This window comes from Rhynchophorus ferrugineus, unplaced genomic scaffold (genome assembly GCF_030347505.1).
Source record: "Rhynchophorus ferrugineus isolate W39M unplaced genomic scaffold, kcgeb_rfMv2 rfM11, whole genome shotgun sequence".
Taxonomy (NCBI): domain Eukaryota; kingdom Metazoa; phylum Arthropoda; class Insecta; order Coleoptera; family Curculionidae; genus Rhynchophorus; species Rhynchophorus ferrugineus.
Window position 1 is genome coordinate 27860187 of NW_027472590.1, and position 475783 is coordinate 28335969.

A 475783-nucleotide genomic window follows, 5' to 3' on the forward strand; every position below is an offset into this window, starting at 1 on the left:
CACAAGAATGAGCAGAATTTTCATGCGAATTTTGGACAATACAGTACGACAGCAGACAGGCCTCGTTCTGGAAGAAAACGGATGGCTCGTAAGGCCAAAAATGTGGCTCTGGTGCGGGATAGTGTTGCAGAGTCACCAGAAACATCAATTTGGACACGTTCCCAGCTACACATTTCTGCACGTAATTTAAGGCAAATTTTGAAAACTGATTTGAAATTGTTCCCCCACAAAATTTAATTAGTCCTAAAATTGGCACCGAGATATCCTGATCAACAAGCTGAGTACAGTAATGTAATTCTAAAGCATTTTCTTCTCAGTGGCCACATCAATAAACAGAATAGTTGGTTTTAGGGAACACAGAATCCTCAATTAATTCATGTAACATCATTACATCCACTAAAAGCAACGATATAGTGTGGTATTCATGCTGGAATCATCATTGGTTCCTATTTTTTTGAAAATCATCAAGCTGTTGCAGTTAATGTTACTGCTGAATAGTATGAAGACATTATTCGAAATTTTCTTGTGCCTGAAATGGAAGAATAAGGACTAGAAAACATATGGTTTCAACGATATGGGACCACAGCACATCCAGTTCGTTCAACAATTTAATAAGACTAATTTCACGAAGTGGCGAATGAGCATGACCAGCCAGATCTCCGGATTTAACAACACCCTTTTTATGGTTTTTTTTAAAGTTTGTGTGAATAAGTCAAAAATAATTCAACATTTTAAAGACAATATTCGTTATGTAATTGAAGAAGTTCGGCTTTAGATGTTGCAGGATGTAAAAGATGACTAAAAAAGAGCTGAAAGGTGTACAGCGAATGGCGGTCATCCTTTAGTCGAATCATAACCAAGAAAACAAATGTAAAGACCAAGTAAACTTTTTATGAAATGAATGCTTTTTACTTATCTTTTCTTTGTTATAGTTACAAGGTTACAGGCAATCAAAATGGTAACTAGACTTTTGCCCCACGTTGTATTACTAATATCAGACATAAATAGTTTCCATCATGTTCGTTTATAAATCTTGCAAAACATGTAGAATATAATCCAAATTAGTACATTTATTAATTATAACTATAACTCTTTTAGTTTTAGGACATTTCATGTAGGTAACCCCTTTTAGAAAAAACACAGTAATTATTGAAACATGAGTAATGGTTTCGAACAAGTACAAATTCCATATTACGTTTAATAATCTTCGAATTTATTTATCATAAATGCTATGACAATTCTCCGTTTAATTTTCATTTATACAGTTAATTACAAAAGAAAATTTATTACCCGTACCTTTTTTCTTCTTCTTCTTCTTCTTCTTCGCCTTCCTCAGCTTCGTCTTTTTCCTCGGCGATATTTCGATTGGTATTTTTTTCCCAGGCAAGACGTTCATACATACGAAATGTCGTAGACTGCATATCGTTTAATATTTATGAAAATATAAGTTCAACGGATCCTCTCATAACTGCTTGTCATTCAGCAAGTTTTTCTGTCTCATCTCGGCCATCATTTTAATGAGCAAAATTATACAATTAAATAAACATCGAAGTCGTATCTCGAATCTGAAATTAGCCGGCTCATTTTTTCCTTGCCGGCTTTTCGATCAGTTTCAGCAATTTTAATTACGTAAGGGGACATGTCTTAATATGGCCCCGGCGAGGTTACGAACCTCGCGACTTGATTTATATATGAAATATTTACAGTTGCATATTTTTATGTGGCTTGTTATATGGTTTTTTTCCGTCTGCGCTGACATTTTTATCGTGAAATTTATCGGAAACGTTACTCGAAATATTCGGTTCGCTTGTTAGTTCAATTCGTTTATTAGGCTTGTTTTAAACAAACCGGATTTTTTAAAATTGTTACAAATATGTATTGTTACGTTTATTATTATGTTGTTACTGGTACTTGCCGATTACATTTTATTTTGATAACAATTTAAAAACTAACTAGATTGCTAAAAATAGCTTACTTTCAACTACTGAACCATATCTCACGGACAGGCATTTTATTGTGAAACAGGATGACGAATACACTGATCAACATCATATTTTTTGTATTCTAGCATTCTAACACATATATGATATGTGTTAGAATGCTACATATGATATAGATGATACAGCGGTCTTATCATCACGTGAGGATCCAATATCAACAAGAATCCTTCAACATCATCTATACAAAGTCGAATTATGGTTGAAAACATGGCGTATCAAAGCAAATGAGACTTCCAATAAAAATGGATAATTAAAAACTCCCGCAAGCAGACAATTTTAGATATATGGGAATGTATTTTGATCGACGTTTAACAGGGAAATAACATATAGAGAAAAAACACAAACAACTTGGGCTTAAACTAAACTGAATATACTGGCTGATTGAGTTTTTGTTCGTACATGCTGAAACAGATTATGTCGGTGTCTGCTAATAATTTATTTTCTTGGTCAATACAAAAATATATTGAGGCAACTTGTTATTATTTTTACAATGTTATTGTGAAAATTGTGATACTTTAAAGTTAATTTTTTTAAATTATTTTTTCTGACTCCATGTGTAGATACAAAAAATTCCACCGATCTTTGTTAAGTAGCCTTAAGCCAAAATATTAATTATAAGTATCTTATCAAACGAAATAAAGGCCTATAGACCTATATCACTGCTGCCAGTAATATCTAAGGTTTTTGAAAAACTCCTGTTGAAAATAATAAAACGATCATAGAAAGAAAAAACATAACACCAACACATCAGTTTGGGTTTATTAACAAGCATTCAACAATCGACCAGGTCCACAGAATAACAGATGTTATTGAAAAAGCCTACGAAATTAAAAAAGTACGCTCAGCTATATCCTTAGATGTAGCACAAGTCTTCGATAAGGCTTGACATGAAGGCCTTGTTCATAAACTACAGAAAATGTTACCAAAACAACACACCGAACTATTAAAATCGTGCATTACAACCAGAATGTTTAGAGTCAAACAAGAAGAAGTTTACTCCACAATAAAAGAAGGTAAAGCAGGTGTACCACAAGGAAGAGTACTGGGGATGGTCTGCAAAGAGTAACATAAATAATTTCAGACCAAAGTCGTGAAAGGTATTGTGGGCGCACCCAAATACTATAGGACTGATTACCTACATCGAGATCTTCAGATACCCACAGCCAGTCAAAAAATCAGGAGAATTGTAGGGCATGAGGAAAGACTCCATTCTTACGAGAATATTGAAGTATTGCAGCTTTTGGATACCACCAGAGCAGGATACAGACTCAAAAGAATGATACCATCTGGTCTTGTGTAATGTTGTGTAGTGATGTGCATATAATAAAAAATATAGCAGTGACATGACAAGTAAATGAACCCCTCCTTACTAGTTAATGTTTTAATTGATGCCACTTTATAAACAATTTTTTAAAGGTCAACAAAATTTAGCTCTATATATATTGAATGGCTTTTTTCATGTACTATATATTAACATTTACATTTAATGTAATTTTGTCATCGCCGTACTTGAACATTTTTTTATAACAATTTTTTAGAAACAATTAGTTTTCACAAGGCAGGTATACTCATGTGAAATGTTGTAAAATTGAAATTTTTTAATTAATGTTGACTAAAGGGCATATGTTTTACATACATAATACTTAATGTCTTCAATTATTCTAGTATAACACAACATTTGCAGTATATTCGAGTTTAAACTTGTGTTGGCCTAATACGATATTTTCCTCATTTTTTATGGCCTATTGCATATTTTTAACGTAAACGTAACGTTTTTTTTTTAGGTCAGTTATCAGTTTGGATTCTGATTGGATTTTTTGGCGGTTTTAGAATTTTTTAGTATGCCAATGTTAAATAGTTTTTATATTGTCATTATCACTACATAGTATAAAACAAAGTCGCCTTTTCTATCCCTTTATCCCTATGTGCGCTTAAATCTTTAAGACTACGAAACGGATTTTGATGCGGTTTTTTTCAGTAGATAGAGTGATTCAAGAGGAAGGTTTATATGTATAATACATGCATAATATACTAAGGCAACATTGCTAATTTTAGAGGTTTCTAACGTGATGTCGTAAATTAACCTATTTTTTTTAGGCTTATTTAGCAATTAGCAAAAACGCTGCCTAACCCTACGAGTTAGATCAAATTAATGTACTACAGTATTGTACACCATAAAAAGGTCTACAAAAAAGTCCGCGATGGTATATGTTTACCTTTTAGGGATAACCCACATTAACCATTTTTATTGTTTACTTTTTACGTGAGAAAATGGCTTATTTACGAAGCTATTTTAAGCAATACGGCATTAATCCTTATCGAATTAAGTACCTTAAATACAGTGTGCAATTAATATAGATCAATATAGGTTCCTTACAGCATGTAAATTAAACAAATATTTTCGGAGATATTACAAATTTAAAATTTGCGTTTAAAATTGTGTAATGTAATAAAAATTGTATGAATTTAGATATTCCAAAGATAGCAGGAAATCTTCATAGTAAGTATAGGGGAAGAGGAATTGTTTTACTCCAAATTTAATGCGTGCAGGCCAAGGGCAGTAATGAATGAACCAAAAATACTGGATCGATTTTAATCATGTTTTCATTGAGTGACATAGGCATATATATTTTATGCCCGTGCAAAGTCGGAGCGGGCCGCTATGTTTTTATATACAACGTTCATATTTTTTCTGTAGTGTATTTAATTTAGTATCAGCATTGCACCCGTGCGAAGCCGGGGCGGGTCGCTAGTTATGTAATAAATTAAATTTACTTCTGAAATTAGTTCAACCTGTGGACGCTCTCTGTGGCGCTGTAGCTCATAATTTCGTCACCACTTTTTATCTATGACATCGCCTTCTACGTCTGACCATTTTACGATTATTATACTGTCAGTGTAACAGGTAACAAGTTCAATTATGTGATTTGGATAATTATTAAATGATTTAACAACAAGCAAAAACCAAACCCGTTCGATATTTTTAAATATTTGCTTGTCGTTAAATAATAGGAGCCTACGCGTGCTACCAACATATATTTCTTAGATCTACGACATAATAATAGTGTTCGTTGCGTTAAGATATATGGCTAAAATAACCCACTTGTGTTGTTTGAATTATTTATTTATATCCAAGATAAATAAGCAGCGCTACATGATTATTTATTAACCGGAAAATAGTTATATATTACAGAAACGCTTCCTGATTAACTTTGCATATAACACGGCGCGGAACATTCCACACGGAACGGTATCTGGATTGTAAAATTGTTGATTTGTACCCAGTTTTTATTATTTTAATGAGATCTAGGTGATTGTATTGGTTCTATATTAACAAAATATCTCATATACATTATATATGAGATTCTCATGTCACAATGTTCGTTCCCGTACTCCTCCGAAACGGCTTGACCAATTCTTATGAATTTTTTTATGCATATTCGGTAGGTCTGAGAATCGGCTACTATTTATGTTCAAACCCCTAAGTTATAAGGGGTGTCCAAAAAAAATTATTTATATTTTTTATATTTTGGATAGTTTTTTTTAATATTTTATAATAATATTTTATAATGTGGCTTCAATTTTGACTTTTCTATCAACAAACCCTGCTTCTTAAGATATTTTGAGTTTTTTAACTCACTGGATTTGCCAAGCATGCCACCGCATCTCTTGCAATTGAAGGTTGGATCTCCAATTGTTTTGTTTCGTAATTTGAACCCGTCACGGTTGTACGACAGTACGCGATTAGAATTAAAAAATTAATGAAAAACGTTATCAAAGCCACAATAACATAACTAATAAATCCCAAAGACAAACAATATCTGTTTGTGGCTTAGATTTGAGCACACCATGTTTTTCACACGGACAATTATACGTTACATTCTCTCGAGTGGGTAAATGATCAAGTTTTTATTAGCTAAAGACGGGCTAACAAAAATTATTTTTCACGTTGTAGCATTAAGATATTCATATAATGTAACGAATTAATGATATAAATAATTATTACCTAAAATAAATTATAATAAATTAAAAAAAAATATGTTTGGTGTTGTTATTTTTATATTCCCTCATCGATCACAGCGCTCCATGCCTTTTTCACTCATATACCATATCCTTACACACTTTCAATAAGTTAATTTTATTTCTACACTAGAAATTCTCTAGAAATTACGGCAAGACAACGTTTGCCGGCTCAGCTTGTAAAAATATAGTATGACATGAACGTATAGTATATCCAAAGTTATTTTGTACATACGTCATCTAAATTTGTAACGTCAGAACGTCGCAATGTTGCCGTACTAACTCTGAGTTTTAGTTCACATTATAATAAATCTAATGCATATGTTGTCAAAGGACTTAAAACTACAATTAAGTAGGCAGTTATAATAGTTTGTAGGTTAGGGTTGTGTTTGATTATATTTACATTGAGCTCTTTTCCATACCACCTATGAGTTAGAGTTCTAGGCGCATTTGTAGTTGTATCCCCTGCATCTACCTAATTCACAATTGTATATCCAAGTAATATATTTTACTTTTATTAGAGAGCATATTTACCTTTTACACTTTTATAGTTCTTGTGTCCTTCGGTACAGTGTTTCCTTGTAAATACTTTTTGATATTACTGCATTTCTCTTTTGTTTGTTCTATTAATACCTGTATACATATTTCTTTATAAAACTAATCTTAATCACTTCATTCTCCTTAATGCAGTTACCATATCTGCAAAACAGTGACTATACTTTCTCTTATGACACATTTTAAACAAACGGTCAAGTTCTGAACAACTACACACATATCAGTGTACATAAATCTTTTACACTCTACAATAAGATTTCCTACAGTTTTCCTAAGCTGTTAGTTTCGAATCGATCTAATATTTGTTCACAATTCCATCATTTGTCAATTTCTGCCTCAATCTGTATTATCGAGTACATCCAAATCGAAGGTGTTATTAAACATTCCTGTTTCCAGCACGAAATACAATACAACTGCAATGAATTATTAATAAACTTTATGACTAATACAATCTAATCAATTGTTGTTCTAACATTTACCTTTTTTCATCAACTTTTGTTGTCATAACACTATTTTCATTAACATCTTGTCATGAATGACCGTGGGGTAAATTGGTCGCATTCTGAAATATCCATGTTTCATCTAAATAGATAGATTTAAATATTTAGTTTTCCTTCATTTTATTATAGGTTTTTAGAAATTTTATTATTTTAAAAGCATTATCCGGAAATTCTATTCGATCTCTTCGATACTTTTCAGACTAACAGTTTCCTTTGAAATAATTGTATTAAATTATGTTTGAATTGAAAAATTACTCACTGTTTTTATACATTTCATATATTTAACCTCTTATAAAGCTAACATCAAGCTAATCTTGATGTGTCCATACCAATATTCAGTGCAGCTGCAACAGGCTAAAAATGTTTTCAATAAAAATCGTAGCAAATTAATATTTAGCAGTAAAATGCTTACCTCCCTAATGAATTTTACTGGTAAGAGGAGGCCTGCATTTTCTTGTCCTGTTCAAAGTAACTGATTAGAAATGCAATCTGTTCTGTCTGACTTCGAAATTTTCAATCAGAGTTACTCAAGAAGCAGCGAAATCTATCAAAACATGTAAAGCATTAAAATAACATTTGCCGCTTTATAACCTATTGTCACTATTTCTTTGAAGAATTTTGAACGTTTTACAACCGGACGACTTTCACAGGCTAGTTCGGTTACATGTTTGAACTTATCAGTCATATCAGTGTATCTCTTTTTAACTAGAATAAAATGAGAAGAAAAATAACGTCTGATTTTAAAAGGAATTTACAAATTGCGGTAGGCAATACATTAAACATCTTGATGACGTATGTACAGCATAACTTTGGTTAGTCTATATATTCGGTGAACTCACGTCATCTACATTTATGACGTCGTAAGTCTGATATCGCATCAACTTTGGAATTTAGTTCATTTTGACTTTGATATATAACAAAATTCTAATGCAAATAAAACAATGAAACAAAAGTTATTTAACATTATAATACATCTAATGAATATATTATCACAGGACTTAAATTACATTTAATTATACAACTTTAATAGTTTGTAGTTTAGTTTTAATGTATATACATTGAACTATTTTTCATACCATCTAACCACAAGAGATCTAACTGCGTTTTTTATGCGCTGGTATCCCCTGGAGACCTAGCCCAACTAATTAAAAATTGTATTTCCAAATAGTGTATCGTTCTATATCACTAGAGAGTATATATACCTTTTTACGTCTAGTTTTTGCTTCTTTCGTTGCCGTGTTTCCTTGTTAAGCCATTTTGATAACACTGTATTTCTCCTTAGTTTCTTCTGTTACTGGCTGTATATATCTTTCTTGGTACGATTAGATTTAAATACTGAATTTTCCCTAATGCATTTACCATATCCAGAACACAGTTGCTATTCCCTCTCTATTCATATATATTCTCACTGAATGCTCATGTATCCTGAACAATATTCATATCTACGCACACAGTTGTCATACTACTTTTTACCCTTTATTATTTTATACTTACCCTTAAGTACGCTTCTTAGCTGAACTCACTGTACTCTCATTGCCGTTCACTACTTTTTTGGTAAACAGAAATTTCAAATATATCGAACTATACTTATGTACAAACGATGTATGAACTCAAAATACTGGATAAACTTTCTGATCCTCAAAGCTGCTAAATGTTTAAGAAAATTAAAGATCATTAAATGTATAGAAGTTAAATCATTTTTGTGTTGTAGTATATATCGACTATATAAATTGAATATTTTGGTAGCCCTGTCAAATAAATTTGCATCTATATCTCCAAATTATCATCGTAAAATATTTCAGTAGGTTTGCCATCCATACAATTTTGACTTATTTTACCAAATATGGGAACATTTGATTTCATTAATACTATTCTCACATTTCTTAGCTGACGATTGTACTGTTATTGTGTACTGTTATGACATGTTAAGCAGTAGTTTCAACCCAGGTGAACCCCATTTCTTAACCGACTCCGAAAAAGCAGGAGGTTCTATGTTCGGCTGTATATATACATTTTTAATGTATGTTCGCCAATTTCTCCGTCAGTTATGGACGATTTTCAAAATTCTTTTTTTGTTAGAATGAATGCGCTTCCGACGTAGTGCCATTAAAACAAAGTCAGGATCTGTTGGAGGAAAGGGGGAAAACGCTTACATTTCAAAGGCACGTGCAAAGTTTTCACATATCCTTTTGTTACAATAATCAGATGTTTATGTATAATGTTATTGCTGAGCTTGTATGACGGAAAATCGGAAGTCGTTCACTGCAAAAGCCATTCAGTTTACTCTTTAAGCACTAACTATATCATATAAGACCTCGTAGACATGTTATTGACAATTGTTTCTATGGTATAGTTGCTAAAGCTTTAAGCGCCCAATCGAAGATCGCGGGTTCGATTCCCGGCGCGGAAAAATAGTTATTGGTGTTATAATATAGTTAGAACAGTTGTCAAATCACCTACGCTAGGTAGCGGATCCCGAGGCCACAAGTGCTTCTTATTTTCAATCATTTCCTTATCCCTATCGAAGTCGCAATAGCACTATACACAAATATCAGATTATTTCACAAAAAAAATGTGGTAACATTGTACGTGCTTTTAATTTTTGAGGGTTCCCTTGATATCCCCGGATTCCACCAACAGATTCTGACTTAGTTCCAATGGGAACTACCTGACCACGTAAGAAACAATACAAAAATAATAATATAATTTCGTGACATATATAAAAAATTAAAAAATTACTAATCAAACAAATCTAAATTAATATAACTGTTTGAGTTCTTCACAGACTTCAAAGTAGTCAGTTGGTAGTAGTTAAAATAATATTCTAAATAGAGAAATAGGTTTAGGTAGGTATTAAGCTGAATTTTGTGTATATAATGGAATATAAAATACGTGTAGATAGGTTAAATAAGGTTTTTGTTAATTTTTATTTAGTTATTACAAGGATTATTATTAAAAAATATGTAGTAACACTGTACGTGCTTTTAATTTTTGAGGGTTTCCCCTGATATCCCCGGATTCTACCAACAGATTCTGACTTAGTTCCAATGGGAACCATCTGACCACGTAAGAAACAATACAAAAATAATAATATAATTTTGTGACATTTATAAAAAATTAAAAAATTACTAATCAAACAAATCTAAATTAATATAACTGTTTGAGTTCTTCATCAACTTCAAAGTAGTCAGTTAGTAGTAGTTAAAATATTATTATAAATAGATTAATAGGTTTAGGTAGGTATTAAGCTGAATTTTGTGTATATAATGGAATATAAAATACGTGTAGATAGGTTAAATAAGGTTTTTGTTAATTTTTATTTAGTTATTACAAGGATTATTATTAAAAAAATATGTAGTAACATTGTACGTGCTTTTAATTTTTGAGGGTTTCCCTTAATATCCCCGGATTCTACCAACAGATTCGGACTTAGTTCCAATGGAAACCATCTGACCACGTAAGAAACAATACAAAAATAATAATATAATTTCGTGGCATATATAAAAAATTAAAAAATTACTAATCAAACAAATCTAAATTAATATAACTGTTTGAGTTCTTCACGGACTTCAAAGTAGTCAGTTAGTAGTAGTTAAAATAATATTCTAAATAGCGAAATAGGTTTAGGTAGGTATTAAGCTAAATTGTGGGTATATAGTAGAATATAAAATACGTTATACACATATATACGTTATATACGTTATACATATTACAAGGATTATTATGTACATATCTTATTTTAAAACTTTTTTTATGTGTTAAAAATCTAGGTTTAATTATTTTTTAGTTTTTAGTGAATTCCTTATTTGTTTTTTGATGTCGATTCTATTTTTTTCTTAATAATATTTTATAATAAATCAGATTTTAAAATATAACAAAGACATTTTTCATAATGTCTCTAAAATGTATTGTTATTATCAATCATTATTTTTGTGATTCTTTATTACAATCATCTGGCATATTAGCATGTATCTAGTCGCGCTCAACATCGCCGAGACAAAACTAACTCAAAAAACCTATCCTGTGTTTTTAAATTGGAACGTTTCGCGACGCACGTACGTCTTATCTAGCGATATATGAATGGAAAAGGCCATTTTCGCTCGGCCTCTCGCTCATTTACAAACAACACGTCAGTTCGTCCTTCTCCATAGTCGGGACTGTCCATTTTTTTCAATATCAAGCCGCCTTTGGGCCATATACAGTGGCCGATCGTGCCGGTCGACTCCGTTTCACCATTAAAAACGGTGTATATGGATAGGGGGCGCTCCGAACGGTATCCGAGATTCCGCCGCGGCTTTTTTTCCTCCCGCTTTTCGGTATTTTCATGGGAATGTCGCGCTCGGGACCGTTATCAATCGTAAAAACGGAGAGATTCGTTGCAATTTTGAGACCTTCGCATACAAATAAATCCAAACCATACAGTTAGGTAGCAATTAAATTAAACAAATTAATAAAGCCTGCGTTTCAAATATTTTAATATTAATAGTTAGAATTCTGCAACAACTCTATAGCAAAGAGAAATAATATTCCTTTAGTTCGTTTCATATTTTATGAAATGTTTTTATATGTTAAATGTGTAACATATATATAATATTGCGAAAATAGTTTCGGAATTTTCAGCCTGAAAGCCGTATAATTCTGGAGATGCACAATGACCTAAATTTGTAACGTTGCCAGTTCTTGCAAATTATACGTACATTTGAAGAATATGATATGAATACAAAAAAAATATCTTGCTTTCACAAACTAACTTAATATTTTTTTTGATAACTGTCTCCTATGTTTTGAAATATGTAATATAAAGAACCATTTATGATTAAGTAGCAATTGAATTAAATAAATTAATAAATCTTGCGTTTAATTTTAATAGTTATAATTCTGCGGTAATGACAGTATCGCTGTTCTCAACGAGAACTCTATAGCAATGAGAAATTTTACTCTTTTAGTTCTTTTCATATTTTATGAAATGTTTTTATATGTTAAATGTGTAACATATATATAATATTGCGAAAATAGTTTCGGAATTTTCGGCCTCAAAGCCGTATAATTCAGGAGATGCACAATGACCTAAATTTGTAACGTTGCCAGTTCTTGCAAATTATACGTACATTTGAAGAATATGATATGAATACAAAAAAATATCTTGCTTTCACAAACTAACTTAATATTTTTGTTGAGAATTATCTCCTATGTTTTGAGAAATGTAATATAAAGAACCATTTATGATTAAGTAGCAATTAAATTAAATAAATTAATAAATCTTGCGTTTAATTTTAATAGTTATAATTCTGCGGTAATGACAGTATCGCTGTTTTCAACGAGAACTCTATAGCAATGAGAAATTTTACTCTTTTAGTTCTTTTCATATTTTATGAAATGTTTTTATATGTTAAATGAGTAACATATATATAATATTGCGAAAATAGTTTCGGAATTTTCAGCCTCAAAGCCGTATAATTCAGGAGATGCCCAATGACCAAAATTTGTAACGTTGCCAGTTCTTGCAAATTATACGTACATTTGAAGAATATGATATGAATACAAAAAAATATCTTGGTTTCACAAACTAACTTAATATTTTTGTTGAGAATTATCTCCTATGTTTTGAGAAATGTAATATAAAGAACCATTTATGATTAAGTAGCAATTAAATTAAATAAATTAATAAATCTTGCGTTTAATTTTAATAGTTATAATTCTGCGGTAATGACACTATCGCTGTTCTCAAAGAGAACTCTATAGCAGTGAGAAATTTTACTCTTTTAGTTCTTTTCATATTTTATGAAATGTTTTTCTATAAGTTAAATGTGTATATATAATATTGGGGAAATAGTTTCTGTATATTCAACTTCAAAGCCGTATCGTTCACGAGGGTCTAATTCTGGAGAATTATGGCATGCGCACGAGAATTTAAATTTGCTACGCTGCCAGTCCGTGCAAATTGTACGTACATTTGAAGAATATGGTATAGTTAGAATTCTGCGGTAACGATAGTACTCGGTGCTACTATTGAGAACTCTATGGCAGTGCATAAATTGTATTCTCTTAGTTCTACGAGTCTCTACGTTCTACGTACATTTGAATAATATGATATTATTAGAATAAATTATCTTGAACTCATATATTAACCCAATATTTCTGTGGAGAAACAAGTTAATATATTTTGGTACATTTTTCCTCCCTATGGTACATTTCTCATCGTTTCATATTATACAAAAATATAATATCAAGAACCTCTAATAAACATATTTCATTTTAAAATAATTTTGAATACAAAAGAAACAGAAAACAAAGTAATATATTATTATTTAGCAATACAATCTCATTTCCAAATAATTTTGAATAAAAAAAAAGAAAATAAAACAATATATAATTATTTAACAAGATATAAAGACACAAGCATCCATTCATCTTTACTCACTTTTTATATTACTCAATAATATCTCTTGCACAATACTAATAAATGTATTTATTGTCTCCTCATCGAATCTGTCCGATATGCAAAGACAGCCGGAAATACCTTTCTCACTTCATTGAATAAAAGAAAGAAATGCAATTCAAACCGATATGTATTAAGCCTGTGTCTAGAATATACACATATACATTTATGACTATATTCTTTAATACAATATTTCATATTGGTTTTTTATTTAATATAATTAACAGTATCCAGAAACTAGGATTGTGACTGATATAACAACATATATCCTGTGGTTTTGGTCAAATGTGGTCACATTTACTCGTATTTTAACACTTGTTGTGTCACTTTTATGTTTGGTACCTGTGGAATTCATTTGGTTTGCTTGCTGAATGTTATATAAATCTTTATTTTTTATTATTTAATAATTGCATCCTTACTAGTCGTTCGTCTAACCTACAATTTGTCTTTATGATAACTTAAATCTAGGTATATAACTAGGAGCACCCATCGGCCCTATCTCAGTCTCTGGAGAAATATTGTTTATACATGTCACTGCTGTATTTTTTATTTTATGCACATCACTATACAACACCACACAAGATCAGATGCTTTGATTCTTTTGAGTCTGTGTCCTGTTTTGGTGGTATCCAAAAGCTGCAATATTTCAATATTCTCATGAGAATGGAGTCTTTCCTCATGCTCCCTTGCAATTCTCTTGACCTTACAAAACAATGCTACTACCTACTATTGTATTGTCTCTTGATTGTTTGTTAAGGACAACATTGCAGTATCAGGTGAAAACTATCGAAGTTTTCCGAATAGCGATTCTGATTCTTCAGGAATAAACTACAACCGTATAATTTCAGTACTACTTAATCAATTAAATGTAGCTTAATTCGTTTCTTCGTTCAAAAGTTGTGATTTGAAATGAAAATGGGGATTCTATAATATTTTGCTTGTTTTACCTTCGGGACTACAGACATAACTATCTTAGGCGACAGTAAAAACACACCAGTATGCGTGCTGATTGGCCAGAACTCCTCAGGTTCATTTATTTAAAGCCAGTTTGACATGTTTCACAGCCACGTATTGAGAGTTGTGGTTAGGAATTAATTGTTTGGTTATTTTAATATTTACAATCTTTTTGGGGTAATATAATTATTTATTATGTATTGGTGGCACAACTGAATCAAATGATCACTGTAAGATGAAAAATTCAACCTTATGTCTACAGTCTTAATGATTCAAAAAAAATTAAATGTTTGCTAAAACATAGATTAAGGTTACATTAAATTACTACAACATAGACGAAGAAATCCGCGGTGTAAAGTAAGCCCTTTTCTTATCGCGTGTCTAGAAATTAAGACGAATCCTTACCTCTGACATGGACAATGAATAGGCTGCAGTCTTATTGTAACGTAATTTATTAACAAAGGCTCGCGGGCTCACTCCACGCCGCGGTAATCACCGTACCGGTAGTCGAAAACAGTTAATGCCTCCGACGGTACTGTCATTGGATCCGTGCCGTCAGTAAGCGTTTTGCATAGGATGCGGGTCTGATTGGCCCCCGTCCATATATAATTACGCAATTTTATTATTGACGGTTGTGCCGACTGGATATTTATTGGACGAAATGACGTTGTTGGCTAGGTATGTCGGCCACGGAGAAAAATATCGATATATCGATATTTTGTAAATAGCGATATATAAAAAAAATTGAAGCGACAAAAATAAATAAGGACCTCAATAGAAAATAAAAAATAATAGATTAGGCTTTTAACACAAAAAAACGTTTTAAATTAAAATATGTGCATAATAATCATTGTAATAATTGAACAAAAATAAACAGAAACGTTATTTAATCTATCTACTACACGTATTTTATATATCTACTATATACACACAATTTTTAATACCTACCTAAACATATTTATTTATTTATTTACAATATTATTTTAACTGCTACCAACTGATCACACACAAAAACGTTTTAAATTAAAATATGTGCATAATAATCATTGTAATAATTGAACAAAAATAAACAGAAACGTTATTTAATCTATCTACTACACGTATTTTATATATCTACTATATACACACAATTTTTAATACCTACCTAAACATATTTATTTATTTATTTACAATATTATTTTAACTGCTACCAACTCATCAAACAAAAAAACGTTTTAAATTTAAATATTTGCATAATAATCATTGTAATAATTGAATAAAAATAAACAGAAACGTTATTTAATCTATCTACTACACGTATTTTATATATCTACTATATACACACAATTTTTAATACCTACCTAAACATATTTATTTATTTATTTACAATATTATTTTAACTGCTACCAACTGATCACACAAAAAAACGTTTTAAATTAAAATATGTGCATAATAATCATTGTAATAATTGAACAAAAATAAACAGAAACGTTATTTAATCTATCTACTACACGTATTTTATATATCTACTATATACACACAATTTTTAATACCTACCTAAACATATTTATTTATTTATTTACAATATTATTTTAACTGCTACCAACTGATCACACAAAAAAACGTTTTAAATTAAAATATGTGCATAATAATCATTGTAATAATTGAACAAAAATAAACAGAAACGTTATTTAATCTATCTACTACACGTATTTTATATATCTACTATATACACACAATTTAGCTTAATACCTACCTAAACATATTTATTTATTTACAATATGATTTTAACTGCTACCAACTCATCACACAAAAAAATAAATTGAAATATGTGTATAATAATCATTGTAATAATTGAATAAAAATAAACAGAAACGTTATTTAACCTATCTACTATACGTATTTTTTATATCAACTATATATACACAATTTAGCTTAATACCTACCTAAACATATTTATTTATTTATTTACAATATGATTTTAACTGCTACCAACTCATCAAACAAAAAAACGTTTTAAATTTAAATATTTGTATAATAATCATTGTAATAATTGAATAAAAATAAACAGAAACATTATTTAACATATCTACTACACGTATTTTATATATCAACTATATACACACAATTTAGCTTAATACCTACCTAAACATATTTATCCATTTACAAAATGATTTTAACTACTACCAACTAATTACTTTGAAATCGCAATAACATTATACACAAATATTTGATTATTTTAGAAAAAAAATGTGAAAACATCGTACGTGCCTTTGAATATTGAGGGTTTCCCTCGATTTCCCTGGATTCCACCATCAGATAATGAATTTGGTCCAATGGAACTGCCTCGGAAGTACACTCTTTCGAATAAGAAAAGGATTTTGAAAATCGGTCCACATCGGTAAAAACTTCAGAGCATTAAATTTTGGTGTACATGATCTCTTTGTACTTTTCAGTTAGAAAGATAAATATGGAATAATAAATGAAGTAATACATGTATGTATATTACAATAGAGAATATATGAATAGAAAAATTTTGAAATTGATATTTGACTTTAGTATATATATTAAAACAATAACGAACACAATTAGATAATTTGTTTATATGAAATTTATATTAAAATAATTAATTTACAATCATTAAATTAACTATTGATTTTTCAAAACTTAGTTCTATAAAGTAAATAATCAAAATAATTGTTACAAGGTTCGAAAACTAAAATATACAATAAAATCTTAATATTTATCAATGCTATAAAATGTTTACAAATTTACTGTTAATTATTCATCATTTCTTCTATATGACGTATATGTTCTATTTATGCTAATTATGAAGTTTCATTTTAACTACTGCATAATTTCTTTACTTCATTTATGTATTCATATAGTCTATATATTTTATCCATATTTTTCACCTAAAGACAAAACACACCAAGCTGATTAAAATAATAATTTCGTTACCTAATTTTTTAAATAAAACTGCATCGTTCTTTGCTTATTTATGCCACTCTTCGATCTCGGCTTTACATTTTTAATTTACCTTCTATGGCTTTCGTTTATCTACTGCTTTCTATTTTGTCTTATGTCCCGCTTGGTAGCTAACAACTTACCAATACATAAGGAACTAAAACTCTATGAAGCTATTCACTTATTTATTTCTTGCAGTATTCGGTTAGTTATGTGTTAAGAAAAATACATTTACTAATAAAACTTGAAATTAATCAGAACCACTAAAATTTATATAGTGGAAATATCTTAAAAACCTTTGTAATTACCTCTAGTATAATGATATACTATGTATCCTGAACCATATCAATTACTATGAGTGCTTAAGCAAGGACAATTTTTCTAAGCTGTTCTTTGTTCTTTAGACATCAAATTTAATCAAAAACTAATTTCGAAAACCTAAATATCTTGTAAACAAAAAGGACAGACAATTCTTATTATTCTCGACATTTGTTAATCTATGTTGGGATAAAATATTAGCATATGTCCGCGTTTTCTTTCATAGCTGTATATGACTTTCCATAACGCGAACATTAATTTGTTCTTTCTACAAAAAATATAAAATATAACTAACTGTACGTGATGATATTTTATAATTTGAAAATAGTTTTTTATCCAAACTTACCAATAACCGAAAATAACGCACAATCTTAAATAACAATGCTTAATATTAAATAACTTTGTTTAATAATGTTTCAACACACTCACTTTCATTTTTAATGTCGTTTCAGATCTAAAATTTAGGAATTCGTCTCCCAATTCGAAATTGGTTATCACAGTACTGACAGTTAATATTACTAGTAATTAATAGTATGTGTAATTCGTTATCAAAGCACTGATAAATAACTGTACCGACAAACAACGGTACTGATAATAATATTGATAATATCTATAGTAATGACGAAATATCTATGATGGTTAAGAACAAGAACATCTTAGTCCAAAATTCATATACAATCATAACAACAAAAATAATAGAAAACAAATAACATACAACGGATAATAATGACAACTGATAATAACGATAAAAATGCTAAGATGAAGTGTGACATGTGCACACGGTAGGAAAGGAAGGTACCACGCGACGTACCAACCTCTGCCCAAGACTAACAATAGAGTCTCTGGAGATCAGGGGAAGGAAACACGCGACATCCTGCCGCTAGGGTTAATAGGCATTGCTAGGGTCCAAATAAGTAACAGTCTTGTAATTATTTACTTCTCCTAATTCCGAGTATTGAACTGATGAGCGTGCAATGGGCACAAGGAAAAAGGCCAAAGACAAACATGCTAAATACACTGACACTAAATGCCAGCAGGAAACTGTTTCGGTGGCGTTTAGGTATGCTTAAAATTTTTTATAAATCGTAATTACACATCAGTTGCATTGTCCATTTTTGGCATCAGCTTCTGGCTTATAAAATAGATCTAATTTATATTTTATAGTTGCTACCATAAAATTATTATCTAAAACCTAATTGAAACTATTTAATTTACAGTAATCCATACAGTAGATAAAGATAATTGGATAAATAGATAAATGGATAAATAAAGAAATAGAAAATAATAAATGGAATAATTTTTTATTATTTTTATTAGCAATACCTTGTTATCTAATGATAACTTGGATTTGCGCGCGATAAGCTAATACATTTCGTAGAGTTTAAGTCCAAGTTGTTTCCTTTTGGCGAATATGCTTCTTCCAAGTTAGGTGTCGATCTAGGTGCATACCAAGATATTTAGCATCCTCTGCTTAGGGGAGTTGATAATTATTGATATAGACTGGTGGACATGTTCTTCTAGCCTAAAAGTTTTATGAGTAGATTTTTTTTCGTTGATTTTTATACGCCGTCTTTTCAACCACATTTGTATTTGATTTAGGCGTGTTTTTAGGTTAACTGATACAATGGCTGGATCTTAATGGGAGACTAAGGCTGCCGTGTCATCTGCGTATGTTGCCAGAGTTATTTTTGTTGTAGGTTGATCAGCAGTGTACAGAGGATATAATACGGTACCCACTGCACTACCTTGCGAAACTCCTGAATATATAGTAAAATGAATATCTGTGAAGTAATATTTTTGTAGTTCCTAATCCGGATGAGGAAGAAGTTTCTTTAATTTAACCTGCAATCCCATATGCCATACTATATCAAAAGCCTGCAATTTCTAGAAACGCAGCCGGACAATATTTTTTTTTTACGTTTAAATCCATACTTATTTGTTAGCAATATCTGTGTCAAGTCTATACACTTGTTCAATTGTTCCATGCTTTTTGCGAAACCCAAACTGGTCTTCTGGAATGATCTGTCTATTTTCTATTATACAACTGAAAATGGAATAAATGCAATGCAAATAATTAAGATGGAAATGCTCTGTGAACACATACAGAATGTGAGAAATAGTGTGAAGAGAATCAAAAAGAGGTAGTGACTATGAACGTCGTATCTTCAAGTGAACTCTTATGAAGTTCTAACGTAACCGTAACGGCAATTGTTTATGTTGCTAGGTATCCGTAAAGGCAATAAATGAAACAACTAAAAGAAGTTCACTTTACATAATCGTTCAAACCTTTTTGTCAAAAAAAGTCTAATATATCGAATTACCAGGTTGAATCGTAAGTATCATAAATATTTGGAATAATTTATGATTATCTTGAATGGTATATGTCTGAGAGAAAATATAACAATAACTAATTAAAATTAGCTGTTATACTATCGATATATTTTTTATTATCTACAAAAATTATAGATATATCGATATATCGAAATATATTAATATGATATCGATATATCGATATTTTTCAGCATCCCTATTGTCGGATTTTTATTTAACGAGGCTAAACGGCCAAAACGGCTGTCTGTCTATTATCTATTTACTTAAGTTTTGTGCTCGATTGATGAGGAATTTTAATAAGAAAACGTCGTTATATGTAAAACGGACAACAAGGAATGCGAACGAGTTATCGAACTATGTATGGAAATAATTATTACCGGACGGGTGGGACTAGTTTACCAGAAAAAATAAGAAATATAAGAATTTCAAGAACAAAAAGAATGATACAAAATAAATACGTTATAAAGTGCAAAACATAATATGGGCGCTTTTATTTTATTCATCTAGTCTAACTTCAAAGAATACGGGTTGATATGGAAGCTATTTACCTTGCTTTTATAAAGTAAAATTGGTCTAATATTTTTAGCGTTTTACATAACTTTTCATTAGGTTAGTTTTGATGTTCATTTTTAAATATATAACAGGTCAATTGAAAAGTCCGCGGCCTGACGTATAGATGACACTACTAGAATTAAATCCAACTGTTTTTTAGTTAGCCTTAACACACACATTTTGGGTGAAGCAACTTTTGTTATTGTGAAAAAAAAAATGGATAAAAAGGAATTTGGCGTGTTGATAAAATATTGCTTTTTAAAGGGAAAAAATACAGTTGAAGCAAAAACTTGGCTTGGTGCCGAGTTTCTGGACATTGTCCCAGGAAAATCAACCATCAAGGAATGGTATGCTAAGTTTAGACGTGGTGAAATGAGCACCGAAGACGGTGAACGCAGTGGACGCTCAAAAGAGGTTGTTACCGACGGTATTAAAAAAACCACAAAATTATTTTGAATGATCGTAAATTGAAGTGAATAAAATAGCAGATACTCTAAAGATATCAATTGAACGTGTACATCATATTACTCACGAATATTTGGGTATGAGAAAACTCTATGTAAAGTGGGCGCTGCGTGAGCTCACTTTTGACCAAAAACAACGACGAGTTGATGATTCAGCGCAGTGTTTGAAGATGATCAAGCGTAATAAACCCGAGTTTTTGCGATAGATTCGATATGATTCTATGGATGAAACATGGCTCCATCATTTCACTCCGAAGTCCAATCGACAGTCATCTGAGTAGACTGCATATGATGAACCCGCTCCAACGCGTGGGAAAACGCAACAGTCGCTTGGCAAGGTTGTGGCGTCTATATTTTGGGATGCCCATGTAATAATTTTCATTGACTACCTTGAAAAAGGAAGGACCATCAACCCGAATGACGGCCATATTTCAAGAAAAAGAAAGTTCTGCTTCACCGAGACAATGCACCGTGTCACGAGCCAATGAAAAAGATGGCAAAAATCCATGAATTGGGCTTCGAGTTGCGTCCTCATCCACTGTGTTCTCCAGATCGGGCCCGCAGCGACTATTTCCTCTTCTCAGATCTCGAAAGAATGCCCACTGGGCAGACATTTTCGACGAATGAAAAGTTAATCGCGGAAACTGAAGCCTATTTTGAAGCAAAGGTCAAATCGTACTACAAAAATGGCATCGGAAAGTTTGAGGGTCGTTATAATTAGTGTATCACCCTTGAAGGGAATTTTGTTGAATAAAAAAAACTAATCTTGCTAAAAATGTGTTTTTCGATGGTAGGCCAGGGACTTTTCAATTGACCTGTTAGCATGTATTTTTTTAGACTAGACCTATTTACCTTTTAGTTACCCTAGATCATTATGAATTGAGGATTTCTTCGATTTTCCACGGTGGTCGATGTGCCGGGAGTCTCAGCGGGCTTATTCAACGGTGAACAGCTTCTTGTCCATGAAAAATATGCACTCACAGGTGACCTTCCTCATGGAGATTTTCAAATTTCGCTGCACTCGCTTCTTGATGATGTTGCGGTTAGCGGAAGTCTTGGCAGTTTCTTCCTCTTCATGGATGTCGACTATCATGGCCAAGCTCTTTGAAACGATCGATAGCGAAACAGACAGCTGACTGTGTAACATTATTATCCATTATTATAGTTAGTTCTGAGTTTACAAATATATTCTAGATAATATACGAATAAGGCGGTGCAAGTTTGTCATATTTGATGTATGTTGTATGAACGTATGTTCGTATACAAGTTGGGCTCATTTTTCTTTCCTGCTTCTTTTCTGCAACGTAATCTTCTGTGGTAAATTCTCTCCAGATTTACTTAGATCATTCTTTAGTCTCTCTCCTCTGCGTCTTGGTTTTCCAGACTGTTGTAACAGGTATTGTCTCTTTTATGTGCTGAAGCTGGCCCAACCAACTAGAGGCAGGTTGTTACTCTTCTAATGATTTTATATTGAGTTTCTTTATTTCTCTGTTTCTTATTCTATATAATTTTCTTGCCTCCAATTTTTCAATAACTCCAGTTTTCTCTAATCCTTACATTAATTTATTTAAGTTACCTTCAATTTCACGGATATTTAAAATTATTTACTCTATTTTCATATTTTTAATTTTTTAATTTGGATACGTAATATTCATCAACACCACCTCTGGGTTCTAGTTAGAATGTTCCACCTATTTATCTATAAATAGTCTAGGCTAGTAGTTACTATTTAGCTTATCATTAGCAAAAGCTTCTTCTGAAATTGTCTTATATTTGCTATTTCTAATATCTGTAATAACTTATTTTAATGTAAGATATTTAAATTTTATCGTTAGAATAATATATTAGATGAGGAATACAATTACAAAAGCAATTAAAATTGAGTTGGATTGAAAGAGGTAGATATAGTCTATTAAAAACTGTAGTGACACAAGTGATAAATATGTGTCTGTTGAAAGTTGTAAATTCGTTTTACGGTCAGACAATATTTTCCTTCTGATTTTATTTTATTTAAAAAGAGATAGAATGTCTGGAAAATTCAAATATTATAATTACAGGTTATGATCCGGCAAACGTTGATCTAACGCTTTGTTTTAATACATTTTTTGCACGTTGCAGCGACATTGAATATTAGTACGGCCACAGTCACTAAAATATCTCAAAAAATAAAAAACAACATAACCTTAAATTCACCAAAAAGAAACCGTGCCTACGCGAAATAGGTGACGAATCAAGATCAGCTTGATGTTAGCTATATTAGAGATCAAATATACGAAATGTATAAAAACAGTAAGTAGTTTCTTCAATTGAAACATAATTTAATACATTTATTTCAGTGAAAATTATTAATCTGGAAAGTATTCATAAAAATCCAAAACATATACAGCTATTTAAGGGATGTAGAACATCCCTTCGTACACTGTTGGGTAATATAGAATTTACGTGGTGCAAGGAAAGAGAACTTACAGATATTGCTTTTGATTTTTGATTAAGTTCTTGAATACAATTTTTAAAAACATATAACAAAATCAAGGAAGAATAATTATATCAATTTATATATTTAAATAAGATATGGATATTTCAGAATGGTACATGGAACCATCAGTTATTGTTCTATACACTACACCATATCATAATACACTGGTGGAGAAAATCCCAACAAGTGCATCAAAAAAACGCTGCAATTAAGGGAATGGCTTAAAGTATACAAAATAAGTGTCAAGGAAACCATGTTAAAGAATGAACTGTTTCAAATTGTTACTTGCTAAATATGTATGATATATTTATATCATATAAGATACATGGTCGATCAGATTACTGAACGTTATGGCCACAGAGTATTACATCCTCCTTCCTCTCACTGCATATTTAACCCACTTGAGTTGATATGGGGTATTGCAAAGAATTATTGCAATAGATATCCAGGTGAAGGAGTATATTCAAACCAGTACTGTCTGAATTTATGGAAAGAGGCATTGTCGAAAATAACACTTTTGTTATGGTTTGTGTGAGCTCGACCAGACAAATTGAGGAATAAATTGGCAAATGGTAGAATATTGAGGAATAAATTGGCAAATGGTAGAATATTGAGCAAGTTTTTGGTAGATTAGAAATAGACAGCTTTGTTATTAACTTAATTAGTGTTTCTGAAAGTGACAGTGATTGAATAAAACTTTATGAATGTTGGTTTATGACTCAATGCTGACAATTACTAACACAGAGCGATGAAAGAGGAAACAACTAAAGGTCAGTATACAACTAATATATTTTAATTGTAGGAAAATGTGTTACAGTGTGTGAAATCTTTATGAGCTTATGTTTTATTGTTCAGAATATACATGAGCGTTTGGTTAAAATGTATGAGTAGAGAAATAATACTAACTGTTTTACAGATATGGCAAATGCATTAAGGAGAATGCAGTGATAAATGTAGCTCTATCAAGAAAGATATGTACAGGTAGTGACAGGATAAGCTAAGGCAAAACATAATAATATTATAATGATTTTACTAGGAACCATTGCATCAAAGGAAACAAGAGGTAAGCGTAAAACAAAAATATGCTATCTAATTAAAGTAAAATATATGGAAAAGAGGTTTATGCTGTCAGGGGATACAACTACATAAAAAAACGAGCCTAGAACTCTACATATATTAGTGTGGAAAAATTTCAATGTATATATAATTAAACAATTCTAACCTATAAATTATTGTGGCTGTATAACTAATTGTAATTTTAAGTTTTTCGATAATATATGCCTTAGATGTACTATAATGTTAAAATAAATTATAATAAATAACATTTTTGTTGCAATATTTTATTTAGATTAAAATTTTCTTATATGTCAAGAGCCAAAATGTACTAAAACTCAAAGTTGCTGCGGCAATATTCTGACGTCACACGTCACGTGGGTACACTGCTGTTTTGAATTGACTATAGATGCGTAAATAACGCATAAAATATTAAATAAAAGGAGAAATATTTATTATTACTTTATTCATATAATTATATATTAATTTCTGAAATGATTGACATCCGTTTCTAAATGATATCGAATCAGTTGATATCGATCCTTTCTATGTGTATCCTCGAAATTGATACAAGTCTGGTTGTGTGTCTGTGAGCGTGTGTTTTTTTTAATGGACTCGCGGTTTGATCCAACCTCAAAAGACACACGTATGATTGTTATGATGATCTAGCGTTTATATAAATCCGAAATGAACCGGCACCGAGATCGTTATTTCGGGTAAGACGGCGGCGACCGGGGACCGGCCCGCGAGAAAAGGAAAAAAACGTAATTGGTCATCGCGAGATCAAAAGGTCCGCCACAAAAGGAACCGGACTCCCCAACCCCATAAATATTTCGCGATATCCGCCGAAATTCCTCCATACGGCCGCCGCGAAATTACGGGATTTCGTATAATTGCGGCAAGATCGAACAAGACGGAGAGAGAAGGAGTGAAACGGAGAAAAACAGAGAGAGAACAAGAGAGAGAGACAGAGAGAGCAAGCGCCCTCGGCAGCCCGATCAGTAGCCAACGAATACCTGCCTTGTTGTTTTTTGCCAACCGTCTACGTCTTGTCATCTATCAATCAAGTCTGCGCGACTGCTTTTTGTCAACCCCTCATACTGGACGAGGCTGGACCGCTGACCTGCGGATATTTAAAGTAGCCGCCGACCGCTTGCATAAAAATTGGACGGGATTCTATAACGTGCCGCGTTTGGTTAGCCGCGACCGTGTTGACCATAGACCTTTTTCTCCTTTACCCGCTGTGAATATGAAAGTGCCCATTTATATTTTAATACAATGAACATTTTTTTCGAACGCAATTTAAAGATATTCATTCATCATTCGTTTTCAACATTTTTTAAGAACAAAAACGCTTCAGTTACATGTTATGTTCATGCTTGTTTATCTCGTTATAATTAATATCATATCATTTGAAGATTAAGATTGTACTAAACATATCAAACGTAACGTAAGTTGTAATTAGTAAAAATAACTCACGTTATCAAGATCTATAATGTAACAGCTCAACTGAAAAGTCCCCGGCCTACCATAGTAAAACACATTTTTTGGCAAAATCTTTTGAGATCTGAGAACAGAAAATAGTTGCCGGGGGCCAGATCTGGAGAACACGGTGGATGAGGAAGCAATTGGAAGTCCATTTCATGGATTTTTGTCATTGTTTTCGCTGACTTATGAGACGGTGCATTGTCTTGGTGAAACAGCACTTTCATTTTCTTCAATTGTGGCCGATTTTCGGCGATTTCGTCCTTCAAACATTCCAATAACGCTATGTAATAGTTACTGTTGATGGTCCTTCCTTTTTGAAGGTAGTTAATGAAAATTATTCCATGCGCATCCGAAAACACAGACCTCATAACCTTGCCAAGCGAATGTTGCGTTGTCCCATGCTTTGGAGCGGGTTCATCATGTGCAGTCCACTCGGATGACTGTCGATTGGACTTCGGAGTGAAATGAGGGAGCCATGTTTCATCCATTGTCACATATCGACGCAAAAACTCGGGTTTATTACACTTGATCATCTTCAAACACTGTTCCGAATCATCAACTCATCGTTGTTTTTGGCCAAAAGTGAGCTCGCGCGGCACTCACTTTGCACAGAACTTTCTCTACCCTAATATTCGTGAATAATATGATGTACACGGTCAGTTGATATCTTTAGATTGTCTGTGCTATTGCATTCAATTTCAATTTACGGTCATTTAAAATTTTCATTCATTTTGTGGATTTTTTAAATGTTTTCGTCGGTAACAACATCTTTTGGACGTCCACAGCGTTCACCGTCTTCGGTGCTCATTTCACCTCGTCTAAACTTAGCATATCAATCCCAATAGTTGAATTTCCTGGGGAAGCTGTCATATCTTTTGAGGATTAGAGTTAACTAAGAAACTATCTAATTAGAGTGGCGCCATCTATGTGTTAGGCCGGGGGACTTTTCAATTGACCTCTTATTGTCATTTGCAGTTTACAAATTTATTTTAATATCAGACAATATTTTTCTTCACATTTTGTTTTAGTTATAAAATAGACACAATGCTATTTGATGCGTCTGAACATGCGACCTATAAAATGTATGCATAATTCTTCAAAACATTAGTTATAATTGAAAAATAAGGGGTCATAACCCGTCAAACGTTATTTTGACTATTTGCTTATTTTGATAAATTTCATTATGATATTGATAATATTTGTGATTACTCTGATTAAAAATGCCAAGGCCAATAAATACTCAGTCAGAAACCTATTACGTTTCTAGTGAATATATTCGACCAAGAACCAGTGGGGACCCTTTCTTACCAGTAAAATGCATTAGAGAGGTAAATATCTACTAAATACTATTAAATTAATTAAATACTATTAAATAATAAGCTGCTGGTGTTTTTATTGGAACTATTTTATTGAGTTGCAGCTCCAATGAATATTAGTACTATAATCACAAAAAAGAAAAGTAAAATGATGTGGGATTCACCGAAAGGAAAGCGTCTATCTACCTTGGTGTTAGTTGCATACGAGATTGAAATTTTTGAAATTTATAAAAACAGTGATTAGTTTTTCATAATTTAATACAATTATTTCAGAGATAATTGTTAGTCTGCAAAGTATCCACAGAATACCTAACGATATGCATCTTTTTTAGGGATTAAGTCATTTTCAGACACTGTTAGGAAATATTAGATTTAAATAGTGTAAAAATAATCCACGAAGTTTTTGATTTGGTTTGGAAATTAGCTGATAAAGAATACATTATACTGCGGGTACAATATACAATATCATAGAACACTGGTGAAAAAGGATGTAATTAAAGCAAGGCCTGTGTACCATTAATTAAGTTTCTCAAATACCATGTTAAAGCGTGAAATATTTCAAATTGCTACTTACTACTAAATATAAATGAAATATTTCATTATATTTTGTCTAATTTAGTTTTCTTAAATAGGCCTGAAGAATGATACAGAATAGATCAGATGGCTAAACCATTTGGCTACAGATGGTCTTTCTCCCTATCACTGCATTTTCAGTCAAATGGAATTATTATGAGATGTGATAAAGAATTACAGCAATGGACAAGCAGGTTCAGAAAAATAGCTAAAGCAAAAACTGTTTAGATATATGGAAAGAAGGATTGTCTATAATAATACTCTTTGGATGACTTGAAACTGACGAATTGTTGAATTTTGAAAAAGTGTTAGATTGATATTTAACAGCGTAGTTATTGACTTGAATAGTTAATTACCAAGACAGGGTGATGAGTGGTAACAACTAAAGTTGAGTATATAATTAATAAGGAATAACTGTAGAAAATATATGTGTACATAAATATATGTGTAATTATTTTATATACATGAGCATTTGCAGATATGACAAAATCTAATTTCGTTAAGAACTTTTTACACGTTAGAAACTCTTCACAAGGAAACTCAGCAACATAGGGTACAAGTAAAATACAGTACTTGTTAATTAGGTGGTTTAGCCCTCCAGGGGATAGTATAGGTGGTTTAAAATGTATTCAATATAAATATAATAAAATAACTCTAATTTACAAACTATTGTGGATGTTTAATTAACTGTAGTTTAACTCCTTCGATAATAGATGCATTAGGTGTGTTATAATGTGAAAATAAATTATACTTGATAAGGTTTTTATTTAATTGTTTTATTTACAATAGAACGTAGTTATATATCAAAGCCACAATAAATTAGAAGTCAAATTTAAATGCGGCAACATTGTGATGTTTTGACGTGAGTTCCCTGTTTTATTGGATATAGCTTAAATAACTTATTTACTATAATTATGAGCTGCTTGTTTCATCAGAACATTTCTTAACTCTCTCTTAACCTAATTTCTTCTCTATACATGTCAAAGGTTAGGTCTAATTATATTAAGGGCGATTGAACTATCTTGAAAACCAGAGAAGTTGAACAAATTCCTCATATATTTCTGTAGCGTAATTGGCCATTACAGTTGTAGCGACCGCTACAATCCTTTAGGCCACCACGCATTTACCTACACCAAGTTCAAAGGTTGGCAATGTCGGTGGATTGGTTCCATGCGGTTCCGGCTATAAAAGACCACCACGATGAGGTCTCGTTCTCTTTTCTTTTATCTACCCCTTGTAACAGTACCACTTCCACATCGCTGTCGTACTTCCTTTACCTAACCTAATATCCTGTCCATTCTCCTATCGACCACATGTATCATTTCATATCGCAATAAACACGTTTTTATTAAACTAATATTTTCAGTTCCCGGTTTCAGAATTTCTTCCACAAAATAGTAGTGAGTGTTCGGAAAAACAATCGCATCGACAGCCACATATTCCGACCGACCGACCAGACGAACATTACACAGTGAAAACGAAACGATTTGAAAAATAGGACACTAACATTGTCCGAGGCCTGAATAGTTACGGTTGATATCTAAGTGTGGCAAGATTTAGAGTAGAACACTTCAAAATCCTTCGGCACCAACAGCAGGGATTGCTTGAGAAGTAAAGTCTCAACACCTTCCACTCTTAAAGATCTTTTGGCCTTACCGACCGCCTAAATTTTTTTAAACAATCAGGTTCATAGTTGTCGCCCTATGTAACATATATACGCACTTCTACAATACCTTATCTCATTAAATACAACATAGAAGTACTGTTTCTAAAGGAAAGTAATATAGTAACATAAAAAAGCTTATTTATATTACTGCCGCAAACTTTTTACATCCAACTAAAGCTGTTCGTAACCGTGAGTGGTTAGTTTGAACCAACCATTACTTTCGCAAATTCTACGGCTTATTTTATATGCACGTGACGTTATCTATTAGACATCGGCCATCGATCACTTAACTCGATGGGAATGATTAGAGAATTAACTGAACAACAGTTGTAAATTTAGAAACAATGGCCGTAAGAAGAGTTTCTGATGTAGCGAGACGCTAATTAGACGTTTAATTAAGATTTACTTTTATTTACTGAATTTCGCGGCAATTAATATGTGTACGTGGCCGGAGATCAAAGAAGGAATCAATGCGAGATAAGGGATCCCTAGGAGTGATATGCCTTTTAGTATGGGGCGTGATACGATAAAGTTAATTATACTTATTTATTTGAATTGCGTGTTTCGTAATAATCTTAATCTTATTTAAATAATATTTTATATTTTAAGGAACGGAAAATGGATGAAGGATTTATATAGGTTTGGTTGGATAATGGCCTATATATTAATTTTAAATAATTTACAAAATACAGCGTTAATGTGTATTAAATATCATCGAGTACATTTGTAGCCAATTTTATGTTTTCACTTTCCAGAAAAAAAATCTTGGATGATTTAATGCAAATAGTTTATGAAGCTGAAGAAAATTTCAACTGGAAAATAGAAAATGTGAATAAATAGAATACATGAATACAATATGGCGAAAGAATGGAAAAAGATCGTTTCACTAAATACACACAAAGGATACAAAAGAGGACGAAGTAACTGAAGGTAAAAAAGTCATGGAAGAATTATTATATCAATTTATATATTTAAATGGGACATGCATATTTCAGAATGGTACATGGTCGCGCATGGCATGATTATAATGAATATAGTGTAAATTTGAATATAATGAATATAATGAACATAGTGTAAGTTTTGATAGTCATAATATTTATTAATAATTTATTGCAGATATATAGTTCTTCAAATTGGAAACAGGAATGGTTTTATTCCTGGTGCAGAATTAGTTTTTTCCTCCAAGCCCAAGGGTGACTCCATGGAGAAATGAACCATAACTTGTTTTTGCAGTAGTTTGAAAAAATTGAAAAAAGTTGAAACAATCAGTTTTTGTTATGTACGATGCATCATATCACAGTACACTGGTGGAGAAAATACCAACAGGTGCATCAACAAAGGCTGCAATTAAGTAATGTCTTAAAGTACATAAAATAAGTTTCGAGGAAACCATGTTAAAGAATGAACTATTTCGAATTGTTATGGCCACATAGTCTTAAGACTTCCTCCCTATCACTGCATATTTAACCCTATTGAGTTGATATGGGGTATTAACAAAGAATTATAGGTATTATAAAAATTAGAGCAATAGACAATCATACATCAATACATATAAAAGATAATTAATTGAAAACAAACGCCACTTCTTATATATAACCACTAGAAACTGTAATAACGAGACGAGACATTTCTTCTTTCGATAATAAGTGGGAATATGCGTTCGTATCCCAAGTAATTTGGTTCACGTTGAGAAGCCGTGCGACCTTAATGATAGTATCTCACCAAATAACTGGACCACCTCAGTTATGGCCAAGCAATTAAAATCCAATACTATATTTACGGAGCTTTGTGACCGAAGTCCACTTATAATCAGTATGTAAATTTTGATCGTAGCTCACGACCGAACTGCGAACGCTGATGTTATTATTGGTCGTGTTTAATGTTACGACTGTAAACGAAATGACCACAGTACACGCGAATTGTTGTTTATGTATTGTTGGTAAATAATTAATTTTCTTATTTTCCTGTTAATCCCAGGTTTTATATAGGTCTACCATAGTAAAACACTTTTTTTGGCAAAATTAGTTGTTTCATTCAACATAATTCCCTACAAGTGTGATACACTAACTATAGTGTCCCTCCAACTTTTCGATACCATTTCTGTAGTACGATTTGCCTTTGCTTCAAAATAGGCCTCAGTTTCGCCGATCACCTCTTTATTCGACGAACATTTCTTCCCAGCGAGCACACGAGATATGAGAACAGGAACTAATAGTTGAGGGCTAGGTTTGGAGAATACGGTGGATGAGAATTCATGGATTGTTGCCATCGTTTTCACTGAGTTGTGACACGATGGTCTTGGTGAAGCAGCACTTTTTTTTTAAATATGACGGTATGTTATCCTTGAAGCCATTGAACAATCCTTCTGGACTGTTATGGCTTCATTGAATAAGTATTAGTACCATTATTCTGCCTTAGACGCGATTGAAGCAACACTATCAGTCAGAAATACATTAATTTAAATAATGCTTATGAAAGAAAAATCATTCTTCATTAGGATTGAACATCGAACTGAAATGTAGTTAGTTCATAAAGTTTAATTAATTTTAATTTCCAATTATATTAATAAATAGTGGTTAAAATTTAAAAAAATCATTTAAAATTTGAAGGACTAATTGGTAACTGTTTTCAGCTCAATTATACCTTAAGTACAATTATAAGATTTATAAGTTGTGATTTTACAATTTGTTTCCACAGTAACTTAAAACTAGATACTTATAGAGGAAAATTCATTTGCTCTTACTGAGTCTCTAATAAAATAAAATGTGTGTGCACTTTTCGGTATTTTTACCAGTTAGTGTATCTCACTGTACAACTGTACAAGATCAAATGTTGTGGTGCTTATATGGAGGTCTTACGTCATGTCTTGTTGCGAACCTCTATTTCCTTGTATGACGGTTGGAAATCGAAGGTCTCAGTATAAGTAATTATTCCTTTAGTATCTGGGTGATATACTTGTATTATATTGCTATTACTTTTAGCAGAACATCTTCATATCTGAATTCCATAGGTTTTGGATCTGCTTGTACAGCAGCAAATTATTGTATATGGATAACAATTAATGCATTTTTTCGTACTTAAAAATCCACTTCTTTTCTTTTCTTTCTGATATGATTCTTCAAAGAAGTTTTGCATCAAAATACATACTAAATATTCTAGTTGCCTGAGACCGTATGAGAAAATGGACAAGAACAGTTTGGTTATATTGTTATTACTTTTATCAGAACATCTTCATATCTGAATTCCATAGGTTTTGGATCTGCTTGTACAGCAGCAAATTATTGTATATGGATAACAATTAATGCATTTTTTCGTACTTAAAAATCCACTTCTTTTCTTTTTTTTCTGATATGATTCTTCAAAGAAGTTTTGCATCAAAATACATACTAAGTATTCTAGTTGCCTGATACCGTATGAGAAAATGGACAAGAACAGTTTGGTTATAGAATTCAATATGTAGTGATTTACTCTCATTGACTTTTATTCTCCATATCTGGGTCCACTTCTTGATACTGTTACTTGCGATTTGCAGTTTTTTGGTTGCTTCTTCGATATTGTCCCCAATGTAACCACAGTAGCATTTTCTATTTGTGGAATGTCGCATGTATAGAGTAGGTTAAAAAACCGGACCTAAAACACTGCCTTGTGGTACATCAGCTTTTTTTCTTTAGTTGTTTATTCTTGTTCAACTTTAAACATTCTGGCTGAGACGTAGCAGTTTAAGAGCTTAATGTTTTGTTTCGGTAACATTTTAGGGAGTATATAAGTTGGTTCTTTATACATGACTTTATCGAAGGCTTTTGCTAGGTCCAAGAATAACTCTAAGAAAATATTTTTCCCATCGTAGGCTTCTGATTCTGTGGACCCGGTCACTTGCTGAATGTTTGCTCATAAAATCAAATTGTTGTGAAAGTGTTTGAATTTTTTCTATCTATGAATAAATAATAATGATAATAATGTTTTTAATTAAATGAACAATGATAAGTAAAGATATTGGGATCTACTGAATGACGATGAAAACTAGTGAAAGTCCAACAATAAATAGAGCCTAATGAAGCGACAAGCGCAAATATTCGCTCATAGTTGCGGTACTGGCATTTTTTCAGGCATAAGCCACGAGGTCCATACACGGTACCCTGTCGTGACTTTAAAAAGTTTCCGGATTTTCTGCAGCAGGTACCCGAGACACGGCCATTTTATTAACCCAATATTGACGTTATATTTAAATTATAGAGCAGCCTTCTAGTATTGTTCGGTGCGGCTTCCAACCTTATTATTACCGCTATCTAATTATTAACCTTACCAGTAAGACGGTGCACTTCATTATTATTCCTTCAGATGTAAATTATCTTTTTTAGACGAGCGGGATTTCAGCTTTGGTACTCTCGTGGTGACCGAATCATTAGTTCTAAGTGTCCTTTTAGTCATTATTATATCTAATCAGTTGAAAAACTTTTATTTTAATTGTTTATTACTTTACGTTATATTTTGTATAAATATGGATTTCTGTATTGTTTTTCTAATTTTCTTATTTATTATCGCAATCTAGTAAATTAACACTAATATGCTGTTTTTTTGTATTCTAATATGCTACGCTTTTAAAATTAAATACTTCTGAGTCTACGATAAAAATATTGGGCTTAACATCTACATCACTGTCTTTAATATGCATTCTCTTTATTCTTATGACTAAATCGTTTTTATCTATGAGTTCGAAATCAGAAAAATTCGTAGTTGATATTCAACAAGCTGCTTGGTATAATACTCCCAAATTAAGAGTACAAATAAAGGAATTAATTATCCAAAAGAAGTGAAAGAAATTGTAGCTGGAAAACGAAAATAACGAAAAAAAAAATGGCAACAAAACAAAACACCTGACAATAAAAATACTTTAAACAATATAACCCAAAGACTGAAAAGGGAAATACTGGATATTAAAAACAAACCCATAAATGACTATTTGAGAAATTTAGCAGATGATAAGGGAAGTGATTATTCACTCTGGAAAGCTACGAAATGATTAAAGCGCTCATGTCTACACAGTCCACCTATAAGAGACAAATGTGGGATTTGGGCATATGACGATCACCAAGAAGCAGAAGCATTTGCTGAATATCTAGAAAAAAATTTCAAATCAAACGAAACTAATTTTGAATATAATTTGCTACACATAGAAGCTGAATATTCGATGATTGAATTAGTCACGCTGAAACAAACTAATCGAAGTTATTAAAACTGACATCAATCCCAGGAAATTACCAGACTATGATTTAATAATAGAAGAATTACTACTAAAAATAACACGAAAAGGAATTATAAAGCTCACCAACTTGATTAATATAGCATTTAGATTAAAACATGTTACAGGAATTTATAAGATGGTAGAAATAATAATGATCCCGCAACCTGGAAAGTTACCAAACGAAATAAAAGCCTATAGACCTATATCACTGCTGCCAGTATTATCTAAGGTTTTTGAAAAACTCCTGTTGAAAATGAAACCGATCATAGAGAGAAAAAATCTAACACTAACACACCAGTTTATGTTTATTAACAATCATTCAATAATTGGTCACGTCCACAGAATAACAGATGTCATTGAAAAAGCCTATGAAAATAAAAAAATATTGTCAGCCATGTTCTTAAATATAGCACAAGACTTCCATAATATTTGGCATGAAGGCCTTGCTCATAAACTAGAGAAAATATTACCAAAACAACACACCGAACTACTGAAATCGTATATTACAGCCAGAATGTTTGAGTTAAACAAGAAGAAGCTTACTTTACAATAAAATAAGTTAAAGCAGGTATACCACAGGGAAGTGTTCTGGGGCCAATATTTTATCTACTTTACACTTGTGATATATCAGAAGTGGAGAATATTGCGATGGCTGCATTTGCTGATGATACTGCGATTATAGCTGTCAAAGACAATAGTGAAGAAGCCATACGAAAATTACAATGGCAAGTGACAATATAAATTATTAGATACAACATTGGAAAATAAAAATTAACGAAAGTAAATCTCTTCATATGTAGTTCACTTACAATCAGACCGTATAAGTACTAGTAACATTAAATAATACTATTATTCCATATAGCAACAACGCCAAATATCTCGTAATGAATCTTTATACAAAACTCCGCTGGAAGGAACATATAAAGAAGTAATGAAAAGAACTAGAATTGAAATATAGGCAAATGTATTGGCTAATTGGAAGAAAATCACAATTATTAGTGCATAATAAATTGCTATTATATAAGCAAATACTGAAACCTATATGGACATACGGAGTTCAATTATGAGGATGCTCTGCAAAGAGTAACATAAACAACAGAACAAAGTCCTGAGAGGTATTGTGGGCGCACTCAAGTACTGCAGGACTGACTACCTACATCGAGACTTTCAGATACCTACAGTCAGAACAGAACAATACAGTGCAGAAATGAAGAGAATAGCAAGGGGGCGCGAGGAAAGACTCCATTCTCATGAGAACATTGAACTTTTGTAGCTTTTGGATACCACCAGCACAGGATGCAGACTCAAAAGAATCAAACCATCTGATCTTGTGTAGTGTTGGGTAGTGAGGTGCATGTAACTGAAAATACAGCAGTGACATGTATAAACATTATTTCACCAGAGACTGAGATTGGACCGATGGGTTCTTCTAGTTATATATCTGTATTTAAGTTATCATAAAGCATGGAGCATCAACAATACTTTGCAGCGTAGGTATGTTTGTCTGGTTGGTCGGAATGTGTGACTGTCGATAGGATTGTTTATCCGAACACTCACTACTATTTTGTGGAAGGAACTCGTATGGGAACTGAACACTGGACGAGAGAATGGACAGGATATTAGGTTAGGTTAAGGAAGTACAGAAGCGCTATGGAAGTGGTACTGTTAGAAGGGGTAGATAAAAGAGAAAAGAGGGCGAGACGTCATCGTGGTGGTCTTTTATAGCCGGAAACCGCATGGTACCAATCCACCAGCGTTGCCAACCTTTGAACTTGATGTAGGTGAATATGTGGTGGCCTAAAGGATTGTAGCGGTGGCTACATCACTTCCCTTCTAATGGAGCTGCTGTGGATCGTATATCCATGCGGTGCAGGTTCTTGAGTACACTCGGAATCACATAATCAACCGTCCAGGAACAGCTTAAAGATGGGTATCCAACGTTAGTCTGGAGTTTTACGGGATCGGCTGCCTTCGAAGGTGTAGCAGAACGTCGTTTGTCTTGGAGCGTTCCGATTTGTTTGAGGATATCTATACGTGTGGTGTCTTACGTGTCACATTTCGTGGTGCAAGGGTGTTGTATGCGTTGATGTCATTCTGTGATCTTTGTCCAGCGCGTTAGTCTCGTGGGATAACGTCGACCATGTGATGGTGATGCGTTCGTCGCGCTTACCTTCCATGAACGTGTCGAGTACCTGTTGAGTGGCTTCTATTGAGCTGATTTATCTGTTAGGCAATTCGATCGCGTCGGAATTGCCAATTGTAGGTATTATGCGGCTCGGTGAATGGAGGTATAAACGAAATGAAACAGTGGTGTTTACATGAAGGGGCCGTTATTTATTGACGATATAATATATCAAGGAAATACAAATAAATGAAATGTATAGGCGCTGGGTTTACATGTAGGCGAAGCTTGAGCAGTTGATGGTGGTACCAACGATGGTCGGTTACTGAATGATCAAAAGTACCCTTCAATAACATCCCAGATAAACGTCTCGGGATTGCCAGATAATCCTTATCGTTTCATAGTTGACGCTGCTAGTGCCCCGCCCATGTTCAACATCTGGGATTATATCTCTGGGTATTTTGTAGACAGTTATTCCACGATGTAAATTTCGATATGCCTCAAAATCGCTACAGCGGCAACTTTTTCGGAATCTCTTTTGATATTCTTATTGCTTTGGCTGGTACAACCCCAGAGTTGTATATCGTAAGTAAAAGCTATTATATATTCGCGGGGTTGACTATCTAACCAATAACCAGCATATATGTTTGTACTTCACCTGAGTTTAAATCAAGGAATATGCCTAGATGTTTGATTGTATTTACTGCCCATACGGGACTACATATAGTGGGTGGCCGAATTATTATGGACAATATTGTGATTATTTAATTTTCTAGTTTAATTGAATTTCTGTAACAAATTACTAGTTGGGATGTTTTTTTATGTGTACCTGTAACCTATTGGGATCATAACAACCACCAAAATATATATACAAAACAGTTTTATTTTTAATTTTAATACTTAGTGATGCCACGCTTTGATGCAATCTTCAATCAAGAGCTTCTTTGATAAGGGACTTTTTTTTCGCATGATTTTGGAGATTGAAGTTGTGATGCCACTCTCTGATAACAGTTTCAATTAACTGCTGCTTGTTAGTAATCACTTCTCTTGCAATCGATCTTTTGGTTAGTTTTCGCATATTTTCTATTTCAAAAGTATTATTATTCGGATCATTACCTACCTTTCATTGTTTTTGACATGAACGTCGGTTATAAATAATAAAATTATAATATTTAAACTTCGCGTGTGCTTTTTTTTTCGCCTAAAACCGGAAAAGGGATCCTGTTACGGATACCTGGTCGGGGAGACCCGCAGGGGTAAGCGAGTTGGACTGGTTACGTGGAGACGGCCTCTGGGCTACCCCCGGTTTTATTTTTAATTTTAATACTTAGTGATGCCACGCTTTGATGCAATCTTCAATCAAGAGCTTCTTCGATAAGGGACTTTTTTTTCGCATGATTTTGGAGATTGAAGTTGTGATGCCACTCTCTGATAACAGTTTCAATTAACTGCTGCTTGTGAGTAACCACTTCTCTTGCAATCGATCTTTTGGTTAGTTTTCGCATATTTTCTATTTCAAAAGTATTATTATTCGGATCATTACCTACCTTTCATTGTTTTTGACATGAACGTCGGTTATAAATAATAAAATTATAATATTTAAACTTCGCGTGTGCTTTTTTTTTTCGCCTAAAACCGGAAAAGGGATCCTGTTACGGATACCTGGTCGGGGAGACCCGCAGGGGTAAGCGAGTTGGACTGGTTACGTGGAGACGGCCTCTGGGCTACCCACTAAACCCAACCCTGTCAGCAGATTCTATGACCCTAACTCAAACTTCTTAATGTTAGTAAGGAGTAACCGCTAACACCGTTAAGAGGCACAAGGGCCAAGCAAGGACATAGCGTCGTTAACACACCTTGCAGCTCGTGGTACCTGAGTTGTCATGAGCACGACGGGTCAGTGTAGAATATCGGCTAGCTTGATGACACATCTATTGCCCGAGAAACGAAGAGTGGAGAAATATCTCGACTAGAGCTCGGATATAAAATCGTGAACTTGGAGGACGTCTGTTTCTCTATGAATTTGATTATTCCCCTGAGAAATTTGTTCTGAAAAACTTCAAGACGTTCCGCCTGACTAGATGAGATGTATTTGAGATAGACACTGGTGCCATATATGTTAGAACGACTGATCGAACCAGTATCCTGTACTGTCTTGCCATACGAAAATAAGATGATGCAGTGAGGATAATAAGACGATAAACATGCAAAATCAATAAAACGCCGCTACACTAAAAATAAAATTAATCGGTAATCGTTAAATATTATAGAGATACATTTAAAACTAACTTAAATTACTTTATGGGAATTTACAATTGAGCTAATTTTATTTATGGCCGGTTTAAAGAACCGTATTTCATTGTTAATCAATGGTTTGTCTTTGGTATATGCATGCGACCTTTTACATACACAATTTATGCATTACACTACAGATACCACATAACGTTTAAGTAATATATTGAGTTGAAGAATATAAACGCTCGAATGAACTCCGGGAAGGTTGTATGATATTTTGCTGTTTATTTGTAAAGTAAGAATAGGATTGAGAAGAGTTGTATCAAAAAATTGGATACTGATTTATATTAGGTTATTGTAAAAAATCGGGTTTATTAGGCTTAATCATCTCCAAGCATTGCTCTGAGTCATCAAGCGGTACCCACTTTGCACGGAGCTTTCTCATAACCAGATATTCGTGAATGATATGATGTACACGTTCAGTTGATATCTTTAGAGTGTCTTTTTAAATGTTTTCGTCTGTAACAACCTCTTTTGGGCGTCCACTGTGTTCACCGTCTTCGGTGCTCATTTCACCACGTCTAAACTTAGCATACCATTCCTTGATGGTTGATTTTCCTGGGGCAGTGTCCGGAAACTCGGTATCAAGCCAAGTTTTTGCTTTAACTGTATTTTCTCTCTTCAAAAAGCAATATTTTATCAACACTCGAAATTCCTTTTTATCCATTTTATTCAATATAACTAAAATTGTTTCAGTCAAAATGCTATAATTCATAAAGTAATGATCCGAAAGTTGTCAAATTTATACGCGCATCTTTTGAGGATGAGGGCTAACTAAAAAACGTATGGATTTAATTCTAGTAGCGCCATCTATGTGTCAGGCTGGGGGCTGGCTTTAATTGACCTGTAATATATTAAACAAAATATTTTCTGTCATTTTCTATATATCTCTGAAATTATGGCGCTACGGAATCGAGTTAGAACGGTGTTGTTGCAGCCAAATCATACTGCATCTTTTTGAACAGGTGGTAATTGAGAACTTTCTGAACCTAGCACCTGCTCATCTGGTAAGTATGTTGGTTGCGGCAGAACTACCCAATTTACAACTCTTGCACTATCTATTACACCTTATTGCTAGCCTTTTTTGCAACAATGCGCTGTTCATTTTCTTCAATTGACATTGGTAGATATCTGCATTCATAATGTTATTCGGTTTCCACCTTCGCTGTATATAGCATCAAGTCACAACATTTTGGGTCACTTCGCTCAGAAGTTCTTTTCCCTACTTTTCAATCTTTCGTACCGTTTGTAAATATTCTAAGAACCGGTGGTTCATCTATTGCTAATCTGTCTGCAAGTTTTTTACGAAACTGAACTGGGTTAAATATATGATAACATAGAGTAAAAAGGGAATGATGAAAAAATAGAATGATTTTCTAAATAAAACGTAAACAACAAAATATTTATTTTGATTTGTGTTCCTACTAGAAATTATCTGAAAAAGATGCTCTTTATCCATTTTTAAGTTAGTAGAATATCCAGTTGAATAGAACTGAGTAAGATGAATAAAGCGAAACTGCTGAATGTTATGACTCTGAATGAATTTTTCGTACAAAGTTACAGAGAACCAATGTTGCATGAGTTCTGATATTACAGCCTATCCCTATTAATGTTATATACTGATTATAGCGCATGCATCAGGTTTTATTCATGATATTCTTTCCTGAGATTCTTAGTAGTCTTTTACTTTTGGAACCAAATATCTCCGGGTTAAATCTTTGGTTCATTGAATACTTTCAAAAGTTAGAAAACGTATTCAAATGTGTTTTTCTTAACTCTACAGAAAAAGTGCATTTGGAGATTTGTATACTTAACCGCATTAGATCTTCTCGTCTCTTCATTGCTTATTGTCGCAAATGCAGATTTCTGACTTGATGAAAGGGCTTAAAAATTGTTTCAAATCTTATTATCTTAGAAACGTGATACATTATTTGATATTAATAATATTTATAGTTTCAACAATGAAATAATCATAATAAACGAGCGGTGTCTATTTCAGTTTCAGCGCGTTTAAAAAAGTTGAATAAATGAGTTTTCTCTGGCAAATAAGGAAATATATAATACAATACTGCCGACATATGATTTATAAAATCATACTAAGGCCTCATTATGTTTATTGTATTATAGTGTTATTTAATATAAGCGAGAAGATAAATTCAAGAAGATGCAAAACTAGATCATCAGTCAAAACATAATTTTACCTAGGATTTCCTTGTATATTACTACACATTTATGATAAATAATTTCCCTATTTGATTGCAAACATTTTTTTTTCTGGTAATTAATAACAATTGTTGAATTTCTTGCTTGAATTTTTGTGTAAAATATTGTTAGTAAATCTTTTGAACTTTATATATACTATTTTAAGGTTTCAATGTTTTCATTCTCAATGCTTTAGTATAATTTTTTTTCTATTTTTTTCTTAGAATTAACTATATACGTTTGGTATCATAATCATGATGCAATCGTTGACCTTTATGAACGGTATTACGTAATCAATTAATTTCTATATAAACGGACTCAGTTGGATAAAAAAAACAACATACTATTGAGATATATATACCTATGGAAGGTTTAGTAAGTTGTACATTTCTCAAATGTTCTACAACATTTACAAACAAATAACTATAGTTTAAAAAATAGCAAGATATATATTTTGTGATATTTCTATTTTTGGGTCTTGAACCAGGGTCTTCAGCATTAAGCCTACCGACTGGTCAACAACCAACTTAGAGACCATCTTAGAAGATATCCGGTCTTAGCCAGCCTGGTTACAAGCGTAACTGGGATCATTTTCCTTTTCGAATTTTGCAACCTTGCCTAAGGATAATAACAATCATAAACATATATTTACGTCGATTCCCCAGCAGGATTCGAACCCGCGACTATCGCAACAGTGGAAGGACCATCCTGTCGGCTTAACCACTGCGCCTATTAAGTCAGCCAAATAGATATTTTAAACTAAATAGTACTTCCAGGCTTAGTTGCCCAAAGAAGAGAGAAAGAACAGTCGTATGATGTTCAACGTCAACAGATGGACATAGAAAATAAAAATGAAGATCAATGTTAACCGATCCTGTGGAAAATGGTGAGGTTCGTTGTCGAAGAATCCCATTGCGATCGGTGATTTAAACGAGAACAATCGTAAATATGTAACGAAGGTGTAACGAAGGAGGCTATCTCGTCTTCTGTTTTAATTAAAAGCCAATAAAGCCGAACGTGTGGTTCTCACAAAACATAAAAAGTTACGTTTCGATTTTTTTGCTGGTCGCGATTTTGAACTTTTTGCCTTATTTTCCTCATTTCTTTTCGGTTCTTCTTCGTCGATTTTTCAGCGTTTTTTTCGCTCTCCCTCTCTTCGTCTCACTCTCTACCGATCGCGGGGTTTAGATGATCCGCGATTCAGTTTTTTACGTTAGCGAATTGTTTGCACGCCATTGGCGTGGAACGGCCCCAATTCGTTTTTTCTTATTATGTGTACATTTTTAGTTTTCTAAAGTCTCCTTTTTTACCAACCAGTGTTTCTCCGGACTGGACCCACAGTTTAACGTGGGCTCCGAACCACACTCCTCGGCATTAAGCCTATCGACCGGTGAGTGATCAACTTAGAGACTATCCCAGAAGACATCCGGTCTTACTCAGCCTGGTTACTGACATGACTGGGATGGTTATTTCCTGTGGGATTGTCTACTGTTGTCTATAAAGATATTTAGAGTTACAAGCATAAACATAAAGCATATCCATGCCCAAGCAGGATTCGAACCCACGACTATCCCAACAGTAGGAAAAACGTCCTGTCCCCTTGACCTTTATCCCAACGAAGCCGGCATAATTTACTTGTATAATATTTCAACAGAATCTTTTAATGTTTTCACAATGTGTCAGCACAATCTCATCTGCCATCTTCAGGTCTTGCTTTATTTCGCTCTTTTCTTCTTCTTTCTTGTTCTTCTCTAACTTTCTTCTTCTCTTCTTCTCCTATTTTTCTCTCTCTTTTTCTCTTACTGTTCTTCATCTTTTTTCAAAAATTTATAAAGCAAGGTCGGATTTGTTCAAAGTATATAATGTTATGATTTGACTCATATGTCATTTTATTCTACTGACATCAAGCTTCCTAACTATATATGTTATGTTTTGCGAATGTAATACCGTCATAGATTTACACTTCTTTGGAAATGTCAAGTTTTGTATACATGTATAACTTTTCTTATTTAATTAAAATAAAAAAGCCGCTGATAGTCATCGTTTGCTGGTGAGTATACCTTAAAAGATATGAGGCGACGTTTCGAAAATTCGAAAATGGTGAAGAACATTCTGGTAGATCGAAAAAGTTTAAAGATACGAAGCTGCAAGAGTTGCGGGATGAAGATAATTTATTTTGGAAACCACAAGCGTAAAAATCAATCAATTAACTGGCGAAGACGAGCGATCGACTCCTAGGCCAAATCACTTTAGTCACAAAACAATGCGCTGTGTTTGTATACTATAAGCAGTTGAAGCATAGTGAAGGAGTTGATGCTGATCGCTAAAGATAAAAAATCATCAATTTGAACCACGCATTGATCGAAGATACGATAAAGTGATATTACAGCACTATAATACGCCGTCTCATAAAGCAAAACCACTCAAGGAAGCGTTACAATCATTTGGATGTTGAATGCATATATTATCGCACCCGCCGTACTCTTTAGACTTTAGAATCGATGGAATTAAGCGCACGATCCATGTTCTAGAGCAACACTTCGCAAATTTCGAAGAAGTTGGAAAAAGGCTCGAAGAATGGTTTTGCTCAAAGGACATATTATTTTTGGGGATGGCATCCATAAATTATCTGAAAGATGGGCAAAATACATAAATAATCAAATGGTGAATGAATTGAATAAATACATTTTTCCTTTTTTTTAAGTATGTAGACTTTCCGAAATAACCTGTACTGACTTTCTGGTACACCTGGTATAACTAGTTTTAAGCTATTGTAAAGATAAATTCTAAGTTAATAATAATGTAACATGAAATTAAAAAGTGTACAGTCTATATCATTACAAACAATAACTGTGGATTAATAATTCTAGAATATAGCTTAAAATTTCCAAATTGTCTGTGTCGTCCATGCCAGCTAATTATATCACTTGATTGATTCCTCCAGCAGAACCAGCTGAATATCTCGGAATATATCTCGGTGGTAGGTTAAATTGGAAACATCATGTAAGATAAAAAGCAGAGCAGATCAGACTCAAAGTCGAGCAACATGGTGTGCAAATTTGAGGTTGCACTAAAACACCAAACCAAAAAGTAATTCAACGCTGCCAGAACAATGCTCTACGCTCAATTACCAATATTAATCGCTACGTAAGCAATGGAGAGCTGCATGATGACTTCGAAATCAAATGAACAGACTCAGTTATCCAAGATTTAGCTTTAAAACATGAAATTATGTTGCTAAATTACAGCAACGAGGAAGCAATGCAGCTACTGGACAACATGCAGGAAAATAGAAGATTCAAAAGAACCTAAATAACACCAATTTGTTTAGTGTATAAGTGTATAAGTGTAGCTTAAGTAGTTTATTTTTATTTTAAATTGCAAAATTAAAATACTGATATATTAATCCCATACTAGCCTGGCTAGCCTAGACTTTCCGAAATAACCTGTACTGACTTTCTGGTACACCTAGTATAACTAGTTTTAAGTTATTGTAAAGATAAATTCTAAGTTAATGATCATGTAACATGAAATTAAAAAGTGTACAGTCTATATCATTACAAACAATAACTGTGGACTAATAATTCTAAAATATAGCTTAAAATTTCCAAATTTGTCCGTGTCGTCCATGCCAGCTAATTATATCACTTGATTGATTCCTCCAGCAGAATCAGCTGCATATCTCGAAATATATCTCGATGGTAGGTTAAATTGGAAACATCATGTAAGATAAAAAGCAGAGCAGATCAAACTCAAAGTCGAGCAACATGGTATGCAAATTGGAGGTTGCACTAAAACATCAAACCAAGAAGTAATCCAACGCTGCCAAAACAATGTTCTACGCTTAATTCCAATACTAATCGCTACGTAAACAATGGAGAGCTGCATGATGACCTCGAAATCAAATGAACAGACTCAGTTATCCAAGATTTAGCTTTAAAACATGAAATTATGTTGCTAAATTACAGCAACGAGGAAGCAATGCAGCTACTGGACAACATGCAGGAAATCAGAAGATTCAAAAGAACCGAAATAACACCAATTTGTTTAGTGTATAAATGTATAAGTATAGCTTAAGTAGTATATTTTTATTTTAAATTGTAAAATTAAAATACTGATATATTAATCCCGTACTAGCCTTGCTTGTGTATTAATGCAAGTACAACAGAACACTAGTAATACATTCACTTGTAAATTAAGAGTGTACTAAGCATATCTAATGTAAGATGTAATTAATAAAAAAAATTATAATATTTTTTAACAGATTTTGTTCTAAACGGTGGCATTATTGACTATATAACTTAAAACTGAAGAAAAATGAGAATCTCATTAAGGAAATTACCATTTGAGAAGGAACTGATAACTAATCAACAACTCTCGATCCCAAAACGGTCGATAATTATTTCGATAATTTGCAATGTTAATCCTGTTCAGTTGAGGTGGGTCGATCCACGCCACTGCGTCCCAGGATATCGTCCGAAGACCAGTTTCCGTCTCAGTCGGACGCATTGTTTCCCGGTCACAATTGAAAAACTGACTGTCCGATGCGTACATACATATAAATTATTTAAATGTTGGTGGATATGTATGCATGCGACTCAAAGGGACCGCCGTCATCGTAGCAAAAACTGGCGCACATTCAGCGCTATAATTTGCAACCGGCCTGCCATTGTGCGACATTTTTTTCTATACGTCAGTCGGCATTTCGTCATTTTACAATTCAAATTCGGACGAAATTATTTTTGTCGTTAAAATTTCTCCCGCATCGATTTTGCTAAACGTACTCATTGGACGTACAGCCCGTTCAATGAAACAGTGCGGTCACGTCAACTAAATTGATGACGTCAAAACGTCGCAATGTTGCCGCATCAGCTCTGAGCTTTCAAAACAAAATTCTAAACTAAATAAAATAATGAAACAAAAATGATGTTGTCAAATATAATTTATTATAACATTATAGTGCATATAATGCATATATTATTGACGGACTCAAACTACAATTAATTATACACTCATAATAGTTTGTAGTTTAGGCTTGTGTTTCATTATATTTGCATTAAACTCTTTTCCACACCACCTACGAGGTAGTTCTAGGCGGGTTTTTTTATGTAGTACTATCTCCTGGAGGCCCAATCCACCCAATTAACATATCTATACAAATTATTGTGTTTTATTCTTATTAGAGAGCATATTTACCTTTACGTATACTTCTTGCTTTCCTCAGTGCAGTGTTTCTTTGCCAAGTCATTTTGATAACACTTTATTTGTTCTGTTACTACCTGTATAGATTTTTCTTGATAAAACTATATTTAATCACCACATTCTCCCTAACATATATATAGATATTGCCAAATCTACAAAGAGTAAGTATTCCTTTTTTTCTCATAGGTTCTAACAAAATGCTTATCTATATTCTGAACAATCACATGTATATCTATGCACACATTTGTCCTTTATCCTATGGTTTGTCTTTGTTGTTTTCACTCCCATTACCTTGTCTCAGTAAAGTAAAAGGTTTACTCAATCATCCTCACTTTCGTAATCGCTGTTAAAAGGAATAACTAAGCTATTAATTTTCAATAATCTATCCGTTCCTTGCTTCATTCAACACTTGCTCACGACTCCCTCATCCAAATTAAAGATGTTATTGTTGAGAAAGTTTTTTTCCATATATCCAGACAGTTTCAAATATCCTTTTCTACTTACATGTCTATTAATAATTCTTTGCCACACCCCATATGTATTCGATTGGATTGAATATGCAGTGATAGGTAAGAAGACATAATACTCTATGCTCATATTGATCAGCCATCATCATCATCTTTTTTCATGCCTATTTTTAAATAGAAAATGACTGAGGGGAAATATTTTCACTCTTTACCATGATTTATTTAAAACTTGTATTGCAAGCCTTTCCTTAATTACAGCCTTTGTAGATACATTTCTTGGGATCTTTAGCACCAGTGTACTATGGTGCATTGTTCATAACAATAACTAATGGTTTCTCCAATTTTTTCAATAGGTGATTTTTAAACCGCAGCAAAACATATCATGGGTCAGTTTTCCAAGGTAGTTACCCTTGAACTTAGAGAAAACAATCACACTGCGCCAGAAGTAAAACTACTCTTGTGTTCAGCATGAAGAACAATATATCTGCAATGAATTATTCAAAATGTTATGACCAATAGCACTTAATCAATTGCTATTCTAATGTTTACCCTTTTGCATTAACATTTGTTGTCTTTACACTGTTTTTTATTATCATCTTGCCATCAGTAACCAAATGTCTCATTCTGAGATACCCATGTCTCATCTAAATAGCAATGTCTGGAATTATATTAGACCTCATCGTGGGTTATCTTTACGTCATTTAAATCCTATATTACCTAACAATTTATGAAGGGTATTCTGTGTCACTCAAAGAGTTGTAAATGTCTGCAAAATTATTCGAAATATTAGTAAAAATGGAGATATAAACCGACAAACTGAATATAGGGAAGCCAATGAATAGTCAGTGAGAAAAAAAGTGCGTCTATCATACCTTACGTTTAATAGGTTAGTTTAGTTTTCTACCGATACTTTCCAGAGTAGTAATTTCCTTATCATATTAAATTATTTACTACTATCAATACTTGCTCTCTAACGCATTCGGTTGGGTTTATAATCTCTATTATTACAAATATTTTGAAGAGTTTTACAGACATTTGACAACAAGATGAATCGCATAAGCTGGTTCATTTACATTTTCTGACGTATCAGACAGCATTCTATCTCTTTTAGAATAACATATCTTAGTATCTTCTTTAGTATAAAATGAGTAAAAAAAAACACTGTCTCCGTAAAACACATTTACAAATTGTGATAGGAAATACATTTGATATCTTGATGACATGAGTTTACTGTTTATTTTGTCAAGAAACGCAGCGTCTTCTGACAAAAAGGAAGTAATTTAAGATTTAGCACACACAAAATCATAAATATTACGCCACAATACGTAAATAGCTCTTAGAATATCTTTTGCAGACATGTGTAATTTAAGGCAGTTTTCAGAAATATATAATAGATTAAGGAGACCAAATAATCAGAGAATAAATCGAAAAAATTAATAGTATTCTTTAATTTCATGGAATACGTTTTTTTTAAATAAAATATGTCTATTTTCATCAAATTTCACCTATAATATAGAAAGCTTTATTTAATAAAATTATTATTACATTTTTCTACAGTCGTCTGTATCGGGACTATTCAAAAATACCGACCGTAATCCAAACGGCTCGCATAGAAAGATAAATTACAATCGCTCATTGCATAGCGAGGATTAGATTTTATTTGCCTTCTTTCACAGAAGCCATATTCATAAAAGTGACTCCTGCCACTGCAATGGGAAAAGCTCGACAAGTCGAAATGCTGGCCCGTGATGTATTAGAGCATTAGTCGTTAAATATAATGGCATCGATGTCTTTCAATGACTTAGATCAGATGATAAGTAGAAATATTTTCCTTCCTTGAACAGTAAAAACCTTTAATATTGGAAGTAATACTCGTTCGGTTTTTTGCTAAAATAAAGTATTCAACGATATCGTTATCATCCAGTCCATATAAGTGAAAGAGTATTTGTTTCTTTTTTGCTATTTTTTAAAATTAGATACGAATCAATAAAATTAAGTGGGTTATTTATAGAGCTTAGGTAGTGAACGTTGTGTTTTTTTGTCCGCCTTCATTTTTTTTTAAACTAATTAGTAATATTTGTTTCATTAACCAACTTCAAAAAAGGAGGAGTTTCTATGTTCGACTATTCGTATAATTTTTTGATGTATGTTCACAATTTTTTTTTATGAACAGTTAGTAGTACTTAAAATAATATTGTAAATAGATAAATAGGTTTAGGTAGGTATTAAGCTAAATTGTGTATATAGTAGAATATTATATACGTATAGTAAATAGTATACTTGATTATTTTTTACCTTTTAGTGAGATGCTTACTTGCATATAAGTTTGAATTTTATTTTAGTGTATTTCCACAAGTAAACCGATATATTGGCCAACATATTCAGATAAGATTCCAGACCTATTGGATTTGCACATCATTGGAAACATTTAATTATTATATTATATTTAATATTATTGAATTATTCCGAAAAAATCATAACTTGTTGTTAAGAAATCTGACCCCGAAGCTTAAATACTTTTCAATTATCGGTTGCAGTTGTTTACATGAAGCATAGTTTGGCTCGCAGTGATGTCGAAATCCTGATTAGATATTCCCAGAAACATATTTTTAAATAATTTGTTTATTAAATTTTTACTGGACGTTTCCGACTAACCCACAAATTGTTTTTATGATAACTTAAATCTAGGTATATAACTAAAAGGATCCATCTGCTTGTTAGTCTCTATGTAACTCTATCTTAGTCTCTGGCGTAATAATGTTTATGTATTAACACTACTGTATTTCTATTAAATGCACTTCACTACTCTACACTACACAATATCATATAATTTGATCCTTTTGAGTCTGTCTTATGAGACAGTCTCTGTCTGAAGATCTCGATGTAAGTAATCGGTCCTGTAGTATCTCGGTGCATCTATATTACTATATACTGTATTTATCTTAGTTTTCGGAACATCCCCATAATTGTATTCCGTATGGCCACACAGATTTCAACAATTGTGATTTCTTCCAATTAATTAATACATTTCCCAATATTTTAACTTCAGCTTTTTTATTTTGTTTTTTACATGTTCCTTTCGGCGAAGTTTATATAAAATAATAGTGTTTATTGTTATTGGTGGTTGAGTCGTCTGATTATACCTGAACTACACATGCACATATTTACTATCGCTAATGATTATTTTTCAAATTTGGATTTAATTATTTATATTGTCACTTGCTTGTTGTAATTTTCGTGTGGCTTCTTCTCTATTATCTAGGACAGCAAGAATCGCAGTATCGTCAGCAAATTTAGCCATCGTGATATTGGCCCCAATACCCCTCCTTGTGGTACACCTGCTTCGGCATCATTTATTGTAGAGTAGGTTTCTTCGTGTTTGCCTCTAAACATTCTGGCTGTAATGTAAGACTTTAATAGCTCAGTGTATAGTTTCAAAAACATTTTCTGTAATTTATGGATAAGATCGTCATGCCATACCTTATCGGAGACTTGTGCCACATCTAAGAATATGGTTGGTCATAACCTTTTCCTTCAGAGGATTTTTCCATTGCATCTGTTATTCTATGCACCTGATCAACCATCGAATGTTTGTTAACAAACCCAAACTGATATATCGGTATTAGGCTTTTTCTCACTATAATAGATCTTATTCTTTTCAACCGAAGTTTTGTAAATATCTTAGATATTACTAAGTAACAGTGAGATAGGTCTATAAACTTTTATTTCATGTGGTAATTTTCCAGGTTTAGCTTCATCTTACAAACGTTTAGGACATGTTTTATCCGAAATTCTGCATTGATCAAGTTGGTAAGTTTTATAATTACCTTTTTTGGTAGTTTTTGCAGCAGTTGTCCTGTTATAATTTATGGAGAATTATTCCGAGCAACATATTCGATATTTATAATAATTTTTTCTGCTTCAAAATTTAATTGTTCGACTGTCTTAAAGGAAATATTTAGTTAAATTCCATTAATCTTCTTCATTAAATCCTTCCCAGTCATTCAACTTGCTTATATTTGGATGTTTTGTTTCTAACTATGAAATAATATAACAGGTCTGGGAGTTTCTCTAGATCTGTCGGCCATTAAGTTGGTTTTCTAGTTGATATATAACTACATTAGAGCTCACCAGCTACTTTATGAAGTTCATTGCTTTTATTCATCGTTCTAGATTACTATCTTGTTTTTTTACATTAAAGTCACCACCGATTATAAATGTTTCACCTAAGTTACTTAGGATATTCATATAATTTTCCTTCTTTTGTTTGTATCTTGGATGGCAGTAAATTGCATCTAATGTAACCTTGTATCTGCTTGATTTAACATTTATGCTGTTACTTGATTTCCTGCTAAACTAATCCCGGATTCTTGGTAGTAGCAAATATTCTTTTTGTACTATTATGGTTCCGCTAGAAATATGAAGAAAAGAAAATAGAAGAAAAGTTTTTTCTCATTAAATATCTTTTGATTTCTTGATTTGAAAGAGCATTTAATTAATAGAAATTGAATGAGACTTAATTTATAAATCCCAATGTAGTTGTTTAATCAGTGGATAATGTGTTATGGTCGTGAATTTCGTAAACTAAAACGTGAAATTAGATTTTTCAGACAGGATTTCATTTATTGATGTGATTTTCTACAGGTTGTATGTAAAATAGTCATAAAATTGTACACTAGCGTCTTGTTGATTGTTGACCATTAACGACAATAAAAAAAATTAAGACAGTTAGGGAATCATATTCAACAGAATTTTACTTTATTTTTATTTATATAGTATAGAATAACTGACATCATTTGACATTCTGTTACTCTACAGCTATATAAATTTGCTAGTAATAATTTTATAATTATAAAACTACCAAATAAATGACGAAAATCAAAATCGTAATCTTAAAATAATATTTTTTCATTAATAAACACAATTTATTTACAATTAAATAGGTTATTTGTCGTGTTTGGGTTAGTCAGTTAATATGATATTTTTGCTATCGTTAACATCATTTTATACTTTCATACAATTTATGTTTTAATATAATAATAACAATAAACTCTTTATAAGGCCGATCATTTATGTCATTATAAATAATATATTGACGATATATATCCATTGAAAGCATTAACAAGCATTGTTTTATAACTCCTATATAAACAGTGCTTAATCTAAATTTATGTTGTTGTTTCTTAGTGTATAATTAACCCTTCAGCATTTCTCTTTTGATCATTTGGCCTACATTTATCAGCAGAATAATGATGGAATATTTTAATGAAATAAAATTTGGTTTGTATTCTATTTCAGTGATTTTTTAATATTTGCCAATAATAAAATGACAGAATTCATGATGAATATTAAAAAATGTTCAGCTTAGTGTTTTTTAGATTTTTGAATCTAATGAATTGTTTTTGTGCCTTGGTCACTGACGAATGGGTTTGAGAAGCATGCATTGTGTGGACTGTTAAGCACTGTGTCAAGTAAATCTTATTTGCAAAAACTTTTATTTTTTACTTCAAAAGGAAAGGGTATTCTGGACAGAAAAAAAATGAGGACGATGGTTTGAAGGCATTACTGGCTGAAATGGGGATCGACTACAGTTGATACGCTTGAACAGAACATTGCCATAAAAACGGTCAGAATAATAGAAAGAGGCAACAATATTAGGCTTCAGCATGACAGTGTAATGAGCCCTTATAGCCTCAACAGATACATCGTTCTTTCAAGATAGAATCTGTTAATTGGCTGAAAGATGGGCATCCTAATATTCAGTGGAGCTTAATCTATAATAGTATTAATCCTTACTTCTCTAACGAATTTTATAGGTAAGAACGGGCCCCCATTACCTCACTCATGTTCGAAGTTATTGGTTAGAGACACAATCTGTTTCTGATTGACCATTTATTTAGCCTCGACGTTTTTAACTAGAGTTATCAAAAATAAAATATTAAGCAACTATTTGAAATCTATCTAAACAAGTAAAGCGTCAATACAACATATGCCGGTTTATAGCCTCTTATTATACTGATACCTTGAAGATTTTGACAACCGTACGACTTTCGTAGGCTGATTTGGTTACATGTTCGAACATATCAGACAGCATTGTAACTGCTTTTGACTAGAATAAAATGAGGAAGCAATAGGCAATACATTATACATTTTATGACAGTTTACTGCTACTTTCGATAGACTATAACCACAAAATATACAGACTATGTTCAGGGGTGTGCAACTGCAATGGTAAGTAGTGGGGCAAAGTTTCGCTTAGTCCAATCATTGGCGGCGCTGACAACGCGAATTTGATTGGTTAGTTTAAAATAGTTATGTAGAAACCTGTAAGGAAAATACTTTGCTTTGATTGGTCTGCCATTTCCCCTGATTATTTTGTGACGTCACATTTATTGGCCAATAGTATTTAAATAAAAATCGAATTTAAATTTTAAAATTAATTTATTAAAATAAAATCCTATACAAATATACATAAGTGTAAATAATATAAATACATATAAACAAAAAGCAAAAAAAAAACAATTATGAACTCTATTCTAGGCAATATTAAAATATCTATAATTATTCTATAACGCCTTCCCATATATGTTTAGTGCCATCAATTTTATGGGATCTATTAGAGTTCTAACTTGATATATTGAAGGTAAACTTTAAATCCTTCCCTGTTGATATTGCATTAACTTCATTAAACCAAACATACAATCACACCTCATAATAACTTAAAATTTAGTCTTGAAAATCATTATGGATTGGAGAGTTGAAACACTAAAAATATATGTTTTTTTAAAAATATTTGGATTTTAGAGTATTTAATCTGTGGAACTACTTAATATACAATATAGACAAATATTGCGTGTTGTCTCTTTTTCAGAAGTTTTGTTAAATAGCCTGAAATAAGACTAAAATACAATATTAGATTCATTTTCCTCAGAGCAGAATTCTCTGGAACTGAAAATATAGACTCAACTGGTGATTTAACAACCACAAGTGGTACTAGATCTCCCGTTAAAAAAGAATATAAGTTATCTAACATGTTCATCTTCTTCACAATTTTCTCCGGGAGAATGATGTGAAAAAATTGAAATGATGAGCCCTTTTAAAAATTTCTCGAACATACTAGGTGAAGGATGATGTTTCTACTTCCATGACCTCTAATTGATCCAACAAAATTCTTTAAGCAATCTTAACACCATAACACCAGAACAAATATTTTCTTAACAAGGCAATCAAATATAAATATATAATTCCTCTACTACAAAATGATTGAACACTGATTGTTCTAAAAAGTTAAAGTATTATAAATATTTTAGGGATATTTTGCAATTAAAAGTAGTATTTATTACTACTAAATATCCAGTTATATTAATTGTTACCTTCTTGTAAGACTTCTTTATGTAGAGACATCACAGTGACAACATACGCACAACTTGGTAGATTAATTGAATTTTATTACTACTAACATCTTCATAAGTTTTTGAATTTCTGTAAACAAACAATATATAAACAGACATGTAGTAGATAGATAATTTTATATGTACCTGATAAAACCAATGATGGATATGCATTTACCCTAATACATGTTCCTGAGGGAAGGATAATTCTAAATTTTTCACTAAAATGTCCATAACAAACACCATGACGTTGATATATTTGCATTGTGGTTTATCCAGGTAACTTACTACTATTTACTTGATCAACCCATTTTTGGAAAGGAGCGAGATCATTCTTTGGGAAACGATGTTTAATTTCCGTAGTAGAATTTTACCCCAGTACACTACATCTTTTACTACACTGACGCATTGTCCTCAATTTTTATATTATTACTCCATAATTATTAATGTAAAACAGAAAATATGCACAACGTAAAACGAAAATTTCGTGATCTAAACAAAAACCATAACCTACAAACAACAAACATAAAAATGGACGCCCATAGAAAATGCTGATTTCACACAATTTGATCGACCAATCACATTTCATGTTAGTGGCGGCACCAGGAATTTAAACTAGCCAATCACAATTTGCGATCGCAGCGCTACAGTTGATTGAACTAAACAAAACATTTCCCCAAGGTCGCCTATACCGTGAAATTTCTATTTTTTCTATGATTATGTTCTACGCTCTATGTTAAGAAAGATGATGACTAAGAATATCAAAAGAACTTGTTTCAATGAAAATGACCTGAAACTCAAGTATATATTTAAACGAAGATATTAAATACTAGTAACATACTGTTTAATTTACTAGTTTAATTTAGATATTTATTTTAATATATTCAAAGATTATATTAAATGGTTAAGAAAGAGCAGGCTTCTCGATTTGTATTATAGCTGCATATTGAAGACAATTTAAAAGGGAACATTTTTATATTGATCCAAGGATATTTGTCTAAAACTGAAACATATATTCAAATTGTGATATTATATTTTTATAACATACTGTAAGATTTGTTTAGATCTTTAGTTTAAGATATTCAAAGTTTAAAGAATACGGTTTTGGAAAATTGAAAACCTATTCTCGATTTGTATTGTGGCTCCAGATTGAAGAGGCACAAAAAGAGATATTTTTACGACCTCTCCGCCCTAGACGAGAGCCAGCTGCGGCTTCGTTCGTTTTCCTCCGGCACGGCATTTCTCTCGCTCGCGGAAAAAGAGATATACTGAAAAATTAGTTTTGATTAGTAGTCCCCGGGACCGGGCGCAGATATTAAGAGCGCTGCAACTCGAAATAATGAGTTCCGTACGTGACGTCATTATAACAGGAACCGGTTATTTATGTCTTCTTATTTTGATCTCGCGCGCACCAGATAGCGAGCGAGTGAGAGGGTGGAAAATTAACAGGCCGCTCGTGTCCATACTGATTCACTTCGGACTTAAATGGAATAACTTGGTCGGGTATTAAGTTAAAGTTTCGCCCGTGGGGCCATTAGTAATTCGTAAGCGTTTCATATAAATAGGAAATTTCTCGGCCGAAATTAACCGGGGAATAGGGCGGCGGGGGATGACGCCTTTTAACTTAAAAAGAAGAAGAAACTTTTATTGTGCCGCGCTTGTATCGTCCGGAATGGACGTCGGTTTAACTTGTGTTATATCGAATTATTTATTTTACCCATCATAATTCAGAATCTACTTTTCTTTAAAATATTTATTATTAAAACTGATCTACTGGAGTGCTAACAATTATTATTACATTGTATACACTATAGTCTTTTCAGCGACAATCTATAGTTCCGTTCTCAACCATTACACTTCTTAAAATATTTATTATTAAAACTGATCTACTGGAGTGCTAACAATTATTATTACATTGTATACACTATAGTCTTTTCAGCGACAATCTATAGTTCCGTTCTCAACCATTACACTTCTTAAAATATTTATTATTAAAACTGATCTACTGGAGTGCTAACAATTATTATTACATTGTATACACTATAGTCTTTTCAGCGACAATCTATAGTTCCGTTCTCAACCATTATACTTCTTAAAATATTTATTATTAAAACTGATCTACTGGAGTGCTAACAATTATTATTACATTGTATACACTATAGTCTTTTCAGCGACAATCTATAGTTCCGTTCTCAACCATTACACTTCTTAAAATATTTAGTATTAAAACTGATCTACTGGAGTGCTAACAATTATTATTACATTGTATACACTATAGCCTTTCAGCGACAATCTATAGTTCCGTTCTCAACCATTACACTTCTTAAAATATTTATTATTAAAACTGATCTACTGGAGTGCTAACAATTATTATTACATTGTATACACTATAGCCTTTTCAGCGACAATCTATAGTTCCGTTCTCAACCATTACACTTCTTAAAATATTTATTATTAAAACTGATCTACTGGAGTGCTAACAATTATTATTACATTGTATACACTATAGCCTTTTCAGCGACAATCTATAGTTCCCTTCTCAACCATTACACTTCTTAAAATATTTATTATTAAAACTGATCTACTGGAGTGCTAACAATTATTATTACATTGTATACACTATAGTCTTTTCAGCGACATTCTATAGTTCCGTTCTCAACTATTACACTTCTTAAAATATTTATTATTAAAACTGATCTACTGGAGTGCTAACAATTATTATTACATTGTATACACTATAGCCTTTTCAGCGACAATCTATAGTTCCGTTCTCAACCATTAATTACACTTCTTAAAATATTTATTATTAAAACTGATCTACTGGAGTGCTAACAATTATTATTACATTGTATACACTATAGTCTTTTCAGCGACAATCTATAGTTCCGTTCTCAACCATTACACTTCTTAAAATATTTAGTATTAAAACTGATCTACAGGAGTGCTAACAATTATTATTACATTGTATACACTATAGTCTTTTCAGCGACAATCTATAGTTCCGTTCTCAACCATTACACTTCTTAAAATATTTATTATTAAAACTGATCTACTGGAGTGCTAACAATTATTATTACATTGTATACACTATAGTCTTTTCAGCGACAATCTATAGTTCCGTTCTCAACCATTACACTTCTTAAAATATTTAGTATTAAAACTGATCTACTGGAGTGCTAACAATTATTATTACATTGTATACACTATAGTCTTTTCAGCGACAATCTATAGTTCCGTTCTCAACCATTACACTTCTTAAAATATTTAGTATTAAAACTGATCTACTGGAGTGCTAACAATTATTATTACATTGTATACACTATAGTCTTTTCAGCGACAATCTATAGTTCCGTTCTCAACCATTACACTTCTTAAAATATTTAGTATTAAAACTGATCTACTGGAGTGCTAACAATTATTATTACATTGTATACACTATAGTCTTTTCAGCGACAATCTATAGTTCCGTTCTCAACCATTACACTTCTTAAAATATTTAGTATTAAAACTGATCTACTGGAGTGCTAACAATTATTATTACATTGTATACACTATAGTCTTTTCAGCGACAATCTATAGTTCCGTTCTCAACCATTACACTTCTTAAAATATTTAGTATTAAAACTGATCTACTGGAGTGCTAACAATTATTATTACATTGTATACACTATAGTCTTTTCAGCGACAATCTATAGTTCCGTTCTCAACCATTACACTTCTTAAAATATTTATTATTAAAACTGATCTACTGGAGTGCTAACAATTATTATTACATTGTATACTCTATAGTCTTTTCAGCGACAATCTATAGTTCCGTTCTCAACCATTACACTTCTTTACTCACGCACTACACATAAGTTCCCAGGGTTTAGTCCTCTTTAGTCTAAGAACAGAATGTCGCTCATATAATAGCTGAAGCATCGCTTCGCGTTTCCCGACGAACCTTTAATTTTTTTCCTTGTCTGTAGGTATTTTTAGGTCTCGATGCAAATTTTCCTTGGGTACATTATATACGTTACGCAATAACTTGTTCTGGAATACTTGACTTTTCTTTCCATTGCTATTCCGGATACAGCCCACAGATTTATAGCATATGGCCATATTATTTTGAACACCTGATTGTTAATAGGTATCTTTTTGTGAATTGGCATTTTGGATTTTCTTCTAATGAGCCTTATTTATTGTTAACATGCCAAATCCATTTTAATTCGACAACTAGTGTCATACCTAAGTTTTAGAACTATTTACATGTGGTACTAACAGGTCAATTGAAACCAAGCCTACCATAATTAAACACATTTTTTTGACAAAATTAGTTTTTTATTCAACATAGTTCCCTTCAAAGGTGATACACTGATCATAGCGACCCTCCAAATTTTCGATACCATTTTTGTAGTACGATTTGTCCTTTGCCTCAAAATAGGCGTCAGTTTCGGCGATCATCTCTTCATTCGACGAACATTTCTTCCCAGCTAGCATTCTTTTGAGATCTGAGAACAAGAAATAGTCGTTGGGAGCCATATTTGGAGAATACGGTGGATGAGGAAGCAATTCGAAGCCTAATTCATGGATTTTTGCCATCGTATTCACTGACTTGTGACACGGTGAATTGTCTTGTTGAAGCAGTACTTTATTTTTCTACAAATGCGGCCGTTTTTCGCTATGTAATAGTCGCTGTGGATGGTCTTATATTTTTTAAGGCAGTCAATGACTGTTGTGTTTTCCACTCTTTGGAACGGGTGCATTGTATGCAGTCCACTCGAATGACCATTGTCACATATCGACGCAAAAACTCGAGTTTATTACGCTTGATCATCTTCAAACACTGCTCCTAATCATCAACTCGTCGTTCTTTTTGGTCAAAAGTGAGATTATGCGGCACCCATTTTGCACAGAGCTTTCTCATACCCAAATATTCGTGAATAATATGATGTACACATTCAGTTGATATCCTTAGAGTGTCTGCTATTTCATTCAGTTTCAATATTCGGTCATTCAAAATCATTTTGTGATTTTTTAAAAATGTTTTCGTCGGAACAACCTCTTTTGGGCGTCCACTGCGTTCACCGTCTTCGGTGCTCATTTCATCACCTCTAAACTTAGCATACCAATCCTTGGTGGTTAATTTTCCTGGGGCAATATCCGGAAACTTGGCACCAAGCCAAGTTTTTTGCTTCAACTGTATTTTTTCCCTTCAGAAAGCAATATTTTATAAACACGCGAAATTCCTTTTTATCCATTTTTTCACAATAACAAAATTTGCTTCACTCAAAATGCTATAATTCACAAACTAATAATCTGATAGCTGTCAAATTTACACACACATCTTTTGAGGGTGAGAGTTAACTAAAAAACATATGGATTTAATTCTAGTAGCGCCATCTATATGTCAGGCCGAGGACTTTTCAATTAATTTGCTATAATACCATTAAATTTCAAGACTGGTGCATTGCTAGTTTCTTGTTGGCAAAATTAGTAGGAACAAATTTTATCTCATTTAGTTTTATTCTCCATTGTTTTGTCTAGTCTATTAGTTTATCGTTAGCTGCCTATAGTTTCTTTATGGGTGCTTCTTGGATTTTGCCCGCTGCTAATAGTGATTTAGCATCCGCAAATGTGGCTATTGTAATTACTTCGAGTTTTGGTACGTTACTAGTATAAGGCAGATTTTATTGTATGCTTGTATTTATTTAAGTTCAGAATATTCTTTTTCTTGTTTTTTCTTGTTTCTGAATAGTCTATCGGAAATATATGATGTTAATATCTCCACATATTGCTTCGGCAGCATCTTGCTTAATGTATATATCAAACCCTGGTGCTAAACCGTATCGTATCGACTAATCGTATCGAAGGCTTGTGCTGCGTCTACGAAAACCGCAGAGCATGTCTGTTTTTCTTCCATAGAATACTCAGTGAATCTATTATTCAATGGACCTGGTCGATTTTTGGATTTCTCGTGTAATCCTTTGAGTTTTATTATTAAGTAGTATCTTCGCTAGTTTACACCTTTACATAACTCCTTCCAATTTCTTCTCATAGTAACTTTATTATTTTAAAACTGGTTTTCAGTTTCAGCTTGTACTGGAGGCCACATCTTTGTTTAGTCGACTTTATTCCAGCTAATGTTTACTGAATATACTCTTCCTCAAGGTGTTTTTTTTTCGTAGTTCTTTATTGTCTTCCTTATTACAGTTACACTGCCACCTCTAGCCTTCTGATATGGAGGTATACTTTAATATGTTTTGTAGTTTGTTATTTTAAGAAATATCATGTGCGTCTCAGAGATAAGACACACATGCATATATAGGGTAGTTAGAAATACTTAAAGGCTGTTTGTTTTATTCAGAATGCCATTGGCATTCCAAACTGCAATCTTACTTGGGTGCCAGTATTCTTGACTTTCATTTATAAGTCGTTATTAACTTTAGTCGTATACTTTTTCATTTCTTACATAATTTGGATTGGTCAGTTCAGTGATAGTTCAGATAATGTTTCTGATAGCTCTGTTCCATCTTAATCGTCCGAACATTTAATTTTAGGTATAAATCAGGTACTTATTGTTATTAGGGTTTGGTCAAACATTCAGGTCTCGCACCTTTATCTCGCTAGTACCCGCTATATTTAAAATGTTGATAAAAGTTAACAATAAATTGAGATATATTTTATTTTTTATAACATCTTTATTAGATACACTTAGTACAATCTTAATTATTATTATTATTACAATTAATTTATTACTACTTTTCCTATGTGCTTGGATTAATTAACAAGCAAGACGAGTGCGAGAAAATACATCAGTATGTATTCCTCAATTATAAAATTATAATTATTTATTAATTATTAACTTATAGCTATAGTTTACACTAATAATACACACTAAATGTTCACACAAGTTCGTATGGTTTTGTTCGTTTCAATCTCCTGACATCCTGTGTACTGTCCAGCAGTTGTATTGCTTCCACGTTAGTATGATTTAGTAATCTTCTTTCGTGTTTCAAGGCGAAATCCTGCACAACTTCGCAAATCCATTTGATTTCCAGGTCATCGTGCAGTTCTTCATTGGTTACATAGCGATAGGCATTGGTAATCAATCGAAGAATCTTGTTTTGACAGCGCTGTATGACTAACTGATTTGAATTTTTAGTGCAACCCCATATTTGCACCCCATAGGTCCAAATTGGCTTTATAATTGTATTATAGATCAACCTCTTTGATTTTAGATCAAGTTGAGAGTATCTTCCGACTAACCAGTATAGTTGTTTTATTTTGGTTCTAATGTGTTTTGCTTTTTGTCTAACGTGATGCTTCCAATTTAATCTAATGTCAAAATAGATTCCAAGGTATTTTGCTGATTCTGCTTGAGCAATCGGGCATCCATTTAGTGATATAATTAAGTTTTTATTATTTCGCCTTAATGCAAAATTAACGTGGACAGATTTGGAGCTATTAAGTTGGATTTTCCAATCTTTTGTCCATTTGTAGATTTTGTTGACTGCCACTTGCAGTTTTATAAATTGAGATATGACTGTAAAAATGTATTAAACATCTAGTGATTAGTGGTTCAAATTCGATCCTAGTTTTTTAAGTTAATCATAATCATAATTTCTCTAATAATAAAGATAATAAATTTTAAATGATATACTATTGAACCTTGCTATAATACTGATTAAAGTAATATATTTTCTCTGGAAATCGCTCATTTTCTCAAATATTTTATCAAAATAATTCTATCAAGCATATAATTGCTTTAACGATGTTTATCATTAATAGTTAATCACCACAAGTGATACCATCTATTATTCATAGAAAATCTGATCAAATCTGCTGGAAAGGTTATGGAAATCCTATTTTGGGGTACGACAGATATCTTTTTAGTTGATGTCCTTGATAAACGCTCAATAAATATAAACCACTATTACTCTAACCTGCTTTAATCAAACATTCGAAAGAAGAGTCATGACTAGTAGAAGAAAAATCATCAACAGACTCAGACTATCATTTATTTCCAAAGTTGAAGACATTTTCTCTGTGGAATACTCCTTTTCTCAAATATTATTTGAAAATAAATCAATTGAATATATAATTGCGTTGTTAACGTTTGTCATGAATAAATAAACACCACAAGGGTTACCATCTATTATTCACGCAGCCGTGAGCTGCGACGGTACCATTTCAGTACGCACGCACTTTGTCCGTTGCACACGCCGCTTAAACAAAAATCTTCCAATGTCATTTCCACGTACAATGCGTCTAACTACTTCTCGGTGCAACATTTCAAATGCAAATGTATTTTCGCTGAAATCGATTAAGTAGACTCAGCCATCGACAGCAATAAAAACTAATTAACGAGACTGATTAACGATATAAATCCTATATTCGATGCAAATAAGCGGTGGATACCGTACGCTCTAAACGTTCATACAAGTAGCGGTTACTGATCATTTAGATTAGATCGATGTGCGAGGCATGGTCAATTCAAGTTAAACTGAGCAGAATAATATATTTATGATATATTATTGAAAAATATTTTTGATATTCGTTATTTTAATAAGGTGTTACTTTTCCTGTTGAACTGAAGTAAAAGTACTGCTGAAGATCATTAATTATTGTTGGAAACTTGTTGGCGAGTAGAAGACAGCATTGATAGAACCTTCTTACTATTCTTGCAGATTTCTTAGGCTAGTAAACACGATTATGTTAGTTTGTATAGTCTGTTCAAAACTATTTTGTACACACGTCATTTAATTTTGTGACACGAAAACGTCGTAAAGTTGCCGCATCATAATTTATTTTAACATTATAGTGCATCTAAAAACCACAGTTAATTATAAAAGCCACAATACTTTATAGGTTATTACTAACGCTTTCAAGAACTTTTCATACGTCTGACAACCGGACGACTGTGACAAACTCATTCGTTTACGTGTTCGAACTAATGAGACTGTTGAAATGAGAAGGAACATATCGTCTGATTCTGAAACGTATTTACAAATTACGGCAGGCAATACATTAAGAATGTTGATGACGTATGTACAAAAAAACTTTGAATAGAATATATACTATAGCCCAGCCAATAAAACATCCAATGTGTGTTATATAATATGGTTTATAAGAACGTAAGATCAATTTTGAGTTTGGAGCCGAATTTTCGTTCTTATTTTACTAGTTAGAATTACTCTCGTTCAAAAGAAACAGTCTATCACATTTGTGGTACTGGTCGACACTGTAGTTATATGACTGCAAAATTTTTCTAAACATTAAAGATAATAATTAGAGATTATAAACCAGCAAGCGTTGTTTTGGAGCTTGTCTTGATAAGTTTGTAATTGCTAAATTTGTAATATTTGTAGTTATTCTGATTGAAAATTCTAAACTCATTACACAGTCAGAGTCAGGAACTTAATTAATTTGCTACACTTTTACGGGAAATATTTTTAGCCTGTTGCAATTGCATTTTATATTAACACTGTAGCTAAAATTTCTCAAAAATTAAAGAGCTATAAAATAAATCAGAAATAAAAACGTTATATTCACCGAAAAAAAACCCTTCTTAAAAGCTACTGATGAATCAAGATAGCTGCATTCGAGATTAAATTTATGAAATGTATAAAACAGTGAGCAGTTTTTTCACTATAAACATAATATAACACAATTACTTCGGAGAAAGCTGTTTGGAAATATTCATAGAAAATTTGGCGATATGATGCTATTTGAGACAGTACTTTTAAAAGAATACCATTTTTAAAAGCGTGTAATACATTTAAGGAAGATGTATTATTTCAATTCATGTATATAGAGGAGAAATGGATATTTCAAAATGGAACATTGTACCTGACTTGACAAAACGCTAATAAAGAGTTGAAAGACTACAACAGTTGATGAAGAAAGGTAAAAGTTAGAATAACACTGGGTTTGTTTGTTATAATATTTTTTAATAATTCGTTGCAAATATATTTTTATTCATTGTGGAAACATGCATAGCTTTATACCAGCAGCTGAATTAGCATTTTGTCAATCAAATTATTTATCGGGAGTAGTATATGCAGAGCAAAGCTATATATCATCAAACATAATTTTATATTGTTGACTTTCTTTTAATATTACTTTAATTATGAATATCTTTCTCATAGTCTATGGGTTGTTTTAAGCACTTATTACATAATGTTATGAACTGTCATCAACTGTAACACATAGAAAAGTATATGAGGAGAATTGAATGAAGAATATTTTGACGAACATTAACGAAGCAATAAACAATAAATATTGATGAACAAGTGATTTTGAGATTAATGATCCCAAGTCTCGAAATTTAAAATACAGGCCTCCTACAACTTAAAATATCATATTCGTTACTATTGAATTAATTGAATTAAGGAAAATAACAAGATTATCTGACAGTACCAAGATGAAATATATATATATATATATATATATATATATATATATATATATATATATATATATATATATATATATTTAATATTATGATATATATCTAATATATAATATAATTTAAATAAATATATATAAGTATGTCATTATAAATTTTCCATTATACGGAGTAGAATAAACATAAATTATGGTGTATAATTTATTTTAATTGAAATTTGCGATCTCCATTTGAGCTATATGGGATCGCATACCCTAAAACATCAGCCATCAAACATATAAGGGCTTCCAGCCAAGCCAATTAGTCCTTTCAGCCCTTATTGTTAAATTTTAACTGTGCTGCGGTTTTGCTTCTCCAGTGGCGTAGTTCTATCCGTTCCATTTTAAACTAGTCGTAAACAGAAATAAATATTGGTAAAATTAATTAATCGATTCTACCAAAAATATAGTTGATATGAAGTACATTTTAATGCAGTAATATTTGAAATACATTGATTTGAGTTATTTAGACATGTATTTCCGTCTTTTAGTGATGTAATTTTCATATTAACTATACAAAAGTTTAAGACGTATTGAGATACTGAACTTGAGAGTCATGCCAAATTTTTCAAAAATATTATTTCATCGGTTCGAACCAAATTCAAATAATTTTAAATTATTAAAATTCCTTTTTGGTCTGGGCGATCTATGTCCATTAGATTAACGTAGATTGTATATATAAGTGATAATATAAGTAAGAATGTAAGTAAGTAAGGCCTGAGAAACGTAGTAAAAAAGTTGGAAAAGAAGCCTGGCTTAATCTGGACACATCTGTTGTCTCTGCTGCTTTACCAGAAGAATTTAAGGATTCTGTATGATATTATCTATTACTGCAGATGTGATTTGCATAGATATTCTCTTGTGGGAGGCAATACATGCATAGGAATCTTTGAAGTTCAACGAAAAGAGAAAATCAAGAATACTTGAAAAGTAAGAGACAAGTAGGTGAGATAGTGAGTCGGTTGAGACTAAACACTGCTTGTGAACTAAAGTAGTTATATATTGAAATATTTTTAGTATAGTGTTTATCATTTTTCTCCAGTCTTTGAAGGTGAAGTTGGTATAAACAGATTAATATATCTATTATTTTAGCTCTAGGTGCCAGAAGTTTCTTTATAGTCACTTCTTAGTTCTTGTCAACAGCTAATGATACTGTCATTTGACGCTATCCTAATTATCTCCTTGGTGCTATGATGATGCTTCAATCTAAAATATTCAATGTTCTTGTCGATTTCTAACAAATATGTGCAGGTAGTATTATGGAAGCATCTTGCCGAAAATATATGAAGGTGACTTGAGAGCTCTAGTTGAAATAAGCAGTAAAATGAATACTCATTATACGAAGTAATGGGTTCGACGCAATCATGAAAAGGCTGAATTATTCGCAGAATATTTAGCTAACGTATTCGAACCGAATGTTATGGAATCTACAATAGATATAAATCCGGCTTGTCAGCCCGATGTAGCTGTAAATCTGATTTCTCCAATGGGAAGTTGCTACAGAAATTGGTAATAACCTCAATCATAAAAAGTCTCCTTGGTCATATTTCACCTGAGTTGTGGAAAGAGTTGCTACGGCAAGCATTAATCATGTTAACACACATACTCTATGCATGTTTGAGACTGAACCATGGTCCGGAATGTCTTAAGATTGTTTGAATAATTATGCTTAAAAAACCTGACGAACCGGCAGAATATGTTGGAACTAACAGGCCCACTGCTCTACTACCTGCCATATCAGAATTATTTCAGAAACTGCTGTTAAAACGTATTAAATTATTGATAGAAATACCAGATTTCAAGTTTTGGTTTTCGAAATCACAACTCAACAATCGACCAAGTGCACCTATTAGTTAAACCTATTTCGGCTGGAGTTCTATAGGGTAATATCTTGGGACCGCCGCTATATCTCCTCGATACTGTTGATATTCCAACAACAAAAGACGCAGTATTTGGAACATTTGCCAGCGACACTGTTATCTATAATGTTTATCTGTCTAAGACTGTAGAAAAAGTGCGTGTAACGGTCAACAAGATCTACAAAGGGACCAGAGACTACAATATACAGCTTAATAGCTCCAAATCTGTTCATGTTAATTTTGCGTTGCGGTGCAAATATGGGTTTGCACTTAGGCATCAAACCAAATAGTAATTCAGCATACCCAAAACAGAGTAGTGGTAAATACCTATAATAAATATGACCGCACCGTCAGTAAGAGTTACTATTGGACTGTGTAAAGTACATTAAAAGTTAACACAATAATGTGGTGGTGAATTAAATGTATTTAAAAGTTTTAAACTGACCTGACCAACGCCACTGTACGGTTAAACTGATATTATAGATAAGGTTCGATGGTATAATATGGGCCCATACTAAACATTTAGACCCATCATTACCATACGGGTCATATCTGATCCAAAGTCTCTCCTTCAGTTTTAGTGCATTTTATACCACTATCGTTCGATTCCTAGCTAATTTAAAATATCCGTTCGAAATGAGCTCCTTGCCATTTCTAATAAGCTTTCAATTGTTAGTTTTTTAAAACTTCCGGTTTTAAGTATTCCTAATTGCCTTTTTATTATAAAACCCTCTTAATAGTCGTAGATGTTAATCGTTTTAATTTAATTATATCGCGCATATTTAATGAGGCTCGGCTACTGTTCTACTAGATTTCTTACGAGATAATTGTTGTAGTTTCGTATCAAAAATGCGATTGGGTAATATTTCATTATTATTATGCTTTTAATTATTTATTAATTTATATCTTCAGTGTTACTTATCTTATGTGTATAAGCTTTAACTGGTTAAATTTTAATAGATTCTCTTTTTATAAAATAGGTGTTTATACGTGCTTTAACATACACGATCTTTATGTAAGCATAGTTCAAAATATTTTAAACCTTGGTCTGTCATCACGCATACAAAGCCAGGATGTGAAAACTTAATAAAATCATATGATTGAACCAAACATGTATCAGTTATCCTTGGTCTGATGAACTACATTTCATGTATTACTATATTTTTACTATCCCAATTGCTGACTAACTCCCAATTTGTCTTTACAGTGACTTAAAACTAGATAGTTATCTAGGAGACCCATTGTACGTAGGTGCTGTAAAACATTATAGTTCTTGCAATTTTACTTAAATATTATAGCTGAAATCTTCGCATTAGAGGAGACCCTAAACCTGATGATCTACCTTAATAGCCACCCTAAATCTTGGCTTATATAATCTGTATTCTAGTACTGTAAATTCTTGAATTACACAGTCTGGTCACATCTCGAGAAAATAGTATCATATTCGTCTGAATCCCAAGCCAGAAGGGCACACCCTGGAACAAACTGGCGGATAGGCTCATCAAAGATGCCATCACAAACGATGTAACAAATTATAAATATATTATATTATAAATATTTTCCCTAATTTGTATATCATGAGATAGCAGCTTGAGTAGGACCTGTTGGAGGACAAGAACAAGATTTGGCCCATTGAGGACTTCTATTCTCCTGCTATCCCCTCAGAAAGTAGATGTTTAAAATAAAGTTAAAGTAGGCTGTTGATTGGACACTGCCAATTTTCCAATTTCTTCCTAATGAATCGAATTCAGACACATATGTGAACTAATTATATAAGGATTCATAGATTTTTGAATCATTGAGGCATGTATTCTTGCCTTGAAATCTGCCAAAAATATTTGATTTGCTTAAGAAAATTGGTCTTTATTTTAAAGTATTAGTTTACATTGTAATAGCAATAGTTCAGCTAAGAAGAGCCAATGCACGTTATCAAAATTTATTATAAAATGTTGCCGTATGATATAATAAAATATAAATGTAAATAAAACAATGAAACAAAAATAACTTTTTTAAATATAATTTAATTTAAAATTGTAGTATCTCTAATGTATACATTTCCGCAAGACTTAAACTACAGTTAATTAAACAGCCATAATCTTTTTTAGGTTAGAATTGTATTCTCTCTTTTTCTACACCACTTTTGAGGTAGAGTAGCTTTTTAATGCTATTTTTTCTTGTGGTATCATGGAGGCCTAATCTTAGTTCTTGTTTCTTTCGTTACTGTGTTTAATTGTAAAGTTATTTTGATATCTCTAAATTTCTTCAGTTACTGCCTGTGCGAATTTTCTTTTATAAAATTATATTTTATTATTACATTGTTCCTAATGCGTTTACTATATCTGCAAAACAGTTAATATTAACTGTCTCTGCCTAAATTATTAATTAATGCTATGTAAACATATTATATATATATATATATATATATATATATATATATATATATAATATGTTTATATAGCATAATTATAAATTAATGCTTATATATACTCGAAACATACAAATATCTTATACAAATATTTAAGCTCATGAATACTCTACAATATGATTTTCTAGAGTTATCCCATATTAATAATATACTCATAATTACTTGTCCCTATTTTTATCACCTGTGTTGGTAATTATCAGTATTAAAGTTTTATTCAGTCCTAAAATAAATGTACGACTATTTCCACTATGAAAAACATAATTAACTAGAACTAGAACAAGAAACTAAAAAAAAACTAAAAAGTCTATGTTATTGTAACTTTTACCTTTTCCATCAACGTTTGTTGTCTTTTTATTAGTCTTTTACCTAACTGTGCATGACTGTTATGCGTTCAAGAGCTACATATTCCTAAGTCTTCTATGTATACTTGCCAGACTAACAGCTTCCTCTGAAACAATTGCGTTAAAGAATATTTATATGGAAAAAGCTACTCATTGTATGTATACATTCTACACATGTAACGTCGAATAGAGTTAGTGCAGCTCTTTGTATTCTCACATTCTCTCAATACTTTATTAATATTAAGTGCATCTTCAACAAGCTAAAATATTTTTAATAAGTACAGCAGCAACTTAATATTTAACAGTAAAAATATTTACCTTTCTAACGAATTTTACTGGCAAGAGGAGGCCACCATTATTTCGTTCCTGTTCAAAATAACTGATTAGAGACGCAATCTATTCTGTTTGGTATCGAAATTGTCAATCAGAGTAATAATAACCAGCGATTTGAAACTAGGAGAGAAAAAATATTAACTGATTAAATCTAGTTTTATCATGAAATATGTATACAGGTATTAACAGTACTAACTAAGAAATACAGTGATATCAAAAATATCTTTACGAGGAAACACTGTACCGAAGGAACAAGAACTAAGCGTTAAAGGTAAATATGCTCTCTAAAGGATGTAAATTATACTACTTAGAAAAACAATTGCTAATTAGGTGGGTTAGGCCTACAGGGGATATAACTATATAAAAAATATGCCTAGAACTCTAACTAATAGGTGGTATGGATATGAATTCAATATAAATATAATCAAACACAACACCAACCTACACACTTAATTGTAGTTTAAGTCCTTCTATAATATATGCATTAGGTTTACTATAATGTTAAAATAAAGTATATTTGATAGCAGTATTTTTGTTTAATTACTATATTTAGATTAGAATTTTGTCGTTTGTTAAAGCCAAACTGAACCAAAAAACAGAGTTGATAGAGCAACATTGCGACTCTTCGAAATCACAAATTTAGCAATGTAACAGGACAATTGAAAAGTCCCCGACCTGGCACATAGATGGCGCTACTAGAATTATATCCATATGTTTTAAGTTAGCCCTAACCCTCAAAAGATGTGTGTATAAATTTGACAGCTGTCGGTCGTTAGTTTGTGAATTATAGCATTTTGACTGAAGAAACTTTTGTTATTGTGAAGAAAATGGATAAAAAGTTATTTCGCGTGTTGATAAAATATTGCTTTTGGAAGGGAAAATATAGTTGAAGCAAAACCTTAGCTTGATATCGAGTTTCCAGATACTGACCCAGGAAAATTAACAATTAAGGATTGGTATGCTAAGTTTAGACGTGGTGAAATGAGCACTGAAGACGGGTGAATGCAGTGGACGCCCAAAGGAGGTTGTTACCGACGAAAACATTTAAAAAATCACCATTGAATGAAATAGCAGACACTTTAAAAATATGAACTGAACTTGTACATTTATCATTTACGAATATTTGGGTATGAGAAAGTTCTGTGTAAAGTGGGTGCCTTTTGACCAAAAACAACGACGAGTTGATGATTAGGAGCAGTGTTTGAAGATGATCAAGCGTAATAAACTTGAGTTTTTGCATCGATATGTGACAATGGATGAAACATGGCTCCATCATTTCACTCCGAAGTCCAATCGACAGTCATCCGAGTGGACTGCACACGATGATCCCGCTCCAAAGCGTGGGAAAACGCAACAGTGGGCTGGCAAAATTATGGCGTCTGCATTTTGGGATGCGCATGGAATAATTTTCCTTGACTACCATGGAAAGAAAGGAAGAAAGGAGAGACCATCAACAGCGACTATTACATAGCGGTACTGGACCGTTTGAAGGACGAAATCGCCGGAAAACAGCCGCATTTGTAAAAAAAAATGCTGCTTCACCAAGACAATGCACCGTGACTCATCCACCGTATTCTCTAGATCTGACCCCCAGCGACTATTTCCTGTTCTTAGATCTCAAAAGAAAGAAAAAGAAAGGGAAGAAAGGTTCGTCGAATGAAGAGGTTATTGCCGAAACTGAGGCCTATTTTGAAACAAAGGTCAAATCATACTACAAAAATGGTATCGAAAATATGGGGGGTCGCTATAATCAGTGTGTCACCCTTGAAGGGAATTATGTTGAATAAAAAAAGCTAATTTTGCCAAAAAAATGTGTTTTACTATGGTGGGCTAGGGACCTTTCAATTGACCTGTTATGTTCAGAACTTCTTTGGGTAGTCCATAGATAGAATTTTATTTATTTGTTTGTCGAGATTATTCTTTTGTTTCGAATGTGTAAGTTTGATTATTGATATTATTTATATACCTTTAAATTCTGATTATTATAACTGTTAATGGATTGTCGCCTCATTGTTTTGCAGACGGGTTCCAACTTCTCAGCTTTCGTTAATACTTCACGGTCTATGTTGATAGAGTATTAACTTCATATTAACGCGCTGGGATAACTCTAACCTAATATTATAAACCAATTAACACTACCTAATTCATAACGACAATATACAATTAGATTTACATGAAATGAGTACGAGTTTGAACATTGAAAGCTTTCTCACGACCGCTAAGACGATGGCGATGTCAAAGAGCATTTACAATGACGCGATGCCGACAGTCTTAAAAGGCCAAATCAAGGTGTGAAAGAGAGCGGTTGGACGATGAGACGCGATCGCTCCTTTAGAGCACCCAGCACAGCTTAAACAGATAATTATTATTTTATAGACCGATGTTTTAATTGTGTCGAATTAGTCGTAATCGCATTACGAGGTAAATTGTACAATTAGCCGATCAATTTTCTAATTTACCTTGTCCGATAGATAGATGCCGGGGAAAAACATAATTAGAACACATGGGCGGTATCTAGATACTCTCCCATGATTAGCCAATTAGATAAATAATGTTTATACATGTCACTGGGGTTTTATTAATTGGTTCGATTATTGATATTGATGAGGCTCGTATTAATTTACGTGTGTCGTTTGCTACGGCTTTTATAATTTCAACTAATTCTCGCGTTCTGCTACTTTTACAAGTCTGTTGGAAAAAAGGACTATCAATTAATTGAATTAGATGGTTTTTAAAGTCAGTAAAATATAAATATATCCAGTATAAAATAAATTAAAGAGTCATGCCGAGTTAGTCATCCGTATACAAGTGATTTAGTCTAAAAATATGTTAGGTTATTGAAGAAGTTTTGTTGTTCATGTGGGAAGTATGAATTTTGGAAATAATTGTATGGCGCTCATGGTCATTGCACGTGTCGCATTGGATAATTAAACTAACAGGTCAATTGAAAATTCCTCGGCCTACAATAGTAAAACAATTTTTTTTGGAAAAATTTTTTTTTAAAAATTTAATATAAATCCCTTCAAAGGTGATACACTGACTATAGCGACCCTCCAACTTTTTGATACTATTTTTGTAGTACGATTTGACCTTTGCTTCAAAATAGGCTTCAGTTTCGGCAATTACCTCTTCATTCAACGAAAATTTCTTCCCAGCGAGCGTTCTTTTGAGATCTGAGAACAGGACATAGTCGCTGGGGGATAGATGTAGAGAACACAATGGATGAGGAAGCAATTCGAAGCACAATTCATGGATTTTTGTCATCGTTTTACTGATTTGTGACACGGTGCATTGTATTGGTGAAGCAGCACTTTCTTTTTCTCAAAATGCGGCCGTTTTTCGGCGATTTCGTCTTTCAAACGGTCCAATAATGCTATGTAATAGTCTCTGTTAATGATCCCCCCTTTTAAGGTAGTTAATGAAAATTATTCCAAGAGCATCTCAAAATACAGATGCCATAACCTTGCCACCCGACTGTTTCGTCTTCCCACGCTTTGGAGCTCTTTCATTTGGTTCATCAATATCGCTGGTTCATTATCTGCAGTCCACTCGGTTGACTGTAGATTTTGCTTCAAAGCCTAATGGTGGAGTCATGTTTCATCCTTTGTCACATATCGACGCAAAAACTCGGGTTAATTACGCTTGATTATCTTCAAACTCTGCTCTGAATCATCAACTCAGTAAAAAGCATATCTTTACCTGGCGCTACAGCTAAGACTAGAGATTGGAGAACACAGCTTAATATCTCGAAAATCACTGTTCACACAACCATAATTCTATTTCATGAGGGATGTTTGAGGAATTAGCGAAATATTTCGGTAAGGAGCAGAACAGAGCAGATCGTATTCAATATTGTTTATCCAACGAAGTTTTAATCATATGTCATCAAAATGTTTAAGGTATTGAATGCCGTAATTTGTAAATTTGTTATAAAATCAGTTATAACATCGTCATTCTTTTTTTATTCTTCGTTCGGTTGTCAAATGTATGCAACATTCTTCAAAGCAACTGCATGCAACACGCCTCTGAAACTCTAACTCATTGGTTGCAAGGAAAATAGTTCAATGTAAGTATAAATATACACAACCCTAACCTACGAACTATTATAACTGTGTACTTAAATGCAGTTTGAAGACCTCCGATAACATATGCCTTAGATATACTATAATGATATTTCATATATTTGATAGTAGTATTTTTGTTTAATTATTTTATTTAGATTAGAATTTTGTTGTATGTTGAAAAGTAATTATGTACTTACTTGAATATCTTATCAGTAATTTGTGCAATAGTTTACACATAAGTAATGTTCTGTTGTAGCGACCTTGAGGCATGTCAAATTTTACATCGTGGAATAACGGTCTACAAAATACCCAGAAATATAATCCCAGATATTGAACAAGGACGGGGTGCCAGCAGCACCAACTAGAACCCGATAACGAATAGTTGGCAACCATGAGACGATTATCTGGGATGTTATTGAAGGGTATTTCCATTCATTCAGTACTCGACTATCGTTTGGTTTAAACGTGCCACCATCGACTGCCCAAGCCTTGTCAACAGGTAACTCAGCTGCCATCGGTTTTATCATTTGTATTTTTATAATTTATATTACTTCAATAAATAACGGTCACATAATGTAAACACCACTGTTTCATTTCGTTTTACCTCCATTCACCGAGCTATATCATTTACCCTAAACTGTTTATAATAAACTGTGCATACTCGATTATTCCATTAAACTCATTAATTATTTGATCGTAAAATGTGTATTTCCCATTCACTCATGACTTTTAACATTCATTAATATACTTATTCAGTTTTTAGACATCGACATAATAACAGGTCAAGAAATGTCGCAATATTAGACCTCAGAATCGTCCAAATTATGTAGGCGTCCTGTCGAACCAATCCGGTTACTATGCAAAGTGGGCGGGCAGATATTCCTCCTGCTCCCTCAAGAGATTCTATTGGATTTATAATGATTTCATTAACTGCCTTATTTCTTGGAATGGACTATCTGTATCCCTCTCTCTCTATCTTTTAAGATATGCACATATTATTTCTAAACATAATTATTCTAAATATATTTTGGACATATTATTCTAAAAATATTTTTAAGATCAACATTTTGCGAGAAATATCTGAAGTATCAATGAGCATTTAAAGTTTATTAGAATTGGTTTCATATAATTAGACGCATAAGTAATGAGTATCATAAAAATTGAAATTGTGAGTATCATAGAAAGATTTATTTATAGATATTTAATTTAAATAAATAAATGAGCGATTGAACAGTATAAAGTTGAAAGAGGAATACACATAGAAGCTTCATGGTTAATGTTCCTTTCAATACTAAATTACTTATAAGACTTAATATGTCCGGGCTTAATTAATAAAATAACGGATTTTAGGTAAAATTAAATTTTATTAATTAAGATTAAAATTTTCTTTGGGAACGGTACAGCTCTCCCCTTATTTGTGTGCCTTTTTTTATCAGAACGATTTGTTTTGACTTTCACAATAGGCTTCAATTTCGGTAATCATCTATTCGTTTGAGACGAGATTCCTTCTCTGAAGCTTATTATTGCAATGCATTGTCTAGTAACACGTATCACTTGAAGATTTGATATAAGTTTTGGATTAGGTTCTGAAAGCGTAGACTATATGCATTGTAGGAATGTTCGTCGGGTTGGTGAGTCGGTCGAAATGTGTGGCTGCCGCTGCGATTATTTGTCAGAACACTCACTACTATTTTTGGAAGGAATTTGCACGAAAACTGAAAACACTGGTTGAAGAAACACTGTTTATTTTGGGGAGAATTGACAGGATATTAGGTTAGGTAGAGGAAGTACGGTAGCGCTGTGGAAGTGGTACTATTACAAGGGGATGGAGAAAAGAAAAGAGAACGAGACGTCGTCGTGATGGTCTTTTATAGCCTTGAACTTCATGGTACCAATCCACCGGCGTTACCAACCTTTGTAGTTGTTGTTGGTGAATTCGTGGTGGCCTAAAGGGTCGTGGCGGTCGCACAACACAAATAAACACACAACATAAATAAGTTACAAACAGTTGTGTCAGGAATAAGTATTAATGAATGTCATTAAGCCTGATGGTATGAGACTAAGGTCTTTAATAAAGAAAACCTTATGAGGTTCCAATTCAAAATTGAACTTGAGTGTAGTAACAACATATTTTTACTATTCAATCGATTTTTTCTATTTTTACAAATGGTTTATATTTATTTATTTGGACATTCATCCATTCTTCAATTTCGAAGAAAGGTTTTTATATTTGTAAAATTTTTCCTTTGTTTCGCTTTCATTCTTGGGAACGAAATATTATCACTGTTTACAAAACGATGGTAAAATAGCTTTCCCTGAAAATATACTCCTATATAAAATAACTAGACTAACTAGGTTGTATATGTTAAAATGCCTCATAAAAATCTATAACGAATTCGTCCACCAATTCTTCTCTAATAGTCTTCTTAAAAGCAACGTTTGTAAACTTCGACTCTTTAAATTCGGATGGTCTATGGCTACTTCAGTTCAAATTTTGTGGCTGTACACCCTGATCTCGAACGTGTCCCTAAATATCGGTGATTAGATTATAAATAGCGTTGGGAAGTGGGACTCGATTTGTTATCAGCGAATCTATTTGAAAGTGCGAATTTGGAAAATGTATTGAAATCTATAAAATCGTTTAGTGCTGATTTTTTAGAATACAGATGAAATGATTGGTCTATTTGGCGTTCGAATTTGAATCATTTTATTCCCATAACAGGTAAATTGAAAAGTCTCATGCATGACACATAGATGGCGCTACTAGAATTAAATCCATATGCTTTTCAGTTATCACTAACCCCCAAAAAAAGCGTGTATAAATTTGAGAGTTGTCGCATGATTAATTTATGAATTGTAGTATTTTGAGTGAAGCAACTTTTGTTATTGTGAAAAAAATGTATAAAAAGGAATTTCGCCGGAATATTGATAAAATATTGCTATTTGAAGGGCAAAAATACAGTTGAAGCAAAAATTCGGCTTGAGTTTTCAGATACTGCCCCAGAAAAATCAACCATCAAGGACTGGTATGTTAAGTTTGAAGGTGGTGAAATGAGCACCGAAGATGGTGAAAGCAGTGGACGCCTAAAAGAGGTTTTTACCGACGGAAACACCTTAAATTGAAATCGAATGAAATAGCAGACACTCTAAAGATATGAACTGAACGTGTACATCATATCATTCACTAATATTTGGGTATGAGAATGCTCTGTGCAAAGTGAGTGCCACGCGAGCTCACTTTCGGCCCAAAACAACGACGAGTTGATGATTCGGAGCAGTGTTTGAAGATGATCAAGCGTAATAAACCCGAGTTTTTGTGTCGATATGTGACAATGGATGAAACATGGCTCCATCATTTTACTCCGAAGTCCAATCTACAGTCATTCGAGTGGACTGCACACGATGAACCCGCTCCAAAGCGTGGTAAAACGCAACAGTGGAATAATTTTGATTGACTACCTTGAAAAAGGAAGAGCCATCAACAGCGATTATTACATAGCGCTATTGGGACGCTGAAATCGCTGAAATATTAAATCGCTGAAAAACGGCCGCATTTGAAGAAAAAGAAAGTGCTGCTTCAGCAAGACAATGCACCGTGTCACCAGTCTGTGAAAACGCTATAATCAGTGTATCACCCTCGAAGGGAATTATGTTGCATAAAAAAAACTAATTTTGCCAAAAAATGCGTTTTATTATAGTAGGCCAGAGACTGTTCAGTTGACCTATTGAATAAAAAACCAACTGAAAGCCGGTTTTATATTTCTATAATTAATTAACCGTTGGAATCTTGAAATAGTACTATTATCCATCCACGCAAGAAAATCGTTCGGCCTGAAAATAGAGTCGACTTTTTCATTGATTATTTCCATCGAAATGTTTCCGCTTTTTATCGATGTGAGCTCGGAAGAGAGAGAGATCGCGTAAGTGAAATTTTAGCGGTACAATTACCATTTACGCCTGCCTAGCATTACTCCTATTTTATTCCCACACTTACGCGGATAATTGCCGAGTCAAAATACATAGCCTGCCTACCGTAGTTATCGTCCTGGACGCATCTACACGTAGGATAACGGAAATTTTCGTCGGCTGCCAAGTCGCCTCTCGATCGCCTACGTATCCACAAACAATTATCACCACAAAGGCAAGAATGCGGCGGCTGTAAAACTTCCCGCGTTTCTGTCATGTTTTTTCCTGTGTGTACGTACGTTCGTGAGCCGAACGGTTATAAATCGATCCTCCATATAGGTTTGACGATAGACGGTTTTGGTCGACCAAAGACATTCTTCGGTATTTTAATTAACCGAGCGTTTGATTAGCGTTATTCGTTTGTTTGTTTGTTTGTTTGTTGTTTTTCTCCCTCTGTTTTGAGTTTTAATTAGATGGAAGACAATACCAGCGAAGCCTATTTAGTGTACGATACTGGATTGATGCAATATAAAGCGGAGAAATGCTTAAAAATTGATTAAATATAACGAATAAATTAATTTTCTATTGTTAGAAATTAATAGACAACAATAATGGGCGCCGGCTTTGCTGGCGTAGTGGTATAAACGACAGGACGATCCCGATAGCGGCTTGGTTGCAAATGTGTGTTTGTAATTGTTTATATCTGTTATAGTATAGAAAATTATCTCAATCGCGCCTGCAGTAAAAATTAATAGTTATGAACTCCCGCAAACAGACAACGTTAAATATCTGAAAATGACATGAATAAACCTATAGTGACAAAACGCAAACAGCTTGGGCTTAAGCTAAACCAAATATATTGGCTGATAAGGCGTAAATCTAAAAAATCATTAGATAACAACGCTTTTCTTTATAAATCAACACTTAGGCTCATTTGGACCTATGATACTGAACTATGGGGTACTACTTAAAAATCTAACATAGCTCTGCTCCAGAGGTTCCAGAATAATATGTTGCGAGCCATCGTCGATGCCCCATATTACGTCTCCAACAAACTAATTCAACGGGATATCCCCTTAGAACCCACAACGAGTGTGATTCGTAGTGTTGAAGTATGCGAAGTACTATGAAAGAATATCAGTGTATACCAATGCACTCGGCAAATAGCTAAATTTGCGCGATGTCAGAGAAGTGTGTAGTGTCAAACACAAATTACCATGGACACATGGAGAGAGATATAATTATTATATAATATTATTAGAATAAATTAAAATAGTATCTAGAATAAGATTTAGATTATAAGTTTATACAGCAGATCACTTACTGAGCGATCTTCTACTTGTCAGGATAGTTATATTGTATAACGGAAGTTTTTATATTATTTAATTAATACATTGTTACTAGTCGTTTCCGTCTAACCTACAATTTGTCTTTATGCTAACTTAAATCTAGGTATATAACTAGGAGGACCCATCGGCCCTAACTCAGTCTCTGCTGAAATAATGTTTATACATGTCACTGCTGAATTTTTTAATATATGCACCTCACTACACAACACTACACAAGATCAGATGGTTTGATTTTGTTGAGCCTATGTCCTGTTCTGGTGGTATCCAAAAGCTGCAATATTTCAATATTAGTATGAGAATGGAGTATTTCCTCATGCCCCCTTGCAATTCTCTTGATTTCTTGACTGACTGTGGGTATCTGAAGGTCTCGATGTATGTAATCAGTCCTATAGTATTTGGGTGCACCCACAATATCTCTCAGGACTTTGTTCTGAATAATTTGTATTTTATTAAAGTTACTCTTTGCAGAACATCCCCATAATTGAACTTCGTATGTCCATATAGGGTTCAATATTTTCTTATATAATAACAATTTATTATGTACTGATAATTGTGATTTTCTTCCAATTAGCCAGTACATTTTCCTATATTTCAATTCCAGTTCTTTTCTTTTCTTCTTTATATGTTCATTCCAGCGAAGTTTTGCATCGAGATTCATTCCGATATATTTAGCGTTGTTGCTATATCGCAAGATAGTGTTATTTAATGTTACTGGTGCTTGTACGGTCTGCTAGTAGGTGAACTGCACATGTACAGATTTATTTTCATTAATTCTTATTTTCCAAGTTTCTGTTCAATTATTTATATCGTCACTTGCCTGTTGTAATTTTCGTGAGGCTTCTCCACTATTGGCTCCGACTGCTATAATTGCAGTATCATCAGCAAATGTAGCCATCGTGATATTTTCCATTTGTGGTATATCACAAGTGTAAAGTAGATAAAGTATTGGTCCCAGTACACTTCCTTGTGGTACACCTGCTTTAGCTTCTTTTATTGTAGACTAAGCTTCTTCTTGCTTCACTCTAAATATTCTGGCTATATATCTATATAATAAAACATTCAATTTTTTCGGTGTATATCAACGGCCATTATTATGGCGGTTACCATGAAAATATTACTCTTCAATTATACGCCGGTTCAAATCCTTATTACCCGGTATAATTGTGACTACAAATCATTCTAGAAGCCACATAAACACACACACGTTTTCTTTTATACATATATTTTCGATATTTTCATTGAATTTTATTTTAATAAATATCCGGAAAATAGATCTTCTTCTGGTCTTCGATGCGAGAGCCACTTACTGGTTTGTATCTCTATTACTCTGTGGTTATAATCAAAACTATTAACATTATAAGATATTCGTAATAATGAATACCATCTTTTAAATTTGATTCCTCCAGAGAGTATTGTGACCTAAGTAAGATGTCAAAGATACTAATTAAACTATAGTCCATCCAATCAAATGGACAATGCACGTCATCAAAACTTTTAACGCAGGTTTATTTTGAATCTGAAATACAAAAAATAAATAAACTAAAAAAAATTATATCTCATATAATTTATTTTAATGTTGTAGTATCTAATGCATATATTATCAAAGAACTTAAACTACATTTAATTAAATAGTTTTGATGTTACATTTGTTTTAATATATTTATAATGAATTCTTTTTCCACACCACGTATGTACACCACCAACACAACTACAGAACCAAGTACAGTATTAGGCGCGTTTTTATGTAGTGGTATCCCCTGGAGGCCTAATTTACCTAATTAACCATTGTATATCCAAATAATGTATTTCATTCTTATTAGAAGCATATTTACCTTTTTATGCCTAATTCTTCTTCTCTTCATTCCTGGGTTGCCTTGTTAAGTATTTTCCATTTACAAAATTAGGTATAATCACTACATCCTTCTTAATGCATTTGCCATATTTGCAAAACACTTAGTATTAATTCCCTCCTAGTAAGTTATAACCTAATAATCATGTATATTCTGAACTATTATATAAATGTATATGACTATATATTAAAGGTAAAAACATTTGATTTATATTTAACGAGTGACAGAATAAAATTATGCTTGTTTCCAGTATGAACAACCCATGTTATATTAATTTTTACTTTTTTCCATCAACTCCTGTTGTTTTTACAGTGTTTAATAGTATTTTATCAAGTGTGGCCCAATGTTCCATTTTGAAATATCCATCAGTCTTTTAGATACATAAATTGAAATCATATATAGTCTATTCAAATGACACGGGATCGCAATGTCGCCGCACCAAATCTGAGTTTGAGTACATTTTGGCTCTGACATAACAAAATTAACAAAATTTTGATATCAATAAAATAATTAAACAAAAATGTTATGTATTATAATTTATTTCAACATTATAGTACATCTAATGTATTATCGAAGAACTTGAGAAACTACAATTAATATATAGCCATAATAATTTATAGTTAGAGTTGTTTTATTATATATACATTGAACTTTTCTCCACACTAGTATAGGTAGGGTTTTAGGCGCGTTTTTTTATGTAGTGGTATCCCCCAAAGGCCTAATCCACCTTATTAACTATTGTATATCTAAGTAATGTATTTTAACTTCATTAGAAAGCTCTTTCCATAAATCCAGACAGTCCTGGTTTGAATATCCTTCTCGACCTGAATGTCAATGTTACAATACCCCATATCAACTCAATTGGATTAAATATGCAATGATAGAGAGGAAGACATAATAATCTGTGTCCATAATGTTCAGTTATCTGATCTACAATGTATGTTTTCTGAGGTTTATTTCTAAAAAAGTAAATTATATAAATGCAATGCAGTGTACTATTTATATGGTAGATATGGTGCATTGTACATAGTAATAACTGATGATTCCTCCAAGTTCTTTAAAAGCTTATTTTCAAACTAGTGCAAAAACAAGTTAGGGCTCATTTCTCCATGGTAATCACCCTTGGATTTGGAAAACATTAATTCTGCACCAGGAATAAAATCATTCCTGTTTCCAGCATGAAACACTGTATGTCTATAATGAATTATTAATAAATTTTGTGACTAACAAAACCTAATCGATAGTTTTTTCAACGTTTACCTTTTTCCATCAACTTTTATTGTCTTTACACTGTATTTATTATCATCTTGCCCTGAGCGACCCAATATACTATTCTGAAATATTTATGTCTCATTTAAATATATATATATTGATATAGTAATTCTTTCTTGAATTTATTATATGATTCTAAAAATTTTATTATTTTAAAAGCAATGTCTGAAACTTAAATTAAACCTCTTGGTGACTTATCTTTACACCATTTAAATCCTATATTATCCAATAGTGTATGAAGGGATGTTCTACACTCCTCAACTAGCTGTATATGTTTTGGCTTTTTATCGATACTTTCCAGACTAACAATTTTCTGTGAAATATTTGTATTAAATTATGTTTCGATTGATAAAACTACTTACTGTTTTTTTTACAATTCGTATATTTGATCTCTGATACAGATAACAACAAACTGATCTTGATTCGTCACCTGTTTCGCATAAACACGCTTTCTTTTTGGTGAATTTAAGGTTATATTGTTTTTGATTTGCCCGTACTTATATTTAGTGAAGCTGCAACGCGCAAAAATATTTTCAATAAAAGCCCCAGCGATTTGCTATTTATTAAAACAAAGCGTTAAAACGTTTGCCAGTTTATAACTCGTAATTATAGTATTTTGAAGAATTTTGTAGACGTTTGACAAACCGGCAACTTTCGGTCACATGTTTGAACTTCTATCACAGATTTCTATCTCTTTTTGAATAGAATAAAATGAGAAGGATAATATTGTCTGACTGTAAAACGAATTTACAACTTTAAACAGACACACATTGAGTGACACACACGTGTCACTACTGTTTTGAATTGACTATATGTCCTTTAATTTTATCATATAATATTTTTTAAAAAGCAGTCCTAAAATTCCTTTAAGTCTCTTTGTGGGCTATCTTTTTAATAATATAACAGTGCATAAAAGGATCACTTACATCGTTTAAAGAACTGCATAACCCTAATTTTTCTATAAATGCTTTCCAAATCAACAGTTTTCTTTGAAATAATTATGTTAAATGATATTTTTATCGCAAAAATTACTGTTTTCATAAAATTAACCTCAAATATAGCTAATAACAAGGTGATTTTGATTCGTCACCAGTATTGTATTGTATTGCCCTTTCCATTCCCCACTCTCAATGCTTATATTAATTTCAGTTGCTAAAACACACGCGCTAAAAAATTTAGAGAAAACTGCATCAACTCAATTTTTAACAGTATCAATAATTACTTATCTAATGCATTTTACTAGCAAGAAGGGGCTCCTGGATATCGTTCCTGTTGAATGTAAACTGATTAGAGACCGAATCCAGCAATATTTTGAATAACTTTGCAAACTTATGACAACGGTGTCGACGTACCAACCCAAATGGAATTTTATAGACCGTATCGGTTACATCAGACTTCATTATTTCTCTTAATAAGTGTACTAATGATAATTTGTGAAATGAAATTAAAAAATCGGTTCGGAGTTAAAACGAATTTTACGTTTTTATAAACCGAATTTGTCGTATATTCGACCTCGGATATGCCATGTATTGTCTGTCTTATTGGAAGGACTGCATAATCATAACTATTTGATATTCTAACAATAACGAATTTAATCGTGTGTGGCTTCCGTCGATTAACTCCGCGGACAAAATCAATTTATCCGTCCGGATCCGGCCAAGTCACGCAATCTTAACGCCGAAACTAAAAAATCGCAGATAAATCAACGTGGCAACGGTAAAGCCAACGAACGAAAAAAAAAACGAACATCAACGCGGCGCGTCAATCGGCCGTCATCCATGTCCACCCCCTCGTCGCCCCCCACCACCGTCGGGAGACACAAACGAGCAATTAACCTTCGCCCGTGTCGCCGCGTTAGCCACCTGGCGTCGGATCTACGACGGCGGTCGTCGTCACGGGGCCCCACGCCGTCCCCGACCGCGAGACCCGGTCCCCGCGCATATTAAATTCAAATTTTTACATTACTGAGCCAATCGGCTGAGCAAAGTTGCGTGCCATCGGCCGCCGTCCCGCGGACCAATGGCGTGTGAAGTGGGCGGGGCTTCGGTTTATTTGTTTGCGATGCATAAGTCGGTTGTGACTTCGCGGGACTCGCGTGTGGGGGGGACGACGGTTGAAATTTTGACTCGGCGACGGATGATTTGACCTTGGACGATTTGGAGGCGGTGGCGATCGTGCGACGGCACGGTTTCGGCTGGCGGACGACTTTATTAGCGGATTGAATAGAGATTTTACTTTATCGGCTGTTTTGGAGCGATGATTCGCGACGTCCAATATGTAGATGTGATTATTCGAACTTATACCATAGAGAAATAGAGATTTGCCTTCATAGGAAATTTTTCGCGACATCCAACATGTAGATGTCGCTTCCTTTTACATATTACTAGTTTTATTCGCTAAGTGTTGTGTGCTAGAATGCACAGATAGTGAGGAAATGGATCATCGTTTTCCGTTAAAGAAGTACCCGGCGATTAAAATTCCTAAACTGGTAGGTTTACACATGAAACAGATTTATGATCGTTACCATGTCATTTTTGTGATATATTTAAACTTTCCTTTAAGTACTTATGAGCAATTTAGTGATGGTGAAAATAATACCACAAGCTCAGAATATGTACAAATGGAAGTGCATCAAAATCAAAATGATATGGAAGGTAAATTGAAGGAGTTAGTCACATTTCTGTTCATAAATGTTACCATTAATTTCTAAACTGTCTTGAGGAAACTAAGTTTCACATTGTATAAAAAGAGGAAACAAAGTTTCACATTGTACCGTAATGTACATCTCAGGTTATTTAGTAAAACTTTTTGAAAAAAGAAATTAAGTGTGATTTTTGTTTACATACAATTATGAATAAATCAGTAGACCCACAAATTGTGACTGATTTTCTGAGGCAAGACAAAATCTCGTGCCCCAGACTCCAACAAGATTGTTTTATTATACAGCCAGTAGGTCTTTGAGCTATGTCTTATTTTATTCAGCGATTCAGCGCCACGTCTATAATATAACAATTTTTTTGTCAAATATTTAAAAAGGAACAGTAAATTTAATACCCTTCAATTGTACATTCCATAATGAGCAGAATATTAAGAGGGAAATACGCAAACTTTGCTTTCAGTATAAAAAAAACAAAAAGACGGAACTCTGATAGATCCTATTAAATTGATGGCACTAAACAAATATGAAAAAGAAAAAAGACGGAAGAGATAATTTTGATTTGCAATGCACCAAAGTTTTTTGCTTGTGATTTTATATATTTGGGGTAAATTGTATGGCTCGGTGAATGGAGGTAGAACGAAATGAAACATTGGTGTTTACATTATGTGACCGTTATTTATTGACTATATAAAAAATGTGAAAAATACAATTAGATAAAAAAGACGGCAGCAGTGTTACATGTTGATGAGGCTTGGGCAGTCGATGGTGGCACGTCTAAACCAAACGATAGGTGAGTACTGAATGAATGGAAATACCCTTCAATAACATCTCAGATAAACGTCTCGGGGTTGCCAGCTATTCGTTATCGGGTTCTAGTTGGCGCTGCTGGCACCTCGCCCGTGTTCAACATCTGGGATTATATTTCTGGGTGTTTTTAGACCGTTATTCCACGATGTAAAATTATATACATATATATGTATATAATTTTTATATTTTATAGATATATTTATTTTTAAATTATATTTATATTTAATTGAATTTTATTTAATAAATTTATTACAGAAAAAATTGTTTTTATTTAAATTTCATTGGTCAATTAAACATGGCGTCAAGGCTGTCGCGTGCCCAAACATTTCTAATGAGCCAATCAAATGTCTTCACAGTAATATATTTTTTACAGGTGCCTATAATGGAGATTTAAATTGACCAATCAAATTACATGAATTGCCCATTATGGCGCCCTCTGGATATTGGACAAAGCAATAGTTTACGCCAGAGTCCCCTATTGAGTTGCATCTCTGTTACTCTATGCTTATTATTTGTTTTCAGGGCCAGGCTAAGACCCGCAAACGCATTTAATAAGCTTATTTAGTTTCTGTCGTGCGTTTGTTGTTAATTTTGAACACCATTTTACCATTTTGAGTACAACGGTAAAGACACACAATATACAAACTTATAGTTTATTCAAAATAACAGTGAACTCACCTCAAAAGAGACACAATGCTGTCTGATGCATTTGAACATGTAACCGAATCAGCTTACAAAAGTTGTTCGGTTGTCAAAGGTTACAAACAGGCATATATTGTTTTAACGCTTTGCTTGTCTTGATAAATTTGAAATCGTTGCTCCATATTTGTGATTACCCTGGTTCAAAATGCCGAGGCCAACTAAGTAGTCAATTAGAAACAGATTTCCTCTCTAATCAAGGACTTCGATCGGGAGCGAGGTAATGGGTTCTTACCAGTAAAATGCTTTGTAGTTATATTAAGTCAGTATTCTATTAAATACTACGCTGCTGGGATTATTATTGGATATATTTTTGTGTTACAACTGTACTAATATTCAGTGTGGGCATTATAACTAGTCTCTCAGGAAAAAGAGAAACCATATAATTTAGGATTCACCCTAAAGAAAGTATCTACGTACCTTGATGTTAGCTCTATTCAACATTAGATGTATAAAATCTACAAAAACCGTGAGTAGTTTTTTCAAAATAAATATAACTTAATACAATTATTTCAAAGGAGACTTTGGAAAGTATTCACAGAAAACCTTTCAAAAAATTTCTCTTAATAATATCTTCGAGTTTATCAAGACATTTTTGAATCTTTCAAAGTTCGAAGACTCTATAATTTGTATTGACTGTAAAATGTTGTACATTTTTACCTAATATTACACTTTCCCTTTAATTTGTTATGTTTCAATAGCCTATGAAGGCGCTCTATTAATTTCCTTACCACTTTTAACCTTACTATCCTCTTCATACAAGTTCTATTAATTCTATATTTATTATTTAACTTAAACATTCTTTTGGTTAATAATCTACAAAATGAGCGTTACTAAATTATAAAAATTTTCTAATACCATAGTTCACACCTCACAGGTATTTTCGTATTATCTGCTACTAATTTTCTGTAATAAGTGATATATAATTATATAAACTAATTGAAGAATAATGCAAACATAAAATTAGCCCAAAAAATATTATGTGTGGTCAATTCAAAACTGCAGTGAACCCACGTGATCTGTCAAAACCTCGCAATGTTGCCGCAGCGACTGTGAGTTTTAGTACATTTTGACCTTGAGAAATAACAAAATTCTAAACTAAATAAAAATAATGAAACAAAAATGTTATGTATGATAATTTATTTTAAGATTAAAGTACATCTAATGTATATATTATCGAAGAACTTAAATTTTATAATGAATTCTGAAGCCACGATAATTTATAGGTTAGAGTTGATTTATTATATTTATATTGAACTTTTCTAGGCGCGTTTTTATGTGGTGGTATCCCCCGAAAGCCTAATCCACCTAATTAAAAATTGGATATCTAAGTAATGTATTTCACTTTTATTAGATAGCATATTTACCTTTTACGGTTAGTTTTTGTTTCCTACGATGCAATGTTTCCTTGTAAAGTTATTTTGATCTTACTGTATTTCTCCTTAGCTTGTTCTGTTTCTACCTGTATACATCTTTCTTGACAATAGCTGCATTCTCCTTAATGCATTTGCCATATCCGCAAAAAAGTTAGTATTATTTCTGTCCTCATACATTGCATATAAAGCTTTCACACCCTATAATACAATTTCCTACAAGTAAAGTATATTAATTTCATACCGACCTTTAGTTGTTTTCTCTTTCATCACCCCGTCTTGGTAATTGTCAGCATTGAATCATAACTCAACATTCATAAAGTTTTATTCAATCACTGTCTCTCTCAGAAACACTAATCAAGTGAATAACTAAGCTGTTTGTTTCCAGTCCATCAAAAAATAGCTCGTGTTTCTACCATTTGTCAATTTCTTCTTCAATGTGCCAATATACAGTGATAGGGTGGGAGATTCTCTGGCCATCAAAAATTTGATCTACCATGTATCTTTCCTCAAATTCATTTCTAAATAAGTACCGTACACAAAATGCAATTAAATATTTCATTTATATTTACGGAGTAATATTTTGAAATAGTTCATTATTAAACATGGTTCCTTCAAAACTTATTTTAAGTACTCTAAGCCATTCCTTTTTTTTGAATTTGTTGACGCACTTCTTAGCCTCTTCTTCACCGGCGTACTATGATATGGTGGATTGTTCATAACAATAACTCATGATTTCTCCAAGTGCTTCAACAGTTGATTTTCAAACCACTGCAAAAACAAGTTGTCGTTCATTTCTCCATAGTATTCACCCTTGAACTTAGAGAAAAACACTAATTCTGCACCAGGAATAAATATTGTAACTAACAAAACCTAATCGATAGTTATTCCAATGTTTATCTTCTTCCATCAACTTTTGTTTATTCACATATCAACACTATATTTATTATCATATTGCCGTGAGTGACCCAATTTACCGTTCTGAAATATTCATGTCTCACCATAATATAAGAATTGATATAATAATTCTTCCTTGATTTTGTTATATATTTTTAAAAATTGTACTCTATTACAAGCAATCTCTGAAAGTTCCATTAAACCCCTTCGAGGGTTATCTTTACACCACTTAAATCCTATATTATCCAATTTCCTCTAAAATAATCGTATAAAATTATGTTGGGATCGAAAAAACTACTTACTGTTTTTATACAATTCTGTTACAGCTAATATCAAGCTTATCTTGATTCGTCACCTGTTTTGCATAAATACTTTTTCTTTTTGGTGAATTTAAGGTTATTTTGTTTGATATTAAGAATTTTTTGAGATATCTTAGTGACCGTGCCCGTATTAGTGTTCCGGCGATTTAAAAATTGTTAAAACAAAGAGTTAAAATAACATCTGCCAGTTTATAACCCGTAATTTTATACTTACTTACTATATTATATTATGAAGAATTTTGCAGACTTTTGATAATCTGACAACTTTTGCAGGCTCATTCGGTTACATGTTCGAACCACTCGAACAGCTTTCTATCTCTTTTTAAACCGAATAAATTGAGAAAGAAAATATCGTCTGATCGACAGGCTATATTGATGACGTGCGTCACTACTGTCATAAAAAATATCAGCATATTTGGAAATACTGAGCATGCCCGCTGGGCTAAAGCACTGATGAAATTTTTTGTATGCTTGTATGGTTTAAAATGTGACTATTACAGTAACAGAAGAACCGTTCTATTACTTTAACCACGGCACTACCAAAACATAAATTTATTTTCATTAATTGTTTGAAGCGCCTTTTAGTATCACGATAATTTCCAGTAAACGAATGCATTATTGTCATAAAAAATGATACGTCGAGAGCGACAGGTACGTCCGCAACTTCTAAGACATTTTTATGGAGCATGCGGTACACCACAATACAATCATCGTCTGCGCCATTTCAGCATTTCCACTGGTACATTCAGCATACCGTTACATTATGTTGAGCTAAATAATCAAATTAATTCGCGGTAGCTGACCGCGAAACGGCCTTAAATAAAAATGTTATGGCTCTTAATTGCGCAGAATTAAAAGAGGAATACTTAAGGGAATGTATGCGATTCTAAGAGGTTTGTAGAACCAGTGCCGACAGGAGACAAAAAACCAGCCTGTCGGATTCCTCGAACTTTATGTAGATTGGCATAATGGCCTCTGCGTGGAATTATTATTGTTCCACGGCAAATGATAATATCGCTTTTTTTTTGTTACGTTAACACCATTTTAATTGCAGCCCCTGTTGGTGTGCGTGGATAGAACTATTTGATAAATCGTCAAGATTATTACGATATTATGTTTGTTCAACGGGCATAATACTATTATAAGTTTTTTATTATGATTTTCCGCCGTTTTATATTCATACTGGTATTAACTATTATATAATTAGCACTTACTAATATGTCTTTATTAAATAACAACACACATAAACACTTTTTATTAATAACATTCCATTTTCTTAATCACAGTTGGCGCTAGTCTTGACATTAAAATATAAATATTTTCAAATATTACAAAATCATAAAATTGTAACAATAATTCTAGTAAAAAGAAATCCATTATCTTCCTATTATTTGTCTTAATATAACTTTTTTCAATAGATGCATCAGAAAGCTGTCATTTGGAGATGATAGTTGTAGAGGTTTTATTTAAATAGACGAAACCGATGAAATGTTTTAGGTGGTCTAACTAATGCTGGCTCTGAGAGCACTTTTTTTGATCATTTGAATTTCCTTACAAGGGCATTTGATTGGCTAATTTCTAAAAAATATATTTTTTTGTGTCTGACATTGAGTGCTATCGGAATTTTTGTGCCTTAATTATAAGCACTATTACTTGATTATAACGTATATTTATTCTCAAAAGTGTTGTGTATCCAGTGTATGTGCGGAAATAAAAAACCAGATATCGTTTTCCTTGGAAGAAACAACCCAAATTAGCTAAATTTAGGATGTGTGTGTGACTTAGCAATGCTTTACCTGGTACGTATACAATTATTTATAGAGCATTTGTTGTATTCATATATATTGTTATACAACAGAAGGAATACAACAGAAGAAATCATGAATATATTACCCAAACTTTAACGCCAAAATGTATCCAAATTGGGCGATGGCAAAATTACATTGAAAGTAAATGTGATTATACTATATAAAAAGTTTTTGTTACCCTTTAAAAAGTTGTTTGTAAAATCCCATCAATTAAAAACTTAATTATTTTGAAAGGGTTCATTTATTTGAAACAAATATATATTGGTTAAGATACTTGTACTTCATATTTTGGCGTAAGGCTCCTTACCGAGATAACTTTTTCAACAAGGATGTTTAAAAAATACATATTATAACTTGCCTCAATACATTTTTGTGTTGAACAAGTAAGTAAAATATTTACAGACACGGACTTTCAAAAAGATAGAAACTTTAATACATCTTATTTAAATTGATAACACTACAGAAATATGAAAAAGTGAAACGCACTATAAAACAATTTTGATTATATTTGCCAGGAGATATGTTGTGTTTTATATATATATATATATATATATATATATATATATATATATATATATATATATATATATATATCATATCGAAGGAGTTAAAAACATGGAACTGATCAATAAATTAATGATTCAAAAGGAAAACATAAAATTGAAGCACAGCAAGTTTCCAAATAATAATAAAATGTATTTCACACTTTTGAATTATCTATTATATTTACGCTATCCTAAAATGCTTTATATTTCATTTAAAGGTCTATATTTTGTTTGCAATACCGGAAAATTATAGGTATAAAATATATATAAAATTATGACCATTTTTATTCTTACCTTTAACATCATTTAACATAAATATCCTCTTGATCCATAACAATTTATAAAATTAGTGTTACAAAATTAGAATATTTTACGAATATATGAATAAAACCTGTTGATATCATTATACATTTTGACTTTCCAGTCAGTGTTCGCCAAGGAGATTATTTATCTCCACTGTTTTACAGCAGAGTAGTGGAGGCAATTATTTCAAATTACCAAAATATCAAAAGCGTTTAAAAACAAACGTGGCGTTCAATATGGTGCTCTTGACCGAGTGGTTGTTCGCTGATACTAGCGCTAGATTCGATGATACAGAAGTTGAGACTAACATTCTTAATTATAGAGTTCGCACTGCAGTGTTATATAGCTTAAGAAGTAATGAAGAAAAAAAACAAAGTATTGACAAACAAAGTACTTGGGACCAGTAATATAAGAGCAGAATACAGTTGCTGAAATAATAGCTGAATCGGTCAAGTTGTCAGAACTTGTTTAGCCAAGATGGTGAGTGTGAAAGAAGGCAGATATTACAAACAAGACGAAAATCCGTTTCTTTGGAACGTTTAACCTGCATATCCTTCTATGTCGCTCCGAGACTTACACACTCTAACAGTCTGACATCTGTAATCTTGAGGTCTTTGTTTAACGCTTAAGGCAAATTCTGTATGTTTTTTTTCGAGAGCATATTAGGGTGTAGATGCAGATTATAATGGTTTGGTCATGTTTGTGGAATGAAAAGTGAATGAATTCTTCATATACTTCTGTGTCGAATTCGACCTTTTGGATGGAAAAGCAAAATATGTGAATCAATATCATAGGAAATGATTTCAAAAAATCAGAGTAGCTGCTGCCTGCCAAGTGTAATAGAGATGGTTATTATTAATATAAAGAGACTTGCTAGCAGTTCCCAATAGTTGGATTCCATATGACCAAATAGGCTCGAGTATAGATTTTTACAGTAATATCTTGTCATCTAATGATCACTTGGATTTGAGCCCAATAAGCCAATATATTTGGTAGAGTTTAAGTCCAAGTTGTTTCCGTTTGGCGATTATGTGCTTTTTCCTAGTTAGGCGTCGATCTAGGTGCATACCAAGATATTTAACATGCTCTGCTTGGGGGAGTTGACGATGATTGATATAGACTGGTGGACATATTCTTCCACGGTGCGTAAACTATTCGTAAAATATGAGTGAATTTTGTTTCGTTGGCTCTAGTACGCCATCTTTTCAGCCACATTTGTATTTGATTTAGGTGTTTTTATAGCTTGATTGATGTTATAGCTGGATCCTGATGAGAGGCTAAGACTGCCGTGTCGTCTGCTTGCGTTGGCCCAGTGGTTATTTTTGTTGTAAGTAGATTGGCTGTGTACAAATGATACAGTACTGGTTCCAGTACACTACCTTGCAGAACTCTTGAATATACTGCATGTAATTCGGTATGTTCATCGCCTTGATTTAGAATAAAATGTCTATCAGTGATATACGATTTTAGTAACTGATAGTCCGGATGAGGGAAAAGTTTCTTTAATTTAACCTGCAATCTCGTATGTCATACTTTATCAAACCCCTGAGATATATCTAGAAAAGCAGCCGAACAATATCTTTTGGCATTTAGGTCTAGTCAACATAATTCCCTTCAAGGGTGATACACTGATTATAGCGACATTTCCCAGCGAGCTTTGTTTTGAGGTCTGAGAGCAGGAAATGATCGCTGGGGATGGTCCTTCCTTTTTCAAGGTAGTCAATGAAAATTATTCCATGCGCATCCCAAAATACAGACGCCATAATCTTGCCAACCGACTGTTGCGTTTTCCCACGCTTTTGAGCGGTTTTATCGTGTGCAGTCCACTCGGATGACTGTCGATTGGACTTCGGAGTGAAATGAAGCATGTTTCACAAACATTGCGTCGAATCATATAACTTGTCGTTGTTTTTGGTCAAAATTGAGCTCGTGCGGCACTCACTATGTACAGAGCTTTCTCATACCCAAATATTCGTGAATGATATTATGTACACATTCAGTTAATATCATTAGAGTGTCTGCTATTTCATTCAATTTCAATTTACGGTCAATCAAAATCATTTTGTGGATTTTTTTAATGTTTTCGTCGGTAACAAACTCTTTTGCTTGTCCACTATGTTCACCGTCTTCGGTGTTCATTTCAACAGGTGTAAACCAATCCTTGATGGTTCATTTTCCTGGGGCAGTGTCCGGAAACTCAGTGTCAAGAAAGTACTTTTTCCTTTCAAAAAGCAATATTTTACCAACACGCGAAATTCTTTTTACACATTTTTTTCACAATAACAAAAGTTGTTTCAATCAAAATGTTATAATTCACAAACTAATGATCCGACAGCTGTCAAATTTATACACGCATCTCTTGAGGGTTAGGCTCACTAACAAACATATGGATTTAATTCTAGTAGCGCTATCTATGTGTCAGGCCGGGGACTTTTCAATTGACCTAATGAAATTAGACCTAGTTAATTAAAACAACAGAATATATAATATCGAAATAATATTTTGTGCTACTGTATACAATTTATTTTGTTAAGTTGTTCTAATGATTTACTTAATTATATTACACAGCATTAAATTTAATAATTTTCCGTATAGATTCATTAAATATGATTCGAAACATCTCGATATTGATTTATTATATGTATATAACTCGATACACACACGGCAATAAAAATAACTTTGCGTAGTGGTATTGCAACAGATTCCATGTACATTAACATCCATATTTACCACGCACTATTTGAAATCAATTTTTTTGCGACTGTTACATGGCGATACACGTGGACTAAAAAATCGCCAGGTTCTTATCTAAGATCGAACGTAACTAACAAAAAAGCGCACGAGAAAAAGAAGAGCAACGCACACTGAAGCGATAAACATTAACGCTCAGTAATGCACACATGGCCATCGTGCGATACGGGATCTTTCTGAAACTGGTTTCGACAGTGACCTACACCAACATTAAAAATCGCCGCTTTTTGCATTCAATAGAATCTTATCTCTAACGAGGATCTTCGAGTAAGGCGACCCGCCGATGTTTCAATAAAACCGCGGTTGCTTCAGTTTAGGCTAATAACACTACATCAAGCGACGCGTGCTTACATTTTTTTGTTGTTGTTTGTATCAATGTTTTTACGTTGTCGAATCTGGCTACAGTCTATTCGACAGTGAACTCGCGACATCTAAATTTATGACGCCGAAACGTCTCAATGTTGAACCCTTTTCCAAAATACTTTTTTGGCAAAATTAGTTTTTTTTTTCAACATAATTCCTTTCAAGGGTGATATCCTGATTATAGCGACCCTCCAACTTTTCGATACCATTTTTGTAGCACAATTTGTCCTTTGCTTCAAAATAGGCCTCAATTTCGGCGATCAGCTCCTCATTCGACGAAAATTTCTTCCCAGCGAGCATTCTTTTGAGATCTGAGAACAGGAAATAGTCGCTGGGGGTCAGATCTGGAGAATACAGTAGATGAGGAAGCAATTCCAAGCCCAATTCATGGATTTTTGACACGGTGCATTGTCTATTTTTTCTTTAAATGGGGCTGCTTTTTCGGCGATTTCGTCCTTTAAACGCTCCAATAACGCTATGTAATAGTCGCCGTTGATGGTTCTTTCTTTTTCAAGATAGTCAATGAAAATTATTCCATGCGCATCCCAAAATACAGATGCCATAACCTTGCCAGCGGACTGTTGAGTTTTCCCACGCTTTGGAGACGGTTTATCGTGTGCAGTCGGATGACTGTCGATTGAACTTCGGAGTGGAATGATGGAGTCATGTTTCATCCATTGTCACATATCGACGCAAAAACTCGGGTTTATTACGCTTGATCATCTTCAAACACTGCTCCGAATCATCAACTCGTCGATATTTTTGGTCAAAAGTGAGTTCGCGAGGCACCCACTTTACACAGAGCTTTCTCATACCCATTTAAAATTATTTTGTAGATGTTTTAATGTTTTCGTCGGTAACAACCACCTTTTGGCGTCCACAGCATCCACCGTTTTCGGTGTTCATTTCACCACCTCTAAACTTAGCATACCAATCCTTGATGGTTGATTTTCTTGGGCCAGTGTCCGGAAACTCGGTATTACGCCAAGTTTTTGTTTCAACTGTATTTTCTCCCTTCAAAAAACAATATTTTATCAACACGCGAAATTCCTTTTTATCCATTTTTTTCACAACAACAAAAGTTGCTTCACTCGAAATACTATAACTCGCAAACTAATGAGCCGATAGCTGTCAAATTTATACGCACATCTTTTGAGGATTAGGGATAACTAAAAAAATATGGATTTAATTCTAGTAGCGCCATCTATGTGTCAATCCGGAGACTTTTCAATTGACCTGTTCTGGCGACTATCGCAATAGTTGGAAGTCCTGCCTGTCGCCTTGACCACATTTTCAATTGTATGCCTATCTGGGGGCTCAAAATAGGTCGCCAGCCATATCAATATGACTACCAATATGGCTATATGACTATTTTTGAAAAACCACTTTATGGCAATTCTAGGTATTTAATTTAGCTGGAATAAAAGTTTTTCTGCAAAAGAAATTGTATCTGAATGAAAAATTGACGTTTAAATTAAGTAATTTTTTAAATGCGCGCTAAAGATCTCCAAATCTGAGCGTGGCGTACTTGTTTTGGTTGCACTATACGGTTTGTATGGACATAGGTCCTGTATACACATTATTTTAATAATTCGGTGTTATAATCACACATTCTAAAGCGTATCACTGGTGTGACGATTCCTACCACCTCCAAAAAAATTGTGTATTTTAGTATCAGAAAAATGTACCAAGAAAAAAAAAAGATTAAATATCAGTAATTTTTTCGCAGCAATAAGACCATTCTAATGTAAGTATTTACTATTTTAAGTACCATGAATTATGTCTACTTATTAAATAACTGAAGATCGAGTTAGGTAATACTGTTCATAATATTTGCAGTTATACGTCATTTGTTTTGTTTACTGTGTATATTTGTGTTTATTTGATATACTGTAATAGTCTTGTTATTTTTACAGTTCCCAAATACTATGGAAAATTATATTAAATGTAATATGATGGGTTTGGTAGTACAAATATGCATGAAGTCAATAATTTTCATTGACTACCTTGAAAAATGAAGCACCATTAACAGCGACTATTATATAGCGTTATTGGGCCGTTTGAAGGACGAAATCGCCGAAAAACGGCAGCATTTTTTTATCACTCTTCGTGAGTCCACAATCTGCCCTATTGGCAATAAGTATTCCTTCTGTCTATGTTATATATACATGGCATGTAGAAAATCACTTCATTAAGTAATCTTCTGTATAAAATATTATGTTAATTAATTAGTTTTATTCTAAAGCTTATTCTAAAGTCTACATATGCCCAGTAATCAGATCAGGTGGTGTTAAACGTTTTAGTCTACGCACTTCACTAACACGTCGCATATTTAGCTGATTAGCGAGTACATTGGGATGCACTGACACTCTTTCGAAGTACTTCACACAAACACGTTGAATTACACTCGTTATAGGTTCTAGAGGAATATGGCGTTGTATCACTTTATTTGAAATATAGTACGGAGCATCAACAATGGCACGCAACACCTTATTTTGGAACCGTTGAATGATGGATATATTAGATTTGCTAGCGGTACCCCATAGTTGGATTCCGTATGTCCAAATGGGCTTGAGTATAGACTCATACAGCAATACCTTGTTATCTAATGATAACTTGGATTTGCGCCCACTGAGCCAATATATTTGATATGATTTTGGTCCCAGTTGTTTCCGCTTAGAGAGTATGTGCTTCTTCCAGGTTAGGCGTCGATCTAAATGCATACCAAGATATTTAACATGCTCTGCTTGGGGGAGTTGACGATGATTGATATTCACTGGTGGACATGTTCTTCTACGCAGGGTAAACGTTATATGCGTGGATTTTGATTCATTGGCTTTAATGCGCCATGTCTTCAACCATAATTTTATTTGCCCCAGGTGGGTTTGTAGGTTTATTCATGCTGTGACTGGATCTTCATGGGATGCTAAGATTGCTGTATGGTCTGCATATGTTGCCACAGTAGTTATTTTTGTGGTGGGCAGATCAGCCGTATACAGAAGATACATCGGCAGCATTTGAAAAAAAAACTATGTGCTGCTTCACTACGACAATGCACCGTGTCACAAGTCAGTGAAAACGAAGGCGAAAATCCGTGAATTGGGCTTCGAAATGTTTCGTCATCCACGGTATTCTCTAGATCTGTCCCCCAGCGACTATTTTCTGTTCTCAGATCTCAAAAGAATGCTCGCTCCGAAAAAATTTTCCTGATCGACGAAACTGAGGCCTATTTTGAAGCAAAGGATAAATCGTACTTCAAAAATGGTATCGAAAAGTTGGAGGGTCGCTATAATCAGTGTATCACCATTGAAGGGAATTATGTTGATTAAAAAATAATAATTTTGACAAAAAAATATGTTTTACTATGGTAGGCCGGGGACCCTTCAATTGACCTGTTATGTATGTGTTTGTAATTGCAAATATCTTTATAGGCAACAGTGGAAATTGCGACAAGTAATAACCATACCAGTCACGCCAGTAACAAAGGTGGGTCAGACCGGATGTCTTCTGCGATGGTCTCTAAGTTTGGAGGTCACGTTAAAAAGTAGGTGCAATCCAGACCTTTTAAAATTTTTAAAAACAATTAAAAATATATTTAAAAGAAGATTTGGGATTTAAGCTATTTTAACAGAACACTGCGGGTCTCGCTACTTGTTAAATAAAATATTTCTCTTATTGAAACGAAAAAAGCAACTAAAGAGACTGTGACAGTAAACAAATATGGGAGTTAAGAGATAAGAACGAGGATAAAACTTGACGCCAAGTCACCGCATGAAGGCAAATACTTACAAGGTTTTGTTGTTGCGAGAGTCGAGCCCTGACGAACATTTAAACATAAACAAATTCTCCAGATTTCAATCTCCCAATTAGGCGGAGGCCGCTTTCGGCCGTTTATTTTTTTCTCTCCCTCTCCGGTCGTCTCATTGTGGCCCCGGCGAAAGAAAATCTAAGAGAATCGCCGTTTAGACGGCCACCTATTTCCGAAACATCCGTGACCGCTATGCTAAACGGTCTCTTTGTCGAAAAAGGACAACGAATGCGTCGATCGGACAACAACAGACACATCAAAGCGTTCGCAAAGGCACTTGACAATTAGCGGAATTACTAATAAGGCCTTCTGGTAGCGTGTGATACCGACGAGGCCTCAATTGCTCGAATTTCCCTCAATGAAATTAACCGTCGTTTATTATAACTTAAGTATGATTAAATTTATTCCTTTTTCTTGCCAACATTATAGTTATACTTCATTAATGGTAACAGTTATTAGCGCTATTAACAAATATATTTACCGTATTCCTGTGAGTTTAGTGTGTCAGGGAAAATATATTTTTATCACTATGTTCATTTTTATAATTACATCGTATTATTCACCAGGATACGTTACGTCACAATATCTCCGGTTTAGCGCATGCGCATATTGGCTCCATTTAATTTTAAAACAGAATAATCCAAGTTTGGCGCATGGCGTATATACAGTTTTATTTACTTATCTTTTTATGGTGATTATTATATTTAATGTCGAATATATTAAGCAGGTAAACAGGTGCAGGAGGTAAATAAAACTGGTAAAATTTTTGAAATAACACATTTTATTTAAAAAAGTATCGATTGAAACGAAATAATAAAAATATAATTAATATATGTCCAGCTACTCTATTTTTATAAAAACATCATATTATACATAATCACTATTTTTTATGAATAGAAATACACAAATATGATAAATAATTGATTTAATGTTGAAACTGTATATAGAGAGGGAAATAAACACTGAAAATATTTTGAAATGACACATTTTATTTAAAAAATTATTGGATAAAATTTATTTCATTTCATTTTTAAAAATAATTTCTATATGTCTTTCTATTTTATAAAAGTGCCATATTTAAATAAATTTACATATTTGAACAATTAACAAAATCGCCAAGAACCATATAAATAAACATTACCATAAAATAGACCAAAATCGTTTAGATCAAATACAGCTAGTATAGTTAAAACCAAACGAAAAAGCCACCACTATATATGAAAGCAATAAAATTTTCCTAAAAATCTCCAAATATTTTCGCTACTATTTCTGATCCACAAACCCCATTAATGAATTGACTACCTCGAGCTTTCGATTAATATATTGTACATTTACTAGCCTAAAATGAATGGATAATCGTACATTTCAGCTGAAAGAATTCTCGGTCAATACATCATTATATTTACAAATCAATAATTTATTTACTTATACTTTTATATAATAATGAATTGTATTTTCCTTGTTATTACATCATTAAGGTGTTTTTGATCCAGGTCTACTTTTGTTAGCAAATTTAATTATTTCAAAGTATCACTGCACACTGTTCTTAGATCTTAGCAGAATACTGTCCAATTTCTTCTTCTCTGATTCTATGAATTTCACATTTTTCGACTTCCACTTTCAACAAATTCTAGCTACATCTTAGCTATAAAATAAAATTTAAATCATTACTAAAATATATTATGTTTAAAATAAATGGCTAATATTACCAGTTACTACAGTTTTTGCTACGATTCTTGATGGACAAACCTCATTAATGACTGGACTACTTCCAATACAGCAACAATCATTTTCTTCCCTGTTCTTGTTATCATTAAATTTTGACATATGTAGATACCTATTCCAGGTCATTGAAAATGGTGTGTTATAAATTTGGTAGCTAAAATTCCCACTGTAAATAAAATTGATACTGTTCGGATATTATAACTTTTAAAAATTTAACCTTACATTCTGCTCTTACCGTCGTTTTTCCATATTTTAAAACCAATGTATGTTAGACCACCAAGAATAACACAACAATTTAACTACTATTGCTACAGAATTACTAATGTAACACAAAATCTTAATATTCTTAGATCTTTTTGTTAATTTGATCTCGAAAAGAATGGACCGCCATTAGAAAAAGATGGCAATATAGTTTATTCTTTTCTATGGTTTATTCTATGCAGGAATAAATGTGCGCATGCGCATCCGGATATGTTGTGGAGTAATGTAATGTTAATAATTAACTCACTCGGTAGACTGTGTCCGAGCTATATAGTTTTGGAGTAATAATTTAAAATAAAACTTAAAAAATATAGTGTTTATACTTTTGAAAGCACAGGCTATAGCAGTGAAATCACGTCATCTCAATTTATGACGACGAAACGGTGCACTGTTGCCGCATTTCAGGTTGACATTTTAGACATTTTAGTTTATTTCAGCTTCGAAATATAACAACTTTCTAATATAACTAAAATAATGAACGAAAAATATGTTTGTTTTAACATTAAAGTCTAATGCACATATTATTGAAGGACCTAAGCCATAGTTAATTTCACAACCACATTAGTTTATAGGTTAGTATTAGTTTGTTATCTTTACACTAAATTATCTTATAAACCACGTACGGTGTTCCCTGGAGGCTTATTTTCTTCTGTCACTGTATTCTCTCTAAAGCATTTGCCACTTTTGCAAAACAGTCTGTCCAATTTTCTTAATTTTTCTTCACCTAAAAATTAATCATCTACAAAGTATTAGAAAACTTAAAAAAATATTTGAATGAAATTGGCAAGGTGGCCTATGGAAATATATATATATATATATATATATATATATATATATATATATATATATATATATATATATATATATATATATAAATATATATAATTATCTTTTGATGTTACTAATACTACTATCAAAACTAACAATTGTTCAGTCAATAATGTTAATCAGTCTTAATTTGCAATAAATAAAAAAATAAAAGTATGATTGTAGTCTTTTAGGTTTCTATAACTTGCTTAAGCATTACATCAACATTTACACTAGCACTATGCTCTGCCTTTGCATTGCAACATACCGCACTACACCAATTTAAATGATTTGATCTCTCTGATGATGGAGAAGTATTTGTCTATGACTCTGCCTCAGACTTTTAGTGATCAACTTAGTAGTATCCATTTCCAAGTGCGAGTTTAAAATGATGGCTAAATTGCTCTTCTTAGCACAATCCTATACCATACGTTAATAATTATGCCCAGGATGTCTTTGAAATAGCCAATACATTCTGTCATCTATAAATGTCATCTAAAAAGTGTTAAAACAACGTTTGCCGGTTTATAATCCGTAATTATAATATTTTGAAGAATTTTGCAGAGTTTTGAAAAACGGAAAACTTTTGCAGGCCTCTTTTTAAATAGAATAAAATGAGAAGGATAATATTGTATGACTGTAAAACGAATTTACAACTTCAGACAGATACATATTGACACACATGTCACTACTCTTTTGAATTGACAAAGAAAGTGAAAAGAAAAAGTGATATCAAAATGTCTTTACATGGAAACGTTGTACCGAAGGACACAAGAACTAAGCGTAATAGGTAAATGAGCTCTCTAATGAAAGTAAAATATATTCCATAGGGGGTATAAATACATAAAAAAAATGCGCCTAGAGCTCTAACTCATGGATAGTATGGAAAAGAGTTCAATCTAAATATAATTAAACACAATTCTAACCTATATACTATTATAACTGTGTACATAATTGTACTTTTAAGTCTTTCTATAATATATGCATTGGATCTGATATAACGTTAAAATAATTTATATTTGATAATAGTATTTTTATTTAATCATTTTATGTAGATTAGAATTCTGTTGTATGTCAGGGCTAAAGTGAACTAAAACTCAAAATTGATACCGAAACACAAATTTAGATGACGTATGTTCAAAATTTCTGTAGCAAGGGGACTATATTATTCTGTTTGTAACCTGTAAATGTTCCGAAGATAAGTCTTTATACGCGAGAAAACTTTTTTGAATAGGATTAGCTGAAAACCCGTCTTTGGCGTGCCGATTCCTCTAATTACCTTAACAATAATAGACGCGTATCTGCATTTGGTCGTGAGACAAAAACAGTCGCCGAGCCATTAAGAACCGAACACGCGGTCCGCGGTCAATTTTACTCGGAAAAATCTCCCGGCGAAAATTAAAATATCTATTCGGCATTGTCGCGATCGAGAATGGTAACCCATCAAAATGCCGGTATGCGAGTCCCTTGTACTTTTATCCGGCCCCGTTGTCCGTAGACGAATTAACCAACCATTCAGATTCAGCAAATGCGAGCTCGCTCTTGTCCGGTTGAATCGCAAATATTTCAGTGCGGCTCGGTTCCAATCCCGATTAAAGACCAATACACGAAAGACTGTAATAATGACTTTCAATGTTCTCGTACTGAGCGACGTGTTATTAGTCTTATTTTGTTTTCCATTCCATCAAAAGAACTACCAATTGTAATCCATATATATATATATATATATATATATATATATATATATATATATATATATATATATATATGCGTCAGCGAAATTTGTGACGTCAAAACGTTATCAAACAAATTTATTCAATTTTTAGTTTATCTTAACATTAGTACATCTAATGCACATATTATCGAAGGACTCAAAACTACAATTAAGAACACATATATAATAGTTTGTGAGTTAGAGTTGTTTTATTATATTTACATTGAACCCTTTTCCACACCACCCATGAGGTTTAGTTCTAGGCGCGATTTTTATGTGGTGGAAAGGTCCTAGGAGTCTAATCCATCTAATTAACAATTATATATATGAAAGTCATCTTTTGACGTTTAGTTCTTGTTTCCTTCGATGGTGTGTTTGCTTGTCAAGTCATCTTGATATCACTGTATATTTTATTTCTTCTGCTACTACTTTTTACTGCCTAATGCATTTATCATATCTACAAAACAGTTAGTATTTATTCTCCTTCATACATTCTAACCTAATGCTCATGTCTAATTCTGAATAATTACAATCACATCTGTGCACACATATCTTTCACGCCCTACAATTCCTTTTCTACACTTATGTTCTATTAATTATGCGGATACCTTTAGTTGTTTCCACTCTCTTCACTCTGTCTCAGGAATTTCCAGCATTGCACAGCATCATCACATATCCTGAAAGTTTCCTTTAGTAACTTTCACTTTCCGAGTCATTGTCCAATTCAATCACTGTTAATTTCCAATCTGTCTAAAACATGTTAATGATAATACCATTTATCAATTACTTCCTCTGTATGTCTTATCGAGTTCATCCAAACCGAATGTGTTTTGGTCGACAATGCTTCCTTCCACATATCTAAACAATTCTTGATGTAATATCCTTCTCGATCAGCATGTCTATTATAATATGTCTTTGCTACCCTCCATATTAACTGAATTAGATAGAATACACAGTGATAGGGAGGAAGTCGAAATACTATATGACCATATTGTTGAGTCGTCTTATCTCCTGTATATCTTTTTTCGACATTTTCATTAATATTTAATTAGTAACAATTTGAAATATTTCATTCCTGAACATGTTTTTTTCAAAACTTATTTTATGTACTTACTGTCTTGCATTTCTTAATTGCAGAATTTGTTAAAGCACTTGGATTTCTCCACCAGTATACTAAGATATAGTGAATTGTCCATAACAATAACTGATAGTTCCTCCAAGTTCTTTAAAAGCTGATTTTCAAACCACAGCAAAAACAAGTTATGGTTCATTTCTCCATAGTATTCACCCTTGGACTTACAGGAATTCACTAATTCTGCACCAGGAATAAAAATATTTCGTTTGTATTCCTATTTCAAGCATGAAGTAGTTCTTTATGACATATAGTTATGTCTGCAATTAATTATTAATAAATATTATGGCTAACAAAACCTAATCGATAGTTATTCCCACGTTTAGCTTTTTCCATCAACTTTTGTTGCCTTTACGCTATTTTTATTATGATCTTGCCATGTGTCACCTAATGTACCATTCTGTATTATCCACGTCTCATCAAATATACAAATTGATATAATGATTCTTCCTTGATTTTATTGTATATCCTTAAAAAGTTTATACTTTTAAAAGCAATGTCTGGAAGTTCTATTAAACCACTTCGTTGGTTATCTTCACTACACTGAAATCCTATATTACCCAACAATGGATGAAGGGATGTTGAATATCCCTCAGATGTCTTTGTCAGCATGTCTTTCAGCTTGTTATGGATACTTTCAAAACTAACAAATTCCTCTGAAATAATTGCATTAAATTATGTTTCGATTGAAAAAACTACTTTTTTATCCTACTGTTTTTATTTTCGTTTCGTATATTTGAAGTCTGATATAGGCAACGTCAAGCTTATCTTGATTCATCACCTGTTTCGCATAAAGACGGTTTGTTTTTGAGATATTTTAGAGGCCGTGTCCGTACTAATATTCAGTGCAGCTGCAACACGCTAAAAATACATTCAATAAAAACCGCGGCGATTTGAAATTTATTAAAACAAAGCCTCAAAAGAACTTTTGCTGATTTATAACCTGAAATTATAATATTTTGAATAATTTTGTGTACATTTGACAACCCGACGATTTTAACAGGCTAGTTGAAACTTATCGGACATCCTTAGGTGTATTTTTAACTACAATAAAATAAGAAGGAAAATATTGTCTGATTCTGAAAGGAATTTACAAATTGCGGCAGGTAATATATTAAACATCTTGATAAATAATAATTAAATAAACTTTGAATAGACTATATATGTCTTAGTTCGTTTTAGCTTTGACATACAACAAAATCTTATTCTAAATAAAACAATTAATCAAAAATACTGTTATCGAATATAATTTATTTTAATATTATAGTATACATAATGCATATACTATCGAAGGATTTAAATAATTTCACAGCTATGATAGTTCGTAGGTTAGGGTTGTATTTTATCATATTTACATTGATTTCTTTTCCATATCACATAAGAGTTAAAGTTCCAGGCACGTTTATTTATGTTCTGAAGGCCTAATCCACCTAATTAACAATTGTATATCCAAGTAATATATCTTATTTTCATTACAGATCATATTTACCTTTTACGCTTAGTTCTTGTTTCATTCGGTACAGTGTTTCCTAGTAAAGTCATTTTGATATCACTCTATTTCTCTTTAGTTTGTTCTGTTACTACTTGTATACATGTTTCTTGATAAAACTAGATTTAATCACTGCATTCTCCCTAATGCTTTTGCCAAATCTTCAGAACAGTTAGTATTCTTTCTCTACTCACACATTTTAGGCAAATACTCACATATATTTTGAACAATTAGACATATATTGCACATTAACCCTTCTACAACATTTTCTACAATTATTTTATATTAATTATATACTCACCTTTACTTGTTTCCACTCCCATCACCCTGTCTTGCAAATTATGAGCATTGAATCATAATCCCATATTCATAGTTCCACTCACGTGAACAACTAATTTGTTTATTTCTAATATATATTCACCATCATTAGTCAATTTCTTTTTCTAGGTTTCTGATCGAGTTCATCCAAACCATAGTAATATTAACCACTCCTATCTCCAGCATGAGTAATAATATATCTACAATGATTATTATTAATTATATTTTAATAGATATTATTATTACATATATATATATATATATATATATATATATATATATATATATATATATATATATAAGTATAATAAATTGTTATGTTAGTTATATAAAATGTTATGTTGTTAAAGTTTACTTTTTTCCATCAACTTTTGTTACGTGCTTGTGATGTGTTGACTATTTTTATTATCATCTTGCCATGAGTGACCATCGAATATATTGGTTCCATTGTGAAATATGCATGTCTCACCTGAATACACAAATTGAAATAATAAGTTTTCCTTGGCCTTATTATATATATTTAGACATTCTATATTTTCAATATACTGTAGTCATTTTAAAAACTATTTATATTGACAAAACAAATATTACCCAGAACTACAATAAAATATGTTATTAAACAGTTTAAAATAAAATTACATATTTACGTTAGGTTTCATACCCAAAATGGTAATTATTATTATTTGGTAATGGATAAACATACTAAATTCATAATTAAAAGTCCTATTGGATTCTGATAATTTTGATAGGTAATATATGAATGTAAAGTGTGACACAGTATAATATATATTTTATATAACATTCGTTACGAGTTGCATTTACATAAAACATATTAAGGTATTATACATTGTATCGATTATATCCAGCGGTAATAATTGCCTACTCTTAATTATTACAGTTTGACGTACATATTAACTTTATTTTAACAAATTAGAAATTTACCAATTCCCATGTTCTTTCCACTTGATAGTCGTCTGATATAATATATCTGTTTATAGCATTGTTATCCAGACGATGCAATATACCAACAATTACTTAATATCTAAATATAACATGCGCAGAAATATATTCAAAGAATACCGAACTCAAAACTTACTTAATAAGCGAATTAATGATTTTAATTAAAAGAACGCACAAAGAACATTTTTTATTATCATTTCAAGTGGTAATTTGATTCGAAACAATGAGGTAACTCTTTCTGTAAATGTCAGACGTTTTATTAGATGTATAATTCCTTGATTTATTATCGTTTACATTAAGTAAAATTAACTGAACAATATAACTGATTAAAAAGTAAATTAAACTTCTGTACTGCATTTGTATAATACTATTTAAGTAATTCTGTTCCTATAATGGGATAGGTAATTAGAAACAAACAAGGAAACTATGAGGTGTTTGCCTCTATTCTGATTATATTTTCACTTTAAAAGGGCATTTATTGAGAAAAGCGAAAATACAGGACGGGGTATCAAGTTTTTGATGGCGGAGACACAAAAGGACTTGAGAGGAGAATAACCAAAATATAGGAAGAGCTGGGTAATGTCAGGGAGGGAATTAGAGACTGAGAATAGGGTAATTATGTGATGTATTGTTCAAGAATTAACTATGAAAATGAAAAATGAGGGTAAATGCACTGACTGAGGGATGTGAACATGGAATATTGGAGAGATATATTCAAAAAATCAATAAATGCTAATGGATAATATATATACAACAGGAGAGATGAAGACATATATTCAATTTTTTTTTAATCTCTTAGAACTTCATCAATCTGTATCCGCCAATACATATGGTTTAGTTTAAGCCCAAATGTTTTCACATGTTAAACGTCGATCAAAATACATTCCTAGAATTTTAACATTGTCTGCTTGCAGGAGTTCATAATTATTAATTTTTACTGAAGTTCATACAGAAAGAGTGAATGCCACATGGTTAGATTTTGTCTCATTTGCATTGATACGTCATGTTTTCGACCACAATTCGACTTTGTTTAGATGAAGTTGGAGGTTTTTTGGGTCTGATACTGGATCCTCGTCTGACTATAAAACCGCTGAATCATCAGCATATGTTGCAACAGTAGTGTTTGTCGAATATGTTAAAGGGCCATTTACGTTATTTAATTAATTTATATTAAAATTTGAGTTTGAAGAACAAAAGTAATTAGAAAATTGAAAATTCTAATTTGACCATCTGTATATATTGAATAACTCAATAACACTAAATGAGACACTATGATTTTACGAAAAGAAACATCAAAATCATCGAAATTAACAGTTGATTACATTAAAACTTTACATTCTCACCAAAAGACATCACTGTTCAAAATACGCGCAAGAACCTAATAATAAGGTTCTGGTAATTTAGAGTGCGAGTCTAGACTGAAACGAAGAAAACGGTTTACTTTATGGGAATAATGGTGGCTAATTTCGAGCCAGATTTTTTAAGCAGAAAATTAGATGAAATTTAAATGACCTTATCACGATCTTTACTGGTCTGAAATTATGTGGAATGGCGAGAAACTGAGGTAAAATACTTATTATAATGAGAAGTTTTCGCACAACCTCAAGCTTAACTTTAAACGAGGGTTTTTAATATTTTAGTTTCATATTCAAAACAAGTATAACCCGAATAATCGAGAAGTTTATATTCACAAACGTGATTTAAGTGATTTAAAGGAAGAGGAATTTTGCCGGCTTGGTTGGCTCCGTGATCAAGGTGACAGAACGGTACCTCTACTGTTGCAATAGTCGCAGGTTCGCATTCTGCTGGGACATAGCCGTAAATTTATTACCAAAAAGAAACGAATGTAAAATCCAACAGGGTATGACCGAATATCCTCTGGGATGGTCTCTAAGTTGGTGATGCCGAAGCACTAGGTCCAGTCCAGATATATCCTAATTGATGAAAAGAAGACTCCAAAATATAAACAAAAACATTTTTTTCAATATGTAAATTATTTTCCGAGATATATCTGTTTTAGTAACACGGCATCAAAAAAAATTAAACGTATATCATATCTCTATTTCTTCAGAACCAATTTACTCAAAATTCGACGTGACATGACATGACATCTCTCTACATTTTTATACCCTACAATGTAAATTTAGGACAAAATTTTACCATATTTAAAAAATTCTAAAATGTTAAAAGATTTGTAAAAAATATCAGATTTTTTTGAAAAACCCTAACTTTACGAAAAAAATTTATAAAACAGCAACATTTCTTCAGATTAACATGTATCTTCTTGTATTTCAGATTGCTAGGAAGGTTACAATCGTGTCAAGAGAGGCGCTCCAATTTTTGAGACTCACCTCACATCATCAGCCTGTAACTTTTTTGATTTTGATTTTTTTAAACTATTTTTTCTGTAGAGTATTCTTAAAACCTTACGGTATTTAACCTGGAAGAGATTTTAAATATTATTGTTTGTTCTATTTATTTTAATTTGAAAAAATACCTAAAATGCATGTCTCTGGACTAGAATGAAGCATTTATCTCTATAAGTTTTTGACGACTCATTTTCGAAAGTTAATATGCAAAATATATCGTTAGTTCTTTAGAAGTCTCAATGTTCATAGCGTAATATCCTTTGATGGAGTAAATGAATGACATTACTAAATTTTATACATTAGTGTTGAGATATATTCAATAATTCATTGTTTTACTATTTTTTACAATTGACGAAGATTTATTGAATTAAAACGTGTAAATCAGAAAGGAAAAGAGATTGAACCGAGTCTTTCATATTTCTTGGGACCTGTTTCACGCATTAGGGCCCAACAGTATCATGTATATCACTCATCATGCCTTCGTCTCAAAATTCTTGGTATCGTCTTTCGATATTTGCCATATCTTGGTGTAGCCATTCTTCTTGCTCGTCGTTTGTGTCGTCCAAGCTGCGTGTGACAAAAACAAGATGTAAATATAGAATATGTGAAAAACAATTTAAAACGAAGCCCATGCTATTGTATTATTAGGCGTTAAATATTTTGTTGAAAATAATTAGGCTAGAAGCAATAAAGAGAACGCCGACATTTTCTCAAATCAATTAAAAATGTTTTTAAACCTTTCCAGTCTCAGCTACATAAAGATGAGGAAAATAAAATTACTAGCTTTCTAGATTCGCCATTTCAAATGGACTTACCACACGAGAAATTAACGGTCAAAAAAGTTAAACAAACAATAATGAGATAAATTAATATTAAAAAAGCTCCTGGTTATGACTTAATTATTGGTAAAATTTTAAAAGAACTATTAGAAAAGGGTATGAAACTACTAACATTTATATTTAATGCTATGCTACGAATTAATTACTTCCCTAGCATTTGGAAAGTAGCTAAAATACGAATGAATCTTAAACCAGGAAAAATACCAGAAGATGTGACCTCCTACCGGCCTATAAGTTTTTTACCGATGATCTCGAAATTTTTCGAGAAACTGCACATCAAGTAGCTAAACTATATAATAGAAAAAAGAAAAATTATTCCAGAACATCAGTTTGGGTTTCGCAATAACCATGGGACTATAGAACAAGTGCACGGACTTGTAAACAAAATAAACACTGACCTAAATTCCAAAAGATATTGTTAGGCTGCTTTTCTAGATATATCTGAGGCTTTTGATAAAGTATGGCATACGGGCTTGCAGGTTAAACTAAAGAAACTTCTCCCTCATCCGGACTATCAGTTACTAAAATCGTATCTCACTGATAGACATTTTATTCTAAATCAAGGCGATGAACATACCGAATTAAATCCCATATATTCAGGTGTTCCGCGAGGTAGTGTACTGGGTCCAGTACTGTATCTTCTGTATACGGTCGATCTTCCCATCAGAAAAATAACCACTGTGGCAACATACGCAGACGACACAGTAATATTGACATCCCATGGAGATCCGGTCACATCATCAATATACCTACAAACCCACCTGAATCAAATACAAATATGGTTGAAGACATGGCGCATTAAAGTCAATGAAATAAAATCCACCCATGTAACGTTTACCCTGCGTAGAAGAACATGTCCACCAGTGAATATCAATCATCGTCAATTCCCCAAGCAGAGCAAGTTAAATATATTGGTTTGTACTTAGATCGACACCTAACCAGGAAGAAGCACATACTCTATAAACGAAAACAACTTTGTCTGAAATTATATCAAATGTATTGGCTCATCGGGTGCAAATCCAAGTTATCATTAGATAACAAGGTCTGTATGAGTCTATACTCAAGCCTATTTGGTCATATGGAATCCAACTATGGGGTACCGCTAGCAAATCTAATATATCAATCATTCAACGGTTCCAAAATAAAGTGTTGCGTGGCATTGTTAATGCTATGTACTATATTTCAAATAAAGTGATATAACGCGATATTCCTCTAGAACCTAAAACGAGTGTAATTCAACGTGTTTGTGTGCAGTACTTCGACAGAGTGTCAGTGCATCTCAATGTATTCGCTAATCAGCTAAATATGCGACGTGATAGTGAAGTGCGTAGACTAAAACGTTTAACACCACCTGATCTGATTACTGGATATATATAAACTTTAGAATAAGCTTAGAATAAGACTAATTAATTAAGATAATATTTTATACAGAAGATCGCTTAATGAAGTGAATTCCTGCATGCCATGTAAATATAATATATCATAAAAAGTAAAAGAAAAAAAAAATTTCAAACTACATGTTTGACAAATATTGCTTAATAATTATTCCTTAATGGATGACTGTCTGTACATGGAAATGGGTTCGACACTGAAGATGCGTTGGGATATTTATGCAGTGCTATCTTCTTGTACGTACACCAATGACATTAATTAAGTAAAAATAGCAATCATCTACATGCGTATTATGTTCAATCCATAACGTTGACACATAAAATGAAAAGAATACGTATAAAACAAGTTACGGCTTGTATAGATTTGTCCCCCACGCGTTACATTTTCGGTACCCATGTCTTATCAGTGTTTATTAATTTGCTTCGTTGAGTGCAATTTTCATAGTTTCTCACGTTTACAAAGCATTTGACATCCAAATACGTAACAAAATCACTTTGGGTTAATTATTGCAGTATTATATCTGTATTTTCAGGTGTTTTTAAGCTCACCTACAGCACAAAATAAGTTCAGGGCATTAAATAACGTTAAAAATCATTCTCATCTGCTCAAACCCAAAAAGTTACCCGAAATAAACTTATGTTATTACCTTTGAAACACGTTATAGTCAGTCTTTGAATATGCGGCTTCAATATCTTATAACTTATATATAACGAAGACGCTGAGCCATTGCTAAAACTCACCAAATATTATAATAATGAAAAAAATCGTTTATGCATGAAGTGGGCAGTGGGTACGATATGAGATGGATCATTATGGGCGTAATATGGATAATGTACCCTGTAACGTTTGTTTTTTTTTCTTTATGGGGAGTACACGTAAAACAGAACCGTGTTTCTGATTAACTTGTAAGATGCTCTTGAATAATTTTCATGTGAGGTTAATGACGCGATATCGGATGATTTTTGACCGCGAAATAAATCCAGATTGTGCTGTTTCAACCAAAACCGTATACTTAGGCGCAATCTCTGTATATTTTACGAAGAATAAAAGTACCATTATAATTTTAATTAATTATTTTTCCGTTAATATCAGTAACAGGTTTTTGTTTATATAGCACAATAGTGGATAGGGTTTTTGCGAACGTGTATTTTCTCAAGTGAAATTTTAAAAATAACAAACAATAGTTTGGCTAGATTTGTCAACTTTCTTTTATTAGTTAATTAATACATTGTTACTAGTCGTTTTCGACTAATCTACAATTTGTCTTTATGGTAACTTAAATCTAGGTATATAACTAGGACCCATCAGCCCTATCTCAGTCTCTGGTGAAATAATATTTATACATGTCGCTGTTGTATTTTTTATTATATGCACCTCACTACACAAGATCAGATGGTTTGATCTTTTGAGTCTGTGTCCTATTCTAGTAGTATCCAAAAGCTGCAATACTTTAATATTCTCATGTGAATGAAGTCTTACAATTTTCTGACTTTGCACTGTGGGCATCTGAAGGTCTCGATGTAGATAATCAGTCCTATAGTATTTGGGTGCGCACACAATACCTCTCAGGACTTTGTTCTGAAAAATTTGTATTTTGTTTATGTTACTCTTTGCAGAACATCTCCATAATTGAACTCTGCATATCCATATAGGTTTCAGTATTTGCTTATATAGTAGCAATTTATTATGTACTAATAATTGTGATGTTCTTACAATTAGCCAATACATTTTCCTATATTTCAATTCCAGTTTTTTCTTTTTTTCTTTATATGTTCCTTCCAGCGAAGTTCTGTATCAATATTCATTCCGAGATATTTAGCGTTGTTGCTATATGGAAGTGTTATTTAATGTTATTGGCGCTTGTACTGTATTGGTCTGATTGTAGGTGAACTGCACATGCACATATTTACTTTCGTTAATTGTTAACATTTAAGGAGTTTATGTGGGTAGTCTTATGTGGCTACATTTGTTCTGTGATTGAACTAATATCAAGCTGATCTTGATTCGTCACCCCCTTCGTGTGAGGAGGGTTTCTTTTTGGTGAATCTAAGATTATATTGTTCATTTTGTCGGGAGATATCAATGACCATGTCCATATTAATATTGAGTGCAGCTGCAACAGGCTAAAATATTTTCAATAAAAATCCTAGCAACTTAATGTTTAGCAGTGAAACCTCTTTAACGAATATTACTGGCAAGAGGGCCCCCCATTACGTCGTTCCTGTTCAAAGTAACTGCTTAGAGATGTAGTCTGTTCTGTCTGGCTTAGGAATTTTCAATCAGAGTAATAATAGGCAGATGTATCAAAACAAGCAAAGCGTCAAAATAGCATAAAGTATTTTACAGGCTGGTTCGTTTACAAGTTCGAACTTATCAAATAGCGTTGTGTCTCCTTTTAACTAGAACAAAATAACAAGGAAAATACTGTCCGATTCTAAAACGAATGTACAGATTGCTGCAGGTAATACATAAAACATCTTGATGACGTGAGGTCGCTGTTATTTTGAATGGACCATAGCATCATATTGAACATCCTAAGTGATTACACACAGCTAATGAAGCCATCGTAATATGTCTGAAGATATTATGTATCTAAACTATATATGCATGTAAAACAAAAGTATATCATTTTGTTAGAAAACAGTATAAAATAAATAAACTGACAAACGGTGGTATTTTCTTGACAAATTCGCGTCGTACACATACAAATGGGCCAAGATAATGGCGCGAGATCCATTCGCAACAATTTCCGAATGTGTCCGTATCGTTTTCATCTCGGAATAAGAAATCGCAATTGCTTCTCGTTTAATTGCGGCCATATTTATGAATAATATCGCTTTCGGGATGATTTATTGGCCGATACAGCGGCCGTAGCCCGTTTGCCGTCATGCGGACGCAATTTAGACCGCTTACAAATTGGCCCTGCGCGATAATTATTCCTGCAGCGTCCAACTAATCAGATAGATCCGCCCACGAATATCGCGTTGCCCTTGCTGTTATACCGCGGCAGTGATACAAATTACCGCTTGCCGATTTACAACGGGAGGGTGTGAGAGGAGGGGGGGGGGGGTTGCGGTATCCGCACACGTAGCACGAACATTTGGTAATGACAATTACTTTATGACAGTAATTAATTAAACCTCGAACTGTACATTAAGATGGTATGAGCCCCAAAATCTTATTAAACCATTTGGAAATTCTCTTGAATCCTTTTTCATCAAAACAAATTTATTCAACCAGTGATCGCGCAGTGGTCGAAATTCGACTAAGATTTATTGAGTTTATCATGTTTCTCACATTATGGAGAAAAGAGGAGAATTTAAATATGATAATTTCAAATCAAACTTTTTTTGACAATATTTTCAACATAAGATCAAAAATGTATTTAATATATAATATTGATTAAAGTAATATATGTGTGCATATTAAAATATGCGTAAACTATATCAAGAACTAACAGTTACTAACATTTTTTAAATTGCATTAAATTAAGTCAAATGTCTATTAAGTTTCAATAATCAAAATATTGATAAGTTCAAATTACTGCACCACTGTACTCTATAATAAAATAATTATAAGTAAGATTATTTTAAGAACTCTATCAACAACTTCAAGGCATCAAATATAAATAATTATATATACTACCTATACTTTTCTGATATAAACATAAATATGGAAAATAAACTTAGTAATACATGTTAGTATATTAAAACAAAACTATATAAATAAAGCAATTTTGATTAATATTGGATTTTAGCATGTATATTAAAATTATCATTATTAGGTAATTTATATTTTGCAATTTAAAAATTAATATTAATGGAAAGAATTTACCATAATTAAATGAGGTTTTTGACTCTTCAAAACTTAAAAATATCATAAAGTAAGTCAAAATAATTGGTACCGGGTTGAAATAATAAAATATTATATTATTACATATCCTCCATTAATCGTTAAACACGTTTATTCATATTTCATATAATCTTTATTTTTCATCCATGTTTCTCACTTGATGCTATTATTTTATGTATTTTATGTAAATCTGAAATCTCGTCCTTTCCTTCTATTTTTTGCCTTCTATAGATATCGTTAATCTATTGCTTTACTACTGCCTCTAACTTTTCTTATATCCCATGGAATTATTAACTCAGCAATAAATCAGGTATTGAGATTGGAAGCCTGCTTAGTTGGTGTAGTAGCAAAGGCGACAGGACGGTCGCTGGTCGTAGTAGATAGTTGCTGGGACATGGTCGTAAATTTATGTTTTTGATTCTTTAATATTTGTGGTTGTCCTTAGGCAATAGTGCAAAATCCAGAAAATGATCCCAGTCACGCCAGTAATAAAGCTGTGTAAGAGCGGATGCCTTCTGGGATTGTTTTTAAGTTGGTCACTCGCCAGTAGGTAGGCTTAATGCTGAGGACCGTGGTTCGGAGCCCACGTTAACTGTCGGTCCAGTCCAGATAAACCATCGTTGGTAAAAGGAGACTTTAGGATATACAAACAAATTTACGAATCCATTTATAATTATTTATATACTTTGCTCATCCATATAAGCTTTAACCGTGCCAAATATCACCATTTTTTCACGTGATATTTTTTATAATTTTGACGTGCTCAACAACATATTTTCTTTTGATATTGTACTTTTTCAGTCTTTGGTTAAATTTGCCTATATATATATGGTTTCTTTATTAGGTAGCACAATTAAGGTAAAATTCTAATACCTAAGCACGTTGAATACAATTTCTCTGTTTGCAGATAACCAAAGAACCACTTTTATATGATAATCTAGTAAACAGAAAATTGTATTTGGTATATGAACATATAAGTCTGAAAACTCACTACCTGATTTTTTAAAAATACTTAATAAAAGTGTAATTGATTTATATTATTTGTTAATATAGTACTACTAGTCGTTGCAGACTGACTTACGATTTTTCTATACAGTAACTTAAAACTAGGTACTTGTCTAGGAAAACCTATCGGCTATTCCTTAGTGAAATAAAGTAAAATTAAAGAAGAGTAGATCTTCACTGCATATTTACAGAAAATTATACGCTATGAATTTCTTGAGTCTGCATCCTGGTTCAGTTATCCAAGGGTTTCAGCACTTCGTTGTTAACGTGTTAGTTCCTCTATGATAGCCCGTCCTATATGATACTTGGTCCGAAATAGAAGGTCTTGGTGTTACTAATTGTTCCTATAGTATCCCCAAAATTAACAGGTGGGGCAAAATTTCCGCTACCGTTTTGATTGCGCGCCATCTTTATCATCTGACGTTTAGTTCGGTTTCGCTTTAACCATTGTGTTGTGTAGACGTCCAAATTTTCTTGTGGATCAATATTCGCCAAAAGAACGAGCAGAAATAGTGACAATATTTATTGAGAATAATTGTTCCATTATTGCCACTAGGCGGAAATTGCGTCAAAAATATCTTAATCGTCCAGTGCCTCACAAAACCACAATTTATCGTTTACATGTAAATTTCCTCACGCCAGGTCTCATTCTGGAATATAACGGACGTCTCGTAACACTGAAAACGTGGCTCTGGTGTGCGATAATATTGCAGAGTCTCCAGAAACATCAGTTCGGAGACGTGGTTCCCCGTTACACATTATTGCACGCAGTTAAAGGTGAATTTCGAAAACTGATTTGAAAATGTTCTCGTACAAAATTCAATTAATTCAAAAATTGTTACCTAGGGATCCTGATCAACAAGTAGTTTCAATCTAAATTGATAATGAGCGATGAAGCCCATTTTCTTCTCAGTGGCCACTTCAGTAAACAGAACTTTCTTCTCAGTGGCCACTTCAGTAAACAGAACAATCGGTTTTGGGGAATACTCAATTAATTCATGAAATATCATTGCACCCACTAAAAATAACTGTATGGTGTGGTATTAATGCTGGAACCATCATAGTCCGTATTTTTTTGAAAACGACCAAGGTGTTGCTGTTACTGTTAGTGCTAAACGGTACCAAGACATGATTCGAAATTTTCTTGTGCCTAAAATGGAAGAGCAAGGACTAGAGGTCATGTGGTTTCAGCAAGATGTGGCCATAGCACACACATCTCGTTCAACAATTTAATGATTGAATGACGTTTTTCCACCAAGACTAATTTCGCAAAGTGGCGATTTTGCATGGCAAGCCAGATCTTCGGATTTAATAGCACCAGACTTTTTCTTATGGGATTTTTTAAAATCAAAAATTTACGACAGTAAGCTCCAAACGATTCAATATCTTAAAAACTATATTCGTCACAAAATTGAGTAAGTTCATCCTCAGATGTTGTAGGATGTTATGAAATGCCTTAATATGAGCCGAAAGTTGCATAGTGGAGTCGCGGCCAACATTTAGCCGACGTAATTTTTCAGTCTTAACGGAAAAAGACCGAATAAACTTTTTATGAAAACCAAATTTACTTACCATTACTTGGAGCAAAGTTATAGGCAATCAAATTGATAGTGGGGCTTTTACCCCACCTGTTATATGTATCCATAATACTTAAGAACTTTATTCTGAAATATTCGTATTATGTTTCCATTATTTCTCACAGAACATCGCCATGAATGAAGTCCAAAACATGCCCTACCGATACAACTGTTTTTGCTTCGTTCGTTGTTCAAGCATATCCTTCATTAACTCTAAACATACTGGCTGAGATGTAGGAATTTAATAGTTCAACATATTGCTTCGGAAACATTTTATGGAGTTTAGACAAGAGTTCTTTATGCCAGAACTTATCGAAGGCTTGAGCTACGTCCAAGAATATAGTTTTCACCTGCCTTGCTTGATTTCACCTAGCCAGATGGTACGTCTTCAAGTCTTTCAAAACAAAATTCTCAGGAGAATAATCAATACTCCCTGGTTTGTCAGACCTAATTAAATTCATCCCCCATCTTCACGATTTTGTATCCGAGCTCTACTCGAGATATTTATCCACTCTCCATCTCTCGGACGATAGAGCTGGCCGGTATTTTAGACCAATAACTCATTCGGCTCTTCGTGGCCTTAGTCTGTCACAGTCGACACTGCCCCGTCGTGCCCTAACTCCAAATTGTCTCGATCTTTTCCGGCGAGCGACTAACTCATGTACATCAAGCTGCGTGGTGTGATAACGACACCATGTCCTTGCCTGGCCCTTGTGCCCCTTAACGGTGTTACCGATTACCGGCACCCTCCATACTAACAGCAAGAAGTATCAGTTAGTGTCGTAGGATTAGCTGATAGTAGAGGGTAGCCCAGAAGCAGTCTCCACATAACCAGTCCAACTGGCTTATTCCTGCGGGTCTCCCCGACCAGGTATCCATAAGAGGATTTCCCTTTCAGTTTCAGGTCAAAAAAAGAACTACTCTAAAGCCCTATATTGGGAAAACCCGAATTTATTTTTCTCCAAATGTACACTATAATTATCATAAAATAATCTTACAGCCGTCAAACACTGGTTTATTTAATAATAAATAAAAATTACAATTATATTTATTTTCCATTTTTATGTTGACACCTTTTTTTTTAATTACTATTACCTTATTTCAGATTGATTAATGATGGGTTATTTATATGTATGTGTATGCGTAAATAAAAACCATAACGAGAAGCAATATTTTTTATACCGTTTTGTTTTACAATGCGGTAAGTACTGCTTATGTAATTTCTCCTATTGTTTGGATATTCTATTTTAAGTCGTTAAATGGCATTTTTATTCTCAAGAAGGCCTTGAATGGTTTTCTATAGAGTGCAATAAAACAAAACAATTATACTCTTTATTAAAAAGCGTTAAATAAACTAAAGTTAATTGTCGAACAATGTAGTGTACTATTTTTTAATCTCATGAGTATATCGATTCATTTGATTATTGTTAATCATCCTTAGGAAATATTAAGTTACAGGGACTAAATGAGAAGTTCAATCAACAACACAACTGTTTTTTTTTTAAGGGAGAAATTGAAATTTATTGGAAATAAAGGCATTTGCTATACGGAGAATAAATTGAATGTTATATTATATTGGTACATTATTTGTAATATTAAAAGTAAAACTTGCTGCCTTCGACAGATCAACCAAAATTGAACTTAATTCCCCAAACACAAATGTGCCATATTCATCCGGCTTCGCAGATATTTCCTGACTTTACATGCTCCTTTACATAGTATAGTTACATGGTGTAGTGTATTTACGGGTATAGTGTGTGCTGTATAATACAGTTTCTTTTTATGTACAGTCTTATTTTGAGTAATAAAAATAAAATTACCAACATATAGTAATATCTTACAGCATTGTCATTTTCAGTTCTATCCCCAATCCCCAATAAAATACCACCTCTTCGATGCCGACAAGGAAATATTCGTAGATTTACACATACTACAGTCTGTAAATATATCGGTTAAATAGAAGACATGACGCATAATGTGAATTTAGGAAATCAGATTGCAAAGCCACTTGTAAATGAAACTCAAGAGCAACCCAATAGACGTGTTCAAGCTAACAGATTGAGACAACAAGCCACCGCCATACTAGAGCACATAATCAACAAGCCAATATAGACAAAGAATATAACATTGTCATGCATTTAAGTATAAAGGTGAATGGCACGATGGTCTTTGTGGAGCATCAAGAAAAGTTTCACTTCCTTTATTAAATATATCACCAGAACAACCGAAAAGATCGTTAGCTGGAGCCACATTTAAATCTAAATTGTATTTGCTTAAAATTCGCAAATTCAATTCTTACTTCGAAATGACATTATTTGGAGCAACCAAAATCGTTCAGAATCAGGATGATATTAATTTTGAAACAACATCAAAATTCAGGGCTAAGTGTACCATCAAATTAGTTCTTTGTTTTTAATGGCTGACGCCTATCCAACATTTTTGTTTATTGGTAACGAGAAGCAACAAATTGTTGCAACTTTATGGACGTTGTTGCAAAATCATAACCAATTGGTCGAGTTGTTCAAGACCGCCCCCAGTAAGTGATAAAACGACAACTATTTGATTGTCATTAAACGAGATAAAATACCACATGGAGGGCACATAAGAAGATACCTATTTAAATGTCTAGTTATATTTAATCCCATTAAATCCCATTAAACCTCTTCGATACTTTGCAGACTAAGGTAACTTGCCTGTAAAATGAGCAAGACATATAGAACCAAATACAATAAATAAAATTTTCCATTCCCTTGAAAATGATGTACTTTTATTTTCAAAAAAAAACGATAATGACTTTTCGGTACACCTGGTAGGTTTATAGAGAGCAATCTAAATATAGAAGGCTTGATGAAGAGTAGGAAGCCAGAAGTATCTTGAACGTAGTTTATTAAAATTCCCTAAATATAGAGTATAGTTGTAAGTAGTTTTTTTAATGGAATTCAGCATTAATACTAAAAATTCAAAATGACTGCAGTTGTTGTCGTAATAAAGATGCAACGGAATTATAATCGCATATTCAGAAAGTTTCATTTAAACGAATAACTAAACTGTTAATTTTCAATATATTTAAAATTTGTTCCCCATTCCATCATTTGTCAATTTCTTCTTTAATCTGTCACTAAGTTCTTCCAAACCGAAGGTATTATTAACCATTCTTGTTTCCAGTATGAAGAACAATATATCTGCAATTAATCATTAATAAATGTTATCACTATTAAAACCTAATGAATTGTTATTTCAAGGTTTACCTTTTCCATCAACTTTGGTTGTCTTAACACTATTTTTATTATCACCTTGCATGAGTAACCCAATGTACCATTCTGAAATATCCATGTCTCATGTAAATATACAAATTAATATATTAATTCTTCCTTGATTTTGTTATATGTTTTTAAAAATGGTATTATTTTAAAAGCAACGTCTAGAAGTCTCATTAAACCTCTTCAATACTTTTCGGACTGAGATAAATTGTCAGTAAAATGAGCAAGTTATAGAGAATCAAATAATATAAATAAATAAATTTAACATTCTCTTGAAAATTATGTAGTTTTAAACCTGGTAGGTTTATAGATAACAATCTAAAAATAGAAGGCTTGATGAAAAGTAGGAAGGAAGAAGTATCTTGAACCTAGTTTATTAAAATTCGCCAAATATAGGGAGTGGTCCTTCCTTGCTCAACTAATATTATGTTGTAAGTAGTTTTTTTAAATAGAATTCAACATTAATACAAAAAATGCGAAACAACTGCATTTGATGTGGTAATAAAGATGCAACGCCGTGTTATTAATCGCCCTCGTGAAAGATGTTGGTTTTTCTTTTCGAGATATAATCGAGCAGATATCATTTCCGAGAAACGCCGCATACTAATTTCCGCGATGTTTCGATTATTTGATGCATAATTTTCGCATTTTATTTCTAATCTGCACAAGGAAAAACATTACGGCAGCAAATTAAAGCGCAATAACAATGATGGTGATAAATGGAACGATCCACCATTAAGGCGCGGGTAATTAACGGATTAATATTCATCAGAGCCGTATTGTAATAACTGACCTACATCAAGTCGTTTTGTTTTGGTTACGCATCCGTAGGGTCCCGGTTGGGTTTTGTGCGTCGAGATCAAAGACGCCGGCCCGAGCGCATTTGCATAAAAGGCCAACCTGAAGACCGCCGGTCCGATATGCACGCCGTCTAGTCAAACTGCAAGAGCGAGCACACACCATTAGCATAGTTACTCAATATGAAGCTACGAACGACATCGAAACTTTACTGAAACTGAATCGATTAAACCTTATGATAATTTGTTATAGAGTCTATACAAAGTTGCTGTGAACATACGTCATCATTATGTTTAATGTATCGCCTGTCGCAATTGGCAAATTCGTTTTAGAATCAGACAATATTTTCCTTCTCATTTTATTGTCTGATACGTTCGAACATGTAATGAAACCAGCTTGTCAAAGTCGTCCAGTTATCAAACGTATGCAATATTCTTCAAAATAATTATGAAAAGAGGTTATAAACCGACAAACGTTATCATCGATGTCAGATAGAACAGATTACCTCTCTAACTCAGTTACTTCGAAAAAGAACGAGATAATGAAGCTCTTCTCTTGTCATAAAAATTCGTTAGACAGGTAACCAATTTTATTTTTAAATGTGAATTAGCTGCGGTTTTTACTGAAAATATTTTTGGTGTGACACGGTCATTGAAATATCTTTAAATATGAAAAACATAATCTTGGATTCACCGAAAAGAAACCGTCCTCATACTAAGCTGGTGACGGACAACGAGCAGCTTGAATTTAGCACTATCAGAGATCAAATATATGAAGATTATAAAAACAGTGAGTAGTTTTTTCAATATAAACGTTATTTAATACAATTATTTCAGAGGAAACTAATTAGTCTGAAAAGTATCAAAGAGGTGTAATTGGACTTCCAGGCATTATTTTTAAAAGAATTCAATTTTTAAAATCAAAAAGCTTATTATTTCAATTTGTGTATTTAGATGAAACATGGATATATCAGAATGGGACCAATATACTTAAAGGTCAATCAAGGTCAAATAAAAATAGAATTACGACAACCAAAGTTGATGGAAAAAAGTAAATGTTGGAGTAATAATTGATTATGTTTTATTAGTCCTAACATTTATTAATAACCCATTGCATATATATTGTGCTTCATGCTGGAAACAGGAAAGGTTAATAGCACCTTCGGTTTGGATGACTTCGATCAGACATATTGAAGAAGAAATTGAGAAATGTTGGAATCGTGAATCGTGTTCTATAGATTGGAAATAAAAAGCTTAGTCATTCACTTAAGTGAAACTTTCTGAATATGGGATTATGACTCAATGCTAATTATTTCCAAGACAGACATTTAATTTTTTCAAAAAATATATGGAAAAAGAAATATAAACAATAAAAATTAGTAACACCTTTCAGTGTTCACATTTAGTGTACACTTCTATTCAACTACACAAGATCACACGGTTTGGTTCTCTTGAGTCTGCGTCCCAGATCAATGATATCCTATAGAGTCGCAGCACTTCGATGTTTACGTGATAGTGCAGTTTCCTCATATATTGTTGCGAATTTCCTCTATAACAGTAGGAATCCGAAGGCCTCGGTGTAAGAAAGTTTTCCTTTAATACCCGGGTGCATCAACAATATTTTTCTAGACCTTATTCTCAAATACTTACGTTATCTTGATATTACTTCTCGCAAAATTCCCCAAGACAGCAACATATTATGTAATGGTAATTTAGATTGTCTTCCAAGTAACTCATATACTTTTTCGTATTTTATTTCGACTTCTTTTCTTTTCATTTTTTATGTCTCATCCAATGGAGCTTTGTGTCATTCCAGATGTTTGATTCATTCCAAGATACTTGCATTGTTACAGTATGGGATAATAGTAGTACAAGAACAGTTTGATTGTAAGTGAATTCAATATCCATTGATTTACTCTTGTTAATTTTTGTTCTCCACTTATGCAGATATAGCTGGAAAATAATATAGAAATGTAAGATTATATAAAATAATACTACCGAATCAAAAAATACTAGTTAGCCTCAGTGCTTGCGATTGTATCCTGGTGGAGATGAATAGGAAAACCATCTGTGCATTTTTTTATGCGCTAAAATAAAGTGTCTATTGCTTATAAATTTTTTAAATTTAATGACCAATATATATACACTCTTAGCTAATGTAACAGAAGTGTTTCTGATATGAATAGAATTATTGAATTGCTATCAAAATTTGAAACACTTTTTATTATAACGATAACTCAATTCAGTAATTGTAGTTTGTTTCTAGTATTAGCCTTAAAAGTCAAGCTTATGTTTTATTTATTAAAATAATATAAAAATATTCAATATTGTTTATTTATTCGTTTAAAGACGTCGATATATCTTAGTCAACATCATTAAATCAGTTTCATCGGTGCAAAACCTTGAACATACTTTATTAGATTTCGCTCAATATCGTTATGCAATTAAACGCAATAAATCTTTATTGTTAACCTAGTCTGAAACAATTACGTTTTTCTTTTGTATTATTATTAATACGGTTAAATATTTGAAATGACTAACATGTGTTACTCTATAGACTACGTGGATACAAACAAGATGTGGTACATGATTGATTCGTTTTGAACATGCGCATTTCTTTAATATACATTTGGTTATGTTTTTAGTTATTAATTATTTGGACATGGCGGTGAAAGTTGAAAAAAACACTAGTTTTTTATTAGTAATAGGGAAACTGAAACATTATAGTGAAGCCGAGACATCAAATTAAGTTTAAGAATTTATATTAATCTCACTAGGTATCTTAAAAAGCGAAATAAAATTAAAATACGAATAAAAATTATAATATATTCGAGATGTGAGAGCAGGATTTTTATTAAACACTAAATTTTAACACCACCTAATATTACATCTTAAATATATTATTATTTTTATTCATATTTTAATATTAGTTCACTTTTTCAGATACCTAGTGGGATTAATCCACATTCTTAAACTTAATTTGTGGTCTCAGCTTCACTATAATGTTTCACTTTCTCTATCAATCCTGTGATGGTGAATTAATGAAGAGATTAATATTATTGTGGAATGATGTCAATTGTTTAAAAATTAGTTTGGTAGATTTATAACGTTTCTTAGCTGTGACTGGCAGTGTCTTGATAGGTGATGGAAGAATTTCTATATCATCTTCAGTCGTGCTGGATGATTGGGCTGTATCAGATTGTTGTGAACCAGTGGATGACAACGGCACTGTATATTTAGGGATTGGTATTGTGAATACCCTAAAATGTTTAACTCTTAATCATCTCTTGAAAATCATCTTTTTCAAAGCCTTTTATAGAGCTTACAAAGCGGCAGCCTGGTTTCAGGAATGTTTGAAAAATTCCTCCGGAAGCGACCTTTGAGATAACTTGATTTGAATGTGTAATTGCTATCATGTAAATCGCTGTTCATAATGTGATGTGAGTGGTTTGTAAAACAATATATTAAGCGGTTATAGTGCATCTGACGTGGAGGAAGAAGACGAAAAAAGGAGATTTCATCTGCATGGTGCTACCAAAATACTTCATTAAAAAGAGACAAGAAGAAGTTATAAGAAAAGAATGCCGACGCACAACATGAAGAAACTGTACTGGTTAGTCAGAAAATATTCTCAACTTGAAATAAATATGTGTATAATTTATAATCAGTCAATCATACAGCCAATTTGGACCTTTGGTGCAGATATGGGATTGCACGAGACATCAAACCAACTAGTAATTCAACGCAGACCAAAACAATGTTCTACGATTACCAATGCTTATCGCTACGTAACCTCGCATGATGACCTCGAAATCAAATGGATACACGAAGTGATCCAAGATTTCGCCTTAAAATACTAAATAAAATTTTTGAATCACGGCAATGTTGAAGCAATACAGATACTGGACAACATACAGAAAATCAGAAGATTTAGGCGAACCAAACCACACGAACTTGTTTAATGTATAAGTGTATTCTTCACTTTAGCTTAAATAGTTTAGTTTTATTCTAATTTGGTGAATACATACCTATTTATTAATACCGTACTCACCTTGATTGTTTATTAGTGCTAGTACAATTAAACAGTGGTAATAAATTAATTTGTAAAGTTAGATAAGATTGTACTATGCATATCTAATATAACATGTATTTAATAAAAAAAAACATTTAAAATGCTTTAATTAAAGCATTGTTGTTTATTGCGAAAAAATCTGTATTATTAAATTTGAACAACAGTGCAGGTTTGATTATATTTTCAGTTAATTTTTTCACTAATTGTCCTAAAATATCAGTAATTTTAATCGCCATACAGAACCAAATTAAATTGAAATGTTACTCGTTTTATTTAAGTGCGCATGTGTTCAATGATATTCGATCATATACCACATCCTGTTTATTTCCCTGCAGTGTTTAAACTATTTAAAAACGCATTTAGTAATATCAAAATTGATACGTGATATTTGAAGTTGTAACCATCGACTATGGGACCGTTAGACGTCGAACTAAAAGACGAAGAAACAAATCCTCGTTGCGGCAGCGCCTATTAGATGTATTAAAATCCACAGTCCAGATAGCTCCGAAGCCATTAATGCCATTAACGAGACTGCGGTTTTGCGGACGATGGAAAAATGCAAAACCGCAACTTATTATTGTACGCTCTATTATTGGATAAGGTGATACAATTTGTTAGTTAAAACGCCAGCTGAACCGTATCATGAAGTACATGTTAAAGCTTTACGAGTAACTGCTCCGTATACGGGGGCTTTTGATATTTACTACGTCGATTTACTAACCAGAGTTCAATAGTAGTAATAGAGTTATGAAATAATATTATGTAATAAGCTGGTATTAATGTAAATATATGTTTCTAAATGCAACTAAAATAACAAGTACCACTAAATTCAATGAAAATTTATAACAATAATGCTCTAATATTTATTTATATTAATTCATATGAAAAATCACTTTAAATATATTTTAATCTGAATGCTATTAAATAATTGTCTAAGGCAAACTACAGTGAGTGTTCCATACTAAATAAACTGTTTTATTTTATTGCAGAAACACTGTTTATTTAACTCTAGTCTAGAGTTAACGGAAACCTTTTAATGTAAATGCATCAGTCTAATAAGATATAGTCTATTCAAAATAGCAGTGAACTCAAGTCGTATCAATTTAAGACGTCAATACTTTACAATGTTACCGAATTTAACCCTGGCTTTTAGTTTATTTTAATTTTCATATATCACAACATTCTAATGCAAATAAGACAATGAAACAAAAATGTTAAGGTGTAATTTATTTTGACATTACAGTTCAATGTTCACTACTATTTTAAATAGACTAGAATTGAATAGACTATTTTGAATAGACTTCGCCGATAGATAAGTTCCATCGCCAAATATTCCTTAATAAATTAATCCTTCACAAAATCAAACTTAAAATTTCAAATATAATTCAAATTTAATTCGAAATCTTTATTTATTAAATTATAGGTATTTCGAACCTTCAACCTCAAGAGCTTTGCATGGTTGGTTTTCAAAACTCATGAATACACAAGCTTTTCGACCTGAGAAACCCCCAAATCCAGCACGCCATTTGCAAAGGACCCTATCCGTCCACAAATCCCGGTAGTAAACAAACTACGACAGTCCCAGTCGTAATCCAGGGTCTCTGTTGCCCGCAAAACAATAATATCCCAAACCTGAAGCGATATCAGCCGAAGACCATTTGGTTCTAGCTGGTCATTCTAGTAAACGAAAAAAAAACCTGAGAAACCAAAAGCTGGTGGGGTCGTGAATGAAATTAAGCGGTCCGTTATACAAAATGTTATTCTAGTTGTCGAAATATTTAATAAATTATTTTATTTTACATTATTTTACCATTTTTGACCACTAACAGCTATTTATTGAGTTAAAAAGTATAAATCATAAATGAAAAGAAGTTGAACTTGATGTCTCTTATACCGCTTGGGATCTGTATCAGACTTTAGGGTCCAAAAGTAATCATGCTCATCATGCCTTCGTCACTAAATCCTTGGTATCGTCTGTCCATTTTCACTATATCTTGGTATGGTCACTTGCCTTGCTCTTCGCTCGTATTGCCTAAGTTTTGTTGGAAAAATATCAAGATATACCTCCAGAAAACCCATTCTTCAATTCAGTGGTAGTTTTGCCAACAAATTGCCGATTACGTGCTTATATTAGGGTTAAGGTTTTTTCATTCCCGCAACTTGAATACAATAAATTGCTAAATTGATCCTGCAATGAATTCGAGAATCAAATCAGTTTATTGTACAAAACTAAAAGCTTTTCTTCTTTAACAAAATAGCTTTCATTGCTCGCCGATGATGAAGACGAAGTTCTTAACGCAATTTTTGCACTTTTACCTGGACAAATTGTCAGTATATTTATGCTATGCTTTTTTTTACATTATACTGAGGATATTTATTGAACGAAAGTAGCAGTCATCTGTTCTTTTGATAATGTTAGCATAGGATAGGAAAAGTATAGATTTTTACTAAGTAACTACTTGTACATCCTTGTTCAGCACATAAAACAGTTTGGGTACACATGTCTTGTCAGTGTTTACTACAGTAAAAGCTAAGTACTCCAAATACGCACCTTTAGGGCCATGACAACATGATTTTTCTACATTTAACAAAAACAGTTTGAATCAACATTGTCTCTGCAACATTTTCTCTGCGTTGGCACGTCACGAAATATAAAAACAGACAAAAATAAGTTCCAAATGATATTCAGTCCAACGTTATCAACTGACAGCCGTCACAAGGACACACACAATCTTGACGCACGTATTGAAGATTTGAGTTCAGATCATCAGAACTATTCTGAACATATATAAATACATAAATAAAAGATACTATGATATGTAAATATTATTATTAGTAATAAAACAAAACCTACTACTGTCCAGAATACTTAAGATAAGCTTCACAATTACTAAAATGATGAATATGAGAAATTCATTATTCATTATTTATTATTATTTAGACCTCTATTAGGTTACCCTTACAAGTTAAGCTAACCATGTATCTTCGACATGAGATCAATATATTAGTTGCAAGACTCACAAATAAGAAACAAAGACACATCTGTTGATTTGTGCTATCTGGGTATAGCATTTGCTAACAATGAATAAATAAACATATTTTAATGCTAATTGAGGCAGTATTAAAAAGAATTTGTATATTATTTGGTTATTTACTACCTAATTGAAAACTATAGGATAAGAATTGGTGGGAACTTTGTTCTCCTGCTCTGAACAGTGTACCTGTTAAGTTCTTCGAAAATGGCAAAATAATACAGGAAATTATTTATAGCGTATTCACGATAGCTTATACGCTAGACTCCGAGCTTTTCGACATTTGGCTCTTCTCAGACCTCAAATATCCTCGTGTAAAAAAGTTTTTCAAATTCCAATATTTCTGTTTCATTCCCACGAACTTATTGAATTAGCTAGTAACTAGTGTGAAAGCTTAACCGACCAGATATTGTCTTGATGATGTGTGTAATATTACCACAATAAATTTTAATCGGATACAATTTAATTAAAATATTGGATACAGCCAATAATATTATTGATGTTTAGATAAATATGCTTATATTTACAAATTCAATAACAAGACAGGAGATATGATATGATCAGATCAATATCAATCATCATCAAAATACTTCAGGAAAATTAGATTCCATCTAGAGTGAAACCAATTGAAAGATCATAACCAAGCATGGCCAAAAATGAAACAAAGAAATTTTACAAATAATGAAATGAATTAAATCGCCAAACCTCGGCTCTTAGTGAATCAGTATGGGACGAATTTGATAAAGAAATTGTAAAATCGGTGATCATCAAGCTCAGTACAGTTATGGGAATAGTTACAAGGTGAATGGTTCTGTTATGCTTTCATCAACATTCTACAAGACCAGTACGAGATATATACATCAGTATTTCCCAAATAAAAATAAAATTACACTACTTAAGCTAAAGTTAAGTGAAACATTTATACACAATGCAAGTTCGTTTGGTTCACTCTAATCTCGCGATTACCTGCGTCTTGTCCAGTTGCTGTATTGCTTCCACATTGCTGGGATTCAGCTCCTCGCAATACATAAATGCATTTAATATTATCATCGTGCAGTTCTTTGTTGGTTACGTGGTGATATGCATTGGTAATTAATCGTAGAACTTTACTTTGACAACACCGAATAACTAGTAATAGATTTTATGTTTTAGTGCAAACAAATATTTGCAGACCACAGGACCAAATTGGCTTTATGATTGATTGATAATTGATTAAGATTTGAGAACTAATTAATTTTTTTATTAATCTCTTAGAACTTGATATATGATTTCCGTTATATAATATAACTATCCTGACATGTAAAAGATCGCTTCAGTAAGTAAAGCAGTAAGTAGAGCTGTACAACTTATAATCTTAATCTTATTCTAGATACTATTCTAACTTATTTTAAAGTCTGTCCTAACTTATTCTAGAGATTATTGAATCTCATTCTATGTGTCTATTAATCAGTTCATGTGGTAGTTCGCGTTTGGGTCTATGCACTACGCTGTCATCGGACACATTTAATTGTTTAGCGAGTACATTGGGATACACTAATTGTCTTTCAGAGTACTTCGCACTAACACTTCGAGTCACACTCGTTATGGGTCTATGGGGATATCACGCTGAATCAGTTTGTTGGAAACGTAATATGGGGCATCGATGTTGACTCGCTATACTTTATTCTGGAACCTCCGGAAGATATCTATGTTAGAGTTGTACCCCACACTTCAATACCATAGGTCCAAATGGGATAAAGTATTGACATATACAATAAAACCTAGTTATCTTATGATAATTTAGATTTACGCCCTATCAGCCAAATTTGGTTTAGTTTAAGCCCAAGCTGTTTGCGATTTATCAATGTATGATTTTTCATATTAAACGTCGATCAAAATGCATTCCCAGATATTTAACATTGTCTGCTTGCGGAAGTTCATGATTATTCAGTTTTACTCGGGGACAAGTTCTTCTACAAAAAGTGAATGTCACATGGGTAGATTATTTCTCATTTGCTTTAATACGCCACGTTGTCAGCCACAATTCGACTTTGATAAGATGAAGTTGAAGGTTTCTTGTGGCTGATATTGGATCCTCGTGTGATGATAAAACCGCTGTATCTTCTGCATATTGCATATTGCTTCTGCGTATATATCCAAAGTTGAAAACTATCATTTAGAAATAAGACTCTTATTAGACGCTTTTGCTTATACACTCCATATTGTTTAATTTATTCCAACTAATCGAATATAACGTTATTCTAAGAAACATAAGCAAGTGAGATATCACAAATAGTCTTGAACCTAATTCCCTATGATACACTCGCCAGTGCTACTAGGCAAGAAGACTTGAGAACCCACAAGAAAATCACGATCTATCTTTATTAGCAAGAAAACGTGGATTCAACATCAAGTCACCCGGTATATGGTATGGGAAATAGTTCAAAAATGTTATCGATCGCTATTCCATAACAATCCAATTATAGATTTCTTTGCGTCGGGCATTTTGCAAGCGAAATGGTTCGTTATCAGCCACCCGTTCTGACACCTCCCGTACAAAGCATAAAAATTAAAGGAGCCAGACTCCAAAGGCCAATCTCTCTGGTGCTGCACGCCTTGCGATTTAATAACTTTTATGTCCGATCCATTGGCGTAGATTAAGAGACCGTAATGAAAAATGGACGTTACTTAAATTCGTAATAGCTCGCTTCTTTATTAAGGCCTTTATTTCGGTTCTCGCCGATAATCATTGCTAGGGTCCTTCTGTAGTTCCTGTACTGAATTTATAAATTAATATTAATCAAACCAATAAGAATTAACGGATTTGGCTTCGAGATATTTTAAAAATTGTTCCAGAAATACTAAATTTTTACAATAATTTTTACAGATAATTGAACCGGTTTCAAAAGATGAATAATGAACTTTTTAACACAAAAAACATTTTAAAATAAAATACATACAAAAAAATCGTTGTAATAACTAAACATACTTACAAAACGTATTTTATATTTAACTACAACAGTTCAATTTAAAAGTCCCCGGCCTGACACATAGATGACGCTACCAGAATTAAATCCATATGTTTTTTAGTTAGCCCTAATCCTCAAAAGATGCGTGTATAAATTTGACAGCTGTCGGATCATTAGCTTGTGAGTTATAGCATTTTAGTGAAGCAACTTTTGTTATTGTGAAAAAAATTCATAAAAAGGAATTTTGCGTGTTGATAAAATATTGCTTTTAGAAGGGAAAAATACAGTTGAAGCAAAAACTGGGCTTAATGCCGAGCGTCCGGACACTGCCCCAGGAAAATCAACCATCAAGGATTGGTATGTTAAGTTTAGACGTGGTGAAATGAGCACCAGTGGATGCCCAAAAGAAGTTGTTACCAATAAAAATATTAAAAAATTCACAAAATTATTTTGAATGACCGTAAATTGAAATTGAATGAAATATCAGACACTTTAAAGATATCAACTGAACGTGTACATCATATTATTCACGAATATTTGTGTATGAGAAAGCTGTGTGCGAAGTCGGTGCCACGCGAGCTGACTTTTGACCAAAAACGACGACGAGTTGATGACTCGGAGCAGTATTTGAAACGTGGCTCCATCATCATCCGAGTAGACTGTACATGATAAACCCGCTAACGCAGCAGTCTCTGTATTTTGGGATGAGCATGGAATAATTTTCATTGATCACCTTGAAAAAGGAAATACCATTAACGGCAACTATTTCATAGCGTTGTTGGACCATTTAAAGGATCAAATTGCCGACAAACGGCCGCATTTGAAGAAAAAGAAAGTGCTGCTTCAAGAAGACAATGTACCGTGTCACAATACCGTAAAAACGGTGGCATAAACCCATGAATTGGGCTTCGAATTGATTCCTCATCCACCCTATTCTTCAGATCTGGACCCCAGCGGTTATTTCCTATTCTCAGACCTCAAAAGAATGCTCGCTGGGAAGAAATTTTCGTCTAATGAAGAGGTAATGGCCAAAACTGAGGCCTGTTTTGAAGCAAAGAACAAGTCGTACTACAAAAATGATATCGAAAAGTTGGAGGGTCGCTATAATCAGTGTATCACCCTTGAAGTGAATTATGTTGAATAGATAAAACTAATTTTGCTAAAAGGTGTGCTTTACTATAGTAGGCCGGAGACTTTTCAATTGACTTGTTATACATACAATTTAGCTTAATACCTTCATAAACCTATTTATCCCTTTACAATATTATTTTAACTACTACCGAGGGTTCATCAGTTTGAAGTCCAGAACACCAATTTGGATTTCGCAATAAGCATATAACAATATAACAAGTGTGCTAGACCTGTAAAGAAAATAAATATTGATTTAGACACTAAAAGATACTGTTCAGCTTCCTTTTTATAAATATCTCAGCTACTAAAATATTACCTCACAGAACGTCGTTGTATTGTAAAACAAGTCGAGGAACATACCGAATTACATGCAATATTTTCAGGAAAACAGCCAATCTATCTACAACAAAGATAAGCACTATGGTAACATACGCAGATGACATGACAGTCTTAGCCTTATATGAAGATCCAGCCATGGCATCAATCAACTTACAAACACACCTAAACCAAATACAAATGTGGCTACAAAAACCATGGCGTTTTAACGCCAACGAAACAATATCCAATCATATAACATTTACGCTTCATAGAAGAACATTTCCAACAGTCTATATCAATAATTGGCAACTTCCGCAAGCAGAGGATACTAAGTATCTTGGTATGCACCTAGATCGACACCTAACTTGGAAGAAGCACATATACGCCAAACGGACACAACTTGGACTTAAATTCTATCGAATGTATTCTTATCGAGTGCAAATCCAAGTAATCGTTAGATAACAAGATATTAGTGTATAAATCTAGCCTATTTGGTCATATGGAATCCAAGCATAGGGAATCGCTAGCAAGTCTAATATATCCATCATTCAACGGTTCCAAAATAAAGTGTTGCGTTCCATAGTCGATGCTGCCTACCATGTCTCAAACGAAGTGGTACAACGCGATATTTCTCTAGAACCAATAACGTGTCTGTGAAGTACTTCGAAAGAGTGTCAGTGCATCCCAATGTAATATAAACATAACAAATACTTATTGTCCTATAGGCAGATTGTGGAACTACTAAGAGTGATAAAAAAATTGGTGTAACGTATGAAACCATTCAAATGCCTTAACAATAAAATACAATATTTATGGATGCCTATAATAGTAATTTAAACTAGTCAAAATTTAGTCTCAATTTCCAAATAATAAACAGAATTTTAAAGCTAAAGACGCAGCAGGTATGTAAATTATTGAAAACGTTTTGGACATTCTTAATAAAATGGTACCTATGTTTTCAATTAGTGTTCGTCTCTATTATATCTTTGTATTTAACAGCTTTTTATTAATTATTCTTAAATTATAATACTCCCATGTTCCAAGAGGTTGATTTATAAGACAATCATAAAGCCAATTTGGACCTATGGGGTGCAAATATTGGGTTGCACTAAAAATTCAGATCAACTAGTCACCCAACGTTGTCAAAACAAGGTTCTTCGATTGATTACCAATGACTATCGCTACATAACCAACGAAGAACTGCACGATGACCTGGAAATCAAATGGATTTGCGAAGTTATCCAAGATTTCGCCTTGAAACACGAAAGAAGATTACTAATGTGGAAGCAACACAACTGCTGGACAGCACGCAGGATGTCAGGACATTGAAGCGAACCAAACCATACGAACATATATGAAGTGTATACCTTTAGTGTAAACTATAACTATACGTTATTATAATATTATAATTAAGGAATACATATTGATGTATTTTCTCGTACTCGTCTTGCTTTTGAATTAATCCAAGTAAAAATGAAATCTAGTAATAAATTAATTTATAATTAAAATTGTATTAAGGGTATCTAATAGAGATGTTATAAAAAATATTTCCAAGTTATTTGGTGTGATGGTTGAAATCAATTAAATATCTTTACAATAAAATAACTATGTAAAAAGTATATGTATCCCTATAACGGAAATTTAAACTAGTCAGTCATATTCCTGGAATAGGGATGATAGTACCATTCAGTTACTTGACGCTGCCTTTCTCCAAGGATTCCTATTATGCTGTCTCTCTATTAATCTCTGAACGTAGTATAAGAGCTACTATCAAATACTCTAAAAATTCAATTTCACTATTCGTCATTCTTACTGCGAATTTATCCGTTTAAAGACCATAATATATTTTTCAGAAACGGAAGAGAACGGTAGATAATAAATAATAAAGCCAGACAAAAACGTCAGCCGATAACCCGCAACCTAATTAAACAACAGTTTCAAAATTTTATTCTAATTTGGAGTTCGGAGCTGCCATTGGAACTATACCCTTCGAGTTGATTGATGTATTCTAACTACTACCTGTCTCAAAATGTGGTCGACGCAAAGGTGGAAGAATAGATTAACTTAGAGGGAAATGATTGCTAGTTCTTTTTTGTTAGCTTTAACTGAGAAAAAGAATCAAAAGTTACGTTTGTTTATATGTTTTAACATAAAGGGCTAATTAGACCATAAGAGTTCCATCATATGATGTGTGTCATGATACCACAATAAATTTAATTAATGCACAATATTGCTAATTAATATATTTTCACCGAGAATATAATAATAACGCTGAATCTATTTATAGTATTTTATATAACAGCATGAAAGCTTATTTTATTTAACATTAAATTAATATGACGATGAAAAAATAAGCATGTGTTATAGATCACTATTTTTTAAATTTTCTCTATGAACCGAGTTACTATAATAAACTTAATTAGTTGGATAATATAGAAAGAGATGCATCAAATTGTGAATTTTCTACCGACACTAGTGCAAAAAATCATTGGTGTGTTGCTTAACATAATCAAGATCCAATTTCTTCTTGAGATGTCTTTATTTATTATATATTAAATTAATTATATATTATATTATATTATATTATTAGTATATTTAAGTTCCATTGTCCTCAGGTGCTTATTTCTCAGCTTATCATTTTATATTTTATAACTATATTAAAAAAATGTCTTAAGATATTGAGGAACATATAATCTACCAAATGAGGTAAATTTTAAAACTAATTTTTTCATTAATATAGACAATAGAATGGCCTATTTTTATCTATATAATATAATATTTCTATATTGTAGGTCAGAATATATTTGTATTTAAAATGTTGTATTAAATATTCTAAGAAAAAATTTTGGGAGAAGAAACTTCAAAATCAAAAACATAATGTGAAGTTTATGTATCAAATCCATCAAATCTAATATAAATATATGAAAGGCATGAAAAAGATAGATGCAATTTGCTGTGATTTTATCGATCGACATACATTGACTGGTATCCATTGTCTACATTGTCTATTAATCAAACAGATTCAACCATTGAAGGTTTAGGAGCACAGAGGAAAAACAAACACAAACTGTATGTTTTAGGTCTAAGAATAACAAATTTAAATTATATTTGACCTTGTAAAAGTTTTATTGGTCTATAACAGATGGCAATCTTCAATATCTGCTGAATCGCATCAAATTTCATACACTTCTAAAGCGGATGGTGACTAATGATGAAAAATGGATAACTTAAGACAACGCCGAGCGGAAACATAGGCATTGTGGCCAAGCTAGGATTAATGGCGAGGAAAGTCTTGCTCTGCGTTTGGTGCGATTGACAAGGAATCACAAATCATCAGCTGCTTTCCTACAATCAAACTTTTATTTTGTAATGGAGTGAACAAGTGTACCATCTGAACGAAATCGCTCAGAAGCAGCCAACTTTGCCCACTAGAATAGGAATTTTGTGTCATCACAATAACGCTATTCCTCACCCATCGACAGCGAGCGTCAGAAACTCCGATATATTGATCGGCAGGTTCTCTTACGCATCCACCTTATAGTCCGGACCCGGCTCCAAATAATTACCATTTGTTCCTGTACATAATGAACTATTTTTCTAGTGAAAAATAGCCCTAAGTAGATTTTGTTTATGTCAACTGTACAGTTTTGTGGAAAAAAATGACAACATGTTATTGAATAAAACGGCGCATATTATTCTCAATATTAGTTAAATAAAACTTTAAATTTTAGGAAAAAGTAGTACATTTTTTTATTCTATTATTCCTATGGTTGAGATGGCGTCTTGCTAAACATGACGAATGATTTTAATTTTTGTATTTATTTGGGTCGTCCGTTTGAAACTCCGTGGATATTCTACATACAATCCACCAGAGTTTCATTACAAGTAAACGGTTACGGTTTGGGCGCGCATCCTAAGTAACCAAATATTAAATTTTAGATAATGTGATTAGATTGAATTTAGTATTAAATGATTCGCGATTTTTCCTTCCATAATATTCTAATAATTTAGAGATATAGTAAAGCACTGTCTGCGTTCTTACATTAAGAATGGTATCTTCTCTTTGGTGTCGATCTTCAAGAAGAGAACTTGCAAGAATCGACAGTCATCTGCTTGATTATGGCAATCTTTAAGAGTTGTTGCCAGTTCAGATCAGTGTAAGATTTACTTTAATACGATATTTTAAAACATACTTTATCTAATAAACTCTAATAATTAACTCTCTGACTGTAATGTAAGATTTTAATAGTTGAATGTGTAATTGCGGGAACATTTTCTGTAGCTTATAAACAAGGCTATTATGCCATACCTTATCGAAAGGTTGCACTACATTTATTTAAGAATATAGCTGAACATACGCTTTTTACCTTCATTCAGAAAATTTTAATTACATATCTCATTCCATTCACCCGTTTTGCGTGTAAGGTAAATATTGCAATTGTCCTCAGCATATCTAATATAATATACAATTTTGAAAAATTCACCAAAAACGTAGGTTTAATGGTCCGACAGATAAGAGAATACATGTATTCTGATCAATGGACTAAAGTAAAGAGTACAGAAAACACCATATACAATTTCTCCGACTATATTTCGGTCTAGTTTATTGTATAAGGTTGTATTGTTAGAAGATAAGAAAGCCAAAGTTTATAGAGTTGTTTTGGTTTCGTGACTTTCTTAACGACTATAGCGTGAATAAAAAGAGAAAGAACACCATAGCAAAATATATCGAGACCTAGTTAATTCGGCGCCAAGGATGTATCGTGAATATTTTCAGAAGATCACCGGAATTTCAACATAATTACTGACCGCTGCGGTGTAGGGCTACTTGGTCTCTAAACACCATAGTGGACCGGGATGCCGTTTCGGCCGAACCCTAGAATTAGGATTTGACGTATCGTTGATTAATGATCCATTTGATTATATACGCTTTATCAAAATTATATAAAGCTTAGTCGGGTTTTTAATTAAGCTTTTCTGTTTGACCATCAGAACCGAATAATAGAGGACGGGAAGAGGATGAGGTTTTCGCAAACTTATAATCACGGTAACGAAAGCTGGAATACAACAGTCATAAAAATCGAAAAAGGGATCAACTTCGGCATGAGAGATCCCTATAAACCATTTGAACGCTCTAAAAGTTGTCTCAACAATCTCTCTATATCTAAGACAACGAACTGCAAGACCAATTGGATGAAAACCCAGCTCAAATTCTCAAAACAATTTCGGACAACTTAATAGTTGTTGAATGAATTATTTATAGATATTTTCATACTATGAGAAAGATCCATAAGGAAGAGAAAATGGATTCAACAGAAATTGCCTGAAAATTTAATTCCAACCCTCTTCAAAATCGCACTTCCGTTGCTTATCTCCTAAACAAAAGAGTTTTCTTGTGTGGCACTGAAGCCAACTATGTATGATTTTAGAGCTGTTCAAACCGAAAGTCTACCGATATCAATTGAACAGTTTGAACGACGTATGAAAACTTGAAGGAAATGATTTGAAGCAATTCGTTAGTACTCGTGTTTTATCAATTCTTTTCAATAAACAGCGTTTAATATTCAGCGTTTAATATCAATAAACAGCGTCTCGTTAGTGTTGGGTACTATCCGCTGTCAATTTTTTTGGAATATCATACATTATTGTAAAATTAAGCGTTTTATTTAGTGTTGGGTACTATCGACAGAAATCGACTATCGACAGTTTAGTAATTGACGACTTTTTACTATCGACTGTTCCAGTCGCTATTTTTGGTTAAACTGCTTGACTATCGACTGTTTAGTAATTAACTACTTTTTACCAGTGACTGTTTCAGTCGACTGTTTTCAGTCCCTTTTTTTCGTCTCACTGATTTTGTTACTATTTACTATTGACTGTTTCAGTCGTGTACTTTTAGTTACTATTTTTGGTTGTACTAGTTTCATTTGAATGATTTTAAACATTCTGGCTCTGTGGTCCTAGCCGCGGCCTTGATAAAAATGTACCCAGTTTATGCTTACATAGATTTATATATAATATATATAGTTTTATGATTTTTTTGGTAGTTTGTAAATAACAATATATTATATATTAATATAGTAGCATTTTGGAACGATATTTTTCAAGATTGTTAATTGTGAATGATAATTTTTTTTTAATTTTTTTTATTACTCTTCGGGAGTCCACAATCTGCCCTATATTATATATTCATGGCATGTAGAAAATCACTTCATTAAGCAATCTTCTGTATAAAATATTATCTTAATTAATTAGTCTTATTCTAAAGCTTATTCTAAAGTCTATATATGTCCAGTAATCAGATCAGGTGGTGTTAAATGTTTTAGTCTACGCATTTCACTATCATGTCGCGTATTTAGCTGATTAGCGCGTACATAGGGATGCACTGACACTCTTTTGAAGTACTTCACACAAACATGTTGAATTACACTCGTTATGGGTTCTAGAGGAATATCGCGTTGTATCACTTCATTTGAAATATAGTACGGAGCATCAACAATGGCACGCAACACCTTATTTTGGAACCGTTGAATAATGGATGTATTAGATTTGCTAGTTACCGTATAGTTGGATTCCATTTACCCAAATAACTTGGTTTTGCACGCTATGAGCCAATACATTTGATATAATTTTAGTCCAAATTGTTTCCGTTTAGAGAGTATATGCTTCTTCCAGGTTAGGCGTCGATCTACGTGCACACCAAGATATTTAACATGCTCTGCTTGGGGGAGTTGACGATGATTCATATTCACTGATGGACATGTTCCTCTACGCAGGGTAAACGTTATATGCGTAGATTTTGTTTCATTGGCTTTAATGGGCCATGTCTTCAACCATAATTGTATTTGCTCCAGGTGGGTTTGTAGGTTTATTGATGCTGTGACTGGACCTTCATGGGATGCTAAGATTGCTGTGTTGTCTGCGTATGTTGCCACAGTAGTTATTTTTGTGGAGGGGTGAATGATAAATAGTAAAATACTTTTGAAAATATTGTTTTCATGTATATATATATAATTTTTATGGCAAACAATAAATAACGCATTTACTTGATTTTAAAAAGCTCTAGTAGTTATTGTGCGATTATTTATCATTATGTCAAAATTTATACAAGAAAGCATTCGTACATCTTCGTCCGACATCGCGAATTAGAAACAGTCGAGCCGTGCATTTCACTGAAAATAGTAATTACTAAGTAATTTTAATAGTAATTAATAGTAATTTTTAATTGCTAGTTATTTGACTATCGACTGTTTCGACTGTTTTCAGTCAATAGTTCCCAACGCTAGTTTTATTTATAAAACGAGTCGCCAATAATTGATGCTGTGAACATTGAGTCCCATAATCGAGCAAATACTACAAGAAGATGACGAGAGTGAATCAGATCTCAGTGACCTTGGATCAGAAACTTCCGACCACATAGATTTAGAGGAACCTCAATTTTCTGAAACAGCTTCTGTACCAGTTCAGTAATGCTACAGCAGACGTAGTAATGAGGCTAATTATACTTTCAAACACCTGTCAAAATATACGATCGATAATTGATACACCCGTGTTCCTTTAATGGACGATTTGGAATGGAATCATAATATTTCTGTTGTGGATACCATGCGTAAGAACAAAAAAGATATACTTGTTTTACAGATAAAAGCCTACTTGAATATTCAAATCTATTTTGATTTTCTTACACGACTACTTCGGTGTCGTAGATAATAATAAAATTTCACAATAAAATGAGAGGTAGTGTCGATGAAGTCAACAAAAAAGTTAAAATGTATGCTATGTCAAGGAAAAAATATAGATGGTCGTTGACACCATTCTTTCGTCTTTTGGATTTTGCTGGAATAAATGCTATGGTAATAAGAATAGATACTGTGGAAATAAAGTTGTGATTCAAAATAAGCGAAAGTATTTTCGTCAATTCGGCATGGAGCTAATAAAATAATATGTTTGTAGTTGTATTCCCTGAGGACCTAATCCACCTAATTAACAATTGTATATCTGAGAAACGTATTTTACTCTCGTTCGAGAGCATATTTATATTTTATGCTTAGTTTTTGTATCCTTCGGGAGAGTGTTTCCTATTAAAGACATTTTGATATCACTGTGTTTTGATTAATAAATAAACTGTAAACTAGATTTAATCACTGAATTCTCCTTAGTACATTCGCCGTATCTGCGAAATATTTACTATTCTGTCTCTCCTGACAAATTTTAACCAATTGCTCATGTATATTCTGAACAATTACACACATAGATATTTCTCACGCTACAATTAGATTTCCTACAGTTATCATATATTAATTACTAGCGACCCGCCCCGGCTTCGCACGGGTGCAATGCTGATACTAAATTAAATACACTACAGAAAAAATATGAACGTTGTATATAAAAACATAGCGGCCCGCTCCGACTTTGCACGGGCATAAAATATATATGCCTATGTCACTCAATGAAAACATGATTAAAATCGATCCAGTATTTTTGGTTCATTCATTACTGCCCTTGGCCTGCACGCATTAAATTTGGAGTAAAACAATTCCTCTTCCCCTATACTTACTATGAAGATTTCCTGCTATCTTTGGAATATCTAAATTCATACAATTTTTATTACATTACACATTTTTAAACGCAAATTTTAAATTTGTAATATCTCCGAAAATATTTGTTTAATTTACATGCTGTAAGGAACCATATTGATCTATATTAATTGCACACTGTATTTAAGGTACTTAATTCGATAAGGATTAATGCCGTATTGCTTAAAATAGCTTCGTAAATAAGCCATTTTCTCACGTAAAAAGTAAACAATAAAAATGGTTAATGTGGGTTATCCCTAAAAGATAAACATATACCATCGCGGACTTTTTTGTAGACCTTTTTATGGTGTACAATACTGTAGTACATTAATTTGATCTAACTCGTAGGGTTAGGCAGCGTTTTTGCTAATTGCTAAATAAGCCTAAAAAAATAGGTTAATTTACGACATCACGTTAGAAACCTCTAAAATTAGCAATGTTGCCTTAGTGTATTATGCATGTATTATACATATAAACCTTCCTCTTGAATCACTCTATCTATTGAAAAAAACCGCATCAAAATCCGTTGCGTAGTTTTAAAGATTTAAGCGCACATAGGGATATAGGGACAGAAAAGGCGACTTTGCTTTATACTATATAGTAATATACTCACCTTTACTTGTTTCTATTATCATCATCCTCTCTTAGAAATTTGCAGCATTAAATCTTATCATATTCAGAAAGGTTCATTTAAGTGAATAAGTAAGCTGTTAAATTTCAACTTATCTAACATTTGATCACAATTCCATCATTTGTCAATTTCTTCTTTAATGTGTCTTTTGGAGTTCATCCAAACCGCAGGTGTTATTAACCATTCCTTCTTTCAGCACAAAGTACAATACATCTGCTATGAATTATTAATAAATGTCATGACTAATAAAACCTAATCAATTGTTATTCCAACATTTACCTTTTTTTGTCATAACACTATTTTTATTATCATCCTGCCATGAGTGACCGTTGGGTATTTTGGTCATATTTTGAAATATCCATATCTCAACAAAATACACAAGTTGAAAAATTATCTCCTCCTTCATTTTATTATATGTTTTTAAAAATGTTGTTCTTTTAAAAGCAATATCCGTATTATTACCGTTTCACCTCTTTTATACTTTTCAGGCCAACAATTTCCTTCTAAATAATTGTATTGGGTTATGTTTGTATTGAAAAACTACTCACTGTATATATATCTCTCTCTAAACGAATAATTATCATACTTATTGTAGAGGAAATAATTTGGACTAAAATTATATCAAATGTATTGGCTCATCGCGCGCAAATCCAAGTTATTTGGGCATATGGAATCCGACTATGGGGTACCGCTAGCAAATCTAATATATCCATCATTCAACGGTACCAAAATTAGGTGTTGCGTGCCATTGTTGATGCTCCGTACTATATTTCAAATAAAGTGATACAAGGCAATATTCCTCTAGAACCTATAACGAGTGCAATTCAACATGTTTGTGTGAAGTATTTCGAAAGAGTGTCAGTGCATCCCAATGTACTCGCAAAACAGCTAAATATGATAGTGAAGTGCGTATGATATGCGTGATAGTTATGTTTGTATTGAAAAACTACTCACTGTATATATATATATATATATATATATATATATATATATATATATATATATATATATATATATATATATATATATATATATATATATATATATATATATATATATATATATATATATATAGTCATAGTATAATAAGCAGCGATTTTGAATTTATCAAAACAAGCAAAGCATTAAAATAACATTGTGTAAAGACAGCATCATTATTATTATATAGTAATTATTATTACATTATTATTAGATAATTATTATTACTATTACATTATTAAATTAAAATATTGTTTGATTCTAAAGCGAATTTACAAATTACGACAGGCAATACATTAAACATCTCTATGACGAATGTACAAAAAACTTTGGATGGACCATATATTTTTTGGGCGCTCAAAGAAGGCGCCAATAACCGTCTGAAAATATCATCAGATCAATTAAATTCCTGCCCGTTTCCTGATCGCGGGAGCGTCGGTAAAACAGCCAGCGACGTCGAACTGCTGCGAAACTCGCCGAATAATAGACCCGAGCCGGTAATAAGTACCTAATGATCTGTGGCCGTATCGCACGACATGGTGCAGGTGGAACCAGCAGTGCTCCGCCATCGCCCACATATATTAAAATCCTAGGTGTGCGTCCGATCTAGATTGGAGATGTTGTCACCAGATACCGCTCTTTAACCGAACCACGGTGCAGATTGTGCCGATAAGGGCTTTCGTGCGGGTGGTCGCTGGTCCGGCTCAACACACGACCTCTCATTTGAATACGCTCATACGTTACCGGCGGACCAGGCTTCTTCCGCGGGGATATGGGAATCTGCATGCACCCGTGAAAGAACGGAATCGCGGCGTTGACGAATCTACGTCATTTTAGGTAGTTTCGCTGATAATTGGTGATTAGCATTGAGAATTATTGACTGAGAAATTCGAAACAGTCGAAACAGTCGCCAGTCAAAAAAATAGCGACTTCAAATAAATAGTAATTAATGTTTTCAGTCAAATTCACGGTTCGACTGTTTTATTCAATTCATGCTGTCAGACGAAGATGTACGAACTCTTTCCAGTATAAATTGTGAGAGAGGAAAGGGCAGAGATAATTGGTTGGAGCAATGTGATTATGTACGAGACGGAGATGTACATATTTCTTTACGTACAAACTTTAAAAGAGAAAAGAACAAAAATTACTGAATACTATTGACATGTAATTAATAATTTCAATTTAAACGAAGTGAAATTACTTTTATGTTCTGTAATGTTCTGTAGATCTGTACAGAGGAATGGAATAGAAAAATACCCCACAAATATTTTATCGTATTTTATAAATAATAATAAAAACAAAGACAATAAAGACGTAGTAAATATAGACAGTACAATAGAACTTAAACAAAACCTCAAAACTTAAGATGTACAATAACCGTAAATACTAAATAAAAATTAAACATATACTTAGTCATATAAAGAACACTAATTCATAACATAATTAAAAATGATCGTACAATAACTGCTAGAACTTTTTTAAATAAAGTAAATGCTTTATTTATTATTGAACAGAAATATATTTTAAGAAAAATAGGGAAAGTAATCGAGATATTATCTATTATTGCCATAAAAACAGTTAAAATTATTTTACTATTATTCTACTATTATCGTTCACAATTTTAATCTTTTTGCCCTATTACATTAACAATCTTGAAAAATATCGCTCCAAAATGCTGCTACAGTAATATACAATATATTGTTATATACAAACAAACTACAAAAAAAAATCATAATGAAACTATATATATTACATATAAATCTATGTAAGCATAAATTGGGTACATTTTTGTCAAGGTCGCGGCTAGGACGACAGAACCAGAACGTTAAAAATCAGTCGAATGAAACTAATAAAACCAAAAATAGTAACTAAAAGTACACGACTGAAACTATTAACATACAACAGTCGATAGTCGATTTCAGTCGATAGTTCCCAACACTAATTTTTGTCAATTTGTTTCCCACTATTGGTTACAAAATTTTACGTACATACATGCTTATATTAAAGACTGAATAATATCTCGCTGCTTCTTTATGGAGAACATCAACAGTTAAATTTTAAAATGTGGCCAAACTATGCAATTTGTTATTTCAATTATTTCAATCTACAGTCTATCCAAAATTTTGTACATATGTTATATAAATTTGTAAGATCAACACGTCAAAATGTTGCCGTATCAACTGAGTTTAAGTGCAATTTGGCTTTGACATACAACAAAATTCTAATCTAACTAAAATAATTAAACAAATATACTATAATTAAGTACAATTTAGTAAATTATATTAAATCTAACGCATATATATTCTCGAAGGACTTGAAACTTTTTTTAGGGGGAACTTTGAATCCAGGCACTAAAACTTTTCAGTTATCACTGCCAACCTACATAGTCGAGCATAATTATTACATTTTTAATTCTCACATAATATTTAATAAAGGCACAAATAAATTACCGAATAATATACTGTAATTTTTGCGTAATATGAAAGCAAACATCTGGCAACACGGAGCGTATATGTAGTACTTTAACGATGTGTCCCCTCTAATGAGATAAGCAAAGATGGCAGATAATATTGAATTTAATACTCTCGATATTGCCCTTTTTCAAAACGCCATAATTCGTCCGGAACATGCGATATTATTTATTCGTTTTTTTTAAAAAAGCTTCTTTGTATAGAATAACACAAGGAGTTTATTAAAGTTTTGTTCTTTTTTAAATACCAATTAAAATATGTTCAAATCAGTTTCGTGGACATTGAATGAAACTTGCTCTAAATTTTCAGCTTCGAGAAGGATTTAACGTCAGGAATTTGAATATATTGAATGAATATATTTAATTGAATTTGAATTATAAAACACTTATATATATATATATATATATATATATATATATATATATATATATATATATATATATATATATATATATATATATATATATATAAGTTCGATTGGTATTTCGAGAAGACAAGAGCAAGTCCCTAAATCGAAATCTCCAAAAGAACCACAAAGCGCGGATGGAAGTTGGGTTCTATGCCAAGAGTTCCTACTTGCGTCAATTTACTAGTTAACGTTACCAAGACTGTCTACTAAGTCTAACAGCATGGGATCATTCAACATGTATTGAGACTAGTTATATCTAGTTACAAGGAGATCTAATAACTCACTCATTTACTCCTTCTTGGAAGATAAGTTCGATTTAATTTACCTAGATTTAAGCCGCTCCCAGCCTAGACCCCCAATTGGGCCAGCGTTTCTTAACCTCTTCGTGGCAGACCTTTCAATGCCGAATGAGCTCATCATTTTACATACTGATTTGGTCTCACTGACGCTAAAGAACAAGCTTCTACTGTTCGAAAAGATATTTTGTCCGTACAACATTTCTGTAATAAAGCGAGAGTCTAGGTTTTTGATGTTCCTCAACCAAACCAATTGGAATTAAAGCTTCTTTTTTGATATATTCCACAAGCCATATTTCTTGAAAACTTTCTTGGAATACTCATTTAACTCCAGATTGCTTTCATAACGTAGTGGTTTGGTGTCTTGTGCTACTTCTATGTATTGCATAATGCAACCCGCAACATTGGTAGATATTGGAACGAATTTACGTATAATCTGCATAAGCACCAATAACAATAAATAATAATACTATTCCATATAGCAACAACGCTAAGCATCTCGGAATGAATCTTGATGCAAAACTTCCCTGGAAGGAATATGTATAAAAGAAGAAGAAATAACTGGCCTTAAAATATCGGAAAACATTCGAAGAAAATAACAATTATCAGTATATAATAAACTGCTATTACACAAGCAAGTTTTGAAAAAAAGTAATATAAATACAAGTTTTTTAGAACAAATTATTATAAGTACACCTAGATACTACAATACCGATCTTCAGATACCGACTGTCAATCAAAAAATCAAGCGAATTGCAAGGAGACTGGGACGATGAGCAAACACTCAATACTCATGTCAATATTGAAGTAATTAAACTCTTGGATAACTTCAGAACAGACTCAAATGAATCAAACCATTTGGTCTTGTGTAGTGTAGTGTAGCGAGGTACATTAAATAGAAAAACAACAGTGTTAATACAACAGTGTTACAACAGTGTAGTAACGTGCATGCACTTTGCTTAGTTCCTGTTTTTTCCGCATGATGTTCAGCGCTTGGAGACGAACGGAATCTTGCCCCAGGAGCCGCTAATCGGGCCAAATTATTAACCAATTAATTATTACTACCAAGATGTTTTTGAATGATGAATATTTGTTTAAAATCTATTAATGATTAGTAATAATACGTATAATTATATAAAAACGTTATAAAAAAACATGAAAAAATTAAATTAAAATATTTATACATTCCCTGCAAAAAATTTGAAACATTATATAAATTAGTAGATTTCTATTATACAAATTGTCAACAAAATTAAACCTAGCCGGCTTGGTGGCGCAGTGGTAAAGGCGACAGGGTGGTATATATATATATATATATATATATATATATATATATATATATATATATATATATATATATATATTCATAATATTTTGTTGTCATGTCACGTAACATTTTTTCCAACATATGTCCCAATGTGTTTGTTAGCAAGTTTATACTTTAATTTATTATTATGTTATATACTAACTAGCCGTTGTGGCTGAAATAATTTCAACCCAGTTAACAAACATTTCTCCTTCAAACCAATATTCAAATTACTGGAATATACTCGTACATCATGTAGTAAATATATATTAATACCTAATTATATAATCCTTGTTTCTATCCTTGATGGAGTGCGACCAAATAGACCTAATATCTATCGAACACTTTTTATTTCGAACAATTCTTCAATATATATCTCGGCAAGTTAAACATAGAGAATTATATGAACTGAAATCATGTATGAACAACTAATACACGTATTTAAATTCCAGTTTCTTACAGGCTGTAACCAAATTAATTTATTTGGTTAGGAAATTTAATTTCTTTTTACTGCACCAATTATATTTCGGGGCAATTATGCCAGACAAGTGGCAATAGAGATCCTAATTAATTAATTGACATATATGGTAAAACGTTCGAAACTACATAAGAAGTACTCTAATTGAATTTTTATGATTATGAAGGCGGCTAAGCGGAAACCGAGATTATTTTAATAGTTTTGTACAGTAACCGTGATGTTTTGTTTCATTTTTAATTAATTAACGTGTACGCAAATAAACTATTATTTATATAGAAATAAGCTTAACTCGTCTCGTATATAATACATAATTTTAAAATATTTTAATTGGTTTTTACTACTTCTAACTATACCTTTGTTTAATATTAATTATTTCAAGTTAATTAGCTCAGATGTGTTTCTTTTTATATTTAATTATTATAATTGTGATGGTCCAGTGGTCGAATTTCGACAACGATTTTTAAAAATTTTCACTTTCCTCATATAGAGGAAAAATAATAACTCAAAAATGATGTGAGTTTACTAAATTTTGTTTTAACAATATTTTGAATATAAGATCAGAAATATATTTTATATATAATATTAACTAGAGTAATTTTTTTATATTAATTAACGTCTTACTTTAGATATGCCCGGTATAATTTTAATTTACACGTTAATTTATTACCACTATTCTGCTGTACTTGCATTAATATACAAGCAAGGTGAGTACGGAATTTATACATCAGTATGTATTTCCCAAATTAAAATAAAACTAATCTACTTAAGCTAAAGTTTAGAATACACTTATAAAATAAACAAATTCGCGTGGTTTGGTTTTGCTCCAATTTTCCAGGTAGCTGTTATTTAGCAACCTTATTTCATGTTTTAAGGCAAATCTTGGATCACTTCCTATATCCATTTGATTTTGAGGCCATCGTGTAGCTTTTTGTTTGCTTACTTAGCGATAACCATTGAACTGCCGGCTTGGTGGCGCAGTGGTAAAGGCGATAAGATGGTCCCCCTACTGTTGCGATAGCCACGGGTTCCAATCCTGCTGGGGCATCTGGGATGTCTTCTAGGATGATTTCTAAAGTTGGTCACTCGCCAGTCGGTAGGCTTAATGCTGAGGACCGTGGTTCAGAGCCCACGTTAAACTTTAGGTCCAATCCAGATAAACCCATAGTTGGTAAAAGGAGACTTTATAAATATATATATATATATATATATATATATATATATATATATATATATATATATATATATATATATATATATATATATATATATATATATATATATATATATATATATATATATATGTATATATATATATATATATATATATATATATATATATATATATATTGATCTGAAGGAATCTATGTCAGTATATTAAATAATATTAAAATAGATACAAACTGTCTCAAGAACCAACAGTCACTAAACTTTTTAAGTTGCATTTAAATAAATCAAATTTCCATAAAGTTTTAATAATCAACAAAATATTGATAAGTTCAAATTACTACACCACTAAATATTATAACAAATTCTGGCAAATCTGATGGCTATTTCCTTATGTCGGCAATTCGCCTTTGCCCTAGAAATCTCTGACATAATTTTGACGAATGTATACGCTCATTATCTTATTGAAAAATAAAACTTTTCTTCGAGAGTTTTTAGATAGAAACACTGTTATATTCCATGATGATAGTGCGCATATATACAGCCAAAATGGTTTGATTTTTCTTTCATTAATTACATGTTACATTAGATATACTTAGTAATATCTTAATACTAACCAAGTTCAAACAATTAAACAAGTTCGACTGATTTGGTTCGCTTCAATCTTCTGATTTCTTGCGTGTTGTCTAGTAGCTGTATAGCTTCCATGTTACTGTGATTTAACAACCTTATTTCATGTCTTAAGGCGAAATCTTGGATCGTGCAGCTCTTCGCTGGTTACGTAGCGTTAACCATTGGCAATTAATCGTAGAATTTTGTTTTGGGTGCATTGGATTACTAGTTGGTTTTATGTTTTAGTGCAACCCCATATTTGTACCCATATTTGTGTAATAGATAAACCAATCTTTTGATTTTAGGCCAAGTTGAAGATATCTTCCGATTAGCCAGTACAGTTGCTTGATTTAGAGTCTAATCTGCTCTGCTTTGTGTCTAATATTATAAAAAAGTTTGATTAGTCTTAATTTGTGAAACACCAGGGTATCATGAAACATTTTCGCTAGTCAGCACAATTATCAACATAACCAACTCCAACATAATAGACGACAGTGAAAACCTATACATCCATACCTATACAAGTTTCGATTGGCTTGAACTGCACATGCGCACTTGTTCTAATCTAGCCTGACTGTTTTCACAATTACGGGTCCTTTTCTATATACGCCTTGTTGTTCACCTTGTTAATTGTGATTAGCAGTCACTTTTAGGTTAATTTCGTATTTATATTTTGTTGAGGTATAACTATTTGACACAGTAAAAGTGTATATGGAGGAAGAATTCTTAGGTACAATATTTTTGTATAATATGCGCTACAAGTACGTAAATTTCAACAAATTCATTATTATATATTCCAATAAAATAAGCTGTCAGGTCGGTGAAAGAGTTAAATGGAAAGTGATTGTGTTAAAATATTATCTCGTTTATGAGGTTATTTAATTTTAAACAGTCTTGTTAAAAATTTTGTGTTACTTTTGGTTATTCCCATATTGTTGGAACTATTACATAGTTACAGAGAGTTCGGATAAAGAAACTCTTAAGAATAGTAGAGATAGTAGAGTTACATTTTATATTTTTTGTTGAGAGAATAAAATATGTCCGCTTAACGGGATTTTAGTGGTATTAATTTTTAATTCCAATCTCTCTTAAGATTTAATTACTACTTGCATGTATTTCCAAAGAAAGCATTAACTGAATATCGCAGGTAATAAATAAGCCCTTTTTTCATCAATAGTTAAAATAAATCTTGCGAAGTATTTAACAATTATAATATATCTCCATATAGCCAATTCCTCATTTGTAGATGAACTGTTAGCTCCCTATGAGACTTGAGATTATATAAACATATAAATGAGGTAAAGAAAACGTGTGATATTTAATATTAAACTAACTACATAATAGCATAGATTTAGCATATAGAACAAATAGAAGAAATTATGAATTATTAACAGTAATTTTATTAATACAGTATGTATTAGTTCATTAATAATTCAATATTTATGTTTCACTACATAGTATAAAGTCTTTCACTACAAAGTCGCCTTTTCTGTCCCTATATCCCTATGTGCGCTTAAATCTTTAAAACTACGCAACGGATTTTGATTCGGGTTTTTTCAATAGATAGAGTGATTCAAGAGGAAGGTTTACATGTATAATACATGCATAATATACTAAGGCAACATTGCTAATTTTAGAGGTTTCTAACGTGATGTCGTAAATTAACCTATTTTTTTAGGCTTATTTAGCAATTAGCAAAAACGCTGCCTAACCCTACGAGTTAGATCAAATTAATGTACTACAGTATTGTACACCATAAAAAGGTCTACAAAAAAGTCCGCGATGGTATATGTTTATCTTTTAGGGATAACTCACATTAACCATTTTATTGTTTACATTTTACGTGAGAAGATGGCTTATTTACGAAGCTATTTTAAGCAATACGGCATTAATCCTTATCGAATTAAGTACCTTAAATACAGTGTGCAATTAATATAGATCAATATGGTTCCTTACAGCATGTAAATTAAACAAATATTTTCGGAGATATTACAAATTTAAAATTTGCGTTTAAAAATGTGTAATGTAATAAAAATTGTATGAATTTAGATATTCCAAAGATAGCAGGAAATCTTCATAGTAAGTATAGGGGAAGAGGAATTGTTTTACTCCAAATTTAATGCGTGCAGGCCAAGGGCAGTAATGAATGAACCAAAAATACTGGATCGATTTTAATCATGTTTTCATTGAGTGACATAGGTATACATATATATTTTATGCCCGTGCAAAGTCGGAGCGGGCCGCTATGTTTTTATATACAAAGTTCATATTTTTTCTGTAGTGTATTTAATTTAGTATCAGCATTGCACCCGTGCGAAGCCGGGGCGGGTCGCTAGTATAACATAAAAAAGTAAAACAGATCCCATATAACAGGTGAGGCAAAAGTTCCGCTACCATTTTGATTGCCTATAACTTTGTTCAAAGAAAATATAAGTAAGTTTAGTTTCTGCTAAAAGTTTACTTGGTCTTTACATTTTTTCTCGTTATAATTGATACATTTTATCGGCTAAATGGTGACCACGATTCGTTATGAAACTTTCGATTCTCTTAAGGCATTACTCATGATAACCTGAGACTGAGTTTCTTCTATTTCATGACGAATAATATCCTTAAGACGTTGAATCGTTTGATCTGGCTGGCTATGTTAAATCGACACTTTGCAAAATTAGTCTTCGTGGAAAAACGTCATTCAATAATTGAATTATTGAACGAGCTATGTGTGCTGTGGCCTCATCTTACTGAATTCACATGTCTTCTAGTTCTTGCTCTTCCATTTCAGGCACAAGAAAATTTCGAATCATGTGTTGGTACCGTTCAGCAGTAACAATAACTGGAACACCTTGGTCATTTCCAAAAAAATAAGGACCAATGATGTTTCCAGCATGAATACCAAAACATAAAGTTGTTTTTAGAGAATGCAATGATGTTTCGTGAATTAATTTACAATTCTGTGTTCCCCAAAACCGACTGTTCTGTTTATTGACGTGGCCACTGAGAAGAAAATGGGCTTCATCGCTCATTATCAATTTAGACGAAAAATCTTCAATTTCACCAGACAGCCTCAGGATTGCATTACTGTACTCAAATCAGGATTTCTCGGTAGCAATTTTTGAACTAATTGAGTTTTGTGTGGGAACATTTTCACTTAAACTGCGTACAGAAATGTGTAACTGGGAACCACGTCTCCGAATTGATGTTTCTGGAGACTCTGCCACACTATCGGACACCAGAGCCACATTGTCAGCGTTACGAGACGTCCGTTGTCTTTCAGAACGAGGCTTGTTCGCTGTCGTACCGTACTGTCTAAAATTCGCATGTAAATGATAAGTTGTGGTTTTGTGAGGCACTAATAGATTAAGATATTTTTGACCCAATTTCTGCTGAGTGACAATAATGGAACCATTATATTCAATAAATATTGTTAGTATTTCTGCTCGTTCCTGTGGCGTATATTTATAAATAATAAAATTCGGACGTCTACACGTAACAATGGTTAAAGCTATACTGAGCTAAACGTCACATAATCACGATGGTGCACAACCAAAATAGTAGCGGGTCTTTTGCACACCCCCCCCCCCCTTTGTTACATTTAATGATGCTCTAACATTGTTACTGTTCTGAAAATAATATTACTTATAGTTTTTTTTGTTATAATGTTCAGTGCTGTAGTGATTTAAACATTTCAATACTTTGTTGCTTTTTGAATCTTATTGGAAACTAGATTTAATTAAATGCAATTTAAAAAATGTTATTAGCTGTTAGTTCTTGAGACAATTTGCATATATTTCGATAGGTTTTAATTTACAAACATATATTACTTTAATTAACATTATATGTAACAACAAGTTTTAGTAGCAGAACATATAATTTATACTTATTCTCATTACTCTATTATGTGAGAAACTTGGTTAATTTAATAAATCGTAGTCGAGTTCGACCACTGGACGATCACTATTATAAATTAATATGAAAAGGATTAATTATCTGATTAGTAATGATAAACAAGTACGCGTAGAATACAACCAATTAAAAACACGCTACCATAAGCGATCCCCTCATCGCGGACCTGTCGATAACCAATTCACTCTTCGGAAATGCGCGATGAATAAGGATACAAATCACCATGTTTTGAATATTTATAATGTTTCGCCAAGGAGGGTATCAAATTTTCAAAATTGGCTCATGCATATTGATGGGCACCTGTTTAACACCTGTGAGCATTGTCGGATTTCCTATGCTGGATTACCATCGGGCATCGTCTTCAAAATCAGCAGCTGCGTTCGCAATTCACCCATGTGTCCTCTACATTTGATGCGTTCTCAATAATTACAGCATTCTTTTTAGAAATCTAATAGTTTTAACCTAAATATTTCCAGAAAATAATATATATATATATATATATATATATACTAGGATGTATCTATATACTAGGATGGAGAAAATGTAATTTCGGTATATCCTCTTAAATGAATTTAAAGTCACATATTTCTTGTAATATTTGTTCAATGAAATCATACTCTAGCGACAGCAAAACATTCATAGATCATTATGGATTTAAAGACGGTATAGATTTTCTATGCAATTAAAAGTTATTGCGCTTAGAACATGGACATTCCGGGACGTTATTTTCATTATCATCATTTTTTATATATCAGTCACAAGAAACCTCCAACTTCTAGAATAAGTTAGAATAGTATCTGGAATAATATTTAGATTATAAGATTGTACAGCAGATCACTTACTGAAGCGATGTTCTACATGCCAGGATAGTTATTTTGTATTCCTAAATGCTATGATAATACTTACTGTCCACGGGCAGATTGTTGAAGTTCGGTCTCAGAAGTTATTTGCTCGTTATTATTCCGACAATGTTGACGTCAAAGATAAAATTCGTACTTAGACACTTTGGGTTTAAAATCTAGGTCACTGTTGTTAATGTTCACTGAGTTCCTATTGTTTCTCTCTCTGAAGTTATACTGAATTAGATTAAATGATCTTACTCCGTATAATCTGACTAAATAACTAATAATCTCTAAATACTAATCATCTAGAAGCTGGAGAACTTCAACATTGAGCTTCTATTGATGTTATTTTGTCATGGTGCTTGATAGAGTTATCCACAGTTTCTACTGTCAATACGTGTGTGCCATGGAATATCTCGCAATACTTTGCTTTCGTTAAGGCTGGTGTAACCCCAGAAGTAGGCAGCATAAGTCTACACTGAAATAAAAGTTCACTATATATTGACAGGGTCGAGTATCTATCCAATAACCAGTTCATTTTATTGTTCTTGAACTTGGGATCCTCACATTATTTCTTAACATACAGTATATGCCCAACAGTATATTTCCGCAATAGATGTTTATAACTTTCCAATTGTTTTATGGTAGTTAAATCCAATTGATAGGGTTGCGGTATCATCTGCAAAACAGCGTTGTAGTTGAATGTAGGAAACTCTCGAGTGTACAGCAGATAAAATAGTGGTCCCTATAGATTTCCCTGCGGCACACCTGCTTGTATTTTCCTCAAGTCAAAGTATTATCTCCTTGTTTGAGTCTGAAGTATCGGTCAATTATATATGATTCTGATGCATTCTATGATTTAAATTCTCATGTTGAAGCTTCACCAATACCTAAAAATATTACAGAACAAAGTTAATTTTCTTGCATTGTTTTTTCTATGCTATTGGTGATTCTGTGATCCTGATCAATCGTGGAATATTATTTCCTGAAACCAAATGGATGATCCGGAATTAGATTATATTCCTCAATGTTTGGTTTTACCCGGTTTTCAAATGATTTGGACATTGTGCGAAATAGTGTTAATAGTGAAATAGTGTAATATATGACGATATTCCATGAGGTGGTTTTCCTTCCATTGCTTCACCCATCTTCCACAATTGTGGTAGATATTATAGTTTGAATGAAGCATTTATTAGGTTGATGACCTTAACTAGTGCATTTTTTTGGAAAACCCTTTAATATTTTAAATAATATTATTTAAACCCTATATAGTCTACTCTGCAATGTTATATAAATAATAATATTAATAAATATATATTATAATTTATTTATTTATTCTATATATTTATAATAATATTATATATTTATATATATATATATATATATATATATATATATATATATATATATATATATACATGTTTGTGTAATATATATATAAATTCAGATTAGTTCTCAGTTCAGTTCGTATAAGAAGTAAAAAATAAAGAAGCATCATCTAGAATTTACAAATTAATATTAATAATAAAGATGATAAGATTTTTCTGAAACGTGGGCAAGGTACCTTAAAGGTTCTTCTAAGAACCAAACGGAGGATATTGCGGAACACGGAACTAAGAATACTAAGTAATTAATAAAAAATATTATGTACTTGATGAATATCTTAATTCAAGTGATATGTTAACTTAATATTTATTTATAAGTAATCATCGGTAAAATGTTTTAGTATACTGCAGTTCTACTTCACTAGAAACTGTCGAACATCTTACAATATAAACCATTATGAAATTATAGCTAGAAAAGCCTACAAAATTTAAATATTTATTAATACTTGTTCTTAGTAAAATATTTTGCAGTTATATATATTTACATATGAATAATAAATAATTTTGCCATTTATTTTTACTTAACAAGTGTTTATAGCTAGAAGGGTATTTGTTTGTTATTTATTTTAAATGGTGAATAAGCAAAATCCACCGATATAAGAGAATAATCTTAGAATACAGACCACAAACCATTCTTTAGCGGAAAACGTTAGTCAACTGGTAATTTAGACGAATATATATTAATAATGGGTTAAAATAAGTTAAATATGCTAATTTTAACTATCCATTAATGCCAACATAAAACTTTTATTACAAATTTAGCCATTAAATGTGAAAATTAAAAAAAAAACGACTAAGTTTCAACGATAAAAAGAATAATATGCATTAATTAAGCATTATTAAGAATGTCAAGGTGTTCAAAATTAGTTTTATGACGAATAATCAGAAAATAAATGTATGAGAATATTGGTTGAAGTTCCTTTGAGGCATATCATGAGGTATATTAATGTTTAGAGATGATAGGGGTGATAATATATAAAAAATGGCTTCTGTCAATTGTGTTTTTGACAGGGAAGATGGTCGAGCATTTTAGATTACCATAAAAATGACTAAGTATGAAAGTTTGTATATTTTTATTGCATAGATTCGCTTTTAAATCGATATACTAGTGCATTATTCTAACAAATAGATAAAAATGTATTGACAAAAAAGAGTTATTATATCAAAATATTACTTTTATTAGTTCTCACAAAATATTTTATATATTTTGTACTTTGTTTAAGTATAAAATATAAAAATATAAAATTTTTAATTTGTGTATTTGATATCATGACAGTCTATGTATTCGATAAACTGCTATCATATGATCTGTTAAACAAGCTTGAGGATCACCAGTAGAATTACAAGCCGGCTTGGTTGACGCAGTGGTAAAGGCGACAGGACGGTCCTCCTTTTGCGATAACCGCGGGTTCGAATACTGTTGGGGCGTGGTCGTAAATTTATGCTTGTCATTGTTTAACATTTGTGATTCTCCTTAGACAAGAGTGCAAAATCCGACAAGGAAAATGAACAAAGTCACGCCAGTAACCAGGCTGGGTAAGGCCGGATGTCTTTTGGGATGACTTCTAAGTTGATCAGTCGGTAGGCTTAATGCCGATGACTGTGATTCGGAGACCATGTTAAACTGTAGGTCCACTCCAGATAATCCCATAGTTAGTAAAAGGAGACCCTAATATATATATATATATATATATATATATATATATATATATATATATATATTCGTTTATAAGCTCTTGTTCTTGTGATATACAATACATGAAAATATTTCGTTCGAAATAAAATAGTAAATATATATTATGTATGCTAACAATTATAAAATATAAGTCTTGTTACTTCTCCAGGTGGTTTTTCTCTTTTAAAAGACCTTGACATGATTCTGTAGAACATTGTATGTAAAATATCAAGAAAATATGCAGAAAAAACAGGATTTTCCATCTTACGGTTTTGTTATATGTATATGAAATGGAATTTCCTATTAAAATCTCGCTGGTAATGCCAAAATGTGCCTGGTCAAGAATGATTATTAATTATTTATTATAGTACTAATATATAAAAGTACTAGTTTTTCAAGATATAGTGACCTTATATGATATCGTATTTTATTAATAATTGAACAGTTTTTAACAATCATTTTTATTAATTATATTTTCATTAAATGTGCTTACTGCAATGTTAATTTATAAATTAATTTATTACTACTGTTCTGTTGTACTTGCATTAATAGACAAGCAATGTTGGATAAATACATCAATATGTATTTCCCAAATTAAAATTAAACTAAACTACTAGAGCGAAAATTATGAGTAAGTCTTATACCCTACACAGATTCCTGTGGAATGGTTAGCTTCAATCTTCTGATTTCCTGCGTCTTGTCTATAGCTGTATTGCTTTCACATTGCTGTGATTTAATAACCCTATTTCATATTTCAAGGCGAAATATTGAATAGTTTTATACATCCATATGATCTCGAGGTCATCGTGTAGCTCTTAATCGGTTACGTAGCGATAAGCATTAGTAGTACTCTGTTTTAGGTGCGTTGGAATACTAGTTGGTTTGATCTTTTAGTGCCACCCCATATTTGCACCCCATATGTCCAAATTGGCTTTATTATTGGCTAATTAACTAGCTCTTTGATTTCAAATGAACCTGAAAGTATATTCCGACTAACCAGTACTGTTGTTTGACCGAGTCTAATCTGGTCTGCTGTTTGTCTAATATCTTGTCTCCAATTTAGCCTGCCATGAAGATGGATACCGAGGTAATTTTTAAATATGAAAATGTAGATGCTCCTTGGTAAGCAGTTTTAAGGTATTATCAGGTTTAAAAATCATTAACCAACAACTAATTCAACTATTCCTCTAACAACAATATGATTGTGACAAGTACTATATACAATAAGGGTAGACATTTTAATATAACAATAATAAAACGAATTATTTCATTAAACTTAATTCTTATCACGGTTCTTTCTTATGCATTGATTTGATGACAAGAGATTAGATTCATTATAACAAAATATATTTTATTCTCATTATTTTGTGAAATAAATTATAGAATTAATTGTTACCTTTATTCCTGTTAAAATAACAAAATATCGGGCTAAAAATAACATGTATTATTGTTGGTTATCCCAGTTCAAAAGAAATAGTAGCAGAAATGAGACAAAACCTACCCCAGCGTAGAACTTAATTTAAGGGAAAATTCTTTAGCAACTCCCACGAAAAGGCATCCGCACGTACTATCTTATTAATAGATGTTTTAAATTAATTTATGTACCCAAAATGTAGATGTTTCATTCAGATGTACACCAAATAATATTTAGCCCTCACGCAGGCCGATATTTTTATATATATATATATATATATATATGAATATATATAAATATATATATATTGAATTACTTCCTCATCCACCGTATTTTCGAGATCTGGCCCGCAGCAACTATTTCCTGCCCTCAGATCTCAAAAGAATGCTCGCTGGGAAGAAATTTTCGTCGAATGAAGAGGTGATCGACGAAACTAAGTCCTATTTTGAAGCAAAGGACAAATCGTACTAGAAAAATGGTATCGTAAAGTTAGGAGGTCGCTATAACTACCCTTGAAGGTTGACTTGTTGACATGTAGAATAAAAAAAACTAACTTTGTCAAAAAATGTGTTTTACTATAGTAGGCCGGTGCCTTTCCAATTGACCTGTTATATAAACATGTCAAGATATAATCCTAACCTACTTCAATAATTATTGCACTTTAAAGTTTTCCAAGATTTTTGCTTAAAACATGAAATGAAAAAAGAAAAGTTGACTGAATCTATCTATACACATCCGTTAATATTAACATTGTTAGGAAATGCATGTTTTAATGAAACCTGAAATCGTTTATACAACCATAATTTATAGAAATATTAAGTAATACAGCTAGTGGGTAATACATAGCAAATCAGAAGATTGTAGCAAAATACATCAACTTGTATAGTGCATACGTGTTTCTCTTGCAGATATATGTTTATTTTTCTGCACATTAATCTCCTAAGCTACATAAATTATGCTTCTAACCCCCCCCCCCCCCTTATAATAGTATACTATTGATTTATAGTTCCTTTGTGTCTGCAACCATCCATTTGCAGTACGCATTACTTTTCTTTTCTCATCAAGCGACTTCTGAAAACTTCAACAGTGTTGTTTAAACTTTTATATTATTTTTGTGTATTCCCGTTTTGTTGGAACTATTAAATGGTTATGGCAAGCTTTTATAAAATCGATTAAGCATAGTGAAATTATATAAAGTTATATGTTAAATTTTTTATAAAGAGACCAAATTAATGTCTGCTTTATCCAAAAGTAGATAGCTGTGAAAGCTGTGTATAGTATATCATTGTACTAGAAGTAATTCTAAAAGTCATTAAAATATTTCTATAAATTATAGTTGTATAAACGATTTCAGGTTTCATTAGAACATTATATTTCCTAACAATGTTAATATTAACGAATGTGCATAGGAGTTAATATTATATGAATATAGAAATAAAGCAATGGCAATATGTGGCAGTTATAATTACTACTAACTAACTACATAATTTACATAGATAGAACTCAGAGCCAATAGAAGAAATTATGAATATATGTTAAAAGAAATTTGGTATCTGGTAATATTTCAAACCGTTGATAAATATAAAGGTATTTAATAATTAATGCAATAAAATTTGACAATATATGACAATTAGTTTTTTGAACTTTTTATCAATTATTTTAGAAATTTGGTATCTGGTAATATTTCAAACCGTTGATAAATATAAAGGTATTTAATAATTAATGCAATAAAATATGTAAATATATGACAATTAGTTTTTTGAACTTTTTATGAATTATTTTAATTATTTACTTTATAGAACTAAGTTAATAGTCCACTTAATAATTGTAAATGCATTCTTTAATATACGTTTGTCAATTTTAAAAAATAAATTACCTAATTATGTTCACCATAGTGTTAATGTACATGTTGAAGTTTAAAAGTCTCTTTTTACCAACTATGAGTTTATCTGGACTAGGCCTAAAGTTTAACGTGGGCTCGGAACCACGGTCCTCAGGACATCCGGTCTTACCCAGCCTGGTTACTGGCGTGACTGGGTTCATTTTCCTTATCGGATTTTGCACTCTTGTCTAGGACATTAACAAATATTAAACAATCAGAAACATAAGTTTACGACCATGCAACAGCAGGATTCGAACCCGCGACTATCCCAACAGTAGGAGGACCATCCTGTCATAACGCGTCATTACCCCATTACTTTGCAATTTAATGTTACTAAAATGTAATTAAAAAAATATTAAAAATTTTGATAAACAAAAATAATACAAATCTGAGAACGCAGCGTTTATGATATCAATAATCGAATACTTTTCATATTCACATTAAAATATATAACTGCGTATTAATATGGCGGACGTGAGCCGAATACCTCCATAAGGTTCTCGGTATTTTGTAAACGCTCTTGATTTATAATTGCTAATAATGATTGGAAAAAAGGAAACAATAAAGGCATCGGTGTGAGGCGCATTTATAATTCCGTGCCCGATCGAGACTTGATTTTCGTTGGTTTTTTTTTGTTTGGTCATTCGCCTTGACGTCTCCAGACTGCGTGGCACCAGGTCTCGAAAGGAGGTAGCGTTTTAAGCTGACGAAATAGTAGACCCACTCTTGGTTATGGTTGATTAAACGTACTATGTAACGTGATGAAATTAATATAATTTTTGGGACGGAAGTTTTTTAAGGATACGTTTATCCAACTTTGGTTTGATTGGTTCGTTTTTATCGCTTTTACTGATATAAATATATCAGTATTTTAACTGAAAAATAGTTCATGATCTAATTTGAAATGTTGCGACTGTATTGATTTTTTAAAATGTATGTTTTCCGATTTCTCCATCAATTTTGGACCGACTTTCAAAATTATTTTTTCTCTAAGCAGAATCAGCTTGATACCTCAAAATAAATCACGATGGTAGGTTAAATTAGAAACATCATGTTGGATAACAATCAGTGTAGATAACACTAAAAGTCAAGCAACTGTACTGGTTGGTCGGAAGATACTCTCAACTTGACTTACAATCAAAACGAATGGTGCATTAGTCAATTATAAAGCCAGTTTGAACTTATTGGGTGCAAATAAGGGGTTATACTAAAGTATCAAACCAACTAGTAATCCAACGGAGTCAAAACAAAATTTTGTGATCAATTACCAATGATTACGTTAGACAAAAAACAAAACACATTAGAACTAAAATAAAACAACTATACTGGTTAGTCGGAAGATACTCTCAACTTGATCTAAAATCAAAGAGGTTGATCTATAATACAATTATAAAGCCAATTTGGACCTATGTGGTGCAAATATGGGGTTGCACTAAAAATTCAAATCAACTAGTCATACAGCGCTATCAAAACAAGGTTCTTCGAATGATTACCAATGCCTATCGCTATGTAACCAATGAAGAACTGCGCGATGACCTGGAAATCAAAATGGATTTGCGAAGTTATCTCAGATTTCGCCTTGAAACACGAAAGAAGATTACTAAATCATACTAACGTTGAAGCAATACAACTGCTGGACAGCGTGCAGGATGTCAGGAGATTGAAACGAACAAAACCATACGAACTTATATAAAGTATATACATTTAGTGTAAACTATAGCTATAAGTTAATAATTAATAAATAATTATAATTTTATAATTGAGGAATACATACTGATGTATTTTCTCGCACTCGTCTTGCCTGTTAATTAATTCAATTACATAGGAAAAGTAGTAATAAATTAATTGTAAATTAAGATTGTACTAAGCGTATCTAACAAAGATGTTGTAAAAAAAAATTACCAATGATTATCGCTAAATAATCAACGAAGAACTGCACGATGACCTCGAAATCAAATGGATATACGAAGGGATTCAAGGTTTTGCCTATACAACTAGTGGGCTTCACTCAGAATATCAGAAGAATAAAGCGATATATCATTTAATTATAATTAGAATTTCAATATGATGTAATTAGAGTTTTGTTGTTGCAAGGTCAGGCATCAATTGGTCGCCATGATACCACTTCGTGTGTATTCAAATAAAATTAAAAATCGTTGATAAACTTGATTACGCATCGGTCCAACGCCTGTCGAATTTGCTAGTAAATCTAGAGAAATATATCATTATTTAACAATCTATAGAACACACCATTTATTCTAAATTATAAAAAGCCCAGTTGGAATTTTTGATCAATGTCACCGATGTTTTTTGTCACCCTTCCCCCTTTTCTCGACCTAAACGAACCTTTATAGCGAATTTAAGGGAAATCAAAAAGTGAAAGGCAGTTGTCGCGACCTATGTCTCTTTTCACCTCTTTGGGCTGCGTTGGACCCGTAAACCAAAAAAACCATCTGGTAACTGCTGGCGTCTTCTTAAGATCGACCCGATGTTAAATTAACTGTAGCTAAGACGGAGGTTGAAATCTTAATTTTTTTTCTGAATCGGCGAACATCTGCCGTCTTCGTAGAGCCGAGAGACGTTACGGGGGTGGGTAGAGCCTGACAAAGCCGATTTCTCGGCATTAGAATACCGGGACAGTGGAAGGTATTGTCCGGTGCGTCTTGCGATGCCGAAATTTGGCCGCATTGTCGTCTTTATGAAGCTGTTACCGTTTCTTTGGTTTTCTTTTAGCGAGCCATTGGTCATTTCGGGTGAATTATGACGCCCACTGCGGTGACAAATTTTAAGTGCAAGCCGCCTACCGCTTAAGCGTACAATGGGGCAGATGATGACCCGATGATCTGTGGCGAATGTGTAGAAGAATATGTTGCTATTCGTTTGTATTGAAAAGTTTGTTTTATTTCCTCTCAAACCAGAATCTGTTGAAATAACGATCGTATATGAAAATGTTTTATTTTCTTCTATACAAAATAACATAATTAATCAATCCGATCAATAAAAAGTAAAGTTACGACGTGTATATTGATGATGTCAGAACGTAGCAGAATTGCCGCATTAACTCCGACATTTACTTCATTTTGATTGTGACATAAAAAATTCTAATCAAAATAAAAAATTAAGCAAAATTTTTACCAAATATATTTAATTTTTGCACTTGCAACTACTCAAATCATACCTCACAGACAGACATTTTATTGTGAAACAGGGTGACGAATACACTGACCTCCATCCAATATATTCGGGTTCCACAGGACAGTGTTCTTGGTTCACTGTTATATCTATTGTATACAGCTGACCTACTGACCTCAAAAAACACTACTGTTGCTACAAATGCTGATGATACAGCGGCTCTATCATCACACAAGGATCCAATATCAGCCACACGAATTCACCAACCTTGTTTTAACAAAATCGAATTGTGGTTGAAATGAACATGGCGTATAAGAGCAAGCGAGACAAAATATACCCATGTTATATTCACCCTTTGTAGAAGAAAGTGTCCCTCAGTAAAAATGAATAATTATACTCCCGCTAGCTGACAACTTTAAATATCCGGGAATGCATTTTGAACAAAGTTTAACATAACCAAACCAAACCGAAGGTGTTATGGTTGACAATGCTTCCTTGCACATATCCAAATAGTTTTTAATGATATCCTTCAAAACCTAATCGAATTCTATTGCAACTTTTACCTTTTTCCGTCAATTTTTGTTGTCTTCACACATTTTTTGTTACTGTCTTGCCAATATTGCCATAATGAACCGTTTTGAAATATTCAAATTTCGTCAAGATACACAAATTCAAATAGTTTATCTTCCTTGGTCTTATTTTATGCATTTAAAAATTGAATTATTTTTAAGGTAATATCTAGAGATTTCATTAAACCTCTCCGATTATCTTTACACCACTTAAACCCTAGGCCCTGTAAGAGTGTATGATGGAAATAATTTTAATAAATTATGTTTATATCGATAAAATAGTTTGTGTACTTACTGTTCTTATTCATTTCATATATTTGGTCTCGAATAGAGCCAATATCAAGAATGTCAAGATTAATCACCCACTTTGTATGTAGACGGGTTTTCTTGGGTGAATCTAACGTATTATTCTTCATTTTGTAAGCGAAGTTATTCACACTACCCACACTAATATTTAGAGCGCCAGCAACCCTCTAAAAACATTTTAAATAAAATTGTATGGACTTGTATATATTATTTAATATCATCAATAGTTACCTCTCTAACGGAATTTACCGGCAAAAGGGAGCCTCCATTATTACGTTCCTTTGCCAAATAATCTATTAAAGCCGCAATCAATTTGTGACCCTGAATATCTATTGTTTTCGGAATTTTCATTCAAAATGGTTCATTGTTGCACTCTTGGCAAGACAGTAACAAAAAAGTGTAAAGATACAGAACAATAAAAATTGATGGGAAAAGGTATAAGTTACAATAGCATTCAATGGGGTTTTGTTGGCCATTATATTTATTAATAGTTCATTGCAGATATATTGCTGGTTGAGAAAAATATTCTAGCAAAAACTGTTTGGATATGTTGAAGGAAGTCAACCATAACACCTTCGGTTTGCATGAACTCCAGAACTCCAGACATACAAAGGAAGTAATTGATAAATGGTGGAATCGTAAATATGTTTTACACAGATTAGAAGTTAACAATTTAGTGATTAAATTGGACAGTGAATCGTAAAGTGAAAGTGACTGAAGGAAACTTTCAGGATATGTGATAATGCTGTGCAATGCTGGAAATTCTTTAGACAGAGTGATGAGAGTGGAAACAACTAAAGGTATGCATATAATTAATTGAATATAACTATAGAAAATGATATTGTAGGACGTGAATGATTTGTGTGCACAGATATGATTGTAATTGTTCATAATTAAACATAAGCATTAGGTTAAAACGTACGAGGAGAGAATGAATACTACCAATTTGTAAGTATGGTAAATGCATTAGATTAATAGATAAATTAAGTGATTAATTTTATCAAGAATAGTGTACACAGGTAGTAGTAGAAGAAATAAAAATACAGTGATACCAAGATGATTTGCCAAGTATACACACTATCGAAGGAAACAAGAACTAAACCTAAAAAGTAAATATACTCTCCAATGAAACTAAAATACGTTTCTCAGATATACAATTGTTAATTAGGTAGATTAGGCCTCCAGGGGGATAGCATTACATAAAAACGCGCCTAAAAACTCTACCTCATGCATGGTGTGGAAGAGTTCAATGTAAACAAAACAAATCTAACCTACAAATTATTAACCTGTGTTCTTAATTGTAGTTAAGTTCTTCGATAATATATGTATTAGATGTACTATAATGTTAAAATAAATTATATTTGATAACATTTTTGTTCAATTATTTTATTTAGATTAGAATTTTCTTGTATGTCGAAGCCAAACTGAACTAAAACTCAGAGTTGACGTCACAAATATCCACGACGCATTACTAAAAAAACTTTAAATAGACTGTACTATATCTTATATGTTAGTCGCTCGAGCAGTTTTTCATACCACCTGCTCGTCTTTTGTTTTATTTTCTAAATATTATATTCAAATCGGATAACGTCGATTATCTTCCAGTTATATCAGTAGATTTGTGAGTACCACCACCGTAATATATGATTAGTTATGGACTTTACTAAGGAAATATGTACATTTTTTCCAACTCTACCCCGTGCATTCTAAAACATTTTGATTGATCGATTGATTGATACGATAATCGATTCCATACGTATGCCGTCGTGAGAACTCGCCAGTCCGTGGCACGGCGCATTTTAATTTTAATCTTGTCGAACGAAGATGACGACCAAAAACCCAGCATACATTACTTGACAAATAATTTCAGATTTGGCGAATGGAATAGAGTCATAGAGAAATAGAGATTTAACTTCATAGGAAATTTTGACGATATGATTCGCGACGTCCAACATGTAGATGTCGCTACCTTTAACACATTATCTGTTTTATTCCCTATGCTAAGAGCCGCTACGGGATCCGATTGGTTCATTTCGTTCTATGATTTGTTTATTTTGCACGCCATTTTCAATGTGCCCTATATAGAGAACAGTGTGGCTTTTTATAACGTTTATACATTAAATTATTATTTTATTTTATTACTATATACGAATCGGTAGTTGAAATGAATTCCCGTTCTAGGAAGTGTTGTGTGTCCGGATGCACAGATAGTGAGGAAATTCATCATCGTTTTCGGTTAAAAAAGCAATCTTTAAGAAATGAGTAGAAAACATTAAAAATCCTAAACTGGTAAAGTACTTATGAACAATTTAGGGATGGTGAAAATAATACCAGGAGCCCAGAATAGAAGGTAAATTGAAGGAGTCAATGTCAAGGCCGAAAAGGTCAAGAACTGTTTAGATATGCGGAGGAAAGCATTGCCAACCATCATACCTTCGATTTGTATGAACTCGATAAGACATACAGAGGAAGTAATTGATAAATTGTGGCATCGTGAACATGTTTTAGACAGACTAGAAATTAACAGTTTAGTTATTGATGTGGACAGTGAGTCGGAAAGTGAAAGTGACTGAAGGAAACTTTCAGGATATGTGATAATGCTGTGCAATGCTGGAGATTCCTGAGACAGATGATGAGTGATCAGAGTGGCAACAACTAAAGGTATGCAGATAATTAATTGAATATAACTATAGAAAATTGTATTGTAGGGCGTGAAAGATTTGTGTACACAAAAATGATTGTAATTGTTCAAATTTAAACATGACTATTAAATTAGAATGAATGAGGAGAGAATGAAAACTTACTGTTTTGTAGATATGGTAAATGCATTCTGTGGTAAATTTTATGAAGAATGGTGTACACAAATAGTAGCAGAAGAAATAAAATATACCGTGATTCCAAGAGGACTTCACAGGTAAACACACCATCGAAGGAAACAAAAACTAAAAGTAAAAAGGTAAATATACTCCCGAATAAAAGTGAAATATGTTTCTCAGATATCCAATTGTGAATTAGGAGGATTAGGCCTCCAGGGGGATACCACTACATAAAAAAGCGCGCCTAGAAACTCTACCTCATGGGTAGTGTGCAATAGAGTTAAATGTAAACAAAACAAATCTAACCTACAAACTATTATACCTGTCTTCTTAATTGTAGTTTAAAGTCCTTCGATAATATATGTATTAGATATACTATAATGTTAAAATAAATTACATTTGATAACATTTTTGTTCAATTACGAGTTGATGCTTCACCATTGCAATATTTCGACAAATATCCATTGCGCATTACTAAAAACTTTGACTAGACTATAAGGTTACATTTTTAAACGTTATAAAATCCAAACATAATCAATGTTATACGTAGTAGGAATGTTAGCTGTCAAATTTATAACAAATCATTTTCGGAGACATAAAATAGGAATCGAAATATGCCAAAATTTCTTCCCGAAATAGGAGCAGATTTCAAGAAGATTATTCTTGTTACGTTGGAACCAGTCAGTTCGTCATATTCATTAGTGAGGCTTGTCTATCAAGAATAGTACCAAAAACTGTAGTAACTAGTAATAATTGGACAATTATTTTAATCATGATATATTTTAGTAATGATTTAATTTTTATTTTAGAGGTGATATGTAGCTGGAATTGAATAGAGTAGAATTTGTTGAGAATGAAAGACGAAAAGCGGAAAATTCAGTAAAGAAGAAACTAGATTTTGTTTGTTGTTCCAGAATGATCAGCTAGAACCAAATGGTCTTTTGCTGATGTCGCTTCGGGTTGGGAATAGTGAGTGTTTTTCGGGTAGCAGAGAACCTGGATTACGATTGGGATTGTCGTAGTTGCTTATCTACGGGGGCTTGTGGAAGGGTAGAAATTTTATCAAGTTGTTATAGCGTTCTAAGGCGCCTAGTGGGAACCTTACACTGAGGATGTTCAAGAAAGTCTTCACGAACGGGATGCCTGATTCGAAGTTAGTGTTCATGTTCCTCATAAACTATGGGGCATTGAGTAACGCGCGGACTTTTCTGTATAGGAACACTTGGAGTAGTTTAATTTGTCTCTCAGAGGCTTACCTGTACCACACCGGTGCTCCAAAGAGGCAGACTGGACGAACTAGCATTTTATACAGAGTTGGTTTCTGGGGGATTGGGATTTTACGTTTTCTGTAGAGGATTGGGAAGAGCAGACTGTGCACGCCATTACCTTTGCAGATAGCGTGTTATATTTGGGCTGACCATTGGAACCTGCGGTCGAAGTGGAGACCGAGGTATGATACCTTCTGGAGCCAGGGCATAGGGACTTTATCGATTTGGAGACGATAAGCGTGGGATTCCTTCTTGTAGTGGAACAGAATAGACTGAGTTTTGCTCGGGTTTATCTACAGCCGAATTTGCACAGTTGGACTAGAAGTCTGTCGCGAATAGCGTCAGGATTATAACTGATTGTAAAAAATCTCTATTATTTGCATAAAATGCTATGTGAGAATGTTTGTGGAGTGGAAAATCAGCCGTGTAAAAGTTGAACAGTACAGACGTTAGTGGAGCATCTTGCGGGTCTCCTGCGGAGATTTCTTTTTGAGAGTAGACTGCGTCGCCGATCCTCACTTGAAAGGACCTACCGTCCAAGTATGAATCTATCAGGGAGATTAGGTCATTCAGTAGACCAAGCTGTTTCGCTTTGAATATTAAACCATCGTGCCAAACTGTATTGAAAGCTTTGGAAACATCCAAGAAGATGGCTCCAATCTTCTTAATGCCTGGTGGATTGTTGCTGCGACACGAGCAGCTTGATAAAGGCTTGAATATTTGGCACGGAAACCGAATTGTTCATTCGGGATTATGTTGTGTGCGTCTGTGAAACTTTTTAAAGCGTGTAGTATCACTAGAAGAAATTAAACAGAATTTTGCTAGAATAGAGAGTGATACCATGAAAAAATTAAATTTCATAAAAAAGAGACCTTTCGCAAATAAACAAAATATAACACTACCAACAACACGCTAATAATATAATGACAAACAATGAAAAGAGAACACATTTTTATATAAGTAAAAATAAAGATGAATTGACTGGTGACTTTTTCAGCTGAAAAAGTGCGATCGTCTATTCGATTTAAGCTAGTAAATGTATAATATGTCAAACAAAAGCTCGAGGTAGTCAATTCATTAATGGTGCTTATCGATCAAGAGTAGTAGCAAACATTGCAGTAGTGATCATAGTTGATAATATTTGGAGATTTGTTTAACATTTTCATTGCTTTCATATATCATGGTGTTGGTAGCTTATTTGTTTCGTGTTAACTATATTGGTCTTATGTAAATTGCAACTGTAATTGTCTTATGTAAATTGTAAATCATATTTAATTAATTAATTTAAATATAATGGTAGCTTATTTGTTTCGTGTTAACTATATTGGTCTTATGTAAATTGCAACTGTAATTGTCTTATGTAAATTGTAAATCATATTTAATTAATTAATTTAAATATAATGATCATATAAAAATAGAAAAGCTGGATATATAGTAATAATATTTTCATTTTTATATAAGAATATAGATAAATATATTATTGTTTTGTAAAAATAATGATGTAATGTTTGGAAACATTTTTCAGCTGAAAAGTGCGATCATCCATTAGATTTAGACTAGTAAATGTATCATATATATACTAAAAGCTCGTCGTAGTCATATCATTAATGGTACTTATCGATCAAGAGTAGTAGCAAACATTGCAGTGTTAACTATACTGGTCTTATGTAAATTGTATCTGTAATTGTCTTATGTAAATTGTAAATCATATTTAATTTAATTAATGTTTAATTAATTCGTGTTAACTATATTGGTCTTATGTAAATTGCAACTGTAATTGTCTTATGTAAATTGTAAATCATATTTAATTAATTAATTTAAATATAATGATCATATAAAAATAGAAAAGCTGGATATATAGTAATAATATTTTCATTTTTATATAAGAATATAGATAAATATATTATTGTTTTGTAAAAATAATGATGTAATGTTTGGAAACATTTTTCAGCTGAAAAGTGCGATCATCCATTAGATTTAGACTAGTAAATGTATCATATATATACTAAAAGCTCGTCGTAGTCATATCATTAATGGTACTTATCGATCAAGAGTAGTAGCAAACATTGCAGTGTTAACTATACTGGTCTTATGTAAATTGTATCTGTAATTGTCTTATGTAAATTGTAAATCATATTTAATTAATTAATTTAAATATAATGATCTTGCAAAAATACAAAGGCTGGATATATAGTAATAACGTTTCCATTTTTCATGTTATTCAATAATTCTCTATATATAGTTTTAACATTAAATCATATATTTATCAAATGTATATATATATATATATATATATATATATATATATATATATATATATATATATATATTTATATTTATATTTATAAACTAATTTGTATATAAAAAGAAATAGACGAAGCTGTATACGCAGTAGTAATAAAGACATAACAGATAGTAAATAAGCGGGGCCCAAATATACGCATACGGCAAATGCGCAATTATTTGTCAAGTAATAATGTATGCTGAAAATCCCGACTACCGGTGATATTCGAAAACAAATTTGTCCCATTCCGTTGAAAATCCGCCTTAGGTCTAGCCGCAAACAGACCGCAAAATATCCACGCGATATCGCGAAAAGGAAAATAAAACAGATGGAAACGTTAACGGACGCATATAATGCATATTTGCATACCGTGAACTAGCAATTTAAAGCCAATCATTTAAATATTATTGCGAGGAAGTGGGTAATGTGCATATCGTTATATTAAAAATGAGGTTCAGTAAGCAATCAGATATAATTAACATACATTTAGAAGCATAAAACGTATTATGCGCATCTATTGTGCGGGAAAAAATAATGCAAATTAATATTTTAATAATGATACAGAAGTATTATTCCAAGAATAATGACATGTTAAATAAAAATACTGGAAACGTACAGTACCATAAACCATGGTTAATACCAAGGTTAATTATTTTCAATTGATTTTGAGGTATTTACGAAAAATTACATAATATATATTAATAGCTCTAATATGGCTTTGATGAAACTTTTTTAAATTTAAAATTAACATCTAAAACAGGAAGATTGACTTGTACGAAGGAGGAGAAAGTGGGCGAAGATCTCTATGGATTACATTTAATACGTTTGAGGTGAAGGTAGAAATGAGCAACTACTTTTCTCACTGCTTAGTAGAACTGCAATATAATGATTTTGCTATGAAACAATATCTAATCATCTGTTGCAAAATTATGCTTAAAAGGTATGACCTACTAATGTAATATTAGCCAAGCATTGCCCCATTTGGTTACTATTATACTTATATCAAACAACAGCTTAAAATATATCATGAATATTCCGCTTTGCCTGAAATACGTTAAGGTATTCCATAGGGCAGCATACTGGGACTGGTATTGCACCTGATTAACACTGCGGATCTTCCAACTAGTGAGGATACAATTACTGTGAGCTACGCTGACGATACTGCTGTCCGTTCAACGCATTCTCGCTCAAAAACAACTTAGTTCCAACTCCAATTCCATGTCTTATTCAGAAGTCTTAGTCCAAGAAGGATGACATGATAAATAAAAATAATGGAAGCGTACTGTACTTTAAACCATGGTTAATACCAATGTTAACGTCCAAGGCAAGAAGATTGACATGTACGAAGAGGGAGAAAATGTGCGGTGATGTTTATGGATTACATTTAATACTTTTGAGGTGTAAGGAGAAATAAACAACTATTTTTCTCAATTCTTAGCAGAATTGCAATAATGCGATTTTGCTATCAAACAACATCTAATAATCTCTTTCAAAATTATGCTTGAAAGGTACGATTACTATTATATAGCATTGGGAACTATCGACTGAAAATAATCGAAACAGTCGATAGTCGCAAAACAGTCGGACTATTCGATAGTAAAAAAAACTAGCGACTAAAATACTACTTAGTATTTCAGTCAAATGTAGGCTTCGTCTGTTTTTCTATTCGTGATAACAAACGGAATTATATGAATTCCTTCCCGTGCTAATTTTGAGAGAGAAAAGGACGGAGGTAATTGTTTAATGCTCTGTACTGTACAGATCAGTTCACTTTAACCAATATTAAATTGGCAAGTGGTACTGCGAAAAAAGAAATGAGTTAGTGATCCCAAATATATTTAATCGCATCTTAATATTCCGAAAGTAACAATGACATAACATAAAAAAATATTGGTCTCTTTCTATATCACTCTAACATATAGTCACTTTATTTTCTAGCATGATATAAGTGAGATGGAGATGTACATATTATTTTTCGAACTTTTATAATATAATATAACAACAATAATTTTATTTATCGTTTTAAAAACTATTTTAAGATTATTATTCGAATGAAACAAGTTTTAACATTCAAAACGCTTGAATAAACATCCAGAAACTGATTTAAAAAAAAACAATAGTTTCCAGGAAAACATAAATTCAGTTAAAACTATTTTTCTATTTATAAGTCAACATGCAGTACTTTTATCTTATTATATTAATAAATAATCTTGAAAAATAGAGTTTCAAAATGTTGCTATAGTATTTACCATCATTCTACAAAAAAAAATTACATATAAATATATGTAAGCATAAATTCGATACATTGTTTTCAAGGTCGTGACTAGGACGACCAAGACTGGACGTTAAAAATCTGCGGAATGTAACTAATAGGTCCGAAAATAGTAACTGAACAATTGATAGTCGTATTCAGTCGATAGGTCCCAACGCTACTAAAATACTTATTTCAAACAGCTCAAGATATATTTCAACAGCAAAGTATAGCATATAAAGATACCAAAAATTTGGTCGATCTATTGTTGATAGCGCAAAGTGTTAATGTAACCAACTGTTAAACTAAAATTTCTCTGTTAAATTCGATACTTTTAACATAAAAAGTAATTTTAGAAATCAAATAATTTTACGGAGGGAGAAATAAGGACAATGGCAGTACCTTTTGACAATCTGAGTACTGTATTTCCAGAGTTCTTATAGTCCGATAAGAGGCACACAAACAAAGTCAAAGAATACCTTAAATCACCTCCGCAAATATATTTTGACAAATCTACAACACAGAGGAATCATGAGCTTCGTCAACACATTTAGTGACTGCTTTAGTATAGAAAATTTTCCAGGACAACGGAAAATACCCAAGTCGTAATGGTGCGCAAACCAAGCAAACCATTACAAGATGGTATCTGGTATAGACCGATAAACCCCCTCCAAGTAATTGGTAAAATAGTGGAAAAACGTATTCTAAACAGAATGAGGCAGCACCTAAACCACATCATCCCCAGTTACCAATTTGGATTCTGCGAAGATCAAGGAACGGTCGAACAAGTACATCGCACTGCAAACGTCATCAGTATATGCCTGGAAAATGGTCTATACTGCCCTGCTGCTTTTTTGGACATAACACTACATAGTAATTTGATAAAGCCTGGAGAGATGGACTGGCATACAAAATAAAGAAGACGCTTCTATAATAATTTCATCATATACCCTCATCCTACCCCAATGGAAGTAATTTCATTTCCAAGTATTGTCACGAGGACATGTACTGTTTTATGTGAAATACTCTCGGGTATCCCACAGGACACCTCAATAAGGTCAACTAGTGAGGATATAATAACTGCGACCTACGCTGATGACCTTTCAGTGCGTTCTGACCCAAAATTGCCAATGCCATCTGAACAAAATCGAGAAATGGTTTAACAATTGGAGATTAAAGACAAACAATAACTTGCCTGTCGGTAACATTTTTTTATAGAATTTAATATAAATAAATTCGTTTTAAAAACACAAATTAATCGAAATTTACTCAAAGAAAAACCAATCTAATAGTTACAAGTAATCTACAAAATAAAGTTGATGCAACAAAACTATTTATTACCAAACTATGCGGTAAACTTGTCCAGGGAAATCGTTTACGGTTTAATTGATGTATGAGAAGTGGCTAATTTATTCCTCTTACTGATGTATATAAAAAATCTTAATTGATATTTAGAATAGCAATTTACCAATATTGTCGTGTGTGTATTTGTCTTTGGAACAGATCTTAATTAATCAAATTATCTTGAATTCGCAAGTTAACCTAATTTTTCTGTGGAAAAAAGTTAAAATGTTCTGGTATATTTTTCGTCCACTTTAATATAAAGAAGCAACATTAAGAACTGTTTATAAACATTTTTCATTGTAAAATAATTTTGAAAAGAATAAAGAGAAAATTATTTATCAATATATAAATATTACAATAACGAACCAAAGTTATAGTGCCTATAAATTGTTCTACATTGTACATTCTATTGTAAAGTGTATTTGAAGAATTTAATATATATTCTGGTATTCACAAATTTAGTTCAAAGTTTACTGAATATTATTTTAAGTTTACATATTTTATCTAAGTTATTTAAGCATTTATACACATTTATAAGTTTAAAAGGAAAAAGGAAAAAGCAACATGTACGGTAATAAATATAATTTATTTATCAGCATATAAAAGTACGACAATCCATTTATCTTTCAAATTAATCAATCATATATCTGCACGGCATTAAAAAATACCTTCATTATTTCTTCATCAAACTCTCTAGGATATGCGAAAATAGCATGAAGACTCCTCTCTCAATTAATCCAATAAAAGGAAGGAATGCAATTCAAATCGATATGATTTAAGCCTGTGTGTAGAATATAGACGTATACATTCATGCACATATTCTTCTACCATTTCATATTGCCCTTCATTTATTATAATTAACATAAAGTATATTCCTTTAAGGTAGAATAGGTACCCAGAATCTACTGATATCTCAACAACAAAAGAAACAGTATTTCGAACATTTGCCTATGACACAGTTATCTAGGCAAAATATGTATCTTTATCTAAGGCTGTAGCAATACTACAAGTAACAGTCAAGAAGATCTACAAATGGAGGCTGGATACACAAATACAGCTTAATAGATCAAATATGTCCATGTTAATATTACGTTGCAGCCAAATGACAAAAACCTAATTATATTACTTTACGGATGCCTGATTCCTCAAGCAGAATCAGCTAAATACCTCGGAATGCATCTCGATGGTAGATTAAATTGGAAACATCATGTTTGAGCGGCGCAGAGTAGATTGGACTCAAATTCAAGCATCTGTACTGATTATTCTGTCTCTCAACTTGATCTAAAATCAAAGAGATTGGTTTATCAGTAAATCATAAAGCCAATTTGGACGGATGGGGTTCAAATATGGGGCGGCAGTAAAACTCAAATCAACTAGTAATCCAACGCACCCAAAACAAAGTTCTATGATTAATTACCAATGCTTATCGCTACGTAACGAACGAAGAACCAGCATGACCTCGAAATTAAATGGATATACGAAGTGATCCAAGATTTTGCCTTACAATATGAAATAATGTCGCTAAATCACAGCAGCGTACAGTCAATACAGCTAATCAGAAGATTGAAGCGAACCAAACCTCACGAACTTATTTAGTGTATGTTAAAATGTATTCTTAACTTTAGCTTAAGTAGCCTAGTGTACTAGCAAGTACTCGACTTGCTTGTGTATTAAGGCAAGTACAACAGAACAGTAGCAATAAATTAATTTGTAAATTAATATTGTACTAGGCATATCTAATGTAAGATGTATTAACATTAATGTGTTATTAAGTAAGAACACAATATTATGTTAATGAATTTTCTAGTAATCAATAAAAAATATGTTTTAACTAAAATAAACCATTTTAGTATGTGTGTGGTGGGTATTAAAACAGAACGGGTCTTTTCCCAAGCTTCAATTAAAACTCATGAATCATTCCGCGCTAAAAGAAAAAAAACTCAAAATACACGTAATCACGGCTAGCCAAATTGTTCCCACCACTAGACACTTACAACTTACTATTGTATTATAGCCCGGCTCGATATCCACCGAGAGATCATTAATAACCACCGACTCCGCTACCCGAAATCGTATTTACATAAAATAAAGAAATATATTAAAATTTATGTGAAAGAATTAATTAGTAATCTGAATACGGGTTATGTTTTTTTTTTCGTCTTTTTCTTCTCCCGGGCCCAATTAACTTCTCATAACGTTTAAAATTATTAAATTTTTTTCATTCGCTTCTTTATTATTTCGGAAGCTCTCATTAAATTAAAAAAAAACACGACGATCGAGCTGCCTCTTTTGCATGTCATAACATTTACACCGGATTTTCGTATCAATTAACGTGGCCGTTGTTTCTGAATACATTAGTCGTTCGGTACCATTGGATAATGGAAATTTACGAAAACACGTCATTTACCGGGATTTGAGATTGCGCTGGTTTTACTTGGTAAGAGCATGTGGTCGTTCTGTAGATTTTCGTTAGTGGTCGGTTACGTGATGCCGTTGTTTCCGTGATGTGATTTATTTTTAATAATATTAGCATATACATATTCTGAAAGACCAGAAAATAACACTAATCTTCTGTGTATATAAAAATGAATTTATGTGCATTAGCCTGGCAAAAACTTGAGAACCACTAGACCCGTTTGACTAATTCTCGTTGTAATAAGTCAATTGAAAAGTCCCCGGCCTGACACAAAGATGGCGCTACTGGAATTAAATCTATATGTTTTTTAGTTAGCACTAACCCTCAAAAGATTCGTGTATAAATTTGACAGCTGCCGGATAATTAGTTTGTGAATTATAGCATTTTGAGTGAAGCAACTTTTGTTATGAAAAAATGGATAAAAAGGAATTTCGCGTGTTGATGAAATATTGATTTTTGAAGGGAAAAAATACAGTCGAAGCAAAAACTTGGCTTGATACCGAGTTTCCGGACACTGTCCCAAGAAAATCAACCAACCCAAACCATACCAAACCAACCATCAAAGATTGGTATGCTAAGTTTAGACGTGGTGAAATGAGCACCGAAGACGTTGAACGCAGTGAACGTCCAAAAGAGGTTGTTACCGACAAAAACATAAAAAATATCTACAAAAATTTTGAATGACCGTAAATTGAAATTGAATGAAATAATAGACACTCTAACGATATCAACCGAAAGTGTACATCGTATCATTCACGAATATTTGGGTATGAGAAAGCTCTGTGCAAAGTGGGTGCCGTGCGAGCTCACTTTTGACCAACAACAACGACGAGTTGATGATTCGGAGCAGTGTTTGAAGATGATCAGGCGTAATTAACCCGAGTTTTTGCATCGATATGTGACAATGGATGAAACATGGCTCCATCATTTCACTCCGAAGTCCAATCGACAGTCATCCGAGTGGGCTGCACACGATGAACCCGCTCCAAAGCGTGGGAAAACGCAACAGTCGGCTGGCAAGGTTATGCCGTCTGTATTTTGGGATGCGCATGGAACAATTTTCTACTTCTCTATTGACTACCTTGAAAAAAGAAGGACCATCAACGGCGACTATTACATAGCGTTATTGGACTGTTTGAAGGACGAAATCGCCGAAAAAGGCCCCATTTGAGGAAAAAGAAAGTGCTGCGTGCGCAATGCGACAATGCACCGTGTCACAAGTCAGTGAAAACGATGACAAAAATCCATGAATTGGGCTTCGAGTTGCTTCCTCATCCACCGTATTCTCAAGATCTGACCCCCAGCGACTGTTTCCTGTTCCAAGATCTCAAAATAATGCTCGCTGGGAAGTAATTTTCGTCGAATGAAGAGGTGATCGCCGAAAGTGAGGCCTATTTTGATGCAAAGGGCAAATCGTACTACAAAAATGGTATCGGAAAGTTCGAGGGTCGCTTGTTCCAGACCAAATGGCTAAACTCATCATGATCCCAAAACCTAGAAAATCAAAAATTGAAAGTAAAACCTATAGACCTATCTCACTGCTTAGTAGTATCTAAGATATTTGAAAAACTCCTGTTGAAAAGAATACATGGAGAAACAGGGAGAAACAACCCAATAAATAGTTTGGGTTTGTTTTCGTACATGTATCTCGGAAGTATGTATTGAGATTGAATCAAGATAATTACTTACATCGAGACCTTCAGATACCGACTGTCACTCAGGAAATCAAGAGAATCGTAAGAAGACATGAGGACGGACTCTATTCTCATTTCAATATCGAAGTATTAACTCTTCAAAATACGTGCAGTAGATAGGTTAAATAAGGCTTTGGTTTATTTTTCTTTAGTTGTTGCAACGACTATTATGTACGCATTTTATTTTAAAATGTTTTTTTGTGTTAAAAATCTAAGTTAGTGATTATTTTTAAATTTTTAGTGAGTTCCTTATTTATTTTTTGAAGTTGGTTCAATTTTATTTTTCTCTCTTTAGTGTGAATTATTTATTCAATAAATTAAGCCGTTATGTTTTTAATATCACAATGGGTAGGCCCAGTGAAGGTGCAGCCCGCATGAGGAAAAAAAGAAATAAAGAAGCAATGATTGAAAATAAGAAGCGCTTCAGGCCCCGGGGTCCGCTAACTAGCCTAGGTGATTTGGCAAATGCTTTAACTAAACAATAAAAAGTTATCATCCCCGACGGGAATCCAACCCGCGATCTCCGTTTGAGAACTAAACGCTTTAACCATTATAAAATAGAAGCAGTTGTCTACAATATCTCTACGAGATCTTTCATGCTATAGTTAGTGCTTAAAAAGCAATATGAATGGCTTTGCCACTGAACGACTTATTTTCTGACTTTCTGATTATTTTAGATAGAAAATATGTGAAAAGTTTGTATGTGTCTTTGAAATTTGAGCGTTTTCCTCGATTAATCTACATAAATCCTGGTCGATATAATGTATTTTTTAATAAAGTAACATTAAAAACACCCTAATATATAATTGGGAATTATTTAAATTTCGTTAACGTCGTTTGAACTATCGAAAACAAACGAAGATCGACCGTCCACCCGAAACAGATTTATAAATCGTTTGACCATTCCGTTCCCGAATTCCTCGGCCGGGCAGGAAAATAAGAAAAACGTTCGTTTAATTTGCCTGAACCCTAGAAATAACAAAGGGATCCATTCAGAAAGGACCACAATACGATTTTCGGCAATCACACGGTCTGCTGGCTACCGCGCTGCGCTATTTGATAGTAAAATTCCTGCGAATGACGTTCGAGGACCGGACGGAATACCGAATCCGTTTCGTTCGTATTCGACGTCCTCCCGCTCGACAGTTCCTGAGCGCTACAGACATTCGTTTCGTTATACGATTAGGTATGATAAGTTCGGTTGCTGGATGGAGATAATACAACGCGGGGCAAAATTCCCGCTACCATTTTGATTACCTAAAACTTTGCTCAAAGAAAGATAGCAAAATTTGGTTTCCATAAGTAGTTTATTGGGTCTATCTTTTTTTTTCTTTATGATTGGTAAATTATAACTGTTCTTTTTAAGGCATCCTTCAAGGCATCTCCTTAAGCATTTTTCATGACATCCTGCAACATCTGAGGCTAAATCTCTTCAATTTCGTGACGACTATTGTCTTTAAGATGTTAAATTTTTTTGAGGCTTATTCACATAAACATTTTATTTTAAAAAACCTTAAAAGAAAAAGTCTGGTGCTGTTAATTATGGAGTTCTGGCTGAACATGCTAAATCGCCACTTCGCGAAATTAGTCTTCGTGGAAAAACGTCATTCAATTGTTGAACGAGCTGTGTGTGATGTGGCCCCATCTTGCTGAAACCACTGTCCTCTAGTCTTTGCTCTTCCATTTCAGGCACAAGAAAATTTCGAATCATGTCTTGGTACCGTTCAGATTGGTTCAAATTGGCTTTACGATTAACTGATAAACCAATCTCTTTGATTTTACGTCAAGTTAAGAGCATCTTCCCACTAACCTGCACAGTTGTTTGATATTGAGTCTAATTTCCTCTGCTTTTTGTCTAACACGATGTTTTCAGTTTAACCTACCATCGAGAAGTGATATAATTAAGTTTTACTCATTTCGCTGCAACGCAAAATTAACATGGCCACATTTGAAGCCATTAAGCTGTGTTTTCCACTCTCTAGTTATTTTATAGATCTTGATGACCGCTACTTGTACTTTTTCTACATCACTAGACAGAAAATGTTTCAAGAACTGTTTATTTTGTTGTTAGGGTATCAGCAGTATAGAACAGATACAGGTGTGATTCCTAGACACTACCCTATGGAACTTCAGCCGAAATAGTTTTAATTGTTAAACATGTCTCTTCTAGCAAGACTCTGAATTTTCTTTCGAAAATATATGATTCCGATACCCGGTCAAAAGCTTGTGAGGCATCCAGGGATATTGCGGGGTTGTATTCCTATTCTTCGAATGCCTTTTCAACAACCGCTGTTACTTTGTGCACTTGGTCGATTATCGAGTGGTGATTTCGAAATCCAAACTGGAAATCTGGTATTTCAAAAAATGGTTCAATACGTTTTAAAATAAGTCTCTCAACAGTGAATTTATGTCATCAAAATATATCGCGTCATAACGTTGTCGCACCAACAATTTCCATTTTCTCATTATATGTATATATTACTTCCTTTTAATTTTTGCCAATCTACCATTTTCAGCTTTTAATCTGTTCTTATATTGTTATCTAATGTTCACACCAAGGTCCTTTATTGATGTGAACTCGGTGTAAATATATTATAAACGATCACCTATAACGACTTAAAATATGATTATATATTCAATTAAAGTTTTTAGTAACTATCATTGAGGAATATCATTTTATTTGAGTATGATGTGTAGCTATTGATCAGCAGAATTTCATATAGAGTTGTTTTCTGGCAAAATTTTCACCAAAAAATCAACCCATATGAGTCGGTTTGCTTGTATTGTTCAGTTATAAATCTGTTAGATATTACCATAAATATATATATATATATATATATATATATATAATTATATATATATATATATATATATATATATATATATACCAGAAGACATCCAGTCTTACCCAGCCTGGTTACTGGCGTGACTGAGATCATTTTCCTTGTCGGATTTTTACTCTTGTTCAGGACAATCATAAATATTAAACAATCACAAACATACACATACCACCACGCCCCAGCAGGATTCGAACCCGCGACTATCGAACAATTGACCGTCCTGTCACCTTTACCACTGCGCCAACCAAGTCGGTCATAAATAATGTATTAGTCTTTATTTAGAGGAAAATCGTCCATAAAAAGCATTTCAAACCCAATAACATTATAAAATAATATATTAATTAGTTATTATACTAACAAATAAAAGAAATTTAAAATTCAAAGTCTTTTTAATTGTCTGATTTTTACAGTTCGAAAATATCATTAAGAATGTTAATGAACGTTTAACATTCGAGAACGCAGTTATTTAATGATATATATAGTTTTTACTTCTCTTCTTTCGCTATATTTAATATCTCGATTCTGTAATAGATGGCTTTTATTATTATGGTTTTATAGCCAACTTTATGCTATTATATTTACACTTAAATATATGATTTTTATCCTGGATATAATTTCTTATTTATTTACTTGATAATATTTAGAACATATCTATTTGGATTGTTAGCGGCTTCTAGTTGATTTGCATTTGTGTTGAGACTTCAAATAACATCGACTTCACCATTTCTTAAGCGTTAACAGTAAGTACACGGTTTATAAGATACGGTGTTTGCACCAAGAAGACTAATATCATCATCAAAATCTAAGGAATGAACTACAGACCTATTGCCTTTTTTAATATATTTTAAAATTTCCTTTTTATCGAATAGAGTTTGTCTGGATTGGACCTACTGTTTAACGTGGTCTCTCAACTACGGTCCTCGGCATTAAGCCTATCGACTGACTTGGAGATTATCTCAGAAGACATCCGGTCTAATCCAGCCTGGTTACTGGCGTGTGTGGACTCATTTTTCTTATCAGATTTTGCAGTCTTGCCTAAAGACAATCACAAACATAAATTTTCGAACAACATTTACAAGTTTGACGAATTCTGCTACCGAAAACATAAACTTTTTTTCAAACATATAATAATAATACTCCATGATATCCTAATAATTGTTTTTTAACGATTAAAAGTGATAATTTTGATATTAATGAAAAATTGTAAAACTCTTTGAACAAAAACTCACTTAACTAACCGACTTAAAAGAATAAATAAGGAACTCACTAAAAATTAAAAAATAATATATAAAAAATATATAAAATAAAATATATACATTATAGTAATAACTAAATAAAAATAAACAAATACATTATTTAATCTATCCACTAAATGTATTTTATATTCTACTATATACACACAATTTAGCTTAATACCTACCAAAAACTATTTATCTATTTACAGAGTTTTATTATTTTTTAATTTTTAGTGGGTGTCCTATTTATTTTTTGATTAAATTTTTCTCATTTTAGGGTTAGATATTTACTTAATAAATTACACAGGTATTTTATTTAATATTACAACGTTTAGGCCAAGTAAAGATGAGGAAAATTAGGAATAAAGAATATATAAATAAATAAATAAATATATATATATATATATATATATATATATATATATATATGCCGCCGAACATAAACCTTCTCCTTTTTCGAAGTCGGTTAAAAATAGCTAGCACACCATATACGTGAAAACGTTAGTCCAGATTGACACCGATACAGAGCAATTTATTTCCCCCAATTTTAGGGATATTCTATTGTTTTTTACTTTTTCATTATAAACGGAAAAAATCGTGAGAAACTCCAATAAAATCATCGGCAACCCCTGCTTATGTTTTCCGTTAGGGTTAAAAGTAAAGGGAAATCAGCGGGACTTTCTCAGTTTTTCGAATTTAAAGACGTCATAGAGCTAAATTATACGTTTGCAGCGTCGAATTTCTTTTATAAGGACTTTATTCCGTATATATGAGAATTTCAGCTGTTATATAAATTAAAATCGTTTCCAAATCATTTAATAAAATATTTTATTATAAGAAACTTTTGAATTGAACAAATAACGGTAAAGATTCTAAAGTTTCATGGATAGAATTATTAGACATAGGAATATACAATACAATAGTCTATTCAAAGTTTATTTGTATATGCGTCATCAAGATGTTTAATGTGTAAACTCGTTTTAGAATCAGACAATATTTTCCTTCTCATTTTATTCTGATTAAAAAGAGACAAGAAGCTGCCTGATTAGTTCGAACTGTCAGATGTATGCAAAATTGTTGAAAGCAATAGTGATAAGAGGTTATAACTCTAACCTATGAACTATTGTGGCTGTATAATTAACTATAATCTTAAAATAAATTATATTTGATAACATTTTTGTTCATTTATTTTATTTAGATTAGAATTTTGATGTATGTCAAAGCCAAACTGAACTAAAACTCAGAGTTGATGCGGCAACATTGCGACGTTTTGACGTCACAAATTTCGATGACGCATATACAAATAATCTTTGAATAGACTATATATACTAAATATATATTCAGGAGTTTTATTATTATTAAACATTTTGTTAATGAATATACACATATAGCTATAAAATACATCACTTTTTGAAGTGCATATGGTGCATATTACAACCAATTATTCATTAACTAGTAATTTTTCGTTTCGTTTTTGATTGAGTATCCATTCACTGATATATATTGATGATATATTGCATTCCACATAAGTTTTCATTAATTCCTAAGATTTTTGTCTAGACTGTATTGATATTAGATTTATTTGAACGAATCTATTGATGCACCCCATAGGTACATACTGGCTTCAAAATTTGTTCATAACAATTTATTTTGGACATTAACCCATTTTCTGAGCCCCATAAAACTCACTTAAGATTGCCATACAATTTGGTGAAAATATAGGATAAGAGTCCTTGACTAAATCATTTGTTTGCTGACTTGCATTCAAAGACGCTCACCATGTACTTATGATACCTCTAAAAATGTCGCCAAATATATTTCCTTTTTTCGACAGTTTTCTCATTTACATCTGATACGATGTAATTGAGCAATTGTCGTTTCTTGGCGATTGACTTTTTAGAATAAATTCTCCATCAACTTGAATATGATTCATATCAGTGATATTGATGGTGTGATGCTTTACCCTTGAAGGGTTTAGGTCATTTAAAGATCACAACAATTTCCACAATAATGCATTGGAAATGTACATATTACGATAGCACATATTACATATTACCTTAGGCTGAAATAATATACACTATTAGATTTATAATGCCCTTTCTTGGCAGTTATTGAAATACTTAACCACTTACTAGATCATAACCTAGACCCTTTGTGTTAGTGAAATGTTCCTGAATTTCGTTTCTCAATAATTTTAGTTAATTTCGATGTTATTTGATGTACTTATTCCTAGAATAATAATATAGAAGTAATATCACCCATCAGTTTCTATTATTCCAGTGTTAAAAACAAGTTTATAACGTGTATTAATTCATAATGGAAATATTTCTTGCAAAATTTCGTTGAATGTTCCTTCGTTATGCAAGAAAATTAAGAAAAAAAATCTCCATGCTCTGTATGTCCATATATATCATGTTTTCTGTAAGAAAAAATTTGACACCCATTAAAAGAGTATTTTACAAAGAATTATATAAGGACAATATAAAGACTTCACAAATAACACATGTTGCAGAAAAAAAGGAAAACAAAATTAAGAAATAAAGTTATTTTTAGATTGAAAGTCGTTAATACTGATTAATATTTGTTACTTCACTACCTGTTAGAGGCTTGCACGTATTTTTATCTATCCAACACAAAAAAATTTGATGGTTTGAACCGATTTCAATTTAATATTTTTGGCTTATTCAGTATAGATACTAGTCATGGAACACTCAAAATTGGACGCTCAATTACTTTTACATGATTTTCGTTGTTTGATTTGAATAAATCTACCATCAAAACAAATCAAGCACTTTTAGAAATATATGGTGATCTTCGGCCATATAGTGGAGCAGCCTGAAAGACCAAAATAGTTCGAAGACAATGAATTGCAAGACTCATTAGATGAAAACCCAGTTAAAGCTCTCCAGAAACTCTAAGATAGCTTAAGAGTTGATGAATAAAATGTTTCCAGACTTTTATATGAGATGGAGAAGATCAAAAAGGATGGAAAATGGCCACCGTATTAGCTGACTGAAAAAGCAATTTGGAACAAGTAGAAGAGCTTTCTGCGACATATTGCGTGGATCTTGATTGAAACGGAATATTTATAATAAGAAAATTTATACATTAGTTTACTAAGCATATCATGAGATTAGCAAAAAGCTAGTGGTAAACGTAAAATCATAGTCTTGCTTGACTATGTTCGGCCACATATTGTGAAAGTTTTTAAGTATACACTGTGGCAGAGAAAATGGGAAATTCTGTGGTGCCAGTATACTCTCCAGACACAGCACCTTCTGATTACCACTTTTCACATCGATACAATGTGGATTAACTGGCACATGGTTTAAAAAATTTAGAGAAGTGTGAAAATCGATCGCTGTTTAATCAACATTGTTTTTTTTGGGCACGTACGTAGGAAAATGACAAGAAATTGTGAACAATGATGAAATATATTTTTTCAATAAATGCCTTCTCTTAAGCGCACAGATAATCAAAATGTAGGCAAGCACCAAAAACATCACATTTTAAATATGTACAGTAGTTTAATTCAGATAAACTTATTTAACTTGTTCTAATTTACGCTGTAAAATATTTCAGAACATTAAAAGTTAATAATACGAAAATTAAAACACCCCGCGTGTAATAGTAGTTCGAATTCGTACAGCTCCGAAGCGACAAGTTTCCCATTAGACTCTCTTAATTAGTAATTTCTTTCGTTAACTGTTTATGAGATGTACGGAATGGCATATAAAAAGGGTATGCATTTTGAAATTGCTTATTTTTCGAACTGAAAAGTAATTATTCTGCGTATTCTCACACTGAGACCGATGGACATACAGAAGCATTCAATTCACTCCGTTATTGACACTTTTATGATTTCCACGACATTAACGTTCTCTGTTTGCTTATTTTCGTATTACATTCGCATATAATTTTCTGTATAATTTAACTTAAATAATAAATATATCGATTAAGAAAAGTTCTATTCAAAAGGTTCTTCTCATTAACATTTATTAACAATATTTAAAGTCACACCGCAACATATTGGCTTTACAAAAATGCAGCAGGAGTAAATCTACCAACGACCATATTCAAAAAGTATATGGAACCTTCGTTCTTCATACAACTTGCAACTCAGTTAACATAGTAATTGGACCTCAGTGTGCGTGTGCGTGTTGATTAGCCAGAACTGCTCATACGCATTAATTATTAACTAGCTTGACATGTTTCACAGCCACGTTCTGATTAGGAAGTAATTTTTAGGTTCTATTACTAGTAAATTACTCTTAATTAAGAATTACTCTTAAAGATATATTCTTAAAGGATTAACCTTTGATCATATGTAAAAAAAGTCGATTTTTCCAAATTTCTGGACCAGAACACTTCCGATTTTCTTACGGGCTGGTAACCCATCACTAAAATACTTACAACTCCGAAAATAATAGAAGTTCTGGAAAACCATCTTAAATGCTTACTCTTAAGAGGTTAAGCTTTGAAACAAGAATACCTCTTAAACTTTCAGAGTACTTACGAACACACTGACCCACCGATAGTAATAAAGTCACAGACCAGCTGGACTTCTACATTTCAAAAGGCATCAAAGGCAAAAGCATTAAATCAAAGTAGTACCGAAAGCTTGTGCGACCTAACTTCTGATCACACTCCAGTATTTTTAACATTGGGCTTGGCAATCCTAAGAAAAACAAAAAACCTAACCTTGCCAACAAATACTGGGACAAATTCAGATTAATACTGCAGGAACAAATCAGTTTAAATGAAAGACAGATAGATTAATTAATTAACGAAGATAATTAAACAAATTCGGTCAGCTGTAAAAGATGCTACCTAAATAACAAGAGAGAAATCGAAATATGAAGTAATTTAACCCCTTCAAATTAGAGAAATTATAAAAGAAAGGCGAAAAGGTAGAAGACAATGACACAGAACCAGAAATGCTGCAGACAAAACAACTTTTCATGTAATTAGTAATCTGACGAACCAAAAAATCAAAGAATATAAACAGAATTGCTTTCACAAATATGTAAGTGAATTAAGCCCAGAAGCAGACAAAGATTGTTCGCTATGGAAAACAACCCGAAGAATTAAAAGAACAATTATTCGAGTACCGTCAATTAGAAATAATCGAAATGAATGGGTTCGACGCGATGATAAAAAAGCTGAATTGTTCGCGCAATACTTGATATAGAATCTACAATGGATACATCTTTCTACAATGAATTACAACTTCCAATGGATAAATCTAATTTCTGCATTGGAAGTTGCCACTGAAATTGACAACCTCAATCCTAAAAAGGCACCTTGAATAGACGACATTTCACCTGGATTATTGAAAGAATTGCCACTATATATATATATATATATATATATATATATATATATATATATATATATATATATATATATATAATGCCTGTTTAAGACTTAAGCACGTTCCGGAATGCTTTAAGGTGGTATAAATAATTATTCTCAAAAAACCTGACAAACCTGCAGAACAAGCCGAATCTTACAAACCTATTGCGTTGATACCTGCAATATCAAAATTATTTAAGAAACTAATATTTAAACGTGCTTCAGATATCCAGAAACAGATTTCCAGTTTGGTTTTCAAAATCACCACTCAGCAATAGATCAAGTGCATGAAGTAACTGCGGCTATTAAAAAGCTTAATAGCTCAAAATATGTACATGTTAACAGGTCAATTGAAAAGTCCCCGGCTTGACACATATGTTTTCTAGTTAGACATAACCCTCAAAAGATGCGTGTATAAATTTGACACCTGTCGGATCATTAGTTTGTGAATTATAACATTTTGACAAAAACAACGACGAGTTTATGATTCGGAGCAGTGTTTGAAGATCAAGTTTAATAAACCAGAGTTTTTGCGTCGATATGTGATAATGGATGAAACATGACTCTATCATTTCACTCCGAAGTCCAATCGACAGTCGTCCGAGTGGACTGCATACAATGAACGCGCTCCAAAGCGTGGAAAAAAGCAACAGTCGGCTGGCAAGGTTATGGCGTCTGTATTTTGGTATACGCATGGAATAATTTCCATTCACTACCTCAAAAAAAGAAGGACCATCAACAGCGACTATTACATAGCGTTATCGGACTGTTTAAAGGACGAAATCGCCGAAAAACGGCTACATTTGGAGGAAAAGAAAGTGCTGCTTCACCAAGACAATGCACCGTGTCAAAAATTCACGAATTGGGTTTCGAATTGCTTCCTTATCCACCGTATTCTCCAGATCTGGCCCCCAGCGACTACTTCCTGTTCTCAGTGTACCACCGTTGAAGGGAATTATGTTAAATAAAAAAAAACAATTTTGACAAGAAATGTGTTTTACTTTGTGTCAGGCCGGGGACTTCAATTGACCTGTTATGTATAAAATAACTTTGGATAGACTGTAGCTTACCCGCAACAAGTAAAACTCGAACAAAATACTTTCAGGTGATTACATCGACGGACTATATATACGTTTTTTGTTTCGTTTGGAAGATTCGTGCGTGCCAACTGAGCTAATCGCGCGATCTCAAACGTTGTTTTATTTTCCGTTTTTAATTCGATAATATAAAGGGGTCCCTTTTAACTAAAAATCGCTATCTTTTGAACGCGTCGCCGTTATCGTCGTAATTATAATTTGGGTTGTCAGTGTGCCGTTTAAATGGCCAAATTTATAGAGACAGGGCCGTAATCATTAGAATATTTACAGAATTATAACCTGTTTTAATATAACATCTTTTAATAGATTTCCTTTTGGATCTCTGATTAATCTTGCTGGAGTTTTTATTCTCATCTGAGGTGATTCTTTAATACAATCATCCCAGTTTAACTTAGGTCGTCCTCTGATGTTCGTCTCCTCCTCTCCGTCCTTGCCTCCATATTCTCGTTATCTGTCTAGTGTCCTCCATGCTCCATATAAGTGGCCCCACCAACTGAGTTAACCAATTTCCATAAGCTCGGGCACTGATTAAATTTTTGAGGTATTTTCTTTTTTCTAAACTTCCCATTCTCACCCCTGATTCTTTTGAGGTTGACAATATCCACACCAAATCTCGCAACCGATAGTTAATGTTGATCTATAAATTGTTTTGTACACTTCTAACAGGTCCATTGAAAATTTCCCGGCCTAATAAATAGATGGCGCTACTAGAATTAAATACAAATTTAGGTTTTAGTTAGCCCTAGCCCTCAAAAGATGCGTGTAAAGAACTTTTGTAATTGTGAAAAAAATGGATAAAAAGGAATTTCGCGTATTGATAAAATATAACTTTTTGAAGGGAAAAAATACAGATGAAGGAAAAATTTGGCTTGATGCCGATTTTCCGGACACCGCCCCAGGATGGTATGCTAAGTTTAGATGTGGTGAAATGAACACCGAAGACGGTGAACGCAGTGGACGCCCAAAAGAGGTTGTTACCGATGAAATCATTTAAAAAATCCACAAAATTATTTTGAATGACCATAAATTGTAATTGAATGAAATAGCATACACTCTAAAGATATCAACTGAAAGTGTACATCATATCATTCACGAATATTTGGGTATAAGAAAGCTCTCTGTAAAGTAGGTGTCGCGCGAGCTCACTTTTAACCAAAAACAACGACGAGTTGATGATTCGGAGCAGTGTTTGAAGATGATCAAGCGTAAACCCGAGTTTTTGCATCGATTGGTAACAATGGATAAAATATGGCTCCATTAGAAGTCCAGTCGACAGTCATCCGGGTGGACTGCACACGATGAACCCGCTCCAAAGCATGGGAAAACGCAACAGTCGACTGGCAAGGTTATGGCGTGTGTATTTTGGGATGCGCATGGAATAATTTTCATTGACTACCTTGAAAAAGGAAGGACCATCAACAGCGACTATTACATAGCGTTATTGGATCGTTTGAAGGACGAAATCGGCCGCATTTGAAGACAAAGAAAGTGCTGCTTCACCAAGATTCACCGTGTCACAAGTCAGTGAAAACAATGGCAAAAATCCATGAATTGGGCGTCGAATTGCTTCCTCATCCGCCGTATTCTCCATATCTGACCCCCAGCCACTATTTCCTATTCTCAGATCTCAAAAGAATGCTCGCTGGGAAGAAATTTTCGTCGAATGAGGACGTGGTCGCCGAAACTGAGGCGTATTTTGAAGCAAAGGACAAATCGTACTACAAAAATGGTATCGAAAAGTTGGAGAGCTCGCTATCACCAGTGTATCACATTTGAAGGGAATTATGTTGAATAAAAAATTAATTTTGCCATAAAAATATGCTTTACTATAGTAGGCCGGGATAAAGTTATATAACAGTTAGAAATATTTTACATAAACAACATAAATGACATAATTGAATTAACTTGAATCTTCTTTAACTCTATAAAGGACAGTCAATTCTTTAAGAAAACAAATTATACAATTACACAAACAATTACAATATCATCAACTATAATGAACTTTTATTTTGCATGATTTGTTTTTATAATTATATTCGTCCTTGAAATTAAGACCAGTGAACACGTGATTTACTATATACTCACCTTTAGACGGTAGGCTAATTGAGGAAATAAATATCTCTTAACATCGACAACAAAGGTGTATTAAAAGAAACAAGTTGATGTATTGTTTTTGTCTTATATTTTATCATTGTTAAACATATAAATTTAATTACCAATGCTTATCGATACGTAAATAACGTAGAATTGCTGGATGACCTGCGACAAAAAGAGTTCACGAATTTTTAGGTCCAAGATATCGTTAATTGTTAATCTATATTGTTAAACGCAATATAAATACTAAATACTTAGGAATTATTCTTAAGTTTAAGTAATTTAATTTCATTTTAATTTGGAAAATACATACCTAGTTATCTCTCTCTCTATCTATTTGTTTTAGTTAAATGCAGACATACCAACAACAAATGAAACAGTACTTAAAACATTTGCTGATGACACAGTCATCATAGCGAAAGACATATATCTGCCTAAGACTGTAGAAACGGTACTAATAGAATCCAACGAGAGATATGGACTAGAGAGTGGACAATTCAGCTTAATATCTCCAAATATTTCCATATTAATTTTGCGTTGCGCCGTAATGACAAAAATTCTTCAAGCAGAATCAGCTAAATACCTCGGCATTCTTCTCGATGGTAGTTTAAATTGGAAACATCATGTCAGATAAAAAGCAGAGCAGATTAGATTCAAAGTCAAGAAAATATTGGTCGGTTGAAAAACCAGTCGGAAGATACTCTCAACTTGACCTAAAATGAAAGAGATAGAATTATCAGTTAGTCAATTTGAACCTATGAGGTCTCACTTATACATCAAATCAACTGGTAATCCAATGCACTCAAAACAAGGTTTTTGATTACCAATTACCTAATTGCCAATGCTAATCGCTAGGTAACCAAAGAAGAGCTGCACGATGACCTCAAAATCAAATGGATATACGAAGTGATCCAAGATTTCGCATTAAGACGTGAAATATGGTTGTTAAATCACAATAACGTGGAAGCAATATAACTACTGGACAACACGCAGGAAATCAGAAGATTGAAACAAACCAAACCACATGAACTTATCGTGTACAGGTATCTTAATCTTAATTTTAGCTCAAGTAATTTAATTTAATTTTAATATATATTAATAATTTTTATATATAATAAGAGATATTATAGGAAATGTGTCTCTACAAGAATGTAGGAAATATTTATTATATTTATCTCCAAAATGTATTCTTTTTTGAAGAGTGTGTAACACTTGAACTAAATCATAGATAACCCGAAATATTATCACGTTGTCGAAACAACATATGAACAGTTTTAAATTTAAAATCTTATAATACGGGCCTGTGCCACTCAATGACAGGATAACAGCACTTCCTTGCTAAATACTTTATAAATACCGAAATTAGAACACTGTCGGAAGACATTAGTGGGCGAATAAGATGGAAATGAGATAAAATTGACTCTTCGGTCACGAACCAAGTTCACATATGGTCGGTTTTTTTAAGTAACCCGGCAAACTCTTTGTAGTATATATATATATATATATATATATATATATATATATATATATATATATATATATATAAATATATATATATATATATATATATATATATATATATATATATATATATATATATATATATATATATATATATATATATATATATATATATATATATATATATATATATATATATATTAATAATTATTAATTATTAGTCATCATTCATTAACATATTAACATAACATACAAATTTACAATAATTAGAAAATATATATATATATATATATATATATATATATATATATATATATAAATATGCTGGTTTGATTGGTGCAGATATAAAGGCGCCAGAATGTTCGTCCTGCTGCGATATTGGCGGGTTCAAATCCTGCTTCTGCTTATGGACGCAAATGTATGTTTGTGATTGTATGTAATTTAAAAATAAAATTAATTATACAACCGATAATTATATGCTGTAGTGACAATTAAAATTTGTCTTTACACGCTTATAAATATATAAATATATTATAAAAGTAAAATTTACAATTTGTTTACAAAATTTTTTGTACAAAAATTTGTAAGTTGTAAGTTGAAGGTTGCTTGTTCTTGCAATTGGATCCTTATGAGATGATAAAAGCATCGTATCGTCAGCATATGTTGCCGCAGCAGTGGTGTTTGAGGCCGGTACCTCAGCAGTTTACAGGAAATAGAACAGTAGGCCAAAGACACTGTCCTGTAGAACACGGCAACAAAGATATTGTATGTACTTCACCGTTTATACATTATCCACATATTTGTCACCCATATTTGTAAAACAATAAAATGTCTGTGTGTGAGATATGACTTTCGTTTGATTTTATTTCTTCTGTGGTCATTTTGAACCTATTGGTGTATAGTTTCTCAAGAACCTTGGATATCATAGATAACAGGCTTATAGGACAATAAGAGGAAACATCTTCTGACTTTCGTTGATGATTTCTTTGATGTTTAACAGTTTAAGTTAATATTTGAAAAATACATGAAAAAATACTTGTTATATAATTTTCATATATCAGAATACATATTTTTTAACATTTTTATTATCATATTTATTTTAAAATATTTTCTTTCAGATATACTTATTGTAAGAATAGCATTATACATCATCCACGTAAGCTGAATTATATTTATATATATTATAAAAATATTTGGCTTTAGAACACCAAAACAAACAATCCTTAACTATTATTTTTCAAATTATGCTCAATACAATTGATTGTATTCAACGATTGTCAAGCGTTGTACATAATCTAACTTAATAGAACTACCGAGACATTTCTTGTTAGTTAAATTGATACTGTCAAACAATTGATTGAAAACAGTATCAATTTTGCAGTATGGACAGTGTCATCGTTTATCTGGATATCTGGATGCTTCGATATAAATGACAGGAATTATTACGGGGGTATATTGGTCAGATTAGCAAGATATTTAATACGCTTCATTTAACATAATGATGACAAGAAAAATAAAGAAACTTCCTCTATCCTAAAAAAATTCATCATAAAAATTTCAATAGATTTACTAAAGACTTGGCTACACTACTTGACCTATTTATTTATTTTGTCCCTAATAACATGATTGTCAGTAAGCTTATGACAAATTTCATATTGGCTCCACTATACAAATTTGTTCAAATTTAAACAGATAATGGTAATTAAGACAATCGTAACAAACTATACAAACTAACTATACAAAATAGTTAACACGTACTGATAAGTTTTTTAAGTTCGCCTTTTCAGCCATGTAAAAAAACTCGTCCTAGCGTTAAAGAGACGCTTTCGGTAAAAGCTTTGGCAAAAACAATCAAATCGAAATCCTGTGTATACAGCAAATTGTTTCTATAGGAACTATACTTATTAAAATGGTTCCACATATCTAGTAACTTCTTGATTATTTCCACAAAATATAAACCTCAGACTGCCCGTCTTGTTCTTTTCTAGAACAAGTTTCTGAAAACTAAATATGTCAACTTTAGCTTTCCTGACAAATGTATACCTCTAGCCATCTAGCCGCAAAACAAAACTATAATTCTTTTTTACATGTGTTCTTTTAAGCACCCATTCTATATTATCTATATTTGGTTTTATCCTCTAAATGTTCTTTGGAAACAGATTTTTTTTTGTTATTTAATTAATACATTGTTACTAGTCGTTTCCGTCTAACCTACAATTTGTCTTAATGATAACTTAAATCTAGGTATATAACTAGGAGGACCCATCGTCCTATCTCAGTCTCTGTTGAAATAATGTTCATACATGTCATTGCTGAATTTTTTAATATATGCATCTCATTACGCAACACTACATAAGATCAGATGGTTTGATTCTGGTGTCCTGTTCTGGTGGTATCCAAAAGCTGCAATATTTCAATATTCTTATGAGAATGGAGTCTTTCCTCATGCACCCGTGCAATTCTCTTCATTTCTTGACGGACTGTGGATATCTGAAGGTCTCGATGTAAGTAATCAGTCCTAGAGTATTTGGGTGCACCCACAATACCTCTCAGGACTTTGTTCTGAAAAATTTGTATTTTATTTATGTCACTCTTTACAGAATATCCCCATAATTGAACTCCGTATGTCCATATAGGTTTCAGTATTTGCTTATATAATAGCAATTTGTTATGTACTGATAATTGTGATTTTCTTCCAATTAGCCAGTACATTTTCCTATATTTCAATTCCAGTTCTTTTCTTTTCTTCTTTATATGTTCCTTCCAGCGAAGTTTTGCATCGAGATTCATTCCGAGATATTTAGCGTTGTTGCTATATGGAATGATAGTGTTATTTAATGTTATTGGTGCTTGTACGGTCTGTTTATAGGTGAACTGCACATATACAGATTTACTTTCATTAATCCTTATCACTTATATATATCACTATATCTTCACTATTGTCTCCGACAGCTATAATCGCAGTATCATCAGCAAATTTAACCATCGTAATATTTTCCATTTTTATTTATAGTGGTATATCACAAGTGTAGAGTAGAAAAGCATTGGTCCCAGTACACTTCCTTGTGGTACAGCTTCTTTTATTGTAGAGTAAGCTTCTTCTTGTTTGACTCTACACATTCTGATTGTAATGTACGAATTTAATAGTTCGGTGTTTTGAGCATATATATATATATATATATATATATATATATATATATATATATTTAATTTAGCAATATAGCTGAACATACTATTTCACTTTCCTAGGCTTTTTCAATATTGCAAAAACCTTAGATATTACTGGCAGCAATGATATAGGCCTATAGGCTTTTATTTCATATCAGAATACATTCAAACATCTAACATTTCATTTTGCTTAGATAATTCATCCAATGTTTGATTCCCCAGTTTAAAATACTGATGCAGTGTTACTAAATATCCATTGCTGATACGATCTATGATACAATCTAACAGTAGTGATAAATAGCTAATTTGTTTTAATTGATCGAATAGAGTACCCCAACACAATTGCCCGACGTATCATTGGGACGATAAAAAAGAATAATGATTAGTAAAAAAAATTAATTGTGTTAAGTGACCCTTTTAAAATGATCCTCTTTTCAAATTTGTACACCCGCATTATCGGAACTGTTCAAGCTGTTCCCGGTTAGAGAACTAAAAGAAAAACCAACATTCCACTCATTATACAGTTTAATCAAGATTTGTTTACATATATATGTACACTCCTTGATATTTTTTCCTGATAATTGGGAATTATTACGTGACGTTTCATTTTTAGCTTCTAAATTAATAGTAATGGTATAGTTAAAAGTTCAGAAAATAAATAAAAAATCGATATTACAAATAAGTAATTGCATATATATATATATATATATATATATATATATATATATATATATATATATATATATATATAATATAAATATATATAGTCTATTCAAAGCATATATATATATATATATATATATATATATATATATATATATATACAAAGTATAAGTAAATATGTAAATTCGTTTCAGAATTGGTCAATATTTTCGTTCTTATTTTATTATAGTCAAAAAGAGACACAATGCAATCTGATTAGTTCGATCACGTAACGAATGAGCCTGACAAAGTCGTCCAGATGTCAGACATATGATCTGTAGTTTTTATGTGTACTGTAATATTACAATAAATAATATTTGATAACATTTTTCTTCAATTTAGATATTTATCTTATTTTATTTAGATAAGAATTTTGTTGTATATCAAAGCCCAACTGAACTAAAACTCAAAGTTGATGCGGCAATATTGCGACGTATTTGATATGATATGACAAATTTAAATGACGTGTGTACAAAATAACTTTGTATGCACTATATATACTGTACTTCCCAGTTATTATTGCGAAAAATCTTCCTTCGTAATATGTTCAGAAAAAGTAAAGCAAAGCTTACTTACAATGATCTGATTTAGGTCAATTATGTGAATGTTTATTTTATAATTTATTGATATTTTGAAGGAAATTCCATTATGCCTCCTTTTTTGACACCCTGTTGTCAAAAACTGGGACAGGTACAAGTTGTTCACCAGAAAAATAGTTCACTATAGAACCCTGGTAATCACTTGATATCGGGCCTAGACTATAAGGATGATACATCACCCAATGAAGTTGTCGTAGCTTCTGTCGAATCGCTATTGATGTAAACAATCGAATAGTAATAAAAGACAGTAAATAAGTGCACAATGAATTCAACAATTACAGGTTAACTGTTCACATACCAATAAATATGAATAACACTATTGTCTCATACAGTAAAAATCCTAAGTACCTTAGAATGGCCCTTGACTGCAAAAAAATGTATTATTTGATGTAAATAAATTATTATATATTATTAATATTATTTATATTAAAGCTAAATAATCCGTGAGTAATAAGTTCCTGCAGTACAAACAGATACTAAATCCTATATGGATCAGTCAACTGTATTAGAGAGGTAAGTATTAATAAATTTTACGTAACTATAATTATATATTTTCATACACTATAATTAAACATAAGATTTAAATTGTGTAAAGATAACCCACAAAGAAGTCTAATAGAACTTCCAGGCAAATAGTATTTTTAAAAACATATAACAAAATCAAAGAAGACCTATTATTTCAATTTGTGTGTTTAGAGGTGAAATAAATATTTCAAAATGGAACGTTAGACCACTCATATCAAGACGATATTAAAAATAGCATAAAGACAACAACAGTTGAGGGAAAAAGTAAAGGTTTGGTTTACACTTATTAAACTAGCACTTTTTTTCGGAATCTGAATGAAACGCTCGTGATGAAAGTTAATTTAGAACTAATTTTACAATATAAACGTCCTAGCTAGGTCACTAAAAATTCTATATATTTATATCTAAAATAACTATTCTTAAAAGAAACAGAGAATACCGTCTCGTACTACGTTACACCCTCCACTCATTAGACCGAAGGACCCTCACTAAAACGCTTATATTATGGTTTGGTTTGGAATTTTGCATTGAAATTTTCAGAGTATTTACTTGAATAGTTATATTATCGATTGATGAGACTAAAAAAAATATTTTCATGAGACCTGTACAGCTACTTCGTATTGTAATTTTAGCTGGCTGCAAAACTTTTTAAAAACAAACGTTTTTCCTTTTTGGAGAATAATGAATTAAAATTAAATTTGGATCTGTGGCGACCGCCACGACCCTTTAGGCCACCACCAATTCACCATCAACAACTACAAAGGTTGGCAACGCCGGTGGATTGGTACCATGCAGTTCTGGAGTATAAAAGGCCATCACGACGACGTCTCGCTCTCTTTTCTTATCGCCATCCCCCTGTAACAGTACCACTTCCACAGCGCTACCGTACTTCCTCTACTTAACCTAATATCCTGTCAATCCTCCCATCGACCACATGTATCAATCGCAAGTTAAAATAAACAACTTTGATTCAACCAGTGCTTTTAGTTCCCGTGCAAATTCCTTTCAAAAATAGTAGTGAGTGTTCTGACAAATAATCGCAGCGGCAGCCACACATTTCGACCGACCGACCGACCCGACGAACATTCCTACAATTGGTGACCCCGACGTGATCAAAGTGCCTAACAGGTAAATCAACTCAACATAAGCCCCTCGACAGGTGCTTGACACGTGCATGAAAGGATAGCACGAGGAACGGAACTCATCAACATCACGTGGTCGACGACATCCCACGAGACTAGCCTGATGGACGAAAACCACAGAAGCCCACCATGTATATCAACACATGAGCACCCTCGCATCACGAAACGGGACACGTAACACATTTACAGGTACCCTCAAACAAAGCTAAACGCCTCAAGACGAACGACGTCCTGCTACAGCTCCGATGGCAGCTGATCCCGTAAAACTCCTCGCTCAGGTTGGGATCCCCATCTCATCAGCAGTCCCCGGGCGTTTGTTTGCGTGATTGCGGGTGCATTCCGGAACTTGCACCACATATAGGTACGTTCCACGGCTGTTCCACTAGGAGGGGAGTTATGTGGCGACCGCCACGACCCTTTAGGCCACCACCAATTCACCATCAACAACTACAAAGGTTGGCAACGCCGGTGGATTGGTACCATGCAGTTCTGGAGTATAAAAGGCCATCACGACGACGTCTCGCTCTCTTTTCTTTTCACCGTCCCCTTGTAACAGTACCACTTCCACAGCGCTACCGTACTTCCTCTACTTAACCTAATATCCTGTCAATCCTCCCATCGACCACATGTATCAATCGCAAGTTAAAATAAACAACTTTGATTCAACCAGTGTTTTTAGTTCCCGTGCAAATTCCTTTCAAAAATAGTAGTGAGTGTTCTGACAAATAATCGCAGCGGCAGCCACACATTTCGACCGACCGACCGACCCGACGAACATTCCTACAGATCAAAAATAAAAAATTATTTTGTACAACGATATTATTTATATAATACGAATAATAAATCAAAATCGTTTAGTTCGACTAACCAGCTCGATAGAAACTTTCGATACTGCTCCGGTACATTACCAATAACGATATGCACGGGCATGCATAATACCAACCAACCTCTCCAAAACAAAACGAACGCCAAGCAGCAAATAACAGGCTTGACAATAATCTGATACATAATATTTTACCCGTTAATTGCAGTATCGTTACATAAATCTAAATTGGAAATGCCTGTATGAAACATTCTTCAACAATAAAACCATAAAGTTCTCCACAATATACTGCCGTCTAATTAATAGTCGGTGGGTAAACGTTTCATTCTTCTTGAAGAGGTCATTCATTCGCACGAACTGACTGGTAAATAATACCAGTATTATTTTTTATAGTTTGACTTTGTATTTGAGGTTATAATGGGCTGAGAAAATATAATTGAGATTTTTTTGCCCTTTTCAATAATTTGAATTTGTTTGCCGAATCACTAAATATGAATCTAAAAAATATTCTCATTTTTGCATATTTATCCACCTATATTTAAGAGACTCTCAACGCAGTATACTGAAACCATTATTGTACCTCTTGTAAACAGCTAATCCACCAACCAGGAACATCACTACTGTGGGGCAACATATAAAGTAGACGGCAAGCACGATCGATGAAATCAAAAACATATTAATAAATAGAACTTGGAGGCACAGAATGGTTTGAGACAAACTGTTTCTGTATTGATTCGCCTACTTGATTTAACAGTAATGACTGCAGCGACGGATGAGGTCGTTTCAACCTAGAAAATGGGGAGGTTAGCGATGACGCGGTGCTAAACTTCCAGTATGTCGACCAGCGAACATGCGCGTTTTCAGAAGAACTTGAGCTGAGTTGTTGTTTGTGGAATGATTGAGATATGAACTGCTTATGCTATGAATTTGATTATTTCTGACAAACCATGGAGCGTTTAAGATTCTCCTGAGGAGCTCATTTTGGAAAACTTGAAGCCGTTTCACCTGGTTGGGTGTAACAAACTTGAAGTAGACATTAGATCCGTAGAGGAGTACGGGCCGAATTAACATCTTGTAAAATAAGCATTTGGTAGAGATGGGAAGTCTGCTAGAAGCGGAAATGCATAGAAGCTAGCAGGTTTGCTATGCCCGAACCTTTCTGGATTGCTTTCTGGATTTGGGAATGCCAACCGAACCGCCGGTCGAAGTGGAGACCTAGAGGTTGATTGTGAGACGCACAGTGAGTAACGCTTCTTACGGAAAATGGTTGATTTGCAACCTCCAAAATTTGAACCACCTAACTGCATGATCGAGCTGCTTCTGCAAACGCTCTTGAATTGTAACCTCTAACTTGGAAGTCATGAAGAAAGCAGTGACGTCAGCGTAAAACGCGACGTCAATGTGATCTTTTCTCGGCACATCTGAAATAAAGAGGTTCAAGTTCGTATAGGTGTACATGTAGCAAGCAAAAATTATTATTTATTCATTGAATAGCTCTTAATATATAATAACATATATAACACTTTTTATTGGACATAATAGCGAAGAATCAACCAGAAAGCTATAAAACAGAAGTAATAATATAAATAAATGTACCCAGACATGGAAAACAAAAGATAAAAGATATAGTTCAATAAGAATAAATCGTCTTTTTTTAATATAATTTGGCCTCATTTTTACCAACGAGGGTTTATCTGGACTGGACTTACAGTTTAATACGGGCTCCGAACCACGGTCCACGGTATTAACCCTACTGACTGGCGAGTGACCAACTTAGAAATCATTCTAGAAACCATCCGGTCTTACCCAGCCTGGTTACTAGCCTGACTGGGATCATTTGCCTTTACGTTAAATTTTACACTCTTGCCAACGACAATCACAACTGTTAAATAATCACAACCATAAAATCACGACCATGCCCCGGCAGGATTCGAACCCGCGACTAACGCAACAATAGTTCTATCGCCTTTACCACTAAGAAAATCAAGAATATCTGTAAATAATATCTTCTGCTCTATCTGGCCTTATGAGGATGCGAAAAATAATATAAAGATAATACAAATATTTAAGAATAATATCCTTGGAAGATTCCGCTTCTAATGTTAACGTCGAAGTTCTGCAACTTTTGGATAATACTGAAATAGGGCCAAACCGTGCAATCTTTTGTAGTTGTATAGTGAAATGTGTTAAATGATAAAGAGAGTAAAAGTGCTATTAACTCTTACTTTATTTTATTAAAGATTAAGTAAAAGCCAATGTGTCCTCTTGGACAAGTACCTAGTTTTAAGTCACTGCAAAGAAAAGCTCAATGTCTGGTGAACACAGAAAAAATATTTTTGCTTGAGTACTGATATTGTTAATATTCTGAAGACATACTATATCATTATACTCAAGTTTATAGGTTATGCATTTCCTAAGAAAAGCACTAACCGAATGAAAATATGCATCAGTTAGAATGAAACTAACTATATAATTTTTATAGATGGAACAAATAGAAGAAATTACCAATTATTAATGAACTTTGTATCAATTATTTTGATTATTTACTGAATAAACCTAAGTTAATAGTTCATTTAATTATTGTAAATACATTGTCTCTGTATAAATTTCACATATTAACACTTATTTCATTATTTATTATTCCATGTTTATGTTTATAACAAAAAAGTGAATAAAGGTAATTTGTATTTATAATTGATGCTCTGATATAGTTATTGATGATACAGTCCCTTTCTTGTATATTTTATCAATGAGGTTTAAGTCTCCTTTTACCAATGAATAGCATCTGCATGTAGCAGCGAGATCTCCACTGGACCTAAATTTTAACGTGGGATCCAAACCACAGTCCTCGGCATTAAGTCTACCGACTGATCTTACCCAGCCTGGTTACTGGCGTTACTGGGATCATTATCCTTTCGTCCCGTCGTCTTTACCACTGAAAAATATTACTAGCTTTTATTATGTTTTATTTTATTAGAAACTACGTAGGGACGAGTGAATCTTCCAAAACATAAATTGTTAGTTAGTCTGTAACGACTAGCAATAATCACTACATAGTATAAAACAAAGTCGCCTTTTCTGTCCCTATATCCCTATGTGAGCTTAAATCTTTAAAACTACGCAACGGATTTTGATGCGGTTTTTTTCAATAGATAGAGTGATTCAAGAGGAAGGTTTATGTGTATAATACATGTATAATATACTAAGGCAACATTGCTAATTTTAGAGGTTTCTAACGTGATGTCGTAAATTAACCTATTTTTTTAGGCTTATTTAGCAATTAGCAAAAACGCTGCCTAACCCTACGAGTTAGATCAAATTAATGTACTAGAGTATTGTACACCATATAAAGGTCTACAAAAAATTCCGCGATGGTATATGTTTATCTTTTAGGGATAACCCACATTAACCATTTTTATTGTTTACTTTTTACGTGAGAAAATGGCTTATTTACGAAGCTATTTTAAGCAATACGGCATTAATCCTTATCGAATTAAGTACCTTAAATACAGTGTGCAATTAATATAGATCAATATGGTTCCTTACAGCATGTAAATTAAACAAATATTTTCGGAGATATCAGAAATTTAAAATTTGCGTTTAAAAATGTGTAATGTAATAAAAATTATATGAATTTAGATATTCCAAAGATAGCAGGAAATCTTCATAGTAAGTATAGGGGAAGAGGAATTGTTTTACTCCAAATTTAATGCGTGCAGGCCAAGGGCAGTAATGAATGAACCAAAAATACTGGATCGATTTTAATCATGTTTTCATTGAGTGACATAGGCATATATATTTTATGCCCGTGCAAAGTCGGAGCGGGCCGCTATGTTTTTATATACAACGTTCATATTTTTTCTGTAGTGTATTTAATTTAGTATCAGCATTGCACCCGTGCGAAGCCGGGGCGGGTCGCTAGTATATTAATAAATAAGTAAAAAATTGCCTCAGATGCGAAATTCCGACGAATATAGTCAAACTGAGTCACTCGTTTTCGTACCTTTGATCCCGCACTATTACCTTCAATATCCAGAACTGTACAATGCCCATATAAGGGTGTAAAATGGTCATATATCTACTGAACACACACGTACACCTATTTAAGCATTACTAGAAAATGATAAATACCGAATTAGTTACGCAATTCCTCGCAATTCCCATGAGGCCGATGTCGATTTGCATAGAATAGAAGGCTTCGACGGTTTGTGACATTTCGGATTCCTCGAAGCACGAACGAGGAAAAAAATCGCTACTCGACGATTACCAGTTTGCGTGTAATTAAATTCGATTATTGTTCTTTCGCAATCGATGCCACTAATGAGCGTCGCTTTTGATGGAAAAGGAAAATAATCACGACTGTATTACCATGTCTACCAGAAAGTCGTTACCGGCTTTTCTAACAGATGTCGAAATGTTACGATTTGACATTTTCGTCATTTTATTCTACTGATATCAAGCTGAGAAGCTAAACACCATAGAGTAATAGAGAGAAGACACAATAGGTGTCTCTGGAGGAAAGTTTCGCTACCTCCAATATCCAGATGGGGTTATAATACAAGTAATTTGATTCGCCAATTTAAAACTTCATTATAGGCATCCATAGGTAAAACTTTTTGTGGTAAGGACAGACAGCCCTGACGTCACGTTTAATTAACCAATGAAATTTAAATAAATAATTCTTTAATTATTAAAAAAATTTAATTTCTGAAATAAATTTATTAAATGAAATTGAACGCGATATATACATATATATACAAATATTTTTATTTATATGTATTTCTGCAATATGTATAATGCTAATATAAACATAAAAAACTTATAATACAATACAAACATACATAAAATATTTTTATTGCTCTGGTTCATTTCACTATCTGCCCAAAGAGCAATAAGTATTTGTTATGTTTATATTATATAACTATAAATGTATAAAAAATTAAAATGTATAAAATCATTTCATCAAGTGATCACCTGCACAAAACACTATTTTCATTAATTAGTGTATTTTCTGAAGCTTATTCTAGTGTCTGAAAACGTACACAACTCCATGTCACTTCGCAAATTAACAACTAACACTCTTCACAACTAACACTCTTTCGAAATACTTCACACAAACACATTGAATTACATTCGTTATTGGTTCTAGAATAATATCGCGTTGTATCACTTCCTTTGAAACATACTACGGAGCAATGGCAATATGACATGCAAATATATATATATATATATATATATATATATATATATATATATATATATATATATATATATATATATATATATAGATAGTCTTGTCATTCTTACAGTTTTCTTATACTGAAAACAAACATTGGATCATTCCCTGTTAAAATTATGTTTACCTGTTTTATCCAAAAGTATATGACGCACCTTGTTATTAATATATCAGATCATTTTCAAGATTAAGATCATTTTAGGATATACAGCTAAAAAGATATTAAATTTTCTTTTTTTTAACTTTTGACAAAAAATATGATATATTATCGACATGGCAATACTGCAGAATAAAATAACACAGATAACTCAAAGACGTACTGACAGAATCGTAAAACAATTTTATTAGAGCCTGCGGCACGTAAAATAAGATCACAATTTATCAGTTTATTGAGTTACTCATAATAAAATGTAAACAAGAGTTACAATTAATTAACAATTAACTTAACCCGAGATATGCACTAAGGTAGAACTTAAAACTTTGATTGTTCATATAGGAACATTTGAAATTGAAGGTGTTGAGTCAAGTTGCAACTTCTCAAATCCCGGTAATACATCCCCCATTAGTATGGAACGTATATTATCTAAAGGGCCCTCATGTTCATCCTCTTCACAAAATCCTAAGGACGAATGAGATGAAAAGTAATAACTTATGATGAGTGCTTTAAATAATCATTTAATAGAGAAATCTTAACGACAAAGAAAATTTTAACAGAGAAATCCTCAAACCTACTAGCCGAAGGATGTGAATTCCATGAGCTCTAATAGATCCAAAAAAAATTCAAAACTATTTTTGCTAAGTAACTTTAAGCCAATATATGTATTCGAATATTTGCAAAATATTTTTCTACAATTAAATGAACCCTCTGAAGACAGTTATTAAATTTTTAATTGATGGCATTTTAACAAATTTGTTCCTACTTTGATTTAAGTCAATACTTATCTTACATAATTTTGCTGTATTTAAGTATTGAATGGCTTTGCACTGAAATTCCCTGTATATTAAACTTCGGTTAATTATATCTTAAAATGTTTGCATTCAGGACATATTACAAGTAGTACTTGCTAGTAAATTAGACTAACTATCAAATAATCTATCCAAAAGTAAAATTGAAACAAAATTTCTAAAGTTAAAAATTAAATATTTGAACGATTATTAATATGAATAAAGTTGCCCCTACTTACAACAACCACTGATAGATATTTTATTGTAAATCAAGGCGATCAACATACCGAATTAAATCCCATATACCCAGGAGTTCTGCACGGTAGTGTACTGGGTCCAGTACTGTATCTTCTGTATATGGCCGATCTGCCCACCACAAAAATAACTACTGTGGCAACATACGCAGACGACACAGAAATCTTAGCATCCCATGACGATCCAGTCACAGCATCAACAAACCTACAAACCCACCTGAATCAAATACAATAATGCTGTATGAGTCTATACTCAAGCCCATTTGGGCATATGGAATCCAACTATGGGGTACCGCTAACAAATCCAATATATCCATCATACAACGGTTCCAAAGTGTTGCATGTCATTGTCGATGCTCCGTACTATATTTCAAATAAAGTGATACAACGCGATATTCCCCTTGAACCTATAAGTAAGTAGTGTAATTCCACGTGTTTGTGTGAAGTACTTCGAAAGAGTGTCAGTGCATCCCGACTTACTCGCTAACCAGCTAAATATGCCACGTGATAGTGAAGTGCGTAGACTAAAACGTTTAACACCACCTGATCTGATTACTGGATATATATAAACTTTAGAATAAGTTTTAGAATAAGTTTTAAAATAAGTTTTAGAATAAGACTAATTAATTGATATAATATTTTATAGAGAAGATTGCTTAATGAACTGATTTTCTACATGTCATGTATATAAATATAGACATAAGAAATACTTATTGCCTATAGAGCAGATTGTGGAATCACAAAGAGTAAAAAAAACTTAAGAACTAAAAAAAAACAACAACAAAACACGCTGCAGCGATCATAATTTTCTTTCATACTTTATCCATGCAGATTTAGAATATTCACGTTATCAACCATTTCTTAATGAACTTAAAGCACACTGAAAATGGCGCCAAAAATATAAAAACAATAAGCGCACCCTAGAAACAAAGTGAACCAATCAGATCACGTCACGGCTCTTAAAGAAGAAAGCGATTAAAACAGCGATTAGAAGTAGTCAAATCTAGTAGTGACGTCGCGAAACACTATAAAAAATGTATACATCTTTGAAAATGTTAAGTTTCGTGCTTAATAGCGAGAATTGCACGTGCCAAGTGCTCGCACACATAACTTTTCTTATCTAATTAAATGGAAAAAGTCGCTGATTAGCTATCGATTATGAACAATGGGAAAAATCGAAAATGAACATGGGAGCCAAATCAACTGAATGACAGGCAAATGGAAAATGAAAAAGTCTTCTCTAAAATACTCTTTCAAAGGATCGGAAGCCATGTCTGCATCGAATAGCGATGCAAAATAGGCACAAAAAATCATCCGGCCTATTATCTAGACCTTGCCCCGTCCGACTGTCTCTTAACATCAATAAGACACGTGCTTGCGGAGCAGTAGTTGGCAAGGTTAGAAAATGGCTCGATGAATGGTTTTGCTTAAATAACAAACAGCCATTTTTCGGATGGTCTGAAAGATAGGCAAGTTGAACAGAATCAACATCTTGATGGTGATGTTGTTATTGTATTTACCGAAAAAAAACAAGTAATGTGTTAGATTTAATTTATCGAACCGAAATGACATCGAAGAGAAATATGCGCTCGTTTTGCATGGCATTCTTGATGAATTCGTACAGCGCTTGGTCTGTTTTTTGTATATTCTGCGAGACTCACTGACCTGTGACATTCAGTTTTATTCGTTTAACATTTGGAATAACAACGTTAATATTTTCGTTTTCCGTTGATTATTCACGACTAGTGACAGTGATTGCCTTTAACAGTAACCAAAATGACGAATGGAAATACCGATAATACACAAAGAATGATTGAATATCTTACATGGCTATATAAAAAAATCAGAAACAACTTAAACTGGCTACATTTTTATCGTCGGCATGAATGGAATAATATACAACGTAAGTTTTTCATAAACTAATAATTACTAACCACATACTATTTTCCTCCCATAATGATCTCTAATCAGAAATGCTTTCCTTAAACTTTTTATCTTTCAATTTCCTTTGGTAGATTTCATTAGCACACTAACAATTTTTACGGAAATAGTTCGATGGAAAATAGCAACATATTCTATAAAATCTACAAGAAAGCTGATATAGATATTTTCAAGTTTTGAAATACTGTTACAGTTAAAAATAATTTCCCGATATTTATTTTTGTACAACGTTTTATTTTCAATGATTGATCGAAATGCATTAGGTACAATACTACTAAATATTCAACACAAAAATCAATATTGTTTTAGTTCAGTTTTGCTTTAATATATATATAATTTATTCTAACATGATAGTAGATCTAAAGCAAATATTATGAAAGGACTAAAAGTACAATGTTATAATACTTTATTGGTTAGGGTTGTGTATGATTTTATATTTACATTTAACCCTTTTCCATACCACCTATGACTTAGAGTTCTAGGAACGTTTTTTATGTAGTTGTGTCACCTGTACGCCTATTTCATTTAATTAACAATTGTATATAGAAGTAATATATTTTATTTTCATTAGAGAGCATACTTACCCTTTACGCCTACTTCTTGAGTCATTTGACAGAGTGTTTCTTTGTAAACACATTTTGATATCACTGTATTTCTCTTTAGTTTGTTCTGTTAAAACCTTTATGCATATTTCTAAATAAAACTATCTTTAACGCCTTTGCCATACCTCCGAAACAGTTACTATTCTTTCTCTTCTGACACGTTTTAACCAAATGTTCATGTATGTTCTGAAGGAATTCCACATATTTGTTCACAATTCCATTATTTGTCAATTTCTTTAATGTTTCTGATCGAGTTCATCCAAATCGAAGATAACAATATTCCTGTCTCTAGCATGAAGTACAATATATATTTGCAATAAATTGTTAATAAATTTTATGAATGATAAAACATAATAAATTGTTATTCCAACGTTTAACTTTTTCCATAAACTGTTGTTGTCATAACACTATTTTTATTGTCATCTTGATATGAGTAACCATATTGGAGCCATTGTGTGCCTCATCTAAATACATAAATTGAAATAATAAGGCTTCCTTCATTTTATTTTATGCGTCTAAATATTATTGTATTTTAAAATCAATATCCAGAAGTTCCATTAGACTCTATAGTTCCTTTATAATTTCATTCAATAATTAATTACAAATTATATTATTATGACTTGACGATAATCAGATTATAATCACTGCAGATACTTATATAAAAGAATCAAAAGGAACCAAAATCGGATAAAATTGTGTTGTCTTAATAGAAATAACAGATGAACTGAAAAGTCCCCGGCCTGACACATTTAGTTAGCCCTAACTCTCAAAAGATGCCTGTATAAATTTGACAGCTGTCGTATCATTAGTTTGTGAATTATAGCATTTTGAGTGAAGCAACTTTTGTTATTGTGAAAAAAATTCATAAAAAGGAACTTCACGTGTGGATAAAATATTGAATTTTAGAAGGAAAAATAGAGTTGAAGCAAAAACTTGGCTTGATGCCGAGTTTCCGGACACTACCCTAGGAAAATCAACCATCAAGGATTGGTATGCTAAGTTCAGACGTGGTGAAATGAGCACCGAAGACGGCGAATGCAGTGGACGCCCTAAAGAGATTGTTACCGACGAAAACATTAAAGAAATCCATAAAATGATTTCGAATGACAATAAAATGAAATTGAATCAAATAGCAGATACTGTAAAGATATCAACTGAACGTGTACATCATATCATTCACGAATATTTGGGTACGAGAAAGCTCCGTGCAAAGGGAGTACCGCACGAGCTCAATTTTGCCGAAAAACAACGACAAGTTGATTCGTAGCAGTGTTTGAAGATGATCAAGCGTAATAAGCCCGAGTTTTTGCGTCGATATGTGACAATGGATGAAACATGGCTCCATCATTTCACTTTGAAGTCCAATCGACAGTCATCCGAGTGGACTGCACACTATTATCAGTCGCTAGTTTTTTGACTGTCGACTGTTTTGCGACTATCGACTGTTTTCAGTCGTTAGTTCCCAACACTAATTCATATGTTAATAAGTGGAGTAATCAGACCGAAATTCGTTCGAAAAAATGATTGCGACTATTGTGGGCAGTAATTAAACGGTTTTCAAAGATATTCAAGTCTCGTTACCTCCTTTCACCGGCCGCACACAACTATTTTTATGGCGAAATAAATGCAACACAAGAAAATACTCTTTTGGGAACGCGCGCCATTCAACCAGCAAACACCTTAACGAATAGTGGACATTAGCATAGGAAACGTCGACCTGCCATAATTCTAATTGCTGCAGAACGAGCCTCAACACGACGCTGCTGACCATTGTTCCGTGGCACGCTTCGATTTTTAGCCGAACCAAGAGACGGGGACGGCCCGCCGGTCCGTTCAGACGCTGGAAATTATTATTCCCCATTAAAGAATTGACGATGGCGACTATATGCGTGTCGTCTCGTTAAGTCGCCCATGATTCAGTATCGGAAACATGAAAGAGCGAAAATGATAGTTAAATTAATGTAAATTAGGCGCGTTTAAAATTAGCATGTCATATTTACCCCGAGTGTAATATCCTAGCGTTTGATGTGCCGACGCAAAGCCGCCTGTGTCAATTGGCGAAACGTCCATTGTTGCCGGAATTGTCCCAAATGTTAATTGCATTTAACTATACCGACCGAATTATCGTTCGGACTTTAAAATTCCCCAAGCATCCGCGGAAATGTCCATGTTTTAACTAATAAAAGAACACTTTGAGATAACATCTATTAATCCATAATTATGTACTAGCATCGCTCAAGATAATTACCATAACAGGTTAATTAAAATGTCCCCGGCCTGACACATAGATGGCGCTACTAAAATTAAATCCATATGGTTTTTAACCTAACCCTCAAGAGATGCGTGTATAAATTTGAGAGCCGTCGGATCATTAGTTTGTGAATTATAGTATATTAAGTGAAGCAACTTTTGTTATTGTGAAAAAAATGGTAAAAAGAACAGGCGGGTATCAACAGCGACTATTACATAGTATATACTATTACATACATATTGGACAGTTTCAAGGACAAAATCACCAAAAAATGGCCGCAAGGCCAAAGTGCTGCTTCACCAAGACAATGCACCGGGTCAAAAATCCATTAATTGGGCTTCGAATTGTTTCCTCATCCACCGTATTCGCCAGATCTGGCCCCTAGCGACTATTTCCTGTTTAGAGATCTCAAAAGAATGCTCGCTGGGAAGAAATTTTCGTGGAATGAAGAGGTGATGAAGCAAAGGACAAATCTTACTACCAAAATGGTATTAAATAGTTGGAGGGTCGCTATAATCAGTGTATGTTTAAATATGAATGAAAATATGAAAATATGTTTTACTGTGGTAGGCCAGGGACTTTCTAATTAACCTGTTATATTTAATTAGAGGAAAAGTAATTTGAATTTTTTTAAATTGTTTTTGAGAATGAGTTCACTTTCATTTTGTTTCAGTAAAACTATTTTTTTTTATATTTTATTATATTTTTTATATTTTTTATATTTTTATATTTTCAAGCAAGGTGAGTACGAGATTAATACATTAGAATGTATTTCCCAAATTAAAATAAATCTACTTAAGCTAAAGTTAAGAATACACTTATACACAAAACAATTTCGTGTGGTTTGGTTCGCTTCAATCTTCTAATTTCCTGTGTGTTGTTCAGTACCTGTATTGCTTCCACGTAGCTGTGGTTTAGCAACCTTATTTTATGTTTTAAGACGAAATCTCAGATCACTTCGTGTATCAATTTGATTCCGAAGTCATCGTGCATCTCTTCGTTGGTTACGTAGCGATAAGTATTGGTAATTAATAGTAGAATTTCTTTTGGGTACGTTGGATTACTAGTTGGTTTGATGTCTTAGTACAACCCCATATTTGCACCCCATAGGACAAATTGGCTTCATTTTAGGTCAAGTTGAGAGTACCTTCCGACAAACCAGTACAGTTGCTTGACTTTGAGACTAATATACTCTGCTTTTTGTCTAATTTTTTTATTATTATTTAATTATTACATTGTTACTAGTCGTTTCCGAGTAACCCACAATTTGACATTATGATAACTTAAATCTTGGTATGTAGCTAGAAGGACCCATCGACCGTATCTCAGTCTCTGGTGAAATAATGTTTAAACATGTCACTGCTGTATTTTTTATTAACTGCACCTCACTACACAACACTACACATGATCAGATGGTTTGATTCTTTTGAGTCTGTGTCCTTCCCTGGTGGTATCCAAAAGTTGCAATACATCATTATTTTCATGGGAATGAAGTTTTTCCTCATGCCCCCTTGCAATTATCTTGCTTTTTGACTGACTGTGGGTATCTGAAGGTCTCTATGTAGGTTGTCAGTCCTGTAGTATTTAGGTACGCCCACAATACTTTTCAGGACTTTGTTCTGAAAAATGTGTATTTTATTTATATTACTCTTTGCAGAACATCCCCATAATTGAACTCCGTAGGTCCATACAGGTTTCAGTATTTGCTTATATAATATCAGTTTATTATGTACTGATAATTGTAACTTTCTTCCAATTAGCCAATACATTTTCCTATATTCCAATTCCAGTTCTTTTCTTTTCTTCTTTATATGTTCTTTCCAGCAAAGTTTTGCATCAAGATTCATTCCGAGATATTTAGCGTTGTTGCTATATGGAATGATATTATTATTTAATGTTATTGGTGCTTATACGGTCTGATTATAGGTGAACTGCACATGCACAGATTTACTTTCATTAATTTTTATTTTCCAAGCTCGTGTCCAATTATTTATATTGTCACTTGTCTATTGTAATTCGTGGGGCTTCTTCACTATTGTCTCCGACAGCTATAATTGCAGCATCGACAGCAAATATAGCCATCGTAATATTCGCCATTTGTGGTATATCAAAATTGTAGAGTGGATACAGCTTTGTCCCCAGTACACTTCCTTGCGGTACACCTGCATTAGCTTCTTTTATTGTAGATTGTAACATGATATATTCGGAGATATATTCCGAGGTATTTAGCTGATTGTGCTTGAGAAATCAGGCATCCGTCAAGTGAATTAAATTTTTGTCATTTCGCCGCAACGCAAAATTTACATGGACAGATTTGGAGGTTTTAAGCTGTATTTCCCAATCTTTACTCCATTTATAGATCTTGTTGATTGCTACTTGTATTTTTTCAGCCTTAAACAGATGTATATCTTTGCCACGATAGCTGTGTCGTCGGCAGATGTTCCAAGTACTATTTCTTTTTTTGTTGGGATATCTGCAGTATAGAGCAGATATAGAAATGGTACTATCTTGTGGAACTCCAGCCGAATTAGGTTTAAGTGCTGAGTAATAGATTGCTTCCAGCAGTAATGTATATTAATCCCAAATGTCACACCCGGTCAAAAGCTTGTGAGACGTCCAGGAATATTGCAGAGCAGTATTTCTTCTCTTTGAATGCCTTTTCAACAAGCGTTGTTGCTTTGTTCCATTGGCGGATAGTCGAGTGGTAATTTCGAAATCCACACTGGAAACCTGGTATTTTGTATAAATAGTTTAATACGTTTTTATAGTAGTTTCTCAAATAATTTTAATATCGCAGGTAGCAGTGAAATGGGCCTGTAATATCCAACTGTTTCCACCGGTTTGTCAAGTTAAACCTAAGTATCTTCTTCAAAGTAATTGCTCTGTATTTGGTTGGAGAAAATTGATTTTAATTTTTTTGAAATCACTTCGGTTTAGTCTTAAAAAGGCCTAAAAGAGCATAAATATGAATTGGTAGCTAAAAACTTGCCCGCATGACCAACCATTAATGTATTGCTAACAATTATTATTACCATGTATGCACTATAATCTCTCCAGCGACAATCTATACTTCCGTTCTCACACCTTACACCCCTTCACTTACGCACTATCACATAATTTTATGGTTTAGTGCTCTTCGAACAGCATGTGGTTCATGCAGTAGCCTCTGGGCTTCCATGGAAGTACAGCCTAGCTTCGTGTTATCCAGCGAACCTTTGAATGTCTCCCTTGACTCTAGGAATCTCTAGGTCACGATGCAATTCTTCACCACTGTGCAAAACATCTGATTGTAGATTAGAATCAAGATTCATTAGAATCAGTAGAATCAGAATTGGCATATTGGATTGTGTTTGGCTAGTTAATTTTTGACATGCACCCTCTATTTTAATTTAACATCTAGTGTCATGCCTAAATATTTAGCACTATTTACATATGGAATTATAGCACCATTCAGTTCCATGACTGATGGGTTGTTTAGTTTCTTGTTGGTTATTTAGTTAATTTTATTCTCCAATATTTGGTACTGTCTATGGTTTGACTGCCTATGGTCTCTTTATGGATGCTTTTTGGTTTCTGCCCAATGTTATCAGTACTGTGTCATCCATAAATGTAGCTATTGTAATCCCTCGAGTTTTGGTATTTCTTTAATATAAAGCAGATATAAAATAAGTCCCAGAAATATACCTTGAGGCACTATTCTTGTTTAATTCTGAAAAGTCTATTGGAGATATGTGATTTTAATATATCTACATGTTACTTTTACAGCATTTTGTTTAATTTGTATATCAAACTTTGGTGTCTAACTTTATCGAAGACTAGCGACCCGCCCCGGCTTCGCACGGGTGCAATGCTGATACTAAATTAAATACACTACAGAAAAAATATGAACGTTGTATATAAAAACATAGCGGCCCGCTCCGACTTTGCACGGGCATAAAATATATATGCCTATGTCACTCATTGAAAACATGATTAAAATCGATCCAGTATTTTTGGTTCATTCATTACTGCCCTTGGCCTGCACGCATTAAATTTGGAGTAAAACAATTCCTCTTCCCCTATACTCACTATGAAGATTTCCTGCTATCTTTGGAATATCTAAATTCATACAATTTTTATTACATTACACATTTTTAAGCGCAAATTTTAAAGTTGTAATATCTCCGAAAATATTTGTTTAATTTACATGCTGTAAGGAACCATATTGATTCATATTAATTGCACACTGTATTTAAGGTACTATCTAAGGTACTGTATTTAAGGATTAATGCCGTATTGCTTAAAATAGCTTCGTAAATAAGCCATTTTCTCACGTAAAAAGTAAACAATAAAAATGGTTAATGTGGGTTATCCCTAAAAGATAAACATATACCATCGCGGACTTTTTTGTAGACCTTTTTATGGTGTACAATACTGTAGTACATTAATTTGATCTAACTCGTAGGCTTAGGCAGCGTTTTTGCTAATTGCTAAATAAGCCTAAAAAAATAGGTTAATTTACGACATCACGTTAGAAACCTCTAAAATTAGCAATGTTGCCTTAGTATATTATGCATGTATTATACATATAAACCTTCCTCTTGAATCACTCTATCTATTGAAAAAAACCGCATCAAAATCCGTTGCGTAGTTTTAAAGATTTAAGCGCACATAGGGATATAGGGACAGAAAAGGCGACTTTGTTTTATACTATGTAGTGATGAAGTCCAGGATTCTAGTCTAGTCTAGGATAGATATGCGTTACTCTATAAACCTGGTCGATTTCTGAATGTTTTTGTCGGAGTCCAAACTGATAGTCCGGTATTAAGTTGTTTTATTTTATTATTGAACTTAGTCTCTGAAGTAATATTTTCCAGAAAATGTTCGACACGATAGTAAGTAGAGATATAGGTCTATGCGATTTGACATCATCGAGTCGTTTACTAAGTATTGGTATCGTAGTTTCTTCCGCCAAGTTTCAATATGCAACCACATATTTCTGGTTTCCTCAAATGAAAAAAGGAAAATAAAGTTCCAAATATATAATCCTGAATGTAAGACACTTAAATGTTAAAGATACTGCTTAAAAGATATTACATAGATGTTGACGCGTTATTTTATTAATGAGACTTATTTTCAGATGCGTAATATAATTAAGCATACAGAATATATACAAATAGATTCATAGCTATATTCTATTAACATTTCATATTGTCGTTCCTTTATTATGATTAATATAAAATCTTCTTTATAAAGTAGTGTAGGTAAGTTCCCTAAAACAAAACTGTGGCTTATATAACAAACGTTCTATATTTTTGAGCTCATTTTGAGATCTGTCACTTCTATGTCTTGTACCGGTGGTATTCAATTGGTTTGTGAATGGTGCTTGTAAATCTTTCAGATTCATCATATCTAGTCTTTTCATATTGCCACTGCTGAACTAATTCAGGTTTTATCCAGTATAGCATCCATTGGAATTTTAGCAATCAGCTTGGCTTATGAATTCTTGATCAATTACTCTGAAATTTAAGGACAGTAAAAACCGAAATAAGCAAAAATAAACTTAAAAATCTTCAAGCAAGTCCAACTTCAATATTTCTTATTCACTTTTAATGCTGTGGATTGACTATACGATCAACGAGCTGTGATTTTGTTGAGATATACTCAGGACATGCATAAACTCTACATAAAGGACGTCGAGTTATATATCTGTACTTTTACATTCACAGTGTCAACTATGCCTAAAATATAATGAATTTGCTATAAAATTAAATCCAATTTGTAAAATTAAAATTATAATTGAATAGGTATACGCCTGGAGGGAATATCCTCATATGTCTGCCCAGATTAGAAGTGTTATAACAGTTTTCTTGACAATATTTACAAATCGATGATTTATCCATTACTGACTATCAGTTATAATCAAACTATGAACAGTACAAGAACTAATAAACTATAAATAACAAAATGTTCTTAACTTTACTAAAAAGAGCTCTCTCTCTCTCTCTCTCTACCAGGGTTAAATCCCATATGATTGTTGTAGTACATTGGACATACAACGATGGCTTGTAAATGGCAAAATCACCAAATTCCGTTTGGGATTCTCTAGAAATAGTCAGTGCCGATTTTTTAGACACACAGGTCAGGAAAATAACGTGAATCCGGCATCGTCGCTCGTCAATCTTACAAGTCGTGCCGAAATCGTGAGCGATACAGCCTCAATTAAGACGCCAGGCTCTAGATGTTCCAAATTGACAGCTGTATGCAACTACGCACTTGGCCGCCGCCGGCAAACGATACCGAATTGGAGGCGCTTTATGTAAATGGCTCTAATTACTTTCGGCATAAATAGTTAAAAGGCGATTTTCGAAATGATTCACCCATTTCGATAGAGCGAGCCCGTCTCGTTCTCGCATCTGTACGTCGGATACATTGCAGAAAATTTATTTATTCCGAGTGTTAATTGGCTTAATTAATATTTAAGAGCGGCTCGTCGTTTTTGAACGCGGCCTTTGATTATTCGCCTTCGGCTAATATTATTGTTGTTAGTATGCGACCGTTAATTTCGATTCGTCAACATATCCAAAGAATAAGGAGAAATAAAACAGATATAGTCGGTTCAAAATAACAGTGAACTCACGTCATGTTAACGATGTTTAATGTATTGGCTTTTTGTCAGTTTCTAATGTCATTTTAGAATCAGACAATATTTTCCTTGTCATTTTATTCTAGTTAAAAAGAGATACAATGCTATCTGATAAGTGCGGACATGTAAACGAATCAGCTCGCAAAAGTCCTCCGGTTGTCAAACGTTCGTAAAATTCTTCAGAATATTAGTTATAATAACTACATGTTATAAACAAGCGAATGTTGTTTTGACGCTTTTCTTGTGTTGATAAATTTGATTGAAAATGCCGAGGCCAGACAGAACAGCCTGCGTCTTTAATCAATTGCTTCGAGCCGGAACAAGATCAAATATATGAAATGTATAAAAGCAGTGAAACGAATCAGCCTGCAAACGTCGTCCGGTAATAAACGTTTCTAACATTATTCAAAATATCTGTTTTCAGTATAAACATAATTTAATAGAATTATTTCAGAGAACACAGGTAATATAGGATTTAAATGAAGCAAAGTTAACTCACGAAAAAGTCTAATGGATATAACCAAAATCAGGGAAGACTTGTTATTTTAATACGTGTATTTAGATGAGACAAGCATATTTCAAATTGGTACTAATATACCAAAATGGTCACTCATTGCAAGATAATAATAAAAGTAGTGTTAAGACAATAAAGCTTGATGGAAAAAGGTAAATGCTGGAATAACAATTAACTAGGTTTTATTAGTCATAACATTTGCTAATAGTTCAGTGCAGATATATTGGTTTTTATGAACTCGATCAGTTACAAAGATGGAAGAAGATGGTTAAACAAGAATTTGACAAATGATGGATTCTGAACAAATCCTAGATAGTTTAACAGCTTAGTTATCTGCTTGGTGAAGCTTTATGAATGAAACTGTTTATGACACTGTTTCTATTTATGCAACTTTCTGAATAAATTATTATGATTCAGTAACGTCAATTTCCAAGAGCGTGGTGAGCGTCGAATTATTAAAGTGATTTTATAATTAACTTACAATAAAACTAGGAAATCTTATTGTAGATTGTGAAAGATATATGTGCGCAGATATGATACTGTAATTGTTCAGAATTGATATGAGCATTTGGTTAAAATTTCAGCCGAGGGAAGGTATACTATTTGTTTTACAGTTATGGTAAATGCATTAGGGAGAATGCAGTGATTAAATCTAGTTTATTCCAGAAATATGTCCACAGGTATCAAAACAACAAACTAAGGAGAAATGCAACGGTATCAAAATATCTTTGCAAGGAAACACTGTACCGAAGGACACAATAACTAAGCGTAAAAGATAAATATGCTCTCTAATAAAAGTAAAATATATTACTTCGATATACTATTCTCAATTAGGTCGGTTATGCCTGCAGAGGATACAACTACATAAAAAACGCTCCTAGAACTCTTACTCATAGGTGGTATGGAAAAGAGTTTAATGTAATCAAATTGTAGTTTTAAGTCCTTCGATAATATGTGCATTAGATTTACTATAATATTAAAACGAATTATATCATCAATCATCAATTCAGATGACGTGAGTTCTGAGTGTTTCATTGAACGGACTATAGCTACCATACGAATTGGTAAAAATTGACATTTCGACCGGTCTCAACATCGAGGTTTCATAGCACGAGATTTTTGAGGCGTACGGTGACTGGCGATAAAAAGTTGAGTATATTGTACCTATTTTTCTCGATAAACGACTTTTTATGGTAAAAAAGTGATCGGAACTCAAAAGTTAAACAAACCGAAAATATTTCTTCCCCGACGTTATAACTTTATACCGAGCGGTGAAGAGATAGTTCTCGTCGCCAGTTAACGGCCGGCGATGGCAGGCAAAAAAATCCGTATCATAAAATCGAAGTTATATAAATAAAGTGAAAAAGTCACGGGCAGAAAGGCACGTATCCACGTCTGCCAACTTAAACGGATTAAGAGGCGCCAACCGAATCCGGCGTAAAATGGCGGCTGCCGAAACGACCACACCGCAACGTCTCGCTGCGCAGGAATTAAAAAGTTTATTATCGACATTCCGCAGTCAATCACCAAATGATAATTGTCATGTGAGGTGACATGCGTAATGCAAATTATAAGCAATTTACCGGGAAGATTATGGCGTTGAAATTTATTTCTCCCGACGATCGTAAAACCCATCGATTCCCCGAACAGAAGATCAAACACCTTGTGGGTTTAATGCGTTCTTTTTTTCGCATTCGCGTTTTGACTGAACGGAATGGGATACGTTCGACGGTCTCGCGACATCTATGCGGAACGTCAGGCTGTGAAAAATTACGAACGTTTCATTCGCCGAATATTCGTAACAATGTCCAGCACCAACTAATCAGAAACTGAACTTTTTTTTAATTACTATTAGGTCCACAATCTGTCCAGAGTAAACTACGTATTTGTCCGAGGCCTGACACATAGATTGCGCTAGTAATATTCCATTCACCGCTTTCTCGGTTAGTACTAACTTTCAAATGAAAGCTGTTAAAATTTCATGAGATACACGGCACTGCCGACACACAATATCGACAACTTGCTTCTCCAGGAAACCTTTCTAAAACCATCCATCCGTCAAAAATAACATCACGCACATACAACTGCAAACGCAGTCTCTTTCAAGTCTTGAACACACCTCCATCCATAGCAATCGAGTCGAATAGCAGGCGAAATAAATTCACATCAATCTATCAAAAAAACGATAGATTCATTGAAGATGGATTCAAGTCATTATTCCAAGGAAACACCTCAAATTCATAGGGGGTGATTTTAACACACCCCATCGACTTTGGAGCACAAGCAGACCAAACACTGCTGGTGCGGGCATTGTCGGTATAATAGATGAGATGGAACTTGGACTAATTGCTCCAAACGAACCAACTCACTATTCCTCCAATGTACAAACAATAATTTACTTCTTCAATTATTAAAATGCGAATCATGTTCCTATCTCCAAGTACTCCAAAACATCGTTTTCGACCACAGGTCAATCCTCCTTACTATCAGCGACTTTCCCCTGAGTTCAGTCTCTCCTAAAACCAAGGAAACTACTGACTGGAATCTGTTTCAACTCGAGCTTCAGCGGACAGGGCCTATCCCAAGTATAAATTCTCCGGACGATCTAGAAAGAGTAATTTCTAAACTCACTCTAGATATTCAATCAGTCGCAAACAGAGCTACTAAAACAAGCAGCTCTGAAACTATTCAGTTAAACCTCCCTAAAGAAATAAAAGAACTATTCAGGTACAAGAACCGATTAGCAAGAAGAGCTGGCGCCACACTGGATGCTGAGGATAAACGCGTGGCACAGTGCGCAATCAGATTAGTTAGGGACAAGGTTAGAGCCTGGAAAATTCGAACCCTCTGAAGGCCGATTCTTCCACGGACATCGCCTTTACAAACACGGAAAAAGCCGAATTTCTCGCTAATTCATTCGAGAACCAAATGAAATGCAATCCATCTCTTGGCCCACCTCAACAGACACCGTCCATCATAAATGACACTATCCCCTCTCTAAAGAGGAAAGACTTCCGGTCAGTTCACCTTCTGAAGAGCATAGTCTCTCCCAGAGACCTTCAGTTCTCCATAAAACGTCTATTTTCTAAAAAAGCTCCAGGCCCAGATAATATAACAGTAAACCATCTGAAAAACCTCAATGGCAAGCAACTGTCAGAGCTTGCCAACATCATCAACTCCGTCCTGAGGTTAAAGTATTTCTCGAAGAATTCGAAACATGCGCTAGTCGCTGTCATTCCAAAAAAAGAAAGCCAAGTCCAATCCATCTGACTGTAGGCCCATCATCCTGATTAGTTCACTATCCAAATTTGCCGAAAAAGCGATATTACACGCTTTAAATAGTTTCACTGACGCAAAAAGACATAATCTCGAGCGAACAATTCGGTTTCCGTGCCAAACACTCAAGCCTTCGTCAAGCTGCTCGCGTCGCAGCAACATTTCACCAGGCATTAAGAAAAGGTCGAAATACTGGAGCCATCTTTTTAGATGTTTCCAAAGTTTTCGATCAAGTTTAGCCCGACAGTCTCATTTTCAAAGCTAAAATGCTTGGTCTACCGAATGACCCAATCTCCTTTATAGATACGTACTTGAGCGGTAGGTTCTTTCAAGTGAGCATCAGTGACGCATATTCCTATCGAAAACAAATCTCCCCAGGAGTTCCGCAAGGTGCTCCACTAGCCCCTGGTCTTGTTCGCGTATGTTGCCACAGTGGTTGTTTTTGTTGTAGATAGATCGGCTGTGTACAGAATATTTTGTTAGTCTATATTTGAATGAAATCTTCCGATAAAGCGAACATATTAATTTGTTCTCTCCTCAAAAAATCTAAAATATAATGTTCTTTAATAGTTCCAAGAATACGGTAATGACTGAAAAAAACCTGAAATAACACTATTTAAAATTAACATCCCTTAATAATATTTTAACACACTCACTTTCTGTTTTAATATCGTTTAGAATGTAAAACTGAAGGATTTGTCTTTTGTTGTGATAAGTTTTTCCTTTAAAAAATGTTTAAAAAACGTTGAAAAGTCCTCGGCCTGACAGAGATGGCGCTACTAGAATTAAATGTATATGCTTTTTAGTTAGCCTAACCCTCAAAAGATGTTTCCGGGCCCTACCTAACTAAGTTTAGGCGTGGTGAAATGAGTACCAAAGACGGTGAACGCAGTGGACGTCCAAAAGAGGTTGTTACCGACGAAAACATTTAAAAAATCCACAAAATAACTTAATGAAATAGAAGACGCTCTAAAGATATCATCTGAACGTGTACATCATATCATTCACGAATATTTGGGTATGAGAAAGCTCTGTGCAAAGTGGGTGCCGCACGAGCTAACTTTTGACCAAAAGTTACGACGAGTTGATAATTAGGAGCAGTGTTTGAAGATGTTCAAGCGTAATAATCCCGAGTTTTTGATATATGACAATGGATGAAACATGGCTCCATCATTGCACTCCGAAGTCTAATCGACAGTCATCCGAGTGGACTGCACACGATGAACCTGCTCCAAAGCGTGGGAAAACGCAACAATCAGCTGGTAAGGTTAAAGCGTCTATATTTTGGGATGCACTTGCAATAATTTTCATTGACTAACTTGAAATAGGAGAAACCATCCACAGCGACTATTACATAGTGTTATTGGACCGTTTGAAGGACGAAATCGCCGAAAAACATTTGAAGAAAAAGCACCCTGTCACAAGTCAGTGAAAACGATGGCAAAAATCCATGAATTAGACTTTCGAATTGCTTCCTCATCCACCGTATTCTACAGATCTGGCCCCCAGCGAGTATTTCTTGTTCTCAGATCTCAAAAGAAGGCTCGCTGGGAAGAAATTTTCGTCTAATGAAGAGGTGATCGCCGAAATTGAGACCTATTTTGAAGCAAAGGATAAATCGTACTACAAAAATGGTATCGAAAAGTTAGAGGGTCTCTATAATCAGTCGATCAGCCTTGAAGGGAATTATGTTGAATAAAAAAACTAATTTTGCAAAAAAAATGTTTTTTACTGTGGTAGGCCGAGGACTTTTACTAATCATACTACGAGGATATTTTAACAGCCGTCCACAGGTGTCTAACATTCTTTCTACATTTTTGAAATCTTAATCTAACGAAATTCACACGAAGATCGATGGAAGCTGTCCAAACATCCAGCAACTGCTTTACAGGTATTTTCGTCAGGAATTGCGTAAATAATGGACAAATTAAAATTCTCCTACCTGCTTTTGTCAGAAATTGCGAAACTAAAAAATGACACAACAGGCTGAATAGTCTGGTCGACATGTTCACATCAAGGCATCACAGGGGATTAAAATTCATTGGTAAAGCGCTTGATGGACGCACAGCGTGTATATGTGCGCGGGTGATATGGGTAATTCGGCGTAAATAATGCTGTTCATCGGAATTCTATACAGTTCTTTCTGTTGGCCATCTATTTCACATGTTGCTCTTGCATTTTTTATAAATATAATAAAGAAAACCTGTCTACGTATAGCTTTATTAAACACTTTTTATATATTCGCCTATATTTCCTAATCTTCATGTGAGAACTTCTGCGGAAAATACTTTAATGTTAATTAATTATCATATTCTACCCAAACAATATTTATTAATATATTAAATAAGTTCTAGTTGTTATTACAGAATAATTAAAAAGTTTTTCTTATGGTCCTATATTATATTGTAACATTTGACTATTTCTTTGGATTCAAACACCTTTGTGTTAAATACTGATATTCATTTGTCTGTTGAAAATGTTAACCTAAATTAATTAATCAAGTCACATAAGTAAATTCACAAAATATTCTGAAAATGGAAGAGAAAAAATTTAGATTTGTTTTACGACCAGAGGGTGCGAAAGTCCCCCAAATATGAATACCGGGTACATTTCAAATAAAGTACGAAGTAATAATAATGAAAACACAATATAAATACTAAGATTTTATATAAGTTTTTTTAATTAATCTCTTAATGTCAGCTGAAGACAGTGTCAGCGATCTGCCCATGGACAATAAGTATTATTATATGATTTTCGTTTTATAATATAATAAATATACTAATATGTAGGGTACTGTACTAGGGTACTGATATATACTGTACTAGGGTCAAAGATGAGGCCGAGATATGTAGCTTTTTGTCGCCACGGGATTGAGACTTTTTCCACTCTCAGCTGGTAGGCGCGGATGTCTCTCTGATTGTGAAAGATTATGGCCTGGGTTTTTTGGGGCTTGATTTACACCTCCAGAAATTTAAGCATTGAACTGTGGCATTTAATTGAATTTAAAGTGTTCTCTGAGCGGCATATATTGAACGAGAACTGGCGAAGAAGGCTTTGTCATCCGCGGTTTCCACATCTTTCTTCATTGAGATGTCTGACATGAAGAAGTTGAATAATGCTGGGGCTAACGGGGAAGCTTGGGGGAACCCTGCTTTGACTGATTTAGCACTGGAGAGTGTATTACCGATATTTACTTGAAAGGATCTATCCGACAAAAAGGAACGCAGTAAAATTATCAGGTCTTCGGGTAAACCTGCTTCGATGGCTTTGTGTATTAGGCCGTCGTGCCAAACTTTGTCAAACGCTTTTGTTAGGTCTAAATAGACCGCGCAGAGCTTGTGTTTTTTCTTCATAGCGAAGTGAATTTCTGCGGCCAATCTAGTGGTCTGATGTGCATATGAATGTTTCGCTCTGAACCCGTGTTGTTCATCTTTTATGATGTGGTTCTGCTCAGTGAACCGGTTGAGTGCTGTTTGCGTTTTATCACTATATGTTTTTTCCATGTCAAATGTCGATCGAAATGCATTCCCAGGTATTTAATATTGTCTGCTTACGGAAGTTCATGATTATTCAATTTTACTGAAGGACATGTTCTTCTACAAGGGGTGAATGTCACATGGGTAGATTTTGTCTCGTTTGCTTTAATACGTCACGTTTTAAACCACAATTCGACTTTGTTAAGATGAAGTTGTATGTTTCTTTTGGCTGATATTACATGCTTGTGTGACGATAAAACCAATGGATCGTCAGGATATGTTGCAACAATGGTGTTTATTGATGTTGGTAGTTCAGCTGTATACAATAGAAATAACAATAGGCCAAGAACACTGCCCTGCGGAACACCCAAATATATTGGGTGTAGGTCCAGTGTATTCCTCACCCTGTTTGACAATAAAATGTCTGCCTGTGAAGTATGATTTAATATTTTCAATTTAATATGCAGTCCAGTGGCCAAACCTTGTTGAAGGTCTGAGATATATCGAGAAATGCTGCCCAATATTTTTTATCATTTAAGTTTTTGTTAACTTGGTTGTACCAATCTATGTATTTGTTCTGTTGTTCCGTGTTTATTACAGAAGCCAAATTGATGGTCTGGAATTTTTTTTATTACTCTTCATGAGTCCACAATCTGCCCTACTGGCAATAAGTATTTCTTATGTCTATATTATTTATACATGGCATGTAGAAAATCACTTCATTAAGTAATCTTCTGTATAAAATATTATCTTAATTAATTAGTCTTATTCTAAAGCTTATTCTAAAGTCTACATATGTCCAGTAATCAGATCAGGTGGTGTTAAACGTTTTAGGCTACGCACTTCACTATCACGTCGCATATTTAGCTGGTTAGCGAGTAAGTCGGGATGCACTGACACTCTTTCGAAGTACTTCACACAAACACGTTGAATTACACTCCTTATAGGTTCTAGAGGAATATCGCGTTGTATCTTATTTACTGGTTGTACTTTAATTGAAATATAGTACGGAGCATCAACAATGGCACGCAACACCTTATTTTGGAATCGTTGAATGATGGATATATTAGATTTGCTAGCGGTACCCCATAGTTGGATTCCATATACCCAAATGGACTTGAGTATAAACTCATACAGCAATACCTTGTTATCTAATGATAACTTGGATTTGCGCCCGATGAGCCAATATATTTGATATAATTTTAGTCCCTGTTGTTTTCGTTTAGAGAGTATGTGCTTCTTCCAGGTTAGGCATTGATCTAAGTGCATACCAAGATATTTAACATGCTCAGCTTGGGGGAGTTGACGATGATTGATATTCACTGGGGGACATGTTCTTCTATGCAGGGTAAACGTTTTATGCGTGGATTTTGTTTCATTGGCTTTAATATGCCATGTCTTCAACCATAATTGCATTTGTTCCAGGTGGGTTTGTAGATTTATTGATCCTGTGACTGGACCTTCATGGGATGCTAAGATTGCTGTATCGTCTGTATATGTTGCCACAGTAGTTATTTTTGTGGTGGGTAGATCAGCTGTATACAGAAGATTCAGTACTGGACCCAGTACACTACCTTGCGGAATTCCTGAATATATGAGATGTATTTCGGTATGTTCATCGCCTTGATTTACAATAAAATGTCTATCAGTGGGATACGATTTTAGTAACTGATAGTCCGGATGCGGGAGAAGTTTCTTTAGTTTAACCTGCAAGCCCGTATGACATACTTTGTCAAAAGCCTGAGATATGTCCAGAAAAGCAGCCGAACAATATATTTTCGCATTTAGGTCAGCGTTTATTTTGTTTACAAGTGGATGCACTTGTTCTATAGTCCCATGCTTATTGCGAAAGCCAAACTGATGTTCTGGAATTGGTCTGGAATAATATTTCTCTCTTCTGCGATTATTTTGATTCTCTTAATATATAGTTTTTCAAAAAGTTTAGGGATCACAGGTAACAGTCTAAGAGGACGATAAAAGGAGACTTAGGAGGTTTTCTTTTTTGTTTTCTGTTGCTGTTACTCCATTCCTAAAAGTTGCAATCAAGTCAAATATATATGATATAGATTTTACATCAATTCAAAATAAAACTGTTATTTTGGAAATAATAAATTATAACAAATATCACTTTCCTCTTCTTGCCAAAGAAAATTTGAAAAGAAATGTGTACCTCTCGCTCTCACTTACTTACATTTGCCACAGTTTAACACAAAATAAAAATAAACCAATTAATTTTATTATGTTACGTCATTGTTACTTTCCGAATAATAAGATACGATTAAATATATTTGGAATCATAATTCTATTCCTTTCTATCACACTGCCACTTGCCAATTTAAAATTATTTCAAATAAACTCATGTGTACTGCAAACAGAATCAGGAGGAATTCGTACATCTCCGTACCACGAATAGAGAAATAATCGAAGTGTACGTTTGACTTAGTTACAAATTATTATTTTCAGTCGCTAGTTTGTTTACTATCGACTAGTTTCACTGTTTTGTGACTATCGACTGTTTCTACTCTTTTTAGTCGATAATTTCCAACCCTAATTACATACCTTTTTGGTGTTTCTTATGCGTTTACATTATTATTTTTCATTCATATTTATGAGAAAGGTGATTTAAAGTAATAAAAACTATCATCAATGTTCTTAAATTTTTTTAGTAATTTTCCGTACAAAATAAATAATTTGATTTCCATCAAAACTTATATGCAGCCGGATTCCAATATATGATGATGTCAGTGGTGGGAACACAACGACATGAATATACCTATAACAGTTACTTTGAAAATTGGAACAAACCGAACAAAAAAAAAAGAAAAAAAAACCTACCGTTACGTCAAATAAGTATCTTAGTGTCGAATTACCGGCGACCTATTTCGGCAGACTAGCGGCGAAGAAACCTTCAAAAAGCGAATAAATTTGGAAAACATGAGCCTTCAAAAACGGTCGATTTTCTCTTACGCCATCTAACGGGGGGAGTTTTCGCAACGAGTCGTATTTCTAACACAAAAACTAATAAATTCAGTTTTGATCTTTATTAAACACTAAAATATATATAAAAGGTTATATATTCACTAATTATACATATTGTACCTTCGTTCTATCAATACAGTTATAATAAATACTAAGTCGGGGAAAAATTACTGCCGATTTTTCCTAAAAGATGGGTTTAAAATCCCATGTATCTACTAATAACTATTCAGTCTTTTTTTAGTTAATTTCATCTTACATTAGATATACTTAGTACAATCTTAATTTACAAATTAATTTATTACCACTGTTCTGTTGTATTTGACTAATACCTCAGTATGTATTTCACAAATTAAAATAAAACTAATCTACTTAAGCTAAACTTAAGAATACATTTATACACTAAACAAGTTCACTATTGGTTCGCTTCAATCTTCTGATTTCCTGTCTGTTGTCCAGTAGCTGTATCGCTTCCAAATTGCTGTGATTTAGCAGTCTTGGATCTTGGATCACTTCCAGTATCCATTTGATTTCGTTCTTCTTCGTGGGTTACGTAGAGATAAGCAATTAATCGTAGAACTTTGTTTTGGGTGCGTTGGATTAGCAGTTGGTTGAATGTTTTAGTGCAACCCCATATTTGCACCCCATAGGTAAAAATTGTTTTTATGATTGACTAAAAATCAATCTCTTTTGTTTTAGGTCAACTTGAGAGAATCTTCCGACTAATCAGTACATTGCCTCGACTTTGAGTCTAATCTGCTCTGTTTTTTGTTTAACATGATGTTTCCAGTATAACCTACCATCGAGATATATTCCGAGCCAATTCTGCTTGAGGAATCCGGCATCCGTCAAGTGACATAATTAGGTTTCTGTCATTTCGCCGCAACGCAAAATTATTATGAAGAGATTTGGAGTTATTAGGTTATATTTTCCAGTCCATTTGTAGACCTTGTTGATCGCTACTTGTACTTTTTCTACAGCCTTAGACAGAAATACATGTTTTGCCATGATAACTGTGTCGTCGGCAAATGCTCCAAGTATTGATTTTTTATTTTTGATATCAGCAGTATAGAACAGATATAGGAGTGGTACAAGACAGTACCCTGTGGAAGTCCAGCCGAAATAGGTTTAAGCGTTGAGAATGCCCCTTCATGCGAGACTGAGAAATTTTTCTTTCGATAGGACATGATTCCAACAATCGTTTTGATTCGACGAAATGCTTAAAAATGTTGAAGTAGACCGATATATTTCATCTAATTTTCATAAGACCAACCACAAAGTGTTTATATATCACTGGATACCACAAGAAGTTCGATACTTAATATGAATTAATATCACGAAAAGTGGTAGAACGAGTTTCCCCTTATTAATAATTGTTGAAGAAAAATTAAATCCACTATAATATCGAAAAACATCTTATTTGAAATCCAGATAAAGTACATGAACAGTTGCGTAGCCTGTGTTAATCTCAAGGTAGACCAGACCAGTACATAGAGAAACCAGACACTGGCTGAAAGGTTTTGTTTTACCCACCATGTAGTCCAGACATTGTCTCGTTGTACCACGATTTGTTTGACTCCTTGCTCTATTGCTCAAAACTCTCATAGTGCTGAAAAGCTGGTTGCAAAGGACGTTTCTGAAAAATCACAAAGTTCAGTTATTCGCCTGGAAAGAAGTTTTACACAGGCGGAATTATGGTATTTCTATATATATATATATATATATATATATATATATATATATATATATATATATATATATATATATATATATATATATATATATATATATATATATATATATATATATATTAGAATCTCTTTTTCACTTAACCAATGTTTATCTTAACTAGACGTACAGTTTAACGTGGGCCTCGAACCACGGTCCTACTGACTGGCGGGGTACCAACTTGGAGGGCATTTCAGAAGATGTCCGGTCTGACCCAGCCCAATTGCTGGCATACCAAACATAAAGTACATCCATACCCCAGCAAGATTCGAACCCGCGGCTATCGTAACAGTAGGAGGACCGTCCTGTCGCCTTGACCATTGCGACAACCAATCCGGCGCTAGATATTTAAGTTTAAAAAATACATAAAAGAATTAAAAAATTTTTAAAAAGGCGTACTCTCATTAACACGATTTCTGCAACCTTCCAAGCAATCTGAACCAAAAACGGTACTGCTATTGCATAAAATTAAAGTAATAAACAATTTTTTGGCATTTCCGAATTTTTCCACATAGTGAAGATGAAAATTATGTTATAGTAATAGCGTAAAATATGTAGAAATCACACGAAATTTCAAGTAAACTGATTCAGTTTACTTTACGTCAGTATCAACCGGCTCCAAAAAAAGTAGTTACGAGGAAAACGAATTTAAAATTTTGTTTTTAGATGCCACAGTTTAGATGTGATGTCAAATAATCGCTATGTATCCTAAAATATTTTAAATTTTTAAAAATCTTGAGAGTTAAGTAGTTTTCATAGGTTCCTTCTGAAAAGAGCAGAAACGTTTTCAGAAGTAATGGATTAATAGGATTAAGAGAAAATGTCGAATCACTAACGCACACCATCAATTACTTTACAACTTTTAATGCTTCTTGTTGCTGTACTTGGTTAATTTCTCATCACCGATTATGAGATAAAATTACTCGAGCTAAGTATGTCTGAGCAATGCATAGAAAATGGTTTCTTTTCAGTCACCCCCATATTAATCATTCAAGGCAGCGTTGTTGTCAATATCGACAATGTCAATGACATAAAAAGTTAAAGAATTTCATCTAGGCAATATATTTTGTTACATTATCTAATTGGCCTGTTGAACAAATTTCTGCAGAAGCCTGTTCATAAACATTACCACAAATGTAGCAAATTTTATTATTTCCTTGTCACATTACCACCTATTAATAACTTTTCAGCCATATCAAATTTTCCCTCCAAAATAAAATTAATTAAAAAAAGTTTTAGGTCCTTATCTGCATTTTATGCAACAAATAATTAATTGACGAAAATGCCAAGCATCAATGCCAACAACTGCTAATACCAATAACGTAACATAACTATCAAATCTATGGTTTTAGCATTTCTTTACATAAAGAAACTGCTTTTCTTTTAATAATGTTGAGTTCTTTACTTATTTTGTTCTCTGTAATGTTATACTATGCACTAGTAATTGCATTTTCGACCTTTGTTTTGAAGAAATCAGTCCAGCAAATAATCTTAGAACCTTATAGTGATACTACTCTGCCAATCTTATGCCAGTGTAAGTTTTAATGATTTAAAACTGACTATTTTGATGATCAGTATACACGCAAGCATATAAACATTTTTTTATATCTTTTAAAGTCTCCTTTTTACCAACGAGGGTTTATCTGGACTGAACTTACTGCTTAACGGGGGCTTTGAACCACGGTCCACGGTATTAATCCAACCGACTGACCAGTGACCAACTTAAACACCATCCCAGAAAACATCCGGTCTTACCCAGCCTAGTTAATGGCGTGACTGGGATCATTTTCCTTGTCGGATTTTACACCCTTCCCTAAGACAAACACAAATGTTAAACAATCACAAACATAAAGTACATCCATGCCCCAGCAGGATTCGAACCCGCAACTATCGCAATAGAAGGATAACCGTCCTATGGCGTTAAACACTGCGCCACCAAACCGGCATAAAAAAATTAATTTCGATAATATTTTTAAAATGAAAAACTATCACAATCATCCCTTAAAAATTATGCAAAAACTCCCCTATGCCATAATATGTCAGGTGTCCTTATTCGACGCTTTTTAGGTAAAAAACCGAAAAACTAGGTCGCGAAACCCTACCCCTCGGCTACCCCGAGAAAAAAACGGACTTTTTCGAAAATCCGAATCCTGGGAAAATAAGCACCCCTTATTCAAACCGTCGCCCTTTCAACCCTCTGTCGGGTAGACAATTCATCGCGATTTTTTTGTACGTAAATAAGCTCTTTTTGATGGAAAAAAAAATGAAGAGAAAGGTTAACAAATCCGAGACGACGTATCGTGAGACGAGATCGAAATAATTCTGTGAGAAATTTACATTTTTATGGTGGTTTGAAGTTTTCTGGAAGAACGGACGATTTGCTAAACCCTTTTCATAGGGAATGGGGGAATACCTGTTATGATTTTGATAAAAGATTGTTGGGTTCTGTGTTTATAAGCGAACTGGCAAATTTCGATACGAAGTTTGTGAATAGAACTTGATCCTTGTTCTTTTTATTCTGAATGAAAAATGTTGAATAATAATAATATATAATAAAATAATAATAATAATAATAAATAATAATAATAATAATAATAATAATGATAATAATAATAATAATACATAATAATAATAATAATAAATAATAATAATAATAATAATGATAATAATAATAATAATGATAATAATAATAATAATAATAAATAATAATAATGATAATACAATAATAATAAATATTTCTACTGCTAACGTTATTTTATTAACCATTATCATTCTTTATCAATAATACTTAATAATATAATAAATTATAAGAGATAATGCCATTTCGCAAACGACAACGTAATTAGCATGCCGAATATTACTTGGAATGTGAATTGGAACGAAATCCAGAATTCATAAGACCTTTTTACAATTTTGGCCTATATTAAAAAACAGAGCCTAATGTGTAAATCTTCGATAGCCTATATCTCGGAAACCATAAGAGATAATTCTATTTGGCAATCGGCTACGTAATTAGCATGCCGAATATTACTTGGAATGTGAATTGGAACGAAATCCGGAGCCTAATGTGTAAAGCTTCGATAGCTTATATCTCGGAAACTATAAGAGATAATGACATTTTTAAACGACAGCGTAATTAGCATGCCGATTACTATACTATTACCTAATTAGACATTTTTTAAAAAGGGTTTGGTAATATTTGACAATATTTAAAACTAAACACTACTCTGACGTTTTACTAGCAGTTAAAACAAATGACATTGATAGTTCCAAATTAACATTGAAACTTGTCAGCATTCTACTATTTCCCAATATCATTCAGTGTCAATAATACTTTTTAAATATTATTCGACATAGTCCTAAAACTAACTTGGATTTTTTTTAAAAAAGTTTGGATAGTGACTAATAACATTTAAAATTAAATACTACTTAAGGTAGTATGAATAAAACTAAAAATATTCAGATTATAAATATCAAAATAGTATATAATATTAAATTAGTTTTTTATATATTTTATACACACATATAAAGATGTTATAATAAACCATTATGCTACAATAAAAATATAAAGTAAAAATGTTATAAATAACAAAATTCAGAACGTAAAGAAAACTATATAAAAAAGTTATTGTTAGTTGTTATTGCGTTATTGTAATTAGTTGTTTAAATTGGTTTAGACAACATTGAATGTAAAAAGTAATAGATCTATAAATTTTGTTATTAGAGACTTACTAACTACTAAATTATTTAATTACTAATTTAAAAATGGTGCATTTGGTGCTTATAATATATAGATGTAAACAAAATGCTATATATTATATGACGTATGTTAATTTAGTACACAGTAGTTAAATTCTAAAAAAAAATAAAAACGATGAAAATACTAAATTAAAGTTAAAATTAAATAATCCTTTAGCTTCAGTTAAATAGAACTGTAAATTGTTTACGTACATCAAGAGGGCGCCTCCATTATGTAGAACAATAGTATATAAATTATATATGGATAATATAACAAACATTTATACGAAGTCGTGTTGACCTGTCATTAAAAAAGCATGTTCTGAACAAAAACTTATCTCTAGCTCTCTTGCTTCTCGGTAATTTTTCCATTACATTCCATTTATACAATGTCTACAAATATTTGTGTTATTTTGTTGATCTTGTATCATTTTGAACTTAAACTATGGTAGATTGTGAAGTAAAATGGTATACAAAGGTACGTTCAAGGACTCTTAGATAATCACCCCTTAATATTACCGTTTTACGCAAAAATGTATTAAAAATAACTTACCTTCCCTAATTATTGGGTCGATATAATTATTCGCTTCAACATCATACTTTTCCAGATAATTGTTGACTTTCTTCGCACAATCATTATCCGTACTATCGCTCAACCAGCAAACATGCCAGCCAAACATCATTTTATCGCTAGAAACATTTGTTATTAGTCGCATTTAATTCATTGTTTGTTTTCGAAACACAATCCTCCTTAAGAGCAATGTACTAATCGTGGAAATATTTGCCAAAAGTAGTACGATTTGGAAGATTACCCAAAACCGTTAATATCGAGATGAGAAAACCTCATTACTAAATAAATTACATTCTTATTTGACTTATTTTCTTTCCGCCTAACGAATTCAAGTAAAATAACGAACGACAAAGAGGAAAAAGAGAATAAAAAAAAACACGGCTGCCGTATAAAACAAAAATAAAGCGTCGAAATAAGCTTAAACGTAAATGTCGAAAAGTCTATGGCAACTAAACTTCATTAATGACGTCATGAACGCTTCGGCTGATTCCGACGAATGACGTGGTCGGAAAATGGTGGAAACTGCAGGGAAATGGAAAAGTCTAATTATACCGTCTCTAGCAGACGTCCTTAGTCCGACGTCCGATACATTTGATTTCGCTCATAACGTTTGATATAGAGAATAAGTAATTTTGAATGTGAATTTCAATTAAACAACTATTAATATAATAAACTTGTTAATAACTTATTAACTTATTAATATAATAAACAAAGAAGTAAGTAAATTAAATGTTGAATTTTGAAAAACTACTATACAATTTTCCAATGCATTGATAATTTCTTAATAATATATTAATTCTAAAGACTAAAATTGAGATTATTTAAATTCATGACAAAATACTATAATATCATATGACGTCACTATACAGTTAGTGAACAATGAATTTGTAAGCGAAAGTTACAAAATTATCTATTTTGTGTATTAATTGCAAACTGTGAAGTAAATAGGTAATATGGAATCATACACAAATGCAGGTAAAACAATCAAATGAAAAAATCATCGATTAATCTATAAAATCGATAAAATACATCTATATTTCTTTCCTAATATCGAAAAAGTATCAAAAATGATACGTGTTAACAAACCGATGTATTTCCCAGCTATTATACCTTTATTTTAGTCATTTTTGGTCATTTCAATTAAACAATCGGTTAATTAAACAAATTAGTTAATTACTAATATAATAAAGACAGACATTAGAAGTTAATTAAAAGTTGAGGTGGGGATTAGCTTTTAAAAAACCCCTATATAATACTCTAATGTATTGATAATTCCTTAATAATATGTTAAATATGAAGATTAAAATTAAAGTTATTTAAATTTGTGATAAAATACGCGCCAATATTATAGCCGTCAATATACAGTTAGTAAACAATACATTTGAAAAACGAAATCTGTATTCATGTATTTTGTGTACTAATTGCGAATTCTCAAATATATAACTAATATGGGATTCTACACAAATGCAGATAAGACAATTAAATCATCGATTTATCAAAAAATCGATAAAACACATCTATATTTCTTTCCTAATATCGAAATGGTATCAAAAGCGATACTTGTTAACAAACCTTTCTCTAAACACTGATGTAATTCGCTCTGATTGGTATTACCAATTTACCAATTAAGTCAACTGAAGACTCCAACTTCATAAAGTTGATCATATCTCAAAAGTCCTCATAAGTAAAGTCATTAGTCATCATCCCTATTAAAATTATGGAACCTTTATTATTAGTTTAATTACAAAATTTATTTCATCTAAAAAAATATTTCTAATTTAATTTTAACAGCTAAATAATTTATATCACTTTTCGTGCAAAAGTGAGATTTAATGTGGAGTTTAATCCAACAATTTACAATTACAATACAATTTCAATTCTTCAGACCTTCGTAGCTATTCAAGACACGCCTGGTCAGTAAAATCAAGATAATCATTTCTAAAACACGTGTATCAACAATTACACGTTTCATAAATAATAATGTCGATTCCTGAAATACTACAAACTGATCATCGGGCATTAAAAGCTTTTTGTCTTATTGAAGTTATATAAAGCACATGCTTTTTGTTAGTTTTCAGCATAAACTCTGCTTTTTTTAATGGTTATGACACTGTTGTTGTTTTATCCTTATAACAATTGAGGCGTACTTCATACATAACGGTAAACTAATAGAAATATGAAATAATTTTCTAGGTGTTTATATATCTCATCACTTTTTAACTACCCATGTTTTTTTGATAACATCTTTATTAGATATGCTTAGTACAATATTAAATACAAATTAATTTATTACTATATTTCATTTGTACTTGGATTAATTTACAAGCAAGATGAGTGCGAGATAAATACATCAATATGTATTCTTGAGTTATAAAATTATAATAACTTAAGCTATAGTTTACACTAAAAGTATACACTTTTTATAAGTTCTTATGGTTTCGTTCGCTTCAATCTTCTGATATCCTACGCGCTTGTCCAGTAGTTTGTATTGCTTCAATGTTAGTTTGATTTAGTAATCTTCTTTCGTGTTTCAAGGCGAAATCTTGGATAACTTCGCAAATCCATTTGATATCCAGATCATCATGCAGTGATTTGACAGCTGGATGACTAGTTTATTTGAATGTTTAATGCAGCCCCATATTTGCACCCCATATGTCCAAACTGGCTTTATGATTGTCTGAAAAATATATCTCTTTGATTTTAGATGAAGTTGAGAGTATCTTCCGACCAGTATAGTTATTTTATTTTAGTACTAATGTGTTTTGCTTTTGGTCTAACATGATGTAAATCTGTATATCTTCACGAAATCGTAGTGTGTAAATAATCTCCAACAAAATTTTGTCCCATTCATGTACAATGATATTAAATTATGTTGAGCCTGGCCAAGAAAAATGTTTGATGATTATCATCTTGGAATGTGATATTTGATAGCAATATGCTAATCACAGTAAGAAGTACTGTGCTGCTCTTGTCGAAAACTACTACTTTGTTACTCCAGTTAGTGTTGAGTTCTTCTGTCAGTTAGCTTTGGATTTCTCTCACTATATCTTTTCGCTGATGATATTTCACCATGTTTTGTGTATGCTGTCAATGCCGTGAATACTGTCACTTATAAAATGTCAAACAATTCAGCTATTTTTGTAACCAAGCGCAATAAAATAATACCTTTTTAATCAAACTTAAATCGATTTTTTTGGCAAATTTGTTATGGTTCCCTGCAGATATCTGCTTTAGCTGCCATAAATTATAAGATTATATATTTTATAAGAGTTTTATCTTAAATCGAAATACATTTTGCGGTGGGTAAGTGATATCTTAGTTCCTTCTATTTAGTCCACATATACCCAAAACTAAACCCTCTTAAAGTGTGTTTTGTCATAAAGGTAGTGCATATCAAAAAACCGAAATTTCAGTAATTAAAATACGAAATGTACCGATATTTTTACTAATATATATCGACCGTATATATTTTTAAACAAACCAACATTAAATACGATACAGCAAGCAAGAATGTAGAAAAAAAATTGTTTGTATTATTTTTCATAGTCAGCAATTAATCCACAACTATAAAGATAATATCAACAGGTGTAGCAATACACCGACCATGTTTCATACCTCTCAGAGTCTATGAATACAAATTTGCTCGGTGAATATTAAATTAGAATCATTTTAAAATCGTGTTTTGTAAAAGAAGAGTTGTAATGCATAATTTTATTCTCGGTATACTAATGAGAGTACTATATTACCTGACAGATTAAGTGTATCTTATTATTATTATTGTAGTATTAAGTTTTTTATTTTAGTATATTATTACCAGTCGTAACTTACCATGTCTCTACAGTGACTTAAAACTACATACTTAGACATGTAGAAAACCATTAACCCTTTACTTGGTCTCTAATAAAATAAAAGTTAATATCACTTTTCAATATTTTTACCACTTAAGTGTAGTGAAATGTAACAAAACAAAAAAAACAATTTTTTGCTTCTCTTGAGTCTGTGTCCTAGTTTAGTGTTATCCAAGATTTGTAGCACTTTGGTGTTAACAGGGAGTTGAGTCTTACCTCATACCCTTTTGCAAATCTCCTAGTATCTTTTATGATAGTTGGAATTCGAAGGTCTCGGTATACGTAATTGCTTCTATAACCTCAAGGAGCACCCACAATACTTCTCAAGACTTTATTCTTTTATTATGTTGCTATAACTTCTCCCAGAACATCACCATAACTAAACTGCATATAGCTTTTAGTATTTTTTTGTAGAGCAGGAACTGTTATGTATAGATGATTTAGATTTTCTTCCAAATAACCATTTTTTTTTTGTATTTCATTTTCAATTATTTCCGAAGTTTGGCATCAAGATTCATCTCAAGCGACTTACTGTATAGGATAATACTATTATTCATATTTATTCGTATATGAACAGTTTGGTAGTGAATTTATTTAAATAAAATATATAAATATATCAAAATCATTTAGTGACCACAGCTAAATCATCAAACAAAGACATAAGTTCTAGCATAACATTGAAGTTAATAGATGTAAAGCATTATAAGATATTATAATGATATTATTATTAATTAATATCATAAAACAACTAAAACGAAATATAAAAAATGGAAGATGTTCACAACAGTTTGTCTTTTCATTTTGTGCCTTAAAGAGCCACGTTTCTTCTCTGCATAGATCCAGAATCATTTTCTTGGAGCCAGAAAATGCCATGCTGTTCTATAAATATTCTTAACTGAATTATATTTTTATTATATTATTTTTATTTATTTAACTCTTGTAGAGCTATTGCAACAGATAACAGCTTTGATCGCCGCTTATAATATTCCACAGAAAAACACTTCTTTTTGGTTAAAAACTATGACCTTTCCCATCGTATTTAAACATCTAATAACAGTTGGTTCATAAACTACTACAGTATTTTAAAGTTAATTAAGAGTTTTAATCGGATTTTTGCCAAATAAATCTTACAATTCATTGTTTTCGAGCTTCTTGGGTCCCCTGGACCATTTTTTGACATTAAAATTAAAATCACCACTTTAGATCATTGAAACTGAAACTTCAATTCGATATAGCGCAGGAATAACAACATATATTGCAGGCGTTTGATGGAATTCGGCAGTGTGTTTCTTCAAACCAAATGACGTTTTGAGCATTTGATGGTCAGGACCTGTATATACTACGTCACTCTATAATACTCAATTGTCTGTAGAAAAATATCAAAATCGTCGCACTTAATAATTATATTAGATAATTTAACAATCATTCATGTTTTAAATAACATACAACTAATATCAGAATGTTTTCTAGAACTTTACTAAAGTGGTACCAAATATTGTTCCCACTAGGTGGATTTTCATATCAGTAAAATATATTTTCTGATAAAATCATTTCATTTAATTGTAAATTACATTTAAAATGTTAATATAAAAATAGATTCACATTTGCCATCGTACTAATCGCGCAGAATTCTATGGAAATGGTAAACTGCAGATATATTATGGCATATACTGTCTTGTATTGATTTTAATGTCTCTGCTTGGGAAAATCGCCTTTAACACGCTTCTCCATGTGAAAATTTCTGCCTTACCGACAGTGTGCGCGCAAAGCTGTTTAATAATAAACCGACAGCAACACAATGAGGGCCATTCTTGACTTGCTTCTTGTATTGAGATGCTGTTGAGAGCACAGAGACCGTCGTTTCGAAATATCATAAATTAATTAGTTTGGTATCCAATTTAAATACCTACCTGATATTTTCGTCGTTATTACAGCTAACTAAACATTTATATAGGCACTAATATAATAATTATAAAATTATATTTTTCTTTAAGTTACAGACCCTAATGTATAGAAATTATGGAAGAGTGAACAATACAATTTAACAAATTATTAATTTACGACGAATGTTACACACCCATTAGTGGTACAAGAAGAAAAATAAAAGTCAAAATTTATGTAAATGATTGAACACTCTTTTGTGGATATTATTAGTATGGACTTATTGGGATAGACCGATATTACTTTCTGCCCAAACATATATATAAATGTTAGTATCCTGAAAAATATAATCAAGATACATATAGTCAAAATCCACATCTATAATAGAAATATAAAATAAATAAATAAATATCGAAATAATTAATTCTCTAGAAAATTACATTCACAAATTTGGGGATATAATATCTAAATTTTCAGCTTTCTGTTGTCCTAATAAATAAAGTTTAATATTAACATGTTTTATTGAAATAGTCGATATAATTAAAACTACAATAAATGGAACACAATTTTAAGGAAGTCAGTGTTTCTGGAATATTCATAAATATAATAAAATTAACAAAAAGTACGTACTTTAAAATAATAAATAACATTATGTGAATGCATGAAGTTTAAACGAAATTTCGAATATGAAAAGAGATGCGATACTTGAAAACTAAAACAATAGAATCAAATGATAATTGCAATAAAGTTATCTACTTCTTTTTCCCAAATTTTTAAAGGTAAACTTAAAAATGCGATATTGAATAGTAGTAACAATGATAACAATTAGAGACATTATAAATAGAAAATAGATACTCGAAAACAAAAAAATTAAGTTGACAATAATGTATATAAACAAGTAGAATTTTCAAATTATCTTGTTATAATTTTTGTTGGCTTTGGAAACGATATAAACACCTATGAGCACTATATAAAAACAAATTGTTAAAAACTGCAATATACGAAATACAATTTTAAGGAAGAAAATGTTTCTGGAATATTCATAAATATAATAAAATTAACAAAAAGTACGTATATTAAAATAATAAATAACATTATGTGAATGCATGAATTTCAAACGAAATTTCGAATACAAAAAGAGTTATGTCGAATGCGATACTTGAAAACTAAAACCATCAGTCAAATGGCAATTACAATAAAATTATCTACTTCTTTTTCCTAAATTTTTTAAGGTAAACTTAAAAATGCGATATTGAATTGTGGTAACAGTGATAACAATTAGAGACATTATAAATAGAAAATAGATACTCGAAAACAAAAAAATTAAGTTAACAATAATGTATAAAAACAAGTAGATTTTCCAAATTATCTTGTTATAATTGTTGTTGGCTTTGGAAACAATATAAACATTTATGAGCACTATATAAAAACAAATTGTTAAAAACTACAATATACGAAATACAATTTTAAGGAAGAAAATGTTTCTGGAATATTCATAAATATAATAAAATTAACAAAAAGTGCGTATATTAAAATAATTAATATCAATATGTGAATGTATGAATTTTAAACGAAATGTCGAATACAAAAAGAGTTATGTCGAATGCGTTACTTGAAAACTAAACCAATAGAGTCAAATGACAATTACAATAAAGTTATCTACTTCTTTTTCCTAAATTTTTGAAGGTAAACTTAAAAATGCGATATTGAATAGTAGTAACAATGATAACAATTAGAGACATTATAAATAGAAAATAGATACTCGAAAACAAAAAAATTAAGTTAACAATAATGTATATAAACAAGTAGATTTTCCAAATTATCTTGTTATAATTGTTGTTGGCTTTGGAAACAATATAAACACCTATGAGCACTATATATAAACAAATTGTTGAGAATTATGTATTTTTCACACCACTTAAAATTAAAGAGAATAGATTCTTATATATAATTAGAGCTATTTGGTTCCCGCTTTGGTGTAAAGGAAAAGGTGGTACCATAAATTTTTTGCAAATAAATATATACAAATATTACTACGACATATATACAAGTTATTTAGTATTATAGGTTCTTCGTTTTGCACCACAACATGCTCCAAAATTAATAAAACTATTCTATAAAATTTATTATACTGTTACCTGGGTGGGGGGGAATGAAATATACAACTGTACGTACATTTGCCTGTGATGCTGTGAAATAAAAAGAAGCTCAATAAATATATATCCAAGTAGATATTACAAATTATCTTGTAGTAATTGTTCTTGGTCTTGTAGACCATATAATAGTAAATTAACAAATAATGACACATCAAATATAAACGCAGTTAATGTGGAGAATAAAAACATATATTCTATGTTAAAGTGTTGTGCCATTTATAAAATTGTTCTATACATTTACACGTACATTTCCCTGTAGTGGTGTGAAGGGAAAGAAGGTTCAAAAAATATATAAATAACTAACCTTTACTCCTAATATTGATGGTACGATATCCTTTCAGTCAAAGAAATAAGAAGGAAGTTACAATTTCAACATGTGATAAACAAACAGAAATAACTGTTTCAAAATATACCTAAAACTATCTTCTGGTAAATGGAGCAACTGTAAGGAGTGTCTACTCTAATAACTTAATAAAAGTTCACAAATTAGGCCGTTTGAACGTTGAACGTTTTACGTTTAGATTCGAACATCAAAATTTGATATCGTGTGCCCAACAAAGCGGGTACATCATTAACTTGAAACAAACGTCTCTACTATATTTCATTAATTATAATTTAGAACAAAATTTCCAGTATTAATGATACGGTATAGACTATAGAACGCAGTTTCAAGGCCGGTCCAATTAAACGCGCACCAAATTATTCTTAATAGAGAAAAATGGCGAAATTGAAATTGGCCAACGAAAATCCATCACGGCCCCGTCCATAAAATGAGGCCGCCACAGACCGACGCTCTCATATACACATGTCGGCGGCATCATAGAGCGTCAGAGACCGAAGTCATTATTCAAGGCATTACCGTTGTCACCTACTTTTATCAGAAGATGGATGTACTCGGCGGGGAAGACTCAATGTTTATATTTCTTGTGATAGATTCACTCCTCGCCGACCACTTAGGACCATTTATTTCATTAGAACCCTTTTCACCCTCCAGGGGATTAAAACAGCGGACGATCGATATTAATTTATGGTATGGGGAAGCTCGCCGTTTGAACGCAACTTCTTATTTTACTAATGGAAGGAAGTATTCGGTTTGAATACCCTGTTTTCTTCTCGGTTCTCGCGTTTTCACTGAAATTTTCAATATCGATATAATACCACATTAACAGGTCAATTGAAAAATCCCCGGACTACCATAGTAAAACACATTCTTTTGGCAAAATTATTTTGTTTTATTCTTAACTTTTCAATACTATTTTTCTAGTACGATTTGTCCTTTTTTTGTGTGTGGCGATCACTTCTTCATTCGACGAAAATTTCTTCCCAGTGAGCATTCTTCTCTTCGTCTTCTTTCTGAGAACAGAAAATAGTCGCTGGGGGCAAAATCTGGAAAATACGGTGGATGAGGAAACAATTCGAAGCCCAATTCATGGAGTTTTGCCATTGTTTTCACTGACTTGTGACACGGTGCATCTCGGTGAAGCAGCACTTGCTTTGTCTTCAAATGCGGCCGATTTCGTCGTTCTAACAGTCCAATAACGCTATCTAATAGTCGCTGTTGATGGTCCTTCCTTTTTCAAGGTAGTCAATGAAAATTATTCCATGCGCATCCCAAAATACAGACGCCATAACCTTACCAGCCAACTGTTGCGTTTTCCCACGGTTTGGAACGGGTTCATCATGTGCAGTCCACTCGGATGATTGTCGATTGGACTTCGGAGTGAAGTGATAGAGCCACGTTTTATCCATTGTTACATATCGACCCAGAAACTCGGGTTTATTATGCTTGATCATCTTCAAACACTGCTCCAAAACAACTGGTTGTTGTTTTTGGTCAAAAGTGAGCTCGCGCGGCACTCACTTTGCACAACGCCTCCTCATACCCAAGTATTCGTGAATGATATGACATAAACGTTCAGTTGATATCTTTAGAGTGTCTGCTATTTCATTCAATTTCAATTTAGGGTCATTAAAAATCATTCTGCGGATTTTTTTACTGTTTTCGTCGGTAACAACCTCTTTTGGGCATCCACTGCGTTCACCGCATTCGGTACTCATTTCACCACGTTTAAACTTAACATACCAATCCTTGATGGTTGATTTTCCTAAGGCAATGCTTGGAGACTCGGCATCAAGCCAAGTTTTTGCTTCAACTGTATTTTTTTCCTTCATAAAGCAATATTTTATCAACACGCGAAATTCCTTTTTATCCATTTTTTTCACAATAATAAAAGTCGCTTCACCCAAAATGCTATAATTCACAAACTAATGATCCGACAGCTGTCAAATTTATACACGCATCTTTTGACGGTTAGGTCTAACTAAAAACATATGAAATTAGGTCTAGTAGCGCCATCTATATGCCAGGCTGGAGACTTTTCAATTGACATGTTACATTAGATATGCTTAATTCAGTCACAATTTACGAAGTATTGCCTTATTTTGGCTCTAACATAACAAAATAGTGATGTAAATAAAATAATTAAACAATTGCTGGCATATCTATGCTGCAATATGAAATATATTCATATATACTAAAATACTATTTTCTACAGTTATTTTTTATTAATTATGTACTCATGTTTAGTTGCTTCCGCTCTCACCATCTCATCCTGGCAATTGTCAATACAGAATCATAATATCCCATCCCGAAAGTTTCATTCAGTTACTGTCACTTTCTGAGTCTCTGTTCAAGTCAATATCAATTTAATCAATTAACTATAATAAATTATTAGAATTTCGTTTATATATCCCTCTTGAAGGAATGAAGAAACATCTTAAGTTATTGGAAGGTTATGCAGTTGTGACCACATGCTTTTAAAACATATATATAATATATAATATATAATATATAATATATAATATATAATATATAATATATAATATATAATATATAATATATAATATATAATATATAATATATAATATATAATATATAATATGTAATATATAATATATAATATATAATATATAATATATAATATATAATATATAATATATAATATATAATATATAATATATAATATATAATATATAATATATAATATATAATATATAATATATAATATATAATATATAATATATAATATATAATATATAATGTATAATATATAATATATAATGTATAATATATAATATATAATGTATAATATATAATATGTAATATAAATTTAACAGTCAATGAGTTAGGTCTATTAAGATGACTATAAACCCAATATCTTACTTTTTGGAAAATAACGGTACGTTAAAAAACGAATATTTACCATATCTGACCCTATCCTTGCTGTTTTTTATTATCCATCACAAAACGGCATTTCTGAGAAGCTTGATTTCAAACACTACAGCAACACGAACTTGGTAAGCCGATCTGAAATCGAAAGATAGCAGCGATGAACTTTGATATATTTATGAAGATATTTATTGAGAGATTTGTTTATACTATTTGATATCAAATGAAAAGTAACGATTACCTTATTACCATATTTTAGATAGTAAACAATATAAAATAATAATGAGAAGACGATTAACAGTATTCTCATATCTTTAGAACCTAATTAATGGTAAATGAGAGAGCAATTCTGATATTTTAGACCCGTTAATATAATAGTAAATGTGTTATTCAGTCACTCAGTCATCAGTTATAAACAGAATATTTGCCTTTGCTGACCATATTGTTTCAATTTTTTAATGGCCATCCCAAATTCTTTCATTTCATTTCTGATAAAGAAGGTTTAGTTTCAAACGTTAGTCTCTACATCATAACAAGCTAATTAAGTTGACGAAACAAGCGAACAGGAACTGGCACGCAGATGTGAAATTGTGAGATAAAAGCGATCGATTTTATGAGGTATTTATGAAAAGATTTATCGAGAGATTATTCAGAAAATAATTAAGTGACTTATTGAAACATTTTTGAAAAATGTGGTGTGGGAGTTTTGAAGATATTTGTTGAGAGATATATAGATTCAATGTGTTTTTTTTTGAGAAAATAATTGAAAAAGTTCTTAAGAAAAATCTTTCTCTCTCTCTCTCCCTATCTCTATGTTAACTATATCTCTATTTAATTAAAACTACATCCTGTAAAAGTCGATTAACATTTAATAAAAAAACCGTGTCTTCTTCTACAGATCTATAAAAATATCTATAGATGTCTTATTCGCCCAAACTTAAGTTTTTACGATACCATGAAAATGAATCTTTACCGTTTTTGGTCCTTTATTTACTATTTTTTACCTCCCATCCCAAACTAGCCGCACCGAGCTTTGTATTAAACAATACCCTGTGCATCATAACAAGCTAATTAAGTGCTGAAATAAGCGAACATATACCGGGCGAAATCGAGAGATAATGATCCTGTCCGGACTATATTAAAATCGAACCCAAATCAGCAGCACACCTTTCAATATCATCCTTCCACGATTTTGTCCAAAGATAAAGGAATACAATGGCTATATTTCTAGTCCAATAATCATTCTCTTCGTAAACATTATTATCAAACACAATAGACGCAAAATCGCCTTCAGATCGTCACAGTAGCAATAGAATATCGACAGGTCAGGCTTCGACCCATCGGGAATTATTTTAAAATTTAAAAATCAAGATATATGCATATGGAAGTCACACATTTATCAACTTATAACAATTCATGTATTGTCAACCTGTGAAATATAGTTAGAACATCACAACTTTGATTTATTTATTTTTTGATACATAATATAAACTACTGTATTATTAGTTTCATGGTTATTCTTCTTTATTGATTTATTATTACAGCTATTTTTTGTTATATTAGTTTTTTTATTAACTAAATCTTACATTAGATATGCTTAGTACAATGTTAATGTACTTGTATTAATACACAAGCAAAGCGAGTATGGGAATCACTATGTATTAGACAAATTAAAATAAAACTAAACTTCTTAAGCTAAAGTTAAGAATACATTTATATACTAAACAAGTTCGTGTGGTTTGGTTCGCTACTATCTTCTGATTCTGACGACACGCAGGAATGTCGTCTAGTAGCTGTATTGCTACCACGTTGCTATGATTTAGCACTCATATTTCATGTTATTATACAAAATCATGGACCATTTAGTATATCCATTTGATTTCGAGATCATTGTGAAATCCTTCGTTGGTTACGTAGCGATACACATAGGCAATTAATCGTAGAACTTTGTTTTGGCTTGCCTTGTATTACTAGTTGGTTTGATGTGTTAGTGCAACCTCATATTTGCACCCCATAAGTCTAAATTGACTTTATGATTGACTGATAAATCAATCTCTGGACTTTAGGTCAAATTCGAGGTATCCTCCGACTAACCAGTACACGTAATTGACTTTGAGTCTAATCTGCTATTTTAATATACTTTTTTTTAAATATATGATCTAACTTTTAATATACTACTTGCTGTTTTAAAGAAACTTTAATACATATAACACTTATATAGGTAAAACAAAATATCAGGTGCCTGAGAATGTATTCCGACCTTTTTGGAGAAATTTATTGAGATATTTTGAAGAATTTTTTTGAAAAATGTAGTGGTTTATTGAGAAAAATATTAAGTTATTGATTTATTAACGTACGTATTGATTTATTCAGAAATTTTTTAGTTTATTGAAAAATCTATAGATTTACTGTAAATCTAGTTAATTTATTCAGAAACTTATGTTTTTATTGATTTTTTTTTGGTAAATATATTGATTTTTTGGTGTTTCGCTTAATTGCCTTCGAACTTTGTTAGTAATTGAGGTCGTTATTTATAATTGATATCAAAACCACCATTGTTAAATTATTAATGTGTTATTTCATGAGCACATTTTTGAGACATTTAATGAAAAATTTGCTGAGAAATTTATTGGATTATTGATGAATATATTGATGGATTGTGAAAAATTAGATTTTCATTGAATAAGTCTTGAAATTATTATTTCTCTTCGAACATTCTGAGTAAACCTTTAAAACATTTATTTATAATAAGTAGACTCCGTCCAATGTAACTAACCGACTTCGAAAAAAGAGGAGGTTCTATATATATATATACATATTTCCTCATTCGAGCTGCTCCTTTACTTGGACTGCCCATTGTAATATTAAATAAAATAACTACCTAATTTATTGAGTAAATACCACTAAGAAGAGAAAAATAAAATATGTTTAATAACAAAATTGCACCGACTTATAAAAATAAATTAGGAACTCACTAAGGATTAAAATATAATCAAACCTAGATTTTTAATACAAAAAAAAACATTCATAATTTTTATTTCATATTTTATTCATTTATTTATTCACAAAACAAAATATGTACATAATAATCGATCTAATAACTAAATAAAAATAACGAAAAGTCTTATTCAATCTTCTACTACATGTATATTGTATTCTACTACATACACACAATTTAGCTTTATGCCTACCTAAACCATTCATCTATTTAAAATATTATTTTAACTACTATTAACTGATCACTTTGACGTCGGTGCTGAACCAAAAATATATAAAAATAATAAAATAGTATTGTGACATATACAAAAAAAAATTAATTACCAACAAAATAAATCTAAATTAATACTACTATTTGGGTTCCACACCAACTTCAAGGTAATCAGTTGGTAGTAGTTAAAATAATATTGTAAGTAGATAAATAGGTTTAGGTAGGTATTAAGCTAAATTGTGTGTAAATAGAAGGATTTAAAATACGTGTAGTAGATAGGTGACATAAGGCTTTTGTCTATTTTTCGGTTCAATTTTTTTGTTAAAAATATTTTTTTATCAAATGTCACAAGTTGAACATGACAGTTGGTGATTTTTACGTATTTGTTTTAAGATTTTCTTTGTAATGTTGCAACCAAATGAAGTGGTTCAAATTTTTACTCTAGATAAAAATAGCGGGCAAGAAATTATAATAATTTTAGAAAGAGGAAATGTTTAATAAATTTAAGCGTTAATTATAGAATTCAAGACAACAACCTGACGATTTATTCAGTACCCATAAATCGAAATCACCAAATTAAAGAAAACTAACTGATGAAAACGGTATGTTCAGAAGAATATAAAGCCGACAAAGTAATTATTCAACACTGATAAAAAAACTGCATTTTAGTGTAAGGTAAAAAGATACTAAATTACCTCTTCCTACTTTCCGTTAACCAAATATAGTAAAAAAATATATAAACATAAAGTTATATTGCTAAAAGAATGAATTTAGTCATAAAAAATACCGAAATATTAGGGACACACTTAAAATTTAACCGAAAACATCTCGAAATTCCAGGGAAATAATTGCAGTCATTGCCACTAAAAGGGTCACCCCTACAGATCCTAAAAATTCCCGTTTTTCTTTTGGACTCTCTTGAAATATTACCGGCAAAATTTAATTACTCTTTATTTAACTTAAAAAATGTCAGGTAGTTAGGGTAAAAAAGTTGTAAAAAAGCCTAAAAAACTTATAAAACCCCTGCAAGAAATGGGTTCCTTATCGCTAGAAACCCAATGACGGTACTGTATTAGCAAATGTGCGGATATAGAGGGTGCGCTTGCCCGCAGGTAGATCTAACCCCCGCGTTAAAGGTGACGTTTTGTTCGCCGAAGATATTTATTAAAATTGGACGAGAGGACGGCAGACTGCTCGTAAATACTGACGACTTCTATACGTATGCGATTCTATAGATAACTAAATCGTTGACGAATTATTGTCACATCCTTCTTGTGATTTAGAGCTTTCGGTAGATATGTGGCGAAAAAAATTGATAAAAATCATATATTTTCGTAAAACGATTTCCATAAAAGTTTCATTGCTATTATTGGTTCAGAATTTATTATTGGTTTAACAGGTCAATTAAAAAATTCCCCGGCCTGACACATAGATGGCGTTACAAGAATTAAATCCATATGTTTTTTTAGTTAGCCCTAACCCTCAAAAGACGAGTGTATATATTTGACAACTGTCGGATCATTAGTTTGTGAGTTATAGCATTTTGACCGAAGCAACTTTTGTTATTTTCGTGAAAAAAATTGATAAAAAGGATTAAAATATTGCTTTTTGAAGGAAAAAAATTCAGTTGAAGCAAATATTTTGCTTGATGCCGAGTTTCCGGACTTTACCAAAGGAGAATCAACTACCAAGGATTGGTATGCTAAGTTTAGATGTGGTGAAATGGGCACCGAAGTCGGTGAACGCAGTGAACGCCCAAAAGAGGTTGTTCCCGACGAAAACATTTTAAAAATCCACAAAATGAGTTTGTATGGCCGTAAATTGAAATTGCGTGGAATAGCAGACACTCTGAAGATATGGACTGAACGTGAACATACATCATATCATTCACGAATGTTTGGGTATGAGAAAGCTCTGGTCAAAGTGGGTGCCGCGCGAGCTCAGTTTTGGCCAAAAACAACGACGAGTTGATGATTCGGAGCAGTGTTTGAAGATGATCAAGCGTAATAAACTCGAATTTTTGCGTCGATATGTGACAATGGATGAAACATAGCTACATCATTTCACTCCGAAGTCAAATCGACAGTCGTCTGAGGGAAATGCACACAATAAACTCGCTCCAAAGCGTGGGAAAACGCAACAGTCGGCTGGCAAGGTTATGGCGTCTGATTTTTGGGATGCGCATGGAATAATTTTCATTGACTACCTTGAAAGGGGAAGGACCATCAACAGCGACTATTACATAGCGTTACTCGACCATTTGAAGGACGAAATCGCCAAAAAAACGGCCTCATTAGAGGAAAAAAAAAGTGCTGCTTCAACAAAATAATGCACCATGTCACAAATCAGTGAAATCGATGGCAAAAATCCATGAATTGGGCTTCAAATTGCTTCCTCATCTACCGTATTCTCCAGATCTGGCCCCCAGCGACAATTTCCTGTTCTCAGATCTCAAAAGAATGGTCGCTGGGAAGAAATTTTCGTCGAATGAAGAGGTGATCGCCGAAACTGAGGCCTATTTTGAAGCAAAGGACAAATCGTACTACAAAAATGGTATCAAAAAGTTGGAGGGTTGCTATAATCAGTGCATCACCCTTGAATGGAATTATGTTGAATAAATGAAAACTTATTTTGCCAAAAAAAATGGGTTTTACTATGGTAGGCCGGGGACTTTTTATTGTCATTTTACTGTAACGCAAGGCAATGAAATTACCGAATTACATGCAATATATTCAGTTCAATTGACCTGTTAGAATTAGAGACGCGTTATTACTATTTATTTTTTTAATAGTAAGGAAAACTGAGAAGATAGAATCCTTTGGCACTTTCCTAGAAAATTCGAAAACGAAAAGACAGCAATCTATTAACAGACATAATGTTTAAAGTTTAAAAATAAATGAAAAAATCAATAACCAAACTTAGGCAATAAAAATCGAAACAAAACAAATATCTTGACATACAAATATATAATTAGATAAACAATTAAAATTTAAAGCTTTGAAATCTTAAAATGAATAATATATAAGGTAAAATTAGCTTTTAAAATAAATATCGATTTCCTTAACAAAATTAAATAATTTTGGCAGATTTCGGTCCTTCGATAGTTAAAAAGTTTCTACAATTAAATGAAATATACGATACAGAGGTCGATCCATTAGGAAGCCATGGGTAAATTGACAGTGACCAGTCAATATCTTGTTTAATTTTGTTTCTAAAATCTCACTGCTAAGGTAATAGTTTTCCTAGTAAGTTTGTATTCCTCTACCAGCAAATCCCAATCAAATTTCCTAAAATATATATCATACAATATATGCCATAAAAAACCTTAAAGAAACTTATTAACTTAAGCCTGCTATTAATATTTCGTTAAGATATGTAAAATAAAGTAGTATATAGAATAATGAAAGCAGTTCACATTATCCACCATTTTCTATATATCAAATAGAAATTAGGCTCGAAGCAATTATCAATCTATGTAATTTTTCTCTATAACGAATAATACAGAGACTAATCATTTTTTGATACTCCCACTATTTGTGATGTTTATATTATATAAACATACTGTAAATACACTTTTAATTAATTAATCTTACTCTAAAGTCCAATATTCATATCGGGTGGTGTTAGACGTTTTGGTCTACACACTTCACTGTCACTTCGCATATTCAGCTGATTATCGAGTAAATTGGGATGTACTGACCCTCAGCATCGACAATGGCACGCAACAGTTTATTTTGAAACCATTGTATGATGAATATATTAGACTTGCTAACAGTTCCCCATAGTTGGATTCCATATGACCAAATAGGCTTGAGTATAGATTTATGCAATAAGTTAAGTGCAATAATAAATTTGAGTATGTTCTTCCAAGTCGGGCGTCGATCTAGTTGCATACCAAGATATTTAGCATTAACTACTTGCGGGAGTTAACAATTATTGATATAGACCAGTGGTTATGTTCTTCTACGAAGCGTAAAAGTTATATAACTGGATTGTTTCGTTAATTTTTACACGACACCTTTTCAGCCACATTTGTATTTGATTTAGGTGAGTTTGTAGGTTAAATTAATATGGTTGGATCTTCATCCTTTAAATCCTTGTAATTAAATCTATTTTTATGTCTCCATATTAGTGTGGAGAATCTCGTTGCAGAATGCTTTTCTAACTCTAATTTATAAGTCAACTGCATTTGGGAGACACTCGCTGCGTCTTCCGTCCACAAGGCAGACTTCGCCACATAATTATGTCATAAATTCGTTCACCTCTCCTATATCAGACAGATATTGCAATCTACATCTTTGAGTTTTTTCCACAGTTCTGCATTAATTGTCACATCATAGTTGCTTCACCTCTTCACAGAAAATATGGCATCAAGAAAAATAATCGACTCATTTAAGATGTGAGAGAAGAAGCCTAATACCTCCATACCAGTTTGGATTTATTAACAAGCATTCAACAATTCACCAGATGAATAAAATAACAGATATAATGAAAAATGAAGGTAAAAAGGTATGTTCAATGTTCCCCAACCCTTTGATAGGGTAGGTTATAATGTCCTTGTTTATAAGCTACAGAAAAATATACATCACAGCCAAAATGCTAAAAGCAGGTATACCATAAGGAAGTGTATCGGGACCAATTCTTTATCTATACTACACGGAGACATTAAAACTCTTGGATAACATCAGAACTAATAGAAACCAGTCGTTGCCGGTGAACCTACAATTTGCACTATATATATAGTCTCTAATGTAATAATGTTTATCTTAACATGTAACATTACTGTTTTTCTATTAAATGCACTACACAAAATGCCGACGGTTCGGTTGGCATTCCCAAATCCAGAAAGCAATCCAGAAAGTTTCGAGAATAACAAACCTGCTATCTTCTCTGATCTGCCCTTCTAGCAGCCTTACCATCTCTATCAAATGATTATTTTACAAGATGTTAATTCGGTCCGTCCTCCTTTTCGGATATAATGTCGACTTCAAGTTTGTTACACCCAACCAGGTGAACGCTCTATGGTATGTCGGAAATAATCAAATTTATAGGGAAACTGACACTCCAGAAATCAAGCACTTCATATCTCAATCATTCCACAGACAACAACTCAGCTCAAGTTCCTCTGAAAACGCGCTTGTTCGCGAGCTGGTCGACATACTGGGAGCTTAGCACCGCGTCACTGCTAACCTTCCCCCTTTTCAGGCTGAAACAACGTCATCCGTCGCTGTAGTAATAACTCTTGCCCCCATACGACAGTAGGTCGTGTGTTAACTCAAATTCGCGAATCAGTAGCTAGTTTCACTATCTGTTATTTCGCCGGGTTCTCGTGTCCAATAACGGCTACCTGATTGGCAGGTGCCATATCCCCGAATTTAATGCAGTAGCAGTAGCGACCCACTGGGGTCAATTGTGAGACGGTTTCGGTTTAGTGTATTGGTAAGCCCAGAGGCAGTCCCACATAACCCGGTCCAACTTGTCACTCCAGGGCTAGTCTCCGCGACCAGGTATGCGTCATGCATTCCACCGCCTGGTTTTAGACCAGAAAAAAAACTACACAAGAGAGAATGGCTTGATTCTTTTGAGTCTGTTGCCTGTAGTGGTGTTATCCAAGAGCTGTATTCCTTCGATGTTGACATGAAAAGGAAGTAGTATTTGGGTGTACCTACAGTACTTCTCAGGGCTTTGTTCTGGAAACCTTGTATTAAGTGAATTCCGTATATCCATATGGGTTTCAACACTTTTTTTGGATAACAGCAATTTATTATTTACTGATAATTCTGATTTTCTTTCAAACCAACATATTTTCCTATATTTTAACTCCAGTTATTTCCTCTCTTGTTTTACATGTTCTTTCCAGGGAAGTTTTCTATCAAGATTCAGTCCTAGATGCTTAACGTTGTTGCTATATGGAATGATATTATTATTTATTGTTAATGGTAAGTGTTCGGTCTGATTTTTATTTTTAATTTTCCAGTTCGAGCCTGTTACCTCGGACAGAAATAACTGCAATGTTAGTCAGCAAATGTAACCATCGTAATATTTTTCATTTGTATTATCACATGTACAGAGTAGGTAAATATTTGGCCCCTGAGTAATGAGCTCCGATTCATTCTCTTGCCTCATATAGTAAAAGCTACAGTTAAAACAGACGTAATCAAGTTTCCGTTGAAGTTTTCCCAGCGAAACCGACACCAGTATAATAATAATAATCCGTGAAAAGTGAACACGCTCCGACGCCAGGGATTTCTCCACGAGATATCGGGAGAGAGAGAGAGGATATCGATCCGGCATCCGAAAGGAAAGTTGAACGAATAAAGGAGGCGCGAAAGAAGGCATATATCAAATTTCCCCCCAGCCCTCTACACCGCCGCGCCGCATTTTAGACTTTTCCGCCCACTGTTGGAGCGGCGTATTCAGATCAGATTTTGATATGATGGTCGCGCGCAGTCTCCGCAACCCCATTAGGTATGCACCAATGCTGTGAGGGGGAGCCCCGCGGACTGTCACGCGGCAAGAAAAGGGATATTTTAGTTTAAAACGGGCCGCCATTGGTGGTTTACGGCGGCGGGGGCGAGGGCGATGGGGGGGAGAGGGATCGGACGCGGCGGGGCGCGGGCGGTGGGGAAACGGGGGGATCCGACGGCGAGTTTCGAATAGGAACCGGTCGGGAAAAATAAAAAATGTAAGGAGGAAAATGGATTTCCCACGTTATCAGCCATTTTCTTCCCTCGTCCTCGGATGCACGCTTATTGTTCGTTACACGCCAATGCCTCTTTGGTTTTCGGCGAGATAGATTTGCTCCGTTTTCATTTTAAACTAGAGTAAGGTATCGTATCCGCGCTAATTGCTACGTTAATTATGTTTTGATGGCAAAAGAGTTTGATGTTGGTTTCCCATCATCGAACGCATTATTTGTGTGATCACTCCTATAACCATTATACATTTAACAGGTCAATTTATTTAACAACTCCCCAGCCTACCATAGTAAAACACATTTTTTTGGCAAAATTAGTTTTTCTTTATTCAACACTAGCGACCCGCCCCGGCTTCGCACGGGTGCAATGCTGATACTAAATTAAATACACTCTGAAAAAATATGAACGTTGTATATAAAAACACAGCGGCCCGCTCCGACTTTGCACGGGCATAAAATATATATGCCTATGTCACTCAATGAAAACATGATTAAAATCGATCCAGTATTTTTGGTTCATTCATTACTGCCCTTGGCCTGCACGCATTAAATTTGGAGTAAAACAATTCCTCTTCCCCTATACTTACTATGAAGATTTCGTGCTATCTTTGGAATATCTAAATTCATACAATTTTTATTACATTACATATTTTTAAACGCAAATTTTAAATTTGTAATATCTCCGAAAATATTTGTTTAATTTACATGCTGTAAGGAACCATATTGATCTATATTAATTGCACACTGTATTTAAGGTACTTAATTCGATAAGGATTAATGCCGTATTGCTTAAAATAGCTTCGTAAATAAGCCATTTTCTCACGTAAAAAGTAAACAATAAAAATGGTTAATGTGGGTTATCCCTAAAAGATAAACATATACCATCGCGGACTTTTTTGTAGACCTTTTTATGGTGTACAATACTGTAGTACATTAATTTGATCTAACTCGTAGGGTTAGGCAGCGTTTTTGCTAATTGCTAAATAAGCCTAAAAAAATAGGTTAATTTACGACATCACGTTAGAAACCTCTAAAATTAGCAACGTTGCCTTAGTATATTATGCATGTATTATACATATAAACCTTCCTCTTGAATCACTTTATCTATTGAAAAAAACCGCATCAAAATCCGTTGCGTAGTTTTAAAGATTTAAGCGCACATAGGGATATAGGGACAGAAAAGGCGACTTTGTTTTATACTATGTAGTGATAAATCCCTTCAAACATCATATTAGACAAAAAGCAACACATTATAACCAAAATAAAACAACTATAGTGGTTAGTCGGATGATACTCTCAACTTGATTTAAAATGAAAGTAGTTCATCAATAAGACAATTATAAAGCCAATTTGGCCCTAAAATTTCAAATCAACTAGTCATCCAACGCTGTCAAAACAAGGTTCTTCGATTGATTACCAATGCCTATTACAACGTAACCAACGAATAACTGCACGGTGACCCGGAAATCAAATCATCATCATTTGCAAAGTTATAAAAGAGAACACAAAAGAAGATTACTAAATCATATTAACGTAGGAGCTATACAACTGCTGGATAGCGCGCAGGATGTCAGGAGGTTGAAGCAACCAAACCATACGAACTTATATACAGGGTATACCTTTGGTGCAAACTATAGCTATAAGTTATTATAATTTTATAATTGAGGAATGCATATTGATGTATTTTCTCGCACTCCTCTTGCTTGTGAATTAATCCAAGTGGAAATGAAATGTAGTAATAAATTAACTTGTAAATTAAGATTGCACTAAGCATATTTAATGTAAAATGTAATTAATAAAAAAAAATTGTATATGCCTATGACGGTAAAAAAAAGTATGTTCAACTATATTCTTAGGATGCCTTCGATAAAGTATGGCATAACGGCCCTGTTCACATGCTACTGAAAATGTTACCGAAGCAACACATTGAACCATTAAAATATTACGTACAGCCAGAATGTTTAGTGTCAAACAAGAGGAAGCCTGCAATATAATAAAAGAACCTAAAGGAGGTATACCACAAGGAAGTGTTTTAAAAAGTCCTGAAAAGTATTATGGGTGTACACAGATACAACAGGACTGGTTACTTACAACGACACCTTCAGATACCGACTGTCACTCAGAGAATCCAGAGAATTATAAGGAGATATGAAGACAGACTTTATTCTCATGTCAATATTGAAGTAATAAAACTCTTGGATAAGACCAAAATACGACACAGACCCAAAGGAATCTAACCATTTCTTTGATCTTTTGTAGTGTAGTAAGGTAGAGGTATCGGCCACCGAGAAAAATATCGAATTTACGTTAAATCAATATTTTCAAAAATGTCGATCTATCGTTTTTGATATTTAAAAAAAATCGATAGATCAGAGAAAAAAAATCGATATGTTTTAGCGATTTATATATTGATGATTCCTATAGACCCTCATAATTAAGGACCAAAATACCCTGTTAAATAATTTTAAACAGTTTATATAACAATAATTAAATAGTTTTTTGTAATACTTAAGAGATATATTCATTAATATCGGCAAAAAATATCGATATATTCACGTATCTCTATTTTTTCGGCATCCCTATAGTAAGGTTCATTTAAAAGAAAAACAGTTTATTAATACATAACCATTACATTACATCAGAGACTAAGGTAGGACCGATGGGTCCTCCTAGTTATATAACAGGTGGGAGAAAAGTCCCACTACATTTTGATTGCGCGCCATCTTGGTTATGTGGAAATTTTCTTGTGCCCGAAATGCAAGAGGAAGGACTAGAGGACATGTGATTTTAGCAAGATGGGGCCAGAGCATACACAGCCCGTCCTACAATTCAATTATTGAATGAAGTTTTTTCACGAAGACCAATTTCGCGTAGTGGCTATTTAGCATGGCCAGCCAGATCTCCGGATTTACCAGCACCATATTTTCTCTTCTAGGCTTTTTTAAAACCAAAAGTTTATGTGAATAAACCCCAAGCCATTCAACATCTTAAAGACAATATTCGTCACGAAATTGAAGAAATTCAGCTTCAGATGTTGCAGGATGTCATGAAAAATGCCTTAAAAAGAGCGAATCGCGGTCACCATTTAGCCGATATAATTTTGAATCATAAAGACAAAAGATGTAAAGACTATATAAACTTTTCGTAGAAACCAAACTTAATTATGTTTTCTTTGAGCAACGTTATAGGCAATCAAAATGGTAGCGGGTCACTATTTACCGAGATTTAATTTACAGTAAATATAAATTGTAGGTTAGTCGACAACGACTAGTAACAATGTTATTAATAAATTTAAAAAAAATAAAATATTGTAAATTCTCACTAAAACAACAACGACTTTATCAGCAATAAATAACTAATAATTATCAATAATAATAATAATAATTCAGTCTTTTGGTCTTTTAATAACCACCTATAAAAACGAGTGATTTTTATCTATTTATTTAGCGTGGTCATAAAATCTAATTGATATAATTAACGATCGTCGATACGTCCGTCCATCGATCGATTTCCGACACGAGAACAATTTTAATTTGGAAGCAAATTTAGGGAATTCCTCGGTCGGGACAATAGCCACGAGAAAGCGAATAAATTTCAGCTTCCATCCGCAACAGCTGACGTCGGAGGCATCGCATGCACTTTATCCACCGCGCAGCTGACATTTTTCTATTTAGATGTTTTCTACAAATTAAGTTTTAGGGCCTCGTGCTACCGCTACCGACCGGTTTTAGAGTAGCGGTTCTTTTTCGTTAGCGCAAAACGCGATTTTTGCGTTTTGTAATTTGTAGTTTTTTGTTTATAATATTATCTTAGGTTAGATATGCTTAGTACAATCTTAACTTCAAAAATCAATTTCAAATCAGTTTCTATTACTACTGTTCTGTTCTACTGGCATTAATACACAAGCAAGCAAGGCGAGTATGGGATTATTACGACAGTATGTATATCCCAAATTAAAATAAATTGCTGTATGGCTTCCAAGGAATTAAGCAGGTTATTCTAGGAACTTATTTCAAGCTTTTCCGAAAGAAATCCTGAATCACTTCATATAGTCTTTTGATATGGAGGTCATCGTACGGTTTTTCGTTAATTACGTAGCCATAGGAATTGGTAATTAATCGTAGGACTTTGTTTTGGGTACGTCGGATTACTAGTTGGTTTGATATTTTAGTGCATCCACATCTTTGCAACCCATGTGTCCAAATTGGCTTTTTTTATTTTATTTTTTTGATTACATCTTTATTAGATACGCTTAGTACAATATTAATTATAAATTAACTTATTACTACATTTCATTTGTGCTTGGATTAACTCACAATGGTATGGTTTCGTATGGTTTGGTTCGCTTCAATCTCCTGACAACCTGCGCGTTGTCCAGTAGTTGTATTCCGTCCACGTTAGTATGATTTAATAGTCTTCTTTCGTGTTTTTAGGTGAAATCTTCGATAACTTCGCAAATCCATTTATGTAGCGATAGGCATTGGTAATTAATCGAAGAATTTTGTTTTTAACAGCGGTGGATGACTAGTTGATTTCAATTTTTAATGCAGCCCCATATTTGCATCCCATAGGTCCAAATTGGCTTTAAGATTGTCTGATAAATCAATCTTTTTGATTTTAGATCAACTTGAGATTAACTTCCGACTAACCAGTATAGTTGTTTTATTTTAGTTCTAATGTGTTTTCCATTTTGTCTAACATGATGTTAATTGGCTTTATAATTGACTGATAAACTAATCTCCTTGATTTTGGGTCAAGTTGGGAGTATCTTCCGACTAATCAGTACAGTGGCTTGACTTTGAGTCTAATCTTCTCTGCTTTTTATCAATGATGACATTACCAATTTGACATACTCTCGAGATGTATTCCGAGGTATTTAGTTAATTCTGCTTGAGGAATTGGATATCCGTTAAGTGATATAATTAAGTTTTTGTCATTTCGCCGCAATGTAAAATTAAAATGGTCATATTTGGAGCTATTAAGCTCTATTTCCCAATCTCTGGTCCATTTATATATATTTTTGACCGCTACTTCTGCTTTTCCTACAGCCTTAGATAGAGATACGTCTTCTTCTATGGTAACTGTGTCATCGGCAAATGTTCCAAGTACTGTTTCTTTTGTAGATAGCCAAAGTAAGTTTAAGTGTTGAGAATGCTCCTTCATGCGAGACATTGCAGATTAATCCCAAATGCCATACCCGGTCGAAAGCTTATGAGACGCCCAAGAATATTTCAGCTAAAAGAGATACAATAATTTTTGATTAAATATGTAAACAAACGAGCCTGCAAAAATCGCTCGATTCTCAAATGTCTGCAAAATTATTCAAAATTTTAGCTACAGGTGATAAACTAGCAAAGGTTGTTTTAGCCCTTTGCTTGTTTCAACAATTGTCAAGTCGCTGCTTATTATCACTCTGATTGAAAATGACCAGCCAGAACAGGTTGCGTCTCGAGATAACGAGTAGATTCCTCAATATCGAGATAATTTAAAACAATTGCTTCAGAGAGGGGGGGGTCAAACTAATGATCCGACAGTTGTCACATTTATAAACGCGTCTTTTGAAGGTTGGGACTAACTAAAAAACATATAGATTTAATTCCAGTAGCGCCATCTATGTGTCAGGCCAGGAAAACTGACAAAAATTGACCTGTTATAATAAAACAACTCTAACCTATAAAGTATTGTGGTTGTATCATTAAGTGTGGTTAAAATTATTCGATAATATATGCATTATATGTACTAGCATGTTAAAATAAATCTTATTTGGTAACATTTTTGTTTCATTATATTTTTTGGACTAGAATTTTGTCATATGTCAGAGGCAAAACAAACCTGCGGCAACATTGCGAAGCTTTGCGGTCATAAAGTGAGATGATGCATGTTCACTGGTACTTTCGACAGACTAAATATCAACGTGATTATTGATTTTCGCGTCAGTCGTCATCAGATATAAATAATAGTTTAAAGTAGGTTTTTTATTACGTTAAAAGGTCTGAACACCATATTGTAGCATAGGCGGGACCACCATTATCCCCGTTCACAAGCACCGTTGCAAAAATCCAATGTCCAGACATAATAACAATTTTCTGCTACATAAATTATCAATTCAAACGCAGACCGAAACAAATGCCTCTCGCCATTTTCCTTCTCCGTCCGCCGCCGACAAAAAATCCTCCCTAATGGTGCGGTAATACGAGCCACGCGTCAACGCGGAAATGTAAATCGACACTAACCCTTTCACCCTACCGCCTCAACCCTTTCCCGATACCAGCCCCACCGGTGTGGGCGCGTGTTTCGGCCCCGGGATCAATCGGTCGCTGAGCGATTACCAACGCCCATAATCTTACATAACTTTCTCCAGTTATTTATGGTAAATGAATGGGTTTATTTCGTGTTTCGTCACGGCGGCAACGGCAACGGATTCCCGGGGATGGGGTTCGGTCTGGTCTCGATGAAGAAAAGTGAAATTGAACGGTTGAGATCGATTTCCGGTGTTTATCTATTGACGAGAAATGTGTATTGTGTTTCTAACGATGCTATGCAAGGAAAAAATGTTCATATATCACTATAAAATAGGTGTTTATCAACACATGTCATTATATATACTGTATAGAGTATATAATCAATGTTCAACGCTAATATAAACCTTATAAAGTAAGGCTTTTACAATAAATTAAATCTAGGTATAGATCTAGGAGGATCCATCGGCACTATATATTAGCGTTGGGAACTTTCGACTGAAATTGACTATCGACTGTCTAGTAATTGACTACTTTTTACTATCGGCTGTCTAGTAATTGACTACTTTTTACTATCGGCTGTTTCAGTCGTTTACTTTTATTATATTTTTGGCTCTACTAGTTTCATTCGACTGATTTTTAACGTTCTGGCTCTGTAGTCCTAGCCGCGACCTTGACCAAAATGTACCCAATTTATGCTTACATAGATTTATATGTAATTAAACCTGTTAAAAATAATTAACCTGTTAAAGTAAGATGAAATTAATTTAAAAAATACAAAGCATGTTATGATCAACTCTATTCTTGGTAGAATAGTATGATGTGAATGATAGTGACACTTTCTATAGAAAAACGAAATTGTTGATTTTACTCTTTTCGTCGCAATTATTCCGTATTTTCTCATCATATAAACCTTCCTTTGGACATCCATATATGTTCCATAAACTAAAACTATCCAAATCGTTCCAACCGTTCTCGAGTTTTAGCGAGATTAACAAACAGAAACTTATTTTAAGAAATACGACTTTAGATTTCTGTATTAGCGGAATTCGAAACTACTTTTTCTCCAACCTTATATAACAATGAATACAGTTCCAAGCTAAAAATGGTTGTTCTAAACTATTTTTACTTAATAAAGACCTAAGAAATCTTTTTCACAATCATATGTTAAGCCGAAATTACTCAAGGATTTCTACGACAAGAAAATATTCTGTTAGAACCAATTTACAGAAAATGTGTTGAAATTATCTTTTCAAAAATGTCTTCACTATAAATTCATTAAAATCATTAATTCGCCATTTGAACGGCACTGCAGAACAACCAAAAACAGTTTTATTTCAATTAAGTAGACTAAATATCACGGCAAAGGATGTATATCGGTCTATAAGTACAAGTAGCGGTCAACAAGATCTAGAAATGAAATAGGGACTAGAAATTACGGCTTAATAGCTCCAAATCTATCCATGTTCATTTTGCGTTACGGCGAAATGACAAAAACATAGTTACATCACTTGACTGATGCAACATTCCTCAAGCAGAATGAGCCAAATATCTCGGAATATATATCAATGGTAGGTTAAACTGCAAGCATCATTTTAGACAAAAAACAGAGCAGATTAGACTAAAATTCAAGCAATTGTACTGGTTAATCGAAAAATACTCTCAACTTGACCTAAAATCAAAGAGATTAGTTTATCAGTCAATCGTAAAGTCTATTTGGATCTATAGAATGTAAATATGGGGTTACACTAAGACATTAAACCAACTGGGGTAATCCAAGGTACCCAAACAAAATTCTACGGTTAATTACCAATACTTATCGCTATATAACACGTGAATGGATACACGAAACATAAAATAAGGTTGTGAAATGCTGCTTCAAATATATAATCGCAAGTCATTTCTGCATCGAATAGAGACGGGTGATGAAAAGTGCATTTATTTTTAATGCCCTAAGCGCAAAAAATTTTGGTTATCGCCTGGTGAATCCGGCCTATCGACTCCAAGGCCTAATCGTTCTGATTGCAAGAAAATGTTCTGCGTTTGGTCGGGTCCAAGTAGCGTGCTGTACTACAAACTATTGAAACCCAGTGATCGCTAATAACAATAAATTATCAATTTGATGAACCATGTATTGATCGAAAAATATCCAGAACGGGCTCGAAGGTACTGTAAAGTGAAATTACAGCACGATAACGTGACCTTTCATAAAGCAAAACCGGTCAAGCAGTCACAGCGACGTGGAAGCAATACAACTACTGGAGAACACGCAGGAAATCAGAAGATTGAAGCGAACCAAACCACATGATTTGTTACTGTGTAGGTGTATTCTTAACTGCAATTTAAGTAGATTAGTTTTATTGTAATTTGAGAAATACATACTGATACATTAATCCATTACTCGCCTTGGTTGTGTGTTAGTGCAAGTAGAACAGAACAGAAAAGAAAAATAAATACAAATCTACTGACAGAACTCCAACAAAATATGGTAACAAAGGTTTCATTATAGCATTTGGTAAAAAGGAGCTTCTGAAATATAACAATCATATCAAAACTTTTTAGATTTCATTGGGATTTTTAGTATCAATTTTAGCAAACCAAGATTCAGCTTCTTCTCATTCTAAACGGTTTATAAAGTATTTCGAATATTCTTTTTTCTTAAATTTAATAAAACAATTATTTATTTATGTATTCTTTACAATAAACATAACCGGTACGTTCATATAAATAATAAACACATAAAAGTTGTAAAAGAGATTATTTAAGTTTAACGAATAACATCTAAATATCCGATACTTTTTAATATTTACTATAATTTTAACTAAAAAACAAGTTTAAAGTTAAACATCTTATTCAATTTAAACCAAACAATCAAAAAATTTCAAAAATAGTTCACAAATAGACAAATGTACTTAAAAACGTTAAAAATTTTGAGCAATATTAGTTTGAAGGTCAATGAGTTTTAACTGGACATTGGCAGGATTAATTATTGTTAAAGTAATTATTTCAGCCAAATGGTTTATGAAGGAATTGACACAAATTTTTATAACCTGTTTTTATATTTCAGGGTCTTGTATTCTGCTCTCAAAATATTGTAATAATTTTGTTATAAGCAATATCTCGATCTGTCTAATAATATCTAAATGAAATTCCAAAATCAAAGTGTGCCGTGACGGCGAAACACTGTCTACTTTTCGTAACATATTACAAAATAATCTCTATATGAATATGATGTTTTTCATTCCGTTTTTTTTTAGATTTGCAATACAATTTTCTAATAGAATATAAAATATTATTTCCCAATTTTTATTTCGCGCACTTGTTCCCTCAAACTATTAATTCAAATAAATGAAAATGCCTATGTGCTAAACCGAAATTATCTTCGGTATATTTTATGCTGCTTTTAATACTGAAAAAGTGATAAAATTGAATCCATGATTGTATATATTTACATATATTAATATATAAATGCATTTTTAATGTTAAAAGTGATCAAATCATGCGCAAGCACTGAATATAACATATATATAGAGCGAAAAAGAGAGAGAGGGAGGGAGAGAGAATATTACTGAATGTTGTTTGTGTAGATTTTTTCCCGCAATATCAGAATCAAACTAAATTTTATTAGAGATGAAGACATCCGGGACTAACACCAATTTGAAATAAAAAAACGAAATATTCGGTAGTAACAATATGAGTAGCGCGTACCTTCGTTGAAACGCCGCATTCGATTAGAAAAACGACAGCAACGTATGATACTGGCGTTTAGAGAGAGAGATGGAAAAAAAACCGTCGACGTTTTAATAGCATTACGGACGAAAACGCCACTTCTTTTTGCCGAAGAATCGTTAAAAATCATATATTAGATATGGTGATGGTACGATGGTTTCGCGATAATTATATACAGGTTATTGCTTTTTATTAATTCCGCTTTATACGATTTATTTTGCCATTATTTCTGCTAGGTTTTTTCTCGCCGGCAGCAGAAAAATAATCTCTCAGTTTCCACAATTACGAGTTAACAGTTACTAATAGATGTTTTGGTCGGCCTGATTGGTTCCACTTATCATCCGTAATCCAACTGTTGACAATATAGTTGAGGCGAAATAACTAAATCTAAAAATAACTCAAAAATTTAATATCGATGAACCGGTCACTAATATATATATATATATATATATATATATATATATATATATATATATATATATATATATATATATATATATATATATATATATATCAACATACATATATTTATATTAATATATATAGCATTTCTTATATATATTTAATATGATAAAAAAAATTATTTAACTTAGTTTAATAATCAGTTAATCTATATATTTTAGGATTTTTTTAGGGTTTCAAGTTTTTCTCTTAGGTTTATTTTAATTTAATCTTAGTGTTTTCCAAAGTATTTTTTTAATTATTATTCTTAGTGATTCAGCCTAGTGAGCAATAAACATTTCTTATGATTGCAATGATATACATACATGACACATAGAAGATCACTTCATTAAATGATCTCCTTTGTAACATATTAACTTAATTAGTTTGTCTCTTCTAAATATTATTCTAAAGACTATATATAGCCTATTCAAAGTTTTTTTGTACATACGTCATCAAGGATGATCAAGGATTTTTAATGTATTGCCCTATTGCTTGTAAGTTCGTTTTAGTATCAGGCAATATATTCCTTATCATTTTATTATAGTTAAAAATGGCACAATGCTGTTTGATAAGTTCGAGCACGTAAACGAATGAGCCTGTCAAGTCGTCCGGTTGTCAGACGTATGCAAAATTTCTGAAAGCAATAGTGATAAGAGGTTATAACTGTAACTTATAAACTATTACTGCTGTAAAATTAACTAGAGATTTTAAATGTACTATATTGTTAAAATAAATATGATGATGAAGATATAATTTTTATGTCACATATTTAAATGACGTATGTACAAAATAACTTTGAACAGACTATATGTCCTATAACCAAATCGGTATTAGACGCTTTAGTCTACTGATTTTACTTTCACGGAGCTAACTGACTGGCGAACACATTGGAGTACATTAATACTCTTTTAAAGTACTTTTAAAACACAAACATTTTGAATTACACTCGTTATGGGTTCTTCCATATGACCAAATAAGCTTAAATATTGATCCGTATAGCAATAGTTTTTGCGTTCGATTCTTCTTCCAGGTTAGGTGAAGGTCCAGATGCATACTAAGATTATTTATCATCCTCGGCTTCAGGAAGTTGGCAATTATTGATATTCACTGGTCAGGCCCACCATTCATTTTCGCAAAGTGAATGTTACTTGGGTAGATTTTGTTTCATTTGCTTTAACAATCGCCAAGTCTTCAGCCACAGTTGTATTTTATAGTTTTTATCAAGGTGTGTTTTGAGGTTATTTGATGCTGTTATTGGATTTGCGTGAGATGCCAAGCGGGCTGTGTAGTCTGCATATGTTGACACAGTAGTGATTTTGCGGAGTGTATTGGATCTAACACAGAAAGTTCATCGTCTTGTTTTATAGTACAATGTCTATCTGTGAGAAAGGATTTTAATAACTGAAAATGGGGATGGGAATTTCTGTAATTTAACCTATAATCCTGGGATGGATATATCTAACGCAGTCGAAAAATATCTTTTGGCATTAAGGCCATATTTATTTCGTTTGCACGTCTATACACTTATTCTATAGTCCCCTGGTTATAATCAAAGCGAAGATGGTGTTCTAGAATAATATTTGCTTTTTCTATTATATTATTAATATCCTTCCAGTTATTAAATCATATCCGGTAGCTTTTTTTACAATGTATCTCTCTCATTATTGTTTGTTTAACTTATCTGACTATAAATTTTTCGTGGGGCAGGTTCATTTGAATTTAGGAAGCAAAGTAATTTAATTTTCTTAGTCTTTGAAAAACTTATACTGCTGGAAAGGGTTTAATACATTTTAAATGTTTTGAGAATATATTAGGCTTCACTTTGTTGGTTCTAGCCCATTCATTGTTTTTTTTTGTTGGGTTTTTCTGCTGGGCCTTTTGAACTTTCTCGTTGCTTTCCATAATGAATAATCTACTGTAATAGCTGTGCTAATAGCTGTAAACAATTATTTTATCTCGAACATATTTGGTAGAGTATTACGCCATCGCCATCTACATTTTCTTGTCCTCTCTGACAATTCCTGAATTCTAAAACAAACCCTTGAATAATTTTATGCAAGGTACTTGAAACACTGAGAAGCGACAGTTGGAAGTCAGATGGTTTCAGTAGGTGCAGTTTCTGATCAAGTGGAGAAACTTGTCCCTGTCCATTTGCTTTCCAATTAAGGCATATTGATTTTAATTACTTGTTGATTATAGCGAATGGTAGTTTTATCTAATTTCAGAAGAGGCATTATACACAACATCCTTCTAGTCCAACAAGACCACATACTAAACACTTTGGAAAGATGACCTGACACCCGACATGCCTCTTTTTCAAAAGTTGTAAGAACATTGTTAGCAAAATTTGCTCGGGTATGAAAATATTTTTTCTACAAATTGAATATATTAACTACAAAAACAAGAATATAAAAAACTCTAGAACCGTCAAACAGGTAATGTTCGAAAATTATAGAAAATATTAGACTGCCAACTGATTTTTTTGTTTCCCAGATATATTTTTGTTATGTTATAGCTCAATGAATACCTTATTTGTTCTGAAAAGTTTCTTCTTAAATACTGTATTCATTATATATATTAATTTGTCCTCCATTTAAAATAACCGCTTAATTAATATTAATTGATTCTATCGCCAAATATCATTGATATCAAAATATTATATTTTTTTCTATTAGCTGCTAATAAACACAAATTTTAATTTATTCTAATAGCTACTCAATAATCTTAAAACTAGATACATCAAACTAACTAATTAAAAACAGCATTTAACTCAATTATAATTTATTAACTGATAATTTTCAATAAATTATCGATACTTTTTCATTCTTTTTTACTGAATGTTCCGGTGTGTGATTTTAGAAGAAGTTTATGTTGGACAAAAGATAAGATATATTTTTATGTAATGATACAAAAACAAATTACAATGATTTAATTTATAACAATATTAATATAATTAACAAAAGATGAATTAATAATTATTTGTGTTTTTCTATGTTTTTCTCTTGATAAAAACACATATTATTATATTAATCTACGAATAATAACAATTTAATTTTACCCATTTTGGGTTAGCTAATTAACCGCAGATATAACTATTAATACGTAATAATTTGTTCAAAATTTGATTTGAGAGGCAAAAATAATAACTTTTATATGCTGTATATCGTACTATTAATTAAAAATATAAAATATTATACAATTATTATTAAAAATGCATGTTAAGCAGTTAGGCAATTATTTTTATTAATTCTTATAATAAATGTAGCTAATTAATTTACATGATATACTTATTTATATATTATTCGTTGATTTTTAAATTTCTAAAACCCAATTGATCATATATTAAATAGTTTAATCAAAATTCAACTACTATATGTTATTTTCTCAACAATTAATTGCCTTTAATTTTTTTTATTGGATGAAAATTATAAATATCTTTATATTAAGTAAAAATATACTAATCTAGTAACATTAACCAATAATAAAAAATAAGCAATATTAATCAATTCACATTAAAAAATCTATTTATTTGTGACTAAATGACAGTAAAAATAGTACCATTAAACAAAGAATCATAAGCCATTGAATATTATTAAAAATTATTTAAAACTAAATCTAAATTTTTAAATTATTGTCTATTAAATTTTCAAGTAAACAGATATTGAATAAATAATAAGATACTCCAATTATCTATAAAAATACAAATATCCTGTTTTATAAAAATATATATTAAATATAGACTAAAATAAAAGGATGATTATTTCCTAAATTTTAAACATAACATACCAATATATTTTTTTAGCTATTTTTGGCCGTATTTCCATAGCTATTTATACTCTTATCAAGACTGTACATTTTACTATATTTTTCAATCATCTATAAGCCTAGAAATATCAATAACTAGCGAATGAGGCATATATATATATATATATATATATATATATATATATATATATATATATATATACATATATATATATGTATATATATATATATAGATATATACATATATATATATATATATATATATATATATATATACATACATATATATATATATATATATATATATATATATATATATATATATATATATATAAGAATTGTAAAATTATCTCATATAATAAGCAAAAATTCAAACAAAACCAAAATTTTAAATTATGCAAAGATAACTAGACATAATGTATTACAAATAATCTTCAATATCTTATGCTTTTTAATAATACTTTATTACAAAATAATTTGTTTTATCGAAATTAATATTCGTTGTTAAGCAAACTCTATTAGTTGACCCCTTATAGTATATATATTTAGTACTCTATATATTTTTATTATAAAATTCCCACAAATATTAGTAAATAACATATTTTCAATAATGTATGAAGTATTTCAAACATAAAACGAAACTATATAAAATTTTCTGATAAATAACTTATTTACAACCGATAGATATTGGTAATAATGTGTAATATTGCTTAAGATTAATATTTTAGTTAAAAACAAACAATATCAATAAATTTTTCTTTAATATATGTTTACTTATGACTAATTGACATTAAATGTAGAAACAACAAATAGAAAATAAACGTTATAACAAAGCTAATTAAATTCTGATATGCTATATCCTATATCAACTATTTATACATCATTTAAAAGTACAATACAATTTACATATGTCCTGTTTTACAAATATATATAATAATTTAAAAAAGTTAAATTATGATTATTTCTACATTTTACACATAACATACCTATTCAATTTTGAAAACTATTATGGACGTATTCCCAGACATATTTAGGTTTTAAACCCTAAATCTTATCGAGACAATCAATTTTATTGTATTTTTCAATTATCCACAAACTCTAGATGTCTTAACAGCTAGCAAATAAGGCATATGTGTAAGAATTGTAAAATTATATTATATAAACAATCCTCATAGAAGAACAAATATTCAAACAAAACCTACAACTTAAATAACGCAAACTTGACATGATATATTACAAATAATCTTCAACATAATATGATTTTTAATAATATCTAAAAACCAAATAATTTGGTATTTCAAAGACTGTTAGTTGACATTTTATGTTTAGTAAAAAACTACTCTGTATATTTTTTGTTATAAAATCCCACAAATATTAGTAAATAAAATATTTTCGATAATATATGAAGTATAAAATAGTGCAAAAATGACTAGACATCATATATTACAAATAATCTTCAATATATTATGCGTTTTAATAACTTTGTAACACCTAGTAGTTTATTTTATAAAAATAATATTAGATCTTAAGCAAATTATGTTTGTTGACTGTTTATATTTAGTAAAAAGTCTACTCTGTATTCTTTTTGTTATAAAGTTCGCGCAAATATCAGTATATAACATATTTCCAATCATATATGAATTATTTCAAACACAAAACCTATATTTTCTAAATTTTCAGAGAAATAAGATATTTACAACTCATAGATATTGTTAACAATGTGGAATATTATATTAGTTAAATATTTTAGTTAAAGACAAACAGTATAAATTAATTTATCTTAAAGATACCTTTACTTATGACTAATTAACTTGTCTAGACATCATATATTACAAATAATCTTCAATGTTTTATGCATTTTAATAACTTTTAACACCCAATAGTTAATTTTATCAAAAAGAATATTCATTTTTAAACAGAATCTGTTAGTTAAATATATAAATATAATAAAATTTCCGCAAATATCAGTATATAACATATTTCCAATAATATATCAACTATTTCAAACATAGAACTAAATTTTCTAAAATTTTCACAGAAATAAATTATTTACAACTGATAGATATTGTTAATAATGACATATTACTTTAGTTTAATATTTTAGTTAAAACCAAACAATATCAATTAATTTATCTTGAAGATACGTTTATTTAAGACTAAATGACATTAAATATAACAACAAAAAATATAAAATACACGATATTCAAAGTAATTCACGACAATTGTGGGATGTGACATCCCAAATTAATTAGAATAACTAGAAATATTACTAATTTTTAGGAAATTATATTATGAAAACTACCTTCACAGAAGAACAAACAATCAAACAAAACTTACAATTTAAATAGTGCAAAAATGACTGCACATTTGAAATAATCTTCTATATATTATGCTTTTTAACGATATTGTATTACTAAGCAATTTGGTTTTTCAAAGTCTATTAGTTGACTCTTTATTTTTAGTGAAAAAGTACTCTATATACATTTTATCATAAAATTCCTACATATATTAGTAAATAACATATTTTTGATAATATATGAAGTACTTCAAACATAAATCAAAATCATATAAAATTTGTAGATACTAAGACACATAATAAGGCCTAAAAATAGATATCGTATCTGAAATTAATTTTGATTATTACTTTATTTAAATAATATCAATTAATTTATCTTGAAGATACGTTTATTTATGACTAATTGACATTAAATATATCAACAAAAAATATAAAATACACGATATTCAAAGTAATTCACGATAATTGTGGGACGTGACATCCTAAATTAATTAGAATAACTAGAAATATTACTAATTTTTAAGAAATTATATTATGTAAACTACCTTCACAGAAGAACAAACAATCAAACAAAACTTACAATTTAAATAGTGCAAAAATGACTACACATTGGAAATAATCTTCTATATATTATGCTTTTTAACGATATTTTATTACTAAGCAATTTGGTTTTTCAAAGTCTATTAGTTGACTCTTTATTTTTAGTGAAAAAGTACTCTATATACATTTTATCATAAAATTCCTACATATATTAGTAAATAACATATTTTTGATAATATATGAAGTACTTCAAACATAAATCAAAATCATATAAAATTTGTAGATACTAAGACACATAATAAGGCCTAAAAATAGATATCGTATCTGAAATTAATTTTGATTATTACTTTATTTAAATAATATCAATTAATTTATCTTGAAGATACGTTTATTTATGACTAATTGACATTAAATATAACAACAAAAAATATAAAATACACGATATTCAAAGTAATTCACGATAATTGTGGGATGTGACATCCTAAATTAATTAGAATAACTAGAAATATTACTAATTTTTAAGAAATTATATTATGTAAACTACCTTCACAGAAGAACAAACAATCAAACAAAACCTACAATATAAATAGTGCAAAAATGACTACACATTGGAAATAATCTTCTATATATTATGCTTTTTAACGATATTTTATTACTAAGCAATTTGGTTTTTCAAAGTCTATTAGTTGACTCTTTATTTTTATTGAAAAAATACCCTATATACATTTTATTAATAAATTCCTACATATATTAGTAAATAACATATTTTTGATAATATATGAAGTACTTCAAACATAAATCAAAATCATAGAAAATTTCTAGATACTAAGACACATAATAAGGCCTAAAAAATACTAATTAATATTTGACTGTTAAAACCGTCCTATCGATGATGAATAGGGAGTGGAAATGATCGGACGTAGGACCGAAAAAACAAAAACAAAACAACGAAACATCTTATCAGATATTGATTTGAAAATCAGTCTCGTAAAGCAAAACTGAAAACTGAACGGACAGAGAGAGAACCTAAAAAGGAGGAAAAAAACCACGGAGGCACGAAGAAGACGAGGAAAAAAGTAATCCTTTGCTCCTATACATATATTCACATAAATACATATATAAGATGAGGAATAAATAAATAATCTATAGAATTTATGTACTATTGTATATCGAGGAACGGCGGCCGGCGATTGGTCGACGCGTAATCTCCCACCTTCCCGTGGCTCCGGATTCCGTATCCCCACCATTCAAATTTCAGCGCCGCTACGTAACGATGCTAAACGCTGCCCGCTATACGGCTCAGAACTCTGGCGCCGCCAACATTGTGACCGCCAACGTTTCACACAGTGTGCTGTGTTTTTTTTTCTGTTTTCATTCATGCCAAGTGACACTTGTCCGCGGTATAAACGAACGACATATCATCCGTGATTAAATATATAGATTATCGATTATGCGATACCGGGCGTAGATATCCGACCAACCGCCACTTGTTATTATTTTCCTTGGTGCGCGTCGTGGGACTCCGAACGTAGTGCATCCTCAATACCGTGTACGAAGAGCCAAATCTGGATTTAAAAAGTGATTCGGTACGGAGGTGGGTTGACTCAACCCCATCTCCCGCAGCTCCGCTGGATACCACCCCAAAGAAACCGCTGCTCAACAACAACAACACCATAGACTTCGGTCAGACGTTCTGGAAGACGCACCAGGACATGCCGATGTTGCTACACCAACCACCTAGTCACATGCTCCTCGGGAGCCACGAAGCCGACCAACCCTTGGACTTCACCATGTCGAAGTTCAAGACGAAAACGGCGGTGGCCTCGCAGATCAAACAGTTCAACAGCATGCAACAAATGTTGTTGCAGAACAACGGACTCTATTTCAATCGCAGCAACAACAACAAGAGTTTCACGCGGGGTAGCTCGCCGGCGTCCAGTAGTAGCGAGGAGGAGGGGGTGGGACCTCCGATCGTCAGTCCCAGGTCGAGTCCAGGGGTGCATCCGTTGAGAGACGAAGGTAAGTCCATCGAACATGCTTTAAACAACACCTGTAATCGCGAAACCGAGCGATCCACGCTCTCCGATGAGTCGTCTTCGGTTATCAACGAAAACCACGATCTCTAAAAGAAAGAATAATCGTTCTCGTTTACAGCGCCGTGATTAGATTCATAAATCATCCATCAGTCGACAGCGCGGCGGATTGGTCATTTAAAAATATCGAAAAATCAGCAACATCGTGAATATTGAAATCCCCATTTCACAATCATCCTTAATGGACGTAGAAAGGTTTTCTCTAATGATGCAATACCAATTTATTTAATGCATACTTTTTATCTCGAGTATTATATTAAAATAATTCACTCAGAGATCTCGATCAACTAAATATAAATCCAATTATATTTACGTCATTCGATTAAAGGTTCTAGAAACTTAGAAACAAGTGATGCCTCACCTGTTATGCGTACTCTTCTGTTTTGTCTCGATGCATAACCCTCGGAGTTCGTAAAATCGCAACAAAAGACCGAGATATATCTTCGCGTACACTATACCCAAGTGATCCATTGTTGACTGAAATTCCTTTTCCGAATATTCCGAAAAAAAATCTGAATAGGTTGATATATGAGTTCTCTGGTTGTGTGTGCTTGTGCGAGGACCTTTCGGCGTCGAATTTGAATATGCCTAAGGTTCGTGAAACGTGCATCTATCGACGTTTTGCGAGGAGACGGTTTACCTGCCTCTAACGGGCCGTTATTACAAAGCATAAAACCATCCTTGGTGCAGGTGTGAACCGGAGAGAGAGATATACCGCAATGATTTGACGAAATTGGGGGAGGCAAAACCGTTCTGGAGCTCGATGCATATTAATCGCCGTTCCTAATATCGTTCGGGAAAAAGAATCATCAACTTCCCGTCTTCTATCCACTCTAAATATATGAGAAAAACATCAACACCGATTATCTGATCCGCAAAATGATTTCAAGTTAACAAATTAAATATTAAATCATTATCCGTGCTAAAATAACTATCAACATTTTTATAAAAATTCTAGTTCTAAAAATACAATCAACTTTGCTAATTATCAAATTAATTTTTGAATTATTATAATTATATAAACATAATGTGCAGGGCAATATATAAAAACTGATTATTATTAGTAGTAAAAATCTTTTTCTACCAATACTGTATTAACAATATTTCTAAAAATTATCTGTATATGTAATCTTAATTAATTACATATTATTTTATGTTATCTTCCTATTTTACTTAAAGAATGATAATGTCCTGTTAAAACATTAAAACATACATAATATGGTAGTTAAAACAAATCTTCATACTAATATCATTTTTAAACTCTAGATCTTGTCGAGATAATCCGTTTCATTTCGTATTTCAGTTACTTCATAAAGCCTAGAAATATTAATAACTAGTAAATAAAGCATATGTATCATAATTATAACAATCAACAACCCTCATAAAAGAATGATTTTGACAAAATCAGAATAATTTCGGTATCTGCAATTTCATTGGCCCAAAGATGGTTGGATGACGTAGCCGAATCTCCGTATATTACAAATAATATTTCCTACAATATATTGAAGTTATTTAAATAATAATAAAACTGTTTTTATGTATTATGTTATTACTAAATAAATAAAGAGCACAATAGGCAAACTCGTAAGTTTATCTTCTTTGTTTGTATCAACGAAACACTTTCTGATAATGTATATAGTATTAAAAAATATATTAAGTTGTTCAATAATCTTCATATTTTGCTTAAAGAATGAAAATGTCGTCTAAAACGAGCTGTGTCTTCAGAATAACTTTATTTTAAAACACTAGATCTTCTCAAGATAAACTCTATTCTATTTATCAATAATTCAGAAAATCTAGAAATATTAATAGCAGGTGAATTATTCTATCATATCATATGAAGAACCATTATGCGATTAAAACAATTTAGACAAGACCAGAATAGGTTCGATATCTAAAATTAATTGGTCCAAAGATGGCTGAATGATATAGCTGACTCAGCATATGAATATGAAATAAATAGCACAATAGACAAAATCGCAAATGAACACACTTCCTGATAATGTATGTAGCTTTAAAAAGAATATTAAAGAGATATTAGCGGCGAATTTCCTCAACATAACTGAATTTATAACAACTGTGTTTAACATATGTGACCAATTCTCGTAACTAAACACAATGACACACGGAATGCCTCGAAAAAAAGGACCACTGTTTTTTTTCAGTGTCTCTAATAGAGAAACAGGTAGCGTAATTAATAGGTGACCGAAAAAGAAAATTATAGTTAGAGGGAAAAAAACAACCGAAGAAGATTTACTCCAATTGTCTAAATGACATAGAAATGCAGACAATAATCGTTTTGTTTCTGAGAACGTATTTTATTAACAACATGCACAGGGCTGCGGTCATTTCCTGTTTTGAAAAATTAAGGATCCAAAACCGCAAAATAACACAGTGGTATAGTCGTGTACACCTGCGACTCTATAATTAACGAACGACTCTTTCCTCCTGGGGTACTTATAAATTCCGAATTAGTAATAAAGTAAATGAAAACAAACGATTCCGTATATATATACAGTAAGATTGGATCAAATTCATTCCACACGAATCTCCTTAAGCACGTACGTTTATTAAAAATAAATTAATTCGAAATATTGAATAGTTAGCGATGGGTAGATGCTAAATCTGATGGAAAGTACGGATATTAAGCAAGCCAAGATCTAGCAAGTTTATATACATTTTGGTCTCGATAGCGCATATTGCTTTAATGGACTAATTTAAGAAGAACAGAAGACGAATTATCTGAAGCTAGAATTCCATGTTGTCTCCAACCAAATACTCTCGAACTTCGACAGTTGATGATGGACTTTCGTTAAAAATTTGTTTCAATATTTATTTTGTTCGTTTCTTCGCTGTTGTAAAGTCATAAATCAAATTGCGACTAAACAGATTTGTTGGATTGCTACGGACATTATATTCAAATAATAACTTCAAGAACGCTAATTTTAACTTAGACCATTTCGATATATCAATCAGAATTAATGTTAAATCGTCATGTAATTATTTGTTAAATATTTATGTCATATATTTAGAATATAAACTTAAAAATATTTAATTTAGACAACAACGTACTAACATATTATTTTATGGTTTTGCATAAATGCATTTACATTTTAAATCAACAACGTTTTTACTAAATACGTATATTCATCATTAGATTAATTAGTCACATTAGTGTTGATTTAAGATCTTTAAAAAATCCTTACAACCACGGTTACTATAGGACTATAAAATGAAAAATCGTGAAACCAATCAGATTAATTCGTATTATTAGATGCTTGTATGTACTGTCACCCCTTTAAAAAAAAGTTATTTGTTAACAAAAATAGGTAATTAAAATATCATTCTCATTTTCAAATCTTTCTGCCATCAAGATTATACCGTGTCGATCCATCTTTGCGCTTCTTCAGCTTCAGCAAACCGTGTAGACATCTGAAACAGTTTATATGCTGAATATATTCGCAAATGAGGTGGGTCCAACTTTGTTGGTCTTCCAGATCATTCTTTGTCATTGATATCAGAGTCAAAACCGTCAATTATTATGGAATCAGTTCCTTGATGAGCGTCTTTATATACTGCAGATATTCAATTGTATTACATAGAAAACTGAACTCGTTATTTTATGTACAGAAATATCAAAAGCTAGGCTAGGTTGTTTAACAGTTGCTTACATTTATACTTCGCATTTTTCACTAATAGATGTCTTTGCTTCAAGCACTTAATGAATGACACGCATAAACTTGAATAATTACTGAGATATATTTTATTTATTATATATTATATATTTTATACCAATTTTTTATCTTAAATTTCCTTGAAAATCTCTTATTATGTAATGTAATACGTATACATGGCTAACGGTATTAAAAATACTAATATGAATAGTTTATTACATTATTTTTTATTTAATTAATAATGATTATCTTTTATCACCTAATATTAATACATTTTAACACTGTATTGAAAACATAAATGGTTAACTAAATTTATTGCCCTAAAAAACTCAATCAAACTTGTAAAAATATTCATACAAACTAATATACTATATAATATATTATATTTAAGGGTATATATGCGTGTTTATGTATAGGCATGTACGCAATGTGCTTTTTGTACAATTTTATACCTTTCATATATACACTTACCTGTTTTATATACATATTATTAAGATATAGTTTATAATTATCGTACTTTGCCAACACTGTAAAACATTTTTGTAAAGAAAATATGTAAACCCTGACCCCAGAAAGACCAAGAGGCTTTTGGGTCCTTAATAAATAATAAATAAATAAAATAATTTAATATTATCCCGTGACTATTAATATTTGAATGCTCTTTAGCTTTCATTACACTTTGTGACATGTATTTTAACATAAATAAGATTATTTGTTGAATTCTTTTTTCCATTGTTAAAAACATTGTCTATTGATATGGTTGTCTAATATGTCACGTTACTTACTAATAGTGTGAATACTATTTACGTTTAAAAACTCTCTATATATTACTTTAGTAAGAAATATTAACAGATTACTGCTCATTTGTAATGAAAGAGGATTCTACCGTTCACAAGAAAAAAGTTAGTATTTCGTCATTTTCTTTCAGAATATCTGGCTAATTTTTTATATTGACCAATTAAACCTGAGCTATTTTGATTCCTTGTCTATTTGTAAATATATATTTTTATTTTGTTATAAAATTAACAATATAAATAGAAAATTATAATTTAAATTTTTCTTACTGTCTTTATTTATTTATAGTACTTTAATTTATAGTAATTTAAGCAAAAATTGTCCAGTGTAATCAGTATTATTCGAATTATTTTGGTGTTTCATGTTATAAGTCTTTAGTGTTCTATTATAAATAATAATTAAATAATATTATGAAACTACCGTGGTATTAATTTATTTGAAAGACTCTTATTTAGAATAGGATAATTGAACCTTGTCGATCGTGATTTTATTGCTATTTTTAACGATAGCGTTACCAATCTCTGACAGGACTGTAATTCACCCGGTGCAGATACACCGCATTCCCGCTTCACTTTTATATATATGTATATATACAGGTATAGCCGAGCACGCTTCTATCTAAAACGATCTCTAAAAGGGTTATTACATCTCGGGAGATAATTCTTTTTTTGGAATCGGCTTATAGGCGAGAAGGAACGCCCTCCCGGTGGATTAAAATATCAATTCGTATCTGTTTTGCATAGCCGCGCGGTCGTGATTTATTCGGCCGGTACTACCGAGAATCGGTACCCAGATGGTATCGCGGTCGCCAATTTCATCCGGATAAAAACCGTTTAAATAACACATGGGATGACAAGTCACGGGCCTAACATATAAATGGCGTCAGTATTATTGCTTTCGTTACTTTTTCAGTTAATACTAAGCTTCTAAAGATAGCTGTTAAAATTTCATGATATTCTTCTCATAAGTTTGTCAGTTATTGCGCTCAGAGTGACACTGCAAAGCGATGGATCAACAGCAATTTCGGGTTTTAAATTTACACTTTGGTTTGCTGACTTCTAAACAATGGACGTCCAAATGAGGTGGTAACACCCCAAAACATCAAAAAAATCTACAAAATCTTTTTGGATGATCGAAAAGTGAAGTTGCGTCAGTTAGCTAACATCGTAAGGATATCAAAAGAACGTATTGGTGACTCTGAGCAGTGTTTGGTCATGTTTAAATGTAACAACCCGGATTTTTTGCATCGATATGTGACAATAGGTGAGACATGGATCGCTTTAGAATCATTCACTTTAGAATTAAAACAATCTTCATATGAGTGGACAGCAACTGGTGCTAGGCCTATTTTAAAGCAAAATATAAATCATTCTACAAAAGTGGCATAGAAATGTTAGAGCGGCGCTGGAATGATTTTGCGAATTTTTGACAAAAATAACGCGTTTTCTTTGTTACGTCCGGAACTTTTCAGCCCATCCTCTCGATGATACCAAACACCGGGTCTCCCGACGCTGATAGCGAGGCCCCACGTTTGTTTCCTGTTTGTCCGTCGAAGGTGGTTCTCCGGTCGATCAAAACGTCATTAAATATGCATTTGTTTTAATTGTATTTTCAATTTAGAATAAGAAAAAGATCATTATGTACAATTTTACTCGATGCTCGTTTGTTTTTCGTCGAACTGGGCTCTAATTAGGAGATGTACTAACACGGAATCATTTTTTTAAGTTATCAACTGGTTACGATCGCCGAACTGTCATTTAGGCGAGATTGGCGCGAGTTTCCCGGTTAACTAAATACCTCGAGAGCTCGCCCATCCAAATCTGAACACCCATTAGAATTAAAATGCGGAGTTTTGCATATATTTGCATGAGAAAACGGATCGGATCAATGGTTTCTTGCTTTTTATTTCAGCTTTTCGGCTAACAATGCGCACGCGACCACTGTTTCTAGTACAACAGCACTAATTCTAGATGATTTTTTTGGAAATCCAGAACATTGTTGTGAAAAATTATATTTAACAAATTCTCAAACATGTGAAGGCTCATTAAAACATAAATTTTTTGAGTAATTATCCGAAAAATAAATGTTTAGGAGAGTTAAAAAATGCAAATATCTCAGATAAAACACATTTGAATCGATGTATTTGGATGAGCTGTGATATAAGATACAATACTGACGATACCCTTTGCCAATATTTTCGTTTGGCAGCTATATCTGGTATTACTGCTTACCAAGCCATGCTGCATCGATCTGGGCAAGTAGCAACCAGAGTACATTGGGTGCTGTAGAGCTTTTGGGCTAGTTTTCAACCAATAACTCTTGTGATTAATTGTCTTCGAACAGTTTCGGCCATTCAAAACCACCACTTTTAAATATCAACACAATTAAGATACCACTGAGTTGAAACTCTTAATTTTATGTAAAGATGTCAAAATCATCAGATTTAACAGCTAACATTTTTTTCACCGTTAGATATATCTGGTTTAAATACATGCAAGCACCTAATGACGATTACAATTGATTTAGGACTAACTAATATGACAGCTAATAACAAATACACTCCTTAAATTGTTAAATTAATATAATAATTTAATTAATTTATTTTATAAGCTATGAAATTATTTTGTAATATGACGAATATGTGTAATAAACAACTCATAGGTAATAGTGCAAAATGAAAAAGAGCAATTAAATGTAGAGAAATGTGAAAACCATCAAATTGAACAGCTTTAACAGCATTTTCACCAGTAGATATCACTGATCAAAATATTACAATTGATTCAGCTCTAATTAATATGACAGATAATAATAAACACACTCTTTAAACTGCTAAACTTTACTTATAAGCTATAAATTATAATATTAGAAAAATATATATTTACTAAAATATATTTAATTTCCTCAAGTGCAATGACTTGTAAGAGTCTATTTTCAGCCTACAATATAAAACAATAATTACTTTTTCACTTGTATACAACGTTCTATATGAAAACATATTATTTAAACTTTCTCAATACTAAAACACATTTGCATCTTTATATTAGGACGAGTTAATGAGAAATAGTGTTAGGAATCAATGTCCTGAGCTAACTAAGCCTTGCTACCTTTTCAGAACGTTTCGTATTAAAGAACGGTATTCCTACACTTATAACATCCTGATGGATACTAAATACATCACTTTTCATTATTGCGAGTTCGAGATCCATTCTGGAATCTTTAAAATCCACTGTTTAAAAGTAAACATCAACAGAGTCAAGAAACCCATTAAATTCTGATAGGTGAACCTTAAGTTTTACGTTCATATCTACTACCTCAGAGAACCAGGATTGAATATCTAGTAGAGTAAAGTAGAAAGCCATCTACATTAACATCGAACTAAAAAAAAACAAACAGAAAGAATACTTAATAGTATATATATATTCGTATTCAGGCCAAGTAAATCAAATAAATTTTATTGGTTATGTAATCGACAAAAATCGCACAAATATGATGCAATATCTTTGAAAGGCAGTTAAAACTGAAACGGAGAGAAAGACAGAGCGACTGTGTGTGCGTTTTTGTATGTGTGTGTGTTTGTGAGCGTGAGAGAGGAGAAAACGAATGTATACGAGCATCATCATCATCTCCATCGCCTGTACGTTGAGACCATTAGCATCGCTCACCGAAAGAACTAATAACAATTCATTACCTACACCAATTTATTTCATTATAATAAATTCATTTCTTTCACCGATATGACTCAGCCGATTCGGTCCAGTATCGGAATCGTAGCAACCACAGATAGTTTATTCTTTTATTTTAGGTGCTAATAGTTATTATAGCACGGGCAATAATCGATTTTAACTCTTCTTCGGATCTGATTGATTCTCATTCTCCAAAATCCACTCTCTGGGAAATACAATATTCACTAATTATACTGCTAACGAATTTGTTCTATCGGTTTTTATTGAAACTTTGCTATTTATTGTGAAGGAAAATGCCTCTCTAATATATTAGGTCGCCTGACTAAAACAATTATATCTCTGAAAATAATTAAAATTTTTAAAAATCTTCTTAAGGACGTATTTATAGGTTTATCTGTAGAAAAATTTTTAAGAAAACAATTTGTAAAATTTCTAGTCTAGAATATCATCAAGATCATAGCGGAGTTTCTTGCCTTCAGTATTAAACTCGCTCTTAAGATATTGACCACTCGTGACAAGTTCTCCCACTGAAGCCTTACCATTTCCTTTTACACCAATCGATGCTAATCAACTGCTGTTTCCTTTAAAATTTATTATATTCGGTCCCAATACTAGAAAAGAATAATATAAGGAAAAATATATCCTAAAATCTTTTTAACATCACAAAATTTTAATACAATTTACTGATGGCTTCTATTGAAACAGTGGGAATGTATTTACCCACTTAATACTACAACTGCTTCGCAATAAACATAATTTACCACCAAGAAAAACCAACAATACTGTTTAGTAAATCATTTTTCTCGGTTTTTCGAACACATCGTATACGATTCAACATATATGCTGATGATATTCGATTAATTCAGTAACGCTTGAATAATTCCAACACGTTTTCATGACTTTTAAACGGCCGAATAAACAATTTTAGATATAAACAATCCGTGGTTTGATCTTCTTTCGTTGAACTTCTCGCTGAAAACACAAAAAAGCAAAAAAAAACCACACGAGTTATTTTAATAATACATCGTATGACCTCCTAATCGAGCAGACTCGGTACCGGGGCTTTGAACGGTTCGTTTGTGTAGATAAATCAGATGCGGAATCATTAGCATGGGAAAAAATGCGGACGAAAGACAAAGGTTAAGCGGCCATCGGAAGTATAAGCGAAATAATTCAATGCCTTATTACTAAATGAATATTAAATGGTATAATGGGCTTGTTATTTTACAGATTCTTTCGCAACTTTAACACCAAATACCCCAACAGAAAAGCAATGCGGTAAGTTAAGAAGAAGATATGCTTTTTTCTATATTTATATATATTTATTCGGTTATATTTATATATATTTATGGTATAGGCACGGCACAAAATGTCGATTTTAAGCTTAAAAAAATATCTACCGACTTAAATGAGCCAATCAGTTACCAATTTCCTGTCAAATGGCTAAAATCAATATTAACGGTACGGACCTTGTACATCGAAAATTAACTGGTAAAAAACCTAAAAAACAAACTTTCTCCAAGCACAAATCGTCATAGAAAAGGAACCCTTAAAAAACGCAGAACTAACTAGGATTTATCACCATCATAAATTCGTTTGTAGACTTTAAAAAACTTCGCAAAACCCTTCGGCGTTAAATAAAAAACCTCGAAAAATCTACTATATATAATTTAACCCTTGAGCCGTTCTTAAAAAAATTCTTAATTTGGTTTTATGAGCGCAAAACGAAGCAATTCGTTTTCTAGAAAACTGTAAAAAATTCGAAAAAAGCAACCTATGTAAACACTGATACTGTTCACAGTGTCCGTAAAATAAACAGTTGCCTTTATGATTATGATTCATAAATATTTTATAATTCAACATAATAACAATAAGAAATAATAAAGTTTGATAGAAACTATTTTTAGCGAAACCGTAGAGTAAAACCACACCTTAAATTAAAAGTATTCAACTAAAACATGTTCAACATTTTTCGTTATCATTATGTTCGTTAACAGTTAGTGTTTGGGGTGCATAAATTCTTATTAATTTAATTAATTATTTTTGGAAAAATAAAAAAATATATTGAACAATATCTAAAATTAAAAACAATGAAAATTTATCAGATCAAAAATGCTAATTCATGCCGCAGATTGTATCTGAAATTTAAATTTAATTTAATTAAACTAAATTACAGTTAAGTAATAAATTAATTGAACTAAAAATTACGTCGAATTCCTTAAATATACCTTATTATTTATTAATATTAATTTGTATCCTTGGTGAACAAAACATTTATATTTAAGCTTCAATATTCTGTGCTCATCAATACAATTTTTAAAATACAGGCAATTTTATTATTTCACACAGTTATTTCTTCATTTTTCTTAACTTTTTGATATTTACAAACATATAATAGTAACTGGTGCTAGATTACCACTGTGCAATAGATGAACAAGCAATATGAACTTCAATTTTTAAGATTTTACCAATGTAACTTTAACTTTGATTATTTATAAAATCCAATATGTTAGTTGATCTAAAGAAAAATTATTCAATGAAAATCATCATCCGAAACTCAGCTTCCACTATTTTAACAGAATTCGAATTATTTTGTTTTCGAATTTCTTAGCATCTACTACTACACAGCGGTATTCTCGAAATTTTCTCAGTGTATTATTTTATACATTGAGTATACTTGTTATTTAACCTTCCTGTTTTAAATTTAATTATCTATATATATATATATATATATATATATATATATATATATATATATATATATATAGTTTAAAGTCTCCTTTTACCAACTATGGGTTTATCTGGACTGGGCCTAAAGTTTAACATGGGCTCCGAACTACGGTCCTCAGCATTAAGCCTACCGACTGGCAAATGACCAATTTTAGAAATAATCCCAGAAGACATCCGGTCTTTACCCAGCCTGGTTACTGGCGTGACTGGGATCATTTTCCTTGTCGGATTTTACACTCTTGCCTAGAACATTCACAAATATTAAACAATTACAAACATAAATTTACGACCATGCCCCAACATGATTCGAACCCGCGGCTATCGCAACAGTAGGAGGACCGTCCCATCGCCTTTACCACTGCGCCACCAAGCCGGCTTTTTACATTTAAATTGAAAAATATGATACTTTTATTAAATATCTAGAACAAATGATTGAGTATATTATAGATTGACAAGAACTTAAAATGATTTCTTATTAACAACAATTAAACATTAATTTAGACAGGTATCTTTTTATAAATATATCAAATTTCTTCAAATTATATTGTATTCTAATAATATTTTATCTAGCGAACAAAATAAGTGTAGCAATTTGTAAGTTTTTACAATTTCCATTATATCCCCGCCAATATCAGCCCTTTAACTTACAATTTTATCATCGAACAATACCAATTCGATAAATCATCATCGACAACATTTCGCCAACCTGCTGCGACGACAATCTCGACTCCGACACTTGTTCGACACATAATAATAAAGGGATTTCTCACCCCCTTAGGCCGAAATCTGCTACCAGTTAAAAAATATGTCTTGACAGGGTCCCGCGACACACCCTTCCCGATGTCAGACCTTCCCCCAAGGAATATGCTGATGCGTTTATGAAAAGCCCATTCGAAACCTGTTGCCCCACGAAGACGACGGTATTTAGAACGTGGCGGATCCCTCACGATAGGGTTTAATCCTCCCTTGAGGGCGCCCTTTTACCGTGCATACGCGTGTTTTATCTTTCGAATAAGCGAGCAGGTTAATTGGGCATTGACGTCAAAACTTGGCAGATTTCGGTCGCATATTCAGAATTATATTTAATACATTAATTAATATATACAGAATAATTGTTATTACCGAAATGGTTTAGGTTTAAAGTGCTTTTAAAGGTTTAATCATTGAAGATGAGTGAAAAATTGGAGCTTGAAACCAAATTAAACACTTATATATTCATTTCAAACTGACCTGGGGCTCTTGACTAGAAAATTGATTGAAAAACACTAGTTGAATGATTAGAAACATAATGTAAATTCTGTATTCATCAACTATCATCTCGTTTTTCTATGCACAATAATTTTATTTCTAAGAATATATACGACAAAAAGCGTAACAGTTCATTCACAATTCTAATACATGACGATAATAAAAGATGTATGTTATTTCAAGTTTTATGACCAACTATATCTTGAATAATGAAGCATATTTTAACACAAGGTCCTTCAGAACCAAACAAGATTCAACAACTTCTTGAGGCAAAGAATATAGAAGATTTTTACACTACATTAATTGAAATTAAACTAGGGTGGTAAAACTAAATTTAAGACGTCTAAGTTCGTGTGGTCTGGTTCTATTTTTTAATTTTTCAATTTTCCACATGTTGTCCGGTAGCTGTGTTGCGTCCACGTTGCCTTGATTTAGTCAACTTCGTAGATCCATTTGGTTTACGAAATAATAGTGCATTCTTTCGTTGATTTCGTAGTAATAATCTTTGGTAATTAAACGAAAAACTATGTTTTTGTTGACTGAAAGTTACTAATCGGTTTAAAGTTTTAGTGAAACCCCATATCGGTACGCCTTATTGGAATATTTCACTGATAACCAAAGCAGATTTTTAGTTTTGATATTTTAGTCTGATCTGCTTTGTTTTTTGTCTAATGTGATATAATATTAAAAAATATAGAGACGAAAGAAACAATATAACATTAAAAGAAACATCATATATTATATATAAAGAAAGATTATATATATAATTATCCAAATACAATGATTATATTGCGTTTATAGCCATTAACTGTCGTAAATGTCAAAGAATAGTGTGTGTGTTAGAATCGACCGATAGCAATCTAAAAAATTTCGAAAAATTAAACCACTATAAATTATCTTTAAGTTTCCTTCCGGTGGAAACAGGTCGCATGAAAGATAGGGATCAGTTCGTGGCACCGTCTAAATGAAATTGTGGTAGGCGTGAATGACAATGGTTAACTAGGCGTGAGTTAGTAAGCACACGTGAGCTAGAACCAAAAGGTGTTTTTGCATCGACATTTGATAACGGGACGTCATAGGACGGTCGTGTTTTTTTCCCGAACTTATTTCGTGATGTTTAACCGGCGATTCATTTGATTCGGTTCAGAATTTTCTCGAATAACAATCAGTATTGTTTGTAAGGCATTGCCCGTATCTTCGACCAATTAATATTACATCATATTCATTGTTATTTTATTTTTAACATTTAAAAAAATCACATAACATTGACGTAAAATACAATCATTGGAACATCATGTAAAATATATTAAATAATTTACATGTTAGCTGACTATATTCAATATAATATACTGTTTTCGCTTGTTATGTTAATTTATATTAACTTTTGATTCATCAAATATCTTCTGGAACACACCATTGAGTATATTTGTAAATTTTTTCTTTTAATACAATATTGTCAAAATTAATTATATACAAATTAATTTCCATGGTTCTCCCAATATATAGTTTTTTTGATTATACAAAAAAAAAACATTAGTTGAATTACAAAAAAGTTATTTACTGGTAAAAATCATATTATCTAGGATGTAATTATCTAAGATTAAACCAAAACTTCATTCCTTTTAACCACGCCATATATATATATATATATATATAACCACGCTATATATATATATATATATATATATATATATATATATATATATATATATATATATATATATATATATATATATAGTTAATTTCTCTTGACGGATATTGTTAGAATTTGAAGATTTTATTGTCAGAAACTATTCACATTATTATTTTTAAAATATAAATTAAAATATATATATAACATGATGAATATTTTCAGTCAATTGAACTATACTTTCACATTTCTATCATGTCAGCTAGAAAACAAAATAGAAATGTTGCAAAATTCTCAAAAAGTTATCCGTTCTTAAGAATTAACACATAAAAGGCAAATGGACTGATTCATCGAATCAGTATATATCTTTAATTATAGAAAAAATCATTCAAGCGTCAGAAGGATAACTACGACAGTCAGCATTGAAAATAATAAGGCGTTGAAATAAGCATTGGATCTCTATATAGTCCACCAAGACACCAAATGACATGAAATATACAGAGATTTATTTTCGAAGATTAAGAGAATTAGGATGTTTAGTGTGGGTGGAGACCTTAATGTTAAACGTACTGCTTGGGGTTCACGATTAATAACATCTGTAAAAATGGAAGGAACTACACTGACATGAAATACTTGATTGAAATCTTGCTTGTCTATCGATACAAGTACAACAGAACAATAATATTAAATACATTTGTAAGATATGAGTCGTGAAGCAGATTTAATATAAGATACACTAAAAAAATATCTATTACAAAATTATAGCAGATAATACGTGTACAACAGTTGTAAAAAAACGTATTTAAAGAATGCCTGAAGAACTGTAAATCTTCTATCGAATGATAAGTTTGGTTAATGCAAAAATTCTTCTTCTTATTCTTCTTTCCCGTTCAGCATGTTAACACGGGTACCAACGCAGCAAAGCGGGTACTGTAAACTAACCGTTTTTGCATTCATTTACATGATCCTTTGAACAGTTGCTCTCGTAGCGATAAGATACAGGAAGAATTTTTATATCTCGTCTTTCCTTTTGCAAGAAAAATGCTCCGATCGGTTCACAAATAAATTCCGCCGGCGAGACAAAAAAAAACAGAAGTCTGCCGTTTTAATTGAGCGCCTCTATTTGTATTGATTTCGCTCGCGATTTTTTCTCTCTCTGCCTTCCTCGCGTTTTTTTCGCCGAACGCTGACAATTAGAGCGGAATTTCTATTTCGACAGTGTCAGGTGAAGAGTCTGCGTCAGCGTGGACGAGAAGAAATTAAAAGAGGAACAGTATGAATTCAAACAACGGCAAAAAACCCAACACGCTTACGAGATACTAACGATCGTGGGAAATATGAATGAAACTACGTGTAAGCAGTCGTGATTATGAACCATTCTATTGGATTAAAACGAAGAAACGATAAGCCTAATGTTATTTAATATGTTTTCTTCAAGAGAGAGAATGTTTTTTTAATAAATTTCCAAATATCACTTCTTTACCATATTTCCTTGATGAAATTGGGGAAAAAGTTCTGAAAGGTGTGACAAAACTGAACTACAACAGATCAAAGTTCCAACAAATAATGGCCCATAAGAAATACTTTTCAAGAAGAACTATAAGAACATTTTACATATAAATGAATATATATATATATATATATATATATATATATATATATATATATATATATTCTCCTACCATAATTGCATTTAAGGTTGGGTTTAATAAAACAATTTTTAAAGGCTATTCTTAAAGATTTTTTTATTACACCTTCTATGAAGTATGCTCAGTTCAATCTTAATTTACTTATTAACTTATTACTATTGTTCTATTTTATTTCATCACTCGATACATATTTCCAAAGATATAATTAAAATAGACTAATTAAACTAAATTTAGAGTAACACTTATAAACTAACAAGTTTCGATTTTCTGGGTGTTGTCCAGTAGCTGTATTGCTTCCGCTTTGCTGTGATTTTGTGACTTTATTTCATGTTTTAACGAGAAATCTGGGATAACTTCGTAAATCCATTTGATTTCGTAGGTCCAAACAAGCTTTATTATTAACTGATAAACTAATATCTCCGATCTTATATCAGTTCTTCGCTGGTTACGAAGCTATAAACATTGGTAGTTAACAACAACTTATTTTGTGCCAGCGTTGGATTACTAGTCAGTTTGATGCTTTACAGCAACTCTATATTTGCAGGTCCAAATAAGCTTTATTATCGACTGATAAACCACTGTATTTGATTATATTGACTTGATTCAAGCTGGGACTATCTTCCGACTAACCAGTACAGTTCACAATCGTTATTTCCTAAAAATGGAGATGCTTTTAAAGATCTGTGTAGAAAATGTCATCCTTGGAGTAGAGTAAATTGATAATCTATTCTAACTTCGAAGAAATAATGATTACAAAGAAATAGGGACTTGCTTGTAATTTAAAAAAGTTGTTTAGGATTCTGCACAATGTTTGCCAATATTGAACAGATCACAGTGAATCTTAAAGTGTTCTTCTTGCATAACTGCTTGAGTTTGTCTACAAAATTAGTTCAGGTCAGTGAAGAGTAAGGAAAACGATTTCATCAGGACATAAAATAAATATCTAGTTTATGTCAATATCTAGTTTTTGTTCAGATCAAACGATTTTCAAGCGTTGAGTTTTATTTCGATCTATCCGAGACGAAAAACCAACAGCTATAGCGATTTAAGAACGTTTTGTCGTCAGGTTTTTGTTCCACTTCTTGTCATCCTCGCGAAACGCATACCATCATAAAAACTGTCAGCATAATAGAAGTTTTGCAGATGTGGTTTCTGCACAATGTTTGCCAATATTGAACACATCACAATGAATCTTAAAGTCTTCTTCTTGCACAACTACCTTAACTTTGTCTACAAAATTAGTTCAGGTCAGTGAAGAGTAAGGAAAACGACTTCATCAGGACATAAAATAAATGTCTAGTTTATATCAATATCTAGTTTTTGTTCAGATCAAACGATTTTCAAGCGTTGCGTTTTATTTCGATCTATCCGAGACGAAAAACCAACAGCTATAGCGATTTAAGAACGTTTTGTCGTCAGGTTTTTGTTCCACTTCTTGTCATCCTCGCGGAACGATTACCATCATAAAAACTGTCAGCATAATAGAAGTTTTGCAGATGTGGATTCTGCACAATGTTTGCCAATATTGAACACATCACAATGAATCTTAAAGTCTTCTTCTTGCACAACTACCTTGACTTTGTCTACAAAATTAGTTCAGGTCAGTGAAGAGTAAGGAAAACGATTTCATCAGGACATAAAATAAATATCTAGTTTATATCAATATCTAGTTTTTGTTCAGATCAAACGATTTTCAAGCGTTGAGTTTTATTTTGATCTATCCTAGACGAAAAACCAACAGCTATAGCGATTTAAGAACGTCTTGTCGTCAGGTTTTTGTTCCACTTCTTGTCATCCTCGCGGAACGATTACCATCATAAAAACTTGTCAGCATAATAGAAGTTTTGCACATGTGGATTCTGCACAATGTTTGCCAATATTGAACACATCACAATGAATCTTAAAGTCTTCTTCTTGCACAACTACCTTGACTTTGTCTACAAAATTAGTTCAGGTCAGTGAAGAGTAAGGAAAACGATTTCATCAGGACATAAAATAAATATCTAGTTTATATCAATATCTAGTTTTTGTTCAGATCAAACGATTTTCAAGCGTTGAGTTTTATTTCGATCTATCCGAGACGAAAAACCAACAGCTATAGCGATTTAAGAACGTCTTGTCGTCAGGTTTTTGTTCCACTTCTTGTCATCCTCGCGGAACGATTACCATCATAAAAACTATCAGCATAATAGAAGTTTTGCAGATGTGGATTCTGCACAATGTTTGCCAATATTGAACACATCACAATGAATCTTAAAGTCTTCTTCTTGCACAACTACCTTGACTTTGTCTACAAAATTAGTTCAGGTCAGTGAAGAGTAAGGAAAACGATTGCATCAGGACATAAAATAAATGTCTAGTTTATATCAATATCTAGTTTTTGTTCAGATCAAACGATTTTCAAGCGTTGAGTTTTATTTCGATCTATCCGAGACGAAAAACCAACAGCTATAGCGATTTAAGAACGTCTTGTCGTCAGGTTTTTGTTCCACTTCTTGTCATCCTCGCGGAACGCATACCATCATAAAAACTGTCAGCATAATAGAAGTTTTGCAGATGTGGATTCTGCACAATGTTTGCCAATATTGAACACATCACAATGAATCTTAAAGTCTTCTTCTTGCACAACTACATTGACTTTGTCTACAAAATTAGTTCAGGTCAGTGAAGAGTAAGGAAAACGATTTCATCAGGACATAAAATAAATATCTAGTTTATATCAATATCTAGTTTTTGTTCAGATCAAACGATTTTCGAGCGTTGAGTTTTATTTTGATCTATCCGGGACGAAAAACCAACAGCTATAGCGATTTAAGAACGTTTTGTCGTCAGGTTTTTGTTCCACTTCTTGTCATCCTCGCGGAACGCATACCATCATAAAAACTGTCAGCATAATAGAAGTTATGCAGATGTATAGCGCTGTGAGGGAGAGCAAGGCCCCAAAGAAGAAGAAAAAACGGAATTAATATTAATACTTAACAAGAAACGCTAATGGATGTATGCAAATTCAGCCAACTTACTTATTAAAGATTGAAACGAAACTGTATTTAAATCATTTTAAAATTTAAATCTGTTCGGACGTTACGGGTTCTCATTTTTTTTACGTGCATTTTATGAATATTTATGGCCACAGAGCTGGCAATAGGAACGTGTTAATATAAATAGATGACGTACCACTCATCAGCGAACGAAACAGTAGATTTTTTTTAATAGCTTAATCAGTTTCTGTGGTTTCCTCAGTAAAACTATGTATTAATTGATTCGCCAATGACGCTATAGTCGTTTTATCTAACTTTAAGAGCTACATACATATTCCCCATATTCATCAAATATCATCAATATTATAATATAGTTAAAAATTCCTAACCAAGACAGTTTGGTTGATTGCATATGTTCAGTTACTCTTAATAATCTATATTAACATCAAAGAAAAGTATCTCGTCTCAAATCTATACACCAATCATCACACAAACTGCACAAGAACAACAATTATAATAAACACTAAACATACAGTAATAATTGGCGATTTATATTAAATAAAAGAATAACGATTACACCCTAAAACAGTTGCATTCAAATCGATCCCGTTACTTGAAAAAAAAATGACTCGTTAAGAATAACGATGCCCTCAACTGAGCGAATGTAAAGTATATTTTACGTCATTTGCATGCCCACATCACCATAACGTATATATATTTATACAATTTTTTAATTCCCCGAGCTTTGGTCTATAAGAAATCGACATTTATAAAATATTTAATAGAATACGAGCATGATTTCGCTAGACTTGAACAGATTATATGTTTTATTGTTATGGCGAGGGCAATTAGCATAACATTTTTATTGCCGTAATTTTTAAATATATGTTATTATTTAATAACGATACGTGGTATTGTTTTATTTTACGTTATAATGAGTCCATAACTGTAACTTCTTTTTTAAGTTCTGTTTCGAATTAGTAATTGTTGTATGGTGAATATATGGTTAATATGGGGCCACGTCGTGCATATTTGTCTAGATATTGTTGATATAGTGATACTAATGTTTCATAGTAATTTCCAGATAGTTTTCCATCTGTTTTATTTTTTGTCTCTAGTCGGTATGTTTCTTTTATTATGATTTTTCTGGTCTTGCTTTCCTTCTTTTTGTAATCATTGCCAAATAGTCTTTTATCTAATTTGTTAAGTGAATATATATATATATATATATATATATATATATATATATATATATATATATATATATATATATATAATGAATCTTAAAGTCTTCTTCTTGCACAACTGCCTTGACTTTTTCTACAAAATTAGTTCATTTTAGTGAAGAGTAAGTCTTTATATTAATATCTAGTTTTTGTTCAGATCAAACGATTTTCAAGCGTATTTGTCTAGATATTGTTGATATAGTGATACTAACGTTCCATAGTGATTTCCAGATAGTTTTCCATGTGTTTTATTTTTGTCTCTAGTCTGTATGTTTCTTTTATTATTATTTTTCTGGTCTTGTTTTCCTTCTTTTTTCAATCATTACCAAATAGTTTTTTATTTAATTTGTTTCTTGTCTCCAGCCTGTAGGGTTTTTTAGTGTTGTTTCCCTGATAATTTTCCATCTGTTTTCTATATAAACCAAAGCAAAGATGTCATTCAACATATATTTCATCGGTATGGTTGGTACGGTTTTTCTTTCTTAACTTCTGTTCACTTTTCACCAAGCAACAATTATTGGGAACTTGATAAATCCCTCTTTTAGCTTGGACGACATCTGGAGGTTTCGCTTTTAACTAATTCTAAATATTTTGACAATTTATCCTAAATCTTGATGAAATAGTCTTGATAAATAGTAAAAATACTAAAAAGTGTAAAGACCAGAGGACGGTCCACCTACTGTTGCGATAATCGCGGGTTCGAATCTAGGGCAAGGTAGGCTGGGTAAGACTAGATGTCTTCTGGAATAATTTCTAAGTTGGTCACTCGCCAGTCGGTGGGATTAATGCCGAGGACTTTAGTTGTAGTAAACTGTAGATCCAGTCCAAATAAACCCTCGTTGGTAAAAAGAGACTTTAAAATATAAAAAAAGAACATATGCAGTAATCATCAAGTATTTTATTGTCAGTTTATCAATTGATTTTACCAGTTTAAAAAGGTATTTAGTGATGTATATTTTCTGTTATATTATGCCGCCTGTTTGAATGCCGAATAACCCTGACTGATATTTATGTTTTCATCTTGAATAGGGTCCCATGGCGGATCCCCAAAAGCTCGAACATCTATCGGGAGGAAATTTATCTGCTAGTAAATATACATCTAAGGGTAAAACTCAATTACTGGCTCCAATAAGTAACTAGAGGACCGTCCATTTCAGACTTGGGCGCGAGTTTTTCACTTTTTCCAACGTTGCCAACAATTTAACAAGACAATTCAATTACTACGAACGAGGCATGGTGTGGCGGTTTTCTCCCTCTTCTCTATCCGTCCTCTTTCGTTCGTCCTTGCCTCTTCTGAACTTATGGCAAACTAAATCAAGGTGCAATCGAATAGACCGCAACCGCTTGTATCCTTTGGTCGAATACGTTTCGACAATAGCAGGAAAATTCAGCGACATTTAAAATATAGTTTCCGTGCTTTTCGTGTTTTTCGAAGCAAATTTATTCAATCATATCTGTGTTAGTTTTCTAGTAAAACCATTCAATCACTTTTAAATATCTGCAAAATCAAAAAGGAATAAATATAAACGTATACAAATTCTAAAAGTTCTATTTTCAAGTTATTTACTACTAACTAATTTATAACATCTTACTAATCATTAATGCCTAATAAACGTATTTTCATATTGTCTGCTCTACTAATCCTCTACTAAAATACTACTATCTTTTATTAAAAAATAAATAGTTATTTTATTTAACGTTTGGTAACTTTTGGCACCAGGATACTTGTCATTAAAATGACAGGTAAGAATCCAGAAAATTGAAGCCTGCACACAGGTTGTCATCACAGGTGTTTCTTGTATGTTACTTTTGACTGGGTAAATGAATGGCGATACCTTTATATATTTTTATTATTCTAATTAGTTCCACAATCTGCCCAGAGGGTAGTATTTGTTATGTTTACATGATCTTTATATATATATATATATATATATATATATATATATATATATATATATATATATATATATATATATATATATATATATATATATAATATAAAAAGGCGTCGATCTACCAAGATATTTAGCATCCTCTGCTTGGCGGAGTTGACAATTATTGATATAGATTGATGGATGTTCTTCTACAGAGCGCAAAAGTTATATAAGTGAATTTTGTATTATTGGCTTTAATACCCCATGTCTTTAGCATATTTGTATTTGATTCTAGTGATTGTAGGTTCTTCATATATAGAATGTTTTAGGAACTGTTTTATATATATATATATATATATATATATATATAATATAAAAAGGCGTCGATCTACCAAGATATTTAGCATCCTCTCCTTGCGGGAGTTGGCAATTATTGATATAGATTGGTGGATGTTCTTCTACAGAGCGTAAGAGTTATATAAGTGAATTTTGTATTATTGGCTTTAATACCCCATGTCTTTAACATATTTGTATTTGATTCTAGTGAATGTAGGTTCTTTATATATAGAATGTTTTAGGAACTGTTTCCATTCAAGCCAACTATATTATGGCTTCATTGAATAAAGTTCAATATCTAAGATATATTTGAAATGAACTAATATAAATTCTTGTTGAGCTTTAGTGCCCTAATCGGCACAAATAACTGTTCATTTTTGTCTTATATAACCGGCTAGTTTCTTTCTGGAAAAGATTCGGTCGATTTTCTACAGAAAATAAAACTGCGAGAGCAGAAAATCTCTGCGAGACCAGCCCGACGATCGAAAATCAATTTTCCTCGAGAAATTTCGTTCGCATTTCCGACGGCGAACGAGAATAACAAGCAGCGCCGTTTTCCTGCGTCGACCTCGTCGCAATTTGGAAATGAATGAATGAATGAATGGAATTCGGCTTCTTGCCGAATAGAATCTGAAATTGGATAATTTAAAATAGACCAATCGGGGTTTTATGGCATTTAAAATAACGGGAATGTTCTTTTATGTCTTGGGAAATTGATTTTGGCGATATTGATCAACGCGAAAGTCTTGTTTCAGATATTGTAATGAAAATTAATTCTTACAAAGCAACTATGCACTGTCTTCAAGATAGTCTCACTATATTTTACAAAAATAAACAAAAAAATCAATGCAATCTCAATTTATCAACCTTCTGATTTCCTATGTATTGTCCAGAATTGCTTTGAGATTGCTGTGATTTAATATCTTTCTTTAATATTTTAATGCGAAATATTATAAAGGTTTGTAGATCCATCGGATTTTAGAGGCCATGGTGCAGTTCTTCGATGATTAGCTAGCGATAGTCAATAGTAGGCAAGGAAGTTTTTTAAGAAGTCAAAATAGGCTTTATAATTGAAACTTTAATCTCAGGATAAGTTAACATAAGTTAAGGGTAAGATCTTTCGACTAACCAATGCAGTTTTTCAGTTATGACCCTGAACTTCTCAATTTCTTGTCCAAAATGATCTCACAAGATATATAACAGAAAATACGATATTAATTTAATACAAATCTTACAAAATTCATTTTAAGAGATGTGAAGCCAATGAGCTTGATATTCAAATATGACCATAATAAAGATTTACGGTTTAGTGGCAAATTAATGAGATTAAAGAATAATCAATGAGAATCATTTAGATATGAAATTAATCCAATCGTCGATTAAAATTGGCTTCAAATCAAATATACTTAAATTCCGCGATGCAGAATCTGTGAGTTGAGTGACAACTTACAACTACAGTAAAATTAATATTATTTTGTTATAAAGCCAGGATAATTGATAAATGGCTGCATATAGGCTGCAAGGCGTGTGCTGTAATGTTATAAATGTAACTTTAGAAAGCAACGGGCTATAACTTTTGCTATTCTTATATACATATGGCATTCCGATGGGCAAAAGAGGAAACTAGGTCCAGTTCACCAGGCCTTATTTCTTTCCAATATTATGCATTTATATAAAGACAGTAAAATAGAAGAGTCAATCGAACTCGTTATAGTTCTGAAGCAATATGTTGCAAATAGATTTTATTCCAGACCTAAAATTGATGAAAGAAAATTCAAAACTTTTTTAATCCAACTTTAGTCCAAATTTTCCAATTCTGATATTCCTGTAATTGTCATAATGTTGTAAATGTAACTTAAGAGAGAACAACAACCTTTGCTGCTCTTATATACATATGGCATTCCGGTGGATAAAAGAGGAAACTAGGTCCAGTTCACCAGACCTTATTTCTTTCCAATATTATGAATTTATATAAAGACAGTAAAATAGAAGAGTCAATCGAACTCGTCATAGTTCTGAAGCAATATATTGCAAATTGATTTTATTCCAGACCTAAAATTGATGAAAGAAAATTCAAAACTTTTTTAATCCAACTTTAATCCAAATTATCCAATTCTGATATTCCTGTAATTGTCATAATGTTGTAAATGTAACTTAAGAGAAAACAACAACCTTTGCTGATCTTATATATATATATATATATATATATATATATATATATATATATATGGCATTCCGGTGGACAAAAGAAAATCCAGGCCCAGTTTACCAGATCTTTTTCCTTTCCAATATTATGAATATATATAAAAACAGAAGAATAGTGGAGTCAAACAAACTGATTATGCTTTTGTCATAAAATATTGCAAAATGATCTTATTCCAAGCCAAATACATACAACTTTCTTTGATCACGCAATATAAATTGACCGAATTCTGATACCACAATGGATAGTTTCATTAAAAAAATAAATAAAATCACTAGATGTAGTAACGAGGGTCTGTTTCTCGTTTAAAACTCGCTAGTAACATGTCGAACAAAAGCCGGGCATTCCCGTTCGCCAATATGAAAACTTCCTAGCGCAGAAGAGCATAAATCCAATGATTGACTTTCGCCCGTCCAATAAATCCTACCCGAATCGTAAAAAAGTGTGCAATATTTCAGACGGTTTTGAATACGTTACTCCCCGAAAGCATGCGATATGATTAATATAAGTTGGGCGCACCGCTTTGTAAGTACCGCGGCCTTTAAGTACCCGCCGATTCTGCCTTGCATCTACTTTACGTTTTAGCTAAGTTGAGATAATCAACGGGGAGATTTCGCGACGCGTCCCGATTCGCGCCCGATCCTTCGCTCGTATATCGACGGACAATCTTAATTTATGCAACCACCGGGACCTATTAGCGCTACTTAGTATTATAATGACCGCCGGCGGATATTCATCACGTTAGGGAAGCGTCGACGGTACCATAAATTAATTCGGATAACGTTAACGTCACGGCGGCCGACGGCCTGCGAAAACTCTCTATCAAAAGGTCGTATTTCGTAAAGGTACAAGCCATTTAGAACGCCATAGGAGGAAGATTCGTTCAACAAATTTGTCTGAAAATTAATTTACCCATATTCCAATTTCCCACAGATGGATTCCTAATGATTTTATTGATTGTTTTTTCGATTATTGATCGTGCATAGTTTATCGAGAACGTTTCAATCAATTTATCTCGCGTTACGTCATAGGATCGATCGCTGGTTCGGGTCGGAATCCATCGTCCAGCGCCTCGGCGATCGCCGATGGCCAAACAAAGAATCCGTACGTAAAAATGGTCTACTGGATTAATGCGTTCGTCGATTACTCGAAATTATACCGTAACTTGGTAGCAGGTCCAATTTTCTTCAAACAGCTCCGTGGAAAAAGGAACAAGCCGCTTGTCCGCGTCTCTTTTTTAGCGCGAGAGAGAACTTCATGGCCGGTATATTTTAAAACGCATTAGGCTTTGTAATTTTCAAGCTTCTATGCCAGATGGCTTCGTCAGAAACAATATAGGAAAGAAGAACAAGAAGTCTAATTAATGGTAAAACTGTACGTCAAAGAAACATCATATATACTCAAAACTATTTTTATTATATATTACAACCTTAATCCACAGATTAATTTATTAATCTTAGTTTTGTTTAACTTGCATCAAAACACAAAGAAAATTTTAATAAAGTATCTCCTTAAGTAAAATTAAATTATACTACTTAAGCTAAAGCTAAGACCTTAGAAACCAAGACCTAACACTTATACACTACACAAGTTTATCTGGTTTGCTTGCTTAAATCATTTGATTTTCTGTACGTTGTCCAATAGCTGAATAGCTTCTACATTACTGTGATTTGGTAACCTTTCAGTTATAAGATGAATATTTGATAGCCCAGTAGATCTGCTTGGTTCCATAGGTTGTTCGTTGTTCATAGGTTACAAATCATTGGTGATTAGTCGAAGAACGTTGTTTTGGCAGCGTTGTATTGCCACCCACTTTAGCGTCATACTGTAAACTGACCATATTGATACCCCATAAGTCCAAATAGGTTTTATAAATGGCTGATAAACCAAAACTTAAACCCTTAAACTTATTTATTATAGCAAAGCTAATTTTACAGGAGACAAATTTCAGTAAAAGTAATCTGCTTTGAATAATGATGACAATATTTATTGATCAACTCTTAAACTCTTTAATTTAGGTAAATTTAACTTTACAAAAACCAAGTTAGAGTAAAAGAAATGTACTCATTATTTTAAAATAAACTAAAAAACTTATTAATGTTAATGAAATGATGGATTATCAAAGTAAATATGATTGCATTTGTGTCTGAGTAAGGGGGAGTACTGTTTCTAGAGTGACTAGTTCTAAAAAATAAAAACGAAAATAAAAAAGATCCGAATAAAGGAATTATTATAGAAACTAGGAATGAGTGAAAGAATTTCCTGAAGTACAGTGAATATGAAAATAATATAGATGTTACAAAATGTATTACATTTAACCATAACATTTTAAACAAAAAACCACTGGAAAACTATTAAAACGATAATATATAAAAACGATAAATATTTTTAACATCACAATATTTATTCCCATTCATTCAGATATCAAATAAATCCTATTTGATGGCCATTCTCAATTCAGTTGTTTACATTAACATAGCCCGATTAACATAGAACCGAAATAAATAAAAACGAATCCATCTCGGGCAGTATTCGGTAGTCCATCAAAGAATCATCCGCGATGATTTATATATTCATCTGTTTGAATTCTAGCGGTGCTTCACAAAAGGCATTTTGTTCAATTAGTTTTCAAAGAAGGCGCTCTTTGTATATCTACCTGCCGCTGAACTATATTAAAGCAAAGGTGGATTAATGATTTGTCCGCCTCCTTCGAAGAGAACAAGCCCGGCCAATACGTAATAAAATCATCCTTCGAATATAAATATAACTCTTCGGTTTTTACATGTGTTTCGACGCTGTAGCGTACGGATTCTTTCGCTGGTATCGCTCGAGAGCAAATGTACACGTGGTTGTTGTTACTGGAGTTCTCATAAATTGATAGACTAGTGGAAAAAAACCTTGAATTTATTTTAAATACTTCCACTGTTATTGCATCTCGTGATAAGTATCTATAAATATATATAAAGTACATAAGGAACAATTGCCATAGCATCTTTAATAGCGATTGTGCGTTCTTGGTGATTAAATTTATTATTAAGACACGGAAAACAAAATGCTATACTGACAATAGGTCTGAGAGGCTTATTGAAAATATATCTATGATATAATGGTTAAGTAGTTCTAACCAAGGAAAATATTTTTTTAATTCCTTTTAGAAACTGACGATTTCAATTTTCTCATTTTTTATTTAGATTATCCATTCCATCATTCCCACTATTACCATACATTCACTTTGAAAACATTCTATGTAATCTCAAATTATCATGCAAATTTGTAAAAATTAATCTTGTGATGTCTTTAAAATGTCATGTAAATTAAGTAAGCTTGTTGTACGATTTTTTTTTTGGAATAACTTGATTTTTGTCTAGTGGTGGGGACATTGTTTGATTCAAACATTGTTCTCTATTTCTATTTCGAGTGGAATTCCACAGGATAGTTTTTTTGAAACGACTCCTATATCTGCTCTACACTGTTGTTATCCTAACAACAATGACGATATCAATTTTCTGTTGTCTTTTTGTGGAACGATTTATATTTGACTGATTTGGAAGCTTTTCATTTAACTAACTGAATTTTTTATTATTGTATCCATTCATCATTCTTACTATTACCATGCTTTCAATTTGAAAACATTCTCTATATTTTCAAATGTTCATGCAGATTTGTAAAAATTAATATTTTGATGTCTTTAAAATGTCATGGAAATTAAGTAAGCTTGTTCTACGTTTTTTTTTTGGAATAACTGTTGATTTTTGTCGATTAAAAAATCCAAAAAATTCGGCATGTTAGACAAAAAGCCGAAAAGTTGAAACTCAAAATCAAAGAACTGTACAGGTTAGTCAGAATATACTCCCAACTTGATCTAAGATCGAAGAAATTAGTTTATCAGTTAATTATAAAACATATTTGGCGATCAAGTATGGCGTCCACAGTAAGACATTAAATTGACTGGTAATCCTGGTTGAAAAGCAAACGCTGCCAAAACAATGTTCTTCGACTACTCGCCAATTCAAATCAGTACTTAATCAACGTGGAATTGCACCATGCCATCGAAAGCAATGACTCTATGAATTTATTCAGGATTTCACTTTAAAACTTAAAAGTTTACTAAATCACAGTAATGTGGAAGTAACACAGCTACTGAATACCATATAGGAAGTAATAATATTGAAGAGAACCAAACCCGCAGGTATAATTTAAGTTTAATTTGTGAAATATGCATTGATGTACTAATCCAACACCTGTCCTGCTGGTTTATTGATTCAATTAAAGCAGAACTGTAGTAATAATTTAATTTTTAAATTAAGATTGTAATCTAAGGTAAGATCTGATAAAAGAATAACAATATAACTAAAAAATAGAGAATACTATAATACATGATGACATATCGTTCATTACAATCATAACCTCGTCCACCCTCTCTGTGAGCCTAAACGTTTGACGACCAGATGGAAACCAGAGATGTAATCTCTGGTTCGTCGCATAAAAAAAGAGGAGAAAAGGGAAAAAACGACCGAATCAATGATGGTATTTATGTGGGGAATGAATATCCATTTGCGAATAAGAGACGAGGATCTATTGACCCGTGGATCTCGCGACCGAATTGCTTCTTCTTTTTTACGAATCTGCGAACGACTAGGGGGCATTGGATTACACCAATATTTCGGTAGCGGTAGGTTACGTTGCGGTAGGTTAGTTTTGAAATAGGGGGAGAGCATGAGTCCGGATCGGATAACGATGAAACATCCCCAAAATAAGTATCGATATCGATGACAATTAAACGTTTGAAGATTGTTCATCTGCTAGAACAGTTACACGAGTATTACGATGATTTTACGCCACATACTGTAACACCGTTCTAACAACTAACGAGGTTTTTCCGTCTCGCGCTGACCTATCAAAGGAAATCCAGCACTATCGGCGAAAAAACCGTGCAGAGGTGAAAAAACCCGCTCGCCGCGATGCGAAGTCTTAACTAAAATCATTCTAAATAACAGGACATACCGCAGATCGGTTTTTAACCAAGTTAAAATGCTAAGACAATTAATTCTTCTTGCGATGGCTTCGTTGATGCTTCCCATAAGCCGTGTAATGGAATTTGCGAAGCGGAAAACGCGACGGAATGAACCGGAAAATTATCGACGTCGATTTGCATAGACTCTTAAATTTAATTTCGTTGTTTTTCTAATAAATCACGCCATGTAATATTATAAAAATGTTGTTGTTACAATAAACGTCGATCCCAAGTAGAAAAACCTTGAGTTAGAGTGGACAAAACAGTTTATATCCATTATTTGCATACAATAGTGAAAGATCAGCTCGAGAAAACATAAATTACGTTTTTTAACATTTAAATTTTCTTTCCATAACCATATATTTAACTCAGATTGTCAACTTTTATGAATATCATATAAATAGGGAACAATTTAGCTTTATTGGCGCATTAATATATTTTATTAGTCTTTTGTATAACTTTAATATCTATTCAAACATTATTATTCATACTGTAAATGATTATATGATTAAAAGTCTTCTTCTGCGGTGTCATATTTTAATACAATTGAAGATTAGAGACAGTAAAATGAGACATTTTGTTCGTTATTTCTTCTTCTTCTTCAGTTTCATCCACTTTTCTTCAGAGCTAATCCTTGTTAAATATAGTACAGTCCTCAGTAAGGCTTTATTTTAATAAATTTTAATCGAATATATATCAGTAATATATTTCAATTTAAGTTAATTTAGCTGGACATTTTAACATTTTAAAATATCAGGTCCTCCGGTGTTACCTTTCTTCAGACTTTTTTCAGGTGTTTATTTTCAACGTTTGCACCTTTTGATCGGGCAATAAAAGAACTATATTATCGTCAAATCTTGACGCAGGTAATATCTATTCTTCCTTATATATTTATGAGATTATTAATTTTTTAAAGGAGAAGAAATAATTAAGATCAATATCTATAAAAAATCAACATATTTGCCATCACTTTCATTGACGATGTCTAAAAGTTTGAGTATGAGTTTGTGCTGGATTCTTCTGGTTTTCCAAAACGTTCTTGAACATTGACACCAAACTCGTCGTTCTAAATCATTGAAACCAAAACCGACGATTGGGAAATTATGGTGTAGATTTCATCAAATCAAATAGCAAATGTAATTAATATCGATAAACTGAGAAATAATAAATGAAGAACTATTATTATCTATTAAAAAACATCAAAATCATCACTTTATAACATTTAGGTTAGATTGATGAACATTTGTTTACGTTGATACTTGGCATTTTCACCAATAGATACAGTTGATCAAAATAAACACAAGCAATTAATACATATTGTTAATTATATAAAGAAATAATCAAGTAACACTGTGTGACAATTTTGTTATTCTATAACATTAAGTTAAACGGCTTTTTGTTAAATTGTACCTGCTGAACACATAAACTTCTTGGATTTTTTGTAACAAGTACCATTTTAAAGACGTGAGAAATTAACGTACTATAAATAAATAAAGACTGTCTAAAATTTTAAATCATATTTATTTATTTACAATATTAATTATATATAAAAATAGTAATATATTTACAAGTTTACAATGAATCAAAATAGCTCAAGTTTAAATAGTCAATAGAAAAGATAAGCCATATATTTTGAAAGAAAATCACGAAATATAAACTTTTTCTCTTCTGAACAGTAGAATACTATTTCATTACAAACCAGCAGTATTTTACTAACGTTTTAATATTCCGCCTTCCTTGATAACTATCTTTGATCTGTTTTATGTCCTGGTGAAAACGTTTACCTTGTTCTTCACTCACCATTCCAAGATTAGAGGGAAAAATCGAAATGAGAATGCAAGAAATGCGTCTTTAAAGACATTCTGCACCCTATTGTTTTAAATTTTTGTAACAAGTCATTCACTAACAACTGTAAGACTGCCTAAAATCCATGAATTACTTCCTTTAGAGATAAATCATAGTTTTCTTATTGGTAGACCAACAATGTCTTCTTTTAGTTCGGCATCGCTTAATTTAGAGAAAACTCTTTTCAAATACAAAAATCCTTTACCATTTTTATCCATTTCGTTTAACGTCTCTTTTAAAATCACCGAATATGCAGTAGTTATGGAAGGATATCGCCTGTCATTATGGAGTAATACAGCTTTTTAACGTAAATAGTATTTACACTATTACAAAGGAACCCTACATGTTAGACAATTATATCAATAGACAATGTTTTAACAATGGAATAATGAAATTTGTGTTATAAAAGTTGTAATATGCGAAACTAACATTTTTTTAAAATTATTTTGGTTTAACAATCCGGGCTAGTGTCATCAATCACCCGAAAAGGAACTTCGTAACCTACGGCCGGTCGTTACTTGATATCCGGTCCGGTATTAGGCCAAAGATGCTGAAATTATTCACCGAATTTCCTTATTGGCGCCAAAAAAATCGTTTCACTCGAGACTGCAGGTAGACGGACCCGACAAGACATTTTTTCATTAGTCAAAACTTCAGGTAGGTTCACAATGGAACAAAAAATCGTTTACGATCACCGCTAAAAGGTTCTTCTAAGAAATTCTTGCAAATCTTTCGAAACTCGTATAGTTATGAAAAAAGCACTCTTGCTTCTGTACTACGATAGGAGGTAAAAAATCGCCAGGTTTTTTTTTGTCACCGGGTCTTATTCGTAATAAATCACCAACCAGATCACCCGGTAATTTTATTAGAAATCTTTGGGGTTTTTAATTGCCTTAATGTTTTAATAAAAAGCATTTATAATCCGAATTCGAAAAAATAATTTAAATTTTATTGTTCATTGTGGTTTCATTACAGTGTTGTCGTAGGAATACGGCTAGAACGGGGAGTTTTGGCACGGCCGCCGGTCGCATTGATTGCTGGGCGTTGTCGTGCCGACAAAGGTCCGATTCGCGTGGCGAAAACTCGTCCATATTACAATAGCAACACCTAATTGCCAAATCTTAAATTTCTAATGTTCGCATAACAGAATCGTAGTCATTTTGTAATTATTCAGCTTACAACTGCGCGAATAATCGTCAAGATTTCACGACTATATGTATATATAAAAAAAAAACAGAAGGGTCATCAAGCGCGAAAACTCTCGAAAATCTGTCATCCACCGACTACCATAGAAACAATAGGATACATTATTTAGAATATATATATATATATATATATATATATATATATATATATAGAAATAAATTTGATTTAATGTTGATATTATATATAAGGAGGTAACTAAACAACATTGGAACAACTTTCAAATAACACATTTTATTAAAAGAATTAAATAATAAAGAATTAATATACATAAACTATATAAACCATATAAACAAACATATTTAAATATATTTACAGAATTTGCATTAAGATCAAATACAATGGACAAACCAAAAAAAAAACTAAAAATGAATTAATTATCTTCAGCTTTTATACAACTGCCAGCCTACAAATGCAACAAATCGATGGTTTTTTACAACCAAATGTGTATAAAAATAATAATTCCCTTTAATATTACTAATTAAAATAACTCCTTTTACTAACTAAGAGTTTATCTGGACTCGGCCTAAAGTTTAACGTGGACTCCGAACCACGATCCTCAGCATTAAGCCTACCTACTGGCGACTGACCAACTTAGAAATCATCCCAGAAGACATCCGGTCTTACCCAGCCTGGTTACTGGCGTGACTGGGATCATTTTCCTTGTCGGATTTTACACTCTTGCCTAGAACATTCACAAATTTTAAACAATCACAAACATAAATTTACGGCCATGCCCCAGCAGGATTCGAACCCGCGGCTATCGCAACATTAGGAGGACCATCCCATCGCCTTTACCACTGCTCCACCAAGCCGGCAATAAAATTTTATTATTTCTCCTTGCCCTACACACTTTTGCCCTTTACAATCTTTTTATTTGAACAACAATAATTCTTTTCTCTCTTTCTTGCTATCGTTTTAAAATCAATTTTTTGAATTAAATTTTGCGATATGTTGATCCGTGTTTCATGTCGTTGGAAATGTTTTTTTTATATAAATTCGACAGCTAAGGTTCCCACTCTAAACAAAATTGACGCTGTTTGTACTTTCATGTATAAAATATGGATAAATGTATTAAACTTTTAAAATGCATGTTATGCTTGTTCTTTATGTCATTATAAATTAAATTACAATAAATTTCATATTTCATGCAAAAAATAGAAATAACCCTTAACACGAAGAACAAACTACGTAAAAACTAGTACTAGTACTAAACTACGTCAAAATTTTAGTTCTTTAGAAAAATCAGAAGAATTGCCACGTTGCCAGTTCTTAGAATAAAATTTCTTGGATTACTCAATTTGGTTTAATTTTTGATAAACCTATTGGTACAAATATTATATCTAATTTTTTCTCTGACTCTAATTTCGCTTTCTTTAGCTTTTACACAATTCTAGCAAAGCTTATAACGTATAAAACGAAAATATAATCGCCCAAGAATATATCCTCATTAAAATAAATGTCTAATTTTTATCAGTCTCTGCAATTTTTGCTACTATTTTTGATGAACAAACACCATTAGCGAATGACTATTGAAATATAGCTATATAGCTTTTGGTTGACGTATTCTACATTTATTAGCCTAAAACGAATGGACGGTTAATTGCAACAAAATGTGGATAAAAGTTATAAGTACCTTTAATATTACTTGTAGTACAATTGTATATTATTTCTATCACACCTTTGTGATGGTTTTATTTGAATAAAAAGCATAATTTTCTTTTTTGCTTCTTGTTATTGTTTTGAAATCTGCAGCTATTTTAGGGTGATATGTTGCCTTCTATTTGATGTCCTTGAATATTTTTTGTTACAAATTTGCCAGTTAATATTTCCACTATAAAAAAATTGATGCTGTTTAGATATTATAACTTTAAAAACGTAACCTTATAAAGACAGGATCTAAATATTCTACATATTTTTGTTGTTTTCACTCGAACGGAAAAGAAAGACTACATTCTATGAAATGTAGTGCGCCATGTCCATGACCGAGGAGTAAAATAATTTTTCTAAATAACGTATCCTTGAAACACTCAGAAGTACCCAGCGTTAATTTGTATATCTGACGCAAAGCGGGAGAGAACTTACCTGACCATCTCCAAGAGTAACCGCAAAATTGTCATAAACTTATATGTTTTTCTAGCAATGAATTTCACGTTATTATGAGACCGTTTCGACCAAAAACCATAAACTTGTTGAATATTTAACATTATTATTAACGTGTCAAGAACAATAGCGAATTATTTCACCCAACACTTTTGTTCAAACTCTCGTAGGTCTAAACTTAAAAAAAAGAAAACGCTGCGACATAAAAAACGGAGGAATATTCAGGAAATTACCGCTAATTCGATTTTAATGCCGGCTGGATGTGTGACAATCATGGCGTAACACCTACCACCAGAACATTATAATTTAATATAATTTTTGTTTATGTTTATCCGAAACAAGCAGTTCCGGTTTGCTAAGCATACGAAATCGCAGGCAGCGCTGTAACCGCATCGAAATAACGTCGGGGGTATGGTTACTGTTAATCCGTTAAAACGCGGTGCTTTCGAACTGGTACCGAACCTATTTGACGGTTTTTGGCTCTTCAGTTGAATAAACTGGAAAAAGATCCCCATTGTTCCGAAACTATCTCTGGTGACTTTCTATGTTAGCTGGTTTTAAGTTTAACAGTGCTTTTTTACGCTTAAGAACTCTAACAACGTTTTGCACGTATTAAAAAACATCAATTTTATACCTAATTCCTTAAATGGTACCTATTTAGCAATAAAAAACATTAACAATTGAAATAACACTATTATACTATTTTGTATGATATTGTGTTACATATATTTTAGAAAGTGCTAGCAATAACAGCAATTCCAAACAACAACAATATTGTAACAGCTTTGTGTGGGTTATTTTTTGTTCTTCTTCTTGTATTAAATTGTCTATCTTTGCCTTCTTCCAATGCTTAGTCCACATTTTTCAGCAATTTTGATCTAGAACACCAATAACCCCTTATACATAATTAGTAAACATCATCATTCATATCAAATACTCTAAATAACAAAAATCAACAAACCAAAGTCAATAAAAGATTGTAATTGTGAAATAACTTCAGGAAAAATGTGCTTCACTCAAAAAAAAAGTTCTTAAAATTATTAAATGATTTTGTCAGACATGACATGGTTCGGTTTTGTCAAATGATAAGACTGACAATAGAATTATTAAATTATTGAATTATTAAATTAATTTTTTTTTATAACTCTTCGTGATTCCACGATCTGCCCTATTGGCAATGAGTATTTCTTATGTCTATATTATATATACATGGCATGTAGAAAATCACTTCATTAAGCAATCTTCTGTATAAAATATTATCTTAATTAATTAGTCTTATTCTAAAGCTTATTGTAAAGTCTACATATGTCCAGTAATCAGATCAGGTGGTGTTAAACGTTTTAGTCTACGCACTTCACTATCACGTCGCATATTTAGCTGATTAGCGAGTACATTGGGATGCACCGACACTCTATCGAAGTACTTCACACAAACACGTTGAATTAAACACGTTATGGGTTCTAGAGGAATATCGCGTTGTATCACTTTAATTGAAATATAGTACGGAGCATCAACAATGGCACGCAACACCTTATTTTGGAACCGTTGAATGATGGATATATTAGATTTGCTAGCGGTACCCCATAGTTGGATTCCATATGACCAAATGGGCTTGAGTATAGACTCATACAGCAATACCTTGTTATCTAATGATAACTTGAATTTGCGCCCGATGAGCCAATACATTTGATACAATTTAAGTCCAAGTTGTTTCCGTTTAGAGAATATGTGCTTCTTCCAGGTTAGGCGTCGATCTAAGTGCATACCAAGATATTTAACATGCTCTGCTTGGGGGAGTTGATGATGATTGAGATTCACTGGTGGACATGTTCTTCTACGTAGGGTAAACGTTACATGCGTGGATTTTGTTTCATTGGCTTTAATGCGCCATGTCTTCAACCATAATTGTATTTGCTCCAGGTGGGTTTGTAGGTTTGTTGATGCTGTGACTGGATCTTGGAGAATTAAAATAATCAACTTAATTTTTTCTAACCTCACAATAAAAAATAAATTAAAAAACAATATTAGAAATAATGAATCATGTAATTACTATATGATGTCAAGCATTTGTTGATATTTATATCAAATGTTTAAAGGTTGTAACCTTAATATTCAAAAATGAATAAACAAGAATGGTTAACCGAAATTTGATTAGCAAAAAATCAATTAAACAAAAATATTTTTTTCGTAATGATGTTATATATTATTGTAACTTCATATTATTTATTTCTCATTATTTATCAATTCTTATCTCCTTTAAATAGAAAAAATATATTAAAAATAATCAATAAATCAATTAATTATTATATGATGATGAAAATCAATTGAACAAAAATGATATATTTTTTATTAATTATATCTTACATTAGGCATGATTTTTGGGAACACATAGTGATGTACATCTGATTTAGCTTTTTTATTGTAAAGTAGGCTACCTCCTGTTTTACCTTAAACATTCATTTCAATAATTATCGAAGACTTGTACTACATCTAAGAATATAGCTGAACATTCCTTTTTACCTGCATAAGTATTTACAATAGCATCTGTCATTCTATAAACCTGGTGAGTTGCTTGATGTTTAAAAAACAAGACGAAAAGGCCAAATTAACTATTTTAAATTATAAACATACTTTTTGATGGAACAAAATAGCATTTGTTCTTAATTAAGATTATAAAAGATAATAGTTAAATTTAAATCTTATTTTAAACGCTTTTCTATCTCGTACGTGTTGATAATGGCTGCCGGCGACAGAGTAATGAACCTATTCGAAATATTTTACATACCCGACCTCATATCGTACATACCTTGTACCTTCTGCGCTTCCGGTCATTAGTGGACGTAACAAAAATCGCTAACGAATCTATATGCGTTCCGTTTTCCTCATAAAATCAACCGAAATTATAATTTCAGATCTAACGTGCGTTCCACGAAATCATTACGAATCCACAGGCGGATCTTCATAACATAAAATGTAAAATTACAGGCCACTTTACCGGTGGCCGTATAATAATAAAAAAATAATAGCCACGAACTTAATGATAAACCGTCGAGTTTTTTTCCTCCTTGTTTTCCTATCGATACACGCATTCGGGCGATGGTAGGGAGGAGACAACGACGAAATTTGTGCGACAGACAAGACGACAGCGACGAATGTAATTGTTCGACGTTTTCGTGGACAAAATGGCGCTGCCACCTACGAATACCATATGGGACACAGCCAACTACAGCCTGTTACATTAATAATAACCGGTTTTAAATATGTATTGCAAAAAAAAAGACGGGCAATCGAGCTGGACGATTGGGGGACGCCGGTCTTGCTCTGGGAACCTAAAATTTCCGTCGTTTTTTTCTCTACAATTTCATGTATTTTCCACAATTACCGCTGTTATTGCTTTAAATTGTTCCCCGATAGTGGCATGCCCTTCCATCACGAATTCATAAGATGCCATATGTTGGTTAATCATTTCTACACTATTTTTTTTATATATTTTAAAGTCTCCTTTTACCAACTATGGGTTTATCTGGACTGGGCCTAAAGTTTAACGTGGGCTCCGAACCACGGTCCTCAGCATTACGACTGGCGAGTGACCAACTTTAGAAATCATCCCAGAAGACATCCGGTCTTACCCAGCCTGGTTACTGGCGTGACTGGGATCATTTTCCTTGTCGGATTTTACACTCTTGCCTAGAACATTCACAAATTTTAAACAATCACAAACATAAATTTACAACCATGCGATGAATATAGAAATGTTTTACATTTCTATATTCTACATTAGATATACTTAGTATAATCTTAATTTACAAATTAATTTATTACTACTGTTCTGTTATACTTGCATTAATAGACAAGCACATGTCCTAATTGACTTTATGATTATTTGGGATTATATAAATACACTAAATAACTCAATAATGCTAATCGAAAAACTGTCACTTTACGTAAAGAAATATCAAAACCATCCAATATATATCAGGTTGTATGTTTAGAATATTTTTTTTACCAAATATCATTATGTTGGCGGCAAAAATTGTCATAAATAGGGCTAATAAGATCTTATCTATGACAGTCCGTTTCTTTCTTGAAAAATTTCATATTTTTAGGGTGACATCTTCATTTAAGTATTTATGACCTTGTATAGTCTTATTTAGAATTTAGGTCTAATTTCCATATGCTGTAATAACACTAACTTTAAATGGACATCACTAAAACCATTGATGGATTAAATCAGACTAGCACTTTAACATTTTTTTTAAATTTTCATGACGATATGTCAGATTTTACTTATAGTTTGCCACTTACATATATCTGGAAGTTTTTCGCTGACGATGTTTTATTTAATTTTGTTCAACAAGAGTTCGATTGAAAATTGAGAGTTCGAAAAAAAATTCTATATTTTTTCAATAAAATTGTTAATTAAATTGTTTTGGAACTGGAAAGAAATATTTGTTGGATTTAAAATAATTATTGACGACTGATTTAAATGTGACTTCCCTAAAACTAACACTCAATTATTCCGTCCACAATTCCAACCTGGTGCGCTCGTTGAAAACAGGTAGTTTCGTATTTTTAAAACTATTTTAGCTTTATCGCAGACGAAGGATGATTGACGCGTGAAAGAACGAGACGACCGCCGAAGAGAATGCATTATTGACCCTAAAAATATGATTTTCATAGAATGCCAACAAAACGGGCCTACCGATAAAGATTCCATTATTAGTTTAAATGGCTGTTCAGTCAGGTTAATTTCCTGTCGATTGCCCGATTCTAAAAGAAAAACGAATTAGTCCTGACCTAAATTAAGCCATTTTTCTATATTCATTTCGTTTTAATAATTAATACAATACAAACGGATCTTGTTATATCGATTTATTCTTTAATAAAGTATAGAAAACACTTGTAGTACTCGAGTTTACAATGCAACGGTCTATATTTATATGTGTAGAATTAAAAAATACGTTGATTAAAAATAGTAGCAGGTTCGAAGAATTCGTAGGCTTGATGTCGCAGTAGTAAAGGCGATGGGACTGTCCTTCCACTGGGGCATGGTCGTAAATTCATGTTTGGGATTGTTTAAAATTTGTGAATGTTCTAGGCAAGAGTGTAAAATCCGACAAGGAAAATGATCCCAGTCACGCCAGTAACCAGGCTGGGTAAGATCGGATGTCTTCTGGGTTGATTTCTAAAGTTGGTCACTCGCCAGTCGATAGGTTTAATGCTGAGAACCGTGGTTCGGAGCCCACGTTAAACTTTAGGTCCAGTCCAGATAAACCCACAGTTGGTAAAAGGAGATTTTAAAAGATATATATATATATATATATAAATAAGGTTTGAATACCACGTTAAGTACTAGACCCGGATTTAACATTTTATAAAACATATTTTGTCAATAGAAAGCTAATCAAAAATGGGCAAACTTTTTCTACAAGATATATGTTAAAGAATAACTTATTTTATTTTTTTTTAGTTATTTTTGATAAACTAAAGTGTCGTTTTTTTTCTGTGCAATTTGTGTGAAATAAAGAACGGATTGAAAAAAGTTCCCATGTCCTTTTATTTCTATAAAAATCTTTAGTCATATTTTATATAAAAAAATTATTTCCTTTGAATACAATAAACCTTTTGTATCGAAGATTCTACCGATTTAAATATACGCCACTTTTTTGCCGAAAATGCACCCTTATCGAATTAAACTCAACAGAAAAGGGAAACAAACGACGTGAGAATAAAAATCTGGCGGTTTTACCTTAAAAAATACTTATGAGAAATTCCGTTATACACAACCGTAATTTTTACCCCAAAAAATCGAATCCGTCGTTTTTCTGTCGTATTTATATTTTACCCACCCCTAGAAAACTTTTTAACCCCTATTTTTTTTGGGGTCACATGTTCCAGATTTTGTCACCTTATTATTTATTTTTATTTATTGTTTATTTTTATTATGTATAACTTGCATAACAAATTAATGGTTATTAAATATATATTTACACATTCACTCCCAAAAAACTAGAGCAAATTCCCAATATCCAAGATTTGAATGTTAAAAATTAATAAAACACATAAAATTTTGAGCAATTTTGGTTCCTTACATACCTCTGTAGAATATCTTCTAAAAAGATTTGTAGAAAACTTTATGGGAATAAACATTTTCACCCCAAAAGACCAGCGAATCTGAAAGATATTCCGTTACTCCGACATCTACCATTTTAGTCTTAAAAACTGAATGGTAATTATTACGTAAGGCTCTGGGCATTTTTCTTTTACCATACGCCATAAAAACTATTAATTCACAAACGGATTTTAAAAAAACTGCGTGAGAATCAAGATTTTCACCCCAAAAAAATAAACGATGAATCCGTTACTCAAATATCCATTATTTTAATCCTAAAAATCCAATAGTAGTTACTACATAAAGCACTGATCATTTTTTTTACAATACCCCAAAGAAATTATAATTCACAAAAAGATTTTAAAAAAATCGCGTGAGAATCAAGATTTTCACCCCAAAAAAATCTCTGAGAAATTCCGTTACTCCGTTATCCACCATTTTTGTACCGAAAACCGAATTTTTACGTCCCGTTTTTTATTCTCCTTTCATACCCTCAATACGCCTAATTGCGGCACAAGGTGCACCCCCTCGGATCGCGATTTTTTGGGGCGAAAAAAACGGTTTTCTTACACAAAAAGCGGCATCCTAGCGCGCGACAATCGAAATGGGGTGAAAGATGCGTTTTTTGAATAAGAGGGATGAATTTTAAATCGACTCTGGGGACAGGAGGTCGTTTTTTAGTCGATTTACCGAATTTGGAACGTGGGAATCGTGATTCCTTCTTTGTGGCCTTCGATTTTTGATAGAAGGTTTTTAATTTTTTGTATAAAGTATAAATATGTTTATATATATATATATATATATATATATATATATAAATTCAAGTAAAATCAATTCAATAAATATATAAATTCAAGATCAAATGGTTTGATTCTTGTGAGTTTGTATTTTATCCAAATTCTGCAATACTGTTATATTAACATGGGAATGATCTTATTATGTCTTCTTCTAATTCGCTTAAAAATCTGGGTACCTTGCTTTTCGCTGATAATTGCTATATACTGATAAAGTTTGATTTTGTTCTCAACTTTCTGGCTGTGATGTAAGATTTTAACAGTTCAATGCGTTGCTTCCATAACAATTTCTTGAGCTTTTGAAGGAGGTCATCCTTACCAAAGACTTGTGCTACATCTAAGAATATAGCTGCACATTTTTATTTTCATATACTTTTCTATTGATATCTGTTATTTTACCCATCTTATCAATTGTTGAATATTTGTTAGAAAACCCAAGCTGGCTTATATTAGACTTTTTGTTTCTTATATATTAGTTTTTCAAATACCCTAAGTATTAGCAGCGGCAATGAGATAAATTTATAGACTTTCAGCCATCTTCACGACGTCTGGTGGGACATGTTTTTTATTTCCATTTCTTGATGAATTTTGCAGTAATTGACCTGTTATTAAATCATAGTCTGGTGATTGATGTCAACTTCAATAACCTTGGTAACTTCTTTCTGCGTGTCCAGCGAACTTTCGAATTCAGTTTCACTTTCGTTTGGTTTGAAGGTTTGTTCTCTATGGTCAGCAAATGCTTCCGCTTTTTGTTGATTGTTGCATGCTCAATTTCCCCATTCGTATCATGTAAGTAGACTGTAGACATTTTTGGATTTGTTTTTAATCTCCAGTAATTCGTCTTTTTTTCGGTCTTTGCGTTACGTTGCTTAAAATATTACCATTTTCAGGTGTTGCAATTTCTTAGTAGTTGTACTCGTAATTTCTGAAGTATTACCCCGAGCAGGTTGATGAATATCTTCAACGATTTTCAACTGTCTTAGTGAGTACATTGAATTCGAGTGTTTCGATCAAAAATTCTTCCCAGACTGTTTGTCGTTTAAAACATGTGGTGATATGCATCCATAATCACTAAAATATTAGAGAATAAACATTGATATATTCCCATGTTGGTCTGATGGAAGGTTATCATAGTTGTGGGACGTCGAAATGACGAATAAAATACTAGAAAACACCTAGATGGCCGTGTCGTTCGATCCGCGAGCTGTGCTAATAAATTAAATCCAAAGTCGGCCGTTAAATGGACAGTTTCGCATAAAATCTGAATAAATCGAGTCCGAGAGCGCATGCTAAAGTTTAAATAAATTATTTTATTGCCGTTCTTTGCCGCGAACGTTTTTTTTTGTCCCGCGCTAGCCTGGCTAGAACCGCGATCTGGGCGTGGCCGATCTTTTCCATATTTAATTGAACGTCGCATTATATAGAACCGGCTATTTACGTGCCTAGGCGAGATGGCATTCGGTGCTTTATATATATAAAAGGAGAAAAATGAGCGGGCGAAGGAGAAAAAAACATCATCGGAACGGTGTTTGTACGAGACCAAAACGGCGAGTTATAGCGTTCGCTATATTACGAGCATTTTTATGATCAAAGTCTTAATTAAAAATGCTAGATGGCCGGTTTAGGGTAAATACCTTCGCGCCAAAACGGGCGATACGCTCGAAACCGTTCATTAATGGTTTGTTTTTCTGCCAGCGGTCGCTCATTATCCTAAAGAAAACCGCAACCTATTTGTAATCTTCAATTAATTCAATCAGAAACAGCATTGGTATCGATTAGTTGTGCAATACCGTTTCAGAACACACTAAATTATTATCAAATATCATTTCGGTGTCTTATATTCACTCCAGCACCTTTAAAAAACTGAATATTAAGTTCGTCATCACTTTAATAGATTTGTTAGTTATCTAATAATAAAAAAATAATATGTAGTTATTGAAAATCAATGCCCAGAGATTCAGACAAGATACTTTTTGGATATAACTATTTATTGAGAATCTACGAATAAGAAAGTTTCCTAATATTCCCATTCCAAAAGTCCTTGTATTTCTAAAAATATCTTTAATCATATACTATATAAAAAACTATTTCCTTTCAATGCAATAAACTACTTTTTGCCGAAAATACACCCTTATTGAATTAAAAATCGAGAAAAAAGGGAAAAAACCACGGGAGAATAAAAATCTGTCGATTTTACCTTAAAAAAGACTTGTGAGAAATTCCGTTATACAAAAGCTTCATTTCTACCCCAAAAAAAAATCGAATCCGTCGTTTTTTTGTCGTATTTATATTTTAGCCACCGGGATTTACATTTTTTAACCCCTATTTTATTTTTGGGGCTAACATTCTAGATTTTGTCACATTATTATTAACTTTTATTGATAATTCAGATTTTTACTCCAAAAAAAGACAGCAAATTTCAAATTTCCAGAATTTTGATGTAAAAAATTAATAAAATACATAAAGTTTTGAGCAATTTTGTTTTTTAAAGTACCTCCATAGAAATATAGTTTCTAAAAAGATTTCAAAAACTATTAAAACAGCCTATTTGTAATCTTCATAAAAATCAATACCAAAATATTCTGCCAGCTATTTTTAGTAAACCACAACGTATGTTTTAACAAATACAAACATTTAGTTAATGGAAATTATGAATATTGATTTTAAATTCTTCAGTTGAAATATTATAGCTATAAAAATAAATATATTTTAATCCCGTCATATTTTATAAAAAAGAGGACAAATATAAAACAAGTATAATATTTCTCTTAATAAAAAATATTAGTATCAGGTCTATTAGTGTTTTTATTACACTTTAATTACATATGCTTAGTATAATCTTAATTTACAAATTCGTTTATTACTGCTGTTCTCTCGTACTTGCGTTAATATACAAGCAAGGCGAGTACGGGATTAATACATCAGTTTGTATTTCCCAAATTAGAATAAAACTGTCTTGAGTGATTTGGTTCGCTTTATTAATCTTCGGTTTTGTTGTACATTGCTCAATAGCCATATTAAAGGTCCATCCATTAGCATTATTTAAAGTGAAATCTTAGATTAGTTCATAAATCCATTTGTTTTGGAAGTCATCGTGCAGTTTCTGATTGTTACGTAGATATAAACATTGGTAATTAGTCGAAGAACTTTGTTTTAACAGCGTTGGATTACCAGTCATCTTAATGTCTTGATGCAGCTCCATATTTGCACCCTATAAGTTCAGATAAGCTTTATAATTGACCAATATCTAAAATCCTACTAGTTGGAAGCATCTTCTAACTATGCGTACGGTTCTTTGTTTTCGTAATTCACAGTTATACAAAATAAGTATTTAAACCTTCAACAAAAGACTGAGTATGTCAGAATAAAGTCGTGAACGTTTGAAATATGAAAGGAAACAGTTGGAAATTTGAACAAAACAACTACGTTTTCAACTCATTTTAAATCTTTTCAAATTTTTGAGGTACCCTATAATTTCCCAGAACCTACCTAAAAAATACTTTCGATTATTTTCACCTAAAAAAAAGATCTTTTATGATCACCAATTTAAATACACCGAAATCCCTTTTTTCTCGAAATATACCCTTATCACATTCAAATCCACAAAAAGGGGAAAAAAGCGTGAGAATTAGACAAAAAAAAACAACATTTTTGCGAAAGTTGTGAGAAATTCCGTTGGACAAAACCGTCGCTTTTATCCCAAAAAATCGAATCTGTCGTTTTTTTGTGCCACCTTGTCATTCTTTACCCTAGTTATTGTAAAACCCCATTTTTTAGGGTTACCATTTTTTATGATTTTCATTATGTTAGAAGCTTTTGTATTAAATTGAAACATTTTAACTGTTTAAAAAAGGAATATTGGTTATTGCCCCTTCATTATTAACTTTGTTTGAAATAACTCCACGTTATTTCCCTATCATATAATATGGGTGGAAATAGTATGTTTAATTTAATATGATATTTATATTGTTACTATATGAGCCGCTAATAAACATCAAAAAAATATTGAATATGTTTTCATATTTCACATCAATATAGGACTAATGAGTAATGAGTTCTTATAATCATATAACATTATGTGGGTATTAAAATATTCTTTTAAATTTGTTCTTATCACCACAAAACTTATTAAAGACAGTAACATATATAGCATTTTTTATCCTAAACCATTGTTGAAAGCATATGGCTTCTTCAAATACGAAGATACAGAAAGAAACCACTGAAGAACAATGGAAGGTAAACTGAAGGTATAAAGAAAATGAGAAACGGCTGGAATCGTTACCGTATCAAATTGATCCAATACGTTAGAAGAAAAAAACCTGAAAAAATATTTGTTGAGGTAACGTCTTAAGAAAACCTCCGAATCGGATTAGAAATAGGGGAGTTATAAAAAAAGGAATTAAAGAAAGAATCGAACCCGAAGAAACGGGCTCTTTTGTTCGGGAACACCAAGAAATTGATACGTTCTTCCTTCCACCATCTTACGCGAGTTCGAAAAAAAGAAGAGGAACCTCGGGTAGATGTTGTTGCGTGTCGAGCCTACGCCATTTTCGAAACACCCAACGTATACTTAACCCTCTTGTTCTCATTTCTCCCGGTAATTTATGCAAAACGGTTCGCTATTGGCTCGAAGGATTCCCAATTGAAATCGAAAAAAACGAATTTAACAATAGAGAGCGACGCCGAAGCTCTGGCACGCGATACCGACCAAAAAAGGGTTCGCCTCCCCATTCACCGATTGGCAACTGTGTATACAAAAGGACCGGGAATCACGTTCCGAACATTTATCATGTTTAAAACTAATAAAAAGTCCGTTTTTTCGTCCTTTCTTCCGTTTGATAAGGGTTCGGCTTTAAAATCGCCCCCTGATTTGAAGAATCATAACCGTTTTTTGTTGGCGTTTGGTATAGATAATTCTAACTACACAGAAATGAAAATTGTTGAAATCTTTTTTTTATAACTACTCTTAGTTGTTCAACAATCTGGCCAAAGATTTAAAATATTTCTTATAACTACTACATGATATGGAAAATCACTTCCAAAGTGACCTCCTGAGTAAAATATTGTGTTAAGTATTTATTATTATTGTTATTAAGTAAAGACCCATCAGCCTCTTGGACTTTTTAGGGTCGTTGTTACATATTTTGTAGTATATCCCATTAAATAGTATAAAGATTCTTCAATAATACAACCTCTTAGACTTTTTAAGATCATTGTTACATGTTTTGTAGTATACAGCATTTATAAATTAAGTGTAGCTACATAAAGAAGTCAAAACTATAGTACTATTTACAATTTCAGGTTTTTTAATTATTTAATTATTAGATTGTTACTAGTCGTTTCCGACTAACCTACAATTTGTCTTTATAGTAACTTAAATCTAGGTATATAACTAAGAGGACCCATCGGCCCTATCTCTCTCTGTAGTCTCTGGAGAAATAATGTTTATACATGTCACTGCTGTATTTTTTATTATATGCACCTCATTACACAACACTACACAAGATCAGATGGTTTGATTTTGTTGAGCCTATGTCCTGTTCTGGTGGTATCCAAAAGCTGCAATACTTCAATATTCTCATGAGAATGGAGTCTTTTCTCATGCATTTCTCTTGATTTCTTGACTGACTGTGGGTATCTGAAGGTCTCGATGTAGGTAATCAGCTATAGTATTTGGATTGGCCCACAATACCTCTCAGGACTTTATTTATGTTACTCTTTGCAGAACATCCCCATAATTGAACTCCGTATGTTCATATAGGTTTCAGTATTTGCTTATATAATAGCAATTTATTATGTACTGATAATTGTGATATTCTTCCAATTGGCCAGTACATTTTCCTATATTTCAATTCCAGTTCTTTTCTTTTCTTCTTTATATGTTCCTTCCAGCGAAGTTTTGCATCAAAATTCATTCCGAAATATTTAGCGCTGTTGCTATATGGAAAGATAGTATTATTTAATGTTATTGGTGCTTGTACGGTCTGTTCGTAGGTGAACTGCATATGCACAGATTTACTTTCAATAATTTTTATTTTCCAAATTTGGGTCCAATTATTTATATTGTCACTTGCCTGTAATTTTTGTGAGGCTTCTTCACTACTGCCTCGCAGTATCATCAGCAAATGTAGCCATCGTAGTATTCTCCATTTGCGGTATATCACAAGTGTAGTGTAGATAAAGCATTGGTCCCAGTACACTTCCTTGTGGTTCACCTGCTTTAGCTTCTTTTATTGTAGAGTAAGCTTCTTAAACATTCTAGTTGTAATGTACGATTTTAATAGTTCGGTGTGTTGTTTTGGTAACATTTTCTGTAGGTTAAGAACAAGGCCTTCAACCTTTATCGAAGGCTTGTGCTACATCTAAGAATATAGCTGAGCATACTTTTTTACTTTCGTACGTAGGATTTTGCACCTGCAAGGTAGTCAGCTTGTTCATTTTCTGCGATTCTCTAATGGAACAGCAATCACACAAAGGTTATGGACTTGTCTTCCATGGTCTTAATTTTGTTGATGATGGCCTGGATCAGTTGGTGTTTGGAATAATTTGACATGAAAATTTTAAGAAAGACTCTTCTGTTCTCTAAAGGGGTTATTTCTGTTCCACAATATATAATTTTCACTGGACTTGTTTATATACGCCATGTCTTCACGCGTCAATTTTATTTTATCAAGATGTGATTGGAGGTACTTTGATGCCCGTCGATTTGATTGCTGTATCGTCTGCGTATGTTGCTACAGTAGTATTTTTTCTGGTCTGTAGATCGACTGTTTAAAGGAGATACCGTATTGAACTTTGTACATTACCTTGAAAAACTTCTGAATATATTGGATGTAATTCAGTGAGTTATCGTCTTATTTTATAGTTAAATGTCTATCTATGAGTTAAGATTTTAGTAACTGAAAATGTGGATAATGGAAAATTTTCTTTAATTTAACTTGCAACCAATATCTTTTGACATTTAAGTCCATATTTATTTTGCTTACTAGTTTTATTACTTTCGATATTATAGGCTTGCTGCTTATCAAATGCTAGCAAAATTATTCTTTAGAAGCATTGAATTAAATATAAATGTTAATAATTGAACCCTTCTCTGATTGACTTCTTGTAAATGTTTTCCGGTTATTAAATCATATCAGAGAACTTTTTTACAATATATATCTCATTGTTGTTTGTAACTTCTCTGGCTGTATTTTTTCATATGGTAAGTCCATTTGAAATGGCTTACTTAGGAAGCTGGTAATTGTATTTTCTTCGTCTTTGGGTAGCTCAGACTGTAAAGGCTGAAATGCATATTTCGAATGATTTGAGAAAATGCCAGCGCTCTCTTTGTTGCTTCTAGCCCAATCATTTATATATTTTAATACGTGCTGCTGGAGCCTTTTGAGCGTACGAATTATCTGTAGTATCAGTTGGCGTCAGATTTTCTATATATTCTTGAATCGCTTGGTTTTCTTTATTTTGGATCAACTCTTTCAGCTCTTTTATTGCAATATTGAATTTTGTGCAATTTGTGCATGTTGCTAATTATATCCTAGCTTCTGTTCGTTTCATTGTTGGGAATAATTCGATGAATTTGTCGATACCGCGGCATAGATGGCGTCGATCGAATTTCGCCGTTACGCGACGACGGCGTGCAGCTGACGAAACCTGGCGAAATAAGGGTTGATGTGTGTCGGTCGGGATGAGGGTCGAAATTCGCCGATTCGGTAAGGGTTGGTCCGGTTCCAGGTAGTCGGAGACGCGGTACAACGCCAACAATGGGCGGCATGCTTCCTAGCTATAAAAAATCGTAAATGGGGCTGTTGCTGTCGAGGCATGTGGTACACATAGCCCGGTACATAATGGCTCGAGCGGATGTGCACCTTTTTTTTCGTCGGAGACGTGTGGTAGTCGTGTGTTTCGAACAATGATATCTCGAAACTTTCGCCGATAAGGCGATGGTTACAAGTGTCGTATGGCTTGCTGCATCTCGAAGAGGTGACGGTGGTTGACGAGCAATCGAACGACAATCAATGGGGGATGCGATACCGTTTTATTTTTTATCAAAACAATCTTATACATGAAAAAACGGTTAACACTTCATGATTTATTGGTGTTTAATTTGAACTTCATTTATTTTCCTTGTAATCCCCATGATCTAATATCCATTTGGACAGGAGTCTTTTCTTGAGTTAATCGTCTTTAATTTTCGATACTTAATAATATTATTTATCTTTAAAGCTTATTTATTATATATATATAGCCAAAAGGTATATGGAATCTCAGTACATATTGATTGAAACTAATTAACGTAAATATATGAAGACCTATTGAGTTTTTTTCTACTAGTCATATACTACAAAATAGACATTTAGTTAAAAAACAGGCATTTTATTTAAATCTTGTTATTTTGGAGGGGAGGATTTCTCTAAAAATCGCAAAAATTCACGAGAAAACTTTCAAAAATCATTATTCAATGTTAAAATTAAGATAAAAAGATCTTAGATCTCTAATTGCTCTCTCTTATTTCGACAAATACAAACAAATCAAATTTTGAATGTCTTATTTGTTTATATGCCTTAAGATGATCCAGAAATAAGTATCTAACTAAAATAAAAGCAGAATAACATTAAAAAATTACGCGTTTTTTATTAACAGAGCGAGTAGACTGAAGGAAATAATGAACACTCAATTTCAAGCTTTCTTACTTTATCTGTCTATATAACAAGAGCTAGGAAAGCTTATTAAAGCTCACTTGTTTTGGCTAACCTGAAACAAAATCAAATAACGTAAGAGATACAAATATTTTCAACCTACAAGTCACTAATCTGTTATTATTATTAATAATGTTATCCACGTTAATAATGCTGAAAAAAAATATTATTGAGTGTTATAAGAGTTAACAGTAGAGGTAAAACAACCGTATACTTGATTTACCTCTTTTTCTACTCTCCTAAAACGCTATTCTTCTACACGTTAATAATGCGAACCAACTAGTCTATTTCAAAGGTAACAACGAGTGTAATAACATTAAAAATCTCCTAATATAGTAGAAATCCTTAAAATAATCATGACATCATTGTTGAATATTAAAATAAAAAAATAACAAGCTTTTATCCTTAATTTCTATATCACACCAAAATACCAAGCCTGGATGTCTTACTCGTCTTACTGCAAACATAAATACAGAATAAACTAAAAACAGGATTTTGATGAATAGAGCATGGTTAAAGGTTCCCTTTAAAAGTTTTAAATAAGTCTTAAGGAAACAATGGAGACCGAATTTCAGTATTCCTTACACATTTTATTTATATATCCATAACGAAAACTTATTCAAGTTTGTTCTCTTGGCAAACTTGAAGGCAAAACTAAGAAGTATTTACAAGTTAAAAAAAGAAACAATTATTTATTTATCCAGTCATGTAAAGGACACTCATATATTATTAACAAATAATAACGTCTCTCTGTTAATAATAATAAGAACTAACTAAGATAACTGACAAAGAATCTAAATAATATCAAAATATTCATGGACTGATTACAAAAAAAGCAATCTCAATTATTCTCCATCGATTCGAACGCCGAAGATAACCAAAAAAAAAAACGACGATGACGGAATACGCATAGTGTAATAACATTAAAAATCAATTTGATATGTGATTAAACGTTTTCGAGACGGATTATCTATCCTACGGGAAAAAACTAATTTAGAATCGGGCGTCGAAAAAAAGGCCGATATCCACAATTAAAAATTAAAAACACCTAGGATGCTCGGAAACAATTAAGTGCCGCCCATGTAGCGACAAAAAGCGACTGTTGTACGGTTCGTTTCAATCCGTTTTTTTCCGTACTGCCGCCGCCCATGTCGGATTTATCAACGTTTGTATTAAAATCCGTATAAATGTGATGGAATTTCGTTCGAAAACCCCGTAAGAAAAAAAGTGATTCGTGAATACATTAATTGTGAAAAATGTACCAAAATGTTATCGTATATTCTATAAATTTACTTGTTTTTTAACTAAACAAAAACACTCACCTAAAATATTTTACGTAGAACTCGACTTTATTCATCAACATACTCGTCCTCAAGAGCATTACATTCGGTTTAGAGCTCCAAAGCCATCACTCCTTCTCTTAAACCAAATCAGTCTTCCTGAAACATTCATTTAAGATCTACGAATAGAAAATAATCACTGGGAATCGGATCTGTGCTATACGGTCGGTGGAAAAACAATTCGAGTCACGAACGCATCCAATTTGATCATCATTTTCATCTACTTATAATGCAGGAAATTATATTGAAAATAACAAAACTTCTTTGGTTAAATACACTATCTTGGCACGGTACGTATCAGTTGGAGTTTAGTACTGCTAGATTAGGAAATCCATCATCTGTATGTCGGTCCTCCTTAAATTATCTTATTAAATGATGAAATGAAGATAAAAATTGCGGAATATCCTACCAAATGTCGAGAATAGCCTTTCGTAGATTGAGCATTGTACAGGTTCAATATCTTGTCATCCTCTATATTTGTTTATATGTCCTTAAGTAACTCCAGAGTGATATATTTGGTTCAAATCAAAGAATTGCTTACAAAATTAAACCCGTTTTTGATGAATAGGGTTAATGAATATCTTATTTAGAAGAAAAAAACAAATTTATAGTTTATATAAAACTAAAATTATACGATTAGAATTTGTTTATAAATCCTTTGAGATTAATCTACAGTATTAATATATTATATAATGTTTCAACAAAAAGGAAGAAGCATGTACAAAATATTTATTATTACCCATATAAGAAACTTTAGACAATATATTTTGTAAATTAATACAACGACAATGTCTATTGGTATTTTAGTGATTATAAGTATTACTGCATCCTCTTTTTGACTTTACATAAGTGAAAAAATGCATATCTTTTTTTACACATTTTTAATACGCCAAAGAAACTCTTTCTTTTTTTCCTGACAAGAAAATAAAGGCCCTCCAAGCCGTTCTTTGTCGTTCATATCAAAATTACCACTTTTAAATCTTCAAACCAAATCAAAGAAGTAGTAGCAGTATTTATTACACTTTTAACATTTTTTTAGTCCTATAACAATATATGAAGCTGTTTTTTGCCAAACTGTACCTGCTGTGTTTTGTAACACGTACAATAAAGTTATAAATTAAAGTACTACAAACAAATAAAGACAATATGAAAACTTCAAATAATATTTACTCATTTATATTATTAATTTTATTAAAAAAATAGTAATATATATTTACAATTAGACAATGAATCAAAATAACTCAGATTAAAGTGGTCAATAGGAAAAATGAGCCATATACTCTGAAAGAAAGTGACGAAATATTAACTTTTCCTCTTGTGAACAGTAGAATACTCTTTCATTACAAACCAGCAGTAATCTGCTAACATTTATCTTTATTTTCTGGTGAAAGCATTCACCTTGTTCGTTACTCACCATTCTAAGAATAGGGGGGGGAATTAAAATGAGAATGCAGAAATCTATTTTTAAAGATATTCTGCATGTCATCACTTGAATTTTTTGTAACAAATCATTCACTAAAAATTCGGCATATTTAGCTTTAAGATTACCTGAAAATCGATGAATTACTTTCATTAGAGATAACCAAACTAAAAATCCTTTTAATTTAGGATCATTTAGGGCAAAGTCAACGAAACCAAACCAAAGTTATAAACAAAAATAATGAAGCCATTATTTGACGAATAAGGCGAAATTTAATATTGCATTATTTAAAAACAAATAAAATTACTATATATTTGAAAGCTAAAACCCATGATTCCATCAGGATTTGTTCATAAAACCTTTGAGGTTAATCCGCACCACTTATATATCATATAAAGTTTTGATAATAAGGAAGCAGTTTGTTCAAAGTATTTATTATTACCCATATAAGAAACTTTAAGCAAATATATGTTATAAATGAATACAGGGAAAATGTGTGTTGTCGTTTAAATGATTAAAATATCACTGCATCCCCTTTCTCCTGTTTCTTTAGTGAAAAAATGAATTTTTAACACGCGCCTGTCTGGATATCGTTACGAGAAGTCTAATTAAGTTTGTGACGTGTACTAAATTGGGAAAAGAGCGGCGGAAGGGGGGAATATATTTCCCCATCTTTTCCCTCCTCCTCCTCCTCCTCCTCCTCCCAGCGCGTCAGTTCGGCAAGGCGTCCGCCCATAAAAATATATATGTAAAAAGGTTTCAATTCGCGCCCGAGCGCATGCACTTCGCGTCAAGCTTTTACATAATATCGATAAAAGATATAATGGGCGTGATGACGCAGGCGCAACATGCAAACGATCCCCCCACGACCGAGGCCGGTTCTCACCCCTTTTTCGCTTTTTAATCTGCATACGAGACCGGAGGCGACGCCTCCTTCGGGGTAACGGTTTAAATCCGACCCGGCGCCATTTTGTTTCGTTTGTTTTCCCCCTGCGACGTCTTTGTCGGGCTGAATCCCCGATACACCTACCGATCCATCGTCGATAAAAACCCCAGACCCACCAAGAACGTAGCAACATTTACAGAAAAACAAGTACGAGATCGATGGCATCAGGATTTTTCTTGCTTTCCAAAATAATTCAACATCTGTCGAGATAGTCACTAAAACCATAAATAACCAATTATATTATGACATTTAAAGATAACAAGCCTGTAGAATAATTTATTTTCAACTACAATTTATTTACGAATAGTTTCTAAAAGCATATGACTCAGAACAAATGTAAAGCTTCATATAAAACTTGTTAACCCACCGTTGAACAATAAAAAACTTGTTTGTCTTTAATTCTATTCAAAGTTCACGTTCACTTTCACAACAAACAAAATCTTAATAACTAATATTTAATCAAATAGTATCTCTTAAAGGCCTTGATGATTTTTCATTAACAAGATTACAATTATTGTCATCAAAATCGACTAAAAATCAATAGGGAAATGGATAACAAAAGTATTGTGGAAAATGATTCTTAAAACACTGGTTTTTCAATACAAAAAGTATTGTTCATTCAACTAATTGAAAAAATAATTAGAATAAAATACGTAAATAAAATCTTCTATAAAAACAATGTAGAATAGTTGATTTTGTTCATTTTTATATTATTTGTTGAATAATAGTTGTTATAACAGATTTAAAACAATAAAAAATTGTCAATTTTTTTCAAAGTTTTCAATTATATTAGTAGAGTTCACATAGATCGTGAAAAACTTTACTAAATACTAATTAAATACGTCCTTTTAAAGGTCCTGATAATTAATAATTAACAAGATTATAATTGAGGACCTCCTGTATAAAATTAATATTGATATTAAAATAAATAATACTATCCAAAGTCAGTAAAAATCTAAACCAAATTATAGGAATCAAGACAAGAATTTTGTTGAAAATGTTTGAAGAAATTCGTTTTCATTTCATTTTTCTGTACTAAAAAAACTAGTTGGCAACCAAACATCTGAAATATTCACACCAAAAAACCTTTTAAAGATACATATAACTTTCTATAAAACATTGCATTTTTGATCTCATAATCAACAATATTTCTCCAGACTTTAACAACTAAATAAATCTCTTAGATACTATTACTATCTATCTACATTCAATGACAACAATCTAGCAATGATCATTGATGATTCGTTATCAGATAGATTGTGATTAAATTCCTTTTATAATATCCAATATTATGTATGTATTAATTTTTTAAATTTATTTATTGTATTGGTACTAGTCCTTGTCGACGACGAGTGTCGTAACCTACATTTTGTCTTTACATTAACTTAAATCTAGGTATATATCTAAGAGGACCCATCGGCCCTATCTTAGTGTCTTGCGTAATAATATTTATATATTAACACTACTGGTTTTCTACTAAATGCACCTCACTGCACTACACTACACAAATGGTTTAATTATTTTGAGTCTGTGTCCTGTTTTGGTATTATCCAAGAGTCTTAAATCGTATTACTAAGATATTGACATGAGAATAGACTCTGTCCTCATGTGTCCATGTCTCTTGATTTGCTGGGCGACGGTCGGTATCTGAAGGTCTCGATGTAAGTAATCAGCCATTTAGAATGTCACTGCATCTACAATGATTCTCAGGACTTTTTTCTGGAAAACTTGTATTATACTTATATTAACATTCGTGGAACATTCTCATATGTATTAACTAATATATATAAATTAACATTATCAAAAATTACTAACAGAATTTTATCGAAAATCTGAAAACAAAAAGTTTTTTTTAAGTGCTTAACATCGATTTAGTTCAGGACTTAATAATAATAATAAAAATAATAAAAAACTAATAATAATATAAAAAATAATAAATAAAATAATAATATAATAATAATAAAAAACATTGTGTGTTATAAAAGGGGGCTCTTAATAAACCACTACACAAAATACAATACAATACAAACAATTTAATATCACTTATGTGGACTATTATGATACATATGCGTTGAGACCAGGGTGAAGACATTCACCCCTTCCCTACCATGCATACGTCCATTGGAACGTGCTGGAGATCATTCTGCCGGTATTTAACAGTCAAACGACACCAGTCCGGATCCACCATCCCCTCCGTGCGTCCTGTTTTTTTTTCTTTCCTCCATTTTCATCTTGAAGCCGTCGAGGGTTGGATTGCCCCCGACAATTATATTTTATGGGGTTAATTTCGGGCGGAAAGGAAAACAGTCGTCGCACTCTCCCTTGCCGAACACGCGAAAGGTAAAAGGGACGTCTTGCGGGCTCGTGTACGAATAATTGAAATCGATTTTTGCTGCTGGGGGCGCTTTTTTCTCCGTATCGTAGCGCCTAGCAAGATTCCAGAGAACCGGTTAAGGTGTTTGGGGTACGGAATGTGTAAAATCGGATTAAAGTTGGGGTTGATGCGTTGGTATTTATAGTAAACAATAATGGAAACACTTGAGTGTTCTTGTTATGCCTGTTCTATTGGGAGGTTATCAATAAAAGCCACAAGTGATGTGATTTTAGACAATAATTACTGTTGATATATAAGTGTTAGATCCAACAACAAAATAAACAGTATCTGGACCAGATGCCGACAACACAGTTATCATGGTAAACGATATACATCCTGCTAAGGCTGTAGAAAGAGTGCAGGTAGCAGTCACCAAGATCTACAAATGGACTAGAGATTGAAAACACAGCTTAATAACTCCAAATATGTCTATGTTAATTTTAAAATCAGTTAATATGCCAATGAAAAATCAGAGCAGAGCAACTGTATTGGTTAGTTAGAAGATACTCCCAAGACACTGGTCCAAAGAGACAATTTGGCCTTATGTTGCAAATATGGAGTTGCACTGAAATATCAAACCAACTAGTAATCCAGTGCTGCCAAAACAAAGTTCTACGATTAATTACCAATGCTTATCGCTACGTAACCAATGAAGAGCTGCACGATGACCTCAAAATGAATCAATGATTTCGTCTTAAAACATGAAATAACTTTATCTAATTATTATTTTTATTCATTATTTCATTCATATTCGAGCATATTAGAGTTACTAAATCGCAGAAACTCGAAAGCGATGCAACTACTCCTAATTTTAGTTTCAGTAGTTTACTTTTATTTTAACTTGAAAAATAAGTAATTTAGATAATTAGGGTTTTGTGTGGCCGAATGTTGTCATGTAAGAGAATGTCTGGGGGTCTGTTATTCGCTATTGTTGGTCTTTTTTCGTGTACCCTTTGGACCAACCCATAGCTTTTGCATTTCTAGTTATCATAATAAATCAACTTTTCATCGTATATTAGAGTTACTAAATCGCAGAAAGTCGAAAGCGATACAGCTACTCTTAATTTTAGTTTAATTAGTTTATTTTTATTTTAATTTGAAAAATAAGTAAATTGGATAATTAGGATTTTGTGTGGCCGAATGTTGTCATGTAAGAGAATGTCTCGGGGTCTGTTATTCGCTATTGTTGGTCTTTTTTTCGTGTACCCTTTGGACCAACCCATAGCTTTTGCATTTCTAATTATCATAATAAATCAACTTTTCAGCGCCGGTCACTAAACGCCAAAGGAGACCCTTCTTTATTTCCTGGCAAGCAATGAAACTTCGATATTAGAAATGACACTTTCAATGAATTCTTGTACTAAAAATTTTCCCTTCTTTTGATTCCCTCAACAGTTGATTCGTCAATTTCCAATCTGTCTAATAGTTCTTTGAATTAAATTCTTTGTCTTCAAACTTCAGAATTTTTTCGTCATTTATATCAAAGTCGTCACTTTTAAATCGTTAAAATCAAAACCGATGATCGGGATATGATGTCGCGGCATCATCATGCGTTTCTAAGTGCTTGATGGGCTTTATAGTAGCATTTATATGCACTCAATAACACCAAAGAAGGAACTGTTATTATATATGGATAATTGTTAAAACCATAGAATTTAACTGTTAGATTAGGTTTCTCAATAGATGATTACATTGATACTTGGCATTTTCACCAATAGATACCGCTGATAAAACATATACAAGCACATAACGTATTAATAGCTTAAATCAATAAAGTTAGCATCTATCTCTTGCCATTCTTTTCTTGGATGGTGGCTTTTTTGAACATCAGAATCAATTCACCAACGAACTAATGCAATAAAACGAACCGAAATCTCTATTTCTTAGACAACTCTCCGATTGCATACGAGAAAACAATCGATGCCGTCGTCGATTCGACGGTAATAAGGTCAAATTTTACTGCACACAAATAGAACGTAAACTTTTTTCTCGAGGAGACAAGGTTAAGAACCCCACAACTCGCTGAAAATTGTTTGTTGTGGCACTTCCACCGTGAAGCTGCGTGATTTCGACAGACGGAGCCCGAGGGGCGGGGTGGCGCCCGGGGGGAGGGTTATTGATTAGAGTCGACCCCTACTTAGCACAGCCGCCAATCCCCATCCCCCACCCCGTCCATCTCTTTCTCTTATTTCTGCGAAATGTCCGTGTGCATGTATGTGCGAGCGCGCGCTTATGTGTGTGTGTGTGTGTACACGATTTGGCAACAGGATATGGTGCTTGAATCGGCGGCTAGCTTTTGTTTTGTTCCTGCTTATTTTGGCTGTCGCGATAATATCATCCTTTAGAAGAATACAATAGTATTGATAAGAAAACAATGTTATTACTAATTTAGTTCGTATATTTTATTCAGTATATAATTCAACAAATCAGGAATTAATCAATTAGCATTAAATAACTTTAAAAAAAGCAGTAATTAAAATGAAGTATATAGTTAAGGCACGAAAGAAATACAAATATTTAATGAAGTATGAAATTTGCAGCTATTATAAATTAAACACTTTTGGAGCTTATTTAGGATATGGTATATGGCATCGAGAAATATATGGAATCAACAAAAAAATGGCATATATCGTTATTATACCCTATGAGAAACAGTTCTAAAACAATCTGGAGGAAACGCAAAAGATAATTTGTCTTCGAAAAATAACAGCAAAATTATTTTTAACCTCTTTCATTAGATACGTTTAGTACAGTTTTAATTTTACATTATTTTATTCATTATAATTATATAGACTCATCAGTGTGTATTTCCCATATTAAAATTGAATTTGAGTAACTTAAGCTAAAGTGAAACACTATAAATTTCGAGGGATTGATTTGTTTCAATCTTCTGATTTCCTGTGTGTTATCCAGTAATTGTATTGCTTCAATATTTATGTGATTTAGCAACCTTATTTCATGTTTTAAAACGAAATCCTACTATCGAGATGGATACCAAGGTATTTAGCTAATTCTGCTTCAAAAATCGAGCACCCGTCAAGTGATATAAGTTTTCGTCATTTAGCCGCACCGCAAAATTAACTGTATTCAGTCTCTAGTCCATTTGTAGATATTATTGAGTGCTACTTGTACTTTTAAATCACACAATGAAACTACTTTGTATTTTAAGTTTTTATTATTAATTCATCGAGAAAAAAAAGTTATTTGAAGCCTTAACAACAATGAATTTTCGCCACTTCCTACCAATATCATGTAGTAAAAACAAAATAAACAATAGACCAAAGAGATTCGCTTCAAAAGGTGCGATCTCTCCACGCCGCGGTGTCTCTGTACTTTGAAACGGGACCGAACCATCGTCGAAAGGAAAGAAAAATCTATAAAAGCGACTGGACCGACTCTTTAATCTTCAATTTCCCGAAAGTTAGTAGTTAAGACCGAGGAAGTTGAGAGTTTGTTCTGAGTAACCAAAATAATTACTTGATTTTAAGTCTGATCTGTTCTGTTTCTGTCAAACACGATGTTTTCAATTTAACCTACTATCGAGATGGATACCAAGGTATTTAGCTAATTCTGCTTCAAAAATCGAGCACCCGTCAAGTGATATAAGTTTTCGTCATTTAGCCGCACCGCAAAATTAACTGTATCCAGTCTCTAGTCCATTTGTAGATATTATTCAGTGCTACTTGTACTTTTAAATCACACAATGAATCATACTTTGTATTTTAAGTTTTTATTATTAATTCATCGAGAAAAAAAGTTATTTGAAGCCTTACAACAATGAATTTTCGCCACTTCCTACTAATATCATGTAGTAAAAGCAAAATAAACAATAGACCAAAGAGATTCGCCTCAAAAGGTGCGATCTCTCCACGCCGCGGTGTCTCTGTACTTTGAAACGAGACCGGGCCATCGTCCAAAGGAGAGAAAAATCCATAAAAGCGACTGGACCCGGCTCTTTAATCTTCAATTTCCCGAAAGTTAGTAGTCAAGGCCGAGGAACGGACCCGATATCGCGATTCGCAACCGATAAAGAAACCCACCCCCGCCACGGGGGGTTAAATAAAAGTAAAATGGGAGCTATTTTCGCAGACAGAAGAAAACGGGTTTCCCTTTGAAGATTGTTGATTCGATTCGGGGGCTGAGGGGGTACGGGGAGGCGGTAAAAGACCTAAATAAATTGCGGATGCATCCAAGAACGGATGCTGGACAAGGGGTGTCGTCGCCCTCTGTCCTGTTTACAATGGCGATTTAATTTAGTTAGGATATGTACTTAGGCTGCTAACACGACGATTTTATTGGGGTTTGACGACATTTTTTTCAATTTACGGTTCGTATTTATAACGACGTATAAAATTGCATTGCTAAATAAAAAGGTTACAGTTCAGGGAACAAACGAAACTGTCTTTGGAGTCCATATTTCATGTGCGCGACTGTAATTTGCCTATTAATATATATTCTATAGATTAATTAACACTAGAATAGATAATAATAATTTGTATATTCCGTAAACTATTATTTTTTATAACATCTTTTTTAGATACGCTTAGTACAATCTTAATTATAAATTAATTTATTACTACATTTCATTTGTACTTGGATTAATTCACAAGCAAGACGAGTGCGAGAAAATACATCAATTTTTATTCCTCAATTATAAAATTATAATAACTTATAGCTGTAGTTTACACTAAAGGTATACACTTTATAGAAGTTCGTATGGTTTGGTTCGCTTCAATCTCTTGACATCCTGCGCGCTGTCCAGCAGTTGTATTGCTTCCACGTTAGTAATTTTCTTTCGTGTTTCAAGGCGAAATTTTGGATAACTTCGCAAATACATTTGATTTCCAGATGAATATGCAGTTCTTCGTTGGTTACGTAACGATAGGCATTGGTAATCAATCGAAGAATTTTGTTTTGACAGCGTTGGATGACTAGTTGATCTGAATTTTTAGTGCAACCCAATATTTGCACCCCATAAGTCCAAATTGGCTTTATGATTGTCTTATAAAACAACTTGTTTGAGTATAGATTAAGTTGCAACCGGTTTAGTTGCTTTATTTTGGTTCTAATGTGTTTTTCTTTTTGTTTAACATGATGTTTCCAATATAATCTACCGTCAGAATAGATTCCAAGGTATTTAGCTGATGCTGCTTGAAGAATCTGACATCCGTTGGGTGATATAATTAAAATTTTATTATTTCGCCTCAATGCAAAATTAACGTGGACAGATTTGGAGCTATTAAGTTGAATTTTCCAATCTTTCGTCCATTTGTGGATTTTGTTGACTGCCATTTATATTTTTTTACTGCCCTAGGCAGAGATATGTCGTTTGCCATAATTGTGTCGTCAGCAAAGTTTCCTAGTAGTGTTTATTTTGTTGATGGAATGTCAGCAATGTAGAGCAGATATAGGAGAGGTCCTAAGAAGCTACATTGTGGAACTCCAGCCTCCAGCGAATGTACTCACAAAAATCTATTAACGATTCTTTATAATTTATTCTTGTTCTGGTTTTTGCTTAAATCACTAAATCATCTTTTGATACTTCTGAATAATCCGTCACATTTTTATTTCATAATCCTTATATATTTGGATATAATATAAAATTTAAGAAGCTTAATTCAACATTTTGATATTGAAAATTGAAAATTACAAACATGAAAAAATTCTAATTCGATAAAACTTGAACAAAAATTCTTTTCTGTTGCCATTATGATCCTAAACCAAAATAGATAGTTATCAATGTGTCAAAAATTAGTTACTTCATTTTTATAGTAGGTTTGAGCCCACAAAGCAACCAAAATGCTGTTAGTGTTAGTTTTTGGGGTGCAAAAGAATTTTGTTTTTAAATTATCTTCAAATTGGTAAAAGAATAAACTAAATATTACTATTGTAAGTAACCTTTTGAACTACTGCACCCAAAAATTCGTTTAAAAACTGGTATACAAATCTACGAAAATACATTAGCTATACAGCTCAAAAATTGATCGAAAAAATCAATAAAGTATTTAGTAAAAGCACAATTTCCTTTTCACAAAATCACGGAACACATGTATGTATTTGCAAGCCTTTGGATACTTGGTAACATATTGCCTTGATGGCCCATATATACGTAGTTATATAGTTTAGGGTGGATATAAACGACTTATTCATATTAAAATATTATATATAACTGCTAACATCTAATATAGAAAGATTAGACAAGTAAAATTATTTATAAAAAATAGCCTTAGTTAAATCCAATGTTCCATATGTTGGCAAGTTGCTTAAGCAACCTAGAGATGATTAAAATATCAATTTGCAAGACTGTATTGCTTGTCAATTGTTTTAAAGTTATTATACATCAGAATTACAGAAATGTAAAAAGAACATTAAATAATTTATAGTTATTAATACCATACACATTTCTAGTGTCACTTCTAATAAAATTTAGACAAAATCCGTTAAGTTATCCTTCCTATGTTTTTACTGACTTAATATATCCAAATTGCCTCGAATACGAACGCAACTGACCAAAAAAAACTTCAAATATTACCGTTAATATCTCCGGAGACGCATGATGTTATTCGAAATGTCCCCAGACCTTGAGAATGGAAAAAATAACCACTTTAGATCCTAATGACAGTCTTACAAAAAACCTTGTATAGACAAGAGGTATTATTATTGAAATAATTAGCTTTAGGCTACTGTGGACGTGAATATATGTTTTTTTTTCTCTTCGGACCAATTACCATCAATTTTTGACGCAGCCGAAGATATTCGGACACAAAACTGGTGGAAAAAACTAAAAGGGACTCGGTCCTTATTATTACTAATATATTAACAACGAAAATCAACAAGCAACCACTGTTTCTCAATGTCGTTAATCCTTGAGACTTCTTTCATTGATTTGCGAAATAATATTTACCTTAACTTAAAACCTTTTTAATTTATTCTAATGATTTTTTCACTTTAAAAAATCATTTTGTGCAACTTATTGCCGTCTATCTCAGAACATGGCTGGCAAAGGTATAATCATCGTTATATTTCCACACTTTTTCAGTATTTCGACACCACGTGACGGCATATCAATCAACTGCATCAATTTAAACAAATACTGATCAAACATTGTTCTATATACTGTGGTGTTCTATACATGCTGTGCCAGTATATCATTTATTCCTTTTAAGACGACTTTGCTTTTATTGCTGCTCTTTCTTGCAACTTGCTCAATTTGTTTCACTTGTAGTCATTTGCGCCAAAAGGATTCATTCGGTTTAATGGTTCGTAATACACTAGATTTTGCATAATACCACATGCTCAGAAAGACTTTAGAGCTATGAATACTCTAACCCCTTCTTTTATATCTTTCGATCGCATAAAAATAAGTATATAGTAGAATATAAAATACGTGTAGCAGATAGGTTAAATAAGGTTTTTGATTATTTTTATTTAGTTATTACAATAGTTATTATGTATATATTTTATTTTAAAATGTTTTTTTGTGTTAAAAATCTAAGTTGATTTTTTAATTTTTAGTGAGTTCTTTATTTATTTTTTGAAGTTGGTTCAATTATTTTGTTAAAAATATTTTATTTTTCTGTCAAGTCATCGAGTTTAACATTTAAGTTAGGTTGTTGATTCCCAGGGTTTGGTCTTAGATTTCTAATTGAAAAAAAAAGAATAAAAGTAGTAATTTAACATGAATGTTAATTAAAATTTAGTTATACAAACAATATATATTTGCAGTATCAGTTAAATGAAAGAACATAACTACCCCAAACAACAATATTGTTTTCCACGCACCATTTTAGAGCAATTAACTTCAGGAGTTATAGGTCATTCATGTATCGAAATTAAAAAACCCACAAAACTCTTAATATCTAATCGTTCTAGTCGTTATCGTCGTGAAATGAAGCTATAAGAAACGCTCTGTAATTACAAGTAATAAGCAAGTTACACTGTAATGAAATAATTATAGGGAAACGTCTACCAGAGATCCTTTTTTCTCATATTCAGATCTGTTATTAGTTATTCGAGTTGAAATTCCGTTCGTCGCCGTAATCGCCTTTAAAGGAATAATAGTTCTATTTTAATTTAAGCCCTTCTGTTTGTTCGTTTTCAGGTAAACTATGGCTAAACGACTCAGACACGCCGTGGAGATCAGAACCACCGTCTATCGACGAATCGAAAGCGGCACTTCAATGTCGGCTAGGATTATCACCAAGTAAGTGTCTTTGGAAATTTAAGTTTTACTCTCGTTGATACATAAATCATTTTCAAACGCGATACTAACGATATTCATTAATTTTATATTAATTTATCTAAAACTCGCCTTTTAATGCTTCAAGCTGATATTAGCAGACTTTTAACATCAAATTATCCAAAACTTTTAAGTGCTTGCATTAATTCTGATCATTTTACACTTCATTGCCTTCATTCGGAAAAATGAGTGCAATATATATAAATCAAAATATTTTCCATCATTTTGTACAGCGTTTTACCATCTTTCTGTGTTTGAAGTGGTGATACAGTGTCGGAAGAACTACATTGATTTGTTAACGATTCAGTTATCGATTCATTTTCGAAAGTCAATCCATGCTACATCGATTTGTATAAGTAGTAATCAGTGATAACTTCTCATTCGAGCTGTTTCACCATGTATCCTCTTGCAACGTATGTTATTGCTAGTATTTTTGCAACAATATGTCGTTCAATTTGCTTAATTGGCATCGGTAGATATCTACAGTAACAGTTTCATTCGGTTTTAGCAGCTGGTAATACACTACACTTTACTGATGTCACTATATGTACAGCAACACTTCATAGCCATGAATATTCCGCTTCAGTGTCAATGTGGATGGCTCTCCCGAATTAACCCATGTGTCGATCAACTTTTCATCGCCAGCCGCAATACGTTACTGAAAATTACTCCTTCATCGATGTTGAAACTGTTCGAAACAGTATTTTCGGTATATCAAAAGCATCAATAATAGTAAATAACGCTGATCAAAATACATGCAGGCGCTTAATAGACCAAAAAACTATTGTATTAAGAAACCTTTAAAATGCTTTAGTAAATTTTAACTTATAATTTTGATATTGAAAGTTAACAGATATTTTTTTGGTTAACCAGACGTTTTTAACATCTCTTTCTCTGACACGACGCCATAAACAATTAGCAGAACATCTCCCGCCCCCCTAGAAACTATCTAAGTTCGCCATCATCGTCCCGAGTTCTTTAAAAAGTCCCTAAACTTCCCCCAGTAAATAAGAGGGACCTTTTAACTGGAGTGTAATTCAATTTAAATAAGAGAAAGTGTCGTCGGAGGGTGGAGGTTCGCGAAAGAAGGGTAATTCCGGGTCGAAATCGGGAGGGACAAATAGATGGCCATACGTGCCGACGCGATAAAGATTGACTGTTTTACTATCCCACTTCGAGAGAGGTTTAAATCGGCGAGGGCCCCTCGCATCAACAACAGAAAAAAAGGTCCTGATGAGGGTGTCCGAAATATGTTCGGTCGAATTGGGTCTCGAGCCCGCATAAATTTTTAAAAATCTATTCTCCATACGAGAAGCGACGTCTCGTGGACGGGGACATGACGCCACTACCATAATCACCGCGTCAGTGTTATATCATTTCTTTTCTGTAAATTGCGCTCGACCTGTCACGCTAACTGGACCGGTCGAATCAGCAACGTACGACCTCCTTAATAACGTGTCATCGAGATCACAGATACACCCACAAAAGACCCGATCTCTCGTAACTGGAAAACTGGGCTCAAAATGGGAATGGAAATGTATTTATACGGATAAGATACGGGAAAACGTCCTAAAATAACAGTTTAAAATTCATCGGTGTCCTTTTGAAGGTTAAGAGAGTGCAAATTGGGGTGTTAAAGAAGGGATCGCTTGCTCCGAGAGTTATTTAAATTTATTTAAAGCACATTCTTTATTCCAGTGACCTAGATCCTTCACTCTTAACATCTTTTACTGCTAGAAATACTCCTGTTTCTAATACGTTTCTGCTCTATGTTCTATTATTTTGTTTACTATAACAGGTCAGTTGAAAAGTCCCCGGCCTACCATAGTAAAACACATTTTTTTGGCAAAACTATTTTTTCTTTTTCAACATAATTCCCTTCAAGGGTGATGCACTGATTATAGCAACCCTCCAACTTTTCGATACCATTTTTGTAGTAAGATTTGTCCTTTAAAATAGACACCAGTTTCGGCGATCACCTCTTCATTCGACTAAAATTTCTTCCCAACGAGCATTTAAGCTTTTTAGATCTGAGAACAGGAAATATTCGCTGGGGCCAGATCTGGAGAATACGGTAGATGGATGGATTTTTGCCATCGTTTTCACTGTCTTGTGACATGGTGCATTATCTTGGTGAAGCAGCACTTTCTTTTTATTCAAATGCGGCGGTTGTTCAGCAATTTCGTCCTTCAAACGCTCCTATAACTCTTTGTAATATTCGCTGTTGATGGTCCTTCCTTTTTCAAGATAGTCAGTGAAAATTATTCCATGCGCATCCCAAAATACAGACACCATAACCTTGCCAGCCCACTGTTGCGTTTTTCCACGCTTTGGAGCGGGTTAATCGTGTGCAGTCCACTCGGATGACTCTCGATTGGATTTCGGAGTGAAATGATGGAGCCATGTTTCATCTATTGTCACATATCGATGCAAAAACTCGAATTTATTACGTTTGATCATCTTCAAACGCTGCTCCGAATCATCAACTCGTCGTTGTTTTTAGTCAAAAGTGTGGTCGTGCGGCACCCGCTTTGCACAGAGCTTTCTCATACCCAAATATTCGTTGTTGTTATACACATTCAGTTGATATCTTTAGAGTGTCTATTCATTTCATTCAATTTCAATGTACGGTCATTCAAAATCATTTTGTGGATTTTTTTAATGTTTTCGTCGGTAACAATCTCTTTTGGGCGTCTACTACGTTCACCGTCTTCGGTGCTCATTTCACCACGTCTAAACTTAGCATACCAATCCTTGATGGTTGATTTTCCTGGGGCAGTGTCCGGAAACTCGGCATCAAACCAAGTTTTTGCTTCAACTGTATTTTTTCACTTCAAAAAGCAATATTTTATCAACACGCGAAATTCCTATTTATCCATTTTTTTCACAATAACAAAAATTGCTTCACTCAAAATGTTATAATTCACAAACTAATGATCCGACAGCTATCAAATTTATACACGCATCTGTTGAGGGTCAGGGCTAACTAAAAAATATATGGATTTAAATCTAGTAGCACCATCTATGTATCTGGCCGGGGATTGACTGTTATTATAATGATCATTCAAAATAATATTAGTTAACATGCAAAAAGAAATATTATAAACACGGAAGTTTATGTGTTGATACACCAGCATTATCCACATTAAAAGAAATCGTAATCCTATCTGTGTACTCACTAATATCTACATACACCTGACCTGCCTCACCTGTCCGTAGTTTATTCAAAAACCAGAACAATCATTAAACAAACTAACCCCTTTCGAGTCTTGTTATACAAATGTCACCCCTGACGATGGGCGACACGCGACCGCCATTACCGACAACTTAAAAAACCCTCCAGGTAAAAATCTAATGTATTTAAATTCACCCTTTTATTCAGGAGTCCTTTTTTTGAATATGTATATCATCCTCTCACCGTATCGTATTATAATCTGATTTGCTGGGCCCTAAAAGTGGTGTAATGGGTATGTAAAAGGGTTATGTAAAAAAGGCGATGGGTTTTTGGATGGTTTAAAATGGATCCACAGGTGTAATGGGGCCTATAAGTGTTTGTGCATAATATTTGTTTACGATTATGAAGGGGGACGGTGGTATTGTTGGATATAATAGGCATTATTGACGCTTTATAATTAATTTTTTTATTATTTTTTACAGCAATCTAGTAACAAAGTAAATTAACACTAATAAGCTGTTTGTGTCCTAATTTCCTACAAAGTACTTATTCTACGATAGACACTTTGAGCTTTAACATCTATATCACTGTTTTAATGTGCTCTGAGTTTTACTAATGACTTCACGGGACTATATCAAATGGTTTAATCTCTTTGATCTTCCGACTATCATTATCTAGGAGCTGGACAACCTCAACCTTCAGGTCTCTTACAAATTGTCATTACGAATGTATCAACATAGATAATCAACAATCTCTTGCAATACTTTCTTTGGAATTTTTGTATAATACTTCTATTGCTCGAAATGTTTCTAAAGATGTAGAAATCCAGCAGTTGGCCAATATGTGGTTTTACCTGCCGAAATAGTTTCTATATGCCTGAATAGCCTGTAACAATTCTCTACCTTATTCTAAATAACTAATTCTAAACTTAATTATTAACTTAATTCTTAGTTATAATATTCATATTGCTGGCCTGAATATCTTCTACTTCGTTACTAATTTCCTCACAGTGATATCCAATTTATATAGACAAATAAAAATAGTTCTTTTTTTATCAGATCCCAACATATTTTCTCTTTTTACTTTATTAAATTTTGCGAATACACCCAAATAGAAATAAACTAGAAAAAAATTAGGAAAAATATATTTTCATGGGACATAAATTCTTGCTTGTTTATATCCCTTATAAAAAAATTTCGGCCGATGTCTTTGTACCGAATATTCGGCTAGGGCTTCGGACCTACCCGGACCGAAACACATGTATATATCTTCAAGCCTTTGGGGACTTGGAATGGTCACTTGGCGGCATATTGCATTGATAGCCCTTATTGATATATGTTCAGGTGACGCCATATATTATGGGGTGGATATAAACGACTTATTCATATTGGAATATTGTATATAACTCGTAACATTTCATGTCGATTGAAATAGGAAATTCTAGGTATAATAATTTGGTCATTTTAATATTTATCGTCAAAAAAGAGATGACGCATTCACCATTTTGGCATCATTTTATTTTATTTTATGTGTTAATTTAGAGAAATGCATTTATTTTAATGTTTAGATATCGATTTTATAGATATATTGATATTTTTCAACAAATGTTTTGATCGTTTTATCTACTTACTACTTGTATACTTTAAAATCAATAATTAATACGGAGAATAATATAATAAATATTGGCATCATGTATTAAATTTTTCCCTGAAAACCGTTATTTCCTGTAGAAATAATATATTAAGAAAATATGTTATTAGAATACTAAAGCAAATATATTGAAATACTATCGAATGGGGTTTTAACGTTAATCATCATCACAAGTTCGTTATCTAAAATTTCATTTAACAGGTTCGGTTTCCAAGAATCAGTAAAACACTTTAAATTTTCCAGAGACTGACTTTACTTTGTTTGTGCTATATTTATCAGATACATGTCTATCATATGAATGTTTTAGAAGTATTTGTTCTCTTCTTATTGAACTATTTCTATAAACTATTTATATCTTTATACTACTTTTTATATACTATTTTCTATAAACAGTCGATGCACGGTTCGACTCTTTTGTTCAATTCGTGATGTCAGACGAAGATGTAAAATTCTTTCCTGTATAAATTGTGAGAGAGAAAAGGACGGAGATAATCGCTTCGAGCAGTTAATTTTATATGTTCTGTGGATGTGTAAAAAGGAATGGAATTTTTCTATGGAATGGAATAATACCCCAGAAATGTTTTATTGTATTTTAATATGTTAATTGCTATTTTCAAATAATATACTATAATAAATATAGACAATACAATAGAACTTAGACAAAACCTAAAAATTAAAGATGTACAATAACCATAAATACTACATTTTTTTAATAACATCTTTATTAGATATGCTTAGTACAATCTTAATTTACAATTAATTTATTACTATTTTTCCTATGTACTTGGATTAATTAACAAGCAAGACGAGTGCGAGAAAATACATCAGTATGTATTCCTCAATTATAAAATTATAATTGTTTATTAATTATTAACTTATAGCTATAGTTTACACTAAATGTATACACTTTATATAAGTTCATATGGTTTGATTTGCTTCAATCTCCTGGCATCCTGCGCGCTGTCCAGCAGTTGTATTGGTTCCACGTTAGTATGATTTAGTAATCTTCTTTCGTGTTTCAAGGGCAAATCTTGGATAACTTCGCAAATCCATTTGACTTCCAGGTCATCGTGCAGTTCTTCATTGGTTACATAGCGATAGGCATTGGTAATCAATCGAAGAACCTTGTTTTGACAGCATTGTATGACTAGTTGATTTGAACTTTTAGTGTAACCCCATATTTGCACCCCATAGGTCCAAATTGGGTTTATAATTGTATTATAGATCAACCTCTTTGATTTTAGATCAAGTTGAGAGTATCTTCCGACTAACCAGTATAGTTGTTTTATTTTGGTTCTAATGTGTTTTGTCTAACGTGATGCTTCCAATATAAATACTAAATAAAAATTAAACATATACCAAATCATAGAAAAAAAAACAAAAATGATCGCACATTAAGCTTGAGCTTTTTTAAATAAAGTAAATGCTTTATGTATTATTGAACGGAAATCTTTTTTAACAAAAATCGAGAGAGGATCATTCACAATTTTAATCTTTTTACCCTATTACATTAATAATCTTGAAAAATATCATTCCATAATGCTGCTATATTAATATACAATATATTGTTATTTACAAGCAAACAAATTATAAAACATATTACATATAAATCTATATAAGCATAAATTGACTTCATTTTTATCAAGGTCGCGGCTAGGACGACATAATCAGAACGTTAAAAATTAGTGGAATGAAACTAGTAGAACCAAAAATAGTAACTAAAAGTACACAACTGAAACAGTCGATAGTAAATAGTAACAAAATCAGTCGGACCGAAAATAGCGACTGCAAACAGTCAATAGTAAAAAGTAGTCAATTACTGAACAGTCGATAGTTCCCAACACTAGTCCTAACCAATGTTAGTGCATGAAAGATGCTATAATATTTCTGTTAGTGTTGTTAAATAGCAATTTCACATCTGAACATTTCCGGACCTAATATAATTCTTAAATTCTAATTATCAAGTATTGTGGTTTAATTAATCAAAATTATCATTCAAGTGTTTTTTAGTTCTTCGAAATTTATTAAAATTTTACTAAAATGTAAGATTGCTATTTAACAAATTATTGAAGAAGTTTCCAGACTAATACATATGGTATATGTTACAGCATATACCATATGTATACATAATACCAATGGTATATGTTATAATTGGTAGTTACCGTACTTTTTGGTGGTATCTTGTATCGAATCTATAATCAGGCCATGATATGCTATGATATAGTAAAATGTCGACTTCGCTAAAGAATTAAGTAAAGAATTACACCATTTCTTGATCTACTCCATAATGCTATTTTCAAAAGTATAAATTAAGCAAGTACAATATTGGCCCAAGTACTGTACCTTGTCCGTTTCGTAAGGGTCATAAATGTAGAAATTAAGAATCTAGCTGATATCAACGTAATAGATTTGCTTATTCGTTCTTCAAAGGAAACGTCATCTGGCTGTTCGGATCTATTTCATTCTTCGTGTTAGTGTCTACTAATGTTAGAACTGAACATGTTCGAAATATAGTTGTCGCAAATATTAAAATAAAATGTCCAACAATTGTTCGAATGAAACGAAATTATTAACGACCTCAAGTGGTCAAATTACAGACATTAGCCATTCAAAATCCATGGGGTGTGTTTATAAATGTGGAAAATTGCCTTTGTTGGGGGCGACTGGGACGAAATCAAATATGCAGGAACAAAGGAACAGGTCGTTCCCGGAATGCCGCCAGGCAAAATATAATCGTCCCCGTTCGACCGTCTTTTGTTTTGAGCGGGAATACGCCCGGCCGATAATTAATGACGGTTTAATTTTTAATTCGATGACGACTTGACTGACGGTGTCGTATCGAAATCGGCGAAGACAGCGCGCGCGTTTGTTTTGTTGTTGTTGTCGTTGTCGTCGTCGTCGTGCCGCGATACGCAACACAAATTACACGTTCCTGCTAGGTCCGTTCGTTTTTTTCCCGTCGGTGGTTTCTTTCCTAACGCGTAGGCAACGTGCGGCCGAAGCGTTTAATTAACGGAATAATTGGGGTGGGATCGAATTTATGTCGTCGCTTACTCGCAACGACTCGGCATAATTGGTGAGATATGGTTATTTATTAGAATAAGGGGGAAACGATTGTCTTTCGTGAAGCATCATTCTCCGATTGCCTTCAATATATTTAATTGAAAAAGGGCCAATATTCGGTTCATATTTTTCCGCGAGTTATGCGGACGAGTATCACGAACCTATACAATCAGACTAATTGAAAATTATTGGACGACTTCGCCATTTTGTCAAAATTTAAAATTATTTTATATCTTCAGTACAGTTCACTTATTTGATAAACATAATATAATTACCTAATTGTCATTTACATATAATTAAAAACACACTTCATATCACTGGTGTAAGTGTATTATGTTTAGTGTATATTCTATCTTGCTCCATATACAGCTTGCTTCCATATTTTCTGTCTCCGCTCAGTCTTCTTGCTTCTGTCGGAGTTTCTCTCTCTTTCTTAATATTCTCTTTAGAGGCTCTGTGTCTTTTGTAGGCTGTAGCCGCCAATATATATTTTAATTTAATGTTTCCAGAAGCTTTCATTCCCGTTAGATTCACAGACATTTTTTAAATGTTTTGACATATTTCCTCTATCGTCTTCAGATCTCGCCTGTATTTCTAGTTTTGCCTTTCTTTAAAACGTAAGTCCTGTTCAATTATTTATATTGTCACTTGCCTATTGTAATTTTCGTGTGGATTCTTCGCTATCGTCTCCGACAGCAAATATCACAGTACCATCAGCAAATCTAACCATCATCATACTTTCTGTTTGTGGCATATCACATGTGGTACATCTGGTTTAGCATATTTTATTATAGAGTAGCCTTCCTCTTGTTTGACTCTAAATATTCTTGAAATTTTAATAGCTCAATGTGTCGTTTCGGTAACATTTTCTGTAGCTTATAAACAAAGCCGTCATGTCACACCTTATCGAAGACTTATGCTACATCTAAGACTATAACTGAACATGCCTTTATATCTTCATAGATTTTTTCAATTACATCCATTATTCTGTGAATCTAGTCAATTGTTGAATGTCAATAAACTTTAACTGGTATATCGGTATTAGGTTTTCTCTCTCTATATTTCTAAAACCATAATCAGATATTAGTAAGACGTGAACATTGTGGTGTGGTTCACTATTAATTCCTTCCACAGGAGCAAACTGTCAAAAAGTAACATTATTGGAGTTTTAGACATCTTTTATGCCAAACTCTCTGTCTGAAATGGCCAAAATTTAAGGTCAACGCGTTAATACCAATAAGCACTCTCATTGATGAAGAATTTTACATCTGGCTATTCTTTTAATTAAAAAAAAAACGTCTGTAAACATCATTTTGAGTAAAATGAGAAGTAAACCGAACTGAAAAACCTCGAAGCCTGGAAACGACTTTGTCCAACAACAAGACTAAATCAATCGACAATTTAATCATTCCGAAGATTCATTACAAATCGACGTATTTTAACGCAAATAATTTCTACGGAAATTCGGGGAAATGTGGCAACGTTGAATTAGGCAACCGACGCGCGACAAGGGGGGTAGTCGAACGTAAACTTAACTGTATTTACACAGCATAAGTAGGAGCACCCTTTAGAAAATGCAGCTGACCATCGTAGCCCCTCGAATGGCCAAATATATTCAGAGAAACGAATATCGAGCTGCTTTTGAGGTCCAAGAGGCGCGTTCTCCAACGAGGAAAAGGGCAAAATTTACTTCTCTTAATGCATAGAATATTCGCCGTTCCTTTTAGAGCGGCCGGTCAAAGGTTTCGCCTCTATAGGACCGACCACTTACTTATGTATAGAAAATACGTTATAAAACGAAAAGTGTCCGGACAAATGTTTGAGAGAGAAAAAAAATCGGTGGATGTTTTATTCATGTCGATCATTTAAATATTGATCTTGGCGAGAAGGTGCAGCCCTAAGCCGCACTAAAAACTTATCTTATCGCAAGGCACGGTCTTTCTGTTTCCTCGCTCATCAATCGTTCAAAAATATGTAGGTTAAATCGACAACGTATCTCAGGAAAACGACGTTAAGTCAAGTATTTCAGGCATTTAATAAAATACCCAATATCAACGGTCTATTTAAACACAATTTAAATACATTTTTAGTTCGTATTTATCGCGAAACAAACTAGACTTTTTCTATAATAATAAAGTCATAAAAAATTTTGTCATTCTTGCATCTGTTTATTTCGTATAACCATTAATGGTAGGACTATAAGCTCAAATCCATAAAGATTTAATAAGAGTATCGAAGATATTTATGCATTTACACCAGAGTCTATATATATTCTCTCTTTCTCCATGTATAAAATCCTTTTTTCTGTCTCTGACTACTGAATATTCTTACTTCTATTGTCTTTTCTCATACGAAATTAGCATAGGTCTCTCCTTCCTTGCTCCCATATTTTCTTCACCTGTCATGTATCCTCCATGCACTAGACGTGTTCGCACAAACTTAGTTTATATAGGAAGGGAGGAAGAACAAGATCAAATGCTATACACAATAGAAAAATCCATCTATGACTATTACTTATCTTTATTTCTATGTATGGGAACAATAAGTGTTGAATTTAGTCAATTTTGTGGGATTTGTTCTTCTTTTCATATTCTATTGTACATTTTCACCAATTATTCAATAACTTTCTATCCCATTTTTACAGCTTTTCTAATACTATCTTATCTTGACCCGATATTATATACTTTATATAGTACATTACATATTTTATACAGTAATTATATAATCTTTTTTTTCTCCAAATTGCATGCATATTTTCTTCTTGCCTCCTCTATTATTTTTTAATGTATTCCTACTAGTACGAATGATTATCATTATTTTAAAACACCTGTGTCCGTCAGAAAGGCACCCATCATAATAGAAGATCCTGTAATTATAAAACAATTCAAACATAATATAATAGTAACGTTAATTATAATTCTATGATAGAGACGGTATCACTATTTTATTAACGCGTATTTAAAAATATTTATGATCAATAATCTTATGGGAATTGTACAAGCAATGAGTCAAAAACACCTATTTACCTTTGTGTGGCATTTATTTATTCATCATAATTTATATTATTAAACATACATATTTAAAGTAAACATTAAGCTATTAAGAATTTATCTTTACAACGACTTATCGACTGATTATAAATACACATTTCTCCGTAATAAATAACCATATAAAATATCATAATATTAATACACTTTATACGGAATATTAAATAAATTTTTAAATATTTTACCAGTTACGCCATCGCTATTAGATCATTTGGCATTAATAATATAGATTTAGATAAAGACCTAATCCATATATGTAATTATTTCTTGATTAAATTTGTTAATACGCTTGAATAACGAGATCCATATAGTTGTATTGGTGTTTTTGAATTTACTGGCGATAGTATAAAAATTGGGATGATTTCTAAGTTGGTCACTCGCCAGTCGGTTGACCTAATGCCGAGGACCGTGGTTCGGAGTCCACGTTAAACTGTAGGTCCAGTCCAGATAACTCCTAGTTGGTAAAAGGAGACCTTAAAATATAGAAGAAAAAAAGATAAATGCAAGGTCCCAATACAAGCTACAACGTGACAAGAGATATTTTCAAGCTGTTAAATGTGTAAATTTCCTCTCAGCATTTATCATTTATTTTATAATATTTATTTAATATTTTTTCCTTATAATATAAATGTTCTTTATGATTTGTATTATAATTTATGAACAATATTAATTTATTGATTAAATGTGAACCATACGATCTAGACATCGTCAAGAAAGCCCCAAAAAAAAAAATTTATACCACAGTAAATAAAATATTTATTAATATTCTACAGTTCCAATACATAAACTTGATAAATGATTTTTTTCCAACTGGCTCGACATGTGATGAAATGACTGATGAAATATAAATAAAATTATCAATTCAGATCAAACTTATTTGCTTTTAATATAAACACCTGTGTTATCTGTTTTGAAACGTGTTTTAGTACTATGTAAATAACGCTCCATAAAGATATTTTAAGATAATTTTTTTCTTAGCGGCTATACAGCTTTCCTGTAATATATTACAAATTAAATTATATATTAATAATATTATAAATGTATTAAGATAATAAGATAGCGGGATTTAGGAATCAATTGATAAAAATACGCGTAGTCTTATTAATATTCTTTCGTAGATTTTTCTGAAGAGTTATTATTCGAACTGACGGCTTCGAATAACAAAAGAATGATTTCTCTACTCGCGATACGAGATGGCCACTCTTCCTATCTATATTAATAAGTGCCAATTTATCAAAAAGGCATTAAAGCCTTCCATAAAGGCGCAGAATGTGAAACTTTGAAACATTTATTAATTTAATTATCAAAGTTTGAGACGTTTACTGTACATTCGCCATTATTTAGTGCTTTAATATTAGATTATATACTTTTCTTTCTCTTTACGAGACGTCCATCTTTATTAATTCTTGTTATTTATCACGGCATTGGATTATAACCTTTATATTCCCCATTTTCCTGATGATCTTCTCGTTTATTGGACGCGTTTATACGTTATTGTTGTAATATTTTGAGAGTTTCGATATGTCGTCCGGATTTAATTTAATATATATGGATAATACGAATTATCATTTTACGTTAAAATTACTTTTTTCAACATACTATGGAATTTATAGAATTCCATTAATACATACTCGGAATACGAGAGGTATATAAAAAGTGTGGAAATGTAAAAATATAGTTTTGGTTCTGTGTCAGTGTGAGCTAGCCAGTTACTACTAATCCTAATAAGTATTAGCATATCGAGAAACAATGAGATAGTAAAAATAGTCGGAAGAATTGGTTAGGAATAATCGCCAAATCACTATTGGAGAAGCTCAATTAGAACATACCATATTAGTTTTTTTTTGGTGTTTTGGATGTGGAACGTGCTACAGCAAGATGTGTTTCAAAATTAAAAGCATATTCATTGGTATCATGCATAATATCCGCAGTACCCAGTTCCGATCACTAACTACTGAATGAGCGGCTCTGAAAAAGGCATGGATCAATATATTATGGGTACTTTAGATGACAGAGACTTCAAAAATAGGAAAGCTACATTGCTAGAACGCAAACTGTCCACAGAGACGAGATTTGGTATTGGTTCTGAAGTTCATACACTACGAGATGTCATATTCGTCAGATATAATCCAAACCATATCTAAAAGTTTAAAGTTCTATTTTTATACATTTTCAATTTTCGAAGTACTATCCAACAACTTGCTCTCATCTTTCTAAGTATATATGAAATTCATGTCAGAAAATCAACCAGATTCCTTACAATGAACCATGAAAATGTGTATACAATATATTCACAAGATACGATTATCATTCATGGTGGTTTCGTCAAACTTAAGCTTCCAGTACCTCCTGTTCCTTAACCTCAATAATGGAGAACATTTAAAATTCCGTAAAAGTTCTTTTAAAGTTACTTTTCGTTTAGCTTGTTTTTATACATAATTATTTCTGTAATTTTATCAATTATTAACCACTACCCTTCTCATTTTTCTGATAGTTTGAGTTCCACATCAGAAAAACAACAAATGTTTACCATTCATGATGATTTCGTCAAGCTTAAACCTCCCATAACTTCTAGTTTATCTTTACCATTAGTTCTCAACAATATTTAATACTTTCTAAAATTTCTTCGAATAGAACGAGATAAGCAAACCTTGTCGGAAGTGATCTTGTTTATTCATTATTCGGGGACTTTCAAGAGGATAAAACATCACTAAAGACAAATAATTGATATAAATGTACTATCCAATACACAATAACATAATACGTAATATAGTCACTCTTTTTAACGTTAAAAGTAATTGATAGCCCCGGTACATTGTGAATATGTAAATATTGATCTAGCCAAAAAAAAAACTGATTATTTTACACAAACGCGTCATCTCTGTTTTTAGGAAAAAATCTATTAAAAAAATATATAATAATATTTTATGAATATTGTGACACTTCATTTCATTCTACTTTCATATAAATGTCCCGATCTATTTTTAAAAACAATTGACTCTTAACACAACAATATACCTATCTACATTAATAGATACTTAGCGTGAAGCACTTTGTTTTTCTTACTAAGCATATTTGTTGAGACGACAAAAAATCCAAGACCATAATATAGGAATAATTAATAATTTTTTAATTATTTACATCGATGTAAGCATCACGACTTAAAAAGCCAGCTTTCGCCATCCAAAGTTTCCGATAAATCGTATATTTTATTTTTAGTCCGCTGAATTAGTTCTATAACTGGATCCACTCCAATAGACGATTTATCGTAATTTAAAAATAAAACATCAATTATATCGTATCGAGAGTCATCTCGCGCCATCGCTTCCTAGTTTTTGGAGGAGGATAAATAATTACGTCCGCGACCTCTTCCACATAACCACAACTATCCATCTGGCTTCGTTAAATATTCAGAAGCGGCTATGCACGATGGGGAATATTCATAGATGAACAGATCGACCAATAACGATGACGCACTTTGAGACATTCTACGAGAACCGGTCACCTACTCACGGTTAGATTGATAATCGGTTTATTTTAACGGTTCAGGCTAGTTACGTCAGGCTAAAAACAACTTCGAGTGGCTCGAAATCGTTTGGCGAGCCTCCAAAAGATCCACGGTCGTGGAAATTATCGAAAACTTTATGGGTTTCAAGGAGAAGGGCTCACTACTAACGCTGTGGGTGTTATATGTAAGGGTGCATGACATTAAGACTGATATGGTGAAGAAATGTTTGGCCAGTGGCTGTTTTCCTGGCCAGTTTCCCGTATCACTTCAGCGAGACTGTTCCTCGATTAAAAACTCGATCAAAATGTTTAAAAATCTCCTTTTATTCAGCATAGTATTAATTGGTGTCAGTGTCTTCTTCGATCAGTTGATAACCACGCTTTTTTTACACGTAATCTGAAATATCCAAAGGTATGTGTATATTCATAATTCCGTACAAATTCTATTAATAAGAAAATCTTGGATTATTATATCTCTCCACCTGCACTACGCCATTGGTATACCTTCGCCTGTTTGTTATCGATATTCTCAAAATTGTTTAATTATCTATTGATAACAGACGTATAGTAAATATATTTATTTAAAATATACGGTTGAATGATTATCTTCAGTATATCAACATGACATCAATGTTGTCACACGGTATGGCTCACAAAAATTATTATAATTATTTTGGTTTTGAGAATATGCCTGTGTCCAATTTTAACGCGTTTTCTTATGGTAAGTGTGACTGTGACATTTGAAGATGTACTTAAAAATCTAATTGTCGGCGATAACTTTTTTGTCTCATTCATCAAGTGGTATTTTATTTTAATCGGTACATTTAGCTATCGAAATTTTGCCAACTGATTAATTTTGATGAAATAGTTCCGATATGTCCCCAAGAATATCAGAAGTACAACGGAACTTTTTTTAGTGATATTTTGTCTATTGTTTTTTTTATCGTATTTAAATCCAAATTGCAGGGTTATATAATTAATTAATTTAAAAAAATTAAACCATTCTAGTTATTGATACTTTGTTTTTACATGACTATTAATTTTTATATCAATTAAATCAGATCTGTACAAAAAATTGTTAAAATAATTAAGTTCAATGCTATATGAAAGATAATATTTTTATTAAAAATTCATATTATTGTAGAATAATAATATGAACTTCTATATAAAATATGATTAATAGAAATTGTTACAATATTTTAAATATTTTTTTATAATTCACACTGTTTAAAGTATTTAGGATTAATATCCCATAGTTTAGAGAGAAAGTTTGGTATTTCTCAATCAAAATTGTCTAAAAACTCTGACTAGTAAAAATTATCATTGAATTAATTTATCTTTAAACCGATTTCATGACGATTTTGTTCATTTTTAATATTCTATTTTGCTTTTCCATGCTCTTTCAGTCTTTGTTTTAATTAGTAATATTAAAATCGTTACACCAATCGATTTTAATTAAACCAATATCTCAATCAGTCTGGAATAATTAACTAACTGCTATTTTCATAAATTTATGAACAATATTTTGAACTTTGTTAAAATGTCATTAAATTATGTATCGTGAAGACGAAGAAGTTAACAATAAACAAAATAAATGTTATAGTGATTTCTGGGTTTAAAAAAAGATGTTGTGGTAATTTCTTTATGTATTGATTTTTACTCGACACTTTTACAAAATAATTTTTGAAAATATAGCCAGCTAAAACCAGTCTAAAGTATTCCTAGTTTCATAAAATTACGAACAACATTTTGGATGGCCTTAAAATGTCATTAAATATTAATAACGGAGATTAGAAGAAATTAACGATAAGTAAGGTAAATATCGTGTTTTTTTGGGTCTAAAAAATAATTTGCGATAATTTTTCATATGGTATTGATTTTTATTCGACATTTACGAAAATATGTTTGGTAAAACTCTTACAAAACTTAAGATCTAATATTTGAGACCTCACCATAAATATCGCGACATCGCACAGTTTCAGACATAGATACCTATAGTACTAATTTTTGTTGGTCCCTTCAACTGTTGTTGAAGAGTTGTAGTACTCATTTGGTGTTTATAAAATAACAATTTACTATGAAGTGATAACGCGGTTTGTTGTTCAAGCAACCAACATATTTCTGAGCTCCCTACCAGGTTCTTGTCCTTTCTTTCTAACATATTCTTTCCACCTGAGCGTGTCTCAATGTCTACATATTTGTTTGTTTTAAAAACAACTTTATCTGTTATAAAACTAGTTCGAACAAATACTTTTTCCATCAAATCTGTGCTAGAAATACCGACTAATAACCCTATAATGACAAATCATTGTGTTTAGTGACAAATCATACGTCTAATAGGACGGAATGATCGGGAACAACAAAAACCGAACGGAGGAAATATCATCTCGGTTATGACGATGACGATTTAATTGCGATGCTGCATTTGATTCGGCCGGTAAATTATTGGACCAATCCATCCTCTCCAATCCAATTACCCGATATTATTGCTTCTGTTTGAAACAATTAATTTTTTACCATCGCTGCCTCGCCCTACCCCCGTTTAATTGCAATTATTATTAATTGCCGAAATTTATTTTCTCCCAGACGATTTGGTTGATTGCTCTCGATACGGCGCTGCTCTTTGTCTTTGTCGTTCGGTTCCATTAATAATATCAGTTACACTTTTTGGCCCGGTAACTTCTTGGTCCCCGTATGGTTCACGTACGGCGATAAGAAACGAGGATGGGGACCGGGAAATATAGCGTTAAAGGCGAGAAACTAAGGACGTGTATAAAGTAGGATATATGCAAAAGCCAGGGTCCTCAGGGGTGGGAAATAATAGCCTGGGGTCAGTATTCCTGCGGGAGCCGTAAGGAGTAAACTACCCGGAACGCCCGGAGATGGACATTTCTCCCGCAAATGGTCCTTCTTATGTCTCCGTATTCATAAATAAAACACCATCAATTCGCGTAGTTTTTAATAGAACTGGTTCCCCTTCATCCAGACCGCCATTAACATAATGTGACCGGCACCGGCAAGTAACGTTGATAACATTTTTTTGTTCCATCTTTTGCCAAAAACCTCTGTAAAAAAAACACAATATTTTTACTAATTTTTGCATTTTTAAGGAAATCCATGACAAAAATTTTAAAAAATTTTAAGATTATGAAATGGGGGGTTTAGAAAAAATGCATCCCCCTCATTTACACGATTGCAACCTCGCTACCAACAAAACCGTTGAATTCGAAACCAAACGAAAATAATCTAGAGAAGAACAAACATTTTTTTTCTAAATTGCAGCTGTTTTTTTTTGTTAAAATAAATTTCCAAATTTTGTAAAAATTCAAAGTTTGTTCTGTTTTAACAAGACAGGAGTATATCTGGATTGCTCTGGTGACTAAAAATCAATTTACAACAGATGGTGTTGCTGTATATTCAATCGAAAAGAGTAAAATTTTAACCCTTTTCATACTGACACTTTTCAGTATCAGTAATTTCGTCGAAGTGTGACCAATACTTCTTTCAGGGAGTTGAAAATGTCTGAATTGGTACCGAGTCAATAGCCTTTATTGGAAGTTTGACCTTTTTTAATTCGAATCCAAAGGTCATCGAATGCTGGGTGAAGCTGATGGCACCATGGATCCATATTTGGATGTTTTAAAAATGGTTATTTTGATACCGAGTACAAAGAGCGATGTGGGTAACCAAAAAAAAACTTATAGTGGAGGTTTTGGAGGTACTACTCGAAGAAATTATAAATGGGGATCGCTATCGACTACAAATGATACGTTTGAGTCGAACACTGCGCGAAAAACCGTCAGAATACGAGCTAAAACACAACAACGTTATTCTGCAGCATGACAACGCTCTATCACATGTTCCGAACCGGCGAAAATATACTTGGAAGGATTAAAATGGGAAGTGGTTTCAACATATCAGTCGCGACCTATCTGAGAAGCACTTCACTTCTTACGAAGATACAAAAAAATGAATCGATATCATCAAAAGATACATCTTTCTCTCGAGATGGAATCCGTAAATTGTCTGAAAGATGAGGAAAAGTAGCGACTATCGATGGACAATACTTCATAGTTTCGAGAGAAAAAAAACGTTTAAAGCATCATTTTTAGATGCCGCGTCACTGAAGCTCTTTAAAATAATTTAAATTTAAAAAATCCTCTCAAGAACATTATGAATATGTCTAAGATTAAACCTCGAATCTTCAGAACTGAGACAAAAATGACATATTTCTGCAGTTTATGATTTTACAGAAAGAAGAAGATATTGAAAATTGATAAAGAAGATATTCTGAGTGAAACCATGATGAAATTAAATGAATTGTACTGTTTTACACCAACTGTATAGTCCTTGTGACCACTGGCAGTTTTGCAGACACCAAAACAATGCTCTACAGAAAGTTTTAGTTGAAATCAAGAAGTGATAAAGAATAAAAACATCGGTTAGAGCTGGACTGGATGTACCTACCTTTTTTAATTATACCTCTAGGGGAAGCCATTTCTCCTTTCTTAGTGTCTATAGCAATAATGTTGGTGTATTAAATAATACTGCTGTTTTTCTGTTAAATATACATCACGATGTTACAAGATCAAATGGTTTGATGCTTTTGAGTCTGTGTCCTGCTCCACTGTTATCCAAGACTTGCAATATGTTACTTCACTGTTAACGTAAGTGTGGAGCTTGTATATTTTATATATGTTACTTTTCGCTGAAGCTTCACACGACTGGATTCCATAGACCCTTATCGGTTTTAGAATATTCTTAATACACCAATAGACCAATGCGTTACATTAGTATTTAAATCCATTTTTTTTAATGAATAAACTCAAATTTGTCGTTTTGTTAGTTAGGAACAGAAAAACAACATTGTTTTCTCTCCAGTATGTGTCCGGAAGTCACAATCCAACCCTTACGTTGAATCAATAATCACTTCCGACTTCTGATTAGTAAAAACCGATTGATATTTGCATGTGAAAATGTTGCGTGTTTATACAGAACCGAACGGAATTGATTTGTAATAGAAAACCGCATTGTTATTATTGGAATAGGGTGTACCGCCCAGATCTATAAACTAATGCGAGTCATAAATATTACTAATAACTGATAACATTACCTGTAAAAGTTTAAATTAGAATTAAAATGCGGCATATTCCTTATCATCAAAAGAAAACCGACCGCCAATGTGTTTACGATATGTTTTCTGTTTTATGTTTGTAATTCAAACATTTCTGAATACACTTATTAATGAAATATGAGTATTTCGTAATTTGGGATGAATCATAAATCCAATGATATTTATTTCTTTTTCAGTTGAACCAAAGCATTTACTTAAAATCGACAAACCACCTACTCCATTGTCCAATGACGGTAAGTATTTGAATTTTTATTTTAAATATAATAAACTTTTTTTTAAATTATTACATTGTTACTAGTCACTTCCGACTAAACTATAATTTATCTTTGTGGTAACTTAAATCTAGGTATATAACTAGGAGGACTCATCGGCCCTATCTCAGTCTTTGGTGAAATAATATTTAAACATGTTACTGCTATATTATATGCACCTCACTACACAACACTACACAAGATCAGATGGTTTGATTCTTTTGAGTCTGTGTCCTGTTCTGGTGGTATACAGAAGCTGCAATGCAATATTCAATATTTTCATGAGAATGGAGTCTTTCCTCATGGCCCCTTGCAATTCGCTTGATTTTTTAACTGACTGTGTTTATCTGAAGGTCTCGATGTAGATAATCAGTCCTTTGGGTGCTCCCACAATACCTCTCAGGACTTTGTTCTAAAAAAATTGTATTTTATTTCTGTTATTTTTTGCAGAACATCCCCATAATTGAACTCCGTTTGTCCATATAGGTTTCAGTATTTGCTTATGTAATAGCAATTTATTATGTACTGATAATTGTGATTTTCATCCAATTAGCCAGTACATTTTCCTATATTTCAATTCCAGTTCTTTTCTCTTCTTCTTTATATGTTCCTTCCAGCGAAGTTTTGCATCAAGATTCATTCCGAGATATTTAGCATTATTGCTGTATGGAATGGTAATATTATTTAATGTCATTGGTGCTTGTACGGTGTGTTTATAGGTGAACTGCCCATGTACAGAATTACTTTCATTAATTCTTATTTTCCAAGCTTGTGTCCAATTATTTATATTATCACTTGCATGTTGTAATTTTCGTGAGGCTTCTTCACTATTGCCTCCGACAGCTATAATCGCAGTATGATCAGCAAATCTAGCCATCGGAATATTCTCCATTTGTGGTATATCACAAGTGTAGTGTAGATAAAGTATTGGTCCTAGTACACTTCCTTGTACACTTGCTTTAGCTTCTTTTATTATAGTATAAACTTCTTCTTGTTTGACTCTAAACATTCTGGTTATATATATATATATATATATATATATATATATATATATATATATATATATATATATATATATAGCTATAAGAATATAGCTGAGCATACTTTTTTACATTTGTAGATTTTTTCAATAATATTATAAACTAATATTAGCAGATTAGTAAAAAATAATGGGATTTCAGTTCATTTTCTCTGATTTTATACCATTGGATTTGGTCAAAACAAACCATCAGAAACAACTAATTCTTCCTTCGAAAACCCAAAGAGTATGACAAGAAATGTCAACAATAAATTGTTTAGAGTTGTGTTTTAGTGAACCTTTAATAAATTTTATCACTAAATCTCATTTTATTTATTTAACAACTTTTAAGCGAACGACTCTAGCTTTATATTTAGAATATTGTACGGACTGTTAGCTGTAAAATAAGATTTAATTCGTAACCAACAAATTAATTCAATAACTCTCACTGGGAACAAGCAAAAGTTTACTAAGTCTTAAGATTTAGCATGAGAAACCACCAATTAGTATTACCAGAAAAATTAAAATTATATTCCCCATGCCGTCATAAATTTAATAACAAAAAGAATCTAAAAGGCATGCTAATATATTCAAAAATGAAATCCGTCTTGTTTACACTATCCCAGTCATCCCGAGGGAGACTCGGAATTTAAAACCGCCATGTTATTAAAGAGATTGATGACGGAGCCGTCATGCAGCTCCGACAGACGACGTTGTCGCCGCTATAAATAGGGAGTTAACCCTAATCTCTATGGAAAGGTAACCACGAGCGCCAATGGTGATTTCTCTTAATCAAAAATCAAGCACGGGCCCCTACGGGTTAAATCCCCTCCCGATGACACGCGCCATTTTGCCACGCCGATCGATTTTAAAACGGTTTTTTGGTGACCCTTCGAACACTCTAAAATAACGGCTTGAATATCAGCGAAACGCCTGAACTTAGAACCAAAGTCAAAAGATTAAAATTCATTCGGACGGGTAATTGTAATTACCCATGTTTACTCGCGATAAATTATTGTTTATCTATATATTTTAAGCTTGTTGTTCAAGTAGCTTTGCAATTTTTCAAGGAAATTATCTCGCGGTGCGGAGACTCCATGAAAATGTACACAATAACGTGGAAAATATGTCTAGCAATTTTCCGCATGGACTTCCTTAAGCATGTTAAGTCTTGCATGGGCATTGATAAAGCAAATAACGACGTGATAAGACCCTTCTTAAAATCCTGGAGTGAAAATTTCACACCAACTGGATTTTTACATTTACGGAGGGTCCGAAAGTTGTGAGGATTTCTACCCTCAAGCTAAGATATGATATTTTAGTGCTCAGATGGAACTTATTTTCATATTAAAAATTACTAAAAAATGTTTGTGGAGACCTTTCGAAGCAATATACTTAAATTTAAATGTGGTTTCGAAATTTTTTTCTCTCTGAAATGATCTGTAGCCCATTATGTTGATCCTTCTTATTCCTTCTGCTCCTTACACACTTCACCAAATTTTCAGGAGAGTTATACAAGAAAAGGATTTTAATGCTCATGAGACAAATAAGTCTTTTGAATATGTCTATCAGCTACGATATGTTTAAAATCGAAAATCTCTTTGTCTGCAATCTTCATAACTATTGCTTGTGTTGGTAAATATTTTTTAAATCAATTTGCCTAAAATCAATCTGGATTTTATGTTTCTCCATAAAGTTTTTTCTCTGAAATGACCTAGGGTAATAACTTATTTAGTTGATCCATCTCGTTCCTTTTGCTCTTCACACACGTCGCCAATTTTCAGGATAGTTGTACAACAAAAGGATTTTAATGCTCATGAGACAACCAAGAGTTTTGAACATGTCTATCATATGAGCTACTATGTTATATATTTAAAATCGAAAATCTCTTTGTTTTGCAATCTTCATAATTATTGTTTGTGTTTGTAAATATTTTTTAAATCAATTTGCCTAAAATCAATCTGCATTTTATGTTTCTCCATAAAGTTTTTTTCTCTGAAATGACCTAGGGTAATAACTTATTTAGTTGATGCGTCTTGTTCCTCTTGCTCTTCACACACGTCGCCAAAGTTTCAGTAGAGTTATACAAGAAAAGGATTTTAATACTCTTGAAACAACCAAGAGTTTTGAACATGTCTATCATATGAGCTACTATGTTATATATTTAAAATTGAAAATCTCTTTGTTTTGCAATCTTCATAACTATTGTTTGTGTTTGTAAATATTTTTTAAATCAATTTGCCTAAAGTCAGTCTGCATTTTATGTTTCTCCATAAAGTTTTTTTCTCTGAAATGACCTAGGGTAATAACTTATTTAGTTGATGCGTCTTGTTCCTCTTGGTCTTCACACACGTCGCCAAAGTTTCAGTAGAGTTATACAAGAAAAGGATTTTAATACTCTTGAAACAACCAAGAGTTTTGAACATGTCTATCATATGAGCTACTATGTTATATGTTTAAAATTGAAAATCTCTTTGTTTTGCAATCTTCATAATTATTGTTTGTGTTTGTATTTTTTAAATCAATTTTCCTAAAATCAATCTGCATTTTATGTTTCTCCATAAAATTTTTTTCTCTGAAATGACCTAGGGTAATAACTTATTTAGTTGATGCGTCTTGTTCCTCTTGCTCTTCACACACGTCGCCAAAGTTTCAGTAGAGTTATACAAGAAAAGGATTTTAATACTCTTGAAACAACCAAGAGTTTTGAACATGTCTATCATATGAGCTACTATGTTATATGTTTAAAATTGAAAATCTCTTTGTTTTGCAATCTTCATAATTATTGTTTGTGTTTGTAAATATTTTTTAAATCAATTTTCCTAAAATCAATCTGCATTTTATGTTTCTCCATAAAATTTTTTTCTCCGAAATGACCTAGGGTAATAACTTATTTAGTTGATCCATCTCGTTCCTTTTGCTCTTCACACACGTCGCCAATTTTCAGGAGAGTTATACAAGAAAAGGATTTTAATGCTCATGAGACAACCAAGAGTTTTGAACATGTCTATCATATGAGCTACTATGTTATATGTTTAAAATTGAAATTCTCTTTCTTTTGCAGTCTTCATAACTATTGTTTGTGTTTGTAAATATTTTTTAAATCAATTTACTTAAAATTAAATTTGATTACAAGTTTCTTTGTAAAGTTTTTGGCATAATTTTTATCTGTGAAGTGATCCACAGTAATCAAACATTATGTTGATTTTCTATCGTCCCAAGTATCAATTCTCCATCAATCTTATATCCTGATGAAACCGTTTCTCGTACTCTTCATTCACATCACTAATGAGTTTAAAGTTAAAAACTTCCTTCTTTGCAGTCTTCAATCAAATGCAAATCTTGTGTGAACCACTGTGAATCTCGATATTTCGTATTATTTTCAAAATGTTTAACAAAATCTTTGTTCGATTGCAAAAATTAGCAAAACACATTAGTTGTGCCATCCTAGAGACAAAAATTCCTTTAACAAATATAAAAACTACTTTATATTATCACCAGTCATAGTTCGGTATAAAACTCCATTCCCTTTTGTCGATATTTTCAGTATTTCTTAAAAGAAAACAAATACCAATAAGGTTATGTTTCAGCTTCATCGAATTTCGACCTTTCCGTCTTTTAAAATTCAAATAGCGAGTCTATAGACCCTAAAGGGGTTGTAATATTCTGATTTGTTCGGTCTGTTTGTTAGGAACGAAGGGAAATTATTTAAATTAGATGACCGGGACTGCATGGAATGATAAAACAGCTTCCTTTTTTATAAACCCGCAAGTTTTTCTCGTTGAAATGTTGAGAAAACCACGTTCAATCCTTTGATAATAGTGGAGGGGGTTAATTCGTCCGCTTTCTAGTCACCACACCCCTTTGAAATCAACATCCAATAAACGATGATGTTTAATAATTTAAAGAAAACCGACACGTGTTTGGTCTAAAGGCAGCACGTGTCGGCCCCCTTTTTTATTATAATAGGTTAGGGTCTAACATATCTAGTTTCGACTACCGAAAAAACGATTCCTAACGTAATATTCAACTTAAAATCTCATTAATCTGCGAACAATATGATTTTTTCGCGAGTTTACTTCCGCTTCTTTTTTTTTTTCGAAACCGATTTCGCTGGTCAATCAATCATCGGACGTTTCGTTACGATCAAATGACATTCGGGGGGTGAATTTTTAACCGATTCCCCGGAAGGGGTGTTAAATGTAGGCGATGAACAATGGGCATTGACGTATTAGAGCGAAAAATTCAATCCTAATCCGTCGGATATATATAGTCTATCCAAAATTATTTTGTACATACGTCATCTAAATTTGTGACGACAAAACGTGGCAATGTTACCGTATCAACTCTGAGTTTCAGTTCAGTTTGGTTTTGACATACAACAAAATTCTAATCTAAATAAAATAACTAAACGAAAATACTGTTTGTCAATTCCATCATTTGTCAATTTCTTCTTCAATGTACCTTATCAAGTTCATCCAAACTGAAGGTGTTATTAATCATTCCTGTTTCCACCACGAAGTAGAATACCTCTGCAATGAATTATTATTAAATGGCATGACCAATAAAACCTAATCAATTGTTATTCCAACATTTATCTTTCTCCATCAACTTTTGTTGTCATAACACAATTTTTATTATCATCTTGCCATGCGTAACCGTTGGATATATTGGTCCCATTCTGAAATATCCATGTCTCATCTAAGTACATAATTTGAACTAATAGTCTTCCTTCATTTTATTATACACTGATCTTGATTTGCCAACCTCGTCGTGTGAGGACGGTTTTCTTTTTAATGAATTCAAGATCATATTATTAATTTTTTGGGATATCTCAGTGGCCATGTCCATACTAATATTCAGTGTGACTGCAATACGCTAAAAATATTTTTATATATAACAGTAAAAATGCTTACCTCTCTAACGAATTTTACTGGTAAGAGGTGGCCTATTCAAAGTAATTGATTGAGAGACGGAATCTGTTCTGTCTGGCTTCGGAATTTTCAGTCAGAGTAATAATAAGCAGGGATTTGAAATTTATCAAAAGAAACAAAGCATTAAAATAACGTTTGACGGTTTATAACCTCTTATTACTGTTGTCTTGAAGAATTTTGCATACGTTTGACAACCGGACGACTATGATAGGCTAGTTCGGTTACACTTCGAACTTATCAGACAGCATCGTGTCTCTTTTTAACTAGAATAAAATGAGAAGAAAAATAATGTCTGATTCTAAACGATTTCAAAATTGCGACAGGCAATACATTAAACATCTTGATAACGTATGTACAAAAAAACTTTGGATAAACTATATAATACGATATCTTGTGGTTGGTTCTTTTTTAACGAGCATCGGACTCATTGATCAGTTAATTATTCTTCTCTTGTTCCAGATGGCGATCAAAATCAGGATCTCACCGGAGATGAGCAAAGTATCAACAGTGATACCCACCTCGATAATCATGACGATCGTTCCGTGGACTCGGAAAAAGACGGAGCGTTAAACCTGGTAAGTCCTCTTTAAATTAACCGCCCCCCTTTTTTTAATTCGTTTTATACTAAATGGTCTGTTTTATTAATTACGGACTGGTAAACGAAAAAAAAGCACTTAAAAAGTATTAACGATGCGTATCCAAAGTGATTATAATTTGAATATTAGTCTTGGCCAGTATTTTCGATGGAAAAAAATGTGCCGCGTCATAAAATCGGGCTTTTTTCTATAGGATGAGTGGGCCTAAAATAAAAAATAAACGTAACAACCATTAAATTCGAAATAATCGTATCGTAATGAGAACGAATAGGTCGGATTCCGTACGAACTGTTATCTCTCTGGTCCCCATGTCCGTTAATTAACCTTAACAATTTCTTAAATTCCACTTTTTTTGAAATAATATCATAACCTTACTTATTGTGGAAAACATAATCTTTCTATTATTCAAAGAAAAATATATAGTCAACAGTCTTAATGTCTTCCAATATCGAATATATGATAGTGATAATCAGTAGTTTTATCAAAATATTACATATATGCATTATTTTTTACTATTAATTAGTAATTACTTACTTATTGGTAAAGAACAAAATCCTTCCAATAGTTGTTGTTAAAAAAGAAGGGTATAATTAAGATACTTTAAATAATTAACTCTTATATACTAGTATTAATTGTAAATACTTTCGTATTTATCTTCACTAAGAGTGATTATGTAGGGAAACACAATATGTTTGTGATATTTGCCTAATTTATACTGTATTGAGGTTTCTAATCGATATTAATTTCAGTAAACTGCAAAGTTTAAACACATAATAACCTTTTAAAGATCTGAAATTCTACAGACCTGACATTTTTTTATATTATCCAGTAACATGTCTTATAAGAAGCTATTAATGATATATTAACTTTTGTATTTATTTTCTCTGAGAGTTATTATTAGTGTAACAATAATATCTTCTAAGCGCAAGTCTTCTAAATATTAAGTGATATTTGCCTAATTTACACTGTATTGAGGTTTTTAATCGATATTAATTTCAGTAAACTTCAAAGTTTAAACACATAATAACTTTTTAAAGATCTGAAGTACTACAGACCTGACATTTTTTTTATATTATCCAGTAACATGTCTTATAAGAAGCTATTAATGATATATTAACTTTTGTATTTATTTTCTCTGAGAGTTATTATTAGTGTAACAATAATATCTTCTAAGCGCAAGTCTTCTAAATATTGAGTGATATTTGCCTAATTTACACTGTATTGAGGTTTTTAATCGATATTAATTTCAGTAAACTTCAAAGTTTAAACACATAATAACTTTTTAAAGATCTGAAGTACTACAGACCTAACATTTTTTTATATTATCCAGTAACATGTCTTATAAGAAGCTATTAATGATATATTAACTTTTGTATTTATTTTCTCTGAGAGTTATTATTAGTGTAACAATAATATCTTCTAAGCGCAAGTCTTCTAAATATTAAGTGATATTTGCCTAATTTACACTGTATTGAGGTTTTTAATCGATATTAATTTCAGTAAACTTCAAAGTTTAAACACATAATAACTTTTTAAAGATCTGAAGTACTACAGACCTGACATTTTTTTTATATTATCCAGTAACATGTCTTATAAGAAGCTATTAATGATATATTAACTTTTGTATTTATTTTCTCTGAGAGTTATTATTAGTGTAACAATAATATCTTCTAAGCGCAAGTCTTCTAAATATTGAGTGATATTTGCCTAATTTACACTGTATTGAGGTTTTTAATCGATATTAATTTCAGTAAACTTCAAAGTTTAAACACATAATAACTTTTTAAAGATCTGAAGTACTACAGACCTAACATTTTTTTATATTATCCAGTAACATGTCTTATAAGAAGCTATTAATGATATATTAACTTTTGTATTCATTTTCTCTGAGAGTTATTATTAGTGTAACAATAATATCCTCTAAGCGCAAGTCTTCTAAATATTGAGTGATATTTACCTAATTTATAATGTATTGTGGTTTTTATTCGCTAATAATTTTAATAAACTTCAAAGTTTGAACCCAAAATAACTTTTAAAAGATCTAAGGCAATACACCAGTTTTTTTACTATTATCCTGTAATATATGCAAATTATTAACGATTATATTGTTATTAACTTTCATATTTATTATCTCTGATAGTTATTATTAATATAACAAAAATATCTTAAGTGCAAATCTTGTAAAATATTGAGTCATATTTGTTTAATTAGTACTCTACGGATGGTTTTCTTTTAAGTTTCCACAATTTAGGTACAAAATAATGTTTAATAGATTTAGTACACCACAAACCACCTTTTTTTTAAATATTATCCTGTAATATAATGAGGTTAATGATAACTGGACATAATCATCTATAAGGATAAGAGCTAATAAAGAAGAAGAATAAAGAAGAGCAAGATTGAAACCATTTTTATCGTTCCACTTATATAAAAACGTATTAATTTTAAAGTTTTTCCGCCTCCTATATCCCCGTGGAGATCGGAATCATGAAAATTCCCTTCTAAACATATATAAATCTCGTCAGACATTGGGGATATGTGTTCTCATATTTGTTTAATTAGTACTCTACGGATGGTTTTATTTTAAGTTACCAAAGTGTAGGTACAAAATAATGTTTAAAAAATTTAGTACACCACAAACCAGCTTTTTTTAAATATTATCCTGTGATATAATGAGGTTGATGATAACTGGACATAATCATCTTTAAGAATAAGAGCTAATAAAGAAGAAGAATAAAGAAGAGTAACATTAAAACCATTTTTATCGCTCAACTTGTATTAAAAAGTATTAATTTTAAAGTTTTTCCGCCTCCTATATCCCCGTGGAGATCGGAATCATGAAAATTCCCTTCAAAACATATATAAATCTCGTCAGACATTGGGGATATGTGTACTCATATTTGTTTAATTAATACTCTACGGATGATTTTATTTGAAGTTACCAAAGTTTAGGTACAAGATAATGTTTAAAAGATTTAGTACACCACAAACCAGCTTTTTAAATATTATCCTGTAATATAATGAGGTTAATGATAACTGGACATAATCATCTATAAGAATAAGAGCTAATAAAGAAGAAGAATAAAGAAGAATAACATTAAAACCATTTTTATCGCTCAACTTTTATCAAAACGTATTAATTTTAAAGTTTTTCCGCCTCCTATATCCCCGTGGAGATCGGAATCATGAAAATTTCCTTCTAAACATATATAAATCTCGTCAGACATTGGGGATATGTGTTCTTTTGCTGTCGCTCCTGCTACGAAAAGTTTAAATTCAGGAGGGAAATCGCGAACAATAAAACAACCGCTACGCCTTGGGCTTTGCTTCGGGAAACTCTCGGATGTTTACGGACATTATTAAAAGGGGAACATTTCTTGTATGTATGCGTTAACATAATAGCGGGTCCTTTTGATATCGTGGACGTCTCGCGGGAAGAGGGAGAACGGTATTAATTCTTAACTTTTTCTCCAGGTAACTAGTCAATCCGATCAATCGCGGATACAGTCCCCGAACTCTCAGCTGAATAATTCACCGTCCGGAATGAGTTCGGCGCTGGCGGCGCTCGGAAGCTTGGGCGGAATCTTCGGCAATCCCCTGCAAATGCTGACCAGCCTGCAGGCCTTCCAGAATCCGCAGAATTTCCAACTCTCGATGCTTCAGGCCGGACAATCGCTGAATCCTCAAACTCAGTTCTTCCTGCAGAATCAGGTAAGCAAGCGAGATGACGACGCGACGCTTATCAGCGAAGGCGTCTGACATTGTTCTAAAGCATGGTATTTATTTTTTTAAAGGGTTTTCTACAGGGGTTTCATAGGTCGGGTTTGTCGACTAGAAATCCTCATTCCATACAGGTGTGTGACATGAATGATCTCTCTTTATGTGATGCACCTTTTGTGATGAATGTCCTAACCCATAATCGATTAGATTTATAGTGCATGGTTACTACATCTTATACACACACTGACACGACACGCAATTCTGAGTACCGTCATCTCAATATCGAGATAACAGATAACGATGAACACTTGTAAACTATAAACATGTTTATTAAATGTATATTAGTGATATATAGGTCAGATATATCGGTTTTTAACTATAATAGTAAAGATAAACGAGAATTTCACTAATTTGAATGATGATATCCCTAGATAAGTGTTGTAGAGCATGCTGAGGCCTATGATCGACGGACCATCTCTGACCGACATTTTTTTTCAGGTTCAACAAATAGCGCAAGCCGCTCAACAGTTACAACAACTGCAAAAAGCGCAACAACAGCAACAAAACCACCATCAACAACAAGCATCGCCGCATCAGCAACATTCCCCTCATAACCTGAACACGTCCATCCCTCCTAACACGCAGATTCCTCAGAACCTGGGTCAGAACCAAACTACACCTCCCAACAACAGCCACAACATACCCGCCAGCTTGCTGACCCCTAGCACCCCCAGTTCGGGCGGTTTAACCCCCCAACATCTCAAGACCCCGTCTAGGTTGATGGAGCCCAGTCCGGAAGAGACCACTGACCTGGAGGAACTGGAACAGTTCGCGAAAACGTTCAAACAACGGAGAATAAAATTAGGTAAATGACTTTTACGGTTAAACCAGAAAATTATCGTACAGACTTTATTGGAAACGATATAGTCATTAAGCAAACATATTAATATTACTTGAAATTTGTTTATTATCAATATTTTTTGTGTAGGAAACAGATTATAAATACTTAGGAATAAATGTATCATGTTTCACATTTACATCAATTCTATTAAATTACTTGATATTGAAATTACAATTTTATAATTTTTATTTAAACTCATTTTAATAATCTTTCAATTGTTCCCAGCCTTTCGAAAATTAATAGGAAATAATACAAAAGATATAAATGGGAAATAACCCTTCCAAATTTATTTTCGTTTATATTTAATATTACTTATTGTAATTAAATGGTTCTGAATATTTCCCTATGACAATTCTGAACTGCCATTGGGATGATCACCGTTATCAACAACCACAAAAAGTTTGTATTTAAATTTAAATATATCGATATATCGGAGAAAAAAATATAGATATTTTGCAACAATTAGGAAAAATATCGATATTTTATAAAAGATGGATAATATAAGATAGATATTTTTAAGAAAAAATCTAAATATATCGGCCCAAGAATTTATCCATATTCCCTAAACATTTTAAAAAGTAGTGCTATTTATAGTAAACCTTTAAGTTGAATACCAAAATGTATTTAAATATTAAAGGTTTATTAAAAATCAATAAAAGATTTTTTATAATGTTCTTGAAATGAATATTTCTTGAATGGCTTTTGAAAAATATGATTAGTTCTTAAATGAAGTTGAATGAAATGAAAGGAATTTTTGTTTGAAAAAATACCAAAAATATCGGCTAAAGAATATAAGTTTTCGACATCCCTACTGATGTCACTGATGACATTGGGTTGATGAACAAATAATCGGTAATCTAGAAAATATAGATATATTTTTATAGATATATCGATATATTTTTCAAAGAGTTTCATATGTAAACGCCATTTTTGTATTACAAATTTTTAATTTTGTCTTAAGGCCGCTAACAAGCTCATAATAAATACGCAAAACACCGTTTTGGTTTTGATTCGAATTTTAATCGTAAAATAGGAAAAACCGTGTTTCTCCTGCAGAAATAATATATTTTTAAGAAATAGTGAATACTTTAGGTTATTGTGAAAGGATTTTTCAAATACAGTCACGATCCCAATTGGTTTAATTACTGAAAATACGCAAAATGTATTATATCAATATTTAGATTCATAATTTCATAGGATATGATACGCATTATGTAATTTTCAGCTAAAACCATAGTAATATGTTATGTTAATGACTATTCTGCTACAGAAATTATTTCTAAACAAAATATTTCAGAATTGGGTCATTTTATTAAAGTTTATAAAAACTCAAGCGACCCTAAATCTGTTTCAAAAGTCTAAACTCGAATAATGACCCTAGCCATAATATAAACACAGATAGTTATTGAAAATATATTTTCAATGACTGCCTTGCTATATAAAAGTTTTCTAAACAAGATATTCTAAAATTAGGCTCTTATTAATGTTTTTGTAAAAAGATCAAGCGACCTTCAATCTATTGCAAATATTTAAACTTGGTTTGTTTGTAATAATAATATCGTGATATGATATAACCGCAAAAAATTAATATAAATGTCCTTTCTAGGTTTCACTCAAGGAGATGTTGGCCTGGCGATGGGAAAACTGTACGGCAACGATTTCTCGCAGACGACAATCTCGCGATTCGAAGCCCTGAATCTGAGCTTCAAGAACATGTGCAAGCTGAAGCCGTTGCTGCAGAAATGGCTGGAGGACGCCGACAGCACCCTGACGAATCCCGGGGCGCTGAGCAATCCCCTCACCACACCCGAGACCATCGGCCGGAGACGGAAGAAACGAACCTCGATAGAGACGAGCGTACGCGTTGCCCTGGAGAAAGCTTTCGTCCAAAATCCCAAACCCACCTCCGAGGAGATCGCCATGCTGGCCGACAGTCTGTGCATGGAAAAGGAGGTGGTGAGGGTGTGGTTCTGCAACCGACGACAGAAGGAGAAACGAATCAACCCTCCGCCAGCAGCTATGGGGTCGCCGTGTTCCGTCGGCAACGGCACCACGCCCATCTACGCCCTGGCGAACAACCTGGCCAGCAGCCCGTTGTCCCTGGTGACGTCCAGCCACCAAAACTTCAATCCAAACGTGATGGTGAAGCAAGAATGACCCCACGTCACGTTCTTCGCCGACCACTTCATGGATTAGTCTTGGAAAGGGGCGCTGGACCCTAAATCAGGTCAAGATGACAATGTGCAATGACTGAGTGAATGTCAGTATTTGGTTCTCGTTTGTATGGAACGGCGGAATCCGCAAGAACGAATGGTCGCCCGCGAGGTCATAACATGAAACGTCTTCCCCGAATCTGCGAAGGATGATCCTTAGCCAAAGGACGAGCTTTTAGTCATTTAGTGGAATCACCTGCTTCTAATTTTAGAACCCGCTACCGAAAACAAAAAAATAACCAAGTCTTCACTTCTTCACGAAGACAAACACTATGAACATGATTCCTTTTAAATCGTATTTATTATGTGTATAGTTACGAATAGAGCGAGGCAACGTTTCTTTTATTGTAACATAATTTTATACATATATATCTTATATATCTTATGTACAAATAATTATATTAGTCGTAACTTTTTAACAATTCCTTTTTATATTACCTGTACATTACTATGTATAAAAATAAATCACAAAGATTTTATATTATTTCTCTTGTCTTTTTGTGTTTACAGTTTTTATATTTTTCATTAAGATAGATGTGATGGTATCTAACGTAAATCAACGTGCCGAGTGGCTTACGCCAGAAACCGTTTGTTAAAAATTGACAAGTGACATTTATCTGTCAACAGGGTCTCACAATATTAAGTTTTTAGTTTTTGTCTCTTGTCGATTTTGCGTGTTATTTATAACAATGCCTTGTACATAATCATTCATTATTATTTATACAAAACAGTAAAAAGTTGATATATTATCGGCTATATTTTCAAAAGCTCTTTGAAGATATGACCGGACGCAATTAGCACACAAGGTGTACATAAATGTCTAATAGGTCTTTTTTTAAAACAAAAGAGGACCAATTTAGAAAAGTTTTAAAAGTTCCTATAAATTTAATTGTTGATATTAACGGTAACAATAATATCATGAGAGTTAGTTATAGAGCAGTATACTTAAGTGTATAAAAAGTTAGAGACTGACATGTATTTTAAATGTTTACTTCTTGATCGGAACATTCTGATGTGATTCTTTTATTGTTTCAAATCGCACACATATATTTACATGTTTTATTTTTCGTGATCAATAGAAACCAATACTGTCCCTCGGAGGGGGTAGCATTGGTTTTTTTCGACATTTTCGTTTGATAGAAATATAAACGATGTAATGTAAAATAGATTGTACAAAAGCGCGTTGTTCACAGATTGTTTGAAACTTGTAAAAATCCCTACATATCCCTAATACTGTAAGATATAGTGTTAGTCTGTGAACGCCCCCTATTAAAATGTCATATCAATGTCTTAACATTAGTGTGTTTTAAAGAAATTTGACAACAGTGTATGTTCATATTTATTTTGTAATTTCGATTCGATGTTTTCGACATCGATGACGTTGTAAAAAAATCTCGTCTTACAACTTATAGATGATCTAGTAGGTATATGTGTGTAGTATACATATGTGTTACGATAAAACATTAAGACACAAGTATACAACAAAAATTAATAATGTATAATGTCTAAATATGTATGTACTAGTTTAAAACGAAAACGCAAATCAATTTTTACTTTCATTGCAAAAATTATGAGAAATTTCAAATGATATATCGAACGAAAGTAAATTTTTGTATTGGTAATCGTTTGCGAGTTGAGAATGTCGAAATCGTTTAAATTTTATTTCCAGTGTGTAATATATACAGTGGTCTAGGCAATAACATGTACATTATTTTCATTAAAGAAAACGATTCGTATATGTGGCATTTTCATTTCATATCCTCTCATTTAGAATATTTAGAATAAAAGCATTTATTGAGAAGATTGTAAAAAAGAATCACGCTAATATTTATTTATTATAATAATATACTATAGAGAGATATTACAAATACATTTATTTTAAAATTAAAAGTGGGATTACTAAGACTTTACCAGAAATAAAAACACAACATTTCAACACCCATCAGAAGCGCTACGAAACGTTGACGTCACTTATGGTTGGGGTTCCAATCTTGTTAAAAATATTACTATTTTTATTATATTACTATGATTACAGTCAAATTAGCTGCTAAAGTTCTATTGGATGCTATATAACATTTATATAATTTGCAGAATATAAACCAATTGATATTCGGCAAGTACAAAACATCATGAAAGTGACGCTACAAGTGCTGAAGGAGCGGTAAATGAGTTCAAAAATACAGGATGTATGTTATATAAGCCACAATCTTAGCTTTACATAACAAGTCAATTGAAAAATCCCCGACCTACCATAGTAAAACACATTTTTCTGGCAAAATTAGATTCTTTTATTCAACATAATTCCCTTCGAGGGTGACACACTGACCCTCCAACTTTTCGATACCATTTTTGTAGTACGATTTGTCCTTTGTTTCAAAACAGGCCTCAGTTTCGGAGATCACCTCTTCATTCAATGAAAATTTCTTCCCAGCAAGAATTCTCTTGAAATCTAAGAACAGAAAATAGTCGCTGGTGAATAGATCTGGAGAATACGGTGAATGGATGGATTTTTGCCATCGTTTTCACTGACTTGTGACACTGTACACAGTCTTGGTGAAGCAGCACTTTCTTTTTCTTCAAATGCGGCCGGTTTTCGACGATTTCGTCCTTCAAACAGTCCAATAACGCTATGTAATAGTCGCTGTTGATGGAACAACCTCTTTTGGGCGTCCACTGCGATTGCCGTCTTCGGTGCTCATTTCACCACGTCTAAACTTAGAATACCAATCCTTGTTGGTTGATTTTCCTGTAACAGTGTCCGGAAACTCGGCATAAAGCCAATTTTTTGCTTCAACTGTATTATTTTCCTTCAAAAAGCAATATTTTATCAATGCGCGAAATTTCTTTTTATCCATTTTTTTCACAGTAACCAAAGTTGCTTCACTCAAAATGCTATAATTCACAAACTAATAAACAACTGTCAAATTTATACACGCATCTTTTGAGGGTTAGAGCTGACTAAAAACATATGGATTTAATTCTAGTAGCGTTAATTAAAGAAAACGATTCGTATATGTGGCATTTTCATTTCCTATCCTCTCATTTAGAATATTTAGAATAAAAGCATTTATTGAGAAGAATAGGTTAGATGATTGTACAAAAGAATCACGCAAATATTTATTTATAATAATAATATACTATAGAGAGATTATTACAAATACATTTATTTTAAAATTAAAAGTGGAATTACTAAGACTTTACCAGAAATAAAATCACAACATTTCAACACCCATCAGAAGCGCTACGAAACGTTGACGTCACTAATGGTTGGGGTTCCAATCTTGTTAAAAATATTACTATTTTTATTATATTACTATGATTACAGTCAAATTAGCTGTTAAAGTTCTATTGGATGCTATATAACATTTATATAATTTGCAGAATATAAACCAATTGATTTCGGCAAGTACAAAACATCATGAAAGTGACGCTACAAGTGCTGAAGGAGCGGTAAATGAGTTCAAAAATACAGGATGTATGTTATATAAGCCACAATCTTAGCTTTACATAACAAGTCAATTGAAAAATCCCCGACCTACCATAGTAAAACACATTTTTCTGGCAAAATTAGATTCTTTTATTCAACATAATTCCCTTCGAGGGTGACACACTGACCCTCCAACTTTTCGATACCATTTTTGTAGTACGATTTGTGCTTTGTTTCAAAATAGGCCTCAGTTTCGTCGATCACCTCTTCATTCGACGAAAATTTCTTCCCAGCGAGCATTTTCTTGAAATCTAAGAACAGAAAATAGTCGCTGGTGAACAGATCTGGAGAATACGGTGAATGGATGGATTTTTGCCATCGTTTTCACTGACTTGTGACACGGTACACAGTCTTGGTGAAGCAGCACTTTCTTTTTCTTCAAATGCGGCCGATTTCGTCCTTCAAACGGTCCAATAACGCTATTTAATAGTCGCTGTTGATGGAACAACCTTTTTTTGGGCGTCCACTGCGATCGCCGTCTTCGGTGCTCATTTCACCACGTCTAAACTTAGAATACCAATCCTTGTTGGTTGATTTTCCTGTAGCAGTGTCCGGAAACTCGGCATCAAGCCAAGTTTTTGCTTCAACTGTATTATTTTCCTTCAAAAAGCAATATTTTATCAATACGCGAAATTCCTTTTTATCCATTTTTTTCACAGTAACCAAAGTTGCTTCACTCAAAATGCTATAATTCACAAACTAATAAACAGCTGTCAAATTTATACACGCATCTTTTGAGGGTCAGAGCTGACTAAAAACATATGGATTTAATTCTAGTAGCGTCATCTATGTGTCAGGCTGGAGACTTTTGAATTGACTTGTTACACTACTTTAAAAAAATAATATTTTATTTTAATCATAATAAATAAAGAACAACATGAAATGTTAAGAGAATATAGCCATGAATGTATACGTGGATATTCAATACATAGGCTTATATCGACTTGAACTGCATTCTTTGCTTTTATTGAATAAATTGAGACAGGGGTTTCTATGCTGTTTTTGCATATCGAAGAGATTAGAATAGAATGAAGGTATTTTTAGTGAAGGACAAGATGTATTATTGAATAATTATAAATATAAATGGGTGCTTCTATTTTGTACCTTTTCGACACTATTTTACCTATAATTAACATACCCATACTTTTTCCTTTTTAAATGTTTATAAAAAGTGAAATAACTTAGATATAATATATAAACTTAAAATAATAGAGTAACTCTCTTAGTAAAATTTGAACTTGAGTTTCAAGTAAGATTTTAGGTTAATTAAGTAAGTTAATTAATTTAGTTTCCAGAGTATATATTATACACTTCAAGTATACAAATAATTTACAAGACGACTATAGTATTGATATAACTACGACTTAGTATTGATAAATAATTACATATTGTTTTATTTTCTCAAAATTATTTCAAGTTGAAAGATGTTTATAAAAGGTTCTTCATATTATATTTTTTACATTATAGGACACCAAAAATATACCAAAACATTTTAACTTGCGTCTCAACATAAATATTAGGTTAACTTGTGAATTCAAGATAATTTATTCTATTTATATTATATGCTTCAAATATACGGCTAAATTACAAAAACTGGCAACGCTGCAGATTAAAATCCTTGTGCGCATGCCAGGCTCCTCCAGAACTAGGCTCTTGTCTTTTGACTGTGTACAAAGTGGGTGCTGTAAAGCTACCTTTATCTAAAATATCTTATGGAATAATACTGTTTAAACGGACTATTGTTGTGTGCAACGTTGCCAACTTGTGACGAATTTAACTAATTGCAGGGAATCTTATGTTGGTTCGGGATTTATTGGGGATCGGCATTATGCAGTGAAAACGCAGAGATTTTGACATCACATCGTAAATGTAACATCGATAGTCCGAGCGGCACCACTTCTAGAAGAACTCCAAATACTTACACAATTATTTTCTATAAGTATGGAAATGTGGTGATTTGGTTTCAACCATTCTTTATTTTCTTTGATATCCGTTGCAAATTAATCTGTCACTGGTGCCAATGCAGAAGCGATTTTCGGTGCTTCATAAATATGTGACAGCACCAACATGGACTTGAACTTCATAAAGATAATATTGACAGTGAATGTTACTTAGGTAAAGGGTTTTATCTTACAAACGCTGCGAAAGAAAACTCAACAACTGTTATGTCCTTACTACTGAGACTTCTGAGACTGTCCTTACTGCTGAAACCTAATTCTCCTCAATTTGTGTAATTTCACCTAGAATAGTGGAGAATTTGTTAAAATGACATTTACAACCTTGATAATATGGCTTAATTGAGTAACTATCACCAGATGCGATATGCGACTTTTTATCCCAAGCCTTGTATTTTCATGACCACAACCAAACAAACACTCGATAACTGAAACCCCATAATGAACATGAGTCTCATTCGATGACCTACAGATAGCTGTTAGTTTAGACTTGTTTGATCATTTGTCTTCATTTATATATCATAACTTTCTTGAAGAACACTTCAATTTTTATCATTACATTCGTAAAATAACATGATATTTGATAATGTACCTTCTGTTTCCATAAAAAAATGCTACCACAAAAATTAAAGAACGTAGAAAATGCTTAATCAACTTAACAATATTTTCGCAATGAAAATTTAGGGCCATTTTATCCGAAATAAAAATAATTCAGAGGCCATGTGTGTGCTGCCATCTAGCCGGAGATAGGCGTAACAGCGCAGTCTCAAAAGTAGAACTCTAACACTACTTCATTCCAGTACAACCTCTAGTTACCCTATATATTAATAGATGCTTATTAGTTAATAGATAAATATTTTTTTACTGAAAAAAGACTCAATGGACACACATAGAAGTAGTTACAGATTTTACAATCCCTGATACCTGAACATTTTTTGATTTGGCCCCAAAGGTGTATCTGACTACCTTAGCAGTGAATTTCAAACGACATTAAGAATTATAAACTACTACGATTAGGAAAAAACTTTTAAATAAATCTTTCCCAGACACTAACTCGATCTCGATACTGACATATCAGTGCTTATATCACTCTTTGGCGTCTAGTTTTGATTCAGCTTCATGATAGGTGACCCAAGTATCAGTTCTAAAGATGAAACTATGCATAAAATCATTTTTAATAAGTTAGAAAGTCACAGTCGAATAGATATATGAATCCTTCTTAGCCAATGCGGCAGCCATTGAGCACGTAGTTACGTGCTTGGCTAAATTTGTAATAACAAACAAAACAAAACAACTAAATAATAATAACTAAATAAAAACAAATATGAAAGACCTTTACAAAGTATGCTTGGAAATAAACGGTCACCACATATTTTAACTCTAAAAAGAAAATGTATACTTAATCCCCCACTTTGTACTGGAAAACAAAATTGTTGTTTCTGCTATCTTCCTCACAACTATTCCATACTTTCTCACCATATAAACCTTCACCAGGACCAGAGTTTTAGCGAGACTAACGAATAGTATCCTAAAATAAATGGAATTTTTTTAATTCATACGATCGTATAGATATAAAATCCAAATGTTGTGCAACATGAAACAACAATTAATTTTATTGACCCTAATTTGCCTTCCAGTTAGTAAACAACATTAAAGCCATCCGTATAAAACCGGCCCAATATCGGAATTCAAAATATTCCACGCCCGCCACTGGTAGACGACGCCAATCCTCAGCGCCGACTATGCGCATTTGAATAGATTTTTTGCAGTTCAGCGTCTTCAACTGTTTCATTCGAACAAGCAGTATTGTTCTATATTAATATTTATTGTGGTAAACTTTTGAAATATAGTGAAAATGACGTCTCAAGTACGACAGAACTTCCATAAGGACTGTGAAGATGCCATCAATAAACAAATTAACATGGAATTATACGCTAGCTATACGTATTTATCATTGGTATGTTTTTTAAGTCTATATATAATAAACGTATGTTATTATCGTCCAATAACGATTTCAAGCATAAATATTTTGATCCCTATATAATCATAATGTTGTTCAATAATATATTATGCAATATAAAATCGTAATTCACTAATAAATTAATGTCAGATAATGTAAAACTAATGAAGTATACACAAGAAAAACAACATCATTAGTCACATATCAATCACCTTAAAGTGTTTTAATGAAAACAAACTCAACTTTAACGTCACAAGAGAGAATAATAGAATTACATTCCGCTTGTTCATCTGTCTCATAGTAACACAACTTCATTAATTAAGCCAATTGTTTAACTCTCAATAGAACGAGTGCAATTAAATAAGAGCCTATTAAAATGTCTGGATGTGTCAGAAGTAATTATTTTACCAGTTCGTTTAAAATCGATAATTTAGTTTTGGTGTTATCGTCCAACGGTAGTGAAGCAGAACGTATTAGTCTAGTGTTTTTGCTATATGTTATTCTGATGATATAATGTTATTACAGGCGTTCTATTTTAATCGAGACGATATAGCCCTATCAGGACACTTCAAATACTTTAAAGATGCTTCCGAAGAGGAACGAGAACACGCATACAAGCTGATGGAATACATGAACAAGAGGGGTGGCAGGATTATTCTCACGGAAATTGCGGCTCCTTCGAAACAGGAATGGGGTACGTCTCAGGAAGCCATGCATTCCGCCTTGGAACTGGAAAAAGCCGTTAATGAGGTACCGTCCGCTTTAGGTCGGGCGAAACAACAACGATAATTTTATCAACGTTCGTTTTCAGAGCCTACTTAATCTTCATAGTACGGCGTCAGGCCACATGGACGTCAATCTGTGCGATTTCCTCGAATCGCATTTCCTGCAAGAGCAGGTGGATGCCATCAAGGAAATTGCTGACAACGTCACCAACTTGAGGCGTGTTGGGGAAGGTCTGGGAGTCTATATGTTTGACCAAAAATTGAACGAATAAACGTAATACTTTCAATTAGTGACCATTCAATTATTAATGTTAATTAAGTGTCAATAATCAAGTATATCAGCATTTAATATACCTACTGTATAACCGGAATGTGATATTGTAAGTATTTAAGATCAGTACCATGACTATTTTGTATTGATGTATTATTATCAAGCACTTGCTTTTAAAGACGAAGACAATATACACAATATACAATATTTGAAAGGGACTGACGATTTTTATTTCACCTACGTTGTTAAAGTTGCCTATCTACTTAGTTGTATAAACCAGCAATCTTTAATAGTTCAAATTATATGCAACAAGTCACTCAGCAAGTCTCCGGCACAAATAATATGACTTAATAGAACTTACAGCCAAAGTTTAATTTCTTATTAAATCTAAATCACATCTTGCTTAGAGTCGCACTTCATTCGATTTTGCTTTTATTCTTTTTACCCGTTTTTTTTAATCACTAAAGTTAGTTCATTAAAACCACTATATAAAAACTTTGACATGTGCCATTCGGAGGCTGGGAATACTAGGTTAAGTTTAGGAAGGTTATAAGATTGCGTCATCTGTGGTCCTTCCAATAAAACAGTCAAAATTATTGTAGCTGTTTAATTAAATGTAGTTTAAGTATTTCAATAAATAAATATGCATTAAATATATTATAATGTTAAAGTAAATTATACTTTATAACGTTATTTATGTTTCATTATTTTATTTGCATTAGTATTTTGTTATCAGAGTCAAAATAAAATAAAACTTAAATTTGGCACGGCAACATTGCATTATAAATTTTGATGACGTGCAATAGCTGTTTAATTAAAAGAACTACGTGTAGCAAGCTTGGGGCTATATAATGTTGAATATTTAGAGAAACAGGCTTATAAAAAAAATCAAAACAAACACTAAAAGACTCTCCTTATTTATAAACAGATGTATTACTCTCCTCAGGAACATCCGTAAGATACATTAAATTACTTTTAGATACAAACGCTTCGAAAATCTGCCTGTCGAAGAGGAACTCTCCGACTTTATCCTTCGCCATTTTTGATCTTACCAATAATCTTGCCATGAGGCATATTGATCGATTCTAAAAAAACATTCGTACAATATTTTGTTTCAAGAAATGTTTTAAATTACCTGTTCAGCTAAAAATCCATCAGATATAAAGTCAACAAGTTGATGATCTTTATGTTTTTCCGATAAATCAACAAGTGCTTCCAATTTCTGTGACAAAAAATAGTATACCTATTTGATTTTGTACCTCTACATATCCGTAATACCATACTTCTTTAACGTGGCTCTCCATCTCCACAGCTTTAGTGAAGGCTTTGGATACATCTTTCCAACTGTCCATATCGGAAAGCTGGATGCAAGGAATTTCTGGATAACCACCTCTCAACAAAATATAATTAATGAAAATCATCGCATGTTTATGTTCTTCTCTAAAATACTGTGGCTATTTAAAAGATTTTGGTTGTAATGAATGTCTTACTCATGCATCATCATGAAAAATCCTTGACATCCTGGTAAAGCTATTTCTGTTCGGCCAAAATATGAAGCAATCGCTAAATAAGTAAACGATGCGTTTAACTCAATCAATATTTGCTCGTTCAATGCTGATTCTATTTCCTTGTGGAACCGATGACGACCTATCAAGGACCTAGAGAGTTTTATAAAGATAGTCGCCATATTACTGAATAATACCTGGATTATTTTTTTCTGTCGGTGTTTTTGAGTCAGACTGGGAGCATTTTTGATTTACCAAATTCTCGTAGGTGCTAACGTTCGCCAGGGGACTAGGGAAATTGTAGAAATAGGCCATGTTTAAGTCCGAGGTCCTGGGAGTCGGTGATTGAACAAAAAATAAACTTCGTGAGTGTTCTTTTAAAAGACTTGACAGATTTGTTGATTTTCTCGCTAGCTTGGTACGAGCTATTAATTGCTGGGAGAAATATTGTCGTAAAAAGGTCAGTACTTTTTTAGGGACAATAAGTAAAGCCATAATTTAGAAGAACGCAACAAAAATGTTAAAAAATGTCAGTTTACTATACGAGGTTTAATAAATATTCTTATTTTTGACATATAACATTATTTTTGTTAGTTTAGATATGACACTTTTCAGGCTTTAATTGGTTTGACCGGACTACATCAACCAAAGGAAACAAGGATGAGTTGAAAGAGGGCTTAAATGGAGGAAAGCCCAACATAACCCAGCTAGACCTGTCGATTAAGGGATCCGTCCCACCTGCCTATTCATAAATTAAAAAAAAACTATAACTGTACTGAATCAAAAAAATATCTGAGCCAACTGGCAACATCGCATCATCATCAATTATAAGAATAATTACTACACTATATATACCTTACTATTACTACAAAAGTGTTTTGTTCTGGCAAACTGTTTATGGAGAGAATATATTTATATAAGAGTTACAATTATTGTGCTCAAGAAAAAGAAAATTGAAGGAATTAAGAAAAATTGAAATTTATTATATACAAATAATCATATCAAAGTGCAATTCTTTCATTTTAGTCTCTAGTGCAAAAATGGCTTGAATAAAGAATTAATCTAATTGATTGATAGGGAAATGAAGGAATATGAAACTACCAAAATTAAGATTTTGCTCTGTTTATTATAATACTAAAGACTGAATTACGGAAAACCAGAATGTTCAACAATGCATTTTAAAGGTTGGTTGATTGAAGAAGAAACTTCAGATCATGAACATTGGACTTAAGATTTTACTTGGTTTGTTATAATCACAATGGCCCCTCACATATCAAAAAACATATATTTATAAACACTTTATTTTCTAAAATGTTTAAACAAAAAATAACAAAATATGTAAAATGAAAAAAAAAAACAACCATGGCTTCAACTAGGTCATATAATTAATACTTTTTTGGTCTTGATCTATATTTATACCCCAAAATTCATTTCTATGTGGACACTTTCAGTTGATAAGATGCCATGTTTCACTTTCTTGTGTATATTCAGAGCATGTTCAGATTTAAAACACTGTTTGCAGCAGTTGCATTTGTGAGGTTTATCTACTTTGTGAACCACCTGGTGTTTATAATAAGAGGAATATTCTGTAAATCTTTTACCACAATCCTATAATAATTAAAATGTTAAACTATTATTGCAAATAAAGCGGGTCACTTACTTTTACAGTACATGCATAAGGTTTTTCACCAGAATGTATTCTAGAATGATTTTTATAATTTGTGGATGATGCAAATGATTTGCCACAATTTGGATAATCACAAACATATGGCCTTTCCCCTGTATGAGACCTAATGTGAACTTTTCTTATATTTGAGGTCGTAAATGATTTTCCGCAACCAACAAATGGACATATAAAAGGTTTTTCTCCTAAAAAGTTATAGTTACAGTGAAACTTAATACTAAAACTAATAAATACTTTAAAAAACATAAAATGATTATCACTTCACATTACAAAATTAAATATATGATATAATATTTAACAAAGTACCTGTATGAGTTCTAATATGCTTCTGAAGGTCGCCTGATGTTTTGAAACTTTTAAAGCAAACCTGGCAAGAATATGGTTTTTCACCTGTGTGAGTCCTTACATGAGCCTTAAGTGAATAATTTGTTGAGAAATTTTTTTCACAGCCTTGAAAAGTACAACTATATGGTTTAATATTAATATTATTATGTACCTAAAAATGTAGTGTTACCACATATAAATATACCCATATAAACAACTTACACTTAAATGTTGCGAGTTGGAATAACTTTTTGAATTATTCTTATATACATATTTTATTTTCTTGCCTCTATTTACCACAATATTAGATTGAGTAAGATCATCATACATGATCATTTGATAAGATTCTGTATTTCCATTACTTTCTATTTGAGTATCTTCTGTTCCTTAAAATTACATACTAGTATTATTTATAAAACACACATTGAATATATAGCATACCAATATTGTGTACTAATTCCTGAGTTTCATCACTAAACCTTTGTTTGAACTGGATTAAATTTTGATTTACTACACGAGATTCTTCTGATTTATCACTTTCTGCTAAAAGATATTAAAATTCTGCACTGCATACTGTTTCACACTCAACTAAATCCAAACTATTACCTTCATCGGTGGCTATACATAGAAATTTCTCATTATTTAGAGTTACAATTTTTAAATTTGTATTAAGCAGAGACGTAGTATCCAATTGATAGACTATTTCGTCATCTTGTATAATATATGAATCGGTGCTTTCAGTTAAATTTTCCTGGCTAATTTCATCATTTATAGTAAAATATATATTTTTATTCATGTTTGCATCTTCTTGTTCTATATCCTCATTGTTTACTAGCGTATATACTGATACACTAGCATCTGCTTCTAAATAAAATATGAAAATTGGGGTTATAGTGATTTTAAATCTAAATATTAAATTGTCCGAATGATATTAAAATATTACCCATAATGCCTGAGGAGTAAAACTATAAACAAGCATGGAAATTGAAGCAAACACTTGACAGCAAAGTGAAAATCAAATTGATTTGTAAATACTTAGCTATCGATTGCTAAAAATATAAATTTTTTATAGTACATATCTTTGAAGCTCATGTTCCTGAAATAAAATAGTACATACAATATTTTGAATATACTTGGTAACATTAATTTACATATTTTCGCCGAATTATTTTATCCATCTATTCTGTAGTAAAGATAAAATACACATTCTGTGGTATACTAACATTTTTGACAATGTAAATTTTTACACGTCAAGTTTTTGAGGAGATAGGATAACATATAACTCTATTTTGTATGGGATTTTAATAGAATATGTATTGTTTTTAAATTGAACGGTATAGATTTACCATAATATACTTTTATAGAAATAAATAACGGGAACAACATGGGTATGTAATAAATAATATTCACTTATTACATATTTGTAGGTTATTTTTTAGGTGTTTTATTCAGTTACTTTAAAAGCCTAATAGGGGCAAGAGAGATGCGTATTTTGATACTTGGATTAGATGGAGCTGGAAAAACAACCATATTATATAGACTACAAGTAGGCGAAGTCGTAACAACTATTCCAACTATAGGATTCAATGTAGAACAAGTAACATATAAAAATCTCAAATTTCAAGTTTGGGACCTTGGTGGACAAACTAGTATTAGGTAAAACAATTCAATTTCAAAGCAGATCAGTTAAACAATTGATATATAAACTTTTAGACCTTATTGGAGATGTTATTATAGCAATACTGATGCCATAATATATGTCGTAGACTCTGCAGATAAAGAGAGGATGGGTATATCTAAAGACGAATTATTTCATATGTTAAGAGTAAGTGGTATTATACATTTTTTTATGTTTCATTCCATTATGAATTAATTGTTTTTATAGGAAGAAGAGTTGCAAGATGCGATTCTGGTGGTTTTAGCTAATAAGCAAGATATTCCTGGTTGTATGTCACTGAAAGAAGTGCATCAAGCATTAGGTTTAGAGGCCCTCAAAAATCGCACATTTCAGATATTTAAAACATCAGCAACAAAAGGTGAAGGTTTAGATGTGGCTATGGAATGGTTGGCAAATGCATTGAAGAACCGAAAATAACACTTTAAAGAACACCATTTAATTTATTTCTAGTCTGTAATAAATATTAAGATTGCGGTTGATATATTCTTTTGCCTAAATTATGATACTACAAATTGGTTTTACAGAAGATAGGGTGTATTGAGTTTTTTTAAAGAATTTCAAATTGTTTATTGAAATAATTAAACTTGTTAGTTTCAGTGAATTTTTAGAGGCTCATGATCAATCTAGGTAAAAAAATGTGTACGCATATTCTTCTGTAAATGTTGTTAATTTAAATGCCAGCATAGCACCCTGTATGTTTTTATGTTTAGATGCCTCTTGACTTTATTCATTCCATTCACATCTAGAATCATATAAAAATGTGTGACACATTTAAAATTGCTTTAACATCACCGGCCAGCAGTCAGAATTGAGTAGGTTTTTTGAAAATCACTAATATGTTATTAAGTGTCACATATTTTTGCTCTATCAGCTTTTGTTTTATAAATTGAAAACAATCCTTTTATTTTTATAGTGTATATTCATCCAGTTATGTTAAATTTATTTTTATTATGATAGCTCTTAATTGATGTATTTCATATATACCCCAAAAATGTTTAAAACATGTAAATACATAATAATCCCTTGCAATTTTCAATGTGTGTTTCATTTAGTAAATAACAATATCAGTAAAAAAGTAAATATTAATTTATTTTTTCAATCAAAACAAGTTTTCAGCAGAGGATTCTTCCACAGGTATGGGGTCTCCAAATCTAGCAATCTTGGTGGAGGAGTTCTCTAATTCCATTTGGACCTTTTTTCTAATATAAAATATAGGACAATCTCTGCTGGTACATAGAATTTCCTCATGCAGAGATCCCTGACACCTTTGGCATTCTACAATTAATATATTTATTTAACATGGTGATGAAACAAGTCAGTTATAAATGTACCGGTAAACAATTCGGCAAATCGATCTTCTAACATTCTGTGATTACATAATTCCTGTTGGAAAATAGCAGCCTCTTTTGGTTTACAATAGGAACAGACGGCTTCGTTTTCATATCCTTTTGGTAGTACTGACTTACAACCCATACATGTTTCTTTTTTTTGCGTGAAGGCAGCTAGAGCGCCAACTTTCGAGGTCACCATTGTCCTCGTTCTGGTATGTTCACCACCTAAATTACAACAGTTATATCCCTAGAGGTCTTGTGAGCAATAGAGAAGTATTAGTTGTATTGGTACGGTTGGAAAAGTAATTTCGATTTTAATTACTTAAAGTCATATACATTAACTTACTTTTACAAGGCCTTTTTGAATTTTACACCACCAAGACAGTTTCATAGAGTAAATCTACTCAAAATATTGTTCATCGTTTTTCTACAACGTTTAATCATATTTTTAGTAACATGGCGAAACAACAATGTTGGTTCCGAGATTTTTTCAAATGTATCAACCAGGCCAAGATGCATCTATCAAAACAAGTAACATTCCCCAAAAAGTAACTTCTCACATCATTTTTTCGTTTTTGACTTTCATAGCAGTCTCTGTACGGGTTAAATCACGAATTATAATAAGCCACAAATGCAGTCCTTTGGAGTTTTCAATTAATCACTGTGATATTTATTTTCTTTCCTTTTGTATATCATAGTTCAATCAAACGCTTTTCAAGTGTACGATCATCTCATAGGTAAGTTCTTTACATCCTTAAGCTGTATTTATATACTATAATATTTGTACTTTTTGCCTTCAATCCTTCTTAATTGTTTACTTTCTGAGCAGAATAGAACTAAAGGCGTTTCTGTCATTGACATAAATAATTCAAAATCAAATTCGACAACGGGAATTTGACATAACGGCATCCTCATTTGTTTCCACAAGAGTTTATGCTATGTCAACCAATATGCGGCAGTTGTCTGACTTACAACTCGTGGTAGATAAATATTTAAATTGTTGAATTTGACAATGTAAATATAAGTTAATGAAACCAATTAATATCAGAAAAAATACATACGTAATAATATAGATTCAGCATTATCGCCTAAAACAGGTTGGAATATTCGAACCAGAGGTTTTGATAATTGATTATCCAGATAATACTTCGAGTCAATCGGTATGTTATTTTCTAGAACGTAAATAGGATCCTGAAAAAAATCGGAGCGAATTACTTATCGACTCTACATTCTAGTTTATTTGACTAACCTCGGCCTTTTCGAAAGCTTTCGCGTTTTTCGAGGCGGCTGTGATAATATATGGAATACGGTCACCCAATTTCGGAGCATTTCCGGGATCTCTGGCTTTCATTTTTTTCGCTAATTCGACGTGAGCCTGCTTAGCTGCATAATCTTCCTTTGTCAGTTCCTTCGTTATAACCAGCTGAGATATATCAATGTTGTTTTGTAAAAGGTCCGATATAACCATTTTAGCATAATTAACTGCACCATCTGGGTCCCTAGATATATTTAATCATATAAAATAATTTTTAGAGCACTGCTGGTTCAAAATGTTGCATATTTAAGAATCATTTCAATGTTTCAGTAGGTTGTTTAGTGACCTGTGTGTCATTACATACAATTTTCTTAGTTTATATGTATTATTAGTATTGCCACTAAGAATAGATTACGTAAATGTTAGGAATTCAACAAATGACTATATGAACGAGAATATAATAAAACAATACAATAACGAAATCGTTAAAAAATCGGTTCATACAAGGTCAAATTGTAAGAGGGTTAAAGAAAGTTGGTTTAAATCCAAAACGTTGCTTGAAGTTAATCAATGAATATGTGTTAATTAATGGAAAGTTTAAAAAACCGATCGTGGTTTGATGAAGATGAATAGTTCCTCGATTTCTTCCTTTCCTTTCATTGAAACTATGTTGAATAAAAAGCAAAACTATTTTATCTACGTAACACACTTTTATGAAAGTGTAATAGACCTGATGAACTCTATAAGAAAGCTGAAGAGTGATATACTATGCGCAATATCGTGCGAATAGTTGCGGAAGTCGTCTGGACTTTGCTGTAATAAATGATCAATGTAAAACACGTTCTACTATCCTAAGGTGCCCCAACAGTGTTCCAGTATTAAAAAGAAGTCAAAATGGTGTTGTCATTTAGCCGAGCAACTTAAGTTTCAATTTAAATTCCCTTTGAACGACTGCAAGTTTTATTTATGTTAATATATACTATATAATTAACTCATTCAATTAAATTCAATAAGAAATCATAACAAAACTCGGCGAATGATGGAAGGTGTGATTGAAGCTAGAGGAGACAGAACACCTAACAAAAATATATTTCTATGTTAGTAAAAAATACCGCTGAACTTCGTATCCAATTTCCATTTGCTTACAGTATCTAATAATGAAAATGGTATTACCGTGCACAGGGTAACTTCTACATAACACATGGGCTGAAAACTCCCGGGCCTAACACAGAAAACGCGTTTTTTGTTTAAAATTGGCTCTATTCATCAATGTAATCTCTATCAAGAGCCAACCAAGCATTCCAGCGCCGCTCTAATATTTCAATGCCACTTTTGCGGAACGATTTATCTTTGGCATCAAAATAGACCTGACATCAGTTGTTGACCACTCAGATGATGATCGTTTTGATTCCATTTGAACGTCCGCTGTATTATCAGTGTCTCTACGACCACGTTTGAATCGGAAAACCAACGTTTTATTGTTGTATCTGATGGAGCGGAGTCCTTATAACACTTTTCAAGCCATTTCTTCGTTTTAATGATATTTTTTCCTATCAAGAAGCAGTGTAAAATTAAAATACGAAATTGTTTTTGATCAGCTGTTTTGAAAATAACAAAAATAGTGTCACTCTTACCACAATAACTACACAACTTATGAGTAGAATATCATGAAATTTTAACAGCTTTCTTTTGAAGGTTACTACTAACTGAAAAAGCGGTGGATGCAATAAAACTAGCGCCAGTTAGGCTCGGGACTTTTGAGCCCATGTGTTACATATAGCGATAAAATAAGAAAAAGGCAACATTTTAGCCAGCAATCTATAACAAGCATTGTTATTTTCATACCTATTAATCAATAGCTTTTGTAAACATGTATTAATAACATCCACAACCAATGTACAGTTGTCTCTCCTTACAGTTTCGATGCCCTTACAGTCCATTTTATCATATTTGTCGGGTCTAGTGAAATACAGACCGGCGTACCTCTTTTTGTTGATTAATAAATAAGGATAATAAACCTTTTCAAATTCTAACTTAATGGGGCTGATGAATTTGGTGCTGATCAAGCCGGCGGCCTCTTTGCCTAGCTCCATGCTTTTTTCTAGTGATTTTACTTTAAAATTCACCATGACCGAATCGGTGTCCCCGTATATGACTTTGGCATCGCTTTCGTATCCGTTCTGAACGGTATAGTGTTGTTCTACTTCTTGTTTGGTTTGTTCGATCATACTACGGCCGTAGGCAGTTACGCTCTGTAGAAAAAAGAAATATATAACAAACATGTAGAAACAAATAATATATATAGTCTATTCAAAATAACAGTGGACTCATGTCAGCAAGGTGTTTTGGAAACACAAGGCTGTCTGATACGTTAGAATCGAATCAGCTTACGAAAGTCGTCCGGTTGTCAAACGTCTGCAAAATTCTTCAAAATATTAGTTATAATACCAACAGGTTATAAATCGGCAAATTTTGAACGAAGTTTACTTCGAACAGGAAAGAGATAATGGAGGCCCCCTCTTGCGAGTAAAATTCGTTAAAGAAGTAAGCTTTTGTAATTGTTAAATATACATTTTCTGGGATATTTAATGAAAACATATTTTAACATGTTGCAGCTGCACAGAGTATTAGTATGAGAGATTTCAAAAAATGAAAAATATAATCTCGAATTCACTGTTTTACAGATATGGCAAATGTGTTAAGGATAATGCAGTAATTAAATATAGTTTTATCAAGAAACATGTATACAAGTATCAACTAAGGAGAAATACAGTGATATCAAAATATCTTTACAAGGAAACACTGTACCGAAGGACACAAGAATTAAGCGTAAAACGTAAATATGCTCTCCAATTAAAGTGAAATAAATATATTACTTGGATATACAATTGTTAATTAGGTGGATGAGGCCTCCAGGGGATACCACTATATAAAAAAAACGCTCCTAGAACAATAATTTATAGGTAGTATGGAAAACAGTTAAATGTAAATATAATAAAACACAACCCTAACCCTCAAACTATTAAGACTGTTTAATTAACTGTAGGTTTAAGTACTTGGATTATATATGATTAGATGTACTGTAATGTTAAAATAAATTATATTTGATACCAGTATTTTTGTTTAATTATTTTATTTAGACGTCATCAATTCACAGTTTTGCCTTTTACACCCAGTTTTCACATGGGTGTCCGAGTTGCCCGAGGAATTCTTCGATAAAGGCATCAAAAAAATTCCGGAAAGATGGACAAAACGCGTAACTAGTAAGTGGAAATACCCAAAGAACTGTAAATTTTTTCAATAGTAAATAAACGTGTCAGAGTATTTGTCTTGATCATATTTGAACCACCCTCGTAATTGTACTTACCCCTGAGATTTCCAAACATGGCAATTTTCCTACTTGAGCCCCAGTAAAACCATACACAGAATTTGCCGATATTTTGTACGCTAATTGTCGACCGTTCAACACTGCCTTTAGGACAGGATCCTTGGCCTCCTTTAACAACTCTTTCGTTTTCTTTCTTGCCGCTAGCAGATGTTTCAAAATATGCGGCAATAATCCAGGCCTAACTGATGATTTTACAAACATACAGTTCGCTGGTGTTGCGGTTACTTGATCATTGGTTAAACTATATTGTATATCAGTCTATGTATTCAAAGTATCATTATATTATAAACTACGAACTCACCCCAATCTATCTTTAACATTGTTTTTTAATAGCGTGGTGTAACATAAATTATGAGCGATCATGATACTGGGGTATAAAGAACTAAAGTCAAGGGTCGCAATAGGATCAGTATAATAACCGCGAATCGGTTCAATAACAGTTGCTCCTTCGTATTGTTCCTGTTCTGCGCCTCCTGGGCGTGTTGGCATGAAATATCCAGCTTGTCTGGCCTGAAAATCAACCCATATAAGCTACATCACACAAAACATCCAGGAACATAAAATTAATCCACTTCCCCATATAACAATATAAATAGGTGACCACTATTTAGAAAAAGAATAAGTAGAATATTTCTTTAAATTTGCCCGTAAAATAAACCGAGATATATATAGAAGAAATAGTAATAAAGATAAGAACCAAAGACTGACAAATACAAATAATCCGAAAAAAATATTATAATAATAACAAAAATGAAGATATTATATTATTACAGTAAAACATCTATGTGTGCCATGGAACAAACAGTTGTAGCTGACGTTTTGTGTGGAGCATATAGATGAATCCGCGTGTAAAAATAAGTGTAGTTAATTTACAGTTTGGTAAGAAAAACATATAATTGTAATTCAAACAAAAATGTTTTAATTTATTTATACCTACATGTCTTAATAGTTGTGCAACAACTTTTACTTGTTCTCCTTTAGTTAACAAACTTGTTATCGGTACACCTGTAACTCTGGCCATTTCTATGTCATTAGTAAAACTCAATACTGTATTTATTAGTTTTAATGGTAAATCTGCATCTTTCAAGCAATAAACAGCTAATCTAAATAATTTGAGGATTACAGTGCCATTTAGTTTAACATTATCAAACTGTATCATACCTTCTTCTAGTTTGTTCATCACCCCTTTGTAAATCACTAATAATACTGTAATGGACATCTTCCTTCTGTTCTCCTAAAATTTCTTGAGACACATTATTTAACGTATAAGATCTGAGTTTGAAATCCCTCTTAATAACTAACAGCATATCATAAGGCACTCTTCCTTCAAAGTTGATTGTTTTATAAACCCGTTTTCCAATTTTAGTTTGGGTTGTGGTCTCTTTAATTTGGGATCTAGTATAATTACAATTATTTTTATTCAATGAAAACTTGGGTTAATTACTTGCCTTATTTCCAATATACGTCCTAAAAAGTCAAAGTTCTTTACTTTAAGCACTTTAGCCCTTTCAATTAGGTAAGGAAAGTCAAAATTGTTTATGTTGTATCCTGTAAAAATATCTGGATCTGATTTTCTTACAAATTCAGCCCAAGCCCCTAACATTTCATCTTCATTCTCATAACAATAAACCTGTTAGAATAAAATATGTACATATACAAGGGAACTAAATTAATATATCAACTGTTACCTCTGCATTTCCAATAGGTGCACATGATTTTAAGCAAAATATGTTCCTTGCCATTACATCCTTTACACCATGTAATTGTATAACATTTGCTATTTGTATAACCGGATCAATTTGAGGCTCAGGAAAAACACCTTAAATGAATAAATGAAAAAAAAACTAAACCGAATATTATTGTTTACTACCTTTTCTACCAGCACACTCAATATCAAAACTGTGAATTCTGAACTGTGCTACATCACCCCATTCACCCTCAGGTGTATGGGCAACAAAATCCTCACATGAGACATCTATTTCGATCTGACACCTACTGGTCTTCCTCAAAGCTGTACTGTCCGTTCTTAAAAACCATTGTCCTGGTGGAATTTCAATCCAACAACAACCAAGAATATTTTTATCAACCATAAACCTATAAATAGTTTCTCAAAAATTAACATCTCCTAATGTTAAGACATACCTTGTTTCTATATCAACATTGCTTTCAAAAAACTCAAAATGATGTTCAGCCAAGGGCTCATATACTTTAATTGAACTTAGGAGTCTTTTTGTAGCAGGAACAAATCTATGTTGTGAAAATGTTATTTTGGCAAAGAGAGTATCTTCATCACCCATATATTCAACTAAACTTTTACCTTTTACCAGTTCAACAATCAAAACAGCATCTATAATATTAACTTTGTTGCTTTTGATGTCTTTTATCAGGGCTGTATTTAAATCAGTCTGAAATCAAGTTAAAATGATGAAATAATACAGAATTGATTTTAAAGCTTCTTACTTTAAACGGTTCTAACTCATCTGATGTAAATGTTGTTGGCATACTGACATACAAGTATGGTGAAAAACCATGTACATGACAACAAACGCTATTACCATTTTTTGTTATACCAAACATTCGTATGATGGGGAGCTGAAAAATTGTATTAAACCAACCATTTCATTTTATAATTTATTTAGATACCATAGTTTCATTTTGTGGTCCGGGCATACCAGGATATAATGGCCCAGTGTAATGATCCAATTCCAATTCTTGAAAAATGAAAGCATCTTTTCTGGAATCATATTTTGGTATTTGCGGTCTTTCATAAATGCTATTTGACCTATAGCATATACATTATGTTATTTTGGAAGAATATTACGAATATTATTATCACCTTACTTGAATTTTTTCATATAACTTTCATAATCATCCGATTTTCGTTTATTCATGTTTACTTCTATACGTTAATGTTTGAAAATGTATTAAAATAGGCGGTAAAAACGTAGGGTTAAGTTTACAAATATTTCTTCTTATTTTCGTCTTCTTTGACATTTCTATTTCAGTGGAAGAAATTTATGACGTATGACTGTTATTAGAGTTGCATATTATATTATTTTTGCATCTATTTAACTATGGCCGACATCTAGAGGGTGTTTGAATTAACATCTATTCTGTTTTGTCAGGATAACTGCAAACCTTAAGTTTATAAGGATATTTCTGGGTTATTTTTCTGTATTTAAGAAATTATTCATTTAATATACGACTTCATCACTTTGGTACTGACTCCACTAAGCGGTTTTAAATGCAGCATAAAGATAACTAGAATAATTAGGCTTCTAATAATTAGTTTAGTTATGTGAATAATTTTGCAATATATTTCATTTATAACACATTATACAATATATTGTATATTCTAGAAAAAAAAATACATTCATATTTTAAAACCAATGTATGTTACAACACTAAGAATAACACAACAATTTAATTATTATTGTTATAGACTTGTTAATGCATCACAAAATCTAAATATTCTAGATTATTTGTTGATTTTACTTGATCAATAGTAAATTTTAAAATGGATTATACATAGTGTAGGTCAAAAAAGGCAGCGTAATATATAGTCTATCCAAAGTAGAACTGAACATACGTTTCTTTGAGCACACAGATTTTACGCCTTTTAGTTTATTTATCTGTTTCTGACCGACTATTTATTTGGCGTTGGTATTTTCAACAAGAGTATACAGAAATATTATACAGCGATTTGAAATTTGTTAAAACAAGCGAAGCACCAAAACAACGTTTGGTGGTTTATGACTTCTTATTATCACTAATATTTTGAAGAATTTTGTTGACATTTGACGTTGACATTTGACAACCGAACGACTTCTGCGGGCCCATTTGTGTACATGTTTTAATGTATTGGACAGCATTGTATCACTTTTCAACTAGAATAAAATGAGAAAAAATTGTCTGGTATTAAAATTAATTTACAAACTGCAATAGGTAATACATTATAGTCTTTGATGACGTAAGTTCACTGCTACTTTGGATAAACTATAAAAAGATTCTAATATAAATAAAATTATAAAATAAAATTGTTATAAAATATAATTCATTTTAACGTTATAGCACATCTAATGCATATATTATCGAAGTACTTAAGCTACAGTCGACTAAACAGCCACAATAGCTTGTAGGTTAGAAAATTTCACAGACATTTGACAACCGAACGACTTCTGCAGGCTAATTGTATCTCTTATTAACTGGAATAAAATGAAAAGGCAAATATTGTCCAGTATTAAAACGAATTTACAAACTGCATTAGGCAATACGTTATACATTTTGATGACGTAAGTTCACTGCTACTTTGGATAGATTATAGGTAGTTTTGCGCATGTTTTCTTGATAGCTGGTAAATGGCAACGTCGTAAAGTCAGGCGGAAAGTGCCGAAGTTTGTCGAGGTCCCTCAGAATAGCTACTATGGATTGCCAAGGAAGTTTTGATGTTCTCTATAGCCCGAATCATATCCAAAACAAACTCTCTTAATGGTGTAAAGCTGGTTTCAAAGAATGTTTGTGTTTTAGTAGAGGACACATAAAATTCAGATACTCTACAGTGATTAGGATCTACAGGGAATTACAGTTTGATCAGAAAAGTGGTAAATGATCATTGATTATATCAGTAAATTAAAATAATCGAATGATATTAAAAAAAGCGAAAGTATTTTTACTTAATTACGTCTAATATTTAAATATTGAGAAATTTATGTGCATTTCAATAACAAAATTGCCATTATATCTAGCTGAATTACTAAGTAAACTAACTATCTGTATAGCATTTCTGCAGTGGGGCGTTATAAGAGAAAAAAAGCTGAGCTGGCGATTGTTTAACGCCTTTGAAAATCTCAACTATGTACAAGTAGCCTCTTCAACAACAAAGATGTTGCGGTCTTTGCATTTTCGTCCAGGGATTCATTTCAGTTTTTTCATTGTCTTAACGCGGTTAGAACGTACAGATCGTCCCCGAAAATCTTCTTGTTTAATGAGAAAATTCGTAGTTTTATAAATTGATAAGTTTAAATGTATTGGTAAGTATTATTTAATTTTTATTCTATTCTTTGTTATATAAGGTTGGGGAATAAGTAGAGTCGAGTTTCCCTAATATAGAAATTTAAAGTCGTATATCTTAAAATAAGTTTCTGTTCGTTAATCTCGCTAAAACTTGAGAGCGGCTGGACCGATTTGGATAATTTTTATTTTAGAATATTTATGAAAGTCTAGTGAAGGTTTATATGATGAGAAAATGTGGAATAATTGCGTCGAAAAAAGTGAAAACATCAATTTTGTTGTTCTATACAAAGTGTCACTATCACTGTCATCACAGTAGAAATATAACGTCATATTTTAATTGTGGTCGAGTAAGCATCTACTAAAAATAGAGTTGAATATAACATACTTTGTATTTTTTAATTCATTACACCTTACTTTAACAGGTTAATTGAAAAGACCCAACTTGACATATAGGTGGCGCTACTAGAATTAAATCCATATGTTCTTTAGTTAGCCCTAAGCCTCAAAAGAAACGTGTATAAATTTGATATCTGTTGCATCATTAGTTTGTGAATTAACGCATTTTGAGTGAAGCAACTTTTGTTATTGTGAAAAATCGATAAAAAGGAATTTCGCGTGTTGATAAAATATTGCTTGTTGAAGGGAAAAAATACAGTAAAAGCAAAAACCTGGTTTGATGCCGAGTTTCCGGACACTGCCTCAGGAAAATCAACCAACAAGAATTGGTATGCTAAGTTTAGACGTAGTGAAATAAGCACCGAAGACGGCGAACGTTTAAAAAATCCATAAAATGATTTTGAATGATCGTTTGGCTTTAGCTCAAGTTGAGATTATCTTCCAACTAACCAGTACAGTTGCTTTACTTTGAGTCTAATTTACTCTGCTTTTTGTCTAACATGATGTTTCCATTTCATGCCTACTGTCGAGATGGATGTCAAAGTATTTTTTTGAGTTTTTTTAAGTTTGATGCATCGACATCCGTCAAGTGATATAATTAGTTTTCTGTAATTTCGCCACAACGCAAAATTAACATGGACAGATTTGGAGCTATTAAGCTGCATTTTCCAGTCTCTAGTCAATTTGTAGACCTTGTTGACTGCTACCCGTACTTTTTCTAGAGCTTTAGGTAGTTTATGTTCCAAGTACTATTTCTTCTGTTGTGGGGATATCAGCAATATAGAGCAGATACTGGAATGATTCGAACTCCAGCCGAAATATGTTTAAGTGTTGAGAATGTCCTTTCAGCAGTAATTTCGAATGCCATACCCGATCAAAATTTTGTAAGACGTCCCGGAAGAGACAGGGCAGTATTTCTTTTCTTCGAATGCCTATTCAACAATCGCTGTTACTAAGTGCACTTGATCGATTGTCGAGTGGTGATTTCGAAATCCATACTGGAAATTTAACATTCCTATAAATGGTTTAATACTTGTAAGATCTGACATATTCTGCGGTTTTATCACAACGTTAAGACGTGCTTCAGTCTTAAACAGGCATTGAATATGTATGGCAATATGATAATTGCATTGTTGTGGTAGCTCTTTAATAGCCCAGGTGAAATATATATATATATATATATATATATATATATATATATATATATATATATATATATATATATATATATATATATATATATCAAGTGTATTCTATGCCCTAAATATAAATTTACATACGTGCCCAAGAATGGTCGTTAACTCAGAACTACTCCACAGAATTGGATAATTATTTTTTTGTTGTGTTCGTTATTGCCAGTTTGTACAAAAAAAAAACTGAAAAACTTACGGAAAGTGTTTTACACTTGGGTTCCATAATATGACGAAAATGATCTAGAAGACAGTTTTAGTGAATACATTGATGAAAAATATCGGTACCTAAACCAGATAGGATAGAGGTTGGAAACCCATTTCCCTGATTGGTAAAAACGAGACCCTAAAATACAACAAAAACAAACAAAAAACGAAATTTAAAAAACCCGGTACCAAAAATACCCCGACATTTATTTATGAAATGCATGACATTCTGCGTAATTTACATACATTCCGACATGTTATTAATTTGAACGAATAAATATAGGAAATAAGAGGGAACTGGATAGGGTGTTCGAAATACCGCATTTCGACCGAATTTCATGTGAATATACGTCAGTGCGATCAAGTGGGAACGTATTGACGGTATATTTGTGGTCGATGACATTCCGAATTGTTTGAAAAGCTTTAAAACGCTATATAAACAGCAGCGTAAATATTCATGTCCAGGTAGTTTTTTAATATCGATATCTGATTGGAAATAATACGATAATACAGCATGTTCAATAATACTATTAGGAACCTGCCAACTGAATGGATGACGCTAAAACGTCGTAACATTGTGCTCACTTTTTCCTCATAAAGGCAGGTAAAATTTTCGCTAAGCCGATTAATATACAGATTTATAGTCTATCCAATAAAATAGCCAATGCACGTTATCAAAATGTATGATGTTAGCACGTCGCAATGTTGCCACATTAACTTCGATATTTGCCGGTTTATAATCTCTCTAGCGATCTTTCAAAACCCAGGACGTGAAATAAAATTATATTTAATAAATCAATATAAAATAATCTAACATCTTAAATAAATAAACAGAGGTCAAAATAAATGATATAAGAACTACTTACCCAATAATTTTTTTTATAACATCTTTATTAGACACGCTTAGTACAACCTTAATTATTATTATTATTACAATTAATTTATTACTACTTTTCCTATGTGGTTGGATTAATTATCAAGCAAGACGAGTGCGAGAAACTACATCAGTATGTATTCCTCAATTATAAAATTATAATTATTTATTAATTATTAACTTATAGCTATAGTTTACACTAATAATACACACTAAATGTTCACACAAATTCGTATGGTTTTGTTCGTTTCAATCTCCTGACATCCTGCGCGCTGTCCAGCAGTTGCATTGCTTCCACGTTAGTATGATTTAGTCATCTTCTTTCGTGTTTCAAGGCGAAATCCTGCACAACTTCGCAAATCCATTTGATTTCCAGGTCATCGTGCAGTTCTTCATTGGTTACATAGCGATAGGCATTGGTAATCAATCGAAGAACCTTGTTTTGACAGCGCTGTATGACTAACTGATTTGAATTTTTAGTGCAACCCCATATTTGCACCCCATAGGTCCAAATTGGCTTTATAATTGTATTATAGATCAACCTCTTTGATTTTAGATCAAGTTGAGAGTATCTTCCGACTAACCAGTATAGTTGTTTCATTTTGGTTCTAATGTGTTTTGCTTTTTGTCTAACGTGATGCTTCCAATTTAATCTACCGTCAAGATGGATTCCAAGGTATTTTGCTGATTCTGCTTGAGGAATCGGACATCCATTGAGTGATATAATTAAGTTTTTATTATTTCGCCTTAATGCAAAATTAACGTGGACAGATTTGGAGCTATTAAGTTGAATTTTCCAATCTTTTGTCCATTTGTAGATTTTGTTGACTGCCACTTGCACTTTTTCTATTGCCCTAGGCAGAGATACATGTTTTGCCATAATAACTGTGTCATCAGCAAAGGTTCCAAGAAGTGTTTCTTTTGTTGTTGGAATGTCAGCAGTGTAGAGCAGATACAGGAGAGGTCCTAAGACGCTACATTGTGGAACTCCAGCCGAGATATTTTTAAATGTCGAGAACTCCATTTCGTGCGATACTCTAAATTTTCTTCCGAATAAATATGATTCCAGCAATTGACAATAGTTACGCGGTAACAGTTTGCTCATCTTACAGATTAATCCCAAATGCCAAACCCGATAAAAAGCTTGTGAGACATCCAGGAATATTTATTGCAGGGCAGTATTTCTTTTTTTCAAACGCTCTTTCAATAGCCGCAGTTACTCTGTGCACTTGATCGATAGTTGAATGGTGATTTCGAAAACCAAACTGGAAATCTGCTATTGTTAACAAATGTTTAACACGTTTAAATATCAGCTTCTCAAATAGCTTTGATATTGCAGGTAGTAGCGAAATGGGCCTGTAAGGTTCGACTTGTTCTGCAGGTTTGTCAGGTTTTTTGAGCATAATTATTTGTGCAACTTTAAAGCATTCCGGGACATGCTTCAGCTTTAAACAGGCATTAAATATATATATCAACATGATGATTGCTTTTCGTGGCAGTTCTTTCAATAATCCAGGTGAAATGTCATCTATACCAGGTGCCTTTTTAGGATTGAGGTTATCAGTTTCAGTGGCAACTTCCAGTGGAGAAATTAGATTTAGATCTACATCGGGTTGATAAATAGGAGATGTATTCATGGTAGATTCTATATCATTAGGCCGAAAAATGTTAGCTAAGTATTGTGCGAACAATTCAGCTTTTTCATTGTCGCGTACTCAATAAATGGCAAAATGAATAAAGCAAATAAGCGTGCGTGATCTTGATGTCGAGGTGATCGGGTGACATAAGTTCTAAAAACATAATAAAAGCGTACCTGAGCAACTAATTTTTAATGGCAAGGGTGAAATTAAAATATAATTCAAATTATTTAGTTCCCGGCCTGCCATAGTAAAACACATTTTTTTAACAAAATTCATAATCATAATCTTGAGAGCCAAAAAAGAGGAAGCCTACTCTACAATAAGACAAGCTAAGGCAGGTGTACCACAAGGAAGTGTATTGGGACTAATCCTTGACACTATACATGTGATATTACACAAATTGAAAATATCACGATGGCTACATCTTCTGATGACAATGCGATTGCTGCTGTTGGAGACATTATCGAGTCACACGAAAACTACAACAAGGAAGTGAAAAATCTTCAATTTCACCAGACAGCCTTAGGATTGCATTACTGTACTCAACTTGTTGATTAGGATCTCTCGGTAGCAATTTTTGGACTAACTGAATTTTGTACGGGGACATTTTCAAATCAGTTTGCAAAATTTGCCTTAAACTGTTTGCAGAAATGTATTAATAGGAACCACGTCTCTGAACTGATGTTTCTGGAGATTCTGCAACACTATCGCGCACCAGAGCCACATTTTCAGCGTTAGGAGACGTCCGTTGTCTTCTAGAACGAGCCCGTTTACTGTCGTACAGTATTGCCGAAAGTTCGCATATAAACGATAAATTGTGGTTTTGAGAGGCACCTGACGATTAGGATATACTTGACGCAATTTCCGCTGGGTGACAATAATGAAACGATTACTTTCAATAAATATTGTCACTATTTCTGCTCGTTATCGTGGGGTATATTTATCCATAATAAAATTTGGACGTCTACACAACACAATGGTTAAAGCGAAACTGAGTTAAACGTCATATAATCAAGATGGCGCGCAATCAAAATAGTAGCGAGACTTTTGCCGCACTTGTCCTTTTAATACACAGGCCTTTCTTACTATAATAAATGTTATATATCAAATATATTTCTGATGTTATATTAAAAATATTGTCAAAACAAGTATTGGTAATAATATAATATCATTTTTAAGTTATTCTCTTTAGTCTATTATGAGAGAAACTACTTTATAAATGGTCGCAGGTGTACTTTATAAATTGTAAAGGCGATCTCTAGTTATAATAATACTGCGAAGCTACTTAGTATTGATTTACATGATTGATTTCATAGCTGTGTGAATTTATTTTCAGGCCCTAAAAGAAGATGGTTTTAACACACCCGTATCAGAGAAGTTTCTGCGTGTTTTTTATTTCCCTCGCTGTGCTTTTCTACTTTCGACGATTTGAGCGAAACTCCATCAAAAGAGGAAACTCCAATCAGTTGGAGAATAGAAATTTAACGGCGGCTTCGGATGCTTATCCCTCTACTTTCGACAACTTCGAAAATATTTCCCTGGAAAACGTTTCCGCCGACATTTTCAACACGTGGAACTTCCTCAGCGTCTCGTTTGTCGATCGGAGCTTTAAAGTTGCCGATACGGAGCCCAAGAATGTCGACACTGTCATTCACATTCTCGGTACGTATTAATATTTATTAGATTTTTCTAAATTCAGAATACAGGGAAGTGAACAAGGTGTAGTTGAGCTCAGGTGTACTTAAATAAAAAAAAATTAAAATTAATTACATCTTATGGTGAATACAGACCTGAGCATTCGGGGCGTACTTCGTGGGAAAATTGAAAATGCGCATAAGCAGAATTGAATTCGGCGAACAATCGTGATGAACTGGTTTCAAAATTGGTTCAATTTTTTTTCAGCTTTTTTTCAGGATTTTAAGCTTCTTTCAGTATTTTCAGCGCTTGGCGACGAACCGAACGCAGTTCCAGGAGCCGCGGATCTGGTCAACAATTTTTGGCGAATGTGGGAAAAATTGGGGGGATTATTAATGACATATGTTTTGGTTTTGAGGAAATAACCCTGTTTTTCTTTGTAATTTAATTATTACTATAATGATGTCTTTGAATGATAAATATGTGTTTTATATCTATTAATTATTAATAATAATACATATAATTATATAAAAACATCATAAAAAAGGAAAAATTAAAATATTTATATTTTAGTTGCAGGAATCTTATTATGGTATCTGAGATAATATTTAATTTTGATTTCTATTTTGTAAATGGTGATAATAATCTCATATCATATAATATAATTATTAACAACATGAAAATATTAAGTTTGCCAACTAATTTTATTTAATTCATAGAACAATGCAAACATTTCAAAATGTGACGAACACATCAACATGTAAAAATAACCAACCCTTAAACGCACTATACTCAACAATCACATTCTTAGCTTCTTTCCAAGAAGAATCGACCTAAATTATAAAATAAAACTCATTAAACACATTAGTTTTAGAGAAAAGAGTCCATTATCTATGTTATTCTTTAGTCAGCAGATCTCACTAGTTGCAAGGTGTTATTCCTTCATTTTTTCCAAGATATGTCTCAAATGTGCTCGTTACCAAGTTTATTTATCACTTTATTTATTTGAAAATATACTAGCATATTATTCTCTTATAAGGACTGTGGCTCTTCCATCCAAATCGTCTTGCACTTGTCCGTTTTATTTTCTCATACTACTACTACTACTACTAGTTAACAAATATTTCACCTTCAAAATAGTAATAAAATATATACAAAATACATCATGCAGTAAATACAAATTCACACCTGTTTATATAATTTCGGTCCCTATCATTGACGGATGACTCCATTTATACATTTTGTGCCACCAAATAAAGGTAATATTCTTAATTTAAGGTTTTACTATGTCTACACATATACACTCGTTTCTCTTGGGACTGAATACATAAACTTCAAACGAGCTGAATTTCAATATTCATATTTTCTATACAATAATTTCCTACTCTTTTAAAAACGATTAGACGGTACCGTCGAAAAATGATTCACCAGATATTTTATTTTGGAATGCCATTGTGATAATTTCGGTAATAAACAAAAGACTACAGGGTTCCGAACCAAATGATGAAAACCGTCAAATGATTTTTGGAGACCGAAACTTGCCAAGAAGAACCGAACGCCCCACGAATTGATATCGATCACCGCGAACGGAGAGATTTTCGCCGTATTCATGCCGAATCTTCGCGCAAATCCCGAACGTTCGCTTCGTTCAACTCTGTACACACCATTACAATAGATATTCCTAGTACAATCTTAATTTACACATTTTTTACAAAAGCAAGGCAAGTATGGGATTAGCACGTTAGTATGTATTTCTTAAACTAAAATGTCCGATTCACATATGTTATGGGATATTGCGTTGAATCAGTTTGTTTTACACGTAATTTGGGACATCGACGATGACACGCAACGCTTTATTCTGGAACTTCTAGAGGGTATCTATGTTAGATTTGCTAGTAGTACCCCACAGTTCAATACCATAGGTACAAATGGGCCTAACTATTGACTTATAAAGCAAAACCTTGTTATCTAATGATAATTTAGATTTACGCCCTATCAGCCAGTACATTTGGTTTAAGCTGTTTGCGTTTTGTCACTATATGTTTTTCCATGTCAAACGTCGATCAAAATGCATTCCCAGATATTTAAGGTTGTCTGCTTGCGGAAGTTCATGATTATTTAATTTTACTGAAGGACATGTTCTTCTACAAAGGGTGAATGTCACATGGGTAGATTTTGTCTCATTGTTCTGATAAATGATTTCATGTTTTCAACCACAATTCGACTTTGTTGTTCGACGAAGACCTACAAGGTTTCTTGTGGCTGATATTGGATCATCATGTTATGATAAAACCGCTGTATCTTTAGCATATGTTGCAACAGTAGTGTTTCTTGAGGTCGGTAGGTCAGCTGTATACATTAGATATAACAATGGGCCAAGAACACTGCCCTGCGAAATACCCGAATATATTGGGTATAGGTCAGTGTATTCGTCACCCTGTTTGACAACAATATGTCTGTCTGTGAGGTATGATTTCAGCACTTGAAAGTGCGTTTGGGGCAAAAGCTTTTGCAATTTAACATGCAGTCCAGTGTGCCACAACTTGTCGAAGGCTGAGAAATATCGAGAAATGCAGCAGAGCAGTATTTTTTATCGTTTAAGTTTTTGTTAATTTAGTTGACTAATCTATGTATTTCTTCTATTGTTCCGTGTTTATTATGGAAGCCAAATTGATGGTCTGGAATAATATTTCTCTCCTGTGCGATTATTTTCAGTCTCTTAATATTGGTAATTAATCGTAGAACTTTGTTTTGAATGCTTCGGATTTCTAGTTTTGTTTGATGTTTTAGTGCAACCCCATATTTGCACCCATAGGTTCAAATTGGCTTTATGATTGACTGATAAACCTATCTCTTTAGTTTTAGGTTAAGTTGAGAGTATCGTCCGACTAACTGGTACAGTTACTTGACTTTGTTTTTTGTGTAACATGATGTTTCTCATTTAATCTACCATGGAGATGTACGACGAGGTATTGAACAGATTGTGCTTGAGGAATCAGGTAGCCGTCAAGTAATATAATTAGGTTTATATCATTTCGTCGGAACGTAATATTAACATGGATGGATTTGGAGCTATTAAGCCGTTTTTTCCAGTCTCCGGTTCATTTGTAGATCTTGTACTTTGACTTGTAAATATTTGGGACCGATCTTGTAATCTTTACTGCTACTTGTACTTCTCTTACAGCGTTAGGGGGAGATATATCTTTTGCAATGCTAACTGTGACGTTGACAAATATTTCAAGTACTGTTTCTTTTTTTGTTGAGATGTCAGTAGAGTGTTCTCAAGACACTACCCTGGTAAACCCCAGCCGAAATAGGTTTAAGTGTTGAGAATGCCCCTTCATGCGAGATTCTAAATTTTCTTACGAAAAGATATGCTTCCAGCAGTAGACAATAATTCCGAGGTAGCAATTTGTTAATTTGTAAATGAACCGTACCCGATTAAAAGCTTGTGAGACGTCCAGAAATATTGCAGGGCTGTTTATCTTTTTTTTCGAATTTCTTTTCAATAACCGCTGTTACTCTCTGCACCTGGTCGACGGTCGAGTGGTGATTTCGAAATCCAAACTGGAAATCTGCTATTTCTATAAATGATTTAACACATTTTGACAGTAAATGTGTTCTCAAATAATTTTGATATTGCAGGTAGCAGCGAAGAGGTCTTGTAAGATCCAACGTCTGTTGGTTTGTCAGGTTTTTAAGCATAATTGTTCGAGCAACTTTGAAACATTCCGGAATATGTTTCAGCATCAAATATACATTGAATATGTATGTTAACAAGATGATAGCTTTTCCTAGTAGCTCTTTCAATAACCTAGGTGAACTATAATCAATACCAGGAGCCTTTTTAGGATTGAGGTTTTTCTTCTATTGGTGACCTGATTTTCCAAAATCTGATTTACAAGTCATTTTCTATTGTAGATTTTATATTATTCTCCGTATGAAACAATTCAGCTTTTTCATCTTTGCGTCGAACCCATTCATTTCCTCTCTCCATTATTTTCGATTTTAGTTTACTTACATGTTTTTAATCCTCGAGACTCTTCTTTGTCATTGCTATCAAAACTACCATTTGAAAATTGTGATTTTATGTAGAGAAATTGTTTAAACTATAGATTTTACCAGTTAGATTGTTTAACAGTTGTCTATATTGAATCTTCCGATTTTCCTGCTAATAAATTATTTTTCGATTTAAATTCACCGAACGTAACGACATAAAATATTGTTAATGTAAGGGATATATCACCTTACAGCCATCTATGGATAAAAACAACAACAGTATCTTCTTTTATGTATTTTTTTTATAAAATACGATATGTATTTATAGAAGTATCTATACCATGAATATAAATTTTTTTCTTATATTATATGTACATATTAACTAATATATTCATTCAAACGATAACCGGAAATAGTCTGAGTGCAATCTTGGATGGGACAATACAATAAAATAATATCACCGATCTATATATAAAAGTTCACATGATTTTCCCATATCTTAAAACATAAAATCTTCCCCAACTGTTACCAATAATATGAGATTAATGACATTAATATCAAAGCTGATGTCATATATTTATTCCGAGTGGTATCAGAATGTTTTTTATTATTATTACTCTTAGTAGTTCCACAATCTGCCCAGAGGGCAATAAGTATTTGTTATGTTTATATTATAAATATTCATGGCATGTACAAAATCACTTCATTAAGTTGTCTCCTGTATAAAATACTATTTTAATTAATTAGTCTTATTCTGAAGCTTATTCTAAAGTTTACTACATATGTCCAATAGTCAGATCGGATGGTTTTAGACGTTTTAGTCTACGCACTTCACTGTCATTTCGCATATTTAGCTGATTAGCGAGTACATTGGGATGCACTGACAGTCTTTCGAAGTACTTCGTTGAATCACACTCGTTATTGGTTCTAGAGGAATATCGCGTCGTATCACTTCGTTTTAAACATAGTACGGAGCATCGACAATGGCATGCAAAACTGCCATTGAATGCAATGAACCGTTATATGATGGATATCTTAGACTTGCTGGCGGTTCCCCATAGTTGGTTTCTATATGACCAAATACAATCTAATAATAAGCCAATACATTTGGTAGAGTTTAAGTCCAAGTTGTTTCCTTTTCGAGTACATCACATACATATAAATTATATTACAATTATTGATTTTATTATTTATTGACTAAATTTATTATTAGATTATTAGATTTATTATATTCTGACCACTCTTGTAGACCTACTTATTCTTTCTTATATTCTTAATGATATATAGTCCTTCCAATTAAACAGCCAATATACGTCATCAACACCATCAAACGTATTGCCAAGTTCAGTTTATAAAAATGTAAAATCCCTTTGAAACTTGGAGTTTTATCATTCTACTAATTAGTATTACTCTAATTAAAAAGAGACAGAATGAGGTCTGATGGTTGTATTGATATTAGTCGACATCGTTGGTATATGTCAATATAAATTTACTAAAACAACTCTAACCTACGAACTTTTGTGGCTGTTTAATTAACTGTAGTTTAAGTACTTCAATAAATATGCATTAGATGAACTACAATGTTAAAATAAATTATATTTTATAACGTTTTTTTTTAAATTAATTTATTTACATTAGAGGTTTCTTGTCAGAGTCAAAATAGACAAAAACTTAAACTTGGTGAGTGGATTGGTTGTTATATTAGACGGACAGGCATATTTACAAAACTATTTAATAAAGTCTTTGAATGTAATATATCTGTTCTTGGATTGGAATGTGTACTTTAGCTATAATGATCAGCAAATGGTCCTTTCGCCTTTTTTATCATTTTTGGCCCATGGTCCATTGTTATTTTAAATAAGATGAATAGTTGTTCATAGTCGCTCTCTTAAACTCTTTCTATGTTGATAGCTTTTGTAGAAATGATTGATTTTCCTTTGCCTTATTTGGAGAAAATCTCGTTTGTTAATACCCTCTTATTACCTAACTGCGTATAGTATACAATATTGTATATATATATATATATATATATATATATATATATATTTTGTACTGCTTCTTGATATACAGTTCACGCGAAGCAATGGCTTATATATATAAGGACTCCGCTCCATTAGAAACAATAGTGATAGTAGAGACATCGATGATGCAGAACGCAGTGGACGTCCAAATGAGGTGTTAACATCAGAAAACATTAAGAAAATCCACAAAATCGTGTTGAATGATCGAAAAGTGAAGTTGCGTGAGTTAAATAACATCGTAAAAATAGGAATAGAAGTGCTGTTTTTATATTGCATGAGCATTTGACTATAAGAAAACTCTATTCAGTGGGTGTCGCGTTTGCTAACTGTCAAATAAAAACAAGAACGTGTTAATAATTCTCAGCAGTGTTTGGTCATATTTAAATGTAACAACCCGGATTTTTTGCATCGATATATGACAATGCATGAAACATGGATCCATCACTTTACTTCGTAATCAAAACGACCGTCATCTGAGTGGATAACAACTGGTGACAAGCTTATTTTGAGGCAAAAGATAAATCATTCTACAAAAGTAGCTCTTGATGGAGCCATTGGTTAATTGTCGTTGATTAATAAAGTCAGTTTTGATAAAAAACGGCTTTTCTTTGTTACGCCCGGGACTTTTCAGCCCTTGTTTTACGTCTTTCCCAAAACTAAGTTCACATAAAAGTGTTTTCTGATTTATTTATTCTTGGGATCATCTCAAGTCAGCAATAAAGGACGAAAAAAGAATCGTTGTCGCAGTGCTGGCTAAGAAAATTACGTTAGATTTACAGTTGGATAATGGTTTGTCGTGTTACTTAAATTTTCAGGTCTCTTCGAATTAACAAGCGGTCTGAGTGCCCGCCCCGATGAGGAACCTGAATTAACGGCCGCCAAAGTGGCAGTAAAACACGTGAACGCTCTTAATGTTCTACCTGGATACAAGTTGGAACTGGTCGTTAATGATACCAAGGTAATTAGTGCAGCAAGCAGTAGTAATTGGTAGGTATTAATGTTTACTAATTAGTCAGGTATTCTTAAGGCGCATAATGAACTAACTACGTTGATATATGTTAATTATACTGAGTCATTTTCGTTGGCCAGTTTCACATGTGATATGATTAGAGTTATAATAATACAACAAGAAATATATATATATATATATATATATATATATATATATATATATCATACATATCACTACATAGTATAAAACAAAGTCGCCTTTTCTGTCCCTATATCCCTATGTGCGCTTAAATCTTTAAAACTACGCAACGGATTTTGATGCGGTTTTTTCAATAGATAGAGTGATTCAAGAGGAAGGTTTATATGTATAATACATGCATAATATACTAAGGCAACATTGCTAATTTTAGAGGTTTCTAACGTGATGTCGTAAATTAACCTATTTTTTTAGGCTTATTTAGCAATTAGCAAAAACGCTGCCTAACCCTACGAGTTAGATCAAATTAATGTACTACAGTATTGTACACCATAAAAAGGTCTACAAAAAAGTCCGCGATGGTATATGTTTATCTTTTAGGGATAACCCACATTAACCATTTTTATTGTTTACTTTTTACGTGAGAAAATGGCTTATTTACGAAGCTATTTTAAAGCAATACTGCATTAATCCTTATCGAATTAAGTACCTTAAATACAGTGTGCAATTAATATAGATCAATATGGTTCCTTACAGCATGTAAATTAAACAAATATTTTCGGAGATATTACAAATTTAAAATTTGCGTTTAAAAATGTGTAATGTAATAAAAATTGTATGAATTTAGATATTCCAAAGATAGCAGGAAATCTTCATAGTAAGTATAGGGGAAGAGGAATTGTTTTACTCCAAATTTAATGCGTGCAGGCCAAGGGCAGTAATGAATGAACCAAAAATACTGGATCGATTTTAATCATGTTTTCATTGAGTGACATAGGCATATATATTTTATGCCCGTGCAAAGTCGGAGCGGGCCGCTATGTTTTTATATACAACGTTCATATTTTTTCTGTAGTGTATTTAATTTAGTATCAGCATTGCACCCGTGCGAAGCCGGGGCGGGTCGCTAGTATATATATATAACTAACTATATAACTAACTTATTGGAAGTGTATGAGGATGTGGTATATGAGGGAAAAAGGCATGGAGCGCTGTGAACGATGAGGGAATATAAAAATAACAAAACAAGCATTAATTTTTTTAATTGATTATAATTTATTTTAAGTAATAATTATTTATATCGTTAATTCATTACATGATATTAATCTTTTAATGCCACAGCGTGAACAATATTTTTTGTTAGTCCGTCTTTAGCTAATACAAACAAACTTGATGGTTTACCCACTCGAGAGCATGCAACGTATAATTGTCCGTATGAAATGGTGTGCTGAAATCTAAGCCACAAACAGACATTGTTTGGCCTTGGGATTTATTAACAGTCATTGCAAATGCCAATCTAATCGGAAATTGAATTGGCACTTCTGTGGGTATAATAGGTGTTCGTGGTATTAATATATTTTCATCTCGATGAATGATGAAGTGATGGCTTTGATAACGGTTTTCATTAATTTTTTAATGACTAATCGCTTACCGTTGCACAGCCGTTGCACATAACTTACCAAGTGATAATATTTGATGTTATCGAGCGGAATAAAAGCTGATAAATTTATTAAAATGACTCTTAAAAAGTAGGGGTTGGTGATAGAAAAGTGAAAATTTACTTATCACTTTAGGAGTTTGAAAAATAGACAGTAACCGATTCTCAGACGTACTAAATATCATTAAAAGTTTCATAAAAGTCGGTCAAACCGTTTCGGAGGAGTATCGGTACGAACATTGTGACATGAGCATCAGGATTGGAGCTACATTTAATTATACAGTGACAATAGTTTGTAAGTTACAGTTGTTTTATTATATTTACATTGAACTATTTCCACACCACTTATAAGGCGCGTCTTTTTTTGTTTTTTTACCTTTTTACGTTTAGTTATTGTTTCCTTCGTTTGTTTCCTGCTGTGTTTCCTTGTCAAACCATTTTCATATCGTTATACTTCCCCTTAATTTTTTGTGTTACTACCTCTGTACATTTTTATTGATAAAATTCAATTTAATCACTGTATTCTCGCTAATGCATTTGCTATATCTGCAAAACGGTTACTATTTATTCTCTTCTTATACATTCCAGCCAATTGCTCATGAATATTGCTAATAATTATACATATATCTATGCACACAAATATTTCACATTCTACAATATGATTTTCTACCGTTATCCTATATTAATCATTTAATCAAAGCCTTTGTCGATCCACTTTTTGGGATTTTTTCCACTAGTGTGTGAACTTAAGGGACTTAAATGAAACTTGAAAACTATGCTCCAGGAATGAAACCAATCCAGTTTCCAGCATGAAGAATAATATATCTGCAATAAGTTTTTAAAGATGTTATGACTAACAAAATCTATTCAAATTTTATTCTTAAATTTATTTCTCCAAACTTTTGTTGTATTTACACGTATCTAGATACATAAATCTTTACACTCTAGAATACGATTTCCTACAGGTATCGTATATTAATTATCACCCTTATTTATTTTCATTACTCTCTTTGTCTTTTTAATTGTCAGCATTGAATCATAATCCCACATGAAGAAAGTTTGATTCAATCACTGCCACTTTCGGAACCTAAAATATATTAAAAGAAGTAAATTACATACAACACAATTAAATATTTGACGTATGTTTATCAAGCAACAATTTGAAATAGTTCACTTTTTAGCATGGTTTATTTAAAATTTATTTTATTTACTTTAAGCCAGTCCTTAATTGCAGCCTTTGTCAATGCACTTGGGATCTTCTCTACCATTGTATTATGATATGGTGCATTGTCCATAAAATAACTGATGGTCCAAGTCCTTTAAGAGCAATGAATTATTAATAAATGTTATAACTAACAAAACCTAATCAAATTTCACTCTAACATTTATCTTTTCTATCAACTTTTTTTGTCTAAACATACCTTTTATTGTTGTATTGCCATGGATGGCCTAATGTTCAATTTTGAAATATCCATATCTCGTCTAAATATCAAAAACGAAATCATAAATCTTCCTTGAATTTATTAAATGGGTTTAAAAATTGAATTATTTTAGAAGCAATGTCTTGAAATTCCGTTAGACCTCTTCGTGGGTTATCATTACACCATTTAAATCCTAGGTCTCCTAACAGTAAGATGTCTAGAAATAGGTATTGTCGATTGTCCTCTTGGACTCCATTTGTGAAAAAATACCTAATAACTAATTTCAATAGGGTCATGTTAGGTGAAGACAAGGTTCATAGTGCTATAGTGAAGTCAGTTTTAATAAAAAACGGCTTTTCTTTGTTATGCCCGGGACTTTTCGGCCCTTGTTTTACGTCTTTCCCAAAACTAAGTTCACCTAAAAGTGTTTTCTGAATTATTTATTCTTGAGATCATCTCAAGTCAGCAATAAAGGTCGAAAAAAGAATCGTTGTCGCAGTGCTGGCTAAGAAAATTACGTTAGATTTACAGTTGGTTAATGGTTTGTCGTGTTACTTAAATTTTCAGGTCTCTTCGAATTAACAAGCGGTCTGAGTGCTCGCCCCGATGAGGAAACTGAATTAACGACCGCCAAAGTGTATTAATACGAGCAATTAATAATTTAATTTTAAAGGAAGTAGAATTACTTTTATATTTTAATGTTCTGTGGGTCTGTAAAAAGAATTGGAATAATACTACGAATGTTTTATCGTATTTTAATATATTAAATGTTATTTTTAAATAATATAATATACTATAATAAATATAGACAATACAATAGTACCAAAACAAAACCTAAAAACTAAAATGTACAGTAATCATAAATGCGAAATAAAAATTAAACATATACCTCATTATAGAAAAAAAAACTAATCCATGACATATTTAAAAATGATGGCACAATAACTACTAAAGCTTTTTTAAAAAAAGTAAACGCTTTATTTATTATTGAACGGAAATATTTATTAACAAAAATCGAGAGAGTAATCGAAATATTACCTATTATTACCATAGAAACAGTCAAAAGTATTTTACTATTTATCATTCACAATTTCAATATTTTTACCCTATTACATTAAAATTCTTGAGAAATATCGTTATAAAATGCTGCTGTATTAATATACAATATATTGTTGTGTACAAGTAAAGTATTAAAAAAATAATAAAACTACGTATATTACAGATAAATCCTTGTAAGCATAAATTGGGTACATTTTTGTTAAGGTCGCTGTTAGGACCACAGAGCCAGAACGTTAAAAATCAGTCGAATGAAACTAGTAGAACCAAAAATAGTAACTAAAAGTACGCGACTGAATCAGTCGACAGTAAATAGTAACAAAGGCAGTCGGACCGAAAATAGCGATTGAAAACAGTCGACTGAAGCAGTCACTGGTAAAAAGAAGTAAAATCAGTTGAATCAAAATTAGTGACTGAAACAGTCGATAGTAAAAAGTAGTCAATTACTAGACAGTCGATAGTCAATTTCATTCGAAATTTTCCAAAGCTAATATTAATAAAAAATATGTCTCTAATTTACTATAATTCGTTCACATTTTTATAATGTATCAAAAAAACGATGATGCTTTGGCATTCATCCATTTGGCACCTTCAGCATTTCCATACCGCGAAAGAACTCCACACTGAATATAAAACGATGAAAATAGATAAAATTTTACCGACAACTATCTTTAAGATGGACATACACCTATTTCCTTTTCCCTCGAAAACAGTTGGATGGCCGAAATCCAATCAATTCACCATATTTATTATCAGATATGGATTTAAGGGTGCGGTGTATTTTCAATTTAAACGAAAAGAGCTTATGAATAAATGAATAATATTGTTGTTAATTGGTAAAGTTCGAACACAAAAATTTGGTATTCATTAAAGATGTATCGGGTAACTTGATCGATTGTTGAATCTCAAGGAAAGTTCAGTTAAATATACTTTAATGATCTTTGAGTAAATAATATGATGAAAGTTTATTATTCAGGAGATATTATACCGAAAATTATTGAAAAATATAAATATATAAACAACGATGTTTTAAAGATAGTTTAAAACTTTATTGGAGATATTCATTAGTGAGAATGGGAAATATCGATGTCATCAATTATTAAGCTGCCTAACCTAATAATAAAGTTAAATACTATGGTTTTGATATTTGACATCCTTTGACATAATTTTTCATTTAATATTATAATGTTAACTTAATACAAATCATTTGAGTATTTTTTCGCGTGGTCTTAGTAGGAAGGCGCAGAATTTCGCTACATTTGTTAGTATAGGCACATTTAAAGAAAATATTTTATTAAGAAAAGATTTCATTGATTGAGTAGTACTATTTATCATTGAGAATTTTGATCTTTTTACCCTATTACATTAACAATCTTGAAAAGTATGGTAACAAAATACTATAATATTAATACACAATATATTGTTATTTACAAGCAAACTACCAAAAAAATAATAAAACTACATATATTACAGATAAATCTATGTAATCATAAATTGGGTACAGTTTTGTCAAGGTCGCAACTAGGACCACAGAACCATGACGTTAAAAATCAGTCGAATGAAAATAGTAGAACCGAAAATAGTAACTAAAAGTAGACGACTGAAACAGTCGATAATAAATAGTAACAAAATCAGTCGGACCGAAACAGTTAGTGGTGAAAAGTAATAAAATCAGTCGGACAAAAAATAGCGACTGAAACAGTCGATAGTAAAAAGTAGTCAACTAGTAGTCGATAGTCAATTTCAGTCGATAGTTCCCAACACTACTACTGGCAAATATAATCAAAATTGTCTATGGCCCTGTTCTCTTTTTCATATTTCTTTAGTGCTATCAATTCAAATAAGATGTATTAAGGTTTCTATCTTTTTGTTCCTTCATACTGAAAACAGTGCAGCATAGCTGAAAGTCTATGTCTGTTAATATTTTAATTATTTGTTTAACACAAAAAGGTACTGAGGCAAGTTAAAATTATTTTTAAAATGTTGTTGTGAAAATTGTAGAACGGATAATTAAAACGTAAGTAAAGCAAAAATGAACTAAAACTCAGAGCTGATGCGGTAATCTTGAGAGGTTTTGATATCATCATTTCAGATGACGTGAGTTGACTGCTTTATTGAACTATATATATAGGCGCAATCTAGGTGTGTATGAATTTCATTGTTGAGTATGTCAAGATATTCAAATGTTATGAATGAGAGGTTTTTTTTAATCAGTTAGCGGTGAGTTCTGTTGACGCTTTTGCCGTGGTAGTTTTGTGGCCTTTGGTCACAATCCTCCGTCAGTTCACTTTGTATTTTGTTCACTATTCCTCTCTGCTGATCATGTTTTACTATGTTTTATGTATGTTGCGATAACCTTGGATACTGTCGTTCGTGAAGTGTTAAATGTTGCACTCATTCAGATATCACAAATTTTATCGATCGTTTGTTTTAACTGTCGCACAACAAAACTTATAATGCATTGAAGTAAAACGTACAAAACTTGGCCTGTAAACTGTGTAATATATATGCTTCACATTATTTGCATGGAAGCGGTGTTGCCAACAACAAGATTGCATTGTGTTCAGATTATTTTGTCCATTATAACACATGGGCTGAAAAGTCCCGCACCTGACCCATAGAGTGACATTATCTTTATTATTTTTAGCGTTGGGAGCTATCGACTCAGATAAGTCGAAACAGTCGATAGTCAAAAAACTAGCGACTAAAAATATAAATTACAATTTTCAGTCAAATGCACGGTTCGACTGTTTTTTTTTTCAATTCGTGATGTCAGACGAAGATGTACGAACCCTTTCCTGTATAAATTGTGACAGAGGAAAGGACGGAGATAATTGCTTGGAACAGTGAATTTTATTTGTGTTACTATTTTATAATGGTAGTATAAGTAAGACGGAGATATACAAATTTCTTCAGGAACTAACTTTCAAAAAGAAAAGGGAAAATATAATTACTGAATACTATTAACATGCAATTAATACTTTCAATTTAAAGGAAGTAAAATTACTTTCATATTTGATGTTCTGTGGATATGTAAAAAGGAATGAAATTTTTCTATTGAATGGAATAATATCCCACAAATGTTTTATCGTATTTTAATATGTTAATTGCTATTTTTAAATAATATACTACAATAAATATAGACAATAAAATAGAACATAAACAAAACCTAAAACATAAAGATGTTCAATAACCATAGTAGCGTTTTTTTATGTAATTGTATACCCCTGGTGGCCTAATCCACTTAATTAACAATTGTATATCTGAGGAACGTATTTTACTTTCATTCGAGATCATATTTACTTTTTTCGTTTAGTTTTTGTTTCCTTCAAGGGGAAACACACCCAACAACCTTGGACACCCTTGTCAAGTCATCTTGGCATCACTGTATATTTTATTTCTTCTGCTACTATCTGTGTACACTATACTTCATAAAATGAATCACTGAGTTCTATCTAATGCAATTACCATATCTACAAAACAGTTAGTATTCATTATCTCCTCATACGTTGTAACCTAATGCTCATATTTAATTTTAAACAAGTACAATAATATATATGCACATAAATCTTTTACGTCCTACAATACCATTTTCCTTTTCATCAATTTTTTTCACAATAACAAAAGTTGCTTCACTCAAAATGCTGTAATTCACAAACTAATGATCCGACAGCTATCAAATTTATACACGCATTTTTTTGAGGTTTAGAGCTAACTAAAAAACATATGGATTTATTTCTAGTAACGCCATCTATGTGTCAGGCCGGGGACTTTTCAATTGATCTGTTATTTTTTGAACATTAAATCCAATAATCACGATAAAAAAATTTAAGTAAATAAAGCTGTATATAGACATGCGTCAAACTCGGATTGGATCTTAAAATTAAATAGAGCTCAATATGCGCATGCGCCAAATCCGGAGATAGTTGTGAAGTAACGGATCCTGAGATTTCGTTGACGACTAAAGCCAATTTTGAACAAAAAGAACCGCGCTTTCTTTGTTACATCCGGAACTTTTCATGTGTTATGTTGTTTATATATAATCAATATATATATTTAAAGAACGCATTTCTTTCAGTGTGACCCTGGTGTTGCAATAGACCGTCTGTTTCATGCCATATATTCGGAGAAACGAATTGTTATGTTGCTGGGATCGGGTTGCTCCAATGTCACCGAAGCCCTGGCTCACATCGTGCCATACTGGAATATTGTCCAAGTAAGTTTATTTCCTACATACATTCCGGCCAATATTTTCGGGAATGCTTAAATAAAATTTCCGATTATTATTTATTTATCGGCGTTTATTTTATCGCCTGTTTCGAAACAGGTTATATTTAATGCAACGCACATATGTCAGCGACTTTTCCAGTTTTCCAGACACTTTTTATATGCGCCCTTAGTTCCTTACACGGATTTTGTTTTATGGGTTTGACTCGAAAGGGATTCCGGGCTATGTCTGATGAATACGGTGATTGATCATTGGTATACACTAAGTTGTTACGTCACAAGGTACTATTCAGTGTATTTTTTTAAGTATGCAATTAAGAATACAATGAGCCGACTTGGTTGGCGCAGTGGTAATGGCGTTTACCTACTGTTGTGATAATCGCTGGTACGAATCCAGCTGGGCCATGGTCGTAAATTTATGTTTGTGATTGTTTAATATTTGCGATTTTCTTGGGTAAGAGTAAAATATGCGACAACGAAAATAATCCCAGTTACACCAGTCACTGGGCTGGGTAAGACCGGATGTCGTCTGGGATGATTTCTACCGGTCTAAATATATATATATATATATATATATATATATATATATATATATATATATATATATATATAGGGCCATTATTTATATTTCTGGAATCGGCAACTCTGTGAGTCCACCCGACGGTTCCGTCGTAAAGTTTGACATTTTTGACGATATATGTACTCAGAACATCTTGTCGTACGGACGCTATGATTCGTGCGATGATTTTTTACGATTTGGATTATCACAACAAGAGTGCATCAATCAATTTAATTTGGCTTTGAGCGATGAAGCTCCATCAAAAACCACCGTGTATCACTATTTTAGTGAATTCAATAATGGTCGTAGTTCTCTGTCTGACGAGCTTCGTAAATGTCGTTCAAAATCGGCTGTTGTGCTAGAAAACATCGATGCTGTGTGCGAAATGATTAAGCGAGATCGTCATGTCACCTGTTGTGAGCTTGAGACATTCTTAAGCATTAGTTCCACTAGCAAATAGGCGATTTTACATGAACACTTAGCTCTGCGAAAGTTATGTTCGCGTTGGATCCCACACAATTTCACAATCGCTCAAAAAAAGGCTCATGTCGATTGGTGCAAAGAAATGCTTAAGAAATTCAATCGCGGTGCTTGGAAAGACGTTTATAAAATCGTGACAGGCGACGGATCATGGATATATTCGTATGAGTCCGAAAGTAAGCAGCAATCGACTCTATGGGTGTTCCAAGATTAACCAAATCCAACAAAAGTTGCGCACTGTTTCTTCGGGAAAACTGGCCATATTGAAAGTGGCACACAACCATTTGTCTTCCGGAAGTCTTCGATGAAATAAGAAAAACAAACAAGAGACGCCGGCTTGTTCTTCATCATGATAGTGCGAGTTCTTACACATCGGCTCAAACAAGAGACTATTTGAGCACTCAAAACATCAAATTGTTGGGTCATCCGCCGTACAGCCCTAATTTAGCACCCAATGACTTCTTTTTGTTCCCATCCCTGAAGAATAAACTGCGTGGTCAACGATTTTCATCGCCCGAGCATTCAAGAGCTTCTGAAGCGTTCAAAAATCATGTTTTGAAGATACATCATTCGGAATGGAATAAATGCTTTGAAATTTGGTTTGAGCGTATGCAAAAGTCGGTCATCGTCGCGAGTACTTTGAAAAACAATAAAAATATATTCGCAGCTTAAGTATTTGTTTTTTGTCCTATTCCCGAAATATAAATAGTGATCCTCATATTAGTAAAAAAGTATTTCTAGGTTTTATTTAAGACGTATCCTTTAATGTGTTAAAATCCTAACATATAATATTAGTTCTTTTAGAAGAATTTAAAATAGGATTTAACAAGAACCTGAAATTCAATATTTTATTAAGGATAATAATCTAAAATATTTTAATGCCTATGAAAAGTTACGGAGACCATAAGTTGGTGTAATAAGAAGACTGTTTTCAAAAAAAAAACTAGAATTAACACAAATATGGCCATTGAATCATAATTTATTGAAAACAAATTAACTAATCAGATAGGTAGGGAGACAATTGATTGTAGGGAGACAAAACAGGGTCACCAAGACAGTGCCCAAATAGAGCTGAAATAACTGACAATGAGTATATCAATTAAAAGCCTTCAAGTAAATTCTTAATAAAGCCTCAAAATAAAACATACAATGTAAATTTCAATGAAACATGTGAGGATAACTTTAGAGTAGAGTGTGTAAGTTTAGTGTGCATCGATATGCTTGTTATTTGCCAAAATATCCAATAAAAGAGAGAAAGCAGGTCCATTAAGTGATGGTATATGTTAAATTTAAATATAACAAAAGAACGATACGCCAGATCAACTATTGTGAGTGTGTAATTATGTGTGATTTAAGTTCATAAATCATATATGTCTTAGATGTCTGTACTATAATACGAAATCAATTACATTTGCTTATGATTTTTGATTATTTTATTTATATCAACTAAATATATCATTATATGATACATAGTATATTAAATATATCAATTAAATATTTATTAAATATTTCAACAAGGTACAGTATTTTTCTGAAAAACAATTGCTGCAAAACGAATGCTAGATATAAAATTTGTTTGTTGTTTAATGGCGATACAAAATGACATTGAATGTTTTTATTGGAGTTGAGAACTATCGACTGAATACAGTCGAAATAGTCGATAGTCAAAAAGCTAGCGACTGAAAATAGTAATTACTATAAAAAATAATTACTGAATACTATTAACATGCATATACCTAATCATAGAAAAAAAAACTGCATGACATTATTAAAAATGATCGCACAGTAACTACTAGAGCTTCTTTAAATAAAGAACATGCTTTATTTATTATCGAGAGAGTAATTAAAATATATTATTGTCATAAAAACAGTCAAAAGTATTTTACTATTTATCGTTCACAATTTTAACCTTTTTACACTATTACATTAACAATCTTGAAAAATATCATTTCAAAATCCTGCTATATTAATATACAATATATTGTTATTTACAAGCAAACTATCAAAGAATCGTATAACATATTACAAACAAATCTATGTAAGCATAAATTGGGTACATTTTTGTCAAGATCGCGGCTAGGACGACAGAGTCAGAACGTTAAAAATCAGTCGAATGAAACTAGTAGAACCAAAAATAGTAACTAAAATTACACGACTGAAACAGTCGATAGTAAATAGTAACAAAATCAATCGGACCGAAAATAGCGACCGAAACAGATAAAGTAGTCGATTACTAAACAGTCGATAGTCGATCCCAACACTTTTATCTATTAGAAAACATACCAAACTTGCCATAACGTTGCGGTAGATAACATGTATACATATATAAGCCACAATTTTAATTTCATTCGCGAAAAAGCTGTTACAACACCTATTAATTACCTATTATGCGATAATTAACTTTATATTATCAGAAAGTTGAACATAATTGAAATTTCCGGAATCTGCTTGAGACAGAGAGGGACTACAAGTATTCCTTGGGGATCGTTCCTGGTTTCTCCGTTCGGTAAATTTAGGATTTAATTATTCGGAAAAATAATTTCTGGCGTATTTATTTATTCGATAAAACTTTTCGGTGGCGATAAGAACTTCAGATATACAATAAATAAGGGGTAACGTTCAAGCAGTATAAATGTGGACAGTTGTAGAATAATATTAATAATATTAAAATATAATTATTATTAAGGTTCTGTAAAAATGAATATTTCTTTTAATTGTTCTAATTAAACTGTAAGAAGTTGTTTTTTACTGATTATATCTTGCATTAGATATGTCCCATCTCAATTTATAAAATTAGTTACTTGGACTGACGCAATGTTGCCCCATCAACTCTGAGTTTTACTTCGGTTTGGCTTTGATGTACAACAAAATTCTAATCTAAATATAATTTATTTTAACATTATAGCACGACTAAAAACTACAGTTAATTATACAGTCACAATAGTTTATGGGTTAGGGTCATAGCCTTTTATCACTATTGCTTTCAAGAATTTTGCATGCGTCTGACAACCGGACGACATTGACAGGCTCATTTGTTTACGTGTTCGAACTAATCATAGAGCATTGTGTCTCTATTTAACTAGAATAAAATGAGAAGGAAAATATTGTCTGATTCTAAAACTAATTGCGTTAGACAATACATTAAACATCTTGATGACGTATGTAAAAACAACTTTAGATTTGCATCAAGTGTTTTGTCGCTCTTAACCAATATCTCTTGTCTACATACACTTCATTTTGTAGTTAGGCAAATTTTGTTTTACGTACAGCTAGTTATGGACCCTCTCATCTCCAACCTATAATAACTCTACCCTATTTAGATTATCACGTACGATTATCTTCAGATACCTTGTCTCTTTATCTTTTAATATTATTATACTATATTATTACATGGCCATATAATATTCTCATATTTTATCCATCTTTGATCTATCTTTATTAATTTTGTAAAACATGGCTCCGGTTCGTTTCTATGGTTGCGTTTTGCATGTGAAAATAAGGCGCATCAATTTTTTAAGATTAGTACACGTGTCACTGAAATATCGATTTTTTTAAAAGTAAATGTTACATATATTAAAATAATACCACACTAAAAATATTAACTTTTGTTTTAGTACGAATATTATTGATACACATTAGATTCTTGAATGAATTTTACATATTTCTTTGTTATTTTAAAAAGATATCTACAGAGAATAAATGATACAATATTTTTTAATCAAAATATTATTCATGATTTTCTATAACTTTTTGTTATCCTTTCATTATTAAAATAAAGAAAATAATCTTATAAAGTATAATTTATTTTAACATTATAATACATCAAATGCGTATATTTTTGAAAAACAGCCACAATAGTTTGTAGGTTAGAGGTAGAGTTCTAGTTGCTTTTTATGTTGTGGTATTCCCTGGAGGATTCTAATCTACGTAATTAATAATAGTATATCAATGTAACGTATTTTTGTTTTATTATATGGAATATTCACTTTTTGTTTAATATTTATTTCCTTCGTCAAGTCATTTTCGTATCACTGCTTTCCTCCTTAGTTTCTTCTGTTATTGCCCGTGTACATATCATTTATAAAATTAAATTTAATAATTGCATTATCTCGATTGTCATATCTGTAAAACACTTAGTATTAATTATCTCATCAGAAATCTAACTTGCAATTACGGACATATCTAAACACACATGTCGTTCACATTCTATAATATGATTTCCTACAGTTATCCTATATTAATTATATATATCATTTTATATTTATTATTTCTCTACGTTGTCACCAAACGAAATAAAAGCCTATAACCTTATATCACTGCTGCCAGTAATATCTAAGGTTTTTGAAAAACTCCTGTTGAAAAGAATAAATCCGATGGTAGAGAGAAAAAAGCTAATACCAACACATCAGTTTGGGTTCATTCACAAGCACTCAACAATTTACCAGGTAGACAGAATAACAGATGTTATTGAAAAAGCCTACGAAAGTAAAAAAGTAGGCTTAGCTATATTCTTAGATGTAACACAAGCCTTCGATAAGGTTTGGCATGAAGGCCTTGTTCATAAACTACAGAAAATACTACCAAAACAACACACCGAACTATTAAAATCGTACATTAGAACCAGAATGTTTAAAGCCAAACAAGAAAAAGCTTACTCTACAATAAAAGAAGCTGAAGCAGGTGTACTACAAGGAAGTGTACTGGGACCAATGCGTTATCTACTCTACACTTGTGATATACTACAAATGGAGAATATTACGTTGGCTACCTTTGCTGATGATACTGCGATTATAGCTGTCGGAGATAATAGTAAAGAAGCCTCACGAAAATTACAACAGGCAAGTGACAATATTAATAATTCGACACAAGCTTGGAAAATAAAAATTAATGGAAGTAAATCTGCGCATGTAAAGTTCACCTACAATCGGACCCTACAAGCACGAATAACATTAAATAATGTAAAAGAACTGGAATTGAAATATAGGAAAATGTACTAGCTAATTGGAAGAAAATCACATTTATCAGTACATAATAAATTGATATTATATAAGCAAATACTGAAAGCTGTATGGACATACGAAGTAAAATTATGAGGATGTTCTGCAAAGAGTAACATAAATAAAATACAAATTTTTCAGAACAATGTCCTGAGAGATATTATGGGCGCACTCAAATACTATAGGACTGATTACCTACATCGAGACCTTCAGATATCCACAGTCAGTCAAGCAATCAAGAGAATTGCAAGGGGTCATGAGGAAAGACTCCACTCTCATGAGAATATTGAAGTATCGCAGCTTTTGGGTACCACCAGAGCAGGACACAAACTTAAAATAATCAAACCATCTGATCTTGTGTAGTGTTGTGTAGTGCGGCGCATATAATAAAAAATGCAGCAGTAACATGTATAAAGATTATATCACCAGAGACTGAGGTAGGGTCGATGGGTCCTCCTAGTTATATACCTAGATTTAAGTTATCATAAAGACAAATTGTCGGCTAGATGGAAACGACTTGTAACAATGTAATAATTAAATAATAAAAAGGTCTTATTTCTCTTATAATTCTGTTTTGGTAATTGTCAGCATTGGGCCATAAACCCACAACAAAAACTTTCATTCACTCACTATCACTTTCACTATCAGTATCACTGTTCTGAACTTCTGTTCGCAATTCTACCATAAATTAAAATGTAACGAAATTTAAATTGAACATTTTAAGATTGGAGGAGTTGAGGAATATTATTTCAATAAAATTAGATTATTTTTCGAAATATAAATATTTTCTATGGAGCAAACCTTGTATACGAATAGATGTAACCAAACCTAATTTAATAAAATCTTTGTAATTTATTTGTAGCGTAATATAGAGACGAAAAATATTAAAGCTCATTTCGTCGTCACAATCTGCTTAATTAACACTACAAATATTTTTATATTAACGTTAATGGTACAGTACAGGACAGTAAGTACATTTCTCAATTAAATAAATAGTATGTTAAAAATCTTTTTATATTTTTGACCCAATTTTGGACATATAGCCAGTGCTTTCAGTTTAATATAATTTTTTCATGTTAATTATCACGAACCAAGCTGAGTAATAATGCGAAGCGAAAACTTCGGATCTATTTTGCTGACTGCTAGTTGAATTACGAAAGTTCTTCTCTTCCGTGGTCTCAATGATATAATAATATTTTTTCGATCTCTATAAAGCTCCCTTAGTGGTGAATCTGGCTTCAAAAATCACTGGGTTTCTAAAAATCACTTAATGATTTAATTTCTTGTTCAGAAATCATAGAAGCTCGACAGCGATGAAGATATGTTCCATCAGAGAAACTGTAAACGTTCAAAGGTCGTCTTCAAATTCAGGAGGTTGCAAATGAACCTCCTAAAAACCCAGGCCATCATTTTCTATAAGAAGCGTTACGCATTGCGCGTTTCGCGACTTAAGATCGATACCGCAATAATTCCTTGGCTGGATAACGTCACGTACCTAGGTCTTCACTTCGACCGGCGGTTCGGATGGAATTCCCAAATCCAGAAAGCAATCCAGAAAGGTTCGGGAATAGTGAATCTGCTATCTTCTCTGCAAATTATCTGCCCTTCTAGCAAACTTCCGAACTCCATCAAATGCTTATTTTACAAGATGTTAATTCGGTCCGTACTCCTCTACGGATCTAATGTCTACTTCAAGTTTGTTACAGCCAACCAGGTCAAACGGCTTCAAGTTTTCCAAAATAAGCTCGTCAGGAGAATATTAAACGCTCCATGGTTTGTCAGAAATAATCAAGTTCATAGGGAAACTGACACTCTAGAAATCAAGAACTTCATATTTCAATCATTCCACAAACAACAACTCAGCTCAAGTTCTTCCGAAAATGCGCTTGTTCGCGAGCTGGTCGACATACCGGGAGCTTAGCACCGCGTCACCGTTAAACTCCCCCCCTTTTCTAGACTGAAACGACCTCATTCGTCGCTACAGTCATAACTTTTGCCCCATACAAAAGTATCCAGTTGTGTGTTAACTCAGGTTCGCGAATCGATAGAATCGCCGGGTTCTCGTGCCCAATAATGGCTGCCCGATCAGCGGGTGCCATATCCCCAAATTTAATGCAGTAGCAGTAGCGATCCATAGGGGTCAACTGTGAGGCGGTTTCGGTTTAGTGTATTGGTAAGCCCAGGGCAGTCCCATATAACCCGGTCCAACTTGTCACTCCAGGGCAAGTCTCCGCGACCAGGTATGCGTCATGCATTCCACCGCCTGGATTTAGGCCAGAAGAAAAAAAATCAAAGGTAGAAAAAACTGAAATAGTGTTTCCCCAACGCATTATATTGCTAAATCTTTTGTAATATATCAGTGTTTTATTATTAATTGACATTTAATGATAAAAAATTGTTTTTTTGGAGAATACGTTTCTTGTTAAACTATTTGATAACAACGTTTAATATATCCAAACATTTAACACCTAAAAAGCAAAATTAGGGGGATAAGACGTTTTGTACAAATTATGTCAAATCGAATATGTAAACGGGAGTATAGGAGATTTAGAAGTGTTATTTCAAGGTGACATTTAATGAGTGCCCGTGGGAGAATTATTGGATGAAAAGCTACCTCAAATACCTGAATAGTATGTAATATAATTAAACATCTCTAGAAAACTTAAGGTAAATGATTAAAAAATCCACTTCCATAATTGGAGTAAGAAGAAAAAATTTATAATCTTGCTTGATATGATGGTTAATGATTTTTAATGTTCTTGAACGAAAAAAAAACAATGGCCAGCTCACAGTTTGATATCACAGTTTGTTAATTACAATTACAATTAATTGATTGATTGGCTTTGATCTTCAGGATTACAGGATCTTCGTATATTATTGTCACAGGTGATCTATTTTTTATTATTGTTGATCTACAAGATAGAACAAAGAAACTTAGAAGCGCATCTCATATGTTAAATTTGGTTCTAAGTTACGCTCGGAATCACCGTGTGAGGGCGCTTACGCATGCGCCGTTTGACAGTTAGTTACGGCGGGAAATTTAAAAATGTTTAGCGGGAATTTTGAAAATTTTAGCGGGAAATTTAAAAATGTATAGTAAAAAATTTTAGCGGGAAATTAAAAAAATCTTTTAATTTTACTGGGAAAATAATACATTAATTTTTCTTGACCATAAAGACATTGATATAATCACAGAGATATCTCCACTACCCAAAACACGTAATCCACTGATATTATCTTCTCTCTAATATTTAAAACAAACCTAAAACAAACATTAAAATAAGATAATATAACTATTAATGGTTCTATTGTATTACTTTTTAGAATCAACTAAATTAACAACCTACCTAAATTAAGGTACATTTTATCAAATAAATATGACAACTGCAGTTCGGCCTATACAGTCAAGTTTCTGAACTAACGACCAAAATTAGAGGTTACTACTCCAGCAGCAAAAAGGAACCTTATTCAGTATCTGCATTAATGTTCTTCTAGAAGGCAAGCAGAATATCTTCGATAACAGTTTATATCCTCTGCCACTGCATTTCAATAAGGATAAAGCCATTAGTTTTTCATTCAACCTGAAACGAAACTGATGGGACAGGCTGAGTTATCTGTAAATGAACATATAAATGTCAAGTTAGGACCTCCATTCTCTAATAATAAACATAAGTTTCTTATTATATACTTACTTCTGGGTCTTGTTGGGGTAGAAGAATCTCCTGTATATAATACTTATGTGATTGTAATATTGCCATTGGGGGCATATGTTCCTTGTCTTATAGTAAAGGTAAAGAAAAAGCTTAATTATTTCAATGCAATAAATTATTATTATTTAACAAAATACTTACTATTTAAATTACTAGTAGGAATTACATCTTGTTTCAGCCATGGCTTTCCACATTTTGGTCTATAGTCTTCATCTTTAAAATGATTACAAACTTTCCTGGACCTACATAGGAGATCATAAGAGATCCCCTTAAGGTTTTCTTTTTGTTACACTAATAAATTGAAATACACAGAATAATCTAAAGTAATTGTCAAATATATAAAGAAACGCATACTGAAAAACTTGACGTAAATAAACAATACAAATTATATCACCTAAAAATGGCCGTTAACTCTTTAGGTTAGAATTATTGATACCGAACTGAACGAGAGAGAAACACACATATAGCTGTTGCATTTTTCATTTACATTTGGCCGCGTAACGGGGATTCCGGAAAGCTTAAACGTGGGACTCGATTTTTCCATATAACTTTCACTTCTAAATTTCTTTATTCTATAGTTTATAAGTGTCGTGATTAGGAGGTAATTTTTAGGTTAATTTTATGTTTATATAAGTTTGTTGAGATAATATAATTATTTATTATTTAATAGAAAAATTGGCAGCAGACAATACGAAAATAAGCTATACTATAATAATACTACACTATACAATGACAATAATACTATACTATACTATGACAATACTATAAATAATAATAGATAAAAGTTGTAGCAAGTCACGAAGAATTATATGTCCATGGCATTTTATAAAGAATATTCAAGGCAAAATAAAAATAAAAAATCTCGAACTAAGACGCAAACGAAAGAAAAAATTAGCAAATATTAAGATAAAAATTTATGCAGCTGTTGGATGTGTAGATTGTAAAATTATAAGAGTTGATGAACCTGAAAAATATAGTTCTTGGACAACCTCTTAAAATATTAATTCCAAGAAGAATGTTAGGTTGATAATCGGAAAACTATTAGATTCATTAGATGATCGTATTGAATCTGATTTGAAAGTATGGAAAGTATTTTGATTATTGAATGACCAAATTCGAATAACTACCAAGATATTATAATTATCAGAGCCCATAAGAAAGCAGAACTCATATAAGATTATATCATCTATACAATTTTACAGCATTCAGACAAATTTGGATTAAAAAATAAGTATAATGACAAAAATTAAGATAAATATGTTAGAGTATATTTTTAAAAATAAATTATATTTAGTCGTTATTTATATATTTTTTTTGTAAATAGTTTAAAGTCTCCTTTTTACCAACGAGAGTTTATCTGGACTAGACCTACTGTTTAATGTGGGCTCCGAACCACGGTCCTCGGCATTAAATCCATCGACTGGTGAGTGACCGACTTAGAAATCATCCCAGAAGACATCCGGTCATACCCAGCCTGGTTACTGGTGTGACTGGGATCATTTTCCTTGTCGGATTTTGCACTCTTGCCTAAGGTTAATCAAAAAAGTTAAATAATCGCAAATATAAATATACGACCATGCCCCAGCGGGATTTGAACCCTGTCCTATTGCTTTTACCACTGCACCAACCAAGTCGGCAGTTTTTTTATGTTTTTTGTGTGTGTTTTACTTATATTATATTATTTGTTTATTTTATTTCATTTATTGAAATAAAATTTGTTATAAGACATATTATTTCCATTTTTCATTCGCAATAACAAATTGTTGTTTAATACTAACAACCAACGATAAAACAACACACAAATGTCGATCCATTGTGACGGCGAAAACAAAATTGTTATTTTTATAATATTTGCTCAATTCTTTCATATTTTGACATTATATAGACCTTCCCTGGAAATTTTTCATTAAACCAAGTTTTATATATGAGGGTGGAATTATCACATTTTCTTGTGGAATAAGAGATTCATATTTAACGTTTGATTTACAACAAATGAAGTCACTTGTTTTTGGCCAATCCTTAACTTCATAGTGGTATTTGGTGTCTTTACTGTCCCACAAACAACCAACGATAATACAACACACAAATGTCACAAAAGATCCATTGTGACGGTGAAAATAAAATTGTTATTTTTATAATATTCAAAAATATATTTATATTTATAATATTCACAAGTATATCCAAACCAAAATTTGGTAAATTGGTCCAACTATTTTAGAGTTTTCACAAGACTAACGAACAGAAATCCATTTTTATACTTTTTGAAAACAGCTATTATCTAATATCGGTTATATTTATTCTATATAGTCAAAATATCGATAATATATGAAGAAAAATTGATGATACCGGGTGTTATTAACTTTTTTTGCCTTTAGGTATCGTATGGCTCGAAATCGCCGACATTATCCGACGCTAAAACGTTTCCATTTTTCTTCCGTACGGTGGCGCCAGATTCGTCCCACGACATTGCCAAGATCCATTTTATCAAGCACTATAAATGGCAGGTGGTGGCAACGTTTAGCGAGAGCGAAAACGCATACTTGCTGCCTGTAAATCAGCTGATAAAGGAGCTGGAGGAGGAGAATATCACGTGTATAGCTACCGTTACGTTTTCTATTGATAACTATAAGGAGCAGCTGAGATTTTTGAAGGTATGTTGCACTAGTTTTACGTCAAAGTAAGCTATACTCGTATATATAGCGGAATATATATATATATACATATATATATATATATATATATATATATATATATATATATATATATGTACACACATATATATATATATATATATATATATATATATATATATATATATATATAATATTGAGGAAAATGTAATTTACAATTATTAGCAAGTGGAACTGAATACAAAAAGTAGTTTTAGACATTTTTCATGACTCTCAGTAGTCTAAATAAACATACTCAAGTTATCCGGCATATATGGATTATTTGGAATGATATATCATATCTGTTAAATCCGATATTGTATAATCAATTTGGTGAAGGTGGTGGGCGACGTAGCGTTTATAAAATTTTATATTTCAAGGCAAATACTCTAAAATTTATCTATGCAACCATATATACATGCGCCTTCACCATATAGGCGCATCCACCCAATTACTTATATGTCCAACATTTCATAATATCATATTAATCGGAAATATGACAATGAAGACTAAAACCGACCACTATAGATCTCTTATCTTGATAAATCCTCTTGTATAGCTCTGAGGCTTTCTGACATCTCATTTAAAGTTCTACAATTAGTTGATAGTTGTGGAACCAATTCAAAAACACAGGTTGCAATGGTCTGTTGAATAAAAAGTACGAATTCCATATAGACTTCTTCGTCGAAATCGACCTCATGGATGGAGAATACAGCAAACAACTCTGAGAAAAAACACGAACCAAAATCATAGATATTTAAGTGACTTGAATTCATTATATTATAGACGGATTTTATATAGTATGAAATGATTTTACAAGATTTGATGTGTCCAAATATCAATAGTTTACAGATACACTACTGATGTACTTCCTTAAGTTTTTGATGTGTTTCCACCTTCAACTGCAAACTCATAGTCAAATTTCACGAGATTGGACTAGATCTTAACAGCTTCAGTGGGTCTTATATCTTAGATTGCAATTCTTGTACGAGATATTCAGATACTAGGCATGTTTCTTAATACATGGCTGTTTCCAAGTTATAACAGATTATGGCTAGGGATCTTGTACCATCATCAATGTACCTTTTCTGAATAGATTCTACCAGAGAATGCTTTAAGTACACGCCATACGATTGCCAATCCAACGTTAACCTATATTCTTGATTTTTTTCTTAGTAAGTAATTTGATTGATCTAATTCAAAAGAGAATAACTACGAATTACCTTCTTTAGACATAACCAAGCTGTTAACTTTTTAGCGGTAAGATTTTCATCGAATTCAATGTTTTCTATAAGTTTTCTTATTTATGGGTCAACAAAAATGCCTTTTTTTTAATACAGCATCACTTAATTTACGGAAAATAGTTTTCGAAAATTCCTTTAAGATTTTTATCCAAGGTCTTGACAACATTTTTCAATGAACCAAGTTTTATATGTAAAGGTAGAAGAATAACAGTTTCTTGTGGAATAAGAGGTTCATATTTAACGTTTGATTCATCACAAACAAAGTCAGCTCTCTTTGGCCAATCTTTAACTTCCTAGTGGTTTTTGGTGTCTTCACTGTCTCACAAACACAGAAAACAACAATATTTCATGAAACCTCTCTGTAGTTCAAGCAATATTGCAACAACATTTAAATCAGTACAAACTTTTCAATTGCACCCTTTGCATTTCATTAAGTCTAAAATTAGTTTCATGCTTTGCATACGTTTCTTTTTAAATGACTGTATATGCAATAGATACGGAAGGAAGGACATCGGCTACCATTGTGGAGTATACGTGGAATACGTATTCACCCTACCCCAGCTACAAACATTCCCGCTTCGTGTGCCCTCTAGCGTGACCCTAAGCTAACCGAAGCTAATTTTCCCGACTCATACTTTCTGATAGCAATCTTAACGGAAATCGTGCCATTCGGGATAGTGTTGGATAGAGTATTACCGCATAATAAATATTTTATTCAATAATAAAACTTATTTACCTGATATAACGAGACCCGAGAATTAAACTTAAATTGTTATTGGACGCCGCATTGTTGAGCGTTTTATCTGTCAAACATGACGATAAAATCGAACGTAAAGTCTCCCACTCGCAATAAACTTTATATGTGGTGGGCTTACAGTTGTAAAAGGCCCAGGGAAAGAAATATTGTGATTTATGTGCGGCTATTTGGGAAATATCGAGAAAGTTTCGAAAGGGAAGGCTTCGGCATATAAGGAAATGGATATGGAAATTTCTGGGACATGGCTATATATATATATATATATATATATATATATATATATATATATACGAGGGTGGTTCAAATATGATGGAGAAAAATGCTGTAGATGGCGCCCATGTAAGTTTTGTTATCTCCTTTTAACATTTATCTGTTTATCAACCAGTTTATCGTTCGAAACGGAGGAGCATTCTAGCACGAGGTGCGATTCTTCTCCAGGAGAACGAGCGCCCTTATACCGTCTCACGCTCGATACAATATCGGAATTAGGGTGAGACGTATTGGAACACCTCATTGGAATACAGTCCGAATTTATCACCCTGCGACTACCGCATGTTTGGATCGCTGAAAGAAGTCCTCGGAGGATTCAGCACCGACGCCGAGGTAGGGGAATTCGAACGCACATGCTGGCCGAGTTGCCCAAAGAATTCAAGTAAATTATGTTAGTATTTGTCTCAATCAATTTGAACCACCCTCATATATATATATATATATATATATATATATATATATATATATATATATATATATAATATATATATATATATATATATATAATATATATATATATATATATATATATATATATATATATATAATATATATATATATATATATATATATATATATATATATATTATTATTATTATTATTATTGGTTTTGTGGCAACACAGTATACGCGTGTCATTTGCCAATTGTGTGACATTTCACCTCATTCAGTCATTGTCCGTTGCGCGGTTTGCTGTATTGTTGTATTGTCCATATATTATAACTTCTTTATGTTCGACGGACTTTTTTGCCTAAAGCATAGATTAATAGAGAGACAGCACAATAGGGGTCCCTGGAGAAAAAATTTGCTTTGCCCAACATTATTATTAGGGTGGGAGGTACTGGAACACCTCCCTAAAGTGCGGATTTATCACCCTGCGACTACCACATGTTTGGATCACTGAAAGAAGCCCTCGGAGGTGAAAGATTCAACACCGACGCCGAGGTAGGGGAGTTCGAACGCACATGCTGGCCGAGTTGCCCAAAGAATTCTTCGATACCGGTATTAAAAAAATTCCGGAATTCCGGATGGCAACACAGTATACGCGTAACATTCAGTCATTATTATTGTTGTATTGTCCATATATTATAACTTCTTTATGTTCAACGGACTTTTTTGCCTAAATTAATAAAGAGAGAGCACAATAGGGGTCTCTGGAGAAAAAATTTGCTTTGCCCAACATCCAGAGGGCGCCATAATTGGTCATTCAAGTTATTTGATTGGTCAATTTAATATAGGAACCTGTAAGGAAAACATCTTGCTGTGAAGACATTTGATTGTCTCTTTGATAAAGTTTGGCACGTTATTGCTCTGTCGTCACGTTTAATTAATCAATAGAATTTAAATAAAAATAATAATATTTCTGAAATACATTTATTAAATAAAATTCAATAAATAAAATAAATATAGTCTGTAAAACTGCAAATTGTGTACAAAATATAAATACAGTATAAAAATAAATATATCTATAAAAAATAAATATTATCATAAACAAGGAACTGCGGAAAAAATTTAAATTATCTCTTTTGTTTTTTCCCTTTTTCATATTTGTTTAGGGCCATCAATTTAATAGGATCTATTAGAGTTCTGGCTTTTTGTTTTATTATACTGAAAGCAAACTTTGAGTCTTTCTCTGTTAAAATTCTGTTTACCTGCTTTATCCACAAGTTTGCGGTGCATATTATTTTTAACATTCTATCGGGGAGATCATTGAATAGTGTACATATAAAAGGAGCATCTGCATTAGTATGGAATTATGTATGGTACCCCCATTAGTATGGAATTAATCTTTTTCAATTTCCTAAAGGCAAATGAGGTAAAAAAAAATTAACTTATGAGCGCTTTAAATGATTTTTTTTTCATACCTCGGTCGAAAGTGCGTACTTTTGTCCCTAAAAACAGGGAAGAATGTTAAACGTTTACTCCCTGTGAGAAGTACACTCGCGCCCTCTCTATAACGGCGGGAGGCAAGAATATCTTATGCGTATTTTTACTCGTAACTAGGGACTATTTATTCTGTCACTACCACAAATTATTTACCGCTATTATTAACGTTGCTACCTCTAACCTTAAAAATAATCATCATGTTTTGTCGTCACTCTATCCAATAATCCAGGGACGAGGAAGATGTTGTACGAAATTTTGATGCAGAAGCGCGATTAATAATAAATACAGATACGTTGCTGATGATGTCTATTGATGTCGGAGGCAGGCATCAAAAATATGCTCATCAAAATTTAAAGTTAAATTAATAACCTACTTTCGACGGTCCAAAAGTTGAAATCTCGGTCCTACTCGTAGTGATTCCCTCGGTTTCGTTTCGGGTTGTGTAATGTACTATATCAAACATACTATCTGAAGGATCTGTATTCTTCAATCCATGAACTCTAATTAGATCGAAAAAAAAATGCAAATTATCTTAATTAAGTAGCCTTAAGCCTATATATTTATTAGGATAATTACAATTTTTTTTGCCTCTAATGAAATGAACCCCTCAAGGTGATTCAATTTTACAAATTTGTTCTTTCTTGGACAATAAAATTTAAGCACTATTCAATTCCTGAATCGCTTTGCACCATAATTCATATTGAACTTTGGTTTGGTCCTCCCTTAAAGGATTGTATTCAGGAGCTATTATTTTACTGGAGTTTCAACTACCAAATAATTGAACCAAGAATAAAAGTATATGGCCGTTTGTTAATATATGATGTAAATAAAATAATGAAACAGAAATGTTATAAAACATCATTTATTTTAACATAATTGTATATCTAATGCATATATTATCGAAGGACTTAAACTACAGTTAATTAAACTGCAACAGCTACAATGGTTTGTAGGTTAGAGTTATTTTATTTTATTTATATTTGACTCTTTCCTAAACCATCGATGGTATCCTCTAGAGGCTTAGTCCACCTGATTAATAATTGTATGTCTACATAATGTGTTTTATTTTAATTTGAGGACATATTTACATTTTTTGTTTAGTTATTGTTTCCTTTGATGCATTATTTTTTGTCAAATCTTTTTGATATCACTGAATTTCTCCTTATTTTCTTCTGTTACTTTCTGTGTACATATATCGTTTATAAAATAAAATAAATAAAATAAATATATATACAACGCGATATTCCTCTAGAGTCTATAACAAGTGTAATTCAACGTGTTTGTGTGAGGTACTTCGAAAGAGTGTCAGTGCATCCCAATTTACTCGCTAATCAGCTAAATATTCGACGTGATAGTGAAGTGCGTAGACTAACACGTTTAACACCACCTGATCTGATTACTGGACATATGTAGAATTTAGAATAAGCTTTAGAATAAGACTAATTAATTAAGATAATATTTTATACAGAAGATTGCTTAATGCAGTGATTTTCTACATGCCATGTATATGTAATATAGACATAAGAAATACTTATTGCCAATAGGGCAGATTGTGGACTCACGAAGAGTAATAAAAAAGAAAAAAAAAAAAGTTAATAAATCTTTCACAGTCTACAACATGATAAGTTTCAAATAGTGGAAGTAGATAGATGCAAATACAGAGATTTCAACATATTTTACAACCTAATATATTAACAAAACCTTTGAAGAAAAAAGAAATATTACTACCAACAACAACAATCTAATTTATATCTTCTTATATATGGATTATAATTTTATTATTATATGTAGGTATAAAAAATTAAGTACGGTAACATAAAATCTGTATTTTTTCCCTTCTTTGTTTCAGGCTTTAGATATTCGTATTATTATAGGCAGCTTTTCGACCAAAATGGCGCCGAGAATATTTTGCGAGGTCAGTATATCTTAATATATATATATATATATATATATATATATATATATATATATATATATATGTATAATAATTTGTTAAAAATTACTTAACTTGATACGCTAGAGGTATTTTAGTTTCGAGAGCAGGAATATCTGGCCAGGAATATACCAGCTATATCTGGCGAATAAAGTAGTCCATGGATGATAGCAGGGTGTAATGAAAATATAAAATTTTTGTAAAAACTATTGAAAACATCGGTTAATGCATAATTTTTTCTCCTACGATAATCACTTTTTTATTTTCTGTGAATTTGCCTATAATAAATATTTATCATGTGGATATTCCATAGCTTCTAAAATATTCTTCCATCTCATTTAGATCCTAATGAGAATTATTTCTTTGCTTTTCACTCACATCATCTACGTGAAGCTTCAGGAAAAAAGAAACGAGGATTGCAAGAATTGACCCTTAAAGCTAATTAGGCTTCAATTTACGAGGCTCAATACAAATCCAATCACATACATAAGTACTTAAAAGTATCAGAAATGTTAGGCAAAACTTTTATTTTACTTTATTAGTCTTTACATTATGTTTAGAGATGGTAGAGTGTCTTTGGATCCACTAAAGTCTTGTACAGAATATTCTTCTTGGGATATCAGGTCTGTTTTAGAAGTCATTTATGAAGTTATTTGAATTTCTATACGATATCCAACCAAGACATTAGTCAGCAATAGTTAATTGTGTGTAACATTATTTTAAGGTTTTCGTAAGTTTCCTATAAACTGAATTAGCGACATGCAACGAATTGTAATTATTTCTTAAACATATTTGACATGTTGCATCCATTTGAATAAGTCGTAATCACAAGATGCAATATCTGATAAGTACTTTGGGTGTAGCAAAACTTGTGAACATGCATTGGACATTTCTTCTTATGGATATTTATCATTCTATGCAAACATCTGAGAAAAGCTGAGCGGTCCAAAAGTTCTTTGAGAATTTCAGCTGGGCTTGTCTCCAATAAGCTTTGAAATTCATTGTTTTCATACTTTTATGGCCTTCCAGGGCGTTCTTTCTTACAATAGAATCTATTAACAACAGAATCATCCAGAATTTTAAGTCTTTCAAACCAAAATCGGCCTTTGGAATATGATGAAGCAGCATGTCCATAGTTTTGTTCAGCCTAAGTATAATTATAGATTGTATTTACTGAATAAATTAGCAACTATAAATGGAAAAGTGCTATTTTATCTAGACACGTTGAAACTATCGGATCTAACATTTCGATGATGTTTTTAAAAAAAAAGATATTATTGATCAAACTACATGCAAGAACTTAATACTTAAAACAAACCCTTTTAAAAGAAGAAACTCGCAGCGCATCAGTTTGTCCGAAAATAAAAGTGATTCCATAAAACGCGAAAAATAAAGCAAGCAAACTTATTTACGGGACTAAGAGGTTTCAATTCCATTTTGGTTTTACCTTTTTGGTAAAATATTATTAAGGAATCGTTCCTTGCTCTAGCGATTTAGAAATATCGCTTCGATATGCTGTTTTCCATCGAAAGAAAAAACGGTATTGGTTATGTTGTCGCAATCAATAATGGTATTTGCATAGAAATACAAAAAAGGTATCGAGACTGATACTATTGACAGCAAGATTTTTAAGATCGATTTTTTTTTTTTTTTTTTTTTTGTTCTGGCCTAAAAACCAGGCGGTGGAATGCATGACGCATACCTGGTCGCGGAGACTTGCCCTGGAGTGACAAGTTGGACCGGGTTATGTGGGACTGCCTCTGGGCTTACCAATACACTAAACCGAAACCGCCTCACAGTTGACCCCTGTGGATCACTACTGCTACTGCATTAAATTTGGGGATATGGCACCCGCTGATCGGGCAGCCGTTATTGGGCACGAGAGCCCGGCGATTCTATTGATTCGCGAACCTGAGTTAACACACAACTGGGTACTGTTGTATGGGGGCAAAAGTTATGACTGTAGCGACGGATGAGGTCGTTTCAGCCTGGAAAAGGGGGAGAGCTTAGCGGTGACGCGGTGCTAAGCTCCCAGCATGTCGACCAGCTCGCGAACAAGCGCGTTTTCAGAAGAACTTGAGCTGAGTTGTTGTTTGTGGAATGATTGAGATATGAAGTGCTTGATTTCTGGAGTGTCAGTTTCCCTATGGATTTGATTATTTCTGACAAACCATGGAGCGTTTAATATTCTCCTGAGGAGCTTATTTTGGAAAACTTGAAGCCGTTTGACCTGGTTGGGTGTAACAAACTTGAAGTAGACATTAGATCCGTAGAGGAGTATGGACCGAATTAACATCTTGTAAAATAAGCATTTGATGGAGATGGGAAGCCTGCTAGAAGGGCAGATCAGAGGAGATAGCAGGTTTGCTATCCCCGAACCTTTTTGGATTGCTTTCTGGATTTGGGAATGCCAACCGAACCGCCGGTCGAAGTGAAGACCTAGGTACGTGACGTTATCCAGCCATGGAATTATTGCGGTGTCGATCTTAAGTTGCGAGACGCGCAGTGCGTAACGCTTCTTGTGGAAAATGATGGCCTGGGTTTTCAGGGGGTTGATTTGCAACCTCCAGAATTTGAACCACTTGACCGCATGATCGAGCTGCTTCTGTAAACGCTCATGAATTGTAACTTCGAACCTGGCGGCCGTGAAGAAAGCAGTGTCGTCAGCGTAAAAGGCGACGTCAATATGCTCTTTTCTCGGCATATCTGAAATAAAGAGATTAAATAAGGCTGGGGCCAGCGGGGAACCTTGAGGTACGCCAGCATCGATTTGTTTACGACTGGAAAGTGACGCCCTGATCTTGACCTGGAAAGATCTGTCCGAGAGATAGGACTTGATGAGAGCGGTTAGGTCTTCTGGGAGGCCTAACCGCACGCACTTTGCGAACAATCCGTCGTGCCAGACCTTGTCGAAGGCTTTGGTTAGGTCCAGAAGAACTGCTCCAAGCTTTTTACGTTGGTCAAGAGCATGATGGATGTGTGCAGCCAGACGGGAAGCTTGATGGACGGATGAGTGGTGAGCGCGAAAGCCGAATTGTTCATCTGGAATGATGTTGTTTTCCTTTGTGAAAGAGTTGAGAGCGTAGAGTATTGCCCTCTCGGCAAGCTTCGAAATGGCGCTGAGAAGGCTGATAGGCCTGTAATCAGATGGAGATGATTTTGCTCCTTTCTTGGGTATAACCGCTATATGTGCGTGTTTCCAAGACGCCGGGAAGTGTTGCAGTCTCATGATGGAGTTAATAATGTTTGCCAGTTCTGCGAGTTGCTTATGCGGGAGCTTTTTTAACTGGGTAATCGATATTCCATCGAAACCTGGAGATTTTTTGGTTTGAAGTTTGCCGATCATAGTCTGTAGAGACTTTGGAGATACAAAATGGTTGAGAAGAAAGGCGGGGGTTACTGGTCTTTTGACGGAGTTGGATTCGTTGATGACAGTGTCAATGTCTTTAGTTTTAGTGTTCTGTGCGGGTGGGAGGCATTTCATTTGAGCTTCGTAGGTCTCTGCAAGGAGCTCGACTTTTTCTTGGTCAGTGACTGCAAAATTTCCTGTAACCGCTGACTTCAGGGGAGGGATGACATTGTGCGTCTTCCCCACGAGGCATTTGGAGACACGCCAGAAGGAAGGGGGGCCATCCAGCCTTTGGTCCGCGAGAAATGAGTTCCATTTCATTGCTCGCCAAGTCGAGACGGCCGCCCTTACCCTCTTGCATGCTCTGTTCGCCTCCCTTTTGTCCGCAGCATCAAGGGTGAATCGAGCTAATCTGCATAAACCGTTTTTGATGCGAATTTCACGTTTAAGAGAAGCGGGAAGATTGTTTTTCCACGGCTGGGGTTGTGATGAAATTTTGACTGTGGAAGATTCGTGAGCAGACTGAATATCGCGAGTTAGCTTGAGTACGGCTTCCTCGAGGTGTTCTGGTGTGTTAATTTTCGGAATTGGATCGGATTTCAAGAGAAGAGATTGGTAGTTTTTCCAGTCGGTTTTTTTCCTGAATCTTGTTAGTGGGACTTGAGTGGTGGCGCAGTTTCCGAGTTTGAGAAGGATCGGACGATGATCAGAGTCTAGTTCGTCAAGGACTCGAACTTCGGAATCGCGATTTACGTCTTGAAGAATAAAGAAATCAAGGATTCTTGCTGCGCCTTGAGAGACTGTACTAGGGTGATGGGTGGGTTCATCTGGCAAGGCAAGACCGTAGCCCAGATCTGCACTTAGAGCTACGATGGCGTTACCTGCGGGATTCGCTCTGGAACACCCCCAGGTGGGGTGGTGGGCGTTGAAGTCGCCACCTATTATTTTCGGAAATTTTCCTTCGACGAGTGATCGGTATTCGGCATAGTTGAATGCAGAAGATTTCCTGTACAGGGATGTAATCACGAAGGGACGTTCTTGGATATCGATTTTAATGGAGGTTGTTTCGAAGTTGTTTACTGATAACGATGGAAGGAGCTCGTGTTTGACTCCTTTTCTGATGAGAATGGCGGTTCCACCGCCTCGACCCGGAGTTCTATCGTTTCTGTAGACAAAAAAGTGTTCGAAAGAGAGACGATGCGAAGGTTTCAGGAAAGTTTCCTGGATGAGCACGATGTCGACGTCATAGAATGTTATGACGTCCTCCAATTCCGCTTGCTTTCCGCGTAAGCTATTTGCATTCCATGTCATCAGTATAAGAGATTTCGGAACAGCCATTTCGAAGAGTTAAAGGCTGCTGAAAGTTATAGAGACAGGTAAGTGTTGCCGCTTAGGCGGCGACATTTGGAAAAAGACGAGCAAGTTGGTGAGCCAGGGCGATCACTTGTAGGAAAGCCTGCGGGTCAGTAAACGCCTGCATTGTGGAGTTAGGGTCCTGTGTATTGGTTGGAGCAGGAGTTTGAGTTGGAGCAGGCTGGGTAGCGCTGGCTAATTTTTGGGCTAGCTTTCTGCCACCTTGGTTACTCCATGCAGAACCTTGTGGAGGTCTGGTTTCGGTCGGAATTTTTGGTTTTCTTGGAGCAGGACGGCAGGTGCAACCGCTGAAGTTTGCGGTATGAGTTTCACCGCAGTTGCTGCACTTTGGAGGTGCTTCTGGGATTTTGGTACAGGATCTAGTGTCGTGATGCCCGGCACATTTGACGCACCGTGGGGGGGCTCGGCAATATGAGCTGGAGTGCCCGAAAAGCTGGCAGTTGAAGCACTGCACTGGCTGGCCGTTTCCTCTCTGGACCTCGACCTTCACTGTGATGACGCCGAGTTTGGTCATATATATGATCTGTCGCTCTTCGCGAGGGACAACTACCTGAACAATTGGTAGTTCTGTCCCGGATTTTAATTTCCATCTTTGCACAAATTTGGGATGGAAGCCTTGATCAAAGAGAAGTTCACGTACTTCGTCAATGCAGAGTGATTCTGGGATGTTTTTTATTATTACCCGGAATGCTCTCTCCTCCGGATGACAGAAGGAATGGTAAGGGTAATTCCTTTCCTCGAGCAGGGTAGTAAGTTTACGGTAATTGTCGCTTGTGGCGACGAATAAGAAAATGCCGTCCTTTTTATTTCGGGTTATAATGTCTATTGATTGTGCCTTAGTAATTCTAATGAGCTCCATGAACCTCTTCTTATCACGGAGCACTATAGGCGGAATTTTTTCCTTTGGGGGACTTTGAGAAACAGTCGCCGAAACGGTTGGCACTGTTTTTGCTGTGGAGGTTAAGACTTGTTTAGTGACCTGGCTACTTACCTGCGCAGGCTGGTCTTGGGTTGGTCTTGTGGTAACTTGTTTCGGTACTGGCTGTGGGGCCGTCTTGGTGGTCGGCTTGTTTTGCACTGGTCTGGTGGCAAATTTTGTAATCGAAGGCTGTACGTTAGCCTTGGCTTTCGATTGGGTAGATTTAGTGGCTGGCTTGGCTACCGGATTGGGTTGTGATTTGGGAGCCTGTTTTCCCTTGTTGCCGGCCTTCGGCAGCTGGCTTTCCTGAGGTGGAGTGACGGGCCCTCTTTTCCTTTTTCCCACCAAGGTGAAACCGTCTTCTGAGTCTTCAGTTTGGTCTAAGTGTTGTGTCGGTTTAGCTGGTGTCTGGGACTGAATTTCTATGGCAGCGGGAATCTTTACTTCCATGGCATCTCTTTGATGCTTCATGAATTGTGTTATCGTAGCTGTGAGAGTTTTTATTTCTTCCTTGAGCTCTTCGGAAGCCTTTTCGCTCTTTTCCAGCTTTTCCGTCTGTTTGTTCAGGGCGTCTGTTTGGGCTTTTGCGAACGTTTTAAGGTCAGCTATCTGCTTTCGCAGGTCTTCGTTCTGTTTTCTCAATTCCGTTATAAGCACTTCTCGGCTGTCTTCTGAAGATGGTCCATTTGAATTTGAAACACTGGGATTATGTTCAGGAGGCGACGTCGGCTCTGACGTACATGACGCCATTGCCTTGTCTGTAAAAACGCCTTTTCGGCGCTTACAGACGCTTTTTTTTTTTTACGTAGGCACTGGTGAAACGTGATAACGGGTCGACCGTCTTAGGGAAAGTTTCGGGTAATTCTCGGAAGCGCAGGTAGGTTCGGCGGACCGGACACGACCGTTCTCTTCGAGAGCTAGCACGGAACTGTTTTTAAGATCGATTATATTTGCATAACAAAATTGACTGCGTGTTTTATATAGCTATGGTTTTGGTTTTATGAAACGCAAATAATTTTGTATTCATGTAAATATTGTGGAGCAATGAACTTATAACACCCAAGGTCTTACTGTCTCTTTTTCTTCAACTGTTACGATCTATAATCTATTCAAAATAACATAGCGATGTCGAATATATTGCCCATCGCAATTTGCAAATTGGATTTAAAATCAGAAAATAAGGTTTTTCCATTATATTCTTATTAAAAAAAGACATTGTTGTCTGATGCGTTCGAACATGTAACCGAATATGCCTATGAAATTTGTCAGGTTATCAAAATACTTCAAAACACTGGCTGTAATATTTAAAGGTAATAAACCGACAAACGTTGTTTTGGCGCTTTGCTTGTTTTGATAAATTTCAGATCGCTGTTTATCTTTGACTTTGACTGACAATTCTGAGTCCATCAGATATTCAGGGTCAGAATCCGATTACGTCTCTGATACTTTGAATTAGGAACGAGATAATGGACTAAAACGTCAGTAAAAAGCTGTAGAGATATAAGTATGGATACTGTAAGTTGCACTGTACATTAGTATAAGCTGTAACTAAAATATCCAGAAAATCGTTTGTTCATTTGGTTACGACATTTATATCATGTGGATGGAAGAATCAGATTTTAACCATGGAACAAGAGATAAATTAATATTGGACAAGTAATATTATTTAACATTTTTCTTACTCATTGATCTGAATAAACATTATTAATTTACTTTGACTCTAATAGTCTCGATTACCTTTATGTTGATGGTTATTTTAAGTCTTTCGCAGGCTTTCGGTACCGCATTTTACAGCAGCTTTTTTTTAATTCTATGCACAATTTTCATTTCGAATATCTACAATATTAGTAAGTATTTTTTATTTAGCAGTAAGGAATTTTGAAGCACATCATTTACGTTTTTAAACGTATTTCGTCCCCAAATTACAATAATTTTAACATCAAATGTAACATTTAACACCAAATGTGGTTTATCTGGACTAGGCCTGCGAGGGCTCCGAACCACGGTCCTCGGAACTTGGGAGATCGTCCCAGAAGATCTCTGTTCTTATATACTCTGGTTACTGGTGTGATTGGAATAATTCTCCTTATCGAAAGTTGCACTCTTGCCTAGATAATCAGAAATATAAATTTACGACCATACCCCAGTAAGATTCGAACCCGCGACTATCGCAATAGCAGCAGGACCGTTCTATCGCCTTTACCACTGCGTCAATCAAGCCGGTTATTACAAGAATTCCATGGTGCAAAATAAGGACATTTAACAAACAGTATCTAGCTGCATCTATTGGTAATTATTCAAAATCTGGTAGTTATTCTGCCATAGAGCATATTGAATTTCTTTATATTTAATCCACATTCGCATTCTCTACGGAACACAGGAAACGTAGTTTATGGAGAATATTAGAGATTTATTTCAAATAGAGATAATAGCAGGTCAATTGAAACGTCCCCGACCTACCATAGTAAAACACATTTTTTGGCAAAATTAGTTTCTTTTTATTCAACATAATTCCCTTCAAGGGTGATACACTGATTACAGCGACCCTCCAACTTTTCGATACCGCTTTTGTGGTACGATTTGCCCTTTGCTTCAATACAGGCCTCAGTTTCGGCGATCACCTCTTCATTCGACGGACATTTCTTCCCAGAGAGCATTTTTTGAGATCTGTGAAAAGGAAATAGTGGCTGGGGACCAGATCTGAAGAATACGGTAGATGCGGAAGCAACCCGAAGCCCAATTCATGGATTTTTGCCATCATATTTACTGACTTGTGACACGGTGCAATGTCTTTTTGAAGCAGCATTTTTATTTTCTTCAAATGCGGCCGTTTTTCGGCGATTTCGACCTTCAAACTGTCCAATAACACTATGTAATAGTCGCTGTTGATGGTCCTTCCTTTTTCAAGGTACTCAATGAAAATTATTCCATGCGTATCCCAAAATACAGATACCATAACCTTGCTCATCTTCAAATACTGCTCCGAATCATCAACTCGTCGTTGTTTTTGATCAAAAGTGAGCTCGCGTGGCATCTACTTTGCACAGAGCTTTCTCATACCCAAATATTCGTGAATGATATGATGTACACGTTTAGTTGATATCTTTAGAGTGTGTGCTATTTCATTCAATTTCAATTTATGGTCATTCAAAATCATTTTATGTTTTCGTCGGTAACAACCTCTTTTGGGCATTCACTGCGTTCACCGTCTTCGGTGCTAATTTCACCACGTCTAAACTTAGCATACCAATTCTTGATGGTTCATTTTTCTGAGGCAGTATCCGGAAACTCGGCATCAAGTCAAGTTCTTGCTTCAACTATATTTTTTCCCCTCAAAATGCAATATTTTATTAACACCCAAAATTCATTTCTATGAATTTTTTTCACCATAACAAAAGTTGCTTCACTTAAAATGCTATAATTATAATTCACAAACTGATGATCCGACAGCTATCAATTTTATACAAGCATCTTGTGAGGGTTAGGGCTAACTAAAAAACAAATGGATTTGATTCTAATAGCGCCATCTATGTGTCCAGCCGGGGACTTTTCAATTGATGTGTTACCATTCTAATTTATATGCGAGCAATGTTATTGACAACTGGTGTATCTTCTAAAAATCTAGCGTGATGAGAAAGAAAATAAAAATATCCCGCGTAAGATCCTCCCTTGTAGTTTATTTTTTTCACGTTCATTTTTATGTCCAGAACATGAAACCTTTTTTCTGTGCCTATATAGAGAACCAAATGTGTGTATTTAATAACGCAATGAACGAATAAAAAATGCTCTAGCCTTATTAAAAGTAGTATATTATGATTATTTCATTATTTACAAAAACATATCGATTCGTTTTTTTTCTTTGGGAACTCCAGATATAACTTTAAGGACTGTTTATCGCTCTTGTCTTGTTGAGAAAGAAATGTTCTCTCATTAATTTTGCATCTTGCTTATGAGTCTGCACACTGCATGTTTCTGAAGCCCACTAAATAAATCGCAATACATACATAGTATATGTTTTTTTCCACTCCAGTTTATTTCTCTTATGAGTACTAGTTAAACTCTGGCTTTTTGCCTATTATGCATATCTTCAGGCCAACAGACTTTACTGTCTCTTTACGGATGTAGTTGAGACTGACTATTCTTGTGTTGTTTTTTAAATTAGCTGCTATTTGAATGTAAGTTAAATGACGATTTCGTTTTAATATTCTTGTTCTTTTATAGATTTTGAATGTCCAGATATCTCTCGTTTATTTGTAGGTTTATAACGAGTACATTCTATTATTTATGATTATTGTGACAATATGTTTAATACTTATTAACATCTATTTGTCATATTGAATTATTTTTTGCAAAAAATGAAGTATTACAGGCATTTCTCGAGTTATATAAATATTTGCGGAAACATTTTAATTGATATGTTTTTTTGGCGTATGTATCGTGGAGATATGAAAATATTTTCACTTATAGTGCTCTAAATAAATTTAAATAATTGAAATGGCTATTTTAAAGTTTTAGAGTAAACAAATTCCAACAAATATAATGCTACAAATTTAATTAATCATGAGTTTTGGCGTTAGTTTGAATTAAACTTAATAATTTGTACCGACATTTTATATCATGTTAGGATGCTTTTCAATCTTTTTATCAATTTGAAACTTTGCTACTATTTCTTTAATTTCTATTTTTAATGATGCTTTTCCACTGAATAATCAATATGTATTATATATATCCGTTCAATATGTACATTTTGATACTGTAAAATACATGGTGTTGCATTATTGAATGCATTTAAAATGTTACTTAATTTCTAAAGGCATAAAATACATTTTAAGACTATTAGTCAAAATATGTTAAGATAGGTTAAATTGTTTAATATTACTTCAGTGTATTTACTTTCACTTCACTTTTATTAACCTTTCCAACATCTACGTTTGGTTTAACTAATAATACTAGTTTTTTCTTCCGAAAAAGGATCTTAAAGACACTGATATCATCAGCAGAAAAATAGTATTGCTGTGACTTTAACTCTAGAAATTTTAAGAATGACAAATGAACATCTAGAATGAGATTCTTGAACTCTGATTGTTTTAAATCTGCGAGGTTTCATTAAAATCAGCGTCATCGGATGTTGAGCCATTCTTGTACCACCTAATGTGAATTAACTTAATTGTGTAGAAACTGGTTAAGTGAATATGAAGTGTTGGCGTAACAATTTTCGTTAGTTAAAACATTCCAAAACAAATTCACTATTTATAATTCTTAGATTATCAATGAACTAGATTATTTATATTATCTTGATATTTATCAGGTGATCCAAAATACGGAATAGCTATCATAGTTAACGACAATTCTAGTCTATAGTGGTCAACAGTATTGATGGACAATAAGACAATAATAACTACAGATAGTAGATAATAGCGATAACTTATAGCAATGATAAACTATGCTAAGATGAAATATGACATGTGCAAAGGAAGCAGACGCATGAGATCCTGCCTCTATGGCTAGTAAGCCTTGCTAGAGTGAGCACATAATCTCAAACAAATAAATAAATAAACAATGCTCTTGCTATGGTTCATTCACTTCTCCAATTTTATCTATGATGAGCGTGTAATTGGCACAAAAGAAAAACCTAGACCACACTCTAGATACGCTGCCACCAAGAGCCAGCAGGAACCACTTTCGGTGGCGTTTGTGTATGCTTCAAAAGCATAACTATATATGAGTAGTTATCCAATTATCCAATAACAAAAACAAATTTCCTACAAACTGAAAATGGAGGTTAGAGGAAATATAATATAGGTTGTATCTTCAGAGTTAATTATCGTGATTTTTGAATTCAATATATAAAAACAAGTAATAATAAGACATTTTTCAGTTTAGTAGAATTTTCATTTTAGGACAGTGTGTATTTTCAAAGTTAATTAAACATTTTTACTGATATATAATTTAAATATGCATGGAAAAGAATACTTTAAATAGAATATTTGTATCTAGATAGTTATCAGGTCGTTCAATAACGGAAAACAAATTTCCTACAAACTGAAAATGGAGATTAGAGGAAATATAATATAGGTTGTATCTTCAGAGTTAAATATCGTGATTTTTGAAATAAACATAAAAAATAAATAATAATAAAAAATATTTCAGTACAGAGGGTTTCCATTTTCGTATAGTATTATGAATTATCTTGGGGACTTTAAAAAGTTTCCTCAAAATGCTATAATTTTCTATTTCTTTTGTGTTTACTACATCGAGTATTTACTTGGTATCATGTACTTTCAATGTGAATTAAACTTTATTTGCAGATATACAATTTAAATATGCATGGAAAAGAATACGTTTGGATCTTGGAAAAGACTCAAAATCAGTGTTGGAACATAACATCTCTGTGCAGTCGCAGGAAGATCATTAAGGCCATGGAGGGCGTTGTTATGGTGGAAGATTATTACGGTCGTTACGACAGGAAACTCTTGAAGCATATAAATGCGAGTATTAGTTAAATTTTAAATAATTCGCATAATTAAAATTTGTTTTTAAGGTTTCCTTCCCTAATAGCGCCCTATTAGCGTACGACGCGATCTGGGCGATGGCTTTGGCTTTAAAAAAAGCGGACGTCCGATCGCCGGATGAGTTTCATTATCAGAATAAGGATATGGCATGCCAATTTGTGAGCACCATGAGAAATTTGGAATTTATTGGCCTTTCGGTCGGTAGAACGAACTAGTTATTTATTTGAGGGTTCTCACAATATTTTTCTAGGGACCCATTAAATTTAATGGAGCTGATAGAGTTGGAGACCTTCTGGTCAGTCAGATACAGGGTAAGATGAAGTTAACTATAAAAATGTCGGTGTGAATAAGAGAAGCGATATATTTTTTTTATTAATCTCTTAGAAAGGCAACAATCTGCACGTGGGCAATAAGTATTATTATATGATTTCCTTTATATAATATAACCATCACCTGATATGTAGAAGATCATTCCAGCAACTTCAATACCATAGATCCGAACAATATTGTATTATATAGCAAAAGTTTGTTATCTAATGATAATTTAGATTTACGCCCTTTCAGCCAATATATTTGGTTTAGTTTAAGCCAAAGCTATTTGCGTTTTATCACTATATGTTTTTTTCCACGTCAAACGTCGATCAAAATGTATTTCCAGATATTTAATGTTGTCTGCTTGCGGAAGTTCATGATTATTCAGTTTTATTGAGGGATATGTTCCACAAAGATTTTATCTCATTTGCTTTGATACGCCACGTTTTTAACCAAAATTCGACTTTGTTAAGATGAAGTTGAAGGTTTCTTGTGGCTGATATTGGATCCTCGTGTGATGATAAAACTGCTGTATCGTCAGCATATTTTGCAACAGTAGTGTTTCTTGGGGTCTGTGGGTCAGCTGTATACAATAGATATAACAATGTCTTGGTCCATTCACATTCTTCCCCACACTGCCCTGCGGAACACTCGAACATATTGGGTGTAGGTCAGTGTATTCGTTATCCTGTTTGACAATAAAATATCTGTCTGTGAGGTATGCTTTGAGCAGCTGAAAGTGCGTTTGGGAAAAAGCTTTTTCAATTTAACATGCACTCCAGTGTGTCTCACCTAAGACAAGCAATATTGGTAGCTATATTTGTAGGGCGTAAAAATATAATTATATTTAAGCAAAACAATATAAAACAACTTAAATAATAAGTTTTATAATAGACAATATATTTATTAAAAACCTGTTGAGTTACCATCTCTTTTTAAAATTGCTGAAATTCTTCTTATTTATTACTAAATTAAATGAAATGCTACAAAAAATAACTCTAGCGGACGTGCAATTAGATCGAAAGAATGGAAACAGGTATTACATCATTGAGGCCAGATAATATAAATGTTCCACGTCAAAACTAACAACAGGGTCTAACACTCACTTATGTAAAAGTCATGGAAGGGTCGTGATTACGAAATCCTTTGTAATGGAATCCAATGTCCGTACATATAGACAAAATAGTTGTTTTACTTTGGGAAGCAACAGAATATCATGAAACATCTTCATTGGCCAGCAGATTTACCAGACCTCAACATATTTGAAGTTATGACGAGTTTTTTGTCTTTCCAATATCACTGAGGAAATTGTCGAATGTTGTTGTTACAGGAATAAGATAATATTTAGCAATAAATTATTTTAAAAAGTTTTAACATAATTAGCTTAAATTCACGAGCTAGCAACCCGAAGGGAAGATAGGGTGGGTGCAACGTGTAAAAGAATCGTAGATAGACTATTTGCAAATGGCATCGACATTTTATTGTTGGAAGATTTATCCTAAAATGTTATGACCAATAATTATGCAGATATTTCGGACGAAGAGGCAGAAAGAAATACGAAAGGAAACGGAATTTCATCCCAATTGTTTGGCAACGTAAAGTTTGAGCTGCTTCTGCAATCATAGTAGCTACAATCATTTTAAGTGGAGTATCATAGATTACTCAAAATTTTGAAGCTTAAAACTACTAATAGCCATTTGAAAATTAAAAGTTTGATAACTAAAAATTATATAATGACTACATGAAGTTAATTCTTAAAAATAGTCAGTTTTCCTGCAACAACAACATTAGAATCCCTCCTCTGTTCATAATATATCTCCTCTGTGTTTAGTATCTTCCCTGGTCTCTTATAAAACAAGATTGAATTAAAACAATGATTGGCTTCCTTACAGATATACACAAATAAGTTGTTTAAATATAAACGTTATAAAATTAGATTAAAATTCTAATATTTATTCCGTTTTTCTTAACAAGCGAGTACGTCACAAAAGATGAGAATGATTGTATAGTTACTTCGAGATAATAATTTAAGAAGCTTATTTTCAAAAACCACTTCTGTTTCAACAACATTTTGCTTTCTAAAAATGTTTTTTTTCAGGTGGTAAAAGCGTTGATGTCGCTTTATACGACTCCCTCAAAAATACACTGGGTTTTAACTGTAAATTTTGTCATAATATATCATGGTATGATGGACATGTTCCCATCGCACAACACATTTTCAAAGAAACATTAGGTAATTATTCGAGTTTTTGTGTATCGCAGAAACTTGTGTTACACTAATTGAATATCATGATAATGGTTACATTTATTCTAGTTACCATTCCAACTACATTGTTTTTTACAATAAGCGGCATGTCTATGGTAGGGATTTTGGTTTCCTTCATTTTCCTCTATTTAAATTTAAAATTTCGACAAATGAAAACAGTTAAGGTAAGAGTGAAGAGTAGGTTCTGTTTATTTTTTTTCTTAGGGAGTATTTATTTTTTATTTTAGAAGTCTAAGGTACTGTTTATACTAATTTACATGAACTGTTATTTTACTAATTTAATATGTGGACTGGCTAGTATTATTCGGATTAATTCTTGCTAATCTAAAGTTGTGTTTAATAACAACAGAGCTTTTTAACATAAAATAATATTACGTTATTATCTTTACATTTTGGATATTTTATGAAGGGTATAGGCGTTCTTTCATGGGGTCTCTGAGAGCGGAAGAAACGGTTGCCCCTATGAATTTGGGATTCTAACCATCGGATTGCATCTCTTGCTTCAATTCTTTGCTTCTTTAGGTCGTCCAAGGCAGAGACAACTAAACAACAGTAAACTTTAACTTTGTGTTTAAAGCAAATATTACCAGCTCCAGGGACAGTAACAATAATTTTCCTAGAATGTACCAACTGCTTCACCATGTGTGTATATTTAATCAGAGCATCTGCATCGACAACTAGATATGGCGAAAGTGCAAGAAAGAAAAGCGGAAGAAACGGTTGCCCCTATGAAATTGGGACTTAAATCGCATTATGCTCTGTTTCAAGCTCTGTTATCTCAGAAAATTTTAATTTTGGGTATATTGTTGAGGGAATGGGGATAGGACGAAATAAAACAGAGATACTTCACAACGTTACCGTTATGTATTGTTGGTATAAATATAATAGACGTGTCGGTAACTTCTTTCCGGTTATTTCGCTAAAGAAGACACCTTGTTAAAATGTATTGTTAAACTTTATCTATTCAAGATATAGGCAAATAGATTATATATTTTTGTCCGTGTCAGAGAATTTATAGATGCCATTCCAATATATCAGTATTTCCTGATAAAAAATTGGTATTTCCTCTATTTAAATTTAAGATGTCGACAAATGAAAACAGTTAAAGTAAGAGTGAAGAGTAGGTTCTGTTTATTTTTTTTCTTAGGGAGTATTTATTTTTTATTTTAGAAGTTTTTTTTTTTTTTTTTTTTTTTTGTTCTGGCCTAAAAACCAGGCGGTGGAATGCATGACGCATACCTGGTCGCGGAGACTTGCCCTGGAGTGACAAGTTGGACCGGGTTATGTGGGGCTGCCTCTGGGCTTACCAATACACTAAACCGAAACCGCCTCACAGTTGACCCCTGTGGATCACTACTGCTACTGCATTAAATTTGGGGATATGGCACCCGCTGATCGGGCAGCCGTTATTGGGCACGAGAGCCCGGCGATTCTATTGATTCGCGAACCTGAGTTAACACACAACTGGGTACTGTTGTATGGGGGCAAAAGTTATGACTGTAGCGACGGATGAGGTCGTTTCAGCCTGGAAAAGGGGGAGAGCTTAGCGGTGACGCGGTGCTAAGCTCCCAGCATGTCGACCAGCTCGCGAACAAGCGCGTTTTCAGAAGAACTTGAGCTGAGTTGTTGTTTGTGGAATGATTGAGATATGAAGTGCTTGATTTCTGGAGTGTCAGTTTCCCTATGGATTTGATTATTTCTGACAAACCATGGAGCGTTTAATATTCTCCTGAGGAGCTTATTTTGGAAAACTTGAAGCCGTTTGACCTGGTTGGGTGTAACAAACTTGAAGTAGACATTAGATCCGTAGAGGAGTACGGACCGAATTAACATCTTGTAAAATAAGCATTTGATGGAGATGGGAAGCCTGCTAGAAGGGCAGATCAGAGGAGATAGCAGGTTTGCTATCCCCGAACCTTTTTGGATTGCTTTCTGGATTTGGGAATGCCAACCGAACCGCCGGTCGAAGTGAAGACCTAGGTACGTGACGTTATCCAGCCATGGAATTATTGCGGTGTCGATCTTAAGTTGCGAGACGCGCAGTGCGTAACGCTTCTTGTGGAAAATGATGGCCTGGGTTTTCAGGGGGTTGATTTGCAACCTCCAGAATTTGAACCACTTGACCGCATGATCGAGCTGCTTCTGTAAACGCTCATGAATTGTAACTTCGAACCTGGCGGCCGTGAAGAAAGCAGTGTCGTCAGCGTAAAAGGCGACGTCAATATGCTCTTTTCTCGGCATATCTGAAATAAAGAGATTAAATAAGGCTGGGGCCAGCGGGGAACCTTGAGGTACGCCAGCATCGATTTGTTTACGACTGGAAAGTGACGCCCTGATCTTGACCTGGAAAGATCTGTCCGAGAGATAGGACTTGATGAGAGCGGTTAGGTCTTCTGGGAGGCCTAACCGCACGCACTTTGCGAACAATCCGTCGTGCCAGACCTTGTCGAAGGCTTTGGTTAGGTCCAGAAGAACTGCTCCAAGCTTTTTACGTTGGTCAAGAGCATGATGGATGTGTGCAGCCAGACGGGAAGCTTGATGGACGGATGAGTGGTGAGCGCGAAAGCCGAATTGTTCATCTGGAATGATGTTGTTTTCCTTTGTGAAAGAGTTGAGAGCGTAGAGTATTGCCCTCTCGGCAAGCTTCGAAATGGCGCTGAGAAGGCTGATAGGCCTGTAATCAGATGGAGATGATTTTGCTCCTTTCTTGGGTATAACCGCTATATGTGCGTGTTTCCAAGACGCCGGGAAGTGTTGCAGTCTCATGATGGAGTTAATAATGTTTGCCAGTTCTGCGAGTTGCTTATGCGGGAGCTTTTTTAACTGGGTAATCGTTTAACTGGGATATCGAGATTTTTTGGTTTGAAGTTTGCCGATCATAATCTGTAGAGACTTTGGAGATACAAAATGGTTGAGAAGAAAGGCGGGGGTTACTGGTCTTTTGACGGAGTTGGATTCGTTGATGACAGTGTCAATGTCTTTAGTTTTAGTGTTCTGTGCGGGTGGGAGGCATTTCATTTGAGCTTCGTAGGTCTCTGCAAGGAGCTCGACTTTTTCTTGGTCAGTGACTGCAAAATTTCCTGTAACCGCTGACTTCAGGGGAGGGATGACATTGTGCGTCTTCCCCACGAGGCATTTGGAGACACGCCAGAAGGAAGGGGGGCCATCCAGCCTTTGGTCCGCGAGAAATGAGTTCCATTTCATTGCTCGCCAAGTCGAGACGGCCGCCCTTACCCTCTTGCATGCTCTGTTCGCCTCCCTTTTGTCTGCAGCATCAAGGGTGAATCGAGCTAATCTGCATAAACCGTTTTTGATGCGAATTTCACGTTTAAGAGAAGCGGGAAGATTGTTTTTCCACGGCTGGGGTTGTGATGAAATTTTGACTGTGGAAGATTCGTGAGCAGACTGAATATCGCGAGTTAGCTTGAGTACGGCTTCCTCGAGGTGTTCTGATGTGTTAATTTTCGGAATTGGATCGGATTTCAGGAGAAGAGATTGGTAGTTTTTCCAGTCGGTTTTTTTCCTGAATCTTGTTAGTGGGACTTGAGTGGTGGCGCAGTTTCCGAGTTTGAGAAGGATCGGACGATGATCAGAGTCTAGTTCGTCAAGGACTCGAACTTCGGAATCGCGATTTACGTCTTGAAGAATAAAGAAATCAAGGATTCTTGCTGCGCCTTGAGAGACTGTACTAGGGTGATGGGTGGGTTCATCTGGCAAGGCAAGACCGTAGCCCAGATCTGCACTTAGAGCTACGATGGCGTTACCTGCGGGATTCGCTCTGGAACACCCCCAGGTGGGGTGGTGGGCGTTGAAGTCGCCACCTATTATTTTCGGAAATTTTCCTTCGACGAGTGATCGGTATTCGGCATAGTTGAATGCAGAAGATTTCCTGTACAGGGATGTAATCACGAAGGGACGTTCTTGGATATCGATTTTAATGGAGGTTGTTTCGAAGTTGTTTACTGATAACGATGGAAGGAGCTCGTGTTTGACTCCTTTTCTGACGAGAATGGCGGTTCCACCGCCTCGACCCGGAGTTCTATCGTTTCTGTAGACAAAAAAGTGTTCGAAAGAGAGACGATGCGAAGGTTTCAGGAAAGTTTCCTGGATGAGCACGATGTCGACGTCATAGAATGTTATGACGTCCTCCAATTCCGCTTGCTTTCCGCGTAAGCTATTTGCATTCCATGTCATCAGTATAAGAGATTTCGGAACAGCCATTTCGAAGAGTTAAAGGCTGCTGAAAGTTATAGAGACAGATAAGTGTTGCCGCTTAGGCGGCGACATTTGGAAAAAGACGAGCAAGTTGGTGAGCCAGGGCGATCACTTGTAGGAAAGCCTGCGGGTCAGTAAACGCCTGCATGGTGGAGTTAAGGTCCGGTGTATTGGTTGGAGCAGGAGTTTGAGTTGGAGCAGGCTGGGTAGCGCTGGCTAATTTTTGGGCTAGCTTTCTGCCACCTTGGTTACTCCATGCAGAACCTTGTGGAGGTCTGGTTTCGGTCGGAATTTTTGGTTTTCTTGGAGCAGGACGGCAGGTGCAACCGCTGAAGTTTGCGGTATGAGTTTCACCGCAGTTGCTGCACTTTGGAGGTGCTTCTGGGATTTTGGTACAGGATCTAGTGTCGTGATGCCCGGCACATTTGACGCACCGTGGGGGGGCTCGGCAATATGAGCTGGAGTGCCCGAAAAGCTGGCAGTTGAAGCACTGCACTGGCTGGCCGTTTCCTCTCTGGACCTCGACCTTCACTGTGATGACGCCGAGTTTGGTCATATATATGATCTGTCGCTCTTCGCGAGGGACAACTACCTGAACAATTGGTAGTTCTGTCCCGGATTTTAATTTCCATCTTTGCACAAATTTGGGATGGAAGCCTTGATCAAAGAGAAGTTCACGTACTTCGTCAATGCAGAGTGATTCTGGGATGTTTTTTATTATTACCCGGAATGCTCTCTCCTCCGGATGACAGAAGGAATGGTAAGGGTAATTCCTTTCCTCGAGCAGGGTAGTAAGTTTACGGTAATTGTCGCTTGTGGCGACGAATAAGAAAATGCCGTCCTTTTTATTTCGGGTTATAATGTCTATTGATTGTGCCTTAGTAATTCTAATGAGCTCCATGAACCTCTTCTTATCACGGAGCACTATAGGCGGAATTTTTTCCTTTGGGGGACTTTGAGAAACAGTCGCCGAAACGGTTGGCACTGTTTTTGCTGTGGAGGTTAAGACTTGTTTAGTGACCTGGCTACTTACCTGCGCAGGCTGGTCTTGGGTTGGTCTTGTGGTAACTTGTTTCGGTACTGGCTGTGGGGCCGTCTTGGTGGTCGGCTTGTTTTGCACTGGTCTGGTGGCAAATTTTGTAATCGAAGGCTGTACGTTAGCCTTGGCTTTCGATTGGGTAGATTTAGTGGCTGGCTTGGCTACCGGATTGGGTTGTGATTTGGGAGCCTGTTTTCCCTTGTTGCCGGCCTTCGGCAGCTGGCTTTCCTGAGGTGGAGTGAAGGGCCCTCTTTTCCTTTTTCCCACTAAGGTGAAACCGTCTTCTGAGTCTTCAGTTTGGTCTAAGTGTTGTGTCGGTTTAGCTGGTGTCTGGGACTGAATTTCTATGGCAGCGGGAATCTTTACTTCCATGGCATCTCTTTGATGCTTCATGAATTGTGTTATCGTAGCTGTGAGAGTTTTTATTTCTTCCTTGAGCTCTTCGGAAGCCTTTTCGCTCTTTTCCAGCTTTTCCGTCTGTTTGTTCAGGGCGTCTGTTTGGGCTTTTGCGAACGTTTTAAGGTCAGCTATCTGCTTTCGCAGGTCTTCGTTCTGTTTTCTCAATTCCGTTATAAGCACTTCTCGGCTGTCTTCTGAAGATGGTCCATTTGAATTTGAAACACTGGGATTATGTTCAGGAGGCGACGTCGGCTCTGACGTACATGACGCCATTGCCTTGTCTGTAAAAACGCCTTTTCGGCGCTTACAGACGCTTTTTTTTTTTTTACGTAGGCACTGGTGAAACGTGATAACGGGTCGACCGTCTTAGGGAAAGTTTCGGGTAATTCTCGGAAGCGCAGGTAGGTTCGGCGGACCGGACACGACCGTTCTCTTCGAGAGCTAGCACGGAACTGATTTTAGAAGTTTAAGGTACTGTTTATACTAATTTACATGAATTGAATGATTATTGATATTTTACTTTACTTAATTGTTAATATGTGGAGTAGCTATTAATTCTTGCTAATCTAAAGTTGTGTTTAATAACAACAGGGCTTTTTAACATAATATTACACTTAAATCGCATTATGCTCTGGTTCAAGCTCTGTTATCTCAGAAGATTTTAATTTTGGGTATATTGTTCAGGAATGGGGATAGGACGAAATAAAACAGAGATACTCCACAACGTTACCGTTATTTATTGTTGGTATAAATATAATAGACGTGTCGGTAACTTCTTTCCGGTTATTTCGCTAAAGAAAACATGTTGTTAAAATGTACTCTTGAACTTTATTTATTCAAGATATAGGCAAATAGATTGTATATTTTTGTCCATATCAGGGAATTTATAGATGCCATTCCAACATATCAGTATTTCCTGATAAAAAATTGGTATTTCCTCTATTTAAATTTAAAATTTCGACAAATGAAAACAGTTAAGGTAAGAGTAAAGAGTAGGTTCTGTTTATTTTTTTTCTTAGGGAGTATTTATTTTTTATTTTAGAAGTCTAAGGTACTGTTTATACTAATTTACATGAATTGAATTATTATTAATATTTTACTTTACTTAATTGTTAATATGTGGAGTGGCTATTATTATTCGGATTAATTCTTGCTAATCTAAAGTTGTGTTTAATAACAACAGAGCTTTTCAACATAATATTGCACTTAAATCGCATTATGCTCTGTTTCAAGCTATGTTACCTCAACAGATTTTATTTTTGGGTATATTGTTCAGGGAATGGGGATAGGACGAAATAAAACAGAGATACTTCACAACGTTACCGTTATTTATTGTTGGTATAAATATAATAGACCTGTCGGTAACTTCTTTCCGGTTATTTCGCTAAAGAAGACACCTTGTTAAAATCTTTATATATTCAAGATATAGGCAAATAGATTGTATATTTTTGTCCATATCAGGGAATTTATAGATGCCATTCCAACGTATCAGTATTTCCTGATAAAAATTGGTATTTCCTCTATTTAAATTTAAAATTTCGACAAATGAAAACAGTTAAGGTAAGAGTAAAGAGTAGGTTCTGTTTATTTTTTTTCTTAGGGAGTATTTATTTTTTATTTTAGAAGTCTAAGGTACTGTTTATACTAATTTACATGAATTGAATTATTATTAATATTTTACTTTACTTAATTGTTAATATGTGGAGTGGCTATTATTATTCGGATTAATTCTTGTTAATCTAAAGTTGTGTTTAATAACAACAGAGCTTTTTGACATAATATTACACTTAAATCACATTATGCTCTGTTTCAAGCTCTGTTATCTCAGAAGATTTTATTTTTGGGTATATTGTTCAGGGAATGGGGATAGGACGAAATAAAACAGAGATACTCTACAACGTTACCGTTATTTATTGTTGGTATAAATATAATAGACGTGTCGGTAACTTCTTTCCGGTTATTTCGCTAAAGAAGACACCTTGTTAAAATCTTTATCTATTCAAGATATAGGCAAATAGATTGTATATTTTTGTCCATATCAGGGAATTTATAGATGCCATTCCAACATATCAGTATTTCCTGATAAAAAATTGGTATTTCCTCTATTTAAATTTAAAATTTCGACAAATGAAAACAGTTAAGGTAAGAGTGAAGAGTAGGTTCTGTTTATTTTTTTTCTTAGGGAGTATTTATTTTTTATTTTAGAAGTCTAGGGTACTGTTTATACTAATTTACATGAATTGAATTATTATTGATATTTTACTTTACTTAATTGTTAATATGTGGAGTGGCTATTATTATTCGGATTAATTCTTGCTAATCTAAAGTTGTGTTTAATAACAACAGAGCTTTTCAACATAATATTGCACTTAAATCGCACTATGCTCTGGTTCAAGCTCTGTTACCTCAGAAGACTTTATTTTTGGGTATATTGTTCAGGGAGTAGGGATAGGACGAAATAAAACAGTGATACTCTACAACCTTACCGTTATTTATTGTTGGTATAAATATAATAGGTAACTTCTTTCCGGTTATTTCGCTAAAGAAAACACGTTGTTAAAATGTACTGTTTAACTTTATTTATTCAAGATTTAGGCAAACAGATTGTATTTTTGTCCATATCAGGGAGTTTATATTGAAAAAATTCGTATGGACGATTTTCAGTTAATGTGTTATTCAAATTGATTGTTTGTTTTCGGTGGCGATCAGTATTAACTGTTTCTCCAGGTGTCGAGTACTTCGCTGATGATTATTCGATTTTCTAATTGCTTGTCGTTTGGTTCATGTAGCATCCATCTTATTCTTTTCTCTTAGGTTATTATTGATCACAAATTGCCTTTGTCTTTAAGTTCTTGTTGGGTCTCTTCCTCTTCCAATAACTCCTACAATTCTGCGTCTTCAAATGTTTTCGGCTTAGCAGGACGTTTTTTGACTTAAATGTTGAAATCATCACATTTGAATTCTCGAAACCACGTTTTACAAGTAGTTACATGTTTACATTAATTATGTTTGAAGCATTTTCACCGTAAGTCTTTTTACAAGCAAACGATAATTTTCACTGGCCCTTCTGGGTTACGGGGTTTTTATTTTTAAATTTCTAAGGCTGAGGTCCTGTTTATTAATACAGAGCGTGTTAAGTTGCTACTATTCCATGTGAACTGTAATTAAGATGTTGTCAGTTACCAGGTCTACCGAAAAGTCATTACCGGTTTTTCCGAAAAAAAAAAACTATATAACTTTTAAGAAAATGGAAAAATTAATCCATTTAAAGTAATGGCCATTTGATTCTATACATCTTGCCCATCTTTCAGGCAATTTGTGGATGCCGTTTCAAAAAAATTGTTTGTCCTTTGAGCAAAACAATTCATCGGGCGATTTTCTAACTTTTTCGAAATTGGCGAAGTGCTGCTTTGCAAGTGTATGTCCCATTGATGCGTTGAAAAGTTGATAGTCGTACTAGGCAAGGTCTAGAGAATTTTTAACGTCTTCTTTGATCGGTATTGCTTTATAAGGTGTCACTTTAACGTGTCTTCGGGCCTTTTTCGATCAATACATGGTTCAAATTGATCATATGCTATCGGCAGCAATCACTGCTGACTGTTTCACCAGATTTAAATAGTTTATAATACATCAAGCCACTCCGGTCTCACCAAACACGGAGTATTACTTGGAGACCAAAACTATTTGGACTTGCAAATGATCGGCCAGCTTCGCAAGGTGATAACTATGATTGTTTGCCTACAGCTTTGAAGGTTAAGTGAGTGTGTTAAGTAAGTATAGTGTGAGTAAATTAAAATTACACGGTAATGGATTTTCGGTACACCTGATATGTCAGATGTAACTAGTTATTTCTGGCTTAAAATTAACAAGACCAATTGAATAAGTCATGAAATTCAGTTATAGATAAAGATGTGTAATAAAGAACAGGTACCTCAGAGGTACATAACAGAATTTGCTATTGATAAAATTTTAACAGAAGGATTTATGTTCTTCTTTAGACTATATCTGTTTAAATACCCACTCATTTTTAACGAAACTAAAAGTTTTCCTTCATGAACAATAGTAAGTTAGCCCCCTCCTTTCTGCAATTTGTTTCATTTACTCTTTATGAACACTTGACAGTGGTGAGATAATATTGACGCAGCTCTAAGGTAAATCCCTCTATCTCTTGCTCTTATATTTCAGCTTTCCAGTCCTAATTTAAATAATATGGCCGTAGCAGGGTGCATCTTGGTTTATTTATCCATAATGGTTTTTGAAATGCATAACGTGGAGATAAAATGGAAATTGTATATCAACGAATTCTGCTCGGTAAGTTCCGCTTTTACAATTTAATGGAAAACCAATCTCGGTATGTGAGATATTAATCATTATTATTTGTGAGATGATTTTAATTATCAATAAGTTATTTAGTTTTAGTGGATTATTTATAAAAAAAACAACTATTTTTGCAAGATTTTATTTATCTTAAAAATACGTTTTAATATAAAAATGGAGTAAATAAATATTTACAACTGAAATAAACTTAATCAATTCTATTTTAATTAACGTTTTTTATTTTTGGTTGTTAACGTTTGACGTTGTTAACAGTAAACCAAACAATTCTTAACTATTATCATTCTAATTATTTCTTAATTGAATTGATGCTGTCCAACGATTTTTCGAAGAATATTATGAATTCTTTAGTGTGGACAGTGTCATCATTTACTGGGATACCTGCATGCTTTGATCTAAATGATAGGGATTATTAGAGAGGAATACTGACCAAGTTAACAAGACATGAATTAATTACTCTTTGTTTAACATACTGATGACATGAGAAATAAAAAAACTTACTCCATTCTAAACATTGTATTATCAAAACTCCAATAGTTTTACTGTTGACTACAGCATTTAAACTTTATTTTGTTTATTTTGCCCATAATAGCAAGATTGTCAGTAAAATTTACAACCTAATGAGAAACCAATTTTACGCTATAAAAGTATTTGGAATATATATATATATATATATATATATATATATATATATATATATATATATATAGATGCTGAGGGTGTTATGTAATTTTGAGAAGTCTAAACAATAAACACAAGAATGACAAAATTATTGAATTAGAACACTAATGTATCCTAGACAGATTTTAAGAAAATATTTATTTTTAAATAACAAATCTGTCTACTAAGATTTTAGTACACCTAAAAGAAAACAACTTAAAAATTTGCCATACTTACACAAACATCAATCAGAAACGTTACGAAATAATGACGTCAATTAATGTTTCACAACCATCATTTAAGCCATCCAACGTCTGACCTTTTCGTCGTGTTTCGATTTTATGTTTGAGATTATTTATCTTATATATTACAGTAAAAACATCGGGCTTGTCCTATCAATGGGAAGAACATAAATCATAAATGAAACAGTGACTTATAAAGGCAAATAACGTAAAGCTCTCCAGAAATCATTCGTCAATATTGACTGTAGTATTGACTGTACTGTCATTGAAATAATAGTTTAAAAAAATACTAGAACTCTTATTGAATTGAAGTGGGCGATTATTCTAAACACATTAATAATAAAATGTTGTAGAATATTGAAGAAAATCAAATAAAATCAGTTCAATACCATAGATCCAAATGGGTCTAAGTATTAACTCATACAGCACAACCTTGTTATATAATGATAATTTAGATTTATGCCCTATCAGCCAATATATTTGGTTTAGTTTAAGTCCAAACTGTTTGCCTTTTGTCACTATATGTTTTTTCCATGTCAAACGTCTATCAAAATGCCCAGATATTTAACGTTGTTTTCATTCAATTTTACTGAAGGACATGTTCTTCTACAAAGTGTAAATGTAACATGGGTAGATTTTGTTTCATTTGCTTTGATAAGCCACGTTTTGAACCACAATTCGACTTCGTTAAGATGAAGTTTGAGGTTTCTAGTGGCTAATAATGGATCCTCATGTGATGATAGAAACCGCTGTATCGTCAGCATGTGTTGCAACAGTAGTGTTTCAAGTTTCAAGTTAAATAAAAAAAATGGATATTCTTTATAATAATTTTTGAAACATTATTTTCATTATAACTTTTTGTCCATATTATTATTTGTTTCTATTTTTCCAAAATAGATATTAGTTGATTAAATTTAATGGAAAATACCCATCAAGGCAGTACAGAGGTAGTGTTAGGTTCTTACCGACACTTCTAAAACCCCTTAATGGCACATCCAATTACAGTCTAAGGTTTCTCCATCCACTCTCTTTCCTATTTAGTACCTTTGCGACAAGAGCGTCGATATGGTTTTGCGGTAGGGTGGAGAGGAAACTCACGATTGAAAAGCGCGAATGTTACTAGGTGAAGTCGAATAGTAAATACAGAAGTTGACATAAGGAAGATGTAGTTTGCAAAACATTGTCTTTTTGTATAATTTATTATTTATTTTAACTATTATTACTTACGTAATATTATGAGGTAATAATGCTTGCGCAAAACGTATTCTAAGTTTTTCCGTAAAATAAGGAGTGATGCTTAGATTTATAACTATAAAACTGAAACCTGTTTTTTATATTTCATTAGCTACGATTTTAAATTACAAAGTACTTACTTACTCTACGATAAACATATATTTGTGCTTAACATCTATGTAACTGTTTTTAACGTGCACTGAGTTATACTAATTCATTAAACTGTATGAAGTGGTTTTATTCTCTTTGAACTAAACCATCATTATTATCTATGTTTTACTGTTTATATAAAGTTTCAAAGTTACATAAAGATTCTCACTATCTGTTTATCCACTCTACAATTTTTTCTATCCAAAGTTATTTTGTACATACGTCATCTAAATTTGTGACGTCAAAACATCGCAATGTTGCCGTATCAATTCTTTGGAGGACTTTTAGTTCAGTTTAGCTTTGACATACTACAAAATTCTCATATAAACAAAATAACTAAACGATGATACCGTTATCAAATATAATTTATTTTAATATTACAATAAATCTAATGCATATTAAAAGGCTTAAAACTATAATTAAGTACACAGTTATAATTACAGTTACAGTTAAACTCTTTTCCATAGCACCTATGAGGTCTAGGCGCATTGGAAGTTGTATCCTCTGGAGGCCTAATCTACTTAATTAATAATTATATATCCAAGTAATATATTTTAATTTTATTAGAAAGCATAATTACCTTTTACTCTTAGTTCTTGTGTCCTTAGTTGTTGTGTATTTCTCCTTCGATTGTTCTGTTAATACCTGTATACATCTTTTTTGATGAAACTAGATTTAATCAGTGTGTTCTCCTTAATGGATTTGTCATATCTGCAAAACAGTTATTATTCTATCTCTCCTGACACATTTTAATCAAATGCTCATATATATTCTGAACAATTACACACATATCTGTGCACATAAATCTTGTACACTCTACAATAAGATTTTCTACAGTTATCATATATTAATTATATACCCACCTTTACTTGCTTCCATTTTCATCACCCTGTCCTAGAAATTGGCAGCATTGAATCATCATATTCAGAAAGTTTCATTCAAGTAAGCTGTTAATGGCCAATCTATTTAACATTTGTTAAAAACTCCATCATTTGTGTATTATTTTTCAATTTGTCGAGTTTATCCAGATTGAAGGTATTAATAACCAATTATTATTAAATATTATAACTAACAAAACCTAATTAATTGTTATTCCAATGTTTACTTTTTTCATTCAATTTTTGTTGTCTTAACACTATTTTTATTATCATCTTGCCATAAGTAACCGTTGGATATATTGGTCCCATTCTGAAATATCCTCTAAATATCATCTAAATACATAAATTGAAATAATAAGTCTCTACATTTTATTACATGCTTTTAAAAATGGTATTCTTTTAAAAGCAATATCTAGAAGTTCCATTTGACCACTTCGATACTTTTCAGACTGACGCTTTCTATTGAAATAATTGTTTTGTTTCATCATTGTTTGTTCCTCATTGTTTTTATACATTTCATCAACAACAACTTGTCATTCACTTCGTATGAGTACGTTTTTTTTTCGGTGAATTGAAGATAATATTTTTCATTTTTTGAGATATTTCAGTGACCGTGTCCATACTAATGTTCAGTGCAGCTAAATATGCCTCTCTAACGAATTTGAATGGCAAGAGGTGGCCTCCATTATCTCGTTACTATACAAAATAACTAACTAGGGACGCAATCTGTTCTGTCTGGCTTTGCAATTTTCATCAGAGTAGTAATAAATAGTGTTTTAAACAGTAGTATAGACAGTGGTTTATAATCTTTTATCACTATTGTTTTGAAGAATTTTGCATACGATTGACAACCGGACAACTTTGACAAGTTAGTTTGGTTACATGTTCGAACTTATCAGACAGCATTGTATCTCTTTTTAACTAGAATGCTAGGAAAAGAAGATGAGAAGGCAAATATTGTCTGATTCTAAAACGATTTACGTATGTACACAAAAGCTATGGATGGACAATAGGAATGTTTTAACTCTGCATGTTCATTGTACTTATTTTAGATCCACGTCTATTTATTGTCAGCCGGGTTTTCACTCACCTTCGGCTCGACTTTCGTGAAATCATATCGGGTGCATCGATTGTTCACCTACACATCCGCCAGTCTGGTTCGCGACAAACTACTCAAGGATCAGCATTTAATTGGACTGATATTGATTCCGCTATTTATCGATACGCTAATAATGAGCTTATGGCTGGCGATGGATCCCCTTCAGACCACTTTACATAATCTTATGTTAGAAATCAGCGTCGATGATCCCAGAGTTGTTTATCAACCTCAGGTAAGGGATATTATTCCGACAAATATAGATTTAGTAAATTGGGAGAGACGTGTTTACTTGAGTTGTTTTGTTGAGTGCTGTTTAATTTTGTTTTTGATTATAAATTTCATTCGAACATATGGATTTAATAAAAAATAATCCTGTAAATGTTATAGTTAATGTTTTCGTTTATTTTATTTAAAATTTAATCTGTTTGCACCCTGAATATGAGGGTATGTAGGTCTACATAGAGAGTATTGACAAAATTAAATGAACTCCTGACGTATACACAATATTTTTTTATTTATATAAGTGCTGATTTACCATTTGTTTCTAAAATGGATGAAGTTCTTCACGAAATAGACTCGTAGACTGTCTGTATAGTTTCCAACGGAATGTTATACCATTCTTGTACCAAAACATTTACCACTTGCTTCAGTGATGTTGGAAATCCATTTGCACTTAAAATCCACATAACAGTTCAATTATGTTGAAGTGTAGCAATTGTTTAAAGAAGATCTTTGATGGTTCTCAAACCATTGTCACTTACAATTTGGCAGTATTTGCAGTAATATGCTAGTTATAGTAAGAATATTTTCATTGAGGTTATCCATATATCCAGCGGCAGTAATAGAATCAGCGATGTGAATGAGAAAGCCAGCTGAATATCAAGATGTTTTCACCCAAATCATAATGGGATCTCCTCATTGCTTGAGTGTAGGAAGATATTTTATAAAAAACGTTACGAAACTATGCCTTGTCTAGATTAATTTAAACAAGGCTAGATAAATCCGATTTCCTTATATAAATACAATGTTATTGTGAATGCTGATTAGTCAGTGTGAATTACTGGGTGCAATAGTAAATATAAATCAAACGAAACCTGATTGTAAGGGGTGAATCACCTTTTCACATGATTAAGCGGATTAGAGAGAAATAGTATGTTGAAAAAATAATAAGCAACTTCGTTAATTTTGTGAATCTTGAATTTTAGTAGATATATAATGGTTTTTAATAGCTAGTTTCAAAAAAAATTTAGTTTAGACTTTCTTGATTTCTTGTATGTTTGCTTATTATACCATCGCTATATATATTCACCAATATATATCGCTCATTAAGTTAAAAGCAAGAACCTTATATAGGATTTACATACTGATTATATACTGATTTATATATGACTGATTTATATGACTTCCCTGTTCTTTTAACTTGGTTTTATTCATTAATTTGTTGAATTTTATTAATTCTTATATTGTATTTTTGATATAATTTTCGTCTATTTAACAATTCGTACGTTGTAAACGTGTTTTTGTTTAAAAAATGTTAGTTTTGAGAATTAGAAGATGATAAAATCAGACACGATGAAAAGATAGAAAAAATTAAATAAGAAGAATAGGGTATAAACATTTTGAGGTCAATCTTATTTGTGTTTTTATGAAGAGCTGGCTGTAAGTCTTGAGTTTATAAGTTGAAATCTTCATAATAGTTATTTTTTAAGAAACTAATTATCTTTTTGTACCTTTTCAGGTGATCTTATGCGAATGTGAAAATTCAGTCGGATGGTTTATAGCTTTATTCGGTTACAAGAGCCTCATTTTGGTAATGGGTGCATACATAGCATGGAAAACTCGAAAGGTTAAGGTGCAAGTGGTCAATGAATCACAGTACATTGCCATCTGCGTGTACACTTGCGTGTTTTGCACCATCATTGTTACTGTATTCAGTTTTATTACCGACTATTTTATTATGAGTTATATGGTTAAATCCTTGAGCATTCTTATATCAACCACCATAATTTTATTGTTGATGTTTGTGCCAAAATTTAAGTCTTTATTCGACAACGAAGACACGGAATTAAGTATAGTTGAAAGCATGGGACTTAAGGTGCAGTACAACACCAGACGGTTAATAGCAGATGACTCCAAGGAATTGTTGCATCGCTTGGAGATCCAATACAAAGTAAACAAAGCGAGGTTGCAGGAACTCGACGAGGAACTTTCTTATTTGGAGGACGTACTAAACTCCATGACGAAAATCCCAAGCCAACAGACGAATCAAAACTTTTTTGGCGCAAAAACGTGTAGTTTCTTCGATGAATCCAGCGCTTCTTGGCCGGGTTGGCATAGTCGGACGTTAAAACAATTCGCCTCCGAAAATAAACTGAATCACGCGAGACATATGGATAGATCGAACATATTCGACAAGCTGAAGAGGTTTCTAGGGAGTATTGCGTCTTTGCGATATAGCCACAATAATTTAGACGACAAGTTAAAGCAGGAAGAAAAGGGTATTGCGGAAAATAATGTTCAGCGCTCTAATCCCGAGATATCCGGCCGACTTTCTGTTCCCTTCAAACCGGACCTAAATAAAATGAATTCGGAAGGATTCGTTAGGAAATCTTATTAATTAGCTGGTAAAAGTGAGAGAGTAGTTAATTAGCATTAAAAGTAAAAAGAAAGTTTATGTTATTCAAATAAAAGAGAAATAAAGGGAAATGTGTTTTTTTTTTGTATAAAGGAAGATAATTAAGGGGGTATTCCAATTCACAAGTTTGAACTTTTTTTATAACTATAAAGTTCAACTATAAGAGAATATGCTCTTAAGGAGATTTTTCGAAACTTATCACATTATGGAATTATAATTTTGGATGAGTTCTCCTTGTTTTTATTGCAAAAAATATTTCTTAATTAGAAAAAAAAACATTCTTGAGCAGGTGATAACTGGAAAGGATATGTGTCTGGAGATATTGATGAGTGAAATCCAAATATTTTTCAAGATTATAACAGTTTTATTAAGATGGCGTTGAAAGGTATGTTACAAGATTATTTTGCCTTATTTCTCCTTCTACGGTACATCATTTAGATTTAATTAATTTTTCTATTTAAGGAAGCAAGGGGTATATATTTTTGGTTTCTTTTGAATTTTTTTGTAGATATATTCTACATTTTTCTATTTTATATAGGTGAGACTTCACAGAGTCTGTGAAGAGATTGGCTAGGAACATTACAGTTTCTATAGTTAATGCCAATAAAATGTACAGAAAAATCTTATATAGTTTTAGAATTTGGTCTTGTAAAAGTATATTCTATGTTTCCAGAACCATATCAATTACTATCAGTCCTTAAGCAAGAACAATTTTCTTGGCTGTTCACTAGAAATTTAATTAAATCAAAAGCTATTTTCGAAATTCTAAATATTTCGTTAGTAGCGAGAACAGACTATTCTTGTTATTCTCGCCTTTTGTTAAGTCTTGCTAGAGTGAAATTTTCGCATATGTCGTATTTTACTTTCACAGCTATACCTTCCGATAAAGTGCTATAACTCTTGACCGGTTGCGACAATACGGGAATTAGTGAAAATTATACATAATCTTAAATAACCCTGCTTAAAATTAAATGACTTCGTTTAATAATGTCCTATTACACTCACTTTTCGTTTGAATATCGATTCTAATGTAAAATTTATTAATTCGTTAGGAAATCTTGCATTAAAAGTAAAAAGAAAGTTTATGTTATTCTAATAAAAGAGAAATAAAGGGAAATGTGCTTTTTTTTGTATAAAGGAAGATAATTAAGGGGGTATTCCAATTCACAAGTTTGAACTTTTTTTATAACTAGAAAGTTCAACTATAAGAGAATATGCTCTTAAGGAGATTTTTCGAAATTTATCACATTAGGGAATTATAGTCTTGGATGAGTTCTCCTTGTTTTCATTGTAAAAAATATTTCTTAATTAGAAAGAGAGATTTACGTACAATAGAAACCACGAATTATCCACCAGGGAAAAGTTGGAGTTGGAAGTGTGTCGCCGAGAGCCTAAAATTGTTACTGTATTCAGTTTCATTATTAACGATTTTATTAGGAGCTACATGGTTAAGTCCCTGAGTATTTTTACATCAACCATAATTTTAATCTTAATGTTTGTGCCACAGTTTAAATCTTTATTCGACAACGAAGACATGGAATTAAGTATAGTTGAAAGCATGGGACTTAAGGTGCAGTACAACACCAGACGGTTAATAGCAGATGACTCCAAGGAATTGTTGCATCGCTTGGTGATCCAATACAAAGTGAACCAAGCGAGGTTGCAGGAACTTGACGAGGAACTTTCTTATTTGGAGGACGAACTAAACTCCATAACGAAAATCCCAAGCCAACAGACGAATCAAAACTTTTTTCGCACAAAAACGTGTAGTTTCTTCGAGGAATCCAGCGCTTCTTGGCCGGGTTGGCATAGCCGGACGATAAAACAATTCGCCTCCGAAAATAAACTGAATCACGCGAGACATATGGATAGATCGAACATATTCGACAAGCTGAAGAGGTTTCTAGGGAGTATTGCGTTTCTGCGATATAGCCACAATAATTTAGACGACAAGTTAAAGCAGGAAGAAAAGGGCATTGCGGAAAATAATGTTCAGCGCTCTAATCCCGAGATATCCGGCCGACTTTCTGTTCCCTTCAACCCGGACCTAAATAAAATGAATTCGGAAGGATTCGTTAGGAAATCTTATTAATTAGCTGGTAAATGTGATAGAGTAAATAGCATTAAACGTAAAAAGAAAGTTTATGTTATTCAAATAAAATAAAATAAAAATGAAATGCGTTTTTTTATACAAAAGTAGTTCATTAAGGGGGTATATATTAGAAAAACATTCATTAAAATTAACATACATTAAAAGAACTGAATTACAGAAATTCGAATATTTTTATGGTTTGAATGTTTAACTATATGAGAATATACTCTTAAGGGGATTTTTCAAAATTTAACCCCTTAAGGAATTATCGACTTAGATAAGTTCTCCTTGGTTTTATTTGAAAAATTATGCCTTCATTAGAAACAAAAATATAAAAAATCTACTTCAATGTATATGTGTCTGGAGATGAGTTAAGCCAACTCCAAATATTTTTCAAGATTTTGACAGTTCTATTAAGATGCTGTTGAAGCATATGTTATAAGATTATTTAACGTATTTCTACTTGTACAAAATATCTTTTTAATTTAATTAGTTCTTCCATTTAAGGGAGCAAGGGGCATATATTTTTGGTTTTTTTTAAAAAGTATTTTGCCAGCTATATTATATATTTTTCTATTTTATATAATTGAGATTTCACAGATTTTGTGAAGAGATTGGCTGGAACATTACCGTTTCTATTGTTAATGCCAATAAAATGTACAGAAAAATCTTACAAATTTTTAGAAATACCTCTAGTACAAATATATTCTATATCTTTAGAACCATATCACATACTGTTAGTCCTTCCAAGAACAATTTTTTCAGCTGTTTTTTTTTCTTTGTTCACTAGACTTTTAATTAAATCAAAAACTGGTTTCTAAAATCTATATATCGTGTAAACAAAGTGCACCGACGATTTTTGTTATTCTCGAATGTTGTTAATCTGTGTTGAGATGAAATTTTCGCATATGTCGGGTTTTTCTTTCACAGCTGTATATACCTTCCGATAAAGAGCCATAACTATAATAATATGGGAATAACCGTAAATAACGTAAAACAACTTAACGCTTAAAGTTAAATCACTTGTTACTGTATTCAGTTTTATGACTGACTGTTTCATTATTATATCGTTAGATGATTAGATCGATGTGAGACTTCAAAGATATCACGAATAGATAGGCTAAGGATATTGTCATATCTATTGATATAAATTAGAGAAAATGCTACCAAAAGAACACACCGAACTATTAAAATCATACATTACAACCAGAATGTTTAGAGTCAAACAAGAAGAATCTTACTCTACAATAAAAGAAATTAAAGCAGGTATACCACAAGGAAATGTCCTGGGACCAATGCTTTATCTACTTTACACTTGTGATATACCAGTAATGGAAAATATCATGATGGCTACATTTGCTGATGATACTGCGATTATTGCTGTGGGAGACAATAGTGAAGAAGCCTCACGAAAATTACAACAGGCAAGTGACAATATAAATAATTGGACACAAGCTTGGAAAATAAGAATTAATGAAAGTAAATATGTACATGTGCAGTTCACCTACAAACAAACCGTACAAGCACCAATAACATTAAATAACACTATAATTCCATATAGCAATAACGCTAAATATCTCGAAATGAATCTCGATGCAAAACTTCGCTGGAAGGAACATATAAAGAAGAAAAGAACTGAATATGGAATTGAAATATAGAAAAATGTACTGTCTAATTGGAAGAAAATCACAATTATCAGTACATAATAAATTGCTATTATATAAGCAAATATTGAAACCTATATTGACATACGGAGTTCAATTATGGGGATGTTCTGCAAAGAGTAACATAAACAAAATAAAAAATTTTCAGAACAGTCCTGAGAGGTGTTGTGGGTACACCCAAATACTATAGGATTGATTACCTACATCGAGACCTTCAGATACCCACAGTCAGTCAAGAAAGCAAGAAAATTGCAATGGGGCATCAGGAAAGACTCCATTCTCATACAAATATTGAAATATTGCAACTTTTGGATACCACCAGAATAGGACACAGACTCAAAAGAATCAAACCATCTGATCTTGTGTAGTGTTGTGTGGTGAGGTACATATATTAAAAAGTTCAGCAGTGACATGTATAGACATTATTTCACCAGAGACTGAGTTAGGGCCGATGGGTTCTCCTAGTTATATACCTAGATTTAAGTTAGCATAAAGACAAATTGTAGGTTAGACGGAAACGACTAGTAAAAATGTATTATTTAAATAATAAAAAAAAATCTATAGACGTGCACTCTTTCTATCCTTCTGCTTTGATTCAAATTTTATTTTGGGTACTTTTGGAATGAAACAAAAATATATTTGATTTAAACGTGGACATTTTAGGATGGAGGACAGAACGAGCAACTACAAAAGGGCTCAGCAAAAACACACAAAATACATACTAATAAAGCCCGAGTATTGGTGACGAATATCCAATCTTATGGTAGCAGTAATAGAATATCGGTGGAAAACTTTATCCTCCTTACTCGAGCGAGTTGTAAGATGATGTTTATTTTTGGAATATAATGAGTTCTGAGCTTCGTAAAAAAATTAAAAATTTGTTTCAAATCGCAAGAGAGAGGTTCTGAATCAAGAAATATCTTAGAAAGTCTTGTTCAATGAGAAACATACTGTAACGTATATATAATGTTTTTTGTTTACTCAGTTTAAGCTATTGTTCTTTGAAATCGAAGATTTCAGAAGGTTGCTGCATAATACTGCTTCTTTATGCTGATGAGCCTTAAAGTGAACTGCAGTTGTCATTGCCACCAATCAGTCGTTATCAATCGATAAAGAGGTTGGTGAAATATCAACATTTTTTCCACAGTCGACATATTTCATATCCCGACATGTCTAAGGACCCGAAACTCGACCGTAAGTCTATTATATAAGACTGTATACCACAAGAAACTTGATACTTTGGTTCCACATGGAATATCAAAGTTTACAAAGCTATTGGAACCAATCGTAATGTTTTTGAAATTAGACTATGAATGATGAAAAAAGTATATCATGTACGACAATATTGTGTAAGAATAGAATTAAAATATAAAATAGTATACATAGTGATTGGTTGGAATAAAATTGAGAAATAGTAGCAACGTTGGCAAGGTAGTAATGGTGTCAAGAAAAATGATTGGCGGGATTGGAGAGGAACCGTTTATCATGAACTGCTTGAAATTGATCAACAAATGGACACAATAAATTCGGGCCTTTTCTAAGGGAAACAAAGGCCAGGATAGTTACCTAAGGGTGATTAACTGAGATAAGAGTATGGATGCAGAATACGCAGTTTGGTAGTGAATCAGAGAGTATTAGGTGATCACTTCTGAAATGACAATGTTATAATCTCTGCCGATTTAGCTTCATTGCCTAAAAAAGGCCAGGGCCATTCACAACACTGTGTCGCTTAACAGTCCTAGCTTCAAAACTATAGGGAACTTTTGTTAAGTGTGCTTGTATTTTTATTTCAAAAAACATTCGAAGAAGCTATATGAATTAGTGAGGATTAGCCAGTTTTCACGTTATTATGTAAAACATGGACAAAAGCCTGATATATAGCAAACAGTTCCGCAATAAGCATTCATCTTTGATCGGTGAACTAGAAGAGGACGACTTGCTTATTTGATTTGAAGACACTGCCTATCGACTGCGATTATACTACGGGTACTGAGAGATGAAGAAATTCCCATAGTTTAGCTCTGATGGAAAAATGACTGTGCTTTTTATTCGAATAATAATTGAAGAAAGTATTGATAAAGGGGACGTTGAGGGTCCCAGGTGGCCGTAAGCAGATTATATATCATGTGGGAGGTGCAGAATGAGTGAGTAGTAGGAAGAGAATAATAGTGTCTGAAAGTTAGAAATAAATTAGTTCAGGCGTCTAATGTAGATTCATTTAGGACAAAAGAATATTCGAAACAAATATGTGTTAGTTCGAAACATTTAGATAAGGCAATTTCAAAGATATCGATTCTGTAGATATGTTAAAAATTAGGTTGGATATGATTAATATTTCATTCCCTTGATAGACTTCCGATTATGTAAATAAGCAGCAATATATCAAGAAACGTATTGATCTTAGAACCTCGTGAATAAGGTGAATATCAAAGTATTTATGGGCGTATAGCTTTAGCGGTACAAGAAAATCATCATAGGATAGGTCTTCCCATCTTTAGAAATAATTAGTAATCAGGCTTCGAGAAGAAGCGTTAAGCCAGCCTACTTTGTCAATAATGTGGGACAAAATGCTATGTATCAGTTTAACTATTTGACAAACCGAGACCGCATAACAAATCGTACAAGTCTTCATACACAAGTACAGACAGTCTTCATAAAAATCAAATAGTGTATGCAAAGAGTCTTCATTAAACAGAACAATAACGTATAACATTTAATTAATTAGACTAGGTAGCGCACTGTTAATACTTATCGTCTAACTTTTCCAGATTTTCTCTTACTGTCGAAAGGAAAGAGACGCGCAGCAAATGCCTTTGAAAAGCATAAAAAGGATTTCTAACAACAAATTAGGTACAATTTAGTGTATTCGCCTTTTATTTTAACAATAAAATGTTAAATAATCGGCTTTAGCACATAAAATGACAAGGGGAAAATAAAATCGTCGATAACATTACTGATAAAAATATAAGAAAAAAAAATCCGGAACATACGAACGTAGAAAATAAAAGGAAATGGCAGAGAATAAACTGACGTAACCTGATCCATATTGCTTTTAAATACGTTCAATGAAACATTTAAGAAACGCAAAAAAATATATTTGTTAGTTCGTTTTTTTTGTAATATCAGATAATGCAAAGTAATAGAAATAAAAAAGCCATAAAACTAACACCGGTATTTTCGGCACGCACATATCATGGCGTGAGACTAGACGTCTTTGCGTTTTTTTCCTGTTCTGCATGAATGCGTGAGCCTGCGTTGTAATATTGGAAAAGTCGCCGGCTTCCAGTACGAGAATTGTTTGTTTTATGTTGGAAAAGTGTGAGATAATTTAATGATTAAGTTATTTCGTCGAGGTATAGTTGGAAATTATATTCCAAATATACCTCATTAAAATGTATAATGCAATATTACCAGATCAAATTTAGGTTTTGCTTTATTTTGACTCTGATATAAAAGGTAATAATTACATATGTGATTTAAATTTGCGACGTCCAAACGTCGCAATGTTGTCATATCTACTCTGAGTTTTAGTTCAGTTGGGCTTTCATATACAACAAAAACCTAATATTATTTTAATTATTCATTAGAAATACATAATATTAGAAATTCATTTACGATATACTATTTAA

At 32.6% G+C, this 475783-nt stretch overlaps 7 protein-coding genes and 1 long non-coding RNA gene across 15 annotated transcripts; 4 read left to right on the forward strand and 4 right to left on the reverse strand.

The window, feature by feature from the left end:
- The first annotated feature begins 208994 nt into the window (after window positions 1-208994).
- Window positions 208995-372933, forward strand: LOC143205128 (uncharacterized). Of its 4 annotated transcripts, XM_076418213.1 has the most exons (9): window positions 208995-209208; window positions 284511-284558; window positions 339103-339204; window positions 358993-359049; window positions 365479-365594; window positions 369090-369326; window positions 369410-369469; window positions 369834-370200; window positions 371843-372933. In XM_076418213.1, exons 1-9 carry the CDS (start codon window positions 209082-209084, stop codon window positions 372391-372393), a joined length of 1665 nt encoding a protein of 554 aa, XP_076274328.1. In that variant the 5' UTR covers window positions 208995-209081; the 3' UTR covers window positions 372394-372933. The 4 variants fall into 4 exon arrangements, with proteins under 4 accessions (XP_076274328.1, XP_076274329.1, XP_076274327.1 ...); XM_076418214.1 differs by lacking the exon at window positions 284511-284558 and having other exon boundaries at window positions 208996-209208; XM_076418212.1 differs by lacking the exons at window positions 208995-209208; window positions 369410-369469 and adding an exon at window positions 274607-275054.
- A 6653-nt stretch (window positions 372934-379586) lies between these two features.
- Window positions 379587-381065, forward strand: LOC143205319 (Ferritin 3 heavy chain homolog). Its single transcript, XM_076418557.1, has 3 exons — window positions 379587-379848; window positions 380377-380601; window positions 380663-381065. The coding sequence occupies exons 1-3, from the start codon at window positions 379747-379749 to the stop codon at window positions 380846-380848; spliced, it is 513 nt and encodes a 170-aa protein (XP_076274672.1). The 5' UTR covers window positions 379587-379746; the 3' UTR covers window positions 380849-381065.
- A 696-nt stretch (window positions 381066-381761) lies between these two features.
- LOC143205141 (soma ferritin-like) lies at window positions 381762-382971 on the reverse strand. Its single transcript, XM_076418231.1, has 5 exons — window positions 382550-382971; window positions 382338-382494; window positions 382131-382287; window positions 381983-382069; window positions 381762-381932 (listed from the first exon to the last, which is right to left on the reverse strand). The coding sequence occupies exons 1-5, from the start codon at window positions 382845-382847 to the stop codon at window positions 381762-381764; spliced, it is 870 nt and encodes a 289-aa protein (XP_076274346.1). The 5' UTR covers window positions 382848-382971.
- A 666-nt stretch (window positions 382972-383637) lies between these two features.
- LOC143205140 (uncharacterized) lies at window positions 383638-385444 on the reverse strand. Of its 4 annotated transcripts, none has more exons than XM_076418229.1 (7): window positions 385304-385444; window positions 384967-385224; window positions 384802-384900; window positions 384583-384740; window positions 384343-384532; window positions 384013-384221; window positions 383638-383960 (listed from the first exon to the last, which is right to left on the reverse strand). In XM_076418229.1, the coding sequence occupies exons 1-7, from the start codon at window positions 385305-385307 to the stop codon at window positions 383766-383768; spliced, it is 1113 nt and encodes a 370-aa protein (XP_076274344.1). In that variant the 5' UTR covers window positions 385308-385444; the 3' UTR covers window positions 383638-383765. The 4 variants fall into 4 exon arrangements, with proteins under 4 accessions (XP_076274344.1, XP_076274342.1, XP_076274343.1 ...); XM_076418227.1 differs by having other exon boundaries at window positions 384583-384746; XM_076418228.1 differs by having other exon boundaries at window positions 384802-384903.
- Window positions 385245-387074, forward strand: Arl1 (ADP ribosylation factor-like 1). Of its 2 annotated transcripts, XM_076418233.1 has the most exons (5): window positions 385245-385496; window positions 385550-385748; window positions 385800-386016; window positions 386074-386185; window positions 386246-387074. In XM_076418233.1, the coding sequence occupies exons 2-5, from the start codon at window positions 385745-385747 to the stop codon at window positions 386453-386455; spliced, it is 543 nt and encodes a 180-aa protein (XP_076274348.1). In that variant the 5' UTR covers window positions 385245-385496; window positions 385550-385744; the 3' UTR covers window positions 386456-387074. The 2 variants fall into 2 exon arrangements, with proteins under 2 accessions (XP_076274348.1, XP_076274347.1); XM_076418232.1 differs by lacking the exon at window positions 385245-385496 and having other exon boundaries at window positions 385613-385748; window positions 385788-386016.
- A 35-nt stretch (window positions 387075-387109) lies between these two features.
- On the reverse strand, window positions 387110-394994 carry PolD1 (DNA polymerase delta 1, catalytic subunit). Its single transcript, XM_076418223.1, has 16 exons — window positions 394854-394994; window positions 394656-394794; window positions 394473-394604; window positions 394155-394417; window positions 393883-394106; window positions 393701-393831; window positions 393461-393642; window positions 393174-393407; window positions 392950-393115; window positions 392314-392522; window positions 391992-392253; window positions 390470-390876; window positions 388619-388868; window positions 388431-388560; window positions 387370-387594; window positions 387110-387313 (listed from the first exon to the last, which is right to left on the reverse strand). The coding sequence occupies exons 1-16, from the start codon at window positions 394901-394903 to the stop codon at window positions 387138-387140; spliced, it is 3180 nt and encodes a 1059-aa protein (XP_076274338.1). The 5' UTR covers window positions 394904-394994; the 3' UTR covers window positions 387110-387137.
- A 1927-nt stretch (window positions 394995-396921) lies between these two features.
- GABA-B-R3 (gamma-aminobutyric acid type B receptor subunit 3) lies at window positions 396922-468469 on the forward strand. The gene is made up of 14 exons (XM_076418224.1): window positions 396922-397042; window positions 402669-402994; window positions 409803-409945; window positions 418128-418265; window positions 430398-430673; window positions 436698-436763; window positions 448732-448911; window positions 448965-449132; window positions 449186-449246; window positions 451346-451480; window positions 451562-451677; window positions 461352-461477; window positions 465717-465995; window positions 467502-468469. Exons 2-14 carry the CDS (start codon window positions 402682-402684, stop codon window positions 468378-468380), a joined length of 2880 nt encoding a protein of 959 aa, XP_076274339.1. The 5' UTR covers window positions 396922-397042; window positions 402669-402681; the 3' UTR covers window positions 468381-468469.
- On the reverse strand, window positions 427690-428435 carry LOC143205309 (uncharacterized). The gene is made up of 3 exons (XR_013007792.1): window positions 428377-428435; window positions 428164-428313; window positions 427690-427926 (listed from the first exon to the last, which is right to left on the reverse strand). It is a non-coding gene; the product is annotated as an uncharacterized LOC143205309 (long non-coding RNA).
- Window positions 468470-475783: the final 7314 nt, after the last annotated feature.

Bases quoted from the DNA above. Each gene is read 5' to 3' on its own strand.
- LOC143205128 (XM_076418212.1), top strand. From the start codon at position 274,748: ATGCCGATGTTGCTACACCAACCACCTAGTCACATGCTCCTCGGGAGC. The intron at 284,559-339,102 runs GTAAGTTAAGAA...GTTCGTTTTCAG, and splicing joins CCCAACAGAAAAGCAATGCG to GTAAACTATGGCTAAACGAC. The intron at 339,205-358,992 runs GTAAGTGTCTTT...TTTCTTTTTCAG, and splicing joins TCGGCTAGGATTATCACCAA to TTGAACCAAAGCATTTACTT.
- LOC143205319 (XM_076418557.1), top strand. From the start codon at position 379,747: ATGACGTCTCAAGTACGACAGAACTTCCATAAGGACTGTGAAGATGCC. The intron at 379,849-380,376 runs GTATGTTTTTTA...ATGTTATTACAG, and splicing joins GCTATACGTATTTATCATTG to GCGTTCTATTTTAATCGAGA. The intron at 380,602-380,662 runs GTACCGTCCGCT...GTTCGTTTTCAG, and splicing joins TGGAAAAAGCCGTTAATGAG to AGCCTACTTAATCTTCATAG.
- LOC143205141 (XM_076418231.1), bottom strand. From the start codon at position 382,847: ATGGCTTTACTTATTGTCCCTAAAAAAGTACTGACCTTTTTACGACAA. The intron at 382,070-382,130 runs GTATGGTATTAC...TTTTTGTCACAG, and splicing joins TGGAGAGCCACGTTAAAGAA to AAATTGGAAGCACTTGTTGA. The intron at 381,933-381,982 runs GTAATTTAAAAC...ATGTTTTTTTAG, and splicing joins ATGGATTTTTAGCTGAACAG to AATCGATCAATATGCCTCAT.
- LOC143205140 (XM_076418226.1), bottom strand. The intron at 384,904-384,966 runs GTAATAGTTTGG...AATATCTTTTAG, and splicing joins ATGTATAGCCACCGATGAAG to CAGAAAGTGATAAATCAGAA. The intron at 384,533-384,582 runs GTAAGTTGTTTA...CTACATTTTTAG, and splicing joins CCAACTCGCAACATTTAAGT to GTACATAATAATATTAATAT.
- Arl1 (XM_076418232.1), top strand. The intron at 386,017-386,073 runs GTAAAACAATTC...ATAAACTTTTAG, and splicing joins GGTGGACAAACTAGTATTAG to ACCTTATTGGAGATGTTATT. The intron at 386,186-386,245 runs GTAAGTGGTATT...TTGTTTTTATAG, and splicing joins AATTATTTCATATGTTAAGA to GAAGAAGAGTTGCAAGATGC.
- PolD1 (XM_076418223.1), bottom strand. From the start codon at position 394,903: ATGAATAAACGAAAATCGGATGATTATGAAAGTTATATGAAAAAATTC. The intron at 393,116-393,173 runs GTATGATACAGT...CAAATTATTTAG, and splicing joins GATGAACAAACTAGAAGAAG to ATTAGCTGTTTATTGCTTGA. The intron at 388,869-390,469 runs GTATGAAAATAA...AAATATATCTAG, and splicing joins CAAAAGCTATTGATTAATAG to GGACCCAGATGGTGCAGTTA.
- GABA-B-R3 (XM_076418224.1), top strand. From the start codon at position 402,682: ATGGTTTTAACACACCCGTATCAGAGAAGTTTCTGCGTGTTTTTTATT. The intron at 402,995-409,802 runs GTACGTATTAAT...TTAAATTTTCAG, and splicing joins CACTGTCATTCACATTCTCG to GTCTCTTCGAATTAACAAGC. The intron at 436,764-448,731 runs GTCAGTATATCT...CTTTATTTGCAG, and splicing joins CGCCGAGAATATTTTGCGAG to ATATACAATTTAAATATGCA.